This window comes from Mustelus asterias, chromosome 14, assembly GCF_964213995.1.
Source record: "Mustelus asterias chromosome 14, sMusAst1.hap1.1, whole genome shotgun sequence".
In the NCBI taxonomy this organism is placed as follows: Eukaryota; Metazoa; Chordata; class Chondrichthyes; order Carcharhiniformes; family Triakidae; genus Mustelus; species Mustelus asterias.
Window position 1 is genome coordinate 104,821,228 of NC_135814.1, and position 490,614 is coordinate 105,311,841.

Genomic DNA, 490,614 nt, shown 5'->3' on the forward strand with positions numbered 1-490,614 from the left:
GTGGAATTCAGTTACTAAAATCTGGAATATAAAGCTAGTCTCAGTGATGGTGACCATGAAACTATCATCAATTGTTGCCAAAACCCATCTGGTTCACTAATGTCCTTTAGGGAAGGAAATCTGCCGTCCTTACCCGGTCTGGTCTATATGTGACTCCAGAGCCACAGCAATGTGGTTGACTCTCAACTGCCCTCTGAAATGACCAAGCGAGACACTCAGTTCAAAGGCAACTAGGGAAGGGCAACAAATGAGAACAAAGAAAATTACAGTAAGAAGCCTCACAACACCAGGTTAAAGTCCAACAGGTTTATTTGGAATCACGAGCTTTCGGAGCGCTGCTCCTTCATCAAGTGAGTCGGTAAGACCAGGTAAGGACATTTCTCCTCACCTGATGAAGGAGCAGCGCTCTGAAAGGTCGTGATTCCAAATAAACCTCTTGGACTTTAACCTGGTGTTGTGAGACTTCTTACTGTGCCCAGTCCAACGCCGGCATCTCCACATCAGAGAAAATGACAGCACAGGAACAGGCCCTTCGGCCCTCCAAGCCTGCACCGACCAGCGATGCCCACTTCCCATGAATGAATCAAAAGGAGTACTTGAGATTAAGAACTATTCTGCATTTTAGAATGCATTGCTAGCTCCTTCAATAGGATGTGCTTACAATACCTGGAAAAGAATTAGCAAGGCCAAACCACAGACCTGTTTTGTAGATGTTTGGGTTGGTAACTGGGATGTTCCATTGTGCAGTGAGCTTCAACAAGACACCCTGATGAGATTTCAATGTTGCAGCAATCCTCTCACACTGAAAATATACTTTCACTCACCAGAAATATTTAGCCTGGCTGCAACTCAGCAAAGCTGTGTAGAATTGGCGACGGACTGAAGTGTGCCTCTCACCAGCCGTAAAAGAAACAGATTCTCTAGATCACCATAAAAGTGAGTAAGATGTGTCACTCAGTGAGCCAGCGTGGTGACTCAGTGTTTTACACTGTCAGTGAATCACGGACTGTGGAACTCACTTCCCACAGAAGGCCAGCTTGACTGAAATTTTCAAAGCTGAGATTAATGGAATTTTTACTGAATAAGGGTTTAGAACAAAGAATAAAGAAAATTTCAGCACAGCAACAGGCCCTTCATCCCTCCAAGCCTGCACCATCCATGCTGCCCGTCTGAATTAAAACCCCCTACCCTTCCGGGGACCATATCCCTCCATTCCCATCCTATTCATGTATTTGTCCAGATGCCCCTTAAAAGTCACTATTGTATCCGCTTCCACTACCTCCCCCGGCAGCGAGTTCCAGGCACCCATCATCCCGTGTGTAAAAAACTTGCCTCGTACATCTCCTTTAAACCTTGCCCCTCGCACCTTAAACCTGTGCCCCCTAGTAATTGACTCTTCCACCCTGGGAAAAAGCTTCTGACTATCCACTCTGTCCATGCCCCTCATAATCTTGTAGACTTCTATCAGGTCTCCCCTCAACCTCCGTCATTCCAGTGAGAACAAACCAAGTTTCTCCAACCTCTCCTCATAGCTAATGCCCTCCATACCAGGCAACATCCTGGTAAATCTTTTCTGTACCCTCTCCAAAGCCTCCACATCCTTCTGGTAGTGTGGTGACCAGAATTGAACACTATATTCCAAGAGCGGCTGAACTAAGGTTCTATAAAGCTGCAACATGACTTGCCAATTTTTAAACTCAATGCCCCAGCCAATGAAGGCAAGCATGCTGTATGCCTTCTTGACTATCTCGAGGGTGAGGTTTATTCAGAAGGGTGATAGCATCAGGAGTGGGTCCTGTTCCCTGCACAAGTCACACGCCACCAGCCAAACACACCAAGGCCAATCAACTGCCTGGAGCCCTGGAGCCTGTCCAGTTGATGCAGCCAATGAGGCGCCAATCTCACAATCACCTCACTCAAAGGCAGCCATCTTTAAACAGCCGCAATGCTCTGTCAGCTCCTTCCTCATTGTTGCCTCAGCAATGATGTTGGTAGCACAGTGGTTAGCACTGCTGCCTCACAGCACCAGGGACACAGGTTCGATTCCCGGCTTGGGTCACTGTCTGTGTGGAGTTTGCACTTTCTCCCCGTGTCTGCGTGCGTTTCCTCCGGGTGCTCCGGTTTCCTCCCACAGACCAAAGGTGTGTGGATTAGATGGATTGGCTGTGCTAAATTGCCCCTTAGTGTCAGGGGGGATGAGCAGAGTAAGTGCATGGGGTTATGAGGATTAGGCCTGGGTGGGATTGTGGTCGGTGTAGACTCGATGGGCCGAATGGCCTCTTTTTGCACTGTAGGGATTCCATGATTCCCCTGCCCCCCTAACCCGGACTGAAAACTCCCGAGGCTGCTTCCAAGATGCTGGAGGGAGGACATCGCTGTTTAGTCATGCCTCCCTATAGGGTCACCTCCGGGTTGCCAGGGTGAGGTGGGTGGTCCTCTTCCCAAAGGGTGGCATGCAGAGAGCTGCCCACCTCACTGAGCTGGCCTGGACGGAGGTTACAGAGGATGTTACACTGAGCGAGGTCAGCCCCACACCACACCCCGTGGAGTAGACATTGGAAAGCATTTAAAATAAAACCTGTCATCCCTGCATAGCTCCAAGCTACATACAAGAGAATACCAGCTACAATGATATTGCAGACACATCGAGCAATCTCTCGCTGTTATGCCAATCTGATCATTGTTGGAAACCTGGTGTACAATTTTGACGTACCAAATATCATATTTAGTTATTGATACAAATGGACCTGCCACCTGACATTTACAAGTATTTACACTTGTATTCTGGCACAATTAGCTGTTTCTAATTAGCTACAATGACCTGGATTTTCCAGTTTAGAGCAATGATCGTAAAGATAAAGATCAGTAACTAAGTTCCCACCAGGCTCCAGAAGCGAGGGTCCTTGTGAGCAACTCCATTGCAGATCAGTCAATAATTGATAAACAGACATCAATTTGTCATGTCAGCTACGACTCTCACCAACTTTTACAGATGCATCATAGAAAGCATTCATCCTGGTTGTATCACAGCTTGGTATGGCTCCTGCTCTGCCCAAGACCGCAAGGAACTACAAAGGGTCGCGAATGTAGCCCAATCCATCACGCAAACCAGCCTCCCATCCATTGACTCGGTCTACACTTAGAACATAGAACATAGAACAGTACAGCACAGAACAGGCCCTTCGGCCCACGATGTTGTGCCGAGCTTTATCTGAAACCAAGATCAAGCTATCCCACTCCCTATCATCCTGGTGTGCTCCATGTGCCTATCCAATAACCGCTTAAATGTTTCTAAAGTGTCTGACTCCACTATCACTGCAGGCTGTCCATTCCACACCCCAACCACTCTCTGCGTAAAGAACCTACCTCTGATATCCGTCCTGTATCTCCCACCACGAACCCTATAGTTATGCCCCCTTGTAATAGCTCCATCCACCCGAGGAAATAGTCTTTGAACGTTCACTCTATCTATCCCCTTCATCATTTTATAAACCTCTATTAAGTCTCCCCTCAGCCTCCTCCGCTCCAGAGAGAACAGCCCTAGCTCCCTCAACCTTTCCTCATATGACCTACCCTCCAAACCAGGCAGCATCCTGGTAAATCTCCTCTGCACTCTTTCCAGCGCTTCCACATCCTTCTTATAGTGAGGTGACCAGAACTGCACACAATATTCCAAATGTGGTCTCACCAAGGTCCTGTACAGTTGCAGCATAACCCCACGGCTCTTAAACTCCAACCCCCTGTTAATAAAAGCTAACACACTATAGGCCTTCTTCACAGCTCTATCCACTTGAGTGGCAACCTTTAGAGATCTGTGGATATGGACCCCAAGATCTCTCTGTTCCTCCACAGTCTTCAGAACCCTACCTTTGACCCTGTAATCCACATTTAAATTTGTCCTACCAAAATGAATCACCTCACATTTATCAGGGTTAAACTCCAGTTGCCATTTTTCAGCCCAGCTTTGCATTCTATCTATGTCTCTTTGCAGCCTACAACAGCCCTCCACCTCATCCACTACTCCACCAATCTTGGTGTCATCAGCAAATTTACTGATCCACCCTTCAGCCCCCTCCTCTAAGTCATTAATAAAAATCACAAAGAGCAGAGGACCAAGCACTGATCCCTGCGGCACACCGCTAGCAACCTGCCTCCAATCCAAAAATTTTCCATCGACCACCACCCTCTGTCTTCGGTCAGACAGCCAGTTACCTATCCAATCGGCCAACTTTCCCTCTATCCCACACCTCCTCACTTTCATCATAAGCCGACCATGGGGGACCTTATCAAACGCCTTACTAAAATCCATGTATATGACATCAACTGCCCTACCTTCATCAACACACTTAGTTACCTCCTCAAAAAATTCTATCAAATTTGTGAGGCACGACTTGCCCTTCACGAATCCATGCTGACTATCTCGGATTAATCCGCATCTTTCTAAATGGTCGTAAATCCCATCCCTAAGGACCCTTTCCATCAATTTACCAACCACCGAAGTAAGACTAACCGGTCTATAATTACCAGGGTCATTTCTATTCCCTTTCTTAAACAGAGGAACAACATTCGCCATTCTCCAGTCCTCTGGCACCATCCCCGTGGACAGTGAGGACCCAAAGATCAACGCCAAAGGCTCTGCAATCTCATCCCTTGCCTCCCACAGAATCCTAGGATACATTTCATCAGGCCCAGGGGACTTATCGACCTTCAGTTTATTCAAAACTGCCAAGACATCCTCCCTCCGAACATCTATTTCCTCCAGCCTATTAGCCTGTAACACCTTCTCTTCCTCAAAAACATGGCCCCTCTCCTTGGTGAACACTGAAGAAAAGTATTCATTCATCACCTCGCCTATCTCTACTGACTCCATACATAAGTTCCCACTACTGTCCTTGACCGGCCCTAACCTCACCCTGGTCATTCTTTTATTCCTCACATAAGAGTAAAAAGCCTTGGGGTTTTCCTTGATCCGACCCGCCAAGGACTTCTCATGTCCCCTCCTAGCTCTCCTAAGCCCCTTTTTCAGCTCATTCCTTGCTAACTTGTAACCCTCAATCGAGCCATCTAAACCTTGTTTCCTCATCCCTACATAAGCTTCCCTCTTCCTTTTCACAAGACATTCCACCTCTTTTGTGAACCATGGTTCCCTCACTCGGCCATTTCCTCCCTGCCTGACAGGAACATACCTATCAAGGACATCCAGTATTTGTTCCTTGAAAAAGTTCCACGTTTCATTCGTTCCTTTCTCTGACAGTTTCTGTTCCCAACTTATGCCCCCTAATTCTTGCCTAATCGCATCATAATTACCCCTCCCCCAATTGTAAACTTTGCCCTGCCGTACGGCCCTATCCCTCTCCATTGCAATAACAAAAAACACCGAATTGTGGTCACTATCTCCAAATTGCTCTCCCACAACCAAATCTAACACTTGGCCCGGTTCATTTCCCAGTACCAAATCCAATGTGGCCTCACCTCTAGTCGGCCCATCCACATATTGTGTCAGGAAACCCTCCCGCACACACTGCACAAAAACTGCCCCATCCAAACTATTTGACCTACAAAGGTTCCAATCAATATTTGGAAAGTTAAAGTCCCCCATGACAACTACCCTGTGACCCCCACACATATCCATAATCTGCTTAGCAATTTCTTCCTCCACATCTCTATTACTATTTGGGGGCCTATAGTAAACTCCTAGCAACGTGACCGCTCCTTTCCTATTTCTAACTTCAGCCCTTTCCTATTTCTAACTTCCCGCTGCCTCGGAAAAGCAGCCAGCATAATCAAGGGCCGGACACACCCCGGACATTCTCTCTTCCACCTTCTTCCGTCAGGAAAAAGATACAAAAGTCTGAGGTCACGTACCAACCGACTCAGGAACAGCTTCTTCCCTGCTGCCATCAGACTTTTGAATGGACTTACCTCATATTTAGTTGATCTTCCTCTACACCCTAGCTATGACTGTAACACTACATTCTGCACTCTCTCATTTCCTTCTCTATGAACGGTATGCTTTGTCTGTATAGCACGTAAGAAACAATACTTTTCACTGTATATCAATACATGTGACAATAATAAATCAAATCAAAATTGCAGATTACAGACACAGGGTTTACTACACTGAAACTGAATCCACTGTGCTGATCATGCTAAACATATTAACCGTCTCAGTATCATTATTATCCTGTTTTGCAAGGGTCACGTGTAAGTTTCGATTCAATTTCATGAATTCCCAGTGAATATCGCAGCCAATGATACTTCATTCCCCACTGGAACTGTGGCTCAGGACAAACAAATTGAGAAATTCTGCGGAAAATATCATTCCTCACCTTCGGAGAGGAGACAAAGTAAGACAATGAAGGGTAACCGAAGAAATATTCTTCAAATTAGCAAACAAAAAATACGTTATTGTAACAATTAATAAGAGGACTTTGAATGAACAGAGGCAATTATTAAATGAATAAAGTTTTAAAGTTTAATGTTTATTTATTAGTGTCACAAGTAGGCTAATATTAACACTGCAATGAAGCTGCTGTGAAAATCCCCTTGTCACCACACTCCGGCGCCTGGTCAGGTACACTGAGGGAGAATTTAGCACATAAATTTAGCACAGTCTTTTGGACTGTGGGAGGAAACCGGAGCATCCGGAGGAAACCCACGCAGACACGGGAGAACGTGCAAACTCCGCACAGACAGTGACCCAAGCCGGGAATCGAAGTTTCAGATCATTGTAACAATTAATAAGAGGATCTTGAATAAAAAGAGACAATTTTCAAATAAATAGTATATGTGTGTGTGTTATATTTAAACATGTGTCTGTTCTTTTTTGGATGCTGGATTGGAAATAGAATTATTTATCGCCTGCATATGGCAGGTGGCCGGTGACACTGATCAAAAGGCCAATTAAGGTCAACCGTCAAAGGCTGATGGAAATGTTCCAATTGGTTGGTGGGCTCCATGTATTATCAGAAGAACGACAGTCACCTCTCTGACAGCGTCTGGTAGCTCAGTGCTCTAGAGATACCTATGAGGCCCGAACGTCCTGGCTTCAACTGTTACTGAGAGGGCACGGCAGTTCTTGTGGCGTAGTGGGTAGCATCTCTACCTCTGGTCCAGAAGCTCCAGGGTCGAATCCCACTCCAGAATGCAATAGCCAAGGAAGGTGCATTCATAACACGTCCAAACAGTTTGAGTGTCAACCTGCAAATCTTTTCAATAAGTCCAATGGCAGGCGGTAAGAGGGGGAGCTTTCAGTCATACTGCAGAAAGCTAAGGCAAACCACTGCCATCTCTGGCCAAGCAGAGTTTGGATGAATGTAGTGGGAGTCCATGGTTGCTAACATCCTCATTGGTTGAGATACCTGAAGGAGAGGTCACCTCAAGATGGAGGCAGCCTCTCTCACTTACCTCCAAAAGTAGCCTGCATCTTCTTCTGTCATGATGTGGAGATGCCGGCGTTGGACTGGGGTAAACACAGTAAGAAGTTTAACAACACCAGGTTAAAGTCCAACAGGTTTATTTGGTAGCAAAAGCCACACAAGCTTTCGGAGCTCTAAGCCCCTTCTTCAGGTGAGTGGGAATTCTGTTCACAAACAGAGCATATAAAGACACAAACTCAATTTACATGAATAATGGTTGGAATTCGAATACTTACAACTAATCAAGTCTTTAAGAAACAAAATAATGTGAGTGGAGAGAGCATCAAGACAGGCTAAAAAGATGTGTATTGTCTCCAGACAAGACAGCCAGTGAAACTCTGCAGGTCCACGCAACTGTGGGGGTTACAAATAGTGTGACATGAACCCAATATCCCGGTTGAGGCCGTCCTCGTGTGTGCGGAACTTGGCTATCAGTTTCTGCTCAGCGACTCTGCGCTGTCGTGTGTCGCGAAGGCCGCCTTGGAGAACGCTTACCCGAATATCAGAGGCCGAATGCCCGTGACCGCTGAAGTGCTCCCCAACAGGAAGAGAACAGTCTTGCCTGGTGATTGTCGAGCGGTGTTCATTCATCCGTTGTCGCAGCTTCGTTGTCTTCTTCTGTGCCAGAGGACTTCCTATTGGCCTCCAACTTTGAGACATCATCCTTAAGTGGCTGGCTTCCTCTAACCACTAACAGGGCTACACAATGATTATCACTGCTGCCTCACAGCGCCAGGGACCCAGGTTCAACTCCAGCCTTGGGTCACTGTCTGTGTGGAGTTGGCACGTTCTCCCGTATCTGTGTGGGTTTCCTTCGGGTGCTCCGGTTTCCTCCCACAGTCCAAAGATGTGCAGGATAGGTGGGTTGGCCATGATAAATTGTCCTTTAGTGTCCTGGGATGTGTAGGTTAGGGGATTAGCCACGGTAAATGCACGGGTTTCTGGAGATAGGACCTGGGTAAGATGCTTTGTTGGACATTCAGTGTAGACTCGATGGGCTGAATGGTCTTCTTCTGCACTGTAGAAATTCTATGATTCTATGAATCGGTCAACCAGGCAAATTCCAAGTCAGTGGTCCGTGTTTAATGCTGAGAGTGGGGGAGATCATGTGTCTGAATCTGATGTTTTGTGTGAGTTCCTCGCTAGCTGTGTCTGTCTCAGTGTCTGACTGTGTATCAGTGTGAGTAACTCTCTCTATAGCTGTCAGTCTGTCTGGGTGCGTGTGTGTCAGTGTGAGGATAATGGTTTAATCTGTTCAGAAATACATGTTGGAGAAAAGTTCTGAAGATTATTAAGTCTTTCCAAAGTGTGCGGCTATTACTGATCATTTGTTATTTTTACCAGCTGAATATCTGAGCAATGAATAAATTTACATTTCTCTTCACGTTGAAGGTTGCAACTGTTAGAAACTGGAACGGTGTGTTGAGAAAGCACAGGGGGTATCAGGGGGACATTGCCACATGCTAAAAGGAGCAATTCATTCATCTCATGTTGTCCTTTGATTTGAAATTCCTCAAGCTCCTCTTTCGTAATGAGGTTATTGGATGAGCAGAGGGCAATTGTCATAATTATATCTCCCCTGTGCCAACTCATCTCTTTCTTTGTGCCTTTCCATCTCTCATCGCCTCTCGCTCTCTCGCTCTACAATGTGTCTACTTCACTGACATTTGTGCTCACAAGTGCATCATTGGGTGATGAGTCCTACATCTGGGAGTTTGAATGTCAGCTCCAAGTGTGACTCACACACACGTCTGTAGATTCTGTTGTTTTATTTTAAAGCAAGCTGTATGAGACAGGAAGTTAGAGAAGTTTCAGAGATGGCAAATTAAAGTCAAATAAAGTTGTTGTCAAAGTTTTTGAATTCATCGTTGAGTTGGTGATGATGTTGCTTTATTTTTGGGGTCAGCAAGATGGATATTGCAGAATATCACCAGGCCAATGATGCAACAGAGCGAGCCACATTTGTATTCATGGCCGAGCTTATCATCTAAAGATTTGAACTATAATACCCCGACAGTGCAGAAAGAGGCCATATGGCCCATTAAATCCACTCCAAAGCTCTGAAAGAGTGTCCTACCTAGGCCTGCCCCTCTGCCCATTTGGCCGATTAAGTCTGCACTGCATCCTACCCATAACCCCGCACATTTATCATGGCCAATCCACCTAACCTGCACATCTTTGGACACTAAGGGGCAGTTTACCATGGCCAATCCACCTAATCCGCACATTTTTGGACATTAAGGGGCAATTTACCATGGCCAATCCGCCTAATCCGCACATTTTTGGACATTAAGGGGCAATTTACCATGGCCAATCCGCCTAATCCGCACATTTTTGTACACTAAGGGGCAATTTAGCATGGCCAATCCACCTAATCTGCACATCTTTGGACATTAATGTGTGTGTGGAGTTTGCACATTCTCCTCGTGTCTGCGTGGGTTTCCTCCGGGTGCTCCGGTTTCCTCCCACAGCCCAAAGATGTGCGGGTTAGGTTGATTGGCCACACTAAAATTGCCCTTAGTGTCCTGGGTTGCGTAGGTTAGAGGGATTAGTGGGTAAATATGTAGGGATATGGGGGTAGGGCCTGGGTGGGATTGTGGTCGGTGAAGACTTGATGGGCCGAATGGCCTCTTTCTGTGCTGTAGGGTTTCTAAGATTTCTTTCTAAGATTAAGGGGCAATTTACTAGGGCCAATCCACCTAGCCAGCACGTTCGGACTGTGGGAGAAAACCTGAGCACCCAGAGGAAACCCACGCAGACACGGGGAGAACGTGTAGACTCCGCACAGACAGTGACCCAAGGCTGGATATATGAGATCCTCAGTGACTCGCCAGTGAGGCAGAACAACAGCGGCTGGGGAAGGGAGGGGATTTTGATTTGATTTGTCAGATGTATTAGTATACAGTGAAAAGTATTGTTTCCTGCATGCTATACAAAATATACTGTTCATAGAGAAGGAAAGGAGAGGGTGCAGAATGTGGTGTTACAGTCATAGCTAGGGTGTAGAGAAAGATCAACTTAATGCGAGGTCGGTCCATTCAAAAGTCTGATGACAGAAGCAGGGAAGAAGCTGTTCTTGAGTTGGTTGGTACGTGACCTCAGACTTTTGGATCATTTTCTCGATGGAAGAAGGTGGAAGAGAGAATGTCCGGGGTGCGTGGGGTCCTTGATTATGCTGGCTGCTTTGCCGAGGCAGCGGGAAGTGTAGACAGAGTCAATGGATGGGAGGCTGGTTTGCGTGATGGATTGGGCTACATTCACAATCTTTTGTAGTTACTCGAGGTCTCGGGCAGAGCAGGAGCCATACCAAGCTGTGATACAACCAGAAAGAATGCTTTCTACGGTGCATCTGTAAAGGTTGGAGAGAGTTATTGCTGACATGTCAAATTTCCTTCGTCTTCTGAGAAAGTACAGGTGCTGCCAAATCCCACTCCTCCCCCGTCCTTTGGAAGAATTTGTGGATCCAGAATTCAGCTCCTCAGTTATCAGTACAGCACCAGAAGACCATTCAGCCCATCTGAATTGGTCCCAGCCAAGAGGTTTCAATCCTTGTAGCTTCAGCCTCGATTTTGAGGGATCGTCGGTGACCTCCCAGGTATTCCCTTTCCCCAATTAAAATATTCAAATCTCCCAGTCTTTCCTGGCAATTCCCACATCTTGACATTCGGGATGAACCTCCTGCCTCTTTTCTGTACTGTTTGCAGTGCTCGAACTGTGCTTGTTTCACAGGTTTAAAGCTGATTAAAATTTTAACGTTTATTTATTAGTCACCAGTAGGCTTACATTCACACCGCAATGAATGTTAACACAAGTTAAAAGTGAGGCGGCGGGGGGGGGGGGGGGGGGGGGGGGGAGGTTTAGGGTGGATTTGAGGAAAAACCTTTACCCAGAGGGTGGTGATGGTCTGGAATGCGCTGCCTGGGAGGGTGGTGGAGACGGGATGCCTCACATCCTTTAAAAAGTACCTGGTGCATCATAACATTCAAGGCTATGGACCAAGTGCTGGCAAGTGGGATTAGGGGGGCAGGTCAGGGCCTTTCATGCATCAGTGCAGGCTCGATGGGCTGAAGGGCCTCTTCTGCACTGTAGGATTCTGTGATTCTGAAGTTATTGTGAAAATCCCCTAGTCGCCACACTCCGGCGCCTGTCCAGGTACACTGAGGGAGAATTTAGCACGGCCAATCCACCTAACCAGCACATCTTTCGGACTGTGGGAGGAAACCGGAGCATCCGGAGGAAACCCATGCAGACACGGGGAGAACGTGCAAACTCTGCACAGATAGCGACCCGAACCAGGTATCGAACCTGGGTCCCTGGCACTGTGAGGCAGCAGTGCTAACCACTGTGCCACCGTCCCACCCTGCACCTTTGTCGGGTCTTGGCCCTTCAACTTGGCTTCTCAGTAAAAATAAATGGTCAGCACTGCTGCCTCACAGCGCCAGGGACCCGGGTTCGATTCCCGGCTTAGGTCGCTGTCTGTGTGGAGTTTGCACATTCTCACCATGTCTGCATGGGTTTCCTCCAGGTGCTCCGGTTTCCTCCCACAATCCAAAGATGTGCGGGTTAGGTTGATTGACCATGCTAAATTGCCCCTTAGTGTCAGGGGGACTAGCAGGGTAATGCATGGGGTTATGGAGATAGGGCCTGGGTGGAATTGTGGTCGGTACAGACTCGATGGGCCAAATGGCCTCCTTCTGCACTGTAGGGATTCTATGAATCCACCAGCTTAGTGCAACCTGGTGTTGTATTTACCATAACTGAGAGTGTAGCTTTTAGGTTTTTAGTATTGCTGTCTTAATCAGAGCAGAAATGCAGTCAGCGGACTCTCCGAGAGGGCAAACTGCAGTCAGCAGAATAGCTTTTCGGAGCCAATTCATATCAGACCTGTTTTCTACAAACTTCTTTTCGCAAAACAATGAGTTGTTTTAAAAGTTTCAGAAAATGAACCTTGAAAAAAAAAGTCATTCCACACACCTGCTGCTGGGGGTTTAAGAGAACGAGGATTAATATCCAATGATTTACGATTCTAACAAATTTCCATGCAATCATGGAAACTTGAAAATTCCACAGAGAAGTTGCTTGTTGGTCAGCGCCTTTTGGGTCTGTGTGACTGTGATTGGACCGCTGAGCATCAAGTATCAGGTGGACTATTTTACCTAATGAGATTTTCTGCCCAATTCTTTTGGCTTTTGAGACAGCCACACGCTGATTAAAATAAAAATAACAACTTGTCTGAGCCTTGCCAGAAGTTAGAAAAGAATTTCTTCCGGATGGAAAGGGCTCCTGTCAGTAACAGACGTGAAAGCAGCAACACTACGCAGTGAAATGGGACAGGGATGAGAGATGTCGGTGGTGGAGATCCTATGGTGAGGCAGGAAGCAGGGCAAGGCCTGTGGGGAAGTGCAGAGACTTGTTGGAGTTTCGTGAAAGGATTTGGGGACATTTCATAGAATCCCTACAATGCAGAGGGCGGCCATTCGGCCCTTCGAGTCTGCACTGACCACAATCCCACCCAGGCCCCATTTCCACATTCCCATGCATTTACCCTAGCTATCCCCCCCTGATACTAAGGGACAATTTAGCATGGCCAATCCACCTAACCCGCGCATCTTTGGACTGAGGGAGGAGACCGGAGCACCCGGAGGAAACCCACGCAGACACAGGGAGAACATGCAGACTCCACATAGACAGTGACCCGAGCCGGGAATCGAACCCGGGTCCCTGGCGCTGTGAGGCAGGAGGGCTAACCAGTGCCACCGTGCCGCCTGTGAGGTGAAGGCTTGTCGATGAAAGATGATGAAAGGGAATCCCTTCCAGTAAGTAAAAGAAATGGATTTCGAATCAATGATTTTCACTAAAAATCCAACTTCTGAAAGCTTTCATGGCCACCCGAGCACCTTCACTGTTAAAAATGAGGCTATTCCACCCATTGTGCTGTAAGCTTTACAATTATTACATTTGATCACCTTTATTCTGAATTGTTTGGCTTTTATATCTTATTGAACAGACACAGAGGTCCCAGCCCTGTGGCCAATTGAAGAGAATTTGAAGATAGAGTCATTATGGAGGCCGCAAATCTCCAGCCATTCACTCTCCACTGTCACTGACAGCGAGCACGGAGAATCTGGCTCTCAGCCAAATCTCCATTCACTGCAGCGGGACTGGAGAATCCCAGCCACGGGGGCGAGGTCGGAGAATCCCAGCCACGGGGGCGAGGTCGGAGAATCCCAGAACCAGTCTGTCATTTATAACACAAGAAATAGAAGCAGGAGTTGGCCACTCAGCCCTTCAAGTCTGTCCCACCATTCAATACGACCATGGCTGATCTATGCCGGCCTCAATTCCTTTTCTGTGCCATTTCTCCATAGCCCTCTATTCCTCGATCTATCAAATATTTATCCACCTCCACTTTAAATACTTCCAATGATCCAGCTTCCACCACCCTTTGGGGCAGAGAATTCCAGAGATTCACCACCCTCTGCGAGAAGACATTTCTACACACCTCGGGTTTTAAATGACCAGCCCTTTCTCTTGTAGCTTTGTCCTCTTGTCTGAGACTCCCCCACTAGTGAAAACATCACTGTAATGACAATTCACATTGCTCCCTAAACACCTCACAAATGGATCTCATTACAAAGTTTTCAGTGTAATGTTTTTTGTTGATTACTTTTTATTAAATAAATACGGGATTCAATTAATCAGGCGGGGCGGCACGGTAGCACAGTGGTTAGTACTGCTGCTTCACAGCTCCAGGGTCCTGGGTTCGATTCCGGGCTTGGGTCACTGTCTGTGTGGAGTCTGCACGTTCTCCCCGTGTCTGCATGGAGTCTGCACGTTCTCCCCGTGTCTGCATGGGTTTCCTCCGGGTGCTCCGGTTTCCTCCCACAGTCCAAAGATGTGTGGGTTAGGTTGATTGGCCATGCTAAAATTGCCCCTTAGAGTCCTGAGATGTGTAGGTTAGAGGGATTAGCGAGTAAAATATGTAGGGATATGGAGGTAGGGCCTGGGTGAGATTGTGGTCGGTGCAGACTCGATGGGCCGAATGGCCTCTTTCTGTACTGTAGGGTTTCTATGATTTCTATGACTTAATTATATTTTAAAAAGCAGAATAAACAATGCTTAACCTGCTGAATTTAAGTTTTATTTATTAGTGTCACAAGTAGGCTTACATTAACACTGTAACATTACATTAACACCAAAGAGGCTGCAGAAGGACTTGGACGTGTTAGGAGAGTGGGCAAAGAAGTGGCAGATGGAATACAATGTGGAAAAGTGTGAGGTTATGCACTTTGGAAGGGGGAATGGAGGCATAGACTATTTTCTAAATGGGAAATGCTTAGGAAATCAGAACACAAAGGGACTTGGGAGTCATTGTTCAAGATTCTCTTAAGGTTAACATGCAGGTTCAGTCGGCAGTTAGGAAGGCAAATGCAATGTTAGCATTCATGTCGAGAGGGCTAGAATACAAGAGCAGGGATGTACTTCTGAGGCTGTATAAGGCTCTGGTCAGACCCCATTTGGAGTATCATGAGCAGTTTTGAGCCCCATATCTAAGGAAGGATGTGCTGGCCTTGGAAAGGGTCCAGAGGAGGTTCACAAGAATGATCCTTGGAATGAAGAGCTTGTCGTATGAGGAACGGTTGAGGACTCTGGGTCTGTACTCGTTGGAGTTTAGAAGGATGAAGGGGATCTTATTGAAACTTACAGGATACTGCGAGGCCTGGAGAGAGTGGATATGGAGAGGGTGTTTCCACTAGTAGCCCAAACTAGAACCAGAGGGCACAACCTCAGGCTAAAGGGACGATTCTTTAGAACAGAGATGAGGAGGAATTTCTTCAGCCAGAGAGTGGTGCAACTGTGGAACTCTTTGCCGCAGAAGGCTGTGGAGGCCAGGTCATTGAGTGTCTTTAAGACAGAGATAGATAGGTTCTTGATTCATAAGGGGATCAGAGGTTAAGGGGGAAAGGCAGGAGAATGGGGATGAGAAAAACATCAGCCATGATTGAATGGCGGAGCAAACTCGATGGGCCGAGTGGCCTAATTCTGCTCCTATGCCTAATTGCAAAGAAGTTACTGCGTCTCCACACTCTGGTGCCTGTTTGGGTATACTGAGGGAATATTTAGCATGGCTGATGCACCTAACCCGCACATCTTTCGGACTGTGGGAGGAAACCGGACCATCCGGAGGAAAACCACACAGACACGGGGAGAACACGCAGACTCCACACAGACAGTGACCCAAGCCGGGATTCGAACCCGGGTTCCTGGCTCTGTGAGGCAGCAGTGCTAACCACTGTGCCATCGTGCTGCCCATTTGAGTTTGATGAATGTAATTGCTTACTTGTTTAATGATAATGGCAACATGCGTGAAGGGGGAATTTTTTCAGGATAATATTCCTTTAATGATTTTAACTTTTAAAAAAGTGACTGTTGGTTCTATTAATGTTAACCTCACCCCAGTGTTTATGAAAGGAAGTATTCTGGTCCAAAATCGATGGAACCCAATCAGAACACTCAGACTTGCAATTCCCACAACAGTAACTCAATTCCACCGACACATTCACCAGTCACACGGCTAACTTTACAATGCTTCTATTTGAAGAAAATAAGACAAATGTGCCAGTGAGGAGGGATTATTTATCGCGACTGGAATTTCTACACCGAGTTCACAGCTGGAATAGAATATCTAAAGGTAAAAAGACAGAGACGATTCTTTCAGACACTCAGGGAAGGAGTCAGTTACTGAGCAGGGAGAGCAAAGTATAAATCATAAGAACATAAGAACTAGAATCAGGAGTAGGTCATCTGGACCCTCGGGCCTGCTCTGCCATTCAATAAGATCATGGCTGATCTTTTCATGGACTCAGCTCCACTTTCCCGCCTGCTCACCATAACCCTTAATTCCTTTACTGTTCAAACATTTATCTATCAAATGGGTTAGACGCGATTTCACAGTTTGATGGGGTAGAAACCTCATGGTGGGACAGGGCCAATCTCGAGTCTTCAGCAGAAATGAATCAAGGAGAATTCAATCTGCCAAAAGTCTCCAGATTTTAAGGTTGTTCCTCTGGATTGGAAAGTAGCCAATGTAATCCCGTCGTTCAAATTGGAAACCACAGAATCATCGAATCCCTCCAGCGTAGAAGGAGGCCATTGGGCCCATCGAGCCTGCACCGACTCTCCCACAGAGCATCTTACACAGACATCTTAGCCCGGCTGGGTCACCGTGTGTGTGGAGTTTGCACATTCTCCCCGTGTCTGTGTGGGTTTCCTCTGGGTGCTCCGGTTTCCTCCCACAGTCCAAAGATGTGTGGGTTAGGTGGATTGGCCATGCTAAATTGCCCCTTAGTGTCAGAGGCACTAGCTGGGGTAAATGCATGGGGTTGTGGGGATAGGGCCTGGATGGGAGTGGTCGGTGCTGACTCGATGGGCTGAATGGTCTCCTTCTGCACTGTAGGGATTCTATGATTCTAAAAGTAAAAATGAGGAGGATTACAGAGGCCACAAAAGGAAAAAGAAAGGTTAACTGAGAGGAGGAGAAGATGGCGGATGAAATATATTGCGAGGAAATGTGAAGTTATTTCATTTTGGTAGGAAAACAGGGAGAATACCTTTGAAAATGTGAGACTCTATTAAATGTTGGTACTTGTACATGAATCACAAAGTTAGCATGCAGGTACAGCAAGCAATTTGGAGGGCCTCGGTTATGAGAGTGTTGCAATATAACTGCAATTGCCTTGGGCTTTGATTAGACCAGTTTTGAGTGCAGTGCAGAGTTTTGGTCTCCTCACCCAAAACTAACATATTCTTTCATGGGACGTGGGAGTGATTGGCAAGGCCAGCATTTATTACCCATCCCTAATTGCCCTGGAACTGAGTGGCTTGCTAGGCCAACTCAGAGGGTAGTTCAAGAGTCAACCACATTGCTGAGAGTCACATGTAGGCCAGACCAGGTAAGGACGGCAGATTTCCTTCCCTTAAGGACATTAGTGAACTAGATGGGGTTTTTACAACATTTGATGATAAGTTTATGGTCACCAACACTGCGATTAGTTTTCAATTCCAGGTTTTATTAATTGAAGCTGTCATGGTAGGATTTGAACCTGCGTCCCCAGGGCATTAGCCTATCACTAGTTATTACTAGTAATAGATTACTAGTCCAGTATTATTACCACTCCGCTTTACAAATCGCCATTTTAGGTGGCCCGTTTGGCCACAGACCTGGGTGGGATTGTGGTCGGTGCAGACTCAATGGGTCGAATGGTCTCCTTCTCTGTAGGATTCTATGATTGCTGCCTTGCTGAGATTTAATTTAGGTCCATCATTGCAATGCAGGTTTTTTATGATACACATTTGACCATAACTCCACCTATTCTCCCAGCTTTCCATTGCCACGTTTAGACTCCAGGCAGATTTCTCTCTCTGGCTTTGATCTTCAGTGCAGCTCAAGGGCAAAACAGAACTGCACCCACACTACGCATGGCAGATGTGAATACTTGATACATCATAGAATAGAATCGCAGAATCCTTATAATGGAGAAGGAGGCCATTTGGCCCATCGAGCCTGCGCTGACCACAATCCCACCCAGGCCTATCCCCATAACCCCACTTATTTACCCTAGCTAATCTCCCTGGCACCGAGGGAGAATTTAGCATGGCCAATGCACCTAACCTGCACATCTTTGGACTGTGGGAGGAAACTGGAGCACCCGGAGGAAACCCACGCAGACACGGGGAGAAAGTGCAAACTTCACGCAGTCTGTGACCCAAGGCCGGAAATGAACCTGGGTCCCTGGCGCTGTGAGGCAGCAGTGCTAACCACTGTGCCGCCCAAATGGACGTACCCAGTGGAAAATCAAAATCTTTTCAGCCTGTAACTGTGGTCCCTCAGAACCGAACCTGGGACACGTAACATTGTCGATTGACCAATACGCAGAAAGCGTCGTCATAGCACACTGTCTCATTCACTCTCATTCACTAAAATTCTTGTTGTTGCGCTAGATTCCGATCAGCAACACGACAGAGGAGGACATTGTGGCTTCGGGGCTGCTGCTCCAGGAAGCAACAGCCCTGGTTTTGATCTGAGGGTAGACAGGGAGGAGGAAGCTGGTGAAATCTATCAGAGTCTTCTCCCCAATTCTTCATTGCTTCTTCACTTGGACATGTTTGGGCATCCAGGGAGAATCTGAGGGGAGTGAGTGGTGTTGCCTTGCCACTCTGCTCATTGTATTAACTACACTGGAGCCACGTCTAGCAGAGCTGCAGGCCTCACTCTGGAGATGGAGGAGGCAGAGGGCTGAGCTAATGTGGCAACGTCCCAATGCCGGGGAACTGAATATGCTCCGAGAAAAATGAAGAGGAAAAGATTGTGTGGGGTTCTTATTTACGGTACGCGCATCTCCTTCTAGTGTTTGACTCCCTTCCTCCCGCCATGCATCTTTCTCTTTACTACACAGAGTCATGGAGGTTTATAGCATGGAAACAGGCCCTTCGGCCCAACTTGTTCCTGCCGCCCAGTTTTTACCACTAAGCTAGTCCCAATTGCCTGCATTTGGCCCATATCCCTCTATACCCATCTTACCCATGCAACTGTCTAAATGCTTTTTAAAAGACAAAATTGAACCCGCCTCTACTACGACCTCTGGCAGCTTGTTCCAGACACTCACCACCCTCTGTGTGAAAGAATTGCCCCTCTGGGCCCTTTTGTATCTCTCCCCTCTCACCTTAAACTTATGCCCTCTAGTTTTAGACTCCTCTACCTTTGGGAAAAGATATTGACTATCTAGCTGATCTATGCCTCTCATTATTTTATAGACCTCGATAATATCACCCCTAAGCCTCCTATGCTCCAGAGAAAAAAGTCCCAGTCTATCCAGCCTCTCCTTATAATTCAAACATCTTAGAATCCGTACAATGCAGGAGGGCGGCACGATCGTTGGAGTGTGGGAGGAGCACCTGGAGGAAATCAGGTGTGAGCGTGTGTGCGGGAGCATGTGAGAGAGCGTGTGTGAGAGTGAGAGAGCGTGTGTGAGAGTGAGAGAGCGTGTGTGAGAGTGTGTGCGTGTGAGAGAGTGTGAGTGAGAGTGAATGTGAGTGTGCGTGAGTCAGTCTGTGTGAATGAGGTGCGTGAGTGAGTGAGCGTGAGTCTGAATGGAGAGTGTATATGTGTGCGCGAGTGCGCGAGAGAGTGAGTGTGTGTGCGCGAGAGAGTGAGTGTGTGTGCGCGAGAGAGTGAGTGTGCGCGAGAGAGTGAGTGTGCGCGAGAGAGTGAGTGTGCGCGAGAGAGTGAGTGTGCGCGAGAGAGTGAGTGTGCGCGAGAGAGTGAGTGTGCGCGAGAGAGTGAGTGTGCGCGAGAGAGTGAGTGTGCGCGAGAGAGTGAGTGTGCGCGAGAGAGTGAGTGTGCGCGAGAGAGTGAGTGTGCGCGAGAGAGTGAGTGTGCGCGAGAGAGTGAGTGTGCGCGAGAGAGTGAGTGTGCGCGAGAGAGTGAGTGTGCGCGAGAGAGTGAGTGTGCGCGAGAGAGTGCGTGTGCGCGAGAGAGTGTGTGCGCGAGAGAGTGCGTGTGCGCGAGAGAGTGCGTGTGCGCGAGAGAGTGAGTGTGCGCGAGAGAGTGAGTGTGCGCGAGAGAGTGAGTGTGCGCGAGAGAGTGAGTGTGCGCGAGAGAGTGAGTGTGCGCGAGAGAGGGAGTGTGCGCGAGAGAGGGAGTGTGCGCGAGAGAGGGAGTGTGCGCGAGAGAGGGAGTGTGCGCGAGAGAGGGAGTGTGCGCGAGAGAGGGAGTGTGCGCGAGAGAGGGAGTGTGCGCGAGAGAGGGAGTGTGCGCGAGAGAGGGAGTGTGCGCGAGAGAGGGAGTGTGCGCGAGAGAGGGAGTGTGCGCGAGAGAGGGAGTGTGCGCGAGAGAGGGAGTGTGCGCGAGAGAGGGAGTGTGCGCGAGAGAGGGAGTGTGCGCGAGAGAGGGAGTGTGCGCGAGAGAGGGAGTGTGCGCGAGAGAGGGAGTGTGCGCGAGAGAGGGAGTGTGCGCGAGAGAGGGAGTGTGCGCGAGAGAGGGAGTGTGCGCGAGAGAGGGAGTGTGCGCGAGAGAGGGAGTGTGCGCGAGAGAGGGAGTGTGCGCGAGAGAGGGAGTGTGCGCGAGAGAGGGAGTGTGCGCGAGAGAGGGAGTGTGCGCGAGAGAGGGAGTGTGCGCGAGAGAGAGTGTGCGCGAGAGAGTGAGTGTGCGCGAGAGAGTGTGTGCGCGAGAGAGTGAGTGTGCGCAAGAGAGTGTGAGTGTGCAAGAGAGTGAGTGTGCAAGAGAGTGAGTGTGCAAGAGAGTGAGTGAGTGAGAGTGCGGTTGTACAAGAGTGAGTGTGCAAGAGTGTGATTGTGCGAGAGTGAGTGTGTGTGTGTGAGCGTGTGTGTGTGTGTGTGAATGGAGAATGTGTAAGTGAGTGTGTGAGAGAGTGGGTTTAATATCACTAAATTAAACTCATGTCTGAATGGTACAATTTCCTGGTGAAATAATAAGCTATGCCAATGAACAGACAGATCCAGCTGTGTGGAAATTGGTAACATAACCCAACCTTTCAACCTGTGCCCCTTTTGCGAGCTGCAGCTTACAGGTGTTGTCTGGGAGTTCAGTCTAGAGGCAAGTACAGGGGGGTTGTCTGTGTGTGTGAGTGCACACGTGTGTGTGTGTGAGTGCACACGTGTGTGTGTGTGAGTGCACACGTGTGTGTGTGTGAGTGCACACGTGTGTGTGAGTGCACACGTGTGTGTGAGTGCACACGTGTGTGTGTGTGTGTGTGTGTGTGTGTGTGAAAAGTACCAGAGGGAAAGTGGCTCCTCTACATTGTCAAGTTACACAGCACCGCTGCCAACCTGACAACCCCAAAATCTGAACCAATCCCCAGACAGCAGAGGGGGAGCTGGAGGAGAGAGAGAGGAAAGTGGAGCTGAGGCCACGATTGGATCAGCCATCATCTTATTGAATGGCGGAGCAGGCTTGAGGGGCCGAATGGCCTCCTCCTAATTCTTTTGCTTTTGTGTTCTATATTGATGGAGACACCTGTAAAGCAGCAGCTGGAGCCTTTCAACGGCCTGCGCTCTTGGAATGAAATGTTAGATTTACTGAAAAATATATGTTACACCATAAGCTAGCAACATGTCTGGAAGCTATTGCAATGAATTAATCCCACTTGGAGTTTCAGATTGTTTCATATTCTCTAAACTTGAACAGTTTATATCCAGAGTCTGAAATCAGAGAGGAGAAAGCTGATTTCTAATTATTTCATTGCATTAATGTGTAACAATGTAGTGGGGAGCTCAAAGGCTGACTTGTTTAGTTCTGAGAGTTTGGGTCTGTTCAGTATAAACTCTGATGGTCCTCGTACCCTTGGTGCGATTGTTACAATGACAGTCAACCACAGCAAGTGAAACGTTTATTGTCAATGCACAGAGTGGGTGCATTGAGTACAAGAGTCAGGGTGGCCTGTTGCAACTTTATAAAACTTTGGTTAGGCCGCACTTAAAGAGTATTGCGTTCAATTCTGGTCTCCACATTACAGGAAGGATGTGGAGGCTTTGGAGAGGGTGCAGAAGAGATTTACCAGGATGCTGCCTGGATTAGAGGTTATCAACTATAAGGAGAGGCTGGAAAAACTAGAGTTGTTTTCTCTGGAGCGGCGGAGGGGAGACCTGATAGAAGTCTATAAAATTATGAGAGGCATTGATAGGGTAAACAGTCAGAATCTTTTTCCCAGAGTTGACCTGCATGCACTTAGGGTGAGGGGGGAAATTTCAAAAGGAGATGTGAGGGGCAAGTTTTTTTTCTACACAGAGTGGGCGGTGGTATGGAACGTGCTGTAGGCAGGATGGTGGAGGAGGCGGATACGATAGGGGAATTTAAAGGACTTTTAGGTAAGCAGATGAATATGCAAGGAGCAGAAGGATATGGACCAGGCAGAAGGGATTAGTTTAATTTGACGTCATGTTCGGGACAACATTGTGGGCCAAAGGGCCTGTCCCTGTGCTGCACTGTTCTATGTAATAGTCACCCAATGGAAAGCGGACATCACCCCGATTCATTCAAACGACATGGTGTTTGGGAAGCCAAGTTACCACTTCATTGAATCATAGAATCTTAGAGCACAGCACAAGGCCATTCGACCCATCATGCTGTCTCCTAGGAAGAGCAGTCGTGCTTTATCTCACATCCTGCTTTCTGTTGGTAAACCTGCAACATCCTCATCCTTAAACACACATCCAACTTGATTATTTCTGGTCAAACTCCCAATCCTGACAACGGATTGAAAAACATTATTTCAATCTCCCTCCTTCCCCCTGGTCTTTTGAAAATGATTCAAAATCTATTTATTTTCCAAAGAATTTTTCTATCTCCTCTAGCAATGCCCGAAAATAACATTTTTTCGACATTTACTCCATCCAAACAGAACTGCCTTTGAACTGTTCCTGTTACCCTATTGTAAAAATTAATTCTTCACCCTGGCCACAGTTACAAAAGACTGCACCGAGAGCAGCTCGAAGGAACCTCCTCGACGACCTTTCACTTCAAAGGGTTGGGTTCAAATCGACACCGGACCTGATCTGGGTTGGGTTGGGGACCAGGCAGTGATGGACATTTGTTTGCTTGCCATTGGTTATGTATGGGCAACAATATAAAACTGGCCATTATTCTGGCCTGTCTGTCTCGGAATTGACCAACCCGAGGACTGCGACAATCCAATTTGCCTTGTGCGATAAATGAGACTGTAACACTGGTTTACAGAACATTCTTGGAAATTTGGCATGTCAGCTACGACTCTCACCAACTTTTACAGATGCACCATAGAAAGCATTCTTTCTGGATGTATCACAGCTTGGTATGGCTCCTGCTCTGCCCAAGACCGCAAGGAACTACAAAAGGTTGTGAATGTAGCCCAATCCGTCACGCAAACCAGCCTCCCATCCATTGACTCTGTCTATGCTTCCCGCTGCCTCGGAAAAGCAGCCAGCATAATTAAGGACCCCACTCACCCCGGACATTCTCTCTTCCACCTTCTTCTGTCGGGAAAAAGATACAATAGTCAGATCACGTACCAACCGACACAAGAACAGCTTCTTCCCTGCTGCTGTCAGACTTTTGAACGAACCTACCTCGCATTAAGTTGATCTTTCTCTACACCGTAGCTATGACTGTAACACAACATTCTGCACTCTCTCCTTTCCTTCTCTATGAACGGTATGTTTTGTCTGTACAGCGTGCAAGAAACAATACTTCTCACTGTAGGCTAATACATGTGACAAGAATAAATCAAATCAAAAGAACATTCTTGACTGAGTTTGGAGATGGGTAAATGACACCCAATCAGATTTACTCTATATCTGGTGAAGTGGGGAAAATAAAGAAATGGTTGCCTGGGACGGGACATTAAACAGGCACTGGCTTTTAGCACAGACAGTCACTTAAAGTTAAAACATGCAGTAACCAAAATGCTGCAGGAAGTTAGTCAGAGCTGGAGGCACTTAACCGCTCCTCCAGAGGAGTGAGAAGCGCTAGAACACAACTGAGCACCAGTAACTCTAGGGGGAACAGATGCGCAGCCAAAAGCGAATTATAAACCATTCACCCCAGGTGAGAGGCAGCAGATAATGGCTTCCCTGGGTAAATTACAACCTAGAAGCGCAAACACTAAATTCTGGGAAGAATTAGACACAATCTGGGTAGGACACCAATTACACCTGAGAGACGTACACCAGCTGGTCAGGGCCGCCTGTCCAGCGGATAAGTGGAGGCAGGTAGCAGGTGGACCCGCCGCTCCTCCAGCACAGGATTATAATGGGGGACGGTGGACACATGTAGTCGCCCTAACATCGGAGATAGATGCCCAACAGGCACCCTTCGCCCAGTTTAAGACAGAAATTCAGAGGGTATTAGGGAATGCTCCCACTAACTGGAGCAGAATGACCACAACCAAACAGTTAAAAGGGGAAGGAGTTTCTGAATACAGGGAACGGTTGATCCAAGTATATCAAGAGTGCTCAGGGCAAGGAAACCCAGGTCGTGGGGATCGAGGGTTCATCCAGGTTTTAAGGATGGGCTCTCTAGTGCTCACCAAACCATCCTAAAAATGGGAGCGATTACGTCCCAAGATTACGATGAGTTGGTAGAATGGGCTAGTGGCGTACCGGGAGGCGGAGAGGAGAAATCCCAGACAAGAACAAGGCTAGAAAGAGTAGCCGCTTACAGTAGCGGGAACGGAACCAAGTCCAAACTGACTTGTCACAATTGTGGCCGACAAGGGCACTTTGCGAGAGATTGCGGGGCCCCACGGAAAGGAAACAGATTTGGGAGCAGTGGGAGACATCGTAGCCACTGTAATAAACATGGACACACAGAAGCAGTGTGTTGGGATAAACATGGGAGACCCCCGACCTGATCCATGACCACAACAGAACCGGAAGAACCAAGGAACCTCCGAGGTCAGCAAGATTGACGGTCTGCAGCCCCCATTCACAAGGGTAAGAAGGAGGAAAGGATTTATGTGTCTGCACTAGTAGGGGGCAGGCAATGTGAGATGCTAATGGACACAGGAGTGTCCATATCTGTCACCGACCTACCCTTACCCACTACAAATAAAATGATTTACCTGACCGGGATAGGAGGGAACAAAACACCTGCCTACCTGAGTGAGACCACATTAGTAGAGATAAATAATCTGTATATACCAATGAGGTTTTATGTGTGTAGAAATAACGAGGGTACAATAATGGGAAATGATTTGATGAAAGAATATGAGATTCTGATAGACTGCGGAAAGGGAGAATTAATCTGGCCAAGACAGGACAGTCGGAAAACTAGAGTAGGGAAACTCACAAGTCACCTCGAAACTATTAAGGTGGCCACTGTCACCACCAGAAATTGGGAATGAGAGACAGGGGGGTTCGGAGCCATCTGTGCCTCCGTCCCCGGAGTATGGGCTAAAACAAAGTTAGATACCGGCTTAACTAAAACGGACCCAATAAAGGTACCTGGACCGGAGCATAAGCCACACCGACAATACCCAATAAAACCAGAGGCAGAGAAAGCTGTAGTGGAGATGGTTAAAGGGTTAGTGGAAAGAGGGATTCTGAGAGAAACCACAAGCACCACTAACTCCCCAACATGGCCAGTGAGCAAGCCTGACGGAAGCTATAGGCTCACGATAGATTACACCGGACTCAATAAAGTCACGTCCAAGTTGCACCCCATTGTAGCAAGCCCCTCGACAATCCTGAATGGACTGTCACAGGAGCACAAAATATTCACAGTATTGGACATAGCCAATGGATTCTGGTCTGTACCTTGTATCCCGAATCCCAAGACAAATTTGCATTTACAGTGGGAGACAAACAGTACACTCGGACTCGCCTACCACAGGGATTCCACAACAACCCTGCTACTTCCATCGAGTAATGAGTGACATTCTGAACAGAGTAGAACTGCCAGAGAGTAGCATGATCCTACAATATGTAGGGTTAAAGGTGAGCCCCAAAAAGGCACAAATCGGGAAAACACAGGTCCTATACCTAGGACACCTTATACTCCAAGGGCTTAAAGAAATGCCAACAGACCTAAAGAAGGCAATACAACAAATGCCGTGACCAGTCACCGTAAGAGGGGTCAGAAAGGTGCTGGGACTATTCAACTATCGCCGGAGTTTCATCCCAGGGTTCGCAAAATTGGCAGAACCCATACAAAGACTAGTCAAAGGGGGAAAACCAGCTTTAGATCCCGTAGAATGGGGACCTGAGCAGGAAGAGGCTTACAACAAACTAAAAACAGAACTGATATCAGCCCCTGGACTAGGATTACCAGATTCTAATAAGGACTTCCATATCCATTGTAGCAATGAGGGAGGGTTCTATTCCGCAGCGGTAACACAGGACCATGATGACAGAAAGAGACCCATAGGGTATTATTCCACCTCAGAAGGGCCGGTAGTCACCGGACTGCCAAGGTGCAAAGCCGCCTTGGATTGCGCTGCTTGGGCTGTAAAGGTTAGCGAGCCAGTAATAATGACAGGGAATATAATCCTTCACACCAAACACACCTTGGTGGAAATGCTGAACACGGGAAAACTAAGGTCAGTCTCAAACATGAGAAGGGCTAAATGGGAAGCTGTCCTCCTATCTCCAAGCAAATCCATAATAATAATAAGGGACACAGGAAATAACCCAACAGAAGGGATCTTAGACACAGGAGAGCCACACAATTGTGGGGATATAGATATGGACGTAGAAGAGGGTAGGATAAAGGATGTACCTTTAACAACAGCTGAGGAGACCCTTTTTGTAGATGGTTCACGCAAGAATATGGAAGGATCACCCCGGACAGGGTGGGCAGTAGTAAATGACAAATTAGAGACAGTAAGGTCAGGAAGGATTGACAGAGGTCTATCCGCGCAAGTGGCAGAACTAGTGGCACTCACACAGGCACTAGAGTTATCTGAAGGCAAAATGGTAAACATCTATACAGATAGTCGATATGCGTTCGGAGTCATACATGACTGTATGACAGCATAGGGTAGAAGAGGGTTCATAACCACGGAAGGAACTCCTATCAAACACCAACAAAGCAGCTATACAAGACCCTCGTCAGACCCCACTTGGAGTACTGTGCTCAGTTCTGGTCGCCTCATTACAGGAAGGATGTGGAAAAGATTGAAAGGGTGCAGAGGAGATTTACAAGGATGTTGCCTGGATTGAGTGGCATGCCTTATGAGGATAGGCTGAGGGAGCTCGGTCTTTTCTCCTTGGAGAGACGTAGGATGAGAGGAGTATATAAGGTATATAAGATGTTGAGAGGCATAGATCGGGTGGACTCTCAGAGGCTTTTTCCCAGGGTGAAAATGGCTGCTACGAGAGGACACAGGTTTAAGGTGCTGGGGGGTAGGTACAGGGGAAATGTTAGGGGGAAGTTTTTCACACAGAGGGTGGTGGGCGAGTGGAATCGGCTGCCGTCAGTGGTGGTGGAGGCGAACTCAATAGAGTCTTTTAAGAGACTCCTGGATGAGTACATGGGACTTAATAGGATGGAGGGTTATAGGTAGGCCTAAAAGGTAGGGATATGTTCGGCACAACTTGTGGGGCCGAAGGGCCTGTTTTGTGCTGTAGTTTTTCTATGTTTTTAAGAATTGAGGCATTGTTGAGAGCTAGCGAGAAACCTCGAGAAGCCGCAGTAATCAAAATTAAAGCGCATCAGAAAGAACCAGGAATAGATAACCCAGACTGGTTACATTTCAAAGGGAACCAAGCCGCAGATAGAGCAGCACAGTTAGTCTTAGGACAGGACACAATTGGCGAGCTGCCAATAGCAGCAACAGAACAGACAGGAGACGAAATAGATATTCGGGATTTACATGAGGATACCTCAAAAGAGGAAAAGGAGAAGTGGGAAGCACAGGGAGCGGTCAAAGGGACTGATAACATTTGGAGACGGGAAGATAAGGTGATAGCACCAGAGCGCAGACAAAACACCCGATTGGAACTACACCATGGACTCTCACACGCGGGTAGAGAGGCCATGATAACTAGCATAGGAATGGAATGGTGGTGGAGAGGAATGGGAAGAGACAAAGCCCAAAATTGTCACCGATGCGTGACGTGCGCGCAACACAACCCTGGTCGACCCATAAAAATTAAGATGGGACATCAGCCGAGACCAAAGGGACCCTGGGAACATCTGCAAATAGATTTCACACGGCCACTACCACAATCCCACGGCAAAACCTCTTGTCTGGTTATTATAGACCAGTTAACCAGGTGGGTAGAAGCACTCCCTACTACAAATTGTACTGCTACCATGGTGGCTAGAATATTGGCAGAAGAGGTAATCCCTAGATGGGGGGTACCCCTACAAATCGATTCGGACCAAGGGACGCACTTCACTGGAAAGGTGGTAAAAACAGTATGCCAATTGATGGGGATAAAACAAAAGTTCCACATCCCCGACCACCCACAGAGTTCTGGAATGGTGGAGCGTATGAACAGAACACTTAAGAATGCACTGGCTAAAGCCATACAAACATCGGGAAAAATGTGGACAGAGGTATTGCCCACTATACTAATGAGATTAAGAGCTACCACAAACCGGACAACCGGATTAACCCCTTATGAACCAATGACAGGAAGGGCGATGCAATTACCAGAAAGCATCATAACAGGTGCGACCGATGTGGGTCCACTAAAAGATAAAATCAGGAGATATGTTTTGGAACTAAGCGCCCAACTAAAAGGGATGCGCAAATTGATAAAAGACAATCAAGAAAAAAGAGACACACAGAGAGCTTGAAATGCTCCCTGACGTCCCAACAGCGGGAAGTTGCATCCTAGTAAAAACATTACCTGACAAACCAGGGTTTGCACCAAAATGGAATGGGCCATATGAAGTTATAGTTAGTGGAGACACCTGTGCCTGTATAGACATAAGAGGGAAAGGTGTCTGGAAATATTGGACCCAGCTGAAATTACACAAAGAAATGAATGGATTGACCAGATTGCTTTCCTCAACACAGGCGAAGACTGCAAGCAAGAGCAACTGGCGCGTTCGGGTTGACAGTATAACTTTTAAAAACTGTATAACTTATAGTATTAGAATTGATACTTGCTCGTTGCAGATATGTATGTAATCGTGTATGTAACTGTACTACTTTGCATTGTCGCGACTGTAAATTTGACTGGATTGGAGGATAACCTATTTTACAAAGCTCATATACACTTACACGGGAATCGAACTGTATGTTACCCGTTAGCACAATCGGTAGAAGCCCTATTTGTAGCCACCCCTGGGTGGACCCCTCATGACTTATATACTGTAGATACATCAGATGCACCCTGTAAGGGACAAATTGGCAAATATAAAAGAGGTATACAGGGGAGATGTGTGGGACTTGTAAACCCCACAGATCCTGGGTGCAGGGGCTCCAACAGGTGGGAGGAAGACTTTGTTCAGATACTGCAAGCTTTGTTTTACGGGGCAGCGATGGGGATGTGCCTATGCCTTGGTCCCCAAGAATGATTTCTGCGTACAGACGCAGTGTGTCCGTCAACATTGTCGGGTTAATAAGGGACAGTTTACTTGCACTTGTGATGAACAGAAATGCCTGAATGTAACCGCGGGAAGACAGCTTATTTGTGGACAATGCAATGGAACTCACGTAAGCTCAGCCAAATGGACATACCCATTTGATACTTACCAGGTGGTGGGATCAAACGGGGAGTCAAGTAAACCGAGCAATTGGCAATATAAACAAACTCATAATCAAGACACTAAATGCTACCGGGCTAAGAAGGGATATGTGTTCCTCTTCAATGGTACTTACACGACAGAAAGACCAAACCACCCAAACCTTTTTGCAGTAGGAACAATAGGACCACTCACTGTTCCATGCCCTCAGAAGGGGCATATCCGGAGGAGAATAGTAACTCGCGTTATCAGCAAAGAATTCTGCGCTGATTGGGAAGCCCCAGGCACAATGGGATCATCACTGGGATACGGGTTCCTTGGAACCCCATCTCTTTTGTGGGGGGGGGGGCAGCAGGAGTAATTAGTGCAAAGAATAGGAATCATATTGTTTGTGGACTAACAGTCCTGGGAAACAGCACTTCAAAAGCACTGGAGGCTGTTAACCAAGAAATGGCTGAACTGAGATTATATGCACAACAAACATGATATGCAGTGGACTACCAGTTAGCACAACAAGGGGGAGTGTGTACAATCATAGGCAACAAATGCATAACCCATGTCACAGACGAATCCTATAACATTACCCAAGTCATTAATATCAGAGAACAACTTGATGACTTCAGACAGGGACCCAAGAAAGGAAGTAGCTGGCTGGAATGGCTAGTGGGTGGATCCTGGGGATCTTATTTATTACATGGACTGGTCATACTCATTTCAATTGTAATTGTCTGTTGTCTAATTGTTGGATGCCTTAATGTCCGTTGTAAAATAACGGTGACACGAATTGTGCCAGGAGCCAGTGTAACCATCGAGGAAGAACCCATGATGGAAATCCCTGAAGCTGCCAGAAGAAGCAAAGAAGAAAAGACAGACCTCTACATGTGAAGACACAGCTGTTGGTCTGGGGATTATTAAAATCATAATCCTGACCAAAAGAGGGGAATGAAGTGGGGAAAATAAAGAAATGGTTGCCTGGGAAGGGACATTAAACAGGCACTGGCTTTTAGCACAGACAGTCACTTAAAGTTAAAACATGCAGTAACCGAAAGAGCAAGAGACACTTTAAAGATAAGGGCAGACCCAGAACAATAAAGACTGATAACAAGATCAGCCTGAGATGGGAACATAAATACAACAAAAACCAATCACCGAATGTATAGATCAAAACCAGTCATTGATAGAGGAAATGTATTCATTCTATGAACAATGCTATGTTAACTGTCCATGTCTGTACCTGTCTGATAGTAACGATGTGTTAACTATCGATCACCATGATCTGTCTACTCAACTATAATGATGTGTTAAATGGCTAATGTCTGGACTACCTATTGTCTGAAAGGTATAATAATGATCAACTGCTATTGTATGATTGAGAAGGTAGCTGCCAAGTGCTGCAGAGTACCAGTGCTTTCTTCCCGAAGCTTCGTATCCAAAATAAAACTGTATTGTTGAAACCTCCAAGTCTGACTCCGGTGGTAAATTTCCCACAACACTGGCAACTCAGTACAGAGGCAGTTTAACTCTTCATCTGCGCCAATCTGTCATCCATTAGTCATGAATGTTTAGACATTTTGCAGCACGGACATCTCTCTACTCGGTTTTATATATCCTGGAACAATGCAGAGATGATATCAGTTGTTAAGTGTTCAACAGGTTTATTTACAAGATTTAGAGACAAAATGTCTGAACTCCTTCTTACAGCTCAGCTTCCAGCAGCTTCTGTGGTGTCTGCTTTCTTTGCTGTGAATCCACACTCAAGACTTAACCAATCAAGTGATCAATCAATCAATTACCAAATTCTCAATCAAACACAGATTGATTGAACAATTGAACACTACCATCTCCACAGGGAAATGGTGAGCCATTGAAAGGTAATGGTGCTATATACTTGTGTGTTTCCTCACACCAGAATGGGCTTAAGATCATAGCAATGGACCAAGGGCATGGAGTTGGACACTGGTTCATGAAGATACCAATCACAGGAGGGCTTAAGGGAGGGTCACCCTCGGGCAGGAATGTCAGAACAGGAAGAGGCCTCTTTTGTCATTCAGCGAACAAAGAACAGTACAGCACAGGAAACAGGCTCTTCGGCCCTCCAAGCCTGTGCTGCTCATTGGTCCAACGAGACCATTCGTTTGTATCCCTCCATTCCCAGACTGCCCATGTGACCATCCAGGTAAGTCTTAAACGATGCCAGCGTGTCTGCCTCCACCACCCTACTTGGCAGCGCATTCCAGGACCCCATCACTCTGTGTAAAAAACGTCCCTCTGATATCTGAGTTATACCTCACCCCTCTCACCTTGAGCCCATGACCCCCCGTGATAGTCACCTCCGACCTGGGAGGAAGCTTCCCACCGTTCACCCTATCCATACCCTTCATAATTTTGTACACCTCTATTAGGTCTCCCCTCAGTCTCCGTCTTTCCAGGGAGAACAAGCCCAGTTTACCCAATCTCTCCTCATAGTTAAGACCCTCCATACCAGGCAACATCCTGGTAAACCTTCTCTGCACTCTCTCTAAAGCCTCCACGTCCTTCTGGTAGTGCGGCAACCAGAACTGGACGCAGTACTCCAAATGTGGCCTAACCAGAGTTCTATACAGCTGCAACATCAGACTCCAGCTTTTATACTCTATACCCCGTCCTATAAAGGCAAGCATACCATATGCCTTCTTCACTACCTTCTCCACCTGTGCTGCCACCTTCAAGGATTTGTGGACTTGCACACCGAGGTCCCTCTGTGTTTCTATACTCTTGATGGCTCTGCCATTTATTGTATAACTCCCCCCTACATGAGTTCTTCCAAAATGCATCACTTTGCATTTATCTGGATTAAATTCCATCTGCCATTTCTCCGCCCAATTTTCCAGCCTATCTATATCCTGCTGTATTGTCCGACAATGTTCATCGCTATCCGCAAGTCCAGCTATCTTCGTGTCATCCGCAAACTTGCTGATAACACCAGTTACACCTTCTTCCAAATCATTTATATATATCACAAATAGCAGAGGTCCCAGTACAGAGCCCTGCGGAACACCACTGGTCACAGACCTCCAGCCAGAAAAAGACCCTTCGACTGCTACCCTCTGTCTCCTGTGGCCAAGCCAGTTTTCTACCCATCTAGCCACCTCTCCTTGTATCCCATGAGCCTTAACCTTCTTAACCAACCTGCCATGAGGGACTTTGTCAAATGCCTTACTGAAATCCATATAGACGACATCCACGGCCCTTCCTTCGTCAACCGTTTTTGTCACTTCCTCAAAAAACTCCACCAAATTTGTAAGGCACGACCTCCCTCTTACAAAACTATGCTGTCTGTCACTAATGAGATTGTTCCGTTGTAAATGCGCATACATCCTGTCTCTAAGAATCCTCTCCAACAACCTCCCTACCACGGACGTCAAGCTCACTGGCTTATAATTACCCGGGTTATCCCTGCTACCCTTCTTAAATAATGGTACCACATTCGCTATCCTCCAATCCTCAGGAACCTCACCTGTGTCCAATGAAGAGACAAAGATTTCCGTCAGAGGCCCAGCAATTACATCTCTTGTCTCCCTGAGCAGTCTAGGATAGATGCCATCAGGCCCTGGGGATCTGTCAGTTTTAATGTTACCTAAAAAACCTAACACTTCCTCCCTTGTAATGGAGATTCTCTCTAACGGGTCAACACCTCCCTCTGAGACACGCCCAGTCAACAAGTCCCTCTCCTTTGTGAATACCGATGCAAAGTATTCATTTAGGATCTCCCCTATTCCCTTGGGTTCTAAGAATAATTCCCCTCCTTTGTCCCCGAGAGGTCCGACTTTTTCCCTGACAACTCTTTTGTTCCTAACATATGAATAAAATGCCTTAGGATTCTCCTTAATCCTATCTGCCAAGAACATTTCATGACCTCTTTTTGCCCTTCTAACTCCCCGTTTGAGTTCTTTCCTACTCTCTCTATTCCTCCAGAGCGAGATCATGGCATAAGGTCATGAATGTAGCCCAATCCATCACGCAAACCAGCCTCCCAACCATTGACTCTGTCTACACTTCCGCTGCCTCGGAAAAACAGCCAGCATAATCAAGGACTCCACTCACCCCGGACATTCTCTCTTCTACCTTCTTCCGTTGGGAAAAAGATACAAAGGTCTGAGGACACGTACCAACCGACTCAAGAACAGCTTCTTCCCTGCTGCCGTCAGACTTTTGTATGGACCCTACCTCGCATTAAGTTGATCTTTCTCTACACCCTAGCTATGACTGTAACACTACATTCTGCACTCTCTCCTTTCCTTCTCTATGAATGGTATGCTTGTCTGTATAGCGTGCAAGAAACAATACTTTTCACTGTACCAGTACCAATAATAAATCAAATCAAATCAAAACATTGTAGAAAAGTCTTGTTGGCGGGAATCACAGTCTGAATCCTGCAACATCTCTGAAGTGATTGGGCAGATACATATGTGGCCCATGCTTCGAACTGCTTAGTACAGAATCATTGTCCTTAATATCTTTCTCAACACTGTGCGGGGAAGGGGTGAATGGATTCAAATATGTAGACAGCCCATGCTCAGCATGGGGGAGCCTTCAGTTAGCAGGTGATTACATAACTAGCTCCAGCTGCATCCCTCTTTGTAAAGTCTACATTATTTTCTTAAACAGAATGGAAACTAACCAAACAAGACAACATATTGTCGGCACTGCAGACTAATAAAACACAACTTGCTGACTACAATCGTGTGGCTACATTCCCTTTGAGCTTCAATGCTTTGGTTCGAATCAGACAAGTTCGTTCTCAGCCCAGAGGACAAGTACCTTTATGACAGGAGGTTTCCAAATGGAGAATGTCTCGCCACGAGTTCCCTTTTGAAGAAGCAGTCTCGCCATCATTTTAACCAAATCATTACAAAAAAAATTGCTGATCTATTTTTCTGCTTCCTTTCTCTGGCGTTTGATTTTTAACCATAAGCAGAAACAAGAACATTCAGAAACTCTGTTGGTGCATTACTGAACCTTTACATTCATTTAGGTCTCTTTCAGTGATTCTTCTTGACTTTGTATTAGTAACTTTAAAGTTTTTAAAGTTTATTTATTAGTGTCACAAGTAGGCTTACATTTACACTGCAATGAAGTTACTGTGAAAATCCCCTAGTCGCCACACTCCGGCACCTGTTCAGGTACACTGCGGGAGAATTTAGCATGGCCAATGCACACTAACCAGCACGTCTTTCGGACTGTGGAGGAAACCGGAGCACCCGGAGGAAACCCACACAGACACCGGGAGAATGTGCAAACTCCACACAGACAGTGTGACCCAAGCCAGGAATCAAACCTGGGTCCCTGGCACTGTGAGGCAGCAGTGCTAACCACTGTGCCACCAACATTCAGATATCACCTTTGACATAGTAACATGTCCCCAGGTCTTTTAACAGAGGAGTTAGACCATAAGGCATAGGAGCAGAAGTAGGCCATTCGGCCCATCGAGTCTGCTCCACCATTCAATGTAATCGTGACTGATCTGATGTGATAATCCTCAACCCCACTTACCGTCTTATCCCCATAACCCTCGATTCCCTTACTGATTAAAGATCCATCACAGTCTTGAACATACTTAACGACCCAGCCTCTACAGCCCTCTGCGGTAAAGAATTCCATTGATTCACTCCCAAAGTCCACCTCACTTCTGTTCTAAATGGACGACTCCTTACTCTGAGATGATGCTCTCTGGTCCTGGATTCTTCCTCGAGGGGAAACAACCTCTCAGCATCGACCCTGTCAATCCCACTGAGAATCCGATATGCCTCAAAAAGGTTGTCTCTCATTCTTCTAAACTCCAACGAGTTATCTTGACACTGAGGGGATATTTGATGAGGATAATCAAAAGCCTGGACCTGGTCTTTTGCAATTATTTTATGGGAAAAAGAGGTTCCATAAAAGCCGCCAATCAGAATTCCAAAATGGAATTTAAATCTGGCGCTAACACAGGTTACCCATAGCTTTTGTTGCATTATTCAAGACCAATTTTCTACACCGTGTATAGGAATGTGGTGTTCCAGATATAGGAACCTGGGAATATCACTTACTTCACCAGATAATTACATATGAGGGAGGTAATTCACTCTGTCTTAATTCATCCATCCAGAGATCTCAGTGAAGGAGTCAAGTTAGAAAACAGATCTCTACACAAAGGGCAATGGAAGTTTGGAATTCTCCTGCAAATGGCAATTATTGACATGAATAGATTTATTAACCAAAGGTATTAGGGGATACAGAGCAAAGGCGGGTGTACTGAGTTAGATCTCAGGGAACAGGTTCGAGGGGATTAAGTGGGCTAATCTTGTTCTGATGTTACCAACTCTGTATAGCATCCAGTTATTGAAGTAATCTCAAGGCTTTCGCTTCCACTATTGGAAGTCTATTCCAGATGTCGTGCAAGGAAGAATTTCCTGACACTGATGATTCTTCTCATTTGCATTGAGGATTCTTTGTCCTACTCGTGTGATTTGAGTTCACCCTGTCACCTCTCTGACTGTTCCCAGGCTGAAAAGCACAAATATTTCAAAATGAGTTGCATCAAGTTTGTGTGGTTTGTTTGTTGTTTGTTGTTCCCCGTGGGGAATTGTGAGAGCTCGCCGGCCTGTTACTTGGTGATCAACATGTCTTTAGGATTGACACAACTGTCGATGATGTAATGTTAAAACCAGCATTTATTTTTCCCAAAGTTGACCAAATATGAATAAATGTGCAGATGAAACACAAATTCAGAGTAATTAAAACATCATGGAACAGTCTTTCTAAACCTTTCAGTTTCTCACCACTCTCTCCCTGTCCAACACTGTTTAAAATCCCATTGCTTTAATCAAGTGTTGTGAAGCGGGGGTTGATCTTCTCTGAGAACTAACACCTAACCACTCAAAGAGGAGTCCCTCACCTCAATCTGTTAGAGTGTGTGAGAGAAATAGTACGATCGGCTCGTCAGCAACTTTGTGGTTAAATCAAAATAACTCCCTGATTCTCCCTGTAAAATCAACAAATAACACTATTTATCTAACTAGCAGTGAACAAGTTAACTAAACTATTAACAAACCAAATAAAACACGATTCTAATGGATTCTGTTTAGATAAATGCAATTCCCACTTTGTAACAGAAAAAATTTTTTTTAGTCACTCTCAAAATACAACCAGGTTTTATCTTCCAGAATCTTCTGTCTTCATTGCTGATTTTGTGTGTCTGGAACCTCTGTCTGCTTTACTATCTGTCTGGAACCTCTGTCTGCTTTACTATCTGTCTGGAACCTCTGTCTGCTTTACTATCTGTCTGGAACCTCTGGCTTTCTGCTATAGCAAAGAGTAGTTGCTATCGCTTATACTCCTGATGACATACTGACATCCCCACAATAGGATTGGTTCTCAGGTTACCCAAACATTAAATTTAAATCTAATAGGCTGCTGTTAGCCAAGTGCCTAGTTTAAACTGATTGGGCAAAATTCAAAAACAGTCTGTTGTCTTGGCAACGATTCTGCCTTCCCTCGCAATACAATGTTTCAGTCTGTGTACTCAATACGCACCTGCAATTTTCATTTTTTTTAAACTCTCAAGTACAGAAAAAAACACATCGCCTTAACGACAGATAATTTTACAAACTCCAACTTCACAACACAAGCTTCCGGTCACTTCTCTCCGGTTTCACTTCTAGCTCCCAGTCCCAGTTTGTCTTATTACCCTTTTATGAACTAACTTGGGATGTTTCTCTGGTGTTTAGGACATTATATGGATGTAAACTGTTGTTGTTTTTTTTTAATCTGCTGCACTTAAGGTTTCAAGAAATTCCCAAAAACCTTGGCATTTGAACTGTTCCATAACTGCCCACAGATTCCACCTACTCCCTCCTCATCTTCTGTTCTGGGCAGCAACTCTAAGGCATCACAATCTCTGCTAGCTAAGGAGAAGCAGATTAGAACAATTGCTGCCGATAACCTGTCAGGAAGTTCACTCCAGATTCTAACCACCCTCCGAGTGAAAATCCTTTCTCCTTTGCATCATTTTTACTCCTTTTGCTTATTATTTTCTGCCCTGTGACAATGTCCAATACAGTCCTCTGAACAAAAAGCAGTCTACTTATTCGACTAGAGGATAATGTTTCCAAAATTTCTCATATCCCGCAATAACTTCAGTCAGGGGAAAGCTCATCATATTCCTTTTGCAAGTTAGCACAGCAGAGAATAATGGACACAGCATGCATAGGTACTGCAGAGGGGAGTTGCAATCCTGATACTAATTGAGGGAGAGCACTGTTCATTATATTAGCTGAATTACGGTGTCCCTGATGCAATTCATGGGTGCTGGGAGGTCTCTGATTATCCGAACAAGTGAGAGCCTTCACAGGATGGGACTGCACACTGGATGGTTTCTATCTGCACTGCCCCATGACTCATCTTCAGTTAAGACCATCCATACTGAGTCTGGAGTAACAGGTACGGGTTTTAGTAAAAGCTGTGTTTGAGCAGGGGCAGAGTGAGGCGATCTATGATTTGGAACTAGGTGGAAATCATAACTGAAAGGGATGAGAGCTTGGAACTCAGCTTGGGGATCAAAAGGGACACCATTGGTGCAAACCCCAATTCTCTGTTGTTGTCCTTCAGCTGACTTTCTATCCAATCTGCTACATTCTCTATTGGATGTTCTTGAAGCTTCAGTCTTTGAGTAGCCGTTTCATAAATACCTTCTGGAAATATTTACACTCCATGCCCTTTATTGATAGCTTAGAAACCTGATAATCAGACTTGTGGGCGCACGGTGGCACAGTGGTTAGCACTGCTGCCTCATAGCGTCAGGGACCCGGGTTCAATTCCCGGCTTGGGTCGCTGTCTGTGTGAAGTTTGCACATTCTCCCTGTGTCTGTGTGGGTTTCCTCCAGGTGCTCCGGTTTCCTCCCACAGACTGAAAGATGTGCTGGTTAGGTGTATTGGCCCGAACAGGCGCTGGTGTGTGGCAACTAGGGGATTTTCACAATAACTTCTTTGCAGCGTTAATGTAAGCTTACGTGTGACCAAAAACTAACTTTAAACTTTTAAACAAATCTGCACTGGCTATCTGAATAAACCTAAATTCTAAATGTTTAGGCATTTTATCACAGCTACAACTGATATTAGACTATCTGATCTATAATTACCTGGGTTACGCTCTGCGCACATTTTAGAAGAATGCAGGTTTACATGACTATTTTCTAGGTCCCTGTGTAGGGAATTCTTAAAAAAGGTGATCAGAAACTCTGCTACTTCCCTTTCAATAATCAACGTCTCTGATACATAGGCTCTGGTACATCACTGAGTTCTGCCAACTTTTGCACAACGTTTCTACAGTTGAAATGAAATTTCTAAGAAATGAAGTTCTCAATTTATTTTTATTAATTCATGGGCTGTGGACGCTTGCTGGCTGGGCCAGTATTTATTGCCGCCTAATTGCTGTTAGGGAGGGAGTTCCAGGGTTTTGACCCAGCGACAGTGAAGGAATGGCCGACATATTTCCAGGTCAGGAAGGTGAGTGGCTTGGAAGGGAACATCCAGGTGGTGGTGTTCCCAGGTACCTGCTGTACTTGTCCTTAGAGATGGTAGTGGTCACGGGTTTGGAAGGTGCTGCCTAAGTAGCCTTGGTGAGTTCCTGCAGTGCATCTGGTACAGTGTTGGTACTGTATGTGGTGGTGGAGGGGGTGAATGTTTAAAGTGATAGATGTGGTGCCAATCAAGCGGGGCTGCTTTGTCCTGGATGGTGTTGAGCTTCGAGTGTTTTTGGAGCTGCACCCATCCAGGCAAGTGGAGAGTATTCCATCCCACTCCCGACTTGTGCCTTGTAGATGATGGAGAGGCTTTGGGAGTCAGGGGATGAGTTACTCACCACAGGACTTCCAACATCGGACCTGGTCTTGCAGCCACAGTATTTATATGGTCAGTCCAGTTTAGTTCCTGGTAAATTGCTACTCCCAGGATGTTGATAAAGGGGATTCAGTGATGGTAATGCCATTGAATGTCAAGGGCTGATGGTTAGATTCTCTCTTGGTAATTGCCATTTGTCTCATGCGTGGGACATGGGTGTCGCTGGCTGGGCCAGCATTTATTGTCCATCCCTAGTTGCCCTTGAGAAGGTGGTGGTGAGCTGCCTTCTGGAATCCATGCACTGTGGGTTGACCCACAATGCCGTTAGGGAGGGAATTCCAGGATTTTGACCCAACCACTCCGAAGGAATGGAAATTTATTTTCAAGTCAGGATGGTGAGTGGCTTGGAGGGGAACTGGCAGGTGGTGATGTTTCCAGGTATCTGCTGCCCTTGTCCTTTTAGATGGAAGTGGTTGTGGGTTTGGAAGGTGCTGTCTAAGGATCTTTGGTGAATTGCAGCAGTGCATCTTGGATAGTACACACTTCTGCCTTCGATTATATATATATTGTCCAGGTCTCGCTGCATCTGCACCTGGATTGCTTTAATTGGTACATTACTTTCCTCCACTGCAGCCGTGTTTACTGCCATCATTTTGAAAATAACGCTGTCATATTTTGCATTTATGTTCACTTTCAATCATTAAACTCGATTCTTCATTGGATTTGTCTTGCTCTCTCACTCATCTTTTGCTTTTTAATGCACTTTTCCTTTCCTACTTCCTTCTAAACTATCTGCTATTCTTTCTCCACATTGCCTGTCCAAATCTCCTTTCCTCAAAATGAAGTACAATGCTCTGAAATGCATCTGCCCTTTGTCTAGCCACAATGTTTGAGGGGGTAGTTCTAGGTTACTCTGCAATGGGAAACACTAACCTTCCGCGCATCCTTCACAAACCAGCGCCTCTTCAAGTAGATCTCTCCTGAGACAATCTCGAGTCAGGGGTGTGTTCTGCAGAACTTGTGGGATGGGTGGGAAGGGGAGGGGGTAGGTAGCTGCACCATTAAATTTTTAAAGTTTATTTATTAGTGTCACAAGTAGGCTTACATTAACACTGCAGTGAAGTTACTGTGAAAATCCCCTAGTCGCCACACTCCGTCGCCTGCTCGGGTACACTGAGGGAGAATTTAGCCAATGATTTGATTGTCACATGTATTGGGATACAGTGAAAAGTATCGTTTCTTGCGTGCTATACAAAGCATACCGTTCAGAGAGAAGGAAAGGAGAGGGTGCAGAATGTAGTGTTACAGTCATAGCTAGGGTGTAGAGAAAGATCAGCTTAATATAAGGTAGGTCCATTCAAAAGTCTGACAGCAGTTGGGAAGAAGCTGTTCTCGAGTCGGTTGGTATGTGACCTCAGACTTTTGTATCTTTTTCCTGAGGGAAGGTGGTGGAAGAGAGAATGTCCGGGGTGTATGGGGTCCTTGATTATGCCGGCTGCTTTTCCAAGGCAGCGGGAAGTGTAGACGGAGTCAATGGATGGGAGACTGGTTCGAGTGATGCACCTAACCCGCACATCTTTGGACTGTGGGAGGAAACCAGAACGCTTGGAGGAAACCCACGTAGACACGGGGACAACATGCAGTCTCCACACAGACAGTGACACAAGCCGGGAATTGAACCCGGGTCCCTAGCGCTGTGAGGCAGCAGTGCTAACCACTGTGCCACCCTACACAATCTGTAATCCCACAAACCAGCTTATCCCTCACTCTAGCATAACCGGCTGAAGTCTTCAGTCTTGTTGGCCCCCCTGCCAACGAGAACAGAGAATCTGGCGCTCAGCCGAATCTCCATTCACAGCAGCGGGACTGGATAATCCCAGCCCCAGCGAGGTCGGAGAATTCCTGCTCACGTCTAGCAGCTCTGGCACAAAGAAGAATGGAGACGAGCACATCAGGAGCAGCAGCAGGTTTCCCTAATGACGAGGTGTCAGGCCGGTGAAGCTCCAACATAGACCTTGCGTGCCCCAAACAGCAGAGACAGCATCTTATTTATTAGTGTCACAAGTCAGCTTACATTAACACTGCAATGAAATTACTGTGAAAATCCCACACTCCTGTTCAAGTACACTGAGGGAGAATTTAGCACGACCAATGCTAACCATCTTTCGGACTGAGGGGAAAAACCGGAGCACCTGGAGGAAAACCATGTAGACATGGGGAGAACATGCAGGCTCCCCACAGACAGTGACCCAAGTCAGGAATCCCTGGCACAGTGAGGCAGCAGTGCTAACCACTGTGCCACACCATGCATTGAAGGAAGTCAGAGATTGGCAATGTTATGAAAATGGGAATAAACAATCTCTCTCATTGAGAGGATAAGACATCGCAAATTCAGCTTGGGATCAAACAGGACACAGAGTGCAAACCATCAGCTTCAACCTGAAGGTGATAGCTCGGGTCTTTCCCATGTTTAACCTGGAAGGCAACTGCGGGTCATCCAGAACTGGCTGCTGGGCAAGCAGACAACATGGAGTCAGCGGACGAGCCAAGAGATGTAGAAAGGTGGAGCTGGGAGTTACAAATGTCAATGTGGAACTTAACCTCATGTTTTCAGATGAGTTTGCCAACAGGCAGTGTATAAGCGAGGAAAAGGAGAGAGCCAAGGATAGAAGCAAATTACTGCGGATGCTGGAATCTGAAACCAAGAGAAAATGCTGGAAAATCTCAGCAGGTCTGGCAGCATCTGTAAGGAGAGAAAAGAGCTGACGTTTCGAGTCCAGATGACCCTTTGTCAAAGAATAGATCCTTTCGGAATTTCATAGGTTATACAGATGGAATCAGTCACATCTCATACTAATAGGTTATTTATTTTATTAGTCACAAGTTGGCTTACATTAACACTGCAATGAAGTTACTGTGAAAATCCCCTAGTCGCCACACTCCGGCGCCTGTTCGGGTACACTGAGGGAGAATTTAGCACGGCCAATGCACTCTAACCAGCACGTCTTTCAGACTGTGGGAGGAAACCGGAGCACCCGGAGGAAACCCACGCAGACGCGGGGAGAATGTGCAGACTCCACACAGAGTGACCAAAGCTGCGAATCGAACCTGGATCCCTGGCGCTGTGAGGCAGCAGTGCTCGCCGCTTGCTATTGCTGGAAACCTACTTTTTAGACCCGAATGAAGTTCAATAATCAAGAGAAGAGGTCAAACTTGAAATTCATAGTAAGAACATGTTCTCGGCACAACATCGTGGGTGGGCCAAAGGGCCTGTTCTGTGCTGTACTGTTCTATGTTCTAACTTGGTTGCAAACAGCACTAAGTACATTTCCAATTTTCCTATACATCCAGAATTTAATTCAGATATCTATTAGCTAAATAAAGAACAATATTTCTTAATGTGGAACATGGCGATGATCTTCTCCCTCCTGCTTTAACTTTTAGCCTCACATTTTATTCAGCGGGTAATTAGCAACCAGAGTTCCAAAAGGTCACCAAGGAATAAGGAAGACACACCTTTAAATGTGATGTTGTAATTAGTTTTATTTACACCACAATAGCAAGTTGTCATAATGTGGTACAAAATACTGGACTCCTAATAAAGTCAAAAATGAAGTCTGTACTGTCAAGGAGATACACCGTTGGTCAGTTTGAAAGTCTGACCCATTTCAACAGGCAAATGAAGACCATCAAAAGCTACCACAATAAGGCTATCACCAATAAAGTAGGTCCATATAATAATTGATTGTGGCTAAAATACAGAAAATCAGTTCACTGGTACTGATAACAATGGTGGTGTCATTTTTTTTTGAGTGTGGATAGGTACAAAGAAGGTTAAAATATAGTTACAACTTCCATTACTACATACCGGAAATAAAAGTGTTTGGATGAACAAACTTTAAAATCCATCTCACACATTTTTCATCCCCTCCAACTGGAAAAGAAACAAAAGGCGCCTCCACTATGGAGCACAAAATGTAATACACCGTAACGTGATACTTTGTCGTCAATATCAAAACACGGAGGGAGGTGTGGCGGACAGGTTGCCATCGCTCCTGCTTCGTAACTACAATACTGCCCCCCCCAAAAAAACCTCTCTTTGTAAATATTCATCCACATCGATCACAATACACAACTGCTAAGTGGATTACCGCTACACGATTTATGGTGGCAGAGATGAAGAACAGCTGCGATGAAAGGTTAACTGTTTATGATCTTAAATACTTAGTCCAGAAAAAAAATTGCTGGTCTCCAAAGGGTCGACCCTAAGAAGACACAGGCAGTTAACAGTTTTACAATTTTTTTTTTGCTGTGTGTTCTTAAAATTTTATATGCAGATTATGCAATATTCTACTGGTAATGACACAAGTGCTAGTTTTTTTTTGTCAAATTTAAGTATCAATTTATAACAGTATTAAAGAGTGATATTTGAAGATATTTCAATAAGACAAGAGGCATCTCCTTCTGAGGTTTACTAATATGTTCATCAGAAAAAATGTCAAAACCTCATCTGTAGACGCCAAGAAGAAATAATGCGAAACCTGGTAAGCCGCCCTGGAAATAACTTTGCGAATTGCGTGCATACCTGTACAGAACAAATGGTATCTCTGCTGTGGCACATGCAAGCTCACTATCTCCCATTGAATGAAAAAAAAATAAAACACAGTTCAATGCCCCTTAAAAGGAAACAAACCAATGGGCCCTCTTAAAACAATGTTTAAATTCACCTTATCAAAAGAAGGAATGAATACATAACTCCACTTGTTTAAAGGAATGTTTAACATCAAGAGTAGATGCAAACAGTTTCTTAAAAGTCACAGAATTGATGTGTTAATTGCTTTGCAATCAAACATACATAATCCCATAGAAAGTGTGGAACACTGTCTTAAAGATTACAGCTGGTTATATTTTATGTTGTGTAAATCTGTTTTAAAACAAAAATACAGTAGTGCCCTTATTCAGTGTTGTCAAACATCTCACACACGCACACATGCTCCACATACTCCTCACAGCGCTAAATTCATTAAGCTTCAAGCAGCCATTACAAAAGGAGGAATGAAAACCATTTACTCAGAGGAAAAAGTTACTAGTTAATGACCCCCATGTCAGTTGTCCCATAAATTCCGGAGTGAGCGTGCTTGTGTACATTAACAGATGGCAGGACAGTGCGCCTCCTCTCCCACACTCCAGTGATAATGCTGTTTTACAACTCGAGCTTCAACTAGCATTAGTCACATTCTGTGGCCAACCCAAGCACCTGCAGAATCGAGTCAAGTCCGGGCCCAAGACCAAGCACCTTCCACCCCTGTCAATAGCTGATAAGCACAGCTCACAGGCACACACCGTAAAAACAAATCAGTCTTTGGACAAAAACACCATCACAACCTTCCTTCCTTGGTTTCAGAGTGATGCAACTGAAAACCTTAATGCTTAACTCCCCCCTAGCAAACGGCAGCCTTCTGCAGTGCAACCAGTTACAAATATCAAATATAGTATCACTGTAGTATTACTCATATTTAAATGGGTATGATATCACCTTGCAATACTATTCTTACAAGACTTCATTTATAAATCTACTTAGAACAGATCATATAGTAATATACACCAACTGGAATCATTACACAATGTTTGAACAAGATCCCTCACTCCAGGTTCCTTCCTCCTGAAAAAAACTCCAGTTCACGTCTTTAAACTACGCTCCGTGTTGGAAAACAAAAGAAGGAAAATTAAAATTAGACTGGAACCGAGGAGTAATCACAAAAAAAAGTCATAAAAAGAACGGAAGAATTTCAGCAAAATATCAGTGGGAAAGGTAACTGGAATTCTTACCAAAAAAGTAACTTTAAAAAAAAACCAAGTTATTAGGTCTTATGAAAGATGGTTTAAAAACTTGTAAAGATTTCTTTGTATAAAAGTAGATATTATTTTGTTAAATGGTTTACCAGGAGTAAAAATAAACACAAATAAAAAAAAAAGTAATGATTAAGGTAGTTGCCAAGTGACTTAAACATATTGGCTTACCACAAACATTCATAGTGAGGTATGCCTCCAAGTGTCCATCTGTTCCCATCTTCAACTAAAAGCCATCACTTTCCCTGTTAAGTGCCCACCTAATAAAAATCAAACTTGGTCTGCTAAGAAAACGTTTATACATGATTATCTTCTGTACTATTAACAAATTACCTGGGCTGCTCGTCAAAAAAACCTCTGCCCATCTAATGGATAACAGATTATCAGTTTAGGTTTTCAGTTTTTTTTAAAATTAGAAATGAGGGCCACGGAAGTGGACGTCTGGAAAAAAAAATCCTGCAATCATGCTTTTGAGTAACATTCCAATCTTCAAACATGTTTACCAGTCGCAGTTCAACCTAACACATGCTTTGTTATTGGTTGATTCCCTATACTACTCAGTGTTATATTATAACTCACCAGAATAAGTAAAGCAGGTCCCTAATGACAACCTGCTAATTTCCAACAGTATGTCTGCCACTCTGGACTGGCAACTACCTTAAAATAGGTTAGGATTTGTTTGGAAAAACAGCAAAAATTGGTACTCCGACAGGGTAGGAAAATCCAGGCAGAGACCCGATCTCAGATATTTTGTTTTGTTTTTGCACGCATGCCAGAAAACACAAGGCTTCTTCACCACCATATTTCCACGTAACAATAGTGGAGGAATCATTTCCACACTTTTAAGGCATTGTTCCTCAATTCAAAAATCAGCAACCATCTTGTTGATAAAAAGGCACAAACACTCATGTCTTCGTAGGGATTCTTAGGAAAACACCCCCTCAGTTCTCTTCCATTCTGGTATAGTCTTTCTCTCCACACTGTAAATGTTCTCTGGATAATTACTGTACGCCACATGATTTTGTTGAGATTACAATCAATGCATCTGGACTTTGTAGATGGCATTAAATCCTTCGCTTAAGGACAAGAACATTACAAACAGTGGTTGACTGCCTGAGACAGGAGAACTTTTGAGTAGGTAAACTCAAGAGCAGGACTTTGAGATTACACCTCCCTGGTGACTCTGCAAAGTTAAACGCTGGCTGTTCCACAAGCCTATTTCAGGAATGGACAGAGGTAAAAAATCTTTACGTTTTTATTGCCAGCATTTTTGCCCAGTTGTCCTCGGATTCACCACAGCAGGACACAGGAGATGCAGAATGAAGTCTTGGCAGAGTTAGAGAAATAAAGATATTGTGTGCAAAAGAGAGAACTCCAGCTGGCAACTACATAGGTGGTTCCTCCTCCATGGGTTCATCATCTGGCCTGCAGGAAAGAGAAAAGAAAATACGCTGGTAACTCACAAACAGAAAAGACAAAGGCTCTTTTAGTCAAGTTTCTGAGCTAGTCCACACACTAGCTAGTTTGTCATAACAAGTGCTGTTTTCCCAAGAAGCTAACACCGGCACCCAGCTATCAACACAGAAACAAGCCTTGTTTACAGTGTCAAAAGTGAGATATTCCTTCCTGTCTCACCTCTTCTCAGCATTAGATCCTTGTTTAACACCCATTGACAATGAAGCCATGGCCGTCACTGTGTCAGCTTCCTCCTTATCACACTTCTGCGCCTCTATCAGTGAATAGCCCACCGTAGAGGCAAAGCGCTGGAGCGACTTCCAGTATTTACCTAAGAACACATAAAAATGCCATCAATAAACATGCGTTTTATACATCTGCTGACACAGGCCTATCAGCGAGGAAGATGTAAAGTAATTAAGATTTAATTCAATAATATTTTGCTGTAAGTGGGTTCACACTTCTTAAATAGAAGACAGAAGATTCTAATGCAAACAAGCTCAGTGCCTGTCTGCTAACTAATTGCAATTTTTGGGCTTACACTATCGTAATAGGATAACTGCATCCCCCTCTATTACTGTGAAGAATTGTGTGTGAATGAACATGCTTGGGGCAAGAGTTACAATTTAATGCATTTTTATCATAATTTTCTGGAAGTATTTCAGTTTCTCACCAATAACTATTTGTCACATCTGTACAGCAAGAGTATTTTCAATGCAAGAAAGTCCTTTTACAAAAAAATTGTGAACAGGTTTATTTCCAAAATGGTATTTGCACACAGCTGGAATGGGAAGATTTTGTAAAAAGGAACTGCCCTCTAGTGGAAATATTAATTATTTGCCTTGTAATTTATATATATTAAACTAAGCTAACATTGAAAGCCCTTTGGAGACCAATTTGCAAGTACTTTGGTTGGTTTCATTTGATGAATGTGTAACATTTCCTTCCTCCACTATAAGTTTTTCCATACCAAGAAAAATTGCCAACACCTGCTTAAATAAGCAAGTCTAATTCCAGTTTACAGCAAGGGCTACGCTATGTAAACTAATGATGCCACAATGTCATTCCTTGTCCTATCTGGTGTCAGAGTAGGTTGTTACATAAATGACATCACTAGAGTAGCTTCTCTGGTTCAGTTTTGACTGAGGTTAATGGCATCAAATGGGAGAAAACTGAACCAGCTCCAATTTAAAGTTTAATGCAGGCAGCTCCTGGAACTTGTCCTGAGAGCGAAGAGACATATTTGGCTTACCTGCTTGATTTAAATAAGCAAATTTAAATAATGCAAGTGCGATATTACAGGGAGCATCTATCGGTCTGTCTTAAAGAAAAAATTAAATACACAAGGTTTTGTTGATATACAAATTAATCTCAATGTTTTCAGCAATGCTAAATGTACTAACTACCCCTCAGTATTTGTCAAGTGTTTAAACCACCTTATCCGATTCAAACTTTATGATAATTTCTGGCTTAAAAGAGGCAGCATGGTGGCACAGTGGTTAGCACTGCTGCCTCACAGCACCAGGGACCCGGGTTCAATTCCCGACTTGGGTCACTGTCTGTGTGGAGTTTGCACGTTCTCCCCGTGTCTGCGTGGGTTTCCTCCGGGTGCTCCGGTTTCCTCCCACACTCCAAAGATGTGCAGGTTAGGTGGGTTGGCCATGCTAAATTGTCCCTTAGTGTCAGGGGGACTTGCTAGGATAAATGCACGGGGTTATGGGGGTAGGGCCTGAGTGAGATTGTGGTTGGTGCAGACGTGATGGGCCAAATGGCCTCCTTCTGCACTGTAGGGATTCTATGATTCTCTAAAACCCTCAAATTGATTTGTCATCTACACTTAGAAGTATAAATAATGGTTATTTCTTAGCTTCTGCCTTTTTAGTTATTCCTCCCATCACTCGTGGCTTGCACGAGTGATATTAACCTGTAATTTCAGCTGCTGTTCAAACATATATTGAGGGGTTCAAAAAAGGTTTACAAAGTAAGAAAAGACTCGATGGCTGCCACAAGCCATCCGATATTCCAAGTTGACCAGTTTGTGGGTAGTTCCAATGTGAATTACCACTCAGATATACCATGACTCCCTTCTAATAGATTTCATATTTGCTGATCCATAGAAACCCAACAGTGCAGAAATAGGCCATTTGGCCCATCGGGTCTGTACCGACTCTCTGAAACAGCATCCCACCCAGGGCCTCCCCTTCACCCTATCCCCGTAATCCCGCACATTCACCATGGCTAATCCACCCAACCTGCACATCTTGGGACACTAAGGGTCAATTTAGCATGGTCAACCTGCCTAACCTCCACATCTCTGGACACTAAAGCTACAATTTAGCATGGCCAATCCCCTTAACCTACACATCTTTGGACTGTGGGAGGAAACCGGAGCACCCGGAGGAAACCCACGCAGACACGGGGAGCATGTGATATCAAGAACTACTTCAAAAGTTTTACTGAAAATGTACTGGACCATACATTTGTACTTCTATAAGGCTACCTCTCAAGTGAGGTCAGAACGTCTACCAGAACAATAGTTGTATGGAAAGGTGTTCTTCCAGTCTCCTCAAGACGGAGAATGAATAATTCAGCAGCAAATGGCTGGAACATGATAGGCCAAGGGACAATAGCTACAATTTATTCAGATATCAGCTAAGCCAATACATTCTGACATTATTATGGGGAGGGAGTGCATGCGAGTGGGGTAACCGTCCTCTGACTGTCTTTTAATACGGCACGCAGTCTGACAGGAGGAGACTCAAAAAACTGCCAGTGAAGCAGTAATGACCTCTCTTCCTTTCCCGCCCAAGATCAGGACCCTACCTCAATACATTTTAAAACCCAGCACAGACAACAAATTTCCATCAAACGGAATCCGAGGAGCAAAAATCATTATCTGCTTGAAAAGGTGGATTAAGCTTTAAAAAGAAATTGCCTCCAGCAATTGCAGTTCTATATGGGCTTCAACTCCTGATTTTCAATATCTCTGAAGCAAAATCTACCGCAGCCACAGATACCAGAAAGGACCAGTAACAGAGAACTCTCTTTCTGTACCTTTCAGAATTGAACTCCAATTTGGCTAAGAAAATAGCTTCTACCGTATAGTTAGTAATTCTGGATGCGCGCGCGAGCCTGAGATAATAATGTCAGAATGCGCGCGTGTGAGAGAGCGCGAGAGCCTGTGTGAGAGAGCCTGTGAAAGCGCGTGCAAATGTGTGAAAGAGTGTGCGTGTAGTGAAGGTTGGATGCAGGTTCATCTTTTAAAATTTTTTTACATCTGGAGATGGGTGGGTTTTTAAACTTGATAGAAGCTAACCCCTTTTTTGTTTTAAACTCAATAAAGCGTGACAGATTAGTTTTTTTTGCAATAAGTACAAAAATGGTTCAACATAGAGTGAGTAAATATCTTCATCCTCTCTAAATTCACACAAAACCCTGCCACTGTCAGACTTGGAGTGGTATCAGAGGAGAATAATTTTCATCCCTCAAGTGACCGGAACATAGGAAATGATGGGACCAAGCTGGGCTGATGGTTGCTTTTTCTCTGTCTCTCTCTGAAGGGAGCTGAAGAGGTTTGTTTCATATGGTCAGCGGAGTTCATAGAATCCGCTCGTGGAGGTCATGGGCAGAAAGTGGAATTTTATCACTCCAACATGTGTAGGTTAACTTGTCATGCGATTACAGAGCTAAAATATTGATATTTCCCTCTTGTCTTTCAAATGCGACATGCGGAATACCATTTTGTTAATAAATGTTTAAGCATTTTCCCCCCTTATAACGTGACCAATTGTTTGGAGTATGGCAAGGTTTCAGGTAACACAAAAAATAAATTCTCAGCTTTTAGATGTTAGTTGACAACACGCCTTGTAAAATTCTGCCCTGACGCAAAGGGGTGCGAACTCAGTCTCGCTAGGACACTAAAGGCTGTGAGGGAAGGTCTGGGGCTCATTACTCACTTTCCCCTAGCTGCAGAGAAACAGAGCTTGCTGCCAGATGCTTTATGTATACCAATACTCAGTGACATTCTGTGTGCGCATGACATCATATTTAATCTGATTTTTCTTTCCTTCCGAGGAAAAGGAAAGCTTTGAAGTTCAGCACAAGTGCGTCTGACCCACCACTAAATCAAATATCTTAAACATTAGTTAATTCAATGCAGTCAGTCACAGATACAACAGCAGAAAACCGGTATCGTCCTGTTGCTTTCCACACTCACTTTGTATTTCGATTACATTCTCAATAGAACGGACAGCATTGGGATTTGGTCTTTGTTGTAACACTTCTTGTGTGAATGGCTCAAGCTGGAGAGAAAGAAATCCAAAAACAAACAATTAACTTTTGAATGAAAAGTGCAAAATCTTTTGTGCCTTTCTTTTATTAAAGTGCAGAAATGTATTTTGCCGTTTGATGCGCAGAAGTACAAGTGCACCCCTAACATGGCAAACCTAACTGAGAACCACAATACTCTCTCTACACAAAATGGTTCTGCAGTCTCTAGATTTGTAATGTGTATACAGGAGTGAGTAGCAAGACAACTGACAAATATGTCCAGGGTCAGAAAATTCTAACTTGGAAAAACAGATGCTTCAAGTTGGAGAGATGATGGGGGCCTTTCCCAACCAGCCTGCTCTCAGATAAACCGGTCAAATCCACAGCTCTGAAAATCTCAGCAGGTCTGGCAGCATCTGTAAGGAGAGAAAAGAGCCGACCAGATGACCCTTGGTCAAAGCTAATAGGCGTGGTAGAAAGTGGGAGATATTTATACTGCACGGTGAGGGAACGAAAGATGAGACCAGGGGAAAGGCTGCTAATGGCAGCCCATAGAGAGAATAGAAGGTGTGAATGGCCAAACGGCAGAGAAGCTGAAATCAGAGGGTAAACTGTGACTGATGAAGGTTTTTTTGGGGGAGGAGGGGGGTAGAAGTAGGTGGGGGAAGAGGTAAAATTGATAAAAGGCGGGGGGGGGGGGGGGGGGGGGGGGGGAAGGAAAGCAAAAGGGGAGAAGAGGAATTCACACCTTCTATTCTCCACATTCTGCCATTCACACCTTCTATTCTATGGACTGTCATTAGCAGCCTCTGCCCTTGCTTTTGTGGCTCTGGCTTATCTTTCATTCCCTCACCCTGCAGTATAAATATCTCCCACTTTGTATGTCTTTTAGCTTTGATGAAGGGTCATCTGGACTCGGAGCTGTGGAGGCCGGGCCATTGAGTGTCTTTAAGACAGAGATAGGTAGGTTCTTGATTAATAAGGGGATCAGGGGTTATGGGGAAAAGGCAGGAGAATGGGGATGAGAAAAATATCAGCCGTGATTGAATGGCAGAGCAGACTCGATGGGCCGAGTGGCCTAATTCTGCTCCTATGTCTTATGGAAACATCAGCTCTTTTCTCTCCTTACAGATACTGCCAGATCTGCTGAGATTTTCCAGCATTTTCTCTTTTGGTTTCAGATTCCAGCATCTGCAGGAATTTGCTTTTATTTAAATCCACATCTTTGCAAGGTTAATTCCTGAAAATGTCCTGAGCCATCGTTTCCAACATCTAAATTTTGCTCTCTGCAGTTAGTGACAAAGGTTTCAAGTCACACGCGAGCATTGTCAAGATTTATTTATTCAGTTCTCTGCTGCTTTTGAAATTTGTACTTTAAAAATCAGTTTTTAAAGAGACTAAAACTGCAATGCTGAACCACTCCATTTAAACCTTTGAAACTCTCAGCAGGTCTGACAGCATCTGTGGAGAGAGAATAGAAGCAACATTTAGAGAGCCTATATCTCTCATCCAGACTTGAAATGTTGACCCTATTGTCTCCATTTTTGTTTCAGATTCCAACATTCACAGGATTTTGTTTTTATCCATTATACCTTGCTTTTGTTGGAGCACTGACTCTCCAATGATCAGCACCTACTGCACCAAATCCTTAATATCTATTTTGTTTTCTTTCTCTCAACTGTTGCGATCTGTACTCACATTTAGGAACAGAAAATAGGAATAACATTTCGAAAACCAGGAAGAAACTCGCGCATTTTAAAAGTCACGTCATCAAATACACAAGTTCCACACATTTACAGATCTCAGTACAGGAAAACATGCAATAGGAAATTAACAACACAAAACAGAAAATGCTGGAACATCTCAGCAGGCCTGGACAGCATCTGTGGAGAGAGAATAGAGCCAATGTTCCGAGTCTGGATGACCCTTCGTCAGAGTTGAAGACAAGGAAAACTGGACAAGATTTATATTGTGAGGGTGAAGGGGGGGCTGTAATTGATCAGAATGGCATAGACAAAAGGATAAAGGGAATGTAAATGGTGATGATAAAGGCTGAGAATGGTGCTAAGAGCGTCCATTAAAAGATCGGAATGTGTAAATGGTACAACAAAGGACATTAATAGAGAACAGTAAGAAATTTAATTAGTTACGAACAAGAGGACTCCTCAATAATTCCACAGTCTTCATTCTCTACCTTTATAATGAAAAGGATAGTCTGAAAAAACCCCTGCTATATTCTGCATCTTAAAGAGCAATAACACAGAAGCTCATAAGACACGGGACATGGCAGTTTACTATACCTGCACAAAATCAAAATTACAAACTGCACTGACATAGTTGCAACCCTAAGGTTAATAATTCTAGTGCCGAGAAACAGCAATGTAGCCTTGCTGCAAGTTCCAAATTTTGGAATGGTTCCAGTTGTACCGGGCAGTTGTACCCTCACTGTGCTTTCTACAGGCATAACTGATGAACGTAAGTTAGATGAATGTGAACTAGCTCCCACGATACAGATTTCTACATGGCAGCTATCCATCATTTATATTGAGCTGAAAAGACATGGGATTATTGCGCACAAAAAGAATTGGAGAATCCAAGAACAGACGCTACCTGAATTTACATCAAGCTTATATTTGAACAATAACTTCACTCGGGTTGAGATCAAACCCAAATGACTCTCCGTTGAATGGGGGAGTGGGGGGTTGAAGGGGGGTGAGGGGGCGGTGAGTGCGGGTGATGGAGGAGGTTAGCTTTTCTTTTCTGTTTGGTAAGATTTCATCTGAGGATCAACATGGAAATGTTTTCATTTAGCCGCTGCTGTTCCTCGGTGTGCAATTTTCAGGGAAAAGAAGAACAAGGCATAAGAGACACATGAAAAGCAATTTTCAAATCATCCCCGCCAATTTACATTTTGGGCTCTGCATGCAATACACTTGGGCAGTAGAATTTTTATCCACTTAATAATGCTCTGATACAAAATAAACCCTTAACTTTAAGCACGTAAACACAGCTCTTGGATGGAGATGCTTTTATGCTAAGATTACATAATATTAAATGAATGAGTCAGGATTCCCACTGAGCCTATTCAGATTTCTTCACATAATGCGGATCATATCAGTTAGATAATCATGTTCCTTGCCATTTTCTCTTTACAAATAAGAGAAAGAGTAAATCATAACAATCATCAATCTTATTTCAAATACAAATCAGTAAAATTTATCAAAGGCACTGCATTAAACATTTTAATATTTATTTTTTAAATTAATGTCAGGCAGAGGCCGGAGATCTATCAAACTGTTTATCCACTGAGGACACACCACAGGATCATGAAATTCTAATTCGATAAATTAATTTTCATTGCTGCAACAAGCACACCGTCTGGCAGCTTTAACACTTTACGCCAGTGTTGAATTCAAGTGAACATTTGCAGTTCTTTGAATTATTTGCCATATTCTATGTCCAAAACTATTCTGGAATAAGTCCAAAGCAATAAGTTTTTAACAAATAAATTCACCTACAACTGCTTTTCCTTCTACTCTCCCTCAATTAAAAAATCACAATAAAAATAAAATCAAGGTAGAAATTCACAGCCAATTTGATATGCATAGCCGTACATATTTTTTTAAAAAGGTACATCAAAGTGTTAAGCACACGATCTTGTGATTAATTTTCCTTCTGGTGCCGGATTATATATTTTTTCCACATGAAAGTCCTTGTAATGCCAAAAGCTCGTTGTAAAAGGAATTCAGAATTCAAACAAGACGACGTATGTTCCAAAATGTTCTGCACTTGCTTATGCTGGAAACATGTTAACCTACTTTACTCCTGTGCCAGGAGGGAATAATGTGCATTAATAACTGTGAAAAAGATATGGTATAGTTTACAGTCTGCAGCGAGATACTCTGTAATCTAACTGTGGCATGATACGAAGCTTGATCAAACACTTGACTCTTGGCTGTTTTGATCCCTAACCCCTCTTTCAGAAAATACTATATTTAATCCATCAAAGACCAATTTGTTTCCCTTTTTTACTAAAAGAATTATTAGCACAGGATTTAGGAGCCAAAACTTACACCATCTCCCTTTCAGCTGTAGGGTTAAAACGAAGAACAAATGCTCTGTGAACTGATGTTTGTTTTGTGAGAGAGTCCGAAAAGGAAGTGAACAAATGCTCGACAGAACACAAACGCCGTCTTATTCAAAGATGCAGTGTAGCCTACAGTCATCTTGTTCAAACGCTGCGTGCCACTGTCAGCAATAGCAAGTAGTGTGTGTCAGGTCAGAGTAATAATGTCTCCTCTGCGTTTCTGTTTCACAAGGGCCAGGCTTCTAGTCAGGTCAAGGAAACTCCAGTTAACATTTCATCACAGTTTTTCCACATGCCAATTTGATCAATTTTCCACGGTTCCAGCTGCAGCACGTATCCACACACGTGTGCTGACTTCCACTGACATTCTTCCATTTTACAAGCAGACACCAGGACTAATGTTTGACATTCCAGTGTTCTCACCACTTGAGATGTGGCAGCCTGACAAACCAAATGTCTGATTTCTCTACCCGCACCCCCCCCCCCAACCCCACTCTCTTTTAGCACTAGTCAGGATATTCCACAGTCTGTGAAAACGTCTTGCACAAATTTACAAAATATCCCCTCAAAGCAGCGCTAATGTTTTGAAGGAATCAGCAGCAAATATTAGGTCAAAGTGCACAGATTGTACATAAACACAAATGAAATCACTTGCCAAGTGCAGTGATACATGCCTGTACAATCCCTGGATAATCTGTAATCATAGTAGAGTGAATTCTTATAGGAGCTGTAATTCTCTGCTCAGTCCCTTAACGTACTGCTTCACTCTGTCTGAAAGTTCCATTATAGTCTGTATCTCAGTCCAGCCGTTGCTGTTATTCAGTCCAAACTGTGACATCGCAGGTTCCATTGACACATTTCATGGAATGTGAGGACCACACTGGTCAAACTGCGCAGTTTCGCTGCTGCCTTAATTCTGATTAAATCAGACAGATTTCACTAATTTCTAACGCTTTTGCTCCCCAGCCTTCCCTCTCAGGCAGGAATTGGCAGATCCAGCTCAGCGATCCCAGGTAATGCTTGGTTGAGCTGATATTGTGCTGGGAGTGTCACAGGTATTGGGGACTGGAATACCAGATTAATGGAAAGGCTGGTAAATGGGAAGGAGGGGGCAGCCATGGGTCAGAGTATCAGGATAAGGGGTCAGCCATTCAGGATTGTGATGAGGGGAAATTCCTTCACTCACAGGATTGTGGATCTTTGGAATTCTCTAGCCTGGTTGCTCAGTCATCGAGCATTCAAAATGAGACTGAATGGCCAATGGTCTACTTTTGCTCTGATTTCTTTAGTTTCTTATGTTCGTGTTTATGGATTTTTGTTTTGGTAGACAACCTTTCCAGCTGCACTTTAACTTTTTCTTTTAAGAAAATGTGTTAGGGTGGCACAGTGATTAGTACTGCTGCCTCACAGCGCCAGGGATCCAGGTTCGATTCTAGCCTTGGGTAACTGCGTGGAGTTTGCATGTCTACGTGGGTTTCCTCCGGGCACTCCGGTTTCCTCCCACAGTCCAAAAATGTGAAGTTTACGTGGATTGACCATGCTAAATTGCCCCTTAGTGTCCAAAAATGTGTAGGTTAGGTGATTAGTGGGGTAAACGTGTGGGGTTACAGGGATGGGATAGGGGTGGCCCTGGGTAAGATGCGCTGTCGGACAGTCAGTGCAGACTCAATGGGCTGAATGGCCTCCTTCTGCACTGTAGAGATTCTATGATTATGGGACAAATCTCTGTTATGGAGCCTTTATTTGACTGGTGTGCAGGCTCCTAGCTCATTGGGTCTCTCTGCATTGGACTGGATTGAGCTGCATGGCCATGGAGTAAGCTACCATGCAATCAGCTTGCTGCATTTGCATTTATCAGTCCCTTTGGAACAATGGTCACTGGGATAAGATCAATTATCCCTCAGCACAAATATTTACTTTTGTTTTACTTGTACTGCTTTTTTGAAATGTATATAATCTGCTGCAAAGTGGAAACAGCAATGTAATGCTCCACATGCAAACTCCTCCACATATAACCTTCTTGGTAACTATCTACACGAGCCCTGTGCAAACCTACAATAAACATTTACAGGTTGCGGCATTTCACTTCTAACCACATTTTAGTTTGGGCTGCATTGGCTATCTTTCATAACCGTTACATCAGCCAACAACCAGGCACGATTGTTATTTTAATATTTCTTGAATTCAAGTCTATATATAGCCTTAGCATGGAAAATGGGTAATACTCACAATCTATGACCACACTAATGCTTAAGGTTGGTTACATTTGGAATTTTTGCGTCGCACGTTAGAAATCTTAAACTTGCTTGTTGGTAAAATGTACTTGTTATATATCATGTTGTGTACCATGCATATTATTTAAGCGGTTTGAAATGATAATGTATATCTTTAAAAATGACTTTGTCTAAAGTTAAATATCATGCATCACATTTAGACTCTTAGTTATACTATTACATAGCGCTTGATGGCAAGTTTACACAGATGTGCAACCAGATGTTCAACTACTTCTGTGTCAGCTTTAAACTGTATCGTACACAAACACTTTAACCAACTACTGATTACTGTTTGGAGTTGACATTTAATGTTTTTTGTGTGTATTGTTACAGAACTGTTTTCCTTCGATGCTGTCATTCGCAGTTGGACATTCCAACAGTCCTGACGATGCCTCATTGTGCTCGGACATACAGAAGTACACATCTTTAAATAATCTTAAATGCAGCAAATGTGTCACAAACAAAACTCCTAACATTTCAGGTGAAGGAATTTAGGTCATCCTCCAGAACGGGTACAGAGCAATGTTAGCTGTTAATTACAAATAATGGTTAACTGGTGAACGATTTAGCAGTGACTTTCACGAGAGATGGAACTCATGTTGTTGTTAAATGCTCAGTCAACATCCCTGTGCAACTTACAATGCCAAATGATCAGGCACTTAAAGAACACTACAGCACAGGAACAGGCCCTTTGGCCCTCCAAGCCTGTGCCAATCATGATGCCCTTACTGGTCACTCGTGCAAGATGTTGCACTGTGGAGAAAGGCCCATGAGCAGCAAAAACTAAAAGAACAAAAGAAGCAAAAAAAATACATGAGCAGAACACTGGCAATAGGCTTAGGCTGTGCTAAACTGTAACCACCATCGCTCAACTCTCCTGTGGAGAATATCCATTTCACCAGCAGCAGAATTTCAGAATGAGCAGAGGTTTCTCTATCATGAATTATAAGTATGGGGAAAGGCTTAGAAGGCGGAACGCTTTGGCACACTGACATGCTGCAGAGTGGTCGTTCACTGCTTCGAGCCTCATGTCGAGACCCCAATCTTAGCTGAGCTTGTTGCAATGATAGTGGGCATCTCCGTAGCTGGGGTTTGAGGGGGGTTGGGGGGCGGGGGGGCAGGCGGTTTGAACCTCCAAGCAGGAAGTTTCAGAATCGCATTGCTGGATGCAAATGGCGGTGGGTTTAGGGAGATCGGTGAATGGGAAAAAAATGTCTTGAAAAGAGGGAATTTCAACTTCACAAGGAGAAAATGAAGTACGGAAATGTTGAGGCAGAACTGCCGTTAAACAAATGTAATAGGATATACTCAAATAACTTTGCATTGGGCGAACTGGACGGCATGGTGGCACAGTGGTTAGCACTGCTGCTTCACACTGCCAGGGACCTGCGTTCGATTCCAGGCTTGGGTCACTGTCTGTGCGGAGTCTGCACATTCTCCCCGTGTCGGCGTGGGTTTCCTCCGGGTGCTCCAGTTTTCTCCCAGTCTGAAAGATGTGCTGGTTAGGGTGCATTGGCCATGCTAAACTCTCCCTCAGTGTACCTGAACAGGCACCAGACTGTGGCGACTAGGGGAATTTCACTGTAACTTCATTGCAGTGTTAATGTACTTGTGACTAATAAATAAATGTACTTTACTTTAACTTTTAGGACTCTCCAACTAGCTCACTGTTGCAACTGGTTGTTATAGTTATTTCATCGAAGTTAGTGATGAACTAGTTCTGTGGAATTATATTTCCTTTGGAAGTCTGCCTTCATTTCATTCATAATCTGTAGCAAAAGGCGCACCTGTGAGTTCTTGAACTTGTCAGCTTATAACGTGCATTGATGTTTTACCTCATTTCCAAGTAAAGCAGAAACACATGCTTCGGAGGCATCACAAATGGCAGTGAGATCGTGGCCCCCTTCCAGGGCTAGCACCACCCGGCCTCCAGCCAGACCCATCAGCTGTTTGGTAAGGTAGCCAAAACCTGTGTCAGGAAAGAGGAAATGCAAGAGGAGTCAAAGGTCACAAGCCTACTTTGACTCTTGGCAAGCGATCAAAGATTCCAAGTATTACATCACATCTGAAACGGCCACCAGGGATTACTGCGACTAAACGTATAATACAAGCCAGGTTTAATTTCAATAAATACAATTTACTATTTCAGCTCAGGCCTTTTTGATCTTCTGTTTAATATATGCATTTTTTTTTGTGATAAATGTTTTGAATTTCCTAAAGTGGCACGCCATCTACCTCCTGAGGGCCTCCAGTAAACTGCCCACTTCTCGTTTTCTCCCAGGCAAAAGCAGTACACTTTATAAACAAACATCTCAGAAATGCTCAAAATATCTACTCATGAAAGACAGTTAACCCAGATGGTTTTGAATTTTTAAAAAAATCTTGGTACTCAAATTTTAACATACACTCTATGTTCATAACTTCTTAAACAAAGACTCATTCGATAACTTAGCCAGTGAACCCCTGCTTCCGATGATGGATTGAAAGCTCCTTAAGATTACTGCCTAGTTATTCCTTAAAAAAAAACTCTGCTCTAACTAAACCACACCATCGGCTTGAAATAAAAGAATAATTTCAGTTATCAAGAGTAAACTCACATTTAGCCGAGACTTTGTAACCTCCGAGGGGGGCAGGGTGACCTTCCACTGCATCAAATCCAGAGGATACAAGTACCATATCAGGGGCAAATTCATTAGCAATGGGCATCACTACTGTCCTGTAAAGAAAAACAAATATCCTTCTTAGACTGTAAATAATTACTGATCTTCATGGTACTCGATTGTTCTCTAATTAAAAAGATCAACAGTGAAGATATTATCCGATTAGGTCCATAAGATATAGGAGCAGGATTAGGCCATTTGGCCCATTGAGTCCACTCCACCATTCGATCATGTCTGATAAGTTTCTGAACCCAATTCTCTCGCCTTTTCCCCGTAAACTTTGATCCCCTTACCAATCAAGAACCTATCGATCTCTGTCTTAAAGATACTCAATGACCTGGCCTCCACAGCCCTCTGCAGCAATGAATTCCACAGATTTGCCGGACTCTGGCTTAAGAAATTCCTCCTCATCTCTGTTCCAAAGGGTCGTCCCTTTACTCTGAGGCTGTGCCCTCGGATCCTCGTCTCTCCCACTAATGGAAACATCATCCCCATGTCCACTCTATCCAGGCCTTTCATTATTCTATAAGTTTCAATGAGATCCTCCTTCATCCTTCTAAACCTCATCGAGTACAGACCCACAGTCCTTAAACGCTGCTCATATGTCTATTTTTGGTATCACATTACAGTAACATTAAAAAATTTTAGAAGGAAAATTGTGCTGACCCTACCTCTTTTGTAGCTAGTAAAACAATTTCTTTTTAAGATAATGCCTTTGTTGCTTTTAGATATTAGAAAGGTATAGCAGCTGAATTTTAACTCATTTATGTTTATTAAACTAGTTATTGGATCAGTGCAGGAGTGCTAAGTAGTGGAACATTTACATGTTTAAGGTGGAGGTAGACGGATTCTTGTTAGGCAGGGGAATCAAAGGTCATCGGGGGGTAGATGGGAATGTGGAACTCAAACACAAACAGACCTGCCATGATCTTATTGAATGGCAGAGCAGGCTCGAGGGGCCGAATGGCCTACTCCTATATTGTATGTTTGTAACATTCTACCACTGGAGTATGAGAATGTAGTTTAATTGTTAACTCTGCTCAGATCCCAATCCACGCTGCGCAGAACAGGTTTGTAGTGAAAACGGGTCACAGCAAAATGGCTGAATCTGTTTGTTTCTGTATGCCAGAGGGCTGACGGCTATAGTCCGGCCCTAATCAGGAGAATATCAAACCACACTAACAGGTTGCTTTATTCTTGGAGGGAAGAGGATATTCAAATTGGAGAGTTCAACTCTTAAACAGACAACACTTTCCACCCAAAACTAGAAAACCATGCAAATGAAAGGTATATATAGAATAGAATCCCTACGGCGTAGGAGGCCATTTGGCCCATCGAGTCTGCACCGACCACAATCCCACTCAGGCCCTATTCCCGTAACGCCACATATTTACCCTGCTAACCCCCTGACACGGGTTAATTTAGCACGGCCAATCAACCTAACCTGCACATCTTTGGAGTGTGGGAGGAAACCGGAGCACCCGGAGTAAACGCACGCAGACACGGGGAAAGTGTGCCAACTCCACACAGACAGTGTTGACCCGAGGCTGGAATTGAACCTGGGTCCCTGGCGCTGAGAGGCAGCAGTGTTGACCACTGTGCCATGTGCCACCCCGTATCTTACAAAAGATCCCACATTAGAACGATGCAAACACTGTTATAGAGCACCAACGTAGCCTTTTAGGTCCACCAACCCTGCATCTCATGGACATCTGGGGGGGGTGGGGAGGGGAGGAAAGAGATTTTACAGTCCCACCCCCCTCCCCAAACCACACACACACACACGCGTGTGCACCCCCATACCTGGCTAGCACATGTAAAGGCATAGGAGGGCATAAAATAAAGTGAGTAGCCAGGCTGCTTATCCATCCCTGACCTGTACCCTACATTTATAGGGGCATGGGTGCAGCATCTGGCAGCCTGCCCGCTGTTAGGCATATCGAACCCTGTGGGCTATTGGTTGCCACTTAAGGTCCACACTCAACTGCAATTTTCTGGTCTGTGGGGAAAGCAGAAGCAAGCTGAACAGCCCAGTGCCTTTGAGGGACAGGGAGGGTGTGTGTGTGTGTGTGTGCGGGTGGAGGAGAATGGTGGGTCCCCTGTGAACATCAGGGAGCACTTGTCCTCACTTGCCCTCCCACCCCAGTCTCTCTAACCCAATTGCCCCTCCCTCGAGTCTCCCAGCTGTGTCCACCCGAGATCCCTGGATTGAACTGAAGCTGTTACTTGGCTTCTTCCTCTGGAACTGCTTCTAGTGCCAGCAGTGACCACTATTGTCTTCTATTTCTAGGACTACAGAGCTGGGAGCCAACCCCACATTGGTTAGTAGTTCTCTGGGTGGAACTTCCTGTTCCTAAGGAGCACTATAAGGCCACCCCCGGTGTATTATCACTACAGCACAGCAGGATTTTATGCCAGCGAGGTGCCGACCGACCGTTTAGCTCGAGGGGGGATAGAATGACCCCCTGTAAAATCCACCTCAATGTAATTCCACTCTCCGGTTTGATCCCTAGCTATTTTAATACACTTTTGTTCAAACAATTATCTAATCGCATTGTACGTGCTTAAGATTCTTCACTTTTTGCGTAAAGAAATATTTTCTAATTCATCCATTTAATCATGTTTGCGAAGGCTTACAATCTCAGCAGTCAGTGCAAGTAACCGATTATTATTCAATCTAACACTTAGTATTTACCCTATGATATTTTAGATCTTTGTCTCGAATCCATATCCTTCCTATAATACACAATATTCCCATTGCTTTTTCAGTTGCAGTAGTTCACCACTCCTCCAAGTTAGTTATTATTTTGAATTAAACACAGACATACGAGAAACGGGCAAAAGCTCAGTTAAATTATATATATTTTTCATTAATTGTGGGACACAGGCGCCGCTGGCTGGCCAGCATTTATTGCCCATCCTTAGTTGCCCAAGTTGCAGTTGAGTCAAACACATTGCTGTGGCTCTGGAGTGACATGTAGGCCAGACCGGCTAAGAACGGCAGATTTCCTTCCCTAAAGGACATTAGTGAACCAGATGGGTTTTTCCAACAATTGACAATGGGTTTCATGGTCATCAGTAGGTTCCCAATTCCAGATTTTAAAAAAGAAATTCCACCATCTGCCGTGGTGGGATTCGAACCTGGGTCCCCCAGAACATGAGCTGAGTTTCTAGATTAATAGTCTAGTGATAATACCACTAGGTCATCACCTCCCCATCTTTACCATTCCAACAGCATGCTTGCCTTCAACGGCTGGGGCATTGAGTTTAAAAATTGGCAAAAGCTTTATAGAACCTTAGTTAGGCCACACTTGGAATATAGTGTTTAATTCTGGTCGCCACACTACCAGAAGGATGTGGAGGCTTTGGAGAGGGTACAGAAAAAATTTACCAGGGCGTTGTCTGGTATGGAGGGCATTAGCTCTGAGGAGAGGTTGGAGAAACTTGGTTTGTTCTCACTGAAACGACGGAGGTTGAGGGGTAGAAGTCTACACGATTATGAGGGGCATGGACAGAGTGGATAGTCAGAAGCTTTTTCCCAGGGTGGAAGAGTTAATTACTAGGGGGCATAGGTTTAAGATGCGAGGTTTAAAGGAGATGTACGAGGCAAGTTTTTTTTTTACACAGAGGGTGATGGGTGCCTGGAACTCGCTGCTGGGGAAGGTAGTGGAAGTGGATACGATAGTGAGTTTTAAGGGGCGTCTGGACAAATACGTGAATAGGATGGGAATGGGAGGGATATGGTCCCCGGAAGGGTAGGGGATTTTAGTTCAGTCAGGCAGCATGGTCGGTGCAGGCTTGGAGGGCCGAAGGGCCTGTTCCTGTGCTGTAATTTTCTTTGTTCTTTGTATAGCCTAGAAAATAGACATGCTCACAAGGACAATGGTAACTGGTGCTCTATTTTCCAAACATTGAGCTTGAGGATGTTTTAGGGTCGAGGCAATCATATTCTGGAAAAACTATCTGAACGTTTTCATATGTGACACCTACAGATTATGGTGAAACCACTTAAAACACATGACTGTTACGGAAATCAATCATCTCCTACATGCTGGACTTTTCATTAACCGGAATGAAAGAGCGAGAGTGCATGGAACACGTGACTCCAAACAAACTCTGACCCACCTCCATCTGGCTTTCTTTGCAGTGGTGCGAGACAGAGATTCAAACCAGTCCACAACTCAACTTATCCACACAATGTCTTGCTGGAGGATTAGTATGCATATAATAAATATATTGCCCATTTGTTACAAGCATACAAGTAAATCAAGTGAATGAGCTCAAAGGCTGAAAGATTCGATTGTCTGATTGTCATGTCACTCTTAAAGTACCTAGTCCGAAAGACGTGCTGGTTAGGGTGCATTGGCCGTGCTAAATTCTCCCTCAGTGTACCCGAACAGGCCCCAGAGTGTGGCGACTAGGGGATTTTCATAGTAACTTCATTGCAGTGTTAATGTAAGCCTACTTGTGACACACATAAATAAACTTTAAAAACTTTTAGTATATCTACAAATTGTAGGAGCAACAGAATGTAGATGAAAAGGCACTAAAATGGATGGCTTTTTAAAAACGATTGAGTCTTGCAGCATTAGGAGGTTGCTCCCCCTACAGCATTTGCGAAGAGAGACCCAAGAGTCATACTGATGCCAGCACGACACCATCCAGCTAATTAGGTCAAGCTACCAACTGGTCAAATACCGTATTAGACAAAACTGATTCTCTTAAAATGCAGATTTTCAGTATTTCTAAGGTAGCGTTTGTTAAAAGTCATATTTTCAAAGGCATTTCAAAGACAATGGGGAAAACAGCAACCAGCTTCTGCAATGCTCTTGTGACACAGGTAACTGCATTGATGTTCAAAACAAGATATACATCTTATCAGTGTCTTCATGAAGTCAAACTAAACCTGCAGTCACTTAAAGGGGTTAAGATCAGATAAAAGCTTATTTAAAACAAAGCTGTTTATTCCAGAGGTACTTTCTTCAATAGCTATATAAACTTAGGCTAAAGTATGCAAATACTATATTCTAGCTAACAGTAACGGCACTGATTTGGCACGAACACATCAGGTGAATTTATGGCGTTCAAATGTGTCTCATCTATGCCAATCACATCAGTTCAGAAAAGGAGAATAATTTCATGAAGAAATTCTAAGCTTTGAACAAGTAACGAAATGACCCACCATTAAAGCAGCATGTGCAACATATAGTGTACAACTATAATGTACACAAAAATCATGTTGGAAGCTGAAGGTGTTATTTCCCCAACAGAATTCACACGTCCATCCTTTGTTTAGTGGCAAAAACAGGGCAGGGACATTTCTGAAACTTGGGCTCATCACTGGCAGGCTCCAGAGGCTGAGCATGTGCCTTTGTTACGCAGGAGCTCACTTGGCCAACCCAGCTTTCCAGAAGTAGAGCGGCACGGTGGCACAGTGGTTAGCACTGATGCCTCACAGCGGCAGGGACCAGGGTTCAATTCCGGCCTTAGTGTGGAGTTTGCATGTTCTCTCCCTGTCTGCGTGGGTTTCCTCCGGGTGCTCCGGTTTCCTACCACAGTCCAAAGATGTGTGGGTTAGGTTGATTGGCCATGTTAAATTAACCCTAGTGTCAGGGGGATTAGCAGGGTAAATATGATCTGGGTGGGATTGTGGTCGGTGCAGACTTGATGGGTCGAATGACCTCCTTCTGCACTGTAGGGATTCTATGATTTATTTATGAAATAGAATGAACAGAAAATAAATTTCCAATATCAAGTTGAACCTCTCAATCTTGTGTATACGTTGTAGTCCCTATTCATGCACCACAATTACATTAAACTGGTTATTTTTAAAAATGATGTGGAGATGCCGGCGTTGGACTGGGGTAAACACAGTGAGAAGTTTAACAACACCAGGTTAAAGTCCAACAGGTTTATTTGGTAGCAAAAGCCACCTTTTGCTTTTGGTGGCTTTTGCTACCAAATAAACCTGTTGGACTTTAACCTGGTGTTGTTAAACTTCTTACTGTATTTTTAAAAACCCAAGAAATTTTAAGAGGCAATGTTCACAAACGGACTTTGTGCATCAGGGGAGTCAGAAAAGGTATGCTTCACAATGATGATGTCATGTGCAAGTGCAGCAATGGTTTGTTTTAAATGATGAGCACCATTTTCCTCTGCATTTGTGAAGAAAAGCATAAGATTTGCCAAATTTCTCCATTAAAATGGTGTTCCTTTGAAACACTTGGGCTAAACAGAAGACAAACACAAGAAGTCAGCAGCAAACTCATTAGGCAGACTATAACTCACTTGTGACTTGTCCCTTGAGCTATTCAGTCAGCCTCACTTGTGCAGCTATATTTATCATTTCTTGGAACTGACTAGGACATAACAAGTGTATCTATATATATATAGAATATATATATATATTTATGGCATAAGGGAGTTTTTGTTACGAACACAAATACCAAAATAAATAAAACTTCACCTCGTTAGTTATCAGCAAGAATAATAAAGCAGCAACAAAGGGGGATTAAAATAACTCATTCCAGGTAAATTGTGGTGTGCAGAGTGAACTGTACATGTACAGGAACAAGTAGACTGCGGTTCAGGCAAAAGACTACCAGAATGAGGTTGGTGGCATTCTTGATTTTCATTGTGCAGAACATGAAAGTAACTAAATATTCTAAAAAAAACCCACAAGTTTTTATATAAACCCAACCTCACTGCTAAGTATTTGAGGGTATTTGGAGCAGCTATTACACATGCTGCTCTCCTGCTTTGAAGTGGAACTGGGGTTTCAGTGTAAAGCCAGAGGTATGAGTGATCACACAGCACAGTCATCGTTTCTTCACACTGCTGGATGGTTAATATTTCGCCCCACACGTTAAAACACCTGTAATTCCTAATCTTGAAGTTCATGAATGATAAACGTGGATAGAAAAGTAGATTTAGGTTAGATCTAAGTTCTGCCCACCCCCCTCCCCCCACCCCAATAGCGCGCCCTCACACCTGCCCTGCCACAATCTGCCAATCTTCAGAATACCGCTGCTGTTTAGGAATAAAGGGAGTTCTGAATTCTGTGCAATTCACTGGTAAAACAGACTGGCAGTCGTGCTCAGGGTAAATTATACTATTCCAACGGCAAGCTGGAGGCTGGATACTTTTCCATACGAAAGGAGGTGGCACAGTGGTTAGCACTGCTGCTTCAGAGCGCCAGGGATCCGGGTTCGATTCCCGGCTCGGGTCGCTGTCTGTGTGGAGTTTGCACATTCTCCCCGTGTCTGCGTGGGTTTCCTCCGGGTGCTCCGGTTTCCTCCCACATTCTGAAAGACGTGCTGGTTAGGTGTGTTGACTCGAACAGGTGCCAGCGTGTGGCGACTAGGGGAATTTCACAGTAACTTAATTGCAGTGTTAATGTAAGTCTTACTTGTGACTAATAAATAAACTTTAAAGAAATGTGGTAGGGAGGAAAAAGAAAAAATAATTAAAATAAACGGAAGGTGAGCACGTCACCACAGGCTATTCTTGCCCACATTTTAGTTACAATTTGAGGCAGAATTAGTTGAAACTTTATTAGGAAGGAAGTTCACCACAGAGGGAAACCCAAAAGGAGGGGAGAGGGGAGCGACCAACAAAAATATGAGAAGCTTTAAAAATAACTTTGGTGTGTTTGATACACAAATCATCGCCAACGCGATTATAGTGGCCACATGAGTTGTTGGAGAAAGGGTTAACACTTACTAGCATGGGACATTCAATTACTGTATGAAAGTTGTGCGCTTTCCGCAACTTCAGTAACCTCGGGACAGCTGTACTCCACATGCAGGTCAGGCCATGTAAAAAGACATCTGTTAGACAGTGACCAGCCAGTGCTGTTTTATATGAGCCACATCACTAATAACCATTTCAGACATTTATAAGTCTGCATATTGCATTCAACCAGGACCCGACCTATAGTTCTGCTGCCGCTCTGCAATACTGGAGTGAGTACTACAAAAACTAGAGTTACAATACTGGAAATCTGTTCACTTTAAACATAGACAGGAGAAGTGATATTGTACCTGTTTGCAGCATTTCAGTTACAAACTGGTCGTTAGCCCAATCAAAATATTTGTGTTGCAACATTTATTTCACTGCATGCGATTTTGCATTGAAAGTACATTAATAAATAAACTTTAAGTGATCAGTAGTCACAAGTAGGCTGACATTAACACTGCAATGAAGTTACTGTGAAAATCCCCTAGTTGCCCCACTCCAGCACCTGTTCGGGTACACTGAGGGGATTTAGCATGGCCAATCCACCTAATCAGCACGTCTTTCGGACTGTGGGAGGAAACCGGAGCACTCAGAGGAAACCCATGCAGACACGGGGAGAATGTGCAAACTCCACACAGACAGTGACCCAAGCCAGGAATCGAACCCGGGTCCCTGGTGCTGCGAGGCAGCAGTGCTAACCACTGTGACACTCCCACTTCATTAGCAATGCAATTTCTTACCTCCCGCCAACCAACATATGTAACAAGATAACAAACGTTTGTGTGAACAGGTCCTAAATTCTCTCAGCTGCATTACTGGTAATTTTAATTTACTGGCTTCTGTTACAAGACATTGCAAATATAAATAGATTACAATTGACAACTTTGGATCTAAACATGGCTGTTTTCCTTGCAAGTGACGCAAAGCCACTCTGCATTCAGATGTGTTTGCTATGCTATACCTGTGCCCGTGTGTGCAATTTCAAAGTTTCTTAACCCTCCTCCCCAGTAAACTTCCTGCAAATACGCAGTGACTGTGTTTTTTTGTCTTTATTTACCCTGTACACTTTTCCAAACAATGGCAGAGCGGGGGACTATGGGCAGGCCTAGGCAAAAGGCACTGAGCCATTTGGACTGAAAATAAATTTGGCAAAGGTCAATCTGATGGCTCTGGATGGTAATGGAAAAGTCAAAATTGGAAGTACTCGGGTAGAGGTGGTGCACAAATTCAAATAGCTTGGCTCAATGACAAACACCAAAGTTAGATCCAAGAGTGAAATCCAGGTTAGATTAGCTACAGCAGGAGGCAAGACCAGTGACTTAAAACAGCATCTGCATGGCTAAATGCATCAGAATGAACCTGGAACAAACTAGTGTGGAGTGTTGATTCTGAAGAGGATTTGAGGAAGATAATAGCTTTTGAAATGTGGGCATTGCGGAGAATGCTCAGAGTCAGCTGGATGGACAGAAAGCCAAATGAGTGTATTAGATCAAGAGTAAAAGATCAGGGATCAAAAGGGTTGTTAAGTACAGTTAGAGAGGGAGAGGGAGAGGGAAAGAGGGCCAAGTATGGACAATAGAAATGAAGACCTGACAAACATGACATGGGGCGGCACGGTGGCACAGTAGTTTTAGTACTGCTGCCTCACAGCGCCAGGGACCTGGGTTTAATTCCAGCCTCGGGTCACTGTCTTAGTGGAGTTTGCACGTTCTCCCTGTGTCTGCATGGGTTTCCTCCGGGTGCTCCGGTTTCCTCCCACAGCCCAAAAGACGTGCTGGTTAGGTGCATTGGACGTGCTAAATTCTCCCTCAGCGTACCCGGACAAGCACCAGAATGTGGCAACTAGGGGATTTTCACAGTAACTTCATTGCAGTGCGAATGTAAGCCTATTGGTGTTGAATAAATAAACATAACTTAATTAGAAGGAGAAATGGAGGGTAAAAATAGAAAAATTTGGATGGGTGGATTAAATGAGACGTGGACTGAGGGAGGCTTGAAGAAAGCTGCGATGAAGCAAGAGGATGCCAACGTCTCCACCAAGACTAGGGTGACAACAAATGAACACGTTTCCAACACTAATTCCTGCCTCCAACCTTTACCTGGTCTGTCTGCGTATATAAAACAGAAATGTGAATGCTCACAACAGATTCCTGAGTGCCAAATGGTCCTGGGTGTGTGACAGGTGCTACCAGTGGATCACATCAATGTTCATTTGGATGCTGTTGCCATTGTTACATCAGAGATTTGAAAAGCATATCTTTTCGTCACTCTCCAATCCCATAGAAGTAATTATCGGCATTTCACACTGCTGATACGCGGGATGTATTCCTCAGTGTTTATCCAGTTTCTTTGCCTTCTCCACACTACCCACTGGCTGGGAGGGTACACGCAATCTGCCCTGGTCTCCAGCAAACTGCTAGCAGGTGTGAGAGCATGACTGAGGCAGGGTGTGGAGGAAGGCAAAAAAAAGAGATTCACCGGAAGACACACAGTTTGGAGATGAATTTGTTCTTTTTCTGTGGTGAGGTGAGGGTGGCAATCAACTTGTGTGTGGCTGGGTTCCTCCAGGGTGGAGGTGGAGATATTTGCAACATCGTGTGGTTTACCATCCACTGGTGAGTAAGAGCGGTTACGGAGGGCCTCTATTCAGAGATTCGACTTACATTCCACTTCCCCCTGCCAGAAACCAGCAGCAGGATGAGCATGTGGCTCGAGCACGATTCCAGGCACCCAAACGGTGCAGCGTGCCAATCACTGCGTGCCAATCACTTTGCAGGCACTGCGTGCCAACTCTGTCCTATAGTGGAACCAAAAAAGATTTCACCGCCTCGATGCACAGTGCGCGATCATAGGCAAAGAAACATTCAGGGCTATGCTTGGTGTCCTGGGAGCAGTGTGCTGCACCAGCTACATCTGGGCAACTGGAGAAACCTATTGTGAGACCATGCTTATCGACTGCCAACACGGTTGGTGACTGCGAGCAGCAGGTGAACAAGGACAGTCACAAAGCGAACAAGCAGACCACTGATGTTTTAGAACGTTTCCACTGCCTGGACTCGGCAGAGCGGGTGTCAAGATTCATCGCGGTCTGTAGCATAATCCCGCTGTCATTTCAGTGGCACTGCTGCCAGGAACAAATAGGAATGCCACAGATCCACGTAGGATATAAACTAACAAAATGAACAAATGGTGGCACAGTGGTTAGCACTGTTGCCTCAGCGCCAGGGACCTGGGTTCGATTGCTGGCCTGGGTCACTGTCTGTGTGGAGTCTGCACGTTCTCCCCATGTCTGCGTGGGTTTCCTCCCACAGTCCAAAAGACGTGCTGGTTAGGTACATTGGCCATGCTAAATTTTCCCTCAGTGTACCCGAACAGGCGCCGGAGTGTGGCGACTAGGGGTTTTCACAGTAACTTCATTGTAGTGTTGATGTAAGCCTACTTGTGATACTAATAAACAAACTTTAAACTTAATAAGGAGATGGGCCTCTCCACCAGCTATATGGTGAACAGAGGAGAAATGGGAAGAGGAAGGTAGGAGGATACTTGGTAACTGCTCCCGCGTTTGAAGATCTGGGTCAAGTTCTAATAGCAGAAACGGCAACCCCAAATCCCCAGGGGTCACAGACTTTACCAGCACTCTGCCACAGACCATCACAGAGGTCACTGAGCCACAGTGGAAAAATAAAAGCCAAGACAAATAAACATTCCAATTGAAACTTTTATATTAAATCATGCCTTATTGCATTCAAAGGTAAACTAATTAATTTCCTTAGTTTCTGTCTTGTAGGTGACTTGACTGTTTTGGTGTCTCTACACGGAGTTACCCCACGAGCTACAGCATGGTCAGTGGAAGGCTGATGGCGCTTGTGGAGGTGACTGCAGATGACCTTGCAGGACGACATCCGTGGACTGCACCATCGTGGCAGCAATCCAGACAAGCTGGCAAACCGCAACAACAAGGGCACTGGTTGAATGGTAAGAGGTGGAAAGACGAATGCTGACGAAAGGTCGTTGACCTGAAACGTTATTGACTCTCTCAAAAAAATCCATCTGGTCTGTCAAGTATTCTCAGCATGTTCTGTTTTTATCACAAAACAATGCATTTTTAAATGATATAGACCTATATTTTATAACTTCAATCAAAATGATTACCTAATAGTTACTCGTTGGATAAGCAAATAAATTACTATACATACGTCCCTGGTTTGACGTTACCCTGATTGAATTCATTTGGCTTTCAGATTGGTAAATTAATAAGGTCTGCAATCTCATCGAGTGTTGCAAGATTCATTTTCATGCCATTTCCCCAGGGGTGCTACTTGAAGCAGTCTCTCCCCTTGCTCTCTCTCCAACCTGCGGCCTCTTCCCATGCCCGATCCCAAATCCAATGTGGATCTTCAACAGGAACGCAGACTCAGGAGGGGTTAGTGGCGAGAGGGAGAGTCAGGGAGCTTTGACAGGGGGGGGGGGCAATGTAAAGTATTTCAACTTATGTGACACAGTTCAATGCTTCTTTTCTGATCAGGAAAATGCTACTTAAACAATCTCCAGTTTTAATATCTGATCTTTCTCTACACCCTGGCTATGACTGTTACACTACATTCTGCACTCTCTCCTTTCCTTCTTTATGAATGGTATGCTTTGTCTGTATAATGTGCAAAAAACAATACTTTTCACTATGTTAATACATGCGACAATAATAGACATAGAACAGTACAGCACAGAACAGGCCCTTCGGCCCACGATGTTGTGCCGAGCTTTATCTGAAACCAAGATCAAGCTATCCCACTCCCTATCATCCTGGTGTGCTCCATGTGCCTATCCAATAACCGCTTAAATGTTTCTAAAGTGTCTGACTCCACTATCACTGCAGGCAGTCCATTCCACACCCCAACCACTCTCTGCGTAAAGAACCTACCTCTGATATCCGTCCTGTATCTCCCACCACGAACCCTATAGTTATGCCCCCTTGTAATAGCTCCATCCACCCGAGGAAATAGTCTTTGAACGTTCACTCTATCTATCCCCTTCATCATTTTATACACCTCTATTAAGTCTCCCCTCAGCCTCCTCCGCTCCAGAGAGAACAGCCCTAGCTCCCTCAATCTTTCCTCATATGACCTACCCTCCAAACCAGGCAGCATCCTGGTAAATCTCCTCTGCACTCTTTCCAGCGCTTCCACAATAATAAATCAAATCAAACACTGATTTGTGTGGGAACCTATACTTAAAGTCATTTCACTTAAGGTCGCAATTGTCAGTAACGCAACCAGACTTTGAGATGAAGATTTACTGTTAATTGTTTATAATGAAACCGCTTTCCTTGGAAAACTAGTTTCACATCTTCTCCTTTTCCACCATTGGGAAGTAATCCTGTCAGGTGGCCTAAGTTGCTCGAACAGTCCAGCTTCAATTGTGGCAGCCTATTCAGTTTTTCTCTCATTGAAATGCTTCTAACAACCCTGCCTATCGCTGGGAGACTTGGACTGATTTCTCTCAGCATTTCCTCTCTGATCTTTTTTCTGAGGAAGGAATAATGCACTGTCTTAAACAATCTTTTCTTATTGTGAACAACAGTAAGTGAATACACATCAGCACCCAAGACCCACATTGCCTGCTGCAAGATATGGTAGATGCTAACATATATATAGGGGCGGCACGGTAGCACAGTGGTTAGCACTGCTGCTTCACAGCTCCAGGGTCCCGGGTTCGATTCCCGGCTCGGGTCACTGTCTGTGTGGAGTTTGCACATTCCCCTCGTGTCTGCATGGGTTTCCTCCGGGTGCTCCGGTTTCCTCCCACAGTCCAAAGATGTGCGGGTTAGGTTGATTGGCCAGGTTAAAAATTGCCCCTTAGAGTCCTGGGATGTGTAGGTTAGATGGATTAGCGGGTAAATATGTGGGGGTAGGGCCTGGGTGGGATTGTGGTCGGTGCAGACTCGATGGGCTGAATGGCCTCCTTCTGCACTGTAGGGTTTCTATGATTTCTATTGCGATCCAGTGCCTATAACACTGGGTCCCCTAAAACTAGCCAAACCTGTCACTTTCACCTGAGGGAGATATCCACCCGTTTGGTTGGGTCACGTGCTGAAGATAACATATTAATGTTGATTTAGTGCTCAGATCAGCACTGGCACCATGGAAATTGGAAACTGATTTTGTTAGATGCATCAGAAATAAAAACACAACGGAAAATCAAGTTATAAATTCAGTTTTGATTTGAGGCATTCTGCAACATTGCTTTATTCTCTTTGGATTATATATTTTTTCGCCTTTTAATAAAGACAAGTTTGATTTGCTGGTAAATTTGAGAACTGTCTTTGCAACATCCAGATTCCTGACTGTGAAGCTAGATGGCTATCAGCTCTGACAATTGCCATTTGATGTCTCTGTAGCCACATGTGTAGAGGTAGCCTGTGGCAACACTTCCTTCAATTTCCCTTCACATTGAGAAGGGTCTAGCTTTCACATAGTTCCATCTGCAACAGCTCTGATCAAAATCAGTAACTCTCAAAGTGGGGAAAGTTGCAAGTGTAAAGCCTGTGCCCATGGCACAGCACATTGGTACACCTGCCTTCTTTAAAAAACAAATCATTATGAAAGCTGCCATAGTCCCAGAGGACGATAGACTGCTCTCCCCCTTTTTCAGAGAGAGAGAGAGCTGACTGGTGGTGATTTAACCCGAGGATCATCACAGCATAGGTGAGGGGCAAGATTGAGAAGGCGGGGCCTTCATGAATGCCCTCAGCTGGTGTGGGAATTGAACACGCGCTGTCGATATCGATTTTAAAACACATTGCTTTCCAAAGAATGGGACTGAACATTTGAGAGTCTGTTTATGACAACATGTTCACACCAGCAAAGAGAACAGCTCTCCAGAAACTTAATGGCTTGATGACATCTACATTTTAGGACGTTATTAATTTGTGATGCTTTTCCAACATTTATTCACTTTAAATATGAATGTTGGAAATACTCAGCCGGTCTGGAAGCATCTGTGGAGAGGGAAACAGAGCTAATGTTTCAGGTCGATGACCGTTCATCCATTTTAAGTTTGCTTGTCACTAGCTGTTAAACATTCCTGTATATACCTGGAAGCAGCAATAAGTCCCTGATCCATGGTGCCACATTCAGGAGTACAAATAGAGTAAAAGCAAACCGCTGGTGCTTATCAACTTATTTTTTCTTACGTTTTCATGACCGTGATATTTATAATTAGAATATTTTTCACTCTGCACCGTTAAGGGTTAAAACACGTATCTCTGAGCACCATCAAGCGTAAAGCACTTCTGATTCCCCACAAACTTCAAAGACTTTGCATTTGGCATTTCCAAGACTGGTTTGAATTAAGTTCAATTCTACACTCTACTTCCAAGTTCATGGTGAAACTGAGTGCCTTCTGGATTTCATTATGTCCAATTATCTTATCTTTTTTCATCTTAGGCTTGATCCCCTGCAAATGCAACGTGGCATTCTATGGGTCTAAATAACAAGGTGCTGCCTTGAAGGCATCTATTGTCTCGAGGGACTTGCAAACTGCTGAATATATGACCTGTTGCAATTTCTTTCTAAGCCCATGCGTGCTATAAATTCTATACTTCAAAGCATTATTTTGCTAGAAATTGGTGAAACAACTCGCAGAAAAAAGTTAGCTAAAATACATTAACTTCAAATCCCCAACATACATGGCATCACCCGAGAAACTTGGCAGAAGATTAAAAACTCCATCCGAATTGCTTTTAGCTTACACGATTTGTAAATGAGGCGACAAAAATGTTGCGTTTTTGCATGAACAATTGCATTGGCATGTTCTGAAGCCTTATCTGGAGATTGGGCTGTAGGTTTTCAAAACAAATGTTTGCAAATATTCATGGGCTGTGAGAAGTACTCTTTGCAAAATACATGGTTAGTAAGACAATACTAAACCGTGTGTGTTAACCTATCTCAGAGTAAGGAAAACAATTTCAAATCAGCAATTTATACACTTGGGTGATTCATGTACATAAGAAAGCTATTTATAGTGAAGAAGGATATGTAATTTTATTAGAGATAAAACAAAGCCTGAAGCTGTTGATTGGAGTTGATGCAACAACAAGATTTAGTGCAAACGACCTCGGTAACCCAAGTAACAAAGTAGAAATCAGTGAGGGTCGACGCTTTCAAGTTATTGGAACCGTGCATGTTTGGATATGGAGTGCGGAGCGGGTTAAGCTTGGTAGTCTTCCCGCCCTCCCCCATAGCTAAAAAGGATGCAATACCCATTGTCAAAGGCTGATGCACACAAATAATGCCCTCTATGCTAAGTTACTGCAGAATACTGTGCCTATGGAACTGCACCCCAACACTTTCAGGGATAGGGAGAAAGGGAAACTTAGTGGGAAAAGATGAAAACATCTTTTTTAAACACAAGAGAAAATTAAAAAGGAAAGGTGAGAAGGGAATGGCACTGTACTGCGGATGCGGGAAATTTGAAACAACAGCAAATGCTGGATAACCTCAGCAGGTCTGGCAGCATTTGTGGAGAGAGAAACCGAGCTAATGTTTTGAGTCGGTATTACTCTTCTTCAGGGCTCTAAAGGCGAGAAGGTGTTATCTGTCAGTTTGCCAAATTCTCTTTCACTCTTTGTTCAACTGAAGTTACCTTTCAAAATTAAACTTGCAATTTTAATCAAAATCCCGAGGCTCCTGGCAAACTCCCTAAGCATTCATTCAATGACATTTCTCAGAATACTGGATACATATCGTTTATACTGTTCAAAAACATGGCTCTTCAGCTTCAACAGATACATCAATAATAATAGACAAGAAAGGCAGAATTGTTTCCACAACCAATCTATATCCCTTTCCCATTACAGTAAACCGTTCTGCCTTGGAGCAAGGCTTCACTACCCAGAACATGTGCAGTTCATATACTATGAAAATGTTTCTAGATCAGATTTCAAGACTTGCAGGTACTGAGTTGTAACAGTCAAATTATCAGACGGCATAAATGTAATTATAATCATTTATAATTTCACATCCTTTATTGCTTTCTAGCTAGTCTCATACTCTTAAAATAAAAGCAGCCTGATTCCTTTATTTTCATTTAAATACACAGTTGATAGTTAGAAATTTGTAGCCCTTTTACTCTTTTTTGGCTGAAAAGGAATCACACCACTAAACAAAAAATATTCTTTTGATTCTGGATATTTGTTTTGATTCCAGATCTGTGAAGCAACCTGGACACACTTCTCATCTACACTTAAGTTGCCGTATAAATACAAGCTAATAAGAATTTTTTAAAATGGGAGCAGGAAATGGGTGGCACGGTCGTCAGCACTGCTGCCTCACAGCACCAGGAACCCAGGTTCGATTCCCGGCTTGGGTTGCTGTCTTTTTGGAGTCTGCACGTTCTCCCCGTGTCTGCGTGGGTTTCCTCCGGGTGCTCCAGTTTCCTCCCACAGTCCGAAAGACGTGCTGGTTAGGGTGCATTGGCCGTGCTAAATTCTCCCTCAGTGTACCCGAACAGGCGCCGGAGTGTGGCGACTAGGGGATTTACAAAGTATTACGGGGTGAACTTTACTGTCCTGCCTGCTACGGGAATTGGAGTGGGCGGGGGGTTCACTGTCCTGCCTGCTACGGGAATTGGAGCGGGCGGGGGGGGGGGGGGGGGGGAAACCAAAGAAAGGTGCATTGACCTCGGGCGGGATTTTCCAGTTTTGGGGCGAGCGAGGTTGGAAAATCCCTCCCTACGTCTCTGTTATTTCTCCTGTCTCTCCACAACAGACCCAGGCTTATTTTCTCTAATCCTTAACATTTTAGATTCCTCCAGAAGGTTCCCTATTCTGTTCTTTACCATGCTTGCTAGCTCATTCTCAGATTATATATTCTTCCTCTAATGAATTTCTTGGTCTTTCTTTGCTGAATTTTAAAATCCTTCTAATTTTCGAGTTTACCACTCTTGATGATAACATTACCATCCCTTTCCTCAGCCTGACCCCGTGCTGGTGTCCTAGCCTCAACCTCTGCTCCCTTTAAAAACCAATTCAGAAATCTGCACCTGCTCAAAAACTACATAATCTGCTTCCGTCAATAAAGTATCAAGGAACAGTCAGCAGACACCAAGGATGGCCAGAAAGCGAAAGCACGTGGGTCCAAGGGAAAGTGGTGAACTGGATCGAAAATTGGCTCAGTGGCAGGAAGCAAAGGCCATTGGGTGTTAAAAGCAAATGACTGCGGATGCTGCAATCCGAAACCAAAAGAGAAAATGCTGGAAAAACTAAGCTTTGACGGTGGGTCATCCCGACTCGAAACGTCAGCTCTTTTCTCTCCTTACAGTTGCTGCCAGACCTGCTGAGATTTTCCAGCGTTTTCTCTTTTGGCCATTGGGAGTTGTTGAATTAAATGCTGTTTCTAACAGGGTTGCACAAGAATCAGTAATAGGTTCCTTGCTTTTTGTGATATACATCAATGATTTGGATTCAAGTATCAAGTAGTATCAAGATTCAAGTAGGATTAGGAAATTTGCAAATGATACAAAAAAATGGCAATGTGGTTGATTGTGTGGAAGAAAACTATAAATCGCAGAAACATAGCAATTGGCAGGTCAAGTGGGGAGAAAAGTAGCAAATGTAATTTAATCTGGAAAAGAGTGAAGTAATGCAGTTGAGAAGGAAAAACAAAGCAAGGCGATACACAATGGTAGGATTCTGAGAAGCAATAAAGGGACCTTGGAGTACATGCCATAAATCCCTCAAAGTAGCAGAATAGAGCGGTCAAGAAGCCATGCAGATGCTCTCAGGCACAGAGTATAAGAGTAGGGAGGCCATGCTGTGCTACCGGACGGCACGATAGCACAGTGGTCAGCACTGCTGCTTCACAGCTCCAGCGACCTGGGTTCGATTCCCGGCTTGGGTCACTGTCTGTGTGTGTGTGTGTGTGTGTGTGTGTGTGTGTGTGTGTGTGTGTGTGTGTGTGTGTGTGTGTGTGGAGTCTGCACATTCTCCTCGTGTCGGCGTGGATTTCCTCCGGGTGCTCCGGTTTCCTCCCACAGTCCAAAGATGTGTGGGTTAGGTTGATTGGCCATGCTAAAAATTGCCCTTAGTGTCCTGAGATGCGTAGATTAGCGGGATTAGTGGGTAAAATATGTGGGGTTATGGGGGTAGGGCCTGGGTGGAATTGTGGTTGGTGCAGACTAGATGGGCCGAATGGCCTCTTTCTGTACTGTGGGGTTTCTATGATTTCTAGTCACAGCTAGATTACTGCGCACAGTTCTGGTCACCACATTGCAGGGACGATGTGATTGTACTCGAGACGGTACGAGAGGTGTTTTACATGGCCAACACTTGCTGCCCATCCCTAACTGCCCTTGAACTGAACATTTAAGAGTTAAGAGTCAACCACATTGCTGTGTGTCTGGAGTCACAAGTAGGCTAGACCAGATGCAGACAGATGTCCTTCAGGGAACCATTTTGTTCTTTATGACAATCGATTATAGTTTCATGATCATTACAGAGGCTAGCTTTATATTCCAGATTTATTGATACAATTCAAATTCCATCAACGGCTATTGGGGGATTTGAACCCACGTGCCCAGGACTTGGGCCTCTGGATTATTAGTCCAGTGATCTTACCACTGTGCCACCAGCTCCCCCATCATGTGGTCAGGGCTTGGGTGTATGTTTTCAGCAGGCACAGCCATGATGGGTTGAGTGGCCTCCTACACCGTAAATTTCTACGATTCTCCTCTACAACCCTAATCAAGATTTAGCCTTGGGTGATTGACTAACAATCACTTTTGACCCAGTTAAGCATGGCATAACTTAACGTAACCTGGATGAGCATGTTAGGGATGGGAATTTGAATAAGAGTCAATTAACTGAGAACCCACACCGTAGCGATATTATACCTAGTCACCCCCAGAAGTTTTATTTTAAAATTAACTCACACCTCCAACAGCGCCGAACTATTGAACCCTTAGTTATTAGAATCTGAATGTTATTTAACTTCTGCAGAGAATTCAAAAAAACGGGATTACTTAAAAACTTCCCTTCAAAATGACTCATTAAATCAGTCACATTTAACCGCACCATTCACAACCTTTACTGAAATCACTGAATATTTTTCAAGTCTCACCTAAATGCAGTCAAATATTCAGCATCACCCATTGGTGGATCCAGACCTCCAGTCCAGGCCATATTGAGGTTAAATCCTACTCCTGCTCCGGTCCCAACCTAAGGTCCAAAAAAAATAAAAAAAACATTTTCAACAAGGAAGCAATGTCTTCCTATTTTTAATTCAATTTTTACATTTTAAGTTACATTGCAGCTCCAAACATTGGAATTGACATTATTTACTAAACTGTGTATTTAATACCTGATATTCTTACTATTGTAAATATTTTCTTTGCACAGTTTTGTGCTCCACAATGATTCAGGTATAAAGAGCAAACACACTTGCTTCATTAAAGTCTTATGTGACTTAAAGCAGTATCAATCACTAAAGTTAAAGTTTATTTATTCGTGTCACAAGTCGGCTTACATTAACACTGCAATGAAGTTACTGTGAAAATCCCCTAGTCGCCACACTCCGGCGCCTGTTCAGGTACATGGAGGGAAAATTTAGCATGGCCAAGGCACCTAACCAGCACATCTTTCGGACTGTGGGAGGAAACTGGAGCACCCGGAGGAAACCCACGCACACACAAGGAGAAGGTGCAGACTCTGCTCAGACAGTGACCCAAGCTGGGAATTGAACCCGGGTCCCTGGCGCTGTGAAGCAGCAGTGCTAACCACTGTGCCACCATGCCCCACTACATTGTTCAATTAAACATCACATTCTAAACAAATCAGAACTGAGATGAGGTTTGATACATTAGTAGGATAGGTGATTTATTAAAGCACTCTTTAACAATTTGAAAACAAGTGCCGTTGTGTCTATATTTTAATTCTCAAGCAATTCAAATACCTGACAAATGCATCAAATGAATGGGGAGTATAAGATAAATTAAATTATTTTATGATTCACGCTTTAAAGAAAGTGAGGCTTTGTTTGATTTAAACATTAGCTGCAATCTGCATTACTTGCCTCATCTGGAGCTCCACTGCCAGGGAAAAAGTTGCCATCATCATAACGATGCAATGAAATATACAACACGTTGGGATCACTGTAGAAAGCCTGCTGGGTGCCGTTACCATGATGCACATCCTGTTGCACAATATTAGACAGCAGATTTAATGACCATATTTAAGAAGGAGAATTTTACACTCGTCTTTAAATCTGAATCAGAACTTAATTTGTGACTAAAAGATTGCAGACTCTTTCACCATTTCTTCCCGACTGATGGTTAATCCAAGAGTTGTATTAGATAAGCAACACAAAACACTGACTTACTTTAAATGAGCACCTTACTTCCTAATTATTTCTTCACTCGCTTGCACCTCAGGTGGAATATGGGCTGATGACTATGCCCTAGATCCCTATCACACTGCTTCTGAACTACCTCGCGTCAAGTTCAAACCAAATAACCTTATTTCTTACTGTAATCTATACCCTGGCATCTGGAGTTAGACTAGGATTCTTCTGGTGATGGAGTGTGGGCATATACAATGTCTGATGGCTCTCGAACCAAGCACTGCATTGACAACACTGTCCAAGTGTTGGACATTGCAATATACAAGATGTAACATTTTCAGATTTAAATTCAATTGCCTTACAGACTTGAATGTGGCTAACACTGTAACAGTACTGTAATAATGTGTATCAAACAGTTGGCCTTCTTGAATGGTATGCTTTGTCTGTATAGTGCACAAGAAACGATACTTTTCACTGTATACTAATACAGTAAGAAGTCTCTCAACACCAGGTTAAAGTCCAACAGGTTTATTTGGTAGCATGAGCTTTCGGAGCGCTGCTCCTTCATCAGGTGAATGGAGCAGCGTTCCGAATGCTTGTGCTACCAAATAAACCTGTTGGACTTTAACCTGGTGTTGTGAAACTTTTTACTGTGCCCACCCCAGTCCAACACCAGCATCTCCACCTCATGTATATTAATACATGTGACAATAATAAATCAAATCAAAATTCTGTTCAACCATTGATTATTACAACAGCCCAAACAGTTCAAATCCGATGACTTTTCAAAGTGACTTTTAAGGGGCGTCTTGACAAGTACATGAATAGGATGGGAATAGAGGGATATGGTCCCTGGAAGGGTAAGGGGTTTTAGTTAAGTCGGGCAGCATGGTCGGTGCAGGCTTGGAGCGCCAAAGGGCCTGTTCCTGTGCTGTAATTCTCTTTGTTTGTTCCAAGTTTAGCACCCATTGCGCATTCTATCAGTAACCATGTCTCATCACATATGAACTTAATTCTGAACTGTCATACACTCACAACTATTAATTAGAAAATAGTAAGACCACGTTGATAAGTTTCAGATGGCAGTGATCTGATGCGAGTGAATTGCCTACTTGTTGAAATCAATGTGATGAAAATTGGATGGTTCTATGATGGACAGGTGCAAGAATAATACCCTGGGGAGAAAGTACAAATGAATGCTTGTGTGTCTTACAATTAATTCTCAATTTTAAAAAAAATAACAGGGTCAGATGAAAACCTAAAGGCGGCATTTATCACAAAATATCCATTTTCTATGTGTGCTTCTTCCTACTTTTCCACCATCCCTCACTGCTTTCCCGACTACAGCTCTATCATCATCGGAGAGGACAGCTGGTCTAAGCCACACACCCACCCTCTCCCCCTGCCTGCACCCACCATTCTGCAACTGGCCAATAGAACGAAAGAGGGAAAGCAGGCGCCAACACTCTTGTATCCCTTTTCCCCCACCCACTCCTCACTCCAGGAATCACAATCCTTTGCTGCTCCACAGTGTTCTATCGAGGGAAAGCAAGCTCCACTTACGAGCTACGCCACAGCTTGCTCACAGTTCTATCGACTACAAAACATAAAACGATTCATAACTCGAACAAAAAATTAAGACTAGTTACAAACTGAAACGGCGATAAAACATTTTTAAAAAAGCTGCTCAAAAAAGTCACTCAGTCCAAATTCAACTGAAATGATCAGATGAGATCAAATATATTTAAACACCAACATGACCTTAAATAAGTGCCTGCTGCTGCAACAGATTGCGACTAAAACTGGGTTGTATAGCAGAATAAGAATAATCTCTTCCATAACTCGTGCCTTGCTTTGGCTTGGTTCACTCACCCAGTCCACTATAAGGATTTTGCTGACATTCAACCTCTGCTGTAGGAGTTTAGTAGCAATGGCCACAGAATTGAAATAGCAGAATCCCCTGGAGGTATGGGAAGTGGGGAAGAGGAGGGAAAAAAAAGGGAAATGGTTAATAGCAATGTTCCTGATTCTAATCGCCTGCATTCCCTCACTCATTTATCATCAGAGGGAAAAGCACAGTAGGGACAAATTTCCACCAGCTTTTGTTCTGAACCTCATATGTTGCCAATTACACACAAACTACCCCAGAAAGACAGGTGACTTTGCTTTATTCAATTCAGGGCTTTGGGCTTCACTGGTTCAGCCAGTATTTACTGCCCATCCTGAATTATCCTGGAGAAAGTGATGGCGAATTGCCTTCGTCAATCGCTGTAATCTGTATGCTATTTGCACTTGCACGGTGATATAATGTGCGTTTGTGTGGTGCAGGCTGAACCAGTCACTTACATTGGCGTGCTTTCTTCTGCATGGTGTCCAGGAGGCCTCACAACCGCAAATCCATTCTGCAAAACACCATTATTTATATAATTGAATACACGCTGCAAGTTGCACTGATACACAGGTATTTTCAATCAAATTACACAGCTGAACAACACATCAGATCTGATGGCTGATAATGCGCTCTAGTCTGACATTTCAATAGGTTAAGGCAATGAGTAGCTCAGCACAGACTAGAAATTTGCAGGCTGCACCTCTGAGTTAAAGTAAAATGTATTTATTAGTGTCACAGTAGGCTTACTGCACTGCGGGAGAATTTAACATGGCCAATCCACCTAACCAGCACATCTTTTAGACCAGTGGTTCCCAAAGGGTGCGGCGAGAGAGGATGGCAAGTGTGGCAGGAAGATTAAAGGACAAACAAAGAAACATTTAAACATGGATATGTAGCTGCATTTTTTAATACTTTCTGGATGTCCCATGATCATATTATAAAGTAGTCGTGTTCTATGTTATGAATCAAGCACTGCTGGGAGTTGCTATTTTTTGTTTTTGAGTGTATTTATCATCAATAAAAAATTCGGTGTGGCGTGAGCAAATTTTTATTCCAAAAGTGCGGCCCAGTGAAAAAAGTTTGGGAACCACTGTTTTAGACAGTGGGAGGAAACTGGAGCACCCGGAGGAAACCCACGCAGACACGGGGAGAACTTGCAAACTCCGCACAGACAGTGACCCAAGCCAGGAATTGAACCCTGGTCCCTGGCGCTCTGAGGCAGCAGTGCTAACCACTGTGTCACCGTGCCGTCCCTAGTTGGTTGCCTCAGTAAATAGCAACCATTTGGGCAATGTATTGGAGGTTTAAGTAGTGCACGTCATTTCAGTAAGAAGTCAGTCATTTTGGGAAAGGAAGGTGGAAACTGATGAATTATTTTGGCTTTTTATCTTGTTAAACACTTCCTTCACTCTCAGAGATAATTGCTCTGATTATCCAAGTTGCTTAAAAGCACCAATGGGCATCATAAGATGTTCCAGTTCCTCAGCAGATAAAATAGGACCACTTAAACCTAAATTTGTAAATTTAGTTCCCAAATAAAAATGATGGTTCAGAAAAAAAATGGTAAAAGTTGCGGAGGATGAATTTTTGGAAATGAACCAAAATTACAGAAGATATTTCAAAATTCCTCAATTACAGTAGCAATTCAGAGACTTGGATGAATAATGGAGGATGCTGGACCTAATCATGCCAATTTGAGAATTTGAATATGTTAAAACAAAAGTTAGTATCAGTAAAAGTGGTGACAAGGTTCACTTAAGACCTTTATGGAAGGAAACCTGTTGTTTTTGTCTTGCCTTGCCTATATTGAACTCCAATCCTACACCAAAGTGTGAGAATTTTTTTTTACATCCCTCTGAAGTGGCCTAGCAAGCTCCTCAAGTTGTCAGGGCAACTTGGAATGGACTTCAATGGACAAAAACAACAGGGTGCAAAGTTCACTTTCACCTATTTGAGGCTATAGACCAAGATCAGTTTGATCGCATTGTGACAACTGATCGATTCCACTGAGTCCCAGCGATGTTCCACCGTGGGCAGCATGGTGGCACAGTGGTTGGCACTGCTGCCTCACAGTTTCAGGGACCCGGGTTCGTTTCTGGCCTCGGGTCACTGTCTGTGCGGAGTTTGCACTTTCTCCCAGTGTCTGTGTGGATTTCCTCGTTTCCTCCCACACTCCAAAGATGTACAGTTGTACACATAATACACAGATGTACAGTTAGTACACAGAACTGTGTACAGTTCTGGTCACCCTATTATAGAAAGGATATTATTAAACTAGAAAGAGTGCAGAAAAGATTAGGATGCTACTGGGACTTGATGGATTGAGTTATAAAGAGAGGCTGGATAGACTGGGACTTTTTTCTCTGGAGCGTAGGAGGCTGAGGGGTGATCTTATAGAGGTCTATAAAATAATGAGGGGCATAGATCAGCTAGATAGTCAATATCTTTTCCCAAAGGTAGGGGAGTCTAAAACTAGAGGGCATAGGTTTGAGGTGAGAGACAAAAAAGTGTCCAGAGGAGCAATTTTTTCACAGAGGGTGGGGAGTGTCTGGAACAAGCTGCCAGAGGTAGTAGTAGAGGCGGGTACAATTTTGTCTTTGAAAAAGCATTGAGATAGTTACATGGGTAAGATGGGTACAGAGGGATATGGGGCAAACGTGGGCAATTCGGACTAGCTTAGGGATTTTAAAAAAGGGCAGCATGGACAAGTTGGGCCAAAAGGGCCTGTTTCTATGCTGTAAATCTCTATGACTCTGTGTGCGGGTTAGGTGGATTGGCCATGCTAAATTGCCCCTTAGTGCTAGGAGGATTAGCAGGGTAAATATGTGGGGTTACGGGACCAGAGCCTGGGTGGGATTGTGATTGGTGCAGACTCGATGGGCTGAATGACCTCTTTCTGCACTGTAGGGATTCTATGAAAAGTTTAACTGTTGTGTAAAAATGCATTTAGGTAGACAAAGCAAAACCCAATCTTACAACCCACAGTGGATTAGCCCACAGAATAACGACAGGGTATTTTAAAATTGGACGCAATGCAGGACATAGATTTCTGTTTTGTAAATTCTTTCATTTTGCAATGTGTCCTTGTTTTGCCAGAATGAGGCACTGAGTCATGTATTGTTAAATAATTTCCTACAATGCCGGTTGCAAGACGAGCAATTTCATCTTTTTACACATCACTTCCATTCAGAAATGCTACACAATCCTCTGGTTTGGGAAGAAGTTCAGAGAGAAGTAGGATCCCCCTTGGGTGAGCTGGTCAAGAATGAATTTAAAATCATTGGCAAAATCGAGATGGCACTGGAGATTTTTTTCACTCAAGCTGTTGGTATTTACCCGAAAAGGGGATAAAAGCTGATTCTCTAAATCATTTTAAGACAGAGATCGAGGACAAGAAACTTATAGGACTGGAGGAAAAGCAGAGGCGTGAGAGCGAGCGTGATTACTCTTTTGAAGAGCTAGCAGAAACAGAACAGGCCTAATGGGTTCCTTCTGTGCTGTAAGTTTTTAATATTCCACTCAAAATAATTTTGTGTTAAAATAGTGACTATACTTCAAAAGTATTTATTGGCTGTGGAGTACTACGGGATGCCCTTTAGATAGGAAAGGTGCTGCATAAATTCAGTTAATATAAAGATTATTTATTAATGTCATATGTAATGTCACTGCGATGAAGTTGTGAAAATCCCCTAGTTGCCACATTCCGGCACCTGTTTGGGTACACGGAGGGAGAATTTAGCATGGCCAATGTACCCAAGCTGCACGTCTTTTAGACTGTGGGAGGAAACCAGAGCACCTGGTAGAAACCCACACAGACACGGGGAGAACGTGCAGACTCCACACAGACAGTGACCCAAGCCGGGAATTGAACCCAGGCCCCCAGCGCTGTGAGGCAGCAGTGCCACCGTTTGTTCGTTTGGCAAGTTTATATCCCACGCGGATCTGTGACATTCCTAATTTTGTTCCTGATCTAGCTAAAATGAATTATACAGACCAACAGTCATAGGCCTGGATGAATCTGTCCCATATTGCAAGTTGTGCATACTGTTAACTGATAGAGATAAGTAAATGAACGTGCATTTATATCGCGCCTTTCATGACAACAGGATATCCTAAAGTGCTTCAGAGCCAATTAAGCACTTTTTGAAGTTTAGTCACTGCCGTAATATAGAAAACATAGCAGCCAATTAGCACACCACAAGGTCCCATAAATAATAATTGGGCTGAATCTGCTTTTAGGCATTGGATGAGGGATAAACATTGGCAGGGCAATGGGAAGAAAGTCCACTGCTCTTCTTTGAACAGTGCCGAGTGATCTTTCACACCCACAGGAGGAGGCAGACAAAGCCACAATTTAACGTCTCATTCGAAAGACAGCATCTCTTCGACAGTGCAGCACTCTGCAATACTGCACAGGAGTGTCAGCGTGGATTATGTACACAAGTCTATGGAGTGGAGCTTCAACTCACAAAGTCCCATGTCATGTATCTAATTAGAAACATATTGTAGTGTATCTGCACCCACTACAATCCCACCCAGGCCCTATCCCCATAACCCCATGCATTTACCCTAACTAGTCCCCCTGACACTAAGGGGTAATTTAGCATGGCCAATGCACCTAACCAGCACGCCTTTCGGACTGTGGGAGGAAACCCACGCAGACATGGGGAGAACATGCAAACTCCACACAGACAGTGACGCGAGGCCAGAATTGAACCCAGGTCCCTGGCGTTGTGAGGCAGCAGTGCTAACCAGTGTGCCACCCATAAAAGAGCTACCGCTGAGAGACATAACACAAACAACACAACTTGTCAAGAACATAAAAGGATGTAAAAGAAATTTAGACCAAATGATGAAACACGTTAGTATAGTACGAATTTGTAAATGCTTCTATTCAGTAACCCGGATCCAACGGCAGAACTTCTGACATCCAGGTGACTTTCCCTTTTCATAACTTCCCATTTAATAGTCATTGCTAAAGTTAGGAAAAAGACTCACCTTCAATTCCTTAGTCGCCACTTTAAAAACAAGCTCAATCACACAGCCCACTGCCAAGCGTGCAGCACTCGATGAGTGGATCTCATTCCAGATTGTATCGCTGTCAACCTGACCATCAAAACAAAGAACTCCATAACTAATGAGTGGGCTTACATAAAACACCAGTCACTTTTTAATTAAGTTGTCTGGGGCAATGCTGCCTTTTAAATACAGACAATAAATAAAGGATTATAACAGCTTAATGAGAATAGTCAGGATATCACAGCAATATATAAAGTTAATTTATTAGTGTCACAAGTAGGCTTACATTAACATTGCAATGAAGTTACTGTGAAAATCCCCATGTCACTCTGGCGCTTGTTCGGGTACACGGAGGGAGAATTTGGCACGGCCAATGTACCTAACCAGCATGTCCTTCAGACTGTGGGAGGAAACCGGAGCACCTGGAGGAAACCCACGCAGACACGGGGAGAACGCACAGACTCTGCAGACAGTGACCCAAGCTGGGATTTGAACCCGGATCCCTGGCGCTGTGAGGCAGCAGTGCTACCACTGTGCCGCCCATAAAACAACCCACAGGGTGTTCAAGTGTCTTGTGTGAGGTTACTGCATTATACTACAACAAGAACTCTCCCGAGAGGATCAAAATAAGGTGAAACAGGAATCCAACAAATGAAAACTGAAAATGTGGTTCAGTATATGTACAACCCCAGTGTTTAATCCAATAAACTTTAATCTCACGCTTGCAACACCTAGGCATAACATTGCTTTTATTTAATTGTAGAACATAATAATGGCAGGTTATGACAAGATACCAAGGTATAATTTTTAATCACCCATCTCCTCAACAACTAACTGCTTATAAAGTAATTTAATAATTTTGTATTAGGGATCTGGAATTTAATCTGGAGACTAAATACAACTTCAATCAATATCAATGCTGCATTGAGATTCAGACACAAAATATGACTGAGACACATATGTACATGGTACATCAAACGCAGCGTGTTATGCCAGGAGGCAGTGGCTGAGTGACCATCACTGCTTCATTTACTCAAACAAATCTGTCCTGCACCTGTGAAACCTCCTTTTTAAAGCACATACTCAAAACACCAGTCACGCTGTTAGTTCATTTTCGTTTCAAATTGACAGCTGATTTGAATCAAAATGCACAGTTTAAATGTTATAAATTAATTCACAGCATGGCAGAGACTCAATGTGATGAATGGCCTCCTCCTGTGCCATAATGATCCTATATAACATTGTGATTTCATTTTCAAACGTAACTCCTGATTTTTCAAGAATTTGATCACAAAGACTCTAACTCGGGCTTCACTTTGCGGCCAAGTGCGAGAGATACCGGTCTGATACAGGTCCTGGTCAGGGCTGAACAAGATAAAATCTCTTGCCTGCAACTGAGGTTTGCTGCCTTCCGCATCTGGGTTCATTTCACATCCTAATTGATGAAGTGACCAGAATGGGAGTGGGGGTGAGCAGGAGGGGAAAGGGAAACTGAATTAATCTTAGATCTTAGAATCCCTACAGCACAGAAAGAGGCCATTCGGCCCATCGAGTCTGCACCGACCACAATCCCCACCCAGGCCCTACCCCCATATCCCTACATCCCTACATATTTACCCACTAATCCCTCTAACCTACGCATCCCAGGACTCTAAGGGCAATTTTTAGCTTGGCCAATCAACCTAACCCGCACATCTTTGGAGTGTGGGAGGAAACCGGAGCACCCGGAGGAAACCCACGCAGACACGAGGAGAATGTGCAAACTCCACACAGACAGTGACCCAAGCCGGGAATCGAACCCAGGTCCCTGGAGCTGTGAAGCAGCAATGCTAACCACTGTGCTACCGTGCCGCCCTGCTGGCAAATGTATCTTTAGATGACGCTGAAATACAGTAACGTAAACTTTACTTTGTGGTGTGGGTAGGGCTCTGCACAAGCACCAAACTAAAGTAGGTAATTTAGATTATTTTCAGAATCTAATTGCTTTTGCTCCATATTGAGTTTTAAACAAACAATTGTTTGACAAAATAAATGTGTATAATATCAAACAAAATTTAACTTGGATGAGGCAATACAAGTGATTTTAATTTTCCAGTTAAAAATGTATTTATATAGCACCTTTAACAAAGTAAAGTGTCTCAGGGAGCATCATCAAACTAACTGACACCAAGTTACATAAGTAGTTAAAAGTTTGGTTAAAGAGGCAGGGTTTATGGAGTGTTTAAGTTTTAAAGTTTATTTATTAGCGTCACAAGTAGGCTGACATTAACACTGCAATGAAGTCACTGTGAAAATCCCCTAGTTGCCACACTCTGGCGCCTGTTCGGGTACAGATGGGAGAATTTAGCATGGTCAATGCATCTAACCAGTACGTCTTTCAGGCTGAGGGGGGAAACCGGAGCACCCGGAGGAAACCCACGCAGAGATGGGGAGAATGCACAGACTTCGTACACACAGTGACCCAAGCCAGGAATCAAACCCAGGTTCCTTGTGCTGAGAGGCAGCAGTTCTAAGAAGCATCTTACAAAAAGAAAAAGATAAATAGTTACAGCACAGGAGGCCATTCCAGCTATCATGCCCATGCTGGCTCTCTGCAACTCACTCCCATGCCATTTTCCCCCGTAGCCCTGCAATTTTGTTTCTGCAGATAATGATTCAATTCCCGCTTGAAAGTCATGATTGATTCCACCACACTCAGAGTGCATTCCAGATACAAATCACGCGCTACGAGTAAGAAATTTTCCCACTTTCTTCTTTTCCTCTTTTGCTAGTCACCTTAAATCAGTGCCTTCTTGTTCACAATCCTTTCCCCAATGGAAAGAGTTGTTCCCCATCTACTTTATCCAGACACCTCAGGATTTTGAGAACCTCTGTAAACTCTCTTTGCAACCTTCTCTTCTCGAATGGCCCCAGTCTCCCAATCTCTCCATGTAATTGAAATCCCTCAATCTTGTTAATTGCAATCTCCAGGATGTTGATAGTTGGGGTCTTGGCGATGGTAGCACCCTTAAAGGTCCTTAAAGAGATGGATATGTTGCCCATTGTCTTTGTAAATATGTTCGGTCACCACCACATGTAGACTGGACCACGTAACACTCAAGAATAGGCCTATGTGGTCATGCGATTCCTCATGTTCCTGGTCAACATGCAGCATATAAGCTTGTGAGACAGGTTTAACTGCTTGGGAAAAGTAGCAGTAGATGGGCTTTTTTTAAAAAAAGATCATGGAATGTGGGCGTTGCTGGTCGACATTTGTTGCCCATCCCTAGTCACCCTTGAACTGAGTGCTTGCTCGGGTAATTAAGAGACAACCACATTGCTGAGAGTCTGGAGTCACATGTAGGCCAGACCAGGTAGAGAGAGGCTGAGCTTAGGGCCTTGGCAGCTGAAGCACGGCCACCAATGGTGGAGCGATTAAAATGGGGGATGTGCAAAAGGTCAGAATTAGAGAGCACAGTGATTTTGGAAGTTTGCAAAGTTGGTCAAGGTTAGAGATAGGGAAGGGTAAAAGCCATAGAGGGAATTGAGCATAAGGAGAACTTTAAAATAGAAGCACTGCCAAACTGGGAATCAAAGTAGCCAAGCGAGCACCCAGGTGAAGAGAACTTGGTGTGAGTTAGGATATGGCCAACAAGATTAGTTTAAATTATCAGAGGGTGGAAAACCTTAGGCAGGTCAGGAAAGCCTGTGGATAGATACTGCTTATTTTAAACATTTAATACAACTGGCTGCAGCAACAGGTAAGCTAAGACCACTGATGGTACAAGTGTCAGAAGAATATGATTGGACTGTAAGCATGAAAGGGGCCAATACTGCAGTCAGTAAATATGAATCTGTTGAGTTAATTGAGGAACTATTTTGGAAATGCTACCTTGTTTCATCATTTCTCACAACCCCTTGAGAAAAGTGGCTACATTAAGGGGCGGCACAGTGGTCAGCACTGCTGCCTCAGGGACCCGGGTTCGATTCCCGGTTTGGGTCGCTGTCTGTGTGGAGTCTGCAAGTTCTCCGCGTGTCTGCGTGGGTTTCCTCCGGGTGCTCTGGTTTCCTCCCAAAGATTGTGCTGAATTGCCCCTTAGTGTCAGGGGAACTAGCTAGGGTAAATACATGGGTTTATGGGCATAGGGCCTGTGTGGGATTGTGGTTGGTGCAGACGTGATGGGCTGAATGGCCTCCTTCTGCACTGTAGGGATTTCATTATTTCTTTCTATTTCTATGAAAGAGACAGTTGCACAGAACATCCAGATTTCTGATGAGGGTTGAAGGCTGAGAGAGATGTTATTCGACTGTGGTCCACCTCAACAATTTAAGTTGATTGAATATTTTTCTGAGGCTCCAAAACCTAGGGTGGCACAGTGGTTAGCACTACTCCCCACAGCGCCAGGGACCCAGGTTCGATTACCGGCTTGGGTTCACTGTCTGTGTGGAGTTTGCACGTTCTCCCCGTGTCTGCGTGGGTTTCCTCCGGGTGCTCCAGTTTCCTCCCACAGTCTGAAAGACGTGCTGGTTAGGGTGCATTGGCCATGCTAAATTCTCCCTCAGTGTACCTGAACAGGCGCCGGAGTGTGGCGACTAGGGGATTTTCACAGTAACTTCATTGCAGTGTTAATGTAAACCAACTTGTGACACTAACAAACAAACTTTTTTCAAAAATTAGGAGAGTGTACAGGCCCAATGAGAGAGGAGAGATGAGATCAGATAGATAGCAAAAATCACTCGGGAGGATCGCAGGCTGGTGTCAACAGAACTGGAAAAATCCAGCCATAAAATACATTGCTAGGTACACATGGGTTCTTACTCAGTAATGACAAAATATGAAAATGAGGGAAGAAAATGTATCTGTTTGCTGCATTCCTATCAAATATTCTCCCATAATATGCCTGAATTTCAGCAAGTGAAAATGTTGCTGCCTTGCACGTTATATATAAAAAAAGCTTTGAAAGAAAACCGTCAAGAACTATTTCCCGTGTAGATAACAAGGGTCTGGTGTTAAGTGAAACCACAATGTATCTGTATGTGAGTAAACTATTCAACGTAAAAACACATGCTGGACCCACTTCCATTCACACACACACTCAGCCTAATGCTGTTCAGACTGGCTTTGTGCCTCTCTCAATTCTTTTGTTTAATCGAGCAGATTGAGAGAGGGGTGAACACTAGCTCTGCGAAGTTCGCACTGTCATGACAAGTTGGCATTCTACCGCTGCTCTGTCTTTTACAAACAACTCAACTCAAAGAAATAAAGCCACCTTCATTCACCTCCACAACACTTGCCTTACAAAACACCAGATGGATCAAACTCTATTTGTGGAACAAAGTGAATAAACTTTGTTTTTAAATGAAAGCTTTAAAAAGTATGAATGTTAATGACGGTTGCCCGCACTCTGAGCACATTCAACCGAAGAGATAAACTGCTGCCATGGGACGTTACACGGGAAATAGTTCTGGACATTTTTTCAAAGCTTTTTGTATTTTTTTTATAAGCATTCCCATTTGTTGAAACATAGGCGTTATTATGGGAGAATGATTGATAGAAATAGAGCAAACAGATGTGAGTTTTTACTCTCATTCTAACATTATTTTACAATTATACAACACTTGCATTTATGAATCAGTCAAAACAACAATTTAAATATTAAAATATTCGGTCTTCAAAAACATTGCTCAAACAATTCTAATCAAAATAGGGAATGGGAGCACAAGTGCCGCATACAGCTATTAAAAGTTTTGATCAATACATTTAACATACAGTAAATTTGTTGCATTTACATCCCAAGTATTAAAGCAAGCCAGCGTTCCTAAGTGTTCGAAAGGAATATACAAACTGTGACTTATTCTCACACTGAACAGAATAACTTGGAAAGCAATTGACTGAATTTGTCAATGAGAAAAATTAATCCATTAATTATTTTATTTTTTATGTTAAGACACTATATAACTCTTGTAATAGTATAGAATGTTTATTCATTGTGCAGCTGAACTGTAGACATCACAAAGTTAAACGGTATGATCTGCGCTGACTTATCCTAACCCAGATGAGGTAATGGTATACACACGCAGCAACTGGCCTCAGCAGCCCTCATTTGGCGAAGACAAAATCAGGGCTCGTACAGCAGATTATCAGCAATCCTCTTCCAGAAATGTATGTGTGTCGATGCCGGTGAGGACAATATTTGGTTAACATGTGACAGCCAGCAAGACTGCTGACGCAGTCACTTATGAATAATGGCCATTCAAGTGAAATATTTTTCACAGTAACTTCATTGCAGTGTTAATGTGAGCCTACTTGTGACACTAATAAATAAACTTCTTAAAAACTTTAAACTTTACTGTATCCAATTAGGAGACAACACTTTCATAAAAATGCTTCAGGGTGGGGGAAGAAATTGGCAAGAAAAGAATTGGACTCCCTTTATTTTCTCCCACTGCCAAGTATCATTTGTGACTAAGGGAGACATGCAAACAACGAGCCCCATGCAGCTAGTTATGTTGGTCTGAATTGGCTGCTATATATGTCGGGAGGACAGATTTCTCTCCCGCCCTGTGGAAATATAGCCAACCTCTGCTAAACAATTCCTCCCCGCTGAGGAAGGGGGCTGAGCTAGATGGTGGAATCAGGGCATTTACAGAGTGAATCCATACCCACTCGCTCTGTGCAACTTTGCAACTCCCTGCTCCAAGGTGAGATCAGGAACAGCATTTAGTCATCATTCAATTTCCCCGAATCTATTCCCTGAACAATGTCACACATATTCCAGTTGTGGTTTAGCCAACATTCCTAGTACAGCAAACCTTGAATTCCTGTTTATGGGGCAACATCTGTTCTCAATTATGTGCTGAATAGAAGTCAAAGCAACAATTTATATTGCCGCTGAGATGGAAAGAACAAACAAGGCATTATTTACGCATTTTAAAAGGGGAAAAAAAAAACTTACTCCAAGACCGCCACAAGGAAGCATAACAAACATTGGGGTGACGGAACCTGTGGAATAATATTTAAAAAGAGCATTTGGTTAACAGTACCAAGATAAATCATAATGCTGTAATCACAACTCAGTGGTGCGGATTACAAATACACATCAAAGTCTACAAGGTGCATCTCCACCTAATGCTGTGTTAACTCCCTTTACTGGTGCCTCAGGCCCATGCAAGAACTACTTTCACAAACAGTTCCTCAGTTTATTCACTGTCAGAATATTCAAAGCTATTTTCCTTTCTTTCAATCTTTTTTTGTCATTGCTGACTGGTACTTAACTGGTTCATAGTCTACATACTATGCAAATCAAGATAGAAACTCAAATAAAAGTATTGGTAACTATGCAAATTAACAGATGTTTATGCACTCCAGGGGATTCTGGATTCAAACCTAAATACTTGTTTGTATAAGAGCAAGGAACAAAGTACTTTTTTTTCTTTAGTACCTACCACAACAGAAACAACCTAATTTCCTGAAAAACTACAGTGCATGATTCTATAATATATACCTATAATTAAGCTAAACAGGAATGCAACACCACCAGATGCCTGGGGTCTGAGGCCTCCTACTTCTTTTCGTAAACTACCAATTAAGGAAATGCCACGGGTTATGGGTATCTCCACATTTAAAGGCAGTATCTGTGCTGCAATTAAGCATCAGAAAACTCAATTTTGAAAATTTAATTTCACCAAATCAAATTAAAACAAAAACGGATACTTTTTATTTAAACCAAAGTCTCCTCGCATCGGAGCACACGGCTGATGTACCCATTCCGACAGGTGATTCAGCAAGGAGAAAAATACAATTGGACATTTGCCAAATAGGTGGTTGATGGGCTGTGGGAGTTTTAACAGGTAGAAATATCTTTGAGCTGTGAAAGCAAAGACCCAAGACTACTTTCCAGTTTCTAAGTAAATACAAATTGTTTGGTTTTCCCTTCTACGCATTTCCTTGGAAATAGAAGTTTAAACACATGCAGAGGGAGACTGTTTCCTCTTATGGGAAGAGTATAACTGGAGACCATCAAAATAAGATAGTTACCAAGCAATCCAATAGGGAATTCAGAAGAAGCTTCCTTACCCAAACTGTGGTAAGAATGTGTAACTCGCGATCTCTTGGAGTGGCTGAAGTGTAGACGTATTTAAGGAGAAGTTAGGCAAGTATTTGAGGGAGAAGGGAATAGATACAATGAGATTTAGATGACAAAAATTGGGAGGAACCACAAGTGCACCATTGGTTGGGGTGAAGGGCCTATTTCTCTGTTGCCAACCCTATGTAAACTGTAACACTACATTTTGCACTCTCTCCTTTCCTGCTCTATGAATGGTATGCTTTGTCTGTATAGCATGCAAGAAACAATACTTTTCACTGTATACCAATACGTGACAATAATAAATCAAATGAAATAAACCTCTGCACATGGAACTGGTACCACAACCTTTAAATGCATTTAGCAACTTCTCGTTTTAAATTGGTAGACTTTTTTGGTTCAGTCTATGGTGATTCTTTTCTTCCGAACAAAAGACTTCTTGGGAGCAAATATGAAAGGGGTTGCTAGCATACGGTGGTTTATTTTCAATTCAAATCGAGGAGAGAGGGGTAAAGGAAGTAGAGATGGAAGGAACCAAGTATGGGAGATGATGGTAAGGGGAGCTGTTTTGGAACTGATTTGAAAACTAAAAAGGGGTGCAAAGGAGTCTGAGTAAGTCAGAAAGACTAACAGCAAACAATAATGAAAATGACAAACAAAAACTGCACAAATGATACTGTAAATAAAACACTTATGGACAAAAAATGAGCCCATGCTACACTATACACAGATACCCAGAGAACAATCAGAAAACTGATGGATATCTAAATGAAGCAAGTAGGAAAAGCAGAAATATTTATTGCAGAATGTGCTGAAAATGCTTTTCACACGGGTTATATTTCAGTTAAGTGGATTCTATCACAAAGTGCAAAAGCAAAAAGTGAATCTGAATATTGGAAATCAAAATTCAACATTGTTATATCATGTAACAACCTTGTAGACAATTAAAGTGTTTTTCAAACCAATGTAAAAACTTAAATAGGACTTATAAAATTATATATAGTTTTAAAAGTTTGATCATTTAGTTAATTACCGAGCTACTGATTCATGTACTGAGACGTGGAAATGAACATCAATGATATAGTAATAGAATTACTCAGTTATCAGAAATGACTAAATTAATAGAAACCTAGAAACAAAATATTTATCAAACAGAATATGTAAGTCCACATCTCATTATTTCTAATTCCACTGGGCCTTTTCTCAAAAAGAAAACAGGTTTGATTAATTTTTTCACTATTTTCTAAGATACATAATTTATTTTTCTCCTTCCCTGCTTCCACTATCCATTCCGAATAACTGTTTTCAATCGCTGAAAACTAGATTAAAGGTTGGAACTCCAGCGCCCGAGACAAGGTTAAGTAACAATGGAATAGTTGTCTCCAAACATGCAGGAATAAACTCAATCGCTCTCCAACAAGTACAAGGATCTCATGGACTTTGTTACTAAGATCAAGACCATCTAAACAGCTGCCTCTGCCACTTTCCTCCCTTCCAGTAAACCACCTGGATAATCTCTAAAGTTCCCCTTTGCCCTAAACTCTCATCTTTCTCCAGTTTCTCTCCCATCTCCCCTGATGCCCCCTCAGAGCTCATCTTGTCTGGGAGATCCACCTCATGCTCTTGGCCCTATTCCCATTAAACTGCTGATGACCTAAGCTCCCTTACTGGCTCCCATGTTGGCTTATATTGTTCGTAGTTTTCCCTTTTCGACACTAACCGTCACTTATTGAAATCTGCCATGACCTTTCCTCTCCTCAAAAAACCAACACTCGACCCCAATGACAATGCAAACTACTACCCCATCGCCAACCTCCTTGTCCTCTCCCAAGTGCTTGAACATGTTGCTGCCTCATCCATTCATCCCACATCCATTCCCATCCTTCCCACCATTCCATGTTTGAATCTCTCCAATCATGCCTCTGCTACTGCACTGAAATAGTTCTGATGGAAGTCACAAATGAGATCCTGTGTGTCTGAAACAAAGGTAAACTTTCCTCCCGGCCCTTCTCGATCTGCTGCATCCTTTAACACAGTTAACCACACCATCCTCATCCAACACCCCTCCACCATCATCTCGCTGGGTGGGAACATACTCACTTGGTTCCATTCTTATCTGATTGGAGCTAGAGGATCAGTGCAATGGATTGTCTTCCTGCTTTAACGGTTACCTCTGGTGTTTCCCAAGGATCTAACCTTGATTTCTTTCTATTTAATATTTACACAACACCCCTGACCGATAGTGTCAGTTTTCACACCTATGTTGACAACACCCAGCTGTACACAGCGTACCAACATCCCTCAACTCCTGCACTGCTTGTCAATTATCAGGCTGCTTGTCCAACATCTGGTACTGGATGAGGGGAAATTTTTTCCGACTGGATATCAGGAAGACAAAAAGCACCATCTTCTGTCAACTTAACCTCTGTTCCCTGGCCACTGATTCCATCTCTCTCCCTGGAAAATATCTGAGGCTGAACCAGACTGTTTGCAAACGTTTCCGTCACATCTGACCACGTAACTGCGATGTCACACAGACTGCCGATTTTCATCTCAAAATTGCCTGCCCTTGCTTCAACTTGTGCTGCTGAAACACTCACCCATGCCTCCATTACCTCGACACTTGTCTATTCTAACAAGGGTTAACTTTCTATATTATACCGATTGTAAACTTGAGGTCATCCCAAACGCTGCAAGCATCCTTCCTCATACCAAGTCCTGTTTACCTGTCACTCTTGCGGTCGCTGATGCACATTGGTTTCTGGTTTAACAATGTCTCAATTTTAAAATTATCATCCTTGCTCTTAAATTCCTCCATGACCTCACCCCTATTTTTTTGGTCTCATCCAGCCCCACAATCACCTGAAGTATCTGCACTCATCCAATTCTTGAGCATCTGCAAGTTTAATCGCTCCAGCATTGGGGCTATGCTTTCAGTTGCCAAGGCCTTAAAGCTCTGGAATTCCCTCTCTAAGCCTCACTTACCTTTCCTTCCTCCTTTCAGACACTTCCTCAAACCTACCGCTTTGGTCAAGCATTTTGGTCATCTGCCTTAATATCATCTTAAGTGGGTTGGTGTCAAATGAAGCAACTTGGGACGTTTTGGGTGGGATTCTCTGACCTTGTCCACATCCACCCCACTGCCAGTGACAATGAAAAATTTGGCACTCAGCCAAAACTCCATTCACTGCAGCGGGAACGGAGAATCCCAGCTTCGGGCGAGGTTGGGGGTTTCCAGCAAATGGCCGGAATTCTCCAGCTGTTTGCGTCGGTAGGATTCTCTGGTTCCGCTGATGGCACCACCTTCCCATTGCTGGTTGCCTGGTGTCACGAGGTGGCTTCATCGGGAATTCCCACTGACAGCGGTGGGACCAGATAATCCTGCCGCCAGCAAATGTTGAGCTGTGTCCCGCCACTAGGGAAAACGCAGAGTGGAGGCTGAAGAATCTTGTCCAATATTTTCAGCATACGAAAGTTGGGAAAATAGTTGTCGCTTTATAGCTGACAACATCATAGGTGAACTTAGTTGTGTGGGCACTTTCTGAAGGTCACAGACTCTTTTACTCACCTGTGAGCAACTCTTTAGGCCTGTCAAGCTTTATACATTGTTAGTTTCTAACTGGCTGAGAGACTGGCTTGCAGGCCTGCTTTTGCAGCTAATCATTTCTGTTTTGCAAGTTGCGTCCGCTGCCAAATTGTAGCTGCGGCAAAAAAAAGGGCATGAAGTACTTTTATATTTGTGAAGAGAGGGGAAAGTAAAGTTGAAGTTGAAATAATAAAAACAGAATGCAGTAAGAAAATGGTATTGAAAGGAAATGAATAAGAAAATGGGGGAATGGTACTTGGCAACATATTAAAATGTTCAATTTAAATGGTCAACCAAATTTAAAACTAACTTAAGTAATAAAGTAATACAAAGCTTTATTACTGCAAGCTTAGTGATTGTTTCAGAGACGATGTACGAGCTGACATTTCCCAGCCCAGTAAGAATGCCAGTTTCTCGACTTGCTAGCAGGTTAAAGGGTTAAGGGTTCAGTTCCCCACAGGGAGACCATATTCTTTCCATGCAACCCAGCTGGAATACATTTAAAATAAGTAAGGACAACGTGACATGCATAAAAAAGAACATCCATTAAGTGCAGGTAGCTCCTCTAAAACCCTTTAAAACTAACAGGCAAATTACACAACTTAAGACTTTTGAATCGAATACTGTTGTTACCTGTTAAGCAGCGAAGGAAAGATTAAAAGAAAAGGTTTTTGGAATTCTTCACCTTGTATTTTGTTTACTGACATTATATCACTGCCAAAGCAATGTCTGGAAAATAATAGCTATTCCTGGAATGCTGCATCAAAAGGTAAAGAGGAGTGAACTGCGCTGTACCTAGCAGTTTCTTACTGTCAAGCTTCTGTCGGTTCAGTGGGTTTGTGCCATAAAGTAATGCATGCTGCTCCGAATGGACAACCTGTAGTTCTTCCAGTGACGCTTTCCTTCCTCTAATACACTACAGAAATAAAAACAGATTAAAGATATAAGTACAATAAATACAACGGCAAACTGAAGCTGGAGGTGGCTCAGTCCAACACAAAACAACATTTTCTCTAACAGTTATCTTACACTTGAGATGTTTTAAAGGTTACGCTGATGTAGGACTGTATCGTTTAGATTTATAATATTTGGGACTGTCACTGGGATCTCATTTTCATTTTATGCCACTCCCCCATCCGTCTGTTCGGAGTCTGCACACTCTCCCAGTGTCTGCGTGAGTTTCCTCTGGGTGCTTTGGTTTCCTCCCACAGTCCGAAAGACGTGCTGGTTAGGGTGCATTGACCCGAACAGGCGCCAGAGTGTGGCGACTAGGGGAATTTCACAGTAACTTCATTGCAGTGTTAATGTAAGCCTACTTGTGACTAATAAATAAATTTTAAAACTAGGTTTTCCCACAGCGAATTCGGTGAGACATTGGCTGCTGCTGGTATCCAGTTTCCCAAAGTTCCAGAAAGGTGGTATAGATATGGATTTGTAAAGAATGGTGCTGTAACTTATCCGTTTGCTTCTAAAATGGAAGGGAGTTGGGATTAAAGATACTGGGCGGAATCTTGTACTTCTGTGCGCAGAGTGCGGGTTGAGGCAAGGAAACCAGCGTTCAGTTCTCCAGCTGCACGGCCAAGTTTTTTCGCCCGATTCTCTGTGCACAGGAAATTTGGGGGTGTGATTTCTGCCGTCACACTGGCGAGGCCCAGGACTCCAGTCTGCTTTAAAGCAATACTATCCCCCAGCCCAATGGATACACAGAACGGCACACCCCCATTGGTGGAGAAGCCCTTTAAGTACATGTAAATTTATTAAAAGTTTAAACGCGGCAACCCGGTTATGTCACTGGCGAGGGGCAGGGGAAAAATCACAGAACGAGATCTTGTCGTTCAGAACGAGGATGGTCGTCATTGTCTACGGGAATAGTGCCAGAAGACTGGAGGATAGCAAATGTTGTCCCCTTGTTCAAGAAGGGGAGTAGAGGCAACCCTTGTAATTATAGACCAGTGAGCCTTACTTCTGTTGTGGGCAAAGTTTTGGAAAGGATTATAAGAGATAGGATTTATAATCATCTAGAAAGGAATAATTTGATTAGGGATAGTCAACACAGTTTTGTGAAGGGTAGGTCGTGCCTCACAAACATTATTGAGTTCTTTGAGAAGGTGACCAGAGAGGGGGATGAGGGTAAAGCAGTTGATGTGGTGTATATGGATTTCAGTAAAACGTTTGATAAGGTTCCCCACGGTAAGCTATTGCAGAAGATACAGAGGTGTGAGATTGAGGGTGATTTAGTGGTTTGGATCAGGAATTGGCTAGCTGTAAGAAGACAGAGGGTGGTGGTTGATGGGAAATGTTCATCCTGGAGTTCAGTTACTAGTGGTGGACTGCAAGGATCTGTTTTGGGGCCACTGCTGTTTGTCATTTTTATAAATGACCTGGATGAGGGCTTAGAAGGATGGGTTAGTAAATTTGCGGATGACACTAAAGTCGGTGGAGTTGTAGACAGTGCGGAGGGAAGTGGCAGGTTACAGAGGGACATAGATAAGCTGCAGAGCTGGGCTGAGAGGTGGCAAATGGAGTTTAATGTGGAAAAGTGTGAGGTGATTCACTTTGGAAGGAGTAACAGGAATACAGAGTACTGGGCTAATAGAAAGATACTTGGTAGCGTGGATGAGCAGAGAGATCTCGGTGTCCATGTGCACAGATCCCTGAAAGTTGGCACCCAGGTTGATAGGGTTGTTAAGAAGGTGTACGGTGTGTTAGCTTTTATTGGTAGAGGGATTGAGTTTTGGAGTCATGAGGTCATGTTGCAGCTGTACAAAACTCTGGTGCGGCCGCACTTGGAGTATTGCGTACAGTTCTGGTCGCCGCATTATAGGATGTGGAAGCATTGGAAAGGGTGCAGAGGAGGTTTACCAGGATGTTGCCTGGTACGGTGGGAAGGTCTTATGAGGAAAGGCTGAGGGACTTGAGGCTGTTTTCGTTAGAGAGAAGGAGGTTAAGAGGTGACTTAATAGAGGCATCCAAGATGATCAGAGGATTAGATAGGGTGGACAGCAAGAGCCTTTTTCCTTGGATGGTGATGGCTAGCACGAGGGGACATAGCTTTAAATTGAGGGTGATAGATATAGGACAGATGTCAGAGGTAGGTTCTTTACTCAGAGAATAGTAAGGGCATGGAATGCCCTGCCTGCAGCAGTAGTGGACTCGCCAACATTAAGGGCATTTAAATGGTCATTGGATAAACATATGGATGATATTGGAATAGTGTAGGTTAGATGGGCTTTAGATTGGTTTCACAGGTCGGCGCAACATTGAGAGCCGAAGGGCCTGTACTGCGCTGTAATGATCTATGTTCTATGCTTCTGAGATTCTCATTTAACCGTCAGATTTTCCACCAATGTTGCCATTTTCACCCAGGGCAAATTCCAGCAGAAAATCTCCCCCAATAAATCAATCGGTATTTCTACTTCGTTACACAGTGGATGTGTTTCATATCGTCATGGGGCAAGTGGGTAGATGAAGCCATTTTAAAAACTAAGTTACAGACTTCCCTACAAACCCGTGGATATCATAGAGAGACAGAGAGGGGTTTAAATTTTTGACTTATGTTCTCTGCAGCCACCTGAGAAGTTTAGAGTAAGAGACAGATGCAGCCAGGTCTGCACCAGATGCCGAGAAGATGCTGGCTCTATTGTTGACCATGCAGAACGGGGTGAGCACTAACACTTCGATCAACCGTGATCTTATTGAATGGTGGGGCAGGTTCGAGAGACTAAGTGGTCCAATCCTGATCATAATTTATACAAATGTATGAAGATTGAGGTTGTGCGGATTAGGGGGAGGCTGTAAGTTTTGCTTAGCTTGGAGCTAGAGGGAAGGAATGTACAGTGTAACCCTACAGCAAAAGACACTTCTGGGATTAGACATTGAGCAGCACGGTGGCGCAGTGCTTAGCACTGCTGCTTCACAACACCAGGGACTCGGGTTCAATACCGGCCTCGGGTCACCGTGTATGGAGTTTGCACATTCTCCCCGTGTCTGCGTGGGTTTCCTCCCACAGTCCAAAGATGTGCAGGTTAGGTGCATTGGCCATGCTAAATTGACCCGAGTGTCAGGAGATTAGGAGGGTAAATACGTGGATTACGGTAATAGGGCCCGGGTGGGATTGTGGTCGTTGCAGACTTGATGGGCCGAATGGCCTCCTTCTGCACTGTAGAGAGTCTATGATTCTATGACATTATCCAGCTTAGAAATTACAGAGAAATCAATCCATTGGGAGCAGAGAATAATTTTAGCATTGTTCCTGGAGGATGAAGTGTCCACTTAAGGGACAGTGTAATGTATAACCATAGTGGGAGATTCTTAAGAACACTCATACCACATATATGCTTCCATTATTTTAACTGAAGTGTCAACCAATTTGTTTTAAGTGGACTAACAGTACTAAAAGTAGATTGTGGAATTTACAATAAATGTGCAAAGCATTTACATAAGACAGTAATGTCAATTTATAGTGGTTATAAAAAAGAAAGCTTTTTGCATACATTTATGGTTGAAAGTGACCAGGGGCCCAGGAGGTAAAGGTGTTCACAATCACATTGTGACTTAGCCAGAGAACTCCTATTATCATAACTTATTTCTCCTAGCAATCATTATTAGCAGATGACACACTTGGCTTTATTGCTGAATGCTATCAAGGTAAATCTGGACTACATGTACATGCCTTTAATTATATTTTTAGATATAAAATATGCATTGCTATTCTGTCAACAATTTCCCCTCCAAGGGATAGATACTATAAGACCATAAAACATACGAGCAGAATTAGACCACTCGGCCCATCGAGTCTGCTCCGCCATTCAGTCATGGCTGATATTTTTCTCATCCCCATTCTCCTGCCTTTTCCCCATAATCCCTGATCCTCTTATTAATCAAGAACCTATCTATCTCTGTCTTAAAGACACTCAATGACCTGGTCACCACAGCTTTCTGCGGCACAGAGTTCCACAGATTCTCCACTCTCTGGCTGAAGAAATTCCTCCTCATCTCGGTTTTAAAGGATGGTCCTTTTAGTCTGAGGTTGTGCCCTCCGGTTCTAGTTTTTCCTACTAGTGGAAACATCCTCTCCACGCCCACTCTATCCAGGCCTCGCAGTATCCTGTAAGTTTCAATAAGATCCCCCTTATTCGTCTAAAGGTTCCAAAAGGTTCAAAAAAATTAAAAATACGTCAGAAATGTGTAACTGAAAGCAATGATACTTGAGGTAATAAATGTGTTGCAGGAGAGGAACATATTAAATGCGCCATTTCGAAAAAGTTCAAAGTTGGTGTTAACAAGCTCTTTATATTTTTTAAGCATCATGGACCCTCTACCTCCCAGAGAAATAAAAAAAATCACAAAATCACAGTTTCTGCTTTGAAATGCATTCTTAAGCTTTTTAAATAGTTAAGAATCATTGCAGGAATTCAAAACTGGAAATGTATATGGTATTTTAAAAAAGATTCTTCTGCACAGATCAAAAACCGTCTCTCATCAGATTTGGTGAGATCACGATGTTATCATTCACAATCCTGCTGCCCCCTGCTGCCACCATATTCCCTGCTGGCCAGGAAACACATCTTACTGTTACCAGAGGTGCAAACAGCAGGGGGCATGTGTGTTTCTGCTTAAATATGCTGAGTGGAATGAATTTAGGACAGAATGCTAAAGTGAATGCAAGACTCGGTACGTTAGAATCTTCAGTAACAAATGTTACACCGTGTGGCAATGGACTTAACTCTTAAAGCACAACTTTTTCTCCTAACTACATAAAATTGCACAAAGTACATTAATCAAGCTCCACTGTACCGTTTAGATAGACAAAATAGATTCTTAAATGCATACCCCAAAGAAATTCACTGCTTGCAGTTATGTTTGCTTAAACTGGTTTAAAATTACATTTACTCAAGTAGCTTGCAGTCAACTTTATAGTTAGTTGAAGCCTTCTGATCAGCAGAACAGAGAAAAGCTGTTACATATTCTGTTCAGAGTAATTGGGATTCCACTTTAACATGCAATCCCTGTAATATACCCAATATGCAATCCCTGTATAATATACCCAATATGCCCAAGCCATCCAGTTATCTTAGCAGAGGTGATTCTAATGTGTATCATTTTACACAGGAATGACTGCAGCAAGTTTAATCCCAATAAATTAACGTCAACAAGTATTACGTTTGGATGAGGAATTCCAACAAACTGGCTGATTTATATGTACACAAATTCAAAAAGTATCATGCCACAGCTCATATATTCATTCATTCAGCAAATCAATCATAAATTCATAGGATATAGGAGCAGAATTAGGCCATTCGGCCCATCGAATCTGTTCCACCATTCGATCATGGTTGATATGCTCCTCATCCCCATTTTCCTGCCTTCTTCCCATAACCCTTCAACCCATTACCAATTAAAAATCTGTCTAACTCCTCCTTAAATTTACTCACTGTCCCAGCATCCACTGCACTTTGGGGTAGCGAATTCCACAGATTCACAACCCTTTGGGAAAAGTAGTTTCCCCTCAACTGTTTTAAATTTGCTGTCCCTTATCCTAAGACTATGACCTCTCATCCTAGAATGCCCCACAAGAGGAAGCATCCGCTCCACGTCTACTTTATCCATACCTTTATCAAACAAAAAGATGTGAGCCAATAACTTTATTTTGGAACTGAGATTTCTAAAACATATAGTTGTGCCGTTGAAATGCCTTGTGTGGAGGAACATGAGAAAAGGGATAAAAGAGAAACACTTAGATCAAAGATTTGTTACAACAGGAATGACTGTAACAGAGACGATTTGGGAATCTGGAATTCAGTGTGTACTTAAATCAAATATCCAGTAGCCAAAGTTAAACCTTGTCAATGATGGTATGTATCTATCTGTGTGGCAAATTGCAATATTATTCCAAAATATCTGAGGTAGCATATTTATGCCCGAATACATCATCAAACCTTGCTAATTTGAACATACTGGTACCTTAAACTAAACTTTATGGAAGGAAATCCATTTTTTTTTGTTACACAGATCAACTCGGTCTGCACACTAATTATTAGAATAAAGTTTTATACTCTCCATTTCCTGCACTACACTTAATTTCTAGCTACATTCTTCTAAAAAAGGAAAGCACAGAGGGCGGCACGGTAGCACAGTGGTTAGCACTGTTGCTTCACAGCTCCAGGGTCCCGGGTTCGATTCCCAGCTCGGGTCACTGTCTGTGTGGAGTTTGCACATTCTCCTCGTGTCTGCGTGGGTTTCCTCCGGGTGCTCCGGTTTCCTCCCACATCCAAAGATGTGCAGGTTAGGTGGATTGACCAGGTTAAAAATTGCCCCTTAGAATCCTGGGATGCGTAGATTAGTGGGTAAATATGTGGGGGTAGGGCCTGGGTGGGATTGTGGTCGGTGCAGACTCGATGGGCCGAATGGCCTCCTTCTGCACTGTAGGGTTTCTATGATTTCTATGAAACTCCACCCATAAAACGGTTTTTATTTATTCTGCAGTCTATAGGCAGCACAGTGGTTAGCATTGCTGCTTCATAGTGCCAGGGATTTGGGTTCAATTCCGGCCTTGAGCTGTGTGGAGTATGCACGTTCTCCCCGTGTCTGCATGGGTTTCCCCCCACAGTCCAACGATGTGTGGTTTAGGTGGATCAGGCATGTTAAATGCACAGAGTTACGGAGGGGGGGGGGGGGCCTGGGTGGGATGCTCTTTCAGAGAGTTGGTGCAGATTTGATGGGCTGGATGGCCTCTTTCTGCACTGCAGGAATTCTTTGGTTCTATGATTTTAAAAAGAAAGCGTCACCAATCACAACATGAAAACCAGACATCTGATTCTGGGAATATGACCCCTAATCTTAAGAGCAATTCAGCTTGTAAACTTTCAGGGATACAGCTTCATCTTAGCACAAGAACAATTCATTGTGCATTAAGAGATATAAAAATCTTATCCCTAGTGTTTGACTTCCTCTGAGCAATAATGCCACAGGAGATCTGCTTGCAAGGAAACATTAACCATACCGCTTGTACTGAAACTGCTGCCTCAGTTTCTGGAAGGCACGGGTTATTTGACAGAATGGGAGTTACAGTTGTAAAACAGGAAGCTAATATGTCTACCATCGATGAATTGTAGTATGTGGGGCAAGTCTATTCAGAAACTTCCATTGAAATCATGACCCCAGGGCAAACCCGTTATCAGACTAGTTATACCTTCAGTGAAAAAGGAAGAACAGTCCTTTCATATCACAGATTTACCATGTAGTCGTACATATCAGTGCTGTGCAGATATATGTGGTCTACGTTTTCTGAAAGCTGTTTCTATTTAAAAATATTCACATTAAACATTTTGGACTTTTTCTCTTCTGACTTTGTTTCAAATATGTTTACTGATATTGAATCTTCCGCCAGCGCTCAAACAACATCCCGATTTTCACAGGCAACTCTTTCAGCATGTTGTTCTTGCATATTAATATATTCCTCTCCCTATTCAAGTGTTAATCACTGCACTACCCTCAGCAACTGTTAATATCAACTGCCCCTGCTCAAACTGACAGTCCCCCGCTGTTTCGAGCTCCAATTGAGACTCCTTCCAGCCTGCTGCTCCTCTACTGTTTCATGCCATACTAAAAGAATATGACTTGCTGTAAATCTCTCTTTCCTTCGCAAATAATTGGGGTGAGCTGTTGAGCTGGGTGCTTTGCTGTGCCCCCCACCACTGCTGCGTTATTGTGTGCGAGTTGTCTGAATTTTTATGGTGTTAGCCAGTTGGTGGATGGTCCTTTCCATTACCCCAATTCCTGCAGAAAGTTATTTCCATTGCAATTCTGCATTGTCACCACAATAGCCCTTGGTCCCAGTTGGGCTGTTTTCACAGTCAATCTGTTCATCTGCAACTAATTGGTTTTTCCCTCTGTCAGCAACAATTTTTTTGACAGATTTTTAAAAAAAACTTTTATTTTCCCAAGTACCCAACATTCCCCATTTGCTCAGCCTTAACTCCTGCCCCCGGGAGATGGAACCTCTACGGTCCTCTCCCGCACTCAATAGAACATAGAATCCTACAGTGCAGATGGCGGCCATTCGGCCCATCGAGTCTGCACCGATTGCAATCTCACCCAGGGCCTAACCCATAACCCCATGCTAGTCCCCCTGACACTAAGGGGCAATTTACCATGGCCAATCCACCTAACCTGCATATTTTTGGACTGTGGGAAGAAACCAGAGCACGTGGAGGAAACCCATGCAGACATGGGGAGAACATGCAAACTCCACACAGACGGTGGCCCAAGCTGGGAATTGAACCCGGGTCCCTGGTGCTGTGAGGCAGCAATGCTAACCACTGTACCACCCCACTCGACTGGCCTCTCCAAAACATTTTCCACAACTAACTTTCATCCCATTTAGACGTTACAATTCTTAAATATTTATTCATTTAATTGCCTGTAGCAAAGAATTTAACATTCTTAAGTAATCAATAACAATTTGAAAATTACACCATTTAAAAATGTTCCAATTTATCCAGAGTTTGCACTTCTGATATGGGTAGCATGCAGAATTTCATGATTACATTAGTATCAGTCCGTTTCACATTTTAAGCTTTGAGCTTAAAGATGTGCTGATTAGGTGCATTGATCCGAACAGGCGACGGAGTGTGACGACGAGGGGAATTTCACAGTAACTTCATTGAAGTGTTAATGTAAGCCCACTTGTGACTAATAAAATAAATAAACTTTCCTTTAGCTCCTTAGACAGTGGCTTTTCAAATAGTTTTGGAAGCCAAGAGGACGAATTTCAGATTTAGATCGTGTGTTCTGTTTAGGAGAGAGCCTGTACGAGTGTCTGTATTCAGTGAGAAAATAATTACAGCATTCTGATCACACATCTGCTGTACTGTGTTCTATTAATTTATGAAGTTTATTAAGCTGAAAAATTAAAAAGACAAGGAGGTAGACCTCAAGAGACAGAAAAAGAGGTAGTGGAAGGGGGAGGGAGTACAGTGGATAAGGAAAGGATGCCTCAGATCTCCAGCTTCCTCCCCGGGGTGGGGCAGTTAACAGGAGTTGTAGGGAGGAGCGGATAGCAGTGTGTAATAGCTGACAGTGGAATAAGTGTAGGTGAGGATACAAGGATTGAGAAGATATTTCAAAGGCAGAGTGAAGAGAGTGAGGGGCTGGTAGGAAGGAGTGAAGACAGTGCGAAGGTGAAGGGTTAGATAACGGGGAGAACGTTACTGGGTAAAGGATGGAAATGGCTCTGCTGAGAGCAACTTTTCAGACAACTCTCACCCCAAAAACAGCAGCCTGCAGCCATTGGCGGTTCCTTTCTCTGCTGTACCATCCACTTCCTCCATCGGAGAGGGAAGGAAGAGCGGCAGCAAAAAGACAGAGAAGCAAAAGAAAATTAGGGAGAGAAGTAGAGGAGAGAAAGAAATAAATGGAGAGGGCGGAGCGGCAATATGACGACAACTGGGACAGGTGGGAGACGTGCTGTTTCACTGATTTACTGGGTACAATACCACAGGAGATCAACCAGTTATTAGAAGAGAGTTAATCAATTTGAAATTGCAAAATTTCAGGATCATACCTTTTCTACTGTCCTTCATTTAAGTCAGATATCAAATAAATATATCCATATGGGCTGAATAATTTTTTTTTAAGATTCACTGCATATTATTTCAAATTGTTTACAAGGGGATGGGGGGGTTTGGGAATGTAGGGCGAAATTCAGGGCAGCACAGTGGCTAGCACTGCTGCCTCACAGCGCCAGGGACCTGAGTTCAATTCCAGCCTCGAGTCACTGTCTGTGTGGAGTTTGCACATTCTCCCCGTGTCTGCGTGGGTTTCCTCCAGGAGCTCCAGTTTCCTCCCACAATCCAAAGATGTGTGGGTTAGGTGCATTGGCCATCCTAAATTGCCCCTTAGTGTCAGGGGGATTAACAGGGTAAATACGTGGGGTTATGGGGGTAGGGCCTGGACGGATTGTTGTTGGTGCAGGCTCGATGGGCCGAATGGCCTCCTTCTGCACTGTAGGGATTCTATGATTCTAGATGTCATAACCTTTGCAATAATGTCTTTGAGGTATAGTGAAGAATACATTACTGGTCTTGCAAATGTTTCCTCAGTCCCCCTTTTGGATCCATCAACAGATCACATCAACTCAGTGATATTTCCCTTGTTCTAAATTAGATCTCAAGATGTCCAACTATTAGTAAATTATTTACCCTGGTCAGGGGTTACACCTGTTCAATATACACATCACTAATAGCCTCAATCTTTTAGTCATTCGTGGGACATGGGCATCTCTGGCTGGCCAGCATTTATTGCCCATCCCTAGTTGCCCTTGGAGGGCAGTCAACCGCATTGCTTGTGGCTCTGGAGTCACATGTAGGCCAGGTCAGGTAAGGACGGCAGATTTCCTTCCCTAAAGGACATTAGTGAACCAGTTGGGTTTTTCCGACAATCAACAATGGTTTCATGGTCATCAGTAGATTCGGAATTCCAGATTTCTATCGAATTCAAATTCCACCATCTGCCGTGGCTGGATTTGAACCTGGCTCCCCAGAGCGGATTACGGACAACTGATACAGAATAAAACCAGGTAAGCAGGTTAGTAAGGTAATTTTGAAAATAACTAAATTCCTTGCAAAAATACAGGACAGCTTACACAGGGGGATATATAAAGTATGTTCTCATTATTGACCAATCCAACTGTGGGTGTAACTCGATCTGCACATCTCTAGGAATGTGTTAACCATATAGGTTTTCATATAATTCAATGCATGACACATGGAAATGATATATTCCAAATCTTATCAAACATTGTTAGGTTTCTATTTATACTTCATCCATATGGGATTACTGTTCAGTATGGCCATGTCCTAGTATAATCTTTTTGTAGGTAAAAGTTCAAATGGACTGATGCCAATGTCATGCTGAGCTTCAGGTCCTTCAAATCACAATGTAAATATGTTTGTACTTAGCGATATGTTTCCGTTTTAAACTAACCAAGTGATGGTCTCACCCAATGTATATCACTGGTCTTACTAAAGATGCCAGCATTTCTCTTTGGAAAATTCTGTTTTACAAACAGATTCAACTAAATTACTGTGGGGGAGGGGGGATAAGATTAAGATTTCTATTTTGGATTTGGGAATATGTAAATGATGTTGACATGCCTCTTAAATAGAAAAAAGATTACATGTAGTTTATCATGAAAAATTAATTTAAGAATGCCATACAGATACAAGAATAGGTTGCTACATTGTCAACTAAAAGAATCTTATTTTTTGGAGAAAGAATAGTTTCATAGAATCCCTACAGTGCAGGAGGAGGCCATTTGGCCCATCGAGTCTGCACCGACCACAATCCCACCCAGGCCCTATCCCCGTAACCCCATGCATTTACCCTAGCTAGTCACCCTGACACTAAGGGGCAATTTAGCATGGCCAATCCACTTAACCCGCACATCTTTGGAGTGCGGTAGGAAACCAGAGCACCCGGAGGAAACCCATGCAGACACGGGGAGAACGTGCAAACTCCACACAGACAGTGACCCAAGCCGGGAATCGAACCCGGGTCCCTGGCGCTGTGAGGCAGCAGTGCTAACTGCTTTGGATTATCTAACTACATTAGATAATAAATATATTTCCGAAGAACAATGAGTAGTTCCCAGGTAGATTTTACCACTTGCAGGAACAAAGTTACAGGGTGGCCGTGGGAAAAGCTTCAAGAGCCTCTCTCACACAAATGGTGTCTAGTGAAACACGAGTAGTGGGGAGGAACAAAGAGGATCCTTATCTACAAAAAGAAAATACATTTTAAGACTTTGAAAACTCAAAGATTATTTAAATCTGCACAGGTGAATACCCAATTCTAAACATTTAAAACTATTTAGCAATGCTTTTCAAGACACTTAATCTTGACGTATCTACTTCCTATCAGGTGACACATTTTACCGTGTCACTACTTGCTACTCTGGTAACAGCGGGTGCCTTTTAAATGAACAGCAAGCGAAATGCCTGCTCAGTACGTGAATGACGGAAATAATCCGTTATTACTTTCAATGTCATGTTGCAATAAACTAACTCAACAGTGTGCTAGATGGGGAAATTGATTTGCTTTTTTCTGCTTGTTGATTTTAAACAAACGGGATAATATAATAACCAGTGCAGTATGCTGGACAGTCCAAGCCTGGGTAAATGATATACAGAAAGAATTCCCCTGTTGTATAAATCTAATGTGCAAAATGGAAATTGTTACATTTCACTGTTAGCTACCCAAAAATATAGCTGGACTTGAAGATAGAAACGCATGTCTATTTCAGGAGCACCTGATGAAGGAGCAGCGCTCCGAAAGCTTGGGCTACCAAATAAACCTGTTGGAGTTTAACCTGGTGTTGCAAGACTTAATATTTCAGGAGCAAGCACCTCTTTAAAATGTAACTATCACACTAGCTTCTTGCTGTAGACCACCATCTTGAATGAACAAGAAAAAAATCTGAAGAATATAAAAATATATCCCAAAATTGGGTTATTGAACAGCAATGTGTTAAAATTCAGGATCTGGAATGCAGGGGAGAGGGGAAGAGAAACCAGGACAAAAAGGCAGATCGAGAGCAATGAATTATCACTACTTTCATCCATCTATTAATCTTTCTCTACACCCTGGCTATGACTGTAACATTACATTCTGCACTCTCCCCTTTTCTTTTCTACGCTTTGTCTGTATAGCGCGCAAGAAACAATACTTTTCACTGGATACAAATACGTGACAATAATAAATCAAATCAAAAATCAAATCTATGTTTCAAAAAACAAGCAATTTATAGAACATTACACCTAGCATAAGTTTTACCATCATGCTTGCAGCATGATCCTGCATATACGCAAATTAATTTCTGCATCACTTCTAACACAATGGAATGAGTTGGCAATGTACTTCTAAATGGATGTGTGAAATATCAGATTCATGAAAGAGTGAGCCTTTCACAACCTCAGATGTCTCAAAGTGCTTTACAGCCAATGGAGTACATTGAAATACAGCCACTGTTGCATTGCAGGAAAGGCAGCAGTAAATTTGCACAAAGTCAATGAAGGGAATTTCCTCTCTCAGAGGGGAGTGAATCTGTGGAATTCTTTACCGCAGAGGGCTGTAGAGGCTGGGTCATTAAGTATGTTGAAGGCTGAGATGGACACATTTTTTAAATCAGTAAGGGATAAGGCAGGAAAATGGAGATGAGGATTATCACATCAGATCAGTCATGGTCTCATTGAATGGTACAGCAGACTCAATGGGCCGAATGGCTTACTTCTGCTCCTATGCCTTATGGTCAGTTACCACTTTTCTACCAGTAGCCAATCACTGCCACTGAAAAAGTGGCTTTTAAGGCAGCTCTAGGTACCAAAATCTGGTTCTAGCACAATACAGTCCTACCTCCTACAGCTAATGTAACTTGCCTACTATAGGCAATGGACGGCTTATGTGAACCTATGTTCTTCACTTATAACCAGATTGAGTGCTACGAATGCATCACTTCGCCAGTTTTGTCTTTTATACCACCTAATAAAACTGAACAGAGGACATCTTACACAATGCTCACTTCCTACATTTCACTGTGTGAGCAAATGAAGGGAACTGAAGGATGAGATTTAATTCTCAAACACTTAGATTGGGTTCCTCCAGAGCCACTCAAGCTCCTGACCTCATTACAGCCTCGATCCAAACATGGACAAAAGAGGTGAGATAAGAGTGACTGCCTTTAATATCAAGCATTTGATCGATTGTGGCTTCAACGAGACCTAATAATGCTGAAGACAACAGGGATCGGGGGAAATCTCTCCACAGGTTGGAGTCATGCCCAGCACAAAGGAAGATAGCTGTGGCTGTTGAAGGCCAAATCATCTCAGTCCCGAGACATTGCTGCAGGATTTCCTGAGGAGTGTACTGCCAACAGACCTCAAGGAGCTTGATACTATCCAGGATAAAGAGGCCCACTTGACCAGCATCCCATACACTAGCTTAAACATTCACTCCATCCATCACGGACACATGGTTCCATCAGTCTGTACCTTCTTCAAGGTGCACTGCAGCAGCTCATCAAGGCTTCTTTGACAGCACCTTCCAAACCCACGATCTCTTACCACCCAGAAGGACAAGGGCAGCAGATGCATAGAAACACCACCACCTCCAAGTCACATGCCATCCTGACTTGGAACAATTTCGCTGTTCTTTCAGTCTTTGGGTCAATACCTTGTAATTTCCTTCTTAACAGCACAGAGTGTATTCACACCATGGACTGCAGTGGTTGAAAAAGGCAGCTCACCACCACCTTCCTAAAGGTGACTTAGGGATGGCCAACGATGCCTACCTACCTCCAGTGAAAGAACAAAAAAATTGCAAACGGTTTCCAATGGATACCAAAAGTCAAAATAGCTTTTGGATACCATCTTAACATGTGAAATCCTTTAACAACTAATAAGGTGCTGCTGTATTTCTTGGAGCACTGCATTACTGGGCTGTAACGCAAAACTGATGAGTGTATTTCAGTCTCTATTTCTCTGCTCAGCCAAAAATTACATTTTGAGCAAACTCTGAGCCTGTGTGTACTTAACAACATTTAGGCTTGGTGCTCTTAAAAGGACGGAACTTTAGCATTGTAGAATAAATAGCGTGTATTAGACGATGGAATGTTCCTTCCCATTATTAAACTATATATTATTTAACAAACTGTTCCTTCCACTGAAGATACATCATTATTCTCCAAAACTATCACAAGCACGTGACAGACATTATATTTGACATTATACACGCTCATTGATGTAAAACCCTTAAAATATTTGGATCATAGAATCCCTACAGTGCAGGAGGTGGCCATTTGGCCCATCGAGTCTGCAACGACAGCAATCCCATCCTATTTCTGTAACCCCATGTATGCAGGCTGCTAATCCCTATGATATCAAGGGGCAAATTAGCAATCAACCTAACCTGGACATTTTTGGACTGTGGGAGGAAACTGGAGCACCCAGAGGAAACCCACGCAGACACGGGGAGAACGTGCAAACTCCACACAGCCAGTGACCCAAGGCAGGAATTGAACTTGGGTCCCTGGCGCTGTGAGGCAGCAGTGCTAACCACTGTGCTTCTGACTGCAACTTAAACTGGTGAGCACATCCTAACCTGAAAATTTCCCAACCAAACAGCAATGAAACTAATAAAGCAAAATATTGTGTGGGAATGCTGGAAATCTGAAATAACTGGCGCTGGTCTGAAATATTAATTCTGTCCTTTTCTCCATAAATGCTGCCAGACTTACTAAATATTTACAGCTATAAAAGTAAGTGACCTTAGACTGTGCTCACTTAAGACTTCCTGATCTTACAGGGGCAGGCCACCTTAAATGCCTCAGCAACAAGCTAATAATACACGATGCATTATATGGTATAATGCTCCCGTCATTATAAAATAGCATATCCTCCAATTTATCATAAGCAATACCACAAGAGATCTGCAGTAATAATCTCTTACATCTGCTGCGTGTCTGTCACACATATGGTATGACATTTATCTGCATGTGGAAAAACAATCTATTTTAAGGTAAAAAGCATTTACTAGTCATTGATCGCGGCAGTTTATATATAGTCACAAGATTTGCTGTTCAGAGTTATGAAGTAAACAAGCCAACCATATTCCAGATCTAAGAACACCTGTGAACCCTGTCACAGTCGGTCCATTTTTATATTTGCATTCACAGTTCAAAACACTTTCTGTCTGAAGGAATTGTGACTTCAAAGGAAAGAAAAAATATATAAACAGCGGATAGAAAGGAAAAGGAGAACTAGACAAAAATGTTGTGAATTTAGTTTCTAGATTTCTAAGTCGGAGCTATTTGGCCATTTGTTAGTGACAGAATTTTGGGTTCCCCCTAAATAGAATCACAAAGGTTACGGCACAGGAGGAGACCATTTGGCCATTGTCAGCTCCATCAAGATCAGCTCACCTTGCCCCATTTCCCTACTTTTCCCCCTGTAGCCCTTCAAATGTTTTTCTCTTTAGACAATGACCAATCTTCCTTTGAAAGCCACATTTAAAGCTGCCTCCACCACACTGAGGCAGTACACTCCAGTCCCAAACACTCTGTGCAAAACATTTTCCTCATAATGCCTTTTGTTCTTTTGACAGTTGCCTTAAATTGGCAGCATCTGGTTCTCAACCCTTCTGCCAATGAGAACACTACTCCCTATCTACTCTGTCCAGACCCCTCATGATTTTGAACACCTTAATCAAATCTCCTCTCACCTTTCTTTCTCTAAGGAGCACAGCCCCAGCTCTGCCAGTCTATTCCTCATCCTGGAACAATTACCAGAATCTTTTCTGCACCTTCTCTAATGCCTTCACATCTTTTCTAACATGTGGTGCCCAGAACTGGACACAATATAAAACACTGGTTTGGCCTCAGCTGAAGTAAAGGTTCACCATAACTTCCTTGTTTTTATATTCTATGCTTCCGTTTATAATGATTCCCTATGTGTTATTTAACTGCATCCTTAACCTGCCCTCCTACTTTCAATCATTTGTACACATATCACCCAGGTCTTTCTGCTTCTGCACCCTCTTTAGAATTGTCCCTTTTTTTTGTTAATTGACTCTCCTTTTTCCCTAACAAAATGTTTGCAATTTTCTGCATTAACCTTCACATGCCGTGTGTCTGCCAATTCCACCAGCCTGTATTGAGGTCTATCACTATCCTCCTCAGTCCACAACGCTTCCAGGTTTCGTGTCAGAGCTAGGAACTGCCAACCAGTTGGACGTTATTAATTGAATGATTTAAATATAGTTATTTTGATCCTTAACATTATTGGCAGCTCTGTAATGTAATGCACATTAAAACATTCCCTACAGAACCAAAGCAAGTTGTGGTAGTAAGATAAAGTACATCAGCTTCCACGTTACTGTAAACCAGAAAATGCCATATCCAGAAGCGATGGTCACCCCATGTCTAGTTCCATGATGGTCCCCAACAAAACTGATGCAAATTGAAAGCGTTGACATAAACAGTCATTACTTGAGTTCCATAAACTCAGTAGATCAAAGGCCAATAAACGTTTCAGTACAAAATACTCAGTGAACAGAAATAGCATGAGAGACATCATCATTCCCAGTCACTGTAGCTTTTTGTGAAAAAAAAAATCATTGTATTATGACTTTTTAAAATTCATTCGTGGGACATGGGCGTCGCTGGCTGGCCAGCATTTATTGCCCATCCCTAGTTGCCTGAGGGCAGTTGAGAGTCAAACACATTGCTGTGGCTCTGGAGTCGCATGTAGGCCAGACCGGGTAAGGACGGCAGATTTCCTTCCCTAAAGGAAATTAGTGAACCAGATGGGGTTTTCCCGACAATCGACAATGGTTTCATGGTCATCAGTAGATTCTTAATTCCAGATATATTTTTACTGAATTCAAATTCTACCGTGACAGGATTCAAACCCGGGTCCCCAGAACATTAGCTGAGTTTCTGGATTAATAGTCTAGCGGTAATACCACTAGGCCATCGCTTCTCCAAATGAAACTTATACATGCTCTGTGGTATATTTTCCTAAATCACTAGTAACAATTTCCCACAACATGTCCAAACCATGAATACAGAAACATATTTTCACCAACTTAAATCAAGTTATCATTCAGCTGTACCATGACAGACCAACTATCACTTAACTATGCAGCTAAGTTAAAATAAGTCTTCTCTGTATAAATTACATACAGCTTTAAAACAGTTCACAGATAATTTGATTTTGGCAAATAGAGTAACCCAAGCAGTTGCATTATTCTTAAATTTTGTGTCTGCCCAAGGTTGTGTTTTAAAATTTCTAATAATTGCCCTGTGCTATTTAATAAAGATAGCGAAAGTTTGTTTCCAGATCAACTTATTTCAAGGAATTCCTGTCTCTGGAAATTACCTCACATTTGCTGCGTAGGCCAGTCTCTTGGAGTCGAGACCAGATACTCTGGATTCTGCCGGCATGTTCTGGATGGCTGTTTGTATTTCCACAGGTACAATGGTGTTTTAGCATCAGTGTATCATATATAAGACCTGTTGCAGGAATGAATAGAAAACATTCAAGGAACTATACACCAGAAACACATGCGAAAAAAAAATGAGTATGTGAAAAGTGTAAATAAGTTTTCTTGTGGGGTTCAGAACTACAACAGGAGATTTGTCAAATTGATTTTCATCGTATTCTTCTGTTCATTAATTTTAGCTATAAGGAAATATGATTAATTGAGGAAGAACTAGAACTGCCAACCCCCCCCCCCAGCTATCAGTCAACTACTGAAAATGGCCATCATGTCCGGTGTACTGGAAGGGAACCTAGAATTCTCAGGAAGAAAAATAACATTGCAGCGAGCAAGTGGTGAATCTCCGGAAAATAAAATTCCCAAGGCAATGGAATCGGTTAGTCTTAATTCACCCGCAACAAAACACGCAGTTCTTCCAGAAATTAACATTCTGGAATACACTTCATCAGCAATTTGAGGCATGAAATGAGGCAATGCTTAGAAGGAAGAAGGTGATTTTAGATCTGTGATTCCCAAAGCTCTCCAACCAGTGGGTTTTTTCCTCATGTCATTTAGAGGTCTGTTATAGATCAACTGATAAAATTGCCATAATTAGTTAGACAATGAAACTGTCATACCAATGAATCCACAACTTTCAGGAATGAAGAAGGTGAATTTGGTATTTTTTTTAAACCAATGAATGGTTTGGGTTTCGGAGTGCACTGCCTGGAAGCGGGGTGGAGGCAGGTTCAGTCGAGACATTCAAGAGGGCTTTTGATGATTATTTGAAAAGAAACAATGTGCAGGGGCACGGGGGAATGGCACTAAATCATGATGCTCATTTGAAGAGCCGCTGCAGACAGGATGGGACAAATGGCCTCCTTCTGTACCGTAACAATTCCGTGATTCTGTGACTAGAATACTAGATAATACGGTGACAAAGTTTGAAACACACAAAATAATCCAAAAACAATAATGTATTGGCAATCAAGACTTTCAAGGTAGGTGGTGTATTTTCAGGGTCACAGAGTGGGATCTTGAGCCAACACATTCTGTCCACGAGATCTCCGGTGGGGGTGCTCAAGATCTGGTGAAACCCCGAAATCGCCAATCTCACTGGCAAGGTCACAATATCTGATTTTCACTGCCCTTTGCTGGCGCTGTAATTAGATTCACGTCCATGTGTGAGGACCTGATTTACATTCATTTGAATAAATTTCAATCTAATTTTAAAAGCCCCCTCGCCAGATTTTTGTACCTCGCTGAAGTGACGACAGGTCAGCGAGCTTTATAACAAGTTCACTCACCCAGGTTCCCCACCTCCGGGAGCGCTAAGGTCACTACAACCCCCGGGGAAAGGAACAAGCCCAGTGTCCTGGCAAATGGATATATTCTGGGAGATTCAATCAGATGATCTCCAATCATCTTGCCCCCATTCTCCCATCATTGTCCTCCCTCACAGTGCCCCATCTTTCATGCTAATTGGATTATGAACTTTTCATGACCTGACTGATCAACAGTCCAGAATCATTCATTCTCCTCCTGGCAATTCCCCCGGAACAGGTTGGCACTGCAAGGTTCCCCCTGGAGGGATGAGGCACAGATACCTCTGTGGTGGATTTGCCCAGGGGTGGTAGGAGGCAAGGAAGGTACCCTCTTCCTCTCTCGGAATATCTTCATTGGTTCTATTCCTTTGGTCTACAAATGTAAAAGCTTTGCCCTTTGCCGAACTTAAAAAAATACCATTATGTCAGAGAACCTGCACATTGAGTGCGACTACTTTGTAATTTCATAGAGGCAAGAAAGTCCTCGGTTATTTTAAACCCAAGGATCCTTATCTCCCTCATTATGAAGAACATTTCTTATGTTCTTATTCAAGTTGGCAAATTTAGCAACATGTACTTTTAATGCACTATTAAGTAGCAGATTTGGACTTTAAGGATGCTTACTTCAACAATGATTTTCATGAGCCACAACTACTTATACAAGATTTTGCCAGGTATCCCAACTTCAAGGACCTGAGCAGTCACAAATCTTTTCCCAATCTGCTGCCATTTCTATCGGTCTGTACATATCCAAACAGCTAGTTTATTAGAGTCCCTTTCACAACACAATAGGCAGCAGTTCTCTTTTGTATTAATCCATTACGATAATTTGATTTCTTCAGAACATAAGAAATGTACCAGCCTGTGTGGGATTTGGTTCTTAGTAAGGGCTTTCCAGAACCACATGTCCCTCTGACAGCAGATTCCTGCTTATTCACAAGTCATCAACATTGGCAATCATGCCATTAGCTGCCTAAACCCCCATGTTCTTCTGGAATCTCATTAAAACAGACACCTCTCTATTGCCCATCTCCAGTGCAGGGCTTCCAGAGTCAGACTAGTTTGGACTGTTAAAGGTACAACCACGAATGATGGGGTAAAGGGAATGGGATGATTCCAGAGTTGGAGGAATGTAGAGGTGTGTTGGGGAAGGTTAGAGACACATGGAGTGGTGGGGAGAGGGGAGGCAAGACTTTGAAAGGATTCAATCAAGATGAAGAAATTTTTAAAATCTGAGGCATCTGAGGATAGAGGTTACTGGTGAGCAGGACTTGGTATAGGATAGGATACAGAGAGATTAAATTTATCGAGGGTGAAGAGTGGGATGCTGGCCAAGATACTTGAGTGAAGAGATGATACCCTTCCACTTCACCAACTATAAGAATAAACATGGTTCAGTCCTGGATGTGATTAATGGCAGGAATAACAGCAGAATCCAACCCGTCATCACTTGTGAACATGCTGGTGTGTCTTAATAGGTGGGTCAAGGTGGGGTGAGGGGATGTTGCTGGCATGGCCTAATTTCCCTTGGACTGACCTTGCTAGTTTCTGTGGGTCTGGAGCCACATGTAGACCAGACCGGGAAAGGACGACAGATTTCCTTGAGGCTGTATAAGGCTCTAGTCAGACCCCACTTGGAATATTGTGAGCAGTTTTGGGCCCCCTCCCTAAGGAAGGATGTGCTGGGCTTGGAAAGGGTCCAGAGGTGGTTCAGAAGAATGATCCCTGGAATGAAGAGCTTGTCGTATGAGGAACGGCTGAGGAGCCTGGGTCTGTACTCGTTGGAGTTTAGAAGGATGAGGGGGGGATCTTATTGAAACTTACAGGATACTGCGAGGCCTGGTTAGAGTGGATGTGGAGAGACTGTTTTCATTAGTAGGAAAAACTTGAACCAGAGGGCACAACCTCAGGCGAAAGGGACGATCCTTTAAAACTGAGATGAGGAGGAATTTCTTCAGCCAAAGAGTGGTGAATCTGTGGAACTCTTTGCCGCAGAAGGCTGTGAAGGCCAGGTCATTGAGTGTCTTTAAGACAGAGATAGATAGGTTCTTGATTAATAAGGGGATCAGGGGTTATGGAGAAAAGGCAGGAGAATGAGGATGAGAAAAATATCAGCCATGACTGAATGGCAGAGCAGAATTGATGGGTCGAGTGGCCTAATTCTGCTCCTATGTCTTATGCTCTAAAGGACATCAGTGAATCAGATGAGATTTTCCAACAATCGATAATAATTCTATGGTCAGCATCACCGAGATTAGTTTTATACCCTAATTTATTAACGTAATTCAAATTTTTGAACCCATGTCCCCAGAGCATTAGCCTAGGTCTCTGGATGACTAGCCCAGTGATATTCCCACTACACCATCACCCCTGCAATGGAGGTACAAGTAGACAGTTAAAGGAAAAATACCGTGGATGCTGGAATGTGAAACAAATGCTGGAAAAACTCAGCAGGTCTGACAGCATCTGTGGAGAGAGAATAGAGCCTGGATTTGTTTCGAGTCCGGATGACCCTTTGTTAGACAGTGTTGGTGATAGAGGGCAGGTGGAGTCAGCTTGGGGTGGAATAAGACACAGATTTTGATCGGTCTGAGATGGCCGAGGTGAAGGATAGAAATCAGTGGAGTTTGTGACGGGGGCTGTAAACAATGCAGTGGGTCTCCAAAATGTTTAACTGCAGAAAATGGCAGCTCATGCAGGACTGGAAGATGGACAAGGAATGTGGCAACACAGAAGCAGTGAAGAGGTACAGCTGGGTTTAGTCTGGGAGCTGCCGCTAATGGGGCAGTGTGTAGATCAAAATTATGAAGCTGCATAAAAATTCAGTAATATATTTGTCACATCTTTGTTGCTACTAAATGATAAGCACATTCAGCACAAACAAACATACGCAGTAACTTTTAGGCAGAAATCAAACGCTTTGCAAAAGGTAGAGTGATAAAGACCTTGGTGGCACAGTGGCAAGCACTGCTGCATCACAGCGCCAGGGACCTGGGTTCAATTCCGGCCTCGGGTCACTGTCTGGGTGGAGTCTGCACGTTCTCCCCGTGTCTGCGTGGGTTTCCTCCGGGTGCTCCAGTTTCCTCCCACACTTCAAAGATGTGCAGGTTAGATGCATTGGCCATGTTAAATTGCCCCTTAGTGTCCCGGGATGCATAGGTTAGAGGGATTAGCGGGGTAAATATGTGGGGTTATGGGGATACAACCTGGGTGGGATTGTGGTCGGTGCAGACTCGGGCCGAATGGCCTCCTTCTGCACTGTAGGGATTCTACGGATGTTACACAATTGATCAGGGGTAGGAACTGAGGTTTCAGAATTGGAAAAGTACTTACCTGTAGTGAATTGAGGTTTGCTAGGTGGTTCTTGAACGGAGATAGGAAAGGTAGCTGAAGCAGGCGATGACTGCGCTCGGGAGAGTGGACGATGCCCGCTATAGGTTACTGGAATCCCCGCAGCCTCCATGGATGCTTGGTAATTGCGAAGTTGATGAATACGTTGCTGTTCCAGGAGAAGAGCTTGCTGTACCACAGAGAGAAACAATCAAATAATGTTCAATCTTCAAATAAATGAAACAATCAGATATAATTCATGGCTCTTTATTACCCTTCCTGCACACCTAGGTACTTTAATTTTTTGATTACACATATTCGTAATCTGCATCAATGATTTGGACAAGGGAACCAAATGTAATACTTCCAAATTTGCTGATGACACGATACTTGGTGGGAATGTGGGTGGTGAGGAGGACGTTAAGAGGTTTCAAGGTGAGAAAGTGGGCAAATACACGGCAGCTGCAGTATAACGTGGATAAATGTGAAGTTATCGATTTTGGACGGAGAAACAGAATAGTAGAGTATGATTAAAAGGCGATAGATCAGAAAATGTTGATGTACAAAGGGACCTGGGTATCCTTGTACACCAGTCGCTGAAAGCAAGCATGCAGGTGCAGCAAGCCACTCGGAAGGCAAATGTATGTTGGCGTTTATTGCAAGAGGGTTTGTGTACAGGAGCAAGAACATCTTACTGCAGCTGTATAGAACCTTGGTGAGACCACAGCTGGAGCATTGTGCGCAGTTTTGGTGTCCTTATCTAAGAAAGGATATAGTTGCCATAAAGGGAAGCGCAGCGAAGGTTCACCAATTGACTCCTGGAATGGCAGGATTGACGTATGAGGTGAGATTGGGTTGACTGGGCCTGTATTCAGTTCAATTTAGAAGAATGAAATGTATAAAACTGACAGGAGTCGACTACTTTCTTATGAATTGTCAATCAAAACGGTCTAAATTAATTCAGAAAGCGAGGATGTGGTGTGCAGCTGGCAAAAGGGGAAATAAAACACATCTGGTATCAATATTGGGACCACTGCATCAAGTCCAACATTAGAACCAAGATGGGTCACCAAATCCTTTATGCTGTTCAATAAAGAAACAAATAGGAACACGAGTAAGCCATTGGGCCCTTCTACCGTGCTCTGTCATTCAGTAACTCCACTTTGCTACCCTAGCCCCATATCACTCGATTCCTTTAGTGTCCAAAGATATAGCATGTCAGACTTGAATATACTCAATGACTGCTCTCTGGGGTAGAGAATTCCAAACATTCATAACTGTCTGAGTGAAGAAACTTCATCTCATCTCAATGGGAAATGACTCATCCTTTATCCTGACCCACCCCTACTCAATGCCTCCGTTTGCTGCATGTTCAAAGCGAGAAAGGCTTTCTGAATCAGAAAGCAATCTGACCCCAAACGCCTGCTGTAACCTTCCCAAGCTGATCAAAGTTAGACTAATACAAACTGATGTTGCTGGCACACGGCAGCAGAATAGGTATCTGGGACACACTTCAGTGCAAGATCTTTCTTTACATCAAAATTTGTAAATTGATCTTGGGAGAAAAAGGATCCGTCATTCTATGGATTATGGAAAAAGGAATTCAACTTAAATCGAGGTACAGGTTTTTTTTATTGGGTGTGGGCGTCGCTGGCTGGGTCAGCATTTATTGCCCATCCCTAATTGCCCTTCAATGGAGTGTCTCACTCGGCCATTTCGGAGGACATTTGGAGTCAACCACATAGATACCCTACAGTGCCGAAAGAGGCCATTTGGCCCATCGAGTCTGCACCGACCACAATCCCACCCGGCCCTACTCCCATATCCCCACATATTTACCCGCTAACCCCTCTAACCTACGCATCTCAGGACTCTAAGGGGGCAATTTTTAGCATGGCCAATCAACCTAACCCGCACATCTTTGGACTGTGGGAGGAAACCGGAGCACCCGGAGGAAACCCATGCAGACACGAGGAGAATGTGCAAACTCCACACAGACAGTGACCCGAGCCAGGAATCGAAGCCAGGGCCCTGGCGCTGTGAGGCAGCAGTGCTAACCACTGTGCTACCGTGCCGCGGCTCTGGAGTCACATGTAGGCCAGACTAGATAAGGATGGCAGATTTCCTTCCCTGAAGGACATTAGTGAACCAGGTGGGTTTTTAACGACAATGGCTTTGGGGTCATCAGTAGATTCTTAATTCCAGATTTTTACCAAATTTAAATTTCACCATCTGCCATGCTGGGATTCGAAACCGGGTCCCCAGAACATTGCCCTGGGTCACTAGTCCAGTGACAATACCACTTCACCACCACCTCCCCAAATACAAAACCAAGTGGGTGTACTTTTTTTGCATGCAATGATATTTCAAATGAAGGTGCTAAAAGTAATACATGGCTATCTCACTGACAAGCAACACTGTTATGATGAAGACCATAAGCCATGCTTGGAAGACTGCACTTCCAACAACATCCAAGAAGCTTGACACCATTCAGGGCAAAGCAGCCAACTTGATCGGCACGCCGTCCATCACCTTAAACTCCCTTCACTAGCAGCGCACTGTAACATTAGGGTGCACTATATACAAGATGCCAAGGCTCCTTTGACAGCACCTTCTCAACCTCTGACCTCTATCACCTTGAAGGATAAGAGCAGTAGACCATGTGAATATCACCATCTCAAGATCCCCTCCAAGTCTCATACAATCCTGACTTGGAACTGTATCATTCTTTCACTGTTGCTGGATCAAAATCCCTTCCTAACAGCAGTATGGGTGCACCTACATCCATCTTCTCAAGGGAAATTAGGGATTGGCAACAAATGCTCGCCTTTCCAGAGAAATTGCTGTGGTCAAGCTTAAAAAATTACCTCTTAAGTTCACCAGTAAGAAATCTCACAACACCAGGTTAAAGTCCAACAGGTTTATTTAGAATCACGAGCTTTCAGAGTGCTGCTTCTTCATCAGGTAGAATAGAATAGAATAGAATACCTACAGTACAGAAAGAGGCCATTCGGCCCATCGAGTCTGCACCGACCACAATCCCACCAGGCCCTACCCCATATCCCTACACATTTACCCACTAATCCCTCTAACCTACGCATCTCAGGACACTAAGGGCAATTTTAGCATGGCCAATCAACCTAACCTGCACATCTTTGGACTGTGGGAGGAAACCGGAGTACCCAGAGGAAACCCACGCAGACACGAGGAGAATGTGCAAACTCCACACAGTGACCCAAGCCGGGAATCGAACCCAGGTCCCTGGAGCTGTGAAGCAGCAGTGCTAACCACTGTGCTACCGTGCCGCAAGGTGAGTGGAGAGTTGGATTCACAAACACAGCATATATCGACAGAGACACAATTGCAAGATAATGGTTGGAATGTGAGTCTTTCACAGATAATCAAGTCTTTATAGGTGCAGATAGTGCGAGTGGAGAGGGGGATAAATCCCTCATTCCAACCATTATCTTGCAATTATGTCTCTGTCAAAATATGCCGTGTTTGTGAACCCACCTTTCCACTCACCTGATGAAGGAGCAACGCTCCAAAAGCTCGTGATTCCAAATAAACCTGTTGGACTTTAACCTGGGTGTTGGGAGACATCTTACTGTGCCCACCCCAGTCCAACACCAGCATCTCCACATCATAAATTCACCAACTTTGTGGATCTTATTATACTGTTGTTTAATACTCAAGTTAATTAATTTTGGTTAACAAGACCTGGAAAAATATTTTATTGTATGAAACTTGATGAAATTTATTTAATTTTGAAGTAGTAGGAAGTGGTAAACTGTCAACACACAAGACTATTTGTTCAAAAATTGATCATATTTAATAATTAAAAGAGAAAAAAGCAATTAATTTGTAGCTGTTTAATTTTTTAAAAAATCACAAGACAAAAAAAAAACAGATTTTTATATTCCAAGGCAAAATACAAAAGCTGTGAATAAACTTGACAGATTTCTCTCCTGATGGCTTAATGTATCGTGTGTGGTGGGGCAATACAGAAACTGGATCCTGGATTCAACCTTTGGTCCATGCTGAATTAGTTGACCTTAGCTGGGGAAAATGACTTTACGTCGACAGTGACTGGGGAACAGCAGTGCCAAGATTCCCATTCCAAATCATGAACCAGCTGATTCCTTCCTTCTTATATCTTCTTCTAATCACCCCCTAAACACACAGAGTAAACACAGTGCCATCACAGGGTTTCACACCGCCATCTACGCAAGATGTCTGAAAACTGATTGCATAGATGAGATCTTTCTCCATCATGATAGCGCAGGCAGGGGATGAAATTGAAACGAAAACAAAATGCTAGATATCTCTGTGCAAAGATTATGGGGAATGGCATTAAAATACAAGCTACACATTACAAGCATCTGCTCAGATTGCTGTTCTGCACATCTGAATGCAGGCAAGCCACTTGTTGCATTAATTTTGTCAGATCTATATACACTTTGACGCTGATCCATCTATACAGTGAATTCCTAATGCAAAAATCCTCAAATAATTCTACTACTATTAAATCTTTAATGCAGAATTATACTTCTGCATTAATCTTGCCGGATTGTTTTTGTCTGCTGTTTTACTTGGAATGAAGATTAATTATCCTTGTATTATATTTAAATTCTCCTGTAGGGGGCAGGATTGAGACAATGTCAAGGCAATGCCTAATCCTTGTATTTCATTGCAATTATAACAAATCCTTATATCTATGAAAAGCTGAATAAAAACTGGCCAAGCAGTCAGAATAAACTTGTATCTGACGCTGCCTATTAAAGGAACAGAGCAACAGGCCATTCAGGCCCTCAAGCTGGTTCTGCTATTTAATTATGTTAACTAACATACATCTTCTTTGCAGCAGTGTACCACAGATAACCACATTTTAGACACTTCAAGAGCTAATAAATTTGGAAAATTTAAAAAATAATACATATTCATTTTACGCGCGATAAGATTCTGAACCAAAAGGATCTGCCTGTGATCCAGCACGACAGCAGATCCTCACTACAATCCAAAGAAAAAAAATGGAATATATATTTTTAAAGCATGCTATTAATTTGTTCTTTGCACCATGTTAATTCCTAAATGGCCCAAATGTACAAACACAATTACTTTGCCCTTTCCCCCATCACACTATTCAAGGTAAATGTACATTTTTTTTTAAAAAAGCTGTCTTCTCTCCAAATGTTTAGAGCTCTGTCTGGGGATCCGTGCTGGGAGCCTAAAGAAAACACCTGCTGAGCCTTTGAAGTAGACAGATTAATAGTCGTCTCCTGCACGCTTTGAACTATGCGCAGAGCAATTTGTAATCTAGCTGAACAGTGCTGCTCATTAGAGATAAACAGACCCTTCCATTCTCGGGCTGAAATTAAGCTTTATTGGCGAGTTGCAGCCCTAAAAAGGGGGTTTAACCAACATTTAGAAAAATGTATGCAGCTTTCAAACTCAAACTACACTGAAGTTTTCACTCAATAGGTCTGGCCCTTTCGATCTTACAGACTTGAATTCTGGGAGTCATAGAATCCCTACAGTGCAGAAGGAGGCATTTGGCCCATCGAGCCTGCACTGACAATAATACGACCCAGGTCCTGTCCCCATAACAAACACCACATATTTACCCTGCTAGTTCCCCTGACACTAAGGGACAATTTAGCCAATCAACCTAACTCACACATCTTTGGAGTGTGGGAGGAAACCGGAGCGCCCGGAGGAAACCCATGCAGGGGAGAATGTGCAAACTCCACATAGACAGTGGCCTGAGGCCAGAACTGAACCCGGATCCCTGCGCTGTGAAGCAGCAGTGCTAACCACTGTGCTACCCTGCTGTCCGTGGGCGGAATGTGGGACACCTTGGCTGTGCTGCAGAACACCAACATTTCAACTCCTTATAGAAAATAAAACAAACTCATTCCCTCCAGTTTTACCCTCATTCAGAAATGTTCACTTCCATACCGCCTTCTGAACAAAAACTGCTCCAAGACTCCCAGACTAATTTCTACTCTATCGAGTACAAGAGGAAGAAGTGTAATTCTACGGGGTAAGACAGACGGCAGCAGTTCTTCCACCGCCACCCCACATAGCAACAGGCCGGATATGGTGCTCCTTGTAGTGTCTAAAAAGTTGACAGTAACTGAATTCTAAATAACTGGAAATATGGAGTCAAAGTTATAAAACACTAAGTTGATTAAATCAAAGATACCATTTTTCCGAGGATTCACTTCAAATCTGTTTTCACTGCACTTATTCAAAAAGTATACTCCATCTTAAAGCCTTTGAAGTTCTATCTTATTTTTGCTAAAATGAAGTGACTAGCAGTAGTAAAATAATATGCTCTGGATTAAATACAGTCTTGACCTGCAAGAACAACAGTCCCTTCTAATTTAAACATGCATTTCTTTCCTTTCTTTGGCATTCTGAAACCCTATCCTTTCTCCCTTTCCTCTGCATGAAAGCTCCCTTTCTGATTCCATAATACCTCAGGAAAGGGGTTTGACAGATCAATCAAATCTCGAGACTTCTATCAGGAAACAGTTCTGTTTTCTATACAAATTAATGACATCACCAACACAGCAGCCGAGAGAGTTCTTTCCTCCTCGGCGTCGTCACTGGTACAGGATAATTCCCAACGGTTATGACCATTACCTGACTTCAGTGAAAACTTGGGGGATAAAGTTAATTTTGCTACTTTCATCTAGATCACAAGCACAGGTTTCCCCATCGGTAAGTCTAACCGATAGAGTTTCACTGGTGTCAGTTCAGTTAAACACGGGACTTGCTAAAATTGTTTTAAACATATCAGGAGGCCCCCCCCATTGGTGCAGGTAACCACTTAGGTCTCAGCACAATTAACTGGAGTCCTTTCGGTGAAGCAGGGCCCTCTCTGGCAAGTTACTAGCTGTGTCCCAAATGTCTTCATGCAGCCTGCACTTCCACATGTCTGCACATTTTAAGTGGGTTAACCTCTTGTGGAGTTTAATACAGTACAACACCGTGTACCTCTCTTATTGGCTATGTGCATAAGCTTTTTGGTGCCGACACGTCATCAGAAATGGAATGTTCCTATGACTCCGCTTACAGACAGACATCCCGGCCAGCTGTCACTCATGGGAATGCAACAGAAAACAAGGCGACACAAGAGACCTAATTTAAAAGGAATACAATTTATCTATACAAACACAATCTGAAATCCCTGCAGAAACCAATTGCAAAAGATCCTTCTGGTACCTTCTGCGATTACTTAGCTGGTGTCAACAGAATGCACAACATTAGTCTCAAGATACCATACTTAATGTTACATGAATAACTCTACTCGTACATCAACTCTGGTCAAGATCACAACACACAGATTTGAATGTTACAGTTGATGCATAACTCATCAAATAACCCAGCACAAAGGAAGGTCCATTGGTGCACGAGTTCCTCAGGAGAGCAACATTGGCCCAACTGTCTGCTGCTCATTCATTGATGACCTTCCCTCCAACATGAAGCCAGAAGTGAGGATGCTTGTTGATGATTGTAAATGTTCAGTCCTTCCTAACCCACAGACCACAACCAGTAAAGGTAGGCAACATTACCTCCTCCATGATCATCCTCAACACCGATGCCCCACAAGACTTTGTCCTCAGCCTCTTACTACTCCTTATATACTCCTCCTAGGGCAGCACAGTGGCACAGTGTTTAGCACCGCTGCCTCACAGCACCTCACGGACCCCGGGTTCGATTCCTGGCTTGGATCACTGTGCGGAGTCTGCACATTCCCCCCGTGTTTGCGTAGGTTTCCTCCGGGTGCTCCAGTTTCCTCCCACAATCCGAAAGACGTGCATGCACCCTGGTCATAATCTCTTCCGCCCTCTTACAAAAGTTTGAGGCCACGTACCAACTGACTCAAGAACAACTTCTTCTCTGCTGTCGTCAGACTTTTGAATGGACCGACCTCACATTAAGTTGATCTTTCTCTACACCCTAACTATGACTGTACCCAATCCTTTCCTTCTCTATGTATGGTATGCTTTGTCTGTAGAGTGCAATAAACAATGCTTTTCACGTATAATAATACATGTGACAATAATAAATCCAATCATTTATAACTCCTCAGATACTGACAGTCCGTGCCTGCATGTAGCAAAACCTGGACAATATTCAGACTTGGGCTAAGTGGCAAGCAGTATTCTCAACATACAAGTGCCAAGCAAAGGACATCGCCAAAAATAGAGAAAATCAAACTATTAGCATTGATTAGGAACTTAAGTTAACATAAATTCTGTGACTACAAGAGATCAGGGGCTGGGAATCCTAACTCACCTCCTGACTCCCCAAAGCCTGTCCACCATCTACCTAGCAAAAGTCAGGAGTGTGATGGAATACTCCCCACTTGCCTGGATGAGTTCAGCTCCAACAAAGCTCAAGAGGCTTGATAAAATTCAGGACAAAGCAACCCCGCTTAATTGGCACCCAATCCACTATCTTAAGCATTCACTCCACCACAATTGGCACACACTAACAGCAGTGTGCGGATATGCTACAGCACCTCGCCAAGGCTTCTTCAATAACACTTTCCAAATCCGCAACATCTACCACCCAGAAGGAAAAAGGCAACAGACATATGGGGACACCACCACCTCCAAGTCTCTTTCTGATTCATTCTGATTCAGAACTACATCACCGTTCTTTCACTGTTGCAGAGTCAAAATCCTGAAACGCCTTCCCCAAAAGTACATGACAGGGACCGAAGTGGTTCAAAAAGGCGGCTCACCACAAGGGCAATCAGTTATGGGGAATAAATGCTGGCCTTGCCAGCGTGGCTGACATCCCACAAACCAATATAAAAGAAGTGATGCTTAAACTGAATGCGGTACAATCTACGCAGCATATGTTTTAACAAATATGTTCCTGTGGGGCTTGACATGATAAATTGCACATAAACACTCAGCTGTAATCACCATTTACATACTGGACTATTCAGAGTATGAGAGACAAATCTCCATGAAATAAAAACCACTACACATCCTTCTGCAGGACTGATAATTCCACTGGAATAAGAAAAGCACACATTTTATTAAAAGGAATTTATACATACATTCATACTCAAGTTTCAAGTTCATATTCTTTTAATGATAACAATTAGGCTTGCAAGTTCCTCCCATCTTCTAACAGGATTATTTTTCACCTGCAGGAAAGAGGAGTTGTCCTGATCAAGTTCACATGCCATTTATTATAATATAAAGCCACAGGTTCCCAATGGAGACACAATGTTTAAGTGGAATACCATGGGAATATAGTCGTTGTGACTTACTGGGGCTGTTCTCCTTAGAGCAAAGAGACTGAGGGGAAGATTTGTCAGAGGTGTACAAGACTACGACAGGTTCATATAAGGTAGATAAAGAAAGGTTGCTCCCATTAGCTGAAGGATTGGGCAAGAAATGCAAGAGAATGCGAGTGGAATTGATCTAGAACAGGCTGCCTTCAAAGGGTGATGGAAGGGAAGATGAAGAATGATTTCAAAAGGAAAGCAGTTGAAGGAAACTAACTTGCAGGGCCATAGGGATAGAGCAGGGGGATGGGACAGATCGGAGTACTCAATAGATACCCAGCATGCACTCGATGGGCTGAATGGCCTCCCTCTGTGCTGTGATGACTCTATGACATGAGGAATTGTGCACTTTCACCCAGGATCACTAAATAAATAATCGAGGTCAAACACAGCCCAGCATTTAAAACTAGGACCTTTTAGACTGAATGGTTAGCTCTAACACCAGGAGACATCTTGATTCCTTCAGCTACTTCATAGAATCCCTGCAGTGCAGAAGGAGGCCATTTGGCCCATCGAGCCTTCACCCACAACAATCCCAGACCAGTCCTATCTTTGGAACCCTACATGTTTATCCTCCTAATTCCCTGACACAAAGGGGCAATTTGGCCAATCCACCTAACCCGCACATCTTTGGACTGTGGGAGGAAACCGGAGCACCCGGAGGAAACCCACGTAGACACGGGGAGAATGTGCAAACTCTACAGTGACCCAAGGCCAGAATTGAACCCAGGTCCCTGGCGCTGTGAGGCAGCAGTGCTAACCACTGTGCCACCGTGCCGTCCCTTGGTGATCAGGAGTGTGGAAACCTATTTTTATTAAGAAATGGAAAGGAAGTAGAGGGTCAGGAAGGTCAGGATGTCAGTGAACTTTATTGGTTGGTGAAATCCTGTCCATGTGGATGAAAAAGATTCAGGGCTGGAGCATCATTAAGATTGTGTGACAGAGGATTTTTCTTTCCCCCTTTATCTCTTTCCTCTATCTACTTTTAATCTCTGTTGCTGACAGTGACCATTAACTCACTGAAGCAACATTTCTGATGCAAATAGACTATATGTACCTGTTCCATTCCACAAACTGTAACTGCAAATTATTATAGAATCATAGAATCCTACAGTGCAGAAGGAGGCCCATTCGCCCATCGGGTCTGCACCGACCACAATCCCACCCAGGCCCTATCCCCATAACTCCATGCATTTACCCTAGCTAGTCCCCCTGACACTGGGTGCAATTAAGCATGGCTAATGCACCTAACCCACACATCTTTGGACTGTGGAAGGAATCCAGAGCATCCGGAGGAAACCCACGCAGACACGGGGAGAATGTGCAAACTCCATACGGACAGTGAACCCGGGTCCCTGGCGCTGTGAGGTAGCAATGCTAACCACTGTGCCACCCGTAATTCTATGTGGCTACTTTTAAAATTTGGAAACGGCATCTTGGAGAACAGAATTAACATAGTTAATTCAGATATCCCACTTTTGGAACTAGATTACAAATGGAATGGTAATAAGACGACTGATGTTGTAATAGAATCATAGAATCCCTACAGTGCAGAAGGAGGCCATTCGGCCCATTGAGTCTGCACCAACAACAATCCCACCCAGACTGTATCCCCATAACCCCATGTATTTACCCCAGCTAGTCCCCCTGACACTAAGTGGCAATTTAGCATGGCCAATCCACCTAACCTGCACATTTTTGGAGTGTGGGAGAAACCGGAGCACCCGGAGGAAACTCATGCAGTCACGGAGAGAACGTGCAAAGTCCACACAGACAGTGACCCGAGGCCGGAATTGAACCCGGGTCCCAGGCGCTGTGAGGCAGCAGTGCTAACCACTGTGCCTCCCTTAACTGAAAACACTAGAGCATAAAATACACTTGCAATTAAAGTTTTTATAGAGTGATTTAAAGCTAGCACCAATGAAAGCTTGTGCACATCAGTGTTACATTTATCTACCTGATGTAAATTTATTAGGACTACATAAAGACTGTGCAGCCAGTGAAAGTTGCACTATAGCTTTCATACAATAAAAAATAATAGGAATTATGTTGTTTAACACATTACAAAATGGGTTAAAAATTCCATGATGTGGAGATGCCGGCGTTGGACTGGGGTAAACACAGTAAGAAGTTTAACAACACCAGGTTAAAGTCCAACAGGTTTATTTGGTAGCAAAAGCCACACAAGCTTTCGGAGCTCTTAGCCCCTTCTTCAGGTGAAGGCCGCCTTGGAGAACTCACCTGAAGAGGGGGCTAAGAGCTCCGAAAGCTTGTGTGGCTTTTGCTACCAAATAAACCTGTTGGACTTTAACCTGGTGTTGTTAAACTTCTTACTTAAAAATTCCAATCATTATTGATGTATTAGCTGAAACCAAGGCCTGGAGTTATTATCATGATGTGGAGATGCCGGCGTTGGACTGGGGTAAACACAGTAAGAAGTCTCACAACACCAGGTTAAAGTCCAACAGGTTTATTTGGTAGCAAATACCATAAGCTTTCGGAGCACTGCTCCTTCGTCAGATGGAGTGGAAATGTGCTCTCAAACAGTGCACAGACACCGAAATCAAGTTACAGAATACTAATTAGAATGCGAATCTCTACAGCCAGCCAGGTCTTAAAGGTACAGACAATGTGGGTGGAGGGAGCATTCAACACAGGTTAAAGAGATGTGTATTGTCTCCAGACAGAACAGCTAGTGAGATTCTGCAAGACCAGGGGGAAAGCTGTGGGGGTTACTGATAATGTGACATAAATCCAACATCCCGGTTTAGGCCGTCCTCATGTGTGCGGAACTTGGCTATCAGTTTCTGCTCAGCGACTCTGCGCTGTGTGTCGTGAAGGCCGCCTTGGAGAACGCTTACCTGAAGATCCAAGGCTGAATGCCCGCGACTGCTGAAGTGCTCCCCCACAGGGAGAACACCATCTACAACATCTCACGTGAGAACACCATCTACCAGGTAGACGGTACCTACTCTTGCAACTCGGCCAACGTTGTCTACCTGATACGCTGCAGGAAAGGATGTCCCAAGGCATGGTACATTGGGGAAACCATGCAGACGCTATGACAACGGATGAATGAACACCGCTCGACAATCACCAGGCAAGACTGTTCTCTTCCTGTGGGGGAGCACTTCAGCAGTCACGGGCATTCAGCCTTGGATCTTCAGGTAAGCGTTCTCCAAGGCGGCCTTCACGACACACGACAGCGCAGAGTCGCTGAGCAGAAACTGATAGCCAAGTTCCGCACACATGAGGACGGCCTAAACCGGGATGTTGGATTTATGTCACATTATCAGTAACCCCCACAGCTTTCCACCTGATCTTGCAGAATCTCACTAGCTGTTCTGTCTGGAGACAATACACATCTCTTTAACCTGTGTTGAATGCTCCGTCCACCCACATTGTCTGTACCTTTAAGACCTGGCTGGCTGTAGAGATTCGCATTCTAATTAGTATTCTGTAACTTGATTTCTGTGTCTGTGCACTGTTTGAGAGCACACTTCCACTCCATCTGACGAAGGAGCAGTGCTCCGAAAGCTTATGGTATTTGCTACCAAATAAACCGGTTGAACTTTAACCTGGTGTTGAGACTTCTTACTGTTATTATCATGCACATAGATAATTTCCCTGTCAGTAAAGGAATATTTTAGCACCCATTGCTGTTTTCTGATGCAAATCAGCTTCTTTCTACGACATTCCCTAGCGTTGATCACTTTCAAACAGGATAATTATTCCCCACTGAGTTAGCCAGAAAAATATAGCAGTCACTTAGAAGCTGATGAAATCTAATTTATAGAACCTTCCAAACGTTTCTTCATTATCCTGCTTCTTCAAAGCAGAGAAGCCCATGCACTGCCTTGCAAATAGTCTCAGTGTTGTCACTTTCCTTGTTTATTTCTGCTTCCATTCAGTAACACAGCAGTACATGGTTCCTCACCATCCCTGGCTCCAGATGAGCCTCACTGCTTCCTATCAAGCCAGTCTAGGACATTGCCCATTAGTAATCATAGAAATCATAGAAACCCTACAGTGCAGAAGGAGGCCATTCGGCCCATCGAGTCTGCACCGACCACAATCCCACCCAGGCCTTACCCCCCACATATTTACCCGCTAATCCCTCTAATTTACGCATCTCAGGGGCAATTTTAACCTGGCCAATCAACCTAACCCGCACATCTTTGGACTGTGGGAGGAAACCGGAACCCGGAGGAAACCCACGCAGACACGAGGAGAATGTGCAAACTCCACACAGACAGTGACCCGAGCCGGGAATCGAACCTGGGACCCTGGAGCTGTGAAGCAGCAGTGCTAACCACTGTGCTACCGTGCCGTCCCACAGGAGCAGCCCAGCCGGGAGAATGAGAAACATGGAATTTTCACAACAAGAAAGGAATGCAAACTTTCCTGTCAATGATGCCATCTGCATTTCTTCTTCACCACCCAGTCTATAACCTACTTATTTCACAACTTCAGAAAGGTAACTCATCAAATTTGATTTTAAAAAGGCTTACATGTATTAGAGCAACCATTCTTGAAGTGCATCATCTTTATTACATGCGGATTAGTCACTGTTATAGTTTTATCTTTCACATTTTTATCTCTTTTCAAAACTGCTTGAGGCTTCTCATCTGTCTGCTCATTTGCAAATCCAAACTCTAGGCTTGAACCTCTGATGCAATCTTTCCCCTATTCTGCATAAACATATTAAATATTTTTTAAAATCCAGTAATAACTTTGGATTTTACAATCGTGCCATTGGCAAGATATAAGTAATGACGAGAAAGGCTATGTGGCCCACCTAGTTCATCCAAACATATCTGGGATATAATATAACAGAAAGGAAATCATAAAATAATTAAATGGTTGTACTAATTACGATCCTATCCTATTGGTTCTTATTTACTTCCTCGACTTGGTCTTCCCATAGTTGGCCCTGTCTTTGCTATTCTGGATCTCAAACCACGGAAGTGGGAGATGCGGGAGATAGAGCCTGGAATGACATTCATGGCAACTTTTTCAGCCTTTCACTTGGTGATTTCCAGTGGCAGCAACGGAGAGATTAGGTACTCCATGTGGGGGAAAACTCTAGTCATCATTTGACTCAAGTGAGCTCCAACACACTGCACCAATGTTCTGATCTCGAATCACACAAAGGCTGAATACTGGGAGGATACTGAAGGTAAAAATTTGTAAGTTATTTAGGGACAGTTAGATTGTAAAATCAAAAATTACCAGGTTTTTAAAAAAAATGTTACGTTTATTAAGATTTTCTAGATAAAAACACAGTGGCCGGAATTTTACCAGGCCGCCTGCCACAGGAATCGGAGCGGGCGAGAGGATGAGCATGGGAAGGTCCGTTGACCTCGGGTGGGATTTTACAGTTTCGGGACGAGAGAGACCCTAAAATCCCGCCCAACCTCTAAACATCAGGCTGCATTAATGTTTTGTGATAGAGAGAGGAGGGAGAATAGGATAAAGTCACAGAAAAGAATCAAATTGTGTACAACACCCCCTCTAAGTACATGTAAGTCGTCTAACAATACCAGGTTAAAGTCCAACAGGTTTCATAGAAATCATAGAAACCCTACAGTACAGAAAGAGGCCATTCGGCCCATCGAGTCTGCACCGACCACAATCCCACCCAGGCCCTACCCCCATATCCCTACATATTTTACCCACTAACCACGCATCCCAGGACACTAAGGGGCAATTTTAGCATGGCCAATCAACCTAACCCGCACATCTTTGGACTGTGGGAGGAAACCGGAGCACCCGGAGGAAACCCTCGCAGACACGAGGAGAATGTACAAACTCCACACAGACAGTGACCCAAGCCGGGAATCGAACCCAGGTCCCTGGAGCTGTGAAGCAGCAGTGCTAACCACTGTGCTACCGTGCCGCCCAATTTTATTTGGAATCACGAGCTTTCGGAGTGCTGCTCCTTCATTGGCATGCCCTATTACCACTACCAGTGAGGATGGAGAATTTGGTGCTCAGTCAAATCTCTGTTCATTGCGGCAGGACTGGAGAATCCCAGCTGCGAGTGAGATCGGAGAATTCCGGTCACACCAGGTTTAGCACAGACAGATGAGGAATGAATTCGATGTAATACTGTAAACCAAGTCTCATCTGTGAATTCCTCGCCTAAGTTTTTGATTTGATTTATTGTCACATGTATTAACATAGTGAAAAGTATTGTTTCTTGCGCGCTATAGAGACAAAGCATACCGTTCATAGAGAAGGAAAGGAGACAGTGCAGAATGTAGTGTTACAGTCACAGCTAGGGTGTAGAGAAAGATCAACTTAATGCAAGGTAGGTCCATTCAAAAGTCTGACAGCAGCAGGGAAGTCTTGCTCCCATAAAGTCTTTACAGTTGTTAATGAAGAACCAAGAGAAATAATTTTAGCATACAGAACAGATAAAATGGGCAGGACTTACTGGCGCATCTTGCCCTGTAACCGGAAAATCCCGCTGAAACCAGAAAAATCAACAGATCTTTCCATGATCCGCCCCTTACCTGCTCCGATTCCCGTGGTGGGTGGGATGTTAAAATTCACCCCAACATCTCTCATTGTTGAGATTGGAGTCAAAAATACATCAATAGGGGAGTGTGAGGGAAGTGTAGGGAACGGAGGGGGTCATAATGCAGATAAAATTGTGTATCTACAAGTATCTGAAAGAGTGGGGAGTGAAAATTTGTCCATAATCTGTTGAAGTGATGCAAATGGATCATCAACATATAGATTGTGAAGTGTTATAATGTCACGAGTAGGCCAAATATTAAAATCCAGGATACAGGGAAGAATGCAGTCCACTGACAATGTGAAAAGCACTGGGAAGGTTTGCAAGTCAAATTGGCATTGAATTGTATGCAAATTCTAAGGGTCGACTTAACAATGATATTCTTGGTATGAAGATAGGTGGCTGAAATGAAGGAAGAGTAAATCAGAGTCGCCAAGGAGGAAGGGGAACAAGATAATGATTCCAAGTACAACCAACTAGGGTGTCCAGTTGATTGTCTGCCTGGGACCAACATAAGGCAGCCAAGCAAAGGAGGCCGTGATTCTCCCAAACTGGAATTAAGTGCCCACGCCAGCGGGTTTGCTGTTGGCACTGGCAGCGTCTGTCAGGTGGGATTCACCTACTTGATGGATGCAAATTGATGCATCCTGAGCAACTCGCTGGCCAGCCCTGCTGTTCAGAGATCGGGGTGTCACTTATAAAGGGCGACCCAATCTCCGAGCTGGAGACAAATCCACCCCCCCCACAAAATCAGGGGAGTACCACCACCATCACCTTCCTCCCACCCCCCAAACCACAAGTAATGGATCTGCCCTTGCACACCACGCAGACATGAGGGAGATCCAAACCCTCATTTGCCTCGCCGCCCACCCCCCCCCCACACTCAGACCCCCTCATACAGTTCCCCTCGCAGCCATCCTCCCTACTCAGAGCCCCTCCCACTCAGACCCCCATTCAGAATTCCTTTCCCACACAGACCACCCCCTCCGATTCAAGCCTTGGCAGTGCCCACAGTGCACTGCCCTCTGGCACTGACACCCCGGCCTGCCACCTTGGACCCGGAGGGTGGTCAAGGAGGTAGGTCCAGTGGACATTTGTCCATCTGCCGCTTCTAGGCTGCAGAAAGTCCCCCAAGGGTCCAGGGTGCTGGGTGAGGGCAAGGGGTTGACCTCACCACTGCCCGCCTCAAGTGTCCTGGCTGGACTGCTCCATCTAGCCCTGGCAGACCTGAAGATCACCCCTGGCATGGTGATTTCAGGCAGCCCTGTGATCAACATCTGCATTCTTGCCTGTCAGCTATGAAAAGTTTGAATGCTCCCCAGTCACCTGGCAGGATTTTAAAATCATTGCAACAGAGATTTCCCTTTCTCCCTGTCAGAAGCTGCAGGTGAGAGCACATCCCTTTGAAGTCCTCTGACAGAGAGATGAGATGTCAATTTCACATGCGGAGTGGGGGGTCCATTCTGCACAGTTTTGCTCTCAGCCCCAATGTATTCACACAGTTTAAAGAACTCCCATAGAACAGAGGCAGAGATAGCAGTGGTATCGTTAGTAGCTATAAAAGCATCTCTGCAGGTCTACAGAAGGTTAACAAAGTCATCATCTGGCAGCATATGTGGATTACATCGCTAGGGGGAGTGTGATTCAGTCCTGGCACCAAGTAGTAAATCCACTGTTAGAGGAACATAGTCAGAAATAGTTATAGCGTTAGATGAACCCGAGTGGACAGCCGGAAGAAGTTTATTATCTAATTAAAAAAATCAATACATGTATATGTATGATGGCCAGGGGAGGAGGACTCCTGCTAATTGTTGAAGAAACACTGTGGGGCCGAGACTGCATCCTCCTGAATAATGTAAACTCAGCAGACTTCGAAGGTGTGCTGGTTCCAGGAGAGGGGCGGTCAAGGCCAGCATTCAACCAGGAATTAAAGCCACTCCATAAAATAAGTAAGTGCGAACCCATATCTGGCAGGGATGATAAAAATCAGTGAAATAAATCTTTGTTATTCCAATGAGGGGCACATGCATTAAGGGAGTGTTATATATCCTATCCTTAACGATAATCATAAAGAATCCTACAGTACAGAAGGAAGCCATTCGGCCCATCGGGTCTGCACTGACCACAATCCCACCACGGCCCTAACCCTATAACCCCATGTATTTACCCTAGCTAGTCCCCCTGACACGAAGGAGCAATTTAACATGGCCAATCCACCTAACCTACACACCTTTGGAGTGTGGGAGGAAATTGGAGCACCCGGAGGAAACCCAGGCACAACAGGAAGAACTTGCAAACTCCACAGACATGACCCAAGGCCGGAATTGAACCAGAGTTCCTGGCACTGTGAGGCTGCAGCGCGAACCACTGTGCCACCCTAAAAGAACGGCCATTTGAACCAGCCATAACATTTGGAGCCACAAAGGGTAAGGAGTTGTGTATTAAAATTGCTGCTCCCCTTGCTCTGCGGTGAAAAGTTGAATGCTAAAGTTAGCCCATCCACTCTGTGATCCGAGACTCTCAGGTGGGTTACCTGAAGAGAAACAACTTGTGCACCTGGACGTCGGAGTTGCTGTAAGATTCTGTTGTGCTCGATGGTGTGATTCAACTGCTTAACATTCCAGCTGGCAAACCTTTGAGCGCATCGCCCAAACTGCTGTGACGTTTTAGATTGAATCATCTCATACACGAGTGAGTGAGTGGAGTGAGTGGAGTGAGTGGAGTGAGTGAGTGAGTGAGTGAGTGAGTGAGTGAGTGAGTGAGTGGAGTGAGTGAGTGAGTGAGTGAGTGAGTGAGTGAGTGAGTGAGTGAGTGAGTGAGTGAGTGAGTGAGTGAGTGAGTGAGTGAGTGAGTGAGTGAGTGAGTGAGTGAGTGAGTGAGTGGAGTGAGTGGAGTGAGTGAGTGAGTGAGTGAGTGAGTGAGTGAGTGAGTGAGTGAGTGAGTGAGTGAGTGAGTGAGTGAGTGAGAGAGTGAGTGTGAGTGAGTGAGTGAGTGAGAGTGAGTGAGAGTGTGTGTGTGAGAGAGAGAGAGAGAGAGTGTGTGAGAGTGTATGTGAGAGAGATGGGGAGGGGAGAGTGAGAGAGAATATGAAAATAACCTGTTTTTAAAAAAAGGGCAGCACAGTGGTTAGCACTGCTGCCTCAACGCCAGGGACCTGGATTCGATGCCCAGCTTGGGTTGCTGTCTGTGTGGAGTCTGCACACTCTCCCCGTGTCTGCGAGGATTTCCTCCAGGGTCCTCCGGCTTCCTCCCACAGTCCGAAAGATGTGAGAGTTAGGTTGATTGGCCATGCTAAATTGCCCCTTATCGTGTCCTGGGATGCATAGGTTAGAGGGATTAGTGGGGTAAATATGTCAGGTTACGGGGATAGGGTCTGGGTGGGATTGTGGTCGGTGCAGACTCGATGGGCTGAATGGCCTCCTTCTGCACAATAGGGATTCTATGATATTTTCTCAGAGAGAAAGACAACTTCACTCATTATCATGGGCAGGGGGAGGACTTATTGTAAAGACAAAATGGCATATGCTAAGCAATATTAAAATGCCTAAACAACTTTTGGAACGCAGTAGAAGACTGAGCATAATAAAACGAGAGAGAGAGAATAAAAACACTAAAATACTAAAAACACTCTAAATGAGATGCATGTAGACCTAACTCAAAATTTCTACATAACACTCTTCACAAAACATAGCTTATCTATTAAATCTCATTGTTAACAGAGGGTGGGTGACATTAACAACAGAAAAAGGCATACTAACAATGACTATAGCTTAGTGATATTCTAACCCACAGAGGCAGAAGTCTGTCTCAAATACCCTGCAACATAACCACTTCACACAAGGTTGGCAGATGCTAACAAGACAAGAACACTGCAGTAGAATTTGGTAATGTGCGCTCAACTGGGCGGGGAAGTAGAGGCCAAGCTTGATCCGTGGGCAGGAGATGCTTCTCGCTGCTGGAGGCAGCTCTTTTACTGGCTGCAGTGAGGGTGAAGTCCGGAAACCTGGACAGTCTCTTGCCCAGCAGAGTAGAGGAGCAGCTTTCCTAGTTGGCGGAGGATCTGGTCATGAGCATGGTAAGTGAACCCGTATAACAAAGTAGCGGCGATTCTCACCGTCCTTAGGCACAGTCCAAATTGACGAATGTTGTTGCGCTTCTGATGCCCCTCCAAATCTTTACATTTGTCAATCCTGAACAGGAGCCGGAGTGTGGCGACTAGGGGATTTTCACAGTAACTTCATTGCAGTGTTAATGTAAGCCTACCTGTGACTAATAACTTTACTTTTTAACTTTCAATCACAGAATCTTTACAGTGCAGGAAGAGGCCACTTGACCCATCGAGCCTGCACTGACAACAATCCCACCAGGTCCTATCCCTATAACCCCACGTATTTACCCTGCTAGCCCCCCAGACACAATTTTGCATGGCCAATCAACCCAAGTGGAGTCTTTGCACATGACTTTGGCTGAGAGTTGATTTACTGTACTCCGCAGGTCCGCCACAGTATTGCCACAGAACACTGCTGAGCCCGCTCAAGTTCCTTCAAGCAGATTTCCTGAGATTCAGAGGCTACTTGCAGTATTGTAATGGGGGACTTCAGCTCTTCCCAGACAGAAATTGGCCGGAATTTCACTGCCCCGCCTTCTACAGGAATCGGAGCGGACATCGGGAAGGTCCGTTGACCTCGGGTGGGATTTTACGGTTTTGGGACGAGCGAGGCAGTAACATCCCACGCATTGACAAAGAACAAAGAACAGTACAGCACAGGAAACAGGCCCTTCGGCCCTCCAAGCCTGTGCCGCTCCTTAGTCCAACTAGACCAATCGTTTGTATCCCTCCATTCCCAGGCTGCTCATGTGACTATCCAGGTAAGTCTTAAACGATGTCAGCGTGCCTGCCTCCACCACCCTACTTGGCAGCGCATTCCAGGCCCCCACCACCCTCTGTGTAAAAAACGTCCCTCTAATATCTGAGTTATACTTCGCCCCTCTCACCTTGAGCCCGTGACCCCTCGTGATCGTCACCTCCGACCTGGGAAAAAGCTTCCCACTGTTCACCCTATCTATCCCCTTCATAATCTTGTACACCTCTATTAGATCTCCCCTCATTCTCCGTCTTTCCATTATCACTGAACGGAGACATGTGGCCAGCGTGTCAATTTTTCCACATGTATCATTCTTGATACACAGATTGTAACACATCTGTAAACAGCTCCATGCTTACACAAACCCCCTTACCCGACTGATTCATTTCTCCACGAGCAGAAGTGGCATCAGGACAGATCGGGGCTACACAGCCTGCTACCAGTGTCCTCCTGAAGTCGGGTTCTGGGCATTGCTCAGAATTTTGCAAGCAAAATCACATGCACTTGCACCCAAAAGATAGAGAGACAAAAAATAATAAAAGTATGCCTAACATAATTTAGTCTCTATCTCATGGAGCATGGGACAAGTGCTGTCTGCACAGCTCCTCGTCATTACCGGGTTTTTAAATATATTTAATAACACGTTTGTGCACAAGAGTGGATAGATGCATCAGGAGTTCAATACAAGTCAAGAGCTTGGATGTGCAAACGAGCAGACAGGTGAGAAACCTCAAGCAACTATTTACACAAAAAAAACAATACAAATCACTTTAGATTTATATGCAATATGATTTCCACCCCTCCTCCCCCAACATGGAGTCGTAAGTGTTTCATGTCTGGTGAGAATAATTAAGTTTAAACCATCTTATGATAGAAATAAACTTGAAACAACCTTGTACTGATGACATCTTTTTGTTCACTTACAAATATTTCCATCTTAACCTCAATATCCCTGCCGGCACTGCTTTCCACTGGCCACGATTGCCAGGTTCCAATCTGACATGGATTCTTTTATCACATGTCCTGGTCGAAGACTGGGGTCAGATATTACCCTGTATGTCAGTGAACCTGGTTCCTAACATCTCTGTACGAGGGTTTTGTTTGTGTGAACTGCAGCCAACCCATGACAGCTAGCTGAATTACAGAAACACATGAGATCAAGATGTGTTTACCTTTGGCACGGACCACACACAATTCATGGGCCAGAGTGTTTATTTGTTCTTTGGAATACAAGTGGAAAGTATATTACATGGCTGGCTGTACCCAGGAGTAGAAATAACATTCTTGAGATTTACAATTAGAAAAATCTATCAAGACAACGGCGAAAGAAATTAAACAAGTCAGTCACTAAAATGATGCTCGTGTGTTGTACTTATGAGGTTACACTATAATATTAATCACAGTTGAAATCAAAAGCATGTTGGAATGAAACTGGAGGGCCAATTTTAACTACCAGTGGGAAATCGGCAAAAGCAGATGGCATTCCTGTCCAGCAGCTCAAGTTGAAGGCTGGCAGATTTAACAGCCTGTCCACATTGAACAGAAAACAACAGCTGGCTGCAGATGGTAGTAGTAGTTTGGAGTACTCATCGTTGTTAAGGAGTAACTCAGACAGCAACTTCTGACATCTGTAAACACTGAAATCAGGAGGTGTTGCCCAAGTTGCACTGTTACATATCTAGAAAATAGGAGCAAGAGGCCATTCAGCCCTTAGAGCCCGTTCTGTCATTTATTATCATGGTTGATCATCCAACTCAATAGCCCGATCCCCCCCCCCCCCTCTTCCCTCATATCCTTTGAGCCCCTTCACTCCAAGTGCTATATATAACTGCTTCTTGAAAACATCAATATTTTGACTTCAACTACTTTCTGTGGTAGCGAATTCCACACATCCACCACTCTCTGGGTGAAGAAATCTCTCCTCAACTCTGTCCTAAACAATCTACCCTGTATCCTCAGACTGTGACCCCTGGTTCTGGACACTCCCACCATCAGGAACATCCTTCCTGCATCTAGCCTGTCTGGTCATGTTAGAATCTGAGTCCTCCCTCATTCTTCTGAATTCCAGCAATTCAATCTCTCCTCATATGTCAAGTCTTTCCATCCTAGGAATCAGTCTTCTGTTCATACGTTCCGAATCCTCTCTGCACTCCCTCTAGAGTAAGAACATCCTTCCTCATATGAGACAACCAAAATTGCACACAATATTCCAGGTATGGCCTCACCAAGGCCCTGTATAATTGCAGCAAGATATCCCTGCTCCTGTATTCCATCATTCTTCCAGATATTATGATTAAACCATTATCTCACTGATATATTCAGAATTCAAGCAGATGAAAGGCATGAAGTTGTGGTACTCACCCACGAGATACCCTCCAAATATGCCAGTGAGTGTTAGGATTTGTCCATTCATTTTTTTTAAAAACAGCATAGTAAGTTTTAATTTCTGTCGACACTGACCTTGAAAATTAATTTAAGAGTGTGGAGTATCATTCCTTCAGATTTTTATTGTTGGATATTTTAAAAATGAAAGTTTTGGGCAGGATCTTCCAGCCACTCTTGCCGGCCGGTCCCACTGATGGCAAACTTCCACTGCGGGTTCTGCTGCGACAGTGGTGAGACTAGAAAATCCCACTGCTAGCCACTGGTTGGCTGTCTCAGCTGCTGTGGGGATAGGTGGAAAATCCCACTAAATTTTTCACTTTTTCTGTATTCTTTTGCTTAAACCCATCTCTATTTCCCTTTCTGCACAGGATTTGACACTGAATTAACTATCTAACTTGCGCTTCCTGGTTTAGACTCTGTGGCAGAATCATAGAATCTTACAGTGCAGAAGGAGTCCATTCGGCCCATTGAGCCTGCACCGACCACAATCCCACCCAGGCCCTATCCCCATAACCCCACGTGTTCACGCTAGCTAGTCCCCCTGACACTAAGGGACAATTTAGCATGGCCAATCCACCTAACCTCTACATCTGTGGGAGCAAACCAGAGCACCCGGAGGAAACCCACACAGACACGGGGAGAATGTGCAAAATCCACACAGATACTGACCCAAACCCAGGTCCCTGGTGCTGTGAGGCAGCAGTGCTAACCACCGTGCCACTGGTAAGGAGATGCATCGTTGTTTGCAATGTTCAGACAAGTCCAGATTCCCTGTAAAGGGCAGCACATTGTTCTGACTCTCTAATGGCCACAATGAACAGTGCAAAAGCCCACGGAAATGTTAAGTGTAATAAACAGCACCGTCATTTGCTCGTTGTTGATTGAAAAGTCCTGACCATTCATTCGTGGGCAGACAAAACCATTAATCTGAAGATATTGTCAGCTGACAATTGTGTCGCGAGCCTGATTTTAAGCAAACCACAAAGGCTACCTTAAGAGTTATCTACTTATGCACCTTTCATCTCCACATGAACCTTTACGCTCCGCTGGATTTGTACAAAGTGGCTGATAGAGTGCAAATATTCACATTCACTCAAACACCAAAGTACCTGTCTGAAGAGTAGTTCCTGCTGTTGCTCTGCCTGTCTCTTTCTCTGCTCCAGCTCGTGCTGCTCTCGCTGCTCTTCCTCCTCTTCATCACTTTCGATTGGTTCTTGTTTGACCTGTACCACCTTGTTCATGGCTGTAGGCTCATTTGGGTTGACACCTCTGTCCGAGTATGGTTCCTCTGGCATGGCCTGATGTTCTCTGAGCTCCTCTTCTGTTTCTTCAGGGTGACTTTCATGCTGCCTGGGCTGCTCGCTGGGTTTTGGCATCAGCTGTTTGAATGATAGAGGGGGGGAAAAGAGTTGTTAAATAATTTAAGGGCCAACTTAATGCAACCGTATACTGCTTCAGAGCAAGTATCTAAAAAGTGTCAGGTCCGAATTGCTATATTTTCACAAAATACAAAGAAATTCTGTCAGCAAACTATTTCACAATCAACTTGCAATGGAGTCTTCATAATTATTAAGCCTTTCATTATAAAGGTCACAGCACACTAACCCGGGACACTGTCAAACTGATGCTAGCACTACATTAAGCTAAAACATACACAGCTATTAATCTACACATCTCAAGGGCAGTACAGTAGCACAGTGGTTAGCACTGCTGCCTCATAGCGCCAGGGGTGTGGCGAGGCGCATTGACCCGAAGTGGCGCCGGGGTGTGGCGACTAAGGGAATTTCACAGTAACTTCATTGCAGTGTTAATGTAAGCCTTACTTGTGACTAATAAATAAACTTTAAGTTCAGTGCTCTGACAGTCCAGATGATGTTCCAAACCACTAAAACTTTGATCTTTTGGCTTAGGACATCACTTGCATTAATAATTTAAATTCACATTTCATATTTTCTGTGCATTATTAAGTAATTTTAGTTTTTCTTTCAGCCAATACAACAGCAGCCTAACTAAAAGACCAATGAGGTTGTTCTATTTTGCAAACATCCTAAAACGTTCTGTTTTTAATATGCTGAGTGACAAATTTTTAATTTCCAGGTTCAGGAATGAATTGGCATTCGCTGTGCGTTGTTTGACTTACCTGTCTGTGTTAAACTGACACACTAATATTGCCGTTTTTGCATTCCAAACAATTTCAGTAATCAGCAAGGTAGACCTGCCATTTCAAAGCCTGTATGTCATTCAGCTAAAAGCTGCGAGAATAAACAAACATGTCCATCGCTAAATCAATAAAATGTCTCGTTTTTGCAACTTGGCACTCATGGAAAGGCCATGCATCACTCCACAGTGAACAGACCCAATCTAATAAAATCCAATAAAATGATTTAACCCTTACCCATATTTTTAGATTTCAGTATAAATCTAACTGATCAACAATACTGGAATGTGTCAGTTGTGATTAAGAGGTATGCCAGCTCTTTGCAAGTCAAGTACCAGTAGCAATCTGAATCACTGCAACCAAATCTCTCCTTACAGCTGTGGGTGCAAGTCCCTCTCCAGAGACTCGAGTCTAGGCTGACGTGCCAGTGCAGTTCTGAGGAAGTGCTGCACTGTTGGTGGGGCCATCTCTCACATTGCAAATCTTAAATATTGAAAAGATATCAAACGCATTTAATAGCAAGAATTAAAATCTGAACAGTCTGAAAGTGCTCATATTTGCTATCTTACAGTTAGACCCTCCTTATCACTGTCTTAAACCCAGGCCCCATCTTTCCTCTCAGGTGAAGCACAATATCAAGGAACAACGGGGTATTTATTCCTCAACCTACATCACAAACAGATCACCTATCTGGTCATTATCACATTACTCGTTGTCAGTGTAAACTGGCTTCCATGATTCTTACATTACAACGTGGACTATATTGCACAAGTAATTAACTGGTGGTGAAGTGTTGGGAATGTTCTACGGTTATGAAAGGTTCTATATAAATGAAAAGTTTTTTTAAAAAAAAATCGATGAGAGAGATAAGAATTGAAGTAAAACAGACCTTCTAAAAACTATAAAAATGTTAAATATGCCAGATAAGTATACACCCAAAAAATATGCAAGTTAAATGAGTATCCCCCAAATGAATGAAGATGACAAGTAAATTAAGATAAACATAGTCTACAAAGAAATAGAATGGAAAGGAATCTGGCGGTCAGTTTAATTGCTAGAACAACTTAGCCACACAGTGCTTCATGTGACAGAGAGGAAGGACACCGAGATCCTGCTCCAAGTAGGCAAGATCCCCAACATAAAGTCCACAGGCAGAGAGAGGATCAGCTCTCCTGACAAGTGTGGGTACCAGTGCCTCAGAAAGCTCAGGTTTTCACAGCAGGTCGTTGCACAGAAATCTGAAACAAGACCTCCTTCTCAGTGGATCAGATGAGCATGTATTGCCATTGACCATCAAGGTGCCTGTCACTACAGAGCCACCCTGACCACAGGACTCTCCCCAAGCTCGCGCATCTTCTTTTCCTGTAAAGAGAGGATGTGGAGATGCCGGCGTTGGACTGGGATGGGCACAGTAAGAAGTCTCACAACACAGGACTTTAACCTGGTGTTGAGAGACTGCCTACTGTAAAGAGAGGAAGCAGAGCGTTCTGAGTGTTAGTTATGGCATTTATGGATAACAGGACAGATAACATTTGCGTGATATTGGTGCGAGAGGGAAACAGGATTAAGCAGAGTTTGAGTGTCAGCTGTTCAGCCGAGGCTGCGGGGTGCCAGGAGAGAGAGGAATGTAAGGTGCGCTGTGAAGGAGAATGCTTGGAAAGTTAGTGTGGGACTTGGCTCCTGAAATCCCTGTGCCTCTCCTTTTCCTCAACCTCCGGGATCCTCTTGGAGCACCATCTGCTTAATGGAAGGACTTGCACTCCTGCTACTGACTTGCTCAGTCACTTCTATCCATGCCTGCTTGCTTGGCAAGATTGCTTTCTTCCTCCTGTCATGACAGAATGAATGTGTGACCCCGCCTGCCCCCCATGTTGACTGAGGAATCCGGAGGTGGAATGCTAATCCTGGAGGGTTCACTGGGTTCCTGACTCGCTGATGGTCCTGGTGGTTTGGCAGGGATGTGGCACCATTAGTTGCAGTAATGAAATGAGAGAAATGCTGGAGCCCTTTAATTACCATAATGTTAACTCTAATTCACAGGAATAACTAACACATGAAGTAAACACTGAATTTTGCAAACTCAGTGTGCCCTACGTCCTTTTGTTCTCTCTCCCATTTATTTCGTTATATACATAATTGTTTCCTGTTTGATCCAACCTTTTAACAACTTTAACGCTTGCCTCTTCCTTGCCCTGATTATAACTTTCATTTTAGAAAGAAAATTAAATCAGAATTTATTTGGCTTCTCATTTTCACACAACCAATCAGAAATTTTACATTTCATAGAATCCCCACGGTGCTGAAGGAGGCCATTCGGCCCATCGAGTCTGCACCGACCACAATCCCACCCAGGCCCCTATCCCCGTGAACCCAAATATTTACCCTGCTAATCCCCCTAACACTAGGGTCAATTTAGCATGGCCAATCAACCTAACCAGCACATCTTTGGACTGTGGGCGAAACCAGAGCATCCGGAGGAAACCCATGCAGACACGGGGAGAATGTGCAAACTCCACACAGACAGTGAGCCGAGGCTGGAATTGAACCCGGGTCCCTGGCGCTGTGAGGCGGCCGTGCTAACCACTGTGCCACCGGCATAACAAAGTGCAAAAACACATCAAATAAGAATGTTCTACAAGAATAAATCAGTCCGTTATTTTGGAGTCTGAGCATTCAAGCGTGACTGAACTCATTCACAATGCTGTAAGGGTTAAAAACAAATTGCCCATTCTACTGCCATTCATTATTGAAGTATTCGAGTTCCCTGGCTTTTATAGTCACGCTAAACGACCTCTGCTCTTTGCCCTTGGGCTCGCATTGCAATTGGCAAAAATCCAGTGGAGAAGAGCTGAGGTCAGCTCTGCAAGTTCACAAAGCGCACATTCCTGAAACTGCCCTCCGCTCTGCACCGAAATAGCTTCACAATGGGCAGCACTCAGCAAAGAGAAACAAAAACTAGGGATAACAGCAGCTTTCAACTGGAAAACCTTGGCAGCTACAATTATAACCATTTTGCAATGACTTGTTAAAAAGATTATTCATTAAGGCAGGGGGGGAGGGTTAATTTTATTCTCTTTGAGCAAATGCGTGTCATTACATTACTTATTATTTGCTTTCCTAATAAATATTTAGCAAAGAAAGTTTAACTTCTTGGCCGTGGTAATGCACATTGCTCAAACAAAATACATTTCCATTACAGGTCCGGCTGCTTAATGGCAAATTTTCTCAGTCCAAGATCTGTATCTTATCTGAATACTCTTGACAACTCAATTTCCGCTAACAATGCATTGTGTATTGTTCAACCTCTGTATTAGGAATAAAGATATGAACATTCAAGCAGTGTCTTCTGTGAAGGGCTGGCCACGTCTGTGAGCAATCAGGTTCAGGAAATTAAACTCTATTATTTATGGGAAAAGATATTGTACAAGTCATAAGAACATAATGCATCTTCTTCAGTCTCCACAACCTGCACTCAATGCAGAACTATAACACTGAGCCACAAGAGAGCTCAATATGCTACAAAATTCCTACACAGCATTTATCTTCGCCAATCTTCGAAAATACAGCGTGGGGAGAGGTGCACTACTGCCACCCTAATAGATCTGACCCTTCACAATCCAGAATAAAAAACACTCCTCCCTCCACTTCCTGTCTTCAAGTTCAAATGCCAGTGTCATGATCCGAAGTAGAGGATAGCAGCAAAAGGTACTACCCATGAGAATTGTGCAAAGGCCTAAAGTTATTGCAAATTCTGTATCATAAGACATTGAAATGGAAATAGGCCATTCAGCCCACTAAGTCTTCTCCACCATTTACTGAGATTATGGCTGATCTGATGTGATCATCCTCAAGTCCATTTTTCCATCTTATCCCCTTGATTCCCTTACTGATTAAAAATCTATCTCAGCCTTGAACATACTTAACGACCCAGCCTCCAAAGCTCTGAGAGGTGTAATGTCACTACCTTCAGAGAGGAAATTCCTCATCGCTGTCTTAAATGGGCGCCCTCTTACTCTGAAATTATGATGTGGAGATGCCGGTGTTGGACTGGGGTGAACACAGTAAGGAGTCTCACAACACCAGGTTAAAGTCCAACAGGTTTATTTGATAGCACGAGCTTTCAGAGCACTGCCCCTTCACCTGATGAAGGAATAGCTCTCCAAAAGCTCGTGCTCTGAAATTATGCCCTCTGGTCCTGGACTCTCCCACAAGAGGTAACATCGTCTTAGCACCAAGTGAAATATTACGCAGGATAATATTTCAATGAAATACAATAATGTAAAATTAAATACAGTAGGCATAAATTCAAATTGAGAAACAAAGCAGATGGATTTCTTTGAATGGCCACAGCTAGATTCACACCGAGATTAAAATTCCAAATACAATTTCTACCCATTTTGATTTCAAAAGATTGAGTTATATAGTCATTGCCTTCAATCTCTGCCACAAACATTGCTCCTAATCCTCTCACTCCCTGTCGCTAACAAACACCTGATCTGAACCTTAGTCATGATGTGGAGATGCCGGCATTGGACTGGGGTAAGCACAGTAAGAAGTCTCACAACACCAGGTTAAAGTTCAACAGGTTTATTTGGCACCACTAGCCGAAAGTTAGTGCTGCCAAATAAACCTGTTGGACTTTAACCTGGTGTTGTGAGACTTCTTGCTGTGCTGAACCTTAGTCATGATGTGGAGATGCCGGCGTTGGACTGGGGTAAACACAGTAAGAAGTTTGACAACACCAGGTTAAAGTCCAACAGGTTTATTTGGTAGCAAAAGCCACACAAGCTTTCGGAGCTGCAAGCCCCTTCTTCAGGTAAGTGGGAATTCTGTTCACAAACAGAGCATATAAAGACACAGACTCAATTTACATGAATAAAGGTTGGAATGCGAATACTTACAACTAATCAAGTCTTTAAGAAACAAAACAATGTGAGTGGAGAGAGCATCAAGACAGGCTAAAAAGATGTGTATTGTCTCCAGACAAGACAGCCAGTGAAACTCTGTGGGGGTTACAGATAGTGTGACATGAACCCAATATCCCGGTTGAGGCCGTCCTCGTGTGTGCGGAACTTGGCTATCAGTTTCTGCTCAGCGACTCTGCGCCGTCGTGTGTCGCGAAGGCCGCCTTGGAGAACGCTTACCCGAATATTACCTGATATTCGGGTAAGCGTTCTCCAAGGCGGCCTTCGCGACACACGACGGCGCAGAGTCGCTGAGCAGAAACTGATAGCCAAGTTCCGCACACACGAGGACGGCCTCAACCGGGATATTGGGTTCATGTCACACTACCTGTAACCCCCACAGAGTTTCACTGGCTGTCTTGTCTGGAGACAATACACATCTTTTTAGCCTGTCTTGATGCTCTCTCCACTCACATTATTTTGTTTCTTAAAGACTTGATTAGTTGTAAGTATTCGCATTCCAACCTTTATTCATGTAAATTGAGTCTGTGTCTTTATATGCTCTGTTTGTGAACAGAATTCCCACTTACCTGAAGAAGGGGCTTGCAGCTCCGAAAGCTTGTGTGGCTTTTGCTACCAAATAAACCTGTTGGACTTTAACCTGGTGTTGTTAAACTTCTTACTGAACCTTAGTGCCATATTCAACTCAGAATAAGTGATTAACTAAATATCCATACCATCACTAAGACCATCTATCTTTTCATCCACAATATCACCCGATTCCATCCCTGTCTTAGCTCACCCATTACTTAAACTTTCACTCATGCCTTCATTATCTCAAGACGTGACTATTCCAATGCAATGCTGGCTGGCCTCCCACCTTTTACGCTCTGTAAACTTGAGGTCATCCAAAACTCTGTTGCCCTGTGTCAGCATAATATTTGATCTGAAGATGAGTTTCGGACCATATATCCACTCCATCACTACGTAAAACCTATCTTTTTGACCAAGCTTCTGGTGTAATATCTCCTTATGAGGCTCAGTGTCAAGTCTTGTTTGATAGAGCGCTTGTGAGTTGTCTTAGGACACTGTGATGTTAAGGATGTTATACAAATGCAATTTGTTGTTGCTGAGGGAAGTCGGTTGGATGGACGTTTCAGACAGCAAGACTGAGATGGCTTAAGGTTTTACCACTAATAACGATAAAGAACCAAGAGTTATTGGATCACAGGGACACAAAAGGGAATATCAGGGAGTCTTCAATAGCTTCTGAACTGCTTGACCACTCCCTTTGATGTTGTCCTTGCGGGGGAAAAACTTACTCTCACTCGGGTCATTTCTCCTGTACAGGTCCTGTCTTTGATCTTTGAAGTCAAGGGACTTTTGGTCTATTTGGTGCACAACCTGCTTCACCATCCACTGCCAGATTTGGCAGACACATCAAGCATGGTTGCGCGTTACTCTCCTCTGCCAAAACCACTCAGGATCTGCCTTGAGAGTAAAGATTACTCCATTATTTCTTTCTTCCACCATCATATGACTCCTTACACCCCTCTCCCCTGTCAGCCCCCTACATTCGCCACGAACAGCAAGTGCAGAGTGCTCATGGGCTACTGTCAGTGGGATCCGGCCAGCCTTTCATCTGCTTCTGCCTGACTCCATCCTTCCCTTGCCCATCAAGTCAAGTGTCTCAAGGCTGCTCCCATGCCTTTTTCTAGTTTCTCCATCTTCCCCCTCACATTCTCTCCGAGTTCATTCTGTCCACAAGATACGTACACCTCTTGTACTCCCATACACTTGTACATCCCTGATTTTCTTTACCACACTGGGTGGCAATGCCTTTCCTCTTCTTGGACCTCAATCATAGATTTCCTTCAAAAACTCTCTGCCTTTCTTCCTTTATGATTCGCCTTAAAATCTACACTTTTAACCAAGCTTTTAGTCGCCATTCCTAATAACTCCAACTTTAGCTGACTGTCAATATCTGTCAGATTTCACATCCGCCTTGGGATATTTTTTTTCCACATTAACAGTATTACATAATTGCAATTTGCAGATGAGCATTTCAAACCCCCTGTGTTAAGGGACAGATATAATTTCAGTGGAATGAGGTAGGAGTGGCAATGGTGAAATGAGAGATATCTCCTCTGGTGATTATTGATTTAGAAGGTGTTAATCATACATCTGCAGCAACGAAGCAGGCTGTATTAATGAGTTCAAGATACAACATGATGCATTTCTAGTCAGACACAGGATTGAGGGATATGGTTTACTTAACCAACCTCCCAGATTCAACAAGATGAGTAAAAAGTGTTTTTTTTCCCCTCTATGTTGGCAAGTCACTGAAGTAATATGACTTTTATTATTATCATGCCCACAGAACAAAATTTGAAAAATGTAACTGCAACTTACAGCAAAACCCAAGTGCTCTGAAATATGCATGTTCTAAATCCAACAAATACCAAGATCATAGCAACATGCAGTTTAACTTATAAATAAAAACCACTAACACTCATGGGTGATCAGATTTATCTCATATACCAGCTATTTCATGGTTATAGCTGCTTATCACGTGATATTGTGTACATTGAACAGAAACGTTCTAAACTCACTGAAACATGCAGCTAGGAATCAAAATAAGGATTCATTCAGTAACAGAGGTACTCCTGCAGATGCAAGGAAAATAAAACTGATCACTGAATCTCCACAGTAATTCAAACTAAGATTTTAGAATGGCAAAACAGCTATAGGATAAAAAATTAGCAGAGAGTCAATTTAACAATTCCAAGAATGCATGGTGGTTAACACTGCTGCCTCACAGTGCCAGGGAATCAGGTTCGATTCCCAGCTTGGGTCACTGCGTGGAGTTTGCACGTTCTCCCCGTGTCTGTGAGGGTTTCCTCTGGGTGAAATCATAGAAACCCTACAGTGCAGAAGGAGGCCATTCGGCCCATCGAGTCTGCACCGACCGCAATCCCACCCAGGCCCTACCCCCACATATTTACCCACTAATCCCTCTAACCTATGCATCTCGGGGGCAATTTTAACCTGGCCAATCAACCTAACCCGCACATCTTTGGACTGTGGGAGGAAACCGGAACACCCGGAGGGTGCTCTGGTTTCCTCCCACAGTTCAAAGACGTGCATTGGGCCGTGCTAATTTCCCCCTCAGTGTACCCGAACAGGTGCTGGAGTGTGGCAACTAGAGGATTTTCACAGTAACTTCATTGTGGGGGGCTCAGACTGGCCAGAATTCGGAGGTTGAATCATTGAAAAACTACCATTTATATTTCTGCATGAAGTTAAGGGTTTTAAAAAAAAAATTCTCAATTCCAGGACTCAATCTGACATTAGTAGAAGGGTAATGGGGATTATCTTTGCCTCTCTTTCCAGACCTCCCCACACCAAATGCAACAGGAAAATATATCACAGTGTACATCCAATTACTACCCGTCTTTTTAAGGACCATAACTACCATGCTGGTTAATGTACACACAAAATTTTAAACTTAAAAAAAGGATAAAATTTGGAAAAAGTAATCTAATTTTAAGGTACATCGGGATCTATCTTGCTACTAACAAAAGTGACAGTGTAATACAATTCTTTAAACCCAAACAATACCAATTATAAACTGTCACAGCTGATGCATGCAAGGACTACAAAGTTGCCTTGACAACTATGGTAACAAACCACATGAATACTCTCATTTGATGTGGTCAACAGTAGGCATACGCAGAATATAGTGGCAGTTCTCCAAAAGTACAGCATTGACGTCAGGAGGTTGTGCAATCGTCTCATCTTGGCTCTAATCTATAAACAATGAACAAGCATTGGACATCCATGCAATGGAGCTAATGTCGTGCTTGCAAAACACAATCCTGACATTAAATATATCTAATGACATCTGGAAGAAGAAATTCAAAGCAGGCCAATAATGGCTTTCCTTTTTAGAGCTGCTTTCCTATCCCTCCTCCCCCAATTCCAGTTAAAACCATGGACATGAAATGCATTCTGCAAACTTCTGAAAAATGTCTCTGGTGTTGACAAGCAGTTTTGGTTTAACATTGAAAATGTTCAAATGAATTATATCCCGAAACAACAAATTCTTAAAAAAGGTAAATGGCACAGTGGTTAGCACTGCTGCCTCACAGCACCAGGGACCCAGGTTCGATTCCGGCTTGGGTCACTGCCTGTAGGAAGTCTGCACATTCTCCCCATTTTGCGTGGGTTTCCTCCCACAGTCCAAAGATGTGTGGGTTAGCTTGATTGGCCATGCTAAAATTGCCCCTTACTGTCAGGGGGATTAGTGAGGTAAATGTGTGGGGTTACAGGGATAGGGCCTGGGTGGGATTGTGGTTGGTGCAGACTCGATGGGCCGAATGGCCTCCTGTACTGTAGGGATTCTATTCTATTCTTAAATATACAGAGCCAAATGGTCACAAAGTAGCACAGACACATTGAGTAAAATATCTGCCTTCCGTGTATCCTCATGATATTAATTTTATTAAATTATAAATATTGGACTGATGAAATAGTCTGTACATATACTATTGCAATGTATGAAAATTTGATTTTTTAAACAATGTATTTCCAGTATCCAAAAATCCTCCATGCCAGCTTGGCATTTCTCTAGGGTTGTGTGAAGTGATTTATACAGATTTTCTTCCATTTACACAAGTCCCTACAACAATTTTTGATTCCACTCCTCAGGGTTAAAGAACAGGCCATTAGCATTTTGCCATAAATATGACAACCTGGGTACCAAGTGTCGCAGTTGGCACACAGTTATATTTGGCCCATAGTTTTGGATCCAGTTTAGAGTAAATGTAATGAAAAAGTCTCAGAAAAATAGAATCCCTCCAGTGCAGAAAGCGGATATTTGGCCCATCAAGTCTGCACCAACCCTCCGAAAGAGCATCCCACCCAAGCCCTCCCTTATCCCTGTGACCCCGCGCATTTACCATGCCTAATCCACCTAACCTACACTCTTTGGACACTAAGGGTCAATTTAGCATGGGAGGGGACGGGGGACGGGGGGAGACATGCAAACTCCACACTGACTAGAGTATAAAAGCTGGAGTCTGATGATGCAGCTGTATAGAACGCTGGTTAGGCCACATTTGGAGTACTGCGTCCAATTCTGGTCGCCGCACTACCAGAAGGACGTGGAGGCATTGGAGAGAGTGCAGAGAAGGTTTACCAGGATGTTGCCTGAGTAGATTGGGTAGACTGGGGTTGTTCTCCTTGGAAAGACGGAGAATGAGGGGAGATCTAATAGAGGTATACAAGATTATGAAGGGTATAGATAGGGTGAACAGTGGGAAGCTTTTTCCCAGGTCGGAGGTGACGATCACGAGGGGTCACGGGCTCAAGCTGAGAGGGGCGAAGTATAACTCAGACATCAGAGGGACGTTTTTTACACAGAGGGTGGTGGGGGCCTGGAATGCGCTGCCAAGTAGGGTGGTGGAGGCAGGCACGCTGACATTGTTTAAAACTTACCTGGATAGTCACATGAGCAGCCTGGGAATGGAGGGATACAAACGATTGGTCTAGTTGGACCAAGGAGCGGCACAGGCTTGGAGGGCCGAAGGGCCTGTTTCCTGTGCTGTACTGTTCTTTGTTACCCAAGGCTGGAATCGAACCCAGGTAACTGGAGCTATGAGGCAGCAGTGCTAACCATTGTGCCACCGTGCCGTCTCCTTTCTGTGCTAGTTGTAAGAAAGTTACAAGACATCTGAGCAGTTTCAATCCACACCGACAGAGTAAAGGGAAATTTATTCTGCATTTAAAATGTGCTAATCCTGATCTGAAAGCAAATAATTTGGAAAAGCAAGTGTACATATTTACATTGTCATTATTTTCCTCATGGGTAAATTCAAACTCAAGCCTTTGTAATACTAATTTCAAACATATTTACAGAGATATAGATCATTGTTGAATCCAAAATTCTCCTGATAAATCCCAAACAATTATATCCAATTGCGCATAAAAACCAAGATTTTCCCAAATGAACGGTCAGCTATAAAATCAGATTTACATCGGATTACTCAGTTATGTTGCCGGCCCAATGCCCAAAGACAATAAAATAAATCATCAAATGAAAGACGATAATGCATTACTGATAAAGGCCCAATTAATCTAAACACACCTCAGAAACAGAGGAAGCAATTAGCGCCATTGCCTGCTCACTCAAACTGCCATTTCAGTTAGAATTTAAAGTAGTTTCTACCATGTTCAGTACTCAGTATTTACACACAGTTCAGGGTGGTATGGAGGCAGCAAATGCACTGGGGATGGACGTACTGACAGCCCTTCCCAAATCACACCTTTGCTTCTGCAGATTGCATTATACTTCTACACCCTTGACACAAAACCCAAAGTATGAAGTGTTAAGTGCAGCTCAGAATTTTGCTTCCTTAGCAAATGGTGGAGAAAATATAAATGTAATTAATTTCATCGAATAGCTCAGCACTAAAGTAACAGTTATGCACAATATGCATCAACCTTGAACATAGAAATAAGCACTCCTTCAAAGCAGTCCTGTTTAACAACTCTTTCCGCAAGCAACTTGGGGACCCTGTGGTGTCATCAGTTCTGTACATGAAGCCATTCCACATACAAGTGAACAACAAGGCTGGAATGCATCAGAATACTTCACACAGTTTCATACAAAAAGCCAGGTAACCAGAACTAGGTTATTAAAATTAATGCCCACGATATTGTGAAAATACCCTCTCCCATGCACTGCCAATAATGTAGTATCTCACATTTCCTTGAATTTTATTTCTTAAACCTTTTCCTGTTTTCAAATTTACTACATCCCTGCGAAAAGAATGCCAAAAGCTCATCCAAAACCAAATAGAAATTGAATTCATAATTAGTTACATGTTCATTATACCGCTACATTTTCAAATAAACAATTGTAACTACGCTTAACCTATAAACCACTGAAGTCTATCCCAATTAAACTGTTGGACGGCACGATGGAACAGTGGTTAGCACTGCGGCCTCACAGTGCCAGGGACCTAGGTTCGATTCCCGGCTTGGGTCACTGTCTGCATGGAGTTTGCACATTCTCCCCGTGTCTGCGTGGGTTTCCTCCGGGTGCTCCAGTTTCCTTCCACAGTCCAAAAGACGTGCTGATTAGGTGAATTGGCCAAGCTAAATTTGCCTTCAGTGTACCCAAACAGGCACCAGTGTGCGGCGACTCGGGGATTTTCACAGTAAGTTCATTGCAGTGTTAATGTAAGCCTACATATGACAATAATAAATAAACTTCAACTTTAATCTATCGAGCTCTTTTGAGCCCATTTTGAATTTTCAGAAGGCTCCTGGCTGCTGTAAAAAATTTAGGATTAATGGGCAGAAAACCCACCAACACCGCTGCTTTCTCAGAAGACTAAGGAAATTTGGCATGTCAGCTACAACTCTCGCCAACTTTTACAGATGCACCATAGAAACTATTCTTTCTGGTTGTATCACAGCTTGGTATAGCTTCTGCTCTGCCCAAGACCGCAAGAAACTACAAAAGGTCATGACTGTAGCCCAATCTATTATGCAAACCAGCTTTCCATCCATTGACTCTGTCTACACTTCCCTCTGCCTCAGCAAAGCAACCAGCATAATTAAGGACCCCATGCACCCCGGACATTCTCTCTACCACCTTCTTCCGTCGGGAAAAAGATACAAAAGTCTGAGGCCACGTACCAACCAACTCAAGAACAGCTTCTTCCCTGCTGCTGTCAGACATTTGAATGGACCTACCTCGCACTAAGTTCATCTTTCTCTACACCCGAACTGTGACTGTAACACTACATTCTGCACTCTCTCCTTTCCTTTTCTATGAGTGGTATGCTTTGTCTGTATAGCACGCCAGAAACAATACTTTTCATTATATGCTAATACATGTGACAATAATAAATCAAATCAAATCATTGTTCAGGGTGTCCAGGGTTGGAAATGGTGTAATAAGTTCTGGGTCTAGATTTGCTCCACAGATGATTCGATGTACAATGTTGAAATTTGCTGACAATTATCAAAATGGGATTTTACTTGTGAACAATCAGAGAAAATGCAAAAGGCAAGTTTAGTCGATGAGAGTCTCAAGAGCCAGATATAATTTAATTTGGGGAGCTGAAGAGATAATATTTTTTTTTATATAGAAAAAGGAAACTGGTCTACTCCAGAATCACAAAATGAATGGGTTTCAAATTGATAGCCCATTTTACATTGCAGCCAATTTTCATTCTCAGCCACTGGCGTATATCAATTTCACCATCATAACATCTCGCAAGTAGAGGTTCAGGCAAACAATGCCATTTTAAAAAAGTAATGGCATTTTGCAAGAATGTGAGTGGCCGAAAACAAAAAGGTCCAAATATATTCTGTGATGAGGAACGATGTAATTATAGCACCAGCACTGCTGCCTCACAGCACCAGGGACCCGGGTTCGATTCCTGGCTTTGGTCACTGTCTGTGCGGAGTCTGCACGTTCTCCCAGTGTCTGCATGGGTTTCCTCCGGGTGCTCCGGTTTCCTCCCACAGTCCAGAAGATGTGCAGGTTAGGTACATTGGCCATGCTAAATGCTCCCTCAGTGTACCCGAACACTCGCCTGAGTGTGGCGACTAAGGGATTTTCACAGTAACTTCATTGCAGTGTTAATGAAAGCCTTACTTGTGACGAATAAATAAACTTAAAAACTTTACTTTCTGATCTGCAGTAAATGTAAATGCTTCTGGGCCACTTCAAACAGGTGAAATTAATTGACTTAAAGTGGGCAGAACTATTCAGTTTTCCCTTTGTTTGACTGTTATCACCGTCACTATTGTGGACCAAAGCATTTGCATCCAATCACCAAACCGACCTCAGCAATTAATGCAAGGACAGGATAAACATACCAACAAAACAGGGCCTTGCTGTATTACGTACATGCAGCGGAGTGAAGGACTACGGCAGTGCTTTGCAAACCATTTTACAATGTGGCCCCATTTTAACTCACTACCACCTATTCAAAGGCAATTAGAAATGGACAACAAATGCTGGCTTTGCCAGCAATGCCCACAACCCATGAACAAATTTAAAACTCAAAAATGAACAGACCCCAGTTGCCAACAAAAACAAAACGGTAATAAAGCAGCAGAGCAATATTCAGTATATAAGTTCACATTTTTATTTTATTTATTAGTTGGTCATGGGTGTCGCTGGCTGGGCCAGCATTTATTGCTCCTCCCTGGTTGCCCTTGAGAAGGTGGTGGTGAGCTGCCTTCTCGAATCGCTGCAGTCCATGTTCTGTGGGTTGACCCACAATGCCGTTAGAGAGGGAATTCCAGGATTTTGACCCAGCGACTGCACATTATAGATTAACATGTAATATATCATATAAATATGAAATTTGTGTTTTTAAGATACTTTGTAAAGGTGTTATTTTATATACACATGCAGGTTTCAGCCAGGTGCTCCATATTCCCTTAGTGAGAGAAAACTCAGTGAAGCCCCTTTTCCTTTTACACACCTATCAGCTCCTTCTCCCCCACCACAAATTCTCTCACATGCTCCTCTCCCTCCCCCCAACTCACTCACTCAGCAGTGGCCTTTCTAACTGCCTTACAGCAACATTGAGATGCTCTGGGGCCTCACAAGCTCTTCGTGGATAGGCCACTGTGACTGGAAACTAGCCCAGATTCACTATAATCAGCCAAGAATGGGGCTTCACGACACCCTTCTGGGTAGTTCGCTGCACTGTGTCAGAGGGCGTCAATATGTCCATTTTAACCCTCTTTTGCATGAACTTTCATTCCAATTCAATGAAGAACTCAAATAAACAAAAAAATACCAGTCTTCATTAACAGCAGGGGCAAACTGTCAAATTAATTTTAAAATGCTAATTAATCGAAATAAGGTTGTGCTAAGTCTAGTTAGTTAATGAATAACACTTTTCACATTAACTGCACCTTTGATGTACTGATGTTGAAAGATTCTTATTACTTGAGGGGCTTTTTTGCCACGGGCAAGTATTGCGACATCTTGCATTTTAAATGTAATTATAGTATAATATCCCACTAAATAATGAACAAAGCGTTTGTCTCTTGTGAGCTATTTTTAATGCAGCAAAGAATTTTTTTTTTGGGGGAGGCTGTGGCATAGGAATAGTAATCCAGAGACTCAGGGTAATGGTCTGGGTATCTGGGTTCGAATACCACCACAGCACATGATGAAATTTCAATTTAATAAAGATCTGGAAGTCTAAAGATGATCATGGAATCATTGTCGATTGTCACAAAAATCCATCTGGTTTTCCATTCTGGGAAGGAAATCTGCCATCCTTACCCGGTCTGGCCTACATGTGACTCCAGAGCCACAGCTGTGCAGTTGACTCTTAAATGCCACTCAGTTCAAGGACACTGAGGGATGGGCATTAAATGCTGATCCGCCAGTAACACCCACATCCCCTGAATGAACAATTTTGTTTTGCAGGATGTCATCAACTTTCGCTTCCAAGGCACAAGTTTGAAGATCTCACTCTCATTCAACTTGCCAAATCGATAAATAACGTGGTGGAGAATCTACCTCACTAACTTTGGGATTTTCAGTTTTGAGACATCTTCACTTACATCCTCTGCAGTTACTGTTTTCACATTCAAGTCATGCAGCGGAAACAAAAGGCTTCTGCATCAGCTTCCACAATTCCCACCCCCCCCGAACTTCAGAACGCTGGCTATGCTACTCTACTTACTCCATCCACCAACAACCGCCACCCCCGTCCCCCCAATGAACCAGGTAGAAAGGTTATGCTGTCCATATCCTAACCTGCAGCAGGTCCTGCCCACTCATCATCCCCTGAACGCTCAGATCTGCAGCAAGCCCCAGTTCCCCCAATAGTTCTCAAATAAAATTCTCATCCTTGCTGTTCAAATTCCTTACGGAAATACCCTGTCCTACTTTGGATCTACAATTCTCCAATAACTCTGCATTCCTCCAACTGTGGCTTCTTGTGCACCTCACTTGCTTTGCTCCACCACTGGCATCATGAATTCCCTCCCTAAAACTCTCCACATCTCAACCTCCTCGTCCTTCTTTAAGACCCTCCTTAAAACGGACCCCTTTGACCAAACTTCAGTTACTCCGCCAAATATCATGATCTTTTGTCACCAATTATTGCCTGCTTATGCTGTTGTGAAGTTCCAGGAATCCTTGTGACATTTTTCTATGTTAAAGATGCTATCTAAATGCAAGGTGTTGCTTTTGAGCCTATTAAATAGGGGTGAACTTTATATTGCCCCCCCCCCCCAGCATATTTATAGATGGGGAGGGGCATGTAAAATAAAGGAAATGCCTTGATCACTGGCTTTCCCCCAAACCCTAGCTGTCCCTCATATTATAGTGGGTGAATAAGTTATCAGCCAGCCTGTCTGCCTTACTGGCCAATTCAGGCCTTTCAAGCTGGCACCTCTTTCCACTTCTGCTGCCATAATAGGGGGACAGTAGAAGTAAAGTGGCCAGCTCACTACATTCCTAACATGGGATAAAAGATGGGAAGGAATGGGAAGAATATCTCCTTTGAGAGGGAAGGGGTGTGTGTGTGTGTGTGTGCGCGTGCGTGTGTGTGTTCCCCTGCCCATCAAGGGCACCCCCCTCCCCCAGATGGTAGATAGTTTTTGTGCATCTCTCTCTGCCTTCTAGAACCTAGCACACAGGGCCCCTTTCCCTCCCCTTGCTGGGGTTCTCATCTCTCCGCTAAAAGGCCCAGACTTATCCTTCAGTCCAGTATCCAAGGATCTTCTTCTTGGGACACCTGGCAGTCCCAGGAGTGCCCACTACTGCATTGTGCACTGCTGGGAATACTCAACTGCTGGCTAATCAGCTCAAAAGGTGTGTCCATGAGGGGCAGAAGTCCCACTCTCACAGTGTTAAGGCCACCCCCCCCCCCCCCCCTTCCCTCCTCCCCACCAAAGGATCTGCAAGCGATTCACTTGCCAAATTCACTTGTATATTGGCAAGAATATGCAGGTTGTTGTTGGGTCAGAGCATTAACTTTCTTAAATCTTTCATTGCTCTTTAACTACCTTAGCTTCTGAATAAAGTCCTATTTTTACTATCTGTATCCCTGCTCAGCAGTGGGAGTTTCAATATAGTCACCACTGAATAACTGAAACACGCCTCAAAATGAGGAAAAAGAACTCGAGATAAAGTCAAGAAGAAGAAAGAACCATTAACCAATCCTATGATCTTCTGGGACTCCAATGCCTTGTACACAAATGCATTTTGAACTTCCACTTTTGATTTTATTCCCTTTCCAGTTTATCTAAATGTTTGTTACCTGATCAAAAAATGTTTTTGGCCTTTATTGCAAGGGTATTGGGGTACAGGCACAAAGATGTCTTCTAGCGTTGTCCAGAGGTTTAGTGAGACCACATCTGGAGTACTATGTGCAGTTTTGGTAACCACATTTAAGAAAAGATACACTTGCATTGGAAGCGGTACAGGGAAGATTCACTAAATTGGTCCCTGGGATGAGGAGGCTGTCCTATGATGAAAGGCTGAGCAAATTGGGGGCATTTTCTCTGACGTTTAGAAGAATGAAAGGCAAGCTCTCATTGAAACCTACAAGATTCTGAAAGGGGCTGGATAGGGTAGATGCTGAGAAATTGTTTCCTCTGATAGGGGAATCTGAAACACAGGGGCACAAATCCCAGGATAAGGGCTGATCATTTCAGATTGAGATGAGAGAAAACTATATCAGTCAAAGGATTGTGATACGAGCTGCCCCCTTGAATCGCTGCAGTCCATGTGGTTTGGGTATATCCACAATGCAGTTAGAGAGAGAGTTGCAGAATTTTGACCCAGTGATAGTGAAGGAATGGCAATATATTTCCAAGTCAGGATGGTGAGCGGCTTGGAGGGAAACCTCCAGGAGGTGGTACTATCATGCATTTGTTACCCTTGTAGGGTAGTCCATCACACTCCTGGCTTATGCCTTGCAGATGGTGATCAGGCTTTGAGGAGTCAGGCGAGGGGGTCACTTGTTGCAGGATTCCTAGCATCCGACCTGCTCTTGTAGCCACAGTATTTGTATGGTTAGTCCAGATCAGTTTCTGGTCAATGGTAGCCTCCAGCATGTGATAGTGGGGGACTCAGCGATGGTAATGCCATTGAATGGCAAGGGTGATTTTAGCTTCACTCTTGTTGAAGAAGATGGTCATTGCCTGGTACTTCCGTGGCACACATGCCACTTGTCAGCCCAAACCTGGATATTGTCCAGGTCTTGCTGCATTTGAACATGAACTGCTTCAGTATCTGAGAAGTCGTGAATGATGCTGAACATTCTGCAATCATCAGTGAACATCCCAACTTCTGACCTTATGATGGAAGGGAGGTCAATGATGAAGCAGCTGAAGGTGGGTGGGCCTGGGACACTCCAGCTCCTATTTCTCGGGTTCTTGGACTAGAATGGCCTAGTTCACTTGAAGTCCCCATTGATCAGTAATTTGAAAATGAAATGCGTGTAGGCAACCATTGAATAACTTTGCAAATTGCTTGTGACATTAACATTGATAAACTATATGGTCTGACCAATTCCAGACTTCTACTCTGCACGATATTTTCCAATCGCCCATCATCAGGAAACAAAACCATGCACAAATTCCTACTACTTGATGCCCCTATATTGCCAGGTCCTACTCAGATAGTAACTTTTCCATTTTGTCTCGTTTGGTGTAATTCAACTATAAGAAGTATGCAAATTGTATAATGGCAAGAAACATAGAAAACAATGACTTTTAATACATGACAAATAGCCGTAGTGAGATACTGGCTATGACTCAATCTCAAGGTTCTGATTTCAATTGCAAACTAAACTTCTATTACCCTGCAACAAGACACTTAATTGCTGTGTCAATCAGTCCCACACGTCAGAAAATGATTTTTTAAAAATGCAATTATGGGTGATAGCCTATTTATTCCAAAAGTCTCTCACTAACATTAAATAACAAATTAACTCTAATAAGATATCTTTCACATGACCTTCACAAATAGAAACCATGACTTGTACGTTACCATGCTGACATGAGGAAAAATACATTTCATCTCTCTGAGCCAGATGTGGTATAATGTATGCTGATCAGCACATTGAGCACTCAGGTTTATTTGGCATATAGTTGCTACCTCAGTACTGACCTTGTTAATGTGAATCTGTTGTTGCTGGAACTGCTGTTTGTGTTTCTCCAGGAACTGCTGATGCTGCTGCTGTATGACCAGCTGTTGCAAGGCCTGTGCGTTCTGTGGTAGCGGTGCTGACTGCGTCCTCCCTAATGGACGGTGCTGTCTAAGCTTGTGTATGGAAGGTGAAACTCTGTCGGGACCAACAAGCGACTGTGGGTGAATGGGCAACGCTCCCAATCCTGAAAGATACCAGTCTAAGATATAAGGCAGAAAACAGCAGAAGAAAAAAAGGAGAGGAAGAAAAATGGCTGTTGAGTAATTAAGACAACAAGAGGCCATTGCAGCCAGCCATTTTCTACTTAAAATATTCTCATCATCATTTTAATTTCAGGAAAAAAAACAAAAACATCAACATTACAGAATTTTACAAATCTAAATTAATTTCCAACTGATTGTACTGTAACAGTTTTAGCAGAGCTAACTCACTCAGCAAAGAAAAATATATTTTTATGCACTATAAAGACTAGCAAAATTTAAATCACGTTTAAACTTATTGCCAGAACTGAACTATATAATAGAGGACAATAATACAGGATAACAATTTGAATATTTTCAGTATGTATACGCTATTTAAAGGCTTTTGATGATTACATCGCCAATACTCCAGCATGTAACCTCACTTGACTATTTCAGTTGAATTCCACACGTCATAACCAGAGAGATTCTTATCATTAAAACAGGTATTAAAAACCCACTAGAAAGTTAACATCTTTTCCTTTCTCTCTCTGCCTGAAAGTATTGACTCAATGTCGATTATGATTCCAAATGTGACAATTCCATTAACTCATCTAAGTAACCATTATTACCATGAGCCTCTTCAGTGAATGTCGACTTGTTTTCAATGCTGGCATGGGGGCTTCACACCCCCACCTGACCATGCCTCCTCCTGATTTTCACTAGGTTACATTAGGAGTGTAAAAACTAATAGAATTTGCCCTCCCTAACTCAGGGGTGTTGCAACAAATTCTGCTTTTCCTATCGCCTTAGGACATGTGTTACAGCACTGACCCATTTCAGTTTAAATATGGGTCATTTATATATATCTTGAAATTCTAAAACCACACGATTATTGCAAATCATTGGAGTATAAAGTCCATGTATATTGTCAAGACAATGTGTGTCTTGATCAGAACAAATTGGATTTATATTAGATTTGATTACTGCCCATTTCTGATATAAAAGGAAACTCATTTATCTCCACCACTGCCCATAACAAGCCTATCTTCATAGGTCAATATAAGTACTGGGACTCCTACAGTTCCACACGCTAGAAGACTGGCCTTATCGGCAACCCCACAAATAAAGCCAGAGACATTTGCTCACTGTGCGAGCTTGATGCTGGAATAGGGTGACATTAAAGTCATCCTTGGGCCCAAGACCACCACTTTTGGTGGCCAGTGCCCAGTCTACCTCTAGAAGGATAAGGTATCTCAAAGTTTGAGCAACAAGGTGAAGAAGCGAGTCATTGCATGCTGTTCCAATGCAGTCGCAACATGAGTGGTATTCTCCATTAGCAGAATGCTGCCATAAGGCCAAAGAAACGATCTGCCAATCAGACAAATCGAGTAATGTGGTATATGAATTTCAGTGCCGTTGCAATGCCAGGTATTTAGGGTCCAATGACCGATGGATTGTATCAAACAGCACCTTCCTACGGCTGTTCATAACAGGCAAAGTACTGACTAGACCCCACCAGCTTGCAAAACTCAAAACACCGAGATTGGGCAGCACTTGCTAGACAACCCTGATTGTGCCAAGGATTACACAGAAAACCAATTTATCATCAGTCATGCTCATGGTGTGACTCACTTACATGTGCTAGAAGCCATTCACACATGGGGCTGTCCCTTTTTAGGTAGAAGGAGCATGTCCTCACATTTTGCCCGTTTCAACTAAACAAGCCTTAGGACACAGCCATTCCCTGGATCATTCACAATAGTAATACCTTGACCAATCGGAGTTAACCTATCTGGTTTGAACTTGAACAAAAGCTTGACAGTTAACTGTCCCCTGGTGCATTCTCCATGTCAACACTGATACCAATCAAAGTCCAACTGCCAACCAAGCAGCACTCTTCCCCTGCAGTATAAATGGTTGTTCTCTTTACTGCTGGTATTCTTGCAAATTGCCCAAATGTGCAAGACAAATAACTTTGATAGCATGTCTATTTTCTCAGCAATACTCAAGAATTATAAAAATTCCTCTGTCAATTAAGATCTCCTTAATAACTTAAGTTGCATAGTGCATTCAACATAGTAAAACATTCCAAGGTGCTTAACAAGGGCGAAATCGATAGAAGCATTTTTGACACTGAGTCATACAGAAGGTGAAATCAGAAAATTTACCAAAAGTTTGAAAAACAGGTAGATTTGAAGGGGAGTTTTAAAATAAGATGAGGCAAAATGGCAGAGAGATTTAGGGAAGGAATTCCAGAGCTTCGTGTCAAGGTAACAGGGAGCATAGCTACCAATGGTAGGGCAAGTAGAAACAGGGAAGGCATTTGGCAAAAATTGGACGAATGCAGAGATCTCAAAGGTTTATAGAACTGGAGAAGGTGAAAGATTTGAAAACTGGTGCTGGTTATTGTGGAAGGCACGGTGGCACACCTTAGCACTCTTAGCACTCCTGTCTCACAGCGCCAGGGACTCGGGCTCAATTCCGCACTTGGGTGATTGTCTGTGCAGATTCTGCACATTCTCCCAGTGTCTGCGTGGGTTTCCTCCGGATGCTCCAGTTTCCTCCCGCACTCCGAAGATGTGCGGATTAGATGGATTGGCCATGCTAATTTGCCCCTTGGTGTCAGGGGGACTAGAAGGGTAAATACGTGGGGTTGCAGGGATAGGGCCTGGGTGGGATTGTTGTCGGTGCAGGCTCGATTGGCTGAATAGCCTCCTTCTGCACTAGGGCTTGTATGAAGGCAGTGAAGGTCAGCATGCACAGGTGTGACAGTGAATTAGATTTGAAGCAAATTCAGGTAATTGGATGGGTATAAGCTTATGAAGTATGCAGGACATAAAGCCAGTCAGCAGTGGACTGGTATAGTCAAGTCTGGAAGTTACAAAGGCATAGACAACAGATCCAACACAGGATGAGCTGCGGCAGAATAGGAGTTGAGCAATGTTATAGAACATTACAGCGCAGTACAGGCCCTTCGGCCCTCGATGTTGCGCCGAGGTGAAAGTAGGTAGTCCTGCTGTTGGTGCAAATATCTGGTCAGAAACTCATTTGGGGATCAAACACAATGAGGTTGTGAACGGCCTTGCTCAACGCAAAATGGGGGACAAGGGGCAGAGTATGCGCTGGGAACCTCCGTCTTCTCAATGCTTATTTGGAGGAAATTGTTGTTCTTTCAACAATGGAAGCAAAGCAAGCATTGTGACAATCAGAGAGACAGTGGGGAGCTCCATAGAGGTTTTGTAATCATTGGCATATATTTCGAAGAAGATGTCTTTTTCAGATGATATCACTGAGGGGTAACATGTAGATGAGAAACAGAAAGGGGCAACTACATAGTGTTGGGGACACCAGAAGTAACAGAGTGACGTGGGGAAGGGAAGTTATGGTAGATGATTCACAGAATAGAATCACAGAACACTACAGCGCAGAAGACGCCCTTTGAGTCTGCACCAACGCTGGATATAATCAGATACATCATAGAATCCCTACAGTGCAGAAGAGGCCCTTCACCCATCAAGTCTGCACCAATGCTGGTTACAATCAAGTAGGTGCATCAGAATACCCAGCTGGATAACAGAAGCGAGATGATGGAGGATGGTGCAGTTAACTGTTGAAAGCTGCGGTTAGGTCGAGAGGAGTGAGGGGGATAGTTTCTCTCAGTCAGTCACACAGAATGTCATTTGTGACTTTAACCAGGGCCAGTTCGGTGCTATGGACAGGTCGGAAATCTGGTTGGATTCAAGTGTGGAATTGTGGAAAGGATAGGCATGAATTTGGGAAGCAGCAATATGTTCAAGGACTTTGGAGAAGGAAGGTAGATTGGAAAAGAGGCAGTAGTTTTGGGAAATAAAGCAGGGTCAAGGATAGGGCTGTTGAGGAGAGGGAGGGATGACAGTAGATTTAGAGTGACAGTGCCCAAGGAAACAGTGAGGTGGAGATGCTGGTGTTGGACTGGGGTGGGCACAGTAAGTAGTCTCACACCAGGTTAAAGTCCAACAGGTTTATTTGGAATCATTAACTTTCGGAGTGCTGCTTCTTCATCAGCTAAGTGCCTGAGGAAAGAACAGCACTCAAAGCTCGTGATTCCAAATACACCTGTTGGACTTTAACCTGGTGTTGAGAGACTTCTTACTGTGCCCAAGGAAACAGCATTGGGCAGCATGGTGGCAATGGTTGGCCACAAGGGCCAAATGGCCTCCTTCGGCACAGTAGGGATTCTATGAAAGAGAATTATTAATAATAATATCCAAAATGAGACACTGAAGTAGGTTGGTCAACAGTTTAGTTGGAATCTAGAGGATCTCGAGGCAGGAAGGAGGTCTCACTGACAAGATAAGCTCCGACAGAGCACTGCACGAGATGGGCTAGAATCTTGAGAAACATGAGAGTTCAGTGTCAGGGCAGCTTTGGGGTTGTTTGCCCTGAAGAATTAGGGGAAGGGAGGGAAGGGGCAATGGCAGCTGAGCAGATTGACTTGATCTTTCTGACAAAAAAAAAATCACGAGCTCCACATAGCATTGCTGGAAGTGAACTTTAAAACTTCCAGACAACCACAACAGAATACAAAGATGTGGCAAAATGCCACAGAATAGCAATTAACATCCTTGGTTTGGTAATTAATGACAGGAATGTGAAATCTCAGGACATTTTTGTTCCAGTATTTAAAGAAAAATGCATTCAAATTGTAAAAACGTGTTGAAAGCAAATATCAATTACTTTCCTAATAATGTCTCCTCTTTGGTCTTGGGCAAAGAAGCAAGCAACAAATCCCACAGAAAGTTACTTGCAAGGAACAGATCGAATTTAATTTCTGGAAAAAAAATATTTTATTGCCCACATCATGGTGAGGGACAGATATTGCAAGTGATGGGGAATGCAACATCTTTCCGTTTTGGAAGCCAGAACCAAAGTTAATTATTACTCCGTACCCCTGGTGGCATTGCAGGAAGTCTTACAACTTCAGCCAATCATTTTTTAATCATTAAAACTCAGTCAGAAAAGCCAGGGCTACCGTTATTGAAAATCATAGTGCTGGTCAGAATCCAACACTGTCTAAGTAAGGTACAGTCTGGCCAGATGTGCAATAAAGCTCCCTCTGTTCTGTTCCAGTTTTTTTTGAAAAGAACCTTATTTTTAGATAAGGTCAAACCACTTCTCAAAGCTCTTTATGGAAAGAATTACTTTGAAATGCAATGACCATAGGTCACAAAGGCAAACAGGATACCATTTTAGAAACAGCAAGAACCCTTCAGCAGTCACGAGATGAATAACCAGTTAATTTGATTCTGAGAGAAGAAATGATACCCCATTAATTATCAAATGGTGTAACCAATTCTTCAATTTCAGCTGAATAACTGGAGGAGACATGTTTTCAACATCCACATCCCCAATTCGCAACTTGAGGACACGACTCCTTAAACACCCCAAAGTAACTTTTCCACAGCAGCTCTTTAACCAATTTCAACATTGTGGTGTCAAAGTGTGACTGATGATGAGAGTCTACAGGTACTAGCAACATGGGACACTGACAACTATCTGAGAGAGAAGACATCCCATCGGTCTGGGCTGGTTCAAACTCAGGTCCCTAAGTGAAAGAAACAGTAATCTTCTGTACAGCTCAGTTTTTGAGCTTGTTTGTTTTGTTAACTATGGTATTGAAGGGTCCAGGAAGAGAGAATCGGGCATCAAAACATGTGCGACCGCAGAAAGGACTGTTTTAGGAGGGAACTAAATCCGACAGGTCAACAAAATTAGGTTATATGCATCAGGTGCAAATGTCTTTACTAAATAGAAAAACATTTGGAAGTTATTTTTGTTTCTCTTGTCACCTCCTTTCAAGCAATGTTGCTTGAACAAGCAAGCAGACAGTCCGCCATTTCTTAGGGATGGCACGGCGGCACAGTGGTTAGCACTGCTGCCTCACAGCGCCAGGGACCCGGGTTCGATTCCCGGCTTGGGTCACTGTCTGTGTGGAGTCTGCACGTTCTCCCAGTGTCTGCGTGGGTTTCCTCCGGGTGCTCCGGTTTCTTCCCCCATTCCAAAAGGTGTGCAGGTTAAATTGACCCTTAAGGTCAGGGAGACTAGCAGGGCAAATACATGGGGTTGCAGGAATAGGGCCTGGGTGGGATTGTTGTCGGTGCAGGCTCGATGGGCCGAATGGCCTCCTTCAGCACTGTGGGGATTCTAGAGCTTCTACCACAACAGTTTTTGAGCCAGTTGCTGGTGGCTATGCTTGAGTGACTTTGGTGTCTCGAACTGGGATTTTAAATGAACAGACGCAGGTGACAAATATAATCGTGATTATTAGCTTAGAAATGTTTAATACGTACACAGAAAATTAACTGGATTGCTATTGCAAGAGATATTAACACCTCTGTTAAAATGATAAAGGTATTTCACACGAGCACACTCCTTCCTACCCTAACCTTTGCATTGTGTAATTCCAAAGGCACAGAAATTAAGCTTCCTTTTATTTTTCAAATATACATATTATATACTCTTCACATTGCTGAATCCCTGGTTTCCATCATCGTCTTTAGAAAAGATGAATCTCTTGTACATACCTGAATTATTACAGTTACTTACCAGTTACTAGTGGACTCTGGGGTGGAGGTTGGTCCAATAAGACCATATGCTGCAAGAGGGGTGTGTGCCCACTACTGCCATCTTTATCCAATGTGGCAATGTAGTGTGGCAGATGAGTACCAGCAATAAATGGAGTGTTCAGTGGGAGTCCTTGCAAGCCCACTCTCTCTCCTTCTGCTTGGCCAGAGGCTCCCTGCATGAAAACAGAAAGCACATTGAACAATCCATTATGTGAATAATAATCTCAAACTATTTAACAGTCATAACCATAGTTATCAATCTCCACTATATTAGTGAAGTTTTATAATATGCATCTGATCAAGATAGTGATAAATTAACTGAAACAAAGCTTAAATAGAAATGCAGGGGAACCGCAGTAGAACAGAGTTGGTGACCAGCCTTTAAAGAATCAGTAAATATTATGCATCTTTTTCAAAGTTCATAGAATCATAAAATCCCAACAGAGCAGAAGGAGGCCATTCGGCACATCAGGCCTGCACCGACAACAATCCCACTCAGACCCTATCCCCATAACCCACACATTGACCCCGCTAATCCCTCTAACCTACGCATCCCGGGACACTAAGGGCAATTTAGCATGGCCAATCAACCTAATCCGCACATTTTTGGACTGTGGGAGGAAACCGGAGCACCCGGGAGGAAACCCACGCAGACACGGGGAGAACATGCAAACTCCACATAGACAGTGACCCAAGCCGGGAATCGAACCTGGGTCCCTGGCTCTGTGAGGCAGCAGTGCTAACCACTGTGCCACCGTGATGTCAGTCAGTGTCTAGGTTTACCTCACCTGACATTCAGAAATGGTCGAGTACAACAAACACAGAAAATGCTACAGATCCTGACAACATCAAGGCTATAAAACGACAACCTGTGCACTAGCATTAGTTGTCCCCTTAGCAATATAGTTCCAGTAAATCTAGAATAATAACTACTAAACAGTGTGGTTATGCCCAACTACAAAACAGGACAAATCTAGTCCAGCAATGACCATCCTATCAACCTCCTCCCAATCACCAATGAAGTGGTGAAAAGGGTCACCAAGTGTGTCTTCAAACAGCTTCTACTCATCAATACCTTGCTCATCAACCCTCAGTTCCACCAGAACAACTCGGTGGCTGATCTCATCATAGCCTACATGCAGATGCAAACACAAGCTGATGCCAGTGAGATGAGATGCAGTAACGACAAGAAGCTCAACACCATCAAAAGCAGAGCAGTTTGACTGGTGCTCAATGTCCACCCCACTGCAGAATGGTTCTAGCGTGTACATGATGCACTTTAGCAACTCCAGGTTACTTTGACTGCACCACCCTTCTCTGCAACCTCTACCATGAGAAAAGATGAGAGCCACAGTGCTGTGTTAACCACCATCTCTTCCAAGCTACACACCAACCTGAATAAGATATGCATCATCAGTCCTTTGCCGTCACTGGGTCAAGATCCCAAGATTCCCCAACTAGTACCATTGTGGGAGCTCTATTATTAGAAGTACTGCAGCAGTTCGAGGAGAAAATCGAATCACCTCACGACAACAAACACGGCCTTGCCAGCACTGTCCATACCCTAAGAATTTTGTTTTTAAAAACTGTTTGTTTCCCTTTGGGCAGATGAACATTTCTGGAGAATCACTATTGTGGATGTGCAATGGAGCACTGCTCTTTATTCACCCTCAATTAGTGCAAGGGCCCAGCATTCAGGCAGCAGCAATTAGATCTTGAACCAGGTTCCTTCCTTGAACTTTCTAGTGAATCTCAGGATCAGGTCGGAGAGTGTGACTGTGCCTCGGGTTCTATTCAATGTGGAGGGTGTATTACAAATGAAGAAAATAAGTAATAGGTAAATAAGTCCACACAAGAGGTTTAATGCGTTTCCTAGTATAGTTCTCTATGATTTCCTGCATTAGAGGCGTATCAATCTGCTACTGCTGAAATGAATGCCTGCAGCATTGGGAGTGGGGGCAATAAGCTTTTCAACCCTCGCAGGAACTGTCCAATCTTCAGCCGGCGCCTCGAATAGCTTACCCAAGATCAAGAACTCACTGTGCGGAGAAACATGGGTGTGAACTTGTGTTTCTAAACCCCAAGGTACATTGCATTGCAGGACCAATGTACACCAACAAATCCAGAAAATCACCCTAAATTGCTCATCCAGCCACATCCATTACTGCAATGGAAATGGGGAGTTGGGGGTGGGGGGGGGGGGGGGGAGGGGGGGGGTGTGTACGGATGGAGAGAAGGAGCAATGGCAATCTCCCAGTTTACACGGCTGCAGGGATCTGCCCAATCACCAGCAACATTTCTACCAAAAGAACTAAATGAAATGGAAAGCTAGCCATTAGCAGATTTCACATCGCCTGCTAGATGTTTGCACTATAATTTATCGTGAATGATACATGTGCAATATCAGGTGGTTGAAGTACTTACACTAGAGGGAGCTGTGGCTGGCAGACCTAGAGTTATGTTGGGCAATGATGGTGAAGTGTACAGAGGCAATTGCGTCACGGAGCCATCTCGAGCAACCAGTTTGTGAGGCAGAGTAGACTGAAAGAAGAAGAGGACAGTGTGTGAATGTCAACAACATAATGCATCCAACTGCTACAAATGCTTCATTTGATTGGTCGGATTTTTAATGACATTATAAAATTAACATTTTAGAATCAGGTCTCCAAAAGATCCAAATTTAGATTGTCACTACAACACAAACATTCCCTTTTATCAGTAAACAATTCAGGCGGTTTTATCTTCGAGAATGCAGAGTGCTGCTGATTGGCGCTTGCTACCACAGACCAGATTCCAAAAAGCAACACACCTTTATTTTCTAACCGAGCACCAGAAGTATATAAAATGAGACAAGTGCTGTAAAAGAGCTTTTACAAGTTCATTAAGTAAAAATATTGTTGAAGGGTGGGTCAAAGGGGACACTGTGTACAAAAAAGATGCTCAAGTATTTTGCTTCATTATTTACAAAGATGGGAATGGAACAGGAGTATCACCTAAGAACAGTATGAAAAGGATGCTACTGGAGATAAATAATAGGAGGTACCAAGTTCCAGAAGGCCAGAACACCAGATTGATAGGGGAGGTTGGGGAATGGTTCTGAACCATAGAACCCCTACAGTGCAGAAAGAGGCCATTTGGCCCATCGAGTCTGCACCGACCACAATCCCACCCAGGCCCTATCCCCATATCCCTACATATTTACCTGCTAATTCCTCTAGTCCTCATATTTACCCGCTAATCCCTCTATCTATGCATCCCGGGACACTAAGGGGCAGTTTAGCATGGCCAATCAACCTAACCCGCACATCTTTGGACTGTGGGAGGAAACCGGAGCACCCGGAGGAAACCCACGCAGACACGGGGAGAATATGCAAACTCCGTACAGACAGTGACCCGAGCCGGGAATCGAACCCAGGTCCCTGGAGCTGTGAAGCAGCAGTGCTAACCACTGTGCTACCGTGCCGCCCATAGTTGTTAGAAGCATGAAGTATAATTTTTCAAAAAACATCATGAGAAACCAGAATTACATCAAAGTACTGGCTGGTGGCAAATGCTACACGCTTGCTCAAGAGGAGGAAAGGTAAGCATGGGCAGCACACTGATACAGTGGTTAGCACTGCTGCCTCACAGCACTGGGGACCTGGGTTCAATCCCGGCTCGAGTCACTCTCAGTGTGGAGTTTGCATGTTCTCCCCGTGTCTGCGTGGGCTTGCTCCGGGTGCTCCGGTTTCCTCTCAAATTCCAAAGATGTGCAGCTTAGGTGGATCGGCCATGATAAATTGTCCCTTTGTTAGCAGGGTAAATACATTGGTTTACGGGAATAGGACTTGAGTGGGATTGCCGTCGGTGCAGGCTCAATGGGCCAAATGGCCTCCTTCTGCACTGTAGGGAGTCTTGTCTGAGCTAGGAAGTTACTGATCATTTAATTTCATCCAGGGTTGTGGATAAAAGCTCCATAGTAAGATGGAATTAAATTAACACCTAGAAAGCAAGGAGCTAATCAGGATCTGTAACACACGTGCCACATTATGAATTGTTTGAGAAAAGTCACATTTCTTAGATTAAAAGAATCTAAGAATTCCAGAACTGTTACAGAACAAATGAGGCCATTTGGCCAATTGTGAATTAACGATGATTGCTGCACCTATGCAGCAGGTGCTGTGAATATGAATTTTTTGAAGAGAATTGCTGGGATTCCATACAATTATAAAAAAGATGGAATATACAAGCATATAAGTAGAGAGAGCAAGGGGCCATGAAACAAACAGAACAGACAGGCTGTATGCAAAAATAGTGATGTGCCTTAGCGTTCTGTTCTGTTATCTCCAAAACTCCATTTATGTCAAGGATCTAGGCATAAGAAGAATTCTAATTAAAGACTGTGGATGCTAAAATGGAAAGTCTGCAAAAGCGCGGGGAACAATACAACAGGACATTAGTTAGCAGAGTGGGCAGATAGATAGATGTAATTCAATGCAAGGAAATGTGAGGTAATATATTTAAGCATAACCTAAAAGGCATGATCCTGAACGGAATGGAGGAGCCAAGATTTAGATATAGACAGACAGATCTTGAAAAGTGGCAGTGCGAGGATCATTAAAAATAAACAAATGTGATTTTGGGTTCATGCACATTGAAAACAAATGCGAGACATTATTACTTTGTAGCTGGAGTATTACAGGCTGTTCTGGTGAAATGAAGATTTATTGCATCGGTGCTAGGAATGGGAAGTTTCAGTTTTGAAGAAAAGGACAAAAGATTCAAACCTGTTATTTCCCCATGGAAACAGAGATGGTAAATGAGGATCGAATACAATTTTTCGAAGATTGTGACAATTTTTAGATGTGGAGATGCCGGCGTTGGACTGGGGTGGACACAGTAAGAAGCCTCACAACACCAGGTTAAAGTCCAACAGGTTTATTTGGTATCACGAGCTTTCGGAGCACTGGCCCTTCATCAAGTGAGTGGAGAGTTGGGTTCACAAACAGGACATATATAGACACAAACTCAATTACAAGATAATGGTTGGAATGTTAAGGTTCGCGTTCCAACCATTATCTTGTAATTGAGTTTGTGTCTATATATACCCTGTTTGTGAAACAAATCCTGCACTCACCTGATGAAGGGGCAGCGCTCCGAAAGCTCGTGCTACCAAATAAACCTGTTGGACTTTAACCTGGTGTCGTGAGACTTCTCACTGTGCCCACCCCAGTCCAATGCCGGCAACTCCACATCAGAGTGAATTGTTGCAGCTGAAATGGGAGCATAGGTATAAGACCAAATAACTGAACCACTCCCTTACTGATGTCACCTCCGTGATCCTAAAGCAATTCAGTTACCATCAATGAGCATCTCCCACTATTTGAACCACCCATCCCACCCTGTCTTTCACTTGCTCCATTCTTCAGCACCTCATAGCCTTGTGTGCAGGGGAGGCAGTGGCTTTGTGGTCCTGTCACTGGACTAGTATCCCAGAGACCCAAGGTAATGTTTCCAGGACCTGGGTTCAAATCCCGCCACGGCAGATGCTGAAATTTGAACTTAATAAAAAAAAAACCTGGAATTAAAGGTCTAATGATGACCATGAAACCATTGTCGACTGTCGTAAAAGCCCATCTGGTTCACTCATGTCCTTTAGGGAAGGAAATCTGTCATCCTGGTCTGGCCTATATGTGACTCCAGACCTACAGCAATGTGGTTGACTCTTAAAAGCCCTCAGATGGAATAAATGCTGGCCCAGCCAGCGACGCCCACATCCCATGAACAACTTATTAAATGCTGCCTATTTCCCACCCATTCATCAGAACCAATCTACTGGTCACTAATTCCATCCGTCTCAACTCCTGTCCACTTCATGACCCATGTGTTTAGCGGCCAGCGGAATGTTCTCTGCATTTGTCGATGGGATAACTTGCTGTTCAGAGTGATAGTGGATAGTTTAAATATTTGCACAAATTCAGAGTGTTAGAACTTGCAGATCAGCCGAGTCCCCAAGTGCTCACCTGAGCATCCTAAAAATAGAACTGAAAAGCATCAGGATGAATGCTGTGCAAATGAACTGATTTAACAGGTACCAGACTAAGCAAGGAAACAACACTGCTCAAAATTCCTGCCATTTGGTATTGAGTTTCTTTTTCAAATTAACGATTCTTAAAATTGCTGAAAATTTTCAAAAGTGGAAGGCTTACATTTCAGAAAGTTTAATATGTACACAGTTCTCTGGAAACAGATACAAAAGGATTCAAAAACATATAAAGATTTGCAACTTTTAGGCAAATCATTGATTTCATTTTTTTGCACCTATAGAAAGTTGTTTGATTTATAACAGGGGAACAACTGCACAGATCTTGCACAATTTCAAACATGTGGGCAGAAGCCCAGCCGTTTTGCAGCAAAGATTTCATGTGTAGTATTGGGCAATATTTTGGAGGCGAGTGGTCTACGTGATGCAACAGGCAGATATGTGGTCGGAAGTTCACCCAGGTTCAGCCTCAGTTACTTGTCAGGAAAGTGAACAGAGTTGGTGATCGGGGTCATTTACTTACGACGATTAAATAAACCCGATTCTGATTTTTAACCAGGGTTTCTGGGGATCAAAGCAAATTACTGCAGATGCTGGAATCTAAAACCAAAAGAGAAAATGCTGGAAAATCTCAGCAGGTCTGGCAGCATCTGTAAGGAGAGAAAAGAGCTGACGTTTCGAGACCAGACGACCCTTCGACAAAGCTAAAAGGCAGAGGAAGTGGGATAAATATAAAAAGTGGTATAAATATCTCCCACGTTCTACGCCTTTTAGCTTTAGAACATAGAACATAGAACATTACAGCGCAGAACAGGCCCTTCGGCCCACGATGTTGCACCGACCAGTTAAAAAAAAAAACTGTGACCCTCCAACCTAAACCAATTTCTTTTCGTCCATGAACCTATCTACGGATCTCTTAAACGCCCCCAAACTAGGCGCATTTACAACTGATGCTGGCAGGGCATTCCAATCCCTCACCACCCTCTGGGTAAAGAACCTACCCCTGACATCGGTTCTATAACTACCCCCCCTCAATTTAAAGCCATGCCCCCTCGTGCTGGATTTCTCCATCAGAGGAAAAAGGCTATCACTATCCACCCTATCTAAACCTCTAATCATCTTATATGTTTCAATAAGATCCCCTCTTAGCCGCCGCCTTTCCAGCGAAAACAATCCCAAATCCCTCAGCCTCTCCTCATAGGATCTCCCCTCCATACCAGGCAACATCCTGGTAAACCTCCTCTGCACCCTCTCCAAAGCCTCCACATCCTTCCTGTAATGTGGGGACCAGAACTGCACACAGTACTCCAAGTGCGGCCGCACCAGAGTTGTGTACAGTTGCAACATAACGCTACGACTCCTAAATTCAATCCCCCTACCAATAAACGCCAAGACACCATATGCCTTCTTAACAACCTTATCTACTTGATTCCCAACTTTCAGGGATCTATGCACACATACACCTAGATCCCTCTGCTCCTCCACACTGTTCAAAGTCCTCCCGTTAGCCCTATACTCAACACATCTGTTATTCCTACCAAAGTGAATTACCTCACACTTCTCCGCATTAAACTCCATCCGCCACCTCTCGGCCCAACTTTGCAACCTGTCTAAGTCTTCCTGCAAACTACGACACCCTTCCTCACTGTCTACCACACCACCGACTTTGGTGTCATCAGCAAATTTGCTAATCCATCCAACTATACCCTCATCCAGATCATTAATAAATATTACAAACAGCAGTGGCCCCAAAACAGATCCCTGAGGTACACCACTTGTAACCGCACTCCATGATGAATATTTACTATCAACCACCACCCTCTGTTTCCTATCCGCTAGCCAATTCCTGATCCAATTTCCTAGATCATCCCCAATCCCATACATCTGCATTTTCTGCAGAAGCCTACCATGGTGAACCTTATCAAACGCCTTACTAAAATCCATATATACCACGTCCACTGCCTTGCCCCCATCCACCTCCTTGGTCACTTTCTCAAAAAACTCAATAAGGTTAGTAAGGCACGACCTACCTGCCACAAAACCATGCTGACTATCACCTATCAATTCATTACTCTCCAAATAACTATAAATCCTATCCCTTATAATTTTTTCCAACATCTTGCCGACAACAGAAGTGAGACTCACCGGTCTATAATTCCCGGGGAAGTCTCTGTTCCCCTTCTTAAACAATGGGACAACATTCGCTAACCTCCAATCTTCTGGTACTATACCAGAGGCCAACGACGACCTGAAGATCAGAGCCAGAGGCTCTGCAATCACTTCTCTTGCCTCCCAGAGAATCCTTGGATAAATCCCATCCGGACCAGGGGATTTATCTATTTTCAGACCCTCCAGAATATCCTGCACATCCTCCTTATCAACTGTAATACTGTCTATTCTACTCCCCTGCAACCCAGTGTCCTCCTCAGCTATATTCATGTCCCCTTGCGTGAACACCGAAGAGAAATATTGGTTCAATGCTTCACCAATCTCCTCCGGTTCCACACATAACTTCCCTCTGCCATCTATAACTGGCCCTAAACTTGCCCTAACCAACCTTCTGTTCTTGACATACCTATAGAACGCCTTAGGATTCTCTTTAACCCTATCCGCCAAAGTCTTCTCATGTCCCCTTTTAGCCCTTCTAAGCTCGCTCTTCAACTCCCTCTTAGCCAATCTAAAGCTTTCTAGTGCACTACCCGAGTGCTCACGTCTCATCCGAACATAAGCCTCCTTTTTCTTTTTAACCAACAAAGAAACTTTTTTGGTGCACCACGGTTCCCTAGCCCTACCAATTCCTCCTTGCCTGACAGGGACATACCTATCACAGACTCGCAGTAGCTGCTCCTTGAAAAAACTCCACATGTCGGACGTTCCCAGTCCCTGTAATCTCCTAGTCCAACCTATGTTTCCTAATTCTCTCCTAATAGCCTCATAATTACCCTTCCCCCAGCTAAAACCACTGGCCCGAGGTTCATGCCTATCCCTTTCCATCACTAAGGTGAACGTAACCGAATTGTGGTCACTATCACCAAAATGCACACCAACTTCCAAGTCTAGCACCTGGTCTGGCTCATTTCCCAGCACCAGATCCAATATAGCCTCACCTCTAGTTGGCCTGTCTACATACTGAGTCAAAAAACCTTCCTGCACGCTTTGAACAAAAACTGACCCCTCTAACGAGCTAGAGCTATAACAATTCCAGTCAATATTAGTCAAGTTAAAATCCCCCATAACAATTGCCCTATTACTTTCACTCCTAAGCAGGATTGACTCCGCAATCCTTTCCTCAACCTCTCTAGAACTTTTAGGAGGTCTATAAAAGACTCCCAACAGGGTGACCTCTCCTCTCCTATTTCTAATCTCCGCCCATACTACCTCAACAGATAAGTCCTCATCAAACCTCCTCTCTGACACTGTGATACAATCTCTGACCAATAATGCTACCCCTCCCCCTCTTCTACCTCCTTCCCTACTTCGACTAAAACATTTGAACCCCGGGACCTGCAGCATCCATTCCTGCCCCTGCTCTATCCATGTCTCTGAAATAGCCACAACATCGAAGTCCCAGGTACTGATCCACGCTGCAAGTTCACCCACTTTATTGCGAATACTCCTGGCATTGAAGTATACACATTTCAAACCCTGCTCCACCCCACCTCTGCAATGCCGTGCATTGCAGTCCCCATCCATGCATCCCTCACTTTCAGCCCCACTACTCAGGATCCCTCCCCCCCCCCGTATCAGTTTAAACCTCCCTGCATGGCCTTAGCAAATTTACCCCCCAGGATATTGGTCCCCTTCTGATTAAGGTGTAGACCATCCTTCTCATAGAGGTCACACCTTCCCCAGTACGAGCCCCAATTGCTTAAGTACCTGAACCCCTCCCTCCTGCACCATCCCCTCAGCCATGAATTCAAACCTTCCCTCTCCCTATTCCTCTCTAAACTATCCCGTGGTACAGGCAAGAGTCCAGAGATAACCACTCTGTCAGTCTTGGCCTTTAGTTTCCACCCCAACTCCATAAATCCCAGCCTAATATCCCCTTCCCCTATCCTCCCTATGTCGTGTGTCCCCACATGTACAATAACTTGTGGTTTATCTCCCTCCCCCCTAAGAGTCCTGAATACCCTGTCAGACACATCCCGGACCCCAGCCCCTGGTAGGCAACACACCAACCCTGAGTCCCTACCTTTAGTTCCGACCCTCCTATCTGTCCCCTTAATTGTGGAGTCCCCAATCACAAGGCCCAGTCTTTTACAGCCCCTAACCACCTGAGCTTTCTCACTCGGCTCACCCACAGAGATCTGCTCTCTATGCTCAGTTGATTCCTCCTCAACTGTAGCCTCCAGCACCGAAAACCTATTATGGAGGGGATCCGCCCCAGGGGATTGTCTTCCCGATTGCTTCTTACCCCTCCTCCTGGCATTGACCCAAGCCTCATTTCTAGGAGTTACTATTTCTCTATAACTCCTATCAACTTCCACCTCCGCCTCCCGAATTATGCGGAGTTCCTCTAACTCCCCCTCCAGCTCCTTTACACGCTCCTCCAGAAGCTGCAATCTAATGCACTTCTTACAACTAAAATCTCCTGAAACACTACTGGATTTCCTCACCACATACATCCCACAGGAGATGCAGCATACTGCCTGAACTGCCATCCCTGAAGCCATTACCAGCAAGAAAAAGGACAAAGGATTCGAAACGTCAGCTCTTTTCTCTCCTTACAGATGCTGCCAGACCTGCTGAGATTTTCCAGCATTTTCTCTTTTGGTTTTGGGGATCAACTTGTCTTGATAACCACACAAAACTGTGGACAGATAGAATTGAACTTTTTGTTTCTTTTCACATGGGTATGTGCAGCATGCATTCCTTAATCTGGATTGAAACAGTGACATTTTAACTTGGATAGCTTTGATCGGAGGCTGTATTCATAGGCGTTTCTATGACGTGGGAGTTTAGGGAACAAATGACCACTGAAAATAAACCATTTTAAAATCAGAACCAGGTTTGGAATTTGTTAGCCAACACTTCTAGGAGTGATGTTTGCCACAGAAAGGTTACCTCAGTTGGCATGTTGGCTGCCGATCCTGCTATGCCATTTTCTGTAGTGATATTGTTGGAGCTGTTGTTGGGGGAGCTTGGACCAGATCCTGGAGCGCTGTTACAAGCCGAATCTGATAAAACAGAAAATTCAATTAACAAAATCTCACTCCGGAAAGTTTACAATACCACATCGCAGCTTACGTCTATAAAATCAAAAGTGAATAGTGATAACTACTACTGTGACATTGATAAGCCTCATGTTTCTCCATTAACAAGCAATATATATTAACCTAAACATAGCTCTCCTATCCCATTTTCCTTTATCCACTGGAAAGTGTTTTGTGCCACTTCTCACCACTGATATCAGCAAGTTATCATGGAGATTGGTGGGCATAAATCACAGAATTTATGCCCACCTTCGGCCCATAGAGTCTGCACTGACGCATGAAAGGCCCTGATCTGCCCACCTGATCCCACTTGCCAGCACTTGGCCCATAGCCCTGAATGTTATGATGTGCCAAGTGCTCATCCAGGTACTTTTTAAAGGATGTGAGGCATCCCACCTCCACCACCCTCCCAGGCAGCGCATTCCAGACCATCACCACCCTGAGTAAAATAGTTTTTCCTCAAATTACCCCCTAAACCTCCCACATCTCACTTTTAATTTGTGTCCCCTCATAACGGACCCTTCAACTAAGAGGAACAGCTGTTCCTTATCCACCCTGTCCAAGCTCCTCATAATCTTGAACACCTGAATCAGGTCACCCCTCAGTCTTCTCTGCTCCAACGAAAACAACTCAAGCCTACGCAACCTCTCTTCATAAATGTTCCATCCCAGGCAGCATCCTGGTGAATCTCCTCTGCACCCCCTCCAGTGCAATCACATCCTTCTGATAATGTGGTGACCAGAACTGCACACAGTGCTCCAGCTGTGACCTCACCAAAGTTCTATGCAACACAAATCTAGAGTGTGAATCTATGCAACAACCATCACTGCATTACCTGTACACAAGGATGCAACGACGACACCTGGAGAAAACTCCCAATTCAGGAAGACATTAGGTCCTCAAGAATTGTTACTAGAAAGGGTGGCAGTGGAGGGTTGAGGGTACAAATTCTATCACATTGTTGGCAGCAGGGGGGAAGCTTTGGACTTTGCATATGATGGACACGGATTTTTACCAGAGGGAAGCCTTGAAATTTTAACGTGGGCTGGGGAGATTAGTTTTAGCTATGAGCTTGAGGGAGGGGGTGCAGACGGAGGATTAAGTGTTGTGACATGTGGATCCGGCCAAGTAGTTGAAAAGATTGGTTTTTCCTGCTCCCAATGGTCTGCCAGTTGGATTCTATAAATATACACGTTTCAAAAATGTCCTGCACTGCAACTTTAACAGGTTGTCACCAATGTTCCTTCTAGGTTACACCAATGTGACCTCACAACCCGGATGTTACTGCGCAGGTTCAAGTAGTTTAAAGTTTAAGTTTACTTATTAGTGTCACAAGCAGCGTCATATTAATAAAAGCAAAATACTGCGGATGCTGGAATCTGAGACCAAAAGGAAAAATGCTGGAAAATGTCAGCAGGTCTGGCAGCATCTGTAAGGAGAGAAAAGAGCTGACGTTTCGAGTCCAGATGACCCTTTGTCAAAGCTAAAAGGCAGAGAAAGTGGGATAAATATAGAAAGTGGGATAAATATAGAAAGTGGGATAAATATAGAAAGTGGGATAAATATAGAAAGTGGGATAAATATAGAAAGTGGGATAAATATCTCTCAGTTTCTATGCCTTTTAGCTTTGACAAAGAGTCATCTGGACTCGAAACGTCAGCTCTTTTCTCTCCTTACAGATGCTGCCAGACCTGCTGAGATTTTCCAGCATTTTCTCTTTTAGAGTCACATTAACATTGCAATGAAGTTACTGTGAAAATCCCTTAGTTGCCACACTCCAGCTCCTGTTCGGGTACACAGAGTGAGAATTTAGCATGGCCAATCAGCACGTCTTTGGGATTGTGGGGGGAAACCGGAGCACCCAGAGGAAACCCACGCAGTCATAGGGAGAATGTGCAGACTCAGCACAGACAGTGACCCAAGCCGAGAATCGAACCCAGGTCCCTGGCACTGAGAGACAGCAGTGCGAACCACCGTGCCACCCCTGACCACCATCTTCTGAAGAGTAACTAGGGATGGGCTATGAATGCTGGTATGGCCAATGACACCCACATTCCATAAATTAATTTTGAAAAGTCCGCTCAGATATTGCATGCACACAGCCATGTAAAACCATTCAGAGGTTCTGCGTACTTAAACGAATAGGCCACACAACAAAACATAATTAGATGAAACACTGGTAGTCACTTTTTAAAAAAATAATATTTTCTCAGGTTCACATCACTGGTTGCTCCTGGGTGGTATTCTTTTCTTCCAACTTCTCCTGCATAATCTAATTGGACCAAAGGATGACCAAGTGATCATAAAAATGAAAACTGAATCCATTTATGGTCACAATAATATCATACAAACTGTGCCACATGAATTCTCAGCTGTTCACACAATGTTGACTGAAAGTACTCACATCAAATGGATAGAACAATATACATTACAATCAATTTTCCTGTGACCTTAGCTTTGGAAGGCAACTTAATGCAGCGTCTCCAGGTTCAGCTTTCAGGCTTTAAAAATACAAAGTTTCAAATTGCTGGTGAAAAAACATAGACCACCCCCTTAAGCCAATGAGATTTAGGCAACATTTAGGCACGAAGGTTGTGATGAACCTGGTAAATAAGAAAAGAGAGGCGTACAGAAGGTTCAGAGAGCTAGGAGGTGTTAAGGATTTAGAGGAGTATACGCGATGTAGGAAGGAGCTTAAGAAGGAAATTAGGAGAGCGAGAAGGGGTCATGAGAAGACCTTGGCGGGTAAGATTAAGGAGAATCCCAAGGCTTTCTACAAATATGTCAAGAGTAAAAGGATGAGATGTGAAGGCATAGGACCCTTAAAAGGTGAAGGGGGAAAAGTTTGTGCGGAACCGTTAGAAATGGCGGAGGTGCTTAATGAATACTTTACCTCGGTATTCACGGTGGAAAGGGATCTGGGTGGTTGTACTGCTGGATTGCGGAGGACAGAAAGGATCGAGCATGTGGACATAAAGAAAGAGGATGTGTTGGAACTATTGAATGGCATCAAGGTTGGTAAGTCGCCGGGACCGGATGGGATGTACCCCAGGTTACTGTGGGAGGCGAGGGAGGAGATTGCGGAGCCTTTGGCGATGATCTTTGCATCGTCGATGGAGACGGGAGAGGTTCCGGAGGATTGGAGGATTGCAGATGTGGTCCCTATATTCAAGAAAGGGAACAGGGACAGCCCGGGAAATTACCGACCGGTGAGTCTAACCTCAGTGGTTGGTAAGTTGATGGAGAGGATCCTGAGAGACAGGATTTATGATCATCTAGAGAAGTTTAGTATGATCAAAAGTAGTCAGCACGGCTTTGTCAGGGGCAGGTCGTGCCTTACGAGCCTGGTTGAGTTCTTTGAAAATGTGACCAAGCACATTGACGAAGGAAGAGCGGTGGATGTGGTCTATATGGACTTCAGCAAAGCGTTCGATAAGGTCCCCCATGCAAGACTTCTTGAGAAAGTGAGAGGGCATGGGATCCAAGGGGCTGTTGCCTTGTGGATCCAGAACTGGCTTGCCTGCAGAAGGCAGAGAGTGGCTGTGGAGGGGTCTTTCTCTGCATGGAGGTCAGTGACCAGTGGAGTGCCCCAGGGATCTGTTCTGGGACCCTTGCTGTTTGTCATTTTCATAAATGACCTGGATGAGGAAGTGGAGGGATGGGTTGGTAAGTTTGCTGACGACACCAAGGTAGGTGGTGTTGTGGATAGTTTGGAGGGATGTCAGAAGTTGCAGCGAGACATAGATAGAATGCAAGACTGGGCGGAGAAGTGGCAGATGGACTTCAACCCGGATAAGTGTGTAGTGATCCATTTTGGCAGATCCAATGGGATGGAGCAGCAGTATAAAATGAAGGGTACCATTCTTAGCAGTGTAGAGGATCAGAAGGACCTTGGGGTCCGGGTCCATAGGACTCTTAAATCGGCCTCGCAGGTGGAGGATGCGGTCAAGAAGGCGTATGGCGTACTAGCCTTCATTAATCGAGGGATTGAGTTTAGGAGTCGGGAGATAATGCTGCAGCTTTATAGGACCCTGGTTAGACCCCACTTGGAGTACTGCGCGCAGTTCTGGTCACCTCATTACAGGAAAGATGTTGAAGCCATTGAAAGGGTGCAGAGGAGATTTACAAGGATGTTGCCTGGATTGGGGGGCATGCCTTATGAGGATAGGTTGAGGGAGCTTGGTCTCTTCTCCCTGGAGAGACGAAGGATGAGAGGTGACCTGATAGAGGTTTACAAGATGTTGAGGGGTCTGGATAGGGTGGACTCTCAGAGGCTATTTCCAAGGGCTGAAATGGTTGCTACGAGAGGACACAGGTTTAAGGTGCTGGGGGGTAGGTACAGGGGGGATGTCAGGGGTAAGTTTTTCACTCAGAGGGTGGTGGGTGAGTGGAATCGGCTGACGTCGGTGGTGGTGGAGGCAAACTCGTTGGGGTCTTTTAAGAGACTTCTGGATGAGTACATGGGATTTAATGGGATTGAGGGCTATAGATAGGCCTAGAGGTGGGGATGTGATCGGCGCAACTTGTGGGCCGAAGGGCCTGTTTGTGCTGTGACTTTCTATGTTCTATGTTCTATGTTCTATAGTCAGTCACACATTCAGCCTGTCCAAATCACGCTGGAGCATCTCTGTATCCTCCTCACAGCTCACCCTCCCACCTAACTTTGTATCATCTGCAAATCTGGAAATAATACATTCAGTTCCCACTTCCAAATCATTAATATATAATGTGAACAGTTGGGATCCTAGCATGATCCCTGCGGTCACTGGCTGCCAATCAGAAGACGACCCATTTATGCCAACTCTTTGCTTCCTATCTGCTAACCAGCTTTCTAGCCATCTCAAAACATTACTTTAACTTTACATAGTAGTCTGTTATGTGGGACCTTGTCGAAAGCCTTCTGGAAGTTTAAATGGTTGAGAGCTTCAAGTTTTTAGGTTTCCAGATCACAAACAACCTGTCCTGGTCCCCCATGCAGACGCTATGGTTAAAAGACTAAGGAAATTTGGCATGTCGACTACAAGTCTCTCCAACTTTTACAAATGCACCATAGAAAGCATCCTTTCTGGTTGTATCACAGCTTGGTATGGCTCCTGCTCTGCCCAAGACCGCAAGAAACTACAAAGGGTTGTGAACGAAGCCCAATCCATCACTCAAACCAGCCTCCCACTCATCTACACTTCCCGCTGCCTCGAAAAAGCAGCCAACATAATTAAGGACCCCTCACACTCTGGACATATTCTCTTCCACCTTCTTCTGTCTGAGGACTCAAGAACAGCTTCTTCCCTGCTGCCATCAGACATTTGAATGGACCTACTTGCATTAAGTTGGTCTTTCTCTACACCCTAGCTATGAGTGTAACACTACATTCTGCACTCTCTCCTTTCCTTCTTGATGAACGGTATGCTTTGTCTGTATAGCGCGCAAGAAACAATACTTTTCACTGCATACTAATACATGTGACAATAATAAATCAAGTCTTGCTACAACTGTACACCTAAGGTACTGTTTTGGTTTCCTTAATTAAGGAAGGATATTACTTGCATTGGATGCAGTTCAGAGAAGGTTCAGCGCGCCGATTCCTGGGGTGAAAGGATTGTCTTATGAGGAAAGGTTGAGCAGGTTGGGCCAATATTTATTTAGAATTTAGAAGAATGAGATGTGATCTTTTTGAAACACATACAATTCTGAGGAGGCTTGACAGGGTAAATGCTAAGATGATGTTTCCCCTTGTGGGGGTAATCAGAGGCAACATGGTGGCACAGTGATTAGCACTGCTGCCTCACAACGCCAGGGACCCGGGTTCACTTCCTGGCTTGGGTGACTCTGTGGAGTTTGCACATTCTCCGTGTGTCTGCGTGGTTTTCCTCCAGGTGCTCCGGTTTCCTCTCTCAGTCTAAAGATATGCTGGTTAGGTGCATTGGTCATGCTAAATTCTCCTTCAGTGTACCCGAACAGGCACCGGAGTTTGGCGGCCAGGGGATTTTCACAATAACCTAATTGCAGTGTTAATGTAAGCCTACCTGTGACAATAATAAATAAACTCAAAACCTAAACTAGAGGGCACAGATTTTTAAGGGGCATCTCATTCAAGACTGAGACCAAAAGGAATTCTCTTGTCAGTCTTTTGAGCTTTCCTTCCCAGATTGCAAGATCACTGAATATAATCGAGGTGGAGTTAGACAGATTTTTGATTGACAAGGGAATCAATGGTTATGGGGGAAGACAGGAAAGTAGAGTGAAGATTATCAAATTAGCCATGATCTTGTTGAATGGGGGAGAAGGTTCAAGGGGTCGAATGGTTTACTCCTGCTCCTATTTATAGAAAACAGAATAGTAATAAATGGGTCATTTTGAGTGACAGAGTGTAACTGGTGAAATGTCACAAGGATCTATATCAATGACTCAGATGAGGAGGCTGCGTGCAGTATATCCAATTTTGCTAGCAATACATAGCTAGGTGGAAAGTAAGCTGTTAGGAAGATGTAATTAGACTACAAAGTGAGATACATTTGTTTAAGCAAGTTGGCAATAAGATGGCAGATAGGGTACAATGTGGAGAAGTGTGAAATTATCTACTATGGTAGGAAGAATAGTAAAACTATATTTTTTTTAAATGGAAGGAGACTAATAAATGCTTGCATTCAAAGGGGCTTGGGTATATTTGTACACTAATTATGGAAAGTTAACATGCAAGTACAGCAAGCAATTGGGTACATTAGCCTTTATTGAAGGGATTGCAGTACAACAGTAAGGAAGTCTTGCTGCAATTACATATGGCTTTGGTGAGCCCACACCTATCGTACTGTGTACAGTTTTAATCCCCATGACTAAAGGGTGATATATCTTCCTTAGAGGGAGAGTAGTGAAAGTTCACTGGATTGATAAGTTGATGGCTGATCCATCTCCCTGCATGACAACCTATCTTGTCTTTCGCTATTTTATTGGTACTATAAAGATTAGCCAGTGTTCTTACAAATTTCCCTATTTTGTTCATTCCAAGTTAAAATGCTTGACTTACTGCACGCATTCCACTTCCCTGCGTCATCAATATGTTGAAACCAAGGATGGGATTTTCCGGCCGCGCTTGCCCCAAGTCCGGAAAATCCCACCCGAGGTCAACGGATATTTGCATGGTCCGTGTCCCGCCCGCTACGATTCCTGTGGAGGGCAGGATGAGAAAATTCCCCCACAAGTCTCACAAATAAGCTTCCTCCGCTAACTCACCTTTCCTACAATTTCGACTGTCGTCCATCTTAATTCTCCAAGTCGTGACTTCTTCCTCGAATTTTCTGGCTTTTAAAATCCAAGCTTTCCATCACACTATCACCACTTCCGGATTTATATCCTGTTCAGAATTACTCCTTCTACTGCCAATTATCTGGCGGGCATTGGCTCTTTCACCTTGGTTACTCAGCTCTTTTTTTTAAAGAAAGGGAGTACCAACTCTTGCTGAAAGTTTCTCATGTCTTTGCGTCTCATGGGGAAGGATCTTGCTTGCTGTAAAATGGTGTGACTGACAACGGGTAGCACAGTAATACTCATTTTTTGAGTCGTCAAAGTTAGCAAAGAAACAAAGGCCAAATTATTGGTTGTCTCCATCCTTCCTAGTTCCTGGAACAAAACAGTCCTTGGTTTGAAACATTTGCTCCCCTTTGTGAAACATCGTGTGAATCAGACACAATGCATGACAGGCCACACTCCCAATGGTTTGGATCTCACAATCCTGTTAGGTTTCTGAAAATCGACAAGGCCACCTTTGAATTGTTTTCGGAATCCTTTCCATAGGAAAGGGCGGCACGGTGGCACAGTGGTTAGCACAGCCGCCTCACAGCACCAGGGACCTGGGTTTGAGTCCCGGCTTGGGTCACTGCCTGTGTGGAGTTTGCACGTTCTCCCCGTGTCTGCGTGGGTTTCCTCCGGGTGCTCCGGTTTCCTCCCACGCTCCAAAGAGGGTTAGATGGATTGGCCATGCTAAAAAATTGCCCGTCAGGGGGACTAGCTAGGGTAAATGCATGGGGTTATGGGGATAGGGCCTGGGTGGGATTGTGGTCGGTGCAGACTCGCTGGGCCGAATGGCCTCCTTCTGCATTGCAGAATTCTATGATTCTATGAAAGATAAATCCCTGAATCTCTTTGGAGGTCTGCAGGAAAGCACAGCATACCCAGCATATTTACAGGGAACAATGAAAATGTCAAGACATTCGCCAAAAACTACCACAGAGGTTAACTTTCTAAGTAATAGTATAACGTTTCCCCGAGCCTCATTCTGAACTCTAGTACACCTTTGAGTAGAAATGTCTGGGTAGTTTCCTTGCATACAAATTCCATCAAATGCACCCATTCAGTTCTGGATATTTAATTCCTTTTTGAGGGAAAAGCAGCAATTGCCCGCAAGAAAAAAACCTTTCGAGTTTAATGCAACGACACATTTCCAAAAAAAAGGTAAGTTTAATTTGATTGCATTTGAATGTCAATCATTTCTATTTATTTAAACCAGAACCTGTGGTCCTTGACTTCTGTACTCTCCCACACATTGTTCTGTGAGGCAGAAACACTTTTGTTTTGACTTCAAATCCCCAACGGAAGAAATTACTTCTAATTGAGCAACCCTACTTACTATTGCTTTAGAAATTTGAACGTAGAAGGGTGAAAGTATGCAGATGAGTTATAAAAATTATACATGGTCACAACTCTTCTGGCAATGTGTATTTTTCTAGCAGGATGTTCCTTCCATTACTCAATACAAGCTAGCCACTTTTTCCATTTGTATATTAGAATGTTCTAAGTGTGTCTGAAACACATGGAACATTGTAGTCATAGACAGATCAATCACAGTCATCCGCCTCCTGTACAATTCAACTTGAAAACAGACCAAGACCTCAACATTCTCCTCTAAATCAGATTCAGAGTGCCACAGCAAGCACCCGTAGATGTGGACCTCATTTATGAAGTAGTCTTTGGGCTCCTTTGCACAGATGGGAAGGTGGCATTGTCCACAATAAGTAGTCTCACAATACCAGGTTAAAGTCCAACAGGTTTGTTTGAAATCATGAGCTTTCGGAACGCTGCTCCTTCATCAGGTGATGAAGGACTCACCTGATGAAGGGACAGTGCTCCAAAAGCTCGTGATTCCAAATAAACCTGTTGGACTTTAACCTGGTGTTGAGAGGTATCTTACTATGCCCACCCCAGTCCAACACCAGCATCTCCTCATCACTTTCCACAATAGCAGCAGCTCAAACCGATTTGCTGTCCAACATTAGGGCCAATTTGTTCTGAATTTTGTGGAAACTTGTGGATGAGAGATTGTTCTCACATCAGCATCATTAAAATGTCCCTCTTATGCTGCCCAAACAGCAGCTTAATTTTGGACCATATAGAGAAAGAGCATCCATCACCACTTAGTGTGCATCACCCCATTGAAGAATCCTAATAAACTCTAATCAAAGTCCAATGTCAACATTCCAACCTCAGGATACATTTCTTCCTGAACATGCAATAATATATTAATATAAAGCTCAGGCAAGGTGCTCTCGGCGCTTCTTATTCTGTTTGTACTTAAATGTACTTCCATGTTTTGAAGCCTAGATGGCACTACACATCCTTCTGTATCCCTGTAGACGAGTTGGAGTGTAATATCCTTACCGATAAGACTGCTCGTAATCGGCCACATTTACACTTTTTATTGGCATATAAATCTATAAGCAACAGTTTTATAAACACATATCTAACAAATAAGGGTTGTTTATTTTCCTTAGTGATTACATAAGTGGTCAGAGGTTGATTCGGACACCGAGGTTGCAAACAGTCTGGTTCAGCCACAGATGGCTGCTAAGGTGGGATGGGGTTGGTGGATAAGGAATGGAGTGGAGATGAAGACAATGCCTTTGGTCTTCTCAACATTTAACTGGAGGAAATTTCTGCACGTCACCGTATGACCTCTTAGCACCAATGGAGGAGCGCAGGGTGGTGGTGGTGAAGTAAAGCTAGATATTGTCAGCGTACATGAGAAAACCTGTCCTGTTTTTGGATGAAGCTGTGAGGGGCTGTAGGCAGATGGAAACTCTTGAGGAACACAAGAGGTAACGGGAGTGCAAAGGGAAGTTATTGCAAGCTATTTTCCTTGCTCTGCAAGGGGTTCAATTTAAATACCCACTAGCAGTACTTCTCACTTTCCCTGCAGAATCTCGGATAGGAAAATCTTCTCTGCTTTGAATAGCCCAATTTCAAACAGTGTGATTATGTGAACAACATTTCATTTTCGAGTTGTTGAGGAGTCTATTTGCACGAGAAGTGAACAACATTTTTGGGAAGTAGGATAATATGACAAGGTTCACTAAATGAAACGCACCAATCTTCGCTAAAAATTGCCAATGATCAACGAAAGTTACCCTCTCTGGGAATGTCAAAGATCCCACAGCATCCTTTCGAAGAAGGGCAAAGGATTTCCCCCCACTACCCTGGGCAATCTCTCAATCATCACTAAAAACAGAGATTATCTGGTCATTGTGACATTGTCCTTGTTGGGAGCTTCCAGAACACAAATGGGCTGTGTGTCTGCTACATTATGACAGTGCCCACATTTCAAAAGTACTTAAATTGGCTGTGAAGTGCTTTGGGACATCCTGAGGTCACGCAAGGTGTGTAAATGCAAGTTCATTCTTTGAAACATATAGTATCGGAGCCATTGTACCCAACCCAACCCATTGTACCTGTGCCAGCTCACGGAGCCAATTAGTCTCACTTCCCTTTTGACAAAGCAGAGCAAATTTCCCCCTTATAAATCCTTCTGATTGAGATAACCAAAATCAGGCTCAACATTTTAACCATGGTCCATCAATCTTCAAGCAGTTTTAGTCTGGTAGGTTTTTAATAAAGCTAAGCCAAAAGGCTAAATTTGCTCACTCTCCAAACTCTATGGGATAATGATCTTAATTGCCTTTTGATAGCCTGTATCTCAAGTATTAAACAATCAGGATAGTGGACGCTATTGCCACGATTAAGAGGCATAGGCAAATAAATGGAACGTTTAAAACCTTATTCCCGATCAAATTCTGCAACAAAACAAGGAAGGCTGTGACACACAGATCCCTCCAGGGCATTGATGCAGTGTAGAGGAAGGAACTAGAAGAAGCTGGAGCATCTTCAGCTTCAAAAACAAACACCTCAGGGGGAAACATACAAGCTACTCAATACAATAGAAAAAAATGAACCTGAAACAACACATTCAGATATGCTAGAAGACAGGTTAAAATGACAAAGAGATGCCAGGTTGTAGTTCTTTCTACAGAGAGTGAGAATGAGTCGTCAGGGAATGGCAGTCCAGAGACCCGGACACAGCTAATTCAAGCAACAGCAAGTGATGAGTGATATAAAGATTGAAAGGACAGAAGGCACATTTCATTTGAACAAATCTTGCAAATTCTAAAGTATTCAAGATGATATGTCAAGAATGAAATAATAGCATGACCTCCTGAAGTGTGCTTGTTAATGCTATCGACTAGCACAGGGCAACTGTGGTAGGAGGCATCCAAACATCTTTCATTGTTAACCACATAGATACTCATTTTAGACAAATTATTAATATCTTTCTCAAACAGAATCACAATGGCCAAATCAGCACAGCAGAAAGAATCTATTGGAAACTGGCACCAATACATAGATGCAGAGAATGCCCTTTACTGACAGCTGCTATTGACATACCTGGAACGTCCATGGGTCTCTTTTTAAGTGTGGTTATGGCGCTGCCATCCTTTCTCCGAAGTAAAGGGCTACTTCTTCTCTCTGCCACTTTCTGTTTTAGTCTGGAGCGTACCTTTAGGTTTGGCTCAGATGCTGTTAGATCAAACACCAGAAATTACATTTTGTGACAATAATCCTGAACCTTTCGTTCAAAAAGTACAATTCACTGTGGAGTAATCTCCATCTAAACCAGTATAAAGCACAAGTCTATAGGGCCTGTTCCATTTTTATCAGGATGTCGGGTGGGATTCTCCAGCCGCGCTCGCCCCAAAACCAGCCCCCCGTCATCTACAAGAGGTATTCATTTCTCAAATCGGTCCCTTCTCTTCCCAGTATCGACTCCTCACGAAGTTATAATTCCATCAAACTACTGCCCCATCTTGTACAAAGAGCAAACTGTCTGATAACGCATAGGCAGGGTGTTGGCAGTCCTGTCACACAGCATTGCAACTGAACCTAACCCTATTGCTACCTGAGGTTTGTACATGCTCCCTTTCTGTTTTGGTTACTGGATAGCAATCATGAGTGGGAACAATGGTAAATGTGTCCCCTCCCTAAACCAGGGTACCTGGGACTTAATTTAGTGCTCAGCACACCTTGGCGTTTGTTTGGTCTATAATAGCTCAGTGCTCATTGGATAAACTTGGAAAGCCATGAAGGGGGCTGCAACAGCCATTACTGTAATAGGTTACAGGTAACCACCACCTATGCAAAAGTATTATAAAGACAGAAAATGTCTGGCAGCATCTGTGGACAAAGAAACAGAGTTAACTTTTCAGATATCCAGCATCGACAATATTTTGCGTACACAAAATGCTTTTGTCTCTGCCAAGGCAAGAAGCCCGTTGATAACAAAGGCATTCAATGACAAAACAATCCTCCTCTTTCAGCAGCCAGGAATAACTCCGATCACACACACTACACAAAATCCGTGTGTGTAACCAGCTAACAAATTTAATGCTATATATTATGCTCAGGTTCTTATGGATGGAGATCTTGGTGAACTTTGTGGGGGTGGCACGGTGGCTAGCACAGCTGCCTCACAGCGCCAGGGACCCGGGTTCGATTCCCGGCTTGAGTCACTGTCTGTGCGGAGTCTGCACGTTCTCCCCGTGTCTGCGTGGGTTTCCTCCCACAGTCCGAAAGACGTGCTGGTTAGGCGCATTGGCCGTGCTAAATTCTCTCTGTGTACCTGAACAGGTGCCTGAGTGTGGCGACTAGGGGATTTTCACAGTAACTTTATTGCAGTGTTAATGTCAACCTACTTGTGACTAACAAATAAACTTTAAAAGAAATAGAAAAATAATGAACGCTGGAATTTTTAAGAACACAACGGCCATTAGGACCAACAAATGTGTCACTTTTGAAATGCGAACCTGACTACAGCATTTCATATCTTTCAATAAGGTTGAAGCTTTATCAAAACATGAAGTGCAAGGGTCATAGGCTGCCTGGCTTAATGTCTTTTCACAGATATCATTTGTATTCTTACAACTTGGGCTTTTTTTTTTAAAAAAGGTTCTCAGTTTTTAAATAAACAAACATGTCTTCAAGAATTCAGAAGATGTTCACACTGAAAGGGGTTGCAGTGGGCCATTCACAGCTCTGGACTTCATGCCTTGACCTGAAGTGTCTTTCATGCTTAAAAGCACATTTCCAATAAGATTCGGATTACATTTTTTTTACCTTGTGAATATTTATGGTTAACATTTGAAATGTTATACAACGATCACCCATATTTTCCACAGTCTATTGGCAAATTTAAAAGTGAATTAAACTCATATTTGTCCACAAAGATTCGGAGCTTCAGTCAGTGGCTAATATTAAATTATTGAGGGGGGGGGGCGGGGAGGCAATTTCAACATTAATTCCCCAAGAAATCCTCCTTCATTTCAGTTTTAATTTTTAATCCTTCTTAACAAATAGCTTTGAAATATAATGAGGCTGCCATGACGCTAATTATGAAACTTATTTCTTTTGATATTTAATTTTGAGCATGTAAATGAGCTGTGTAGGAAATATGGAACATAAAATAGAATCCCTACAATGCAGAAGGAGGCCATTCAGCCCATCGAGTCTGCATCAACTCTCCAAAAGAGCATCATACCCAGGCCCCATCTCCACAATCACACATTCACCATGGTTAATCCATCCAACCCATACATATATCTCTGGACACTAAGGAGTAATTTAGCACAGCCAATCCACCCAATCTGCACATCTTTGGACTGTGGGAGGAAACCAGAGCACCCGGGAGGAAACCCACGCAGACATGGGGAGGATAGGCAAACTTTACACAGACAGTCACTCAAGGCCAGAAACAGTAACATTTTTTGAAGTGTACTGCATCTGAACTCTGTGGTTATAAATGCAGTTGAGTTTTAAAGATTTGCTTGGGTAATTTACAGAATTGTTACTGTGCAGGAGGAGGCCATTTGGCCCATCATGTCTGCACCAGCTCTCCAAATGAGCATCATGGCTTAGTACCATTCTCCTGCCTTTTCCCCGTACCCCTGCACATTGTTCCTATTCTATTAATCATTTAATGTTCTCTCGAACGCCTTGATTGAACCCACCCCCAAACCACCCTTTCAGACCCAAACCACACTGAGTGTAAAACGATTCACTCTCACATTACATTTGCTTCTTTTGCAAATCACTTTAAATCTGTGCCCTCTTGTTCTTGATCCTTTTCTACGATCGGGAACAGTTTCTCCCTGTCTACTCTGTCCAGCTCCCTCATGATTTTTTAAAAATATATTTTATTGAAGATTTTCCTCCATTTTTATAAACAATGCAACAAATGCTCAAAGATAGATACAGTATAGCATCATCACTTTTCCATAAATACATACAGAAAAGACTAGCAAATATCATTACAATTGGTTTGGAATATTATCAACTACAATTCATTGTAATCATCGTCATTGGCGCCTCCCTGCGTATGGACATTGAAAGAATAATAGAGTGGAGGATATCAAGGTAACAGGATAAAGCCATGAGCACATGGCACAACGGCGCACACCCTCACCACAGGATAACAAGCACCGAGCTACACAGCATAAGGGAGCCTCTATGGGGTCCAATACAACCAATTGTTGCCTAAAACAGCACCCCAAAACCTCCAAACAATGAAAGAGTACCACAGAAAGGGGGGATCATCAGGATACATTCCCAAACTGGCATTCAAGTGTACACAGTATACACAAGATAACAGGAGCAGAGTTATACAGCCTCACAGGAAGTGTGCAGATGAGAGAGCCCAGGTATCTCGAACTACCCCTGGACCCCACCAATAACAGGATACTTTCCATTAGGGAGTCCTAAACCTACAATATAATTGCACACCTTCTCAGTATGAATTTTTAGAATAGCTGCTACCCTTGCCTACACAGCCGAAGAAAGTCAGGGGTATTGACAAAGGTAAAAGAGCCAATCAGCCAAGGATTCTCACACCACACTTATGCTCATCACAAAATAAGCCTCACTTATTTCCAGCCACACCAGAGGTACCACTCAAGCCCCATCATCAGCCTGAGAATTTAATCCATTCCCCACGCCCGAAAAAAAAGAAATCAAGACACCCACAGACGGGATATCTAGGGGAGACATGGTAGCACAGTGGCTAGAACTGCTGTCTTACAGCTCCAGGGACCCGGGTTCGATTCCCGGCTTGGGTCACTGTTTGCGCAGAGTCTGCACGTTTTCCCAGTCTCTGCGTGTTTCTGCTCCGGGTGCTCCGGTTTCCTCCCACAGTCCAAAGATGTGTGGGTTAGGTTGATTGGCCATGCTAAATTGCCCCCTAGAATCCCGGGATGTGTAGATTAGCAGGGTAAATATGTGGGGTTATGGGGATAGACCCTGGGGTGGGATTGTTGTTGGTGTAGACTCGATGACGTGTTCACTGTACATTCCAGGAGCCAAACTACCAAGCAGTCACCATAACTACCCATGTAGCAAGGAAAATATAGGAAACCAACCCAAAAGGCTGGACAACCAAGGATTCCCCGAACACACTCGGGTGTGCACCAGCGTATATTTCCCCCAGTTCCAGCTATGCCAGAGACACCAAAGACAATAAATTTTTCCAGGATACATGATCTCCTGTGCCTTCATCGGAGACCAACAAGGATTCTTTAGTCCCAAACTAACAAAAATAAAAGAAAAACGCGACACCTGGAGGACTTATAAAGCCATACCCACCACCACTATACCAAACTGCTTGCCCACCATCCTGCTAGGGCACTACAGGTCTTATCCAGAATTTAAGTAAAGGATTCCACATAATATAAACCTCCATTATAAATGCCAGGGTTACAAAACAAAAAACACCGGATGAATATCGCACAACCCTGATTCCAACCAACCAACCCAGCCTGCTGCCCAATAGAATGAAGGAGGCCCATTATCAGCCCATAGGCAAAGAAAATATCTCCATATTACAAAGACTAGACCCCAAAGACTTATACAAAGCCACAAGCAAGTTGGCAGAGCCCCTTACCCATCCTGCTCCCCTGGTGCCACCTGGAAAGACCAAGATTGAATCATCCAAGATTGAATATATGGTAATGCACTTAAACTAAAGTCTTTCTCGTTCCACCGCCAAATGAATTCCATTATAAATAAATGGATATTCCTGGCTTTCAGGTGACATACGCGTCAGTGCACTCATCAAACACCCTTGTTGGGATAAAAGCAGACATCACAAAATCAGGATTATGATCAGAAGTGGATTAGCTCAGGATTAATGATGAACTGCAGGGTGGGCCAAAGCCTGGGCAGGATTGTTGAGTAATATCAAGGATCCAGCCGCAGCTTCACCTAAGCCGCTGAACAATCCAGAGCCAAATTATCTAATTTCAGTCACGGCGACAACAGGTCTACAATTGGCCATGACAACCCTGGGTTAGGCAGTGTAATCAACTAATCGAGGTTCTCACTCCTGATTATTATACAGTGGCTTTGCTGAGTTGAGCCTAATATAACCAGTACTCAGGTAACCTGCCATACTCACTGTCAAAGATCTCACTGACTCTCTTAGTGAGGCACCAGAGTGTAGCTTAGCACTGAAGCTAAGCTGGAAGGAAAGTTTGGTAAATATTCCATGATATTGTTTTACACAGAAATAAGACTTTGTTTTAAGCAATGTAGAGGACAAGATTCAATTTAAGGTGTCTGTATTTATTCCCTTTCTTATTTTGAGTCACTTTGTACCATACCCAAATGTTGGAAATAAGTCTGTTTCAGGAATGGCAACAGTATTTCTTCCGTTACCCGTAGTCAGTTCCTAGCTTCTGTTCAGCAAGGACATGGGAGTGATTGGGCATTTCGTAAGATTTTGGGCACAACCTGTAGCGCACCCCACTGGGTGTTTCAACATGCTGCGCATATGATTAGGGCAAGTGATCGAGAACAGTAAGATAAAAGTAAAATACCGCGGATGCTGGAATCCAAAACAAAGCAGAAAATGTTGGAAAATCTGGGGGGAGAGAATAGAGCCAACGTTTCGTGTCTCTGATGACGCTTCATCAGAGCTAAGAGTAAAGAGAATCAGAGATTTATACTGCGGGGGGGTTTGAAATGGGACAAAGGGAATGTAAATGAGGATCTATATATATTCCCTTTGTCCCATTCCACCCTCCTCCCCCCCCCAATAGTATAAATCACTGCTGATTCTCTTTGCTTTTCGCTCTGACGAAGGGTCATCGAGACTCGAAACGTTGACTCTGTCCTCTCCTCAACTGAGAACTGTGCCTGATCCCTCCAAATTTCTACATTCTGTTATGCGTAACAGAATGATATACTGAGAATACTGCAGAGGTTGTGAAAATGAGAGGTTTTGAACTGTAAAAAAACACTTGCGGCAAACAGTCACTGGTCTACTTACACTCCCTGCTTAAACCAAGTCCATTAAATTTGTTTACTCAGTCCATCCTACCTACCATTGTTAACATATCATTTGGATATATAAAGAAAATAAGTCTCACAACACCAGGTTAAAGTCCAACAGGTTTATTTGGTAGCACAAGTTTTCAGAGCTTTCAGTTGATTCACCTGATGAAGGAGCAGTGCTCCGAAAGCTCATGCTACCAAATAAACCTGTTGGACCTTAACCTGGTGTTGAGAGACTTCTTACTTTGCCCACCCCAGTCCAACGCCGGCATCTCCACATTAAAGAAAATAAAGAGTTATATTTTTCTTTGGCATATGTCTGAATAGAAAAAAAATGTTCACCTGCGAATGGAAGTAGTTTCCAAAGTAAATGTAACTTCTTATACTTTCCACTGAAGGTGGCAAATTTAGCTTTTGCTTTCAAGATGATCAGCAATTTCTTGACATTTCACAATGGTGTAATCAAATTAACTTTTCATTTTTGGTCTGACACATCCTACCTGACTTATATAAATGAGATTTATTTATAGAATTGTGCTTTCCCACCCCCAGAAATCAAATATTTAAATTTTTCAACACATTGCTTTTATTAAGTGACATTTGGATTGGAACTTTGCGCTCCCACGATGGTGAGCTTGGAGGTGTGAAGGCTATTTACTTAAGCGGGATGGTGGCTTAAGTAAATATGCCACCACCGGAATGAAGTTCTGGGTGGGAAAGCCCATGTTAAAATTTTCCATTCTCAAAGTTACAAAGCCAATGCGCAGAGAGGACCGGGCAAGCCGTTAACCCATTTCCTCACTTTCTCCAAAAGCCAATTCATATTGAATCCAACTCATGGTCTCCACAAGAGAGACATACAAGACACAAGAGACGGATCTGACGCCCGACTTAGTCAAAAGGCTGAGAAGCACACCCCTACCAGGTGATCATAGAAACATAGAAGATAGGAGCAGGAGGAGGCCATTCGGCCCTTCGAGCCTGCTCCGCCATTCATCACCATCATGGCTGATCATCCGACTCAATCGCCTAATCCTGCTTTTTCCCCATAACCTTTGATCCCATTCGCCCCAAGTGCTATATCCAGCCGCCTCTTGAATGCATTCAATGTTTTGGCATCAACTACTTCCTGTGGTAATGAATTCCACAGACTCACCACTCTTTGGGTGAAGAAATGTCTCCTCATCTCCGTCCTAAATGGTCTACTCTGAATCCTCAAACTGTGACCCCTGGTTCTGGACTCCCCCACCATCGGGAACATCCTCCCTACATCTATCCTGTGTAGAATTATTAGAATTTCATAAGTCTCCATGAGATCCCCCCTCATTCATCTGAACTCCAGCGAAAACAATCCTAACCTAGTCAATCTCTCCTCATACATCAGTCCCGCCATCCCCGGAATTAGCCTGGTAAACCTTTGCTGCACTCCCTTGAGAGCAAGAACATCCTTCCTCATTCCTTCCTCTTTCATCACGGTTTCATCCCTGCCGTCCCCTCAGAGTGTTGCAGACTAACACATTCCATGGTCCAGGACCATGTGCTGAAGGACAACACTAAAGCTTTGGTCAGTCTCTACTGAGGCACAATGGGGAAAAGCCACTGTCTAAGGCCTTCCAGCCATATTACCCAAAGGGTCTGGAAACTCTGTAGAGCCCCTCGGGCAGTATTCCTGATATGGAATGCATCTTGTGAATATTGTGAGCATTAGAAATTGTATCGAGTCAATTCCAAGTCAAACATCCAGTCTGGAGAAAAGTTGAATCCCTTTGAACTTTCTCGAATATTCAATTTGAAATGCTTTGCCCTTGGGCTGTATGCCTAACATGCAGAGCTTATTGTAAACCTCATGAGAATTGCATGTTTACAGGGAAGAGGGTACTGGGGTGGCACAGTGGTTAGCACTGCTGCGCCTCAGCGCCAGGGACCCGGGATCAATTCCCGGCTTGGGTCACTGTCTGTGTGGAGTTTTGCACATTCTCCCTGTGTCTGCGTGGGTTTCCTCCAGGTGCTCCGGTTTCCTCCCACAGTCCGAAAGATGGGCTGGTTAGGCGCATTGGCCATGCTAATTTCTCCCTTTGTGTACTCGAACAGGCGCCGGAGTGTGGCGACTAGGGGATTTTCACAGTAATTTCATTGCAGTGTTAATGTAAGCCTACTTGTGACACTAATAAATAAACTTTCAACTTTGTGTTAGATGCAATGCCAGTACTGCCAGACCTTATCATGCTGGGTCCAAGAGAATCTCAGCACTTCTTGAAAGATCTTGCTCCACCTTCACCAGGAGATGGGGGGAGAGTGACATTTGTGAAAGTAGTACTGACATTGCTCCAAACTTTGAATTAGAAAGAGAATACCAAATTGCGTACTGTCCAACATTGTTCCTCAAATCTTATAGGCTCAGATTCCATTGTGTCATCAAGTTCCTGTGCCCATGTGATATCCTGCATCTATTACAACAGTGTACTGAAATGCAACACCAATTCATTCATGAAAAGATAGCTGGGAGAAGCTGAGCCATGGCCAAAGTTAGAAGGTTGTGAATGAATAGTTCCATTTAAATAGTGTGGCGTTAACGTCAGAAGGAATCATCTACTTTCAACTGATAATATCACCAAAGTAATATGCATGCAAATTCAAAATGAGAAAAAAATTTAGCTTTAAAGTAAAAGAGCTGCCTTTGGAAATCTCTGAAGAGCCTCAATTACTTCTCTATTTAAAAATAATTAAACTTATAATTCAAAACAATCTGCCATTCTGAATTTTCCGACAAAAGATGCTGGAAATTATTGCAAATCTACAGTTTGTAGCATAAGCAATTAAATCTAGGCACTTCAATTGTAACATTAATGTGAAACATTAATGGCTTCTCTCCCCACAGATGCTATTGGACCAGTTGATCATTTTGCAGAATTTTAAATTATTTCAGATATTCAGCTTCTCTAATATTTAGCGTTTGCGTCCAATAAACCCATTTCTGACTCCAGAATAATCACTTCTGCAGAACAGTGTGAGATTAAAAATGCTGTCTGTGTAATTATTAATCCTTCACATCATAATCCGGACAACATAACAACAGTTGCCATCCCTTGGCTTGAAGATGAAATTACGTGCGCGTTCCCTCAAGTGCTTGCCCAGAAAAAAAACTCTTGTTCCCCACAGCAAATTGCCAGTCGAGTACAAGGCCCTTTGGGTCAGTGTGCATTCAGTTTTAATGACAAGTTGCAAGTATATTCCGTTTAACTGTGCGTGGGCGCTGGACAATGAATGCGCAGACAGGAGTGATTGGTCTGCTGTTCGACAGGAAATGTGTGTGGGCAGATGACAAAGATCACCTCTTCAACTCAAGAGACAGAGCATTTAATGCTAAGCTCAACAAAGCAGCTACACAAATTACAGGCTTCTTAGTGTCAGCCCACTCATGCAGTTTCAGCTTCCTTTGAATTACAGTACTCTCAATGGTGGAAGCTTTGTTGTTCTTAAATAGTGGTGACCTATACAAAAAGCCTCTAATTTATCTACTCACAACTGGGGTGCTTTTATTCATTTTCATCTGTGAATCTAATTCGTATTACCTGCTTGAAATACAGTCCTTCACTAAAAACGAGCACCAAACATAATTCAAACTGCTCTCATCATGTAATTTGAATCATAACCTACATATTAAAGAAAAATGTGGCACTGAGGCTATAGTGCAACATTAAGACCGAATATAATGCTGATTTTACACAGCAATGCCAACTCTGAACTAGCCATTCATTCACACTTTTCAAATCTCAATACAAGCAGCTTGATTAACGCATTGGACTAGTGTTGTTCTTAAATTAAGTTCAATAAAAATAATTCCAATAAAGTCAGATGTGTCAAATACAACATTTTCGTTCTTTTAATCAATTAATATCGGAAGTAGACTACATGCCTTAATATTACTGGTAAGTGTTTATAATATTATAATCGGCCAGGAATGGAACTAACCAGCTCAGCAATGATAATCCAGCCCAAACCATGATCCCAATGGCACTCAAAACACCCTGATTTTCTCCTTTTAACTAATACTAAGAAAATCAGAGGTTACCAAATCAAATTTTGAGGTGCCAAGGTTCCTACTTCTCTGCACTGGCCCCAACAAGTGCAAATGCCAGAAAATTAGTGAATTCATACTACAGAGTGACTTCAGGAAGTCGGAGGGAGGAAGAGGAGGAAGAGAGGAGGGACGAACACGGTGGATGCTGCTCCCCCATAAGGTTGAGAAATCTCCATACAAATTAATAGCAGTCAGACCATTTCACTAGCCAGCATAGAGCAGATGTCATGCACAAATCCTCAACACATTATAGCTACTCTACATGTTTTGGTGGAATAGGCCACCTGTGACAGAATTAAAGTCAGTAATACAGCTGCCATTAGCTCCACAGCACAAAGTCAATGAAGTATAGAACTTTATCTATAGAATTTTAGCCTGATAAGCTAGAATATCTAAGCCTATCTTTAACAGGTTTCAAAATTGAGGCCTGACCTTCACTTAGAAGGAAGTGGATGCTTTGAAGAGGGTACAGAAGAGGTTTACCAGGATGTTGCTTGGTCTGGAGGGTATTAGCTATGAGGAGAGGTTGGATAAACTTGGTTTGTTCTCACTGGAACGATAGAGGTTGAGGAGCAACCTGATAGAGGTTTACAAGATTATGAGTGGCATGGACAGAGTGGATAGTCAGATGCTCTTTCCTAAGGTAGGAAAGTCAAGTACTAGGGGACATAGGTTTACGGTTGTGGGTAAAAGTTTAGAGGAGATGTGCGAGGCAAGTTCTTTTACACAAAGGAACGCGCTGCCTGGGAGGTGGTGGGAGCAGGTACGATAGCGGCATTCAAGGGGCTTCTGGACGAATACATGAATAGGATGGGAATGGAAGGATACGGACTCCGTAAATGCATACAGTTTTAGTTTAGGCAGACATCATGATGGGCGCAGGCTTGGAGGGCCAAAGGTACTGCTTCTGTGCTGTACTGTTCTTTGTTCTTTAAGTATAAAACCATGGACTGGCTAGGCATCATTTGAGAAGTGGGCAGTGTCACTGTTCATAAAAATCAGTAGATCCCACTGGCTGAGGGCAACACCATTAAAATATTAATACATACAGCAGTCAACTTTGTAGCTTCGCATCTTAGCAGGGCAAGTTTGTCTGGTGGAAATGCAGAGTGTCCTATGAAAACAACTGCTACCTTCCACTGCCCTATTGATGAACAAAGTAGGCCGACTGTGAACACTCCATATCTCAAGAATGCATACTAAAATTACGGAATAACAAAGGTTTTAACTTATCCAATCAAAGAAACTGTAAGGATAACTGAACGCAGAATTCAGAGAGGGTTAGGTTTGACCTTTGTTTCTAGCTCTCTTATAAGACCATAAGACATAGGAGCAGAATTAGGCCATTCGGCCCATCGAGTCTGCTCCGCCATTCAATCATGGCTGATATTTTTCTCATTCCCATTCTCCTGCCTTTTCCCCATAACCCCTGATCCCCTCATTAATCAAGAACCTATCCATTTCTGTCTTAAAGACACTCAATGACCCGGCCTCCACAGCCTTCTGCGGCAAAGAGTTCCACAGATTCACCACTCTCTGGCTGAAGAAATTCCTCCTCATCTCAGTTTTAAAGGATTGTCCCTTTAGCCTGAGGTTGTCCCTATATAATATTATACAATCATTACACCCATCAACACTGTATTTTTTTTTTACTTCTCCATTATAATTTTTATTTACAGAGAATGTGAACAAATACTTGAGCGTGTACAATGTGGTCTAACGCAAATACTTTCCAACTTTTGAAATGACAGGAGTCATAATAAGTATTCAACATGCTCAGTTACAGAAGCAATTTACTGTGATGGAATTTAATTATTAATTGAATAAGACAGAGCAAAATAAATAGGTTTGAGTTCATGAGAGATGAGATCTGCTCATGAAAACTTGCCAAGCTGTTAACAAGAGAGGTGCGAGAGGATTGGTGAGTGTCTGATGCGACACCGTTATTCGAGAAAGGGAGTAAGGACAGTCCTAACAACTAAAGGCTGGTTAGTTTAACATTAGTGGTGGGTAGGGTTTGAGAAACAATATTCAGAGAAAGAAGCCAACAGACACTTGGAGAGGATGGAGTTAATGAAGGATAGTTAACACGGGTTTCTGAAAGGCAAACGGTGCTCAACTAATCTAATGGAATTTTTTCACAAAGTAACAGAAACTTGATGAGGGAATTGTGGTAGATGTTGCTTATATGGATTTTAAGAAAATGAATGACAAAGTACCGCATAAAAGGCTGCAATAGGAGGATCAGTGTCAACTTGGGTTTAAAAAATTGACTCAAAGACAGAAAACAGTAAATTGTGGCAGTTGGTTGTTTTTCAGACTGGAGGATGGCTGACAATGGTGCTCCCAAGTGTGCTAGGAATACAGAATATTATTTCCAAATATTCTGTTAATACCAAATTTGGAGGTGCAGCAAATGGTGAGGGTGATATCAACAGATGTTAAAAGGATATAGATCGGCTAGCAGAATGGGATCTTGGGCTTCATAAACATGGGTACTGAATACATAAGCAAGGAAGTTATTATAAAACTGCACAAAGCTCTGGTTAGGCCCCAAACTGGAATAGTGTGTCCAGTTCTGGGCACCCCACTATAAGGAGGATGGGAGAATGCAAAGGAGATATACAAGAATGGTTCCAGAATTAAGGGTTAGCTACAACGTTAGGTTGGAGAAGCTGTGATTGTTCTCCTTGGAACAAAGGATCCTGAGAGAAGTTTTAATAGAAGTGTACAAGATTGTGACAGGTTTGAATAAGTTAGACAAAGAAAAGTTGTTCCCATTAGCTGGTGGTACAGGACTAGGTTTAAGGTTTTGAGCAAGAGATCCAGAGCATGCGAGGAAGAAATGATTAACGCAGTGAATGGTAATGAGAAGTTCGCTGCCCATGAGGGTGGATGCAGAGACAATCAATAATTTCAAAAGGAAATTGAATAGGCACTTTAGTGGGAAAGACCTGCAAGGCTACCGGAATACAGCAGGGAATGGAAGTGACTGGACTGCTACACTTGATGGGTCAAATGGCCTCCTTCTATACCGTAAATGACTATAGGTGGTTGCATTAAGCTCAGGCTGTAAAAGTAAAGGAGCTTCAAGGTGAGTTAAACAAGTTGAGTGGGCAAACATGGCAAATACAATACAATGTGGCGAAATGTGAAGCTATACACTTTGGTGTGAAAACAGAAAGGGAGAATATTATCTCAACAGTGACATATTAGGAAGTGTGGATATATAGAGGGATCTGGGTGTCCTTGTACACCAGTTAATGAAAGTGGAGAGGCAAGTGCTGCACGCATTTAGGAAGGCAAATGGTATGTTGGTCTTCATTGCAAGAGGATTTGTGTTCAGAAGTGATGATGTCCTAATGTAGTTATATAGAGCCTGGGTGAGGCCACACCTGGAGTATTGTAAGCAGTTTTGGTCTCCCTATCTAAGAAAGGGTATACTTAGCATAGAGGGAGTGCAGCAGAGGTTCACTAGGCTGATACCAGGTGGCACGGACTGTCCTATGAGGAGAGATCGGTTCGATTGGGCCTGTATTCACTAGAGCTTAGAAGGACGAGAGAAGATTTGATTGAAATGTTTAAAATTTCAGTGTTGCTGGACAGATTAGATGCTGGGAGGATGTTTTCCCTGGTTGGGGAATCTAGAACCAGGGGACGCAGTCTCAGGATACGGAGTAAACCGTTTAAGACAGAGATGAGGAAAAATGTCTTCATTCAGTGTGGTGAACCTGTGGAGTTCTCCTCTACCATAGAAGGCTGTGGAGGCCATGTAACTGAGTGTATTCAAGAGAGGTTTTTTTAAAGATTTGATTGGCATTAAGGGGAATGGGGAGAAAGTGGGAATATGGCATGGAGATCAAAGATCAGCTATGATCATACTAAATGACGGAGCAGGCGCAACAGGCCAAATGGCCTACTCCTGCTCTTAGCTTCGATGTTTGAAAAATAAACTTGCTGCATGATTTTTTTTGAATTTGTCCTTCTAGAAATCTGCACCTTCTTAAGCTTACATTCTTAGCACCTTCCTTCAGAAGGAACGAAATAATATGAGTCATGCAGCACAATCCCTTCAATTATTTATGAAAGGGGAATTAGTTTAAAAAATCTCAATTCAATAAAGATTCATATTAGGTTTTCAAAAAAAATCCTAATGGATCACTGCTTTTTCAACACAATAGAACAGCAAACTTAGTGATTTTCTCTTTATGATAAATCTGATGCCATAGCACACATTCCTCCCTTGTGGAATATGTTTGCTTTTTTTATTGAAGCTGAATTCCCTTTATTTTCCAGGAGTTTAAACCCTCAGGAAAATGATAAGCACGTTGTAATGGTTCCTACCCGATTTTTCTCAGGAGGAACTAGAGGATGGATGTGCACCATAACTTTCAACTGAAAATGAATGGTAATGAAGTCAAGGCTTTTTCCCAACATCAAATGCTCTATTTATTCAAGTGCGTGTAAAACAGCTGCACCAAAAAGGTGTACAGACAATTCAGAACTAATTACTTCAAATAGAAAATGATGTGTGGAACAGAATGACTAGAAAAGATGGCTAGCATTACAAAATTCAAGAGGGAATTAGGGGCGGCACGGCAGTTAGCACTGCTGCTTCTCAGCACCAGGGACCTGGGTTTGATTCCTGGCTTGGGTCAGTGTGTGTGTGTGTGTGTGTGGAGTTTGCATGTTCTCCGTGTCGGCGTGGGTTTCCTCCGGCTGCTCCGGTTTCCCCCCTCTCAGTTTGAAAGGTGTGCTGGTTAGGTGAATTGCCCATGCTAAATTCTCCCTCAGGTGTACCCAAGCAGGCGGAGTGTGGCGACTAGGGGGATTTTCACAGTACTGGTCATTGTGGTGTTAATGTAAGCCTACTTGTGGCTAATAAATAAACTCTCTCAATTGTATATTTCATTTAATGGAGATATAAGTCAAGATGGCAAGATTTCGAGTGCTTTAAAAAGATTTCAGGTTCAGCCAGAACCAGCCACATGATATTTGCAGGCTTCTTTGCTCCAAGTGTTAGAATCGTAACTTTCAAAACTATACATTTTCTTTCAAAATATGGAAAAACATTGCAGTATCTGGACACTTGGATGTGGAGCTGAATTCTTTTTTAAAGAAAGGTCACAAGTACACCTTTGAACTGAGAGCAAGCCAGCCTTTTCCACAAAATCACCTGGCCAGCATGGTACTAGAGGGGGAATGAGCTGTTGGCTTGTTTTGAATCATAATCACTTTAATTGATGGGGAAAAACTGGCAAAGGCTAATGATTTACTGGAAATCACATCTCAAAGACAAGCTGTAAGTTTTGAGCCTGTGGTTTTTTTAAATGTCTGTGTGTGAATAGGCCGAGAAGGAAAGTTGCCTTAGTTTGCTCTCTCTCTCTGCCTTGCTGGAAATTCAATGCATGGTTATCAAACTGCTGCCAGAGAATCCTCTTCGAGTAAAACTTGTCTGCATTTGGAAACCTGAAAAGCTGAGACACGAAGAATTGATCCAGCTCTATATTCTCGTATATGCCGAAGCTCGGTTGATGAGAACCTCCAGAAGTCGACTGGATTTTCACACAAGCGAGCTCCAGATCGACAACATCAAAACCCTGCAAACTTTATCCTTTATTTTGTAAAGCCTTTCTTCCAAAGCCCACCTCTGCAGAGACCCCCATCTGTTTGTCTTTTGTTTGTGTGCGTATATATGTGCACATGCTGGATTTTTTTTAAAGAAAGGGATGGATCATTATGCTTCCAGAGTACAATTGTGTCTGAACCATTTCTTGAACTTGCTTTAAAAAGGAAGTTTTGTTTTATAGTAAATTAATCATCGAGTTTATTGAAAGAAGCCTGGTTAAAGTCTCTTTCATTCTGGGTCTAATAGCTACAAAGGTAAGTAATTGGCCATTTTGGTGAATGAAGTAAACACTTATACCAATGTTGTGACCTGCGGAATAGTGGGGTTACATCAACTGCACACTCTTCCCATCCTGGTCATAATTTTAGTTAGAAAAACAAGGCAACAAACTGATCCAGGATGAAATGCTGCAGCTTGCAGTGATTTTAACTACTGCTAGTTATAAAGACACGAGGTGTATACAGCCAAAAATCAGAATATGTACCAATATGACTGTTTGACCTTGCCTATAATGCAGCAGAACTGACAACAAATGTTTGTTGAATTATAAGGGTAAAATACCGCTGATGCAGGAGAAGAAATCACATTGGATTTGAAACATTAACTTTTTGCTTCTCTCTCCACAGATGCTGTCAGAACTGCAGAGTTTTTCCAGCAAGTTCTGCTATTATTTCTTGTTGCATTATAGTGCTTAGGAATAGCTCTCTATTCTAACTAGTACAACAAATATTGCAGAATGCAACTACATAAACTAAAGCAGGCAATTGGTGAAGTAATGAGGACCTTGCTTTCCTGCTTAGCATTCCTTTGTTTGGAGAGTTCAGCTAGCTCATATGTACGTACAATTGTTAGCTCTTGTTTGCAGAAAGAACACCCATAGAGGTTTCATTTGGCATTCCACCACCAGCCTTAAAATTGACCGAGCAATCACAAGCAGTAATTTTGTGTGCTTATTGTGGATTCTGGCATGTCAACTCTACACAGTTCTTTACACATGAGCCGAGTTGGTTCACAGCCAGTAATAAGGGCTCATTTCACCAACGAATGCCATTTTGGGGTTTTGAGCTATACATAATGGGATTATTACTATCTAATCATAGCAGCCAAAAGTATACAGTAAAAAAGATTGCTACCGTTACATGTTACATCACTGACACAACGCAATGAATGCCTCCATTTACACTGTGCATGCTGGTGATCATTTCAGGATTTTAGAGCACAATTTAAAGAGGAAGGTTGGGATAAAATTAATCAATTTCTTTTATACACACTTTATTAAAATCAACCTTAAGCAACCTTTATTCAAAAAATCCAAGTTATGAACAAAATTCGGAGAAACCGAATACTTTGAGGTTCAAGAGCACTTGAATTCCAGTCTCCAGTTTATGTAGCTGCCTTATAATTCACTAAGATGCATATTATTGTTTATTACTGCTATATTTTCAGTGAAAAGGAACTGCCATTTAGTGCTACATTTGATGCCCTGATTCATGTTGCATTGGAAACTAGTTTGGAAATCTGCCTCGGTGTGCAAGATGCAAAGCTAAAGCCTTTGTATTTAAAAAATTTGAAATGTATGCAAGTAAATAACGGAAACAGCGGGAGCTACTGGTGTCATAGCAGCACCCAGGACTAGGCCATGCCTGCTGCTGATGACTACAGTACTGGCCAGACATGCTACATGGAGGAACAGTGAAGGAAGATGACAAAATTTGGAGACCAAAACATTTAGAATAAAGAACTGAAATCCTATGAAATGCTAGTTAGAAATAAATGCAAATAGCAGAAATAGATCTCAATGCAACTGGAACCGATCCAGTTTGTAATAATGGCAATTTCCCATCCAACTTTCATTATTTAATGTGGGGAATAAGAAAATGAATCAAGGCAGATCAATAAAGTATTGTGTCCATAATGCACGCTTAAATGTTTACAACCCAGTGATACTTTCCATTGTACGCTAATTGTTTTAATAGTTAAATCCAATGAAGTGGTCTAGCTGGTGAGACAGTTAGCACAATATCCTTACTGATCTGGGACCTGGCAGTTGAATCCAGCCCAGACCAATTGGCCAATGGCTTCCTTTTTCTGCTTCCATGTGAAATTAATTTAGCCAATCCCGATCCTATTCCTGATGGGTGTCAGCCTGCATTACAAAATTACCCTTTATAAGAACCTTTGGAGTCAGGCACATTGTGGATCAAAGGATGTCCATTAGATCATTGCCAAGATCCTTTATTACCCAACATTAATTATCCTTAAGCAAGTGGTGGTGAGCTGCTGCCTTGAATCACTGGAGTCCATGTGGTGTAGATATATCCAGCACTATTGGAAAGAAGTTTCAGAATTTTGAGCCAGTGGCAATGAATGATATATTTCCAAGTCGGATGGAGTTGGAAAGGAGCTTATAGGTGGTGGTGTTTGCATGCACTGACTAAGCTTACCCTTCGATGTGGTAAAGTTGACATATTTGCCAAAGAAGCCTTGGTGTGTTGCTGCAGTGGTGGATGTGGTGTATTTAGATTTCCAGAAGGCATTCGATAAGGTGCCCCACAAAAGGTTGCTGCATAAGATAAAGCTACACGGAGTTGGGGGTAAAGTGTTAGCGTGGATTGAGGATTGGCTATCTAACAGAAAGCAGAGAGTCGGAATAAATGGGTGCTTTTCCGGTTGGCAATCAGTGACTAGTGGCGTGCGCAGGGATCGGTGCTGGGCCTCAACTATTTACCATATACATAGATGATCTGGAGGAGGGGAACAAGTGTAGGGTAACAAAGTTTGCGGATGACACAAAGATGACTGGGAAAGCAAATTGCGTGGAGGACACAGAGTCTGCAGAGAGATTTGGATAGGCTAAGTGAGTGGGCAAGGGTCTGGCAGATGGAGTATAACGTTGGTAAGTGTGAGGTTATCCACTTTGGAAGGAATAATAGTAAAATGGACTATTATTTAAATGGTGAAAAATTAAAACATGCTACTGTGCAGAGGGACCTGGGGGTCCTTGTGCATGAATCACAAAAACTCAGTTTGCAGGTGCAGCAGGTAATCAAGAAGGCAAATGGAATGTTGGCCTTTATCGCGAGAGGGATGGAGTATAAAAGCAGGGAGGTCATACTGCAACTGTACAGGATACTGGTGAGGCCGCAACTAGAGTACTGTGTACAATTTTGGTCCCCTTATTTAAGAAAGGATATATTAGTTTTGGAGGGGGTACAGAGAAGTTCACCAGGTTGATTCCGGAGATGAGGGGGTTAGCTTATGAGGAGAGATTGAGTAGACTGGGCCTGTACTCAATGGAGTTTAGAAGGTTGAGGGGAGATCTTATAGAGACATATAAGATAATGAAGGGGCTAGACAGGGTAGAAGCAGCGAGGTTATTTCCACTTACAATGGAAACAAGAACTAGGGGGCATAGCCTCAAAATACAGGGGAGTCAATTTAGAACAGAGTTGAGGAGGAACTTCTTCTCCCAGAGGGTAGTGAACCTTTGGAATTCTCTGCCCAATGAAGCAGTAGAGGCTACCTCGTTAAATGTGTTTAAGTCACAGATAGATAGATTTTTAACCATTAAGGGAATTAAGGGTTATGGGGAGCGGGCAGGTAAGTGGAACTGAACCCACTATCTGATCAGCCATGATCTTATTGAATGGCGGAGCAGGCTTGAGGGGCTAGATGGCCTACTCCTGCTCCTATTTCTTATATTATGTTCAATGCATCTTGGAGATGGTACAAACTCAGCCATGGTACTTGGGGTTGGGACACTACCTGACTGCATTCCTGTTGAGGGGGTGGATGGGGTACTGATCGAGCAGACTACTCTGTCCTGGATGGTGTTGAGCTTTTGACCTAACTCATGCCTTGTAGATGGTAGACAGGTTGAGGGTCTTGAGATGAGCAGTCCCCACAGAATAGCCCGCCTCAGAGTTGTTCTTGTGCAGCTTGTCCAGTTCAGTCTCTCCTTTGATGTTGATAGTGGGAGATTCAGCAATGGTAATGTCAAGGGGAGGGGTTATGCTCTCATTGCAGCTGGTCATTGCCTGACATTAGCATGCTTTGAATGTTATTGACATGCCCAAGCCTGGTGCTGTCCAGGGCTTGCTGTATGTATGCAGAGTGTCTGAAGAATAGAACTGAACAGCAAACTTCCACACCTCTGACCTCCTGATGAAAGGAAGGTCATGGATGAAGCAGCAGAAGATGGTTGGGTCTCCTAAGGGAGTCCAACAATGGTGTCATAAGGCAGTCAAAATTGGCCTCTAACAATCACAACCATTTTCCTTTGTGCTAGGTATGACACTAGCCAGAGGAGAGCTTTCCTCCAATCCCCAGTTTGACTGGCAATCCCTGATGCTGCACCTCATCAACTGCTGCCTTGAAGTAAAGGGCAGTCATTCTTACATCACTTTTGTACTTCAGCTCATATTTGGACCAAGGCTGTAATGAGATCTGCAGCTAAGCGAATCTTGTAGAACTCAACTGAATATCAGGGAGAGGTTATTGTTCAGCAAGTGTCACCTGATGGACAACACCTTCCATGATTGAGAGTCAGCTGATGAAATGGCAATTGGTCAGATTGGATTTGTCCGACTGTGTGTGGATAGAAGATATCTGGGCAATTTTCCACACTGTCTGGTTTGTAGCTGAGAACGATGGTTAATTTGTATTGTGGTACAATAAAAAGGGAAGGCAATGGCCTAGTGGTGATTAATCCAGAAATTCAGCTAATGTTCTGGGGACCTGGGTTCGAATCCCACCACGGCAGATGGTGGAATTTGAATTCAATAAAAAACATCTGGAACTAAGAATCTACTGATGACCATGAAACCATTGTCAGAAAAACCCATCTGGTTCACTAATGTCCTTTAGGGAAGGAACTCTGCCGTCCTTGCCTGGTCTGGCCAACGTGCGACTCCAGAGCCACAGCAATGTGTTTGACTCTCAACTGCCCTTGGGCAACTATGGATGGACAATAAATGCTGGCTGGCCTAGCCAGCGACACCCATGTCCCACGAATTAATATGGCAGCACGGTAGCACTGCTGCTTCATAGCACCAGAGACCCGGGTTCGACTCTTGGCTTGGGTCACTGTCTGTGCGGAGACTGCACATTCTCCCTGTGTCCGTGTGGGTTTCCTCCCACTGTCCGAAAGACATGCTGGTTAGGTGCATTGACCCGAACAGGTGCTGGAGTGTGGCGACTAGGGGAATTTCACAGTAACTTCATTGCAGTGTTAATGTAAGCCTTACTTGTGACAAATAAATAAACTTTATTTTAACAATAAAAAACTTCACAAAGAAAAATTGCTGTTTTTTTCCCCTCAATATTTCAGTGGTATGAAAAATAAATCAGCCTAATTTCAAAATTACATTCATAGTTTTGAAACTGTTGTAAAAAGATAAAAGACTATTTTAGCACCCAGATGCAGCCATGTAAAAAGCCAAAGTTACAGCCTAATGCTGAATAAGAGCAAGGTCAGATTCTCATTTACCCCTCAAGGCAGATATTACAAAGAATTCTCTGAAACATTTGATGGCTGCAATGCCAAAACCTCTAACTGGTACACATTCAGTGGGATAAATTCATTCTCAGGTGTGGACCTCCCTGATAAGGCATCTATCATCCAGTTGCCTTGAGGTGGTGATAGAATAACTGAGTGGTTTGTGAGATCACTTTGGAGTGCTATTCAGAGTCAGTAACGCAATCACTATGCCAGCGCACCCAACAATTCTAGATTGCAACCACATCTAATTACAAAATATACATTGGGTTGTACCTGTTGCAAGAAGCAAAGGAAATCCACAATATTAAAGACATGCCTCTCTCTGTGGGATTTCCAAAGAACTGAACATTGCAATTAATAGCAGACGCAATCCAATTCTGATCTGACGATGGAGGGAAAGTCATTGAGGAAACAAGAGGTACCTTCTTTAAGTCAGAACTGCATAAAAAGGACTTCCTCACTCGTTCAAATGTCAAGCTGAATCAATGTAAGCAATAAAGTATTTCAAAATAAAGCAACAATGGGCAGATAGGGGGCAGCACGGTGGCACAGTAGGGAGCACTGCTGCCTCACAGCGCCAGGGACCCGGGTTCGACTCCCGGCTTGGGTCAGTGTGTGGAGTCTGCACGTGTCTGTGTGGGTTTCCTCCGGTTGCTCCAGGTTCCTCCCACAGTCTGAAAGATGTGCTGGTTAGGGTACATTGGCCATGCTGAATTCTCCCTCAGTGTACCCGAACATGTGTGGTGACTTGGGGATTTTCACAGTAACTTCATTTCAGTGTTAATGTAAGCTTACTTGTGACACTAATAAATAAAATTTCATTTCATCTAACAAATGCCAGCAGCAACAATGAAGTTCTTCTCTTTCAGCATTTCAATGTTTGAACCTATTGGCTCTGGAATGGGGTTTGAACCCGTTCAGAGGTGGCAACTTCACAGATGAGCTGTCTGATGCTTGTTACAACAATCGAACATAAAATAAAGTAGGTAAATTCTCTCTATTTGATGCAGGACAAAAGCTCTGCTTTCACATCAACATGCTGTTTTATGAAAAACTGCACTCAAGTGCAACATTACCTGTTTTTCTGAGCGGGAAGTCATCTTTAGGATCATACATTCCTAGGACTGGATGATTATATGAGGCAGATATGCTGCTTTGAGGTGGAGAACTCTGGTCTAATGAGCCATGCTGGGTTTTTCTGCAGTTAAAAGAGAAGCCACAATCAGCTTGTAATTCCTATAAAATATGCAACTATTAAAGCCACTGAAACACGTACGAATTCAGGTTAATGGACTAAATTGTACCTGGCATTTTAATTAAAAGGAATTATTGTAAATTGTAACCAAAGCAGAAACTATTTAATTTGAATTTTTACAATCACAGCTTGTTAGCAAAGTCACAACTCTTAGTAACCCTCTGAGATACTCAGTATTTTTACAAAAAGGATTGGCTGGACCCAATAAAAGAAAGGAGGTCTCAGGTTTAAACCCCAATCAATGCTGCGTTAATTGATCTCAACTGAATTTCAGGCAGGGCACCACAATGAATTCAATGCTTCTGTGTTAGAAGGCCATTTAGCCTCCATTCATATCTATACCAGCTCTTTGAAAGAGCTGTCTAGTTTATAGAACCTCTATAGTGCAGAAAGAGGCTATTCAGCCCATCGAGCCTGCACTAACATCAATCCTACCTATCTCGGCAAAGCAGCTTGCATAATCAAGGATCCCACGCACCCCGGACATTCTCTCTTCCACCTTCTTCCGTCGGGAAAAAAAAAAAAAAGTCTGAGGTCACGTACCAACACATACCAAGGTCAAGAACAGCTTCTTCCCTGCTGCCATCAGACTTTTGAATGGACCCACCTCACATTAAGTTGATTTTTCTCTACACCCGAGCTATGACTGTAACTGCCTTGTTTCCTTCTCTATGAACGGTATGCTTTGTCTGTATAGCACGCAAGAAACAATACTTTTCGCTGTATACTAATAGTTCTGTGCTGTACTGTTCTATGTTCTATGTGACAATAATAAATCAAATCAAAATCCGTAACCCCGCGTATTTACCCTGCTAGCCTCTCTGACACTGAGGGGCAATTTAGCATGGCCAATCAACCTAACCCACACATCTTTGGACCTACTTTCCTACCCTTTCCCATAGCTCTATTTAGTTTTCAAGTATTATCTCCCTTTTGAAATGAATACCGAATCTACTTCCACATTCCTGTCATGCAGTGAATTCAGGACAATATTAATTGGCTGCATGAAAAAAAAATCTTCTCTTCTGCCCTCTCATTCTTTTGCCAATGATCCTAAATTTGCATTCTGCAGCCTGTCCGCATTCGGGAAGGGGAGACCATGTTAAGTTTCTGCTCCTGACCTAGTGTCGTTTTCTCTAGAGCGGCTGAGGGGAGACCTGGTAGAAGTCTATAAAATTGAGAGGGGCGTAGATAGTCAGAATCTTCCCCCCCCGAATTGAAGTTTCTAATACTAGGGGGCACGGGCTTAAGGTGAGAGGGGGAAAAGTTCAAAGGAGATGCAAGCAGCAAGGTTTTTAAATCTACACAGAGTGGCAAGTGTCTGGAACCAGTTGCTAGGGGTGGGGGTGCAGCCAGATACAATAGGGGCATTTAAGGGGCTTATAGGTGAATGTGCAAGGAACAGAGGTATATATGAATCAAGGACAGGGGATTAGTTTAATTTGGCATCATTTTCGGCACAACATTGTGGGCCAAAGGGCCTGTCCCTGTGCTGGACTGTTCTATGTTCTGTGACCTCTTCCAGAGGTTACTATTACAAGTGCACATCTTGGGATGCATATGAGGACAAGATCAGGCTAAGCAGCGTGACCCCGCCCCACAACTCTCAATCATAGAATAGTATTCTGATGCTTACACAGTAGACTTGCTCATGAATGACTCTCTTATCAGTAAGGCAGCTTGGAGTGGTACAGGCTGTACCATTGGCAGAGAAATTGTAACAAAAGCAGCAGAGATTGAAGGAATTATTTTACTCTTGCTTTGCCCCCACTTGCCACATTTGTTCCAGTCGGGTGAAGTGTTACTCGTTAAAATAAACTATTTAATGTGTCAGCTTGTACTCTACCCTCCTGGACTGATGCAGTGGCAACAAATACAACTCAATACTTCAACAAAACTGGACATCCAATCTTTCAAGAAATGTATTTAACACAAAAATGCTCCAAGTCAACAGCTAAAGAATTCTTGTGTACAAGAAGAGTTAAGCTTTAGTGGGCTGAAGAGAGTTTGTATCTGATTTTTTATATAACTGAAGTACATGAACTGAAGTGATAGACCTTAGAGATATAAAGTATACAGAGTACACTAGATCTGAAACAATGTATTTGGATTCAACAAAGACAATGTTTAAATATTTGCAAATTTGTACCACAGGAATACAATATCTGAATGTGCATTTATGGTTTTCAAAGAAAAACTGATGGCGTCACAGAGTACAATCCCAAAACACCAGTAAAAGTCCAAAATCCCATCTAATAGAAGTGGAATTGGAAACAGCCTGGACATGAGCAGTTTCTGAAATAATGCAGGATGAAATGAAGTATGAGCCAAAATAGATGGAAAAAATGAAGGAACTTTAAGGTTGAGTACGATCCATCTGGATCAGGTTTTTATTTCTATTCCTCTCGCCACTTTACTGCATCTCAAAACTTTGCTCATTTTCAACTCTTGTTTTGCCGAAAAGTTGGAATGCATCAGTACAGGTTTTTCCACATCCTCCAAGGTATCCTTTGCTTTCTTCCCTAATATAGTAAGACAGTTTTGCATAAAGTAGACTCGTGTCTCTTTTGTTAAACATCGTTATGAAACTACTTGCATTTATATTTAAAGTGGGGCAGCACGATAGGACAGCGGTTAACGCTTCTGCTTCACAGCGCTAGGGACCCAGGTTCGAAGCTGGTCTTGGGTGAATGTGGGGAGTCCGCACATTCTCCCCGTGTCTGTGTGGGTTTCCTCTCGGTGCTCCGGTTTCCTCCCAAAGATATGTAGGTAAGGTGGATTGGCTATGCTAAATTGCCCCTTAGTGTCCAAAGATGTGCAGGTCAGGTGGATTGGCCATGCTAATTTGCCGCTTAGTGTTCCAAGATGTACAGGTTAGGGGAATTAGTGGGGTAAATATGTGGGGTTACGAGGATAGGGCCTGTGTAAGATGCTCTGTCAGAGAGTCTGTGCAGACCTTATAGGCCAAATGGCCTCCTTCTGCGCTGTAGGGATTTTATGATACACTGTGACTTCCATAACCACTGGACATTCTAAAGTGCTTTATCCACCTCTTTTAAAGTGTATTACATTTTTTATATAGCTGAAGAGAGACAAACGTAATCCTTTTGATACTTAGCTAACTTTAAGTGCTTCATCTCCCCAGGACACGAGATAGATGAGAATATCTGAAAGCACTGCAAAATAGGTGTCATTCTGGCAATCCAGCTCACCTGTTTCAGTCTCACTAGCTTCTGTATAGCCAAGATCAACATTTGCTCTGCCATTTACTGGGAATTAAGCCTCCAGTGGTTAGCTCAACTGCTTGTGGATCAACAACCCCTTTCTTCACCTACACGTAAATTCTTATGACCACTCCAGTGATATTTTAAATACTTAAAAGCTGTCACCTTTGGGATACCTTAAAAAAAAATAAAACAGGATGTACTTTGAACAACCGCATTTTGTTATTTCCACTTTCTGCAGTTTCTCTGTACCCCACACACCATCTTCCCAGTTCTCCATCCTCCCCCAGTCTACCAAAGGATCTATTTATTTCAAAAAAATGACGACTGGTGAGTTTAAAATTACCATCCCCCTCAACAGTATTCAAAGAATTTTCAATGTAAGAGATACTCTTTATTTTGCCTTGCAGCAGGAAAGGTCCCATGCAGATCATGTATTCAAGTGGGTCAGTCCTGGGCTTGTGCCAATGCATTTCCACTATGTAATTACGCCATTTGAATATCAACCATGACCCTTCGTCCAACTGTGTACTTTTAAAAAAGAAAATTACGCTGTGGTGGCAGAGTCAATAACAACATGTGGGAATGCTGTCTCTTGCTAGCCGCAGCTAGCCAAAACTTGGCTGACCTTTCTGGCAGATCCAGCGAACACCAAATGGTGTTTGGTGGGGAACATCCAAGATGCCAGGACCCTGCTTTCTGTCAAATACAACCAGGAGTGCTTACTTTCAAACGGACAACATTTTACACTGCTTTCTCTTTTTGTCTGAGTGAAGTATTTTTTTGAGAGAAGAAAGACCACCATTGAAAGTACTTTCCCAAGAGTACAGTTCTCTTTTAAAGAGTGAGTAATGATGACATCATGAAAAACAATGAATTGGTATAATTCAGCACTGGACTTTTCCACACACTATATTAATTCAGAGCCCCAAACACTTTCCCCTCAATTAGATCAGCCAAGCATGCTCCCACTTGGAGGTAATCAGCACTTTATGTCCAATTTATTCACTAGAAGAAAAAAGTGGTTAGTTTGTTTTTAAAATGAGAAGTATAGCTGGCAACATAGCCTCAAATTAGTGGTTCAGCTTCCAAATCAGTAATTAGATTTTTTTTTAAAAAACGAAACCTCCCATAAGTGTCTTCTTTAAAATAGATGGAGTACTTAGATTCTGGATATTCATTTACAAATCTATATACTGTATTTTAGCATTAACAATCTAACTTTTATTAAATTGAAGGCACAAATTTGTGCAAATTGCTGTTGCTTTCTTGGGGAGTTTGATTGCCATAATCAGCTTAGAATAATACGACACAGGAGGAGGTCGTTCAGCACATCATGTCTGTAATGGCGCATTTAACAAATAACTGTATCCAGTTGTTCCCACAATCCCCACAGACCTGAAACTTCTTTCTTTTTTCTTTGTTGGTTTTCCATTTTTCAGTGAACTGCATTGTGGCACAGAGCATTGGCACAACCAACAGAATCAAGAAAGGGATGACAAGTCAAAACATTAATCTCCAAAGATTGTCATCTTAGCCCCGATGTGCGGAAAAGCCCCATCATGAGACCAGAACGTTCACTGTTCTCTGGAGGAATTGCTAATAAATACACCAATCAGAATGGAACAAATCCAAAAAAAAAGCTCCTCTCTTGTTTAATAGGTGGTTGGAACGGAGATGATTTTTTAATTCAATCGTGGGCGCCACTGGCTAGCCAGCGTTTATTGCCCATCCGTAGTTGCCCTTGAGAAGGTAGTGGTGAGCTGCCTTCTTCAATTGCTGCAGTCCCCGCGCTGTGGGTTGACTCACAATGCTGTTCGGGACAGAGTTCCAGGATTTTGACCCAGTGACTGCAAAGGGACGGCGATATATTCCCAAGTCAGGATGGCGAGTGGTTTGGAGGGGAACTTGCAGGTGATGGTGTTCCCATGTATCTGCTGCCCTTGTCCTTCTAGATGGAAGTGGTCGTGGGTTTGGAAAGTGCTGTCTAAGGATCTTTGGTGAATTGCTGCAGTGCATCTTGTAGATAGTAACAGCAGCGTGTACTGAGTGTCGGTGGGAGAGGGAGTGAGTGTTTGTGGATGGGGTGCCAATCAAGCGGGCTGCTTTGTCCTGGATGGTGTTGAGCTACTTGAGTGTTATTGGAGCTGGACTGACTCTCCGAAAGAGCATCTTACACATGGCCTCCCTCCCCGCCCTATGTCCGTAACTCCGCACATTTACCATTGCCAATTCATCTAACCTACACATCCCGGACACTAAGGGGCAATTTAGCATGGCCAATCCACCTAACCTGCACAACTTTGGAGTATGGAAAGAAACCGGAGCACTTGGAGGAAGCCCACGCAGACACGGGGAGAAAATGCAAACTTCATACAGGTCACCCAAGGCTGGAATTAAACCCGGGTCCCTAGCACTGTGAGGCAGCAGTGCTAACTACTATGCCACCCCCATGCTGTGCAAAAAGTTTTTCTTTTCAAGTAAAACATTCAATTGCCTTTTGAAAGTTATGCCTGAATCTCCTTCCAACACCCTATAACAATGTGGCATGGTGGCACAGTGGTTAGCACTGCTGCCTCACAGCACCAGGAACCTGGGTTTGATTCTCAGCTAGGATAACTGCGTGGGTTTCCTCCGGGTGCTCCGGTTTCCTTCCACAGTCTAAAAATGTGCTGGTTAAGTTGATTGGCCATCTAAGTTGCCCCTTCGTGTCAGGGGACTAGCTCGGGTAAATGCATGGGGTTATGGGGAAAGGGCCTGGGTGGGACTGTGGTCGGTGCAGACTCAATGGGTCGAATGATCTCCTTCTGCACTGTATGATTCTATGATCTATGAGCTTTAGATCATAACTCACTGTGTGAAAAAATACCCTGCCAAAATAACGCATAGGTATTAAAACTATTTGACAGCAACCTTATCTACAGATAAAATAATGCTCAGAAGCAGCAAGACAAAAGGATTGTATCGTCCGAGCTCCAGGGCAGTATAACTGAGGAATTCCTCAATGACAACCCCCCTCCCACCAACCCCAGAAGCTGCTCCCACATAAGAGTGCATGCAATTGCCAGGGAAGTTCAAACTTCCACATTGCGACTGTGCCGGCTGCGTTGGGAATCATCCAAAAATGCTATCGGATTTAAATCACAACTTCAGATGGTTCTGATTCTGCTACATCAATAGTTACCCAGAAAAGTTAGAAGAATTGAAACCACTTCCAGTTTCTGGGTAACTATTGTACTGACCTGCCCCTGACACCCCATCCCACAGGACTATAAACCTCCCCCTCACATCCTTTGGGTGCTCAGAATTGGGAACCATAATTGGAGTGGGGTCAAACTGTTTCATATAGGTTCTGGGCATTTGTACACTATACTTCTATTTATAAAGTTCATCAAAAGCTCAGGTTTCAGTACGATGAACTTTACAACCACGACTTTGTCAAACAATTAGATATAATTCAGTCATTGACATGCAGCTAGCTCTTATTCTTTGAGTTTGGCCCCATGCAGTATCCGGAAGCAACACCCAAAGACTTGAACTTCACAAGCATCTCAAACAACAATCCCACGTACAAATGCAAATCTCTTGAACTAACACCAACACTATTGGCACAGGTTTCACTTTTCCTGGTTTCACTTCCAAGCTTAAAAATGATTTGATTTGATTTATTGTTGTCACGTGCATCAGTATACAATGAAAAGTATTGTTTCTTGCACGCTATACAGACAAAGCATCCCTTACAAGGGGTGGCACGGTGGCACAGTGGTTAGCACTGTGGTCTCAGCGCCAGGAACCCGGGTTCGATTCCCGGCTTGGGTCGCTGTCTGTGTGGAGTTTGCACGTTCTCCCTGTGTCTGCGTGGGTTTCCTCCGGATGCTCTGGTTTCCTCCCACAGTCTGAAAGACGTACTGGTTAGGTGCATTGACCCAAACAGGCGTCGCAGTGTGGCGACTAGGGTAATTTCACAGTAACTTCATAGTAGCGTTAATGTAAGCCTTACTTGTGGCTAATAAATAAACTTAACTTTTTTACATACAAAAGGAAAGAGAGTGCCGAATGTAGTGCTACAGTCACAGCTAGGGTGTAGAGAAAGATCAACTTAATGCGAGGAAGGTCCATTCAAAAGTTTGATGACAGCAGGGAAGAAGCTGTTTTGAGTCAGTTTGTACGTTTCCTCAGACTTTTTATCTTTTTCCCAATGGAAGAAGGTGGAAGAGATGTCCAGGGTGCGTGGGGTTCTTAATTAAGCTGGCTGCTTTTCTGAGGCAGCGGGAAGTGTAGACAGAGTCAATGGGTGGGAGGTTGGTTTGAGTGATGGACTGGGCTTGGTTCACGACCCTTTGCAGTTTCTTGTGGTCTTGGGCAGAGCAGGAGCCAAACCAAGCTGTGATACAACCAGAAAGAATGCTTTCTATGGTGCATCTGTAAAATTTGGAGAGAGTCGTAGCTGACATGCCAAATTTCTTTAGTCTTCTAATAAAGTAGAGGTGTTGTGGGCTTTCTTAACTATAGTGTCAGCATGGGGGGGGGGACCAGGTCAGGTTGTTGTTGATCTGGACACCTAAAAACTTGAAGTTCTCGATCATTTCTCCTTCATCCCCACTGACGTAGACAGGGGCATGTCCTCCACTACACTTTCTGAAGTCGATGACTATCTCCTTTATTTTGTTGACATTGAGGGAGAGATTATTGTCATTGCACCAGTTCACCAGATTCTCTATCTCTTTCCTATACTCCATCTCATCAATGGCAAAACCTTTCAGTAAGTTATTAGTAACCAACTGGCCTGCAATAATGTGCTATTCCTGGGTTTTGTTAACAGAAAAATTACACTTTGCATAGAGCCAGAAATAATTTCTCAATTTAAATTGAAACTAATCACATTTACAAACGGCCAGCAAGGGCATATCATCGGAGAGCAAAGTACTCCAGTTGCTGGAAATCTGAAATATAAACCGAAAATGCTGGAAAGACTCAGCAGGCCAGGCAGCATCTGTGGAGTGTGTTTCAGGTCCATGATTTGCACTAGTTCTGACAAAGGGTCACTGACCTCTTTCTCTCTGCACAGATGCTACTAGATTTCTAACACTTCCTGTTTCTACTGGAGCAAAGATAACCCCCTTTGTCAGCCCTCCAAAAAGCAATCAGACTTCTTGCGAGCCTCTCATTCCCCTTTAGCAAGAAATCCTGCAACAGCTGCCTGAGATCTGGTTTAATTAAATATAAATTTAAAAACTAAGATATGAAGGAAACATAAGCAACTTGTTGCGCCAAAAGAAAATGACAAAAGAATAAATCGATCATTAAAAGAACGACCAAGAAGAAATTAATGAAAAAGTGCCAAGCAACAGAGCTAACTAATAAATCCATTTTTCTTTTTACTTAACAGAGCTAGACCCCAAGTCCTGGTCACCAGGGAATGCAACGAGGTCTGGGGACAAACTGAGGAGTTGAATTAAACTAAGACTGATCTTGTGTTCATCTCTGCTGACGCACGCTTCAGGCAGGCATCGGCGGAGTTTATACGAAGAAAAGGGGTAGCGTTTTAGCCTGTGTTTTCAGCAAGAGCGGCTGGATGTGTCCGTGTCCACACTCAGCAGTGAGTGAGAGTCCGCGTGTGTGTGTGTGTGTGTGTGTGTGTGTGTGTGTCTGTCTCTCTCACACACTCCCTGATGTGAAGTTAACCAAGGTGGTAACTGTGTCACTCGAGAAGAAGGTGGGAGGAGTAGAGCCTTCAGTAGGGCATGGGGAGGTAGGTGAAGTAAAAGTAGAGGCACTTACCTTGCACCCCAGCAGCCTCCAGACAGGGAGGAAAGCAGGACAGAGCCCGGCAATGCCCAAAAGTCCACGAGAAGGTAGGCATGTAAAAGAGGGACTGGAGAATCTAGCGTCTCCTACTGAGCCAATGATTGCTGCTTTTTCAGTAGCCTTTCAATCAGGATGGGTATACATCAGGGTACTTAGCCAATGAGTGCCTCCCTCCCACAGAAGGTGGACTCTGGTGATTAGCATTGTCTGCAACCCCCTTCCCCAGGCCCTAATATTCCTCAAAACATCTCGTTTTAATGATTGAGCAACCAGAACAATGTGATTAATTTACCCAATGGTCTATCAATCTACATATGTTAACATTTCACCAAACTTTATGATTGACTTAATTTCTGAAGAAAAGCATAAACAAAGAAACTTCAATTGGGAAAGTGAATCCTTATTGAAAGTATTTTTATGATCTCACCAGTTCAACAGGGAAAAAAAACAACTCCCTTAAATTTACAGTTTGCTGAAGTTTTATTGAAACTTCAATACAAATTAATCTTTTAAAGTTATGTAACATCAAATACAGAATTCTCAAATTTCCCCAGTATTGTTAACACAACAGACATTGAGCAGGAGCTAGTTAGGACAGTGCTAAATTCACTTCGAAAAGTGCCCTGCATTTTGGCAAGAGAGGAGGATGTGGGGCTGGGTGCGTGTGTGTACACAACGAGCCTTTTTAGACTTTTATTGGACTTTATTTGTAGTCAGCTTTTAGGGAGCAATAATGGCACACTAATCCACTGCATCTCTCTGATATATTCCTGATATTTCTGAACTTAAAATTGTGTTCAAAGACCAAGTGGTGTTTAATATGAAAAGATAATTTGCACATTACATCAATCTCCAGCCATCCCTCCAATACTGACTTTATATGTCGTATTTGCAATCAGTTATGCAAGTCCACAGAATCCATAGGATCCCTACAGTGCAGGAGGCCATTCAGCCCATCAAACCATACCCATTCAGTATCTTACTCCCCCTTCCGTCCCAGCCCAATCACCGTAACCCCGTGCATAGAGGGATATGGGCCAAATGTGGGCAATTGGGGTTAGCTTAGGGGTTTAAAAAGAAAGGGTGGCATGGACAAGTTGGGCCAAAGGGCCTGTTTCCATGCTGTAAACCTCTATGACTCTGTTTACCATGGACAATGATGTGGAGATGCCGGCGTTGGACTGGGGTAAGCACAGTAAGAGTTTTAACAACACCAGGTTAAAGTCCAACAGGTTTATTTGGTAGCAAATGCCATTAGCTTTCGGAGCGCTGCTCCTTCGTCAGATGGAGTGGAAATCTGCTTGCCAGATAGAGTGGAAATCTGCCCTGTTTGAGAGCAGATATCCACTCCATCTGACAAAGGAGCAGCGCTCCAAAAGCTAATGGCATTTGCTACCAAATAAACCTGTTGGACTTTAACCTGATGTTGTTAAAACTCTGTGTTTACCATGGACAATCCAGCTAACCTACATATCTTTGGACTTTTTGGACCAAATCGAAACATGGTCTAATGTCACATGAGACAACATTAAACTAGAATCATACAACATAGAAAGGCCCTTCAGCCCATCAAGTCCACACCAACACAGAAACACCTGAACTCCCACTAATCCCATCTGCCAGCACTTAGCCCATAGCCCTGAATGTTATGATGTGCTAAGTGCTCATCCAGATACTTTTTAAAGGATGTGAGGCAACCCGCCTTGATCACCCTCCCAGGCAGTGCATTCCAGACTGTCCCCATCCTCTGGGTAAAGGTGCTTTTCCATACATCCCCCCTAAACTTCCTGCCCATCACTTGAACCTATTGTCCCCTCGTGACTGACCCTTCAACTAAGGGGAACAAAGCCGCTACTTATCCACTCTGTCCATGTCCTTCATAGTCTTGTACACCTCGATCAGGTCACCCCTCAGTCCACTCTGCTCCAGAGAAAACAACCCAAGTCTATGCAACCTCTCTTCATAACTTAAATGTACCATCCCATGCAGCATCCTGGTGAATCTCCTCTGCACCCTCTCCAGCGCAATCACATCCTTCCTATAATGTGGCGACCAGAACTGCACACAGTGCTCCAGCTGTGGCCTCACCAAAGTTCTATACAACTCCAACATGACTTCCCTGCTTTTGTAATCTACACCCCGATTGATAAAGGCAAATGTCCCCTATGCCTTTTTCACCATCCTAACATATCTTTCCGCTTTCAGAGATCTGTGGACAAACACGTCAAGGTCCCTTTGTTCCATAGAACTTCCTAGTGTTGTATCATTCATCGAATATTTTGTCAAATTACTCCTTGCAAAATATATCACCTCACACTTTTCAGGGTTAAATTCCATCTGCCATTTATCTGCCCATTCCGTCTATAACTTCTTGTAGCCCAATACACGCCGCCTCACTGTTAACCACCCGTCCAATCTTTGCATCATCCGCAAACTTACCAGTCCTGCCTCCCACATAGTCATCAATGTAATTTATATAGATTATGAATAATAGGGGTCGCAGCACGGATCCCTGTGGTACGCCACTGGACACTGGCTTCCAGTCACTAAAGCAGCCTTCTGTTATCACCCCTGTCTCCCTACAACTGAGCCAATTTTGAATCCACTTTATTAAATTAACCTGTATCACATGTGAATTTACCTTCTTTACAAATCCACCATGTGGGACCTTGTCAAAGACAGTGAATTTTTTTTTTGCTTAACTCTTATCTATCAATGCCATGGGAGAACCCATAATATTCATCTAGGTTGTATAAGGTAATGAATATCGCTGACATGTGCTGTGAAATTAGCATTTCGGTGAGTGAGATCATCTCAACCACTGGAGTGCCCAACCCTATCTCATATGTACAGGCCTCGAGGTCCATCCAGGCTTTAATACAAGTATCAGCAGACCTTTAACTTTGAACATTGCTTATATTGCAGAGATATTTCTTGTCATTGAAACAGAAAACCAATAAAGCAGAATTCAAAATGTGTGAACACGGCTCACAGGAACAACTTAAATGTAAATATTTATACCTTCAAATATGATCGGATTTGACATTAGGATATATAGTAACCTAGTAAATTTACACTGGCAAGTATTATTTTACATTAGTAACAAATTGTGATTCAGTCTTCCAAACAAAAAGGCGAAATCGGGAGCATCCGATTCTTTTTGGACCAAACTGCAATGCCATCTTTAACTGTTCCATTCGGTACTTGATCATATACCACGTCATGATGCATCTCCAACCTGTTCAATCATCTTCAAATTTCATCCCGCCTCTTACCATAAGTCTTTCTTCATCCATATCTCTATTACCACCAACTCATACCAGCGCCAAATGACTGTTTCTACAAAGTTCAGGTCACGGTTTTATAGGCTAGTCATGTGGGGCATTCCCCAGGACTCACTGCTATTGTCAGACGTATGAAGAAAGTTTTAAAGTGTGTTTTCAAAGTTGGGTTTCTCCACATACTTGCTTTCCCTCCATCTCCCCCTCATTCTGCTCTGAATCCCTCTGGTAAAGCTCGCTGACTCTGTGGCCATCTTTGGTCACAATGTGCCAGATCTGCCAACAATCCTGATCAAACATCAGGCATTTGAAATCACTTGTGCTATCCGAGAATTTGTAGATCAGAAAAGAAAAAAAGAGAAAGGAAAAGAAAGCAGGCAGAAACCAAGCTATGCAAAAGCAAGTGTACTGAGGAAAGTGTGCATGTGCCCCAATCTTTTAGACTCCCTCCTCAGTCTCTCTGTCCTGAATCTGCCACCCTCCCCTACCTCCCAAACCCCTTCCTCACGAGAAGTTCACAAAAAAAGGGCCAGAGTAGGCAAAGAATGAGAAAAAAATGGAGAATATTTATTCAGGGAGAGGATGTGCATTTTGTACAAGGCAAGCAGAAATGTGTGTGTGAATTTTTCAGTAATTTAATTTGCAGATCTATAATTCAGCTGGACTCTCTGCATACCAGAAATGAAATTGGCCAAAAAAGTCACTGAACACATCACATTATTGCAGCTAATCAGCTATACTTACCCGTACCAAAATCTTGGGTCATTTGGAATGGAATGGTTTATTGCCCTATGTGCTGCGGCTTTCTTTTTATTTAGGACAAACTCTTGAAGTCTCAACTTCACTTCTGTGCTTGCTACTGCACCTAGGAAACACAAAGTTCCAGGTTATCACAGGAATCAAACATTTAAAAACAAGGCAATCAATTTTCTCCAGTAAAATGGGTGCTTTGGTTTACTTCACAGATATGAGTAATAACTCTGCAGCCAACAGCCATCATGTTCTTGGTCCCTTTGGACTTGAATCAGAACCGTCTACAGTATCGCCAAGAACAATCAATCCACACAACAGGCTCAATACAAGAGATTCACCCAATCACCAAGCTCATCTCCTCCCATGGAACCATGAATTGAGAGTCCTCGCAGCTCATTAAAAACAATAGAAACATGGTATGTTAAGAATGGGCTCCCTAAATTGTTGTTCCTCACTCCCAGTGAGGTCATGGAACAAGCAAACCAAGCTCTGAGGCAGCAATGGGAACTGTGAAGCAGAGACTGAGATACAACAGCCCTAAGATCAACTGCAAGACCCCTCTGTGTGAGATTTTCTCTGGCGTTGGATTATGGCCTAATATAAGCTCTGAGACCTGACTGCTGACAGCAACAGAGCCTGCAAAATGGTACATGCTCTTGTGTACCTGTACCCCTGATATCAGACCTCCCAGCCCACTCCATCCACTCACCAACTCTCTCGCCCACCCCCCTCCTCAAACCTTTACTCTGCGGTCACCAAGTGTGAAGCATTAAATGGGGTCACAGTGAGAAAAGGTTTGGAAATCACTGTATTAAGTAAAATCATGTCTAACAGGTTTTGCCCAAGTATCATATAATAGGCTTGTTAGCAAAATTGAAACATATGATATTGAAGGGGCAGTGGCAGCATGGTACAGACCTAAAACATTAACCCTGGCCCGGAATTTTGCAGTCATGGGAACTTCATACCTCATCTAAAAAGCCATAGGACCCTGGATCCAGAAATCATTTCCCCATATTCCTATTTTCATCAGTAGGGGAAAGGGTTTGAGATGTGATTCTTATATGGGGGAAACCTGTACTCAGGAGGGGCATTTGAACTCAGTGCTGACTCTGCATACCCAACTCAGAAGCAAAAATCTGGGCCTCTATTTTTTCTCTTCACGGATGCTGCCCGACTGCAGTCTTTCCAGAGTTTTCTGCTTTCACCCACAAATAATGAAGCAGTCTATGTCGCATGGAGAAAGCCCTGGACAATATTCAGGCTTGGGCTGATAAATGGCAAGTAACAAATGTGCCACACAAGTTACAGGCAACGTCCAACTCCAACAAGAAAGCTAACCATGTCCCCTTGACATTCAATAGCATTACCATTACAGAATCTCCCATCTGTATCCTGAAGCTCATCAGTGATCAGAAACTGAACCAGCCATATAATTACCGTGGCTACAAGAGCAGGTCAGAGATTGGAGGTTCTGTGGCAAGGAGCTCACCTCCTGACTCCCTAAAGCCTGTCCATCATCTACAGGGCACATGTCAAGAATGCAATGGAATAGGTGCCACTTTCCCAAATGAATACAGCTCCAACAATACAGCTTCTTGAAGCTCACCACTACCAGGACAAGACAACCCACTCGACCGGCACCCCCATCGACCACTTTAAACATTAATTTCCTCCAACAGAGGTGCCTAGAGGCAGCTGTGTGCACCACTGATGAAAAGTACTATAGCTAATTACAAAGATTCCTTCAACAGCACCTTCCAAACCTGCAACCACTAAGATCTAGAAGAACAAGGGCAGCAGGTGCACGAGAACAAGGTCCCCTGCCTGATTTGGAAAATCTATTATTGTTCTTTCAGTGTGGCTGGGTCAAAATCGTACAGCTCCCTCTCAAACAGCACTGAGAGTGTACCCACTCTACACAGACTGCATCAGTTTAAGGTAAGAACTCCGGGCAGCGCATTTTAAAAAATTCATTCATGGGACATGGGCGTCGCTGGCTGGCCAGCATTTATTGCCCATCCCTAGTTGCCCTTGAGAAGGTGGTGGTGAGCTGACTTTTTGAACCGTTGCAGTCCATGTTCTGTGGGTTGGCCCACAATACCATTAGGGAGAGAATTCCAAGATTTTGACCCAGCAACTGTGAAGGAACAGTGATATATTTCCAAGCCAGGATGGTGAGTGGTTTGGAGGGGAACTTGCAGGTGGTGATGTTCCCATTTTATTTGCTGCCCTTGTCCTTCTAGATGGAAGTGGTTGTGGGTTTGGAAGGTGCTGTCTAAGGATCTTGGGTAAATTGCTGCAGTGCATCTTGTAGATGGTACACACTGCTGCTACTGAGCGTCGGTGGTGGAGGGAATGGATGTTTATTGATGAGGTGCCAATCAAGCGAGGCTGCTTTGGTCTGGATGGCGTCAAGCTTCTTGAATGCTGTTGGAGCTGCGCCCATCCAGGCAAGTGGGAAGTATTCCATCACACTCCAGACGTGTGCCTTGTAAATGGTGGATAGTCTTTGGGGAGTCAGGAGGCGAGTTACTCGCCGCAGTATTCCTAGCCTCTGACCTGCTCTTGTAGCCAATGGCACAGTGGTTAGCACTGCTGCCTCAGTGCCAGGGATCCAGGTTCAATTTCCAGTTTGGGTCACTGTCTATGTGGAGTTTGCACGTTCTCCCCATGTCTGCGTGGCTTTCCTCTGGGTGCTCCGGTTTCCTCCTACAGTTCAAAGATGTGCGGGTTGGGTGGATTGACCATGCTAAATTGCCTCTTAGTATCAGGGAGACTAGCTGGGGTAAATGGATGGGGTTATGGTTGATTGGGCCTGGGTGGGATTGTGGTCAGTGCAGACTCGATGGGCCGAATGGCCTCCTCCTGCACTGTAGGATTCTATGGACTCACCATCACTTTCTCAAAGACAATGAGGAATAGGCAATAAATGCTAGCATTACCAGTGATGCCTCCAGCACATGAACAAAAAAACAATGGGAGTTTGGCTGTAGGAGGACCACTGAGGAATCCCAGTTGGGGGCAGACTTGGTGCTCATTTCACTCACCCCAAACAAGTCTCCAAAACAGGACCTCCGAATTTGCATATTTAAGAGCTCTAATACCTGGTTTACACCCGGGAGTTGTAATAAGAGACATCAACATGTCCAGTTGTAGAAAAACACCAAAAGTCTGTATTTTTGTTAAGACAGTAAGAAGTCTCACAACACCAGGTTAAAATCCAACAGGTTTATTTGGTAGCAAAAGCCACTAGCTTTCGGAGCGCTCGCTGCTCCTTCGTCAGGTGAGTGGGAGTTCTGTTCACAAACAAGGCATATAAAGTCACAAACTCAATTTACTAAAATAATGGTTGGAATGCGAGTCTTTACAGGTCATCAAGTCTCAAAGGTACAGACAATGTGAGTGGAGAGAGGGTTAAGCACAGGTTAAAGAGATGTGTATTGTCTTCAGCCAGGACAGTTAGTGAGATTTTGCAAGCCCAGGGGGGTTACAGATAGTGTGACATGAACCCAAGATCCCGGTTGAGGCCGTCCTCATGTGTGCGGAACTTGGTTATCAGTCTCTGCTCAGCAACTCTGCGTTGTCGTGTGTTGTGAAGGCCGCCTTGGAGAACGCTTGTTAAGACACAGCCTTTTCACATAATACCCTATGAGGTTACTGTAGCTGATATGGTGCCTCAGTTAAAACATCCAGGTGGATGCACCTCCTATGTTTTGGACATCCCGAATCTAGGTCTCCTATTTCTTCTCCTGTTTCACTATATCTTGTCCCTTACTGCCAATAATAACCACAAGCTTTTTTTGTGGCTTTGCTAAGATACATCCTCTGCTTGCTCCTTCAGCTATGTTAAAACGGGAGTAATTGTTGCAATTTAGGAAAGCAATAATCTGGAGGAAATTTGCCATATTTCTCTTTAACTGACGCTTAGAAAATTGCTAATAGCGGGGTCTGCAAACCGTGTGTGTGTGTGTTGCACAGTTTTATTTCCAGAAAAAATTTAATTGAACGTAAAATAAACTCTTAAATTTGTTTTCTCTTCCCAAACATTTTATACACACTTTACGGATAGATAGAGGGACCTAGGCGTGCAAGTCCACAAATCCTTGAAGGTGGCAACACAGGTGGAGAAGGTGGTGAAGAAGGCATATGGTATGCTTGCCTTTATAGGACGGGGTATAGAGTATAAAAGCTGGAGTCTGATGATGCAGCTGTATAGAACGCTGGTTAGGCCACATTTGGAGTACTGCGTCCAGTTCTGGTCGCCGCACTACCAGAAGGACGTGGAGGCGTTAGAGAGAGTGCAGAGAAGGTTTACCAGGATGTTGCCTGGTATGGAGGGTCTTAGCTATGAGGAGAGATTGGGTAAACTGGGGTTGTTCTCCCTGGAAAGACGGAGAATGAGGGGAGATCTAATAGAGGTGTACAAGATTATGAAAGGGATAGATATGGTGAACAGTGGGAAGCTTTTTCCCAGGTCGGAGGTGACGATCACGAGGGGTCACGGGCTCAAGGTGAGAGGGGCGAAGTATAACTCAGATATCAGAGGGAAGTTTTTTACACAGAGGGTGGTGGGGGCCTGGAATGCGCTGCCAAGTAGGGTGGTGGAGGCAGGCACGCTGACATCATTTAAGACTTACCTGGATAGTCACATGAGCAGCCTGGGAATGGAGGGATACAAACGATTGGTCTAGTTGGACCAAGGAGCGGCACAGGCTTGGAGGGCCGAAGGGCCTGTTTCCTGTGCTGTACTGTTCTTTGTTTTATATCGTTCTTAGAAAATCAGACCCCAATTTTCTAACATAACTTAGTTTCTTTTCTGTGTTGGGAGATGTGAGAGAAAGCCTCTCAGAAAAGTATGGAGTTTTGACCTTGATCATATAAATACTCATGCTAGTTTCAAGTGCCTCAACCACTTCCGATTCTCAAGGTTCGTTCTAAGTTTAGTCTACATTGGAAGGGAAAGATCAGTCCCATGACTAACTTTGACACAACTGCACAAAACTAGGCAAACTGGTTTGCTATTTTTAGATAAAAGGAAACATCTTGTTCAATTCTAAAATACTTTGTTTAAAGAGGAAATCTCCTATCTATCTAAAGTTTCTATTCTAATTTTTTCAGCATCTCTATCTCCTGGCACATGAGCAAACTGGGAAGTTTAGACTATGGATGAAAGGGAACTGAAACATCTGGTGGCGATGTGAATGAAACACTCCTATCACATGATGACCTTCTTGAAGTTATTTTCTTTATCTTGTACAGAATATGAACATTCGTATTAAACAGCCTGTGCCATCAGTCTCCAACCTTGATCATCTGTCACATTGTTCGCTCACCCAGTCACTTATCCTTTCTTTTTGCTTGATGATTTTCATTTTGCTGGGACGGCACGGTGGCACAGTGGTTAGCACTGCTGCCTCACAGCGCCAGGGACCCGGGTCACGGTCTGTGTGGAATCTGCACACTCTCCTCGTGTCTGCATGGGTTTCCTTCGGGTGCTCCGGTTTCCTCCCACAGTCCAAAGGTGTGCAGGTTAGGTTGATTGGACATGCTAAATTAACCCTTAGGTTAGAGGGATTTGCAGAGTAACTAAGCAGGGATAGGGCCTGGATGGGATTGTAGTCAGTGCAGGCTCAATGGGCCGAATGGCCTCCTTCTACACTGTAGGATTCTATGATGTACATCTCTCTCTATTCCACTTGTAAACAGCTTAAACCTCTCCTGTATACTCCTAGGTTTCCTTCTCTGTTTTTTATGCTCAATATTCTTCCAGTGGTAGTGAGCACTATGTTTTAGACTATTCTACATTTACCAATGAAGTACTAAAATCTTTCGCTGATGGTAATAATGGCTGGGCAGCACCCCCCTGCGTTGTACCACCTTTTTAAAAAAAAAATTCATTCATGGGATGTGGGCATCGCTGGCAAGGGCAGCATTTATTGCCCATCCCTGAGGGCAGTTAAGAGTCGAAAGTTTCAAGCTTTTAGGTGCCCAGATCACCAACAATGTGTCCTGGTCCCCCCCACGCCGACACTATAGTTAAGAAAGCCCACCAACGCCTCTACTTTCTCAGAAGACTAAGGAAATTTGGTATGCCAGCTACGACTCTGACCAACCTTTACAGATGCACCATAGAAAGCATTCTTTCTGGTTGTATCACAGCTTGGTATGCCTCCTGCTCTGCCCAAGACGGCAAGGAACTACAAAGGGTCATGAATGAAGCGAAGCCCCATCACTCAAACCAGCCTCCCATCCATTGACTCGGTCTACACTTCCCGCTGTCTCAGAAAAGCAGCCAGCATAATTAAGGACTCCAAACACCCCGGACATTCTCTCTTCCACCTTCTTCTGTCAGGAAAATGATACAAAAGTCTGAGGTCACGTACCAACCGATTCAAGAACAGCTTCTTCCCTGCTGCCATCAGACTTTTGAATGGACCTACCTCGCACTAAGCTGATCTTTCTCTACACCCTAGGTATGGCTGTAACACTAAATTCTGCACTCTCTCCTTTCCTTCTCTATGAATGGTATGCTTTGTTGTTATAGTGCATAAGAAACAAAACTTTTCACTGTATACTAATACATGTGACAATAATAAATCAAATCAAAAGAGTCAATCACATTGCTGTGGTTCTGGAGTCACATGTAGGCCAGACCAGGTAAGGACAGCAGATCTCCTTCCCTAAAGGATATTCGTGAACCAGATGGGTTTTTTTTTTTAAAAAACGACAATCGACAGCAATGGTCTTGTGGTCATCTTTTAATTCCAGATTTTTATTGAATTCAAATTTCACCCTCGGGATTTGAACCCGGATCCCCAGAGCATTACCCTGGTTCTCTGGATTACTAGTCTGGCGACAATAACGCTATCTCCCCACCACTACTATCCCACTGCAAAGCTGAGGAGATGAAAGAGGTTAACAATGGAAGGAAAGCATGGAGCATGAGTTATTAGGGGCTTTGGTGGATGGAGCATAGGAGATAGGCAGGTAACAGAGATGCAAGGCACACAGAAAAGGGCCCCAGAGTTGGAATTGTTATGACAATATAAATGGATCCTATAAATTTCTAGATGCTTATCAAGTAGATCAAGGCCATTATCCTTTGGAAGCCTACAGCACAGATTTCATGCTCATTTTATAAAAATTCTGAAGGCACCAGGAGGGAAATAAGTTACCATAATAGGGATACAGTAATACTTTCCCCCGAAGTAACAGATGAGACATTGCAAAAAGCCACTCAGTGCATCTTTATTTAGTTACAGGATGGTTAAGCTCCCCATCCCTGTGGGATACACGGCTGCGAAAGAAGAAAGCTTTGTCTTTCTGACAAGGAATCAAATTACCCTGCAACCATACAAATTCTGGCATTTGCTTTACAAAAGCAGCATGCAGCAGTCGCTGGTGACTCAAAATTCTGCTGGCGTTTTACATATAAAATGAGGATGGGTTTTGACATTAAGGTAAATAGATAATTGGAATCATAAAAGCAGCAGCAAAAAAATATTCCAATAGCTCTTCTAACGCAGTATAGATCCCAAGTCACTTCACAGAGTAGAAATAAATACACAGTCGGAGAGTTAGGGAATGATCAAAAGCAGTCTGAGCAATTTTGCAGAGGCTTTTAAAGGTAGTGGAAAATTGCAAGAGTGCTTCAAGAGGGAGTTATGGAGAGTAGAATTAACGGTGGATTACTTTACTGTCAGTTGGGGCACACCGTGGCACAGCGCCAGGGACCCGGGTTCAATTCCGTTCTCGGGTCACTGTCTGTGTGGAGTTTGCACATTCTCCCCATGTCTGCGTGGGTTTCCTCCGGATGCTCCGGTTTCCTCCCACACTCCAAAGATGTGCAGGTTAGGTGCGTTGGCCACGCTAAATTCTCCCTCCGTTAACCTGAACAGGTGCTGGAGTGTGACAACTAGGGGATTTTCACAGTAACTTCATTGCAGTGTTAATGTAAGCCTATTTGTGACATGAATAAATAAACCTTTTGGTAGAGTGGAGGGAGGGAGGCAGCTGGAAGACCATTTGGAGGAAAGGAAAGCACAGGGTGGAATCCTGTAACCTCCGCCATGGAGAGTTTGATGGCGGGGCTTTTAATCAGTTGGGAGGGGCCCTGTCAACAAGGGTCTTATCAGGCTACTGATAGTATTAACAGGGATTGGGGGATGTCCCTTAGTCAAAGGTTATGAGGAGCCTATGAGAAGGCATTTCCATGGCAGTAGACAGGACTCGAGGCAGGTATGTGGCCTCCCTAGTGCCAGGGTCAAGGATTCACAGAACACCTGTAGAACATTCTTCTTGGGGAGGGGGATGATCAGCCAGAGGATAGGTAGGAAAGAGAAAGGGGTCCTAAGAGGGGTGGGGGCATGGTGGCACAGTGGTTAGCACTGCAACCTCAGTGCCAGGGACCCAGGTTCGATTCCCGGCTTGGGTCACTGTCTGTGTGGAGTTTGCACGTTCTCCCCGTGTCTGCGTGGGTTTCCTCCGGGTGCACCGGTTTCCTCCCACATTCTGAAAGATGTGCTGGTTAGGGTGCATTGACCCGAACTGGCACCGTAGTGTGGCAACTAGTGGAATTTCACAGTAACTTCATTGTAGTGTTAATGCAAGCCTCACTTGTGACTAATAAATAGACTTTAACTTTAACATACATCAGGATGCTAGGAAGGAGAGTGAAAAACAGAACCTCTAAGGCAGTAATCTCGGGATCACTCCCAGTCCCATGTGCCAGCAAGTATAGAAACAGGAGAATTGAGTATTAAACATATGTCTGGAAGGCTGGTGTAGGAGCAAAAGCATCAGATTTGAGGCACTGGGACTGGCTCTGGGAAAGGTTGAGACCTACCAAGCTGATGATCTACACCTGAACAGGACTGGGAAGAATATCCTTTCAGGGAGATTTGCTAGTGCTGTTGTAGGGGATTTAAACTAGATTGACAGTGGATTGGAAATCTGAGGGCTATCGCAGAGCAGGGAATGGGAGATGCAGGATTAGTGAGTGACTCAAAGACAGAAGCAGCACAGGAATTTGGGAGTGTTAAAAGGTATATGTGTAAATGCAAGGAGTACAGTGGAGCTGATAAACTGAGAGCACAGGTAGACACACACGATATCATTGCTTTAATGGAAACTTGGCTTAAGGAGTCCTTAGTGTCCAAAGATGTGTAGATTAGGGGGATTAGTGGGGAAATGTGTGGAGCTCTGGGGATAGGATGGGGGTGGGCCTGGGTAAAATGCTGTATCAGAGAGTCGCTGTAGACTCAATGGACTGAATGGCCTCCTTCTGCACTGTAGGGTTTCTATGATTGCATAAATAGAGTATTGGGTGAAGATTGTACAGGGGTGAGGGGTTATGCCTGTACAAGGGTGAGGGGAGAAGCCAGTAGTAGAATGAAGCAAGGGTGCTTCCACAGAGGACAACAAAGAAAACAGTGAAGGAGGATTTAATGATCTATGTCATCAAATTTGCTAGACAAGTAATGGAAGACTGGAAAGGATAATGCATAATTGAATTTTGTCTGTTTCTAGGTTGGAGAATACGACAAGTGTCCAGTAATTCCAGGTAAGTCCCATTCTTCAGTAAAGACCTCAAGCCATACAAGCCTATCAAAACTTCCTAGGCTGCAACAGTCACTTGTAGTCATTACTGCTTGAAGCACTCCATATAGCAAGTCCCCTCAATCAGACATACTTGCATTCTTTCATTAAGGGAAGAACATTTCGTAGATGCCACAGTGAGATTAAGGAAGGCTTGCACTGAAAAAAGATCACATGAGCAACAGTGTAAAGAAACTCAACACTGACTCAAACAAAGCACTGGAAGGGCACAGATAACTGCCAACAACATGGGTGATTGGAAATACTCAAATGTAACCAAAGAGGAGGATACAAATTACTACTTCAAAATAAATTTTTTAAAATGTTTTTTCATCAAGGCTGGAATTATTAAAGCTGCTGGATTAGAGCATTTTTCCATTTTGGGTGAAATGTTTATAACAAGCAGTCCGAGGGTAGAAAGGGCAGAGTCAAATTTAGCATAAGGCTCTTATTATTATTGTGCCACCAAAAAACGGCCTATTTAATTTCCCACAGAACGATCATAGTAACCTCCAACTGAGACTGTTAAATTATAGGCAGTTTTGTGCTCTGGCTTCACAGCACAAGGGAGTGCATCATTAAAACTGCCAAACTCATTTCAAATGTAGGATCCTGACAGCTCAGGAGATTTGAACTCCCATCAGTTGTAAGTTGCAACAAAGCCAACTAGAAAGAGAGCAGCAAATTCAGAATTCAAGAGAAAAGTCATTTTTCTAGCCATGCTCAAATGCTTTACTTGCACCTTACAGATTAACTATGATATCGGCTACCAACATAAGAACCGTTCAGAATTCAATGGCCAGAATATACTTATAACCCAATCTACTGTACAAAACACCCTTGCAATTTTAAACACATACATCAGCAAGTGAGTGTTTTGTTTTTAGATTTACTATATAGTGATGAAATATAAAGGCTATGTCAACTTGATTACAATCTTATAACTTAATGTTTCCATCTATTGTTTTTAATTAAAACTTGCACACCCAAGATATACTCACTAAACGGCAGTGCCAAGAGGTTGCTGTTAAAAACACAGCAGTTCGCCTATTCTCCAATATCAGATTGTAATGGTCTTTCATAAATCTACTCAAAGATCACCTTCAGTTTTAACAACAGAATACATGTGAACTACAGATTTTGGTATTTTTGATTAAACCAAAGGAAAACTGTCAACGTTGTTCATTTGGTGAATAAGTCGCTCCTCAAAAAGAATCAAATCTGCAATGCCTTGATTCACAAAAGCTGAAACGCTGAAGTACTGAACACCAGAGTATTTTGTCAAGCGTTTCTTCTGCTAAAAAAGTCATACTAACCACATAAACATAGAAGATAGGAGCAGGAGGAGGCCATTCGGCCCTTCGAGTCTGCTCTGCCGTTCATCACCATCATGGCTGATCAACCAACTCAATAGCCTAATCCTGCTTTCTCCCCATAACCTTTGATCCCGTTCGCCCCAAGTGCTGTATCCAGCCGCCTTTTGAATACATTCACTGTTTTGGCATCAACTACTTCCTGTGGTAATGAATTCCACGGCTCACCACTCTTTGGGTGAAGAAATGTCTCATCTCCTCCTAAATGGTCTACTCGAATCCTCAGACTGTGACCCCTGGTTCTCGACACCCCCACCATCGGGAACATTCTTCCTGCATCTACCCTGTCTCGTCCTGTTAGAATTTTATAAGTCTCTATGAGATCCCCCACAATCATCTGAACTGCAATGAAAACTATCCTAACCTAGTCAATCTTTCCTCATACATCAGTCCCACTCAATACTCCGTATTGCTTTATTGTACTTATGATGCTTGTCCAGAGCCCCAAGCTATTGGTAAGATCTGGTCAGTAACGTTTTTTTAAAGTAGGCAAAGTTTGAGATTCAAGACACTTGCTCAGTGAATAAGTCATAAGATTCCATGGGTTTTGAACAAATAAAAATTAACTTTACAAGGTCAGAAAGATAAAACAATTGACTTGTACTTTAACATCTCGGGTTAATATGCAGCATATGTAAATCAGCAGGGAAACTGTAGGTGCTTGAATACACCACTCCGCACAATAAATGGCAGTTACGACTAAGACAAAATCCATAGATTTCTTAACAACCTGCCCAGAAGTCAGTAAGTATTGGGAGTCTGTCAATTTCTCAAACTGTCTCTTTCTCTCTCTCATGAGGGATTCCAATCTTCAACTTTAAAGATGCCACCTTTGGGTTCTTTCCAAAAGTCTGTCCAACTTGGACAGTGTCAATGATAGTCCACCTTGCAGGGTTTCAATCTCATCTCCCGAGATTCTGTTCCTCTGGATTCCCAAGTATGCACTCGTATTCAAGCACCAGCGAGAACACAATTTCAGCTCTTAGGCTGCATTGAGCAGAACAACTGCTTCAAAGGGGTATTTTGGGCTCAGTGGCCCACAGCACAGGGTCACCAACCTTCAGCTGCCTTCTTCACTTAAAACTCCCTGCAGCCTTTTTCCTATCTGGAGCCTGTATCTCTGCTCTTTTCTTTGTAATTGAACTGGAACAATTGGGGCCTCTCCCTGCCCGGGATTTTTCTTCTCGATGGCCTTCCACTCTCAGTCACCTGACTGGGTTTTTGCACTTTTTTCTTCAGGCCCTGAAGCAGCTAAAAATGCTGATCCCTACATGTGAAACCTGCTGTTCCACCCCCAGCTCCCACAAAGTCTATGCATGCACAAAAGCTCCAAGGTCCTTTGAGACTCAAAGTTCCCGACATCCACTCTCAACACCAAGGTAAGCTTGGTTTTCATTAGCAACTGAGAGTAGATTGTAATAAGGACAGAATTTATAAAACACTCTGATAAAACTACTAATCCAGTTTGTTACCAACATCTTCAATGCTACACCAGCAACATCAATTCACTGGCGGGGTAAAGGGCATGACAACTGCAAGGAACACCATGTCCTGCACCAAACATACATTTGAACCACAAATAACAAATTCACTCCCAATAACATTTCAAATAATTAATCATATCTAAATATTTTACAGGCAGGACTTTAGGCTTGCAACTCTAACTTTGTTGGAATCAATGTAACTTTTTTTACCGTATAGTTACCTGGATATCATCAGTGCTTGATAGACATTCAGCATTTGCTCTACAATTACTGGTTAAATGATTTCTAAGGACACTGGCATCTCTTACTTTCTTTTCCTTTCTCTTTATTCTTTAGCAGCAGTAGTTTCTGTTCGCGGTGCTGTTTCTCCATCTCTTGCTCCTGACGATGCTGCTCCAGTTTACGTTGCTGTTCTAAAATTTCTTGTTGGTGCTTCAATGCGAGCAAGTCCTGTTGGTGCTTAAGAAACATAAAGGAGGAGTAAGCAGCTGTCCACATGTCAATCATGTAATAACCGGACACGTCCCTGCATTCCCAAGTCCACGGTAACTGTAAAAATTTATGATGGCTTTTACTTTGCAGCTAACGTACTGAGATAAGTGAGCTGTTTCAGGCATGCATCCTTTCGTAATATGCAAATACGGGTCCTCTTATGTACAGAGCACACTCTGCCTATTTGTATCAACATTAATCAACACAATGTGTCAGTGGAGAATAATGACCATCCACAGATGAGAAGTTATTTCTGCTCTCGCCAATTTTTGATCGAGTAATACAGATGACAACGGACTATATTAGGGCACTTCAACTGACAACAATGAGCCACAGGGAAAACAAAGTCTACGGATAAAGTCCCTTGTGTTTTCTCATGGGCAACCTGCCAGGTTGGTTGCCTGTGCCATGTTGTGAATTTGCCAATGGAGAGAATCCCATAGATATGGCAACTAAAGCAACAGTGGTGGGATCGGTTGTGACTTTGTATTGACTCCGGTGACTCAAGCAGCGATGCATGCGTCCCAGCTCAGTCATAAACATATTGTTTAAAATATATATTTTCTGTTCTAAGGATGTAGGCAGTGCTAGAAAAGCTACATTTATTCCTCAATCCTAGTTACCCTGAGTAGGTGGTGGTGGGACCTCTCAGAACAGCTAAAGTCTTTATGCCGATTGTGCCCCTGATGGTGTTGGGAGTATATTTCTAAGAGTGGGATACGCCCAAGTTAGGATGATGTACGACTTACAAGTTTTGCCATACCAATCACTTTGTTGCTCTGGTTCTCAATGAACAAAGAACAATACAGCACAGGAAACAGGCCCTTCGGCCCTCCAAGCCTGTGCCGCTCATTGGTCCAGCTAGACCATTCGTTTGTATCCCTCCATTCCCAGACTGCTCATGTGACTATCCAGGTAAGTCTTAAACGATGCCAGCGTGTCTGCCTCCACCACCCTACTTGGCAGCGCATTCCAGGCCCCCACCACTCTGTAAAAAACATCCCTCTGATATCTGAGTTATACCTCGCCCCTCTCACCTTGAGCCCGTGACCCCTCGTGATCGTCACCTCCGACCTGGGAAAAAGCTTCCCACTGTTCACCCTATCTATCCCCTTCATAATTTTGTACACCTCTATTAGGTCTCCCCTCATTCTCCGTCTTTCCAGGGAGAACAAGCCCAGTTTACCCAATCTCTCCTCATAGCTAAGACCCTCCATACCAAGCAACATCCTGGTAAACCTTCTCTGCACTCTAAAGCCTCCACATCCTTCTGGTAGTGCGGCGACCAGAACTGGACGCAGTACTCCAAATGTGGCCTAACCAGCGTTCTATACAGCTGCAACATCAGACTCCAGATTTTATACTCTATACCCCGTCCTATAAAGGCAAGCATACCATATGCCTTCTTCACCACCTTCTCCACCTGTGCTGCCACCTTCAAGGATTTGTGGACTTGCACACCTAGGTCCCTCTGTGTTTCTATACTCGATGGCTCTGCCATTTATTGTATAACTCCCCCCTACATTAGTTCTTCTAAAATGCATCACTTCGCATTTATCTGGGTTAAATTCCATCTGCCATTTCTCCGACCAATTTTCCAGCCCATCTATATCCTGCTGTATTGTCCGACAATGTTCATCGCTATCCGCAAGTCCAGCCATCTTCGTGTCATCCGCAAACTTGCTGATAACACCAGTTACACCTTCTTCCAAATCATTTATATATATCACAAATAGCAGAGGTCCCAGTACAGAGCCCTGCGGAACACCACTGGTCACAGACCTCCAGCCGGAAAAAGACCCATCGACTGCTACCCTCTATCTCCTGTGGCCAAACCAGTTCTCTACCCATCTAGCCACCTCTCCTTGTATCCCATGAGCCTTAACCTTCTTAACCAACCTGCCTTACTGAAATTCATATAGACGACATCCACGGCCCTTCCTTCATCAACCAATGGTAGAGCTTATGGGATTACAGTACTGCTGCAGCAAGATTGTTACCCTATAGTGCATTTTATTACAACAGTGGGCAGTTGTTGCAGGGTGTAGATATTGAATTCAGTAGCAGGTATGTCAATTAAATAGACTGCACTCTCTTGGATTGTGCCAAACTTCCTTAAGTGTTCTTGCGGGTGCTTCAATCCAGGTAAGTGATGATCATCCAGCTTATGACTTGGTGGAAAGTGTTTCGGGATTTAAGACATGAATCACTGTCACTTCAAGGCTGTTATTATCAGTGAGTTAATAAAGTGGCCTTGCTGTGAGGAGATTATTGGTGTCTCCGTTTAATGAGACTGAGAAATTTGTTGAAACAAACCAGGATTATTTTTTGCTGACATATATTTTGATATAGCAGAAGGGGAATGCTTGAACGTGAACATTTCCTGAATTTTCCCTTCAAAACAATTATATACTTGAGGGTAGGGCTGTCACATTGAAATAGACTTTCTGTAGGTACAAACTTATTCTCTAAAAACACAATTTTGGTTGTCTTCCTCTAAAAGAAGAATTCTTATATTAATGCTTAAAAACTAAAAATAATAATAAAATTCAAGTGTCATAAAACGAGATTTTTCCAAAATGAGTCCCAAGTACATGGATAATAAGGAGTTTTTAAAGTTTATTTATTAGTCACAAGTCAGCTTACATTAACACTGCAATGAAGTTACTGTGAAAATCCCCGAGTCGCCACACTCTGGCACCTGTTCGGGTTACACTGAGGGAGAATTCAACATGGCCAACGCACCCTAACCAGCACGTCTTTCGGACTGTGGGAGGAAACCGGAGCACCCGGAGGAAACCCACGCAGACAGAACGTGCAAACTCCACACAGACAGTGACCAGAGCCGGGAATTGAACCCAGTTCCCTGGCGCTGAGGCGCAGCAATGCTAATCACTGCTGCCTCACAGTGCACTAATACACTATGCTATAAGAACTCCTTGCATTTCTATAGTACCTTTAATACAAAGAATATCACAAGACAATTCAGGAGTGAAAGGAAAATTATTAGAGCCCCAAAGCAGCAGTTCAGAAGGGGTGACTAAAAACGTGTTTGGAAGAGATGAATCCCAAGAAGATTTTTGAAGGAGAAGCGGGAAGGTTTAACGAGGAACTTAAACAGTGAAAGTCTCTGTTGTTATTAGTGCCAGAGCAAAGTTTCAAGGGATAGAAGAAGTGGCTAAAATAATGGAGCTTTGGAGGATGCTGAGCAAAACAATTCAATTAAAAATTGGCAAGTTATCCTTCCCCATCCACCATTTTTCTAATATATAATGCTGACATGACTGTATCTCAGTTCTCCAGTGCTGCCTTCTGTTGTTTTAAAACACACTTTGTGCACTAAACTTCATTATTATTGGGCGTTAATGATTGAGTTAATGTAAAGCTTAACACTCTGCTGACAGTTAATTTAAGTTAGAGTCGAAACCACTCCAGATATTTGTGGTTTAACTTTGGTAGCAATACTTATTGAATGTTTGGTAAAATTTAAATGGCTTGCATTACAATTGGATTGTTATCATCACCATCGGCTACACCCATAATTGGCATAAGAGTTACTCCCTGGTATGACTGATGAATGATCAAGACGGTACACTGAAATGTCTCAAAGTGTAGGTGACAGCTACTTATATTTTGAAGTGAAATAGATGGATGGAGCAAAATACTCTGGGCAGAGCTTCTCTCTAATTATCAGTTCAACCATAATTCCCACCAGTTGAGATACAGGCAGGGATGGAGTTATTCAAATATAGAATAAAGGAAATCCCAAACCGCATCTTCACTTTTCATTTTTGCATTTAGATTTTTTGTTTTGCATTTAATTTTTGTTCATTTTGATTTTTTTCACCTATTTCTTGCTTCTGCTGTTTTGTAATTTTCCCAGTAAGGAACCTAACAACATGGAGTGCCACTCCATCTGACGAAAGCTAGTGGCGTTTGCTACCAAATAAACCTGTTGGACTGTAACCTGGTGTTGTTAGACTCCTTACTGTGTTTACCCCCGTCCAACGCCGGCATTTCCACATTGTAATTTTCCCCCAGTGCATATCACCCATCTTTATTTTTTTCCAGGGTCGGGATCCTGAACCAGCCTCCTTGCCCTGTTCCCAACCCTCGGTTAAGAATTCAGCCCCAGAATTTATGGAGATCATATGGCCAATGAAAGTACAGAAGCAGTGGCCTCAAATAGAAAACTTGACCTGCCTCTAAGTATTGTGTATTTTAAGACAGACTCCTGATTTTCTTTTTTAAAAAACCCGTCCCATACAAAAAAAAATCACAATCAACACGATTTTCTATAGAACATAGTACAGTACAACACAAGAACAGGCCCTTCGGCCCACGATGTCGTGCCGAGGCCCACAATGTTGTGTCGAACAATGTTATATAGAGCAATGGAATCACATACAATCATTCTCGAATCCATCAATATACTGATCTGTAATTATAATGCACAGCACATAATAAAATATAACTAAGTTTGGAGAAATGTTTATCTATGCAGTCACGTTCTCAGGAAGTCATTATTTTTGTTCTTTTCCCTTAAAACTGACTCAGATGGTCCAAACATTGTTTTACTGGTAAAATCCAGCTCTTTGATCAAGCTTTTTGGCATCTGTCCTGATAACTCCGCCTGTGTGTGACTCTGCATTTTTACTCGTCACTCTCGAGAGCCTCAGCACGTTTCATGACATTAAATGTGCTTTATAAACGTAAACTGTTGTTAAAAATAATCAATTGCAGTAGCCGAAATCACAGTATCTGGTTAACCATATCCTTACGATTCAGTTCAGAACAGATACTCCAGTGCTAGGTCCCATTTGAATTGGTGACGGTGGTTTTAATATCTGCAGTTACCTTTATGTGCTCTTGTAGTTGGGCTTCATGTTGCCGTGAGAGCTGCTCATGTTGTCTCTGAAATTCTGCGATAAGAAGCTGCCGTTGGATTTGCTGTTTCTGTTTGAGGGCGATCAGTTCCTGTTGGAGTTGCTGTTCTCGCACGCTGGGGTCAGCAGCTGGCACTGTAAACTGATGATCAAGTCGAAGATCCATTGGTGTACTGGGCTGGACTTGAGCAGGCAATGGTGTGCTTATATCAACTATAAATAAAACACACAGTACAATCAGTAGAATCACGGGCTCATTCTGGCGTCTTCAACATTCCCAAAATTAGAAAGAAACACTCGTACAAATCGCAGGAATCAATTAAAGATAGTTATTGCTGGAGATATGGGTTCTGTTGCACATACACAGACTTGGGAATACAACATAACCCTCTTTTAACAGAATGATCACTGTAGCCATGTCCTGTCCAGTTTACACATTGTCAACAGCTGAAACCTCCAGCTGATTGCCAATGCCAGTTAAGGGTGCGTCAGAGCAGCAAAACACAGGAATACAGACAGGAATCCAGAAACAGTGATCTGATCACAAAATAGATTTGTTAACATAAATACAAGAGCTTTGGCCTGGCAAATGGAGGAAAAAATGATACATTTGGGTTTGGTGAAAGTAGTCTGTGTTAAAGGATTGCTTTGACATTTTGTACGTGACAGCGATTGTATTGTGACTGAAAAGACTGGTAAATTCCACTGAATGAGGTTACTCAGAGAATAATTTAATTTCCAAGGTGTTCCAGTGTACCTTTACTTTAACTTTCCGACAAGGAGGCCAGGCTAAGTATAAATCTGAAAATGCTCTGAAGCAGCTAGTCTAATCAGAGGTTAGTTTCTCCATGCACCTCTTTGGACTGTGAGCCAATGAGCAGCCAATGCAGTGAGAAGCCAGTCTCTGATTGGACAAGCTGGAAACAGCAGGAGAATGTAGGGTGAGAGTGAGGACGATGGGGGGGGAGGCTGAGCGCGAGATGTGTCCGGGACTGTGAATGAGTGAAAGAGAGATGAGTGGCAGTGTGAAAGAGAGGCAAGCAAGTGTGTGCATGTGAAACTGAGAGAGGTGTGACTGAGAGAGAGAGCACGGTGAGCAAGTGTGTTAAAGACAGAGGTGAGAACATAAGAACTAGGAGCAGGCATAGGGGTAGGCCATCTAGCCACTCGAGCCTGCTCCGCCATTCAATATCATGGCTGATCTCTTCATGGACTCAGCTCCGTTTACCCACCCGCTCACCATAACCCTTAATTCCTTTACTGTTCAAAAATTTATCTACCCTTGCCTATAAAACATTCAACACGGTAGCCTCAACTGCTTTACTGGGCAGGGAATTCCACAGATTCACAAACCTTTGGGTGATGAAGTTCTTCCTCAACTCAATCCTAAATCAGCTCCCCCTTATTTTGAGGCCGTGCCCCCTAGTTCTGGTTTCATCCGCCGGTGAAAACCACCTCCCTGCTTCTATCATAATCTTATATGTTTCCATAAGATCCCCCCTCATTCTTCTGAATTTCAATGAGTATAGCCCCAGTCTACTCATTCTCTCCTCATAAGCCAACCCTCTCAACCCCGGAATCAATCGAGTGAATCTCCTCTGCATTCCCTCCAGTGCCAGTATATCCTTTCTCAAGTAAGGAGACCAAAACTGTACACAGTACTCTAGGTGCTTAGGTGGATTAGCCACGATAAATGCGTTGTGGGGGAGGATGGGGTTGGCCTGCATGGGATACTCTTCGAGAGTCAGTGCACACTCAATGGGTCAAATGGCCTCCTGCATTGTAGGGATGCTATGGACACTTCCTCTCCTTGCATCCACACCAACACATCCTCCTTATTTACACATTTGAATCTTATACTGTTGCAACATAACCTCGCTGTTTTTAAACTCTATCCCTCTAGCAAGAAGGACAAAATTCCATTTGCCTTCTTAATAACCTGTTGCACCTGCAAACCAACTTTTTGTGATTCATCCACAGGGACACCCAGGTCCCTCTGCACAACAGCATGCTACAAATTTTTTACTGTTTAAGTAATAGTCCATTTTGCTGTTAATCCTACCAAAATGGATGATCTTACATTTACCATTGTATTCCATCTGCCAGACCCTTGCCAATTCACTTAAACTGTCTCTATCCCTTTGCAGACATTCAGTATCCTCTGCACACTTTGCTGTACCACTCATCTTCGTGTCATCTGCAGACTTTGACACGCTACACTTGGACCCCAACTCCAAATCATCTATGTAGAGCGTGTGTGTGTGCACGTGTGCGTGCGTGTGCGTGCGCATCTGAGAGGTGAGTGTGTGTGCGCGTGCGCGCGCATCTGAGAGGTGAGTGTGTGTGCGTGCACGAGAGAGAGAAAGAGAGCCTGATGTAAGAATGCATCTCCTCTAATATTAAAACAAATTTATGAACAAAAGAAGCAGCATCATTCCTCTCATTAAAAATGAATACAAGCTAAGACTTAGGCACTTTGATGAATAAGAGGTTTTCAATTATAATAAACGGATACATGTAAAGATAGGAAGGATTTAGACCGTTGTACCTATTGCACAAAAAAATCATTTTTTGTGGTTTAACTCTTTCTCAGGGGCTGTGTCAGTATCCTTGGGAGATCAAAAAGGTTCTGTGGCTGGTAAAGTTTGGGAAACCCTGCCAGTTTTACAATCCTAGTTGATGTCATTACTGGATGGGAAAATCCCAGCATGGAACCCTGGCTCCAAAGATCATAACGTTTGTTTTTTTGTATAAAACATGGTGGAATAGAGTCACAGCACTGCTAATTAATTTTAACACCAAGAAAAAAACATTTATTAAACAAGCTGATTATACATTACTCCCTTACTCCCCCCCACCCCCCCTTACCTTAAGAATTGCACCAGATTTTAAGATTAAAACTGATTACAAAGCACATTTTACAATGGTCTCATGAACACACAAAGTTCCTTTTAAGCACACACGACTGTGATATATGACGCAGTCCTCTCTGAACCCAGGTGAATGTCTCTTCAAAGTCCCCTCAGATGATGCTTATGCCGTGAACCATCTTGTCTCACCAAAACTCCAACACGAGTGATTTAAAGTCTTCTTTTAAATTAGACTTTCCCTCTGTTGCTTCCAGGTATTACACCTCTCCCTTCAGGTTTCCTTTGTCTTAAAGGCTTTTACACAAACTCCGAATTCCAGCCACCAATTTCCACAATTATAATAATTTCCCACAAACATTATTATTATTATTATTTCAGATATCTTTCTGGCCTCTCACGATCCAATTCCTTTTCAAATCTTGGTGACCTTACTGAACAGTAATCTGTTTTGGTTCCCAGTTTCCTCTGTTCTGTTAACTTCAGACTTCTTGAAAACTTCATTTCTCTAGTTTCTTTAACTAGCTGGACTTCAGGTTTCCGGCTTCTGTTTTAACAATGACTCCACGGTATGGCTTTTCTTCTAGCAAGGCACAGAGAGGTTCCCTCTTTAGTCTTCTAAATCCAACGGTTTGTAGCAGAACTGAGAGAGATGCCTTCTTTCTCACTACACATCTCCAACTGTAATCACATTAGCTAAACTAAAGCTTACAAGGCTCCAGTTATTAAGCAACCACTGCTGGTTTATTTACTCTTCACGCCACAGCCCTCTCTAAGCACAATAGAATCACAGTTGGAACTGAGTGTTGAACCGTTGGAGAAAATCTCCATTACAAAGGAGGAAGTGTTAGGTTTGTTAGAGAACTTAAAGACTGACAAATCCCCAGGGCCTGATGGAATCTATCCAAGGCTGTTCAGGGAGACGAGATATAAAATCGCTGGGCCTCTGACGCAAATCTTTGTCTCGTCACTGGACGCAGGTGAGGTCCCAGAGGATTGGAGGATAGCTAATGTGGTCCCGTTATTTAAGAAGGGTAGGAAGGATAACCCGGGTAATTATAGGCCGGTGAGCTTGACGTCCGTGGTGGGGAATTTGTTGGAGAAGATTCTTAGAGATGGGATGTATGCGCATTTAGAAAGGAATAAACTCATTAACGATAGTCAGCATGATTTTGTGAGAGGGAGGTCATGCCTCACTAACCTGGTGGAGTTTTTTGAAGAAGTGACCAAAATGGTTGACGAGGGAAAGGCCGTGGATGTCGTCTATATGGACTTTAGTAAAGCGTTTGACAAAGTCCCTCATGGTAGACTGGTGAAAAAGGTTGGATCTCATGGGATAAAGGGGGAGGTGGCTAGATGGGTGGAGAACTGGCTTGGTCACAGAAGACAGAGGGTGGTAGTGGAAGGGTCTTTTTCCGGCTGGAGGCCTGTGACTAGTGGTGTTCCGCAGGGCTCTGTATTGGGACCTCTGCTGTTTGTGATTTATATAAATGATCTGGAAGGTGGTGTAACTGGGGTGATCAGTAAGTTTGCGGACGACACAAAATTGGCAGGACTTGCAGATAGTGAGGAGCATTGTCAGAAGCTACAGAAGGATATAGATAGACTGGAAATTTGGGCAAAGAAATGGCAGATGGAGTTCAATCCTGATAAATGCGAAGTGATGCATTTTGGTAGAAATAATGTAGGGAGGAGCTATATGATAAATGGCAGAACCATAAAGGGTGTAGATATGCAGAGGGACCTGGGTGTGAAAGTCCACAGATTCTTGAAAGTGACGTCACAGGTGGAGAAGGTGGTGAAGAAGGCATATGGCATGCTTGCCTTTATAGGATGGGGCATAGAGTATAAAAGTTGGGGTCTGATGTTGCAGATGTATAGAACGTTGGTTCGGCCGCATCTGGAATACTGCGTCCAGTTCTGGTCGCCACACTACCAGAAGGACGTGGAGGCTTTGGAGAGAGTACAGAGGAGGTTTACCAGGATGTTACCTGGTATGGAGGGGCTTAGTTATGAGGAGAGATTGGGTAAACTGGGGTTGTTCTCCCTGGAAAGACGGAGGATGAGGGGGAGACTTAATAGAGGTGTATAAAATTATGAAAGGCATAGATAGGGTGAACGGTGGGAAGCTTTTCCCCAGGTCGGTGGTGACGTTCACGAGGGGTCATAGGTTCAAGGTGAAGGGGGGGAGATTTAACACAGATATCAGACGGACATATTTTACACAGAGGGTGGTGGGGGCCTGGAATGCGCTGCCAGGCAAGGTGGTGGAGGCGGACACACTGGGAACATTTAAGACTTATCTAGACAGCCATATGAACGGAGTGGGAATGGAGGGATACAAAAGAATGGTCTAGTTTGGACCAGGGAGCGGCGCGGGCTTGGAGGGCCGAAGGGCCTGTTCCTGTGCTGTATTGTTCTTTGAAACCAACCCCCACACGTACAAACACGTCCAGCATAAATTTAACTAGGATTTATCCTTCCAGGCACAGAACTGTTAAATTAAATCCACTTAAAGCTACCTTTATCTTTCTAACACATAGACCAAAAGTCTTCGATGGAGATGGGAGAGGTGCCGGAAGATTGCGGATGTGGTTCCTATTTTCAAGAAGGGGAATAGGGATAGCCCAGGTAATTACCGACCGGTGAGTCTAACCTCAGTGGTTGGTAAACTGATGGAGAAGATCCTGAGGGACAGGATATATGAGCATTTAGAGAGGTTTAGTATGCTCAAGAATACTCAGCATGGCTTTGTCAAGGGCAGATCGTGCCTTATGAGCCTGGTGGAGTTCTTCGAAAATGTGACTAAACACATTGACGAAGGGAAGGCGGTAGATGTGGTTTATATGGATTTTAGCAAGGCGTTCGATAAGGTCCCCCATGCCTCGAAAAAGTGAGAGGGCATGGGATCCAAGGGGCTGCTGCCCAGTGGATCCAGAACTGGCTTGCCCAAAGGAGGCAGAGAGTGGGTATAAATGGGTCTTTCTCTAAATGGAGGTCGGTCACCAGTGGTGTGCCCCAGGGATCTGTTCTGGGACCCTTGCTGTTTGTCATTTTCATAAATGACCTGGATGAGGAAGTGGAGGGATGGGTTGGTAAGTTTGCCGACGACACAAAGGTTGGTGGGGTTGTGGATAGTCTGGAGGGATGTCAGAAGTTACAGAGGGACATAGATGGGATGCAAGACTGGGCGGAGAAGTGGCAGATGGATTTCAACCCAGATAAATATGTAGTGGTCCATTTGGTAGGTCAAATGGGATGAAGGAGTACAATATAAAAGGGAAAGACTCTTAGTACTGTAGAGGATCAGAAGGACCTTGGGTCCGGGTCCATAGGACTCTGAAATCGGCCCCGCAGGTGGAGGTGGTGGTTAAGGCGGCGTATGGTGTGCTGGCCTTTATCAATCGAGAGATTGACTTTAGGAGTCCGGGGATAATGATGCTATACAAGACCCTCGTCAGACCCCACTTGGAGTACTGTACTCAGTTCTGGTCGCCTCACTATAGGAAGAATGTGGAAAAGATTGAAAGGGTGCAGAGGAGATTTACAAGGATGTTGCCTGGATTGAGTGGCATGCCTTATGAGGATAGGCTGAGGGAGCTCCGTCTTTTCTCCTTGGAGAGACGAAGGATGAGAGGAGACCTAATAGAGGTGTATAAGATGTTGAGAGGCATAGATCGGGTGGACTCTCAGAGGCTTTTTCCCAGGGTGGAAATGGCTGCTACGAGAGGACACAGGTTTAAGGTGCTGGGGGGTAGGTACTGGGGAGATGTTAGGGGTAAGTTTTTCACACAGAGGGTGGTGGGCGAGTGGAATCGGCTGCTGTCAGTGGTGGTGGTGGTGAACTCAATAGGGTCTTTTAAGAGACTCCTGGATGAGTACATGGAGCTTAATAGGATGGAGGGTTATAGGTAGGTCTAGAAGGTAGGGATGTGTTCGGCACAACTTGTGGGCCGAAGGGCTTGTTTGTGCTGTAGTTTTTCTATGTTTCTATGAAACAAATCAGCCCAATTTAAAACATTTAAGAAAATACAACTTGGTACATGTAGGAACCAGTGGTATCTATTCAAGTGCTAGAATGCAATTATGTAGATTTGAGGAAGGATAGCATTAACTTTGGCTAAAATACCCAGCTTAGACCCATACTTATTGGAATTTAGAAGAATGAGGGGTGACATTATTGAAACATACAAAATTCTGAGACACATTGATAGGGTAGATGCTGGGAAGATGTTTCCCTGTGTCAGGTAGTTTAAACGCAGATAAGGGGAAATTTCTTCCCTCAGAGGGTCATTTGACATTGCAATTCTCTTCCCCAGAGGGTAGTGGAGGCTGGGTCATTGAATTTATTCTAGGCTGAGTTAGACAGATTCATCTACAGGAAAGAAAGCATATTATTTTTTAATTAAGGACAAATAAAACATCTGACTAAAACAGAATGAGGTTTCCACTCTCTATACCTTTATCAAGGGAGTTAAGAACGAGCGAGCTATTGTGCCAAGATATTCAAGTTGTTGAACACAAAATCATAGTTTATCACACACTAACCAGGGTGATGACAGCAAGTCAATTATTTGAATTTGCCTTGAAGTATAGTTAGTGTCAAGAAAAAAATGTTTGACCTTTCACGATTAAGTATGACTCAATGCGGCTAAAGACCTTCCATTCCCTCATTGACATAAAGTACAAGAGAATCTGACAGCTGCTGAAACTAATAGTGAGGAGAACTTTCCACATTTATGCAAATTCCATATGCTGCTAAACCCTACAGTTTGTTTATTTGCCATATTTTATGTAACTGTTGCTTCTCATACCATTGGATTGTTAGCAAGAGCACAGACTGGGAAAGTCCTTTGTAAAATGGAAATTCACATATCCTACGCTATTGGAGTGTCGGAGTGCTTTGGATACTAATGAAGTGAATTGCTATGGCAAGACTATCCCAAAGGGAGAGTGTCTGAACACTTTGGTGGACATAGTCTTTGCATGCAGACTGCATCACTGAAGTACATTTGAGCTAGAGGTATGGGGCATTGGTGTTTGTGGAGTACAATTCAACAACAAACTGTACATGATGGGATTATTAACGATAAGTTTGCAGTTGCTATTTGCTCAGCAAGTCACAGTCTATGTTAAATTCAGTGAAATTTTAATTGCACCAGAATGCACATGTACACCCCTGTTTGCGTGCTGGCAGAATGCTTCCAATGAAGGGGAATAGTTTATTTCATTACTGACACCAAACGCCCAGGGAATAAATGGCATAATGGCAATTTCCCACCATCAAATCCTTTCTGGGTTGTGAGTAATGTTGAAAAGGCAGCATTTATTGCCCATCCTTTAGTTGCTCTGAGCACATTCAGAATCAACTATACCGTCACGTACTGAATTATTTTGTAGGTTAAATAGCATAATATCCTTTCCAAAAGTGAACTTTTGTTTTTACAGCAATCCAGCACTTTCCACCGTCACTTTTCCTGATTACCCATCCATAATTTATTAAAACTTGCAACCTTTGGCTTGCTGGTTAGGTATCAAAATCCTTACATGACTATAGTGACTGAGGGATAAACATTTTATTTCTCTAAATGCTAGATGGGAACAGTATATTTTACTTATGCAGGGACATGCAATTTAATAGAGGTCAGTTGTTACAATAAAAGAGAACAATTGGCCCAGATTCTGTTAGTGGAGAATTAACAGGGCTTGCTGACTCTGGGTTTTTACACTGCAAGTTATGGTTATCAATCCAAACAGCCCTGCTGCCTCGACAGGGGACCCACGATCTGTGGGAGCGAAGCACGAAACAGTGCCTGACTTCTGAACCTGATTCAAGAAGCCTTACTGAGAGAGAGGGCTAAACCCTCATCCCAAATAACAAGGGTTGGGTGAAATTTTAAAACTTTAAAAATCTTAAATCTGACCCTAGCCCAACTCCAAACTTCCAATTTGTGCTTGTAAGGGGAGTGGGACATTGGGACAAGCAGCCAACCCACTCCAAGGAGTCATATTACCCTCCCTGCTTTTTGGGTTTAACTCAGACCTTGAGAAATCTGGCATCTGAAGGAACACAAGAGCAGCTTTGGGAGAAGGTAAGTGTTTCTCCCTTCCCCTCCCCGGGTTGAGGATTAGACCTCACCCTTTACAGACATGGGGAGGGGCGAGACCAGAGAGGGATTTGAGAACAAGGATGAGAGAATTTTAAAAATCAAGATTTTGCCTGGCCAGGAGCTAGGTGAGAGAGTTCAAGGGTGATAGGGGAACAGGACTTGCTCCAAATTATGACATGGGAAAGAGAGTTTTGGATGACTTCAAGTCCACAGAGGGTAGAACATGGGAGATCAGCCAGGAGTGTATTGTAAGAGTCAAGTCTAGAGATAATGAAGGCATGAATGAGGGTATCAGCAGCAGATGAGTTAAGTCAGGAACAAAGTACGGTTGATGAGATCAAAAGGGTTAGGTACTGGTGTGGCTTTGTGCTCAGAAGCTCATCTCAGGGCCAAATTTGGAGCAGAGTTTATGGCGAGCACGGAGAACAATATTGCATTGGGAGGAACCTCTGCTCATCAAGTACTGGATGTTGGACGCGTGATGTGACAATTTAGACACAGTGGAGGAGTCAAGAGAGGTGATGTTTGAGGTAGAGTTGGGTGGCACCAACGTACGAGTGGAAACCAACAGTGCGTTTGTCAGATGATATTGTGGAGGAGCAGCATGTAGATGACAAATAAAAGGGGCCCAATGATATCCTTAAAAGACAACATAATGGTGCAGGAGTGGGAAGAGAAGCCATTGCAAGCGACTCTCTGGCTATGATTGGACAGATAAGAATGGAACCAGGCAACCGCGGTCCCACCTAACTGGATGACAGTGGAGAAGGATCAATTGATCAATCATGTCAAAGTCTGATCAATCATGTCAAAGTCTGAGCAATCATGTCACAGTCTGCAACATACACTACCTAGCCATATTGGATATTGAAAAATGGGCAATGTGCCATCCAATTTCTAGACTCGTTGTCTTTGCATCAAATTTTGTTTTTAAACCCTGTACATGAACAGACTTCCACACAAGGAGGATGACATGCACTTTGTTAATTATTGTACAATTAGCACTGAATTTGATTTATTGTTACATGCATTGGGATACAGTGAAAAGTATTGCTTCTTGCGTGCTGCACAGACAAAGCATGCCGTTCATAGAGAAGGAAAGGAGAGAGAGTACAGAATGTGTTAGTCAGAGAACGAGTGTAAAAGATAGAATTAGAAGGTATGCTGGGCACAGCTGGCAAGAAGTCGCAATTTAACAAAAAGAACTAAAATAATTTAGGACCTTGTTGAAGTTAGTTCTCAGTTGCAGATATAAAGATTCGATTTTGAAGAAATGCTTAGACGTTTTGGAATTCTAAAATTATACTGCCATTAGACAGCATGATATGGATTTGTCTAGACTTAATACATAAAAATTATAGTTAAAGATAGCACCCAGTAAAGATGCACTTAATAAGCAGTGCAGTATACCAATACCAGACCCACATAATGTTAATAGGAATAAACATGCAACTCAAACAAAAAAAACAACTGTACAAATATATACAAACTGTTCTCTAAGATAAATGGCAATCAAACCAAAAACAAACAAAAAGAATATCCAGTATATCCCTCCAAAGACTTGAATGCTTTAATGACTAGAATTCAGAATCATTGAGTAATTGCACCTGTTTTTGATTTCCACTGGCTATTTGCTCGTCAGTTTCACAAAAAGTAAACAGGATGTGGACTACAAAGGACCGCCTGTACTCGAGAGTTCAAAATCAACCTCCCAGAACAAAGAATTTATCACCACATACTAAACAAATGAGTGCTTCCACATATACCAAAATATTTTCCAAAAATCCATTTGAACGCACTGATGAAATAATATACAAATGTGGTTATACCACACTTGGATTGTTTTACAATCCAAATGCACATTATCAATTTCCCCTGTAATCTCATGTAAAAAGTTAGTATACTGCTACCAGATCCATCATAGTATAAACCCATTCTGATGGAGGTAAACTGTCAGTAATATAACAAATTAAAATAAAACAGGAATGCATGTTTAGGTGGCAGTAGGTTTAGAAGGTACACCATAGCAGGAATATGGTATATTCAGATTGTACAGTTATTTTTTTAAAATTCATCTTTTAATAGGTGTAGGTGCTGCTGGTTAGGCCAACATTTATTGCCCATCCCTAATTGCCCCCGAGAAGGTGGTAGTGTGTTGCCTTCTTGAACCGTTGCAGTCCATGTGCTGTTAGGAAGGGAGTTCCAGGATTTTGACTTAGTGACAGTGAAGGAACACTGATGTAGCTCCAAGTCAGGATGGTGTGCAACTTGAAGGGGAACTTGCAGGTATTGGTGTTCCCATTCATCTGCTGCCCTTGTCCTTCTGGGTTTAGAAGGTGCTGTCCAAGTAACCTTGGTGAATTGCTGTGTGTATCTTGTAGGTGATACACACTGCTGCCACTGGACGTTGGTGGTGGAGGCAAGCGGAATGCTTTATTGTGTCAAGCTTCGAGTGTCGTCAGAGCTGCATTCATCCAGACAAGTGGAGAATATTTCATTACATTCCTGATTTGCGCCTTGTAGATGGTGGGCAGGCTTTGGAGAGTTAGGAGGTGGGTTATTCTCTGCAGAGTCCCCACCCAGCCTCTGATGTGTTCTTGTAGCCATAGTATTAAACTAGTTAGTCCAGTTGAGTTTCTCGTCAATAGTAACCCCCAGGATGTTGATAGTGGGGATTCAGCAAAAGTAATGCCATTGAATGTCTAAGGGAGAGGGTTAGATTCTCTCTTTTGGAGATGATCATTGTGTGGCATTTGTGTGGCATGAATGTAACTTGTCACTTGTCCGCCCAAGCCTGAACATTGTCCAGGTCTTGCTGCATATAGACATGGATTGCTTCAGTATCGGAGGAGTTGCGAATGCTGCTGAATATTATCTGATCTTATGATGGAAGGAAGATCATTGATGCAACAGCTAAACGTGGGTGGACCAAGGACACGGTCCTGCGGAACTGTGCAGTTATCCAAGGGTGGACAGATGTAATTGCCTATTAGTGCTTATTCATAGTGTCAGTACAGGCTCACAGCAACACTTCAAGTGTCCCACTCTGCTTCCCCTACACGCACGCACGCACACACAGCATGTCTCTCAGTGGCAGGAGGTGGCCTGCCATTGGCTGCCTCCCAGATTGCCTGGATCCACTACAGTTTGCCTACCGCCACAACAGGTCCACAGCAGATGCCATCTCCCTGGCCCTACACTCAACCCTGGAACACATAGATAACAAAAACACCTATGTCAGACTCCTATTTATTGACTACAAATAGGAGTCTGACATAGGTGTTTTTGTTATCTATGTGCCTTCAGCACTGTTATTCCTACAAAACTCATCTCCAAACTCCTTGGCCTGGGGCTCGGCTCCTTTCTGAGGCTGGATCCTACACTTCCTACCCACAGACTACAAATCAGTAAGGATAGGCAAACCACCTCCTCCACGATCATCCTCAACACTGGTGCCCCACAAGGGTGTGTTCTCAGCCCCCTACTATACTCCTTATACACCAATGACTGTGTGGCCAAATTCCCCTCCACCTCGATTTTCAAGTTTGCTGATGACACCACCGTAGTGGGTTGGATCTCAAACAATAAAAAGATGAAGTACAATAAAGAGATAGAGAATCTGGTGAACTGGTGAAACAACAATAATTTCTTTCTCAATGTCAACAAAATGAAGATAGTCATTGACTTCAGGAAGCGTAATGGAAGACGTGCCCGCCTACATCAACAGGGATGAAGTGGAGCTGGTCGAAAGCTTCAACCTTCTAGGTGTTCAGATCACCAACAACTTGACCTGCTCCATCCATGTTGACGCTACAGTTGAAGCTACTTTCTCAGGAGAATATGGCACGTCCGCTACAACTCTCGCCAACTTTTACAGATGTGCCATAGAAAGCATCCTTTCCAGATGTATCACAGTTTGGTATGGCTCCTGTTCTATCCAAGACCTCAAAAAACTATAAAGGGTCGTGAACGAAGCCCAGTCCATCACGCAAACCAGCCTCCCATCCATTGACTGTCTACACTTTCCGCTGCCTCAGAAAAGCAGCCAGCATAATTAAGGACCCCACGCACTCCAGACACTCTCTCTTCCACCTTCTTCCGTCAGGATAAAGATACAAAAGTCTGAGGTTACGTACCAATCGACTCAAGAACAGTTTCTTCCCTGCTGCTGTCAGACTTTTGAATGGACCTACCTCGTATAAGTTGATCTTTCTCTACACCCTAGCTATGACTGTAACATTGCATTCTGCACCCTCTCCTTTCCTTCTCTATGAATGGTATGCTTTGTCCTTGTAGTGCGCAAGAAACAATACTTTTTACCGTATACTAATACACGTGACAATAATAAATCAAATCAGTCAATGGAATTTCCCACTGAATTCGGCCACACTGCTGCAAAACTCATGGCGGGGCTTCACCGTCAGTAGGACCAGAAGATCTGCCAGCGGAGAGGGAAATATTGTGGGGAGTGGTGGAGAACGAGATTTCAACACTATAATTTAACCACAGGTGTTCACAAACATTGTATTTGTTCTCTGGTCAGAATGCCAGGCCCGTTGTACTAACTATTCCACATGAATGATCCTGCTCATTATTTCAGAATGTTTAAGTGACATCTAAATTCATTAGCTTGTTCTGTCTGTCTGCAAAGAGCTGGGCCTTGTGTATTAATATATGTAGCTTCCAGTCAGAAAGAACATGTACACACACTGCCTGTTTCAGCTAAACAAAATAAGTGACAGACACTTGCTGACTGATTCCTCAGGGCAATGCCTTGACCAATCAGGGTCAAACTGTCTGGTTTAAATGTCAAACAATGCTTGGCAGTTAATTGCCAGTCACCTGGTGCAATCTCCAGGGCAACACAATCAGAGTCTACCTACCAATCAGCATTTTCTTGTACAGTGTAAATTGTTTTCTCTTTATATCAGTATCTTTGTTGTGTGTTCTGATGAGTGCAAGATGAAAAGCTTCAGCATGTCTCTTTTTTTCAGCCATACCGACGTAAAATTGCTACCAACTCCCAGCACTCCCCTTTACTTACAATGAGACCAGGCCCACTATCAGTGATACTGCCCCATTTATAGTTGGACAAACTCAAGTAAAACATCTCACCTTTGTTAGCTCCTCCTTTATAGTATTCATATTTTATGTCTATTAATAATTTTATTCTAATAAATACTCCAATGGGCATCAACATTCTTTTTAAGGAAGGGGGCAATGTGTGGGGTTGACAACAGCAAACTAGGGGGCAAAATTCAGTTAGAACTTGACTGCTGATTTATACCAGTAGATATCCCGTTGAACCTGCTTGCTCAAAATTTCCTTCTCAGAACTCAAAAGGTTCAGGAAAATTACAGTAGCAAAGACTAGATCTTAGCAATAACTCTCCTCATGGCACTAAATCAAAGGCAAGCTATTCATTTCAACAATTATATTCATTCTCTGCCAGTCTGATTAAAAGCTACTGGTAGTCCTAAGTAATTATGTGCAGATTTCCACTGATCAGTAGTATAAAAATAGCCATCTGAAGCAATGTAAAACAGGTCTCAACATAATAGAATGTAGTCCAACCGAAAAATGATCTGTTAAAGCTTTATGTAATAAAATGCATCCTGTGCCATTGCATTGATCACAGCTGATGAAGCACTAGACGAAGTACAGAAAGGCATCAAAGTAGGGGCCAACTGATGAAGGGAATGAAATTTGCAGGTGACCAGACACAGCAGGAGGTTGACAGAGTCACATGGATAGAATAAATGAAGTGGTAAAAACCATATAAAATGAAAGTTAATGTAAAAAAGGTGAAAGTTATGAAGATTGAAGGAAATAATGGTGGGAAAGTAGAGGTTAAGATAAATGGTCAACAGCTGGAGCAGGTTCACAGATTAAGAACCCGGGAAGAATCTAGTCAGAAGACAGTTACTGCTATAAAGAAATAGAGCTAGAATAACAATGGCAAAGAATATGTTCCCAAAATATAATGAGTTGCTCAGCTGAAGAATTGAGTAGTGATTTTAAGAAAGAATGTTCAAGACTGTGGTTTGGGATGTCTTGTGCGCAGCTGAAATGTGGACCTTGCGAAAAGCAGACATCTGAAGATTGGAAAAGTTGTGAAGTGTGGCTCAGGAGAAGACAACAAGAGCAATTAAGAAATTCTCAGGATGGTGGAGGAGGAAAGATTGTTAGTTAATATCAAGAAAAGGCAACAGGGCTGGACTGGCCACAATCTAAGGAGGAAGGTTACAAAGATGCAGGCTAAGAGGAAGAAAAAGATTTTAATGATTTTAGACAACTTGAAATTGAAAATGGGAGGTTCCCACAAGCAACTAAAGAGATAGCTGTAAAACCACGAGATGCAGAGAAATGAGCTGAGAGGCTGCCCTTAGACAGATCATTACTACTACAACTGTATTCTGTATGACATCAACAGAACCAAAAGTATAGATGGATCATTAACATTCTCCTTTGCAAGATCTTACCCCTTACAGGTGGCACACCCTTCGATTGTGAAACATCCTATACATGTCATTTAGTTCTATTTTGCATTTGTTCATGCAGCAAGCAGGTTATTGACAAAACTGCTCCAAAAGCTTGTAAAATACAAAACCACAAAAAGACATGTTCCATTCAAACCAACGGCTATACAGCTGCCTTGGCAAGGCAGTCGCTAAACGATCTTATTTAAATGTGAGACAGGTAAGCCTTCAAACCCTGGCAGATTATTATTTCACATACAGCATTGTGCTACTTATCTGAAATACTACAGCAGATCAAATCAGGTCATTAGTATTCAGTATTTACGAACTCGCCAATACAAAGTACTGCAGTACACAATGTAGACATGTTTTGCAACATGTATTTAATCAACGTAACAAACAAGTACTGTATAATTGATTAGGGTACAACTTTTATACAAAGACTAAAAATAGATTTGAACCAATGATTCAAATTATCAGGAAAGGTAGCCAATGAAACAGCACAACTTATTTCTTTCGATGCTGACTGACCTTTATCTTTCCAGCAATTCTGCCTGTTCCAAAGGGATATTTATTTATACCTTTGGGTTTGTAATTTCTGTGGGCATGTGGTAATATTTGCACGTCAGAAGTGTCGTTATCAGACCAAGTCATTTGACAGGTTTTCAATGAAGTTACCTTAGGCAAGATAGTGCTTGCTGTTTAAGTTTATTTATTAGTGTCACAAGTAGTCTTACATTAACACTATAATGAAGTTACTGTGAAAATCCCCTAGTCGCCACACTCCGGCGCCTGTTCGGGTAAACTGAGGGAGAATTTAGTATGGCCAATGCACCTAACCAGCATGTCTTTTGGACTGTGGGAGGAAACTGGAGCACCCGGAGGAAACCCACACAGACACAAGGAGAACGTACAGACTCCACACAGACAATGACTCAAGCCGGGAATCAAATCCACTGAGGCAGTAGTGCTAACCACTGTGCCACCGTTAAACCATATAAGATCCTGCAGGATTGCGCATGGAAACATCTCAGGAAAGTTGAAACATAAAAGAACTCGAGCTCTGCTATGTCCTCCTCTTAACATTATGAAAACAGCAACCAAGCATAGGGGTTACCACAATTTAATTGAAAAATCTAAGTAGCGTTTTAACACCATACTGATACCATTTTATGGTTTCACTAATGACTGATTTGCTTTCTCCATTAATCATTTGTAGTAAAAGTTTTTTGTCTTGCACTCATCAGGACACTGCAAGAATATAAGTTTAATACAAGGGGAAAACAACAATTTATACTGTACAAGATGATTGGCTGGCAAGTCGACTCTGATTGGTAGAGATGTTGCTATGGAGAAGGCACCAGGTGACTGACAGTTAACTGCTAGGCATCATTTGGAATTTAAGTTGGGCAGTTTGACCCTGATTCTTAAATATACTTGCCAACTTAAAGCATCTTAAAGTAGCTCTATAATCCATCGAGTATGCGCTTGAATTACATATATACTACTCAGTCAATGCAAGTTCGCGATGTTTGAATATTTCATTATTTTCATAGAATCTCTAAAGTGAAGGAGGAGGTCATTCTGCCCATTTGGTCTGCACCAACTCTCCGACAGACCATATTACCCAGGTCCACCAACTCCCCTATCCCCGTAACCCCATGAATCTCTCGAACTCGCACATCTTTGGACACTATGGGTAAATTTGGCATGGCCAATAAACCCAACCTACACATCTTTGGACTGTGGGAGGAAACCCATACAGATACGGGGAGAATATGCAAACTCCATCCAAAGCTAGAATCAAACCTGTGTCCCTGATGCTGTTAGGCAGCAGTGCTAACCACTGTGACACCCATATAGGCATCTTTCTGACAGCACAATGCAATGGTCTGGGGAGACAATTTCATTTCATAAAGATCAGGTTTCTAGACTGGATTTATTGTCACGTATTAGTATACAGTGAAAAGTATTGTTCCTTGCGCGCTATACCGTACATCGAGAAAGAAACGAGACAGCGCAGAATGTAGTGTTGCAGTCAAAGCTAGGGTGTAGAGAAAGATCAACTTAATGCGAGGTAGATCCATTCAAAAGTCTGACAGCAGCAGGGAAGAAGCTGTTCTCGAGTCGGTTGGTACGTGACCTCAAGACATTTGTATCTTTTTCCCGACGGAAGGTGGTGGAAGAGAGAATGTCCGGGGTGCATGGGGTCCTTGATTATGCTGGCTGCTTTTCCGAGGCAGCGGGCAGTGTAGACAGAGTCAATGGATGGGAGGATGGTTAGGGCTACATTCACAAACATTACATACAAAGTTTTACTTTGTAAACAGTGATCTATATTATGTTTCTTTTCTAAGCTTTGACGTTACTGTAATTGGAAGCATGGTTTACAATAATACATTTGTAAATAACTTTACTGACCCATATATTGTGTGTCATAGCTATTTCCAAGTGCCCATAGTGTAAAAGGGACAGAAGCTCTTAAAGGACACAGGATTTTACACCCTCACTTGGGCTGGGCCGGAAATTCCCGCCCGAGGTCAACAACAATTTCCGTTGTCGGACCCCGCTTGCCCCGATTCCGAGGCGGGCGAGGCGGCAGAGTTCCAGCCACAGGATGGATTTGCATATCTCACTTTCTGCCGAAAGCTAATTTAGAATGGTAAGCATAAATCATAGCAAGTGGAAATGTTCTTTTAAAATAACATTTCCTCTCATAGGAGGTGAAAATGATCACATTTCCTACATTAACCCGGTGTATGCATATTAATGCAATCTGTATTAATAACCCAAATCAATTTGGAAGGAGTTGGTTCCTTTATCATCCCCTATATTGAAGATGATTCAATACTATATAGCAGATGGCAAGTCATTTCCCAATGAGGACAGGCCAGTGTGAATGTCAACCAACACTGGATTTCATTTTCTGATTGGGAGTTTAATATTCCTCCTTCTCCTCAACCTCAGGCAAAATGAATTCTCATTGATACACGGTTTATTTTCATACTCAACTCAATAATTTTCATGCATTCCATGAAGGTGTACACGCCAGACGTTCAGCATTTTTGGGCCCATGCTAATATACAAACATCAATATTGCTCCAGGCTCATTCTTCCCATCATTGCCACAAGATATCAATACAATTTATATTTAGGATTCTGTTAACAGTATACCTACATAACAAATGTCAGAGATATGCATAATTTGTCAATGAAAATGTTTAAAGTTTATTTATTAGTGTCACAAGTAGGCTTACATTAACACTGCAATGAAGTTCCTGTGAAAATCCCCTAGTCGCCACACTCGGGCACCTGTTCGGGTACACTGAGGGAGAATTTAGCATGGCCAATGCACCTAACCAGCATGTCTTTCAGACTGTAGGAGGAAACCCATGCAGACACGGGGAGAACGTGCAAACTATGCACAGTCATGACCTGCTTCTGGACACCTCTTTCAAACTATGCATTAATAGGAGATAAGCATAGAATCATTCCTATGGTTTTCCTTTCCCTTGTGCTTCCATGGAAAAACAAATACAATCACAGTCATGACAGGATAAAATCATGAGCCATACTTGCATCTTGTACTCCATCATTTGACATTGTTACACACTCTTTTGAATTGTGCTGAAATCATTTCAAGTTCAGTGTGATAGACCTATGCAATTAATATGCCAGAAGATGGCAGTGACATATATCCTAAGGACAAGATATCACTTAGAGAACTCGGAATGCTTTCAGTAATCTAACCTGCTGCACAGTTCCCCATAATTTGTGAGCCGCTAATTAATCTTCCTATTTTCTGGGATTTCAAATTTGAGAGTTCCTTTTAATTTGAATGCCATGCTCTGTTGCTGATGCATCAGCCATGACTCGTACATTTCTACGGCACAGAAACAAGTCAAATGCCAAAAGTTCCTGACAGCAACATTGATTACAAGTGACCTCTTCCTGCCCTCGTGAAATCTGGAAAGAAGTTTTCTACTTAATGTAAGCCATGTCAATACAAAAGGCCTGTATTTCATGAATATTTTATGGCAAAATAGAAAACTGCTTTCATACGCTTTGCCTCGAGAACTTCTGAAAACAGTCTGTATTCAAGATGCTAATGAAAGCACAAAGGCTATATTCAGATTCTAATTTTCAGACAATCGCTGTACGAAAAAGCAGCAGCTGAACAACTAAAACAAAAACAAAAGGCAATCTAGCATCAAATAAAAATGGGCACGACTTCAGCACATAATTACATGCACTTAACATCGTATCTGCTTCTGAAATATCACCAAAATGCCACATGCTGAAGAACATTATAGAAAGCATGGACTGAAACATTTTAGAGTCCCCAGTCTAGGATCTCTTGGCCACTGCACACTTTATTTGAAACATGGCAAAGGTTCCATGCTAACATAGCTCCTTCCAAGTTCATTAATGCAAGAGGAACTTAAGATTCAGACGGGAGGTTGAAGTATAAGCCACCAGTAGTGTCAGCCGTGGCTCAGTTGGTAGCACTGTCACCTGAATCAGAAGGTTCCAGGTTCAAGTCCCATTCCAGAACTTGAGACTAAAATCAAGACTTGCCATTCCAGTACAATACTGAGGAAGGGTGGCACTGGCGGAGGTGCAGTCTTTGGGATGAGACATTAAAAGCTGAGGTCCCCAACTGCCTGTTTAGGTGGATATAAAAGATCACTGTTGGGATTCTAATGGTTCTAACCCATAGCACAACCTCAAAGAAGAGGATGGGGAAATTGAATTGTGTCCTGGCCAATATTTACACCTCAATCAACATGAAAACATTATCTGGTCATTGTACATTGCTGTTTGTAGAAGTTTGCTGTGTGCATTTTGGCTACTGCATTTCCTGCATTACAACAGTGACTACACTTGAATGTAAGCACTTTGAGACATCCGGTAGTTGTGAAAAGTGCTGCATAAATGCAAATCTTTCTTTTCTTTCTAGTGTGAATAGGAGCAGCGGAGGTCCTTTATTCTAACATGGGACCTGCACCTTTGCTGCATATGCAGCACAAATTTGAGCTTGATTCAGTACAATATTTTACTCTACCCAAAAGCACTGCAGTGCTGTGCAATTCCAGTAATTAGTGGCCAACTATCATTCAATTTTGAGATGGAGTTTTTAGTAATTGACCTCTGGTACAGATTCCCAGGCCTTACAGGTTGCATGTATTATAATCATGCATCAAAAGCTCTGGGGTCTTTTATTTATCTTTGCTCCTATTAACCCACATGCTGCAAATGCTAGTTTATTAAGGATATAGTTTGATTGTGGTGGCTTAACCTATGGCCTCCCCTTTTAAATCCTTTCTATGACTGTTTCTAAACTTTACAGAGAGATGAACAATTTCTGCAAAGATATTTTGAAGACTTTTACTGCAGCAAGATTACTTCCATTCTGTTCTTTTCAATTTTCTATAATTCCCATTGCCAAATGTTATAGTCCATTATTTCCCATGTTGAGGTTTTTTCATTTCTTTATTTTATCAATCGGGATATAGATTACAAAAGCAGGGAGGTCATGTTGGAGTTGTATAGAACTTTGGTGAGGCCACAGCTGGAGCACTGTGTGCAGTCCTGGTCACCACATTATAGGAAGGATGTGATTGCACTGGAGAGGGTGCAGAGGAGATTTCACCAGGATGTTGCCTGGGATGGAACATTTAAGTTATAAAGAGAGGTTGGATAGGCTTGGGCTGTTTTCTCTAGAGCAGAGAAGACTGAAGGGCGACCTGATTGAGGTGTTCACGATTATGAGGGGCATGGACAGGACAGATAGGGAGCAGTTGTTTCCCTTAGTTGAAGGGTCAGTTACGAGGGGACACAAGTTAAAAGTGAGGAGTTGGAGGTTTAGGGGGGATTGGAGGAAAATATCTTTTACCTAGAGGATGGTGAGGGTCTGGAATGCGCTGCCTGGGAGGGTGGTGGGGGCAGGATGCCTCACATCCTTTAAAAAGTACCTGGATGAGTACTTGACACGCCATAACTTTCAGGGCTATGGGCCAAGTGCTGGCAAGTGGGATAAGGTGGGCAGATCAGGGCCTTTCATGCATCGGTGCAGACTCGATGGGCTGTTCTGCACTGTAGTATTCGGTGATTGTGATTTTATTTTTATATTGTTACATTGGCAACAGGTTTTCTCCCCTCAAGAAGTTTATTTTTTCTTTTTCTCCAGTAGACTCATTTCTCAAGTTCCACTGAGCTTCCTTCCCAAGCATCATGCAGATTTTTCTGCTTTTCTGTCGCAGTTAAGTTTTGCTTTCACCGTCAGTCTCTTCCCTGAACTTGAAAACTGGCCACACTGAGGATACAGAAAAAAGCTGCTCACTCGAGTACAAATCTGCTACACGGCTAAAATGCATAATTGTCGACTCCAGTCCAGAGATGTTCAGAATCTTCAGTTGCTTCAATGACCTTCCTTCCATCGTAAGGTCAGAGGTGGGGCTGTTCGCTGATGTTCAGCGCCATTCACACTTCTCAGATACTGAAACAGTCCGTGTCCATTTGCAGCAAGACCTGGACAATATCCAGGCTCGGGCTGATAAGTGGCAAGTAACATTCTTGCCACACAAATGCCAGGCAATGGCCATCTTCAACAGGAGAGAATCTAATCACTGTCCCTTGACATTCAATGGTATTACCATCACTGAATCCCCACTATCAACATCCTGGGCATTGCCATTGACCAGAAATTGAACTGAGCTAGCCAAATAAATACTGAAGCCACAAGAGCAGGTCAGAGGCTAGAAATCCCTCCCGACTCCCCAAAGCCTGTCCACCACTTACAAGACACAGGTCAGATGTGTGATGGAATACTCTCCACTTGCCTGGATGCAGTTCCAACAACACAAGCAGCTTGACACCATCCAGGACAAAGCAATCCACTTGTTACACCCCTCCCACAAACATTCACTCCCTACGTGATGTACTGTAGGAACTCACCAAAGCTCCTTAAACAGCACCTTCCAAACCCACAACTGTTTCCATCTAGAAGAACAAGGTAGCGGACACATGGGAATACCAGCACCTGCAAGTTCTCCTGCAAGACAAACATTATCCTGACTTGGAAATATTACCACCGTTCCTTCACTGTCACTGGGTCAAAATCCTGGAACTCCCTCCCTAACAGCACGATGGATGTAGCTACACCTCACAGATTGCAGCAGTTCAAGAAAGTAACTCATCACCACCTTCTCAAAGGCATTTAAGGATGGAGAATAAATGCTGGCCTAGCCAGCGACACCCACATCCCATCAATGAGTAGAAAGAAAATGAAACATAAAATGGAAGTCCAAGATTAAAAACATTTATGAAAACTGTAATTCAATTTGCACAGACCGCAAGTTAATTTACATTTTTTTTCCACACAGCGCATGATCCAAAATGTAGCGTTATCTAGTGCAAATGAATATTGCTGTGATGCATATCCATCAGATGTACAGATCTGGAGGATTTCAGGAACAGAGTTGCAAAAAGGGAACCTCTCCAATAAAAATCTGACTTGCAGGAAAACATCTCACTGAATTCCGAGGCCAGCTATCTAGACAACAGCATACTCTGCGACCGTTATATATTGATGGCTAATGATGACTGAAGGAGGAGATACAAACTTGGTGCCAGTGATAGAACCTTAAATAGGGGAACTCCAGAGCATGCTGTAATTTGACACTCCCTATGGACAAAAAGTCTATACATCTGAAAACATTCCCTTCAAAATCAATGCATTTCAACTTAAACCAGCTGCGCTTTCCTAAACTATGCAATCAGCCCTCAGTCATACCTCTCCTCCAACAGCCCCCCCCCCCCCAATCGACTTTCTTGACCAATGCTTTTGGCCTATTATCCATTCACTTCTTCTGTGATGACACCCTTGATTAATGTTGTCCATTACAGTAACAGGCTTCAATAACATCTTAGCTAATAACAAAGAAGCAGTGCTGCAACAGTATTTTTAGCAGTACATTATACCATGTATTGCTGACTCTCTTGTGGGAGTCATTGGTACCATCTCACTATTAACAAATAGCTGCTACTGAAAAGCTAGACAAGCAAAGAACACCAAACTGCTGAAGCCAGATTACACTACAGGCATTAACACAACAGATGATAAGGCCATAAGTTCAGTATAACCAACCCCAGAGTCCTGCAGTCAGAAATGGAGTCTAAAAATAAATATTACTTTTGTACTTTCCTTCACCTTGCGCTTCAGTGCTCCTCCCATACTGTGCAACAGCACTAAGCACTCAACAATACTCATTACAAAGCACTGACTAGATAATTAAACCATCTACTTGAAATCTTTCTCTGCCTATTTTAGATAAACACCTCTCCAAATTGATAATAGTTTGTAAAATCTATTAATCCTACAACATACAGCTGAGCATCTATACCGGGATCATCTCAGATTATCTGCTTTTTGTTAAAATGTGGATTTTTTCAGGGATGGTCATCTTTTATTTGCATCACATATTTTGAGAACAAGGCTAAAACTCATTTTATATCCAATGTCAGTGTCAAGCACAGTTCAAATACCAGGTAATTACTGACTGATAATTCTATTTTCATTGCCACTCCTTTCTGTCAAGTATTAATTCACTGATTCTGGCAAATAAGATTCAACTTAAGCTACAATTCAGTTCCCAATTACAAGTGTGACAATTCTATGTGATCTTCTGTTTTGGAAATTTGCCATTCTGGTGAGTTTCCAAATGCTGCAGGTGTAAAAAAAAGTTGCTATCTGGACTATTGACTACTTTAACCCCCTCGCTTCCTTCTCGCTGCTGTTTAACCACTCAAAATAACAGGTCAAATGTAGCACACGAGGAGTTAAGATTCAAGTGGAGAAATGAAACAGAAAATCACGTGTAGACAGTTTTAGAAGAAGCAACTCCTCCAATGGTTGGAGCAGTAAGCACAGCAAACACTAGCATTGTTTCCAATGCTAAAAGGAGGGGTGGTGGCAAGTTTCAGCTATTCACAAACGCAAAGGTTGTTTTTCTCTAGGTTTTGCTGAGATGTCCCAGTAATATATCAAGGCAGCATGGTTAGGAAGGAAAATTCTTGCACGTCCATAGCCTTTTCTAAACAAAATGTATTCAAGAAACAATTAATTGCAAACCACAAGAGGTTTGAAGTGTAGCTTGAGCTCATGAATAGATGGAGACTGGCCTTACTCCCCACTTTCACAGAAAGCAAAAACACCACTTAAGGCCCTTTTAACTGGTTCAAACTCAAGCCCCAAGGTTTTTTTAAAAAATTGGCTCGCAGTAACAAGAATCATAGAATCACCACAGTACAGAGAGAGGCCATTCGGTCCATCGGCTCTGCACCGACCACAATCCCACCCAGGCCCTATTCATAACCCCACATATTTACTCTGCTAATCCCCTGACACTAGGGTCAATTTAGCATGGCCAATCAACTGAACCCGCACATCTTCCGAGTGTGGGAGGAAACTGGAGCACCCGGAGGAAACCCACGTAGACATGGGGAGAATGTGCAGTCTCCACACAGACAGTGGCCCAAGGCCAGAATTGAACCCGGGTCCCTAGCGCTGTGAGGCAGCAGCACTAACCACTGTGCCACCACAAATTAGCTGCTCACTTTTCCCAAGGAACGAATAGTTCAAAAGATAGAGATTTAAAGATAAGGAAAGATAAAACTAATACAATGTGAAGAATGAGGAAACATTAACCAGGCTACAGGGTATGGTTCTTTTTCGATGTGTGGAAATTTCAATGCAAGAACCATAGAAAGGTGCTAGCAATGGGATAGGCTACGAGGCCTCAACAAACCAACCCCCTTTTTTTAAATAGTCCAGCCCTACTCAGCAACCTAACAACCATATGCTTCAATTCCTCCACTCTCGGGAGATGCATCTAATTGCCTTTTGAACCCATTTATGATTTTACTTTTATTTCAATGATTACCAAAAAGGTTGTTTCATAAATCAGTGACCCTTGTAAGAAAATGCTACATCTGACTCACGTCTATCCTGCTAATCTCTTTTTTTTTTATAAAGTGTGTGTTCCCAGCAAGTGAACCCTGCGCAATCATAAACAACTTTCCCTGGGCAACCTTAATTAAATCATTGTAGTCTCGGAAGGAAAGCGCAACCTTCCTATGTTCCCAATACCCCGAATTGTCTCTGTTGCTTGCCTGTTGCACTATTGAGAAAACTACATGTGAACAATACTCAAAATAGGAACTGCCCAGTAAATTGTTTGACAATGTGCAATCTTTTAATTTCTATTATATTCCTGTGGTAATAAAACTAATTCACTTGTTTGATTTTTAAACTGGAACTAAGTACTGGGCCGAAGGTTACGAAGGTAACCAGAATAACCCCAAAACTTGTTTTCTATCAGTGGGCAGAATGCTGGAAGAGTTCTATTCAATATTCCATAGAATCCATGGAATCCTACAGTGCAGGAGGCCATTTGGCCCATCGAGTCCACACTGACCACAATCACACCCAGGCCCCATCCCCATAACCCCATGCATTTACCCTAGCTAGTTCCCCAGACACTAAAGGGCAGTTTATCATGGTCAATCTGCCTAACCTGCACATCTTTGGACTGTGGGCGGAAACTGGAGCACCCAGAGGAAACCCACGCAGATACAGACGCAGACAGGGAGAACGTGTAAACTCCACACACAGAGACCCGAGGCCAGAAATGAACTGTGGGGCAGCAGTGCTAACCACTGTGAAAATAAATTCCTCCTTTTGATTCTTGTTCTGATGCTAATTATTTTACACTAATTAACATTAAATTTCATCAGCCTTCTGTTAGCCTGGTCACCAATGGTCCCAGATTTTCCAGAATCAGAATGCAATAATCGCCATGGTTCTGCTTTCTATTTTTAGCTAGGAAGTAAACCTAGAATTTTTGCTGACAGCACACAATGCCCCTTGAAACCCAGGAGATTCGCAAACTAATATGCTAACTCGGAGCTAGGCCATTCAGCCCCTCCAGCCTGCTCTGCCATTTGATAAGATCATGGTTACCTGATTGTGGCCTCAACTCTACTTTCCTATCTACCTTCTATGCCCTTCGACTCCCTTGCCAAGCAAGAATCTAACAAACTCAGCCTTAAAGATATCCAACGACCCAGCCTTCACTGCTCTCTGGAGAAGAGAATTCCATAGGCCAACGACGCTCAGAGAAAAGATCTATCATCTCTGTATTTAAATGAGAGAGTCCTTATTTTAAAAACTGTGCCACCTTGTCCTCGTCTCTTCCACAAGGGGAAACACCCTTTCAGCATCCACCTTGTTAAGTCCCCTCAGGATCTTATGTTTCAATCACCTCTCATTCTTCTAAGTCCAATACATTATCCCAAAATCTACCTCGTCAGCAAGTCTCTCTTTCTTGCCTAGGAAAAGGACATCATCTTTGCCAGATAGCCATCTCATGCATCACCACCAATCACTTGGAAAGATCAGAGCAGCTAAACACACAACAGAATGCACTACACTAACTTGTTACTGAGCCAGACAGGTAATGAAAACACACAGGTTTTATTCTGGTCTGCGCTCAGCTAGCGACTGCCAGTTGGAGGTGCAGAAAGACCGCTTCAATAGAGAAGAAACAAAGCAGTCAGGTTTCTTACTTGATCCTCAAATTGTTATATAGCGACCCCTACCAAAAAAGTGCATGAGATTAGATCAGATGGGCTCTGTTGATCCCCATGAAGTCACCATCTCCAGGAAAGAATAGGACAAAAAGCGAGGGGAAAGGTAGAAAAATAGAACATGCACGAACTTGGCAGTCATCTGCTACCTTTCAAACCACTAACAAAAAGCAATGGAGCACAGAAGCGCACAAACTTGTAGCACTCACCAAGACATTGATAATGTGTGCAGAAGAAACCAAAGTGTCCTGCTGTTTCAGAACAATCGGGAACATTCACTCCCATCCCATCCCTCCTCTGATAATCTAACAGAGTTGCTGTCATGTATTTCGCTCCATTCCATCAGTGCATCTTTTAAATTTATCAGCACACCAGAGGGCAAACCCTGAATTGATATTAATACCACAATTACAACAAGACTATGTTGTTGGTCAAATTGGACATTTATAAAAGCCCACGAGTCAAACCAGAAAGGAAGACAGTCACTCCTTTTGCAAGAATGGCCAAATTTTCAAATTAATTAAGGCGAAATCTTCTGAGAGATTGTGCAACACATGCAGACACGAAGCTACCGAAACACTAATTTATCAGCACTTCAGCATCGTCCCACAGTTTAAATTTCACAATGATATGTAATTGTAAGCATGCAAAGTAAAAGATGACCGCTTATTCAATTCAAGTACATGGCATAGCAAGGTGGCTTGGACAAGGAGGTAAGGACTTGCGGCAATCCAGTACACGGAACAAGCCCCCATACAAGAACCATGGCTCTGGAATATTCAGATGGAGGTAAAGGTGCAGGTTTTACTCAGAATTTTAAACATGTTGGATTTTCAACGCGAGAACATTGCCCACCACATCAATCACACGATTCAGAGAAAAGACTAAAATTCTACCTCACTCCCTACTGTACACATTATCTTTATATTGTCCGCCCAAACAGTATACCAATGTTGGATATATAAAAATTAAAAGCAACAGCAACAATCTGGGTGTGTTTAAGTCTACGTTGCAATAAATGTCAATAACTGCCTCGGAATGAGATCAGGGTTATTTTTAGCTACAGGTTCTTCTTACAGCTCCTGCAGCACCTGACTGCGACACCCACACAAAACAGACAGACGATAATCAGAGATAAAACTAAAAAAGAACATAGGACTTGCAAATATCAACTAGAAACCATAAACCATACTGAGAAAATTTAAAGCACATTTTCTGCTTTTTAAAAAAATATAAAGCGGCATTTTGCAAAAAATAATAGTGCTCGAAATTCTTACCATGTAAATCACTATTTTCAAAATAAAAGCTGCAAAAAATTGTTTTAGTTTGAAATATTTTACTCAAAGCCCACAGTATTTAACAGACTGCAGCTTCCATTTAAACCAGTTAATCTAAATGATTAATCCATTTTTTTTTTGCTGTTGCCTAGCAGCCTCAATAGAAAAGGGGGGGGGGGTGGAATAGTATCCTACTATTGGAAATTAATAGGACAGCCCCTCTTACCATCAAAATATCAATGATCACAACTTCATGCTGTAAAAGGATAACCTCGGGAAACCACACTGAGCAACATTCCACTGCAGCAAGGAACAGAAAATGAGGCTGTAATCCAGGACGCTCCCTGCTAACATCTGAGGTCTACAAGCTGCAAATGGTTTCTTCAGCTTTTCCTTCGTACAATAGTTAAAATTCTCTCCCGGCTAATACAAGCCGAGACAAATCACTCATTCAGCGCATGAGGCAGACCGTACCCATGGTTACCTTACCCATTTACTGCAGTTCAAAACTTGAGGTAATTGTTAATGGGAAAGAAATTAAGTTTCAGTCAGAACAAGCCAGCTTTGGCCCGTGTTACTTGCTTCTTTAGTGATGATGACATCAGAACACTCTCTCAAGCATACTGAGCACTTACTGCACAGTCGCCCATTTCCTGGAAACTCGGTGAATACATTTAGTCCCAGCGCTGCCGTACCCCCAGTACAGCTTTGCCAGCATCATTAAACGTAGCCACCCACTGGTTAACACTTCTACAATACAACCAATCAAATCTCACTGCCTGCAAAATGATCTTTTGACATGCATGCATACCATTCTGCAATAGACTTCAGGGATTGAAAAAGTCCTGGTTTCAACTGCATTTTAAGATCAACTGCAACTTTCCAAAGCACTTAAAATCTCATCAATTATGGGTGGTTTTCCAAATAAAAAACAAATCAAAGTGCTACAATGTTACTTACGCAAAAGGGAAATTAAATTCCAAAACAATAGCAAGGTAAACAAATGTTTCAATGCGTTTCGAGGTGAGGTGTTACATGATTCATTTTATTCTTGTTAAAAACACCTAAACCAAACATTAGATAGCTGGTTATGTAACACCGCACTCCACATGGGAACATGCAGAATCTGTAGAGTTCTACTTTACTACATAAAGTGAGAAGCAAAAATTAAACAGATACAGAATGCATTGCTAGTTGCTGCAAGTTATCTATCTAATCACTGCACGTTATATGTATATATTCCTCAACTTCTGGAATGAATACGAGGAACAAAACTTCTAGCGACAAGCTTTCATGTAAAATACACGGATAGGAAAGCAAAATATGGCACAGCCCATATTTGCTGAAAAGTGCACTTGTTGGAGCTGGCAATCAGGTTTTTAAATTTTAATTACATTTGAACGGATAGCAATGCTAAATAATTCAAAAGTCACAGATGCAACAAAATGGACAAAATCATTGGACTTTACAAGGCTATTTAACTTGTGTTTATGTCAGTCCTTTGCCAGGACAATTCAAAACTATCCTCACTGTGCTGCTGAATTACTCTCGTGCCTTAACTTCACCTGCTAGAAATAGTTATCCACTTTTCCCTGAAAGGGTGAAATGGTTTCTGGGAATACAATGCACCAACATGAAGACATTTCTCCTAATCTCTCACACATGCCAACGCTATAGTTAAGAAAGCCCACCAATGCCTCTACTTTCTCAAAAGACTAAGGAAATTTTCTTTCTGCATTCTCTTGGTATGGCTCCTGTTTTGCCCAAGACCACAAGAAACTACAAAAGGTCGCGAATGTAGCCCAATCCATCACGCAAATCAGCCTCCCATCCATTGACTCTGTCTACACTTCCCACTGCCTCAGGAAAAGCAGCCAGTATAATAAAGGGCCCCACGCACCCTGGACATTCTCTCTTCCACCTTCTTCTGTCACAAAAATGATACAAAAGTCTGAGGTCATGTACCAACCGACTCAAGAACAGCTTCTTCCCTGCTGCCATCAGACTTTTGAATGGACCTACCTTGCATTAAGTTGATCTTTCTCTACACCCTAGCTATGACTGTAACACTACATTCTGCACTCTCTCATTTCCTTCTCTATGAACGGTATGCTTTGTCTGTATAACGTGCAAGAAACAATACTTTTCACTGTATGTTAATACATGAGACAACAATAAATCAAATCAGTGAAGAGGAACAACAGGATACTATAAACTGGCACATTTTCAATAAGAGGTTCTTTTGCATCTCCAGTGAACCAGTGACTGGGGTTTAGAATAGGTGATAATGAGCAACTAAGAATGGTTGCAAAGTAACGCGGCTTAGATGCACAAAATAAGCAGAGACATGGGCAACACGGTACTGTAAAACACAGTGTCACAATCTATTGAATCCAGCCCAGGCTGATGGGAAGGAAAAGTTACCAGCTGAGAATCTTCAACTAATTCTTAGAGGGTGCAAGCTCACAGCTGCAGTTGCAACAGGAAATTGAACTTCAGAAAAATAACCCATGAGCTTGAAGTGGTGGGGGGGAAAGAGGTCAAATAGAAACTAGAAAGAATTGGGGGTTTTGGGTAGCGTTGCCTTATTGGGCAAGGCAAAGGCATGGAACAGCTTCAATGGCTTCTTTCTTGAATATAAAGAAATCCAGGAGTTCCTCAGCTGATGGGAAAGGCAAAAGCGGAAGATGATTCAATGCTTCAGGAGGCAGTTGGCAGAATAGAGAAGCTTCCAGTTACCTTTGCTCTGTAGCAGTGGTTCCCAACCTTTTTCATGTCATGGCATACCTTAATACCACAAAACACTGAGACACACCTCCCATTTTAATGAACTGTGCTCTTGCAGAAGCCTTGTATCTCTAAAACCTCCTAAAAATCTGTCACGCCACATTTAAACACAATTTTCATTAAAGTTTACAATGAAAGCCTTATCACCATTAGCTTGTCAAATACATTACTGGAGCCCGTTTCTCCTTTTCTTAATTTTAATTAGCTCCATCAGTTAGGCCCATTGACCTAAACAATGTAAAAATTCCAAACTGTGCGTGTGCAGCCCATTCCCAGCCACCGCACGCACGGTTTGGATCACCAACATAAAACAATCCAAACCGTGCATGTGCAACCCACTTGCAGCCAATGCATTCGTGGAAGGCCCAAATTTCATCAGGACTTGGAGATGCTGACCACGAAGATTAGATTTAGTTTATTTACATTAACGTTTAATCATTTTTAATCTTATTTTGTGTCACACTTGTGGGACCTTCACATCACACCAGTTAGGAACCTCTGCTCTACAGGGTGATGATAGAGCAACAGACTGTTTTGGCAGAGATGAATAAAGTTTGAGAAAGCTTGATACGATAGTGCCTGATCTGGTAGTGGACACACATCAATTCTGCATCACACAAACTCAGAATTATGTCACGCTGACTTGAGGCAACGGGAGATTTAGGGAGGGAGAGAGATTAAAACTGGGATGCATCAGAGGTCAGAGCTGGAGAGTTGCAGAAGGCAGGGCAAGGTCACAGGGTTGGGGGGGGGGGGGGGGGGGGGGATTTGAAAACAAGGTTAAGAATTTTAGAGTTGAGACTACCAGAAGAAGTAGGAAGAGGAGTAACCTCACATATTTACTCCACTGATCCCTCTAACCTACGCATCCCAGGGCACTAAGGGGCAATTTAGCATGGCCAATCCACCTAACCTGATCATCTTTGGAGTGTGGGAAGAAACCGAAGCACCCAGAGGAAATCCACGCAGACACTGGGAGAATGTGCAAACTCCGCACAGACAGTGACCCAAGCCGGGAATTGAACCCAGGTCCCTGGAGCCGGGAGGCAGCAGCACTAACCACCATGCCACCCAAACCACTGCCAAATATGGACCCTGTAACAGTGAGGGGTGGATCCAGAAGCCATAAGAGGAACAAAGTGCTAGCTGAGACATGACATTGTCCGCAATTTGCCATTAAAGTATCGAGGCCAAAGCAAAACAGAACAGTTTATTACTCTCAAATTTGTCTTTTTCTGAATATCCAAGGCACACAGGCCTAATTCTGCATCACCTCTCCTATACCCACAATTTCAAGCTGCTTCTCTGCGACATAATTCACCTCGAGGTCCACAAGAATCAACCAAGTTGTGAGAGAAAAAGGAGAGCACGTTGACATCAAACATTGGCAAACAAAGGCTGCATTGGGTTATTCAGATTCTATGCAATCAAACCATGAAAGACAGATCTTAAAGTAAATATTAGGTTAGCAGAAATTCACCACAAAACAAAAGCAAATTACTGTGGATGCTGGACATGTTAGAAATACCCAGGTTAGGCAGCATCTGTGGAGAGAAACTGAGTTAACGTTTCAGGTCGAAGATCTTCCATCAGAATTGAAGATAGATAGCTATGTTTCCATGCCTCATTGTTTCTTTACTATACTCATTACCACTCTATTTGACTTTTGTATCATGAATTCTTTTGAATGTTAATCTTTCTTGCCCTCCACCCTATCACAGACCTTCCCTTTTGTTCTTCTTGCCCCTTCCCCTGGCTTAGAAACTCATACGTTTTTATCTTATTTCCGTTCTGGTGAAAGGTCACGGACCTGAAAGGTTAACTCTCCACAGATGCTGCCTAACCTGCTGAGCATTTCCAGCACTTTTTGTTTTTATCTCGCCACAGAAAAAAAACCCAACAAAAATGTATCGATGACCCAACAATTTAAAGAGCAATTAATTCTGCAGTGCAGGGTCCTTCACTCGCTTTTGGCCGACCATTAAGCCTATTGCTTTATCTATATTGTCCTCAGGGTAATGAGGGTCAGGAAATCTGCTCGAGGTTGATGTGAAAGCAATTTGCATCTTTCTAATGAATTCAAATGAAGGCCCAATCAGAATCCTCTCCTCAATCCCGATTCACCTTTACGCCAGCCAGAAAAGACACTGGTCCAAAACACATCTGAAAGAATGTAGCATGCAGGACTCAACTAAACAGTGCCTGGGGCTGCTTCCAGAGTTTGGAATGGAAACCCCGGCAGCTTTGGACCCCAGAACACCTCAGCTTTGGGTGGGGGGAGCATCTACAGGTGGATCTTCCAGATTCAATGTCATTAAGGTGGTCTACCTTCCAGCCTCAGTGTGCTCCTGGAGGTCTATCTGGTTTCTTCAACAGCAGCAGTGATGTACCCAGGTATGACGGCAGGAATTGTGGCATCATGCCCATCCTGCCACAGAAAACGGTGTAAAATCCCCATGTCCAGAATGGAAGACATGGCATGTTTTCCTGCCAGCCTCCACAGTGGGAAACACTCCACATTCCCACCTTCATCACAACAAGAAAGAAAGAGGATGAGTGAGAGAGGCTGACATTGATGAACGAACCAATGTCGGGAGAATGCAGTTTCAATATATAAATGCCAGAATAGAAGTTACATCAGTATATAAAACAGTAAACGGCGCAAAAAGTTTTAAATGTTAAATAACTAAGAAGTTTATGTTACATTGATGAACATAACAATACAAGCTCTACAAAAGGGTATAACATTAATAAATCAAAAGTGGCTGTTCTCTAACGACATTCTGGTAAGCCAAAGTGATCAAACCTTTTGATGGTGCTGAATTTGGTGGACAGTAGTTTGTGCAAATGACTTGTATAGTTATAGGAATAAGCGTGTCTTTGTGTAATGCCTTTCACAACCTCGGGATCTCCCAAAAATCCTTACACAGAAATAAGCCTCCTCTCCTTCAAATAGGCCAAGGAATCTTTTACACCCACCTAAGAGGGCCTTTGATTTAATCTCTCAGCAGAAGGATGATGCCGTTTCTCAGGGTTGAAGTGCCAGCCTATATCATTGCTCAAGTTACTGGAGTAGGGATTGAATATGTAACCACCTCATTCACTCAGAGGTATCTGTTACCACTAAGCCAGAACTGACCGATGGAAATCTGAATCAACACACTGCAGGAAAAAAATGAACACTATTTACTACCTTGTTTTTAATTATAGTCCAGACTTTAATCAATACAGTTTGTCCTCTTATCAAAGATCGAAAAGCTTGAACAAAATTCAGTAAAAAAGCCAAAGTATTCAGTACAGGATTCTATGACATAGTTACACAGGCAGCCTATTACCATAACAGCTAGAAAGCTCCCTCAATCAAGTCATTTGATGTTCATTTGCTGCTACACTACACAATTTGACTGAGGTTTTAGGATTTTTCACTGCATACTGCTATTCTGTATTTTACAATAATATATTATGTGAATAGAAGATCCACACAGCCCCAAACCAAGGCTTGGTCTGAATGAAATCGGATTTAAACCACCAGTGCAGACATTTAGACTTGACACAAACTGACCTGATTAAAGTGAGGTAGAAAAACAATCTTGTGTGAACCGTAATATCCCCACATATAAAACAACAATTTTAGCACTTCAGCAAGAGACGAGGCTGGTGCTCTACTTAACTAACCAAAATAATACATCGCTACTTATTCAAAATAACCCCACAAAATTCCCCACCCTCTCACATGACCTCACTGTGGCTGCCTACCAGCAAAAATATTGCAAACTTTACACAAATGCTAACATTTCCTGGCTCTACTCAAAATAACTTTCAAGTTATTTTGAGATTTAATCTATATCTAAATTGCATGAAGACCACACATCTTGTAGGTGAGGTGTGAGGTTTTGAGAATCGGGCCACCCCTGATTTTGTAGGTTGGGTCCACTCAGAATGTAGATTGGCAAAGTTCTCATGAACAAATCACAAGTAAATTCAAGAGGACACAATTTCACCTGCTTTTCAATTTAAAAAACAGAAAAGTGCATGGAATACAGAGAATGCCTGAACAATGATTGGCAGTAATTCTGGCTGTGCTGAAATCAATTTAGCACCAAGTTCAAGCTATGATATTCTAGGATCAATTTGTTTGTTCAGAGGCCAAATTTGAACACACTCCTGAATAAATTATCAGTGATTCACTGGCATGTCATGCTCTCTGACCTTGGGGAAATCCCAATGGTATTATCATCTTTCCTGCACCTCTGGACAGGTGCTCCAATCCAGACCATGAAAGAAATCTCCAATGCGGTCAGTTTTTGAAAGACAATAAAAAATTTATTCAATCAGCTGCAGAATGTTCTTAACAATTTCACTCTGTTTAAAAACTCAAAAGCACCTCACATAGCATGGGGTGTTTTGTCAATTTCCATATATTACATTTTATCTATAGTCACTGCATGGCCCTGTTTTGCGGCAGAATTGACAATGGCTTCTGTCACTAGCTGTTTCAACCATCTCTGCCACCCAACTCTCCCTGAGCATTGAACGGAAAACTCTGTTGACAGTGGCGGGAGAAACACGCTGCAGGGAGTGTGGGAAATCCTGCCCTTTGTGACAATAAGTTGAAGCTTCAAGTTTTTAGGTGCCCAGATCACCAACAACCTGTCTTGGTACCCCCATGCTGACACTATAGTTGAAAAAGCCCAACAACGCCTCTACTTTCTCAGAAGACCAAGGAAATTTGGCACGTCAGCTATGACTCTCACCAACTTCTACAGATGTACCATAGAAAGTATTCTTTGTGGTTGTGTCACAATTTGATATGGTTTCTGCTCTGACCAAGACTGAAAGAAACTACAAAAGGGTCGTGAATGTAGCCCAATCCATCACGCAAACCAGCCTCCCATCCATTGACTCTGTCTACACTTCCCACTGCTTCGAGAAAAGCAACCAGTATAATTAAGGAACTCACACACCCCGGACATTCTCTCTTCCACCTTCTTCCGTCAGGAAAAAGATACAAAAGTCTGAGATCACGTACCACCGACTCAAGAACAGCTTCTTCCCTGCTGCTGTCAGACTTTTGAATGGACCTATCTTGCATGAAGTTGATCTTTCTCTACACCCTAGCTATGACTGTAACACTACATTCTGCACTCTCTCCTTTCCTTCTCTATGAATGGTATGCTTTGTATAGCGTGCAAGAAATAATACTTTTCACTGTACACTAACACGTGACAATAATAAATCAAATTATAACTTATTACACCTAGGGAACACATTGTAATCAGGTAGGTGGGTGCAAAAAAAAAACATTAAAAAGAGTACTAAAATTAATACAAGAAGAGCACATGCTATCACATCGGTTTGCGCTAAAGGAAGCATGCAGGGAGGGTGTTACAAAGCAGGAATGCACCGGGATTCAGAGATTGCCTGAAGCTGAAAATTGTTTAAATGGTTTTGAAAGACACCAAGTAGCAACATTTACACATGAATGGAAAAATAGCCTAAATACCCAATACCAAAAATCAGATCAGTGCTCGAGAACAGAGCAGAACAGAGGAAGCAAACAAAATTACAAGTGAGGTCAAGAGACTTAAACTGGTGTAGTGTCAAATGTATGGTGTGCCCTATATTTCCCAATATCTTATATACTGCCAAAATAAACACGAGGCCTTAAAAGCGTATTGTTCGCATCATGTAAGCTCCAAACTTACTAACCCTCCTTTGCACCAAGCACTCTTTAGCTAGCTTTGCAAACGTCAAATTCATTTTTGAAAATGGAATTATGACACATTTCACAATCAACTATGTAACAGAAAGCTTATGGCACAATTTGGTGACATAGGAAATTTTGAAAAACAGTCAACAGAACTTCAGAATTGACAGACAGCCATCCAGTTTTGAGACAGTTTAAAAGCTACATCAAGTTGCGTGTACCCAGTATCATTCCGGTTTATATGAATAGCTCTGGCAAATTAATTTAAAGAACTGCATGGATAATGTTTAAAAGAATACTTTAATTACATTAAATTGACAATGCTTGCGCTCCAATGAAATGATTAAAGAACCATTTTACGCATCTGAATTACTGTGTCATTAACAGTGTTCAGTATTTTATTCAGCAAGACTAAACAAATGTAATTACAAGAATTTCTGGTGTATAATGGCAGTGTATCCCTGCATTCATACTCCGAAGAGAGACAGGCCACCACTGAAACCAGTTTATCAGTCCCTCCTATTACCCTGGAAAATGGCTGCCATTGCATTCTTTAAAGTGCCTTCAATGACAGACAGTGCACTCTTGGAAAGTATGGACCAATCATTAAGAGAGCAAAATGTTCTCTGGACAAACAGCAGTGCTCGTAATTTACACAATGGATGAAATAAATCAGGGTTAAAAAATACTGCAGCATGCATTTTCCAAAAATATGTATGTGTGGAATATTGTCAGGCGAATTACCCCGCAGATAAATATCAATTTATTATTGTTACTTGTTACAGGAAATGTGTTTCATTCTCTTTCCGCAGCGAAGCGATTTACAGGAGACAATAATGACATAGCCTTGATAAACAACAATATGCTCATTCACTAATTTTCTTGTTGCAGATCTTAGATTCAACCAGTATGGCTTGCTAACATCGCGACTCCTGAACACTGTTCACAGGGTCAACGCGCCGTGAAGGCACTGGGTAACTGAGCCACAAACACCCAGGCACACTCAAGTTCACAGATTAAGTTGTTATTTAAGACCTCAATTTTCTTTTACAAGGAGCAGTTGCCAATTACAATCTCTGCACTAATGGCATTCAGAAAAATGGATAAAAATAGTTGCGCAATTTATATTCAGGATGCTGCAGAACGTTGACATAAAGAGCAAAAACATCAGCAAGTTTTGAAAGTTATTACATTAGAACTGTAGCAAAAAATGTTTACTTTTCACATTTGGATGGAATTTTAGGTCGCAAATAAAATTGCTTTAAGCTTTGTTTGTCAGGAAATGTACATTAGGGTTAGTCATTCAAAATTAAAAAAATAGTGCTGCTTTCATTGCAGTCACTGGACCCAGCAAGGATTATTACAATGCATACTCTACGTGCACAGGCATAGCCAGCATCAACACAGTCATCTGATCCTTATTACAAGTTTTTCTGAAACCATGAAATTATTCTGGCTGACATTTTAAATTAATTGAAACCAGTTTTTGTTTCACAATGCCACCAAAGTTGCAGCACAAATTCTGATTCAGAGTCCAGCCTAATGCCGGAGAAACGTGGATAGAGAATTCCTGGAGATGGGAATCTAGCACATATCCTTCGGACGCTGTTTAGAGTAAATATTCTGTGCAATGTCAAACTAGGTGTGAAAATTGCCAGATCTTATGGATCTCCTAGATACATCATTACACCAACCTGCAATTAACTAAAATTGTCTGACAGCCTGCATGATGTTTAATGATTTAAAATTGAACTGTTGGTAAATAGATGCAGACAAGTATACGTAAAGCTTTTTCTTGAGCAGTGGAATTTAAATTCTCCCAGGTAATACACGAGTCTGCAATCTCATGGTACGCTGTTTATTCTAAGATGGTTTTTTTGCCTTTGCCAAATGGAGTCGAGGTTCTTAGATGAGGTTAGTCAAAGTCTGTCTGCTGGGGAAACAGATGCAGCCTACATACTATACTCAAGGAACATCAAACCTATTTTAAACACCATGAATTGGACAAGTCAGCTATTGTTAAACATGCTCAACTTAACAATCACCACATCCAATGGCCCAACTCCAAACTTTGCTCATCCATCATACACTGGCATACAAAGCACATCAGGGAGGCTTTGGAGATGTACCAACACCATACTGTTACTGAAGACAGCAACCTTCTCAGTGATGCTTGGCTACTTTTACTCAAGAAGCACACTACCAGTCATACCACACAATTAACCAAACAGCAGCAAGAATGTTAACGTGTACTGACCGATCAGCGTTAAGAATATTAACATGTACAACCCTATTACAAGCACAATCACCACCCTATTACAAGCACAATAGCCTCACCAGTCAGCAATAAGATCCTGCCCATATTTCCATCCTGTACTATATATAACTACCTCTTCCACCTGATCCATTGTTTGAAATATTGTGGCCTGCCAATTCAACTAAGAAACTCTCTCAAGGTAACTAATCTTTTTAAAGCAACAGTTTACATGGTATAACTGTAAATCTAAAACATAAAATAATAGTTTGGATAGACCGAAGTTCTTAGAACAAAATATATAGTTCATGTTGGTAATAAAGACTCGTATTTGTAATGTAGGGAGTCCTATTGAGGTTGTAGTCGAGACCATAAAGCCTACAACCTGGACATCTGAGTGTGCATTCAACAGTCCGGAATCTATGAGCACTGAAGACTTTATACTGCAATAGGCAGACCCTTTTCTTGCTGCAACTATTTTCAACAACTAAACAATTCAACTCTATCATTTCTTTTGCGGGTGTGTGTGTGTGTGTGCGCGTGTGTGGAGGACACACTTTGAATCATACCTTAAACTTTGAACGCTATAACATTTCTGCTGAAGATCTACTCATTAGTGCTGGAGGGGGAAAGAAAATGATGCTTTCTTCAATGTTACATTTTATGAAAAAGAAACATAAATAGAGTAGCCATTGCAAGAGGGGTTTCCCTTCCTGTGGAGAATACTGGGTTAAAGTTCCAATGGTAGAAACTGCCCTCTTCAGCCTCAATCAAATGGCTCCACTCTTCACCACAGGTTAAGCTCTTTGACACTGAAGGTATCACCATGGAGGCTAATCCCATTGTCACCAAAATTCAGCTTCACATAAATGTATTGCTAATAGGGAGTGTCACTATGGAAAAACTAGGTAGAAATCCAGAGATTTTCCTTCTTGGGGTTCTGCAGTTAACTGTAATGTTCCTACTCCTTTCCTAGTTGGAATTGAACTTGGGACTTCGTTGATATGTATCAGAAATTAGGACTTCAATGCAAGTTCGTAATGTTTTCTGTTGTAACAAATACAACTAATGTTACATGTAACTTTTCAATACTAACTAAAAGATGATGTAATTTCAGGTCTGCTTAAAGTTTATCAGTGTCACAAGTAGGCTTACGTTATCACAGTGAAGTTACTGTGAAAATCCCCGAGTTGCCACACTCCGGCGCCTGTTCGGGTACACCGAGGGAGAATTTAGCATGGCCAATGCACCTAACCAGCACGTCTTTGGACGGTGGGAGGAAACTGGACCACCCGGAGGAAACCCACACAGACATGGGGAGAACGTGCAGACTCCTTACAATCACCCAAGCTGGGAATCGAATCCGGGTCCCTGGCGCTGTGAGGCAGCAGTGCTAACCACTGTGCCACCCGACACCCAGACATCCCGTCCAGAAGTAATATTCAAAACAAGCAGCTAACTGTAATGGGGATGAAAGAGTTGACGTACGAGAAGAGATTAAACAGTTTGGGCTTATACTCGCTGGAGTTTAGAAAGACGAGAGGGGATCTGATCGAGGGATACAAAATTTTAAAAAAGGGATTGATAAAGTAAATGTAGACCAAATGTTTCCTCTTATGGGGTAATCTGGAACAAGAAGTCACAGGTATAGGTTGAGAGGCGATAGATTTAAAACAGATGAGGAGGAACTACTTCTCACAGAAGGTGGTGAATTTGTGGAACTCGCTGCCCCATAGGGCGGTGGAGTCTGAATCATTGAATAGTTTCAAGGAGAGAGATAGATATATTTCTAATAAAAAAGGGATAAGTGGATATGGGGAATAGGTGGGGAGGTGGATTTGAGACCAGGGAGAGATCAGCCATGATCTGATTGGATGGCGGAGCCCAGGCTCGAAGGGCTGAATTTGCCGACTTCTGCTCCTAGTTCCTATGTAATGCATTCAGTAATATTTCAAAATACAAGCATCAGAACAGTGGAACAGCAGTAAAATGCTGCAGGTTCTAATGGCTATGCTTTTATCATGATAGCTTTCCACCAAATTTAAGTACTTAACAATGGTAGAAACTTAAACACTATTACTCTAAAGCTCGGCAACTAAGTCAAATGAATCTCAATAGAAAGGAGATTCCTAAATCTTGCACATCACTCAGCAGTGACCTTTAATTCTGGAATACCATTTTCCTTCACTTCTCAGAGGGTGTCGGGTCAGATGGCTCCCATTTTGATGATGCCCATTAAGCCATTCTGCCATGTTCCTCACCAGGTGAGGCCACTTGATCATCCTCTCCCGAACCCATTTTATTCTCCAGCATCAGTTTATTAAATATCTTTCTTAATTATTTTCTTGGAAACATTAAATTCTTGTTGCCGCACAATTATTAGTCTTCTTGGTGAATGTTCCAACTTTCAGTCTGAATTGAGCTGCTACCGGTTATTCTTCTCAAAGGCATCATGTTGTAGTTCACATTAGTCTTGTTGATTGGCTGGGAGGTTGCCGTTGGAATCAGGAGAGAGAAAATCTAGGTTCTAAACTGTACCTGTAAATGAACCGTACTAATTACCAGTAATTAATAATCACGATTCCTGAACGCCAGTTGATTTTTACATGAGGCAATACGCAGTATCAGTATATATGGTAAATACTCATACACAAAACTGCAGGAAATCGTACAAATGTAAGAGACCATAAATGTGTACATTCAGAACTAAAAAGTACAGTGTTTAATCTTTGGTCAGCTTCAATAATGTCTACTTGCACATGCTTGGTTAGATTTCAGACTCCAGCCACACAATGAAGATCTGTAGCAGGAATTTTTAAAATTCTTTACATAATAAAAAATAGGTGTTCCCTGTAACTAGTTTTAAACCTTCTATTTATGCACGGAGAGAGGGGGAGGCATGGAACTGCTGCAAATAGTTTAAACTCAAAAATTTAAAAGGACAACATGCTGGTGATTTAGGACTTATTGGCCGGAATTCTCTGGCCATTCACGCCCCGCTGCCACTGCAATTGGGGACAGAGAATTTGGCGCTCAGCCAAATCTCCATTCACGGTAGCTGGACCAGAGAATCCCATCGGCGTGAACGGCCGAAAAATTCCGTCCATTGTCCCAGGGATTTGCATTCGGAGGGTCCAGGTTTCAAGGGGCCCACCAAAACATCACTTCATCAGAAGGACAAGGATTATCAAATTCAAAACATTTCAATGAGCATGTTATGACTGTGAGCCTCCTTCAATTGAAACGCCTCTGTAAATCCTGCCTTCCCGATTAGCCAATTTGTGGCCTGTTCAGGAGCTCCTCTGGAAGTACATTTGAAAAACATGAGCCGCACCTACAGGTCTACAGACCAAGAGCTGAAAGATAGGATTAACCTTTTCAGTTGGCACAGACAAAGTAAAAGTTTATTCAACAGTCACAAGTAGGCTTAAATTAACACTGCAATGAAGTTACTGTGAAAATCCCCTAGTCGCCACACTCCAGCGCCTGTTCGGGTACACAGAGGGGGAATTTAGCACGCCCAATGTACCTAACCAGCACATCTTTCAGACTATGGGAGGAAACTTTCCCCAATAGGTAGGGGAGTCTAAAACTAGAGGGCATAGGGTTAAGGTGAGAGGGGAGAGATACAAAAGGGTCCAGAGGGGCAACTTTTTCACACAGAAGGTGGTGTGTGTCTGGAACAAGCTGCCAGAGGTGGTAGTAGAGGCAGGTACAATTTTGTCTTTTAAAAAGCGTTTAGATAGTTACATGGGTAAGATGGGTATAGAGGGATATGGGCCAAATGCGGGCAATTGGGACTAGCTTAGGGGTTAACAAAGGGGTGGCATGGACAAGTTGGGCCAAAGGGCCTGTTTCCATGCTGTAAACCTCTGACTTTAACTGGAGCACCTGGAGGAAACCCATGCAGACACGGGGAGAACGTGCAGACTCCACAGACAGCGACCCAAGCCAGGAATTGAACCCAGGTCCCTGGAGCAGTGAGGCAGCAGTGCTAACCTCTGTGCCACCGTGTCAACGTGATGGTCTTCTTCTTCTGTGCCACAATCCTTTCCAAGTGGACTGGCCGGAGAAGCCGTGACGGAGGAGGATTTCTGTTGAATATCTGTGGGAAGTGGATCGGCTGCAGCTCCTGTCACTCGGAGGAATGAGTTGCTCCCGGGGAATCGGACTGATCAGTTTTCCTGTCACTCACTAAGAGCAGCGTTTATCCTGAGATCCCAGGAAACAAATGTGGATAATTTTGGAAACAATGGAGAAAAATTTGAAACCTTCTTAATGGAATTTAAATCCTCTTAAATTTCCCAAACTTATAGGAACTGAGCAAAAGCTGAGCAGGAACTGAGCAGAGGGCACAACCTCAGACTAAAGGGACGATCCTTTAAAACAGAGCTGAGGAGGAATTTCTTCAGCCAGAGAGTGGTGAATCTGTGGAACTCTCTGCCGCACAAGACTATGGAGTGTCTTTAAGACCGAGATAGATAGGTTCTTGATTAATAACGGGATCAGGGGAAAAGGCAGGAGAATGGGGATGAGAAAAATATCAGCCATGATTGGATGGCGGAGCAGACACGATGGGCCAAGTGGCCTAATTCTGCTCCTATGTCTTATGGTCATAAAAAGATGGGCTAACAGTTCTGAAACTGAAGGGTTATACTTAACATAATTTGAGTTGCAATTAGTTGTCAATTTTTCTTTTAAAACTGGATGCCATTTGTAAATGGCTCAGCTTTCAACACTAAGCACTAAGTTATGAGAAAATATGTTTTTCAGCAGGTTGCAGAGGTACTTAATATAATCGATACAGCCACAAAAGCCCAGTTTGACAACCACAACGTACCAATCTGTTTGCGTTTTTAGCTGCAGCTATATTATACAATGACTAAGCGTGTGCCAACAATACATCCTGCTTTGAGTGTAGAAACGTAATAGAACTGTGCAAAATAGGAAACCGGTCCCAAACAACCTGGTTACAGACATTACAATAAGTAAAGTTAGTCAAGAGTTTCGATAGACTTTGAATAAATCAAGATTTTTCCATGATGATGTAAGTATCACTCATTGAAGAAACTAAACCGATTAAATCACCAACTTCTGGACTCTTTTCCAACTATCTATGCATTTACATTTCTAAAGTTTTACACACACAATTTTAAAATGCAGTGGTATCACCATAGTATGATCCATAAATGCAATGCAAAATTACAAGTTATAAACCAGTGTGAATATATCTGCACTAGTTAAACTGGAAGTATAAAATAACTGTATCAGAGTGGGGATTGAATGGTACAGATGTTCCAGTATTATCAAGTGACTCCATTAGAGGGCACTCTGCAACAGAAAATGATCCAATCTAAAAATAGAAATGCATACATTTACAATAGTTAATGCCCTCAACAATTCCCTACATCAGATATAATATTGCATTTACAATTTATGAGGCAATCACTCCTCCTCTCCCCTTTAGTCCAAAGCACAAAGTGTAGTCTTTCCCTAATAAATGTTGCCTCCACTTTGAGCAGTGCCTGAGGCTTGCCACAGAGAAGCTCCCATCCTAGATCCTCCCAGCTTGTATTTGAAGAGCAACAGCCTTACTAAAGGGAGTTCAAGATCAAGGTAATATAATTTGAGTACAAGGTTGGAAAAAATCCACACTATTTCCTTGTTAAGAATAAACTATTCTAGTTTGAATCTTGCTTTTGAAGGCCACCCAGTAGCTTACAATCTACAGTGACACGATAGTGAATAAAACCGACTGCTGAAGGCCAGGAACATTAGATAAGGTAATTGCGCATTTAGAAGAAATCAGTTCACAAATTTTTCTACAAGTATAATTTTAATACCAAGCTTGCAATGTTTTTAAAGTTATAGACATTATTAAAAACAAGTTTCTTGGCATAATAGTCACATTTAATAAACACTTGTAGGAAGTAAAAGGCTGGGTAAAGCTGAGGATGGGAATCACCAACAATGCTCACTCCCTACTTGTTACAGTCAAAGGCTTTAAAGTTTCACAAAGTCAATTTCCAATCAGGGTACGTTGTCCTATTTTGGAACATTGCAGGTTGCTCTTGGATCCAGTACAACACAAAAGGTCATATAGACAATTCGATCTGATGAGAGAACTTACTGCAGAGAATGAACTCTGGCACAATTTCAGAGATGTGGCCAGGTTGCAAGTCTGCTCCAAGATCACATCTAGACTATCACAGCAATGTTAGCAATGTCTGCCATGTGTATGTCAACCATCACAGCAGCTGCACCTTAATATTCTGTGCAAGCCAACAAGTTAGAATGCATGCATGTTTTCTCTTGCTTGTGGCACTCTTGGCACTCTACTGTCACCAGGATCTCCATTTAATGGAGGGGTTAACCATCATTTGCTGAACCAAAACTACAGTTGTGTACTGGACATATCCACTTGTACCGTCACAATTTTTAATGTCTTTCTGTGCTCCCATCACTGAAATCCATCCTTGTTAATGGTCCATCCTTCCAAACACATAGCCCTTACTGCCCAAAAGGAGGACAGCAAGCGCATGTGGTCATCACCTGCAAGTTCCTCTCCAAGCCGCACACCATCCTGACGTGGAAATATACTGCAGTTTATTATTGCAGGGTCAAAATCCTGAAACTCCCTCAATAGCAGTACGGTGAATGTACCTACATCATAGATTGCAGCGGTTCAAGTCAGCAGCTCACCACTAGCTTCTCAAAGGCAGTTAGGGATTGGCAGCAACTGGTGCTTTGTCAGTGATGTCCAACAACTCAAAGCCACCTACGAGAAACGTTTCACTTTGGGGGTTTTGGTTTTGCTCGGACTCCTCTTTTCAGTATCTGGCAATTACAGCACAGATGTTACCAGCTTCATTAAGTGCACAAAGTCTGCTCGCTGCACAAACCTGACAAAACACTATGCAGCACACAAACCTGCCCATCTCCACCATCAAGTAAGTCACCAGCAGTACAGCTTACCCACAGCGTACGTAAATGGGAAACAAATTAGATACTTATACAAACATTTGAAGGTGGCCTGGCAAGTTGAGAAGACTTTAAAAAAGAACGTGCGATCCATAGTTTTACAGGAATAGAACACAAAAGCAAAGAAGTTAAATAAGCCTTTATAAAACGTTGGTTAAAGCTCAGCTGTATTTTGATTAGCACTGCTGCCTCTCAGCGCCAGGGACCCGGGTTCAATTCTGCCCTCGGGTCACTGTCTGTGTGGCGTCTGCACCTTCTCCCAGTGTCTGCGTGGGTTTCCTCCGGGTGCTCCGGTTTCCTCCCACACTCCAAAGATGCGTGTGTTAGGTTGACTGGCCATGGCAAATTGACCCTAGTGTTAGCAGATTAGCAGGGTAAATATGTGGGGTTGCGGGACTAGGGCTTGGGTGGGATTGTGGTCAGTGCAGACTCGATGGGCCGAATGGCTCCTTCTGCACTGCAGGGATTCTATGATGATTAATTGTGAGCTTCACATTTTAGGAAAGATGTCAAGGCTTTCAACAGGATGCATAGTTTTCTAGGATGGTACCAAGGATGAGGCATTTCAGTTACGTGGAGAGACAGCACAAGCAGGGGTTGCACTCCTCGGAGCAGAGAAGGTTAAGAAAATTTGATAGAGGTGTTCAAAATCATAAATGGTTTTGATAGAGTCAATGAACTGTTTCAAATGACAAAGCGACCATGGGTTGTCACACATTTCAGGTGATCAGCAAAAGAACCAGAAGTGACAGGAAGAAACTCTTTTCACACAGCAAGTTGTTGTCATTTGGGATGCACTGCCTGAAAGGCTGGTGGAAGCAGATTCAGTAGTAACATTCAAAAGAAAGCTGGATAAATACCTGGAGGACATTGTTATAGCACTTTGGGGAAAGGACAGGGGAGTGGGGTTCTATGGAAAGCTCTACTAAAGAGCTAGGCCAGAAATCGGTTGAATGGCCTCTTTGTGTACTGCATCATTCATTAACAACATGGTAACAGCCATCACTAAACATCCCCAAGTCTGAGTGACTACCCTGTGAAATAATAATAAATACAGGAAGCATAAATTTCTGAGAAGGAGCAAGAGAATCAACACAAAAAAACCCTCAAAATTTTAAATTTCAAAACAATAATTCTTTGACTTGGTGTCTTCTACACCATCGTTGCCACTGCTAGTAAAAATAAAACCCTACAGCTCTGTCATCATTCCCATTGTAGTTTTAGGGAAACTAACAAAAGTGCATCACTTGGAGCATGTATACTACATTGCAGGAAATCAGAATCACAGGTCCAAATCTGGGATGGTGTTTGGGTTTAAAGAATTTTGATTTAAATGAAGTTGCAACTGACAATTTACACAACTGTGCAGTTTCAGGAGCTAATGATTATTACACTTGGGATGTTATGTCAAAATTGAATTCATCAGCAAACACTGCAAATGCTCAGTGGGTCTGGCAGCATCCATACAGGGAGAAACAGAGTTAACATTTTGGGCCAACAACTAACATCTTGATAAGGGGCTGATCATTTAAGACTGGGATGAGGAGATATTACTTCACTCAAAGAGTTGGGAATCTTTGGAATTGTCTACCGCATAAGAGTTGGATGCTCCTTTGTTGGACAGGTTTAAGGCTGAGATAGATTTCTGGTTTCTCAGGGAAACAAGGGATATGAGGAGCAGGCAGGAAAGAGGAGTTGAAAGAGAATGTCAACCATGATCCTACTGAATGGCGGATCAGGTTCAAAGGGCCATAAGGTTTACTCCTGCTCCTATTTCTAATGTTCTTAAATTATCATGAAACAATGACCACTGATGTTAGTTAATGAACTGGTGACACTGAACACTGACAAAGAATACTAAGCTCCCATAATAACTGGAGATCACATTGACCTAAATCTACTTAGGGCTGTAAAACCAGTTTGACATGCATCTGCAGTAATACTCTGGAATGAGTACCTATAGGGGACATATTCTACTTCATTATTACCAGAAACTGCACAATACACACCCCATATACTGCAACAAATGGATTAGAATTTGGCACCAGATGTATTTATTAATATAATTAATCAAGTTTCAAAGACATTTCACTTCAAGAAGACCACCTTCAAAAAATATTCTCAATTCTCCCCTTCTACAATACATGACTTGCAATTAGTGTGCATCAAAACTGTGGCAAATCTGTATCATCTTACTTTCAGATATGTACAAAGAATTCTTTAAAAATAAGAAACAGAAATCTAAACTGAGCTGCAATTTTTTTAACCAAGTGAAAAAGCGCACTTTAGCCAGGACAGAAAGTACAAAGATTTCTAAAAATCAGCCTGACCTTCCTCTTTGGAGTCAAATTGAAGAAATGTACTAAATTCTGGTAGTCTGCAGAAGATAACTGTTTACACTGTTATTCATTTCACAACACTCCATAAGCTAATTATAGAGCAACTTGGGAACAGGAGTAAACCATTCAGCCCCTCAATCCTTCCCCAATATATTAGATCAGACTGATATGTAATTAACTCCATTGCTTGATATCTTTATTTAACAATCTCCATTGTCCTATGACCTCAATCACGTGAAAAAATGCTTCTAGTCGAAATGGGCAAGACCTAATTTTAAAACTATCCCTGCCCCTTGATTTCCCCCATTAGAGGGAAGAGTTTCTCTGTACCCAACTGCTCAGGATATTGCCATAGGAGTTTCTCAAGATTCTAGGCCTAATCATCTTCAATTGCTTCATCAATGACGTTCGCTCCTGAAGGATGTTGGCTGATGATTTCAGAGAAAATAATGAAGCCCGCATGAGGCAAGACCCAAATAACATTCAGGTTTGAGTTGAACAGTGACTAAGTACATGCACGCCATGCAACTGGTAGGCAATGGCCATCTTCAACAAGACTAAAACTAACAATCTTGTCTCAATGTTCCAACATTTCCATCACTGAATCCCCTACTGTGAACATCCCAGCAATTATCATTGACCAGAAACTAATCTGGACCAGCCAAGAGGTTGGGAATTATGCAACTTTCCAAAGTCTGCCCACCATCGACAAGGCACAAGTCGGGACTGTGATGGAACATTCCCCAATTTCTAGGATGAGTGTCACTCTTAATATTCAAGCTTGACGCCATCCAGAATACAGTAGCCCATTTTATGGTACCCTGTTTAGCTCCTTAAACATTCACTCCCTCCATCACCAATGCACAAGGTTAGTGGTGTGTACATCTACAAGATGCACTGCAGCAACTTGCTAAAGTTCTCTCGACTGCACCTTCCAAACCCGTGATCTCTATTACCTAGTACTTCAGAATGGTTTCCTGCCTGTCTAACTCACGTGATTTAGCGCAATGCTGCAGGCAGGTAATATGCAATGCAGATAACAAAGCTAAATTAGCAACGTGAACATTAAATGAGAAAAGGGCATTGACATATTGTAACAAAGTCCCCAGAGTCAGGTATACCTCTCGCCCAACCTCTGGGTTCAAATGCAGATGCATGGGAACACCACCCCTCTAAGTCATACACCATCCTGATTTGGAACAATATCACAGTTCCTTCACTGTCATTGGGTCAAAAGCCTGGAACTCCCTTCCTAAGAGTGCTGTCGGTGTACCTACACAACATGGACTGCAGCAGTTCAAGAATTCCACTCAGCACCACTTGAAGGGTAATTAGGAGTGGACAACGAATGCAGTCTTACCAACAATGCTAACATCTCATGAAATAATTTTTAAAAACTTACTGAAACCTTTAGCATTTTAAGTATCACAGGCCTATCAATGCAACCTGCCCTTAACTTTGGGTAAATATTCATGGGATGTGGGCATCATTGGCAAAGCCAGCTTGTGTACGTGCTCAGAGACTGAGTTAATCGCTGAATTCTTGGACCTCAACCTGGGAGGTCACGATTTCCCAGGTAGTAGTGATGTCCGCGCTCCTATATGCTTTGGAGGTGCAGACAATCTAAAGCAGACACTTCAAAGCAGTGAAGTAATACCACCAGTTTCCAAAAATTCCTTCAAATCCATTGGCAGTATAATATCGTCAGCACCCTCAAAGCTTAAATCACGCCTGACAAAAGACCGTTCTACTCCAAATCGTTACAGCAAGAGACTCCCAGGAGGACAGAGCATCTCTGATAAGGTCCAACATACCCATTCAGTTATGAGAAGCCCTGGCCCACAACCACCCAAAGTGGAGATGGAGCGTTCCAAAGGCACAAAGCACCTCAAGAGACTCCAACAGGAGGATACAGAAGCAGAAGACCAGGCATCAGAAGGAACTCCACAAGTAACTCATCTATCCAATCTTTCAAACTTTACTTTCTCCATGTGGTAGAGTCTACAGATCGCACGTGGATTCATTGGCCACCTTATAACGCATTGAACAGAGGCAAGTCATCCTCATTCCTGAGAGACTACCCAAGAGGTAGTTTAATTTGTTTATTAAAATATTTAAGGCTATTATCTTGTGCACCCCTTTTCCCAATCACCTCCTGGTTGTAGTTGAATCTAGTGATGCACTAAGCCACACAAGTCAAAATAGTTCCAAATTTGGTTCGGAGGCTGGGTGGAATTAGCTGATCAAATCCAGGGCTACATCTGGAATGCTACATTAGATCTCAGAATCCCTAGGCTAATGGAGGAAGGGAAATAGCCAGGTCTGCTGTTGTTAATTGTTACACAGCCACTCGTGAAGAAAAAAAATCTTGTACAGGCAATTCACTGAGAATTAGATTAACCTAGCAATGTGCCCTGCAGTCCAATGGCCTAGATAGATACTCATTGTGGCTATGAAGAGCGTGCACACCTCTGGAAAGGAGGGGAGAAAACTGGATCTCTTTAAAAATTGGGTAATTGTCCTGTGTTGCTGACAAGCATTTACTGTGTCACAAGTTGAACACTTGGCAATCAATCCCTACTCCAGACATCACAAGCTTTTTATGAAGGAGTCATGCCTCACACAGTGAATCACTCAAGTTTGCTGTAGCTCTGGAGAGCTGATTTGGATTGTCTTTTCTCACTTCCTCTTTCAAAAGTCAACTTGCAAGTCCTGCGACATTTGCTGATCATTACATTATAATACGAGGAGGAAGAATTTGGAACCAAAATTAAACCCCATACTTTCTAGTTCCGAATGTAATCAGGAATCAGATCTTTTATCTTGCTCAGTATTTACATTCCACATTTAGCAGTGAAGCAGAAAGCATGGCGTTGCCATGTCAAAGTTAGTGTGTAAATGCATCCTGATTCAGACTGATCCAACCAAATGTTGTAAGTTTTATCCATAATATGAAACTTATCCTGATAATTAGCTTGCAAGGCAAGGATTAATGACAAAGGTAAGTGTTCAGAAACATAATTCTGACCATTATTTGAATGTTAACATTAGCATTTTCTCCAATGTTATACTTTAATAAATGTTTAAGTAGCCTTTTATCTTCCAATCTATTGTTATTCAGAGTCCACAACACTTAATTTGGCTGGGGTCAAAAGCCAAAAATCTCTGGAAATGTTTTTGGTTGGAGAGCCAGGAATAAGTCACCCAGGAAGAAGCCAGGGATATTCTGTACAGAAAACAGTATTCAAAACAAACCAGTTGCCCTCAGTCTTCGAGGCAACAGAGATAAATGTACTGAAAGGCAATAGGTATCTACTTTGCCACAATTTGGACAAAGACAAAAAGATGTAATGCCTAACCAATCAACTTATCTGATGGTTAAAAATTCCAATAACTAAGAACACACATTAGCTGCCCTGGACTTGACTGAAACCCTTCCTTTCCCTCCTAAAAACAAACGAAAAATCTATTAAAAATTATTTTTAATTTAAAAGGAGGTCCACTATTTTTGATTTCCCTCACTCTGCTAGCTAAAATCAGCAACGTCCATCCTCAAGAAACTCGACTCTTTGGAATAATCAACTTCTACAGTGTTTTTAAGGCAGACAGACTGTTATTATAAAAAAAAGGGTTTTAAAAATTACATGGATCTCTACTGGAAAACTAAAATAACAGAGTAACTAGGTCATCAATATACATAAACATAGTCTTTAGCACAATCTATCTAGCATACCCAGAACTCAAACAGCTCATGTTGGCTTTTAGCCACTAACTCCCTTAGAGAGTGGGTTTTGTGCAGCTGTTAGCAAAATGGAGATAAACCTACAGGGTCTTTCTTGGACTGGTCATGAAGGATGCCTGGTTTGCTTTTAGTTGGGAATCCCTAGTTTATCAGTTTCACAGGAACCAGTCAATCTGCTGCTCCACCGTGGCTACATCATCACCCGTACATATACGTGGCTGCTCTGTCTCAGCATCATAACTTTACATCAGCTAAATGTCGTAATCAATTTGCCCACACACAGCGTAAGTGTGGGAGTATGACAGTTAGCTTGCTCTCTTAAAAGCAGCGCTCAGTGCAGGTTCAAAGGGCCAAATGGCCGAGTCCCAGTCCTTTTGTTATGAACTCAATAAGATGGTTACTGACTGATCTCAACAAATATATCCTTCTTTAAAAAAGTGAGGATGTGTGAATAGATCATTGTAAGCTAGAAACTAAACTGAAAACATTTTCCCATCATCAGCAATTCACATCCATGCTCGAGTTCCACCAGGATGAACACAAGCATATCTTGAATCGATGCATTAATTTGATCCTATACTGAGGAAGGTTTTGTGGTGCAATGGGTAATCCTTGCCTCTGCGCCAGAATCTGTGTGTTCAAGTCCCACTCTGGAACTTGATGGTCATGGAAGGTGTGTTCAGAACATGGCCAAACATGATTGTCAGCCCTCAAATCCTTCCAATTCTCCGATGGCAGGCAGGAAGAGCAGCATGGATTCCTGGTCAACCAGATGCAAAAGACAAAACACTTCAGCCAAACATAATCATGGACCAATCCAATGGAAGTCCATGGTCACCAAAGCTCTAAGAGAATGGTGCCTGAAGGATGAGGAGGATCATCCAATATCCAAAGATGTGCGGGTTAGGTGGATTGGCCATGCTAAATTGCTCCTTAGTGTCAAGAGGGACTAGCTAGGCTAAATGCATGGGGTTACGGGGATAGGGCCTGGGTGGGATTGTGGTCGGTGCAGACTCGATGGGCTGAATGGCCTCCTTCTGCACTGTCGGATTCTATGATTCTATCAGAACATAAAACTGCTCCAAAAGATAGGATAATGGAGAATTTGCTTATTTTCCTTCCAAGTGCAGCAAGGCAAAATATAAAAAATGCAATTAATTTGCTTAGAACAAATGACATTCTTTTTTCACCAAGGTGCTTTGCAAATGCGTAAGACTGTGAATTAATAACAACCCTACTGAATTACAAACTTCAAACTCACGGAAATGCACATTAATCTAGGGTCATGATCACTCAGAAAACAGATACAGAAACTGGTAACTGACCTAAATTTGGTTTCCTGTAAGCTGACAATAGCAAACCTGCAGTTGATTCAATATAAATATCAAATATAATTAGTATCAATAAAAGGGGATTAAAAACTACAAATGGGTCAAGCAATTCATTAGAGCTCAAGAAAATGCAAAATAGTTTTACTGCCATATACTACATACATCTAGGAAAATAAAACAAAAGAACCGGCACGGTAGCACAGTGGTTAGCACTGCTGCTTCACAGCTCCAGGGACCTGGGTTCGATTCCTGGCTTGGGTCACTGTCAGTGTGGAGTTTGCACATTCTCCTCGTGTCTGCGTGGGTTTCCTCCGGGTGCTCCGGTTTCCTCCCACACACCAAAGATGTGCGGGTTAGGTTGATTGGCCGTGCTAAAAATTGCCCCTTAGTGTCCGAAGATGCATAGGTTAGAGGGAGTAGCAGGTAAAATATGTAGGGATATGGGCGTAGGGCCTGGGTGGGATTGTGGTCGGTGCCGACTCGATGGGCCGAATGGCCTCTTTCTGCACTGTAGATTTCTATGATTCTATGAACCCCTGATAGTTTTAACACATCATACTTCCAGAATCAAAAATGTCAACACCACCTGGACGCTACTCTAAATCATTAAATGGAATTCTAAATAAGGAGAAATTGATAACTTGATTTGTAGAATACAACACACCTAAAGGCACACAATTTAAAAAAATTCATTGATGGGATGTGGGCATCACTGGTTTGCCAGTATTTATTGCCCTTCCCAGTTGCCTGAGGACAGTTGAGAGTCAACCACTTTGCTGTGGCTCTGGAGTCACATGTAGGCCAGACCAGGCAAGGAGGCAGATTTCCTTCCCTGAAGAACATTAGTGAACCAGATGGGTTTTTCCGACAATCGACAATGGTTTCATGGTCATCAGTAGATTCTTAATTCCAGATATTTTTTATTGAATTCAAATTCCACCATCTGCCGTGGCGGGATTCGAACCCGGGTCCCCAGAACATTAGCTGGGTTTCTGGATTAATAGTCTAGCGATAATACCAGTAAGCCACCGGCCTCCCCCATATGTGACGAGTGCCTGCATGGACGGAAATAGTCAGGATAATCATACAAAATTTCAAACCTGGTTTGATTTATTCAGAGAAAGGTGGCACACCAATTACAATTCTGAATCATTAATCCAGAGGCTTAAACTAGTCATTTACAGAATGAGAGTTCATATCCCTGTTGGAGCTTTTCAATAAACAAACAATTCTGAAAGAAAGCTAGTATCAGTGAGAGTGTCCATGATGTTGTCAAGTTATCAGAAAAACTTAACCGGTTCATTAATCTCCTCTAGGGAAAGAAACCTGCCATCCTTCCTCACCCTGAAGGGCATAACTGCCAGACTGATGTCATGACAGAGTCGATGGTAGCCATGATGTGGAGATGCCATCATTAGACTGGGATGGGCACAGTAAGAAGTTTCACAACACCAGATTAAAGTCCAACAGGTTTGTTTGGAATCATGAGCTTTCAGAGCGCTGCTCCTTCATCAGGTGAGTGATGAAGGTGCAGCTGATGAAGGAGCAGCGCTCCCAAAACTTGCAATTCCAAATAAACCTGTTGGCCTTTTACCTGGTGTTGTGAGACTTCTTACTGTTCTCAGTGATGGCAGAGGCCAGCAGGAGTGCAAAAGACAAGGCTGAAGCTTCCACAACCACCTTCAGCAGGCAGCAAATGATTTATCATGCGAGATGAAGAAATGGTCGTAGTGGTCTGGATACAATAGATCTAGGGGCTCCAGACACATCCTCACTACAGTACTGAACACCCGAGCTCCAGAACTACAAGGTTGACATTTAACTAAGATGTGCCCTGTGCACAGATTGATAAATCTAAACCCACCAATTACTGCCCTGAGAGTCTGCTCATAATCAATAAAATGATGGAAAGAATAGTTAACACTGCTATAAAGGGGCACATACTCATCAACCTGTTCACTGATGCTCAGATTGGGTTCTGCCGAGATCAATGGGTTCCAGATCATATCAAGCTTGGCCGGACAACAAGGTTGAATTCCAAAAGTGATGTGAGGCACAAGTGACTGCTCTTGGCATCAAGGCAGCATATCATTGAGCGTGGCTCCAAACAGCCTTTGTCAAACTGTAGTCAACTTGCATGAGTGATTAAAGTCTCCAGTTATTGTTGCTGCTCCTCTTACAGCACTTCAAACATTGTAAAACATGCTATGGTGTTTCACAGGAGTGTTATCAAAAAATCTGGCACCAGGCCACATATGTTAATATGAGGGCAGATGAGCAAAAGCTTGATCAAAGAGGTAGACTTTAAAGGAGGGTCTTAAGGGAGGAGAGAGGCTGAGAGAGCGAGGCAGAGATACTTTGGCAGGGGTAATTTCAGAGCTTGGGATCCAATGAAGGCATGCCCTCAAAAGGACTAAGTTCTGGGATGCACAAAAGGTCAGAAAGGGAAGAGCACAGATTTATTGGAAGGTCATTGGGCTGAAGGAAATTAGAGAGAGAGGGAGGGGAGAGATGGTGGACGGATTGGAAAACAAGGGTGAAGCCCACAACTGGAAGCCAATGTAAGTCAGCGAGCACAGTGTTAATGGGGGAATGGGGCTTGGTGCGAGCTAGAATAGGGGCAGGGAATTTTGGGTGAACTCAGGTTAATGGAAGGTGGAAGAAGGGAGACTGACCAGCAGTGTATTGAACTAGCTAGGTGAAGAAGTAACAAAGGCATCCATGAGGATTTCAACAGCAAATGAGTGGAGGAAGGGGTAAAGTCAGGCAATGCTACAGCTACGAGGAGCAGACACCTGGATGATTTCTCCCCCCCCCCCCTCTTTCTCTAGAGATACAGAACTGTAGCACCAGCAGAAATTGACTTAAGCAGAGTCTAGAAATTTAGCAGGAAAATGCACCATGTAATGCAGCTAATATTTATAGCAATAAAGGCAGACAGAAACTGGGCTATGCTGCACCATACTGCTTCTGCCTAATGAATGCTGGAAAAGCTAAACCTGCCTATTTAATGTGGAGATGTTAAAATATTGTCGTATCTTAAAAATGTAGTTACTTTTGAAAACATTATAGAAGCAATCTTAGAAGTAAAATTTCAGTGCTGATATTCATCAGACTGAAATGTTTTAAATAAAATATTAGTCCCTAGTTTCCAGCAAAAGCTGTTAGGCAATGGATATTACATTGGTTACCACGAGTAAAGATGTTCTATTTGTGCCATCAACCCATTTCCAGCAAGCATCTAACCATACATAGGAAAACCCGAGTAATAGCAAATCAAAAACATACCAATTTCATTAAACATAGATTTTATGACTTATCCCCTCCAATTTCTTGGAGCTTCAACACTAACCAGAAGTTGCCTCAATTTCCCATGGCACACAACAGGACACACTACATTCAGAGATGTTATCAGCTTTGGTTAACCTCAAAGTGGTCTGGAATGGAGCCAGTGTTAAAGCCAAATTCAAGAATTTGATGCACTGACCTTAAATCACTAGACTGCAATATCTTACATCACATCATTTCTTTCTAGTTTTACACGCACGCACACACCACTTTCTTGGTATTTTACTCCTTAGTGCATGGACTGAAAAAATGTTCAACTATCCCCAAAAGACCCATCACCATTTAAAAAACAATTCACAAGGTTGAGCTTTCTTTGAAGTCTGCTCCCCACATCTCCAACATGTCAAGATTTCCCCACAGTCCTGCTCCCTCCATATTCACAAAGGCGAGAAGCCACAGAGATTAGATTCTGATATGCCTGGCTGCTATTTCGTGCAGGTATGTGTATTTATATATATTTTTTCTGCTATGGACAGGAGGGAAATACCTTGATAGTTCCCACAATATTATTTTTTCTTCCTTCTTGAAGATCGTTACAATTATTACATTCCTGGGGTCAGGGTTGCTTTTCCAAAATCTGTAGCATTATGGAATCTTGATGTGAGCAAAAGCTTTGAAGACCTCAGCTGGAATACTATCAGGCCCAAAGGCTTTGTTCTTTGAGTACAAAGATCTCCACAAGTCACAAGATCATGAATGTAGCCCAATCCATCACGCAAACCAGCGTCCCATCCATTGACTGTCTACACTTCCCGCTGCCTCGGCAAAGCAGCCAGCATAATTAAAGACCCCAGACACATTCTCTTCCACCTTCTTCCTTCAGGAGAAAGATACAAAAGTCTGAGGTCACGTACCAACCGACTCAAGAACAGCTTCTTCCCTGCTACTGTCAGACTTTTGAATGGACTTACCTTGCATTAAGTTGATCGTTCTCTACACCCTAGCTATGACTGTAACACTACATTCTACACTCTCTTGTTTCCTTCTCTATGAACGGTATGCTTTGTCTGTATAGCATGCAAGAAACAACACATTCCACTGTATGTTAATACATGGGACAATAATAAATCAAATCAAATCAATAGAAGTCAGAGTGTACAAAGTAGTTGTCAGTACCACATGCACTGCAGTCGAGGGGTGACACAGTGGCACAGTGCTAGGGAAATTCCATTAGTAATGCTTCCACCACATCCTCCGGATTCAACGGGAAAACCCTGTTGAACAAACATTAGTGTCCTTTTGCAAGCCAGCTCCACAAGCTTTCAGGCAAAACTCCTGCAAAATCAACTGTGATGGACTGAACACTGCGTCCAGATAGCCAAATAATCAGCTCCCCACCACGTGCTGTTCTCTCAACTCTCAAGTCGACATTCCAGCAGGGCAAAGGAAATGCTTTAAAGACATTCTGAAGCTCTCTTCGAAGCATAGCAGAACTGACAATGACTGGGAGGAGCTTTCTGCTAATTGTTCAGAATGGCAACAACTTGTCCATCCAGTTGGTCACACTTTGAGTCACAACGTCTTAATAACGAGGCAGAGGGGCAGCAGACAGGAAAAAGACCTATACTCCAGATTCCATTACCTCGTCTAAAGACCTGTGGGTTGAGAACTGGCCTTGTTCAGTCACATGAAGACCCATAGCAGGAACATGCAACCCTGAGTACCCCTCTTCCTTGATTGGAGAGGTAGCCCTCCGTATATATTCATATTAACTGTACCTCAGTATCTACATGGAATATTAGACTGTAACTTTAGTCGTGCTAGACATTCCTATTCCCTCCCTCTGACTCTCATACTTTGCATGCAAACTTAGAGGGGCTAATTCTGGCCTGGGGAATCACTATTGTTTCCCAAAGGAATATTTCTGTGCATGATAAATGAGCTGTTCCAACAATTTATGAAAATAGAACTGTTGACCAGGTGCACTGGATTGAGGAAAATTACTCTTAACGACTTTCAAAAATTTCCTTACGAGAATCAAGGTGGTTTTTGCTTATGGCTTCCACAGAACATTAATCAAAGCTGTTTTCATTTCTTGTTCTGCTCAATTATTTTTAGAATTGCTGGAGGCAAAGTAAAACAGTATTTACCAGAGAAGCACTGCCTAGCAATACAACAAGCCTCAAGACTGACAGATATTTCAGTGCTGCATCCAAAAATAGTAATGGCCTAATCTTTCATGTGTGGATGAATATCTGAAATGGCAGTTCTGTACTAAATGTTAGGGCAGTCAACCTGAAAAAATAAATTAAGGTATTGTGATACGTTATAAACCAGCTATTACTGCATGCCAAATGTATCAGCAGAGGAGGCCAAGACTAAGCATAGATGTTAACTATTAAATCTCCACAATGCAGGTATAAAAAATACACAAGTAATAATTCAGAGCACAGTTGCGTGTTCCTGGGAGTCCATGAGTCAGAAGACTGCTGTCTGGCCCAACGTGGAAGTCTTGCATTCACCTCAGTGTGATCTAACTTACACTACTCCCACGTCTCTGCTGCTCCTCATACCCTTCAGTATTTCTCTTGTATACCATAAACCTTGCAATTGAGATGACTTCAGTAACATTAATACATTGCATATTCTAACATCGTGTATGTGGGAAAATATTGTTCCAACTTCCCCTTTAAGCTTTTCATGTTAATCCAAAAATTTATGCAACATCCTCCTAATTCGTCAACCAATGTAACAACCTTTCATTACCTACCCGCCAAAACGCTTCCAATTGGATCCTTCGTTAGCTTCCTGTACTCCAGTCAACCATAGGATACTGGTCACCATTAGTTCAATTCTGGGTTTTTTTCTCCTACTATTCTCCCCCTCCTACAGATACCATGCTCCAAGGGGGAATTGGCAACCATGATTGTGCTTGGCAAAGATCACAGCAGCTTCAAAGATTTATCATATGGTGGAAAATAACGTAGATTTTTACACAATGTATATAGAACGCTGAAGTACACAAATAGGATATTCATGTCTAAGCTAGTGTATTTCTTCACGAGCTTCCTGCTCTAACTGCTCACTAATAACTATCAAATTCCTCTTGTATGTACCGATACTGGTAATCATTAGCCCTCTATTTAGTGTTTTCTAATGTTTACGTGCTCCTGCCAACCACTACAAACAACCTGTTCCCTATCACACATATTCTGTCAAAACCTCCACCAGGTGACCCCCTCAAATGATGCCAATGGGAATAAAACACCAACTTTAACTCTCTATCCAATCTGCAACCCCCTCATCCCTCGTGATCCAGGAAGTGCCCTTTCCATTACTCTTATATCCTCATATGCCAGTCAGTCTAAAACTGTAGACAATATTCCCACTGAATTAATGTCATGTCAACTACATTGTTAAATGTTGAGAGGAACAGGTGATGGCTATTAATCATCTTTAAGCACATATAAATAGGGCATGGGGTGCACTATCGCCCACAGGAATTTATGTTTTGGTTTAATTAGTTAGGTTTCCTTTGACATTCTGTTTTTGTTGCAATGCCCCACTAGGTCTGTCACCCGTCATTTTTGTTTAATTTATTGATTATTGGTTTGAGTAAAAGGGTATAAATGAAGATAACTTGGACACTGTGGAGCTTGGATCCTATTAACAGGTCTAACTCTCTTTTTATCTAAGGAACCAGTTTACTAGAATGGACTTCATTTGTACCTTTTTTTAAATCTCTGGTTCAAGTATTTCCCATTGCTGATCAACAGTTCCTATCACCAATGTTTCCTTCCATTTGATCTGGGCAAGGTTCTTTCTTAATCCTTCAGAAACTGTTTTTTATCCAGCCGGTCAAATACTATTACTCTGTTATTTTTCTTCCATTGATCCAAATTAGATGGTGGTGACCAGTTTCCAAATGTTCGCCACTTGTAGGTCACCTACTTGCTTTCTTTCTCCAGTCAAATAGTGCTTGCTTCACTATTAGAACAGTGAAGATTGACTTGAGGAATCAAAGAAAACCTCCCCATTCCACCAAATACATTTTTTTCCATCAAAATCTGTTTTAATTAAAATATTTTACAATAATTGTTAATTCATGCTGAATTGCTATTGTCTAATATTGTTACCCCGTTCCCTCTATCTCCCCCTCCTGAAAAAAAATAGATTTGATGATTTCATTGACAATTTAAACCCAGCTGCCATCAGGTTTTAGTTACTGCTATTACATCATTTTCTATTTTAAATCAATGACTCTAGTTCCTATTTCTGCTTCTTATATGTGGCGAATCAATATGCAGACATTTTAGTCTGGATTGGGTTGGTAATTTTCCCTTTTTCTTACCTGATTCTTTACCATCCTGTCCAGTTCAACTTCATACAGCCTTTCTATTTCCTATATCCCTAAACATTAATTCTACTTTACTGTACAATATTGCATCCACCCTCAAATAGGTACAAGTTACCCCAAAGTTCAATCGTCAGTGGGAAATCACATGTTACACTTAAAATGGCTGAACAGATGACCCTGCCCATTCTGCCATTTGCAATTTGGGAACATGCCTTCTGTTCCTCAACTAGAAGCAGCAGCGTATTAGCAATAGCAGGAGCAAAAAACAAAGATGGTTCCAAAAAAAAGTGAACTATCTCTGCCACTTCCCTCTGTCATGTCACAGTGGTTAGTACTGCTAACCTAACCTTTAATATAAAACTGTCAATAATGCTTCAGAAATGGAGCTAACTTTTAATGATGTTCGGGTTTTGAGTCTTATTCCTGAAATGTTTTTCTGCTTAAAGCATTTCAGAAGCTTTGAAACTATGCGGCACTGACTAGTTGACAGGAGCCTAAGAGTATGCTACAGAGACTAAGCTGTACAACATTTTTACAAAGAAACATCAGCTCTTCTCTCTCCTTACAGATGTTGCCAGACCTGCTGAGATTTTCCAGTGTTTTCTCTTTTGGTTTTATTTTAACATTTTTATCCAAGTTTATTTACCAAACGGATTCTAAATTTTCACAATTGGGACCAAGATTGGAAGCCCGGATCCCAACTTGGTAAGTGGCAGAACGCCAAATGCATTGAATGAAGCTTAACTGTATACATATATGATTAGGGAATTCAGATATTGATTTCAAATATGAAAAATTAGTCTTCTTCACAATGGATAATGCATATTGTTCACATTTAAATTGAACAACTTTTCCTGCCTCCACTCTCCGCCCCACACAGCATCATATCAATGGCTCTGTGGGTAATTGCACAATGATACTAAACCATACTGCTTCGGCACCCAGAAGGGAGCTCAGCTGGGAAAACACAGGATATATAACTGGTGTTACTGACTGTGTACTTGCAGTGGAGGGGAACGAGGAAGAGATGCACAGGAATGAGTGCCACTCAGATATCCTGCTTAGTGCGTTTGTGCAAACAGCTATAGATCCAACTTACACCACACCAACACACTTCGTCCAGCCTCATAGGTGGGGAATGGTCACATTAGTACCAGAATGTTATAGCAACCTATAAAACTATTCCCAAGTACAACAGGAGAAAATGTAATAACAGTTTATGAAGCTGTTTTTAACAAGAAAATAATGCAACTTATCTGCAGTGCGAATATTAAATGCGCAGACGTAAATACAAAAATATCACTGATCCAAGTAACAGAAAACCCCACCCATGTACACAGACCAGATTTCTTCATATGAAACTGGTCTAGGCATGCTTCTAGACAAATTCAACCCAATACTTGTGTAAACAAACCAGGATGCCCAGTACGATGGTGCAGTCACTAAATTTTCACAGCTATGCTAGGAGTACATAAATAAACTTTCAGTGCTCTACGGATTCAAATTCAGCTGCTTTCCACTACACCCAGTGAATGAGGAAACTATACAATCACTTAAAAGGAAAAGGATAGAAAATATTCAGTCTTATAAAAATGCCACCAAAAGGTATTGGGTACAGACATTTCAAAAACATTTATCTATAGATTGGGTCATAGAGGAAAATTGCAAGGTGAGCATTATATTCTTTCACGGGGTGTGAGCATTGCTGGCTAGGTCAGCATTTATTGCCCATCCCTAGCTGCCTTTGAGAAGGTGACGGTGAGCTGCTTTCTTGAACCATTGCAGTCCATGTGGTGTAGGTACACCCACAGTGCTGTTAGGGAGAGAATTCAGAATTTTGACTGAGTGATAGTGAAAGAATAGAACATAGGATGAATATTCATCAGCTCTGACAAAGTCTTTTTAAGTTTATTTATTAGTGCCACAAGTAGACTTATATGAACACTGCAATGAGGTCACTGTGAAAATCTGCTAGTTGCCACACTCTGGCACCTGTTTGGGTACACAGAGGGAGAATTTAGCATGACCAGTACACTGAGGGAGAATTTAGCATGGCCAGTACACCTCACCAGCACGTCTTTCGCACTGAGAGGAAACCGAAGCACCCGGAGGAAACCAACGCAGACACGGGGAGAATGTGAAAACTCCACACGGACAGTGACCCAAGTCGGGAATCGAACCAGAGTCCCTGGCGCTGTGAGGCAGCAATGCTAACCACTGTGCCACCATGGTTGTCCTGACTCGAAACACTAGCTCTATACGCTCTCCCCACATTTGCTGTCTGACCTGCTGAAATTTTCCAGCATTTTGGGAAGATGGGGTGGGGAACACAGCAGGCCTCTGTTCAAAAACTTTCATCAATATCTTGTGGGGAACTGTGAGCATCCCACCATGTGGTAAAGCTAGAAACAGTTGGGCTTCATTGACAGCAAACAGGAGTGCAATATACAAGTTAATAATGGTGAACACATCTGCAAAACTAGCTCAAAAAGGGCAAATGTTTACATTTTCTACAAAATAGGCGATTGAAATAATTGGTACATACTTTTTGCCACTTAACTATAGCATTGAATTCTGAACTGCATAGATGAAAAATACACTGAAACTTAGCTATATAAATGTATTTATTTAGCAAATGGAAATCCCCAAAAGCCTCATTTGCTGAGTTTAAGGCGATTAGTCTGCCACTTAGTCTGTACAGGGGACACTCCTCAGTAACATGCAGCATTGTCTCTCCCCACAGGTGCACAAGGGATTTATACGGAGGCCCCAGCAGAGGTTGGCTGCACAGTGATCTTGATCTGTCCTGAACCTGTTTAGCAAGTGTCAGTCTCACTGTGATAGATCAACGCCTGCCAATTGACAGATGGTGTTTGTGAGAAGGAACTAGGTGATTTCTAATGTTTCCCACTCCTTGATCCAAAGAGTGTTTGCTAATAGATGGTGCTCAGGAACGGTGCTCACTATGGGCCGCCCAGACGAAAGGTGGATTGAACAGGTCATCATGAAGTGATGAGAGGTGCAGCAAGGATGGGTTGAATCAGCTTGCGGGTTTTGGGCAGTCAGCAGATGTGTGGGAGAGTGGTGCCTGTGAGGACAAGTGTTGAATGAATGGTTCCAGTTATGATACGCATTGCTGTATCCAGTTGAGAGTCCAGAAGATGTGTGTTTGATAACCTTTGCCAGACAGGCACATGTACTCTGCTGTGGATGTGATCAAGCGAGTGCGGAGATCTGGACCTCACTGCAAAGGTAACCAGGTGTTCATGGTTACAGAATTAACGAAGCAATACTAAAACCCAAGAATCAAATATACCAAATATATGCCGCAGGGCGGCACGGTAGCACAGTGGTTAGCACTGCTGCTTCACAGCTCCAGGGACCTGGGTTCGATTCCGGGCTTGGGTCACTGTCTGTGTGGAGTTTGCACATTCTCCTCGTGTCTGTGTGGGTTTCCTCCGGGTGCTCCGGTTTCCTCCCACAGTCCAAAGATGTGCGGGTTAGGTTGATTGGCCATGCTAAAATTGCCCTTAGTGTCCTGGGATGCGTAGGTTAGAGGGATTAGTGGGTAAATATGTAGGGATATGGGAGTAGGGCCTGGGTGGGATTGTGGTCAGTGCAGACTCGATGGGCCGAATGGCCTCTTTCTGTGCTGTAGGGTTTCTAAGATTTCTAAGAAATATATCTTAATCATAGAATCCCTACAGTGCAGAAGGAGGCCATTCGGCCCATCGAACCTGCACCAGCAACAATCTCTATCCCTGTAACCCCACGTATTTATCCTGCAAATTCCCCCCAAACTACACATCCTGGGACACAAAGGGACAATTTAGCATGACCAATCATCTTTGTAAAGTCAACAAAAATTTAATTGAGAAAATTCCTGGAATGACATTTATATAGCACCTTTAATATCATGAAAGATCCCAAGGCACTTCACAGCAGGGTTACAAAGCAAAATTAGATCAATAACAAAATGGACATTAAATTTTGAATAATTAGTAAAACATGAGAATAGAAAAACAACTGGGTAGAATAAAGATCCACGTACTGCACAGAGGTAGTATATTACTTGCAGTAATGAACGACATGCAAATTCAACACTCCCAATACTTGTCTTCAAGAGCCTTTCTCCATCTGAGCATCTTTAGAAGCACTTCTCACATTCTCTTTTGCAAGCATTACTCAGCAGTTAACAGCGAGGTGCTTTACATGGACTAGAAAGTTAAAAATACAACTAACCGCAACTTCTGCTTTTCTGCGTGTTACTATGTGTGGATAATTGAAAGCATGGGGATGCAAATGATCACGGTGCCACTGTAGCTTGCTTCTGAAAATAGTTTACTGGTCCACTGAGACTGGTCTACTGAGACATGATCATGACCTACTTAAACTACACTAGTAACAGCAGAGAGAGACTTTCACAATTACAACCAGCGATGGAGTTTGGGACTGAAATGCATTAAGAATCACCTTTGTTTAACTGGCAGAACTTGTACCTCTAAATCTGAAGGCTGTGAGTTCAAGTTCCACTGCTCTGCAACACACTGATGCAAGTATCATCTTTCTGTATCAGGTTTTATCGGTTTGTTTAGCTGGAGGTAAAAGATCCCACGCATCATTCAAACAAGAGCAAGAATCTCTTCTGCTAACATTCCTCCCTCGAACTCTGGAAAACAGCTTATCCAACTTATAGCTTGTGGAACCTAAATGTGCCAAGTTGACCGTACGTCACTGGCCATAAAAGCAAGATCTTCCTCATGATGTTGTTACTTGTGCATAAGTTATTTTAATGGTTGGAAAGATGTTGCTGAAAACTCCAGTCCCAATTTGCTGAACTGAATCTTTACCTAGATCATCTAAGCCATCCCAGATCAGTTTGGTATAAAGAATTAAGAATGGCTGTAATTTAGACAACATATTAAACCAAAATACAGTTTTGATACAGTAAGAGAGTCAAAATATTTGAAGAAATTCAGGAAAATATAATCCATCACCAAGGCCACCAAGTACAATTCCACAGTACCATTCGGAAGGATATTATATATTATGATTTAATAAAACAGGTAAATTCACTGACACAGTGCACTAAAACTAAGGTCAGAAGCACAATAAATGTACAACTTTAGGGATACCAAGATCAAAGGTCTTTAACAAGGTGCTGGGCAAGTTGGCAGGTATCCGAAAGACACTGCACCATTGCCTGATCAGACAGAAGATAAATTATCCAGCACCACTTGGTGGCAGAGGCTTATTGGTATCTACCAATATGAATATTTTAAGACACAAATTTGAAAGGAACTAAAAGAAACGGTGGTAGTTCATTTTCTCCCTTATTCCACATGGGCAAGTTTCTATCTAAATCTCCAACTAATTATCTCAAGTTTTGCTGAAAAAAATAGACTTACTGTGAAGCTTTTTGCCATGCATTCATCAGAACAGATTCACAAGAATACCATTTCTCAAAGGGAACAACAATTTTTACTAGAAGAGTGCGATGATTGTTTGGCAAGTACAAAGATGTGCAGGCTAGCTGGATTGGCCATGCTAAATTGCCCCTTAAAGTCCCAAGATGTGTCGGTTAAGGGGATTTGTGGAGTAAATATGTGGGGTTACGGGGATAAGGTTTGGGGAAGATGCTCTTTCGGAAAGTCAGTGCAGATTCTATGGGCCAAAAGGTGTCCTTCTGCACTGTTAGGATTCTATGATATGATTACTTGAACTCTGATTAGTAGAGGCATTGCCATGGAGAATGCACCAGGGAACAGTTAACTGCCAAGTTTTTGTTTAAATTAAAATCTGTATTCATTGAATTTATGAACTCAACAAATCACACAGCTGAGTTCAGTTTTAGCAGCAGTATGTATACCCGAATAGACGGTGTTGCCTTGGGATCCACTCTTGGCCCAGCTCTCGCCAATATCTTTGTTGGTTTCCGTGAAAAAAGTGTTTTCAACGAAATAACCTTAATCTCCTACAACTTGCATATTTCAGATGCACAGTTAATACTTTTTCTATATTAGAATCTGCAGCTGCTTGTAAAATTTCTTTATATGCCTTAACGGACTCCATCCTGTGCTCAAATTCACCTTTGAAATAGAGCAGTCAAATGAGCTCCCTTTCCTTAATGTATTAGGTGAGAAATCTGCCAATGGGCTCTCTACCACAAGCCCATCTTCACTGGCCAATATATGCATTGGGATTCCTACAGTTTCACGGGTGAAAAGATTGGGTTTATCGGCAATCTCGTAAATAAGGCCCGAGCCATTTGCTCACCATGCAGGTTTCTTGCCAAAGTCACATGCGTAAAAGTTATCCTGTAGGAGAATGGCTACCCTCATTAGATCACTGCTCACATCGTGCTAACTCATGAATGGGCCCCAAGGCCACCTCTTTTGGTCTTGAAGAGTACCTCAGATCATTTTGGGCGGGTTAAAGTATCTCAGAAATTTGAGCAACAGGTGCAACTAGCCGTTTCACAAAGCCACAATATCGTAGCAATCGCCTCAAACAGGATGCTGCCATCAAGCTAAAAAGGCGTTCTGCCTACCACACAAATGAGTAGTGTAGTTTATGAATTTCAGTGTGATGCTTAGTAGGCCATATATCCCAACAACCAGGTGATCATATAAAGCAGCACATCCCTCTGGCTATTCACACACAACAGGCAAAGTACTGACTGTATGCAACCAGCCTGTGCTTCCAAAACTCAAAATATGGTGACCAACATTAGATGCGATTCTGCAATTGAACAACACTTGCTAAACAACCCTGAGTGTGCTAAGAATTAAACTGATAACCAATTTAAGGTTATTAGTCAGGCTCGCAATGTGGCTCACGTATTGGTATTAGAAACTACATATATTCACACACAGGGACCTGTCCTTTGCAAACAAAAGGAACAGGTCCACACATTATGCCTTTTTCAACTAAACAGAAACTTGAGGTTCATTCTCCTTAGAACATTACAGCGCAGAACAGGCCCTTCGGCCCACGATGTTGCACCGACCAGTTAAAAAAAAAACTGTGACCCTCCAACCTAAACCAATTTCTTTTCGTCCATGAACCTATCTACGGATCTCTTAAACGCCCCCAAACTAGGCGCATTTACTACTGATGCTGGCAGGGCATTCCAATCCCTCACCACCCTCTGGGTAAAGAACCTACCCCTGACATCGGTTCTATAACTACCCCCCCTCAATTTAAAGCCATGCCCCCTCGTGCTGGATTTCTCCATCAGAGGAAAAAGGCTATCACTATCCACCCTATCTAAACCTCTAATCATCTTATATGTTTCAATAAGATCCCCTCTTAGCCGCCGCCTTTCCAGCGAAAACAATCCCAAATCCCTCAGCCTCTCCTCATAGGATCTCCCCTCCATACCAGGCAACATCCTGGTAAACCTCCTCTGCACCCTCTCCAAAGCCTCCACATCCTTCCTGTAATGTGGGGACCAGAACTGCACACAGTACTCCAAGTGCGGCCGCACCAGAGTTGTGTACAGTTGCAACATAACGCTACGACTCCTAAATTCAATCCCCCTACCAATAAACGCCAAGACACCATATGCCTTCTTAACAACCTTATCTACTTGATTCCCAACTTTCAGGGATCTATGCACACATACACCTAGATCCCTCTGCTCCTCCACACTATTCAAAGTCCTCCCGTTAGCCCTATACTCAACACATCTGTTATTCCTACCAAAGTGAATTACCTCACACTTCTCCGCATTAAACTCCATCCGCCACCTCTCGGCCCAACTTTGCAACCTGTCGAAGTCTTCCTGCAAACTACGACACCCTTCCTCACTGTCTACCACACCACCGACTTTGGTGTCATCAGCAAATTTGCTAATCCACCCAACTATACCCTCATCCAGATCATTAATAAATATTACAAACAGCAGTGGCCCCAAAACAGATCCCTGAGGTACACCACTTGTAACCGCACTCCATGATGAATATTTACTATCAACCACCACCCTCTGTTTCCTATCCGCTAGCCAATTCCTGATCCAATTTCCTAGATCACCCCCAATCCCATACATCTGCATTTTCTGCAGAAGCCTACCATGGTGAACCTTATCAAACGCCTTACTAAAATCCATATATACCACGTCCACTGCCTTGCCCCCATCCACCTCCTTGGTCACTTTCTCAAAAAACTCAATAAGGTTAGTAAGGCACGACCTACCTGCCACAAAACCATGCTGACTATCACCTATCAATTCATTACTCTCCAAATAACTATAAATCCTATCCCTTATAATTTTTTCCAACATCTTGCCGACAACAGAAGTGAGACTCACCGGTCTATAATTCCCGGGGAAGTCTCTGTTCCCCTTCTTAAACAATGGGACAACATTCGCTAACCTCCAATCTTCTGGTACTATACCAGAGGCCAACGACGACCTGAAGATCAGAGCCAGAGGCTCTGCAATCACTTCTCTTGCCTCCCAGAGAATCCTTGGATAAATCCCATCCGGACCAGGGGATTTATCTATTTTCAGACCCTCCAGAATATCCTGCACATCCTCCTTATCAACTGTAATACTGTCTATTCTACTCCCTTGCAACCCAGTGTCCTCCTCAGCTATATTCATGTCCCCTTGCGTGAACACCGAAGAGAAATATTGGTTCAATGCTTCACCAATCTCCTCCGGTTCCACACATAACTTCCCTCTGCCATCTATAACTGGCCCTAAACTTGCCCTAACCAACCTTCTGTTCTTGACATACCTATAGAACGCCTTAGGATTCTCTTTAACCCTATCCGCCAAAGTCTTCTCATGTCCCCTTTTAGCCCTTCTAAGCTCGCTCTTCAACTCCCTCTTAGCCAATCTAAAGCTTTCTAGTGCACTACCCGAGTGCTCACATCTCATCCGAACATAAGCCTCCTTTTTCTTTTTAACCAACAAAGAAACTTTTTTGGTGCACCACGGTTCCCTAGCCCTACCAATTCCTCCTTGCCTGACAGGGACATACCTATCACAGACTCGCAGTAGCTGCTCCTTGAAAAAACTCCACATGTCGGACGTTCCCAGTCCCTGTAATCTCCTAGTCCAACCTATGTTTCCTAATTCTCTCCTAATAGCCTCATAATTACCCTTCCCCCAGCTAAAACCACTGGCCCGAGGTTCATGCCTATCCCTTTCCATCACTAAGGTGAACGTAACCGAATTGTGGTCACTATCACCAAAATGCACACCAACTTCCAAGTCTAGCACCTGGTCTGGCTCATTTCCCAGCACCAGATCCAATATAGCCTCACCTCTAGTTGGCCTGTCTACATACTGAGTCAAAAAACCTTCCTGCACGCTTTGAACAAAAACTGACCCCTCTAACGAGCTAGAGCTATAACAATTCCAGTCAATATTAGTCAAGTTAAAATGTCTTGACCATAGTTGATCTGGCTGGCTTGAATTTAAACAAAAACTTGGCAGTTAACTGTTCTCTGGTATATCCTCCATGGCAATATCTCAACTAATCAGATTCCACTTGCCAACCAATCAGCACCCTCTTCTCATACAATACAAGTTGTTGCTCCCTTGAGTTTTGGTATTCTTGCAAATCGGTCTTGATCAGTGCAAGGTGAAAAGCTTCTACAGCATGCCTCTTTTTTCAGCATTAAACAAGGGCACTTTAAGTGATCGACCACGTGATGTCATTGGCTGTTTGCCTTACAATAAAGGAATTGTTTGTTTGTACCATCGCGGTCATCCTTTAAAAATACCACACTAAGTGACTGTCTTAAGATTGTATCAAAGTAAAGTTGTATAACTGCAAAGGACAATTCTGGTGAAAAATTACGGACCTGAAAAGTTAACAGTTTCTCTCTTCAGTGGCAGCCAGACTTTGAGCATTTCCAACATTTTTCTATTTTTATCTTCAAGTTGTGTTGCTTAACTCTTTGAAAAAGAGCTAAATAAATGTCCAGTGAGGAACGTAATTGCTAGTTACAGGCATCAGCGTAGACCGAAATGATTATCTACGTCATGGGTCATAATGATCTTCTGCTGTTGTGACCTGGTGTGGGAGAATGCAATCCCTAGGGAAACAACTGGGCAGGGTTGTTTTTTAATTCTTTTACAGGATGTGGGCATTGCTGGCTAGGCCAGCATTTGTTGCGCATCCCTGATTGCCATCTTGAACTGCTGCAGTCCGTGTGATGTAGATACTTCCACATTACTGTTTAGAAGGGAGTTCCAGAACGATACTCAACTAAAGTAAAGAAATGATGGTATGTGACATGAAGAGGGCCTTGAAGCTAGTGGTGTTCTCCTGCATATACAGCCCTTGTCTCTCTAGGTGGTAGAAGTTGGAGATTTGAAAAGTCTGTTGAAGGAGCCTTGGTGAGCTGCTGCAATGGATTTTTTAGATGGTATACTGTTGCCATTGTGTGTTGGTAGCGGAGGGAGTGAATGTGGTGCCTGTCAAGCTGATTGCTTTGTCCTGGACAGAGTCAAGTTTCTTGAATGTTGAATGGAGCTACACTGCACTTATCCAGGCAAGTTGAGAGTGTGGCATTACTTTCCTGACCTGTGCCTTTTAGATGGTGGACAGGCTTTGTGGAGTCAGGAAGCGAGTTACAGGCTACACAATTTCCAGTCACTCACCTGCTCTTGTAGCCACAATAATTATATGGTCGGTACAGTTCAGTTTCTGGTCAATAGTAACCCACATTATGCCTTTTTCAACTCGTGGGAGTTTCAGTGATGGTAGTACCACTAAATGTCATGGGGAGATGGTTAAATTCTCTTCTCCCCTGTTTTACTTTGTATCCCATGCCAAGTTCCGCTCACTGTCTCATTATCTCCACTTCCCTGAATCTGTAATTTTCTTTCCTGGACTCATGCTCCCTGAGCTCCTCTCTTTTTCTGTCTCATGCTTCTCTTTTCCACCTGGCATCTACCCTCCACTTTTTTGCCCGAACCATTTTGTCCACAAGATGACGTAAGCTACCCTGACCACATGATCGATCTACATTGTGCTTTCCACCATTTTCTCCTGTGTGAGAGTCAGTGATGAGCGAGTGCTCAGCTGCGGAGCATTGTTGCTACAGGCTGCTTTGCCACATTCCCTACATGCAGGGACAAGCAGGGGATGATAACAATTGTGCTGTTGCTATTTGCAACTCCTCTAAAATCAATCTTTTGTTTCTTAATTTGTTCCATCACCAACCTTTCGCCTTGCAACATCATCCCTTTATCACTTGATCTTTTTCACCCATTACAGACTCTTATTCTTTCCTCTCCTCCCACTCTTTCAGTAAATTTAAAACCCGAGGCATCTACAAGATTTTCCAGTTTTGACAAAAAGACGTAGACCTGAAACATTAACCCTGTTTCAATATCTCAACAGATGCTGCCTGACCTGCTGAAAATTTCTAGCATTTTCAGTTTATATTGCATTACTTCCAAGGTTACATATAGATCATTGGTTCGGCCACAGTCAGACTAGATCATATCCTGTTTTGGGTGCCTCACTTTATGAATGGCATCAAGGTCATTGAGAGATTGCAGAACTGTTTCACTAAGGTGACTACACGAATGAAAGACTTCAGTTAGAAGACACTGAGAAAACGGGGCCCCATTAGAACAAATACTTTTTTTAAAAAAACAGATGTAACCAAAATCTTCAAAATTAATCAAATATATAGATAATGTAAGGAGGGAAAAGAGCTGACATTTTGAGTCCAGATAACCCTTTGACAAAGGGTCGTCTGGACTCGAAACGTCAGCTCTTTTCTCTCCTTACAGATGCTGCCAGACCTGCTGAGATTTTCAAGCATTTTCTCTCGGTTTCAGATTCCAGCATCCGCAGTAATTTGCTTTTACATAGATAATGTTATTTCCATTGGTCAGTGAAACAGTAACCAGAAGACATCAATTTCTGATCAAAAAAACCAAAGGAAGAAATTAAAGTAAAATATCCTTACACAGTTAGCAAAGAACGTTCTCACCAATAATGCTGATGAAAGTGGAATCTGTAACAGCTTCGAGAGAAGAATAAATCTAAAAAGGATATCAGGAAAGGGCAGGAGAATGAGATCAGGTACATCGGTCTTGCAAGGATGCAATGGTTCTATGAATACCCGGAGAGTCTTTTGCACACAGTTTAATCAGCAATTTTTAAGATCACCACCACCACCTGCAACTGTGTCTTTAACATAAAATATATCCCAAAATATCTCAGAGATAAAGGGGGAAGAAGACCGACACTCAGATCTAGAAACTATAAACATGCATTTGTATAGTGCCGCACACAACTTGAGCAATTCACAACCAGTGATGCACTCTTAAGTGCACTCACTGGTGTTGTAATGTAGGGAATTGGGACAGCCAGCTTAAGAAAGGATGACCAAATGCTCAGAATAAGAATAAAAGCAAAATACTGTGGATGCTGGAAATAAAAACAGAAAGTGCTGCAAAAACCAGCAGGTACGGCAGCTTCTGCCGAGAGACAGTTACATTTCGAGTCCAATATGACTCTTATTCAGATCTGCTGAGCTTTTCCAGCACTTTCTGCTCGCTATAAAGAGACTTTAAAGAGATGAAGACCTGAGAAGGGTTTGGCAAAGGGATCCTTGGGAATGGGGTCAAGTTGCCAATGTTGAGCAAGGAGTGGACTTAGCGCAAAGTTGTACTTTTTCCTGAAAACAGTATATTTCAGAAAGAATCTGTTTTGAATCTTGTTCCAGAAACAATGATTTAACCTATTTTCAGAAATGCAAACGTTGAGGGGTAAACTTCACGGTTATGTGCCAAATCAGTTTTTCCATAATTCTGAGACAGAAGGATTAAGAACTCATTGTCAAGTCTAACAAAAAAAAACACCCAGAGGAACAGAATATAATCCCGAAAAAATTGGTTCAAAACCTTAAAATCATTTGTAATGGAAACAGAATTAAACATTTACAGACAGTAAGCACCCTAGATTGCTATATAGTGACCACTGTTGGAACTGCGAGTGTATGGTGTTGAATTAGGGCAGCAGCAATGTTGCCCATCGGGCTCTGACAGTCAGACAGACTGGTCACAAGACTCACAAAGGACTAATGGCCACTTGTGCAAGGCTTGAGAGAACTAATTCTGCTTATGGAACAGGATTCCAGGAAGAAAAAAAAACATGGGGAGGTAGGACTGAGCACAAAAAACGAGAGAGAAAAATGAAGAATGCAAAAAGAGCATAAAGTTCCAAGTTTTCAACTTAAATGGAAGAAATTACTGATAGTTTTTACTTATTGCTTTTAATTGGACTTGCAATGAAAGTCGCTCAAGCATAGTGGTAAAGGTAAAGTCGCCATAGCCCTAGATGACCAGAATGTGGAGATGCCGGCGTTGGACTGGGGTGGGCACAGTAAATGTCTCACAACACCAGGTTAAAGACCAACAGGTTTATTTGGAATCACGAGCTTTCGGAGCGCTGTTCCTTCCTCACCTGAAGAAGGAGCAGTGCTCTGAAAGCTCATGATTCCAAATAAACCTTTTGGACTTTAACCTGATGTTGTGAGACTTAGGCTGACAGAGACGGCTGAGTGGTGGTGATTTAACCACACGCAAGGCGAGGTTGAGAAGGCAGGGCCTTCATAAATAACCTCAGCTGTTGCGAGGAATTGAACCCGTGCTGTTACTCTGCATCACAAACCCCAACCATCCAGCCAACCGACAACTGAGCTGCTAATCAAAATGAAACTCAAAATGAATCAAAATTTAAAACAAAATTGGAAAATTGCAGTGCTTTTCAACGGCTAGTCTGAACACAGCCACCAAGTTCAGAGACACTCTTCATAAATAACTTCCCAAGCATGATCACAGCATTGAATACACCCTCCAACATATCAGTTTTGATCACCTGACCTATTTGTCTCATTTTGTAACACAGACTATTGAGTAACCATTTTTTAAAAATTCATTCTTGGGATGTAGGCTTCGCTGGCTAGGCCAGCTTTTACTGCCCATCCCTAATTGCCTAAGATGGTGATGAGCCACCTTCTTGAATCGCTACAGACCATCTGATGTATGTACGCCCACAGTGCTGTTAGGAACAGATCTTGTGAAAGAACAGTAATATATTTCCAAGTCAGGGTGGTGAGTGGCTTGGAGGGGTGTTCCCATGTATCGGCTGCCCTTGTCAATTAGATGGTGGAGGTCATGGATTTGGAAGGTGCTGTATAAGGAACATTGGTGAGTTCCTACATTGCATCTTGTAGATGGTACACACTGCTGCTACCCTGTGTCGGTGATGGAGGGGGTGAATGTTTGTGGATGGGATGCCAATCGAGCAGGCTACTTTGTCCTGGATGGTGTAAAGCTTCTTGAATGTTGTTGGAGCTGCACCCATCCAGGCAAGGGGAGAGTGTTCCATCACATTCCTGACTTAGAATCGTAGAATCCCTACAGCGCAGAAGGAGGCCATTCGGCCCATCGAACAGGCACCAACAACAATCCCACCCAGGCCCTATCCCAGTAACCCCACGTATTTACCTTGCCTGCCCCCCTGACACTAAGGGCAATTTAGCATGGCCAATCAACCTAACCCACATAACTTTGGGCTGTGGGAGGGAACCGGAGCACCTGGAGGAAACCCACGCAGACACAGAAAGAATATGCAAACTCCACACAGACAGTGACTCGAGGCCTGAATTGAATCCGAGTCCCTGGCGCTGTGAGGCAGCAGTGCTTGCCACTGTGCCACACCTTGTAAATCATGCAGGTGAGATACTTACCACAGAATTCTTAGCCTCTGACCTGCTCTTGTAGCCTCTATTTATATGGCTAGTCCATTGTAGTTTCTGGCCAATGGTAACAATCCAGGATGTTGAGAGTGGGGGATTCAGCGATGGTAATGCCATTTAACGTCAAGGGGCGATGATTACATTCTGTTTTGTTGGGGATGGTCATTGCCTGGCACTTGTGGCGTGAATGTTACTTGTCAGCCCAAGGCTTAATAGTATCCAGGTCTTGTTGCATTTGGACATGGACTGCTTCAGTATCTGAGGAGTTAAGAATGGTGCTGAACATTGCGCAATCATCGGTGAACATTCCCACTTCTGACCTTATGATGGAAGGAAGGTCATTGATGAAGTCGCCGAAGATGGCTGGCCCCAGGATGAATTCCTGCAGTGATGTCCTGGAGCTGAATGACACCTCCAACCAAAACTATTTCCCTTTGTGCTACATGATTCCAACCAGCAGAGCGTTTTCCCCGATTCCGATTGAATCCAGTTTTACTAGGGCTCCTTGATGCCACACTCGGTCAAATGTGACCTTGATGTCAAGGGCAGTCAGTCTCATCTCATCTCTGGAGTTCAGCTTTTTTGCCCATGTTTGAACCAAAGCTGCAATGATGTCAGGAGCTGAGTGGCCCTGGCAGAACCCAGGATGAGCATCAGTCAACAGGTTATTGCAAAAGACACCCGATAGCGATGTTGATGACCACTTCCATCACTTCATTGATGATCAAGGGTAAACTGATAGGGCAGTAATTGGCTGGTTTGGATTTGTCCTGCGTTGTGTGTACAGGACATGGCAGGACAATTTTCTACATTGCCGGATAGATGCCAGTGCTGTATCTATGCCAGAACAGCTTGGGTAGGACTCATGGCAAGTTCTGGCACACAAGTCTTCAGGACAATTGCTGCAATATTCTCAAGGTCCATAACCTTTGCATTATCCAGTACCTTCAACTGTTTCGTGATAGCACATGGAGGGAATCAAATTGGCTGAAGACTGGCATTTCTGGGGACCTCAGGAGGCTGCTGAGATGGATCATCCACTGGGCATTTTTGGCTGAAGAATGCAGCAAATGTTACACTCTTATCTCTTGCACTGAATTGCTGGGTTCCTCTATTATTGATGGTGGGGATATTTGTGGAGTCCCCTTCCCCAGTGAGTTGCTTAATTGTTCACCACCATTCACAGCTGGATGTGGGAGGACTGTTCAAAATCTATCCCATTGACCAAAGTGGTAATGTCTCACACATGGAGGGCAGGATTTCATCTCCACAAGGACTGTGTGCGGAGCTAATTTCTACTGGTTAAGGCTTTTCCCTCGTTAGTTCCCTCACCAGCTGCTGCTAACTCAGTCCCGTAGTCATGTCTTTTAGAACTCGATCAGCAGTGGTGACGGACACTCAACTCCCCCACCCACAGTACATTGCCCTTGCCACCCTCAGCAGGTTTCATTGCCCATGTTTGACCTGATGTCATGTGACGTTAGGGGTCCAGAGTTGATGTTGAGAACTCCCAGGGCAACCCCGCACCTTAGTGTACACTGCTGTGCTGCCACCTAGGTTAGGCCTGCCCTGCTGGCAGGGCAGGATATACCCAGGGATGGTGACAGCGATGCCTGGGACATTATTTGTAAAGTATGATTCCGTCAGTATAACTACGGCAGGCTGTTGTTTGACTAGCTTGCAAGACAGCTCTCCCAATTTTGGCATGGGCCCTCAGATGTTAGTAAAGGGGACTTTGCAGGGTCAACAGGGCTGAGTTTGCCATTCTCATTTCCTGTGCCTAGGTTGATGCATCCAGTTTCATTCCTCGTCAACTTTGTAGCGGATTTGATACAACTGAATGGTTTGCTCGGCCATTTCAGAGTCAACCACACTGCCATGGATCTGGAGTCACATGCATGCAAAGTCAGACCAGATACGGTTTATTTACCCAAAGGATATTAGTAAACCAGATGGGTTGTGACAATCGACAAGTTTCATGGTCAGCATTAGACATGCAATTCCAGATTGGTTTTTCAAACCAATCTGTTTGAACTTTCAGACATTTTGCAGAACATATTGGTACCGCCTATTTTTAATCAGAAAAAAATGAAGACTTCAGAATGAACAAAAACACATGCTAATAACCAATCGTAACAACCGATAATTCACTGTGAAATCATTTCCTTTTGGAGTGCTGGCAACATTTAGAAATAACTCATGATTTGATTTTATTTGATAAATTAATCTTGCTATTAAAAAATGTAGTCTTACCAGAACTGGACATGTGATTCACTCTCGAGGGACTCAGCAACTCGATTGACTGATCGCGACCGGATAGTCCATCTGAAAGTGAAAAGCATTCCGTCTTGTAAACAGTCTTAATCCAGGCAGCTATATTTCCAACAGCATGTCCAGGGCTTGGGGGGGGGGGGGGGGAGGCTAAGAGGGAGCGAGAAAGAGATGTGGGGGCGAGAGAGGGGGCAAAAGAGAGATGGGGGGAGGGCGAGGGGAGAAGGGATCGTCTCAGCTAAAGTTTGCATGCAGCACACGCCCAGCTCTGCATGGAACAGACCTTCAGTCACAAACAATGGAGCTTCCCCGGAATCAGTAACATTTCCACTGGCGCGGTCGCCAGTATTCGCGTTTTCTTTTGCAACATCGAATGTATAATGTACAAAGTCGCTGAAAGCACCTGGCCAATCCTTTTTACCCGAGACAAATAAACATGTGGGGGGTGCGGGGAGAGAGAGGCATTTCATTTCATGTGATTTACCGACAATGCGGCTTGCTGTTGACAGAAAGCGAGCCCTGGGAGGTGGAAGCTAAAAATAGCTGCAACACTCCAGGACATTAACATGCATCAAGTGGAGAGAGAGAGAGAGGAAGGCGGCTTTGTCAGGCCTCGGGGCTCAGTGGGAAACTGTTCCCTCTCTGATCAGGCGATAAACAATCAGCAAAGCCGACAAAATACACAATAAATATGTTTCAATCGCGTTATTTATACACGTGGTGTACACTATTTAACTCCCGCGTTACCCACACACATACTAGGAATCACTATTTTATTTTGCGTTCAATGGGTTTAAAACTACCGAGATCACAGGAAGGTTAGAGGTTTTTGGAGGGGAGGAAAGGGTGATATTTTTGTGCACCTTTCTGGCGTTGTACTGACAGTTTCTGATTTATTTTTCAGCTTTCACCCTATTGCAAAAAGACATGGATTATCAGCCGCTCAACTGGTTTTAGAAATCACCTCCGATCCATTGCCAGATCTCGTTTCACTTCTCTCTCGGACACATTTAACTCTGACGGGGGGGAGACACATTAACATTACATTTACCCTGTATAAAACCAAACCTCTTCCCACCGGACAGCCACCACAGTTGTACAGAACTGAAACTCGATTGCCCCAAATCGCTGAGAAATTCAACATATATGAGAGAGAGAATTTTCCTGACTTTGCCTAACGAGAGAAGTTTGTTCGGTTTTTTTTCAGAACAGTTACCCAATAGTAATTGTGGCTCATTATTTAAGTTAACACAAGTCACTAAACATCTCAAGGGAAGGGGAAGGACGGGGGGAGAAATTTAACAGTCAAAAAATAAAAGGCCCCACCCAGACAGAGAGAAATGCTACACCTTTGCCATCTACAGCATTCGCTTCCAGTTCAGTGCTGGCTGCTTGAAGGATTTCTGCGTTGTGACAACACCCACAAAACCCACTGCTCATCTACACAATGATACACGAGTAAATACGCCACTCCGTTTAAAACACAGAATATTAACTTGGATTAAGAATAACCCCTCCCTCTCTCTCCAGTTTGTTCTTTCACCGATGCAGATTGTGAAGAGGCAGTCCCAGTGTTTAATTCAGTGTTTTGCTCCCTCCAGAAGGCGATTGGCATGCGTTAATGACGCAATCAGCAAGGAAATGACCCAATTTCATTCAATTCCTGTGAACAGAATCGAGTCATTGTATATTCCGCAAGCCATTCAATGTAGCAGTGCCACAGTCAAAGCTGCCTTGCATATCATTTACATCCAAATATTACTGGAGAAAGGCTGTTTGAACACTTCAACAACTCCCCCAGGCACAGCCAAATAGAGCGAGACAATTCTCTCCAAGTTGAGTGTGTGTATCATTGTAGATGCGTTCCCTTCTATTGGGGGGGGGGGGGGGTTGAATAATGCTGTACACAAAATTCTTCAGTAAATCAAAAACGCGGACTCGAAGCGTTCTAGGAAAATATGGCAAATTGAACTTTCCTTCAGCTACAGGGATTCCTGTTCAGCGAGAAACATTGCAAACCCGTCTTTCGTTTCACTTCTAAACTGCCCAAATTTGGTTACATAACTCCTCTTAACACGTGCGTGGATTATTTGGCAACTGGCAGTTGAGGCTACATACACTTTATAATTACATCTGAACTGGGTGAGCCTGAATGTAATGATACTAAAGCCCACTTTCACCGAGATTTCCTGTACTGAGGAACAGGCTCACCTAGGCTGATAATAATCGGGCTATTATTAACACTTCCCTCGCAGTGTCAAGCTGTCTGCGGTTATTTCCTTTCTCTAAGACACTAATATTGCACTTGTCTGCATTGAAGATGCTGACTATTCTACAGCCGTACACCAGCTCCGTTCCTAAATTTCAGTTATGAACTTTACCACGTAGGAAATTTCGCGAATTTACTTAAACTGAATCTTAAACAGTAAGAAGTCTCACAACACCAGATTAAAGTCCAACAAGTTTATTTTGAATCTGGAGCTTTCGGAGCGCTGCTCCTTCATCAGGTGAGTGGAGAGAAACTGTGCATCATGTGATACAATTGATAGCATTTTTAATGCAGAAATCCGACTCATAAAGGAAATAAAACTCATGCCAATACAGTGGTTGGGGTATTGGGGTACCGAAAGTAATAAAGAGAAAGGAATAAATTAGTTCAATTACAGCAGCTAATTCATAGAATCCCTACAGTGCAAAAGGTGACCATTCAGCCCATTGAGTCTGCACCAACCCAATCCCACCCATCCCCTATTCCCATGACCCCACTTATTTGCCCCAGCTAGTCCCCCTGACACTAAGGGGCAATTTAGCATAGCCAATCCACCTAACATGCACATCCACCATAGCCAATCCCCCTAACCTGCACATCTTTGGAGTGTGGAAGGAAACCGGAGCACCCAGAGGAAACCCACGCAGACACAGGGAGAACGTGCAAACTCCACACAGACAGTGACCCGAGGCCAGGAATCAAACCTGGGTCCCTGGGACCGTGAGGCAGCAGTGCTAACCACTGTGCCACCATGCCGCCCCACTACAGTAATTACTGTTCATTAAATTTAAAGAAGAGAAAATTTAGAAAAACGTGAGAACTCAAGATAATGTCAAAGCATATATGCAGATCAAAGAGCTGCACATTTATTTATTTTCCACTAAGGGTATAGATATCCAAGATGGTAGCTCCCACGACAATATCAAATTCATTTATTTTAATGTTTCATATAAACTGATTTTGGCCACTAATTAATATTGGCACTCTAGCAGCAGCACTGCAAGAAGCAAAGAAACATTACAATAACTCACTTCAGTGCAAATTTCATGTAAAGAATGCCCCAATGCACTTCACAAATTGACACGAGGAAAATGGACAGCAAGTCAAGACAGAATACAGAGGGGGGCTGATAATTTGGTCACATAAAATCTTGAGATGGTTTTGAAAAGAAAGAAAATGAGCTGAAGAGATTTAGGGAGGAAATTTCAGAGTAGATGCCAGGGTAACCTCCTGCAAACTCCTGCTTTGTCCCACTGTTGGCAGAAAAGCCTAGAGGAATATCAGGAGGAGTGGGTAGACTTCCAAAAGGAGGAGATTGCAGAGATAAGGTGGGGCACATTTGAAAACAGAAGATTTTAAATTGAATGGATCGTAGAAGTAGGTTCGCAGGGACATGACTTGTTTAGTCCTTTTAATTTAGGTATTAGAGTTGTAGATCTTTGCAGCACTGAAAAAGACCCTTTGGCCCATCGTGACTGCGCCAGCCATCGAGCACCTATTGTTTCAGTAGTGGAAAGTGCCCAGTCCACCTCAGATTAGGGCAAGGTATCTGAAATATTTGAGTAACAGGTGAAGCTAGCCGTTTCACACTGCTATAAACGCAGTAGCAATACAAGTGGTATTCACCACTTACAGGATGCTGCTATCAGGCCAAAAAAATGTTCTGCCAATCACACAAATGAGTAATGCAGTATATGAATTTCAGTGCCGGTGTGACGCGAGGTGTGTAGGCTGCACATCCCAATGACTGGTGGCGGATCGTATCAAACAACATGTCCCATCAGCTGTTTGCAACAGGTAAAGTACTGAAGGTACCCAACCTGCCCGTACTTGCAAAACTCAAAATATAACATCTCAACATTAGATGTGATTCTGCAATTGGATAATATTTGCGAAACAATCCTGAGTGTGTTAAGAATTACACTGACAACCAATTTATTATCAGTTTGGCTCACAGTGTGGCTCACTTACACATATATTAATACCAAGCTCCTGTCCTTTCCAGACAGCAGGAATATGTGCATCCATTGCACCTTTGCAATATAACAGGCGGCAGCCATTCCCTGGTTCATTCCCCAGGACATTGCCTTCACCAGAATTGACCTGCCTCCTGGTTTAAATTTGAACAAAGCCTGGCAGTTAATTGGTGCACTCTCCATGACAACACCTCTACTAGAATGCACTTTACCACTAATTAGCACTCTCTTCTCACACAGTCTAAATTGTTGTTCCTGTTACTTATTCTTACTAATTGTTCTGATGAGTGAAAGATGAAAAGCTTTGACAGCATGTGTCTTTTTTCAGCAATACTCAAGTTCTGTACTACCAAGCAACTGTTCTTTTCATTTCATAATCATTGTTCTAATAGTTACTGATAACATACTAAGTAAGATAATAAAGTGCATATGTATTGTCGCAATTCTGACTGCAGTATGAAGTATAGGGTTTATTTCAATAGGGCTGTACACCAGCATTCACTATCAACTCTATCACAGTTAACAAGAAAAAATACGGTATTAAAATGCCAGAAATATTTTGGATTGAGAGTTTATTTGGTATAAGTTTAGGAGTAGTTACTTGCAAAAATGTCATTTTACACACAAATCAATTCTCATAAACTTAATTATAGTAAGCTTGCAGAGTTCATAATTCAACGGCTCTTTAAACTTATCCAAAGCGGAATGTTATTGAGAGAAACAGGAAAGGAAAACCTGATTTGACAAACTGTTGAACCAGTGTTCTTTAAAAGTTCAACAAATGCAAACTTTTTTTGCAGCTTTGTCACAAAATAAAATCAAACTTCAATCTTAATGAATAAGTGGAAGATCTATAGAATCCCTACAGTGCAAAAGGAGGCCATTCGGCCCATCGAGTCTGTACTGAGCACAATCCTACTCAGACTCTATTCCCATAACCCCACACATTTACCCTGCTAATCCCCCTGACACTAGGGTCAATTTAGCATGGCCAATCAACCTAACCTGCACATCTTTGTACTGTGGGAGGAAACCGGAGCACCCAGAGGAAACCCACGCAGAAACAGGGAGAACGTGCAAACTCCACACAGACAGTGGCCCGAGGCCGGAATTGAATCGCCTGCGAGGTGGCAGTGCTAACCACTGTGCCATCCCACAGATGTTGCTAACCTAGCTGGTGCTGCATTGAAAAAAAACTTATTGAAATTTATCCGTTTAGGCTCTGCTAATATCATCCATTTTCAAGCTTAATCTCTATGGGATTTTCTGCACATAGACAATATACATACGTGCAGAGCGTTTGTTTATAAAAATCCATAAAACAAAATATTTTTTTTTAAAAAGAAATCATAATATCAATGGAAGGTGCAAATGTTTTAAACAGCTTTCATTCTATGAATATGGCATACTAGTTTTTAATCTATTAGAACATGGGACAGCTACACAAATGGACATATAAGCACTTTATGAAATAGGGCAGGTCTGCCAAAGATAAACATGCACCATTTTGAGACAATTGAGGGGATTTCAATTTCTGTGTTATGTTCGTTTCATTTGATCTGATCATAAACACTAGATTTGTCTTCAGAAGTATGCACTACCACTGTCCCAGTTAAAAGCTTACATTTCACATTAAAAAAAAACTGCATGCTCTCAGTGTGCTTAGGTCACAATCCCACAGCCCAAAATAATCACAAATCCAAAATTAGTACTATTGCTTGAACAGATATATTAAGTTATCTTAATCTCTTCAGGATCGTTAACAGATTGACCCAAAAATTGGTAATTGAAGCTTGTTGCAATCAACAATGAATAAAGAAGTGTGCTGTGATGATAGCTCAGGAACTATCTACCCTTCTTTAATAATAGAACCTAAACTAGGATCATAGCAGACTTTCTTAAAAAGGTCTAAGAAGTTTCTGTTCCCTAAAAGGTGACCAGAATTCTCAAGTCAGCAAATTCTTGTCAGTTTTGCAATGCAACAGCTGTGATGGTTAATGCACTAACTCAGGATTTAAAGCCAAATCATAAAAAGTTGTTCACTTTACAAAAATAGGCACAGAGTAGTATGTCAAATGTATATAACTGTACAAATCAGAAGATTACATTTTATTTTCAGTCTGATGATCTACTAAAATTTAAACACTTTCCTTCCCTTCAAATTGGTCTGCTTTGGGATTAATTAGCAACCTGCCTGTATATCGTACCACAGCTTTTAAAGCAACAGCTATGAAAGTGTCAAGCTCACGAACATGTAGTATGTGATTGAATGACAATAATTTACATGATGCATTGGTGTTATGGGAAAAAACTGTCTGATACTGCATTTCAACTGAAAACTGATACAAGATGATGCTGTGGATTTTGTGTTCATATTGGTGAGGCTAACATTCACTATTATTAGGGAGTCAATCTGACAGCAACATCTGGCATCTGCACATACACATTTAAAGCTGGAAATACAGAAGTTGCTGTCAAATATATTTAACTCTCCACAGGATATGCTGTAACAGTAGCCTGCCCACAGACTCAGACGAGCAATGGGGTGAACCTAGAGTACTTATCCACTAGTCCCCCACTAAATTCACTCCAAAGATTAGGCCAGTACATTCAAGAGAAAGTCATACAACCACTCTGGCCCGAAAATTTAATTTTACAAATGTAGTGTTTCAAATTTACTTTTTCTGTCATTCCCCCTAACCTACACATCTTTGGACTGTGGGAGGAAACCGAAGCGCCCGGAAGAAACCTACGCAGACACGAGTAGAACGTGCAAACCTCTGCACAGACAGTGACCCAAGACCGAATCGAACTCGGGTCCCTGGTGCTGTGAGGCAACAGTGCTAACCACTGTGCCACCCCTTCCAATGTGCTATTTTGTGGCGCCTTCTTGGAAGGACCTTAAATCGACAGAGTTATTTTGTACAATCATTGCTTTTCCCCTATGGATTTCAGTACTCTCTAGACTGGCAGTCAGAGGAATTCGGAAGCATACTAATACGTTGCTTTCTTTAAAACAACCTGGAGATATTAAACAACACAGGAAGAATCTAGACTGACTCAATTTTTAAAAAACTGTTAATAAGCCAATATCAAAGTTGTAACTATAATTTATCCCTATATTCTTCATCTACCTGCTGTACCTTGACATCATCATTATCCTAAGACATGGGCACCATCCAACAATATGGGGTTAGCTACCTAATCAATGCTGATGATACTCAACTCTTATCCTCTTCAGCTGTTTGGATCTTGCTGCTGCTTACATGTTCTCAGATTGCTTGTCAGAAACCCTTGTAGATTAACTGGAATTTTGTCCAATTCAATATTGGCAAGATCAAAGCCTTGATCTTCAGCATCCATCACAAACTCCATATACTTGCCATGAATTCCATCCTTTCCCCAGACTGGCATACGCAACTTCAAGTTTCTCCACCTATTTCACCTGCTTGCACTTCTTAACATCACCTGCCTCCACTCACTTACTGCTGGTAGGCTCCATCCTCCATACCTTTCCCTCTCCCACACCATCTCCACTCACTTGTCACTCCGGTCCTTACCTACGTTGGAGGCACTGGGGACCAGAAACAAATTTAAAATTCTGAACCTAGAGTTTAAATTTCTTCATGGTCTAATTTCCCTATAACTTTCTCAAGCCCTACCACTATGGCCTCATGTATCTGCCCTTCCCCTCACATCACCATCAGTGCCCAGACCATTCCTTCCTAAAAAATTTCACCAGGCTTTTCATAGAATCCCTGAAGTGCAGAAAGTGGCCATTCGACCCATCGAGCCTGCACCGACAACAATCCCACCAAGGTTCTATCCCCGTAATCGCATGTACTTACCCAGTAAACCTCCCTGACACTAAGGGGCAATTTAGCATGGCCAATCAACCTAACCTACACATCTTTGGAGTGTGGGAGGAAACCGGAGCACCCGGAGGAAACCCACGCAGACACGGGGAGAACATGCAGACTCCACACAGACAGTGGCCCAAGCTGGGAATTGAACCCGGGTCCCTGGCGCTGTGAAGCAGCACTGCTAACCACTCTGCCACCGTGCCAATTATCGCTTCCAAAATCTTTCCTTCAATATCCATTTTTATCTGATTATGCTTTGGGTATTGTAACTGCTGTTGATGGTTGTCATTGCGGTTTTTTTTAAGCAGGTGTAGGTCCTGTTATGTAGGCAGAATCAGCTGCTAATGTGTGGACAGCAAGGTCACAATAAAAAACAAACAGTGGTATTGATTTAGGGATGTGTTTTCCTGGACACAGTGACAATGCCCTTACACTAATTCATATAGTGCCACTGGATCTTTTACATCCACCTAAATAGGCAGACAGGGGTTTCAGTTTATCTTCTAATCTGAAAGACAACACCTCCATCAATGGAGCACTTTCAGTACTGCACTGAGGTGGCAACATAGATTCTCACTTCCTGGAGGGGCTTGAACCCACAACATTCTGATTCAAGACAGAGTAATGTCACTCAACCCAAGGCTGCCTCATCATGTGCCCCAAGCCAGTCAGTCTTCTGGGGCCTCGTCCCTTGATTTGCTGCTCTTCAAATAAGCCAGCGAGGAAGGCACAAAAACATATTCACTTTTATACTGGTGCTGTTCCAATTCCATAACTTGTGTGTTCAGGAGCCAACAGCTGCTGTGTTTACACTGCAAAATTCTGCTACTGGGTTAACAGAGTAATGTAAACATCAGAAACTGGCTCATGGATGCATCTCAGAATCCAAACTAAAACACAGATCAATCTAAAAACAGGTAGTCAGTGCACTGCTCTGTACCTCCCTTGAAGACACTACAAACTCTGCGTAAGATATCTCAAGTACACAACTTGTTTTACAAAAAGTGTTACGACATTGTCATTTTGAAGAGACAACAGCTCTGACTACATATAGAAAATTGTTAATGTTTAATTTTAAAGGTCATCAGGAATAGAACATGGCGAATGAATGAAACCAGACAATAACAATAGCTTTCCCGGAGACTAACTTGCCACACGTACTTCCAGAATGCTGCTTCATAGGTTATTGCTTCTGCGGCATTAATTAAAATATCTTTTTATAGCATTTTTATCATCCAAAAACCCTGATATTTTTTGAAAACCAACAAGATCCAAGTAAATACCATCCTTATATCTGGATACAGATGCCAAAGCAGCGCTGCTGCATATGAATCCGTGCCAGGCATTGTATTTTTTTAAATGAGTAACTCGGATTTGATACTTCAATCAGAATCACCACAGTTTTAAAGGTTTCCAACTCCTTCAAAAACAACATGGATAAAATCCTGTCTCGATCCAATAACCCTGGGGCAATTAATGGGAATGGTTCCATTCTTGTTTAAGGCAAAACTTAGAACAAGAAAGCTTTGAAACAAAAACATATTTGACTCTGTGTAGCATCACTGATTACATGGCAACGATTACAGGTTTGCACCAGCAGCAAATTCTATCCCTTGACCTTTCTGTGCCAGCTTAGCGGAGTTCCAGCATTGAGTCAGGAGGCTACAGGTTCAAGTACTTCTTCAAAACTTAAAGCATAATCTTGGCCGATACTTCTGTACAGTACTGAGGCTGCCCTTCAGAAGGGGCGGCACGGTGGCACAGTGGTTAGCACTGCAGCGCCAGGGACCCAGGTTCAATTCCCAGCTTGGATCACTCTGTGGAGTTTGCACTTCTCCCAGTGTCTGCGTGGGTTTCCTCTGCGTGCTCCAGTTTCCTCCCACAGTCCAAAGATATGCAGGTTAGGTTGATTGGCCATGCTAAACTGACCCTAGCGTCAAGGGATTCGCCGGGTAAATATGTGGGGTTATGGGGATAGGGCCTGGATGGGATTGTGGGCAGTGCAGGCTCGATGGGCCAACTGGCATCCTTCTGCACTGTAAGGATTCTATGAGAATAAACATTAAACAGAAACCCTGTTTGGTTGAAAGTTAAAGATTCCCTGGCACTACCAGAACAAGAGACAACAGGTCCCCTGAGTGCCCTTGCCAATATTTCCTCTCCATCAAATGTCATAGGCATATTAACTAGTCATTCATCTCATCGTCAAGCTTGCCAAGCCAGAGAAAATCTGCACAACCACAGTGACTGTACTATACAGAGTGGATGTCATCATCACACTCCTGCACCGCAGTGAGACCTGGGCAGTGTATCAATGACACACAAGAGAGCTAAAACATTTCCATCAGCAATACCTCCACCGCATCCACTGGATTCAATGGGAGGATCATTGAACAAATGTTAGTGTTATTCTTGAAGCCAGTTCCAGAAGTATTCAGACAAAACTCCTGCAAAATAAACTACGACAGGCTAGACACTGTGTCCTCAGGGCCAAACATCATCACTCCAGCCAAGTCATTTCCACAACGTTCATATGCCAACATTTCAGGGGAGCACAAATAAAATGCTTCAAAGACAAGCTGAAGCTCTCCTTGAAGAGCGGCAGCATTGATATTAATGATTGGGAGAAACATGCTATCATTCCACTTGTCAATCAAGATTTGAATTCCAACATCTTTATGAAGAGTCTGAATGGCCGCAAAGAAAAGGGAGAAAATCCTGCACTCCTGATCTCTCTACCCCACGGAACATCCTGTCCCATGTGCCAAAGATCTGTGGGTCAAGAATTGGCCCGTCCATTCACATGAAAAAGACATGGCAGAAACTCACGACCCTCAGCTGACATCAACCTTGAATTGAGGGAAGCCAACTACTTCAGAATTAATGCCAATGCCTTTAATGCCGTGCTCTCTGAATAAAATTGCTGACTAGCTATAGGCATGAATATGATGACTAATTTTCATAGAAAGTGCTTTACGTACAGTATAAGTAAATGTAATATATGTATATTTATTTAGCACCATCTACTGCCATTCAGTGCAATACTTAGTCGTATTCTTCTTTCACCAAAGTTTGAAACTCTGGCATGAATTTATTAACATGGCAATTCTTAGAGCAGCTTCTAGGTTTTTGCCCAGCAATTGATAGCAGTATTTTAACTGCTATCAACTGCTGCTTGCCTGCTGCCTCCAAGTGCATTGGTGGAGCTAATAGTTATAGGTAGGACTTGCTATCTTCTGCTGTGCTGGTCTGGTTACAGCCCCACCACTTCCAGCAACCCAGCCTATCCCCGAGAGCCACCAAATAGGCAAACTATTTGTCATTACCATTAGCATCAATTATAAAGATGCCACTTCATGAAATAAATTGAGGTCAAGTATAATGTAACTTATGAAAGAATTGAGGTGACACGTTCCAGCTTTGTTTCAAGATGACAGTGCACAACCAGCTCGTTTAAACACATCTGGTGCTTTCAGACTTTTCTCTCGGCACAGTTGATAGATTTATCAGTATAGGCTTCTGACTCAACCTTTGTATGTCCTGAAAAGGATTATCCAGAGTTCTTTACACCTCCACTACTTCACCCCATCGTTTGGCAGTTACACAAGTCACACAGTTCTTGGTAGGTAAATCACCTGGCATCAGTGCGGACTTATGATCTGTTGACCTGACTGAAAACAGGTCTCTTCTCCAAACAACATTGCTGATGTTCCCATGGTGCTAAAGTCCAGCATTTTCACCCATCTTGCACACAATTTTAGCAGTTAAGCAATAATCAGTAACCACAGAAGTACAGCATACATAACGCTCAAAAAAACACTCGCTTTTTGCCTCACCATTTTAGCAACAGACAAATATATCAAGGTGCAAGTGCAGATAAAGTGCAAATATGAGAAATGATATCAATGATACAGGTGGCACAATGGCAGCACTGCTGCCTCACAGCACCAGGGACCCGGGTTCAATTCCGGCCTTGGGTCACTGTCTGTGCAGAGTTTGCACATTCTCCCCACATCTGCATGAGTTTCCTCCGGGTGCTCCGGTTTCCTCCCACCTCCCAAAGGTGTGTAGGTTAGGTGGATTAGCCATGGTAAATGCATCAGATTATGGTAATGAGGGGTGGGCCTGGGTAAAATGCACTGTAGGGATTCTATGGTAATGCCCAAGTTTATCTATTACAAATTATATATTTAACCAATCTGCAATGAACCACTTCTAGATTCCCAATTAGCTGCATGTGGCTCAAGGCTAACATAGTGGACAACTCTGATTTGAAAAATGTGATTGGATATTATAAAAGTGCACATTTTATTTCCTTCTGTCCAGAGAGCAAAATCATCAAGTGTATTTATTAAATAATTAAACATACATTAATGTTCAACATTAATAAATGGTCTTCATCCTTTTTTGTCAACCAAAGCAGCAAAGAAATTGCTTCAAAATAATCTTAACTTAAAATAATGTCACATAGTGTGTCAACCCCATCTGTGTATCAAACATATTCGTGCAGGATTTTACTCTGTACTCTTATAATGCAAACTGGTATATACAACCTTGCAGTTATCTCACTCATTCTGAAGCTTTCCAGTGTGCTTAATGAATATATTGGATGAGGGCTAACTCCTTTGAAAATCCAGCATGCTATGTATTCAAGATACTGTGAAGTTTAAATATTCACTAGTCTAAAGAGAATACTTGGTCCAAACATTAAGTGTTCAAATCAGCCTTCCATCATAACTATATTAATTATTTAACTTTTATGTATCTAAAAAGACAATATTGTATATAATAACCATGCCCTTCAGTGCAGTGTAATATTAATATGTTGCTTTAACTCTTACATAGAGCTAGTACAGGCATGATGAATTGAAGGTGTATTGAAATCTTATTACTTTCAGCCATTACAAGCTAAACCATGGGACCTTGCTTCTGCAATTCTAATCACTCGCTATTTAAACTGCATTCAAAAGAAACAGGCTTTGCGGTGCATTTAAGTTAGTCAGACTAAAGGAATATAGCTTTACCATCTACACACCTTGAGGTCCCAAACCAAATATCTGCTCTGGGAGCCAAATTACTTTGCAAAACTAGCGTTCCTCTGCAACGTCATTCATTCATTTATTTATTTCATATCTTCTTGATATTTTAATTAGTGTTAGTCAACCAAATATAACAGAGGTCCCCATGTAATACTATTTCACAATTTCTTCAGTTGTGTTATGTGGTTGGATCCACTCATTTAAACTCATTACGTTGGTACCCATGAGGCATCCACATTAGAACAATGAACAAATGTTCAATTTCTTTCCTTAACAAAAGCAAATAACTATAGTGGATGACCACTGGCAGTTTTGTAGGTCTGTTCACTGTTCCCAAAACCAATAGTGGCCTCACATACGTGAACTCGATCCAAGTACCATTTGAAGTAGTGTAGCCTAGACAAAGTGAAATCTGGAAGCAAAAATTGGTCGGGAATTATTTAAATAAATCCTACGATAAATGGGTGCCTTGTTTTGATGTTGCACGGTGACTGACATATTGTGGTGAACTAACTTTATTAATAACCCACAACTGCAAGACATCCGTAGCCTTGTACAACCTACTCTAACAATTGCTATCTGACTTTCGAGCCCCAGGTCAGGTACTCCATGAACTGGAGTGTACCAGATTATATCTCATAGTGGAATCTATAACCACAATCACCCTATTATCATGACAATAGGTATCTCATGTTTACCAATAGAGATAAATAATCCCTGACTGAAATGACATTCATTGTCCTCAGGAATATTTTCCCCCAACATGTCATGAAATTCCAACACCCTGCTGTCATTATCTTATGAATAAACTTAGCCTCACCCATGCTGAATGAATTCACAAATCATAAATGATTTTAAAAAGTTAGTGCCTCGTCTATTTCCATTCTGAATCAAAGCTGCGAGAAAAAAAACTCTCCACTTCCCAACCACCATTATAAAAACACAAACCCAAATCAGAGAAAAATTAAAGGCAATTTTAAAACAAACAACTTTCTCACATGCAAGACAGGTACATTAAATTCCTTCAAAGAACGTTTTCAAATTTTTGTTCTCTGGACTTTCTCAAAGTTTTTCCTTGCCTGATGACAGATTAACGCTGAGCTTGCTGACTTACACTGGCTCCTGTTTCGGCAAGGTCTCAATTTTAAAATCCTCATTCTTGTTTCAAAACTCCCACATGATTTCACCTGTCCCTATCTCTGTAATTTCCTCCAGCCTCTCTGTCTCTTTGCCTGCTTTAAGACGCTCGTTAAAATCTACTTTGACCAAGATTTAAGTAATCTGCCCGAGTGTTTCCTCCTGTGACTTGATGAGAAATTTTGTTTGATAATGCTATTGAAGACACCCAGCTTGACCTCACCACTATCTCTCTTCTCCCCAACAATCTCTGAATGATCAGACTGCTTATCCAACATCCGATACTGGATGAGCAGAAATTCCCCCAATTAAATATGGAGAAGATTGAAGCCAGTGTTTTCAGTTTCTGCTCCAAACTCCATTCCTAGCTACTGACTCCGCCCCTCTCCCTGGCAGTCCCCCAAGCTTAGTGACCGAAAGTAAATTTATCAAACAATGTCTGGTCTTTAAAATTTTCATCTGGTTTTCAAGTCCCTTCACGGCCTTACCCTCCCCACTTTTCTAATCTCCTCCAGCCCCACAACTCTCCAAGGGCAGCACGGTGGCACAATGGTTAGCACTTCTGCCTCACAGCACCAGGGACCTGGGTTTGATTCCAGCCTTGGGTCAGTCTGTGTGGAGTTTGCACATTCTCCCAGTGTGTGCGTGGGTTTCCTCCGGGTGCTCCGGTTTCCTCGCATAGTCCAAAGATGTGGGGGTTAGGTGGATTGGCCATGCTAAATTGCCCCTTAGTGTCAGGGGGATTAGCAGGGTAAATATGTGGGGATACGGGGATAGGGCCTGGGTGGGATTGTGGTCAGTGCAGACTCGATGGGCCAAATGGCCTCCTTCTGCACTGTAAGGATTCTATGATTCTATATGTGCACTCCTCAATTCTAGCCTTGGCACCTCCAATTTTAATTGCTCCACTTTGTCGTGCTTTATTTTATAACATTCCTGTGTAGCACATTGGGATGTTTCATTACGTTAAAAGCACCACACATGTATAAGTTGGTATTGTTACAATGGCCACTGGAGTGTTTCCCTTTGACTCTCATGGATTTCATGCTTGTTCTCCTTGGTTCCATACTTGGTCCAATGTTGCTTTGCTTTCAGGAGCTGATTGGTGAGTAGGAGTTGCTTGATGACTTCTTCAATCATTCATAATGGGGTAATTGATAGAATTGTGTTTATCCAAGTTTTTGCGGATAGAACATACACCTGGGTAGCCTTTCACATCGAGAAATGGATGGCAGTGTCATTACATATATATGGAACATTTTTTTAAAATTGGGAGCAATAACAAACAAACAAACATACATTCTACAATGAAGCCAATAACAAAATCGGTTTGAAAATGTCTCCAATAGAACGGTTCCAAGAATATTCCATTTTTGGAATCTTTAGTACAAGACAAGGTACCCTTACTTGCTCCATGGGTAGGAAAGAATTCATTCAAAGTTTGCCATGTGTGGGTAGAAGTTAGCTCTCTTCAGGGAGATTATGCTGAGACAGTAGAAGATATTAAGATTTGCTTCAAGGTAAAATTAATATGGGAAGTAAACCGCTACAATAACATTAACATAAATGAAACCTGTGTTTTTTGTTGTGCATTCACGGGTATAAGTTTACCTTTCAAAAAGGAACATCGGAAAGAGGTGTTGAAAGCAATTAATTTTCATGTACCGTTCCGGAGAAGGCTCTTTGTGGTTTAGTTCATGTGAACAATATTCCCATTACTGGGAACGTCTGAAATAATTGTTTGCTCTGTAAAGGTAATGTGTGCGTGATTCCTTCCATCTCAAATAGCTCTGACTTTAGATAATCAAGATTCAATGGTTGGGCATGTGGATTTCAGCCAGGTGAGGGTGATGCCTTTAATGGCAGCTATTAGCAAAATTTGTAAGATAGTTATGTTTTCTTCCTTCCGTCCCTTCTGGAATTGTACCTAATGGAGCAATTAGGGAGGGTCCATGTGGAATACCTCAGTCAATGTTTTGAATATCATCCCAATACTCTGTTAACTTAGGATATGGCCAGAATGTGTGGAAGTAATGACTAATTGGTTTCCCACAGTCTCTCCAACTACATGTGGAGGAGCCAATTTTTACAGTAATGTGATGTTCAGAAGTACCTAGTAATGAGCTCCCATTTATATTCTCTCCAGATATTTGAGTAGGTGACAAGATGGACCTGAGAACAGATTTCATTCCAGTCCTCCACCCAGTATCTCCTCTTATAGTTCAACCTCCCATTTCATTTTAATGTGTAATTTCTCGTCACCATGGAGGGCAATATCTGATATGTACAGGATATTACTTTTCCCCCCAGAGACACCTCATTGAATGCTTATAAAGTACGACTCTGTTGAATGGATTTCTTACTTAGATCTTCGCATTTTAAACAGAAAATGTTTATCTGTAGAGTATCTAAAAAAGTCAGTAATTGGAAGGCCATATTCCCCTGTGATCTGCTCCAGTAAGTTTTGCAGTATCCTGGTGAAATAGCTGGTGAAGGAAGGCAAGACAATATTCAGACCGTTTCTTAAAGCCCTCACCATGCACAGAAGACATAAGATTTTTTTTTCTAGACCCAATAGTGGTCAGAGCCAAGATTGAGCTGTGTAAATCAAATGATTTTGGAATTTCTTTCCAAATATTGCTAGTCAATCTCATCCTTCATACCTTTTTTGAACAAGACTGTAACACCTGTAATTCTCCAGTCCTCTGGCACCACTGCTGTGGCTTGGAGGATTGAAAAATTACCCACTCAGCTGATGAAGAAAGCTCATGATTCCAAATAAACTTGTTGGACTTTAACCTGTTGTGCAACTTCTTACTGTGCCCACCCCAGTCCAACGCCGGCATCTCCACATCTTGAACAATTATGGCCAGTGCCTCTGCAATTTTCACCCTCACCTCCCTCGGTATCCTTGAATGCATCTCATCTTGTTGTGGCATCCTATCAAATTTCAGTACAGTCAGCCTATCCAATACCTCCACCTTGTCAATTTTAAACCAGTCAAGAGTCTGAGATACCTCTGCTTCCACCATAACTATAATCTGTGCAGCAGAATCTTGTTTGGTAAAGACAGATACAAAATATTCATTTAGTACCCCAGTCATGCCCCATCTCAATACTCAAATATCCTTTTTGGTCCTAATCGGCCCCACTACCCTCTTGCCATCCTTTTACTCTTTTTTTTGCCTGATAGACTGTTGAATTCCTTTTTATGTTCATTACCAGTCTCTTGTACTATTCTTTGCTTCTCTTATTTGCTTTTCAAATTCCCCTCTGATCCTTTGATATTAAGCCCAATTCTCAATTGTATTATCCACACCACATCTGTCACATGCACCATTTTACTGCTTCATCTTACTCTCTCTCTCACCATCCCGGGAGGTCTAGATTTGTTTGCCCTATCTTTCTCCTTCATGGGAATATATCTTGTCTGTACCCAACTCTCTCTTCTTTAAAGGCAACCCATTGTTCAGTTTCAGTTTTGCCTGCCAATCTTTGCTTCCAATTTACCTGGGCCAGATCCATTCTGACCCTATTCAAGTTGGCTTTGTGCATATTCTGGATTGTTTGTTCCTTGTCTTTTTCCATAGCCAACCATAAGCTTATGGTACAATGATTACCGTCCACTAAATGTTTCCCCAAGGACACTGGTGGGACAGCACTGCATCTGCTCTGCAGAAAAAAAGATTTATCCTAAACCAGTTCCAAACAGTTCAGAATTACCATCTGAAATTAAGTTTCACTCTGTCTTCCCCTGATTTTACTTCATTCAGTATCAGATCATGTCATCTGTTTTAATTCTGTAGCCTAAAAAACAGATTAATTTGTTTCATCCGCTAACACTACTTAAATCAGTCCTACTGTGACAACCCAAATTAATACATGACATTCATTCACTTTCACAGATCATTATCGCTACCCAGCTGATGTTTGTTCACAAGTCTTTCTGATCAGTGTTGTTATAGCATTTACAGGATACATACAGTCAAGACAATGACTTGAATTTTACAGTAAACGGACATGTTAGCCATTCATAACGCTTACACTCCTCCAAAGACTTTGTAGATAGATTGTGATTCAAGGAAATTACAGAGCCAAACTGTGCTGCCCCCCCCCCCCCTACAGGGAACCTGGGAGCTGCGTGAAAGAATAAAGCACTGCGCCAACACCTCAACCAGCTTGAAGAAACCTTACCGAGGTACGTAGGGTCTTAACCAGGAAGTGCACATTAGAATATTCATTCTAACACAACACCATACACAGAAAGTAAAAGAAATAAGAAAAATGGGATTAAGACAGAGGCATTATGGACAAAAATAAGTTTTTTTTTAAATCTCACAAATTAAAAGCATAGGAATGAGGCTCCAGATTTGTAAACATTAATTTTTAGTTCCAGCAAGATACAGCATCCTTAAAATTTCAATTGAACTTCAATGGTCAAGCTCCAAGATTCTGTGGCATGTATATTGTTAATTAACAGGTAATTACTGCAAATTCACACCACTCTACATTATGTGAATGCAAAGTCTCTCAGTGAAGTACTATTGGAGGGAAGGTTCTGGAGGAGCAGGGCAAATTGGACAGCAGTTTCCTATTTCCATGTCTGACTGCATGTCATGCTGAAAGTTGCTGTCCTTTATTAACAGCGAGCACTGATAACTCCCTCTTATTCTTGCTGCAAAATCAGCAATGTCACTGCTGGAAAGTTTCAGACCACAAGTACAGCAAATCATCCATTTGACCAAAAGCTCTGCTTAAGAGTAAAAGCATTATTTGAAATCTCTGCTGTATTTGAATTGAGTAAGTCTTCAATATGAAGTGTCACAAGCAAAAGTTATCACAGATCACACCTTTCCTTGCAAAACTTACAGGAAAATATTTTATGAAGATGGATAAATTTTAACACATACATGCGGAAAAAGGCAAGTTGTTTAACTGTTAATTTACTCTGCAAGTATCAAAAAATACCCCCCATCACACATGCACCACCTCTGAGAAATATGTTACATAAACATTTGTGAAATTGGGATGAGATTTCATACGGTTAAAGATAATTATAAATAATGATATTTTCATGTTTTTTAACTAAATAATATATTGTAATAGAACTGCGACAACACATGCACAATGGGATGAGCTCGGCAGCTGAGAGGAAAGACATGCACATTTCTGTTGAGAGCAAGAGATAGTAGCTTGGACATATGAGAAGAACTTGAATTGATTTTCTGTTCATAGAGAAATGCAAAAATGAAAGGAAACTGGAATCCAGCCAGCTGATGCCAGCGCCTTGATTACAAAACCAAAGTGAGTGCCAACAGCCAGTATATATTTGCATTACCAAAGTACCCAACTGAAGCAAAAAAATAAGCAATGGACCATTATTTTTATAGCTTCCTTTTATTAGGATGCGCTAAGCCACAGGCAATTTTAGAAATCTGAAACTAGATATGAACAGGACGGCACAGTGGTTAGCACTGCTGCCTCACAGCGCCAGGGACCCAGGTTCAATTCCAGCCTCGGGTCACTGTCTGTGCGGAGTCTGCACGTTCTCCCTGTGTCTGCATGGGTTTCCTCTGGGTGCTCCGGCTTCCTCCCACACTCCAAAGATATGCAGGTTAGGTTGATTGGCCATTCTAAATTGATCCTAGTGCCAGGGTATTGATGGGGTAAAATGTGTGGAGTGGTGGGAATAGGGCCTGGGTGGGATTGTAGTCGGTGCAGACTCAATGGGCCAAATGGCCTCCTTCTGCACTGTAGGGATTCTCTGATTCTATGAACAGACTCAAAACGTGACTTGACAATTCCAAGTAGTGGATATGTTAAATATGCAAGCCAATGTCAAGATATTTCCATTTAGCAACTACTGACCAGTTAAGTAGATTTGTTTTGGATAACATAAATAGGTTTGCCATATGGTAAAAATAAAACTGAAAACCTTGTTATCGTTGGATTTATTTCACTGTTTAGAGATTCCACAGATCTTGGCGTAGAAACAGCAGAAACTGCAATGGCATGTTGTCAGCAACTTTGTACACTTCACTTTTCTTATATAGCTACACAAACAGTCCCTAGCATTTACACCTTGGAATATTTAACTGGGAAGTATTTTCTGTTTTCTTTAAAAAGAACCTTTAGCAAACTAAGGGGAAAAAAATCTTCAAGTAAGAAAAATATGAAAATAAATACAAACCGAGTTAGCATCCTAACGTCCCAGGAGAAATGTAAACTTCCAAGCCATATGTTTGTGGTATTTAAAGTTATGAAGGAAATAGGTTCTATTGAGGTGGATGGGTATATTAGAGAGAGAGTGAGTGTGCCTATGCATGGGAGTGGTGTGTATGGGAGTAAGAGAGAGAGAGAAGTGGGTGGAAAAGAAATTAGGAGGCATCATGAAAAAAGAAACCAGAATTATGTTAGATGGCAGGAAGTGTTTATTTTCAGTGAGTGACCAACTTTTGGATTACATTGGCAGAATGTGTGGTGAGTCTGAATTGCTAAAGATCTTCAAAAAGGAGTTGGAAAAATTCCTACAAGTGGAAGATGCTTCAAGCTAGAGAAAGATTAGCTGTAAATTACAGGACCCAAGTGCTGCAGCCTCCTGGAGCTTGCTTGATTCTTACAAATACACCTGGTAGAAGCAGTGGGGATCACTAACACAGGCACACACATTTTCAAACAGGATACTGCAGCAGTGTGAAGAGCCTTTTGTGGAATTGCTAGGAATAGTGGCCATTTAAATATCCAAGCTCTGGAACAGTACAAGGAAAATGAACTGCAGATAAGAATCACGGATACAGTGTTGCAGCTTGGTCCACTGTCTTTCCAGGAGTTATGAGACATCTGATAGATGACATGGCCCACATCAATAGAATCCCCCGCTATGTTTAGTCCCAAAAATGGGCTGCTGCTACTCATATCATCAATGAAAGAGTTCAAGAAAACTTGCATGTTTTACAATTTATTTTAGCCAGGGATGACAATGACAGATAGTTTCACTGACCAAAGGATTATTTTATGTGCATGAACATGTAAAAAACAGTATGCAGTGCTCCAGAATAGAGGGATCCATCTCAAGAAACTAAATCCAATCTTATAAGCAATCTTTTCAAAAAGAAATGTGGGTATTAAGAGCAATCTATGGCGAACTAATCTTGTTACTAACTATATTCCAACCATCATAAATGAATATTACAAGGAACACCTACATTGCTACAGCTATATTACTGTTCAGCACATCACCCATTAGGGGCAAATATTCACAATGTTCAATTTGTTCTAATTTTAGTAAATTGGAGAATTAATTACAGGTTTGTTTTCCTCTAGAAACATCTTTCATTTGTTACAACTGAGATAAGCAAACCAGTTCCGTTTTGTCTTTAGAATGCTTTGCATGCATACTTTGAAGTTAGAAAACATGTGAAGGAAATGGCTAATACCAGCAAGGTCTGCACATTTCCTTTTAAGCCCAGTCTCTGTTGTACAATAAACATGTCCATTGCTTCAAAAACACTACCAAGCATGTTAAAACAACACATTAAATACACATTTCAATATATAAACATTATTTTCCATCCTTTCAAATCACTAAATCTTCATGTGATAGAAGTAATCAACTATAATTTTAAAAATACTTTAAATTGATAAACTACAAAAAACGTTTTAAAATGAGTGGGCATAAAAGGCTAACATATGCAGTATGTTTGTATAGTAACTAAGAGCACACAATAATTGACATGGAAATGAAATCTAGCAAACTAGTTTTCATTTGCTACAGATTTAAAACCTGGATATTATGCAAGCCAAGCACTTTGTCTTTTTAAACCAAGTAGCTTTTGTTTGTTGCAAGATCAAAACTGTGTGTTGAATCAATTTCACTATGGGTGTGGTCACTGATTTAGTTGCCCACAGGGTTAACCAACATTCATACAGATCCAGCATGATGTTGTTTCACAAAACCAACCAACAGCATGTTAATGTACAAACGCTGTGGAGCGTTAATAGATTCATCCCCACAAGGTAAATGTCTGATGGTGTGAAAGGTGGGATAAAAGCTAGAGATAAAGAATTAGAACATAGAACATTACAGCGCAGTACAGGCCCTTCGGCCCTCGATGTTGCGCCGACCTGTGAAACCAATCTAAAGCCCATCTAACCTACACTATTCCAATATCATCCATATGCTTATCCAATGACCATTTAAATGCCCTTAATGTTGACGAGTCCACTACTGCTGCAGGCAGGGCATTCCACGCCCTTACTACCCTCTGAGTGAAGAACCTACCTCTGACATCTGTCCTATATCTATCACCCCTCAATTTAAAGCTATGTCCCCTCATGCTAGCCATCACCATCCAAGGAAAAAGGCTCACACTGTCCACCCTATCTAATCCTCTGATCATCTTGTATGCCTCTATTAAATCACCTCTTAACCTTCTTCTCTCTAACGAAAACAGCCTCAAGTCCCTCAGCCTTTCCTCATAAGACCTTCCCACCATACCAGGCAACATCCTGGTAAATCCCCTCTGCACCCTTTCCAATGCTTCCACATCCTTCCTATAATACGGTGACCAGAACTGTACGCAATACTCCAAGTGCGGCCGCACCAGAGTTTTGTACAGCTGCAACATGACATCATGGCTCCAAAAGTCAATCCCTCTACCAATAAAAGCTAACACACTGTACGCCTTCTTGACAACCCTATCAACCTGGGTGCCAACTTTCAGGGATCTATGCACGTATTTAAAGTTTACATTTTTAAAAAATCTCCAGAAATAATTAAAGTTTGAATGAATGAGACTTCACATTTGTAAACACCAGAGCAGTTAGCAAGATCCATTGCAATGTTAAAAATTCACTGACACACTAACGGACAAGCTTTTTCTTCTAGTATGTTTAAAAGGCATCTTTCATCCCAACATCCCATCCTGACATTTTTTTGAATGACAGGATAATTGATATAGCAAAACCATTGGCAGAAGATTTCCACATTTAACTACACATGTACAATCATTGGAAGTTAGTGTCCAAATTACTCTTCAATAATGGTGAGCGCTGATAGCCTTGCCATTACATGTAAACACAAAATCTGGACCATTGGCCATCGTCACAAACACTATTACCAAGCCACTTGCTCCATCCTTCTCTTTGCTCACTGCCTATGGTTAATCCAGACTCTTCTCAATCCTGGTGTCCTATTAGACCCAGAGGTGAGAGAAACAGACCACATATTCTCTCCATCACCAAGACCGTCTACTTCAACCTTCATAACACTGCACATCAATGCCCCTCCCCAAGCTCACCTACTCCTGAAACACCCGTCCATTTGTAACTTCATGACAAGTGGCTATTTCAATGACCTCCTAATCTGCCTCTCATCTTTCACTCAACATAAACCAGAGATTTTCCAGAACTCTGCTGCCCGTATCCCAACTGACACAGAGTCCTATTCACCCAATGGAGTGTAGTAGGAGTCCCAGGCTGGGGTCAATCTGGGCATTTAAAAAAGTTACACTGAAGTTACAAGAGCTTTTATTTCTTCTGACATTGTCAGAATAACTATTAGTGTAACAGAAGTTAGCGATTTAAATTGCTTTGTCGGATGGTTCTCAGCGCAGCTCAATTTGACCAGGGGATGCGGCCACTTCTGGATAATCGTGGTGCAAATACTAAGATGAGAACTTCTGAGGGGGCGTTCCCAGTGCACCTTTGGGGTATTCCCAAATCCAATGCAGGAGAGCCAAAAGGTATCTTTCACTCACCACAGATATCACTGGACCTGCTAAGTATCAAAAGCATTTTGTGTTTTTATTTTCTTTCTCTTTCCGAGATCAGCAGTTCAGTTCAGTTCAGTCGAAAGAGCATCCCGTATCTTTCAGATGAGATGATGAACACAGGCCCATCTGCCTATTCAGTCAGATATAAAATAAACTAGGATTTAATCAAGCAGCAAGCTCACTTTCCTCCCTCTGCTCACTCGCTCATTTGTGCAGAGCACAAACTGGCTCCAGCATTTGCTTACATGACTGACTATACATCAAAATAATTAACTGGCTACGATGGCATTTTGGTTCTGAAAAATGCTACCAAAAATTCATCCCCGAATGTGTTCCAGTTCCCCACCATTCAACCCAATCCCACAATTTTCCACTATTATTACACTTCCAGCTTCAGACTCATAACAGACTGCAATATCATCTTATCATCTTTGAAAACAATAAGCTTTTCACTTGACCACTACACTGACCTGCCTACCTTATTAGACATGAATTATTAAAACACTCAATAAATAGGGCTGCCCTGAAAGTTAGGCCTGCTAAAGTTAAGTGTATTTGCTCATGCACAACAGTATGTTTAGAGAAAATTGTAGTTAAAGTATATCAATTTTGCGTAAAAGTAGATTTGTAACTACGATAATGTACTTCTTTTGTAATCATCTTATGTATTGCAAAGTCAAGATATGTATGGCACTTCTACATTTAGTCCAAGTCACTTCCTTAAATTTATATATTAGGCTTATTAGCAGCTTATAACAAATTGCCCCTTGTCAGGATAAATGCGTGGGGTTATGGGGATAAGGCCTGGGTGGGATTGTTGTTGGTGCAGGCTTGATGGGCCGAAAGGCCGTTTTCTACGCTGATTCTATGGAGCCGATGTTATAAAAAGGTGAATGGAACTTGGGGCCACTAAAGAGAGCTTTGGAGGGTAGAATGTGGGAGCCCAGCCTGGAGTGCATTGGAATAGTCAGATCTAGTGGTTAAAAAAGGTATGACTGAGGTTTTCAGCAGCAGATGAGTTCAGGTAGGGGTAGGCAGGCAATGTTATAGAAGTGGAAATAGGCAGTATTTAAATGGCGCATATATGTGGGGTCGGAAGTTGATCGCCGTATTAAATATTGTGAACAGCATTGTGAACAGTCTGGTTCAGTCAAGGGGAGAGTGGAGCCAATAACTAGAAAGGAAGTTTGTAGCGGGAACCAAAAACAATGGCTTTGGTTTTCCCAATGTTTAACTGGATTCGAGCCAAGTCATTTAGGAGTGAAATCAGGAAGTACTTTTTCCACCCAAAGGATAGTGAAAATCTGTAACTCTCCCTCAAATACGTTTAGCAATTAATATCGCTGAGGAGCAAAATGAGCCTTAGCAGCTTGAACTCCATTAATGTCCTCAAATTTAGTGAAATCCTGTTAATGGGAAAGGTTCTTCATCTCCTTCAATCTGGAACCTAGTGGGGCAGTGGAAACGCAGCCTCCTTGTTACACCATGTTAACTTTGTAAACTTTCTCTCTCAAATTCAAAACCGTTCAATTATTTATTAGAAAAATGAACAATTTCCAAATTTTAGAAGCCTGAGCACATTTCGATTACTTCATTCTCCACTGAGCTTTTATCATAGAATCCCTACAGTACAGCAGGCCGCCATTCGGCCCATCGAGTCTGTATCGACCTCAATCTAACTGGGTGGGATTGTGGTCGGTGCAGACTCTTTAGGCCGAATGGCCTCCTTCTGCACTGTAGGGATTCTATGATTCTAACCCTAATCCCAGACCCTACTCGCGTAACCCCACACATTTACCCTGCTAATCCCCTGACACTAGGGGCAATTTAGCATGGCCAATCAAACTAAACCAGCACATCTTTGGAGTGTGTGAGGAAACCGGAACACCCAGAGGAAAACCACACAGACACGGGGAGAATGTGCAAACTCTGCACAGACAGTGACCCGAGGCTAGAATTGAACCTGGGACCCTGGCGCTGTGTTAACCACTGTGCCGCCCCTGGATGCAAAGGAAAATCCTTTGGGGCGGCACGGTAGCACAGTGGTTAGCACTGCTGCTTCACAGCTCCAGGGACCTGGGTTCGATTCCCGGCTTGGGTCACTGTCTGTGTGGAGTTTGCACATTCTCCTCGTGTCTGCGTGGGTTTCCTCCGGGTGCTCCAGTTTCCTCCCACAGTCCAAAGATGTGCGGGTTAGGTTGATTGGCCATGCTAAAATTGCCCCTTAGTGTCCTGGGATGCGTAGAATAGAGGGATTAGCGGGTAAAATATGTAGGGATATGGGGGTAGGGCCTGGGTGGGATTGTGGTCGGTGCAGACTCGATGGGCCGAATGGCCTCTTTCTGTACTGTAGGGTTTCTATGATCCTATTTCTATGATTCTATGAAAGAAGTCTCCCAGAATCCCTTCCGGCGTTTCATCTTCCTTAAAGACATATCAAGCAGGAATTCTGAAAAGTGTTCATTTTTTGCAATTACAGCTTTACTCTTCCCATCACAACCAGCTTAGCACTACATTTTGAAACATGTTACAACATTCACATAAAAACATAAGAATTAGGAGGAGTAGGCCTTTTGGCCCCTCAAGCCTGCTCCACCACTCAATAAGTTTATGACTGATCTGAGTGTGGCCTCAACTCCACTTTCCTGCGTTATGATCCCAGTTGATGTTATAACTGGACAGGAAGATCCCAGAATGGAATCCTGGCTCAAAAGATCATAAATTTTACTTATTTTAGATAAACACGGTTAAACAGAGTGTCAGGACTGCCAATTAGCTTTAAACAACAAAAATAATTATTAAATATGAAAAGTTTGATGATAGTGCAATGCTCCTTCACAACCACTTAACTTCACAAATCTACACAGATTATAAAAACAACACAAATCAAAACATATATCCTACGCTGTAATGTTCTCAGTACCCACATAGTCCCTGTAACCCAACTGGCTAACTGTGGTTAGACAGCACCCCACACTGAAGCCAATTGGTGGATGTCACCCAATTGAGCTTCTGTGAATTTCTCTTCAAATTCCTCACAGATGATTGTCACACGAGGGCTTCCAAACTCCACTCTCACACTTTAGAATCTTCTTACAAACAATGCTTTCCCTCAACTGTTTTCAGCAAAGATCCACCTCCAGGATTTCCAACTCTCCTTTCAGTATTTATTTGTCTCGAGTAGCCACAAGCATCTTCACACAATCTCTCAGGTATTCAGTCCCCAACGGAATACTATTACTCCAAAGATAGAAATAGGAACACCAACCTTATGATTGCTTCAGATATCTGGCTTTTCTCCATCCAATTTCAGCCAGTAAGATGCTCTTTCAGAGAGTTGGTGCAGATTTGATGGGCCAAATGGCCTCTTCTCCATTCTATGGTTCAAAAGCCCCATACACACTTGTCTAATATGAATCTAACTAAAGTTTTACCCTTTCTTACCCAGAAACACTGAAGTAAACTTACTTAAATCCATGCCTTATTTCTGACATCCAACAATAATAACATAGATCACTTAAAACTATCTCAGCTCCTGACACCTGTCTGCCCACAGCCCTTGTCGATCAAAAAACTCTCTCTCTCAGCCTTGAAAATATTCAGTGATCCAGCCTCCACTGGTTTCTGAGGTAAGAGTTCCCTAAATGAAACAATAACGGAGGCATCAGAAAGTGAAACTGCACTTTGACATTATTCATTTTTATGATTCATTTAATCATTCATATTATTACGGAAGAAAATAAATATAAAGAATGTCAGTTGAATTAACTGTTTTAAATGAATCATAACTAAAATGGCCTCTTGATGGTATCTAGCACCTGCAGAAAGTTGGTGCCAAGATTTTGAAACAACAACACAGCATAATCACCTTTTCCCAATTCAGGATCCTTGCTATAAATTATAGTAAAGGCAGCATTCCTGCTTTGTCCCCGTTCTAACTGGAATGGGGAAGAATACTATTAAATGACACCAAAGGCAACTCCCAACAGAATACATTTGAGCCCAAAAGTTTAAATATTCCAGGAAGTTTTTCACACAGAGGGTGGTGGGCGAGTGGAATCGGCTGCCGTCAGTGGTGGTGGAGGCAAACTCAATAGGGTCTTTTAAGAGACTCCTGGATGAGTACATGGGACTTAATAGGATGGAGGGTTATAGGTAGGCCTAAAAGGTAGGGATATGTTCAGCACAACTTGTGGGGCTGAAGGGCCTGTTTTGTGCTGTAGTTTTCGATGTTTCTATACATCCCCCAGATTTAGAATGTCTAGTCCAGAGAGATTTTTGGAATTCCACTTCTGCCGCTTCTAATTTTCAGTTATTTGAAGATAAAAAATAATTAATTTACTTCACAGAATCCCTACAGTGTAGGAGGCCATTCAGCCCATCGAGTTTGCACCGACCACAATCCCACCCAGGCCCTATTCCCATAACCCCACATATTTACCCTGCTAATCCTTTGACATTCGGGTTAATTTCCCATGGCCAATCCACCTAACTTTCACATCTTTGGAGTGTGGGAGGAAACTGGAGCACCCGGAAGAAACCCATGCAGACACGGGGAGAACATGCAGACTCCACATAGACAGTGACCTGAGGCTGGAATTGAACCTGGGTCCTTGGGCTGTGAGGCAGCAGCACTAACCACTGCGCCACTGTGCCGCCCACTTGCATTTAAATTTCTACTCAGCTGACTTCTGCCTTCAGATCCATTCAGTTTTGGTTCTTGCTGCTGAAGAGCTTAATTACCTGCTTGGAAATTAACACATTCTGGTAATCCGGCATCACCAAAAATGTTCCTCCGGGTTAATTCCTAGCTGATGTATTAAACCTCACCTATACTTCCTTAATGAACATTGGACCTTTCAGCAGGAAGTTTCATTCTATTTTGAGCTCTTACACCCAGCCTGCATCAACGAGACATTAATTAATAGATGTCAATATCATAACTAAGCAACATTGTCCTTTAAATTTTCTCCTCTTAACCTTTAACATCACTCAAATTCCTTTTAAATTCATCCTGCAAAGATGAATCATTAAATCCAGCACAGCTGCAAGCTCTCCTAACCTGATTGCCATTCATTCAAACTAATCCTTCTGAACAAAACACTCCACATAAACATACAAATCTCTTGAAAAACAATCACAATGGTTGAAATACACAAACAGATTTGCAATTCACTAATTAGTTCAGAAATTCAGTTGGTCATTCTATCACAAAGGCTTAAACAGCGTTTTAAAAAAAACTACACACCCAAACATTGGGTGAGACCCTACTCTCCACCCACGAGGTCACCCACGTAGGCCACAAGATCCAAAGAAAGCGGGCAATCGCAAATCGGTGGGATCAGTCTCTCAATTTTCATCCATAATGGGCGAGAACCTGATTTCCATTAATTTCAATAAATTTGAATCTAATTCTTGCCACAGGTTGCCAACCTGGCAGGCCCTAGGGAGAGCCTCACGAACGAGGACACATCTATTTGTGGTGGCACGGAGCATACACGAGGGCGATGGAGACGCCAGCGATGATCAGGGGGATGGGAATGTCGGTGATGAGGACAGAGTGATGCCACACGACACTCCACTTTTTTATGCCAGTCAAAGGGACAGGATCCAGAGAGAAAACTGGCCAGTGGAGTGGAGAGTTCCACGCCAGTTTACCCACCAGAACAGACACACTGCCAAATATTTGTAAGATTCCACCTGGAACTTGTTTCCACCTCTCATCCCACATATCCAAGTACTGTAGCTTTCTGCCCTCTCTCTGGTGCTCTCCAAATAGTTTCTTGAACCTTTTTTTCCTTTCCTGTCTGGGAGTAAGCTGCAGCAATGGATGTACTTCATTTCCATTACTTATTTCAGTTGGAATACGTAGAAAAACCTCCCACAGAAGCACCATCTCATCAAATGTAGTGGCATTGGAGGCATGTCAGAGGAGGTTCACTAGATTAATTCCAGGGATGAGGGGTTTGTCGTATGAAGAGAGATTGGACAGTTTAGGCCGATACTCTCTGGAATTTAGAAGAATGAGGGGAGATCAAGTTGAGGTATACAAGATGATAAAAGGTATGGATAAAGTAGACTTGGAGCGGATGCTTCCTCTTGTGGGACATTCTAGGACGAGAGGTCACAGTCTGAGGATAAGGGGGCAGCAAATTTAAAACAGAGTTGAGGAGAAACTACTTTTCCCAAATGGCTGTGAATCTGTGGAATTCGCTCCCCCAAAATGCAGTGGATGCTGGGACAGTGAGTAAATTTGAGGAGGAGTTAGACAGATTTTTAATTGGTAATGGGTTGAAGAGTTATGGGGAGAAGGCAGGAAAATGGGGATGAGGAGCATATCAGCCATGATCGAATGGCAGAGCAGAGTCGATGGGCCGAATGGCCTAATTCTGCTCCTATATCTTAAGAACTTATGAGATCATAAGAAACAGGGGCAGGATCAGCCCTTTTTGATTCTTGTTGAATCCACGATTCAACAAGACCATGGCTGATCTTTGACCTCAGCGACACTTTGCTGCCTGATCCCCACATCCCATCCCATCCATTCCCTTCGAGTCCAAAAATCTATTAATTACAGCCTTGAATATCTTCAACGACAGAGCAGCCACAGTTCTGAGGTAGAACATTCCAAAGGCTGAATGAAGGAAGTAAAACTCTCATATGTTTGTCCATTGTCTTCTGGGATTTCCCCCTCTCTTCAAACGTTTTCCTTGCGATTATACACTCAAAGCGTCTGGGATGGAACATGAACCCACAAGCAAGAATGCTGCCAACTGAACCACAGCCGACAACACTCTGCTCCCTCAGGAAATGCCAGGCAATAGCAGGTTAATGCTCCAAATCCATGAGACAAAATGGTCTTGTTTCTCCTCCCGTCTATGATTAGCACAGATTATCTCAGCAACCCATTACTAACACAGGAAATTATACAACTGCCCAAATCTTCCTGGTATGGTAACCAACTGACAGCTTGTATAATGGTGTGATCACACAATTTAAATATACTGCAAACAAAGTGGGAATATCAGTTTGAACAAGATTAGATTCTCTCAATTTATTTTATTTGCTAAGCAGTTGTTCAAAATTATATTTATCCAACTAATAAATGGATTTGCACAACACTTGCATGCAAACAAGCAACATGCATGTTAATTAGTCTCAGTGCATATTAATTCTATCCCAGGTGTACAGATTGCACATGGCATGTTAAAATAAATTTATAATTACAGCACAACAGTCTGCTGCTTAATGCAAATGTGAGTTGACCTGTGCAGACGTGAAGCAGCTTTTGCAGGTGCACTCCACTGTGTGCAGAGAACATTCACATCCACCAGCACTTACCCACGAATGGTTTTCTGTACTAGCACCCAGGTGCCATTTTTATGGAAGAGTAGATTTCATCAACCACAAAGTTGTGCATGTGAAGAGAAAAAATCTAAATTACTTTATAGTATTGCACATTCTCTAATTTCACACTGCATAAGCTTATGGACCTTGAATTCATTTTTTCCATATCTTAAATATTTTGTACTTGCCAAAGTACTGGAAATGGAACACTTCCACACATTTGGCAGAGACAGAACCCTCCCAGCTAGGGTAGGTGCAAAATTATGCTCAATCTACTCTAACCCTAATGTATCTCAGCTCCCCACAAGATACATAAACCGCTGCATCAACATTCCACTCTTCCTTCATTCCATATCATTGGCCTCAGTGAAACTTTCAAATTAGACTTCCATTAAAGGTACTGAATTGAGATTACCACAGAGGTAACAGACTTCAGGCAGAAGAGACCATCATCCCACTTGGATAGAACTAACGTGAAACGAATGTCTGGACTACACTTCTCGCTGCCTCGGCAAAGCAGCCAGCATAATTAAGGACCCCACGCATCCCGGACATTCTCTCTTCCACCTTCTTCCATCAGGAAAAAGATACAAAACTTTGAGGTCACGTACCAACCAACTCAAGAACAGCTTCTTCCCTGCTGCTGTCAGACTTTTGAATGGACCTGCCTCGCATTAAGTTGATCTTTCTCTACACCCTAGCTGTGACTGAAACACGACATTCTGCACTCTCTCCTTTCCTTCTCTATGAATGGTATGCTTTGTTTGTATAGCGCGCAAGAAACAATACTTTTCACTGCGTGTTAATACATGTGACAATAATAAATCAAATCAAAGAGAGAGGGAGTGTGGGGGTTGGCGGGGGGGGGGGAAGAGAGGGAGTGCGGGGGGGGGGGAAGAGAGAGGGAGTGCGGGGGGGGGGAAGAGAGAGGGAGTGCGGGGGGAGAGAGAGAGAGGGAGTGCGGGGGGAGAGAGAGAGAGGGAGTGCGGGGGGAGAGAGAGAGAGGGAGTGCGGGGGGAGAGAGAGAGAGGGAGTGCGGGGGGAGAGAGAGAGAGGGAGTGCGGGGGGAGAGAGAGAGAGGGAGTGCGGGGGGAGAGAGAGAGAGGGAGTGCGGGGGGAGAGAGAGAGAGGGAGTGCGGGGGGAGAGAGAGAGAGGGAGTGCGGGGGGAGAGAGAGAGAGGGAGTGCGGGGGGAGAGAGAGAGAGGGAGTGCGGGGGGAGAGAGAGAGAGGGAGTGCGGGGGGAGAGAGAGAGAGGGAGTGCGGGGGGAGAGAGAGAGAGGGAGTGCGGGGGGAGAGAGAGAGAGGGAGTGCGGGGGGAGAGAGAGAGAGGGAGTGCGGGGGGAGAGAGAGAGAGGGAGTGCGGGGGGAGAGAGAGAGAGGGAGTGCGGGGGGAGAGAGAGAGAGGGAGTGCGGGGGAGAGAGAGAGAGGGAGTGCGGGGGGAGAGAGAGAGAGGGAGTGCGGGAGGAGAGAGAGAGAGGGAGTGCGGGGGGAGAGAGAGAGAGGGAGTGCGGGGGGAGAGAGAGAGAGGGAGTGCGGGGGGAGAGAGAGAGAGGGAGTGCGGGGGAGAGAGAGAGAGGGAGTGCGGGGGGAGAGAGAGAGAGAGGGAGTGCGGGGGAGAGAGAGAGAGGGAGTGCGGGGGGAGAGAGAGAGAGGGAGTGCGGGGGGAGAGAGAGAGAGGGAGTGCAGGGGGAGAGAGAGAGAGGGAGTGCAGGGGGAGAGAGAGAGAGGGAGTGCGGGGGGAGAGAGAGAGAGGGAGTGCGGGGGGAGAGAGAGAGAGGGAGTGCGGGGGGAGAGAGAGAGAGGGAGTGCGGGGGGAGAGAGAGAGAGAGGGAGTGCGGGGGGAGAGAGAGAGAGAGGGAGTGCGGGGGGAGAGAGAGAGAGAGAGGGAGTGCGGGGGGAGAGAGAGAGAGAGGGAGTGCGGGGGGAGAGAGAGAGAGGGAGTGCGGGGGGAGAGAGAGAGAGGGAGTGCGGGGGGAGAGAGAGAGAGGGAGTGCGGGGGGAGAGAGAGAGAGGGAGTGCGGGGGGAGAGAGAGAGAGAGGGAGTGCGGGGGGAGAGAGAGAGAGGGAGTGCGGGGGGAGAGAGAGAGAGGGAGTGCGGGGGGAGAGAGAGAGAGGGAGTGCGGGGGGAGAGAGAGAGAGGGAGTGCGGGGGGAGAGAGAGAGAGGGAGTGCGGGGGGAGAGAGAGAGAGGGAGTGCGGGAGGAGAGAGAGAGAGGGAGTGCGGGGGGAGAGAGAGAGAGGGAGTGCGGGGGGAGAGAGAGAGAGGGAGTGCGGGGGGAGAGAGAGAGAGGGAGTGCGGGGGGAGAGAGAGAGAGGGAGTGCGGGGGGAGAGAGAGAGAGGGAGTGCGGGGGGAGAGAGAGAGAGGGAGTGCGGGGGGAGAGAGAGAGAGGGAGTGCGGGGGGAGAGAGAGAGAGGGAGTGCGGGGGGAGAGAGAGAGAGGGAGTGCGGGGGGAGAGAGAGAGAGGGAGTGCGGGGGGAGAGAGAGAGAGGGAGTGCGGGGGGAGAGAGAGAGAGGGAGTGCGGGGGGAGAGAGAGAGAGGGAGTGCGGGGGGAGAGAGAGAGAGGGAGTGCGGGGGGAGAGAGAGAGAGGGAGTGCGGGGGGAGAGAGAGAGAGGGAGTGCGGGGGGAGAGAGAGAGAGGGAGTGCGGGGGGAGAGAGAGAGAGGGAGTGCGGGGGGAGAGAGAGAGAGGGAGTGCGGGGGGAGAGAGAGAGAGAGAGGGAGTGCGGGGGGAGAGAGAGAGAGAGAGAGGGAGTGCGGGGGGAGAGAGAGAGAGAGGGAGTGCGGGGGAGAGAGAGAGAGAGAGGGAGTGCGGGGGGAGAGAGAGAGAGGGAGTGCGGGGGGAGAGAGAGAGAGGGAGTGCGGGGGGAGAGAGAGAGAGGGAGTGCGGGGGGAGAGAGAGAGAGGGAGTGCGGGGGGAGAGAGAGAGAGGGAGTGCGGGGGGAGAGAGAGAGAGGGAGTGCGGGGGGAGAGAGAGAGAGGGAGTGCGGGGGGAGAGAGAGAGAGGGAGTGCGGGGGGAGAGAGAGAGAGGGAGTGCGGGGGGAGAGAGAGAGAGGGAGTGCGGGGGGAGAGAGAGAGAGGGAGTGCGGGGGGAGAGAGAGAGAGAGAGGGAGTGCGGGGGAGAGAGAGAGAGAGGGAGTGCGGGGGGAGAGAGAGAGAGAGAGAGAGGGAGTGCGGGGGGAGAGAGAGAGAGGGAGTGCGGGGGGAGAGAGAGAGAGGGAGTGCGGGGGGAGAGAGAGAGAGGGAGTGCGGGGGGAGAGAGAGAGAGGGAGTGCGGGGGGAGAGAGAGAGAGGGAGTGCGGGGGGAGAGAGAGAGAGAGGGAGTGCGGGGGGAGAGAGAGAGAGAGAGGGAGTGCGGGGGGAGAGAGAGAGAGGGAGTGCGGGGGAGAGAGAGAGAGGGAGTGCGGGGGGGGAGAGATAGAGAGGGAGTGCGGGGGGGGAGAGAGAGAGAGGGAGTGCGGGGGGGGAGAGAGAGAGAGGGAGTGCAGGGGGGGGGAGAGAGAGAGAGGGAGTGCGGGGGGGAGAGAGAGTGGGAGTGCTGGGGGGGGGGGGGGGAGAGTGGGAGTGCGGGGGGGATGGGGAGAGAGAGGGACTGCGGGGGGGGGAGAGAGAGAGAGAGAGGGAGGGAGGGAGGGAGTGCGGGGGCGGTGTGCCGTGGGGGAGAGAGAGTGTCATAGAGCCATAGAGGTTTACAGCATGGAAACAGGCCCTTTGGCCCAACTTGTCCATGCCGCCCTTTTTTTTAAAAAACCCCTAAGCTAATCCCAATTGCCCGCATTTGGCCCATATCCCTCTATACCCATCGTACCCACGTAACTGTCTAAATGCTTTTTAAAAGACAAAATTGTACCCGCCTCTACTACTACCACTGGCAGCTTGTTCCAGACACTCACCACCCTCTGTGAAAAAATTGCCCCTCTGGACACTTTTGTATCTCTCCCCTCTCACCTTAAACCCATGTCCTCTAGTTTTAGATTCCACTACTTTTGGGAAAAGATATTGACTATCCAGCTGATCTGTGCCCCTCATTATTTTATAGACCTCTATAAGGTCACCCCTCAGCCTCCTACGCTCCAGAGAAAAAAGTCTCAGTCTATTCAGCCTCTCCTTATAAACCAAACCATCAAGTCCCTGTAGCATCCTGGTAAATCTTTTCTGCACTCTTTCCAGGTTAATATCTTTTCTATAATAGGGTGACCAGAATTGCACACAGTATTCCAAGTGTGGCCTTACCAATGTCTTGTACAACTTCAACAAGACGTCTCAATTCCTGTATTCAAAGTTCTGACCGATGACACCAAGCATGCCGAATGCCTTCTTCACCACTCTGTCCACCTGTGACTCCACTTTCAAGGAGCTATGAACATGTATCCCTAGAGCTCTTTGTTCTGTAACTCTCCCCAACGCCCTACCATTAACTGAGTAAGTCCTGCCCTGGTTCAATCGACCAAAATGCATCACCTCGCATTTATCTAAATTAAACTCCATCTGCCATTCGTCAGCCCACTGGCCCAATTGATCAAGATCCTGTTGCAATTGAAGATAACTTTCTTCACTATCCAGTATGCCACCAATCTTGGTGTCATCTGCAAACTTACTAACAATGCCTCCTATATTCTCATCCAAATCATTAATAGAAATGACAAATAACAGTGGGCCCAGCACTGATCCCTGAGGCACACCGCTGGTCACAGGCCTCCAGTTTGAAAAACAACTCTCTACAACCACCCTCTGGCTTCTGTCAAGAAGTGAATGAATGAATGAACACTGCTCGACAATCACCAGGTTAGAGCATTCTCTTCCTGTTGGGGAACACTTCAGCGGTCACAGGGGATAAGCGTTCTCCAAGGCGGCCTTCATGACACACAACAACGCAGAATCACCAAGCAGAAACTGATCGCCAAGTTCCGCACACGAGGACAGCCTCAACTGGGATCTTGGGTTCATGTCACACTATCTGTAACCCCAACGACTTGCCTGGACTTGCAAAATCTCACTAACTGTCCTGGCTGGAGACAATACACATCTCTTTAACCTGTGCTTAACCCTCTCGCCACTCACATTGTCTGTACCTTTAAGTCTTGATTACCTGTAAAGACTCGCATTCCAACCATTAGTTTGTAAATTGAGTTTGTGTCTTTATATGCCCTGATTGTGAACAGAACTCCCACTTACCTGAAGAAGGGGCAGCGCTCCGAAAGCTTGTGGCTTTTGCTACCAAATAAACCTGTTGGACTTTAACGTGGTGTTGTGAGACTTCTTATTCTGTCAAGAAGCCAATTTTGTATCCATTTGGCTACCTCACCCTGGATACTGTGACATTTAACCTTATGCAACAACCTACCATGCGGTACCTTGTCAAAGGCCTTGCTAAAGTCCATGTGGACAACATCAACTACACTGCCCTCATCTACCTTCTTGGTTACCCCTTCAAAAAACTCAATCAAATTTGTGAAACATGATTTTCCACTCAAAAGGCCACATTATTGAGTTCGGGGGTTGGGGGGGGGCGGGGGGAGGAGTGCGGTGGGCGGGGAGGAGAGCAGGGAGGGAAGAGGGAGTGCAGGGGAGGGAGGATGAAAGGGGGAGGAAAAGATAGAGAGGGTGCGGTGGGGGGGGGAAAGAGAGAGGGAGGTTTTGTTGGGAGAGTATGTGTGGGGGAATTGAATGGGTTTGGTGGCGGGGTGGGAGGAGAGTTTGGGGGATTGAGAGGAGTATGTCGGGTTCAGAGTATGTCCATACTTCTGGCTTCCTCCGTCTACGGTTCTCATTCCCCTCACATGCCATCATGCACGTTCATTTGCTCTCACAGGGGTGGAGGGTGGGTGACTAAGTAAGCATGCTGAGACTGGGATTGAACCAGAGACGCGCACTCTCATCCTATTACACTCTAATATTTATCTTTATTCATTACTCATCGTTTTGTGTTTTTGCTCAGTAAGCTGTTTGAAGTTATTTTTTTAATAATACGTCATGTCGTGCTGAACTTTATCTTTCTGAAATTTGCTCATCGATCTCTTGAGTGAGAAAGATTTTGAAATGTCCCCCCACTGCCGCCGCCAGGTGAAAAGCTTGAGTAAGCTTGCTGTATACAAGCTTGTATGGACAGAATGCAGGAACCAGAATCATCAAATAGCAGCAGGAATTGGGCAGCTGCAGTGTGGGGTGGGTGCTGTGAAACAGGAATTCAGATCGAGCTGGGAAGGGGAGAATGGTTTATCAGTTTCAATGAGACTGAATACAATTCAAATTGAATGGAGAGAAGAAAGAATGCCAATGTGAGCCAGGAGAGGAGCACTTTCTGTGGGGGAGTAGGTGGGTACAGTATTATGCAAGTCATTATTGGCCAGTGGATATAGCCACAAGGTGAAAGACCGGTCTGGTTTCTATTCTACAAATCATGGGTATCTCTTGTACCATGAGCACATTGGAGAGGCTGGAACAACACAAAACTAAAATTTGGGATGGATTTTACTGCTTTCAGGTTTTTTTTTAAAAATCAGCCCATTAATGTTTTCCACAAGATTGCTGGTTTTACCCCAAAATTTCAAAGAAACGTTTAAAAAAAGGCAGGATTTGGCCATTCGAGCCTGCTCCGCCATTCATTATGATCATGGCTGATCATCCAACTCAATAGCCTGTCCCCACCTCCCTCCCATATCCTTTGATGGGCAACAATGACGTGATACTTGATTGGAGGGTACATCTCAACAGTTGAGGGACTCTTACAAGCCCCATTGTGTGCCATGTCCCACTCAATATGGGGCACTTTGGATGTTTTTGGATAAATCAAGACTTATTAACTACTATTTCCAATCAACTAAGCTGATGTGAAATTTACAGGGCAGATTGAACCCCTGGTGTTCTTTTTGTTCAATTTCTTCACATTTCACATCCAGAACTGAGCCACCTACAAATACTTCATTCCATTTACCTAACCGTGCCAGGAAAACTCTCCTACAACAGCCAATCACATTTAAATACCAGTCAAAAGCAGTTAATTCAGATTTGACTTGGCCATCTGCTGTAGAAGATGGCATGTTTCCTATATTTAACCAACGAGGAACATTGAAATCTGAGGGCAGATGATGCACTCCAATATCTTCATGAACGTTAGCTATTTCTTAAATCAGCAACACTACTCAATTTATTTTTACAATTGGCCAGTCTGATTTGATGTTCTACTTCCCAAAACTTTATATAAAGAATAGTACAAAGTTGTTTCTGAAATGTTTAGACAAATGAAAACAAAATGATGCACTTCTGACTTTGCTGTTGGTTGGGAACTTGACTTGGTGGGTCTGGTTTCTATTCTGGGTATCTCTTGTACCATGAGGACATTGGAGAGGCTGGAACAACACAAAATTAAAAATTGGGACTGGATTTTACTGCTTTCAGGTTTTTTTAAAAAATCAGCCCATTAGTGCTTTCCACAAGATTGCTGTTTTTACCCCAAAATAACAAATGGCAGGATTTGGCCATTCGAGCCTGCTCCGCCATTCATTATGACCATGGCTGATCATCCAACTCAATAGCCTGTTCCCACCTTCCTTCCATATCCTTTGAAGGGCAACAATGGCGCGATACTTGATTGGAGGGTACATCTCAACAGCTGCAAATGGCTCAGTGAAAAAGTGGTTAGCACACTCCTCCCAAAACCACACCCATTGCAAAATTTAAAGTTGGCATACCCTCAGCTCTGTCAGTTCCACATAGCACCATTCACTTTCTCTGAGGAAGAACTGTTCTGGTGTCTATCACAGTAAGAAGTCTCACAACACCAGGTCGAAGTCCAACAGGTTTATTTGGTAGCAAAAGCCACTAGCTTTCGGAGCGCTGCCCCTTCATCAGGTGAGTGGGAGTTCTGTTCACAAACAGGGCATATAAAGACACAAACTCAATTTACAAAATAATGGTTGGAATGCAAGTCTTTACAGGTAATCAAGTCTTAAAGTTACAGACAATGTGAGTGGAGAGAGGGTTAAGCACAGGTTAAAGAGATGTGTATTGTCTACAGCCAGGACAGTTAGTGAGATTTTGCAAGCCCAGGCAAGTCGTGGGGGTTACAGATAGTGTGACATGAACCCAAGATCCCGGTTGAGGCCGTCCTCATGTGTATGGAACTTGGCTATCAGTTTCTGCTCAGCAATTCTGTGTTGTCGAGTGTCATGAAGGCTGCCTTGGAGAACGCTTACCCGAAGATCAGAATCCTTTCACAACAGAATGTTTCAGATGAGAAGATGATGAAGAAATCCAGGCATTTTGTGATTTTGTGTCTGTGTGGAGTTTGAACATTCTCCCCGTGTCTCCGTGGGTTTGCTCCTCCGGGTGCTCCGGTTTCCTCCCACAGTCCGGACGTTGTGCGGATTAGGTTGATTGGCTATGCTAAATTGACCCTAGTGTCAGGGGGATTAGCAAGGTGAATGCGTGTGTATGCGGGGGATAGTGCCTGGGTGGGATTGTGGTTGGTGCAGACTCAATGGGCTAAATGGCCTCCTTCTGCACTGTAGGGATTCTATGACTACATGTAACCCCCACGACTTGCCTGGGCTTGCAAAATCTCACTAACTGTCCTGGCTGTAGACAATACACATCTCTTTAACCTGTGCTTAACCCTCTCTCAACTTGCATTGTCTGTACCTTTAAGACTTGATTACCTGTAAAGACTTGCATTCCAACCATTATTTTGTAAATTGAGTTTGTGTCTTTATGTGCCCTGTTTGTGAACTGAACTCCCACTCGCCTGATGAAGGGGCAGCGCTCCGAAAGCAAGTGGCATTTGCTACCAAATAAACCTGTTGGACTTTAACCTGGTGTTGAGAGACTTCATACTGTGCTTACCCCAGTCCAACGCCGGCATCTCCACATCCTGGTGTCTATCCACAGCAATATCACCAATGCACTTGAAGAAAAACATATTTCTAATGATGCTACATATTGTGAGCACAGAGATACTTGCTCTGCCTCCACACAGTTTTATTCCTGTGTAGGTATAAACATAATTCATGGTGTTTGCTGAACAAAGACTATATTGAGTCATCGGCAGTTTACTTTATTTGTAGCTGGCTTCCATCATTCAGCATAAATAAAAGAACAAGCTTGTTACCAATACATAGAAGCAAGTGAACCCAACAGCAAAGGTTTTTACTGTGTATAAAAATAACCTGAAACAGAACTCAAACAAAAAATACATCTCAGCTTCTTCCACTGGCTTAAAAGGAAATGTATTGTGTGATCTGACACTATGGTATACAGACCAGCTCATCCCTAATTCAGTCCCTAGTCTGGGAGTATTGTGATTTCAGTAAGAGTTTTAACAACACCAGGTTAAAGTCCAACAGGTTTATTTGGTAGCAAATGCCATTAGCTTTCGGAGCCCTGCTCCTTCGTCAGATGGACTGGATATCTGCTCTCAAACAAGGCACACAGAGACACAAAATCAATTTACAGAATACTGATCAGAATGCGAATCTTTACAGCTAATCAAGTCTTAAAGATACAGACAATGTGAGTGAAGGGAGCATTAGGCACAGGTTAAAGAAATGTGTATTGTCTCCAGACAGGACAGCCAGTGAGAGTCTGCAAGTCCAGGAGGCAAGCTGTGGGGGTTACCGATAGTGTGACAATAACCCAAGATCCCGGTTTAGGCCGTCCTCATGTCATCAGGAACTTGGCTATCAGTTTCTGCTCAGCGACTCTGCACTGTCGTGTGTCGTGAAGGCTGCCTTGGAAAACGCTTACCCGAAGATCAGAGGCTGAATGCCCGTGACTGCTGAAGTGCTCCCCCACAGGAAGAGAACAGTCTTGCCTGGTGATTGTCGAGCAGTGTTCATTCATCCGTTGTCGTAGCGTCTGTATGGTTTCCCCAATGTACCATGCCTCGGGACATCAACTCGGCCAACGTTGTCTACTTGATATGCTGCAGGAAAGGATGTCCCGAGGCATGGTACATTGGAGAAACCATGCAGACGCTACGACAACGGATGAATGAACACCGCTCGACAATCACCAGGCAAGACCGTTCTCTTCCTGTGGGGGAGCACTTCAGTGGTCACGGGCATTCAGCCTCTGATCTTTGGGTAAGCATTCTCCAAGGCGGCCTTCTCGACACACGACAGCGCAGAGTCGCTGAGCAGAAACTGATAGCCAAGTTCCGCACACACGAGGACGGCCTAAACCGGGATCTTGGGTTCATGTCACACTATCGGTAACGCCCACAGCTTGCCTTCTGGACTTGTAGAATCTCACTGGCTGTCCTGTCTGGAGACAATACACATTTCTTTAACCTGTGCCTAATGCTCCCTCCACTCACATTGTCTGTATCTTTAAGACTTGATTAGCTGTAAAGATTCGCATTCTAATCAGTATTCTGTAACTTGATTTTGTGTCTCTGTGTGCCTTGTTTGGGAGCAGATATCCACTTCATCTGATGAAGGAGCAGCGCTCCGAAAGCTAATGGCATTTGCTACCAAATAAACCTGTTGGACTTTAACCTAGTGTTGTTAAAACTCTTACTGTGTTTACCCCAGTCCAACGCCGGCATCTCCACATCAGTATTGTGATTTGCCAGACTGCTCCTTGGTCTCTGGAGATAGCAAGAGATAAGTAAATACACAAGCATAGAAATAAAATTGGCCCACGATTCGCATTTTTTACTGTATCCACACACACACACACCCCCCCTCCCCCCACAAAAACCTTCGTTGTGAGGTGTGCATACTTGCGTATGAGGGAGAATAGGTTCACATCTGGCAGTAATGTCCTCCACACAAACCGCCAATAAGCATTTCCGACATTCAATAATAGAAGTCATTTGAACAAGGTAATAAAGGGATAGCAGAAGAGGAAGGAAGTGGGGAGAAAGAAAAATAAAATTCTTCACATCTCAGCTATCACTGCATGCTGCTGTGAGATAAACTTTGCACCATGTTAACTGAATAGGTTGTTAATGGTCCATTAACGTACTGGTTTCCCAGCATTGCATTTGGGGGCGGGTTCCCAAATGATGCTATGGGGAATCCCTCTGGTTCCCAGGTAAGGGTTTGCCTAGCAGTTGCTATCTTCCTTCATCCAGACAATTGTGCTGGGCTGGGAACCATCCGACAGCAGAGACTAAAATCACTAACTTTGGGTGGTTCTGGCAGTTTTACCCTGAAAGTTTGAAGGAAACAAAACACTTGTAACTCCAGAGTAACTGTCTAAACACCTAGATCCAGTCTCAAGGGAGGGAGGGGCGGCACGCACACACCACACCTCCCCCCGACAACACACACCGCACCTCCCCACACACACACACCCCACCCCCTACACACACACTTTCAAGAAGGGTAGATTCATTCAGAGTAGCAATCCGACAGAGATCGCCACTCTGAGGAAGTTACCTTTCCAATGTCCCTTTCCAATCTTGTTTCAAGCACACCGAATGGGTGTAGAGCATACAAATTTACTTCAGTCAACAGGTCAACAGTCAACTAAATCCCCCTCTCACCTTAGCCAAGAGTCCGTCCTGCAAAGTTCTTCTGAATAAAGAACAGCATTGCATGAAAAATGTATTAAGTTTCAAAGCAGGATACATGGTCCCGACCTCAACCCAAAGAGTATCCAATCAGAAAATCTCTCTTGTCATTTTTACCAAAAAACTCAACTTACAGAAACCATACAGAAACTATAATCATTGTTTTTGGGTTTTTTCCCCCTACAAATGATTATAGAATAGACAAGACTGGGACTAAAAATTGGATTGCATCCATTTTCAGGCGTGGGAGTTGCAAGTTGTAATTAGCCCTCTCCCCGTATTGCTGAGGTAGATGGATTGTAGTGTTCGGCTGAGCATGACCTGTGCTGCTGCATGGCTGAATGCCCGACAGGGTACCTAGAAGTGGTTAGCATATGCTCTAGCTATCTTGCAGCTCTTAAAGGTAGTCTGCCTTTCTTAAAGGGGAGATGCTGACTGCCTGTAGTGCAAGTGGCTGTAAGGAGAAGCACAGCATAATGAACCAATGGCCAAGTGAGGGGAGGGGGACTCCCAAATTTTTGGAGTTAGTGCTGGAGGCGTTAATCCAGAAGTCAACAGGAGAAGAGACCACATTTCGTTAGGAGATCAGGAGGTCCCCAAGGGACAAGCAGGTGGCAAAGGAGGTCAATTCCCAGAGCCTAGGCCTGAAAATCTGGCAGAAGTGCTGGAAGGAATTCAATGACCATATGCAGGTGCTCAAGGTCAGTGAATACATTTTCAAAGAACATCTCCTATTGACCACAATAGGAATATCTTCTCCTGCTCAATGTGCCTCATGCCCACTCATCTTCTGCACTGTAGGGATTCTATAAAAAGTAGTGACAGAGGTCATTGCAGTCAAAGCCACTAAGAACATTCAGGATGATGGTATGCACCTAATTTATGGATTTTTCTCAAATCATACTTCACCCTCATCCCGCTATCTGGAATGAAGTGCAAGTTGCAGATTTTGTGTGACTGTCCATAAGCTATTTGTGAAAAGCATCCGAGGTAGAAGCATGCAGGTGGAAACAATACCGACTGGATAACTGTGTTGAAATCTCAGCCTGTATCCCTAACATGGAATGTATATTGTAAATATCAAGAGTGTTGAAACTGTAGAGGCATCTCAGAATAGAACATGCTATGTGGGGAAAACTTTAATTTTATTAAGTTTTCTGTAATCAATTTGAAATGTTTTGCAATGTAGCTTTGCAAATTTTATGAAGAGTAAATTTCTAGAAAAAAATATTTTGCTTAGCAGTAAGTATGGTTGTGCTTTCATCATCCCAGTATCAAATAAAAGCACACAGCATGTGAAGTAAATGTTTAAATTCTCCTCCCCAAAAATTCACAAATGATTCTGCAAAACACTTCACAGGAATGTAATTAGGCAAAATGTGACCCGTGGGCAAATAACAAGAGAGAAAGGGGCTAAGGGAAAGAGAGAGATGATGGGACCAGTGAGCAAAAGTGACCAAAGAAGTAGATACCGAGACGACAAAATCTTTCTATTTCCCCTTCCATTCCTCACCACAATTGTTAAGAGATCTTCTACGATCAAAAACTCCTTCCGCTAAGATTCAAACACTCAGATTAATATTCACAAGTTCATAAGATATAGGAGATTTGAAATTCAGGACCATACACAAAAAAAAAATCAGGTAAGCCCTTCCCCCCAAGTGATAGTAGCTTTTAAACTTCAGACCTCCATTGGTGCATCATCCAGGAACTGACTTTCTGGTTAATTAAATGGCAAATATTAAAAGATGGTAAACTTGTTTCACCCACACTAAAATACTCTTGGCCAGGATTTTCGACTGCCCACAGGGATGTTGAACAGGCACGAGTACATTTTGGAACTGGCCCTCCCAGATGGCGGATCAGCGTCCTCAGTATTAGAATTTTCAAAGCAAGGGTGGGGAATTGGGAGCAACTTGCTTCCAATTAACATCTTGTTGAGCTCCTGGAGGAGTTTGTCATTGGGATGGGGAAGGCCAATATTTCAACTCTAAATTGCCAAACTTGATCTGTCTGGAGAACGTTCGTGCATAGTTTCTGGGTTCATTGCGGGAAAAGAAAAGGAATTTTTTTTTTAAATAACAAAGATTTTTGGTGCGAGGGAATTTTGCTCTGGATCAGATGCAACATCATTCACTTGGCTGCTGCTGTGCACGGTGAGAGTGGTGGCCCTCCGAGAATCTGCCTCTCTTTGGTGACTCCAATGTGGCTGCCATCTGCCTCACTCTCTGCAGGCAGCTCCTGCCTCCTGGCAAAGAGTATCTAACTCACCTCCAGCCCAAATAGGGCACTTACATTTGACAATTACAAGTGTCACAGATGCAGCACAGGGTCGAGTTTCATAAATTATCTATGTGTCGGGTTTCCAACCCCAGATTTAGAATTAATATAAATTATCTGAGCGTCAGCTTCCCAACCCCAGATTGAGAATTAAGTCTCTTGTCTCTCTCTATCCATTGAAAGAAACTGGAAGAAAAATTAATTCTTCGATCAATTAAATTTGAAACATTAATTCTCTCTTCCCTAAACTACAAGGAATTAACACCTGTACAGCTCCTATTCATCAACTGAAAATTAGCACATTGCCTGCATTAAATTCTGACAGCAGTTTAAAACATGCACTACTACAGACTGAAGATCAACGTCTAATTCTGATAGTTTCATGAAAAGAAGCTGTAGTACAAGGATACATTTTTAAAGAATGCACAGGAAAATTGTCACAAGAACTAAAGACCCCAACACGACCATGAATAACCTGGTTTAAGGAGCAAATGTACAAGAGTATTGTTAGTGTGAATAACCCATGTATGCAGTTATTCCTTAATTCTCTTCTGTTTTATATCTGTGCACAGCTACATTGGAGAAAGACAAGAAAATGAATAGTTTTTCCATTTCAGGCATTCAAAGACACATGTTACACAAACTCGGTCTGTGCTATCTCTGGCTTTTCTATTTTCCATTCCTGCGACACAGCCTCTCTTAAATTAGGCCAATGATAATCTAATTGAGACCAGTTTTGCATTACATTATTGCCCTCACCAGTCTGGACTCGACCTGGACTCAGACAGAGGTTTGAAGGATTGTGTATTTCATTCTCATCTCTTTATTGATTTCATTGGTGTTTGAGCGAACGAGAACAGTGCTCGAAAATGGGACAATTTTCAATTTTAGACACATACCATCAGGATTCTATATATTACTGACGATATGCAGGGTAAAGCTTCCTTTACTCTGCTTCAATTGCATGCCTTAATCCAAGGTTATTTAGTAAATAAACTAACTTGGGGCAAGGTGAAGGAATTTTTGCTCCAAGTCTAATCAGTGGCCTTAAAGACTATATTTTTCCACTTCAAGCCAATACATAAAGCCTACATTTGCAGAATATGCTTGCATATAGAAACCCTACAGTGCAGAAGGCGGCCATTTGGCCCACACCAGGCCCTATCCCCACACATTTACCCCACTAATCCCTCTAACCTACACATCCCAGGACACTGTGGGCAATTTAGCATGGCCAATCAACCTAATCCACACATCCTTGGACTGTGGGAGGAAACTGGAGCACCCGGGAGGAAGCCCACGCAGACACGGGGAGAACGTGCAAACTCCACGCAGACAGTGTCCCAAGCCAGGAATCAAACCCAGGTCCCTGGAGCTGTGAGGCATCAGTGCTAACCACTGTGCCACACATATGATCCATCGGCTTTCTTTAAATGATACAAAATTTTAAAAATCGTTTGGCCAATGACCTATACATAGTCCCTGGGGGAGAAAAAAAGATCCATAGACATAATATTGCGTACACTGCCATGTTGTGTGTGATACTGGATAAAACACACTTTCTAAAACAGGATTGTCTAAAATTTCCCAATTCCTAAGTTATTCACAATTAAAACCATGCGTCATGTTCCCTGGGAACCTTTCTTGTACGTTTTACATCTTCATACTAAGAGCTTTGAACACCCATGGGAGAGTTGTGATGACTCATCTCCAAATAGCTGTAATGCACTGACGCAAGTGGCAACAGGCATTTTTTGCTCAAATCTTTTCTGCAACTATATGATATTTTTGTGGCATATCCATTTGATAGACTGTAGTAACTTAGTGTATGATAATCAAATTCCACAAGCAGTTAGATATCATTTCTACTAAAAAGCACAAGGAACACACACCCCAGATTACAAAACGCTTTTAGAAAGTAATTTTAGAAACAATACCACACACCAACAAACATGAGCTACAAGCTTGAATAATCTTTCTATTCCCCTCAACAGTTCGTAAGAAGACACAGCTCAAACAGCAGCTAGTTAAGTTTTCACTGCGTACTCAAAGATGCAGAATAGGAAATAAATAACAGCTCAAATTGGTAAATTTTATATTGGTGCAGCCGGAATGTTGATTCTGGGAAACAAACCTCGATGATCCGACAGTAGGCGTTAAAACTATTACATTCAAATTCAGTTCCTTTATCCCAAACCCAGACTTGGAGAAACAGGTCTCCCAGAATCAGAACTTTAAAAAAGTGGACAACGCATAAAGGTAAGAATCTATTACAAATTCAGTTTGATTATTTGTTGCCAGTTTTAGACAGGAACACATGTAGGTGCTATGCAAAAGCTAACAGAGCTGATCCTGTTTTAATTTTTAAAAATTCATGTATGGAATGTGGGCGTTACTGGCAAGGCTGGTATTTTATTGCCCATCCCTAATTGCCCTAGGTGATGGTGGTGGACTTGCTTAAACTGCTTCAGTGCTTGCAGTGAACAAGTTCTCAAGGCGAACAAATGGGGTGCCAATCCTACAGAATCCAAACAAGTCTTTTGTGCTTCCCACTTCTTCCTGATCTACAACTTCACAGACATCAGCTACCCTCCATCACCTCATGCAAGTGATGATGCACACAAGTTTGAGCGTTGAAGGCTATCAACTGCTGATAACATCACAGCCAAAGAAAGAATAATCTCCATCATCTACCCATATTTGCAGCAAAAAAAAAACAATGAATACTGGTAAGGAGTGGTTCGTTTTTACAACCCAGGGCAGAGTGACCTGTTTCACATCTTCAGTGTCTTCCTAATGAAAATCAGCCAAGTCAACAGAGATCAGATTTGGGATTAACAGATAGCAAGCCTGAGAAAACATCCTGCTTCCCAACAGGATTATCACTTAATTCGTTAGCTTCATTACTTTTTACCAGATAGTTGCTATTATTTAATATGATGACTACTAATAATCATGGGTGGCATGGTGGCACAGTGGTTAGCACTGCTGCTTCACCAGAGACGTATGTGTGTGCATGTGTGGAGTTGGCACATTCTCTCCATGTCTGTGTGGGTTTCCACCGGGTGCTCCAGTTTCATAGAATCCTACAGTGGAGGAGGTGGTCATTCAGCCCATTGAGTCTGCACCGAGAACAATCTCACCCAGGCCATATTCCCGTAACCCCGCGTAGTTACCCTGCTAATCCCCCTGACACTAAGGTGTAATTTAATGGCCAATTAATCTAACTCGCACATCTTTAGACAGTGGGAGGAAACCCACGACAGTCCAAAGATGTGCAGGTTAGGTGGATTGGCCATGATAAATTGCCCCTTAGTGTCGGGGGACTAGCAGGGTTAATACATGGGGTTACAGGAATAGGGCCTGGGTGGGATTGTGGTCAGTGCAGACTCGATGGGCCGAATGACCTCCTTCTGCACTGTAGGGATTTTATGATTCTACAATAAAAATTATGAATCTAATTAGATCACTCTGTTGAAAAAAGAGAGACTATGATCTAAGTACTGGTTGGAGATCTTGCATTTCATCTTCTAGTGTGCTAAATAAGATAACACAAAGCAACCACTGGGTTTTGACCAGAATAAAATTAACGAGCAAAAGCAACTGTCTGACAAACGCACAACAATTCCCAGAACCATTCTCAAATCAAAAATCACTGCAATATTGCAAGCATTATTACAATAAGTCAAAAATAAACATTATAATGTATTTTAGTCTTGTTAATTAACTGGGCGAGTGAGAAAAATTAATGTGCCGTAAATAAAGCAAGCAAATGTACACATAGTATTGTCATATCAGACACTAGATACACATTTAAATCAGGAAATTGTGCAATATTATCTCAATGGCAAGTTTATGGTATCAAAAAATATTTAAACAATCACCATGTTTGATTGCCCAATGATTTAACACAAATTAAATATGAAGCCAGGACAATCCATTTTTCCATCCGTGTTACCAGTGTGTCATTGAAGACACCAAAACCCCATTCATACTTGGTTACCCTATACAGAGCTGTTGCTTTACACAACTGAGAGCACAGTCATTTCCCCAGACCAACCCAACAAGTAATACATTCCTTTGCTATTAATCACTGGGCCAGCTAATTGATCTGGAACTTATAGGTTAAACTGAAACACAACAGCCCACCTGAACAATTACCTCAAAAGCTCAATGCACCAACTGTTGAGCATTAATTTCCTTCATCTACTTGACAAAAGAAATAGGCAGCAGTTTCCATCCAAAATGTACTTTCAAAGATATTCTCCACCACCCCCCAGTTTAAAGCCTGTAGCTAAATCAAGTCAATCTGACCCAACAGAAAAAAAAGTTAACCCACTTGATAATTATTACTCTAACACAGAGCAGATGCAAACTTATAACATTGTATTCCAGTTGAAGAAAAGGGCCACGTATCGTAAACCACCACTGTATAGATACACATGAAAAACTACTGGCTTATTACTGTTATCTCTACAGAAGACACAGTCACACAAAGTTTTAACAGCACTTTCATAAATTAACAGATCCCATTTGCCAAATCAGAGGCAACTTGCATAAAGGCATGCAGATCATGGCTTTAAATATACTGCAAAACACTTACCTTGTGTTCAACTGAAAACTCTTTCTTTAAAATAGGGATTGTTAAAAAGCTGTATAACGAGTTATTTATCAGGAACACATTTAATAAGCTTTTCAGTACTCAGTGCTTGTGCAAGAGATAAGCAGTTACAGTACAGCAGCTATTTTGAAGTGAACTGTGGAGGAGTTTACATTAGAACTCTGGGAGTGGCCAGCATATTAAAAGGAAAGTTAGCAAAGCATTAAGGGAAGGATGATGGAATATTGTTCATCAATACACAAATCATGTGAACCTGGTCCCACCGGATAATTTATCAACTGCTCTGACCTTTCCTAAACTCAATCAAAGAAACACAGAAGATAGGATCAGGAGGCGGCAATACGGCCCTTCGAGCCTGCTCTGCTATTCATCTAATTATCAGAATTAATTGAGCTCTGTAGCTTACTCAAAAAGTAAAATAAATCTTTAAATTTTGATGGTAAGTCACAGAACACCAACAAACAATAAATCGTGAAATAGAATTCTAAAATCCAAACCAATATGAAAATTAGCATTAAAAATTCTTTCCTGAAATTTAGTATCTAACAGTGCACCAATGAAAGTATAGTTTTTTTTAACTTATTCGTGGGACGTCGGTGTCAGTGGCCAGCATTCATTGTCCATCCCTAGTTGCCCTCGAGAAGGTGGTGGTGAGCTGCCTTCTTGAATCCATGTGCTGTGTGTTGACCCACAATGCCGTTAGGGAAGGAATTCCAGGATTTTGACCCAGTGACTGCGAAGGAACGGCAATATATTTCCAAGTCAGGATGGTGAGTGGTTTGGAGGGGAACTTGCAGGTGGTGATGTTCCCATTTATCTACTGCCCTTGTCCTTCTAGATGGAAGTGGTCGTGGGCTTGGAAGGTGCTGTCTGAGGATCTTTGATGGTGAATTGCTGCAGTGCATCTTGTAGATGGTACACACTGCTGCTACTGAGGTCGATAGTGGAGGGATTGAATGTTTGTAGATGTGGTGCCAATCAAGCGGGCTGCTTTGTCCTGGATGGTGTCAAGCTTCTTGAGTGCTGTTTGAACTGCACCCATCCAGGCAAGTGGGGAGTATTCCATCACACTCCTGACTTGTGCCTTGTAGATGGTGAATAGGCTCTGGGGAGTCAGGTGGTGAGTTACCTGCCACAGCATTCCTAGCCTCTGACCTGCACTTGTAGCCACTGTGTTTATGTGGTGAGTCCAGTTGAGTTCCTGGTCAATGGTAACCCCAAAGATATTGACAGTGGGGGATTCAGTGATGGTTACACCATTGAATGTTAAGGGGTGGTGGTTAGAGTGTCTCTTATTGGTGATGGTCATTGCCTGGCATTTGTGTGGCGTGAATGTAACTTGCCACTTATCAGCCCAAGCCTGTTTGATAGTAAATAACTTGAATATCACTGATAAAAGATATTTTATTGAAGCTTTTCATCTTGTACTCATCAGGACAATTGCAAGAATACCAATGTCAGGGGAAACAACAACTTTATACTGTATGAGAAGGGAGTGCTGCTTGGTTGCCAATGGACTCTCATTGCCATGGAGAATGCAACAGTTCATGGTGATTGACAGTTAATTACCAAGCACTATTTGAAAATTTAAACCAGGCAACTTGACTCTGATAGGTCGAGGCATTTTCCCTGAGGAATGTACCAGCAAATCGCTATCACCTATTTTGTAAGTATATTCAAGACTGAGATAGCCATATTTTTAATCAGTAAGGGAATCAGGGGTTGTGGGGATAAGACAGGAAAGTGGAGTTAAGGATTATCATATCAGATCAATCATGATCTCATTGAATGGTAGAGAAGACTCGATGGGCTGAATGTCCTACTTCTGCCTCTAGTCTTATGGTCTTAAAATACAGGATACCACATTAAATGGACTTGTCAGCCTTTAGTCCCATGAGTTTGCCTAGCACCTTTTTCTCTAGTTAAAAGTTTCTCTCTCCTCTGTCACAATTTTCCACTTTTATTGAGGTTTTGTCTGCGACTGTGACAACAGATCCAAAATATTTGTTCAAATTTTCTGCCATTTTCTTGTTTTCTATTATTATTTTGCAGTCGCGTCTTCTAAAGAATCAAAGTTTAGACAGTAGAAAAATTGGATAGAATTAAAAGGTTCTTAAAATGTTGGTAGTACACAAAATGGAAAATTCAGTCCAGAAATGATGCATCTTCGGTTACTGGGGGAGTTATGGGAGGAAATTGAAGAGGCTTTGGCCACAAATGTCCAATTCTCCACCAATATGGAATTGATAGAAGAAGACTGGAGCACTGCAAATGTTGCAGTCCTGTTCAAAAAAAGGGGAGGTATAAACCTGGCAACAACAGGTCAGTCAATTTAATATCAGTGTTTGCAAACATTTGAGGTAATAATCAGAGACTAAGTTGTTACCCAAAAGAATATGGTTCAATAAATGACAGCAAACACGGATTTATTAAAAGTATCAAATGGTCATCCAGACTCGAAACGTTGGCTCTATTCTCTTTCCACAGATGCTGTCAGGCCTGCTGATATTTTCCAGGGGAAGCGATGGTATAGTGGCATTATTGTTAGATTATTAATCCCGAAATTTAGCTAATATTCTGGGGATCTGGGTTCGAATCCCACCAGGGCAGATGGTGGAATTTGAATTCAATAAAAATATCTGAAACTACTACTGATGACCATGAAACCATTGTCGATTGTCGGAAAAAAATGATCTGGTTCATTAATGTCCTTTAGGAAAGGAAATCTGCCACCTGGCTTACATGCGACACCAGAGCCCCAGCAATGTGGTTGACTCTCAACTATCCTTGGGCAACTACGGATGGGCAATAAACGCTGGCCAGCTAGTGACGCCCATGTGCCACAAATGAATAAAAAGTATTTTCTGTTTTTGCTTCAGATTCCAGTATCCGCAGTAATTTGCTTTTATTCCGTTAGAAGTATGTTTGACTAATTTGATAGAGTTCTTCAAAGAAGCAACGGACAAGGTTGAGAGTTGTACAGTCGATGTTATGTACATGGACTTTCAAAAGGTGTTTGATAAAGTCCACAAAATTGAAGCCCCTGGGTTAAATAGACAATGATGTGGAGATGCCGGCGTTGGACTGAGGTAAGCACAGTAAGAAGTCTCACAACACCAGGTTAAAGTCCAATAGGTTTATTTGGTAGCAAATACCATAAGCTTTCGGAGCGCTGCCCCTTCGTCAGATGGAGTGGTTATCTGTAGATAACCACTCCATCTGACGAAGGGGCAGCGCTCCGAAAGCTTATGGTATTTGCTACCAAATAAACCTGTTGGACTTTAACCTGGTGTTGTGAGACTTCTTACTTAAATAGACAATGACAACATGGCTACGAAATGGGCTAAGAGGCAGAAGCAAACTGTTGTTCTTTCAGACTGGAGAAAATTATACAGTGGTTGTTAACTGTATCAATTACAGAGAAAGGGCATTGATTACATATATTGAGCATATATAAAGAGACACTTACTGACAAAAATTGAGAGTTAGGTGATATATATATCTGTAATGTTTCACTCTGTGAATAAATCTATCCAAAGTAAAGATTGGCTCTGGATTCTTCCCTTACCAACTGGATATCGGAAGTATAACACAGTGGTATCCCAGAGCCCATATTAGGACCACGACTGCTTTTGACACAAGTTAATGGTGTGAACTTGGTTTTACAGGGCATAATTTCATCATGTTTGTAGATATCAAACTCCGAAATATAATAAACAATAAAGTGAATAGTAACAGATTTCAGGAGGACATAGAATGGTAGAAGCATGGTAGATGAAATTTAACAGAAGTATGAAATGATACGTTAAGTAGGAAGAATGAAGGGAGGAAACATAAACTATGGTATAATTATACAACGGTTCAGGTAGAGAGAGAGAAATGGACCTCAACATACATGAATAATCCAAGGTGGCAGGATAACTTGAGAGGCATGTTAAGAAAATGGATATCCTTGGTTTTATAAGCAGAAACATAGAGTACAAAAGGACTTTAAAGTAAACCACTTAAATTACTAGTTAGGTGCTTCCCTTAGTTGAAGGGTCAATAACAAGGGGGGCATAATTTTAAGGTGAGGGACAGGAGATTTAGAATGAATTGGAGGAAAAATCCTTTCACCCAGAGGGTGATGGGAGTCTGGAATGCACTACCTGGGAGGGTCGTAGAGACAGGAAACCTCACAATCTTTAATAAGTACGTGGATGAGCACTTAAAATGTGCATAACATTTAAGGCTATGGGCCAAGTGCTGGAAAGTGAGATTGGTGTAGATTTAGTGTAGCTTTGTCAGTGCAGACTCAATGGGCCAAAGGGCCTCTTCTGTATTGTATGACTCATGTCCACGAGGGAGCAGAGAAGATCTACTAGAATGGTACTCAAAATGAGGGACAGTTATGTGGAGGGACTGGAGAATCTGGGGCTATTCTCAGAGCAGAGAAAGTTAAGGGAGGTCTAATGGGGTGTTCAAATTCATGAAGGATTTTGATATGGAGTGAATAAGAAACTGTTTCCCGTGGCAGAAGAGTTGGTAATCAGAGGGCACAAATTCAAGTAAAAGAATCAGAGGTAAAATTAGGAGACTTGTCTTAAATAAATGCAGAGTTATGATGATCTGGGAGTGCTACCTTAAAGGTTTGCAAGTGGATACAATACTTCAAGAAGGTAAGTGAATAATTATATGAAGAGGAAAATATTTGCAGGGCTATTTGAAGACGGCAGAGGAGTGGAACTAAATAGATAGCTCTTTTAAAGAGTTTCCTTCTGTACTACATTATACTGAGTAACACAAATAAATTACTTTTTCATCTGGAGGAGCTCCGGGACCCTGGATGGTGGGAAGGGAGGATATAAAGGGGCGGTGTGCACCTCCAGCGTTTGTTCGAGAAGGTTATGGGTGCTGGTAGAAGGAAAGAAGCTCGAGAAGGGAAGATGTGACAGAAACGGAAAGGTAAGACCCGCTGATTAGGGAGGCTGGTGGGTGGAAGGGGAGGACAAAGATGGTTCTGGGATGGATGAGCGTGGAAATGGGACAGACATGCCAACCACAGTGGAAGGGAATGCTTAGCTAAGGCTGAAGTAGACATTTTTTGGAAGGTGGCATTGTTGGAACAGATTTGCAATAACATGCTGGGCATCGTACAAGTATTAACCTGCTGCTAAAATGAAACCATGTATCTCTACAGCCACAGGGCTAAATAGAGTATAAACACAGCCAGCGATCAGTTACACTTGGACAAATATTGAGATTAATAAAAAATATATTTTCTGTTAGTTGCGAAGTTTGTCAGTAGAATGATGGGGCTTGTAAATTCCTAATTCCTCCCTACGGGCCAATAAAACAGTCGAGAAATAACTAACTCTCTTTTATATTTTGCTTTGAAGTGTAATAGGAAAGTTTCCATGTGTTTCAAATTCTGACAGGCGTATCAGAACACAATACCTGAACAAATGCACAAAATAGAGCACGGTTTTACTAATACTAAAGTCATTTTTAAGAAAGCTTGGGACTTGCATTAAAATGAATTGTAACATAGATATATAATTTTTAATATAAAATTAGCAGAACATTTAATATTAACCATGGTAGAAGAAACCTAGATGCAGTAACCTACAGTAGTATCTATAGTACAAAGAGGCCATTTGGCCCATCGAGCCTGCACCGACAATAATCCCACCCATAATCCCACATATTTCCCCTCCTGATCCCCCTGACATTAAGGGGTAATTTATCATGGCCAATCAACCTATCCTGCAGATCTTTGGCGTGTGGGAGGAAACCGGAGCACCTGGAGGAAACCCACGCAGACACGGGGAGAAAGTGCAAACTTCACCCAGACAGTGACGTGAGGCCTGAACCGGGGTCCCTGGCGCTGTGATGCAGCAGTGCTACCATGCCGGTGAAGAGTTACATTAAAGCAGTGGCCTATTTAAAATGTCAACCGGTACAAAAATTACAATTAGGAGGAGGAAGGTATCACAAACTAGGCATACATAATTTCAAGTAGCTGAAAATTTCTAGTTCCTTACCACTTGATCCCAAAATCATTCATTGGTACTAGCGGAAAGCAACTTCTTCCAATCTGCCTTACACCGTTAGATCTGATTCAACTATATGTTGATGAGGTAATATTTTACCTACGGAGGTAGACCCCCTCCTTTTAGCTTAAACAAGATACCAACAATGTCACAGTGATTACTGCAGCAGAATCTGCAATTACACCATAATACACTTAGTATCCATCAGAAGCAGCATGGGTAGCAGAATTAGTAAAACCATTTTAAAGATTTTTTTCTTCAATCTGTACAAACAATGAACGACATGAACAAGGTTAGAAATAAGGAAATCCATTCTGGCCAATCTTGTCGCAATGGACTAGAAAATTAAAAGACAATGCAAATATAGAACAGGAAAGGTGAAAAGCTTGCAAAATGCTTTTACATTCAGGTTACCAGATTGGGCATCAGCAGTCTATTGGCATGCTTAGATAACTCTACAGTCTTTATTTTATGCAGAGGCTTGGACAATACAAGCGAGTCTTCACAATTGATCCTGCAGATTCAACCTGCAACAGGAGAATAGGGGTGGGATATTCCCGCCGCGATCACCCCAGAGCCTGAAATTCTCACCCGAGGTCAACAAACCCTTGAATGGTCCGTGCCCCACTCGCTACGATTCCTGTGGTGGGTGGGACAGCAAAACTCTGCCCTGGGGTTTCTATTCATTAAATATCAAGAACCTGATAAGTGCACTTGTGTGGAGTTTACACATTCACCCAGTGTCTGCATGGGTTTCCTCCGGGTGCTCCGGTTTCCTCCCACAGTCCAAAGATGTGCGGGCTAGGTTGATTGGCCATTCTAAATTGCCCCTTAGTGTCCCGGGATGCATAGGTTAGAGGGGTTAGTGGGTAAATATGTAGGGATATGTGGATAGGGCCTGGGTGGGATTGTGGTCGGTGCAGACTCGATGGGCCGAATGGCCTCTTTCTGCACTGTAGGATTCTATGATTCACTTGCATGTTAATTACACAGGTGTTTGCATACCTTAAGATGTAGGATTAGGTTTTATGAAACATAACGATACATAGAACTGTTATCCAAATGTAAAATTTTTAAAAATCAAATTCTCAGAACAGTTAGCAAACAGGAAAAATATCCACCAAAATGAATTTCGATAACTGATTTTTCGAACTGAATTTGCAAGAATGAGAAAACCAACAGAACAGGGACTACACGTGACTTCTCAACAATGAGCTGGAGAACATTTGAAAACACTGATGTAAAGGTTAGGTAAAATCCCTTTATGACTACTTACCAGAAGCAATTTGATTTTAAAAATGCCGTAAGCTTTTGCAACAAAAGCATCCTTACATACATCTACAGTAAAAATGCAATTGCTTCCTTAATTATAAACTAGGTAACAAGTACAGCTTTATAAGGTTGATTTGCATTAACTCAAGTTACCTTGCCTCTGTCCTTAAAATATATTCTTCTTATGACTCCAGCATTCCTTGGAGTAAAAGTGTTTCTTTTTGATGAGAAAAGGGAGTTAACAGTTTTTGCAAAATCTTAAGGACACATCCCATACATCCCGTCCCTGCATTCGTTAAATCAATTTTGCGAAACAAATATTTATCTATGTAAAAAATCTGTCTTAGGTTGGATATAAATTAACGCCACTCATTCTATGACTGAAAATGTAAATTCTTACCAAACACGCTTATTCATTTACCGAACAGTGGCAGCAGAAATGACTACTCCAGTATTGTGCTGTTTATGACTGTTCAGTGAAATCTTGCTTCAGCTGCACGTGCCATCAGCTGTGCTCCCTGAACAAAAGTACATTTCTTATTTGTTGGCAAACATACAAGGGGAAAGGGTTTCAAGCTAGCACTTGGGGGCAGATGTCTAAGCGCCAGAACAGCTGGGAGACATGCTCGCCATTCAATAAAAAGACTTTCAGATTCACTGAGCCATTTTTAGCCACAAGTTGGAGAACTGTACATAAAAAAGAAACAACTGTTCACTATCCTAGCCACGGACAATGATCAATAACAGCTTAACAATCAGTCTACAGTACGTCAACTGTGCTGGTACTAAAAGCAACCACCCTATAATTAGACCAAACATAAAGCATTGTGTTGTTTCTGCAACCTGATCTACTGAAGAAATCCTCCCACCTCACGTTTGAGGCATCTGCAGAAAATAATACACGACTAAACAATTGAACTATCAGAGCCAAGATTAAGCTTTTATAATAATCATTTTTCAGTTTTAAAATTCAGATTTGCTGTAGGAACATAAGACTTAGGAGCTGGAGTAGGCCAGTTGGCCCTTTGCATATGCTCTGCCATTTAATAAGAGCACAACCAACGCGATTGTGGTCTCAACTTCACTTTCCTGCCTTGTCCCGTAATCCTTGACCCGCTTTGTCTCTCAACAATCTAACTCAGTAATGAACAAATTAATTGATCCGGCTTCCACTGCTTTCTAGGGAAGAGGATTCCACAGTCTAATGACCCTTTGGAGAAAATCTCCATCTTAAAAGGGAGATCTCTTGTTTTTAAGCTGTGGTCCCTAGTTCTAGTCTCCCTCACAAATGGAAACATATGCCTTGTATCCACTCTATCAAGTCTCAAGATCTTGTATGTTTCAATAATCATTCCTCATTCCTCTCAAACTCAAATAGTTAAATGCCCAACCTGTTTAACCTTTCTTCATAAGGTAAGTCCTTCATCCCAGGAATGAGTCGAATGAATTTTCTCTGAGCTGCTTCAAATGCAATTATATCCTTTTTCAAATGAGGCCAAAACTTGTACATAGTACTCCAGATGTGATCTCACCAAGGCCCTCAGTAAAACTCCCTTACTTCTATATTCTATTCCCCTTGCAATAAATGCAACCATTCCCTTTCCCAGTCACTAACATTACATTTCATCTGCCAAATTTCTGCCCATTCACTTAACATATTCAATACCTCTCTGTAAATATTTTAACCTTCACTTGACAACTTGGTAATTTTGCTACGTTTCCCCTCAGCATTAAGTCTATGTTTTCTTTTCAGTGTCACAAATAGGCTTACATTAACACTGCAATGAAGTTACTGTGAAAATCCCCTAGTCGCCACACTCTGACGTCTGTTCGGGTACACTGAGGGAGAATTTAGCACGGCCAATGCACCCTAACCAGCACGTCTTTTGGACTGTGGGAGGAAACCGAAGCACCTGGAGGAAACCCACGCAGACACAGGAAGAACGTGCAAACTCCATACAGACAGTGACCGGGAATCAAACCCAGGTCCCTGGCGCTGTGAGGTAGCAGTCCTAACCACTGCGCCACCATGCCGCCCTATTGTATAACAACAGTGCACTTGCATTAGCTACCAATTAACTTCCTAATTGTTGGAAAGCGCTTTTATCTTAATTTGGCTGGTGGAAATTGGGCACTTCAAGGTGGAAGAAACCACAGGTACAGACTTGTGCTAGACCATTCCTTGGCAGAACATTTAAGTAGAACTTTTTAACACATATTTAAACCAGCATGTTTCACTCAACTTTTAGACCTTTTGTATTGCTATTTCCATTAAATGATATTTAAAGGCATTAAGAGGTGTCATCCTTCATTTTACACAGTTAAGAATGGAATGGGTGATGAAAACAGGGCTCTTATCAGCTACTAACAGGTCCCTGGTACTCTATCTGTGGCAAACAGGATCCCTGCAAAAATGAATACTTTCAGGAGACAAGGAAGAAAATTGGAAGGGGGGTGGGGAGGTGGAATTGTTGTTTATTTAAAAATCTTGATGTCGATGTAATTGCCAGCCAGGGTTCCAAGGTACAAAGGAAAATCATACTTATCACCATCATGCTCCTTACCAAGAGATGAGTACAGATAATTGCTCTTCCACAAGACAGAGAGAACAATCACTGTGTAACACAGCAGACTTGCACAAAGATCCCAAAAACAATAATGACATAAATGACCAAATAATCTACTTGAGACACATTGGTTTGAGGGATGACTGTTGCTAGGACGCCAAGATAATTTCCTTGATCATCTTCAAATAGCACCATGGAATCTTTTATTTCCACCAGAGATGAAGAGCTTCAGTTGAACATCTCATCCAAAAGACAATGCATCCAACAGTGCAGTGCTCCCTTGAAACTGAAGTGCCAACCAAGATTATGTACTCAAGTCTCTAGAATGGGGTTTGAACCCACAACCTTCTGATTGTAAGGCATGATTTTTGCCTGTAAGACAAGGCTGATGCAGTCACTAACCTTGGGTGGGCTACCATTATTAAAAGCAATAGTGCGGTGTCAATGTACATTTAAGGGGAATGTTCTTGCAATGATTTCCTTCCTTTACTCCCTTTAACATTTTTGCAACTGGGATAATCTTTCAGCTATGTCATGTCCCTTTGCAGAGTCCAGAAGATGCTTTACACCTCAAAGCAAAGGCATCAAACCATCAAAAAGTTATGGCATTCAACTTCACGTCGAGAATAGAACCATTTTGGACGAGTCATTGTGGTCAAACTATTTTCATACATATTCTTGCAAGCAAGATTTTGTTCGATAAATTCCGCAGTGATAAAGAATGGTAGAATCATAGAATCATAGAAACCCTACAGTACAGAAAGAGGCCATTCGGCCCATCGAGTCTGCACCGACCACAATCCCACCCAGGCCCTACCCCCATATATTTACCCACTAATCCCTCTAACCTATGCATCCCAGGACACCAAGGGCAATTTTTAGCATGGCCAATCAACCTAACCCGCACATCTTTGGACTGTGGAAGGAAACCGGAGCACCCGGAGGAAACCCACGCAGACACGAGGAGAATGTGCAAACTCCACACAGACAGTGACCCAAGCCGGGAATCGAACCCAGGTCCCTGGAGCTGTGAAGCAGCAGTGCTAACCACTGTGCTACCGTGCCGCTCATCTCATCCAAAAGACAATGCATCCAACAGTGCAGTGCTCCCTTGAACTGTAACAAAGTGAAAAAACTCTAACATTTAGTCAACAATTTGTGTTGCAAAGGAACTAATTTTGGCACATCAGGTGATGCTGAATTTTTAGAAAAAAAAAACAGGAAACACAGGGGAATTCTCAAGAGGAAGATGTTCCCCCAGTGCATGACAGACAACACTTCCTTGTATGTGAAACCTAAATGAATAGGTATATATTCGACTTACATTATATAAATATTAGATTAATCACAAAGACCAAAGAATTTTCCACATTTAACATTTTGATTCAGGCAACAAAGTAGAAAATGTAAGGCAGGGAATGAAGTTGCCCGTTAGTTGAATTGCAAAGATTTTGTTGATTGTGGTAACTTTCTGTACATCACGACATTCTTAGCAGAAGAATTATCAATTCACCTTGATCAGCCAGCACTGTGCTTTCATTTCAACTCTCTCACACACGTGCAGACACACACGTGCACACGGATAATGCTAAATTACAATAGTTTGGATTGCTTTCAATACCTGCCAAAATCTGGAGAGAAATTATGAGCAATGGAAGCATGGTGATAACCCCATCATAGAACACATAGAAGTCCATTTAACGTTAAGGAATGTCACAATAAAGCAGCTATTACACTGATAGAACTCACTCACTTATTTTAACAGAGGTGCTCACCAAGTTCCGAATCAGCTCTACATTCCACCACTCTAGCTGCTAGGAGAAATTTGAAAATGGAAAGAGAACCCTGGTAGCCAGTATCAACTGAACTGGACAAACTTTACATAAATGTGTTAAAAAGGATGGCAGGACTTAGCAATGATAGTTAGAAAATTGCGATATACTAAACCTATCTCCTACTTGCCTGTACCTTCAATGTATATACAACCACAATTTCCATTGCAGTAGCAATTATTAGAAAAGTGTTCATCTGTGAAAGAGTTTAGAATGAGAAAAGTTTTGCATATGCATTTCGAATCCAAGAAATCTGAGATTGCTTCTATGAAGTCGAAGGACTAAAAAAGGACTAAGAAAGATCCAATTAGATTTCATATTGCTAAATACCTGTAAGCTTTTGAAATGCTGTGGACATAGGGAAACACAGCAGCATCGGCTTATCCCTCATGTTAGCACTGCTGCCTCACAGTGCCAGGGACACGGGTTCGATTCCCAGCTTTGATCACTGTCTGCGCGGAGTCTGCACATTTTCCCCCCGTCCGTGTGGGTTTCCTCCGAGTGCTCCGATTTCCTCCCACAGTCCGAAGAGGTGCTGGTTAGGTGCACTGGCCAAGCTAAATTCTCCCTCAGTGTACCCGAACAGGCGCCAGAGTGTGGTGACTAGGGGATTTTCACAGTAACTTTGTGACACTAATAAATAAACTTTAAACTTGAATCTGTTTTTTTGGTATTTGTGGTGGTCAACTCAATATTAGCCAGCACATAAGGAAAATGTTCCATTCTTTAGGTAGTGCAATGAGATCATTAACATCTAACCCAGCAGGCAGGTAGTACTTTCAAAGGGTGTCACATTCAATGGCTCCTCTGAGGACTGAAGTGGAGTATCAATGTAATTTACATAATGTAAATTCACCAAAGATCCTTGGACATCACCTTCCAAGCCCACGACCACTTCCAACTAGAAGGACAAGGACAGCAGATAAGTGGGAACATCATCACCTACAGGTTCTCCTCCTAGCCACTCACCACCCTGACTTGGAAATATATCGCCGTTCCTTCCCTAATGGTATTGTGGGTCAACCCACAGAACATGGACTGCAACGATTCAAGAGGGCAACTCACCACCACCTTCTCAAGGGCAACTAGGGATGGACAATAAATGCTGGCCAGCCAGCGACACCCATGTCCCACAAATGAGTTTTTAAAATGTATACTGGTTTGGGATTGAGTCCATCTAGGAACAAGCTGAAACTCTCATTATTAAATTTAAGCATTTCATTCGCTAGAAATAAAACTGCAAATATCACCACTTGCCAATGGTGAAGTTCCACCTTGTGCTACATTACCCAGTCAGTGATTGTGGATCGAATAACTGACAAAAAAATAATTGAGCATATACGTGGATAGTATAGATGTAAAAATACAGGCTGAGCTTGAAAACAAAATCACATTTTGAAGGCTTATAGTTATGGACAGCCACAAAATATCAGGAATAAAGCTGTGCCTGGGTGCTGATGGGTTTATGCATTCTGGCTTTCCAAATATAGCTTGTAATAGCACGTGCAGAAGGAACCAAGCAGTCTATGAGTTGCACATAAAAAAAGGTGTGCTTTTAACATGTCAATCAAGGACAACATTATTTCTGCTCCATTCAACGCACCAACTGTCACTTACAGCTCCTAAATTGTCACCTGATGAAAGGGAGGCCCCAGTAAATGATTGTTTTTTTTAAAAAAGGTAATTTGACTATGAAATCCAGTTAACTGCAATCCATGAAGCACTGTCCAGTCCAAGACAAGCTGCAACATGATGTGCTGGTGGTGTTCTGAGTTTGCCTCCTTTATGATCAGGGATGCATCTGGAATGTTCACGTTATTTATTTAATTCTTTTGACAGGATGTGGGTGTCACTGGCTGGCCAGCATTTATTGCCCACCCCTAATTGCCCTCCAGAAAGTGGTGACGAACTGCTTTCTTAAACCACTGCAGTCTCAATGTGTAGGTACACCCACAATGCAGTTCGGGAGGGAGTTCCAGGACTTGACCCAACCACAGTGAAGGAACAGCGATATATTTCCAAGTCAGGATGGGGAGTGGCTTGGAGGAGAACTTGCACGTTGGTGGCATTTCCATGCATCTGCTGCCCTTGTCCATTGAGGTGAGAAAGGTTGTGGGTTTGGAAGGTGCTGTCGAAGGAGCCTTGGCAAGTTGCTGCAGTGCATCTTGTAGATGGTACTGTGCATTGGTGATGCAGGCAGTGAATTTTGAAGGTGCTGGATAGGAGGCTTTATCCTGGATGGTGTTGAGCTTCAAGTGTTGTTAGAGCTGCATTCATCTGGGCAGGTGGAGAACATTCCAACACACTCCTGACATGTGCCCTGTTGATAGTGAGTGGACAGACTTTGGGGAGTCAGGAGGTGAGTTATTTGATGCAGAATTCCCAAGTCTTTGACCTGCTTTTGCCGGTCCACTTCAGGTTCTGGTCAATAGGGACCCCCAGGATGTTGATATTGGGAGATTCAGTGATAGTAATGACATTGGATGTCAAGATGTGGAAAAAGCGGCATTGGACTGTAGTGGGCACAAGAAGTCTCTCAACACCACCAGGTTAAAATCCAGAAGGTTTATTTGGTATCACGAGCTTTCAGAGTGCTGCTCCTTCATCAGGTGAATGTCAAGGGAAGAATCTTGGATTCTCTTTGTTGGAGATGGGTTATTGCCTGGCACTCATGTGGCTAGAATGTAAACTTGCAACTTATCAGCCCGAGCTTGAATGTTGCCCAGGTTTTGCTGCATATGGCTTGAGCATGGACTGCTCAAGGTCAAAAACTGGGGATTCTGCAGCAAATAACTCATCTCCTGACTCCCCAAAATCTATCCGCTATCTACAAGACACATGACAGGAGTGTGCTGGGATATTCTCCACTTGCCCAGATGAGTGCAGCTCCAACAACACTCAAAGCTCAACATATATGTTCATGGACTGCTTCAGTATCTGAGAAGTTGTGAATGGTGCTGAACATAATGCAATCATCAGTGAACATCCCAGCTTCTGATCTTGGGATGGCGGAAAGGTCATTGATGAAGTAGCTGAAGATGGTTGGGCCTAGGGACTCTACCCTGAGGAACTACTGCAGTGATGTCCTGGAACGGAGATTACTGGGGGATTTCCACAGTAACTTCAATGCAGATTTAATGCAAGCCTACTTGTGACACTATTAAATAAACTTCAACTTTAAACTTTAAAAACCCCAACCATTTTTCTCTGTGCCAGGTATGACTCCAACCAGCGAAGAGTTTTCCAACCTTATTCCCATCAACTCCAGTTTTGCTACGCTCCTTAATGTCACATTCAGTCAAATGCTCTCTTGATGTCAAGGGCAATCACTCTCACCTCACCACTTATTCAACTCTCTCTTCCATGTTTGGACCAAGGCTGCAATGAGGTCAGGGGCTGAGTGACCCTTGAGGAACCCAAACTGAGCATCCGTGAGCAGGTTATTGCTGAATAAACGCCACTTGATAGAACTGTTGATGACCACTTGATTAATAATTGAGAGTAGATTGAAGGGGTTGGATTTGTCCTATTTCTTGTGGACAGGACATACCTAGGCAATTTTCCACATTGCCGTGCAAATGCCAATGTTGCTGCTGTACAGAACAACTTGACTAGGGGCGCAGCTAGTTCTGAAGCACGTCTTCAATACTATTGCCAGAATATTGTCAGAGCCCAAGTCTTTGCAGTATCCAGTGCCTTCAGCTATTTCTTGATATCGTGGAGTGAACTGAAGTTTTGAAGACTGGCATCCGTGACACAGATAAAATTCTAACAGGGTTAGGACAGGGTAGATTCAGAAAGAATGTTCCCAATGGTGGGGGAGTCCAGAAATAGGGGTCACAGTTTGAGGATAAGGGATAAACCTTTTAGAGCTGAGGTGAGGAGAAATCTCTTCTCCCAGAGGGTGGTGAATGTGTGGAATTCACAACTACAGAATGAGGCCAAAACGTTGTGTGATTTCAAGAAGAAATTAGATATAACTCTTGGGGCTAAAGGGATCAAGGGATATGGGGAGGGGGGGAATCAAGGGATATGGTGGGGGGGGGGGGGTGGAATCAGGGTACTGAATTCGATGATCAGCCATGATCAAAATGAATGGCAGAGCAGGCTCAAAGGGCTGAATGATCTACTGCTGCTTCTAGTTTCTATGTTTCTATGTGATGCTGGGGCCTCCAGAGGAGGCCGAGATGGATCATCCACTCAGCACTTCTGGCAGAAGATGGTTTCAAATACTTCAGCCTTCTCTTTTATATTGATGTGCTGGACTCCACCATCATTAAGGTTAGAGATACTTCTGGAGCGTCCTCCTCCTGTTAATCCCATTCACGACTGGGTGTAGCAAGACTGCAGAGCTCAGATCTGATCTGTTACTTGTGAGATTGCTTAGCTCTGTCCATTGAATGCTACTTACGCTGTTTGGTACACAAGTAGTCCTGCATTATAGCTTCACCAGGTTGACACCTCAATTAAGTATGCCTGGTGCAGCTCCTGGCATGCTCTTCTGCACTCTTCTTTGAAATGGGAATATCCCCACTCTACCATGTCATGAGGTTACAGATTGTGGTTGTAAAATTCTAATGATGGCTCACAGCACCTCACCAGTGCTGAGATTTGAGTTGCTAGATCTTTTCGAAATCTTTCATTTCGCACACTGGTAGTACCACACAACACAATAGAGGGCATCTTCATTGAAGACGGGACTTCGTCAATGCTGGGTAGTCGGTTCAGTTTTGTTCTTTGCTTAACACTTTGTAGGGGTTTGAAACAGTGGAGTGGTTTGCCAAGCCATTTCCAATGGTAGTTAAGAATGACATGTAAGCCAGACCATGCAAGGAAGGTAGATTTTCTTCCCTAAAGGACACCAAGTGAACCAGATGGGTTTTTACAACAATCAACAATGGTTTCATTTGTCACAATCACCGAGACTAGCTTTGACTTTGGATTTTTATTAAGTAAGCTTGAATTCCACCAGCTGCCATGGTGGGGATTTGAACACGAGTCCCTAGGCCATTACCCAGGTCTCTAGATTGCTCGCCCAGTGACACGACCACTTTGCCACCATCTCCCCACTAAACTATGCACGTGGATAAGGTTTTAGTTACTGATGAACATTTTGGCCATGGAGGCCAATAATGTGAATACCGCATAACTGGGTTCAAATACCGAGAGAGATCAGTATCCAGCTGCATCATGATTTGTGTGTCTAGAAACTGCTTCTTCCAGAGAAAGTGAATGAAATGAGCGCACCCGTCAAATACATAATTACATTCGCCTCTGGCAGCAAATGTTTGAGACCAAGTGTGAAGCAAAACTTTTTCTGGAAAGAAAAAGAAATAGGATTATATGTACAATGGAAAGCTACTGAAGGGTAGTGTGGAAGAGAAACAACAATCTGTTCAAATTTCCTTGAAAGTGAGAGTAGAGGGGAAGAATGTCATAAAAAAGCAAATATTATTAAAGGATAAAGCACAGGTACAAAGGTGAAAAAGGTAAAATAATAAATTTATTCTTAAATAATGTGCTAAATGACAAAAGAGTTAGGCCACAGTTACAGCACTGTGTAGAATTTGGCATGTCCCATTATAGAGAAGACATTAAAGCCATAGTGCACAGGATTATGCAAGGTGGGAAACTATCATCAGGCAAGATTTGCAATGTCAGAAGTGGAACAGAGAAACCAAGGGGAGACTTAACACAGGATTATAATTTATTAAAGATTTTGATAAATGGTAAATTTTTGATAAACGTGCTCTGGTTCCAGAACCTGGATAAAGGGTCATTAATTTAAAACTAAGGAAATTAGCAATATTTCTGCATGCAAAGTGCTGTTGGAGAAGGGGATTTTTGGCCACAGCTTAGTCGATGTCTAAACCACTCCCTATCTTAAAGGAAAATATGGGTAAATATTTGAAGAAGCAGATGTTTATACAGGGCCAAAGCTTTAGCAAAAAGCTGGCACAGAAACAATACGCCTCTGATCTGTGAAAACGTCTCCACAAATGGCTCAGCAAAACCAGCACAATAACTTTTTCCTAAATTACACCGGTTGGCTGTAAAGAGCTCGAGATGTTTGATGGTCATTAAAGGTGCTGTATAAGTGCAAGTTTTTAAAAAATCAAAGACCAGAACAACGTCATCTATACAAATGGGGCAACCCTAAAGGTTTGAGATGCTCAAATAATTTGCATGATAAAATATACAACAGACACTTTAAAACCACAGACACAGGTTATCAAGTATGGACAGCCTTCAATGCACCAAGTCCTTTAACAAACTTAAAACACAGGGCACAGATCGTTGCAAAGCCGACGTACATAGAACGTTCACGGAGGTGGGATCACCGGCACTTCCCACTTGCATCTTGCTTCCTTTCTGCCCTCAGATTTTCCAGAGGTCAGTATATGCCAGTCGGTGCGAGGCAGTAGCAAACTGTGTGAACAAAACAACTGTTGTGGAATGGGAGCTCTTTATCCAGCAGCAGAGAATCTGTGCTCTCTCTCCAATTGTATGTTACACAACTCTATCCCAGGGATAGAACCTTTCCTTGCTGCAATGGATTCTGGGTAAATAACTCCACATTCTACAGACTTTTTTCAAAGAAAGCAGATCATAGAATCCCTACAGTACAGGAGGCGGCCATTCAGCCCATCAAGCCTGCACCGACAACAATCCCACCCAGGCCCTATCCCTGTAACCCCCAAGTATTATACCCACTAATCTCCCTGACACTAAGGGGCAATTTAGCATGGCCAATCAACCTAACCTGCGCATCTTTTGGACTGTGGGAGGAAACCGGAGCACCCGGAGGAAACCCACACTGACACGGGGAGAATGTGCAAACTCCACACTGACAGTTACCTGAGGCCGGAATCAAACCTGGGTCCCTGGTGCTGTGAGGCAGCAGTGCTAACCACTGTGCCACCGTGCCACACTTGATTGCATACAATTACCTATTTGCAAAACATGGAGCACTTTTTTAAAAAAGGATACATGTCCCAGTTCCCAAGGCATGTATAATTTACAGGTTTCACTGTACCATGATTATTGTTCATTTAAAATAGATCATGATTTAATTTTTCCTTCCAAAGACATTTTTGAAGCATTTATTGTTATGTTGCAGGAAGAGCAACCTCAGACAGTATAACACAAATAAAAAAAAGGTAAACAGCAAACAACACAGGATAGCAAACAATATGGCAATATCAGAAATAGAGTGCCAATTAGTCCGGAGCTAGCTGCCAAAACAAGCTTTGCACCTATCCAATGCCCAGTTGGTGAAGGATCTGGAGCCAATCTTTACACACATCAATATTTAGAGTTAGAAATTACAAGCATAGACCTCCCAAACTCAATAACTGCGGTCTTAATCAATGCCTATTTATAGACAGCTTAAGTGAATGCCCAGTTAATGTTCACCACCTCCATACAATTAATATACATTTAGCAATGCACAAGTGGAGTAAGAAGCTTGCAAACTGCGACCCATTCCATTATTTCTTCACACATAGAGACATCCCCAGATAAAACCTAACCCATAAAAATCCTACAGATCTACAAGATCTGGTATAGACCCAGTCGGCAAATAAAACACATACATCATTGCCAGCTGTAAAGAGATGATGTTAGCCCAAAAGGTATGACAAACTAAAACTTGTGCATTTGCATTCATTTATGGTTTTAGAACATCACTTCGAGCCTGAGTGACGGAGCAGGCTCGAAGAGCCAAATGGCCTCCTCCTATCTTCTATGCTTCTATGTACTCTCAAGCAAGTACACCAATTATCAGAGTGTTTATGAGGTTCCACAGTGACAAAAACGAATTGGACGAAGGGAAGAGGTCAATGTCAACTTTACTGTGATCTAAATGGATGTTTTGCAAAGGATCACATTCTATGAAAGCAAAGATTTTGCTCAGCCTATATCTTTTTTTAAAATAACATTGTATAAAAATGATATATGGAAGCCAGCATTAGAAAGCCAAATGTTGACAGATTGCTTCTTATAGAGTGTGTACGTCACAATGGAAGTGATAAGTCCTTGTGGTTAAGACTTCTCCACAGTAGTTCACTAAATTCATGCCTCCAACCCGCAATTACATCAGCAAGCTGTTGAAGCAGCCCACTTACAGACAAAGCCCATTTATGCAAGCATATAGTGATATATAAATTCAAAAATGTACCAAAAGCCACCTTTCATACATCAGATACCCTAATCTCAAATTACATTGATGGTTTCATAGTCCAGCAATCATTTGGATTTCTCCGAGCTACTGAATGATTTTTTTTTAAAAATCAGCAAATTGCCCTCTCAGCATTGTAGAGTTGCCGTTCTAAATGGAATTTAAAAGCAAAACAGAAACAATAAATAAATCAACACATTCAAACTAATGATTTTAATATTAGGAAGCTATGAGATAATACCAGGAGGAAATTTTTCTCCATGACTCCTATTCATCCAATTAACCTTGAAGAGTAGTCTCAGCAAATATAGGCAAACGGTTAAAGTATATTATTTAGTACTTTCAGCTTCCAATGATCATAGAGACACGTGTGTAATATGAAGCTATTAGGGCCAGATATCATGGGCTTTTATTAATTTTGAGTTAACTGCTCTCATAAGTACAGCAGTTGAATCACTATAAATGATGAGGCGCTGCTATGGAAAAATGTCATTCACAATTCCCATTCTTGATCTCTATTGAAAGATTGCTACTAGATAACACGTTAAAATTGGCAGAGAATGTGATTGGGCTCTGCTGTAATGTGTCACCATGATTAAGTAGCCACGGCTCACCAAACTGTGAGGTGCAAGAGTTGCTGTGATCCTATAGAACCGTACCAGAGCAGGACTCAGAATGGATATGAACTAGAAATAGCATTCTGACTTGAGTAGTCATATTGCATCAGTAGTCAGGCCAAAAACAACTTTAGTTTCACTGTATCACAAATTTTAAATTCACACCATAAATGTTGGTTCTGGGATTACAAGGCGTTATGTCAATTACAAGGTATTACAAGGTTGCAAGGGATTACAAGATGTTATGTCACCGAGCAGAAATAATTTAATCTCCATTATTTCCTCGAAAAGCATTTCCAAAAATACATTGATAATGCTTCAAGAAACTTTTTTTTCCCTCAAAAGAAGCACAGAAATATAGAAAATAGTAGCAGGAGTAGGCCATTCAGCCCTTCAAGCCTGCTCCAACATTCAATATCATGGTTAATCCTCTATCTCAACACCATATTCCTACTCTCTCCCCATATCCCTTCATGCCTTTAGAGTCTAAAAACCTATTTCCTTCTTAAATATATTCTGTGGTAGAGAATTCCACAGTTTCACCACCCTCTCATCTCAGTACTAAATGGCCTACCCTGTATCCTGAGACGGTGCCTTCTTGTTCTAGGTCCCCAGCCAGAGGAAACACATCCCTGCATCCAGTCTGAATTATATACATTTTAATTAGATCCCCTCTCATTCTTCTAAACTCGTGAATATGGGCCAGTAAAAGCCCTGCTGGAATCACGGCTTGAATTCTCCAATGCCACTGAAAGAGAATGGAGTTTTGGCTCGAACACCAAATTCTCTGTTCTCACTTGAAACAGGGCAGCCGTGGATGAGATCGGAGAATCTTGCCCCATATCCCTCCTCGTATGATCCTGCCATCCCAGGAATCAGCCTAGTGAACCTTTGCTGCACTCCCTCTGTAGCAAGTATATCATTTCTTACATAAGGAGACCAAAATCGCATACAATAGTCCACGTCTGGTCTCACCAAGGCCCTTTACAGCTGCAGTAAGATATCCTTGCTCCTGAACTCAATTCCTCTTGCAATGAAGGCCAATGTACCATTTGCCTTCCTAACTGCTTGCTGAACCTGGATGCTTGCTTTCAGTGACTGGTGTACAAGGACACCCAGGTCTCTCTGAACAGCCCTCTGTGCTTGGTAGGTGCTATTTGAGCCAATAAGTTTGATTGGACAAGAATGATCCACATAGACTACCCTGTGCATAGACTCATTCACCAATGTTCCCTCTGCTGCAGACAATATTCTGAGAGCCTGTTGGGAATTGGTACTTGGAACTCCGATATGCTTCTAATTCCCCTTGGGCACAAACTGAGACACATCTGAAACCGCAGAAGGTTGTTTTTAGTGCTCAAAGCAATATCATTAAATGTTGTGATGCAAAAAGAGTTAGGAATCCTCCAAGAAAGTTTCATCAAGACAGGAACACCACTTGAAAACAAACACCTAGAGGACTGGGACAAAAGCAGAACGCAACCTGTTGAATTCAAAATTAAATATTCATAGGAAATTGGTGAGGGCTTTTTCCTAAAGTTGTCCTCAGATTCAGAAGGTACTTTTCATCTTCACTCATTAGACTTACTGTAATCAGTCCCAAATCATCTCTTTTGTTCAGACTAGGATTGCTTAATGCAACTTGGGCTATTCAACTACATTTGGCTTATTAAAAGGCGTCCTGCTGGAATCTGGGACCCGAGTTCCCATCTCATGCTAGCTCTCTTACAGACATGACGTAGCAACCAAGAACATTACACAGAGAACAGAGGAATGGGACAAATGTTTGTTGGAAACACCTAGGGAAAGACTCCGCAAAGCTTCAGACAATTTCAGAACAAACTGTTGCTAGAGGATTTTCAAGCTTGAAACTGTCCAACTTGAATCTGCCCCAAAGTACAATTGAAAAAGATGCTACATTGGAGGAAGAACTAACAACCAGCTATTGCTTTTCGCCCTCATCAAGGACTGGTACCACAGCTTTCTTTTTAACAGCACTAACTAACACCAAAGGCTCCAGCAAGAATGCAAGTGGAGCCAGTTGGCATTATAACACAGGGGCATCTCCAAATCAATGCCTGCTATCATCAAAACAAGCTTTAGAAATGCAAGTTATTCAATGCCAGTGGGAAAAAAGAGAACATGTATTAGTCAAGAGAGATTTATCAAAAAAAAATTCAAAAACGATTACGTGGTGAGTCATTAGCTCACCGAAAGCAAGAATTCCCTCATAAATTTCTCCAGCAGTTGCAGGAGAGTATTGAAGATAGTATACAGTGGGTGCTGAATGAGGTTTTTTATAAAATGGTGTGGAGGAAAGATAAAACTGCATTGTAACAAGACCTTTACTTTAAAATTATATAATTTTAAAGCCCTGCAGGAGTTTTTAAAAATCAGCATTGTTTTACTTTGACGTGCTCCAACTATCAAATACCAATAATGGAGTCAGAGTGAAAGGTGTCCCAAAGATGTAGATTATTCTCGAGTCAAGACCATTGTCTTTATAAAATACAATTAAAGTTCTCATTTTATGATATTGGCAAGGTTGCATAGACAAATTAAAGAAAGTACAGAATGCATTTTGTTGGCAAAACTTTAAAAATATACTATTTATTAAAAGAAAACAAGTTTTTTACAACATTGTTTGATAGGAATGATTTTTCAAATTCCAGCTGATTATGGACTCAAGCCCAGGAATGCAAGTTCTTCTTCAATATCAACACAGTGCCAAATATGTACACAAAGGGTATCACCCTTTTGCGTCAATAGTAAAACAGGGCAATCAGTCAAGATAGCATCACATTAACCCTTTCCTAACACACTCAATTATAATTTCAGAGAAAATGCGAATGATGTTAGAAATGTCCGTAGAATGTTTTAAGCACATATTCGAAAATCTTGGACAAAGCTTAACTAATACTTTTTTCCCCCCACAAGGAATGCCATGTGTCCAAACCTTATGGAATGGTTTATAGTGGAGAGCTTTCAACTTCTATTGGAGTCTTACTTACAAAACAATTTTCTCAATCTAATCTTCTCCTGAGCTTGGATCTTTTCCTTCCTATCCCAATTATTACAGCCTATCACTGTTATATGTGGGCGGCACGGTAGCAGAGTGGTTAGCACTGCTGCTTTACAGCACCAGGGACCCGGGTTCGATTCCCAGCTTGGGTCACTGTCTGTGTGGATCTTCACGTTCTCTCCGTGTCTGCATGGGTTTCCTTCGGGTGCTCCAGTTTCCTTCTACATTCTGAAAGATGTGCTGGTTAGGGTGCATTGGTCGTGCTAAATTCTCCCTCAGTGTAACCCGAACAGTCGCCAGACTGTGGCGACTAGGGGAACTTCACAGTAACTTCATTGTAGTGTTAATGTAAGCCTTACTTGCGACTAATAAATAAACTTATCTTTGCTGTCACACTGCTTGAACATGCAGATGTGCATACCCATCATTTCCATACCCAACACACAAACCTGATGCCAAGTGCAAAATGGTGGGAGTACATCCAAGCTGCATGTTGTATTAATAATGTACAGGCCACTCATCATGGCCATATTTAATTTGTTACTATATGATGTAATTAGAATGATAACAAACTATGAGACAATATAACAATATTCTAAACAACAGGTCACTTTCCATTGCAGAAGGAATATTGCTATAATTTAAAATAAGTGAATCAAAATCGTCATAAGATCATGCTTATTTCTAGAAAATAGCAATTTATCCCAGTTAACTACAAACTTGGAAAGTGAAGGAAAGCGATTAAAAAACATCCCAGATTACAGGAGTAAATCACTTGGGTTGAAAAGGAGACTGCAGCAATAAAGGGTCTTCCTATCCATAACCTAGGCGAAAGCCCCAAGAAAACTTCAGGTAATAACATTTTATGAAGGCAAAATCTTTCTCCCTCATGTGTTTACTGAGCTGCCCATGAAATATATCTATGCTATTCAACTCAACTACTCCTTGTGCAGTGTGTTCCACATTCTCATGATTTAGGGTTTATTTGTTCGAGATTTTGTTGCCATGGTTTTCAGGATCAGATATTATGCATCAAGACTTGATACATTTTAACATTTTCGTGCATTTCTTGAAGATTAACATATTTTGTAAACAGTAACTCTAAGATGGATGGGTAGGTGGGCAAGGCTGTTTGGGTCTTTCATACTTTGTCTTGGATGCCCTGGATTGGATTGACAGAACCACTTTGTTAAGACTCAGATAGAACTTGAAGCATTGCTATTCCTTGTGGTGCCTCAGTACTAATTGTTTTCTCTCCATTGTAATAATTTAATCCTTGCTACTGACTTTGAAATAAGAAAAATTGATATTTTTCTTTCCTATTCATTCAATTAACAACAGCAGAAACTGCAATTTATATAGGACCTTTAATGTAGAAAAATGTTCAAAGCATTTCGGAGGAGTAAAAATGGACACGGAGAAGCAGTGCAGAGGTTAGGTGAGATAATTAAAAGGATAGTGAACAGGAAAGCAAAATTAAACACAGAAAATGCTGGAATAACTCAGCAGGTCGGGTAGCATCTGTGGAGAGAGCAACAGAGCGTATGGGAGGAATTCTCCAGTCGAGCTGGTCTAAAAGCCAGAAATTCCCATCCGACTGTCAATGGGCCTTCATATTGTCTGCAACCCGCCCGCTACACTTGCAGTCGCAGGCGATGTGGGAGAAGTCCGGCCGAAATTTCAGGTCAATAACTTTTCAGCTAGGATAAACAAATAGGCGAGGAAAGAATATCAGCGGTGGAGCAGTTCAAGGATAGATCCATATATCTTATCCCTGTTTTCATGAAGATGGAGTTTGAACTAATCCATTCAAGACAACTGAAAGTTCTGGCATTGAAGGAGGCAATAATGCAAAGAAAGACAAAGTCAGAGGAACATAAGGCTGGGGACAGGGCATTCAAAGGTGGAAGGGCGGCAGTGGTTAGCAATTCTGCCTCACAGTGCCAGGGGCCCAGGTTTGATTCCCGGCTTGGGTCACTGTCTGTGCGGAGTTTGCACATTCTCCCCATGTCTATGTGGTTTCCTCCGGGTGCTCCGGTTTCCTCCCCACAGTCCAAAGATGTGCAGGTTATGTGGATTGCGGGTTATGATAAATTACCCCTTAGTGTCGGGGGATTAGCGAGGTAAATACATGGGGTTATGGGGATAGAGCCTGGATGGGATTGTGGTCGGTGCAGACTTGATGGGCTGAATGGCCTCCTTCTGCACTGTAGGATTCTAAGAACCAGATCAGTAAAAGGCAAGGCCTTGGAAAGACACTGGCAGCTTGTTATTTCTGAGGAATAAGGAACCACAGGGCAGCAAATTTAAACTGTGTCAAGAAGTTCTTCCCAAAGAGTGATCAAGGCAAGAAATACATTTCCAGATCAGCTAAAGGAGACAAAAAGATGGAATAATCTATACGGAGATGGATTGAGGAGAAGAGATGAACTGCAGATTCCTTCTAGGTGATGAATGGCTAATTGAGCTTTTGATCTGTACCTGGCTTATTCATTTTAACTCTACCAAGTCTTGATTGCACCATCAAACATTTAAGTTTGACTGTAGACAATATCAGCAGAATGAAACATGGCTACATAGTGCAGTGCCTGCCGTAGTGCAGCATACAACAGTGAAACATGACTCCATAAAAAACCTTGCCATTCTCAAAAGTAAGATTTTTACTGCGCTGAACCAGGTTAATTCAAATGCACATCCTTTTTCATTTCTAATGACAGGAATATGATACAAGGACCTATCCTTGATCTATCCTTGGTCCCCTATATCTAACCTGCATGCTGTCCCTCTGCAACGTCATCTGAATACAGTGTCAGATTCCACATATATGCTGATGACACCTGTTCTGCTTCTCACCAACTTTTTTCGACCTATCACCTACACTGCTTTTGACATCCAGCATTGAATGAGCAGAAACATTGTCTAATTAAATGCTGCAAAGAGTGAAAACATGGTCTACCTAGCCACCAATTCCATCCCTCTGACATGCACCGTCAAGGGCTGAAACAGATGGTTCACAACCTCAGCATCCTACTTGACCCTGAACCGAGTTCAAAATATCACCTCCTCTCCATCACTAAGGCCACTCACTTCCATCTCCATATCATCATCTCTATCCCTGACTTGGCTCATTTGCTGCTGGAACATTCATTCTGTTTATCTCCACGCTCAGCTATTCCAAAACTCTTCTCGCTGGCCTTGATTTTCCCATCCTACATAAGCTTGAACTCATTCCAACTCGGCTGATTGCATCCGAACTCACACTGAATCCCACTCATTCATCACTCCTGTGTTTGCTCGCCAACTTTGATCCCTTGAATTCAAAATTCTCAACCATGTTCAAATTTTTCAGTGGCTTCATTCTTCCCTAATGCAGTAGGCTCCTCCAGCTCTACAACCCTCTGCCAAATCTGCATTCTTTCAGTTCTAGCCCCCTGCGCATCCCCAATTTCATTTGCCTCACCTTTCATCCTCTAGGTTCCAAGTAGAGGAATGTGCTCCCCGTCTTCTCCTTTAACATGCTCCCACGATAAAAGGTAAAAAATCACCATGGGGAGTATTCTATGGAGCGTCTGCTAGTGGTAGGGAAATAGCAGGGGATAAATCATAAAATCTCTACAGTATAGAACGAGGCCATTTGGTCCACCAAGCCTGCACTGACAACAATCTCACCCAGGCCTTATCCCTGCAACCCCACACATTTGCCCTGCTCATCCCCGACACTAAGGGGCAATTTAGCATGGCCAATCAACGTAACCCGCACCTCTTTGGACTGTGGGAGGAAGCTGGAGCACCCGGAGGAAACCCGCGCAGACACGAGGAGAACGTGCAAACTCCACACAGACACACACAGTGACCTTAGGCCGGAATTGAACCCAGGTCCCTGGCGTTGTGAGGCAGCAGTGCTAACCACTGTGCCACCACTGCCAATTTGCAAGTAATTCTATGAAATCAGTAAAGGATATAGAATAATAATGAAATGTTCAAATACTCCCAGATCAACTGGCAAGGCTAGGAAACAGGTTTTTTGGGATCTATAAAGGAAAATGAAGTGGGACAGAAAGAAAGCGCCCATACAGGGAAGCATTGAGGCAATAGCAATCACACCATAACACAATTTAAAATAAAGGTTGATGCACAAGATAAAGAATAACAGAATAGTTACAAATTTTGAGGGGATGCGAAAGAAACTGGAATAAATAAAATTGACTGCGTAATAAAATAGCAGTGGAAAATAATTTTAAAAAGTGATCAAGAGTGTTCAGGAGAAATATTCGGCCAAAATATAAGAACAAATTAGTTAGTAACGAAACATCAAGGATAAATATAGGGGCATGGTCAAAATGGAAAGAAAAATTTACCAAGTCCATAGGCAATAACGGAGGGACGACAAAATTGATTACAAAAAGGTTAGAAAGAATTAAAATATCTGAGGAAAGCCAAGAAAAACTAGGAAATTAAATTATTAAAGAATACAAATGGAAATAGGATTCTGCAGACAAACATTCATAGAAATCATAGAAACCCTACAGTGCAGAAGGAGGCCATTCGGCCCATCGGGTCTGCACCGACCACAATCCCACCCAGGCCCTACCCCCACATATTTTCCCCACTAATCCCTCTAACCTACACATCCCAGGACTCTAAGGGGCAATTGTTTAACCTGGCCAATCAACCTAACCCGCACATCTTTGGACTGTGGGAGGAAACCGGAGCACCCGGAGGAAACCCACGCTGACACGAGGAGAATGTGCAAACTCCACACAGACAGTGACCCGAGCCGGGAATCGAACCCGGGATCCTGGAAGTGTGAAGCAGCAGTGCTAACCACTGTGCTACCATGCCGCCCTCATTGTAAGGATATGGATCAGAAACCCCAAGAAATATTCTGAAGTCAGACTAGGGTTGGCCCACTCAAGGACAAGGGAGGGAATCTTTGCGTGGAGCCAGAGGAAATGGGTGAGGTATTAAATGAGTACTTTGCGTCAGTATTCCCCAAAGAGAAGGACTTGGTGGATGATGAGTCTGGGAAAGGATGTGTAGATAGTTTGAGTCATGTTGAGATCAAAAAGGAGGTGGTATTGGGGTACTTGAGAAACATTAAGGTAGACAAATCCCCAGGGCCTGATGGGATATACCTCAGAATACTGAGAGAGGCAAGGGATGAAATTGTTGGGGCCTTGAGAGAAATCTTTGTATCCTCACTGGCTACAGGGGAGGTCCCAGAGGATTGGAGAATAGCCAATGTTGTTCCTTTGTTTAAGAAGGGTAGCAAGAATAATCCAGGTAATTACAGACCTTACATCAGTGGTAGGGAAATTATTGGAGAGGATTCTTCGAGACAGGATTTATTCCCACTTGGAAATAAGTGGACGTATTAGTGAGAGGCAACATGGTTTTGTGAAGGGAAAGTCGTGTCTCACGAACTTGATCGCGTTTTTCGAGGAAGTGACGAAGATGATCGATGAGGGTAGGGCAGTGGATGTTGTCTACATGGACTTCAGTAAGGCCTTTGACAAGGTCCCTCATGGCAGATTGGTGCAGACGGTGAAGTCGCATGGGATCAGAGGTGAGCTGGCAAGGTGGATACAAAACTGGCTCGGTCAAAGAAGACAGAGGGTAGCAGTGGAAGGGTGCGTTTCTGAATGGAGGCTGCAACAAGTGGTGTTCCTCAGGGATCAGTGCTGGGACCTTTGCTGTTTGTAATATATATAAATGATTTGGAGGAAAATGTAACTGGATTGATTAGTAAGTTTGCGGACGACACAAAGGTTGGTGGGTTTGCGGATAGCGATGAGGACCATCAGAGGATATAGATCAGTTGGAGACTTGGGCGGAGAGATGGCAGATAGAGTTTAATCCGGACAAATGTGAGGTAATGCATTTTGGAAGGTCTAATACAGATAGAAAATATACAGTAAATGGCAGAACCCTTAAGAGTATTGATAGGCAAAGGGATCTGGGTATACAGGTACACAGGTCACTGAAAGTGGCAATGCAGGTGGAGAAGGTAGTCAAGAAGGCATACGGCATGCTTGCCTTCATCTGCCGGGGTATTGAGTTTAAAAATTGGCAAGTCATGTTGCAGCTTTATAGAACCTTAGTTAGGCCGCACTTGGAATATAGTGTTCAATTCAGGTCACCACACTACCAGGAGGATGTGGAGGCTTTGGAGAGGGTACAGAGAAGATTTACCAGAATGTTGCCTGGTATGGAGGGCATTAATTATGAGGAGAAATTGGAGAAACTTGGTTTGTTCTCACTGGAGCGATGGAGGTCGAGGGGAGACCTGATAGGAGTCTACAAGATTATGAGGGTCATGGACAGAGTGGATAGTCAGAAGCTTTTCCCCAGGGTGGAAGAGTCAATTACTAGGGGGCATAGGTTTAAGGTGCGAGGGGCAAGATTTAAAACAGATGTACGAGGCAGATTTTTTACACAAAGAGTAGTGGGTGCCTGGAACTCGTTGCCAGGGGAGGTAGAGGAAGCGGATACAGGAGTAACTTTTAAGGGGTGTCTTGACAAGTACATGAATAGGATAGGAATAGAGGGATATGGTCTCCGGAAGTGTAGGGGGTTTTAGTTAAGTCGGGCAGCATGGTCAGTGCAGGCTTGGAGGGCCGAAGGGCCTGTTCCTGTGCTGTAATTTTCTTTGTTGTTCTAGAGCCCAACTATTTGCTGATATGATGTTTCATTCCAGGTGCAATTCTGCTGACAAACTGGGAAGCTTTTATCAAAACAACAACAGTTTAACTATAACAAATGAATTAGCTTAACATTTAACATTTGAACAATGCTTACACATGACAAGATACAATTCGTTACTGTTAACTTCTAAATCAAGCAATATTCTTCTTACAGTCTTAAAACCGCTCTTCAAAATCAGTTAGCAAACAGAGGTTTATGTGCTTGTTAACAGTGCTGGAGCTTTTTGAACACCTCTGGAGAGAGAGAGACACCTGTCTTCTGACAGCCCCTAACATCAACCTCCAGAGAGAGAGAGAGAGGCAGAAAGACACTTCTTGTTTCTTTCAGGATTAGGCAGCAACTGCTTGAATTTTTAAACACTATCTCTCCTGTAAGCTTAGCTATGCTTAGTAATTCTGTCAATTATCCGAACCAAAACCCTACTCTGAAACCCCAAGGGAAACCCAAGTAAACACTAATGCATTAACTCAGTTTAAACAAACACATCCCTAGCTAAAATCAGTTATTATCCTGCATTCTCAACCTGCACCTGCATGTTTTCCCCAGACAAATCAGCACTTTGTAAAACAAAGCTGAATTTTAAACATATGCCTTACAAGAAGCATGATACATTTCTTAAAAGGCACAGTATCATCACAACATACAAAAGGAAAAATCAAATTAGGCCATCTACAAGATAAACGTAGAAACAGGAGTAAGCCATTCATTTTGATCATGGCTGATCATCAAATTCAATATCCTGATCCCACCTTCCCCCCCATATCCCTTGATCCCTTTAGCCCCAAGAGCTATATTTAATTTCTTCTCGAAATCACAAAGACACAAGGTAATGAGATCAAAATAATAGAAATATTGAATGATTAGGAATCAGTAATTAGCCAGGGGAGCACATGCCATTAGGAGATGTCTAAAAGATACGATGACATTTAAGATAATCAAACTTATTAGAGAAGATAAAACTTCTGCTCAGGTTAATTAGGCAAGAGACAGCAGAAGCACAATCAGATAGATATATGGTGAGTGAAAACTGTACAAACAGATATCCCTCAAAAACACACTGCCAGTCCCATATATTTACTTCACAATAGATACAAATTGCACCTCGAAACACGGGACTCTTTCTATAGAGATCTTATAGAAACATATAAGATTATGAAGGGAATAGATAAGATAGAAGCAGGAGGGTGTTTCCACTGGTGGGTGAAACTAGAACTCGGGGGCATGGCCTCAAAATAAGGGGGAGCAGATTTAGGACTGAGTTGAGGAGGAACTCCTTCACCCAAAGGGTTGTGAATCTGTGGAATTCCTTGCCAGTGAAGCAGTTGAGGCTACCTCACTGAATGTTTTTAAGGCAAGGATGGATAGATTTTTGAATAGTAAAGGAATTAAGGGTTATGGTGAGTGGGTGGGTAAGTGGAGCTGAGTCCACGAAAAGATCAGCCATGATTTTATTGAATGGCGGAGCAGGCTCGAGGGGCCAGATGACCTGCTCCTAGTTCTTATAAATGACTAACTACAGGTTCTTTTCAAAGCACCAAATCCATTTTCAACTTCAAACGCCAGACATCACTTGGGCCAGAAATCACATGACTAAACCTCCAAAACTGTCTCCAACCAGAATTGGCCACCTTACTCCACAGTATTTTAGGGACAGTATACCACTGTGCCGCCACTTCTGCTGGGTCTGTCCTGTCGGTGAGACCAGTTAAGGAAAGCAGGTTACTTTCCCTAAAGGGGCCAGTTGTGTTTTTATGATAATTGGGAGGGGACACACACGTTGCATAGGGTTAAACATTGTAGCTTCCAAAACCAGTCAGGGCTTATAGAGTTGGAGGTGATAGAATTGTAGAATGGTTACAGCATGAGAGGCCATTTGACCCATCATATATATGCCAGCTCTTTGCAAAGATAATCCAGCTAGTTCCACTCCCACACCTTCCCCCATAGCTCTGGAAAATTTCCATCTTCATATAATGATCCATTTCTCTTTTGAAAAGCCAGGATTAAACCTGTCTCCACCATATGCTCAAGCAGAGCATTCCAGATCCTAACCACGCTGCAGATTTTGCAAGTTGCCATTTTTTTTGTCAATTATCTTAAATCAGTGTCCTCTGGTTCTCGACACTTCCACCAATGGAATAGCTTCACCCCGTCTACTCTGTCCAAATTCCTCATGCTTTTGTATATCTTTAGGATCACGGAAGCCCTCCGGTGCAGAAGGAGGAAACCAGCCCACCAAGTCTGCACAGACTCTCCAACAGAGCATCCTACCCTTCACATCCTTTCAGTGTTGAGCTCAGAACTGGACACTATACTCCTATTGAGACTGAGTCAGCATCGTATATAGGTTTATCATAACTTTCTTACTTTTGTACTCTATGCTTCCATTTATAAAGCCTAGGATCCTGTACTACTTTGACTGCCCGCTCAACTTGTCCTGCCACCTATGATTTATCCACATTTACAGCCATGTCCCTCTGCTCCTGCATCCCTCTTAGAAACATAACCTCTTTCCTTTATTGCTGTTGATTGTTCTTCCTGCTGAACTGAATCACTTCACGCTTCTCTGCATTCAATTTCATCTTTCACATCTGTCCATTCCACCAGCCTCTCCACGTCCTTTTGAAGCTTAGCACTATCCTCCTCACAGTTCACAATATTTTCAAGAAATCTGCCAGCTACAAATTTTATTATTGTGCCCTGCCCACACGTTTAGGTCATTAATTTATCAGGAGAAGCAGAGGTCCTACCACAAACCTCCGGGGATCCAGAGTACAAATCATCCTCTACTCGAAAAACAACCCTTCGCCACTACATACCGTTTCCTTGGCGAATCTCTTAACCATGTTGTTTCAACCCCTTTTACGCCATGAACTTTAACTTTTCTAACAAGTGTGTGGGTGGCACTTTATACTAGCATGGATTTAGGGCGAGCTAATGGACAGAGAACAGAGATAAATGGGTCATATCAAAATGGCAGGGTGTAACTAGTGGAGTGCCACAAAAATTAGCACTGGATGCTCAGTTAATGACAATCTATATCAGTGGCTTATATGAGGAAATAACGTATTCAAGTTTGCTGTTAATACAAAGCAAGGTGCAAAAGTAAACTAAGAGGAGGAAGTAAAGTGGCTACAATGGATTGGTTAAATGATTTAGCAAGAAGATGGTAGATGGGGTAGAGTGTGGGGAAGTGTGAAGATAGCCACTTTGGTAGGAAGAATGGAAAGGCAGAACTTTTTTAAAAATGAGACTGATTCAGAGAGATATAACACTGTCCTTTTGCACCCAATCACAAAATTAGCATGTTGATACAGCAAGCAATTAGGAACACAAATAGTATGTTAGCCTACCTTGCAAGGAAGTTGCAGTACAGTAATGAAGTCTTGCTGCAATTATATGGGGCTTTGATGAGGCTACATCTGTTTTAATCTCCCTACTCCCAAGGATGTACATAACTTACAAACGGGGTGCAACAAAGGTTCACTAGATTGATTCCTGGGATGAGAGAACTGTCCTCTGAGGAGAGAACTGTCCTCGGAGGAAAATAAGACAGGAGGGAACTGTCCTCTGAGGGCGGCACGGTAGCACAGTGGTTAGCACTGCTGCTTCACAGCTCCAGGGTCCTGGGTTCGATTCCCGGCTCGGGTCACTGTCTGTGTGGAGTTTGCACATTCTCCTCGTGTCTGCGTGGGTTTCCTCCGGGTGCTCCGGTTTCCTCCCACAGTCCAAAGATGTGCGGGTTAGGTTGATTGGCCAGGTTAAAAAAAAGAAAATTGCCCCTTAGAGTCCTGGGATGCGTAGGTTAGAGGGATTAGCGGGTAAAATATGTGTGGGGGTAGGACCTGGGTGGGATTGTGGTCGGTGCAGACTCGATGGGCCGAATGACCTCCTTCTGCACTGTAGGGTTTCTATGATTCTATGAGATCGAGCAGAATGGACCTGTATTTGATGGAACTTTGAAGAATGGGGTTAATCTCATTAAAATGTATCAAATTCCTAGGTGGTCACAAGGTGGATGTTGAAAGCTCCAGACTTGAGTCTAGAAATAGGGGTCATTTTCTTAGGATAAACGGTCGACCATTTAGGACAAGGTGGGGAAGAATCTATTCACTTGGAAGGTAATGAATCTTTGGATTCTCTATCCCAATGAGAGTATATTTAAGGTTGAGATCTATGGATCTGTGGGCACTATGGGAAGCAAGGGCTATGAGGAAAATAAGACAGGAAAATGAACTGACATAGCAGTTTAGCCTGAATGGTGGAGCAGAGTCAAGGACCACATGGCCTACTCCTGCTCCTTATGACCTTAAGCATCCCTCAATCAAAGGAAAAGAGCCATGTGATGGCACTGAACTTGGAAACACAAAGAAGCCAGAAGTGACACCCTGCTGGCAAGGCTCCAGAATTAGTCACAATCCCAGGTAAGGGCTAAAAACAGGAACGCTGCAGGAAATACAGTCAATCTTAAAATATTTAGCTCATCCAGTTTACCTTACACACAATGACTATTTTGAAAATAAGGGCATCTGCAATAAGTTAGAAACGGTTATTAAAGATATTATAGCACGGCACTTGGAAAATTTTGAGGCAATCAGGCAGAGTCAATATGGTTTTGTGAAAGAGAAATCCTGTTTAATCGATGGATGCATTACGTTTTGATTTCCTGAAGATATTTAATAAGATGCCACATCAAAGGTTATTGCAGAAAATAAAAGATCATGATGTAGGGGGTAACATATTAGTATGGATTGAAGATTGGCTAGCTAATCAGCATAAATTGATCTTTTTCTGGTTGGCAAGATATAATCAGTGGTGTGCTACAGGGATCAATGTTGGGGCCTTAACGTTTTTACAATTTATATAAATCACCTGGATAAAGGGACCAAAGGTACGGTTGTTAAATTTTCTAATGACACAGAGATATGTAGGATAGTAAGACATAAAGAGGATACATAGAAATCATAGAAACCCTACAGTGCAGAAGGAGGCCATTCGGCCCATCGAGTCTGCACCGACCACAATCCCACCCAGGCCCTACCCCCATATCCCTACATATTTACCCACTAATCCCTCTAACCTACACATCTCAGGACACTAAGGGGCAATTTTAGCATGGCCAATCAACCTAATCCGCACATCTTTGGACTGTGGGAGGAAACCGGAGCACCCGGAGGAAATCCACGCAGACACGAGGAGAATGTGCAAACTCCACACAGACAGTGACCCGAGCCGGGAATCGAACCCAGGTCCCTGGAGCTGTGAAGCAGCAGTGCTAACCACTGTGCTACCGTGCCGCCCCTAAGGAGGCTATAAGGATATAGATGGGCCCCTAGTGCAAGAATCACAAAAGGCTAGTATGCAGGTACAGCAAGTAATTCAGAAAGCTAATAGAAATCACTTGTGAGGGGAATTGAATATAAAAGTAGGGCAGTCATGCTTCAGTTACACAGAGCATTGGTGAGATCACGACTGGAATTCTCCAGCCGTTCACACCAGCAAAATTCCCTGGTCGTGTGCTGAGTGCCAAATTCTCCGTTCTCGCTTGCAATGGCAGCAGGGCAGAGAACTCCAGCCCACATCTGAAATACTGTGTGCAGTATTGGTCTTCATATTTAAGGAAGGATGTAAATGCATTGGAAGCAGTTCAGAGACGGTTTACTAATACAATACCTGGGCTGAGCGGATTGTCTTACGAGGAAAGGTTGATCAGGCTTGCATCCACTGGAATTTGGAAGACTAAGAGGTAACTTGATTGAAACATAGAAGATCTTGAGGGGTTTTGACAGGGTGGACGTGGAGAGGATGTCTCCCTTTGTGGATCATCTAGGATTAAGGGCCACTGTTTAAAAATAAGGAATCACCAATTTAAGACAGAGATTAGGAGAATCTCTTTTCTCTCAGAAGGTAATGAGCCCTAGCAACCTTTCCTCAAAAGGCAGTAGAAACAGTGTCTTTAAAGATTTTTAAGGCAGAGGTATATGGATTCTCGATAAGCGAGGTGGTGTAAGGTTGTTGGGGATAGGTGGGAAAATGGAGTTGAGGTCAAAATCTGATCAGCTGTGATCTCATTAAATTGCTGTCTCCCAAGATCTATAAACCTCTTCAAGCTAACTTTTCCTTTGTTTAAAAGTTGAACATATAAAAAGATAATCTTCAAAAGCCTCATGGAGAAAATTGTTGAGATGGAGACAGAAATAATTTTTAAGAACAGAAATATTTGGAAACATCTCAGCCATTTGGCAGCAGCTGTCTGCGATGGAATTTTGATAAAAAAGGAGAAAGAAATGTTTACAGATTCAGTAAAATGTATTCTATTGAAGACTCCCCTCACTAAACAAGCATCCAATTAGCAGAACATGTTATACACACTTTCACGTCATTACTCACCAAAAAGGAATCATATCAGTCTTTTGTGTCTTCATTTGTTGCCATCTGTACTGCAGCCCTGCTTTTCCTTCAACCACATTACATAATACATTATCATTTCCAGGGGAAAAACAAGAGGCAGTTTACTGCACCTAACGTTAAAGAGTTCCGTAAAAGACTGAAAATCTTTATTTCCCCATTTCAGGAGTTTGTACAATTTACAAAATTTCATACAATCCTTCTGCTACTTCTTTCCCTCTACCCCCAATCCATACACTCTATATTCACACGAGATACCCCAAATACCAGTAGGGTTTCACAAAACAATTTATGACCTTTATCGTGACACAGTCAATATTTCATTCCAAAGAAAGTGAGGACTCGCATTTATACAGCACCTTCATCTGTGAATTGTAAATTAATTGTTTAATTGTAAGCAGGTGTGGGGCATTAACTAGGAATTCACTTGAAGTCCGGCAAAGAGGAACAGACAGAGATTGTTGTGGTCGAGTTGGGAGGTGCATGCTGATTATGTGTAAATAAAAGCTGCTAAAAGTACATAACGATTAGCTGTCTCTACTATAACATTCATAACCTTAGGACTTCCCAAAAGAAAATCAACAACAAATGAAGTATTTTTGAAGTCAATTCACTGACATAACATGGAAAAAAGCAGCAGCAAGTTCCCACAAATAGTAATGCAATAAATGATCAGATAATTCATCTGTTATTGCTCGAGTGCCATCAGGACACCAGGGAGACCTCCTCTGCTCTTTTAACAAATTTTGTCATGGAATCTTTCATTTTTTAATTCGCTGGCTAAGCCAGCATTTGTTGCCCTTTCCTAATTGCTCTTGGACTGAGTGGCTATTTCAGAGGGCAATTAACCACATTGCTGTGGCCTGTAGTTACATGTAGGCCAGACAAAGTAAGGGTGGCAGATTTCTTCCTCTGAAGGACATGAGTGAACCAGAAGGATTTTTATGATGATAGTTTCATGATGCCATTACTGAAGCCAGTTTTGAATTCCTATTTTATTAATCAATTGAATTCAAATTCCAGCTGCATGATGGAATTCCCTTGATCAACATTTCCTCACCTTCAGCACAAAAGAAAATGGACAAAATTATTTCACCCTTTTTTATGTATTCAGGTGGTGCACATCTTCCCTTCATATTGATTTTGAAAAACTCTTCCCTAGGTTTATTCCTTAGGTCTAAATTCAGATGGGTCCAGAAAAGCGGGGGTTAAAAATCAACACCATGGGCTTTAGAAACAGTGTACAAAAGCAAGGTAATGATGAATAACCTTCCGCAAACACTGGTTTGGCCTCACCTAGAGTAGTGTGTCCTATTCTGGGCACAACACTTTAGGAAGCACGTGAAGGATCTGGAAAAAGTGCAGAAAAAGGGTCACCAGATCATTGGTGGGAATGAGGGATTTCAGTTACGTGGATAAATTGGAGACACTGTTCTCCTTTGGAAAGAGAATAGAGAAGAGATTCGATAGAAATGCTTAAAATCACAAAGGGTCACTACAGAATAGTTAGGAAGAAACTGTTCCCATTGGCAAAGGGTCAAAAACCAGAAGACACGGACTTAAACTGTCTTACTGACTTGGCAAAACAGCAAAAAGCGACAAGGAAAATATTTTTTATACAGCAAGTTGCATTGCCCAAGTGTGGGGTGCAGGCAGATTCAATCGGGGTATTCCAAAGGGAATTCAATAAACAACCAATGAGAGAAACATTGTAGGGCCACAGGGAAAAGAAGTTGGACAAGCTGAGTGCTCTCGCAGAGATCCAGTACAGGCATGATGGACTGAATGACTTCCTACAACCATTCTAGGATTCATTCTATAATCTCAGCATTACATTTCAACGTCTGAAGGAAATCTGAGAGCTCTAACTTCTTCCAGCAATATCTAACCATTATCCATAATTTGTAATGGAGTATCAATCTCTGGCAATTAATATTCACAAGCTGTTTCATACTGAAATATGTCTTAAAACATTAAACTTTTATTTTCACCAACTTTTACAGATGCACCATAGAAAGCATTCTTTCTGGCTGTATCACAGCTTGGTATGGCTCCTGCTCTGCCCAAGACCGTGAGGAACTACAAAAGGTTCGTGAATGTAGCCCAATCCATCACGCAAACCAGCCTCCCATCCATCGACTCTGTCTACACTTCCCGCTGCCTCGGCAAAGCAGCCAGCATAATTAAGGACCCCACATACCCTCTCGTTTCCTTCTCTATGAACGGTATGTTTTGTCTGTATAGCGCGCAAGAAACAATATTTTTCACCGTATGTTAATACATGTGACAATAATAAATCAAATCAAAAAAGTCAACTCTATTGTCTTCCTGCAAGCATCCTGTCTGATAAGGTACAGTTGATCAATATATGGCCATTTCATCATTCAGAATCAATGTCATACTTGTGTAATTAACTGGTGTAATTTTAGCAAGCTATTAGGTATTCATTAAAAAAAAAGAGGCATTGGTAGTTTCGAAAACAAACAGTTGATAACTTTTGATTTCTTTAAATCTTTGGAAATTGGGCAGTTTATTTTGAGCCCATTCCCTCCCCATTGCTTTTCAGCCATTGACATTGTACAATTGCCTATTTGTGGCAGTTTTAAACCTGTGCAGCATTTGAAAATAGGGGGGGAATCCAGCATTATAACCGCATCGGAGTTCTGTAATTGGGTAAACTGATCGGGAAAACAACAACAAAAAGACAAGGAAAATGAAAATTAATTTTACAGCAACAGTAAAATGGCAGTGCTAAAAAGCTCTGGAACCTGTCCATTTTCCCTTCAGGATCTAAGGCAATACTTCATTTAATCTATTAGTGATATTCAAAATTTTGCCTCTACATACAAAGCTTTCCAGCAACAAACATTACTTTTGGTAGGGGCAACTAAATTGAGGGAGTGTGAAGAGCAATTCTCATCACATGCTGCCTGCTGACAAATCATATAGTCATAGAGGTTTACAGCATGGAAACAGGCCCTTCAGTCCAACTTGTCCATGCCGCCCTTTTTTTAAAAAAAACTCCTAAGCTAGCCCCAATCGCCCACATTTGGCCCATATCCCTCTATACCCATCTTACCCATGTAACTATCTAAACACTTTTTAAAAGACAAGCCTTTTAAAATATTGCAATTTTTTGGAAAAAGTTTTAAAATGATCTTCAAGACCTAGTTAACATACATGACACATAGGTCATTCCTCACTAACAAGCACTCTCGGTCATTTTGTATGACAAAGAATGCTATGTCTCACTTGCTCCTTGAATTCTTAGAGGAGTTCTGGCTGTGCTCCACAATTACATTATTCAGTAAGCTCAAAAGGCTGTGCAGCAATTCAAACTTCCCTCACCCACCAACGCACATTCCTGACAATGAAAATACATTCTTCTGACTTTTTGACTATTTTTATACATTCTTTGGCTTTTTTTAAACTGAGTTAAAACAAACAGAGAAAGTTTTCATGTTTTTTTTTACAAGTTAGCTTCCATGGATGTTCAACAAGTCAACCCAGTAATTAGCTGAGGGTCTTTTAAGTTCATTGGTTGGATAAGTTCATGGAAGTTAGTAAGATAGAGGGACATGTTCGGCGCAACTTGTGGGCCGAAGGGCCTGTTTGTGCTGTAGCTTTTCTATGTTCTATACAACTCTTTGAGACTTCTTACTGTGCTATACAACCCCGCCAGGTTTGGTCTTTTGGGCACCTGTAAATATAACTGGTCTCAGCGTTGTTAAATTAAGGAAGGATAAGCAAGCTCAGATTCCCACGGCTGATCACCATCCTGTTGGAAGTGCATATAGTGTGAGTTACCAGATAGTGACCCGATTGAGTTTGACAGCCATGTACTTTTGAAAAAAATAGCTTTCCAATGCCAACTGTTCTAATGAAGGAAGGTATTGGCAGGTTACTCAACCAAGCAAGCACCACTAGAGATTACTAAAATGAAACATCCAATATTCTGAAGGATCTTGACAGGGTAGACACAGAGGTTATTTCCCTGCCTTGGGAATGGGGTGACAGTCTCAGGATAAGCAGTCGATCATTTAAGACTATGAGGAGGTGTCTCTTCACTAAGCTGGTTGTACATCTTTGGGATTCTCTATCTAGAGAGCTATGGATACGCCATCCAAGGCTGGGGTAGACAGATTATTTTGTCTCTTGAGGTATTATGAGATGCAAGGAACGTGTGTGTGCCAGTGCGTGTGTGAGAGAGTGCCAGTGTGTGTGTCTATGTGTGCGTTAATCATACTGAGTGGCAGAGCGGGCTTGAGGGGTGAAAGGGGTCTACTCCATCCCAACCTCCTATTTCTTATATTATGAGGCATTGGAGGGAACGAATCCCATAGGATATAATACATTAGCTGCTAATGTGTTTGAAAGAAAATTGGCAAGTGACAGAGAAAAAGGTGACTTACAGCTAGCTATCCATCAAGTATCAGCTATAGTAAACAGCAGTCAACAATGTAACAACTGGTGTTTCCTCGGAAGGTGGGGCTAGGGAATTCCTTTAGCAAACAATGCGACTAGCCAAGCTGCAGCACTTTTCATGACACCATTCAATAATTGAGCTGCCCTGCGAGTATACAGTGTGAAAATTCAATTATTTAAAAACTGGCCAAATTGTAAAGAGGGATTGCACGTCCATGGAAGAAAATTAATTTCTCTTCGATTAGAATTGTGGAAATCAAGGGAAGAACTGCGAATCCAGACCGAATAAAAACGGAGATTTCCTGATTTAAGGGACACTGCATTGTGGCAAAGATATGTTGAGTCAATTTTTTAAAGATTTTGTACATTTCTGCATTTATTGACTTTTTAAAAATTCATTCGTGGAACATGGGTGTCGCTGGCCAGCATTTATTGCCCATCCTTAATAGCCCTTGGAGGGCAGTTGAGAGTCAACCACATTGCTGTGGCTCTGGAATCACATGTAGGCCAGACCAGGTGAGTATGGCAGATTTCCTCCCCTAAAGGACATTAGTGACCCAGATGGGTTTTTCTGACAATGGTTTCATGGTTATCAGTAGATTCTTAATTCCAGGCATTTTTTATTGAATTTAAATTCCACCATCTGCCGTGGCGGGATTCGAACCCGGGTCCCCAGAACATTAGCTGAATTTCAGGATTAATAGTCTAGCGATAATACCACTAGGCCATCGCTTCCCCTCAGTTATGTTATTCTTGTTGCTGTATGCTAAGCATGTTCTGCAATAAATAGATTTTCCACGGAATTACCAATATCATTTTTCAGAAAGAAAAACTGACACCATCTTTCAGAAAAATTAGCACAAATAGGTGCAAGATAACCTTCGGCAGGGACTGCACAATTGACCAACCAGTCAACACTACTGCTCAATTTCAGAACTTATTGAGAATTCACAAACTTTTGTTTTCAAAACGATCCCATGTAAATCCTGCAAGTTTGCTCTCAATGCTGTTTCAAAGTAGGAACTCCACCTAGAATACAGTTGGTTAAATGCAGAAAGAAAGGCTGAAATTTTCTCAAAGTGTCTATGTTGACATGGTTATTTAATTTCAGCCGATAACTGCAGTCCAATATGGAAATAAATTTGAGTCAAACTTCAGATTAACCCACTAGTAATATAAACATACAACACTTTACAACTATTATGAGTGGTGGCACAGTGGTTAGCGCTGCTGCCTCACAGCGCCAGGGACCTGGGTTCGATTCCCGGCTTGGGTCACTGTCTGTGTGGAGTCTGCACATTCTCCCCGTGTCTGCGTGGGTTTCCTCCAGGTGCTCCAGCTTCTTCCCACACTCCAAAGATGTGCAGGTTAGGTTGATTGGCCATGCTAAATTGCCCCTCAGTGTCAGGAGGATTAGCAGAGTAAATGTGTGAGGTTACGGGGATGGGGCCTGGATGGGTTTGTTGTCAGTGCAGGCTCAATGGGCCGAATGGCATCCTTCTGCACTGCAGGGATTCTATGGTGCCTCTTAATTGGGAACCATGATGTGGAGATGCCGGCGTTGGACTGGGGTGGGCACAATAAGAAGTCTCACAACACCAGGTTAAAGTCCAACAGGTTTATTTGGTAGCACAAGCTTTCGAAGTGTCGCTCCTTCATCAGGTGAGTGAAGAGTTGGGTTCACAAACAGGGCATAAAGCTTGTGCTACCAACTTGTGCTTTTTCCTCTTTCTCCCCTTTCCAAAACAAAACCATTTTCCTGATAAATTGAAGAGAGAGTAAAAGAGAACTTAGGTAACCTTATTAGCAAGTTCTAAGTGAAAGCAATTCAAATGCCCTCAACAAATTATTTTTGTGTATTTCTATTTCTCTGTGTAGATGCAGTCTCACAACACCAGGTTAAAGTCCAACAGGTTTATTAGGAATCACGAGCTTTCGGAAGGCTGTGCCCATCCCAGTCCAACATGGTTTCGTGTGGATAGCCATCTCACTTCAAAAGTATGGAAATCCCTGAGGTGGTTTCGAAAGCATGTTTGTCCTGCATTGCTCACAGGTTACCGAGACGACTGTGTGGCTAAACTGAGAGAATGACAGTATGTTCTTTTCTAGGAATTTGCCACCTGGCACAGCATGTCTAACACTAGCAATGCACATTGCTGGTTTGCTTTGCAGTCACAGAATTATGGATGTTATGTTATAAACCAGCATTTTCAAACTGCTCATGCAGTTACACAAGGGTGAAAGCGATGGGGATTTTGGGAATACAATGGCAAAAACTTCCTGCAGGCTCCAGAAATGCAAAAATAATCAAGTTCTGATAATTCCACTTATAGAATTCCTAACGTTTAAAGCAGCAAATCCCCTTTTGAATCCAAATACCCACTCACGTCAGCCAAAAATTTTAGTTCCAGAAATTGCAACTTTATGCTGAGAACCAGAACAAAGTAACCTTTTGGGTTCCAAAAGCCAGTGGATACACTTCAATTCAGACTGAAGGGGAAAATATCCAGGAGTCATTTTACTGTTTTCCATTGTTTTAGCCAAAAAGAAATTAAAAGCATTAAAATGGAAAGCAAATCTAGAAAATGAAAATGTGTGAAAAGGATAAAAAGTAGATAATACCCTAAAAAAGATAAACAAAATCAGCTGTAATCATTGATGTGCTGAGATTCCACATCATCTTAACACAGTTGCCTCTGACAGCATAAAGTGTTATTTTAAAATTAAGTTACATTTGGGCCTTCTGCGCAACTGAATGTATAAATCTTGCTGCATTGTTGCTAATTTTGGCGCCCCGCCACTTAAATGAGACAGATTCAACATAAAAATAAAACAATATCAAGAAGGATGACCATAGGCTGCTCTTTGAGGGGGAGAGCTGACTGGTGGCGATTCACCACACCTCACGCATAACCTCAGCGATACGGGAATTGAACCTGTGCTATTGGCGTTACTCCGCGTTACGAACCAGCTATCCAACCAACTGAGCTAAACCGAAGGATAATATTACTAAACCGCTAACAATGGAGGCAGTTGAATAAGATAAAAAGTATCAGTTGCACCAGTGAGAGAAAGAATCAAGGGAAGTTCAGTGTCACAAAAGCCTGAAAATTCATCTTGGCAAGAATAGCTAGATAAAAACCAACAGCTTCAATAACTCTGTTTGGTGAAACTGTTGCACGATGAGTCATAGAATCTACAATGCAGGAGGCCATTTGGCCCATCAATCCTGCACCAATATCGCCAAAATAATTTTAACAAAACTCAAAATCCGTACATAACCTTTAACTACACAAAAAGTACTTCCTCAGTTTGCATTTCTATAGATATCCTAAAGATACTCAGCATTTCTGAATATAGAGAAAATGCAGGTTAACATCTACAGAATAGCAATTTCCCAAACATTTAAAATCAATTCTATTTAACCAACATTTTATTATTCATTCACGGGATATGGGCATCAATTTTTTATTCATTCATGGGATATGGGTGTCGCTGGCTGGCCAGCATTTATTGCCCATCCCTAGTTGCCTTTGAGAAGGCTGGTGGTGAGCTGCCTTCTTGAATTCTTGCAGTCCACGTTCTGTGGGTTGATCCACAATGCTGTTAGGGAGGGAATTCCAGGATTTTGACCCAGCAATGACAGGTCCAGCATTTACTGCTACACTAATTGTCCTTGAGGTGGTGATGGCGAGATGCCTTTTTGAACATTACCAAGTAGCTTGCTAGGACATTCCAGAAGGCAGTTAACCGTAACCCACATTGCTGTAGGTCTGGAATCACCATATACACACGACGGGGGTAAGGACAGCAGATTTTCATCCTTAAAGAATATCAATGAACCAGTTTTTAAAAAAATGAAAATCCACTAGTTCCATTGTCACCATTACAGATAGGCGCTTTTTATTCCAGATTTATTCAATTAGCCAAGTTAAAAGTCCCCGGTTGCCATGGTGGGATGTGAGAAAATAACAAATCACTTCACCACCATTGCTCTTAGTACTACTAAAACTCTTGCTTTTACACTGGATAAGGAGGGAGAACAAATTAATTTGCCATGGGATGCTGTCTGTATATTCTACTGTAACAAAACTAGGTTCCATTGTACTACTAGAGAAAATAACATCTTTCAACTGCCAAAATATTAATTGGCATAGGCTTCAGGATACAAAAGGTCACTCAACTTAAAAATATACAAAGGATATCTGCTTGCCTTGGAACAACAGTACAATATGAGAAAAATGTAATTGCAATTAGTCTTTCGCTGTTCATTTTCTAGTGGGGGGGGGGGGGGAGGAGACGAAGTTTCCATTTCAGCTTTTCAAACCTTGTGAAAACAGTGGAACTAATGAGATCATTCGCTGTGTCACTCGCTGCCGCTTTGTAGAACATTTAAAATGTGAAAGAATAAAGTACGCTCCCCTTTCCCACAAAAAGCTCCGAGACGTGTATATACAAGTGTTCAAAAGAAACATTGTCGAGGCACCACAACAATACCAAAGTTCATTCGGCTTCCCACACTGGCTTAACTACACCAGGTTTGTGAACCATGGGGGAAGGACAATCTCTAGGGTTGTCTGCTAAACTTGCTCTCCAATCACTTTAAAACCAACCTGCAACTTTAATTTACTGATAAACTATAAAAAAACCAACTCAAAAAGTTGATAAAATCACATTCACTTCAAATCAAAATGATAGCAAAACAAATCCTGCCGCTTTGATCAGGAACTAATTAATCCCCGAATTTGTTTTCAAATAATTTTATAATGTTTTAACTGAGGTTGAAAATGTTATGCTGCTACAGAAACTTCATATAGCTTGCTGCAAAACTACTGAATTAAGATTTAAAACCTGTATTGAAAATAATCTACATGTGCATATTTCCTGTCCTAAAAGCTTTATTTCTTGTTGTCTTAATTCTTTCAGTTACGTATTTATGCCAGTGTGAATAATGGGAATCCATTATCTGTGTAGCATGGGGTAGGCTAGCAAAAATACCATTAATAATTTTATATCAACTCTCACAATGGAGTAAAACAAATAGCATTTAGCTTCCATAATGGCACATAGGGGTGCCACGGTGACACAGTGGTTAGCACTGCTGCCTCACAGCACCAGGGACCCGAGTTCGATTCCTTGCTTGGATCACTGTCTGTGTGGAGTCTGCATGTTCTCCCCATGTCTGCGTGGGTTTCCTCCGGGTGCGCCAGTTTCCTCCCACAGTCCGAAAGACATGCTGGTTAGGGTGCATTGACCATGCTAAATTCTCCCTCAGTGTAGCCGAACAGGTGCCAGAGTGTGGCGACCAGGGGACTGTCACAGTAACTTAATTGGAGTGTAAGCCTACTTGTGACTATTAATAAACTTTTTTTAAAAACATTCACCAGAAATGATTTTACTAACTTCCAATTACATTTACAAATCTCAGCAGTGTTTTTATTTCTCTCAAATCCTCAGTTCCTCGACAACCCTCGAGACATGTCTCTCTCCCCTCTCCCCCCCGCCCCCCCCCATCCCTCCCCCTCTAGTATCGCTTTCTTTGACTTGGTATCTATTTTTACCTGATTACACTTTGGTGAAATTCCTGCAGCTGTTTTCAATATTAAAGGTGTTATATACATTTTAAGTTCTCGTTTTCCATTCCCTACTGCACAACACTGACTGGCACTAGCATGCAAACTTCTGCTTTAATGTGTTATAACAAACCTATACTGTTAGTGATTCACAGATGACTGATGTCAAAGCTGCTGTTTGAGCAAGTTGAATGAGAACTTAACCCTGTTAGTCCAATCAGCTTGGCTCATGTAGATCAGGCCCAGGACAGGGTAAATGGTCGCTTGCCCTGTCTCGCAAGCCTGGATCGGAAATGTCTCAACTTGGTGAGACTCTGAATTGGACTTGATTTGATTGAATTGGAAAAGTATTTTTTTAAAAAGACAATAAATCATAAGAATGTTAAGGGTTACAGAGCCAAGGTGGATCTGCCACGATCTGAAGGGATTGTTGAAAATGGCTCGAGTGGTCAATTTCTGGTCCCAGGTTGCTTCCTACAAACAATTTCTTCAGTTGAATGTTCTCAACCAAGCAGGAGAGAACTCCAGCTGCACTGTGGACAGTATAGGGCATGGTACCTTATCATTGCTTTTTGCAGACTCAAAATTCCCCAGGTGACAACTGCAACATTTGATCATATAACAGGCAATGTACAGTTCCACCTCAGAGCATTCTGGTTTTTCAACACAACACGATGTCCACACCGTGTATTTCCCACCCCACCCAACATTTATTACTTGGATATTGCTCAATTCAAAAAAAAACAATCAAAGCTGAGAGATTGCTTCGTCCACTTATCCTGCTCATGCAGTTTGTACAAGTTGTTTTGGAAATTTGCATTCTGACATTACAGTTTAATATAAATTAACTACGTGGTGTGAATCACGTGGGTAACAGATTCGCTCAGACTGACGTAAAGTATATAACTGAACTCAAAGTATTCCAATCTCAAAACATTACTTCAGTTTGAAATTTTAAAATGTACAGGGCCAAAAGAAGCAGTTGCTTTTCCTATATAGCTACGTATTTATCCACAGTAAACTACATACAACTTAGCCCAGCTTTCTAAACTATCCATTTCCTCCCATGTTCTTTGCACCTCTTCCCTTCAAGTTTTACATCTTCAACAAAATCAGAAAGCGCTGTTTAGATAATTACCAAATCAGCTATGTTCATTGTAAACAGGAACAAGCTGAAAACCGATCCCTGAAACACACAACTAAGCCTCACTTACATACCAACATAGGTCCATGTATATATAGCTTATCCCAAGTTTCCTCTGATTCAGCCAAATTTCAATTACAACCATCCCCAGACCAGCCCCCCAACTTCCACACAATCTTCATTCCTATTGCCAAGATTCAGAATGCTAAACACAAATTAACACCACATGCCCTATATATAGTATAACGAGTCTTCTCAGCTTCTAACTGACAGAACATATAAATGTTTCACTGAAGTTTTAGCAATGGGTGGTGCAGTGACTACCGCTGCTGTCATACAGCGCAAGAGACCCAGGTTCAATTCCGGCCTCGGGTGAGTGCGTGTGTGGAGTTTGCACGTTCTCCCTGTGTGTGTGTGGGGGTTTCCTCCCGCAGTTTGAAAGACATGCTGGTTAGGTGCATTGGCCGTGCTAAATTCTCCCTCAGTGTACCCGAACAGGCGCCAGAGTGTGGCGACTAGGGGATTTTCACAGTAACTTCATTGCAGAGTTAATGTAAGCCTACTTGCGACACTAATAAATAAACTTACAAAACAAACCCCATGTGAATCTTTTCTGAAAATCCTATGACTAATAATTTATCTCATGAGCCTAACCGTGCTCATTTTCTGTTGAAATATTATTTCTCCAGTTTTAGAGCACACACCCCCGTTCTCAGCAGTTTTTCTTGCTACTTTTGAAGTGGGATCAGTTCAGAAATATGAAGCGCAGTGAGACATGTGTAAACATCGCTTGACTGCAGTGAAATACATTGGTTCCAGTTAGATTTGGTCACTCAAAGATGCAAACTCTCAGTCACAGGTGAGTAATAGTCACTTGGGTGAAGTATTTGACAATCACCAGACATAAAAACAAATAACACAAGTGTTACAGTTTCCAAGATACGGTACTTGCTTTACAAACTAGACTGTGTTATCAGCAAGACTTTTCTTAAACTAAAATTTTCCCTAACATTTCCTCAGTCGGAGGTCAACCAGGTGAGAAAACTGTATCAAGGACTCGTCCATCAGTCTTTCACCATATACTTAGGACCACACAGCAGCATGGTGGCACAGTGGTTAGCGCTGCTGCCTCACAACGCCAGGGACCTGGGTTCAATTCCTGGCTTGGGTCACTGCCTGTGTGGAGTTTGCACGTTCTCCCCATGTTTGTGTGGGTTTCCTCTAGGTGCTCCGGTTTCCTCCCGTAGTCCGCAAGACGTGCAGTTTCGGTGGATTGGCCATGCTAAATTGTCCATTAGTGTCAGTGGGATTAGCAGGGAAAATATCAGGGTTACAGGGATAGGACATGGGTGGGATCGTTGTCGGTGCAGGCTCGATGGGCAGAATGGCTTCCTTCTGCACTGTGGGGATTCTATGATTCACACACTGAATGGCTCCATGTTTCCTACCTACAGATATTCCTTCCCAGCCCTGGAAGAATTTTTATTTGTACCACGAACAAATCCAACTCCAATTTTCATGTTGCAGCTGCCTAACCTGCAAGACTATTTTTTTTATTTGCAACTTGATTTCAGCACAACTGTAGCTTTTATAGAGCATCCACTTCAGTCACTCTTTTTTAAAATGTATAAACATTTTCATGGTAAACTGAAACAAAAGCAAAAAAAAGGTCATCAGCAGCAACATACTTTAGAAACTGCAAGGGCAAATTTAAGTGATATCAAATTGTTTTGGCAAAACAAAATCCAGAGGAAAAAAAAGGAAATCACAGCTCCTGACTCAACTTCCCTATGATTTAGTATTTCAGGGAAACAATTTAAAAATGGAAAGGCAACATGCAATAATAGAGGTGGCCAAAGTCTCAGTACACTGATGGATGTATCTGCTGTGTCTTTTATGATGGTCGAGATAAGAGAGGAATCAAGAATAACTTGATGCAAAAGATATGAAATGTTTTAAATAAATTGCATTGAGATATACTCCAGCTTGCATGCGCCACAACCTTATGCAATGCTTCCTGGAAGAGTGAATCAAAGTAAAAGGGGGTTGGCAGCAATTTTGCCTAAAGATGATCATTTACAAATGAAAAGGGAGATGATGTGAAACAGAATCTAAATGCGTCTGGACAAACCCATTACTGACTCAATGGAGTTCCAGCCCACTGTTTATGCTTCAGCCAGACAACTAGGCTTGCAACACACATTGCTGACTGCAAATGACGATTTACTGACGCAAACGCTATTTCACATGGCATGCCAACAATTAATCACAGGAGGAGTTTTTTTTAAACTTTTCTAGTGCCTAATTTAATGGCTGAGAATTTGAGCTTGCAAACCTAAAAACTATTAATAATATACCAAGAAAGGTTAGGTAGGCCTATAAAGAGCTGACAAAGTAGAAGAAAAAGCTGGTACAATAATTATCATGTTTAAAGAAGAAGCATTGAAATGGTCTAGAATTTAAACAAAAGTAAGTAGGCTTTGCCGAGTCTGAGCCATACGTGGTGTTGAATCATATACTGATTTGTCATCTCACAAAGTGGGAATTCCAATCTTACTTAAAAGGCTTTCTGCAACCTTTCAGCTAGTTCTTCTGGAATTCTGACAAATTCATTTTAGGTTGCTGCAACCTTTTCTAAAACAAAAGCCTCCCAAGTATTTGAACTAAAATTAATTTTCTTAAAACTTTCACAGTGGGGCAGTATCAGCTAAGTGAAAAATAAGACAAAGACCATACCTACAAACAGCAAGTTCCTCATCTCAACATTATTGAGGATTAGGCTCATCCACATTACAAACAAAATTCTAAAGATGAAGCAGGTTTACTTCCCTACTCATTCAAACAAAGGACGTCTTGTTAAAAAAGAGATGGAATGAATAAAAGCAAAGCATCTCATGAAAGCTTTCTTGATGGTGGCACAACAGCAAAAAGCCAGGGTTTGTAACTTCTAACACTTCGAGAGGAGCTTGGATTTAGACTCTCATGTTTTGCAAATTCTCAAGTCAAAGAGTAAAAGAGACAAATTTAAAGGAATCTTAACAATTTTGCATCCAATTCCAATTGATTATCTCCCACGTTTCATTTCCTGAGGCTAGTAGGCAGCAGCTCAGTTTTAAATACTTCACCTGGTCAACATAAGAACATAAGAAATAGGAGCAGGAGTAGGCCATCTAGCCCCTCGAGCCTGCCCCGCCATTCAATAAGATCATGGCTGATCTGAAGTGGATCAGTTCCACTTACCCGCCTGATCCCCATAACCCCTAATTCCCTTACCGATCAGGAATCCATCTATCCGTGATTTAAACATATTCAACAAGGTAGCCTCCACCACTTCAGTGGACAGAGAACTCCAGAGATTCACCACCCTCTGAGAGAAGAAGCTCCTCCTCAACTCTGTCCTAAACTGACCCCCCTTTATTTTGAGGCTGTGCCCTCTAGTTCTACCTTCCTTTCTAAGTGGAAAGAATCTCTCCACCTCTACCCTATCCAGTCCCTTCATTATCTTATATGCCTCTATAAGATCCCCCCTCAGCCTTCTAAATTCCAACGAGTACAAACCCAATCTGCTCAGTCTCTCCTCATAATCAACACCCCTCATCTCTGGTATCAACCTGGTGAACCTTCTCTGCACTCCCTCCAAGGCCAATATATCCTTCCGCAAATAAGGGGACCAATACTGCACACAGTATTCCAGCTGCGGCCTCACCAATGCCCTGTACAGATGCAGCAAGACATCTCTGCTTTTATATTCTATCCCCCTTGCGATATAGGCCAACATCCCATTTGCCTTCTTGATCACCTGTTGCACCTGCAGACTGGGTTTTTGCGTCTCATGCACAAGGACCCCCAGGTCCCTCTGCACCGCAGCATGTTGTAATTTCTTTCCATTTAGATAATAATGCAATTTGCTATTATTTCTTCCAAAGTGAATAACCTCGCATTTGTTAACGTTATACTCCATCTGCCAGATCCTTGCCCACTCACTCAGCCTGTCCAAATCTCTGCAGACCTTCTACGCCCTCCACACGATTCACTTTTCCACTTATCTTTGTGCCATCTGCAAACTTTGTTACCCTACACTCAGTCCCCTCCTCCAGATCATCTATATAAATGGTAAATAGTTGGTAAATCACTGAAAACCTCTGCCCTCGCCTGTGGCTGGGATCCTCCGGTACTGCTGCAGTGAATGAACTTTAGGCTGAGTGCCAAATTCCCCATTCTCGCTGGCAGCGGGGCAGATATGGACAAGCCCGTTGTTCAAACATGAAGCTAGACAGTGAGTGCCTTTGATTTATTCAATATAGGGACAACCTGCCCCAAGTCCAAATTTCTTACAAATTCACTTGTAGCCCCGTTACTGCATACTGATCAGGAGAAGAAATCTCTAACTCAAGAATACAAAGGTCGACCATTTGGTTCCATTGGTGACAAAGATCAAATACTATGAAAGGTTTAGAGCAATGGAGGCAAAAATTCTGGAGGCATTTCAGAAACAGTTGCTTTTTCCAGTAGGAGCTTCAGGACGTTTCTGAGTGGGTGAGTTTAAATTAAACCTCTTTCTTCCAACATAGTTTATTGGTGACCTTCTGCTGTCACCAACCAAAATGGTTTATTGCAATAGAGTAAGGAGTCTAACAATACCAGGTTAAAGTCCAACAGGTTTATTTGGTAGCAAACGCCACTAGCTTTCGGAGCGCTGTTCCTTCGTCAGCTGAATGGATCTTCCACTCACCTGACGAAGGAGCAGCGCTCCGAAAGCTAGTGGCGTTTGCTACCAAATAAACCTGTTGGACTTTAACCTGGTGTTGTTACTGTGTTTACCCCAGTCCAATGCCGGCATCTCCATATCATGACTATTGCAATAGAGAGCAGTGATCAAAGAACAAAGAACAGTACAGCACAGGAAACAGGCCTTCGGCCCTCCAAGCCTGTGCCGCTCCTTGGTCCAACTAGACCAATCGTTTGTATCCCTCCATTCCCAGGCTGCTCATGTGACTATCCAGGTAAGTCTTAAACGATGTCAGCGTGCCTGCCTCCACCACCCTACTTGGCAGCGCATTCTAGGCCCCCACCACCCTCTGTGTAAAAAACGTCCCTCTGATGTCTGAGTTATACTTCGCCCCTCTCAGCTTGAGCCCGTGACCCCTCGTGATCGTCACCTCCGACCTGGGAAAAAGCTTCCCACTGTTCACCCTATCTATACCCTTCATAATCTTATATACCTCTATTAGATCTCCCCTCATTCTCCGTCTTTCCAAGGAGAACAACCCCAGTCTACCCAATCTCTCCTCATAGCTAAGACCCTCCATACCAGGCAACATCCTGGTAAACCTTCTCTGCACTCTCTCCAATGCCTCCACGTCCTTCTGGTAGTGCGGCGACCAGAACTGGACGCAGTACTCCAAATGCGGCCTAACCAGCGTTCTATACAGCTGCATCATCAGACTCCAGCTTTTATACTCTATACTCCGTCCTATAAAGGCAAGCATACCATATGCCTTCTTCACCACCTTCTCCACCTGTGTTGAGTATAGGGCTAACGGGAGGACTTTGAATAGTGTGGAGGAGCAGAGGGATCTAGGTGTATGTGTGCATAGATCCCTGAAAGTTGGGAATCAAGTAGATAAGGTTGTTAAGAAGGCATATGGTGTCTTGGCGTTTATTGGTAGGGGGATTGAATTTAGGAGTCGTAGCGTTATGTTGCAACTGTACACAACTCTGGTGCGGCCGCACTTGGAGTACTGTGTGCAGTTCTGGTCCCCACATTACAGGAAGGATGTGGAGGCTTTGGAGAGGGTGCAGAGGAGCTTTACCAGGATGTTGCCTGGTATGGAGGGGAGATCCTATGAGGAGAGGCTGAGGGATTTGGGATTGTTTTCGCTGGAAAGGCGGCGGCTAAGAGGGGATCTTATTGAAACATATAAGATGATTAGAGGTTTAGATAGGGTGGATAGTGATAGCCTTTTTCCTCTGATGGAGAAATCCAGCACGAGGGGGCATGGCTTTAAATTGAGGGGGGGTAGTTATAGAACCGATGTCAGGGGTAGGTTCTTTACCCAGAGGGTGGTGAGGGATTGGAATGCCCTGCCAGCATCAGTAGTAAATGCGCCTAGTTTGGGGGCGTTTAAGAGATCCGTAGATAGGTTCATGGACGAAAAGAAATTGGTTTAGGTTGGAGGGTCACAGTTTTTTTTTTTAACTGGTCGGTGCAACATCGTGGGCCGAAGGGCCTGTTCTGCGCTGTAATGTTCTATCTATGTTCTATGTTCAAGGATTTGTGGACTTGCACACCTAGGTCCCTCTGTGTTTCTATACTCCTGATGACTCTGCCATTTATTGCATAACTCCTCCCTACATTATTTCTTCCAAAATGCATCACTTCGCATTTATCCGGATTAAATTCCATCTGCCACCTCTCCGCCCAATTTTCCAGCCTATCTATATCCTGCTGTATTGCCCGACAATGCTCTTCGCTATCCGCAATTCCAGCCATCTTTGTGTCATCCGCAAACTTGCTGATTACACCAGTTACACCTTCTTCCAAATCATTTATATATATCACAAATAGCAGAGGTCCCAGTACAGAGCCCTGCGGAACACCACTGGTCACAGACCTCCAGCCGGAAAAAGACCCTTCGACCACTACCCTCTGTCTCCTATGGCCAAGCCAGTTCTCCACCCATCGAGCCACTTCTCCTTGTATCCCATGAGCCTTAACCTTCTTAACCAACCTGCCATGTGGGACTTTGTCAAATGCCTTACTGAAATCCATATAGACGACATCCACGGCCCTTCCTTCATCAACCGTTTTTGTCACTTCCTCAAAAAACTCCACCAAATTTGTAAGGCACGACCTCCCTCTTACAAAACCATGCTGTCTGTCACTAATGAGATTGTTCCGTTCTAAATGCACATACATCCTGTCTCTAAGAATCCTCTCCAACAACTTCCCTACCACGGACGTCAAGCTCACCGGCCTATAATTTCCTGGGTTATCCCTGCTACCCTTCTTAAACAACGGGACCACATTCGCTATCCTCCAATCCTCAGGGACCTCACCCGTGTCCAAAGAAGCGACAAAGATTTCCGTCAGAGGCCCAGCAATTTCCTCTCTCGTCTCCCTGAGCAGTCGAGGATAGATGCCATCAGGCCCTGGGGCTTTGTCAGTTTTAATGTTCCCTAAAAAACCTAACACTTCCTCTCTCGTAATGGAGATTTTCTCTAACGGGTCAACACCTCCCTCCGAGACACTCCCGGTTAACACGCCCCTCTCCTTCGTGAATACCGATGCAAAGTATTCATTTAGGATCTCCCCTATTCCCTTGGGTTCTAAGCATAATTCCCCTCCTTTGTCCCTGAGAGGTCCGATTTTCTCCCTGACAACTCTTTTGTTCCTAACGTATGAATAGAATGCCTTAGGATTCTCCTTAATCCTGCCTGCCAAGAACATCTCGTGCCCTCTTTTTGCCCTTCTAACTCCCCGTTTGAGATCTTTCCTACTCTCTCTGTATTCCTCCAGAGCTCCATCTGTTTTCAGTTGCCTGGACTTAACGTACGCCTCCCTTTTCATTTTAATCAGATCCTCAATTTCCCTGGTTATCCACGGCTCTCGAATCCTACCTTTCCTATCTTTCCTTTTTACAGGCACATGCCTATCCTGCAGCCTTATCAATAGTTCCTTAAAAGACTCCCACATGCCAGACGCGGACTTACCCTCGAACATCCTCTCCCAATCAACATCCACCAATTCCTGCCTAATCCGGCTATAGTCAGCCTTCCCCCAATTTAGCACCCTGCCCGTAGGACAGCACTCATCCTTGTCCATTATTATCCTAAAGTTGGCATCTCTTGCTATGATTCCATGCTATTCCACACAAAGCATTTGCCTAATCAGGAAATCTTTCCTGTAAGTGCACGATCTAATGAAGCAGTGCTCACAGAACCTATTGATTACATCAACAATGAGGGCAAGCCAAGTAAATTAATTCTCTCTTCCAGATTGGATACTCTTATAGGAACTTCTGATGCCAAACCCCTAGATTTTAACACGTACGGACGGGATTTTCCGGCCGTACTCGCCCCAAAGTTGGAAAATCCCGCCCGAGGTCAACAGACCTTTGCATGGTCCATGCCCTGCCCACTACGATTCTTGTGGCAGGCAGGATGGGAAAATTCCACCCGTAATGTCAACTTTTACTGTTCTTGCATTGAATCATTCTGTACAAATTTACAATTTCAGCAATCACCACTTTCAATGAAACTAAACAAAATATATACCAGTTTCTATATATCCCCACTTGAAACTGCAAAAGTGACCAACCCTCCACGCTGACCACAAATCTCATGGAAATCATGGTGTCCTCAAAGTGTTTATCCTGTCCCACTTTTTCCATCTCCAATAAACTACTATAAGATAAGAGGCTCCCGCAATCTTTTTTTCACTTGCTGTCCTTCACCTCTATCTGTAATCATGAATAGTTGAGCAAGGTTGGCAGTATAATTGAACGAAAGTGACAAAATTAAGACTGTCTCTTGGTCAGCATTTTCCTTCAGTCCCATACTTTCTCTCAGAACAATAAACAATGAACTTTAATAAGACTTCATCGATTGCTAAACCATACAGGTTAGAACTGTCTTTGATCTCACCCCCCAATCTGTGCTGAATGAGTGTTGATTTCACCGACTTTCAATGCGGTTCCATTTGAGTAGTGGTGCTCCCAAAAGTAAATGGGGCAGCACAGTGGTTAGCACTGCTGCCTCACAGCGCCAGGGACCCGGGTTCAATTCCCAGCTTGGGTCACTATCTGTGCGGAGTTTGCACATTCTCCCCGTGTCTGCATGGGTTTTCTCCGGGTGCTCCGGTTTCCTCCCATAGTCCAAAGATGTGTGGGTTAGGTGGATTGGCTCTACTAAATTGCGCCCTAGTGTCAGGGAGATTAGCAGGGTAAATATATGGGGTTACGGGGATAAGGCCTGGGTGAGATGGTGCAGGCTCGATGGGCCGAATGGCCTCCTTCTGCACTGTAGGGATTCTATGAAAATTTGTTCTAACCCTAGGCTGGAAGTCTTTAATATAAATTGGCTGCTCTCAATGTCTACATTTTGCAAATCAGTCGACTGTACTTGGATATTTGCATAACCTGCGCAAAACAGGCCGAAACAACTGCAGCTACATTCCATGATTAAATAGCTTCTAAACTCTCAGCCTCAAGCCTCACACATGAATCAGCCATGTAGTCAATGTACTGAAGTAGAAATGCCATTAAAACTATGCACCAGCAAGAAATTTGAAAGAGAGCGTTTGGGATCATTATCAGACTGATTCCGAGTGTACAATCTGTGCCTTCCTTCCAAGCTGCTATCTCATACTTTGTATCATTCAAATTTCACGTGGCTGGAGACTTGGCAACTTTGTGAACAACTCATAGCACCAAGAAATGCACTGGCACCCTGAAATATAGGATGCTTTCTCCATTTTGATGCTAAAAATAGAATCAGAAAAAATGCAAATGAATGGGAATAGGGATTTAAAGATTATGGTTTGGCTTTTCCAAAGTTTGCGCTATTTTCTGCCATGCCTGAAATTGGCCAAACCAACCCCAGAAATCAAGGCATTTTAATACAGACCCAGTGCAAATCAAGGCTCTGACTTTTTTTGCAAATTGTTTAAAAGACATGGTGCTTGAATCTGGTCCTGCCAATAAAACTGCTTCCGATAATTCTTGCAATTAATCATTTTTGGGTGCAGGAACACTGACGATGCTTTTTTTTACATCAAAAGCTTATAGCTTACCAAGATGGTTCTGTATAGTTTATTTCAGTCCTCTACATTTATTTATACATTTTAAAAACTGGATTACTCCCAGTTGGGTACTAGATACTGATTTAAAATGCTTATTTTATGATTAACCTATTTTCAGCTGCATTCATCAAATCGTACCAAGTTACCGCACTTAAATATAATCAAATACAATTAGTCTGCCCCTCTACAGACTAAGTGGCAAACTAAATCTTGAACTCAGCAAACAGGGAGGCTAATCGCTTGGCTTCAGGGACTTGTATTCACTGATGAAACATAAATCAAGGAATCTTTTAAGCAATTTTTTTTTTTTAATTGCTGCCAAATTTTATATTTGACGATATGCAAATACATTTAAGCAGAAACTTATAGATAAAAATTAAACACTGAAAACTAGCAGAAAATTGGGAGCCATATGCACCTGATTGCCAGTGCATTCGAAGCAAAAACTCTCCACCTGTGTATGTCTACCAAGATTCTATTATAAATATATAGGGCCTGATTTTACCATCAAGTTGCGCCCCTTTTGGGGCGCGAAAACTTGGCAAAGTCAAGTGTGAGGCGAGTAGCGCGATCCGCGCCCACCTCCGCATCGGTTCCCCCTTTATTCAGGCCTGAAAGTGGCCGCGATCGGGCCCGTGCCTGAAACGGGCACAACAGTCATTAAATTGACTTAATGAGCTGCACGCCCAACCCTACCGGCACTTCCCCCTTTACCACCACGTTCACCCATCCAGATTCGGCACGAAACAGACATGCTCTATAAAAGTCCGATTCGGGCGCTCCAGCTAGTGAGGAGGTAAGTGCCGAGCGTCCAATGGCTCGCTGCTGGAGATTGGTGTGGGGGAAGGGGGGGACCGCTGCCACTCTGCCTGAGATCGGTGGGGGGGGGGGGGGGGGGGGGCGTGATCGGTCTGGGTGACGGGGGTGGGCAATGTCTGTGGGGGCCAGGGGGGAGGCATTATCCGGCCCGGGAGGGATGTGGCATGGGAGCTGCATTCTATCATTTATTTTTTCTGCGCATGCGCAGTTGGAGGCTCCAATCAGAGCTGCAGGACTTCGGGTGCGTTAAGCCCCGCCCACAGGCTTCTGCAGCAAGATTCGGAATTGATGATATTTTTCAGGCAGAGTGCGTATGGGGGCGCCTCAGAACGGGTCTAAAAGTCGGATCTGAAACACTCCCAGTTTCAAGTCTGCTTAGCACTTAGAATCAAAATGCTAAAATAGGGCCCATGAAGTCCATAAAGTATTGGATTTCACCCACATGACAATATGGACAAAGATACTGGAAAAGTAAAAGTTAATTATTGGTTCTCTTGTACAGAAATAAAGAAAGCTAAAATTGGGGTCATTTTCATTCATGTTATTTAATTCATACTAACAAATATAAACACCAACAGAACTGGCAAAATCCACACTGGCTATCGCTGAGCTGGTTCCAGTATGGCCAACACTTTTCAATTCCACATCCAGGTTCTGTATCTTTACAGCAGCTGTTCAGATAGGAATACCTCATGCGTGTAGGCTAAAAATAGCACAGATGGGAGTGCAGCAATGTGGCTTTTTTGGTTTTACTCCCTTCTTTTCCTTGCTCTTCCCCATCCCAAAAGCTGACAGACAGTGCTTCCTGTTGCAAGTTAATTGCAATTGCGGAATACATTACACACATTTTCAATTTCTCTGTAGCAAACATGCACCCTTATTAAAAAAAAGACAATTCCTTGTCCCAAAGTCCTCAATTTACTGCTGGGGCAAGAACCTCCAATCATTTGTACATATTTGTATATATAAAAAATGCCACTTGTCTAAGTTCCAGTAACAAATTCTGACAAGTTTACAATGCAGGAAAAGCCTGCATCAATGTCAGTCCAAAAGGTGGTTGCTATTGACACACCTTGTACTCCATCTGCTCCACAGCTTTTCATCACCTTCTATGAACACTATTTATTTAGCTTCCCTGACAAACGCAGACTCTTTTGTGGTTTTGTGGCAGGTAGGTCGTGCCTTACTAACCTTATTGAGTTTTTTGAGAAAGTGACCAAGGAGGTGGATGGGGGCAAGGCAGTGGACGTGGTATATATGGATTTTAGTAAGGCGTTTGATAAGGTTCACCATGGTAGGCTTCTGCAGAAAATGCAGATGTATGGGATTGGGGGTGATCTAGGAAATTGGATCAGGAATTGGCTAGCGGATAGGAAACAGAGGGTGGTGGTTGATAGTAAATATTCATCATGGAGTGCGGTTACAAGTGGTGTACCTCAGGGATCTGTTTTGGGGCCACTGCTGTTTGTAATATTTATTAATGATCTGGATGAGGGTATAGTTGGGTGGATTAGCAAATTTGCTGATGACACCAAAGTCGGTGGTGTGGTAGACAGTGAGGAAGGGTGTCGTAGTTTGCAGGAAGACTTAGACAGGTTGCAAAGTTGGGCCGAGAGGTGGCGGATGGAGTTTAATGCGGAGAAGTGTGAGGTAATTCACTTTGGTAGGAATAACAGATGTGTTGAGTATAGGGCTAACGGGAGGACTTTGAATAGTGTGGAGGAGCAGAGGGATCTAGGTGTATGTGTGCATAGATCCCTGAAAGTTGGGAATCAAGTAGATAAGGTTGTTAAGAAGGCATATGGTGTCTTGGCGTTTATTGGTAGGGGGATTGAATTTAGGAGTCGTAGCGTTATGTTGCAACTGTACACAACTCTGGTGCGGCCGCACTTGGAGTACTGTGTGCAGTTCTGGTCCCCACATTACAGGAAGGATGTGGAGGCTTTGGAGAGGGTGCAGAGGAGGTTTACCAGGATGTTGCCTGGTATGGAGGGGAGATCCTATGAGGAGAGGCTGAGGGATTTGGGATTGTTTTCGCTGGAAAGGCGGCGGCTAAGAGGGGATCTTATTGAAACATATAAGATGATTAGAGGTTTAGATAGGGTGGATAGTGATAGCCTTTTTCCTCTGATGGAGAAATCCAGCACGAGGGGGCATGGCTTTAAATTGAGGGGGGGTAGTTATAGAACCGATGTCAGGGGTAGGTTCTTTACCCAGAGGGTGGTGAGGGATTGGAATGCCCTGCCAGCATCAGTAGTAAATGCGCCTAGTTTGGGGGCGTTTAAGAGATCCGTAGATAGGTTCATGGACGAAAAGAAATTGGTTTAGGTTGGAGGGTCACAGTTTTTTTTTTAACTGGTCGGTGCAACATCGTGGGCCGAAGGGCCTGTTCTGCGCTGTAATGTTCTATGTTCTATGTTCTATGTTCCACCCTGTGCAATAAAAACAAAATCACCCCAAAACAAAATCACAGTCAGAAAAAAATGATAAAGGATAACAAAGGAAATCAGTTAGGGAAAACCATTAGTAAAACAAAAGAAATGTACTGCACTCCCACAAAAGAATTAGAACACTTCTCCCTACTCCAAACAAGCCATGCATCACAAGTAATATAGCATATATAAGATAGTTCTATTCTTCAACCAGCCAATTTTGATTTAGACATCGAAAAACATTTTTGCAAAGCCAAGAACAAGATCAATAAATCCACAACTCATTGCATAAACTGCTCAATGACTGACATACTTCAAATCACTGTAAACTGGAGATAATCTGCAGGTAGCCCACTAGTATAGTACATATGCATACAAACGTAAGAGCAATGATTCCCAGTCTATGAGGCATGGAAGCGAAGCACTTTCCCACAGGGAGAAAGATAACTTTCAAGTTTTGCTTTCAAGTCTAATAATAAGAGCTACAATTGACCAGAAACTGAACTGGACCAGACATACAAATATTGTTGTTGCAAGAGCAGGTCACTGAGAGTAAGGTGAGTTATTCCCCAAAGCCTGTCCATAATCTACAAGGCACAAGTCAGGAGTGTGATGGAACATTCTCCAGTTGCCTGGATGGGTGCAGCTCCAACAACACTTAAGAAGCTCAACACCATCCAGGACAAAGCAGCCCCACTTGACTGATACTCCATCTGCCACCTTAAATATTCACTCCCTCCACCACCACTATGCAAGGGGTTTGTGTCATCTACAAGGTGCAACTCACCAAGGCTCCTTCAACAGCAACAGACTCGCAACCACTCCCACCCAGCAGGACAAGAACAGTAGATGCATAGGAACACCACCACCTGCAAGTTCTCCTCCAACCCACACATCATCCTGACCTGGAAGCACACTGCCATTCCCTTACTGTCGCTGGGTCAAAATCCTGGAACTCCCTTCCTAACAGCACTCTAGTTCCTACAACACAGACTGCAGCAGTTCAAGGCGGCAGCTCACCACCACCTTCTCAAGGGCAATTATAGGTGAATAATAAATGCTGGTCTGGCCAGCTATGCCCACACCTCATGAAGAAAAAAAATTAATAATAGAATATTAAAACATGAACATAATATGCTTATTTGGAAAAAAATAGTTTAACTACAGTTTCAACATAAAAATAACGATAGAACAGAACATGACTGCAATCATTATAAAATGTATTCTGTAAACTTTCTATTTTAGATGTGTCAAAAAATGAAATGGATTTAAAAATTACAATTCCTGCAGTTTCCTTCTTTCTCTCAATAAAGGAATCTAACCATCACCCCTTGATATTCAGTGGTGACACCATACTGAATCGTCCACTAACATCCTGGAGGTTACCACCGACCAGAAGCTGAACTGAACCAGCCATATAAATATTATGGCTAACAGAGTAACTCAACTCCTGGTTCCTCGAAGCCTGTTAACCATCTAAAAGGCACTAGTCAGAGGGATGATGGAATACGTTACACTGACCAGGGTGGATGCAGCGCAGCTCCAAGAACACTCACAAAGCTTGCCACCATCCAGGACAAAGCAGTCTGCTTGACTGGCATCCCATCCATCATCTAATCCCTCCAGCAATGATGCTGTTAGGAAGGGAGTTCTTGGATTTTGACCCAGCAACAATGAAGGAATGGCAATATAGTTCCAAGTCAGGATGGAGGGGAACTTGCAGGTGGTGTTCCCATGTATCTGCTGCCCTTGGTCCTTTCAGGTGGTCGAGGTCGCAGGTTTGGAAGGCTGTTGGATGCAACTTACTGCGGTACTACCTGGTATTCAGTCCAATATCTGAAACTATCTTATCAAACTGCTTTTTGGGGAAGCTTGCTGTGGACAAATTATCTGTCACATTTTCTGTGTTACAACAATGACTACACTTCATTGGTTGTGAAAAGATAGTGAAGGGTACGATAGAAGTGCAAGCCTCTTACTGTTTCTATAAAGTTTGTGAGTTAGAGCTTGAAGCCGGTACGGAGACTGCACTTGACAGAAGGAGGGGGGAATCAATAGGAAAAGAATCACCCCAACAAACCCACCCCCGACCCAAATAAAACAGGAACATGGCTATGTGAAACTTGTGGCAAACAATAACTGCCATTGTACTAGTTTGCATCGTCATCAACATACCATCTATCAGGATCCTATGCTCCCATCAACGTTAGGTCCATCAATAATATATGGGGAACATTTTTACACTATTACTACGATTTAACATATGACCACCTTTAAAACTGCTGCATCAAAAAACATAGCGTTTTATTTTCAATGAGAAAGAAGATAGAAAGCTTACTAAGCAACCAAGATTATTTCCAAATTTGCTTTCTGCAAGTGTAGAGTGCACCCATGGTTCTGTTGCAGAGAAAATTAATCTGAACATGGTGGATGCAAAATACATTTGCCGTAAAAGACGTGATAAAAGGTTTCACAGTTTGTTTAGAGACAACAGGAATGACGCACATGTCAAAATGTAATTTCAGTCTATTCTAAACACAATTCGATCCATGTAGAAAGCATCCTCAAGCAATGGATTCAGAGGAATAATGCAATAAATACAATGCAGATCTGGAGGCATTGTTACAAACACAAGGCTAGACATTACTGTTGGCAATGTTGGCGGGTAAACGCTTAACTCACCCTTATGATATTTCTCAAATACTTACCAGAGCTTCCAACCCCAGGTTAAAGTTTAATTATTTATTAATCACAAGTAAGGCTTACATTAACACTGCAAAGAAGTTACTGTGAAATTCCCCAAGTTGCTACACTCCGGCGCCTGTTCGGGTCAATGCACCTAACCAGCACGTCTTTCAGACTATGGGAGGAAACTGGAGCACCCGGAGGAAACCCATGCAGACACGGGGAGAACATGCAAACTCCACACAGACAGTGACCCAAGCCAGGAATCGAACCCGGGTCCCTGGCACTGTGAGGCAGCAGTGCTCCTGCTCGGTACACACGATCAACAGAACTGAAAAATCCAACTCCTAAAGAAAAGCTTTGGTCTCATTCCCATTTCTACATGGTATGTTTGAGCTTTGACTCGATGGGTTTTTTTTACTACAATTACTCTCCAGCTACAACACACTGTACATGGTATAGGGCACTTGGTACACTGTGGCATAGAATATTGTTATAATTGATTTGTGAAGACCTCCCAGGTTAGCTATTCAGTGGATGAGAAAAGATTTGCTTCATCTTCCATCCTATCGGCAGCATAACAAAATTAGACTGAAAGAATATGATCACAGTACAATAGTAACATGGTCATCCAGTCTCAACGCAAGATGATGTTAGTGGGCAGAACAGTACTGAGATGCACTTGCTCACAGCACAGTGTTACAGGTCCCCATATTTAGCATGCAAAGACAAATTAAAGGAAAAGCAAACCTCAAGAAAGTGCTTTGAAGTACTCATTTCTGGGTGTGTCCCATTTTGTCTTTTGCATTAAATGTAACATCCACGTAAAAATGAAATTTGAAGAGCTGTTTCAATAAATTCAGAGTCCATTTCCTGATATCAAAAAGGAAATACTTCAGTATGTCAGCCGAAGGGGTGCCTGTGGAGTGCATCCACTCCCTAACAATGATTTCTATGTACTTACTCTGATTCAAGATCAATCGGGGGTGATTTTAAACATACACACGCATGTTAAGTTGAGTCCCCGCTGGTTTAAGGCTGCAGAACTCAAAGCATATGGAGATTGTCCAAATTCAACAGACTGTAAAGTGAAGGGTTTGAAACCAGCTTTGGAAACAAAAATATTCGTGCCAAATATTAAACAATCTGAAGAACTGTTGTCAAGGAATAAACTCTCTCTCATTCCGGTCTTATTACTCTCTCATTTCATGAAGGCCCTGACTGCAAACCTGTAATGTGTTGCAGGGTTTTAAAATAATGCTCTGCAACATCTCCAAGCTCTAACACTGAATTTCTTTGAGCTTTCACTGCAGCATCACATTCTCTAAAGTGCAAGTTTTATTTGCAACTATTTTTTTTAAACATTAGAATTTCCCAATTTGCTAACAAATCCAAGTATAAGTTACACCCTCCATGACTGAGACATGTTGCACTATCCTCTCTCTTCCTTCTGTCTGTATGCTGCCTTTGACAAAACTTAGTACACGACCCATCTCCAAGGTCTCTCCTTTCTTACTCAGTTGAGTAGCAGTGGTACCTACCAGTCTTACTCCACTCACCTCTATCCAATCCCAACCAGAGAATGTTCTGCAATGGTATCTTTTCTCATAGCCACACTGTTATTGCTCGAGATGCCCAAGGCTCTGTCCTTGATCAGAGAGAACGTCTGTGATCGGTGGAAAGGATATGTACCATAGTAAGTGATGGGGGCCAAAGCCAATAGCTTCCACGTTCTCAATGTATAACTAGGGGCAATTATATCTATCCAAGACTGGATGTCAAACAAGCATGATGGCAATCTAATAGTGGAATACAGACAGGTACAGCTGGGTGTCACTAGCATATATGTGGAAACTAACCCTATGTTTGCAAATGGTGCACACCAGAATGGTGGTGGAGGTGGGGTGGGGGTGGAAATATGATAGATAGATGCTGAGGTAATGACAGAAGATAAGCCATCGGTGGAGCTTCTGTGCCCGAGACTGGAGAGACAAGAGTTGAACCAAGCGAGGGCAGTCCAACTGAACTGGCCAACACCTCTCCTCCATTGAACAAGACAAAGGCTGCAGAAGTAGAGATGGATTAGTGCATTAAATTGAGGTTCCAATCTATTATCTGATTAGGGCTATTGGGTGCTGGGCATGACTGCAAACCTGATATAAGAGTTTTAGATACGTAGTGGTGGAAAATGTGGGCATGGATAATAATATTCAGAGGTTTGGAGAGGAGGAGTTGAAGAAGGGGGAAGTCAAGATTAGAGAGGTTGAGGGTGGGTTATTTTGTGGGAAGAGAGATGAAGACAAGTTTTGAGTGTAAGGAGGAAAGTACTGCCAAGGGAGCATTATTTAGAATGTTAGTTTGCATGGGAGCAAGGAAGGAAAGTTGAATGATCTACAGTTTAATGGAAATAGAGTCAAGGGTTGGGCTGGAGGAGGGGGGGGGTGCTGAGGAGAGATAAGAGATTAAGTAAATAAAGGGCTAGGACAGGAGAGCTTGGGGGAGGGGTGATTTAGTTTGGTGGACAAAAGGCAGGACAGGTAGCTTCAATCTTAATTAGAAAATGTCAAGAAGCACTTGTTGGGTGGGGTGAAGGAAGTGAGATTTAAGATGACAGTTTACAGTGCAGAGAAGAAGCAGATTATCTTTTCTCTCCAGGATGTTCTGGTGGAGTAGATAGTTCTGGAAGAAGAGGGCGAGGCTTGAAGTACTTGATGTGATTAATAACTGGTTTTGTGCGAGGAATCCAATCTAGTTCCAGGATTGAAAGGACAGTATTAAACTTTGTCCCTTCAGCCTTCCTGTGAAACATCTTTGGAGTGTTTAAAGCAACTGTTCATTTGTTCAGCCAAAGAAATGCACAGCAAATTTTTCCCACATCATAACAAACGTAATTTGTGGTTTCGTTTGCAAGCTATATTCATTCAGAAGAGTCAGTAGCTTGGAGGCATACAACAGCCTCATTTAACTCCCTCCAACTGCTGTAAACAGCAGCAGCAGCCAACAAAAAGCGTAAGCAAACTACTTACACTGCCACTCCAACCACCATTATGTAATGCCCCAAGATGGCTGGCCAGAAAGCTTACCAATTGTGATTAACAAATTAGTGTATTTTGATTGGGGATGTAGGATACTTTAACTTCAAAGCAGAACAGGCTAAGCCTGCATGGCTTATGCTCTACCTATTTGAAGTTAGCAACCTAGTACATAATCTATAAAGGGACCACTGGAGATCACTCACAACAGTTCATTCTCTCTCTCTATAGACATTATCTGATGTCCCCTATATTGTGATTTAACATCAAAATATTTTTTTTAAACTATTTTAGTAGATCCCAGCCACAGCATTCTCCTGATATTTATGACTGGCTGTTCAATATTTACATTTCAAGTACGTATTGCAAATCAATTCCGTGCCATTCGTTAATGGTGTCGTGGCTGGACTGCCCCTTCTAGCCCTGGCGGACCTGAAGATCATCCCTGGCATGATGATTTCATGATGTGGTGATGCCGGCGTTGGACTGGGGTGGGCACAGTAAGAAGTCTCACAACACCAGGTTAAAGTCCAACAGGCTTATTTGGTAGCACAAGCTTTTGGAGTCTTGCTCCTTCTTCAGGTGAAGAAAGAGCAAGACTCCGAAAGCTTGTGCTACCAAATAAACCTGGTGTTGTGAGACTTCTTACTATGGTGATTTCAGGCAGCTCTGTGATCAACACCTGCATTCCTGCCCGTCAGCTGTGCAACTTCTAAAGTGGCCAGATAACTTTAACCTCCATGCTCCCAGTTACCTGGCAGGAATTTAAATCATTGCAGCACTCCATTCTGCAGCAGAGATTTTCCTTTCTCCCTGTCAGAAGCTGCAGGTGAGGGCAGACTCCTTCAAAGTCCTCTGACAGGCGGAGTAGGGTGTAGTTCCAGTCTGCCTAGCTGTGCGCTCAGTTCCAATGTATGCACACAGCTTTGATTTCAAGTTGCTAAGGCTTCCCAACAAGCTGAAATCTTTGGAACCCTCTCCATTGCACTTAAAGGGTTTGATCTGTAATGAATTCACAGTGCAGTGACTTGTAAAAGAATCAGCTGCCAGCTCAATGGATCCTCCAGCCACCTGTGTTTATTTTTATTTCCCTTCATGGTTGAATGCACCTCAAGCACCCCATTGATCCTTGCAATGTTGACAGAGTCAAAGCCTGATTGACAACAGCTTGTTGTTTCACTTCCTTGTTTCCAAACCACAGCGTGGCCTGGGAGGGTTGCAATGGGTTTGCCAACCTGTGTGGAATCCGTTTTTCCCGCTGACTCCCGATTCTCCTGGCCATTGCGATACTCAAATGGGAGCTAGTGGACCCAGAGAATCCCCCCCCCCACCCCACCCCCCCACCCCCCGCATCATTTCCAGTAAGTGAACAACATTAGTCTGTTTGCTAGTGGGAATTCCTGTTGATTAGATTCTAGCCCCCACTCTTGTAATTTACAACATTATCCCCAAAAAAAGCATCAAAACTGCAACTTATTCCCCTTCCTCTGAACATTGTGAACACTGGTCAATGGCTACAAGAAAATAAATCAGGATCCCATTACGATGCTCTATATTTTATTTAGAATGTTAAAATCAGCCTCTGCCCTTTATACTGCTGTACATAACATTATCTGCACAAACAAGCTTTACGCACTTAGCACATGATCATAATTAACATTGCTCTCTGAAATCCCTGAACGATCAAACAAGTTTAAAGACTAGAATGTGATCTCAGGTCAAATGTTCACAAACCCACAAACGCTTCATTCTTACAGTTTTTGACATAAACCGAATCACTCGATTGAATTATAGCTTGTTAACTTCCTGCCACATATCTATTCAGAACAGGAGCGTCAAAACTTAGGCTGTGTGCCACACACAGCCTGTGATGTTTAGACAACTCAGTACTATTTGCACTCGAGATATTTCTTATTTACTGATTTGTCCTGTTTGTATTTCATGATCTGGAGGCTTGGATATTGTTGTTCTTAAAGCTATTGCTGCATTAGTGGTTGAATTCCAAATCAAAATATCAAGATGTACAAGTGTGTACAGCTCAACATTGGCTCATCTTAACGAGGACAATTTGTACACTGCTCACATTCCATAGTACACCCATAAGTGGTCCACAAAGATAATATGTACACATTTTGTATTTCATATGTATAACACCTACATAAGATGGTACCCAAAGAAATATCTATCAAACAAAATCACACATTTGTATGATATAGTCCATTCATTAAAAACACTCACTATATGTTTTATTTTATGAGTTATGATTTTTAAAGTGGGACTTTTTAGCAATGTCACTAAGTGGGAATATAATTTATTGTCTCACGACTGGCAGTATTACTACACAAGTATGGTATTGCACATGAATTCAACATGCCTTCCCAATAAATAAAGCACTCCAACAGCAATACAAACCATTACAAAGTGCTACAAGCATATTTGTTTGTAAAATGAAATTATCATTAGGTCTGCTCTTCCCTCATCTCCCTCCCTCCATGAACCACTGCTCTGCTCAAAATACCAGACCAAATCAAAGAACCTTCAACTTTTTCACTCCAATCCAGGCAAGGATTCATCAATGGAGACAGAAGACACAACCTGCCAGTTTTGTGGTGCAGTATAAATGTTCTTTATAACCATCAAATCAACACTACGTAATCATGTAGAAATTACAGACAGCTCCTCCACTGAAGGTTCAAATTGCAAAATGTGTGTCTGTGGCAGACATTTAGACACTACAATGGAAAGAATGAAACGTCAGATGATGATGTATGCGAACATTCAAAGGCAGTGATGCAGTACAAATTAAAACTGCCAGATTTATATTACGGGCATATGGTGCATATGAACACCCACAAATAATGCAAATATCTCCACCATCTCAACCTATCACAGATTACTGATATTCCCTTTTTTTGCTCTGGGCGAAGGAGTTTTCTACTGGTAAAGGATCCAGTGCTTCACTGTAAAATGGAATCACCTGAATGGAATTCAGAGATATTTACCAGAGCATGATAACTATCTCCTTTTCCAGCTCTTCAATATCATTGTACAAAGATGTGTCGGATAGGTGGATTGGCCATGCTAAATTGTCCCTTGGTGTCCAAAAATGTGTAGGTTAGAGGGATTGGTGACACTAAATTGCCACTTAGTGTCACAAGATGCACAAGTTAGGTGGATTGGCCATGCTAAATTGATCCTTAGTGTTTAAAGATGTGCAGGTTAGAGGGATTAGTGGGTAAATACATGGGGTTACTGGGTAACATGCTCTGTTTGAAAGTCGGTGCAGATTCGATGGGAAGAATGGCCTCCTTCTGCACTGTTGTGACTCTGCGATCTGCTAAGCAAAGGACCAAAATCTTAGTTTCAAATTCAGCCATTTCTGTCACTTGCATTTATTATAACAATGTGCACTCAAGTTGACAGAATGGCAGCAATGTAATGACCGTTTGTATAATTGCTCCAATTACATTCAAACAAAAACAAAACTTGTAAAGATTGATTATAATAAAAGTACATTTGCATTAAAGGCCTAGCGATATTGTTTTTTAAATCTTCTCCAATTCTTTTGGACAAAAATAAACACTGTAGAATTTGGATGTTTCTTTTAAAGAAACGGTTCCCGAAAATGGTGCACAACAAAGAAAAGAATAGAAAAGCTTCACTTTCACCAGCTAGAGTCATGCAGCTGGACACTGTGCTAGTGTTCCGACATAAACACTTCTACAATCCTGAAGTATTTCACATTATACTGAACTGCTTCCAAATAATACACCACAAATGAGAAGCAATGACTACAATGCTCAATTTTAAAGAGATTTACAATTCTAAATATAGATCATGAGTAAAAATCCTGTCAGTAAAATCCATGTGTACAATCTGGAGTGAAGTTCAGTCAAGCTTACATCGATCATTTTCATTGAATGAATACAAGAACTTGAGTATTACTGAGAAAACAGACACGCTGTCAAAACTTTTCATCTTGCACTTATCAGGACAGATTCGCAAGTATACCAATTGTAAAGCAGACAACAACTTCTATTCCATGAGATGCGAGTGCTGATTGGTTGGCAAGTGGAGTGGTTGAGATGTTGCTGTAGAGAATATACCAGGTGACAGTTAACTTTCAAACTTTTGTTTAATTTCAAACCAGGCAGGTTGAGTCTGATTGGTCAAGGCATTGCCCTGAGGAATGAACCACAAAATGGCTGTCCCCATTGCGACTTTTTTAGTTGAAAAAGCCGCTGAGTGGATATGCTCATTCTGTCTGTAAAGGACAGGGCCTTGTGGGAATACATGTAGCTTGCAGCATGTGTATGTGAGCCACAATGAAAGCCTGGCTGATAATCTTAAATTGGTTGTCAGTGTAATTCTTAGCACAATCAAGATTGTTTAGCAAGTGCTGCCCAATCGCAGAATCACATCTGATGTTGAGAAAAATAGGGTTTGAGTTTTGCAAGCACAGGTTGATTGGGTACGGTCCATGCTTGGCCTGTTGTGAACAGGCAAAGGGACATGCTGTTTGATATGACCAGTTTTTGGGATGTAGGGGGGGGGTATTTCCTCATTGCATGTAGATCTGTGTCCATTCTCTTTGTTATGTGGAACTATGAGAAGGTTGATGCTGCTGTTGCAGGGAAATGTGCAGGGACCACTCCTCTGCCCCAATGAAGGTTGGCAGCTGAAAGGGAGTGAAGTGCAACAGGCAAAGTGGGTTCCAAGAGGTTAGTAATCACCTGTCAAGGACTGAAAACATTCTCTATGAAGGAGTACTGTGAATAGCAACCTTTCACTTGGTCGTGGTTGCAGCTCTTCAGTTTCACTGATCAAAGGCATCCAAGCATGCCAGTTTCACTAGCACTAGGAACTAGCACTCCCTGCTGTGTACTCATCTCAGTGACCCTGTGAGTTCCACACAGCTCAAGAAATAGGTCCACTGCCTATTAAATGCAGAATCCTCGGTTGCACTTAAGTGTCTTGCCGGACAACTGCCGGGGACTGCCTGCTCGCCTACAAATGCACTCCGGTGAAAGCCAGAATAGGGATAAATGACAATTGGGTTTCTGACCTAATGTCACTTTTAAGGGATTTTAACTCCATATGCACACAACACACCTTCTCTTGCCAGGGAAAATTTACCACTATTTATGCAGCTGCTGCAGCTCTCCTAGCACTTCTGTCACACTTGTGGGCAATTGCATATAATTTCATGTGATCTGATCCTCAATAATTCTCTCAGGACCTCAAAGTTCTGAACTCTTCCACTCACTTAGCTTTCCACATCACTAATAATCCATTACATTGCTGTCAAAAGGATTAATTAGCATATTCATATCAAGTTACTTGAGGGAGAAAATAAAATCATACTAAGCCAATAACCTGCATCTTCTGTGATAGCAATAATTTAACCCTCAACTTGGCTTCCACCAGTGACAGGCTTGTAACCAGCACATCACCCTAACATTATACTTCGTTAGAGGTGAAGCACTTTGGAACGCCTAGAGATCATAAAAGGCACTAAATAAATGCAATTTCTTTATTAATATCAATCAAATTGTAGCTCTGGATACAATATAAATATGGAAGAGCAAAATCTTCAATGTTTTTCACACCATGATAACTTACTGAACATAAGAACATAAGAAATAGGAGCAGGAGTAGGCCATCTAGCCCCTCGAGCCTGCCCCGCCATTCAATAAGATCATGGCTGATCTGAAGTGGATCAGTTCCACTTACCCGCCTGATCCCTATAACCCCTAATTCCCTTACCGATCAGGAATCCATCTATCCGTGATTTAAACATATTCAACGAGGTAGCCTCCACTACTTCAGTGGGCAGAGAATTCCAGAGATTCACCACCCTCTGAGAGAAGAAGTTCCTCCTCAACTCTGTCCTAAACTGACCCCCCTTTATTTTGAGGCTGTGCCCTCTAGTTCTAGTTTCCTTTCTAAGTGGAAAGAATCTCTCCACCTCTACCCTATCCAGCCCCTTCATTATCTTATAGGTCTCTATAAGATCCCCCCTCAGCCTTCTAAATTCCAATGAGTACAAACCCAATCTGCCACAAACAAAATTGCCACAAGCTGGCTTCTTAACACCCATTTGTATTTGTCGTTCATATCTTATTTCTTAATTTATCACAGCCTCTCTCTAACTCTTTTCAACTTTGATCGTGTCCTCCGCTCTATATATCCTTAGCCATACATCTGAAATTCTCATTTTCAAAAATGAAATAGAATTTCTCTCTGAAAAGCGGATCCAAAACTCCAATTCTGCAAAGTCCAACCAACACAAATGCCTTAATATCTACAGAAGCCTTTCCATTTCTACAATACCTGTAATTTCCATAGTTAGATATGTGCACCACATAACTCTAAGGGTTATAAGCTGAAAACTATTCTTGGAAAATTAATTCTGTAGGCATTTTATTACATCCTGTCCCCATAGAATGGATTTAATACTTTTTGAAACAAATTACATAAATTCCCTTTAACATTAAATAAAATTTGGATTCTTCTGAGACTTCCTTTCTCGCACATTTGTAATATTTGAATTGCGCTGAATATTTTGTGACTTTTGGTGGTAGAAATCCATTATTCTGCAGGTCAACATTCTGATCCAGTACAAATTCATTCTGGAAATCACAACTACATGGATTTCATTTGTTAAAAGCAATATACTGCGGATGCTGGAATCTGAAACACAAACAGAAAATGATGAAATATCTCAGCAGGTCTGACAGCATCTGTGGAGAGAGAATGGAGCCAACGTTTCGAGTCTAGATGATCCTTCGCCGCCAGAGCTCTGATGAAGGCTCATTCGGACTCAAAACATTGGCTCTATTCTCTCTCCACAGATGCTGTCAGACCTGCTGAGGTTTTTCATCATTTTCTGTTTGTGTGTGTGGACTTCATTTGACTCTTTCCTGTGACTGGAATCCTAGAGTTTGTAGTTAAGACACCACATTAACACTTAGAGCAACAATTAACTCCTAAAAGCAGTAGTGTATGTTAGTTGTCGTGAAAAGTACCTTTTAACTCACCAACTTTCTTTTGTTAAGCTCGCTGAATAGTTTGTACTTCTTCTATGTTGTGGTCACCCAATTACATCCAGAGAACCCTCTGGCTACAATCAGTCCCACCCTCTACAATCCAGAAGTCATGATTGGAGCACTTGGGGATTCCTGAATCTATCACCTCTTCTAATTTGAATTAAGCAATTAACTGCATGAACATAATGAAACTAATCTGAGCGAACTAAAACTGGTTATATTATAATTAAAGAATAAATAAATTGATCACGGGAACAACTGGATATTGCAAATGAAGAAATTTCATGAACAGCTTCCATTGCAAAGGTTTCAATATTCACCATCAATGCTTAGTTATTGAAGTAATGGGAACAGTCAAATGAAGGGCAAAACAGACTACATGATTTAATGTTAGCAACTGGCAACATCCAGGCAGTTTTGAAAATGGCAAAATGTGCATGAATCTACACTGAGAAAAAGTAATTAGTTTTGCAATAAAGCAAAGTAAATGAATATGTTGGAATTATTGGAATTTATATTAACTGCTTAAAAATACTTAAAGTGCGCAGCTGGAAGTAATAACTTAACAGTAATCCTGTGTGAAATCTATAGATCTGAACTTCATTTTAAATTCATTGTTCAATAATATACGGAGGCATCTTTAATTTCAACATGGCTCGGAATATCAGTATGCTTTTACAGATTGCCGCTTTAAACCGAGATGTATAAAACATATGCAAATTAATTGCCTGTGACAAATCAATGAAACAACCTACTTTACATGCAAAATCTAGCTTCATGAGTCATCTAGGGACTTTGAAATGTTGACATTGCAATGTCGGACAATAAATTTTGACCAACAAGCACAACCACAAATCATGGCAGCAGGAGGATATACGTTCTGGGGTGATCAGTAAGTTTGCGGATGACACAAAACTGGCAGGACTTGCAGATAGTGAGGAACATTGTCAGAGGCTACAGAAGGATATAGATAGGCTGGAAATTTGGGCAAGGAAATGGCAGATGGAGTTCAATCCTGATAAATGCGAAGTGATGCATTTTGGTGGGAATAATGTAGGGAGGAGCTACACGATAAATGGAAGAACCATAAAGGGTGTAGAGACGCAGAGGGACCTGGGTGTGCAAGTCCACAGATCTTTGAAGGTGACGTCCCAGGTGGAGAAGGTGGTGAAGAAGGCATATGGCATGCTTGCCTTTATAGGACGGGGCATAGAGTATAAGAGTTGGGGTCTGATGTTGCAGATGTATAGAACGTTGGTTCGGCCGCATTTGGAATACTGCGTCCAGTTCTGGTCGCCACACTACCAGAAGGACGTGGAGGCTTTGGAGAGAGTACAGAAGAGGTTTACCAGGATGTTGCCTGGTATGGAGGGGCTTAGTTATGAGGAGAGATTGGGGAAACTGGGGTTGTTCTCCTTGGAAAGACGGAGGATGAGGGGAGACTTAATAGAGGTGTATAAAATTATGAAAGGCATAGATAGGGTGAACGGTGGGAAGCTTTTCCCCGGGTCGGTGGTGACGTTCACGAGGGGTCATAGGTTCAAGGTGAAGGGAGGGAGGTTTAACACAGATATCAGAAGGACATATTTCACACAGAGGGTCGTGGGGGCCTGGAATGTGTTGCCGGGCAAGGTGGTGGAGGCGGACACACTGGGAACGTTTAAGACTTATCTAGACAGCTATATGAACGGAGTGGGGATGGAGGGATACAAAAGAGTGGTCTAGTTTGGACCAGGGAGCGGCGCGGGCTAATTGTTCCTTGTTTCTCGTTTCAAGGCTACATTCTATGATCATCTTGCTGGTGCCAGTACAGAGCGAGACTGCGGATAGTTGGGAACCTGTCTCGGGGGCAGGGAATTCAGATGGTGTTCGTGGAAGTGGAAATGACTAGGGTTGGGAAGCATTTTCCGATCAGGGCCATTGTGATCTCCTGGACTCGTTTCGATCGCCTCAGGGGGTCGGAGAGGAATTTCCCAGATTTTTTTTCCCCATATTGGCCCTGGGGTTTTTCACTCTGGGTTTTCGCCTCTCCCTGGAGATCACATGGTCTGGAATGGGGGGGGGGGGGGGGGAGTTAATAGGTTGTAATGAACAAAGCATCGTAGCTGTGAGGGACAGCTCGGTGGATAGGATATTGGTATGTAGATAGGCTGGAAAATTGGGCGGGGATCCTGGATTCAGGATTCAATCCTGGACCGGGAAGCGGCGCGGGCTTGGAGGGCCGAAGGGCCTGTCCCTGTGCTGTATTGTTCTTTGTTCTTTGTTTGTTCTTTGTTCTCACACAAAATATCTGAATGATCAAAAATTCATCAGGGATTTAAGATTCTATTTCCCTTATGGTTTGAGGAGAACGGTGAAACACGTCAACCAAATGCACCTTTCTGAACCTGTAGTGAGCTTTGAAAGTGTCAGCACTTTACCAAATTTCGCTCAATACATATTATGGGCCAGACTTTGCTGTCAAGAGAATGGTGCGCTCAGTGCTGTTTCTGCAAAATAGTACAGGAAACAGCAGGTGCCTGGTTAAATGTCAAGCTACAGCAACATGTAGTCCAGTATATTCTTTACAAATCATTGCAACCCATTCATTTATCTAAAGCTGTAAATGTTTTTCAATCTGCCATCATTCATTTGTAAGAAAGTTTGCATCATCAGGTTAACAGCTGTGTTTTTCCTCTCCTACTCTTCTTCCACTCTTACAGGTGGCCATTGCTGGTCCCTTTTCACTCAGGCAGTGAAACCAACAGGAAATCAAGGACCTAACCACAAGTGCCACCAATACCACTTCAAGAAACCTGCTGACAGGAAGGCAGTTATGTCATTCTGGAACTAGAATTCAAACCCAGACTCTCTTGGGACGCAAGCCCAGGCCTCAATTTTACCAACTTCCTCTGTTGTCATGTGACATTAATTACTTTCAGGCAATTGCCTTTCCGTATTCGAAGTTAAGACTGCAGATGTAGGCAACAATAACTGCTTGCGTATTCAACATGGTTTGTGAGTGCTATGTAAAAAGTCTTGATCAAATTAGCTCATTATTCTTCAGAAGTTGATACTTAAACATAATGCGAGATGAACAAGTGAGAGGATGCAACATAAAAGTAAGCCACACAAGCATTTCAGTTCTAAAAGTGGTTCTAACTATTTCAATAGTCAAAGACAACAGGACAATCCTCGCTGCAGTTTTGGAAGGCAAAGTAAATACCATTATCAAATGACATCTGTACTAAACCTCAAAAATTCTGTTGAACAGCTGGAACCAGCCACAAATTTACAGCAGAATGCAACTTCATATTACCACTGAAACGTTTATTACAGCGTGAAGACAAATTTATGCTTTTTCACCCGCCTTTCTATTATTTCTTCCCCTCTCCTGAAATTTTTAGCACTTAGTTGCACTGAAGTGTTCACTATTTCCCCACACTTACTTACTTTTAATGTTCTCATAATGGCAAGAAAAAAGTCAGATTCTCGCTTTCACCAGATGGAAAGTATTATTTTATCCATTTTAGGCTCAAAGTGGATGATCTCAAATTTGCCACAGTTTTGCCTACATCTTTATCAACTCTTCAGAAGTTGATACTTAAACATAATGCGAGATGAACAAGTTAGAGAATGTCCAAGTTCCCATGGTTCCCCACAGAAAGCAATGTGCCAAACTTTGCTGTAGTGGCACTTCTCTGTGTGTCATTTACTAAGACTTCTTTCTGCATCCTTCAATTCAAAACATTTTTGAACTGGTAACTGCAGAGGGTAATGGGGTGGGGTGGGAGGGAAACTCATGTGGAACCTTAGGTAACTGCAGGACCAAGCAGACCTCCTTAACCAAACAGAATTTAGAATTGAGAAAGCAGCAGAAAAGATGGAGAAGGAAATAAAGTCAAATACAATCAAACCAGGGCAAGAAAGGGAAATAAAGAGAAAAGATTGTGTTGAGAGAAGAGATGCAAAAAGGAAACAAGAACAAAATTAAAATTTGACACGTTTAAATTGATTACGTGAAGGACTGAGATTGTGCAATTTAATCCCTTTCTGAAATGCAGGTTAATTGGCGTATGAACAATTATCAGATTCTTAAAAAATAAGGAACCAAATTCTAGCCTTAACATTCTGCAAATAGTTTAACGGGCAATTGATGTGCAAACCCAGCAAGTCATTAAAAATAATGCAGAAGTTAAGAGTGGGATACAGTTTCTACCTCAACCAGCAAGCTCTGGAGATGCGCAATTCTCAACTGGTTGGCCTATTTTCACATTAATGAAGTGTTTACACATACCATTATTTTTCCAGAAATGCCCAGCCAAGCTGACCTGAACACTATCTTTCCAACATAATAAAAACCAAATGCAGGTTTTGTAAGTGTAATGGATAAGGACAAGGCATGCTGCAGGCATTCCAACTTTCACATTTGCATTCACTACATAAACCACAAGGTCAATGAATGATAACCCCCAATCCAATGCTTGATTGTGTAGATTACATCAAAAGATTAGAATCAAGTTAAAAGCAAAATACTGCTGGAATCTGAAACAAAAGCAGAAAATGTTGGAAAATCTCAGCAGTTCTGACAGCATCTATGGGGAGAGAATCGAGCCAACGTTTTGAGTCTAAATGACCCTTTGTCAGAGCTTAAGACGAAGGGTCATCTGGACTCAAAACATTGGCTCGATTCTCTCCCCACAGATGCTGTCAGACCTGCTGAGATTTTTGTTACAGGTTTTCTCTCCTGCCTTTCCCAAAAATAACAATTTTAGCTCGATATCATTTGCTAAATTACATACAGTATTCGTGTCAACAGAGAGGAAAGTTTGAAACTTAATGAAAACCAATCAAGTTAGAACATACAGCCAATGTGAAACCTGGTAATGAAAAGCATTGGTATCCAAATACTCAGATAAATTTAAGTAATTTATTTTCTTCCTACAACATGTTTAAGATCCTTTAACTAGTTTTGAGACTAAGTGGGAATCCACTATGTTGTACACATTCAGCAGTCAGAGATCTTGAAAGGTCAACTGTTACTTAGTTGGTAAGAAACCTCAGCATTGGCTGCAAGGACAATTAAGACACTAATGGTCATCGCCAATTTACTGAGCAACATTTGGCACAACTCTAATTGTAGAGCATGCTCTAAGAAACTGCAACGTCTTCATAATATGCAGTATGGATTGTTTGTTACAGTAATTAATACTTTTTTTACGAAACAGGCATAAAATTATGGAAATAGATCTGATGTAGTAGTTTTCTTATTTAGAAAGCAGCATTGTACCATGCAGAATTCACTTTGACAGCTCTTTCCCCTCCACTCTGATGGGGCAGACTCAGATTGGGCTAAGGCTCCACAATTGCCAACAGCCCTATAGATACAAGTTCAAGCCCAGTAAACAGGCATCACAACCAAGACCAAATCTGTTCTTACAGAAGATCCACACTCTTCCAACAGGAATGACTATATTTTATCGGAAGCAGGAAATCTACACGAGGCGGGATTGGAGGGGTGTATGGTTGGGCGGGAACTTTGTATAGTTTCATCACCATATCAAATTGCATCATCCAAGAGGAGCTATTATATTACTGTGTTAATTTTAGCATACATTGCACAGCACAAGGTAGATATTGAAAGTGGCTTACCTGAATGGCTTTGTGAGGTCATCATTTAGACAGTCTACTGCTGCAGCAAATGGCAATGGGTCAAATTTTCCAAACAACTGAAAGGACAGCCCCCAGGAACTCCAACACTCCAGGAATACATACAAACTTAGTATGTTAATAAAATCTTTGTTGGTAAAGCATCCTCTTCAGACAAGGTAATATTTTCCAAACTAAATGTTTTGCTCACTGCGCTTCCAACTGTGAACCTGTTGGGAAAGACATTTCGGTTCATTAGGATCAGAAAAGGGCTATTTAGGTCGGTAAAAACGATCCAATGCATTTTGGGTATTTTAAGCTGATTAATACAGAAAGAAAAATCAATAAGCATGAGAACCAAAGCTCAACTACTTTATTATTGGGAAACGGAGACTTTCAGCCCTCCCTGAATTCTTCATAATCTTACTGCAAGAATTAAAACTATGTGCAAGCAAAAGAGTAAACCAAAGAACTCATAACTTTCGAAAATTAGTAACTGGGGTTTCACTCCTCCTTACCTCGGAGATCTCCAGAGGTCCGACAACCCTTCGAGATCTTTGCACTCCCGCTCCACCTTGTGCCTGAGTTTTATTGCACCATCATCAGTGATTCACTGCCACGATCTTAAGCTCCAAAATTTCCTCCTTGAGCCTCAGCAGTGCCCTACCCTCTGTAACATGCTTCTTTCGACCAAGTTTTGATCAGCTTGGGCCTGGGCGGGATGTCGTCGGAGAGTCAGTGCAGACTTAATGGGCCAAAAGGCCTCCTTCTGCACTGTAGAAATTCTATGATTGTGGGTTCAAGTCCTATGCCTTGAGCATAAAAGTTTCTGCTGACAGTCCTGAGTACAGTACTCTTGACGGCACTATCATTCAGACAAGACATTAAACCAAGGCCCCATCAGAAAAGATTGTATCACTATATTATGGAAAAAGGCAAGGCTGTTATCCTCCAATGTCCCTGAACCAGTGCCACTAAAACAAATAATCTAGTCTCCAATATATAACTGTTTGTGGTATTTGTTGTGAAATAATTAGACTACTCTATTTCCTACACTTTAGAAATACTTAATTGGCAGTAGGCGTCAGATGGGCTACACGATTACAAGTCTCCTTATAATGGCTCAGTGTCAATTTCTTTCTAACACCGCTGTGAAGCACCTTGGACATTCTGCTACATTAAAGAGGCTATATAAATGCAAATTGTTGTTACTGAAAGAATACTTACAATCTAAAATAAAACCAATCCCACTCAATTTCATAATCGCAAAATGCAAAAGGCCAGAATTTGTTTGAAATAAAATCTGTTAAAAAGTAAAACACTATGCTATGTAACATTGTAACACAATGAATCACAATCTTAAAAAAAGTTCTCTTCTGGTTTCAGTTTTCTAACGGAATTAATGAACTCAAAGGAGATTTAAATTCAACATTTATAATAGCAAATGTGTAGATCTTAAAACTGTTGTACTATGAGAAGTTAAAACAAGCAGTGAAGAAGCTGAAACAATTGTGCAATGTTGCAAGCAGACAACAAAAGCACTCGGCTACACCCTGTAGCCAGTTCACATGACAATGCAAAAGAGCTGCCCAAAGTAGTACACTGGATAAACAATTCAGTCACATGACTGGTAGATGCAACATGTCCCTTTGTTTTGCGCCCCAGCTGGTTATCGTGTTGTGATGAAATCATCTTATCACCACTAAGTGTAATATGAAATAGTATGCAATTGTGATAAAAAGATTACTGTTAATCCTTTTCTCCAACTGCACTGCGTGTAAAGCAGATCTTAAAATGTTGCATCATTCAAGAGGTTTAAAATTGCTTTTTTTGTAAATGTTGAAGCAGAAATACAGCCAACAATTTTATCATTTCATTATTAGCAGATAAAAGAATTGGCATTTGGACAGAACTCTGATGGGAAACAGTCAAAGGCAGCTGTATAACTCGTTTGTTGGTTGTTAATCACTATAAGCAAATTGATACTGATAGCATTACGACCCAAGTCTGGAATACTCACTACTTAAATAACCACCCCATATTAGCAAATAGAAACAAAGAAAATGTTTTTAAATCTTTGTTATATAATGTATGGTATTGCCAGATGTCTCCTGAAATTAACTCGTTTTGAGAGGGGAAAGAGAAAAAAAATTATTGTGAAAAAAATAAAATTCCCCTTGCCTACCGTGTGCCCGAACAATCCTGGTTCAGCAGTGATTGTCCTTTCATAAAGTAAAGTTTATTTATTCATCACAAGTAGGCTTACATTAACACTACAATGAAGTTCCTGTGAAAATCCCCAAGTCGCCACACTCCGGCGCCTGTTCGGGTACACTGAGGGGGAATTTAGCATGGCCAATGCACCCTAACCAGCACGTCTTTCGGACTGTGGGAGGAAACCGGAGCACTCGGAGGAAAACCCATAGGTAAACATCTGAATGGAGTTTGGGTCAAATAACAAAGCGGAAATGACAGATTCGCAATGCCCAACTGACTGACTGACACGATTTCTGAAGTTTCACTGCAGAATCAAGAACCTTTTTGGACCATTGCAGAATGTTAAAAGGGTAGCAACTGCAGTTATTCCCACATATAAATCTGCACATTTAACTTTAAGCACCAGCTAAATCTACATTAAGTGCTTTTATTACACAGAGTTTGCCGCATAGAAACAGTCATTTGGCCTAACTGGTCTTCCTTTCCAGAATTAATGCTCCATGTGAGCCGTCTTCAATCAGCACATTAAAGCAGATGGCCTGATCATTATTACATTGTTGTTTGTGGAAATTCTCTGTGTGAATATTAGGCACTATCTTTCCTACATTATAACAATGTCTACACTTCCAAAGTACTTTAATGGCTGTGAAGTACTTTGGGACATCCGACACTTATGAAAGATATTATTTAAATGCAAGCCTCTTAGTATATTCTTCTTTTCCTTGGTCCCTCATGCACTTCTCCAGCTTCCTCTTGACAATTATTCCTGCTATTTCATCTCAGCTCGTCCATGTGTTCAGAAGTTCCATATTCTAACCACTTTCTGGTTAAAGAGGATTCCCCTGAATATCATGGGTTTGACTGCTGACAATCTTTTATCTAGCTTTGGTCTCCTCCACAAATGGAAATATTCCCTTTCTGCCAAAACCTGTTCATAATTTTAAAAGACATTCAGAGTAGGTTACTTTGCAGCCTTCTCTTTTCTAGAGAACAGAACACCAGCCTACTTAGTCTTTCCTGATAGTTATGGCCCCTCTGTTTTGGTATCATCCTTGTAAAGCTTGTTTTCCACTTTCCCTATTGCCTCTATATCACTCTTTGTAATATGGAGACCAGAACTGTACACAGTATGTAAATGTGGCCTATCTATTTAGCCTAACTTCATTGCCTTTCAATTCAAATCCCTGGATATGAGCCCCAGTGCTGTTTGCATTTTTATGGCCTTGTTAAACTGCAGTAACCCCCACAGTATGGAAGGAGGTCATTCGGCCCATCGAATCTGCACCGACCACAATCCCACCCAGGCCCTAGTCCCATAATCCCACACATTTACCCTGCTAATCTTCCTGACACTCTGGTCAATTTAGCATGATGTGGAGATGCCAGCGTTGGACTGGGGTAAACACAGTAAGAGTTTTAACAACACCAGGTTAAAGTCCAACAGGTTTATTTGGTAGCAAATGCCATTAGCTTTCAGAGCCCTGCTCCTTCGTCAGATGGAGTGGAAATCTGCTCTCAAACAGGGCACAGAGACACAAAATCAAGTTACAGAATACTGATTAGAATGCAAATCTCTACAGCCAACCAGGTCTTAAAGATACAGACAATGTGAGTAGCATTAAGCACAGGTTAAAGAGATGTGTATTTTCTCCAGACAGGACAGCTAGTGAGATTCTGCAAGTCCAGGAGGCAAGCTGTGGGGGTTACTGATAGTGTGACATAAACCCAACATCCCGGTTTAGACCATCCTTGTGTGCGTGGAACTTGGCTATCAGTTTCTGCTCAGCGACTCTGCGCTGTCGTGTGTCGTGTAGGTCGCCTTAGAGAACGCTTACCCGAAGATCAGAGGCTGAATGCCCGTGACCGCTGAAGTGCTCCCCGACAGGGAGAGAACAGTCTTGCCTGGTGATTGTCGAACGGTGTTCATTCATCCATTGTCGTAGCGTCTGCATGGTTTCCCCAATGTACCATGCCTTGGGACATCCTTTCCTGCAGCGTATCAGGTAGACAACGTTGGCCGAGTTGCAAGAGTAGGTACCGTGTACCTTTTAGATGGTGTTCTCACGCGAGATGATGGCATCCGTGTCGATGATCCGGCACGTCTTGCAGAGGTTGCTGTGGCAGGGTTGTGTGGTGTCATGGTCACTGTTCTCCTGAAGGCTGGGTAGTTTGCTGCGGACAATGGTCTGTTTGAGGTTGCGCGGTTGTTTGAAGGCAAGAAGTGGGGGCGTGGGGATGGACTTGGCGAGATGTTCGTCTTCATCAATGACATGTTGAAGGCTCCGGAGGAGATGCCGTAGCTTCTTCGCTCCGGGGAAGTACTGGACAACAAAGGGTACTCTGTCCATCGTGTCCCGTGTTTGTCTTCTGAGGAGGTCGGTGCGGTTTTTCGCTGTGGCGCGTCGGAACTGTAGATCGATGAGTCGAGCGCCATATCCTGTTCTTATGAGGACATCTTTCAGCGTCTGGAGGTGTTGTTGCGATCCTCCTCATCCAAGTAGATCCTGTGTATACAGAGGGCATGTCCGTAGGGGATGGCTTCTTCAACGTGTTTAGGGTGGAAGCTGGAGAAGTGGAGCATCGTGAGGTTATCCGTGGGCTTGCAGTACAGTGAGGTGCTGAGGTGACCGTCCTTAATGGAGATGCGTGTGTCCAAGAATGCAACCGATTCCGGAGAGTAGTCCATGGTGAGTCTGATGGTGGGATGGAACTTGTTGATGTCGTCATATAGTTGCTTCAGTGATTGTTCACCATGACTCCAAAGGAAGAAAATGTCATCGATGTATCTAGTGTGTAGCATCGGTTGAAGGTCCTGTGCGGTGAAGAAGTCTTGTTTGAACCTGTGCATGAAGATGTTGGCATATTGAGGTGCGAATTTGGTCCCCATGGCTGTTCCGTGTGTCTGGATGAAGAACTGCTTGTTGAAGGTGAAGACATTGTGGCCCAGGATAAAGCGGATGAGTTGTAAAATTGCATCTGGAAACTGGTAGTTGTCGGCACTGAGTACTGAGGCCGTTGCAGCAATGCCATCATCGTGGGGGATGCTGGTGTAGAGTGACGAGACATCCATTGTGACGAGGAGTGCTCCTGGTTCAACTGCTCCATGTGTGCCGAGTTTCTGTAGGAAGTCCGTAGCGTCACGACAAAAGCTGGGGGTTCTTTGTACAATGGGTTTCAGGATGCCCTTGACATAGCCGGAGAGGTTCTCGCACAGGGTCCCACTGCCTGATAATTTTAACCTCTGCAAGACGTGCCGGATCATCGACACGGATGCCATCATCTCACGCGAGAACACCATCTACCAGGTACACGGTACCTACTCTTGCAACTTGGCCGTTGTCTACCTGATACGCTGCAGGAAAGGATGTCCCGAGGCATGGTACACTGGGGAAACCATGCCGACGCTACGACAACAGATGAATGAACACTGCTTGGCAATCACCAGGCAAGACTGTTCTCTTCCTGTGGGGGAGCACTTCAGCGGTCACGGGCATTCAGCCTCTGATCTTCGGGTAAGCATTCTCCAAGGTGGCCTTCACGACACACGACAGCGCAGAGTCACTGAGCAGAAACTGATAGCCAAGTTCCGCACACATAAGGACGGCCTAAACCGGGATGTTGGGTTTATGTCACACTATCAGTAACCCCCACAGCTTGCCATCAGGACTTGCAGAATCTCACTGGCTGTTCTGTCTGGAGACAATACACATCTAGAACATAGAACATAGAACATTACAGCGCAGAACAGGCCCTTCGGCCCACGATGTTGCACCGACCAGTTAAAAAAAAACTGTGACCCTCCAACCTAAACCAATTTCTTTTCGTCCATGAACCTATCTACGGATCTCTTAAACGCCCCCAAACTAGGCGCATTAACCTGTGCTTAATGCTCCCTCCACTCACACTGTCTGTATCTTTAAGACCTGGTTGTCTGTAGAGATTTGCATTCTAATCAGTATTCTGTAACTTGATTTTGTGTCTCTGTGCCCTGTTTGAGAACAGATATCCACTCCATCTGACGAAGGGGCAGTGCTCCGAAAGCTAATGGCATTTGCTACCAAATAAACCTGTTGGACTTTAACCTGTTGTTGTTAAAACTCTTACCCAATTTAGCATGGCCAATGCACTTAATCCGCACATCTTTGGAGTGTGGGAGGAAACCGGAGCACCTGGAGGAAACCCACGCAGACATGGGGAGCACATGCAGACTCCACACAGACAGTGACCCAAGCCGGGAATCGAACCCGGGTCCCTGGCGCTGTGAGGCAGCAGTGCTAACCACCGTGCCACCCATTGCCACATTGTTACTTTCAATGATTTGCGTGTCTGAACCCCTAAATCCTTTTGCTTTTCTACCCTATTTAGGCATTTATTTTCCAAGAAGAATATGGCTTTCTTATTTTTCCTACCAAGATACACCACCTGACTTATCTATTTTGAAATTAATTTGCCATTTATGCACCCACATCACATTTCACAGGAATAATGAAATGGTCAAAAAAGCCTGGTTATTCCCTTTCTTCAACATGGCACTTTTTATTTCTTCAGTGTTTAACATTTACACCATTGTGCCTCTATAATCCCCTTCTGAACTGGGTAGGGGAGGGGGGATTATCCTGCACCCTTTCTAAAACCATTTAAACTTTGACTGTACACCTGCCACAATAAACCTGTTCAAAAGCTTCCTTGCCTCTGCTTTCATTGTTCTTAACTTCTCCAATACCCTACCCCTCCACACCCTGATGTTCCCCTGAACATCACTTTCGCTAGTGAAATAATTCACCACCTGATCTGAGTCGATCATCTGAAGCAAAACCTCACCTCCATCTCCTCACGCAAATTGTGTCACTCGTTCAAATTATTGTGGCAGAAAATAGACAAGCCCACACTCCCCAATCACAAGCTTCCTTCCATCACTTTACACTTCTCCTCACACCATCAGCACCCAGAAATATATCACAAAAGCTGGAATTTTCCAGCCACTCTCACTGGTGGGATCTTCCAGTCCCACAATGGCAACCCCAGCTGCCAGTTTGCCTGCGGTGAGGGTTCATGGAACTGCAAACCCCATTGACAGCGACACAACTAGAATATCCCACATCCGCTGCCGTAAAACACGCCATGGAGGGGGGTATCCCCCCAAAAGAGTGTATGCCTTAACCTTCGCCTCCCCATGCTCATCTTCTGCTACCACACCTCGACACTTCTCATCCTACCTCAACTCATCCCACATTTTCTGATGTGCCTCCCATCACACAAATAAATACCCCTCTTTAGCTCAACACTGACCAACATTTTCTATGGGTTACTCTTCCCTCCTCCCCATCTTAAAGTGCCTTCAGCCACCACTCCTCCCTCAGCTAATACACCATCTTCAATCTCTACTTCCTTACAAGCTTTCTAACATGGCATCACCATGCAGCTTCACACTGGCCTCCCCTATCACTCTCCATCAAACCCCAAAAACTGACAACTAGTCCAAAATTCGACCACTTGTATCCTACACCACACTAAACAGTACATCAACATCACTGCTGCCCTTGCCTTGGCCTCAATTGTTTCACAGAAGTATTCATCTCAAAATGGTTGCCATACCAATTCTGCGACTGTAAAAGAAAAACAGAATTCCTCCTGCCATCCATTATTAAAATCCTAAGTTTCCCGAGACATTTGCTGCACTCACAAATAGCATCACAAGAAGCAGTTGGAAGACTTCTGACATTCACTTTCCCAAGCTAAATCTAAAAGAATACACTTACGGTTTTACTAGTCTTCCTACATTTATATTACCAACAGTAACCAGAGGAACTCTTCCTCAAATCTTCATAGAAGAATCAGAAAAAAAATTTTCATTCAGCAACATATTTAACATAAATCTCTAGTCTGAATCACAAATTAGGATGCTTTCTTTTAAGATCCTCTTTACAAATCTGAGTTACCTTCAAATCTAAAGGCAGAAATCCACAAAACAAACCAACTTAATAATGTATTGGTCCAACAGTTAATGGAATATTTGAATACATGTTAAAAGATTTATGCACATATTCACAGCATGACTAGAACTACATATACTGAATTTGGTATTAGATGAAAGGATTTGTAGCTTGTTAGAATAGCTTGCCAGGGAGTATTAAGATCTCTTCCAGGATGGTTCATTGGAAATTGAACTATGTAGGTGACTTTTTTCCCTTTGGATCTCTCTTTCATCCTCTCACTACCAATGTCATGTATCCTTGGTCAGTTGGGGAGACGAATGAGCTCTGCCATGCAAATTTACACAACGTATTTTTTTTAATTTCTCAAGTGTATGACTATGTTAATGGGACCAAAGGAGAAACGTATCAGTTAATGTTGAAAGCCTCTGATTGGCAGCTAACAACATCCACAAACCAATCTGCAACCTCACACAGATTCAAACCTAGAAATCATAGATCACAGAATTTACAGTGCAGAAGGCCATTTGGCCCATCGAGCCTGCACCGAAAACAATCCCACGAAGGTCCCATCCCTGCAACCCCACATATTTACCCTCCTAATCCCCCTGACACTAGGGTCAATTTAGCATGGCCAATCAACCTAACCCGCACATCTTTGGACTGTGGGAGGAAACCGGAGCACCCGGAAGAAACCCACGCAGACATGGGGAGAACTTGCAAACTCCACAGGGACCCGAGGCCGGAATTGAACCCAGGTCCCTGGCGCTATGAGGCAGCAGTGTTAAGCACTGTGCCCTACTACAAATTATCAAATATCAGAAATAACCTGCATTATTGTGCAATTCTGCAATCTTTCCTGAACTTTAAAGCGTCCTCTGGAAAATCCAGAAAGAATTCATTCTAATTGCTTCCCCTGTTTTGACCTTCCTGATAACTCTCTGTCCAAGAACACAAGCAGGCCATCATTTGGTCTTTCTCACAAAAGCTGGTGAGAGCACAAGATACCGGGGGCAGGGTATAGAAGAGACAGAAGCACTCGGGGTGGGGGAAAAGAGAGAGGGGCAGAGAGAGAGGGACACACAGGGGAGTAAAGAGAGACAAAAGCACGGGGGAAAGTTAGCAAGGGAGACACAGAGGGTGAGAGAAAGCATGAGAGACTCAGAGCAGGGAGAGGATGAATCAGAGAGGAGGAAGAGTGAGGCACAGAGGAGAGAAGGGAGTCAGAGGCAAACACAGAAGACCACAGAGAGAAAAAGGGTGTCTTCATGTAATGGGTCAGTTTTGAATCAATTTTCCAAAAGCCATTGCATTTTAAAACCAATTAATTAATCATCTATCTGTACTTTGTTGACAATTAGAAAAAAAATAAAATGCTAATGTTTTACATCAGTGAAAAGATATTGTAATTTGTAACAGGACAGAGGACACTGGAAAAACTCAACAGGTCTGCCAGCATCTATTAGGGGAGAAACAGAGTCAACACGGAGTTATGGAACCTTCATTTTTCCAGCGACCTCTGTTCTTGTTTCAGATTTCACCATCCACAGAAATGTGTTTTAATTTACAATATCTGTGAGATAAGGGGGTGAGCAAAGGGAAGGTGAGAGCAAGAAACAGTGGATGCGCAGGTTACTCCCCAGTTCTAATTTATTTATTTTATTGAGTTTTGAGAGTAAGGGCTCAAAGAGAAAAAGAGCAAAAAAAAGCAACAGAGGTAAGTAAGAGGCAACATTTTCTCCAACTTCCCAGATGGAAGGTCACAGATCAACTTGGAATATTAATACATTGGTCCGTGAACAAGAGAGAAATTTTAGACCCAAGGTTTCCAGTTCAAGCCCGAGAGCACTCCTGACCCACAAGGAAAGTTTAAAAGGTTTTACTCTTGCAGAGTGTCTTGTAGCCCTCATTCATTTGACAATAATTTTCCACAGTGGAGCTGGTATTGTGCATGTCTTCCATGCTCCACAGTTCATACTCAGTCTCATTACCTGGCTTGTGAACATTCAGCCTGCAGCGAGTACCTAGCATGGCTCCCAAAATCTGGAATTAGAAGTAGTGACCAGTGGGATTGTAGTGCAAATGCAGAGTTCATTCTCCAAAATAATTCTGCATCTAGAAAACAGGATATCAGGAATGCACTTTGTGAACTCAGATGATTTGCCTCAGCTTTAGATACATCCCCCAAGGATTAGAGTGTTCAATTCTGGTCGCCGCACTACCAGAAAGGTGTGGAGGCTTTGGAGAGGGTACAGAAAAGCTTTATCAGGATGTTGCCTGGTATGGAGGGCATTAGCTATGAGGAGAGGTTGGAGAAACTTGGTTTGTTCTCATTGGAACGACGGAGGTTGAGGGGCGACCTGATAGAAATCTACAAGACTATGAGGATAGTCAGAAGCTTTTTCCCAGGGTGGAAGAGTCAATTAAGAGGGGGCATAGGTTTAAGGTGCAAGGTTTAAAGGAGATGTACGAGGCAAGTTTTTTTTTTACACAGAGGGTGATGGGTGCCTGGAACTCGCTGCCGGGGGAGGTAGTGGAAGCAGATATGATAGTGACTTTTAAGGGGCGTCTGGACAAATACATGAATAGGATGGGAAAAAAGGGATATGGTACCCGGAAGGGTAGGGGGTTTTAGTTCAGACGGACAGCATGGTTGGTGCAGGCTTGGAGGGCCGAAGGGCCTGTTCCTGTGCTGTAATTTTCTTTGTTCTTCGATTCCACAGGATCATGTGGACCACCTTGCAATTTTTTGTTTCTGTTCCCATTTGTGATGAGAATGTTTGTTCCTTTCCATATTGCATGTGATCAGGCCAGGAGTGTTTGCAACATTTATATTCCTGGGTGATGGGAGAGAATACTATCACTCATATTATGCCATATTTGTCTTATTAATCTTACATGAAACAAAGGTACAAGACAGTCAATGGAGAAAGGAATCCTAGTACCATGTAAACTAGGCTGGCAATTGAATAGTTGCTGTGTACAGAAAAAAAATGATTAGGCAAACCACTTAAGTTGTGTCAATTTGTCATCTCCACGCAAATAGATTTCTAAGCATTAATTCTAAAAATAAAATTTTAGAAAATAAAATATGAATGACTGCAACAATCAACAAACTGGAGTCAACATCATACATTATTTCAAGAAATTGTGTCAATCCAAAATAATTTAACAGCATTTTTGAGTGATACTGGAGAACAATAACAATTTGCAACTAACTAGGTTTGGGTAAGGGGGAGCCAGTGTAGACCAGCATCAACCCAAATCAACCAGAATTCCTGCTCCTGGGAACCATTTGGTTATCAACGGGAATAGGGTCTGTGTGGGATTGTGGTTGGTGCAGACTCGATAGACCGAATGGCCTCCTTCTGCACTGTCGGGATTCTATGAACTCAGCCAAATGAATAGCATTGGATGAAGGGCAGATTTGGACTACTGCCCAACCTTCCAACCACCTCAGCACCAACTGGTGGGTGGTATTGTCAGGTCATTCAAAGCTCAGATGTTTGAAGCATTGCCACAATAACTTCCACCTCACAAACTTAAGCTCATCGGAACTCTTCTGTTGTGCTCAGTTTATCCATTACTTCTTACTTGCTGACATACGTTAGCTCCTGGTTCAGAAATATCCCAGTTTAAGAATTATCTTCAATTTGCAATTCCTCTCTGGACTCAACACTGCCTCCATTTCTGTAACCTACTAATAACACTCTGGGGTCGCTAATTCTGGCTTCTTGAGCATCTGCCTTTTGCTGCCTAGACCCCAATTACAACATTAACTTCAAAAGAACCTGGTTAGCTGTAAAGCATGTTGAACTGTTCTGAGGTTGTGACAAGATTTGTACATAAATACAAGTCTTTGTTAATTTCTAAACTTTCCTCCTTACAGAATGAGAGGCAGTGAGGTCGAAGATGCTCCCTTTTAAAATCTTCACCTTCGACCACTCTTTTTTGTCATTCATCCAACTATCTCCTTCTGTAACACAGTGTCAAATTTTGTTAGGTAAAACTCTTGTGAAGTGCCTTGGGATTTTTCACTCAGCTAAGGTTCTGCGCAAATACAAATTGTTGTTGTTAAAGCAGTGATAAGGTACAGAGCCCAACTATACCAAGTGGGAGGATGGGCTGCAATGACAGGTTGCAGAGGGGAAGCTTACATTCACTTGAATATAGAATATTAGCTATTTCTGGGATGTTACTCCTCCACAGTGAAGACCAATCCAAAATACACGGTCAATTCGTCTGCTATTTCCTTATTTTCCATTATTAATTCCCCAGACTCACTTGCTATAGAACCAATGATCACTTTAATTTTTCCAACTATCTATCAAAACTCTTACTCTTATTTTTTCCTCATTAATCTTTAGTCATTCTTTGCTTTTTTAAAAAATATTCTGTCCAATTTTCTGACCTACCATGAATCTTTGCACAATTATATACTTTTTCTTTAAGTCTGATATTATCTTTAACTATTTTAGTTAACCATGAATGGTAGGTCCTCCCCTTGGAATTTCTCTCTCATTGGACTTTTTCTATTCTGTATATTCTGAAATAGTCGCTTAAATGTCTGCCACTGAACTCTATTAATCTATCCCATAAGCACATCTGCCAGCTCACTTTAGCTTGCTCTGCTTTCAAGCCCTCAAAATGGTCTTTATTTATGTTTAAAATATTAGTCTTGGACCCACTCTTCACTCCTTCAAACTCAATGTAAAATTCAATCATACCATGATTGCTGCTACCTTGAGCATCTTCACTATGAGGTCATCAATTAATCCAATCTTGAGAGTTCAGGCAGTATATCTTCACACAAAGGATAGTGTAAATCTGGGACTCTCTCCCCAGTAGTTGCTGAGACCAGGTTAACTGAAAATTTCAAACTGAGATTGATGGATTTTTGTTAGGCATGGGTATTGAAGGTCATGGAACCAAGGCACTGGGATAGACTTGGGTGTAGATCGGTCTTAATCTAATTGTATGACAGATCAAGCTTGAGGGGCTGAATGGCTTAATCCTCCTGCTCCTTGCAATGCTCCCAATATTGATAATGAAAACAGAAAATGTTGGAGACATTCAGGTCAGTCGATAAAACTTCAGATGTGGTTCCTTCATCAAAACACATACTATGCATCACGTAGTGGAGGACATGCCCCTGTCTCCACCAAAGGTGATGGAGTGGAGATGGTTGAGAGTTTCAAGTTTCTAGGTGTTCAGATCACCAACAATCTGTCCTGATCCCTCCATGTTGACACTATAGTTAAGAAAGCCCACAAACACCTCCACTTTCTCAGAAGGCCAAGGAAATGCAGCATGTCCGCTACGATTCTCACCAACTTTTACAGATGCACCATAGAAAGCACTCTTTTTGGTTGTATCACAACTTGGTATGGCTCCTGCTCTGCCCAAGACCATAAGAAACGGCAAAGAGTTGTGAAGGTAGCCCAGTCCATTACTCAAACTAGTCTCCCATCCATTGACTCCATCTACACTTCCCGTTGCCTCAGAAATGCAGCCAGCATAATCAAGGACCCCACGTACCCTGGACATACCCTCTTTTTCCATCAGGAAAAAGATACAAAAGTCTGAGGTCACGTACCAACCAACTCAAGAACAGCTTCTTCCCTGCTGTCATCAGACTTTTGAATGGTTCTATCATTAAGCTGATAGTTCTCCTCACCCTACCGGTAACTGCAACACTGTATTCTACACCCTCTCCTTTCCCTCTCCACTATGTACTTTACGAACAGTATGCTTTATCTGTGTAGCTCGCAAGAAACAATACTTTTCACTGCATCCCAATACGTGACAATATCAATTTAATCAACATGTTTTAGTTTCAGATTTCCAGTTTTTTTTGGCTTTTTAATCTCTCTTGATGTTACCACACTTTAGAAGAGAAAGGTATGAAGGTGACAAGGTGCAGAGTACATTGTGCTATTGCATTATGCTAGTGAGTAGCAGGATACGAATGCAGAACTGTAGTACTTCAGATCAAGGATCATGCCTGAAGCACTCACTCGTCACTTCAGATGCTAGTGTCTGATCTGCTAAGCAACATATTCTGTTTTTTTTCAGATTTCCGGTACATGCACTATTTTGTGTACTGTTTTCAGCTACACTAGCAGAAGAGAGACAAAACTGAGAAAGAAAACATACAAATGGGTCATAAGTCACAGTCTTATTGTAATTTAAGTCACAGTCACAATTGTAATTTAAGATTCAAATGATTATTATAAACCACTCTCATATCCAGTCCTTTGCCAATGTGATTATTCTGGGAATCTAATTCATTTCACTTAATTGCTTACTCCAATTCAGGGTCAAGGGGAGTCGGAGCCTCTCCCGACTGGGCACAACGCAGGGTACACCTAGGACGGGACACCAGTCCATCACAGGGCACACATATACAAACTGAGGGTCAATTTAACAAGGTCAATCCATCTAATCTGCACACCATCGGAGTGTGGGAGGAAACCCACACAGACACAGGAGAATATGCAGACCCCACACCATCACCCAAGGCTGAATTGAGCCCTGGAGCCGAAAGGCAGCAGCGCTAACCACTGTGCTGCCCGGAATCTAATTAACATCCACTTGATCATATTGATGGGCAAACCTACATTTCTGTAATGATAATGTGAGCAGCAGGTATTTTACTGAGGCACACTTATGAGACAGGCTGCTGAGTTTGCAACTGAATTTTTTCAAAATGTACTTCTTTAGAAGATTCATTTTCTTCACAGATTCAACAATCACATCGCTATGATATAATTGCATGTGTGGTATCAGTGAATTGATGGCAAACCAATAATTTAAGAAATACACTGTACAGCAACTTTGTCAACAAATTATACTCCCTCAATTAACATTAAGCATATATATGCTCATACAATGCTTACAATTAGTAACGCTTTACACTCAATGAGTAAAATACAAAATTAAAAGCATATATTAATGTCTCTGGATCACAATTGCTAAAATTAGAAATAGCTAGCACGATGAAAAAAGTTAATTCAAAATTACACCGAAAATGTTAAGCTAACCAGCTGCTGTGCATTTCCAGCAGGTTCCCTTTCAATGTTGAAAAATTATTTACCCACCTTTACTCAAGGAAAATCTAAGTGGTTAGATTATAAAGATTACTAACGGCTCTAATGTTACAGAGGTTGGACACCTCTACTGGCAGTGTTACACTTGATATTTTTGGATAATTAGCCATGTTAATATGGCTACATAATAAAACATCAGTAATTTCAACTCTCTCAGTCCTGGGAAGTCGGTCCTCTGGGGAAAATTGGCAATTTTCTAAGTAATACCACAACCACACATACCAATAGGTCATTGACAAGAATTAAGTTTTTCCACTTGAGTTTATCAAGTGCACCGATGTTGCCTTGAGAGCAGCAAAATGGTACCAAAACTTCAATTACACCCTTCCATTCTCTCTCCTCCCTGCCCCAGCAGAAATTTAAATAGGCAAGGGGTGAGACAGTTAAAAATGTGCACCTTGGAATCCAACTTTAACCTAGTCCAAGGATTCCCAAACTTTCCCGCTGAACCCAGTTTGTACAGCAACTTTGTTCCATTGTAGGCCAGGCTCATCTGTACAATTTGAAAAACGTTGCGAATCTGAGGACGGGGCAGCCAGGCCTCGGTGAGTGAGTGAGTGTGTGAGAGACGAGCGTGCATGTGTGAGATGAGAGCGAGTGTGTGTGCTTGAGAAATGAGAATGAGTGAATGAGGGATGAGAATGGGTGAGTGAGGTTTGTGAGAGCGTATTTGTGTTAGAGATGAGAGTCTATGTTTGACAGCTGATAGCATGCGTGTAAGAGAGAGGAGTGAATGAGTATGTCTGTATGAGCAGAGAACGTGTCTGAGAGAGATGAGTGAACGAGTTTTTGTGTTAGAGATGAGTGCATGTTTTAGAGCATGAGAGAGAGAGCTGAGAGTGAGTGTTTGCACATGAGATGAGAACGTGTGTGTGCGTGTGCATGAGAGAGAGAGAATCTGTGTGTCCGAGAGAAAGGTGAGGTATGTCCAATGTGAGATTCCAGCTTTACTGTTCTTGTTTAAAATCAAGTGAGCAGAAACAATCCTCTCATTAAAAATGACAAAAAAGTAAGACCCAAGTATACGTTTTCAATCATAGTAAATGCATACATCCAAGAAATAGAAAAGACTTCTATAAATGAGGTTTTTGTATGTTTGTCCCTATTATGCAATTCATTTTTGTGGTTTGACTCTTCAACACAAGAATGTGTCTCTGGGTTCCTTCAGTTTCTAGGGATCATAGAATCATACAGCTTAGAAAAGGCCCTTCAGCTCATCAAGTCCGCACCCGACACATTAGAAACACCTGAACTCCCACCTAATCCCATCTGCCAGCACTTGGCCCATCGCCCTGATATTCGGTATATGTGTCAGGCCCTCATCCGGCTACTCTTAAAAGGACGCGAGATAACCAGTCTCCACCAGCCTCCCAGGCAGCGCATTCCAGACCGTCACCACCCTCTGGGCAAAAAGGTTTATCCTCACATCCTCACTATACCTCCTGCCCTTCACCTTGAACCTATGTCCCCTCGTGACTGACCTTTCAACTAAGGGGAATTCATCCACTCTGACCATTTCTCTCATAATCTTGTACACCTCGATCAGGTCGCCTCCTCAGTCTTCTCTGCTTCAGAGAAAACAACCCAAGCCTATCCAACCTCTCTTTATAACTTAAATGTTCCATCCCAGGCAGCATCCTGGTGAATCTCCTCTGCACCCTCTCCAGTGCAATCACAACCTTCCTATAATGTGGCGACCAGAACTGCACACAGTACCCCAGCCTCACAGGGAGGTCAAAAGGATTCTGTGGCTGGAAAGTTTGGGAAAGCCTGACCTAGTCAATCGAACAGGTGACAAGGGCATCTGCCAATATGCTTTCTTTTAGAGAAAAAGCCCTACTTCCCATCCTGAGGATATCAAAATATGCTGTAAATATTCAGCAGGTCATGCAGCAGCTGTGGAGAAAATGTTTTGGATCTTTGATCTTCTCTCTCCACCTGACCTGATTATATCCAACATTTTCTGCTTTTATTTCAGATTTTCAGCATTTGGATCTGCACCCCCACCAACCTCCACTGTCCTAATCTTGTGAGACCTTGCAGACTGGCTTTGGCTGTTAATCCTGCCACTTAGTTGGTCTGTGCACAATTTCTTACCTGATAGGACGAGGCCCAAGAGTTAAAATACCCTTGGCTTCATTTCTGCAGCTTGGGTAACTTTCCCACTTCTGTTATTGCCTACTCATCCAAACAAAAATTAGAGCCTACACTTTTTTACATTAGATTTCACATGTATTGTGCAAACAAGAGTTATGTGAATTTTATTTTTAAATGGTTGTGGAAGCAGCTCTCACTGAAAGCAATGAGAAATCAATTGGATGATCTGACCAAGCTGCATTTTTCGCTTTGGTTCTTTATAATCACTGATCTTACACAAACCAGGCATCCAATCCCCGACTCTGAATCCAAATAGCATAGAACATAGAACATTACAGCGCAGAACAGGCCCTTCGGCCCACGATGTTGCACCGACCAGTTAAAAAAAAAACTGTGACCCTCCAACCTAAACCAATTTCTTTTCGTCCATGAACCTATCTACGGATCTCTTAAACGCCCCCAAACTAGGCGCATTTACTACTGATGCTGGCAGGGCATTCCAATCCCTCACCACCCTCTGGGTAAAGAACCTACCCCTGACATCGGTTCTATAACTACCCCCCCTCAATTTAAAGCCATGCCCCCTCGTGCTGGATTTCTCCATCAGAGGAAAAAGGCTATCACTATCCACCCTATCTAAACCTCTAATCATCTTATATGTAATAGGACACAGTTACTAACCTGATTTTACTGATCTTGTGCTTCACTCCAAATATTTGTTACAAGCAAGGATGCAAAGCAGCAGACGCATGCAATCCAGGTTAGCACAATGTACAAAGTGGCACTTGTATATATCAAAAATTGATCAATCTATTAGCATACGTCACAGTCTAAAAGAATCCTGGTGTTGAACTTCCTTCCTTCTCCCCATGGTTGCAACAATGCCAGAGTTCACTGGTTCTCCAACAAAGCTCATGGCCTGCATCATATCTCAAGGGAAGATGTAGTAAGCTTATGCCAAGCACTTTCCAAAGCCTAACGAATGCTCACATCTTGTTTCCACAGTCCCTTCTTTTTTGTTCTTTTTCTTTGATGGGTGCCAGCATTTGTTGCCCATTCCTAATTGCCCTTGAAATGAGGGGCTTGCTAGGCCATTTCAGGTGGCAGTTAAGAGTGAACCACGTGGAAATGTGATTTGCTGCAATTCTGCTCCTGGAGAAAATCTAATAAGTATAAATGTAAATTGAGATATTATCAGTGGTCTACCAATTTTTATAGTCTCGAATTACCCCCAAAAATTTCAGTCCACACTTATTTAGCAATTTTTATGTGAAGCACAGATAGATTGGCTTAATTGCCCCAAGTAAGGAGGGGGAAATATAATGATCCAAGATTCTCACTCCTGACTGCTAACTAATGACCACTGTTAGAAAGGCTATGTTATGTGGATACTACTTATGAATATAATTACGCTTAGGTCTGATATCCCCTGCCCCATTTCCAGTTAAAATAGCTCACCAACATTAACCCATTACTCAAGAAGGGCCACTTGGGAAAAGCAGCAAAGGAATTTCCTTGACTCACCAGACACCTTAGTAAAAAGTATCCTGATGCACACAGTTTTAGCTATCACCATGACCCCTTATTCCCTTCGTGCCAAATCAATAACACTGGTTTCGAACACTTCACACCTCTTAATTCATTATGCACCGCCTATGAAAATACTCCAGTGGAAGACAGAAACCTTACCAAGTACCACTCTTGTCCAAATAAACATTGAGAGAACAGATCGTCATGCTTGGTTGTGATTTCAGACCAATAAAAGCAGGAGGTTCTCTTCTGACAATTGAAGTGAATTGTTACCTTTATTTGATTGACATTGTTAAGTAGTTATAAGTTCTTTCCGTGATCTCTTTTTGTCAATGTCCCAACGTTTATTTGGACAAAATTAAGAAGTGTTATTGATACTTTAATGGTCTGGCTGATTGACATCTTTATAGGATTGCAGGAACAGCAGATTTTCTTTCTAAAGAGGATTTGTGAACGTGTGTTCATAGAATCCCCAGAGTGCAGAAGGAGGCCATTTGGCCCATTGAGTCTGCACTGACTCTCTAACAGAGCATCTTCCACAGGCTCACCACCCCGCCTATCCCCATAACCCTGCGCATTTACCATCTAACCTACACATCTTGGGAAACTAAGGGGCATTTTAGCATGGCCAATTCACCTAATTTGCACATCTTGGGACTGTGGAGAAAACCCACACAGACACAGGGAGAACGTGCGAACTCCACACTGACAGTCACCCAAGGCCGGAATCAAACCCGGGTCCCTGGCGCTGTGAGGTAGCAGTGCTTGCCACTGTCAGTGTGCTGCCCATTTTTTCCTGTCAGCAGTTCCACACTTGCCATTCTTATTACATGGCTCATAAATTCATAGGTTCATAAGATGTAGGAGCAGAATTAGGCCATTCAGCCTATCGAGTCCACTCTGCCACTCGATCATGGCTGATATGCTCCTCATCCCCATTTTTCTGCCTTCTCCCCATAACCCTTCAACCCATTCCCAATTAAAAATCTGTCTAACTCCTCCTTAAATTTACTCACTGTCCCAGCATCCACCGCACTTCATTGATTATGTACATAGTGCATACTGCAAGGATGCAAATGGAAGGGGCATGAGTTGGCATGGACAGTATGAGGTTCAATGGGGAATGCCTGCGGCATGATTTGGTACAGAAGAGGTATGGACAAGATCTTCTGAACTTACCTTACAAAAGGTTCCCTAATCTAGACTACAGTTCACTACTCCTCTGAGCGGTCAAGAACCACAAGTCATGGAGAACCTGAGGGGTGGGTAGGGGTTATCCCATGCTAACAAAAAATGGATGCATCAGAAACTGGGGTGGGAACCCTGCAATCGGCCGTTTTTAAATAGTTCATTCCAACTCTCTGAAAATCCAGGCCTATGGATCTTGACATGGATGGCAGCTACTCACAGGGCAAGAGCTATGATGGCCAGAAATGTGTGACAGGATAAAATTACAATATGGAAACAAAAAGAGTTAGATACACCCAAATACCAATCTGTGAAATAGACCAAATAAAGTCATTTTAGATAGTGTGCACTTCGACTTCATTCTTGAACCCAACAATCATCACTACTCTGGTCCTCCTGTCAGTCTCCAACCTGCAATTGTTCACTCTGCGAACCAAATATATAACTGAGAAAATAACAAAATACTCCTACCACAACTCTATAAATCAAGTCAGTTTCTGGGTTTTATAAACATTGGAAAATACTGTAGGTTCACAGTCATGGGGAGGGGGAGTTCAAGAGTTATCCAGATGGCCAACCTGCAGCTGCTGCCTGGCATGGCGAGATCAAGAAAATATGAGCATAAAAACAAACATTATATATTGCCACGACAAGAACAGTAATGCCACAACAGATCCTTAAGTTTTATCATTCTGGGAACGAATTCACTTTTACTATGATTATTTAATGAGAAATCAGAGTTCTGAAGTTTAACACAAGAAAAAAATTGCAACACTGGGGTTTTCATTAATATGCAAGATCTGATTTAATCCATGGCTTGTCCTTTCTTCATTGAATAAATGTAATGTGGGCGGCACGGTGGCACAGTGGTTAGCACGGCTGCCTCAAAGCACCAATGACCAGGTGCGATTCCCGGCTTGGGTCACTGTCTGTGCGGAGTTTGCACGTTCTCCCCGTGTCTGTCTGGGTTTCCTCCGGGTGCTCTGGTTTCCTCCCACAATCCGAAAGACGTGCTGGTTAGGGTGCATTGGCAATGCTAAATTCTCTCTCAGTGTATCCGAACAGGTGCCAGAGTGTGGTGACTAGGGGAATTTCACAGTAACTTCATTGCAGTGTTAATGTAAACCTACTCGTGACACTAATAAATAAACTTTATTATGGGTTTTACTCATGAGTCTTGTGACCTTCAATGCTGTCAATGTATATTGTGTTCATAAAAAGGCAATTTAAATCAGTTTCACTGTTCATAAATAGAAGGGCTACCATTGAAAATGGTCACTTTTACCCAATCACCTACATCTCTAGCAATGCAAAGAAAATAAACTTTAAAAATATCACATGGATGCACTGAATGCATTCTGAAAGACGTGCTGGTTAGGCGCATTGATCTGGACAGGCACCAGAGTGTGGCAACTAGGGGAATTTCACAGTAACTTCGTTGCAGTGTTAATGTAAGTCTTACTGGTGACATTAATAAATAAACTTTTACTTGAATAATTGCTTTGGTTAAAGTGTCCCTCTAAATATAATCCTTCGTCATTTCTAAGACATAACTGTTCACTTTTTAAAGCATGTTTAACTACCAGAAAGCTCTCCTTCCCATTCAGCATCGCTGAATCCAAAGAAACGATACAGGTTAACGCAAGCAGGATGAAAGAACATAACTCTAACTTTCCCACAGGGACAACACTGAATATTACCATCTTCTGTCCCTTGGTTTTTATATGATTCAATAATTGCTCAACTTCCAGGTGTAAACTACATACAGATTATGCTCCAATGATCACCAACAACTCAGGATCATGAAAATTGAGAGCTAGGTTCATGAAAATTGAGAGCTAGGTTCAGTCAAAATAAGTCAATAAAGTATCTGCAACCAGTATTAGAGGAGAGCTCGGAACAGATCTCCCAATGATCACTTAGAATCATAGAATCCCCACAGTGCAGAAGGAGGGCATTCAGCCCATCAAGTCTGCATCGACTCTCTGACAGTGCATCTTACCCAAGCCCTCTCCCCCGTTCTATCACTGTAACCCCATGTAGTTACCCTGTTAATCCCCCTAACCTACACATCTTGGGACACTAAGGGACAATTTAGCACGGCCAAACTACCTAACCCACACTTGTGGAAGGAAACCGGAGCACCCGGAGGAAACCCATGCAGACACGGGGAGAACGTGCAAACTCCACACAGATAGTCACCTGAGGCTGGAATCGAACCCGGGTCGCTGGCGCTGTGAGGCAGCAGTGCTATCCACTGTGCCATCGTCCTGTCCCAAGAGAAATGCATGGAATGGAACAACCTGCATTTATTAAGCAAATTTAATATGGTAACGCACCCCAAAGCTTTAATAGAAGAGGTATCAGACAAAATTTGACACTAAACCACATAATGAGATATGAATGAGGAGGTAGGTTTTAAAGGGTACCTTAAGGAAAGGGGTACAGAGAGGTTTAAGGAGGATTTCCAGAGTTCTGGATCCAGATAGCTAAAAGCATGCCTGAGGAAAAAGGGGCGAAGGAATTCAGGGATGCACAAGAAAACACGATAACAACTGAGGGAGGGAAAGGAAAGAAAACAAAATTCCTCTCAGCATGTATGATGATACCACAGCAGCAAAGTAATGAATCAATATGACCTGCAAGAATGTTTGGTTCAAAGATGCTTCAGCAGTTACTCAATTGTTATACCCCAAAGACTTGTACCAAGTAACTTTAAGAGAAGGTTGAAGAAAATTAAAGCTTAAAAACTGCATGATATTGCAATCCCAGCCCCAGTTAATGTTAAGTAAACATACTTTTTAATAGTTTTATATACATTTAAATTTGTAGTTTTAGTTTGCATAGCTTTGGTACAGGTACAGATAGATTTAACTACACTAAATAGTAGATTTTTAAATAATTTAACTTTTAATTAGTGCCTCATGCTTTTAACTACTCATCTCAGAAATGTTGCCTTGGTAAGACACCTGAGCAAGGAATGGATGATAAAGAGTTTAACCCTTCAAAAAGGGGCGGCACGGTGGCACAGTGGTTAGCACTGCTGCCTCACAGCGCCAGGAACCCACGTTCGATTCTCGGCTTGGGTCACTGTCTGTGTGGAGTTTGCACATTCTCCCCGTGTCTGCGTGGGTTTCCTCCCACACTCCAAAGATGTGCGGATTAGGTGGATTGGCCATGCTAAATTGCCCCTTACTGTCAGTGGGACCAGCTAGGGTAAATACATGGGGTTATGGGGTGGGATCGTTTTCGGCGTAGATTCGATGGACCAAATGGCCTCCTTCTGCACTGTAGAGATTCTATGAAAAGGGATATGTCTCAGACCCCTAAGGATAATGAAGTGGTGGATCATAAAGGAAGACTGCTAGCAGATGGTGATGACTGTGAATAAGACAGAAAGGCTGGCTTCAGACCAGATGAGGTGAATTGCTGCTGTGCAAAGGCTGCCATGGCAAAGAACATTCATAGTAGAGGCATTAATTGAATTAGAGCCATTAAAAACTTTAGTTTATTCTCCCCCAATCATTTCTTAGACTAATATTTAACAGATGTTAATGTCATGCTATTGTAAATCACCGGTAGGATATACATTCTAGTAAGCTGCCCAGTGAAAAAAAATAGGGTTATTTACAAATGTTCAATCATTAATACGTGAAAACCATAAATCCACTAAATAAGGTTCATAGACAAGTTCTGGCTAAATCCCAATTAGAGTACTGCATTCCATTCTGAGCACCACACTTATGGAAGAATATAGTGTCTTAGTAAGAGGGTGCAGTGCAGAATCACCAGAGCAATAACAGGCCTAAATGATTAAATTAAGAAAACAGATTGCACAAAACCATGGTTGTATTCTACAGAAGGTTAAGGGGTGATATATTTGTGGTGATTTATGATTATAGGAGATGATAGAGTAAAGGAAGAATTTAGACAGAGGGAAACTATTTCTCTTGGTGGATGAGTCCAGAATAAGAGGTCATAACCTCAAAATGAGAGGGAGGCCATTCAAGGATGATGTCAAAATACGCTGCTTCAACAGAGGGGAACAGAAAGCTGGTACTCTCCAAAAATAATGTAATGTAATGTTTTCTCTATTTATTTATTTTTTTAAGTGCACAGGTTGATTTGTATAACTATGCAGTCTCTTTAAATCTTTTTGGTGCTGCCACACATACACAGTAACTTCAAGGGGTCGACTTGTGCATCAGCTGCTCAGGAACATGTGGATTGCTACGCGGCAACACAACTTAGAGGAAACATTGCTGCTGAAGCAAAGCCAACTGAAAATTTTAAAATGGCGACAAGTAGGTTTGAGTACGACGGTAGTACGGAGTGTTATACAACCAAAGCAGGTGGATTGAAGTAAGTGATGGATCAGCTATGACCTAATTGAATAGAGGAAGAGGTTTGTGATACTGACTGACTGTGATTAAATCTGATTGCCACTGACATCCGGTTTAAGATAGCAAAAGAATGGGGACTTCACACTCAGCAACACGAACTAAATTAACAAAATGGAAATGGATTCCTCATATCCACTGTCCTTTATGCACTGCCCACTATATTTTGAAAAGAAAACGTCAACTAGGGCAGAGTGGTTAGCACTGCTGCGTCACAGTGCTAGGGGCCCCGGTTCGATTCCTGGCTTGGGTCACTGTCTGTGCGAAGTCTGCACGTTCTCCCCATGTCTGCGTGGGTTTCCTTCCGGTGCTCCAGTTTCCTCCCACAGTCCAAAAGACGTGCTGGGTGGGTGTGGAAATCACAGAAACCCTACAGTGCAGAAACAGGCCATTCGGCCCATCAAGTCTGCACCGACCACAATCCCACCCAGGCCCCACTCCCATATCCCCACACATATTACCCGCTAACCCCTCTAACCTACGCATCTCAGGACACTAAGGGGCAATTTCAGCATGGCTAATCAACCTAACCAACACATCTTTGGACTGTGGGAGGAAACCGGAGCACCCGGAGGAAACCCACGCAGACACGAGGAGAATGTGCAAACTCCACACAGACAGTGACCCAAACCGGGAATCGAACCCAGGCCCCTGGAGCTGTGAAGCAGCAGTGCTAACCACTGCGCTACCGTGCCGTGGAGTTTGCACGTTTCCTCCGTGTCTGCGTGGATTTCCTCTGGGTGCTCCGGTTTCCTCCCACAGTCCAAAGATGTGCGGGTTAGGTGGATTGGCCATGCTAAATTGCCCCTTAGTGTCAGGGGGACTAGCTAGAGTAAACACATGGTGTTATGGGGATAGGGCCTGGGTGGGATTGTGGTCGGTGCAGACTCAATGGACCACGTGGCCTCCTTCTGCACTGTAGGGATTCTATGATCCTAACCTTTATTCACAACTACATTTTTTCAACTTCAAAATTATTGTCTGTGATTTGTCCCTTGATGCTTCCATCATGTCATACAGAATTAAGTTAGAAGTAAATCTTGTGCGCTTCCACCCTAACCATGATACCATATAATTTATGCTTCAACAGCAATATCATTTTTATCACTTATATTTATCAGCGCAGTCATCTTCTGCACATTTACAGCAAAATCAACAAAACTATAATATGAAACCTTAAAGTAGTGCTTCAGTCTTTCAGTCTGTTGATGCCCATGTTTTATTCTTGTGGTTGATAACACTATTAAAGTGGCAAAGACTTTACACAGAATGACTTAAAATTCAATGTTTCCCTAAATAAACAGATCCAGTTTACAAAAGTGTACTTTTACAAAAGTGAAATTGCTCCACATATGTGGAATATCATTTAAAACATTGCAGTTAACAAACATGCGTGTTAGATTGTAGAAAGAATGGCCAGTGATACCCCTTACCTGACTCAATACTGCATGCTATCTTTTACACAAGTCCAGTCTCAATCTACAGGCATATAGAAACAACAACCAGTCTACATTTGAAGAACTAAAGGACAAATACTCTACTGGCCAAATATATGATGCCTTTTGTAATCCAAACTCAGTTCATCATTTAAATATGTGACATGACAGAGACAAAAAGGTATAGTTTTCTACTTGTTGCAGTTTACATCATGTTTAGAGTAGAAGAGAAAGTATAATACACCTGGGCAAGACTCCTCCAGCATATTATCCTTGTGGATGAGACTAACCAACATAACTGATCTACCACCACTTAAACCTCTCCACAGGGACGTATAAATCACACTTTCAATGGGGGAAATCACGCCTAATGCAACATACAACTCCTTCCTTCTGAAACTTACACCTCCTCACTTCTAACCAATGTACAGATTGCACATATTTCGACAACTTATTTTCCTAAAAATCTATTAATAAAAAGGAAGAACACTAAAAGTTTCAAAATATAATACAAATAAAAAGAAACAAAGCTCAGTAAGATCGTTTTTAATTCAAGTTATACAAGATGATGGAAGTGGCATTCATTCAAAAGGTACTTTTACCCTATCATAATGGGTTTTTTTCTTCCAGAAAGCCGTTGAGTGCTGCTTTCACTCAAGTGCACTCTTATAGGACCGCTGGCTTTTACTGTTGCACTCCGTAGTAAAAGGTCTTCCAATTAAGAATTCATTTGTTTTGAATGTACAGTCAGCACAGTTGGAATGACTAAGTCAGTACCCTCTTGTTGTTTAATAGACTTTCTCAATTTTATCATCTGCACTGCTGCCTAGAGCGTTACGAAATACTTTCTTCTCAAAAATAACCAATTTGAACATTCTCTTCCCCCTTCCTTTCCTCATTCCAAACTGAGCTTGAACTAAAATGAATCAAAAACCAAATGAAGGATACATCCACGTTTACGCCAACTATAAACAATCATCTTCACAGTTTTAACAGTGAAAGTTAACACAAGCCTTTCAATCCTAAATATAGACGTTCGTTACTGAACGACCTTTGAGCAAAGGGAAAACAGCAGGGATTTGGGTTTTGTCTCTCTCCCCCCATTCAAGTTAACAAAACTTTCACTAATGAACACCAAGAAACATTTAGAATCTGAGCAAAACGCACTACCAATGGTCGCCTTTGCAGTTGCATTTTACGTTAAATATAAAATTTAACTGAAGGACTGATATACATCAATCACTTAAACCTAGATTCTGTAAAGCTCAATGAATATTAATATTTTATAGGCTCGTATTAATAACAATTAATCTGTATAAGTAAAGAAGCGACTCGCTGGGGTTCGTTAGAAGCTCCATTTCATCCAAATATCATAGAAACCCTACAGTACAGAAAGAGGCCATTCGGCCCATCGAGTCTGCACCGACCACAATCCCACTCAGGCCCTACCCCCACATATTTACCCACTAATCCCTCTAACCTAAGCATCTCAGGACACGAAGGGCAATTTTTAGCATGGCCAATCAACCTAACCCACACATGTTTGGACTGTGGGAGGAAACCGGAGCACCCGGAGGAAACCCACGCAGACACTAGGAGAATGTGGAAACTCCACACAGACAGTGACCCAAGCCGGGAATCGAACCCAGGTCCCTGGAGCTGTGAAGCAGCAGGGCTAACCACTGTGCTACCATGCCGCCCTTTCAAAGATACTTTCAACCATCCCTAAACTAGAAAAATCTAACTCATCACGCTCAATCCAAACATTTTCAATCGCCCTCTGTGCCTGTCTTAGCTAAAATCTCATCAACCCTCCAGTAAGCCAGAGGCCATTTCATGGTTAAATACATTGAACTGTGACACTCTTCAAAGGCCAGGAAGGTCTCAAGTTAGATCCCTGATCTCCAAAGGTTTGGCTGGTGTCAGAGCACAGAGAAATGAGGATTCAGGCCAGACTTGGAAAAGAAAAATACAAGGTGCCAAGCGTCTTAAACTTGATTACTATCCAAAGACTCCTGCTAGAAGTTACTTGCGTTGACACTGATCAGGGCAAGAAAGATCAGCTCAGCCATCATAGTAACCAGGAAGAATGAATATTTGAACAAAGATGCCACAGGGCGGCAAGCATCTACAACAGAACTTCAGATCTGCAAGGGAGGAAACCACCCGGTATATTCCTCCATGCTTCATCCATATCATGATATGGAGAGGCCAGCGTTGGACTGGGATAATCAATCAGCCTCCATTTAGGATTCAGTGCCTGGTTAGAAAGATTTGTTCCCTAGTAATCATCCCATTTTAGTTTAGCCTGACCTCACTTGAAATAGAAGAGATCCCCACGACCAAATGGTTGGGATTCGCCTAGCCCCACTACAATTAAGATAAAGCTCTGAAGAAGGGTCATACAGTCTCGAAACGTTGGCTCTATTCTCGCTCCACAGATGCTGTCAGACCTGCTGAGATTTGCCAGCATTTTCTGTTTTTGTCCCATTACAATTAATTTGGGGGGTGGGGGCATTCTTGGGAAAAATCAATCCACATACACCACATTTCATTCCTTTCCAGGCTTTGTTTATCTCTGCTTGCTCCACTTGAAGTCGAAATAGTTGATTCACCCATTTGAGCAGGGCTGCTGGCTCTCAGTGAGATTTGTGATTTGGATTGCAGTCCACCCAGGGGCTGGCTGAGGTTCAGCCTCAAGGGGTAGGACGTTAGGGAGGGGGGTAATTTTTATTTGAGGGGATGTGAAGAGACTGGGCAGAGCTGCATTGAGCAGTCCCAGTACACACACAGAGAGAGAGGTGTCTGTGTCTCTCTCTCTCACTGGGAGTCCCAGCTCCAGTCACTCCGCATCTCAACCTACCCTAACCGGACGTCCCACCTCCGCCGACCGCCTATTGGAGAACGCCCCTTAGCAACGTCCCAAACAAAGAGACGGCGGGCTTCCCGATTGGCCGGAGGGGGCCGTCAATCAGCCATGGCACTTCCGCTCATCAAGTTGGGTTGGCGTGAACGGTAAATGCTTCAAATGGGTAAGCGAGAGGCGGGAGGGAGAGAGACGGGGGGAAAGGATTAAAAACACAACTAAAACCCGATTGCCCCCCACACACACACCCCGTCTCCTGACAGAATCCGGGAGCAAACCCGCTTGGCGCTGTACAGTAAAATGGGGGAAGGAAGGGAGGACAATCGGGAGAGGGAGCCATTAAAATGGGCGAGCCTTACCCGAGCGCTGCTGGCGGTGGTGGTGGTTGTTGTTGGACAGGGTGAGGTTTGCAGAGGGGGGGGGGGACAGTCCGGGATGAGGACACTCAGTGCGGCTGTGTGAGGGGCCTCGCCATGTCGGCCTGTCCTCACTGACTCTCTCTCTCTCTCTGTCGGAGCGGCCCGGGGGGGGGGGGGGAGCTGGCCGTTTGCGCACGTGACCCGCCGCGCGCCAATCGCAGCGCCCGCGCGCCCAGCCGCTGCGGCTATTTTTAGCACAGGGCGCGAGAGCCCCGCCCACAGCACTGCGCACGCGCGCCCCTCCCCCCTCCGGGGGCGCAGATCGGAATCCCTACCCCCCCCCCCCCCCCTTCCGCCCCCAAGGTCTCCCTTCCAACCCCAACCCCCCCTTTCCCCCAACACTCCCCTAGGGTCCCTCTCTCTCCTCCTCCTCCCGTTCTTGTTTCCTCCATACCCACCCCAGGGTCCCGCTTATCACCCCCCCCACCACACACCCCCCCCCCATACCACACACTCCCCCCCCCCCCCCCACACTCCTCCCCCATACCACACACTCCCCCCCCCACCCTCCCCCCCCACCACCACCCCCCCCCCCAATACCACACACTCCCCACCCCCGCCACCACCACCCCCCCCAATACCACACACTCCCCACCCCCGCCACCACCACCCCCCCAATACCACACACTCCCCACCCCCGCCAACCCCCCCCACCCCCGCCAACCCCCCCCACCCCCGCCAACCCCCCCCACCCCCGCCAACCCCCCCACCACCACCCCCACCACCACCACCACCCCCCACCATCACCACACCCCCCCCCACCACACCCACCACACCCACCACCACCATCACCACACCCACCACCACCACCCCCCCCCCCCCCGCCACCACCACCACACCCCCCCCCCCCCCCCACCACCACCACACCCCCCCCCCCCCACCACCTTTTAAGGAGCAGTTGTTAGGGCTACAGGACAGGCATGTGCCTGTAAAAAAGGATAGGAAGGGTAGGATTCGAGAACCGTGGATAACCAGGGAAATTGAGCGATTGGTCATAAAGAAAAGAGAGGCGTACGTTCGGTCCAGGCAGCTAAAAACGGAGGGAGCTCTGGAGGAATACAAAGAAAGTAGGAAAGAACTCAAACGGGGAATTAGAAGGGCAAAAAGGGGTCACGAAATGTCCTTGGCAGACAGGATTAAGGAGAATCCCAAGGCATTGTATTCATACGTTAGGAGCAAAAGGGTTGTCAGGGAAAAAATCGGAACTCTCATGGACAAAAGTGGGGAATTATGCTTACAGCCCAAAGAAGTAGGGGAGAACCTAAATGAAATCTTTGCGTCGGTATTCACAAAGGAGAGGGATGTGTTGACTGGGAGTGTCTCGGAGGGGAGTGTTGAACCGTTAGAGAAAATCTCCATTACAAGGGAGGAAGTGTTAGGTTTTTTAGGGAATATAAAGACTGACAAATCCCCAGGGCCTGATGGAATCTATCCCAAGCTGCTCAGGGAGACGAGAGATGAAATCGCTAGGCCTCTGATGCAAATCTTTGTCTCATCACTGAACACAGGTGAGGTCTCAGAGGATTGGAGGATAGCTAATGTGGTCCCGTTATTTAAGAAGGGTAGGAAGGATAACCTGGGAAATTATAGGCCGGTGAGCTTGACGTCCGTGGTCAGGAAGTTGTTGGAGAGGATTCTTAGAGATAGGATGTATGCGCATTTAGAAAGGAATAAACTCATTAACGATAGTCAGCATGGTTTTGTGAGAGGGAGGTCATGCCTCACTAACCTGGAGGAGTTTTTTGAAGAAGTGACTAGAATGGTTGACGAGGGAAGGGCCGTGGATGTCGTCTATATGGACTTTAGCAAAGCGTTTGACAAAGTCCCTCATGGTAGGTTGGTGCAAAAGGTTGGATCTCATGGGATAAAGGGGGAGGTGGCTAGATGGGTGGAGAACTGGCTTGGTCACAGAAGACAGAGGGTGGTAGTGGAAGGGTCTTTTTCTGGCTGGATGCCTGTGACTAGTGGTGTTCCGCAAGGCTCTGTATTGGGACCTCTGCTGTTTGTGATTTATATAAACGATCTGGAAGAAGGTGTAACTGGGGTGATCAGTAAGTTTGCAGAAGACACGAAAATGGCTGGACTTGCAGATAGTGAGGAGCATTGTCAGAGGCTACAGAAGGATATAGATAGGCTGGAAATTTGGGCAAAGAAATGGCAGATGGAGTTCAATCCAGATAAAAGCGAAGTGATGCATTTTGGTAGAAATTTGGTAGAATTTTGGTAGGGGGGAGCTATACGATAAATGGCAGAACCATAAAGGGTGTCGATACGCAGAGGGACCTGGATGTGCAAGTCCACAGATCCTTGAAGGTGACGGCACAGGTGGAGAAGGTAGTGAAGAAGGCATATGGCATGCTTGCCTTTATAGGACGGGGCATAGAGTATAAAAGTTGGGGTCTGATGTTGCGGTTGTATAGAACGTTGGTTCGGCCGCATTTGGAGTACTGCGCCCAGTTCTGGTCGCCACACTACCAGAAGGACATGGAGGCTTTAGAGAGAGTGCAGAGGAGGTTTACCAGGATGCTGCCTGGTATGGAGGGGCTTAGTTATGAGGAGAGATTGGGTAAACTGGGGTTGTTCTCCCTGGAAAGACGGAGGATGAGGGGTGACCGAATAGAGGTGTATAAAATTATGAAAGGCAGAGATAGGGTGAACGGTGGGAAGCTTTTCCCCAGGTCGTTGGTGATGTTCACGAGGGGTCATAGGTTCAAGGTGAAGGGGGGGAGGTTTAACACGGATATCAGAAGGACGTATTTTACACAGAGGGTGGTGGGGGCCTGGAATGCGCTGCCAGGCAAGGTGGTGGAGGCGGACACACTGGGAACGTTTAAGACTTATCTAGATAGCCATATGAACAGAGTGGGAATGGAGGGATACAGAAGTATGGTCTAGTTTGGACCAGGGAGCGGCGTGGGCTTGGAGGGCCGAAGGGCCTGTTCCTGTGCTGTATTGTTCTTTGTTCACCACCACCACCACCCCCCCCCACCACCACCACACCCCCCCCCCACCACCACCACCCCCCCCCCCCACCACCACCACCACCCCCCCCACACACACACCCCCCCCCACCACCACACACCCCCCCCACCACCACCACACACCCCCCCACCACCACACACCCCCCCCACCACCACACACCCCCCCCACCACCACACACCCCCCCCACCACCACACACCCCCCCCACCACCACACCCCCCCACCACCACACCCCCCCCACCACCACACACCCCCCCCACCACCACACACCCCCCCCACCACACACCCCCCTACCACACACCCCCCCCACCACCACACACCCCCCCACCACCACACACCCCCCCACACCACCACCACACTCCCCACACCACCACACTCCCCCCCCCCCCCACCACACACCCACTCCCACCACCACACCCCCCAAAACCACCACACCCCCCCCCACCACC

General features: G+C 43.0%; 1 protein-coding gene across 14 annotated transcripts; it reads right to left on the reverse strand.

The window, feature by feature from the left end:
* Positions 1-42,992: 42,992 nt before the first annotated feature.
* On the reverse strand, positions 42,993-487,288 carry hdac4 (histone deacetylase 4). 14 transcript variants are annotated; one of them, XM_078229095.1, is made up of 27 exons: positions 487,126-487,288; positions 457,994-458,220; positions 328,929-329,000; positions 250,740-250,981; positions 245,699-245,849; positions 232,925-233,045; positions 219,689-219,810; positions 197,472-197,603; positions 185,617-185,729; positions 176,955-177,071; positions 174,511-174,703; positions 167,704-167,942; positions 147,578-147,847; positions 123,383-123,569; positions 118,625-118,758; positions 100,488-100,608; positions 94,976-95,022; positions 88,020-88,127; positions 83,477-83,532; positions 83,003-83,090; positions 80,864-80,983; positions 79,913-80,010; positions 60,000-60,118; positions 59,238-59,371; positions 50,990-51,074; positions 46,954-47,104; positions 42,993-46,743 (listed from the first exon to the last, which is right to left on the reverse strand). In XM_078229095.1, the coding sequence occupies exons 2-27, from the start codon at positions 458,016-458,018 to the stop codon at positions 46,704-46,706; spliced, it is 3,285 nt and encodes a 1,094-aa protein (XP_078085221.1). In that variant the 5' UTR covers positions 458,019-458,220; positions 487,126-487,288; the 3' UTR covers positions 42,993-46,703. The 14 variants fall into 14 exon arrangements, with proteins under 14 accessions (XP_078085221.1, XP_078085222.1, XP_078085224.1 ...); XM_078229096.1 differs by lacking the exon at positions 487,126-487,288 and adding an exon at positions 458,509-459,648; XM_078229098.1 differs by lacking the exons at positions 457,994-458,220; positions 487,126-487,288 and adding an exon at positions 386,472-386,491.
* Between the last annotated feature and the right edge of the window lie 3,326 nt (positions 487,289-490,614).

Bases quoted from the DNA above. Each gene is read 5' to 3' on its own strand.
- hdac4 (XM_078229089.1), bottom strand. From the start codon at position 330,386: ATGAGCAGTGGGTTTTGTGGGTGTTGTCACAACGCAGAAATCCTTCAA. The intron at 118,759-123,382 runs GTAAGTACTTTT...TTCCTGCAACAG, and splicing joins CAAACCTCAATTCACTACAG to GTCTTATATATGATACACTG. The intron at 100,609-118,624 runs GTAATTTCCAGA...TTATTTCTGTAG, and splicing joins GCCTACGCAGCAAATGTGAG to TGTATTAGAGGAAGGAAAGC.